The sequence below is a fragment of the Schistocerca nitens genome, chromosome 7 (assembly GCF_023898315.1).
Source record: "Schistocerca nitens isolate TAMUIC-IGC-003100 chromosome 7, iqSchNite1.1, whole genome shotgun sequence".
Lineage (NCBI taxonomy): Eukaryota > Metazoa > Arthropoda > Insecta > Orthoptera > Acrididae > Schistocerca > Schistocerca nitens.
This window is the reverse complement of record NC_064620.1, coordinates 163,826,934-164,313,351: the sequence shown is the minus strand read 5'-3', so window position 1 is coordinate 164,313,351 and position 486,418 is coordinate 163,826,934. Positions and strand designations below refer to the sequence as shown.

General features: G+C 42.7%; 1 protein-coding gene, 1 non-coding gene and 1 pseudogene across 2 annotated transcripts; 1 reads left to right on the top strand and 2 right to left on the bottom strand.

Annotated features, from left to right (window-relative positions):
- Positions 1-12,109: 12,109 nt before the first annotated feature.
- LOC126195519 (eyes absent homolog 2-like) lies at positions 12,110-223,837 on the bottom strand. The gene is made up of 15 exons (XM_049934145.1): positions 221,840-223,837; positions 161,164-161,213; positions 62,630-62,706; positions 58,121-58,294; positions 54,542-54,689; positions 47,079-47,185; positions 43,454-43,761; positions 31,702-31,873; positions 29,787-30,049; positions 29,559-29,648; positions 25,391-25,610; positions 21,350-21,464; positions 17,281-17,402; positions 17,076-17,176; positions 12,110-14,586 (listed from the first exon to the last, which is right to left on the bottom strand). Exons 1-15 carry the CDS (start codon positions 221,909-221,911, stop codon positions 14,506-14,508), a joined length of 2,100 nt encoding a protein of 699 aa, XP_049790102.1. The 5' UTR covers positions 221,912-223,837; the 3' UTR covers positions 12,110-14,505.
- On the top strand, positions 198,694-198,766 carry Trnat-agu (transfer RNA threonine (anticodon AGU)). Its single transcript has one exon. It is a non-coding gene; the product is annotated as a tRNA-Thr (tRNA).
- Positions 223,838-247,198: 23,361 nt separating the features above from the next.
- On the bottom strand, positions 247,199-247,316 carry LOC126195872 (5S ribosomal RNA; annotated as a pseudogene).
- Between the last annotated feature and the right edge of the window lie 239,102 nt (positions 247,317-486,418).

Sequence of the window (486,418 nt, the reverse complement as noted above, 5' to 3'; positions counted from 1 at the left end):
AGTCCTCCACTGCCTTTTTCTCTCTATGTATGAAAGCTAACCTCAGGATCTACGGTAGGGATTTTGATAACAATTTCATTAATAGATACATTAATGCATAAGGAAGATTTATGTGCATAATTTATAAATATTTGGTGCAAATTGGCTGAATTATAAATAATTACAGTTCCCAACCATGTTTTTTTCTGTCTGCATATGAACGCTCTTCTCAGGAACTACTCTATGGATTTTTATACTCACGGCAGAATGGTGCAATCACAGAGGTGACTGATGTACAGTTTTCCCTGTTTGCGGGTTGTAATCGGGCAGTTTGTTCACACCTTTTGATGCTGCAGTACACCAGCAAGTGGCATGTGCGTCCTAAATTGTTCAATTAGTATGAAAGTGATGATATTCAGTTACCTCAAATTTTTCTCTAATTTTTAATCGTAAGTCTATGAAGTGCTCTGTAAACAAAATTACTGCTGTTCCAGACAAGTCATTCAGCTGTAGACACTTAGTGCTACCAATGTAAAGTTGACTATATTTATGCAAAGAATGTAATGACTTTTAGTCAAGGAAGCTATACTGAATCTCTGTCTAAGAAACATCACATTGAACATTCAAAATTGTACAGTACATCTATGGACGTTAATTTGAAATTACAACCAGTACAATATGTAAGTCGTGACATTAAGTACAGGAACTTGATAGGTCCTCTCCTGTATATTAACTCAGGAACATGGCCAGATATGAGTTACAGAGTGAACTATATGGTTATATTTCAAAATTGTTACAATGGTACTCACATGAGCACTGGTCTTGTAGGCAGCTTCCATTATATGTGGACTGGCCCTATTTTTTATATAAGTTATATGTACAAACTTTTAGGGTTATTAAAATTTCTACTTTAAATAAACATACTTTGGTAAAGCTTGAATATGTAGATGAAACTTCAATTTACAGTAATCATCACAGAAAAAAATTGAAAGGGAATTATAGTATTTAAGTTTTTAAATAAACATGTGATCTTCCTGTTTATAATTCTTTTACAGTCAAATTACAACTAAAGAAACATGTGAAACAGAAGATCAAAGCAAAATCTTGCATTCATAGTGGTGTACAGTGTGATGTAAATTGAAACGTGGAGAAGTACACAGTCCAACAACATGTTCATTGGACTCTTATGCTCATTTACATTTACTGATGTACCTGAAGGAGAATCCATCGTAATAACACAATCTGTGAAAACATTATGATAAACATGTGTAGCAACTCATCTTCGAAATATATAGAATTACTACAATTTTCAGATGATCTGTAATCTCAATCGTCATCAGATACTTCATTTTCATCATCTGTAGACTCATTAAGGACTTTGTAAATCATTTTCTCCAAATATTTCTCCTATTCCCTGCATATTTTGAATACAAAATCAACAGAAAAGCACACAAAACAGAAATAACTGGAATGACAAATAACACGTACAAAGCAAGAGACAACAAAGTTTTAAAAAATGATCAATCAAAAAATGATACCACTACTGTCATCTAAGAAGCCTGTGGATCTAACAGATAATCTGAGAGCCATAAAAATATGTCCAAAACTGTGGAAACTTATCGTAACTGGTGTGATGTAATATTATGTCTGCTGCACATTTTCATTTCCTGCAAGTGCTGTAGTATTATGTCAGCTGCTCACTAACTGTGAAGTATGCTGTATGGTGAGTACTGAAATATTTGTATCAAACAAAAGGTTTGAATTTAAAACATGGAAGGACTGAAAATGCTGATTCTTAGATAGTTTTGTCCATGCAGATTGGGCAGGTGATAATATAGATTGTAAGTTCATGTCAGGTTATGTAAATAAATTATTTGGAAATGTAATAGTTTAGAAATCTAAGAAAGACAATATTATGAAAAGGATAGATTGCTATTCGCCATATAGTAGAGAAGTTGAGTCGTGGCCTCGGCAGTCCGAGACAGTGGTCATATGTGTGTGAATCATCTTTCGGCTGAAAGCTCACTTGTTTAACAGTCTGTTTGTTGTGTGTGTCTGCGGCTTAACATCTCCACTATATGGTGAGTATCAGTCTAACCTTTTCATAATGCTGTCATTATTCCATCCTGGATTTTTCATTGTTGTAAAGCTAAGAAACAATGAAGTGCTACAAAATCTTCTATGTAAATGTAAATTAATGTAATAATATAACATAATATCTTCTACTGTTGTTAGTATGTTGCATTTTCAGAAGCTGTCACTGAGATTAAGTTCATTCTAGATATTTTGAATATTTTTTGTGCAAAGTGTGATGAACCCATTATGAAAACAACTCAGGGGCAGTCAGTATTGCTAGATTTACATTACATTAATCCTTGTTCCAAAGATAATGAATACGACCTTTTGTAATGATGTGGAATGTGTCACTTTAACATAAGTTTTCTTTACACAAAATAATTAATTACATTAGTTACTACTTCATATCTAAGAATTCATGTACTGAGTAGAAGGAGTTGTCATTCAGAAATTCTTTTAATTTGCTTTTAAATGTTGGTTGGCTATCTGTCACACTTTTAATACTATTTGGAAAATTGATCAAAGATTTTTGAGGCAGCATAATTCACCCCGTTCTGTGCCAAGTGAGATTCAATTCAGAATAGTGAATATCATCCTTTCTTCTAGTGTTCTACATATGCACTTCGCTGTTATTTTTGAAATGGTATGGGTTATTAGTGACAAATTTTGTAAGTGAATATATGTATCGTATAGGTACTGTGAATATCCCAAGTTCCTTCAATACATGTCTGCATGGTGATCTTGGTGGGCTCCAGCTTTTATTCTGATTACACCCTTTTGTGCAATGAATGCTATCTCTCTTAATGTCAAATTGCCCCAAAATATGATGCCACCTGAAAGCAATGAATGAAAATAGGCATAGTAGGCTAATTTACTGATATGTTTATCACCAAAATTCACAATAACCCTAATAGCATAAGTAGCTGAAACTAACCGTTTCAGCAGATCATCAATGTCTTTCTTCCAATTCAATTTCTCACACGCCAAGAAATTTTGAGTGTTCTACCTTAGCAACAGACTTCCTTTCATAGTCTATATTTATCAATGGTGTTACGCCATTTACTGTACAGAATTGTATAAACTGTGTTTTCTCAAAATTTAGTGAGAGTCCATTTGCAGAGAACCACTTAATAATTTTTTGGAAGACATAATTTGCAATTTCCTCAGCTAATTCTTGCTTCTTGGGTGTGATTACTATACTTGTATCATCAGCAAAATGAACTAACTTTGCATCTTCATGAATATAGAGTGGCAAGCCATTAATATATATTAAGAACTATAAGGGACCCAAGACGGAACCTTGTGGGACACCACTCTTGATACCTCCCCAGTTAGAGAACTCTGTTGATTTTTGCAGACTATCTGTACTGTTAATTTCAACCTTCTGAAGTCTTCTAGTTAAGTATGAATTAAACCAATTGTGCACTGGCCCACTCATACTAGAGCTTATCTAGAAGAATTTCATGATTCACACAATCAAAAGCCTTTGAGAGATCACAAAATATCCCAATGGGCGATGTACGGTTATTCAATGTATTTAATATTTGATCATTGAAAGCATATATACCATTTTCTGTTGAAAAACCTTTCTGAAAACCAAATTGACATTTTGTTAGTACTTCATTTTTACAAATATGTGATGCTATTCTTGAATAAATTACTTTTTCCAGAATTTTGGATAAAGCTGTGGGAAGTGAGACTGGGCAGTAGTTGTTAGCATCAGATCTATCCCCTTTTTTATGCAATGGTTTAACAATAGGATATTTCAGTCTACCCAGAAAAATTCCCTGTTTCAGTGAGCTACTACACATGTGGCTAAGAATCCCACTTTTTTGTTAGTAACACGCTTTTAGTACTCTGTTGGAAATGCCATCAACTTTACTCAAAATTCAAAGTACTCTGAAGTACGTTACCTAGTTTTGAGTGAAAATCAAACAATGTAAAATCCAGGATGGAATGTAACAATATCAGAGAAGGTAAGTTGCTACTCACCATATAACAGAGATGCTGAGATGCGATAGGTACAACAAAAAGACTCACACACTTATAGCTTTCGGCCATAAAGGCCTTTGTCAGCGGTAGGCACACATACACACGTGCACACACACACACACACACACACACACACACACACACACACACACACACACACACACACACACACACGCAAACGCAACTTACACACCTGTCTGCAGTCTCAGAGAACTGAAACCACACTGCGAGCAGCAGCACCATTTCATGATGGGAGTGGCGACTGGATGGGGTTAAGGATGAGGCTGGGGTGGGGCGGGGGAGGGATAGTATGGTGGGACTGGCGGACAGTGAAGTGTTGCAGTTTAGACGGAGGGCAGGAGAGAAGGTGCGGGGAGGGAGGGGGGGGGGCGATAAGTAGCAGAAAGGAGAGAAATTAGACTGGGTGTGGCGGTGAAGTGATGACAGTGTAGTGCTGGAATGGGAACAGGGAGTGTGCTGGATGGGTGAGAACAGTGACTAATGAAGGTTGAAGCCAGGAGGGTTACGGGAAAGTAGGATGTATTGCAGGGAAAGTTCCCACCTGTGAAATTCAGAAAAGCTGGTGTTGGTGGGAAGGATCCATATGGCACAGGCTGTGAATCAATCATTGACATGAGGGATATCTTGTTTGGCAGCGTGTTCAGCAACAGGGTGATCCACTTGTTTTTTGGGCACAGTTTGTCAGTGGCCATTCATGCAGACAGACAGCTTGTTGGTTGTTATACCTATTTAGAACGCAGCACAGTGGTTGTAGCTTAGCTTGTAAATCACATGACTGGTTTCACAGGTGGCCCTGCCTTTAATGGGATAGGTGATGTTAGTGACCGGACTGGAGTAGGTGGTGGTAGGAGGATGTATGGGAAAGGTCTTGCATCTAGGTCTATTACAAGGGTATGAGCCATGAGGTAAGGTATTGGGAGCATGGGTTGTGTAAGGATGGACGAGTATATTGTGTAGGCTCGGTGGACGGCAGAATACCACGGTAGGAGGGGTGGGAAGGATAGTGGGCAGGACATTTCTCATTTCAGGGCATGACGAGGAGTAATCGAAACCCCTGGCGGAGAATGTAATTCAGTTGCTCCAGTCCCGGGTGGTACTGAGTTACGAGGGGAATGCTCCTCTGTGGCCGGACTTTGGGAGGTGGTGGGAGACTGGAAAGATAAGGCATGGGAGATTTGTTTTTGTACAAGGATGGGAGGATAATTATGGTCAGTGAAGGCTTCAGTGAGACCCTCGGTATATTTTGAGAGGGGCCGCTTGTCACTGCAGATGCGATGACCACAGGTGGCTAGGCTGTACGGAAGGGACTTCTTGGTATGGAATGGGTGGCAGCTGTCGAAGTGGAGGTATTGCTGGTGATTATTAGGTTTGATATGGATGGAGGTACTGATGTAGCCATCTCTGAGGTGGAGGTTGTAATGGTCGCCTAGTCGTAGATATTGCTAATTGCTATAATCGCACTATTTCACTCCAATTTACGGAGCTTGTTAGCACTTGATGTTAGGTTGGCGCCATTAAAATGCATTGTAGTAATCGCTGCTGCTTGCTGGATCGCTGCTGTGTCTCGATGCTGATGCTGGCTCTAAATCTGGTTGTCTAGGGTAAAAACATGAGGTCCCGTGTTTTTTATGTGCTGTTGATGATAAAGAACGAGCAAAACCAACAAATATGTAAACATCAAATATTTATTACTCTGGTGGCCATCTTAATTCCACTGTCCACCAAAGACCATGACACAACACAAAGTAGTACTTCCTTTACATGTTCTTTGCATTGTTTATCCACCTCAAACAATAACACACAAACACACTTAACCAAAGTGACGTTCCGACTGTCTCCCGACCCTTCTTGATGCTTGTATTTATAACATTGTCAAAGAACTACTAAAAAGAGATATAGTTTATAAGTCACATGTACATCTGTTATCATAATTTGTGCAGAAAAGTTATTAATTTGCATCGAGTGACATAATTTAACATGTTATTAAAATGACAGACAGATTTGTTGACCTGACAGAATAATTCTCTGTTACAAAAAGGCCGTTTTTTAGAAGTTTGTCAATTGACTTCTCTAATTTGCATAAATAAGTAAGTAACATGAATTATTAAGAATTACATTGGTTTTCGTCTAAAATAGGATTGATTACGTGAATACTGAGTGAAAATGCTCCTAGTGAACAAATAGGTTTCACTGGGTGATTTTTATTTAAGGAGATCCAAAATACCTAAGTTGGCCACTATTTTTCGTACTTCATATTAATTATTTAAGATGAACTTAGTGTTTTTACATGATGACATTTGCTGTATCAGTGATCAAGTGATATTAACTTTTGTGTGGGTCAGTTCTTCAGTATAATTTAATGGGTTGACTGTTTATGGAGACATGTTGTGCAATCATTGTTAACATACACATAAATTTTCTATAATCATAAATACTCGTTAAACTGGTTGAATTTGGAGGGTATCGCATACTTCGGTAAAGTAAAGCCTTTAATATGTTCCGTTACAAGGTCAACACTAGGAAGGTGCCTTGTTGGGTTGAGTAGGACCAGGTGAAGCAAATGGGGGAGAAATTGTTGAGGTTCTGGAGGAAGGTGAATAAGGTGTCCTCACCTGCAATCCAGACAGCAAAGATGTCATCAGTGAAGCTGAACCAGGTGAGGGGTTTAAGATTCTGGATTTTTAGGAAGGATTCCTCTAGATGACCGATGAATAGGTTAGCATAGGATGGTGCCATATGGGTGCCCATAGCCATACCATGGATTTGTTTGTAGGTAATGCCTTCAAAGGAGAAGTATTGTGGGTGAGGATATAGTTGGTCATGGAGACTATGAAGGAGGTTGTTGGTTTGGAATCCATAGGGTGTCTGGAAAGGTAGTGTTCGATAGCAGAAAGGCCATGGGCATTAGGAATGTTAGTGTACAGGGAGGTGGTATCAATAGAGATGAGCAGGGCACCATGTGATAAAGGGACAGGAACTGTGGAAAGTCGGTTGAGGAAGTGGTTGGTATCTTTTATAGAGGAGGATAGGTTCTGGGCAATAGGTTGGTCTATGAGAGCAGAGATTCTCTCAGTGAGGGCTCAGTAACTGGCCACAATGGGGCATCCTGGGTGGTTGGGTTTATGGACTTTAGGATGCATGTAGAAGGTGGGAGTGCGGGGAGTGGTAGGGGTAAGTAGAGAGATAGACTCTGGGGAGAGGTTCTGGGACGGGCCTAAGGATTTGAGTAGTGACTGGAGATCCTGCTGGATTACTCTTTTTGAGTGAATGTTATATGAATGGAATGATAGACATTTATATGGTAGTGTCAGAAAACGATGTAGCCAACATTTTTACCATATCTTTGAGCAAAGATAAATTTCTAAAATTTTGAGAAATGTTGAACGTAACTTGATTGCAATGTAAGTTTAGGGAGGCTTGTTGGAATGTGGTATGTTTATACCGAAAGCGTCAAGATGGATGTATGTTGCATTTGGCTTGTCATTAATTATTGTTCTTAACATTACATCGTCATTACAACATTATGCATATTACTTTGTAAATTATGTGCACAATAGGTACATAAAGAAATCAGGATATGTAAAATCAATGAATTTTAAACACCGGTGTATAGTGTGAAAAAAATAAGGATGATTAACATTAACCAATTAGATTAAGTTTTATTATTTATCTTACAATTACAGTCATAACAGTACCTGAGCATCAATTGTCAAACAACTTTATTTTTCATGTATATGTCCAAGTTATTCATTTTGGTAACAAAAAAACATTAATATTATTTCAGATATATCCTGAGGATGAAGCATGTCTAGTATCTTACAAGGTGAGAAAAAATGGGACATACCAATATATGACAAATGGTGAAAGTTGGACCTTGGTGGTTAATGTGACAATAAGGACTTCAGAGAATCCAGACAAACAAAATAAACTGTCTTCTGATAATGAATAAGAGCATAATCTTGTTTGCCATAAAGACATTAAAATTTCATTTTAAAAATGAGCAATTAAAATTTTTGTAATTAATTTAGTCTTTTAGCAAGAAGATGCATAAATCACAAATAATTTCATTAATGTAAATTAGATGATACATAGATTTTTGTCATAGTTTCTCTTATATTAATGAGCCTGAAAATGTTAAAATTTTGACAGTGTCATCACAATATTTGTATGCATTTTGGTTCATCATTTCTTTGGTGATTTGTTAAGATACATTATGTAATTATTAACATTAACACAAGTTCTGCTCTGCTCTGCTTATGTCTTGGCAGAGTCTTCTGCATAATTCTTATGTGTAAGACTACCAAGGGGCTGGGAGGCAGTGGTAGGGGGTTTAACATGGCAGACCTGGGATAGCACATACTGAAATGCCCAATACCAGAACTAGTGACATTTTCCATTCTATAATCGCGTATTTTTCTTGCACATTTTGAGTAACTGTTGTTTTGCCTATTGGTATTTCTACTTCATTGAAGACTTTATTTTCACTTTTGTATCATGTTTACATTATTTTTGATCTCTTATCCATTTTATGGTGTAAAATTACTAGCATTATTGGCTTGTCAACAGCAGCAGGATGAGACATTAATACTTATTTATGTCTGAAGAGCTTACAACAGGATCAACAAACATTGGGCTATAAACACTGATAACATGTTAGTGGTGGAAATTGTAAAGTACTTAAAATGTAATTAGAATATAATGAAAAACCATTGTTTGAAAATTATCATTTAATTGAATTCATAGGAACACGTTACAGAATCACAACTGCAATGATATTGAGAGATTTCTATTGATTCACACTATTATGAAAGATAAGAAACCTCTCATAAAACATAAACTATTGATTATAGTTTGATTAATGTAACATTGACAATAATGAAATGCAGTGTATGTAACTGTTGTGAACTTATTCGATGTGGTCAGGCAGTGACCATGTGGGTCAGTCTCTGGTGGGGTCAGTCTGGAGTTAGACTTTGTCATATTTCAGTTAGTATGTGAAATTCTTTGCAAAATGTAATGTATTTTACTGGTTTTAATTAATATAGTGGAAACGAACTTCAAAGTTGTTTGTTTCTCATTTCAATAATTAGAGTGCTATCTTTTTTATTCCTTCATACGCAATGAATTCAGTTATAAAATTATATTACAGCGGAGCAGAATCAGCAACAATCACCCCCATAATATGAGGACAACTTGAAGTAAGTTACATTTTATTACAGACAGTTATAATATTGAGCAATATCTTTCAAAAAGCAGTTTAAGTTGAATGACAGAAAGAGTTTGCTATCTTTTATAAATTGAAATTGTAGTAGAACTGTTATTGTGCGTGGACTGACATCATTCCAAGAACTGAGGACAGGAAATGATCAAGTATGTGCCACTTATCATGAAGCTTGCCAAGCATTAAATCTTCACAAAAACGATGTACACTGGGACACTTCACTTGTTGATGCATTGAACACTGCTCAACCACAGCAGCTATGCACATTATTTGCAACCATGTTGACAATATGCTTCCCATCCAGTTCAAAAGATCTTTGGAAAAAATACAAAGATTACATGACTGAAGATATTCTACAGCATCTCCAGGCTACAAATCAAAACCTCGACATTCAGTCCACACCAAGTGGGTATAGCTTATGATTGATTGAGGACATATGTTTGGCAATCGCTAACAAAGCACTGCTAGAATTGAGAATGGCTGTGCTGAATTGCTCTGAAAATGACCTTTTCAATTGTGATTTGAAGTAAGAAACACACTTTGACATTGACGGACTGGGTACACTTGTTCAAATCAATCTTCTGAAACTGGTTCCTGAACAATGACAAATGACAGAATTATGCATGCTATTATGAGTTAAAATTACATATTGTATTTTTGCCCACAGATACAGTCAAAACTTTTCTCATTTCACGTATTTTGGAAATCATACATGCATGAAAAAATATTGCTCTGGCAATCACATCATCTGGAATGTTTTTGAATGGTGGCAAAACAGTGCCTTCAGCACTGAAACTGCCATTGAATATACAAAGTAGACACACCAACATGCAGCATCAACAAAAATTCTGGAATGAGTAAAGTATACCAATCATGTCAACTTTCTATATGGAATAAATCTCCTATGGCATGCAGAAAAGCATTAGAAGTACTTCATCATACACTCAAAGCTTTGAGAGGAGTTGAATAGCCCTTCAGTGGCACACTCATTTTATTGTCTGGTGATATTCAACAAATTCTATCAGTCATACTGCATTCAACAGTCACTGACAAACTTGATGTATGTCTCAAATCATCAGTTTTATAGCAACATCTACAGAAATTTCTTTTGAAGACAAACATGTGTGTACAACTAAAACATGATGCATCCACTGCACATTTCACAATACAATTGTTGGATACTGGGAATGGGAAAATGCGTCAAAGAATCACATTCCCAACACATTGCTGTAAAATCATAGCAACCACAGACAAACTGAGTCACAAAGTTTTCCCAAATATTATACAGGACTGTCAAAATCATCAGTGCCTCATTGTACAAGCTCTATTAGTGGTCAAAAACAACGATACCAATGCTGAAACTTCCTGGCAGATTAAAACTGTGTGCCCGACCGAGACTCGAACTCGGGACCTTTGCCTTTCGCGGGCAAGTACTCTACCATCTGAGCTACCGAAGCATGACTCACGCCCAGTCTCACAGCTTTACTTCTGCCAGTATCTCGTCTCCTACCTTCCAAACTTTACAGAAGCTCTCCTGCGAACCTTGCAGAACTAGCACTCCTGAAAGAAAGGATACTGCGGAGACATGGCTTAGCCACAGCCTGGGGGCATGTTTCCAGAATGAGATTTTCACTCTGCAGCGGAGTGTGCGCTGATATGAAACTTCCTGGCAGATTAAAACTGTTTTAATCCTCCGCAGTATCCTTTCTTTCAGGAGTGCTAGTTCTGCAATGTTCGCAGGAGATCTTCTGTAAAGCTTGGAAGGTAGGAGACGAGATACTGGCAGAAGTAAAGCTGTGAGACCGGGCGTGAATCGTGCTTTGGTAGCTGAGATGGTAGAGCACTTACCCGCGAAAGGCAAAGGTCCCGAGTTCGAGTCTCGGTCGGGCACACAGTTTTAATCTGCCAGGAAGTTTCATATCAGTGCACACTCCGCTGCAGAGTGAAAATCTCATTCTGGATACCAATGCTGTAAACTTCAGAAATCAAAACAAAGTGACAGCATATCAGCCTATCGATACTGTCATGAATCGAGATGATGTGTCAGTGATCCGATTGAAGTCTTGAATTAACTTGATTTGTAAGACACATTGGTGCATGTTTTAACACTGAAAATTGGCTTGCATATCATTCTTCTCTGAAACATAAATCCACAACAACTTTCTAATGGTACCAGGTATCCAGTGAAAAAGTTGATGAACAACATCACTGAAGTTACTATTTTAAACAGAAAATTTACAGGAAAAGATGTATTGTCACCACATACCCCAATGATTCTGACCTATATGCTACTGGAATTCTAATGTTTGCGGTTTCTGGTGCAAACTGCATTTGCAGTGACCATCAACAGAACACAAGGACAACTGCTACAAGTATGTGGACTACATGCAGCAAATCCAAGCTTCTTGCATGGGCAATTGTGCGTGGCCCACTCACACATCGGAAAAGCAGCTTTATTTGTATAGTCACCTGACAGAAAAATTAAAAAAAAAATATGTATTCAAAATCACTTCAGTAAACAGAATTTAAGCATAGGCAAAACTTTTCTCATTTCACTTATTTTGGAAATCATACAATCACGGAAAAATATTTCACTGGCAATTGAATTTAAAGACAGACACTTTCTTTGAGTGGCACTCCAACACATGTCAGGTACTTGTTAGTATTTCATGAAGTTCAGTCATCCTAGTGTATTGTACTTAAATAAAATGAACATCTTCGACTCATTTCTGCATCCTTTCAGTGGGATTTATGGAATCTGTTAAATATCTTGAAAAAAAAAAATGTAAAGAGAACTCCATTAATTGATTGTGTTGTATTATTTTTTTTTATTAAAGTGCAAATTCCTGTTATCACTACAGTCAGCAGGAAGAAATAATGAGAAAAACTTTCTGCAACCTGACAACAGAAAAAAATCATACAAGTTAGCATATTCAGAGTGATAATAATCAATGAAACGTAAACATTAATCATGTCCAGCTTAAGTGTAATGTCATAGCTGTGTTAGGGTGTCATGACTGGCTGCATTCTTATTTGATAATTACAGTTGTTTGCTCCAAAGTGAGACATCAAGCAGAAAATCTTTTGTGGAAACTGGCACTAAATGACAGATGACAAACAAACCTTAAAATATCAGTTTATAAGATAACTGGCTTTTAGAGATTAATAAAAGTTTCACATATTTCCATAAGAGCAGTGTGAAATGTTTGCTAAGACAACTGAAAACAGTGTAGTCGACTTATCATTATTTTTTTAAGTTTCATACAGTACTTTTTCTCCTTTCCACATACTGTTATTATTGTAATCTTTTGTTTGTCTAACAATGTTGATATGGTTTGTATTAAAATTATATTAAAGCCAGAAAGTAGACTTTGCATAATAACAAGGCAAAAAATAAAGCAATGTTTTAAATTTTGTTCATGAAAAATGGTTTCTTCATATACAATTAGAACATACATTAAGTAAGTTTGTACATTTGAGAAATATGAGCTGTATCTGTCTGAGAAGTATTGAAATGCATCCAAAAATAGAATTAAAACAGTACATGGAGACAGGACAAAGAACACAATGAAAAATATAATGTAGTTTGACTCCAAACAATTGGTGGGAAAAGAAAATCATTCCCATTTAGACAACAACAACAAAGGGTATCATGCCAAAACAGTTAAATGACAGGCTGTTCAGCTGGATGATCTTCCACCATATACTCATATGTTCATCTATATTTTCAGCATGCTAAGCACCTCATCATCTACCAATGAAATTCATTTGTACCACTGTTAGTTTATTTAGACATCAATTGCTGTCAACTAGATGACTGACGTATATTTGAAAATAAAATGAAGAGTCATATCCTACAAGTAGTTCTCTAATACCACAAAAGACAGTGCAGATATCACTGTTACATAAAATGACTTACTTCATTTGCAAAACTTGCAGATCCCAACACAGGTACATATTTAAAAGTAACATGGTTTCCCTTTTTTAAGTTGGCATATTGCTCAAAAATATTACTGGTGAGCATTCTCACAGCTCACACTGTTAGCAAGGAGAATAACCATTATGGCATGCAACACATGTTTAAATCATGGTGAATATTCAAGATTGCATTATCAATAAAGGAAAAAATTAAGTTATATGGATATAATTACAGAAATACCTTTCAAAGATTTCTTTATGAACCAAATCAATTATTGTTACACTCAATTTTTTCTGAAATATGCAACCTATTGAACTAATATATTTAGTCTGCATCATGTACTCACACAAAACAATTTTGAAGAGTCACACAGATTCTAATGACTTCGGTTGGGGAAGAAAATGCAATTTATAGAAAAGCAAGAGTGTCAACTGACTGTATATGACTTTTACACTTTTGTTCACCTTCTTTTTGTATTTTTCATAATTATTCATTTATACTCATGGTTATTCTTTTTGAAGAGTAGATATCTGCTGCCTTACTTTTTCCCTTTCACACTCATGATACTACAACAGTTTCTAAAACACAATCCTTAAATATCTACTTAGACTTCCATAATAGCAAGGTCCCCCATGTACACATCAACTTCACACTGAAGGTGGATCTTGATCAATTTTGGTGTACTTTTCAGTGCTAGTTGTGGCAGCTTTCTGCATTAGTCAATAATTTTGGAGTATTTGTGCTCTGTTTCATTCCAAGAGTTGATTTTCGTTTTATGGGAAAAGTAATATTACAGAACCAGTACACCAAGTTCATAATTTAATTTACAAGTTTTGCTCTTTGAGATCTATGGTCAGGAAAATTACACCAAAAAAAGAAAGAACTCAATATATGTTTTAAGTTCTAGCATACCGCGCCCCGTACACTAATGTATGTACATAATTTGTCTTCATATATAGGTCACATTTCAATATATTCAATTTTTCTCTGAAAATTATTTGCACAGTACAACTTAATTATCAATACAATCTTTACAATAACATTACTTTGTTATTAATAATAAAAAAACTATTTTATACAAAAGTAATAATCATGACTATTGCGGCATCTTTTTACTATTTATGCATAATTATGAGACTGTATCATTAAGCTCATAAATTTTAAATAAAAAACAATTTAAACAAATTCATATACAGTTTCAATGTTTGTTTTAAAATTCAAGTTCCATAGTTACTAGCCTTTAATGGCTGTAATAAGTTCAATCACAGAAATGTATCAATATTAACACTGACACACATCATAAGAAGCCCATGTCCAAAGCATTGTACAGTGCTGCTGTGTCACTGTGACTCGTGATGCGCCAGAATGGGAAGTTCAACTGAAAAGAAGCATGCATTAGTAAGGGAAAAAAAGCATTCAATTTTACAAGTACACCAAATGAAGATATGTTATTTTTTTTTTTTTTTGGTTATAACCAAGTTGGCAGTTCCATTTTTGTACACAATATTGTGATTCCAATTGATGGCCTGAAGAAGAGATTAGGTTAGTTTGAAATCTGAAAACATTTATTCAATAAATGATACATAGAAAACCTGGAGATATAAGTGACTTTATTAGATTGTACCGTCGAAGTATAAAAAGCTGAGCTCCTTAAAGAAGGAAACATAAATACATAATGAAACATGAAAATAATTGAAATGGAGATGGGTGAGAATTTTGAGATAAGGCTTGGATGAATTGGACTTGTGAAATGAAGGGGTCAAATGGAGGCAATGGGTAATCAAACTGCAGTGAATGTAGTTTGACCAAAGAAATGTGAAACAACAAAGACCAAAGTAAACTGCAGAAGGAGGGAAACTTAATCACAGCAATCAGTCTGCAGTTTGATAATAGAAAATTATGATAATGATATGATCTGTAACTGCCTCAGACAACTGCAAAATAAAGGTGAGGTGGGACTAAGTGAACAGTAATTTAAATTCAATAATATACAAAACTGACACCTTCTCTAAAAGAGAAAGCTATAATTAGTGACACATTTCTTTTCCATTTCCTTCACTATACAGAATGCACCAGCCATCCCTTCGTATCTGATTTTATGCAGACCCAACAAATATTGGCTCCTCTTTTCAGACACCATGAGCATGTTTATGTGCATAAGGAAAGCAGAAATTGATAGTATCACTTTTAAATGAATACTGAAAATAGAGCATTTTCATAAAATGGCCACTAACTTAAATAACTGTAAAGAACACATACAGGAAGTGAGCACAGATACTAGGAAAAGGTACTGCATTAGAGGGATCTGGTTGCTGGAGGCCAAACTCTGCAACAGCTCAAATTTCAGGAACCAAGTCAAAGATAGTGTTGTGGAAAGAGCTTGAAAATAATGAGGTTTCTATATTGTAGTGTAGAGGAAAGAGCTTGAGAATGCTTTGTTTATCATGTCAGGGGAATAATCTATTAAAGTAAGACTGGTGATCTGGTGAGTCACTCATTTGTCAGTATTTGTAGCATGGTGATGATTTTGGAAGAACATCATTGAGTCAAGATGAAACTACATCCTGCTGTGGTCCAGCAATGGCATATATTTTAGCAAAAGTGGATGTTTATCTTTGAGAAACTACAAGTAATTAAGTTAGATGACCGTCAAAGAGATTGGGTGCAATAATATGATCATCCATGATTTAACAGCATATGTTCATACCCCACTCTCTCTTAAATGCTGTCTGATGCATCCAATGGGGAATATTCACACTTCAATAATGCATTTTGTGGCAATTAAATGAGCCCATGTAAATACTGTTAAAAACATTATGCTGAATCCATTGACAGAACCCTATCCATATGTATGCATTTGGAGTCACATATTGCTATAATTCTAATTTGGTATGCATCACCTTTCTGTTCTGATGGGGAATGCTTTTCCCTTTTATTCTGATTAAAAACTAAGGCTACAGGCACAAGACTTTAACTTGCCTATGGATATCCTGGCAACTTTCTCAGTACTGATGCATTCAGTGCAACTGAGGCTTGATGTAGACTAATGCGTTTCCAATGCATAATTACTCTTGGTCTGTGTATGCACCATTTGTTGTAATGTATGTATTATTCATACATTTATACAGGTTTCCAAAATTCCTGCTCTCTTATAGTAGGGAAATACATATCATTATATTATCTCAGGATAGAATGAGGGATCCGTGGTTGGCAGAAATCTATGGAAAACTGCAGGTTAGATAAAATGAGAGTGGAAAAATAACAGCAGTCTGAACAATAGTAGCTTCTTTGTGTAATGTGTCTGTATGCAGACATATACCATCTTTACTACACCCTTTTAGATGGATAGAAATACTTTTCATTCCATAGATTCATAGTGAGGAGATCCTCAAGGATGTAGTACAACCGGTATTTGTAATGTGGAGTTTTAATTTTGCTCTTTTCACCAGTATCAAATTATTTGTGTTACATAAAAAGACATAGCACTCTGATATAGGTCAGTTATATTTTCACATAAATACAAAATGGTTCAAATGGCTCTGAGCACTATGGGACTCAACTGCTGAGGTCATTAGTCCCCTAGAACTTAGAACTAGTTAAACCTAACTAACCTAAGGACACCACAAACATCCATGCCCGAGGCAGGATTCGAACCTGCGACCGTAGCGGTCTTGCGGTTCCAGACTGCAGCGCCTTTAACCGCACGGCCACTTCGGCCGGCACATAAATATAAGAGTGGTAAATAATATTATCGCAGTGGAATTCTCCACTCAAAGTCTTTGTGTCAACATATTAGGTTTCTGCCTACGTTAAGTGGGTGCTAATCATATGCATATTTAAGAAAGATGTACAACATTTCACAGTTACCTGTTTTGCTGCAGCTTCCTCATCTGTCCCATCACCAACTACAACATATGTACACTTTCTGCCATATCGGGAGACTATGCGTTCAAAGCAGCTCTCTTTGCCTAAAATAATGTTGAATTACATAAATAGCAATCAGATTCAGACAGGAGGGATGTAAATACATCAGCCGTAACATTTAACAACTATTTTATGAGTTTACTATTACCTATTTTAGTAGCTGAATAAATGTTCTCAATAGGAAAAATTCCACCCAGGCCGAACAGCAGTACTTTTGCCAGTGCTGGCACGAGCTGCGTTGTCGTCACTAACACATTCACGCAGTTGGGCCTAGAAATTAAATTACAAACAATGAACCACTGAATAAATACTCCATGGGTTATCCACACAAAAACATGAAGGCCTCAGGGCATAAAAATGTATGAGATGCTAACTATGACAGCAAACACTTCTTGATTAACTCTTCTTTTCAAGGTTGTCATTTAGTTCTATTAACTAGCAGCAATTTACATTGTTCTGTGTGGAACTTATGCACTAGTTTTTTAATTATAAGAAAATTAGTTGACAAAAGTTGAGCTATAATTTGCAGATAAATGGTGTTCCTTACTAAGAGTAAGAAATAAATTGCATGTTTGCTTAATGTTTACCAAAGGAGGAAAGAGACGTGAATAGTTAGTAACATGTAAGTTCCACCTAATAACACTACTATGATCACTACAGAAGGTACATCTATGCAACATATCTCTTCCCTGAGTCACTACTTTAACACGTTTAGGTATTCTTTGCATACAGGGCAACCCAAAACCCACCGATAAAATTTCGAAAGTTGTTCAGGGTTATTTTCTGAGTATTGGTGTGGTAACATGTCACAATAGTGCACAACTATATATATATTTGCTCTCAGTCATGTAAGGCTAAGGGCACATGTAAGATATATGGAATATTTGTCATCAAAGCTTTTTGATTATCCTGCAGCCAATAATGGCATCCTGGCCAAAACTGTAAAATCAAAACATTTCACAGTGGCATGTGGTGTGGAATTATTCAAAACAAGTTTAACAAATGTGCTAAGAAAATTACTGGAAAAATGTAAATAATTTAGGAGTAAAGTAGACCACTCATCCAGTAGACGTGCTCAGTTGTTGACAGGCACACAAAATGCAATGAAAACTTGAAAGCTTTGTTAGCTTTCAGCTGAATTTTGCAATGCATTAGAGTACACATATATATGTGCATCCTGCCCGCCCTCTGCCACTCCCCCTCTCCCCCTGGTAACCCCCCCCCCCAACACACACACACACACACACACACACACACACACACACACACACACACACACACACACACACACACACACACACTACTTTGTTATTTAACCACAGCCTTGTTGTTATTACTTTTAATTTTAACAGTGCTAAATCTGGGATGAAATAACATCAGTATTAGATTGATAGATTGCTACTAACTGCATTGAGGAGGCATTGAATGGCAGACAGGTACACTGAAAAACTGTTGTTATTTCTTCTCAGATTTTCCATTGTTAAACTTGAAAATCATACATTTCCTTAAGCTGCCTATTTGCAGATCATGGCATCTACGACATTCTTGGGTTTATAGCGATTTAGACTGCACCATGTATAAAATCTCTGATAAGGAACTATGCCTGACAGCCACAGCCCAAAGATTAAATTTAAGTATTCATCACACTTCTTTCCTTTGTCTGTGTGTGTGTGTGTGTGTGTGTGTGTGAGAGAGAGAGAGAGAGAGAGAGAGAGAGAGAGAGAGAGAGAGAGAGAGAGAAGCTGTTCACTTTCACACTAATGTGCTACATAGTTGTCTCATTCAGAGACTGGATACCTAATAAATTCATAACATGGTGTTTTCTTGCATGAAAGTATGTCACAGGATACCACCACAGCTATGATAAACCAGATTTTTTATCTAAATATGAGCACAGCATACCTGTAAAAATAAAAAAAAGAATTCTCACTGGCAAAACAGGTGGTTAATTGTGCAAAAAATGAAAATCCAGTTCAGAAAACTTTGATTTTTATAGACATGTGGGCTGGCCAGTATTTATAGTCAGGAGGAACAATTTCTTCTTACTGCCATAAAAACATGTAGAAATAGATAATAGTATTTTCAGTTTCTGGAAACCCAGGCTCATTCTTCACACATAACCTGGGTGCATTCTATTTAGCAAGATAGATGGCACCAGCTTCATAGGCACACTGAAGAAAGAATTCCTGTGTTAAAATCCACAAGTGTCAGCTGCCTCTTAGATATATGTGTTTATATCTGAAATTTCAGTTTGTCGAATTCCTTCCTTAATACATCAACTTGCTGTTGTGTCATCTCATAAGTTCAAAGCAATGTGAATTCATCCACTGCAAAGAAGGCATTAAGTGCTGTAACAACAACATTATCATATAGGAACAGGCCTTACCACTGTTGAACACTACTTTCCCAACGCCCGACAGATTCCAAACCAACAGCCTCCTTCCTAGTCATTCCTCCTTTGAAGGCATTACCTACAAACAAACCCGGAGTATGGCTATAGGCACCCACATGGCACCATCCTATGCCAACTTATTCATGAGACATCTAGAGGAATCTTTCATAAACACCCAGAATCCTAAACCCTTCACCTGGTTCATATTCACTGATGACATCTTTGCAATTTGGATCGAGGCTGAGGACACCTATCCACATTCCTCCAGAACCTCAGCAACTTCTCCCCCGTTTGCTTCACCTGGTCCTACTCAACCCAACAAGGCACCTTCCTAGGTGTTGATCTCCACCTCAAAGATGGCTGCATCAGTATCTCCGTCCATATCAAACCTGCTAACCACAAGCAATACCTCCACTTTGACAGTTGCCACCCAGTTGCCCTACCAAGAAGTCCCTTACATATAACCTAGCTACCCATGGTCATCGCATCTGTAGTGATGAGAAGTCCCTCTCAAAACGTACTGAGGGTCTTCAAAAACCATAATTTTCCTCCCAACCTTGTACAAATACAAATCTCCTGTGTTTTATCTTTCCAGTCTCCCACCATCTCACAAAGTTCAACTGTCCAGCCACAGAGAAGCACTCCCCTCATAACTCAATATCACCCAGGACTGGAACATCTGAATTACATTCTCTGCAGGGGTTTCACCTACCTATCATCATGCCCTGAAATGAGAAATGTCCTGTCCACTATCTTTCCCACCCCTCCCACAGTGGTATTCCTCTGTCCACCAAACCTAGACAATATACTCATCCATCCCTACACAACCCTGCTCCCAACCTCTTACCTCATGGCTCATACCCCTGTAATAGACCTAGATGCAAGACCTGTCCTATACATCGTCCCACTACCACCTACTCTCGTCCGGTCACAAAAATCACCTATCCCATCAAATGCAGGGCTATCTGTGAAACCAGTTGTGATCTACAAACTAAGCTGCAACCACTGTGATGCATTCTATGTGGGCATGACAACCAACAAGCTGCCTGTCCGCATGAATGTCCACCAACAAACTGTTGCCAAGAAACAAGTGGACCATCCTATTGTTGAGCACACTGCCAAACATGACATGCTTCATTTCAATGAGTGTTTCACAGCCAGTGCCATATGGATCCTTGCCACCAATACCAGCTTTTCTGAATTGCGCAGGTGAGAACTTCCCCTGCAATATATCCTACATCCCGTAACCCTGCTGGCCTCAACCTTTGTTAGTCATTGTCCTCTCCCATCCATCCCCTTACCTGTTCCCATTCCAGCACTACACAGCCCTCATTCATCCCTCACACCCAGTCTTTCTACTTCTCTCCTATCCCCTCCCCACCTACATTTCTGCTGCCCTTCGCCTAACCTCCCGACTGCACATAGCTGCCATACTGTCTTTCCACGTCCTCCCTGTCCAGTCCCCAACAGCAGGTCACTGTCTGCTGCACCTACCCTACCATCCCTCCCACTCCCCACCCCAGCCTCCTCCTTACCCCCACCCAGTTACCACTCCCATCATGCACTGGTGCTGCTGCTTGCAGTGTGGCCTCAGTTGCCCGAGACTGCAGTCATGTGAGTGTGAGTTGCATTTGCGTGAGTGTGTATGTACCTGTTTGTCATCTAATTTTGATGAAGGCCTTACTGGCTGAAAGCTATACTTGTGACGGTCTTTTTGTTGTGCCTATCTGCGACTCAGCATCTCCACTATATGGTGAGTAGCAACTATCCTTTTCACAGTATAGGAATAGAATTAACCATTATAAGCTTAATTCCTGCTACTTACCGTGAATTAATTAATGTCAGACATTTGTTGGCTAATGTTAACCAGTTGTCTGTTATGGTTTCAATTTCTGCTCTAAGTTGCAACCATTGTTCACGCTTTGCTGGCCCGAGAAGACCTAAGGAAAAGAAATTCACATACATGAATATGGGAAAGAATAGTTGCAATTTTCAGTAAAGACATTAGAAAGTGTTGGGTAAATAATATCTCAAGTAATAATATGCCACTGCAAAGTAATAAATAATGGAAGGTATAAAAGTAAGAGTTCATCATATAACTGAGGTGTTGAGTGGCCAACATGTGCATAAACAGGACTGGGAACATTGCTAAGCTTTTTGATGATGTCTTCCTTCAGACCTAAGTAGTAAAATAACTCTCAGCTCTGTGGTGAGTGGTAACTCTCACTCTTTCAATTTATTCAAGTAGGAATATAACATATGCAATGTCAGTGTGCATTCAACTTTGCACTTCATAAGAAAGGGTAACTGAAGTCACACAGACTGCATTAGGGAAATACAGGGACCATCTTGTAATTTTTTATTATTATTATATATTTCACTCTTAGATTACACAAGTGATGTCATTATTGATTTCAACTTATTACCAAGTTAGCATCAGATGATCCATTTAAGTAAATACTAGCAAACTAAATCACAAATCCAGTTAGCTTCTATGTACAAAACCATAGACTCTCACTAATCCAGCCATTCCTGGCACATATGGGTGCTGGATTAGCAGAAGTGCCAGATTATTGAGTGTCTGAAATTTATGTTATTCATTTATTCTGTTTTTTATTTATTTTGAAAGCATTTGTACTGTACTTTATTAAATTGAGGCATACAATTTTAAAACACAGAGGATATACTTTATTAAATCCAAAAATACATTAATTTTCAAAGAAAACTTAATCCTTGACTGTATACTGTACATAATTATACAGTAGTATCACTCACTATGAAACATGTTCCTAATTTTTAACTGTCACAATGATGATACATGATGGTGAAATGCTTTATTAAGCAACCACTTTACAAGCATTACATTGGTACTGCATGTATCTGGTTGTTGCATAATGTACTCGAGGAAGACTTTGGCACCTTCAGCACAATCATTGTAAGAAATCTTCATTCTTTCTCCTCCTGTGTCCTCTTCTTCATCACTTTCATCATTACTTTCTTGCATGCTTTTGATTATTTCTTCATCTGTTAAAGTTTGGTCCATATCACAGTTTTCCTCATTCAGCTATTTAGTAACACTTTCATCATCAATTTCATCTCCTCCTGGAAGGTTGTGGAACATGTCAGTGTACAAAGTAATTGATAATTGAGAATTGACTGGCTTATCGCTGTCACTCACTACTGGATCCAACTCAGCATCAATGGATGGCCACAATTTGCTCCAGCTCTTCATTATGGTAGCACTCTCCACTTTATCCCACACTTTGGCTGCTTGGAAAACATCATGACTGTTAATTTCTTTCCATGCCTTCAGCATAGTCCCGATAGAGTCGTTTTCACTTTCATTCAGCAAGGAGACGAGAAGTGAATGTCGATAATGACGTTGAATTGATTCCAAAATTCCCTGGTCCATAGGCTGAATTAGGGCTGTCACATTGAGTGGGAGAAAGCGTGCTTGTACATGTATACCACTGGACTTTAGAGAAATGTCCGAAGGATGACTGGGAGCATTGTTGATTATAAGGATAGCTTTCAGCAGAAGCTTTTTCTTCTTTAGCTCTTTTCTCACTGCTGGTACAAATGTTTCATGGAACCTCCAAGAGAATATTTGTCTGTCCATCCACGTTTTCTTCTCAGCGCAATACTGCACTGGTACAGTATTTATGTCAGCGTGTTGAACACAATGTGGATTTTGGAATTTTACAGTCACCATAAGTGGTAGTTTATGACTGCCATTTGCATTACAACACGCCATAAATATTACGTGCTGTTTCTGTTGCTTGTAACCATGAGCTTCCTTCTCATTCTTGGCAGCTTATGTTTTTGAAGGAAGCATCTTGTAAAAGAGTCCTGTTTCATCAGAATTATACAAGGCATCAGCAATTAAATATTCTTCCTCTATTATCTTCCGTATCTTGCTTACAAACTCATCAGCATCCCTATCGTTGGCTGAGCAACTTTCCCTGGTGACTGTCAGCTGCTGAATGCCATGTTGTTTTTTCCAGTTTGATAGCCAACCTTCGATCGTTGCAAACAAGTTACTACCACCAAGTTGGTTGTTAAATGCAGCTGCTTTTTCCTTTTTAATCAGGCCACTGACTGGAATTCCTTTACTGCATTGTTGTATGAACCATCTATAAACAGGTCCAGTTCTTCATTCTCACTCTTTCACATAATCTTCCATTTTCCCAACCCATTATCCATTTGTGTTGAGTACTGTTGAATAACATCATCTTTCTTTTTGATGTCATAAATAGTTGCTCATCCAACAATGAACTCAGCAGCAATGGCTTTCTGCAAAGAACCTCATTTAACTTATCTAAAATACCGAGTTTCTGCTTGAGGTCTAGTGTAAGGTGTTTCCTTTTAAAAGACACGATTCTGAACTGTAAAGAAAGCTACAATTTCAAATACAGTATATAAAGTATTGTTTAACTAAGCATTGTTGCACACAATAATTCATTGTGCACATGTTTTCGGATGTGCACCGAATTACTGTGAGGCTGGACTACTGAGGGCCAGATTAGCATGAGTCTAGTGTACTTGAATATGTTACAAAGTAACCTGTCAATTGAAGAGACCTGGAATGATGCCTCTACAGATCTCTTCAACCACAGTTGTTTTATCACAATTACTTTGTAATGGTAATCTTTGACATTTGGCAAGATCAGTCTGGACAAACACAATATCAGAAGTAAATGCAACTATCCAGCAACATGGTGATGTGTTCTCTAACATTTGGGCAATATCAAAACAGAGTGTCTCTACTGAACTGTCATTGTGTATTTGCTGTGATTTGACCAGATTATTCATAAACACTAGTTGCTAAGAACATAAAATATATAATAGTGGTGCTTCTGTACATGTCTCAGAGATTTATATTTTTCGTTGATGGACTGTGTCCATTCATATTCCTACAAAGTTATGTTGATCATGAAAAAGATGAAAGAAATTGCTGCCTTAGCAGTTAAGTCCCATAAGATTTCACACACATTTGAACATTTGAAAGAAATTTCTGGATATCATTTGTACCAAATTTCTGAAATTTACATACTCTCAATGTGATGGAATAGCTTGAAAATATTTGCTCACAGGCCAATGAAAGCCCATACTTTACACTCGTTAACATTCTGGATAATTTCACTCAATTTCTCCAGCCATAGTGCTCACTAAGTATGAGTTACACTGAACTTCTTGCTAAAAACCTGATACAGGTGATATAGCTTTCAGTGAATACTGTAGTAAATAAAGTTCTGTCAGTATGTAAATACTTAAAGAGCAAAGAAGACCCATCACCAAACAGCAGAACTGTTGAGTCGTCCAAAAAAAAAAAAAAACCACACACACACACACACACACACACACACACACACACACACACACACACACACAGAGAGAGAGAGAGAGAGAGAGAGAGAGAGAGAGAGAGAGAGAAAGGGGGGAGAGGGAGAGGGAGAGGAAGAGAGAGAGAGAGAGAGAAAGGGGGGAGAGGGAGAGGGAGAGGAAGAGAGAGAGAGAGAGAGAGAGAGAGAGAGAGAGAGAGAGAGAGTGTGTGTGTGTGTGTGTGTGTGTGTGTGTGTGCGCGCGCCTACTCTGGCTTATCGAAGGATTGCTTCAGAAAGGTAGCAACATTTTTTTTTTTTTTTGTTTTGTTTCTGTCAATGAATCAATGGTTCTGCTATTCAGTGAGTGGTCTGTTTTCTTCATAAGGTAATTTACATTCTCACTAAACTCTCATGTTTAAGAAATGAAATTTTGGAACACCATATTTATCACAATCCCCTCACATTTCCAGTCATTTTGGTAACAGCTTCTTAACAATGATAAAATAAATCTAACAAAATACAATATACAAACATACACTCACCTCCAACACTATTGCGATAATTGTTGTACATATCTTTAATCTTTCGATAACGGAATGCTAGCTTACGCATCCAGTCAACACCACCTCGAACACCTGTAGCTAAGCACAGATTGCCGTTGCTGGCTGTTGCATGGAAACCATCAGTTCCAAAGTTGTAAGTGCTAAGATCCTGCCCATTATCATCTGAAGAGACATCATCTATGTGCACCTGATCACAATCCTGTAACATGAATGAAAAGTAATCAACATGGGTTTAAGACATTAAGGTTTTCATTATTTTAGATAATGGTAATATCTTGGGGAAACTATTTGCACTTTAATACATTTCCATGAAGAAATAATTTTGTTATGTTTAAATTAATCATGACAGTTTATTTTTCATTCATCATTTTAGCTAGTGAAGGAATTAGGTGAGTCCCTCGTTCTTTTTAATTTGTCAGCTAGAGACTTATTTTATCGGTCCACCTCATTTTCTCTGCTCTGTATGAGGATTTTCTCAATACAAAATCCTGCAAACACAATTTTTAGTTACAGATGCTTGTTTACTTCTTCTAGATCCATACCTCTTGTAAAGTGCGAGTTTTTTTTATCACTTCTACTCATGTGTATAATGTGACATCTGGGCACAATCCAAGCACTCATCTTCAGCAGTGTGGAAAACATAAAAAAATTCAGCTTCACAGTTGGTATTTTCATCTGTCTCTATGACCTATTAATTAAGTTATGCTCAACATTTTCCACATCAGTTAATAACAATGTATTTGTACTCTTAGCTGCAGCTTGGTCATTGTATGATGTTAATGAACAATGTACATAATTAATGTACAATGTTTTTATTAACTAGTGCAAGGTCAGAATTCATCTGTCTTGATTTCTTTTTTTTGTATTTATTTATCTACTTTGTATTCCAGTGATCCATCTTCGGAATATATCAAGGGATATGAAATGTGTCTGACAAGTTTGTTTTGGTTATATTCTATGATATTATGTAATAGTACTAAAAATTTCATATTAAGGTATCTACAACTTAGGTTCTATTACAGAAAAATAAAGTTTATAATTATGTTTAGATCAATTTTTAAATATACATGATATTGTTGGTCAGAAGTTCTGTTTATTAATGTAACTGCTGTGTCCTTGACACAAGTGGTATACAGCATTAGACTTCAGAGGGTGACACAGTCCACGCAATCATCTCAGTGTGGTGCCACTCATAGTATGTGTGGTGTCACCGCCAGACACCACACTTGCTAGGTGGTAGCTTAAATCGGCTGCGGTCCATTAGTACATGTCGGACCCGCGTGTCGCCACTGGCAGTGATTGCAGACCGAGCGCCACCACACGGCAGGTCTCGAGAGACGGACTAGCACTCGCTCCAGTTGTACGGACGACATTGCTAGCGACTACACATACGAAGCCTTTCTCTCATTTGTCGAGAAACCGTTAGAATAGCCTTCAGCTAAGTCCATGGCTACGACCTAGCAAGGCGCCATTAACCATATCTGGAGAGAGTCTCACTTGTATTATCAAGAGCGATGTACCGCAGAAGTGAATAAAAGTTAAGTATACGAGAAGCTCCGTTCTTTTCTTTGTAGCATTCATAAAGTATCCTGTTTCAGACTTAACGCAAGACGGCGTGAGTTGACGCGTGCCCTTTCGGCTACTTCTCAGTGTGGCGTAGCTAGCTTGTTACGCCACAACAGTATGGTCAGTTGTTCCCTAGATGGCACACATACTGGGAACGTTATGTTGATAATCGTTATTTCGGATCCATCTAATCACAAATGAATAAATCAAATTTTTTGTGCCATATGCATTTCACCTTTATTATTTGCAAGGCATCTTCAGTGGGAAATTTCAGAGATGTTGGTCTACCTGGGTTATTTTTCCTGTTTTACAGCTGTTCTTCTGCTTTTTGCCATATGAACTTCTGTTTTCATAGAGCTAAGAAATGATAGTTTGTTTACTTGATGTTATATCGAAGTTCATTTGCTTACTTGATGTTATTATATCAGTGTTCATTTCCTAGTGTTGTGAAAACAAAATTTTGCAGGGCAGAACCAGAAGAAGAGAAGCTATAAAGCAGGGCTGGCCGCGGTGGCCGAGCGGTTCTAGGCGCTTCAGTCTGGTACCGCGCAACTGCTACGGTTGCAGATTCGAATCCTGCCTTGGGCATGGATGTGTGTGATGTTCTTAAGTTAGTTAGGTTTAAGTAGTTCTAAGTTCCAGGGGACTGATGACCACAGATGTTAAGTCCCACAGTGCTTAGAGCCATTTGAACTATTTTTGTAAAGCAGGAAAAACAACACATGTAGTCCAGAATCTATGAAACATACTACTTAAGATGCCTTGCAAATAGATAAAGGTGATGTGTGTGACAAGAAAAATTTGAGTTATTCAGTTGTGATTAGACAGATCCAAAGTAACAATTATCAACACAATATTACATTCAGCTGAGGATGACAGGACAACAAATAGTTAGCAATGATACCAGTAACTACTTTTATGCTCCTGCCACAAGACATTCAGTCCATTTATCCACCAAAAGTTATCTATGCCTCTACACTGTGAGCTGAAACCTGAGACTATCTGATACAGCTGCCAAATACATTGCTGTTGCACATTCATATGTTGACACCAAGGCAACACCCAGGCAGTCGCCTGCAGTTCCAGTTGTCTTTGGTTGCCTACAGTGGTTTGATAGCTCTCATCTACAGCCATAAGTTGCCGACCAGTTCTAATCATCAGATTATTAACTCCAAGTGTTGAAGATTAATCAAAGTGATATTCGAAGGGATTATCAGATGGAAGAGTGATCTTATGAACTCTCTCATAGCAGTCCAAACTGAACTTCAATAAATTAGTTAGGCTTCATCTTCTGTGTGAGGTTAGATTAGATTCAGAACTTTTGCATGAGCACCACACCTTCTCAACAAAGCAAAAGCTGAGTACATTCTATATACATTGTTTTAATAAATGATCGTTATTGTTTCTCATGTGTTGCCACAAGAAATCTGTTTTAGAGAACTGTCCTATGGCATGAATGTTGTAAGCATGCAAGTAAGCCACTTTCCTATGGCCATGGAACTCAGTAGCTGGGGGTTCGCTGCCTACTACCTTTACATTGAACATCTAATTTATTGGTGAATACAACAGTAAGTGACTGACTTAGTCTACAGATACAGATTAGAAGAAACTGGACCTACTTACTCTGATACCATTAATATGAAATTTATGTGTACACAATTTGACTATAAACACTTTCTGGTTTGGTAGTATTTTTATTATTATTTTATTCAAATAGAGACTTTTAATAAAATATTGAGGACTTATGAGTACTAAATCTAGGTTCTAAAGGAAAGAGAGATCTGATTCCAGTAACTGATGCCTTGTTATCATTCTGCAGTTGTAAGGAACATGAAATGCAATAACTGATAGTCATAAGCACCAAAGCCAGTCTTGTGCTTCAGAAATATGTGTGTATCTTTTATGCAAGTCTTAGTGTCAAAGAGTGATGGAATTGTCTATGGCAGTGATGACTAATAGCAACATCAGAGGCGAACATCTGATTTCCAAGTTTCCCATCATCCTCAACCCACCTGTAACATTTACACTTTCCATTCCACCTTGTATCACTGAATGGTTAATTTGTGGTATTTCACTAATGTCATTGGTGATTTACTGATCATGTTACATTTAAATTTTATGACGAATTTCTCTGCTTATAAGCCTTACAGTGCTTGGATTTGCAAACCTTCCAACATTTCACACATGATAGCATTGTTTTTTTTTTTTTTTTTAAATTTTATTCTTAATTTGTAAGGGCCCATGAGATCATTTGAACCAAAAATATTACATAATGGAATGATTATCTGCTTAATTCAAAGAAAGTGCAACAAAAATGTAAAATTAAAAACAAAACACTTAGAAAAATACAATAGATTTACCATATTTTATACAACAAATAATAACTGCTTGCATATAATTTTAGAAAGTGATCAGTATTAATTTCTGAACCATTTTCATATACTGTAAACAATAGTACAACTACATCTGTTCCCTTATAAAGTGCCAATCATGCTTGTCTTCAAACTTTCTTGGAATATAAACATTAAAAAAGGATTTAAATGGATTAGATTTACTGCTAAGATGAGTTAGTATACTTTACCTCCACATCATTGAAGAAAAAATGTGTGTCTGCAAGATTGAACACCAGTTCCTCCATTCTGAATCCAAGCTGTGCAACTGTCTGAGCATCCTGTAACAGTAAGTTGTTCATTGTATTTTTGCATGTATACTATGCCTAATTTACAATGTTCAGGACTTGAATCAATTTCAGAACATAGTTCATTTGAGACTATCACTGGACATCTACATGCATTTATCAACAGATTACCTTGCCATAACGGGAGGCATACGTGCCAGTGAGAAGAGAGTGGAAAATAATTATGGTTTCATCAAGATCCCAGATGAATACTCTCTCTAAGCTGCTCTCTGGGTTACTGGGGGAAGGGTTATTCTGTCTTCTCCCTCGACCTCTACTAGACCTAGAGGAACCTTCTCCTCCATTTCCTTCCCTGTTTCTCCGAGATCCATTTGAATCTGTTTTGAGGGGTGATGCTGGCCCATTTTCTGACAGATGGAAGCTGCCAGGACTCTCTGTAAGACATTAAAATATTACGCATCAGAACACATTTTCAAATGACATGTTACTATCTAATTTGACAGACCTTTTGGCTCTAAGATAGGCACTAGGCTTTATTGGAACATTAAACCTCTTTGTCTAGCTTAAAATAAAATAAAATATCTTGTATGGGTCTTGTACATGTGCAGCCCACAGAATTACAGATGAAAGAATGTCATTAAACAGGAGGTTATCAGCATGTCAATGCAACCTTCAACAGAAGGTTTCCTGTGAATACCTGAATGGTACCTCTGACAAGATCATAGCAATTTTGTCACCATTGTTATCCAGCTAAAGACAGCCTCTAATAGCCATGTTGTACCTGAGGTTTTAAACTATACTTATTCTCTTTCAGAATTCACATAGCGATATTATAAGCTAATTTTGTAGAGGAGCTGCAATTTGCAAGAGTCTTTCCAAAAATGTACAGGTTTCCCAACAATAAGATCCATACATCAATTACATTATATATTTTTTTGTAAATACAGCAAGGAAAGTTCTAGCAGGGTTTGATTCCTGATACTGCCAGGGATTTTTCCGTGGTGAGAGGACTGGAACAGGTTGCACACATCCTTGAGATGCCAACTGAGGAGCTACTTAACCAAGTAGTAGCAACACCAGTTCTGCTACCCCAACAACGGATGGAAAGCTGTGTGCTGATCCACACCCCTCACCCATGCCACATCTCGATGATGCCTTAGGCTGAGGATGAGATGTGGTCAGCTGAATATGACTGGCCCTGCTGCGGCCAAATTGGCAGTGTTCATCCTCCTTCTTTTATTCTTTGTGTTGAGCTGGTACAATATAAAGGCAAAGTTTTGTGTGTGTGTGTGTGTGTGTGTGTGTGTGTGTGTGTGTGTGTGTGTGTGTGTGTGTGTGTGTGTGTGTGTGTGTGTGTGTGTGCGCACGCACGCGCGCACTAGCGTGCATGTGTGTGCGTATGTGTGTACTCTAGCTCAATTTATCAATATTATGAGAAGGAAAGTTGCCATTCACCATATAGAGGATGTGCTGAGTTTCTGAACTGTGAAAGTCTTTTTGTTGTGCATACCTGTGACTCCGCTATTGGCGAGTGGCAACTTTCATTCTCATAATATTGTTACATTCCATCATGAATTTTCCATTTTTTGACCTAGGTCAATTTATGCTGTACCAAAACCATATCAACTTTTCTTATCCACTTTTGTGCATAAAATTGCATTTATATGTCTGTGTTTTGATGTTATTATTTATTATGTGCACCACGAACACTTGCCAATCATTTTGTGTCTATTTTGCAACTCTTCATATACTTAACTACATTTTCCATGTAAAACAGCACGCTTGATGTTACAACCATTTATGACAATGAAACTTCCTGCAAACCAAGATAATAGCTACTACTTGAAATCCTGTACCTTTCTTCCAGCATAGTGAACTATATCTGTATTAAATCCCATCTAGAGTTCAATAAAACACAGGATCCAAACTAATTACCATTATGGCCTGTATTAACACACAGAAGTATTACTTTAAGCACAAGCAAATGCAATGATTGTTTCAGTTTCAGCAAGGCTTCTGTGTCAACTGAAGGAAAAAGTATGTATTACACACACATCTATATTTAATTTGTATCACATATATTTACCTGTTAAAGTAGGTGTGGCGAGCTGGTACGTGGAAGTCCCCATACTCCCAGCACTGCTTGCTGAACTTGAGCTGGACATGTAAGGTGAGTAATTTGGTGAAAAGTAGCTAGTAGGATACTGTACAGTTTGATGGCTTGCATACGAGTTGCCATAAGTACTGTAATCGAGACTCTGGAAGTAGAAATGAGAATGTTATTTTATTCATAGCTGAAATTTGCAGTAACTGTAGTATATACTTCAGAATAAAATTCAAATATATTTGCAACTGACAACTGAATTTTATTCTGAAATGAGAAATGTACAAGACTGACTTTATTTATTACCCTTTAAAGCTGTAACTGCAAAACATAGAAGCACTGTACAATTAAAGCATTAATTATCATTAAAAATTCTCTAATGTGTTGAAGCCATGTCTAAGAACACTCTTCAGAATAAGAGTGAGCCAGTGCACTGTAGTGACTACAGCACTGTTGAGATCACTTTGCTGACAAACTTCTGATTAAATATTACCTGTACGATGAAATAGTGAATCGTGTGCACACCCATGGCTGATAAGAGAACTTTTTTACTCATATGTGTCTTATTATTTGCCTCCCCATCTCACTCCCCTTTTTCCCCTTGAATATTTCCATCCACATCAGTTTTTACTACTAGTTGTGATACACACAGTATACAAATCATTCTTTTGGGCATCCCTCAGCTTGGTGCCACAAGTGGTCACTACTTAATTTGATACAATCAGCAGCTTGTGTTACTTACGTCTCAAACCAGGCCTGAGCACAACATACGCATACAGAGAGGGAATCAGTAGAATGAATATGTTACATGACAGCTAACTTCATTGCAGGAATAAAGTAATGCCAGGGGAAAGATCCAGCATTCATTTCAATGTGGGGTGCTGAGTGACTAAATGTCCCTTTTATTTTTCTCAATTCATCGCATCACTTTGTTTCTCTTACATTACTTTTCTGCTTCTGTTAAATGTATCATTAACTACAAATGCTCTACATTCATTTACTATTTGTCTTTTGTGTGCAACAGACACTCTGATTATTTCAAACATCACTAGTGTATGTATCATATGATCTCATTCAGTATTACAAAGAGAGTCACAGTCTCACATCCAATGCATCTAACCAGACACTGAACACACAGACAGGGAATTCCATCAGTCACCAAAATAGACTATATTACAAGTATGTACTTGAGGACAGTGTTCTAACTTTTATATGACTGTACCAGAAAAGATAAATCTTAACATTAATTTAAATCCTTGCAGGTATCAAGTATGTTTAACAACTAAATTTCATCATGTCAAAATTCTATATTCACAGCTAATAGGTATTTTTATTTAGCCTTATGTCCCACAAGCATATTCAAAATCAAAGATCATGCACATAATGTCAGAAATCAGTACTTCCAACAACAGACTTAAGGCAATATTGGATGTAGTGGAGAGAGAGACAGGACAAACAGCCACAGAACAACACAAGAGCACTACTGAACTGAATGGAAGGGCTATAAATGATAAATCACAGACAGCAAATCCATTTAATAATAATTTCTTAAATGTAGTAGAAGCACAGGGACAAACAGTTTGAGAGCAAAATCACAGCAGTATGTTGAACATGTAATTTCTATAAAATTCAATCATATGAATGTATCACCAACTTCTCCTTCTGAAATTGAGAAAACTATACGTTCTTTCAAAAATAAACGCTCATCTGGTTTTGATGATGTTTCCAAAATAGTACTAAAAATTTGTTCCCACGTAATAACTCCAGTCTTATTTGAAATATGTAATGCATAACTACCTCAAGGCATTTTTCCAGGGAGACTGAAACATGCCATTGTTAAACCCCTCTTTAAGAAAGGTGATAAGACTTTTTTTACTTCTGACATCATTCTCCAAAATTTTTGAGAAGGTGATATATTCTAAAATAGTATCTCACCTAGCAACAATAGTATCCTTGGCAAATTACAGTTTGAGTTTTATAAGGGTTTCTCTACTGAGAATGACATATACACCAGGTTTTACATGCATTAAATAATAAAACAGCGGTGGTTGGTATTTTTTGCAACCTCTCTAAGGCATTTGAATGCATGAATCACAGGATTCTCCTAGATAAATTAACATTTTATGGGATTGATGGTATAGCCAACAAATGGATACTATCATATCTAACCAAAAGAATGCAGGAAGTTGCAATCAGTAATTCATGCAGTATAGTCCAGGGACATAATTCTGACTCGGGAGAAATCAGATATGGGGTCCCCAAGGTTCAATCTTAGGTCCACTACTCTTCCTCATCTATGTAAACAATCTGCTGTCGAGTATACAACAAGCATTATTAGTTCTTTTTGCAGATGACACTGGTACTGTAATCAATCCAAGCATACATACAGAAACAGAAGAAATAGTAAACAAAGTTCTTAAAAGTATCATTGACTGGTTTTCTATGAATGGTATCACACTCAATTTTAAAAAGACGCAACACATTCAGTTCTGCACACCCAGAGGTATTACACCAATGGTAAGTGTAACAACATTGTGAGGAAATAATAAACAGGGTGAAAACTTTAATAAGAATTCAAATTGGAAAAAAAATTTGGAACTCTAAAACAACTTAATTCAACCACAGTGTGTATCGAAACATTACTACTCTTGGGGAGAGACAAATCAGTAAGCTGACATATTTTCATAATGTGATATGATTGACTGATCTGGCCTTGTAACATTAACCAAAACAGCCTTGCTGTGCTGGTACTGCAAACGGTTGAGAGCAAGGGGAAACTACAGCCGTAATTATCCCGAGGGCATGCAGCTTTACTGTATGGTTAAATGATGATAGCGTCCTCTTGGGTAAAATATTCCAGATGTAAAATAGTCCCCCATTTGGATCTCCGGCCGGGGACTACTCAAGAGGACGTCATTATCAGGAGAAACAAAACTGGCGTTCTACAGATCGGAGCGTGGAATGTCAGATCCCTTAATTGGGCAGGTAGGTTACAAAATTTAGAAAGGGAAATAGATAGGTTAAAGTTAGATATAGTGGGAATTAGTGAAGTTCAGTGGCAGGAGGAACGAGACTTTTGGTCAGGTGAATACAGGGTTATAAATACAAAATCAAATAGGGGTAATGCAGGAGTAGGTTTAGTAATGAGTAAAAAAATAGGAGTACGGGTAAGCTACTACAAACAGCATAGTGAATGCATTATTGTGGCCAAGATAGACACGAAGCCCACTACAGTAGTACAAGTTTATATGCCAACTAGCTCTGCAGGTGATGAAGAAATTGATGAAATGTATGATGAGATAAAAGAAATTATTCAGGTAATGAAAGGAGACGAAAATTTAATAGTCATGGGTGACTGGAATTCGATAGTAGGAAAAGGGAGAGAAGGAAACGTAGTAGGTGAATATGGATTGGGGCTAAGAAATGAAAGAGGAAGCCGTCTTGTAGAATTTTGCACAGAGCATAATTTAATCATAGTTAACACTTGGTTCAAGAATCATAAAAGAAGGTTGTATACATGGAAGAATCCTGGAGATACTAGAAGGTATCAGATAGATTATATAATGGTAACACAGAGATTTAGGAACTGCGTATTAAATTGTAAGACATTTCCAGGGGCAGATGTGGACTCTGACCACAATCTATTGGTTATGAACTGTAGATTAAAACTGAAGACACTGCAAAAAGTTGGGAATTTAAGGAGATGGGACCTGGATAAACTGAAAGAACCAGAGGTTGTAGAGAGTTTCAGGAACACCATACGGGAACAATTGACAGGAATGGGGGAAAGAAATACAGTAGAAGAAGAATGGGTAGCTTTGAGGAATGAAACAGTGAAGGGAGCAGAGGATCAAGTAGGTAAAAAATAGAGGGCTAGTATAAATCCTTGGGTAACAGAAGAAATATTGAATTTAATTGATGAAATGAGAAAATATAAAAATGCAGTAAATGAAGCAGGCAAAAAGGAATACAAACGTCTCAAAAATGAGATTGACAGGAAGTGGAAAATGGCTAAGCAGGCATGGCTAGAGGTCAAATGTAAGGATGTAGAGGCTTATCTCACTAGGGGTAAGATAGATACTGCCTACAGGAAAATTAAAGAGACCTTTGGAGAAAAGAGAACCATTTGTATGAATATCAAGAGCTCAGATGAAAACCCGGTTCTGAGCAAAGAAGGGAAAGCAGAAAGGTGGAAGGAGTATATAGAGGGTCTATACAACGGCAATGTACTTGAGGACAATATAATGGAAATAGAAGAGGATGTAGATGAAGATGAAATGGGAGATATGATACTGTGTGAAGAGTTTGACAGAGCACTGAAAGACCTGAGTCGAAACAAGGCCCCCGGAGTAGACAACATTCCATCGGAACTACTGACGGCCTTGGGAGAGCCAGTCTTGACAAAACTCTACCATCTGGTGAGCAAGATGTATGAAACAGGCGAAATACCCTCAGACTTCATGAAGAATGTAATAGTTCCAATCCCAAAGAAAGCAGGTGTTGACAGATGTGAAAATTACCGAATTATCAGTTTAATAAGTCACAGCTGGAAAATACTAACGCGAATTCTTTAGAGACGAATTGAAAAACTGGTAGAAACCGACCTCGGGGAAGATCAGTTTGGATTTCGTAGAAATATTGGAACACGTGAGGCAATACTGACCCTACGAGTTATCTTAGAAGAAAGATTAAGGAAAGGCAAACCTACATTCCTAGCATTTGTAGACTTAGAGAAAGCTTTTGACAATGTTGACTGGAATACTCTCTTTCAAATTCTGAAGGTGGCAGAGGTAAAATACAGGGAGCGAAAAGCTATTTAGAATTTGTACAGAAACCAGATGGCAGTTATAAGAGTCGAGGGGCATGAAAGGGAAGCAGTGGTTGGGAAGGGAGTGAGACAGGGTTGTAGCCTCTCCCTGACGTTATTCAATCTGTATATTGAGCAAGCAGTAAAGGAAACATAAGAAAAATTCGGAGTAGGTATTAAAATTCATGGAGAAGAAATAAAAACTTTGAGGTTCGCCAATGACATTGTAATTCTGTCAGAGACAGCAAAGGACCTGGAAGAGCAGTTGAACAGAATGGACAGTGTCTTGAAAGGAGGCTATAAGTTGAACATCAACAAAAGCAAAACGAGGATAATGGAATGTAGTCAAAGTAAGCCGGGTGATGCTGAGAGAATTAGATTAGGAAATGTGACACTTAAAGTAGTAAAGGAGTTTTGCTATTTGGGGAGCAAAATAACTGATGATGGTCGAAATAGAGAGGATATAAAATGTACACTGGCAATGGCAAGGAAAGCGTTTCTGAGGAAGAGAAATTTGTCAACATCGAGTATAGATTTAAATGTCAGGAAGTCGTTTCTGAAAGTATTTGTATGGAGTGTAGCCATGTATGGAAGTGAAACATTGACAATAAATAGTTTGGACAAGAAGAGAATAGAAGCTTTCAAAATGTGGTGCTACAGAATAATGCTGAAGATTAGAGGGGTAGATCACGTAACTAATGAGGAGGTATTGAATAGAATTGGGGAGAAGAGGAGTTTGTGGCACAACTTGACAAGAAGAAGCGATCGGTTGGTAGGACATGTTCTGAGTCATCAAGGGATCACTAATTTAGTATTGGAGGGCAGCGTGGAGGGTAAAAATCGTAGAGGGAGACCAAGAGAAGATTTATTCTTATTGTAATGTGCAGAAGGTAGTGGGCAGGAATTACTAACTCACATCTCTATATATTTTTTCTTTTAGTAAAAATGTTCAGAATATAACTCTAAGTACGAATTAATTTGTGATGTGAATGTATAATGACTCATTCCACATGATTACAATCTATCAAGCAAAATGATCCATGGAACATGTTACTAACTAACAAATTTTATGGAACATTGGTACTGCATTTTATTTGGCTTCTTCAATCTTTTTGTCACTGAATAAGTATTTTTCATCTTTACTTTGTCTTATCATCTTGTTTCTTTTATCCTTCTTCTTCTTCTTCTTCTTCTTCTTTTTTCTTTCACCATTTCTCTGAATGCATCTTTTAAGAAGTATTGTCTTCTTCGCCAGAGTACTAGCCAGTTTTTAAATCACCTTATTACATCTTGCAGTATTTCTTTTCTTCGAGCAACATTTTATCACTTACTCATTTGTAATTCTTTCTGTCCAACTTACCCTCTGTAAATTCCTAAATGCTCATGTCTCAAAGCTTCTAATCACTTTTTGTATTCCTTCTTCCTCAGCCATATTTTTGCCCCTCACAAAACCATGCTATACACAAATCATTTGGCCTTTTTATAAATTGTAGGTTCAATTTTATTTATAGCAGCTCCATCTTTCTGTTAATTGTTTGCTTGGTCACCATAATTATGATTATTACTTAACTAACATGTCAAATCTTTCTTGGCTAAAGAACCTAGATATGCATGAGGTGTGTGAGAAAAGCAATGAGACTGATATTTTATTTACCAAAGTTTTTATTTTTTTTTTTCAAACAAAAATATTGTCCCCTTCAATGTAATTCCATTCAGCAGCAATAAACTGTCGCAGATGTTGTTCCCAGTCTTGGTAGCAGCACTGAAAGGCTTCAACTGGAAGATCCTTTACCATGCTTGTCACATTATTTTCAATGGGCTTAAGAGTCCCAAATGATGTCCTTTTAAGACATTTTTCAATTTTGGAAAAATAAAGAAAATCACAAGGACCCAGATCAGTTGAATTAGGGGACTGTGGAAAAAAGGAAAACCTTTTGAGGTAAAAAATTCCATTATGGAAGTGACCATGTGACATTGGACATTGCCGTGATGCAGCATCCACTTGTCTGCATAGTCTGGTCTCACTTGGTTAACCTTTCCCATGAACCTTTCGAGGACATCTTTTTAAAACACTTGGTTGACACTTTGTCCTAGAGGAAAATCTCACAAGGGCATGCACATGTTTGACATTTTTGTCAGTCTTTGAAGGTCTCCCTGAGCAATGTTCACCTTCAGTGTGTTCTCAGCCTTCCCAAAATGAATTATGCCTGTGAAAAACTTATGTTCTTGATAAGGAATGTTTCTCATAGGCCTGTTTTAGCTTTGCATAGGTCAAACTCATGTATTCCTGAAGTTTAACACAAAATTTGATGGCATAATGTTGCTCTAAATTCTGTTGTTACATTTTTGTAACACACAACAAAAGCACAATCTCTGAATATAGCTGAAACCTGGACTGAGCACATGGAAAGGATGGACACACTGGTCTAAACAAGCAGAACCACACAGTGTTGTCAGATTACTTCCACGGTTGTCAGTCTCATTACTTTTTTAAACACCATGTCTATATTGTGTCACTAATTGAATTTTTGTCCTGTTCTGTTATTACACACTACCAAACCTTCTTTCCTTTATTGTAGTTATCATACACATGGTTTTGTTCTTATTACTTTTTAATCCAAAAAACTATGAAATGCTGCATTATGATTCATTGTCATAGAACATGTCAATAGTACACTTTAGAAGTAACAATTGATATGTGACTGGACATGATCCCCTTTCTCATCTCACATCATCTGTTTTGATGGTGTAAAAATAGTATGATAATACTACCTGATAACATACCCAAATGTATAAATTATATCAGAGCAGTAATTTGTAAACCAGTCTGGTGTGGCAATAGAAGACAGCAAAAGGAAAGCTGAAGTTTTAAATTTCACATTAAAAAAAATCTTTCATGTTGTAGGACGATACAGTTATACAATCATTTTACCACTGCACAAACTTCTGTATAGAGGATACACAGGAAAATGGAACCCTGACATTGAAAATGCTGAAAGAGTTGAAAACAAATGAGTCACCAAGTCCAGATAGTATCCCAGTTTGGTTTTACAGAGGGTACTCTTTGGCAATGGCCCTACACTTAGCTTGTATCTGTCATGAATCTCTCGCCCATTAAAAAGTCTCAAGTAACTGGAAAAAGTTGTGGTGACTCCTGCATATAACAAGCATAAAAGAGTGGATCTGAAAATTACAGACCAATATCATTAATGTCAGTTAGCTTCAAAATTCTTGAGCATATTCCAATATCAAATATAATAAATTACCGTGAGACAGAAGAACTTCTATCCAGAAATCGGCATGGATTTAGAAAGTTTCAGTCATGCAAAAAATCATCTTGCCTTTTCTCACGCAGTATCCTTCGAACCACGGATGAAGGGCAACAGATAGATTCCATATTCGTAATTTCTGTAAAGCATTTGACACAGTGGCACACAGCAGACTGTTATTGAAGGTCCAAGCATATGGAATATGTTGTTTGGTGTGTGAGTGGCCTGAAGACTTTGGAGACAATGGCACCATCAGGAATGCCCCAGGGATGTGCTATAAAAGGAAGCAGGGTGTGTTGTCTTGTCAGCAGAAAAGCAGTAACAGCAAAATGGGCCAGTCAGGAGAGCTCAGTGACTTTGAAAGTGGACTAGTCATTGGATGTCTCCCAAGTAACATAGCCATCACAGACATTTCAAGCCTTCTAAATCTGCCCAAGTCAACTGTTGGTGATGTGATTGTGAGTGGAAACACAAAAGAATACCCACAGCTAAACCAAGATTATTCTTTTGATCAGATAGCATTTAGCCTACACAAATGATCTGATGGATAGCATGAGCAGCAGTCTATGACTGTTTGCTGATGATGATGTAGTATACTGGAATGTGTTGTGATCAGTTGGCTGTAAAAGGATAAAGGTGACTCAAATAGATTTTCTGTTTTGTGTGATGAGTGGCAGCTTGCTCAAAATGTGGAAAAATGTAACTTACTGCAGATCAATAGGCAAAACAATACTCTAATAGGCAAATTCAGTCTTAGTGGTACACTGCTTGACCCGCCACATCAATTAAACATCTAGGCATTACATTGCAAAGCACCATCGAATGGAACAAGCACCTATTACAGGCTGTAGGGTAAGTGAATGGTCAACTTTGGTTTATTGGCAGAATTATAAGAAAGTTAAGCTCATCTATAAAGGAGACCACTTACAGAACACTTGTGCAACACATGCCTGAATACTGCTCAAGTATTTGTGGTTGCTGCCAGGTCAGATTAAAAGAAGACAACATAGCAGTTAAAAGATATGGTGCTAGATTGTTATTGGTAGGTTCAATCAACACAGTATTACTTATATGTTCAATGAACTCAAATGGGATTCCTTAGAGGAAAAAAGATATTCTTTTTTGGAAAAACTATTGAGAAAATTCAGAGAACCAAAAATTGCAACAAACAGCAGAACGATCTTACCACCACCAATATCTCATACATACCACTGTGAACACAAGAAAACAGAAAACAGGGTTTGTATGGAAGCATATAGACAGTCATTCTTTCCCTCACTCCATTTTCTGGTGGAACAGACAAGTGAATGACTAGCAGTGGTACAAGGTGCCCTCTGCCATGTACCATATGGTGGCTTTTGGTGCATGTGTGTGTATGTAGAAATTATTATGAGTACTTTGGTTACACAGAACAAGCATGCCAAATTTTGTGAAGTATGTGTATGGTGTAAAAAATAGTAAATTTCATGGGCAATTCCAAAAGAAAGGTCCCCAGAGTATTTGGGATACAGGGAAATTGTTTGTGTGGCTGTTGGTCACACTGTTGCAATTGATGCTTACTCACCTGCAAATACGCATGCATGTGCTTCAAAGCCATTCAAATTGGAGCTCCCATGGAACATTACCAAGCGTAAAGCTCATACTGTTATTTGATTTTTGGGTGTACAAGGTGTTAAACTGGTTTAAATTTGAGACCAATTGACAGAAGCATATGGACAGTCACACATGGATATCAGAAAAATTCACAAGTGGTGTAGAGAGTTTACAGCTGTTCATACTGAAATGCATTATGAAGAAAGGAGTGATAGGCCATCAATTTGCTATGAGATGGTTTCAAAAGTTGAAGAAATCATATGTACAAGTTGGAGGGTTACTCTGGACACTCTCTGCATTTTGGTTCCTGAAGTTTCCCAAAGCACTGTCTATAGGGTTTTAATGGAAGAGTTGCGATGTCAGAAGGTGTGTACAAGATTTGTACTGTGTATGCTGACAGAATACCACAATCGTCAACGAGCTAATTCTTCTTATGAATTTCTTCTCTGCTATGCAGACAAAAGGATAACTTCTTGGACTTGGCTGTCACAGCTGATAAATACTGGGCATTCCACTTTACACAAGAGACCAAACAACAGTCATGCGAGTGGCAGTTTCCCTCTTCACCCAAGCCACAAAAATTCAAACACAGTCTGGTGGTAATATCTTGGAAACTGTATTTTTGGACTAAAGGGATACACTTGGTTGACTTTCTGCCTGCTGGGACAACAATAAATACTGACAGATACTATGAAACACTGGAAAAACTCAGAAGGGCAATTTACTAGAAAAGAGGAGTGCTGAGCAAGGGTGTAAGCAATCTGCATGACAATGCCTGCCGCACGTTGTCCGTCAAACTATTGATGTCCTGGAAAACTTTGGTTAGAATATCATCACCCTTGCACCATACAGTCCAGACTTGGCACTGAGCAGCTACCACCTGTTCCCTAAGTTGAAGGAGCATTTGTCTGAACAGCAGTTCTGCTCTGGCAATAAAATGAAAGATGAGGTTCAACTTTTGCTGAAGGACATGGTGATGAGCTGTTATGACATGGACATTGTAAAACTGTCACAGCGTCTACAGAAATTCATTGGCCAAAATGGCAGTTATGTAGAAAAATAAAACATCTTTCAACTATTAAAATGATGTAACTATTATAGAAATTAAACTGTTATTTGTATGTCTAAAAATATAGGAGACTTTACTTTTGGGGCTGCCCTCGAATAGTTGACATTCTTCTGAGTAATTTTATTCCATTTTATTTCATCTATTTATGTAAAAGTAAGTAATATAACACTACTTGTTTAATAGAGGCTAGAATCATAAATTAAAGTTTGTCATTTGAATAATGTGGAACAGTCATAAATATATTACATTATATGAAGTGTATGTGCAAATGTGAAAGTTTTTCACTGGCACAATGACAAAAATTTTGTGACCAAATGAAACTAATCACTAACAGCACTTTATTTGTTTACTGATCTTGTCTGAGACATTTTTCTCATAAGACTAAAAATTCATCCTTCATTTATTGCTAGATAATTAACTGAAGCAGATGTAACACCCATATATGTTAACGTTGTCCTGAAAATGAAGTTTTAGCTTCTAAATGCATTATCAAAAAGCTGTTACCTATAAGCTGCAGTCAGAAACAGCTATGAGTGAAATGAATGTCAATAACAGTAATTTCTGAACCAATGAACTCATGTCAGGTTTAACTTACTGGCAGCAGACTTCTGACCACAGCAGCTGGAGATAGTGGTCATTTGTGGATGATGTGTGCTTGCTTGTGCGAACATGTGTTTGTGTTTTCTTTTCTGAATAAGGTTGTGGCTGAAAGCTCAGTATGTAACAGTCTTTTTGTTGTACCTATCTGCAACTCAAAATGTCTCCTTTCTTATGAATGGCAATCTATCCTTTTCATTATACTGAGAATACTATAGAGTGTGACAGAAGTATTTCAGACCTGTCTACAGGTATATTCAGTTAAATATTCATGTCAATGATCATGAAGCAATGTTATTGAAAATAAAAGTGTTGATAAGATAATGATCTATGCCTCTGCAATAACACAGCACTATGAAGACATAGCAAATTAAAATGGTTACATCTGCAGTCACATACTTGTTGAGTGGTGCTGAAAGCCTGTGCTGACGTCGAGAATCCTGCAGCAGATGTAGCTCCTGCTGAGCAGCTGTAACCAGAAGTGTTGTAGGCTGCATAGGCAGCAGCCGAGCTGCTGGCAGTGCTGCCACTACCAACAGCTGTCTGGCCAGTGTGGTGCGAGCTAGCAGCTGCTGCAGAATTCACAGCGGCACCAAAGGAACTTGCTGCTGCATTGCTGGCAGAAGTGTACGCGCTCAGGTAGCTGGGCGAGCCTGATGACGAGGGACCAGAGCTAACTTTGCCACCAGTCAGGTTTCGAGAATTTCCTGTGATAACATGTGAAGAGGAAACATGCAAGAAATATAATTTTTTCTTGAATTTAATAGGTATGGTGAGGAGGGCTATTTTCATACTGATTTTGCTGCCATATAGACAACACAACAATCTCTTATCATAAGCTGAATGAGTTGTTTTTCTGTTGGTAGCATCCTGTGTTTACATAAATTTGAAAACTGAGAACTAATTTCATTTCTTTATAGAAGTACTTCCTGAGAGTTAACATAAGAAAGGAAGCTCCTTGCTTAAATCGTGGTTTTCAAGTTTGCTTTTTTAACACTGAAAGTAGAGGTGCAAAGCCTCAACTTATGGAAGACTTTTTTTGCATTGCTTGTGAAGAGAATGTTCACTGTGCTTGTCACTAAAAAGTAGTTGGCATGCTTATTATTTAGGTCAAACTGCAGCATAGCCAAATAAACTCTCTGTCTGTCAACAGTTTTGTAGAGGTTGATGAAATGCAAACATTAAAGGCTTGGCCAGACAGAACATGTCCTGGCAGCATGGCATGTTGCCTAGAACCACAGCAACTAGGCTGCATCACTGAAGGGCTCATTATTGCACTGTGTCAGTCACACAGAGGGCAGCTTTCACACAGTGGCCAATGACCTGCCACTGCAGGCAGTACCATTTGTCTGAGAACAGAGATTAACCACTACGGCTGGCAGCTCCATGCAGCTGCCAGCACATTGAACTGTTGTGTTCTCAGTGTTAGCTGAGGCAGCTATGGCAGGAGAGAGATTTGCATTGTTGGTGAGTGCGTAGTGCATGCAGTTGAAATCATGGAAATAGAAATAAAAGCTTATCTAGGAGATGAGGAAGTACAACTTCTTGTATGTTACAGGTGATGCAGATTACATTTTGAAGAAGGCCAAAGTATAAAGGGATACAGATGCTAAATTGAATCAAAACATTAAACATTTCTGCAAATATTTCAGTTTACATATATGAAATATTTGACATAAAATGTACTCAAGTACAGTGCTGTATTAAGCACTGGAAATTAATTAATGCATATTACAGCATAGCTTACATTAAGTATGTACATAACAGTGTGATCATAATGGAAAACAATACATAGAAAATTGAAATGGAAAGAACGGCCACTTTTGTTGAAATCACACTGTATGTAAGGCAGGCAATTACATGTCTAATTTAAGTGAAAATTAATTATTTAGATTCACATGGTATTTCTAATGTTGAAATAAATTATTTCCATCATTTTCTGTAACTTTAACAACTAACTATGTTATTCCACATAACAGTTTCATAATACAATACAAGCAATATCTCTGACCTTATGAGAAATATTTTTGGCACAATTTTGCGATTGCTCCAAAAAAATGTTGTTACCATAAATTTTCACTCAGTGAAGTGTTTACCTACTGAATTATGTATGGATAATGCAAAAATAAAAATTGGATCTTGGATACATTTTTGAAAATGTGTCACTTGGTTCTCTTTTCTTTAAAGGTATTCAGCAATTCACAATTAATACTGTAGTAGTCTTTCAAAGTGCCCATTATAGCAAATGCGACATAGCTCCTGTACTGATAATTTCATTACAGATACTAAGTTGAATAACTCTGTGGTTATGACAGGCTCAGATTTCAAATTACAATACACAATTGCTTTACTGCCTTATGAATGATAGAAGGTTCTGCCTCAAGAGGAAATGTGACTGTCCTGTTTGTGCATTTAGATGCCAGGTATGTGGAAAAACAACATTTGATACTAAATGAAACAATAACTGGCAAGAACAATTTTTAAATTTCACAGCATGAATGCTCAATAGTAGAGGACAATATAATGGAATATTCAGAACAGTAGCATATCACAAGAGGCATTTGTTTGATTTTAACTGTTAAAATCTCCCTGGTGATTACATTACCAAAACAGTTTTTATTTGCACCTGAGACCATGAAAACAAAGTGGAAGAACTAAACAGATGCATACATGAAACACAGAGTCTGCAGAAGGTACCACTAGTCAGGTCATGAACAGGTACAAATCACAGCCATGGAGTGAACATACAAGGTTACTGGATTGTACACTAGAAGCGTGATCAGCAAAATGAAACAATCCTCCCTCAAGAAAGAAATGCAGTAATAGGTGACAGATAACAGTGAAAGATACTCAATTGAACTTTCAGAGTGTACAGTTTTCTCTCAGTCGCTGTTGCTAAAAACTAAGTGTAAAGAACAACTGCAGGAACATTGCATGGACATCATGGTACCACCCACAGCACATATGAAACCAGCAACAAAGAAGATTAGAAAGCAGGTACCAAGTGCTGATGCTGAATGTTTAATCAGTGTCTTTCAAAACAACTTCAATACAAAGGTAAGCATGTTGAAGCAGATCATTTATCTTTAAGCTACGCAAAAACATAGAAATGTTTAACTGTTTGATCACAAGCTAAAGTACAAGTGGCACAATTATTTGCAGAAACTTAGTTCATGGAATTAGATGAGCAACATCCAACACATGTCTCACCACTTTCAACAGACTTGCTTAGTGCTTAGCTCACTGAACCCCTGAAAATTATGTTATAAATACTGGCACAGCAAATAATGTTGTACCTGCAAGCACGAGTCATGTTAACATCACCCTGACCAGGCTTTAAAACATTACACATTATCAATGTAAACAATAGAATTGTAAATGTTTAGAAGTATGAATACACAATAGAGTGAACTTGTCAAAGAATCTACTAGTCTTTCTCTTCAGATAAATTGATCTTTTCCAGTTCGTTGTAACTTTAATTATTTCTGACAAAAGTGCATTGTGTCAAGTAACTTCTTGAAACACTTTCAAGGCATTCTGGTCTGAGCTGCCAGAGATACCAGTCATGTATGTGTGAGGTGTGCTTTGTTTTTGTGAATGAATGTGTGTCTGTTTCTTGTTCTGAAAAAGGCTTTGGCCTAAACTAAACATGTAATAGTCCTATCATTGTGTCTGTTGCAACTCAGTGTGTCATCTTCAACAGTTTTTCATTAAATTGGCAATTTTGAACATGAACCTTTTCTTATAAAAATATGAGGTACATAAATAAACCAAATTATAGCCATAAGAGCAATTTGTGGCACTTATCCACAACAATCACAGAATTACAAATAAAATAACATACAGAAATTAATGTAATAAAATAAACGAAGGAAATTTTGGTATATATATAATATAGAAATATTTTAGGGAAAAATATGGAATAATGAGACTGAAGAGCTAATTAATGATGAAAGGTTGTTAAAACAAACAATTTTTGTTGAGTAGAACACTGACATCTGGACAGTGCAGTGGGGAGAATTACCTGTAGTCACATAACCCTGCTGCAGCATGTTGTAAGCTGAAGTGTTATAGAAACTGGAACTCTGCATATAAGCTGCTGATGGTTGGCTGCCATATGCTTGCTGCATACTGCAAAACAATTGCCAGAATCACATTAATTCATCTGTCTAATCTCACTCTCTCCTGAATGAATTATGAAACTGTATTATTCAAATATCCATTGTTAGAGAAGCACTGAATCATCGATATGCACAAACAAAACAAAAGAAGGAAACTTACTAGCTTTCAGAGTAAGCCTTTTTCAAGCTACAGTAAAGAACACACACACACACACACAGTATGTGTGGGTGTGCTCATGCCTCTACATGGTGCCAGCTGGATGCACAACTTTAATGAAGCATTTTGGCAGTTGGTCTACATTGCAGTGTGTGTTGTGTCAGTAGGGGTAGAGAGAGAGAGAGAGAGAGAGAGAGAGAGAGAGAGAGAGAGAGGAGGGGGGCAGGAGACAAGGAGAGGAGTGGGGGGTGGGGGATGGGTTGGGAATGGGAGTGGGGGTTGAGGTGGGTGGCTAGCAGCTCAGCGGGAGGCAGCCAGTTTCCCAGCTAGGAATGCAGCAGGGAGGGGTGGCACATACATGCGCTAGGCATGTGATGCATGGTTGTCAGAAAGAGTGAGGAGTGTCACACACTGAAGGTAATCTGTGGACATGACCTGGGAGGGAGTGACAGGATGGAGGAAGGAAAAAATGTTGGATCCAGGGCTTGGGGAAAGTGGAATACTGGAGACTCAGGCCAGGGTGATTATGGATGTGAAGTATGTTTTGCAAGGATAACTTTCAACAGTATAATTCAGAGAAGCTGGTGGTGGAGGGAAGTATCCGGATGGCTAGTGTTCTGAAGCATCCATTGAAATTGAGCATGTTGCATTCAGCTGTATGTTGTGCTGCCGGGTGGTCAACTTTGTTCTTGGCAACAGTTTGATGGTGGCCATTCATCCTAGTAGACAGCTGATTGGTAGTCATAGTGATATAACAAGCTGTGGACAGATAGTATATGTCATGGTTGATTTCAGAGGGGGAGGAGGGGGGGAGGGAGGCAACCTCTGATGGGGTAGTATAAGACTGTGATAAAATTGGATTGGAAGCGCTACATGAGTAGATTGGGCAGGTCTTCTACCTTGATCTACCACAGAGGTATTATCTCTGTGGCAAGGGGTTGGGAATGAGAGTGGCATGTGGACAGCCTAAGATGCTGTGAAGTTTGGATGGGCAACGGTAATTTCAGGCAGGATGAGATATAATCAAAGCCCTAATGAAGGATATGGTTCAGTTGTTCCAGTCCAGGCTGATACTGGATGATAAGGGGAGGTGCTCGTTTGTAGCTGATTCTTGGGGGTGGCAGAAGAAATGGAGGTGTGTCAGGATATGGAAAGTGAAATCTGTTTGTGGACTAGGTTTGGGTGGTTGTGTCTATCTGTGAAGGCCTTCATCAGACCTTTGACATGAGGCAAGGAAGTTCTTGTCACTGCAGATACATCATCGGTGGGTCAGTATAGGGAGGGTCAGTATAGGGAGGGATTTTTTGGTATGGAAAGGATGGCAGCTGTCAAAATTCAGGTACTGTTGGTGGTTAGTGGGGTTAATGTGGACAGTGGTGCAGATGGAGCCATCAGAGAGGTAGAGATCAACATCCAGGAAGATGGCACCCTGTGTTGAAGAAGACCAGGTGAAGCGGATGGGAGAGATATTGTGAAGTAATGAGGATAGGGTGTCTTGCCCCTGAGTCCAGATCATGAAGATATAATTAATGAACATGAAGCAGACTAGGGGTTGGGAGGTTTGAGAGGCTAGGAAGGTTTGCTCTAGATGGTTCATAAACAAATCGGCACTGGAGGATGCCATGCAGGTGCCCTTGGCTGCACTGTGGATTCATTTGTATACCTTCCCTTCAAAGGAAAAGTAGCTGTGGGTCAGGATATAGTTGGCAAGGTGTATGAGGAATGGCTTGATGAGTTTGGAGTCTGTAGGACATTGGGAGAGGTATTGTTTGATAGTTACAAGGCCATGGGCATGAAGGAGGTGGTATCAACAGTGATGAGTAGGGATCCAGGAGGTAAAAGCTTGGGGATGTTGGTGAGTTGATGATGGAAAAGGTTAGTACCTTTGATGTGGGAGGCTAGGTCTCAGGCAGCTAGTTTGAGGTGTTGGTCAATAAGAGTGAAAATTCTTTCAGTGGAAGCATAACAGCCAGTTACAATGGCACAATTGTTGGGTTTGTGGATTTTGGGGAACATGCAGAAGGTAGGTGTACAGGGTGCTTTTGGTGTCTGCAGGGAGGCTGATTATGTCAGTATTTGTTTTCAGATTGTGTATGGCTTGTAGTCCACCTGCTGAAACACAGCACTGGTGTTGTTTGTCCAGCTGGTGTGTGTGTGTGTGTGTGTGTGTGTGTGTGTGTGTGTGTGTGTGTGTGTGTGTGTGTGTCAATTTTTCTCTAGCTTGAAAAAAATTACTCCAACACTAGCAAGTTTTCTTTTTGCTGCCTACTAACTTAACATTTCTCCTTTTTAGTGAGTGGTCTCCTTTATTCAAAAATTATTCAAATATTCTTTATTTGGAATAAACATTAATGTCTATGCTTTAAATATTTATACTAGCTGAAAAATATTTTTCTACTAAATTTTACAACTAATGTAAGTGGTGCTGTCAAGTAAGAGTAAAGATATTCTAAGAAAGAGAGGTCAACTTTTCCTAAACTAAAAACAACTGGAAGGGAACATTAGGATTTCATGGTATTTTCATGCTTGAGTCACTAGAGACAAAGCACAATTTCACTTTATGGAAGACTACCTAGAAGATCTGAAGCATTAAAAACACCAAATGGTTCAAATGGCTCTGAGCACTATGGGACTTAACATCTGAGGTCATCAGTCCCCTAGAACCTACAACTACTAAAACCTAACTAACCTAAGGACATCACACACATCCATGCCCGAGGCAGGATTCAAACCTGCGACCGTAGCGGTCGCGTGGTTCCAGACTGAAGCACCTAGAACCACTTGGTCACAGCAGCCAGCTTTAAAAACGCCATCTAAGTTCTTGATAAAGACCCATTAACAGGGGCAGAGATAAATTTGAAATTGTCCACACAACCGTAACTGGACCTTTCATGTTTATGTTGTATACACTGTCCATCTAGGAAGTTCAGAGATTGATTTTATTACTGGTATACAAGTTATGTCAGGACAGTAACCACAGCGGCAGCTTGAATTAGGAACTGTAAACAACAGATGTGCATTTGACCAAAAGATGTGCATTTGACCAGTCAGTTGTGAGCAGGCAGTGTTAAATAGTGGATGTGTGGATATAGTGTGTCAACACTGCCGTGATACAAATCGAAATGAAGCAACACAATGAAAACAATCAATATTAAGCTTTGTGACAGGCCACAGATTTTCTTCCTTGACAAAATTATTCACTCGTTTACATCAATATGGCAGGTGGCGATTAATTGACAGGATATCAGGAATGCAAAACTACACTCCTGGAAATGGAAAAAAGAACACATTGACACCGGTGTGTCAGACCCACCATACTTGCTCCGGACACTGCGAGAGGGCTGTACAAGCAATGATCACACGCACGGCACAGCGGACACACCAGGAACCGCGGTGTTGGCCGTCGAATGGCGCTAGCTGCGCAGCATTTGTGCACCGCCGCCGTCAGTGTCAGCCAGTTTGCCGTGGCATACGGAGCTCCATCGCAGTCTTTAACACTGGTAGCATGCCGCGACAGCGTGGACGTGAACCGTATGTGCAGTTGACGGACTTTGAGCGAGGGCGTATAGTGGGCATGCGGGAGGCCGGGTGGACGTACCGCCGAATTGCTCAACGCGTGGGGCGTGAGGTCTCCACAGTACATCGATGTTGTCGCCAGTGGTCGGCGGAAGGTGCACGTACCCGTCGCCCTGGGACCGGACCGCAGCGACGCACGGATGCACGCCAAGACCGTAGGATCCTACGCAGTGCCGTAGGGGACCGCACCGCCACTTCCCAGCAAATTAGGGACACTGTTGCTCCTGGGGTATCGGCGAGGACCATTCGCAACTGTCTCCATGAAGCTGGGCTACGGTCCCGCACACCGTTAGGCCGTCTTCCGCTCACGCCCCAACATCGTGCAGCCCGCCTCCAGTGGTGTCGCGACAGGCGTGAATGGAGGGACGAATGGAGATGTATCGTCTTCAGCGATGAGAGTAGCTTCTGCCTTGGTGCCAATGATGGTCGTATGCGTGTTTGGCGCCGTGCAGGTGAGCGCCACAATCAGGACTGCATACGACCGAGGCACACAGGGCCAACACCCGGCATCATGGTGTGGGGAGCGATCTCCTACACTGGCCGTACACCACTGGTGATCGTCGAGGGGACACTGAATAGTGCACGGTACATCCAAACCGTCATCGAACCCATCGTTCTACCATTCCTAGACCGGCAAGGGAACTTGCTGTTCCAACAGGACAATGCACGTCCGCATGTATCCCGTGCCACCCAACGTGCTCTAGAAGGTGTAAGTCAACTACCCTGGCCAGCAAGATCTCCGGATCTGTCCCCCATTGAGCATGTTTGGGACTGGATGGAACGTCGTCTCACGCGGTCTGCATGTCCAGCACGAACGCTGGTCCAACTGAGGCGCCAGGTGGAAATGGCATGGCAAGCCGTTCCACAGGACTACATCCAGCATCTCTACGATCGTCTCCATGGGAGAATAGCAGCCTGCATTGCTGCGAAAGGTGGATATACACTGTACTAGTGCCGACATTGTGCATGCTCTGTTGCCTGTGTCTATGTGCCTGTGGTTCTGTCAGTGTGATCATGTGATGTATCTGACACCAGGAATGTGTCAATAAAGTTTCCCCTTCCTGGGACAATGAATTCACGGTGTTCTTATTTCAATTTCCAGGAGTGTAGTTTATGAAGAAGGGGTCAAATTACAAAATGTTAGACTGATGTGAGGCAGTGATTAATGCATAGTATGCTAATTTCAGATTTAAAACATTCAAAATCATCTGCATTAAGTTTTCCTTTGTTATGTCACTCTATTACATCCAAAAAGTCTATGTGACAGATTTCCTAACTCAAATGAGTTAGTGCAGCATCTTTTATGACCTCCTGTTGTCACATTAGAGCACAACAATAATGGGAAGACTTCTGACAACAACTCTAAACAAAGATGGATTATTAAGAACAGATTTGAAATACAGCACATATGGAAGCAAACAATTTTCTAAATTTCCATTCATTATTCGTGAGAAGAGCAGGAAGTATGCTCAATAATGTGACAAGAGTGTTGTTGCTGTTATGGTATTCAGTCTGAAGACTGGTCTGATGCAGCTCTCCATGCTAGGCTATTCAGTGCAAGCCTCCTCATCTCTGCATAACATTTGCAATATACATCCATTAGAGACCATTTATTGTATTCAAGGTTTGGTATTCCTCTACAATTTTTACTCCCCACACCCACACCTACCCCCATTACCAAACTGACAGTTCCTTGATGCCTCAAGATGTCTGCTATCAACTGATCCATTCTCTTAGTCAAGTTGTACCACCATTTTTTTTTCACCAATTTGATTCAGTACCTTTTTATTTGATCTACCCACCTAATCTTCAACATTGCAAAAGCTTCTATTCTCTTCTTGTCTGAACTGTTTATTGTCCAAATTTAATTTCCATACAAGGTTACACTCAGACAATTACCTCCTGGATAGACTGCCTAATACTTAAAAATTTATATTAGATGTTAACAAATTCTTCTTTTTGAGAAATGGTTTTCTTGCTATTGCCAGTCGGCCTTTCATATCCTTTCTACTTTGACCATTGCCAGACATTTTGCTGTCCAAATAGTGAAACTCATCTGCTACTTTTAGTGTTTCATTTCCTAATCTAATTTCCTCATTATCGCCTAATGTAATTCGATTACAGCCCTTGTTTTATTTTTGCTGATGTTCATCTTACAATCTCTTTTCATGACACTATCCATTCAGTTCAACTGCTCCTCCAAGCCCTTTTTGTCATCTCTAACAGAACTACAATGTTGTTGGTAAATCGCTAAGATTTTATTCCTTCCCCCTGAACTTCAAATCCTTTCCAATTTCTCCTCAGATTCCTTCACAGCTTACTCAGTGTACATATTGAATAATATAAGGGATAGGCTGAAACTTTGTTTCACTCGATTCTCAACTATGGCTTCACTTTCATTACCATTGACTCCTCTATCTGCTATCTGATTTCTGTGTATGTTTGGAACACTTTTGCTCACTGTATTTTGTCCCTGCTACTTTCAAAATTTCAAATAGAGCAGTCCACTCAATATTGTCAAAGTTTTCTCTAAATCTACAACTGCTATAAGTGTAGGTCTATCTTTCTTCAACCTATCTTTTAACACAAGACTTGGTGTAAGTACTGTCTTGCATGTTCCTACATTTCTCTGAAACCCAAACTGATCTTCCCTGCAGTCATGAGGTTTTTCAATTCTTCTGTAGATAATTTGTGTGAATGTTTTGCAACCATGACTTATTAAACTCATGGTTTGGTAGTATTCACACCAGTTAGTAACTGCCTCTTTTGCAATTGAAAAATTTACATTTGTTCTGAAGTCTCAGGGTATTTCATCTGTTTTATAGATCTTGTACACCAGATGAAGTACTTTGTCAAAACTAGCTCTTCCAGAGATCTCAAAAGTTCTGATGGAGTATCATCTACTTCAGGGGCCTTGTTCGCACAGTGCTCAGTCATCTTGCGATTGTACATTCTCATGACCGCTGCTGCCAGCAACCATGTACAGTGGCTACATTCTTACCAAGTCTTTCTGCAGTATCACAGAAGGAATATCCAGCTTCTCATAGGCCTATTACATGACCCCTTTCAAATACAATGAAGTGATGATAATGGTGTCTTCATCACCTTAAAGACATTCTTGACTGACATCAACTTGTCACATCCAATCTAAAGGTAACTAACACTCATGAATGTTACAGCATTTATTTAAACCAAATCTGATTTGCATCCTCACAGTGGCACTACTTGCACCACTCTTTTGTGACTGGCATGAAATTTGATTAGACATTATCTTTCAGATGTAGAAACAAGCTTACCAACTTTTGATTATGTCACGTAATTCCTTCTTGGTGTGCCAATGTTTTTCCATCTGCATATATTGCTCAATGCTCCTAAACTGAATGCTTATTTGCCACAAAAAGTAATTTCAATAATCTAAGTTTAGGTACAAATAAAACAATTTAATTATTTGTATGTTTAATGTGACTACTAACTTCCAAAACTTACTATTCTTTCTAATAGAGGATGGAATGAACTGATTTTCACATGAATAATTTTGAAAGAAATTGGTGTTGTGTATGTCAATAAAAATTACTATGTATTATCTGGTTGCCCGTAATGGGTTTCTTTTGGACATGGCATCCCTGAAATTACCTTGTGTAGTACTGCTGAGTTGGTGAAGCATAGGCATGTTGTGAATCCGAAGTGTTGTACGCGGCAGTTAGTGAGTCAGAATATAGACTATCTTGACCCAGTGATGAAGTTTCAGTCAGACCCGGGCTGCGACCTTCACTCTTGACAACTGTGAACAGAGAAAATATTTAGAATGAGTTATCACTGTGTGGAAATACTTTCCAAAACTTTTTGTCTGAGGATTCTACTAACATTTTTAGACTGTCAAAGTTCATAATTAATAGCCAAATGGCATTAAACCATGAAAATACAAAAACTGATGTTATAGTCTTCTGTTTAAACTCATTTGCCTCTACAGGCATATTTCTCTTATTTTGTTTTGCACAAAACTATTCTACAGAAATAATAGTGATGATAAAATTTTAATGAGCAAAATTCACAATGTTTGTTTAAATCATAGCCACAAATGCAAAAAAAAAAAAAAAAACATCACAAAGCATAAGACTGAGAGGTATATAGTTTGTGGTTTTTTACAGTTAACTTCAGGGACACAAATATTATTAATTAGCTGAAATGGTCATTCAGTCCTAGTCTAACAGCTTCCAGGGGCAACAAAAATTTGATTTTTTCAGTATTTTGTCTAATTATTGACCAAATTTATAAATGTAACTTCTGTTGTAAGCTACTTATTAAAAAGTACAATTTTATTTTAAAGTTCAACACAATAATACAAGTATTAAAATGAGAAACTTTATATATCTTACGCCATTTCAATTACGACATAGAAATTCCCCATAACGCAATACGACCAGTATTTGAGAATGACAGCACTTTGCCACTTCCAACAAACTTTGTAGGTGATTTAAAATCATTCCAAAATTTTTATCACTGACACGGCACAAAATTATAAAAGCAACAAAGTTTATTGCTTACTACATTTTCGCTGTTCATGCGATAAAACTTCAGCATCAGGCACAATGTTTTAATTTATCACTTCTCTATTACTAACTCCTGACAAAAGATTTTACAGACGGTATCCACATAACACCACTGAATGTAAAATTACATAATTGTACGACATATAGTTCAGGAGATATGATGTCACAAACAAAAAACGACACACCATCACGCAAATATTCAAATGGGACGGAAATCAGTAGATGTGATGAATATGCACAGACAAACAAATGATTACCATTTACGAAAAATTGGAAGATTAATTCAAGATAGAGAGCTTCACAAATTGAGCAAGTCAATAACGTGTTGGTTCACCTCTGGTGCTTATGCAAGCAGTTATTCGACCTGGCATTGATTTACAGAGTTGTTAGATTTCCTCCTGATGGATGTCGTGCCAAATTCTGTCCAATCGACGCGTCAGATCGTCAAAATCCCGAGCTGGTTGGAGGGCCCTGCCCATAATGCTCCAAACGTTCTCGATCGGGGGAGAGAGATCCGGCGACCTTGCTGACCAAGTTAGGATTTGGCAAGCACGAAGGCAAGCAGTAGAACTCTTGCCGTGTGCGGGACGGCATTATCTTGCTGAAACATAAGCCCAGGATGGCTTGTCATGAAGGGCAACGAAATGGGACGTAAAATATCGTTGATGAATCGCTGTGCTATAAGGGTGCCGCGGTTGACAATCAAAGAGGTCCTGCTATGAAATGAAATGGCACCCCAGAGCATCGCTCCTGGTTGTCGGACGTATGGCGGGCGACAGCCAGATTGGTATCCCACATTGCCCGGGGTGTCTCCAGAAACGTCTTTGGCCTGGAATATTACCGACTACAGTAGAATTGTCTTCATTGAAGAGACCCGCTTGGAACTGAGCCCCGATGGCCAGCGAAGAAGCTTCTGGATGCGCCCTAGACAGTGGCGGCATACCAACCTGACTGTCACCCGCCATAAGTCCCAGCAAACAGGAGTGAGGGTCTGGGATGCCAGTTCTTTTCACAGCAGGATCCCTTTGGTTGTTAACCGCGGCACCCTTACAGCACAGCGGTACGTCGACGATATTCTATACCCCGTTTTGTTGCCCTTCATTGCAAGGTATCCTGGGCTTATATTTCAGCAAGATAATGCCCGCCCGTCCACGGCGAGAGTTTGTATTGCTTGTCTTTATGCTTGCAAAACCCTGCCTTGGCCTGCAAAGTCGCCGGATCTCTCCCCAATTGAGGACAAGCATTATGAGATGCGCCCTCCAGCCATCTCGGAAGTCTGACGATCTAACGCGCCAAATGGACATAATTTGGCACGATATCCCTTAGGAGGACATCCAACAACTCTGTCAATCAATGCCAAGCCGAATAATGTTGCATGAGAGCCAGAGATGGACCAATGCGTTATTGACTTGCCCAATTTGTTAAGTTCTTTCTCTTAAAAAAAAAATCATCCAATTTTTCTGAAATTATAATCATTTTTTTTATCTGTACATGTACATCACATCTACCGATAGCGATTTACATTCCATTCGGATAATTCTTTCGTGATGCGTCGTTCTTTTTGTCTTAGGATGTTTACAACACAGTAACTCATTTGTAAAGTACTCACAAATTTGAAGCTGTTTTACGCATGGGAATTCGATTCTTTAAGGAACTGGTTATGGGGGACGTTACTGATAGATGCTAAAAAAAAAAAGACGCAATTCACTTATTCACTCTTACGTTCTGTTTTTTCTTGTCTGTATTTTAAGGATGCAGAGCGATTTAAACAAATTTTTAATTACTCTTTTTAGCTCGAGATTCGTCTTTATGTAACGTGGCTGATCTCCAGTGGGCAAACTGACTCACGAGTATCGTATGCTCTCATATGAGTGACAACATTTTCCTATAAAACTTCATTATTCTGTCTTGACTCCCTTTTCATCAAATGTGAACGATCTTCAGGATAAGAGGATAAGGAACAACAGAGGTCACCAGGCAAGTGGGAACGTTCTGTCTGCACTACTGTTTTAGTGGTATGGTGGCAGTGAAACATCAGCAAAGGTTCAGCTGCAATGTGTGGGCGGCGTAGATATTACCTCTGCACGGACATGCGGAAGTGAGCTGGAGCACCATCATATAGTAGCCATATTACCCTTCGTTCCACCAAAAGCACGTGTTCCATCAGTGGAGGCTGGGTCACCCGCAGAAAGAGCAGATACGCCTCGCCTGTGAAGTGATATGGTAGGATGACTGGTCCCACGAGGCGATCGCCAATAATTCCCACCCACACACTGAGTCTCAATGTCTAAGTCTGATAATTACTCAGAAATTGAGGGACGTAAAATCTGTTAGTGACTACATTTGTGGAATACAATTTTATTAGACGTTAATTCACGAATTACATGGAAGTAAAACAATTCATTTAAAAAACTTTCAGAGCGTATTACTGAATTGAGGCCCCACAGTTCATCAGTATTACAGGCCCCATATGGCCTAAAACCGGTCCTGGGTTTGCCCACCTCCGCCCAGTACTTCCATGCGAGCGGCGTCCTTTTTTTACCATCTTCCGTCGCTAATGCTTTTATTCGAATTACCCTATTTCTGATCTCTAACTGATGGACGTTAATATCAAACTCGACAGTTACACACAGCGGAAGTTGAGGACACAGGTGGTACTGACCGCTGGACGAGTCCGGCATGGCCGCCCACGCGGCCGCGGAGAAGGCGGCTGCTGCCGCCCCCGCGCCGGCGCCGACGCCCACGGGCGACGCGCCGCCCCCGGACCCGTCGCCGCCTCCACCTCCGCCGTCCTGCAGCGCACCCGACGAGCCAGAGCCGCCGCTCGCCGGCACGCCTGCGCGCACACACACACACGGCGTCTTTGCGGCAAAACTCGTACTTGTGAGTCTAAAAAGTTTACTTAATGGTACCATGAGACAAAATACACTGACAGGAATGTGAAGTGTTACACCATAAACGCTACCAACTGATACCGCCAGTATTCCCATCCATGTGGGATACACTGATCAAAATTTCATCCTTATGCGAGCTTATTCTCAGTACAGCAGAAAACCGTTCTTAGAGATGAACAGTGGTGTGGAAAACGTAATGAGACTGCCAACACTGCGAGCGATCTGGCAACGCTGTGTTGTTCTACTTGTGTAGACCGGTGTGTTCATCCCTTCCCAGATGCTCCATACAGCCATCACATGATTTTTACGAGCGCCATCAGTGAAGTTGTGTGTTTATTGTATGTTACGAAAATGGAACAACGGAATTTAGAGCAACGTTGTGCAACGAGTTTTGTATTAAAGTTGGGAAGCCGTGAGCGCGACCTCTGACAAGTAGGAAGAGGAGTACAGGGAACAAGTTTTTCGCTGGCATAAACCAATTTTGGAAGGCCGAGAATACGTTGAACATGAACCTCACTCAGGGAGACTTTCAACTTCAAAAATCTACGATAAAGGCGAACTTTTGCGTGCTCTTGTGAGATCAGACCGACGTTTAACACTAAGGATGACGGATGACATGCTAAACTTGAAAATATTCACCATTCATCAAATTTTGATGGAAGTTTTGCACATGTGAAAGGTTTGTGCTTACATGGCGCCAAAAAACCTCACAACAGAGCAGAAGGACGATCGAAGATCTTCTTGAGAGGATTGCCGAAGATCATGAATGGTTCAATCGTGTGATCACAGGTCATGAATCTTAGATTTTGAGTACGATCGTGAGACTAAGCGGCAAGAGTGGCACACTGAGACATCTTTTCGACCGAAAAAAGCTTTAGCGAGAAAATCAAAGATAAAAATTACGCTGATTTGCTTTTTTGACAATAGGAATATCGAGCACAAAGAATTTGTTCCTCCACAACAAACTGTTAACCAAGTGTTTTACAAATATGTCCTTGAAAGGCTCAGGAAAAGAGTGAACTGAGTGGGACAGGACATTACAGACAAGGGGATGTTGCATCATAACAACGACCCATGCCACACAGCTACTTCCGTCATGGAATTTTTAACCTCAAAAGCCATTCCTGTTGTTCCAGATCCCACCTAATCAGCTGATATGAGTCCTTGTGACATTTTCTTTTTTCTCTAAATTGAGAAATGTCGTAAGATGACGTTATTTCGGGACTCTGGAGAACATTCAAAAATATGTGATCCACATGTTACAGTCCCTACCAGTTGAAGCCTTTCAGCGCTGCTACCAAGACTGGGAACAACGACTCTGACTGTGTACAGTTGCCGGAGCGAACTACTTTGAAATGGACAACATTGTTATTTGAAAAAAATTAAAACTTTGGTAGTTAATTAATCAGTCTCATTACTTTTCTCCCACACCTCGTATGAGAACACGAGGACTGCCGCATATATATATAACGTTACTGCATCTTTTCAGGCCAAGATCTCCTTACAGCATACCGAGAGCACCTGGACTTGCTGCTTACCGACAAATCACACAGACAACTGGTTGTAGTGCAGTGACCTCAGAACGGGTAGTGGTGATGAAATGGACTCAGGGCAACAACGCGGCAAGAAGAGCAGGCGCGGACTATTCCAGAGCTACAACACCACGATTTTGTAGGACTGTTCGACTGGCTCTGAAGAGTAGACGGACGGCAAAAGCTGAACTCCAGTTTAAGGTTACAGGCAGAGTGTCACCTCGAGCTGTTGCGATCAGATTACTGGAAGCGGGGTCCACATCACAGGCCTTTTACCACTGATATACCAGAGACTTGCATGGCGTAGAGCCAGATTCCACTGGGACATTGAGCGGGATTCTGTTGTGTTCAAAGATGAGACTTGCTTCTCTTTGTGGCAGTCAGATTAGCACCGAGTCCATAGACAACCCGGTGAAAGGTACAGGAAGCAACGTTTCTCAAGAGTCTCCAACTCCTAGAGCCATTGTGTGGAGAGCTACTGGACATGATAACAGAATATAGTAGCCTGTTCGCAATACCCTTCTTGAGCGGGATAATACGAGACTCTACACACTGCATTTCACAACACGAAAGCCCTGAGGAATGTCTGGGTCCATGACTGACCTGGCCGATCATCTGATTTGTCACTCACTGAGCTTGTCTGGGATAAATGGGAAGACGTGTACATCTTCCTTTAAAAAAAACAAAAAACAAAAAAAAACCTTGATGGAACTGTCCGAATGCAAGGGAAATTGGTAGATGTGATGCTTACGCACATTTAAGGGAAATTGGATGATGCTTTCACGTAGAAGAGCTTCGGAAATTGAGCAAGTCAATAAAGCTTTAGTCCACTTCTGGCCCTTATACAAGCAGGTACTCGGCATGGCACTGATTGGCAAAGTTGTTGGATGTCCTCCGGAGGGATATCGTGCCAGATTTTGTCCAATTGGCACATTAGATCGTCAAAATTCCGAGATGGTTGGAGGGCCCTACCCATAATGCTCTAAACGTTAACAATTGGGTAGGGAAGAAGCGACCTTGCTAGCCAAGGTAGAGTTTGGTAAGCACAAAGACAAGCAGTAGAAATTCTCGTCGTGTGCGGGAGGGCATTGTCTTGCTGAAATGTGAGCCCAGGATGGCTTACTATGAACGGCAACAAAACGGGGCGTAGAATATCGTTGATGTACGGCTGTGCTGTAAGGATGCCGCGGATGACAACCAAAGGGGTCCTGCTACGAAAAGAAATGGCACCCCAGACCACCACTCCTGGATGTCGGGTGTTATGGCGGGCAACAGTCAGTTTCATATCCCACCGTCGTCTGGGGCGCCTTCAGACACGTCTTCGGTCCGGAATCTCACTGTCTGATTAGAATTGTCTTTAGTGATGAGTCCAGCTTCGAACTGAGCCCTGATGACCAGCGAAGACGTATCTGGAGACATGTCTGGGCCTACGTTTCAGCAGATAACGGCCGCCTGCACACGGCGAGAGTCCTCGTGCTTGCCAAATCCTAGCCTGGCCAGCAAGGTCGCCGGATCTCTCTCCCCCAATCGAGAACGTTTGGAGCATTGTGGGCAGGGCCCTCCGACCAGCTCGGGATTTTGACGATCTGAAGCGCCGATTGGACAGAAACTGGCACAACATCCATAAGGAGGAAATCAAACAACTCTGTAAATCAATGCCAGGCCGAATAACTGCCTGTCTTCACATTTTTCCTGCAGCCATTTCGTCTTAGCTTCCCTGCACTTCCTATTTATTTCATTCCTCAGCGACTTTTATTTCTGTATTCCTGATTTTACAGCTTACAGTTAGCTTGCTGTAACCATTCAACGGAGCGCAGGCAGTTGCTTGCGGTGATGTTGTTGCTGGCCGGAGGACAACGCGAGTCGAGCAGTGCGGTATGTCTAGTGAACGCTTACGTTTCACTCCTCTCAACTGTTGTTTTTATCCACTACTTCATAGAACTATGTAATGATTTCAGCTATATATATGCTCGAAATCAACATTAGTGTAAACCGGAATTTACTTTCTCAATTCCAGATATTTCGATAAATTATTCTTTAATATCTGGATATTTCAGGCCGGCCGCTGTGGACGAGCGGTTCTAGGCGCTTCAGTCTGGAACCGCGCTGCTGCTACGGTAGCAGGTTCGAATCCTGCCTCGGGCATGGATGTGTGTGATGTCCTTCGGTTAGTTAGGTTTAAGTAGTTCTAAGTCTAGGGGACTGATGACCTCAGATGTTAAGTCCCACAGTGCTTAGAGCCATTTGATATTTCCGATCCCCTGTCTGGTGTCTATCGGAAACCTGCCATTGACGTTTCCAGCACAACATACTTCATTCTGGACCCTAATAGACAGCGATGTATAATCTATATCGAAAGGGAGTGAATGTATTGGTATGTAATCCAGAGGTCCTGAAGAGGCTTCTGTAAGACGCTCGCTCTGTGAGACTACTGGCTACAAAACTGTTCGAAAAAACACTGTATTTTCATGGGCTGACGTTATAGATTCGTCCAGAAACGATATCCAAATGAAAAGAAATCGGAAAGCAGACGACTTCTGTTTCCTAAGAGGCGGAGTGCAGTATTTATTTTCGGAAGCAGTGAGGTTCAATTTCCCGTCCAACCATCCTTATTTCGTTTTTTCGTAATTTCTCTAGGTCGATTAAGGCGAATGCAGGGAAGATCATTTCTTTTCCTTCCGCCTCTACCAACGTTTTTATGAATGAGACAGCAGACGCTAACCTTCCTTCTTTTCTGAAATTTACCTGTGGCGGCGGCCGTGGTGTCACACGAGGACTCCGATTGTCCGCTGCCAGGACTCGACACACCCGCCTCCTGCGACCTGAAACAACACACGCCTTCATAATACACACACACACACACACACACACAAACAAACAATAATATGACATACACGCATAAATGGGGCTCACGCTACAGCTAAAGGAGAAAGGCTGCGCTTACTTTCAGGAGGTGCTGGAAGATACTTCGTAGCATTTTGACGCCTAGATATGCAGGTGGAGATCCACCATCGACAGCACACAACGAGCAATGTAAGGAAGCATAGAGAAATGCAGAATCGTTGCGGATAGCTATGTGTTTGGCTGAGGAAGTGAGCTATAAATATGGAATAGAATCGTCCCACAGCACAGCGAAAGGTTGTATTTATAATCCGCAAAACAGGCAACTCACTAACTAACTAACCAACTGGTAACAGTTCCACAGCATGTAAACCCCCCCCCCCCCTCACCCCAAAGCAATCAGTGTGTTCTTTTAAGGAGGTGACTGACATTTTGTTCGGTGAGGCAAGCAGTGATCATACGCAAAATGTCCATTTACACGTGCCTTAAAACACACAAAGATCGCGCGTTAGAGCGAAAGTGAAAGTCCAGTGTTACGAGCTTCAGATAGCGTACATCTGTATTGATCGCACAGAGATGGTGTAGAGTGCTGAAAGGAGATCAGCAACTCTGCTTTCTCTGCGGCCGCTGCATTATATGCCATTGCGGGGAACAGCACGAAAAAATAAACGGTCGTTTTAGGTGAAAAATACGGATGTGCAGACGGGAGAAGGGTGGCAAGCTTAACATTTCTTCTAAATTAACTTCTTTTGATGGACGTGTCATTACACGGAATAAAAAAACTCCGAATTTCAATAAATGTAAATACGCTTTGTGACAAAAAGAAACGAAGCACCCAGAAGACAAGGTTGGACGTCAATGTAACTTCGTATACGAACACACCATCGGCGGTTGTATGGATAATTAAAGATGCAATTCTTCGTAACAGGTAGAATGGCGACCAGAGTGCGTTAGCGCTGTTCGTATTTAGTGTTGTTACCGAGCCTGGTAGGGTGCATAACAGGCGTGATCAGCACCAGATGTCGAATCATCGCTGTGAACGAAACGGCAATGCCGCATACCCGTGTGAGGTAGCGTTATCGTCACCCGAAGAGTCTGAATGGATCCTCGTTGTGGGTCTCCATTTGGCCGCGCAATGGCCAGGTTTGTGGGGCTTTCGGATGTGATACTGGACTGCACAGGAACGTGAGGGCAGGCAGCCTCTTCAACAAGGGTCCAAGGGAGAATGACAGTATTGCACACAAATGCGGAAGCCCTCCAACAATAACTAATGGACTGTCTGCAGCATTCTGTATCTTCCCGCACCATTAGTGGGATGATAGTAGCAGCCAGACTGGGGATCACAAAACAAATGGATGCGTTTGGAGTGGTGTCGTGACCAGAGAGCAGGTACTCCTGATGAATGGCATTGTGTTCTGTTCAGCGGTGAATATCGTTTCTGCACTAGCCCGGAAGACCATTGTCGAGTATGGTGGCAACATGGGGAAAAGTCCCGTTCTTCAATTGTTCTAGAGAAGCACAGAGGTGTTACCCCTGGCATCGTGGTGCGGGAAGCCGTCGGGTATGACTTCGGGTCACGGCTGGTACCACGACTCTCACGGCACAACGGTACGTCAGGAACACCCTTCGCTTCATCTGCTGTCTCTCACGCCACACCATCGTGGCGCTATTTTTCAACAGGAAAATGTCCTCCCCCACACAGCACGTCGTTTTATGAACTGTCTGTGTGATGATAAAGTAGTCTTGTGGGTAACAAATTGCCAGATCTGTCGCCGATAGAACATTTGTGAGAGCAGCTTGGACATCAACTCTGTCCCAGTGCTAGTACAGATTATCAAGGACCAGGCACAACATTTGTGGGTCATCTTGCCTCAGAAGAGGATACAACAGATTTATAACAACCGAATCAATGCATGTATCCAGGTCAGAGGGGGCTGCAAGGTAAGTGCGCTCATGCTGTCAAGTTTTTTGTAAATTTGAATCGATTTTGTAATCTATGAAATAACATCACATACCCTCTCAACCCATGAAGTTTCATTCCATTTCCTCCTCCCTTCTGGACGCTTCAATTTTTTTTTTTTTTTGTCAGACCGTGTAAATAGCTACTTCCCATCAGAAATAATAGAGATGCTGTTTTTTAGAAATCCTGTCTTCGTTGTATATAGACACGTTGCTGGTTTCCGTTAAGCGCGTGTCCAGTAAACGAAATCTGTCAAAAACTGCACTTTCATTGCGCCAGTATCCTCACTGCAGCACGACTTCTCTTTGGTGATTCTTTCTCGGCAGTAAGGTCAATGAAGAGTTTTTTTTTCTTTTTAATTTGCTCCACTGTTATTGCGGCCTCTGCTCTTTCAACATACAGCAAATTTCGTTAAATGGTGTATTACGTTTGCTCCTGTTGTGATAATCTTTACTTCTGATGTCAAAAAGAGACTGCTTCAGTTCACATTGTTCAATTCAACAGCCATTTGTTCTTTGCACCAAGTTGCCATATTCTGCCTTCCTCCTCCTCTAAATCGATTCGTCTGCGTAGCGCGGAGGCTGTGAAATGCACAGCTTATAATCGGAGTTCAGTTGTCTTGTTTGAAATTTTCAAGTGCTCCCACATACTGTGAGCTTGGACTGCAAACTCAATTGCTGCCAAATAACTGATTTGGGCTAAACTGAAATACTAGTACTTATATTTCGTTGCGTTGTTTTCTTCAAAGATGAAAGTTTGTGTTGTCTGCTCCCAGGTCCTGGAATTCGTGAAGAAAGATTTAATGTCCTACGTTGCCTCTCAAAAACATAGACCGTGTAACTTTTTATATATCTCCATTTAATTAATAGGCAAATCACTGCCCAGTGTAGTATATAGCGCAGTCTTTGACAGTGTTGCGCAATAAGTAAATTTACAGAACACTGTACATATACAGGGTGTTTCAAAAATGATCGGTATATTTGAAACGGCATAAAAACTAAACGAGCAGCGATAGAAATACACCGTTTGTTGCAATATGCTTGGGACAACAGTACATTTTCAGGCGGACAAACTTTCGAAATTACAGTAGTTACAATTTTCAACAACAGATGGCGCTGCAAGTGATGTGAAAGATATAGAAGACAACGCAGTCTGTGGGTGCGCCATTCTGTACGTCGTCTTTCTGCTGAAGCGTGTGCTGTTCACAACGTGCAAGTGTGCTGTAGACAACATGGTTTATTCCTTAGAACAGAGGATTTTTCTGGTGTTGGAATTCCACCGCCTAAAACACAGTGTTGTTGCAACAAGACGAAGTTTTCAACGGAGGTTTAATGTAACCAAAGGACCGAAAAGCGATACAATAAAGGATCTGTTTGAAAAATTTCAACGGACTGGGAACGTGACGGATGAACGTGCTGGAAAGGTAGGGCGACCGCGTACGGCAACCACAGAGGGCTACGCGCAGCTAGTGCAGCAGGTGATCCAACAGCGGCCTCGGGTTTCCGTTCGCCGTGTTGCAGCTGCGGTCCAAATGACGCCAACGTCCACGTATCGTCTCATGCGCCAGAGTTTACACCTCTATCCATACAAAATTCAAACGCGGCAACCCCTCAGCGCCGCTACCATTGCTGCAGGAGAGACATTCGCTAACGATATAGTGTACAGGATTGATGACAGCGATATGCATGTGGGCAGCATTTGGTTTACTGACGAAGCTTATTTTTACCTGGACGGCTTCGTCAATAAACAGAACTGGCGCATATGGGGAACCGAAAAGCCCCATGTTGCAGTCCCATCGTCCCTGCATCCTCAAAAAGTACTGGTCTGGGCCGCCATTTCTTCCAAAGGAATCATTGGCCCATTTTTCAGATCCGAAACGATTACTGCATCACGCTATCTGGACATTCTTCGTGAATTTGTGGCGGTACAAACTGCCTTAGACGACACTGCGAACACCTCGTGATTTATGCAAGATGGTGCCCGGCCACATCGCACGGCCGACGTCTTTAATTTTCTGAATGAATATTTCGATGATCGTGTGATTGCTTTGGGCTATCCGAAACATACAGGAGGCGGCGTGGATTGGCCTCCCTATTCGCCAGACATGAACCCCTGTGACTTCTTTCTGTCGGGACACTTGAAAGACCAGGTGTACCGCCAGAATCCAGAAACAATTGAACAGCTGAAGCAGTACATCTCATCTGCATGTGAAGCCATTCCGCCAGACACGTTGTCAAAGGTTTCGGGTAATTTCATTCAGAGACTACGCCATATTATTGCTACGCATGGTGGATATGTGGAAAATATCGTACTATAGAGTTTCCCAGACCGCAGCGCCATCTGTTGTTGAAAATTGTAACTACTGTAATTTCGAAAGTTTGTCTGCCTGAAAATGTACTGTTGTCCCAAGCATATTGCAACAAACGGTGTATTTCTATCGCTGCTCGTTCAGTTTTTATTGCCGTTTCAAATATACCGGTCATTTTTGAAACACCCTGTATGTTCTTACTTTAAGACACCTGTGTCAGAAATAAGTTTCGTATCATGAAAGTCTAAAGTCTTTGACAAACTCCCAGTACCATAATATCTACTACAATGTGATTTCCTTACATCAGTGTTTATTAGGAAACATTATTAGCATTACAAATAGGACAGATATTAAAGATTGTTTTGAACAAAATATATATTTTTGCATCGACGATTGATTACATAAATATGGTTTTAAAATTTTGATTGTTAATAGTACACATAATTGGACTAGAGAGTAAATTTGGCGTCTCTTCGTCAAAAACGTATTTTGAAGTTAGCTTTCTCAAAGCTGTGACTTCATTAGTGCTATTCAATTAATTGAACAGTGTAAAATTATAATTAGGATTTTGGTGTTAACATCGATACCAATGAGTTGTTTCGAAGCCGAAAATACGACGCAGTTTACTTACTTATTTCGGTAAATCCTCAATCCAAGTAGAAAGTTTCCCGGATTCTCCGTCACTTAAGCTTTCTAACGAGATATAAATCCCTGGAAAGGTAGTTTTCTTTGCGTTCCATGAATCTCTATGTTGCTTCCACTATGTGACAGTTTTGAAGGATACTTACGAGTTATGGTCAATAACAGCCTAGATTAAGAACCCAAGGGCTTTGAACTTCCTCGCAATTAATTAGTATTGTTTTATTGCGTCTTTTCGACTATGACAGTAATACTGGATCGTAAACAAATGTAGCTAATCGGAAGAAAATAATTCCACTGATTCACTATTAACCATATGTCAGTTCAACGGATGTCATACAGAAGTTTCTTATTCCAATTAAAAGTGTTATTCGTTAACCCATAGCGTAAAATGGACTATGCGATAGCCAGCCCTCTGGGTTTTGGAGCATGGCAACTGATCTAGATAATAGTGAGTAGATCGATACCATGCGGAAAGTTTTTACAAGCTGCATTCCAGCTGCAGACTGTCTTTCCCTTTTTAAAACAGGCGAGTTAGTGAAAGCTTCGGTTTCTAGAGGCAGCATTCGAGTAATATCGGATGCTCTCTCACTCATGGATATAGATTTGGCTTTGATTCCGTATATCATGCAGTAACCAGATAAAGGGAGCGATTTAGACAAGTCCGAAGACTCATGTACACTAAAAGTAACGTGTAGATAGACTTTTAGAGCCTTTTTACACATTTCTTTTAGCGCACAAGTCTCTCCAGGGTTATGCAGGCTGCCCCCCCCCCCGCCCCCCCCCCCCCCCCCCCCCCCATCGCTCCCTCCCCGCTCTTACTGCTACATGTTGCATGGAACAGAAGGCTTTTTAAGCGTGCGTGAAAGCGCATGATTTGTCACGAAAGCTGTCGACAGTAGCCGAAGCGGCCACTCACAAGAGCAATTTCAATTGGTGAAGAAGCCTGCAGCTGTACACTTTACAGATCCCGCGGAGGGCTGGGAAAGTGGTTTCGAGAAGAAAGAAGATAGCATATGTCGGCAAGGCGGAAAGACCGCGTGATTTAACACCTTGACTGCCTGACGCCTTGGCCTGCCCTTGCGAATTGTTCGCGGGAAGAACGATTGGCGGTATGACTCAGTGTAGGCTCGAATCTCTCAATTTTTATCTTCACGAGATGTATGTAGGAGCACGCAATGTATAGGTTGACTCTTCTAGGAACGTACACTCTTGAAATCTTTACAGTAAACCAAACGGTGATGCGGAAGGGCTCTCTTGCATCGTCTGCCACTGTAGTTGGCTGAACACCTCCGTAACTTTTTCGCATTCACTAAATTAATAATGAAATGTGCTGCTCTTCTTTGGATCTTTTCTATTTCCTCTATCAAACCTATCTGGTATGTATTCCAGAATGATGAGCAATATTCAAGTATTGGTCGAACGAGTTTTGTAGGCTATCTCCTTTGTTGACGGACTACATTCCCAGAAAGACAGAAGAAAGAAGATCAGAGTTTAACGTCTCTTCGACAATGCGGTCATTAGAAATGGAGCACAAGCTCGGCCTACGAAAGGGTGGAGAAGGAAATCGGCTGTGCCCTTTCCAAAGGAGTCATCCCGGCATTTGCCTGGAGCGATTTAGGTAAATCACGAAAAAACTAAATCTGGATGGCCGGACAAAAATGTGAATCGCCAACATCCCGAATGCGAGTCCAGTGTCTTAACCACCACGCGACCTCGTTCGCTTACGTTTCCTGAGGATCTTCCAATGAATCTCAGTCTGACATCTGCGATTAGTTTTACGCGGTCACCCTGTTTTATCGCTACATATGCATACTTCTAGATCTATAGAAAAAAAAAGTTTTGCATCACCTCGGTTCCGAGAGTTCCGGAAACTGTACAGAAAACTGGAATGGAGATTAACATAAACATCATTTCTGTCCTTTTTATTGGTCACAGAAACCACAGATTGCATGTTGTATCACCATACAGCGAGACCTTCAGAGGTGGTGGTCCAGATTGCTGTACACACCGGTACCTGTAATACCCAGTAGCATGTCCTCTTGCATTGATGCATACCTGTATTCGTCATGGCATACTATCCACAAGTTCATCAAGGCACTGTTGGTCCAGATTGTCCCAATCCTCAACGGCGATTTGGCGTAGATCCCTCAGAGTGGTTGGTGGGTCACGTCGTCCGTAAACAGCCCCTTTCAGTCTATCCCAGGTATGTTCGATAGGGTTCATGTCTGGAGAACATGCTGGCCACTCTAGTCGAGCGATGTCGTTATGCTGAAGGAAGTCATTCACAAGATGTGCACGATGGGGAGCGCGAATATGCCTCGCCAACATGCTGCCGATATGGCTGCACTATCGGTCGGAGGATGGCATTCACGTATCGTACAACCATTACTGCGCCTTCCATGACCACCAGCGGCGAATGTCGGCCCTACATAATGCCATACCCAAACATCAGGTAAACTCCACCTTGCTGCATTCGCTGAACAGTGTGTCTAAGGGATTCAGCCTGACCGGGTTGCCTCCAAATACGTCTCCGACGATTGTCTGGTTAAGCCATAGGCGACACTGATCGGTGAAGAGAACGTGATGTCAATCCTGAGCGGTCCATTCGGCATGTTGCTGGGCCATTTCTATCTCGCTGCATGGTGTCATGGCTGCAAAGATGGACCTCGCCATGGACGTCGGGAGTGAAGTTGTGCAATATGCAGCCTTAAGCACAGTTTGAGTCGACGTCCTGTGGCTGCACGAAAAGCATTATTCAACATGGTGGCGTTGCTGTCATGGTTTCTTCGAGCCATAATCCGTAGGTAGCAGTCATCCACTCAATAGCAGCCCTTCGGCAGCCTGAGCGAGGCATGTCACCGACAGTTCCTGTCTCTCTGTATTTCCTCCATGTCCGAACAACATCGCTTTGGTTCACTCAGATCCGCCTGGACACTTCCCTTGTTGAGAGCCCTTCCTGGCACAAAGTAACAATGCGGACGCGATCGAACCGCGGTACTGACCGTCTAGGCATGGTTGAACCACAGACAACACGAGCCGTGTACTGTTGGAATGACTGGAAGTGATCGGCTGTCGGACCCCCTCCATCTAATAGGCGCTGCTCATGCATAGTTGTTTACATCTTTGGGCGGTTTTAGTGACATCCCTGGTGAAAGGGACTGTGTCTGTGATACAGTAGCCACAGTCAACATCTATCTTCAGGAGTTTTGGGAACCGGGCCGCTGCAAAACTTTTTTGACGTGTGTATTTAGTTTTGATACATATGGCCTCTGACGCCAAATTCTGATGCTAAGGTCAATTTACCCAGAAGGTAGTTAAGCATGTAAATACATCAGTGGCAATCACAGAAATGCACGAATGCGCGACCATTGGCCTTTATGCACCCAGAACATTGTCGGGCCGTTAAAGTAGTGGGATGGTGCAGTGCAATTTTTATATCAAATTGATATGCAAATTAACTAAATTAAGCAGTTAATTACCCCCACCCTCCCACCCCTACCCCCAGCCCCAACCCTGGATGACGTCATGTGCTTTCTCCAGCTGGCACGTGGGTCCCCTCCCCCTCACCCTCCCCATACCTCCCCCTAACCCTCACCCAACTATCCTATTGGCGGAAATTTCCAATTTGGGCGGTAAATTCACATAATGGCCGACATTTCAAAAATGGCGGGAATTTCTTTGTCCCGCGGCAGTGCTGATGTCCCACCCCCACCCCCTCACACTGAAATTTATGGGACATTCAAATTTTTGTGCGATTTTCCACTCACGTGACCAGAATTGGTGTGAGTGGTTCAGTCTATGCTGAGTTGTCGTTGTGGAAGCATCACGATGTGTTCGGTCAATCGGATGAATGTGAAGAATAGAGCAGCTTTCAATAGATGCATTTGAGGGAGGACTACACCCACAGTTCATTACAAGGGGTGGAAGATTGTGATAATCAAAGAATGTAGGAAAAAAAGCAGAATAATTCGGTTCAGCAGATTGCGACAATGCAGAGGGATAGAGCCAAGATGCATGTCGCAACTGATACATGCTCATGTGTAGGCACAAACTACCGAGATTTTCCACTTATTCACTTTTTCAAAACAGGAGAGGTGGGCAGTTGGCGCTAATTCGCTTTAGTGGAAGCATATCCGTATATGTGCTATATACCACTGAAGAGCTTCAATAGCTCATCTCCATCCACTTCCCCCTCAACCAACCAACCCTTTCATGCTGTCATCAATCGCTTGCCATACTCTCTACTGTGTGGGATGTGTTCTATCGAAGAACTGTTGGTGTCTGACCGGGAGGAGTTTAACAGTCATGTTGCCTGTACGTACACAGCCAAGGATTGCACCCATAGCCTCCTACATGCAGAATGGAAAGGTGTTATGTTGGATGAGTGCCTGAAGAAGAAGGGAAATACCGTTCAATAGATAATGGCTACGCAGCAAAATGGTATCAAGATGCATGCTACAAGTCATGCAGACCGATGCTGCTGTTGTAACTACTTGCCATTTTTGAAATTCACAGTCAGTTTTCCTCCTCACAAGAGACCTTTGCCTCCAATCCAGAGGACCAAGCATGTGGTCCAGTTCACAATTATGCCACCAGAGGCGCTTGAAACTGGCAGCAGCCAATAGGAAGGCAGCATCCAATCAAATCAGGGATATAAGGTGGGCCCAGCAGCTGTGCAGCCTCAGCTGCAGTCAGCACGAAGCGTCAGCCAAGATCATCTTACACTGACCAGCCGCAGCGGCAGCAGAGTAGGCAGAAGCCACAGAAGAGGAAACACTCCTTGCTTAATGTTTGTGCTTACTGACTTGTGAGGAAGATGAAGTATTTATGCTGCTATTATCGCTTGTAACGGTTTTTCTTCTTTGTTCATCAGTGTATGCGACGTCCTCGAACCTGTCGGGATCTGCATCAATGATGTGTCCCAGCCTGTCGGGATCCGCAGCAGCAGCACACTGGGATCTTGTCGTGCACCTGGCCAGCTTGTTGGAGCAGGACAATGAGCTGTTATTGTTGGTTGAAGACACCCATCCAACCCCTGATTCGCAAAATTGCACCGAGGGCCCTAATCAGCATGACGAAGGTCGGTACTGGACCCCATCATACGCACCTTAGCACAATAATCCAGAGATGATGCATGTACAAAGTGAGGATGTAGTGGATGAGAAGATACCAATTAAGCTAAATGCAACACTACTATTCACTTCAGTGTATAATTTAACTGCTAGTGCTTCAAAGCATTTACATATCGGCACAGAAGCATCCTCAGACAGAATTTGGTGTGTTGTGACAGAGATCTATAATTCAGCTAAAAATGTTAAGGTGTGGTTTATGGAGGTGGAGTAATATGAACTGTGTCGTGCAAAATCCTACATGGAGCAACAGCTGTCCGCCGAGTATCATAAGAGCCCTCCTCCTCTGAACATTTACTGTGCTGCTCTAACTCTATCCATTACAACAGTGCACCATGACTATGTACTTCGTGTGAAAGGTGACACATCCATTTATCTACAGCACTCCGCCGTTAAAGACTCGTTCGGTCTACAGACTGTGCTATCCATTGTGTTGGAAAGACTGAACAGATGCCTGCCTTGTGTTAAAGCTATTATAGGGACACTGTAGAGGATCTCCGTATGGAGAGTGTGCATGTAGACGACTTTGAATAGTGGGTCAATATAGTGGCAATGGAAACTAATGTACTGGCAATAAATTTGAGAGACATACATGCTGAATTCTGTGCTTACAAGAAGGCTTTATTTTCTATATTCTGTACCGATGTTAAGGTAAAGAAAGAACCTGTTGATGTAGTGCATCCCACGTATGATTACTCGATAAAAATGTATCTGCTCATATATGTGTTTTCATTTATTACCTCCCATTATACTGCAATACTAAAGCTACTGTTACCAGTATTTCCACTGCAAAGATGCAACAGCAGAAAATTATGTCATTTAAGTAAATTCACTGTAAAAGCCCATTGCACACCAGTACCTGAAATAGTCGGCACCATGGCAGGGGATAGCGTTAAATCCCATTGCATGCCAGTATCTGATGTAGTAGGTATCATGGCAGGTTGGCTGAAGCATCAAGACTTTGCTGTAAGCGACTGGAACTGTGACAGCGTGCAAGAAGACTGGAAGAAGAAAGGCGTGCTCCTTCCCGACGACATACATACAATAACAGCTGGTTCATCCACAGCGGTGAGACAAATGTTTTCATGTCGCTGCTAACACATCTGAATATAGTCTGCTTTGAGCATGTGTGTATTTTCAAAAACACTGTTTCAGCGTAAATACCTGCTATGTAGGGTGCAGGGTGTAGATGTTGTGACTTACATGTTGGCTTCATAGACAGTAAATCGCATTTCACAGGAAGGAGTTACAGAAGATTCAAAGAGACCCTACTCGGGATACAGTGCTTAGACGCCTATATACATGGTCACGTTATCAAAAATATGTTGCGTAACTTCATTAATTAGCACTGGATCCTGAGGAAAGCCCTGCTACTGGAATCACTCTGGTAAGATCAGAAAGTAGAAGAATTAGAGGGGGCGGTCTCGCATGTTATCGTATACCATTGCATATATAAACTGAGGTGATAAAAGTCATGGGATAGCGATATGCACATGTCCAGATGGCGGTGGTATCGCGTACACAAGGTATAAATTGGCAGTGCATTGACAGAGCAGTCATTTGTAAACAGGTGACTCATGTGAAAAGGTTTCCGAAGTGATTATGGTCGCACGACGGCAATTAATAGACTCTGAACGCGAATGGTAGTTGGCGTTAGACGCATGGGACATTCAGTTTCGGAAATCGTTAGGGAATTCAATATTCCACGATCCACAGCGTCAAGAGTGTGCCGAGAATACCAAGTTTCAGGCATTACCTCTCACTACGGGCAACGCAGTGGCCTAAGGCCTTCACTTACCGACTGAGGGCAGCGGCGTTTGCGTAGGGAGTTACCAGTGCTAACAGACAAGCAACACTGCGTGAAATAACAGCAGAAATCAGTGTGGGAAGTACGACGAACGAATCCGTTAGGGCAGTGTGGCAAAATTTGAGGTTAATGGCCTACGGCAGCAGACGCCCGACGGTAATGTCTTTGTTAACAACACATCACCTGCAACGCCTCTCCTGGACTCGTGACCATATTGGTTGGACCCTAGATGGCTGGAAAATAGTGGCCTGGTCAGATGAACCCGATTTCAGTTGGTAATAGTTGATGGTGGGGTTCGAGTGTAGCGCAGATCCCACAACGCCATGGACCCAAGTTGTCAACAAAGCACTGTGATCTGGGCAGTGTTTACATGGAATGGACTGGATCCTTTGGTCCAACTGAACTGATAATTGACTGGAAATGGTTGTGTACGGCTACCTAGAGACCATTTGCAGCCATTCATGGACTTCATGTTCCCAAATACGATGGAATTTTTATGGACGACAGTGCGCCTTGTAACCAGACCACAATTTTCGCGATTGGTTTGAAGAATATTCTAGACAATTCGAGCGAATGATTTGGCCATCCATATCGCCAGACATGAATCCCATCGAACATTTACGAGATATAATTGAGATGTCAGTTCGTGCACAAACTATTGAACCTGCAACACTTTCGCAATTATGGAGAGCTATAGAGACAGCAATGCTCAGTAGTTCTGCAGGGAACTTCCATCGATTTGTTTGAGTCCATGCCACGTCAAGTTGCTGCACTACGCCAGGCGAAAGGAAGTCCGACACGATATCAGCAGGTATCCATGACTTTTGTCATCTCACCGCAGTTGTGGACTGTGCGGCTAATGCCGGCGGAGGTTCGAGTCCTCCCTCGGGCATGGGTGTGTGAGTTAGTCCTTAGGATAATTTAGGTTAAGTAGTGTGTAAGCTTAGGGACTGATGACCTTAGCAGTTAAGTCCCATACGATTTGAACCTTTTTTTGTCATCTCAAAGTAATGCAACGGCCGCAAAGAAACCAGAAACCGCTCATTTCCTTTCAGCCCTCGACGACATGATAGCTTGATCTCTGTGGGTGCAGTACTGATGTGTGTTTTGTGGTCCGTGACATTCGCGCAAATTTTCTCTTTCTCGCTGGCGCATGCTTAGTTGAACGCCTCAAGGAATGTGTAAATGGGCACTACGACACCGCTTTCACAGAGCCTGAACAAGAGAACTGAAGTCAGTCTTCGGCGTACCGTGGGCAACAATCCTAGTGACGAACTAAATGATCACCTGAAAACACACGTCATCAAACAGACCGGGAAGACCTCGGAAATGATGTTGTCGCATAGTGATATCGTGTTGTACAGCGACAGTCCGTTAACGGAGTCGATGACTGGGTAGGGAGAACAACAGGTCCATTAGGTATTTGAAGAGAGTAGGAGCAGGGGAGCGTGGGGACAGGGCGCTGACTTCCGTGACCTCGCGGGCAGCTGCTGGCCGAGTTTTTGTGCCGCAGCGCTCGCAGATGCGCGTCGCTGCCGCCGCCGCCACCGTCGTCGTCGTCGTCGCCGCCGCCGCCGCCGCCGCCGCCCGGGGCGCTCGCCATGGCCACGGCCCACGCATTGTCGCGGCGCCTCGTGCAGTCTTTCCGCTTCGGCATTCCGGTGCCGCAAGGCTCCAGCTAGAGCCGAGGTACCTCGGTAATGGGGAGTCAGCGTCAGACAGGCTAAGCACTTTCTGCCCGAGGCGTAGGGCACATACTACATATTCGTGACACACTAAGGACCACAGCATCTTTACTGTCTGGTCGCAGGTGCTACAGGGTCGGTTTAAGGCACCAGCGACACAATCTGTCGCTTGGGACACCAAATTGAAAGGAATTCCAGGGGCGCCAAAACTATATACGTCTATACAGGACGTACAGCGGTTGGACAAAAATACGGAAAGGCCATAAACACAAACACATTACCTTGACTAATACGGTGCAGGAAACTTGCTGGTATTCAAAACAGCTACCAGTGTCTCAGGATGGGTAAATGCAGGCCCTGTACCGTTTTCGAGGGCGTCTTACAACATTCTTCCTACAAAATTGTGGCAAGTTGAGGTGACAATAATAGAGCTGGCTAGCGATCACGCACTCTTCTCTCCAAAGTAGACCACAAAGGCTCAATAATACTGAGATCAGGTGACTTTGGTGGCCAGGGGAGATGCGACGATTCACCCCTGTGCTCACAAAACCAGTTCCTGGAAGATGTGAACTGTGGAAGGAGTAGCCCTCTCGCCTTAGAACACAACATCGCCGTTGGGGAACAATACTGTACCATGGGATGGGCCTGATCAGCTAAAATGGTCACAATCATTGGCACTAACGCGACATTGCCGAGTAACCACGGGGCCCATGGAATACTACGGTGTGACGGCCCAAAATATTACCAAACCCCCGACGTGTTTCACTCTTAGGACGTAAACTCGGCCATAAGCTGGAAAGTGTGTTTAGTGTGTTCAACAAGACTCATCCGACCAAATGACTTCCTTCCATTACTCAATAGTGCACGTTCTATGGCTTCGGCACCATGTTTTCGTGTTGCCGACATTTGCATCGCGTTTGGCTTTGGAATTCTAGCTCACTCTACAGTTCCCTCCTTGTGGAACTCCCTTCGTGTTTTTTTGGTGCTGACAGAAGTAGCGAGTGCGACATTTACTTCTGCAGTGACTTTTGCAGATGCCATTCTCCTATATTTTGTCACAATCCTATTCAATGACTATCTATCGTAATCACTCAACACACACTTTCGTCCGCGTTGTGACTTAGCGAATGATCTTTTTCCGGTTTACTTGTATGTGACATAAACCTAGGATACAGTGACTCTTGAAGCACCAAACGCTTTGGGTTACTAGCACGAACACTTTACCCACGTTGGAATTCACTTAGCTGCGACATAATGCGTTTACAAATACGCGAAACAGTGTTCTGAATGTGACTGACACCTGCAATATATTGAGGACACTGCACAGTCGCAGTTCGTGGTCAGATATAACAGTGCAGCCTGCACGCTTGGCTAGCATATGCTTCTATGTTGAAGCATGGATTTCTGGTGGTGTTTCCATAGTTCTGTCTAATCCCTCTATCACAAATAGCAGCGTTCGTTTGGGGCGCCAAACTGAGAAGGGCACCGAAGTGCGGGATTTGTATACAGAGCGTACCATAATTAGTAGCGAAAACTGATACGGGTCGAAGTGTACGAGTGAAAGCGGGGATGGCAAATGAAAAGTCGCTTGTGTGGAAAAAATGTTCTCGAACCGGCCTGCACTCACTGATAACTGAATAGATGCTCTGGCTGGATAGATATTCCGTCTTATGCAAGACACCGTTTATTAACTTTCTCTTTACCCAAACACGTTTTCCATTTTTTCTGCTATTTAGACTGTGAATTTCAGCTTGTATAAAGGAGTGATAATCAGGCGTCAATTCTTTGCGCTGGTTTTCATACATAGTCAAAATGGCTCTGAGCTCTATGCGACTTCACTTCTGAGGTCATCAGTCGGCTAGAACTTAGAACTAATTAAACCTAACTAACCTAAGGACATCACACACATCCATGCCCGAGGCAGGATTCGAACCTGCGACCGTAGCGGTCGCTCTGCTCCAGGCTGAAGCGCCTAGAACCACACGGCCACTCCGGCCGGCCATATATAGTCAATCAGGCCTAAAATGCTAGTTTGGTGAACACTTATTTATATCGATTTACACATAATTTACATGACACTAACATGTTATTTTGTGCTGACAGCTTTACAACTACTACACGTTTTACAACCTGTCATCTCCAAACAACAAAACCGTTTCTGATGATCGATCTGTTGTAGGAAGAAATGTAATTTAGCGAACCAAGCGAGAAACTTCCATTTATTCACGGCCGAATCTCGATGATCCCGTGCTCACTCCAGTGGTCCCCACGTTCTGTGACGAGGCGTAGACGTCCAACGCCTTGCCGCCTACTCGCGCCTTTGCCGTCCTTCAGCCACTTTACATAGGTGCTCACAACAGTAGCACTCTAACAGCCGACCAGCTTCGCCTTTACGAGATGGTCGTTCCCACGCGCTAGAATTATTCCCCCATTCGTCTCTTCTGCGATTATATACATCCCTTACTGTCTAACGTACGCTCAACGCCAGCAGCCGGCATTCGGTACTAATATAGCTTTGGCTCATCAGCGTACCTCGCAGGTGCCCGTATTCCACCCTGATCGCACGGTACTATTTGTGCGTACAAGTTTGCGAGATGGAACTCTAAGGCTGCCTGTTTCAGTGACACGACACGAACGGTATCGAATTGTTTAAATTATTTAACAGTAAGAAGAAAAACTTATAATAAAACCTGGGTAGCTTTTTTTAATTGCTATCCATAAAACCGGTGAACATTGAAAACTCGTTTTCTGTTGGTCAATCCTACCCCTTTAAAACCATAATGTGTCCAGCGCGGAATGTATTATTTGTTTAACAGATACGAATCAGTAAAAGTGTTATTTCCAGAGTTAAGTTAAATGACGTCCCACCTTAGAAGACACATACGCGCAAGCTGAGCCACCTGGTTGGTCAGTGCGTCCGATCTCTTGAAGTCACTGCGAAGCAAAAGGAAGGAAGGAAGAAAGAAAGATCAGAGTTTAATGTCCCGTCGAGATCGAGGCCATTGGAGACGCAGCAAAAATGGTTCAAATGGCTCTGAGCACTATGGGACTTAACTTCTTAGGTCATCAGTCCCCTAGAACTTAGAACTACTTAAACCTAACTAACCTAAGGACATCACACACATCCATGGCCGAGGCAGGATTCGAACCTGCGACCGTAGCGGTCGTGCGGTTCCGGGCTGTAGCGCCTAGAACCGCTCCGACACCCAGCCCGGTGGAGACGCAGCACAAGCTGGGAATATTTCAAGGACGCATCCCGGCATTTGCCTGGAGAAAAACGACGGAAAATTTAAATCTCAATGGACGGACGCGGATTCGAACCATCTTCCTCCCGAATGGCGTCCAGTGTACTAACCATTGTGCTATCTCCCTCGGTCGTGACAAACGGTTCCTTACAAGGAGACTGCTGCCAGCCACTGATATGCGCTGATTGCTGCAGAAGCAGCTTGGCTTTCTCAAACTAAAAAGACACTTCGAAATCGCTATAATTATGGTGGTTCATTGGAGAAAACTGGACTGAAAAATGAAATGAAGCATTTGGAGTTTGATTGAATTAATCATCAAATTCAAGTCCAGTGTAATTTTATTCCATAAATAAAGTAATAATAAGAATGAAGATCAAACAAAATACCCGCCCGGCTAACCGCGTGTGTTACCCCGGCCGCTTCCGGTATGCGGTGAGCCGCGCCGGCCCCGGATCGAACCCGCCAGGGGGATTGTGACGAGGCCTGTGTGCCAGCCAAAATGGATGTGGTTTTTATCCGGTTTCCCACTTCCCAGTAGGTGAATACCTCGCTGTACCCACCGTACTGCCTGAGTTACCCGATTCCCAAATATGTCGAAAACTTTCTCATCAAATGGTTCAAATGGATCTGAGCACTATGGGACTTAACTTCTAAGGTCATCAGTCCCCTAGAACTTAGAAATGCTTAAACCTAACTAACCTAAGGACATCACACACATCCATGCCCGAGGCAGGATTCGAACCTGCGACCGTAGCGGTCACGCGGTTCCAGACTGTAGCGCCTAACCCCGGCCGGCAAAACTTTCTCATCCTTTCACTTGCGATAACACTAAACGCAGACAGATGGTATACACAAATTTCGTCCCGTTCCTAGGGAAGGGGTGAGGACAGGAAGGGCATCTGGCTACCCTTTACCGCTAACACTGCCCAATCCTGATTAGCATGCCAATCCCCTGAAGGCACAGGACATGGCTGGGATAAAGAATAAATAAGAAGGACAAAATAAATATTAGTACTGATACGCTTCAACTTAATAAGTTAGAAGCTGCTGGATTCTTCCCTCTTGTATTCTGTAAGAATACCGTAAACTGTCAACAGTCAAGTCCATAGGTTTCCATATATCATACTTGACCCGTTTACTAGTATTTTCCCTCAGTACATGGGCACCAGTTTCTATGTTTTCCATGAAGGAACTCTTACATTAAGTGTATCAACTTCGAACACCACAACCATATCTATGAGTACAGATATACTAACAAATCCATCAGAAAAGAATAACTGCCACCCAGACTTACGTACTGAGAATGAAGCAGCAAAAACGCTAATCTTCAGACACAACCAACGGCATATTCAGTCGTGCACAGGAGCCTCTCATTTTTGTGCTTTCGCGCAGACACCACGAAAGTGTGTAGCGGGCTGCCTATTGAGACTGCACTCGCGGACACAGCAGCGCGACTGCCGTACCCAAGGCATTTAAGCAAACGTGGTACTACGCAAGGCGCGGACGCCCGAGCCCAACAAACGCTGGCCAACACATTATATTACGGCATTACACATGAAGTGGCAGCCCGACGGACACCTGAAGTTGACCTTTCCCAAATCCGACCAGGTGGTGCCATTGTGTAACGATTACGAATAGGTGCGACAGTGCGCAGAATGTCTAAATTTGTCACCCGCTCCTTGCTTCAGTACGTTGCGCGGAAATGAAGACACGTCTCTTTCTATGAGCGAAAGCGCATCCAATAATACACGAATGTTTCCGATGGAAGTTGAAGAGTTCATTGTCATTTGTGTTCGGAAGGTGAACGATCTACAGAGGTACGCTTCACCAGAATAGTAGAATTTTGAAGAAGAGGAGAAGGAGGAGAAGAAGAAGAAGAAGAAGAAGGAGGAGGAGGAGGAGGAGGAGGAGGAGGAAGAAGAAGAGGAAGAGGAGGAGGAGCAGGAGGGGAGGACCAGGCAGATCAGACATATCCAAGAACCCCAAACGAAGAAGCAATAATTTGCCCTTAGTATGCTATACCACAAACCTAAGCCACAAACTTGAAGAAGATGGGTTCAATTGTAGTCCATTCAGAGGGGATAGAAAAAAAAGATTGGTGCAATACTATTCTGAGGCAAGCAGTTCAAGAAAAATTCATTCATGTCATTTTACTCTAGACCTGTTTCCTTGAAGGCGAATGCCGGGATAATATAAACGCGACTATCACCGATTCATTCTCCTAATATGAATAGTTGATGTGGTCAGAGACAAATGCATTTAATATACAGCTGTAGAACGATGGACAGTATCATCATTAGTAGCACCCTTGCAATTTTCTTTGGTGAATGTAATGAGAAACGCGATTCCATGTCATTGTTGTTGTTGTTGTTGTGGTTTTCAGTTCGAAGACTGGTTTGATGCAGCTATCCATGCTACTCTATCCTGTCCACGTCTCTTCATCTCCGAATACCTACTGCAACTCACATCCACCTGAACCTGCATATTCGTCTTTTGGCCTCCCTCAGTAATTTTTATCCCCCGTACTTCCCTCCAGTACTAAACTGATGATCCCTTGATGTCCCACAGTGTGTCCTATCAACTGATCCCTTCTTTTAGCAAAGTTATACCACAAATTTCTTGTCTTCCCATTTCTGTTCAGTACCTCCTCATTAGTTAAGAGATCCACCATCTAATCCTCAACATTCTTCTGTAGTATCACATTGCAAAAGCTTCTATTCTCTTTTTGTGTAAACTGTTTATTGTCCATGTTTCACTTCCATAAAAGGCTGCAGTCCATACAAATGACTTAAAAAAAATCTTCCTAATTCTTAAATTTATATTCCATTTTAACAAATATCTCTCCTTTAGAAACGGTTTCCTTCCTTTGCCAGTCTACGTTTTATACCCTCTCTACTTCTGCCGTCATCATTTATTTTACTGCCCAAATAGCAAACCCATCTACTACTTTTACTGTCTCATTTCCTAAAGTAATTTCCTCAGCATCGCCTTATACTTCATTAAACAAAAGCTGAACGAAGTGAAAATGAGCGTAAGGAGAGCAATGAGACAAGCGTTCAATGACTTTGAAAGAGAAATTATGTCAGCCGATCTGACTACAAACGCTAAGAGGCTTTGATCTTACGTAAAATCAGTAGGTTGTTCGCAATAATCTATTCAGTTACTCAGCGAAGGCGCCGAAGCGGAAGGTAACAGAGACAATGCCGAAATACAGATTCGTTCTTCCAAATTTATTTCTCCGCGGAAGATCGTAACACGGTCCCTCCTTTCACTCCTTTCAATCAAAGGTTGTAGGACAGGTGCATATAATTATAAGCCTATGTCGTTGAAGTCAACCTCTTGTAGGATTATGGAATATGTGTTATACTCAAGAATTATGACGTTTATGGAGAACGAAAATCTCATCTATAGAAATCAACATGGATGCCGCAAATAGAGATCTTGCGAAACTCGGCTCGCTCTGTTATTCCTTGAGATCCATAGCACTGCAGACAATGGCGCTCAGGTTGATGCCGTGTTCCTTGACTTCAGAAAGACATTCACAAGACATCCTTGCAGACAGAACTCAACATGTCGCTCTTAACGGAACAGTATCGATAGATCTAAAGGTAATTTCCGCAGTACCTAAAGGAAATGTGACATTACCGTTACTGTTTACAATGAATATAAATGATCTAGTAGAAAGTGTCTCAAGCTCTTTCAAACTGTATGCAGATTATGCAACGCCAGAATACAATATCGATTTGCAGAATGAGCTACAGAGGACTGATGAATAGTGCAGGCTCTAGGCAGTTGACCCTGAACGTAACTAAATGTAACATATTGCGCGTATATAGGAAAAGAAATTCACTAGTGTACAACTACGCTATTGATGACAAATTCTTGGAAACTTTATGTACCGTATCTAGGAATAACTATCCACGGCAACCTCAAGTGGAATGACCACATAAAACAAAAAGTGGGACAACCAGATGCCAGACAGATGCATAGCAAGAATCTTAAGGACATGTAACTCATCCAAGTAATAAACGGCGTGCAAGGCACCTGTTAGACCGATTCTAGAGTACTCTTCGTCAATCTGGTAGCCTTACCTGGAAGGACTGATAGAAGAGAGAGAAAAGATCCAACGAATATCGGCACCTTTCGTCATGGGATCGTTTAGTCGGAGCGAGACCAATACAGAGATGCTCAACAAAATCCAGTGGCAGACGCTACAAGAGAGGGGTTGTGCATTACGGAGAGGGTATTTTACGAGAGGAGGCAGACAACATATGACTTCCTCCCACATACGACTCGCGAAATGACCACGATGAGAAAATTCGAGAAATTAGAGCTAATACAGTGGCTTACCGCACTCATTCTTCCCAAGCGCTATTCGCAAGTGGAAAAAGAAAGACGTATCAGTTAGTAGTACCAGACGTACCCTCCACCACACACCATCAGGTGGCTTGCGGACTACTGATGTAGATGCAGATGTATAGAAGAGACCTATTTACTTTACATGAGTACCGAGAATTAGATACTATGTAGATTATATATGCGATCAGCAACAATATGGTGGATGATTTCGGATCCAACACTTCCAGTGAGTTGCGGGTGGAAGGACCTAAATCACAGCTTGTGATGAGATATGTAGGATGTTCAGGTCGAACGAGACAGTGATGTAGAGGCCATTATGGAATCATTTGCGTACCCAAAGAACATTAAACATGCAGTGTAGCATTAGCGTGGAAACGTGATACAACAGCCAAAATATAGAAGCGATCGTTATAAATTGTAGAGACCACCCAACATTGAAAAGGATCGTTGCGAACGGCCAGAAATCATCATTGATCCTCACCTCCCACCTTCAAAGATTACCTTCACTAACTTTCGCAGCAATTGCAAATAAAATTTCTTTCTTAGCCGAAGCTGCCACTTATATTTCCCTCGTGGCTTTGCCTGCTTACTTGTGCCTCACATATAACGCACGTATCTCTTGGTCCATTCCTCCTCCCCCCTCTCCGCCCATCATCTCCTCGCACACTATCTGTCCATCATCTCCTCCCACCTCTCAACCTGTCGCCTCTTCCGCCCTCTTTCTGTCCATTTTCTCCTCCCCCTCCTTCTCTCCATCTTGTCCTCCCCTCTCTCCGTCCATCTCCTTCATCCCTTCTCTCTCTGTCCATCTCTTACTTCTCCTCAATCTCTGTACAACTCCTCAATCTCTGTACAACTCCTCTGGCCCCCTATCTCTGTATCTGTCCCTTCCTCTCCCTCCATCGCCAACACTATCAATCTCAACCTTCCCCCAGGCATGCCCATCCGCACATGTAGCCCCTGCAAAAGAGGCCGATAAAGCAGGCTGGTACTACTTCCACAACATGCCTCTCGTGCAGCACAGCCAATATCAAAGGCTTGGAACTCTCTATTGACGTGCAGGCTGCCTATCCGGCGGGTAACCTAACTGATTGCCCGATGGGACCTGGTAAAGACTTCGCTTATGCCTATTTCCATAAATATTAAGTTTGAGCTAGAGCTGTGTTGGTCCTCTCGCGACAAGGAGTTTGTGTGTCAGATTTGGTCCAAGGGGCTCAAAGGAGTTCTTACACGTACATCCATAAACACACACGTGTGTAGACTGTCCCGTAAAGCAAATCGAACTGCTGATCGGTACTACTCCCACACAATACATCTGTTGTGTACTGCAGCCTATATGACGTGGGGCTTAAAAAACACGCAAATATTAGAGCATTATAAAACCTTCTTCGTTTGTCTTCTTGAGGCAAGAAGCTTTAGTGTCAAATGTGGACCACTTCAGTCCATTGGCCTGGGAGGAGTTCTTAAACATACATAACAATCAGCTTATATATATAACTTGTTTTTATTGTTTTGTGATTCAATGTCTTTGATTCATACACACAAACTGTGGTCTACAGTGTGCTGTCCCAACACAGGAGAGTGCATTTGGCAAACGGATGATAAATGGTATCTACCACGTTTCACTGGTGCCTAAAGTAAATTGGTTTTGGATTTGAAGGGGACTTGGAGGTGGAAGTGTACAGATACTCGCAGAAGTGCTTGTACTTAGCGTAGCTCCACACGATGAAGTCAGCTTAGTTAGTTTTAACGCACAGACATTGTATCAGGGTGACTGAATACCATTTCAAACTGCACACTCCGTGGGAAGCTCGTCTGAAATATAAAATCTTGTGATAAGGGACTGACTGGATGAGAATATTGACTTTGAGTGAGAATCTTGACTTTAACCTTCCTTAACACATATAAAAATGTTTTGGAACATCGACGTGGGACAAATCCTACGAAGAGGCGTTATAAAAGTTTAATCACCACCTCGAAGAAATTAAAGTCATATAGTTAATTTTTTATTTGTTTGCAGATGAATATCTGTAGGCGTGGCACACATTGAAATCCCAGATCCACAGTAATCTGGCGCACCGGTGGAGAAACCAACACAAAATGGCGCAGCCCACTGATCAAATGGAGTACGGTGCGATACTTCGTTTCCTACATCCCCAGGAGAACAAAGCTGCACCAATTGAAGATGAGTTGGTAGAGGTGTACACCAACAATACGCCCCTATACGGCAGCAGTTAGGGGCCGCAGACGCTTCCAGTGTGGTCAAACAAGTATGAATAACGAACAAAGAAGTGGCAGACCATCTCCCGGTGCAGAACAGGGAATCGCAAGATAAGTGCTAGAAAACTGGCGTTTTATAATTGACGTGACAGTAGAAAAAGTGAAAAATCACTCGTGGACCAGTTTTCAACATGTTTCACGACTTCTGATCACAAAGGTCGCCGCCCGCTGCGCTCTACAATTGCTAATACAAATTGAAAACTCCTGCCGATACAGCAGCGGAAATGTATCAGGTCAACTTCTGTAACTGCTTAATCACGAAGGAAGAGTGCTGGGTGTAGCACTATAAAGCAGTGGAGCAAAGCAGGCAATAAATTCACCATCGCCGAGAATGGTGATGCTGAGCGTTCTGGCAAGCTGTCCAAGACGGAGCTTTTGCTCTCTGTCAGTGTCCTAGCTCATTCTGCAAAGGACACAGTCACACATGCTGCTTCTTTGGCCTACCAAACTGTATGTGTCCATCTCTCCTACCCCCCCCCCTCCCTGCATTCTCCTGATATGGCATTTTATGATGGAGACAAGTCTGAAGATCGTGCTGGCCAGGAACCTGGTGCACGTTGAATTTCACAGGCAGTGTGTGGGTGAGTATTAGCCTGGTGGAACAACACATCAGCCACCAGTTGCAGAAGCGGCAAAACAATGGGTCTAACAACATTCTGCATGTACCGAGCGCAATTCATTCAAGATTTAGTGTTGCAATAGTGAATATGAAGTTGATGAAATGAGTACATTTACAGATCAACAGCACAAGCAGTTCTGAGGCATCAAGTGAAAGAGACTTGTAGCTTATCGCACCCTCAGACAATAAGGATTGTGGTGGCGCCTGCGTGTCTTGGACAATTGGATTCTATGACACAGCGTCACCAGATCTACGTCATACGCGTAAACGACCATCACTTTCGTGCAGGCAGAATCTACTAACATCGCTGAAGACTAAGGCACGACATTCGATCTTCCAAGTGATCCTCCGACGCGCCAGTCGAGCCGTGCATGTCGATGCTGTGACATGATTCGAAGATGGATTTGAGGTATGCGTGCCCGTAGTCTCACTTCTAATAACCAGTTCGCAACAGCTCGTGTCGACACATCTGGGCTCAAAAGCCCTCTTATCTACGATCTGTCACCTCTGCCCTCACAACACGAAGATCCTGACGGGCGTCTGTGCTGTGTGGACATTCAGAACCTCGTCTACAGGTATGAGAACGATACCAGCATCGTTGCACAACGGACACAGCACGTTCAACCTGGGTGGCAGTTCTCTGAAAGCATCATCCCGCCACTCAGAAGACCCTTTCAAGTTCGCTCAGTTGCATGTAGGAAGCACGAGTGCATCTCTGTGGCGTGGTTGCCTGCTTGCTTCACACGCTTGCATCATACTGAGCCTTCTGGCTATGAGCATATCCTTTTAAAAGGTAGAGACAGATTGCGCTCTGGTAGCTATTCACGGAAGACGTTGAAACCATTATCAGTACATCTAATGTCCTCTAGGTGGCATATGCCGCCAACAGATCAAAATCTATGTCATCTGTAACGGTCCCACCATAAGCAAGTTTGACTGTCGCAGCTTGATTTTTTCGAGATGATAATAACTTAATGATCATACCAGCTCCGCGGGAAAACTCCCTCCACTCGATAGGGAATATATTTGCAAGAGTAGACACCTCGTGGCGTGACAATAGTAGTGTTCGGAAATCACAGACCCTGGCTGCGTCAGTGACTAAGAACTTTTGAGTTAGGCGTCGAGGTGTGCTCCGATAGCGTACTGGTAAGGCGACAGATCGCGAAAAATTTTTTTCCCGGCCGTGTATTTTCAAGAGTGGAGGCTGCCCTGATGCTTAAGGGTGGGCCAATCCGGTATCAGACTCTTTGAAACTTTGCCAGCAGTATAGTGGACCAGTGCGCGAAGGCACGTTTTGTAGTCTGCAATGCATTTATTTTGGTGATTGCTGTCTCGGTCAGACAGACACAGACGAGTATCTGCAAGAGCAGCTCCCACGTTATTTTTGCAGTAAAGACTGTAATAATATGATGCGAATCAAACACAGAGAAAGGAAATGAACGATGTTAATGGGTATGAAATCAGGGAAGATACAATGATATGAAAGGACGTCGGTGCAAAAGCGCTGAGATACGCCGAACCTGCGGGGTAAAGAATCTATAGCGACAACTGAAAATTTGTGCCAAATGAGTATGTATTGACAGTCGAAAATTTGTACGAATGTGTACTTGATGACAGATTTCACGCTCATCGTGAGCAGTCGCCTTACCAGTAAGCTATCTGAATACACCTCCACGCCTCACTCAAAAGTTCATAGTCACTGATGCAGCCAGCCACCTGTGATTCAGACCACTACTATGGTCGCGCCACGGGATGTCTACTTTTGCAAATATATTTCCGATCGAGTGGCATGAATTTTCCTGCGGGGCAAGTATGATCATTAAGTTATTATCACCTCGAATAAATCAAGCTGGGTCGGTTAGAGAGAAATGCCACCACGTGCGCATGACAAACACATGTGGCGCCACCTAGAGGCAAACATCACTGTTTGGTGAGTGGGTAGTGGTGGCTGTTCAGGTTGTAGCGTCGGCGCCCGCTGATATGCCTACAAGGTGCTGCGACTTGTGTCTCCTACCGAACCTCAGGGAGAACGGAGTCGGTGGCGGCAGTAGTCATCATCTTCTACTGGGTGGTTTTGCTTGGAACATAAGTCTCTCCACCTTTCCCTATCCTCACGCCAATCTTCCCTCCCCAGTCTGCCCCAGTCATCTTCTTTCCTCTTCATATATTTATTTTTACTCCAACGATCCATCTGTCTCTTGGTCTTCCTCCAGCTCTCTTCCCTCCTATTGTCATTTCATGAGCCTATCTCGATATTATGCCAACTCCCATTCTTTTAACATGTCCATACCATCTAAATGTTGTCTTTTCTGTGGTCTCTTGCTTGGACTTCTCTTTCACTATTTTTCTCACCGTCTCATTCCTTACTCTATCCATTCTTGTTAGTGCTACCCTGCTTCTATGAAATTTCGTCTCACAAGCTTGTATCCTGCTCACCTGCCTTTTCTTCATTACCTAAGTTTCTGATGCATACGTGAGTACTCTGTATGACATATTTTGTATTTTGGTGGTGCAGCCTTGCTCCATAGAAGGCTTCTTACACTTTGCAGAAATCTAAGGGCTTGCCTTTCCGTTCCACTAATCTCCTTATCATTCCTTCCGCTGTCTTCTATTACATTCCACAGATACATGACCCTTTGCACTTTCTTTAGTGCTTGCTCACTGATACTTATATCCACTGTTGCTGACCTCTTATTCTGCGTTGTCACCTTGACTTCAAACTTATTTGCATTAAATTACAGTCCATAAGGAACCACCAATTTCTCCCATACATGTAGCTTTTCTTATACATTTCGTTTTCCATTCTCCCACTTCATTAAATCATCTTCAAACGCCATTGCTTTGATATTTTCATCTCCTATTCGCGCTATCGCTCCTGTCGTTAACTCATCCACAACAGTGATGAAAGTAAGAGGGGAAGATTTATTGATGGTGATGATTATGTGTTTAAAGGGACTAAACTACGGTCATCAGTCCCTAGAGGGGATAGAGCACACCCCTGCTTCAGCCCATTTTTTCTCTCCTAATCAGTCTGTCTGTGGAGGAAGTAGTGTTCGGGAGTTGATCAAAACGCACAGAAGCAACGCAACGACACACAGAGAATCGAATGAGCGAACTAACGCTTCCAATGAAGCAGCCGATCTGACCACGAACAGGAGACGAACTTTAGTGTCACAGTACTTGCCAGTTTCCCTTCTACGTCTATGCTACACACTGTGTGGGTGCTACGGGAGACAGTGTACCTAGCGGCTGGCGCCGGCCGGGAGCCGATTCATTCCTTTGGGAGACACTTAACTGGAGCGACACATGGCGGGCGGCACTTTTTCAGAGGCAAACAGAGCAAGCGAGCGACAGCTGTAAGCACACTTGAACCAACTGCGCCCACGGCCCAGTGCTTTACTGCGTCGCTTGTTTGTTTTCAAAAACTCGTTAAGCCGAAAATACAAAAGGGTTGCTCCGAAGAAACACACGGGCGCCCACAGAGAGCGACGCGAGACACTAGACGCCGTCTACGTGTCTGCTGGGGTGTATTCCGCAAGCGCGTAACACTCTACCCTGCCTGTGTTCCTCCGTTAGGTATATTCGGTACCCTGTATCAAGCGACCAGAATTTCCTCGTAAAAGGCTTTACCAAGAACACATTCTCAGTTATCCCACAAGTCCTTTAAGACATCTGTTTCCACTTTACTATCATACATCGTTGAGGTGGTTCGTGGTTGTAATAGTAAGCAACTGACTTCAGAGTAAACGTCCAAGATTTGACACCGGCTTCGTCCTACGACTTTTTTATTGGCTGTTAAAGAGACAATGCTTTGCAAAAGTGAAGAACACACAAAAAGTTGCACAATGGGGTGGATTCCAGGTTTCTAGGTCCACCTAGAAACTAACTGTCTGGGTGCGTCAGTACATAGATCGAAGAACGATAGGGCATACGTAGTGGAGAACTGTGATTTCAAATCGACCTTCTGCTTCATGACTGCTTCGCTTTATCGTTGCAGTATTTGTTTTTCTCATCAGTGTTTTGACTGGTTTAATGCGGCCCGCCACAATTTCCTCTCCTGCGCCATGTGCCTCACTTAAAGCAATGTTTCCAACCAAAGTCTTCAGTTATAAAAAACGACGCACCTCGAAGGAATTATCGGAATGGGACGGAAATAGGTAGACGTGATGGACATATAAAGACGAACAAATGATTACACTTTCAGAAAGACTGGATTATTTATTCAACAGAAAGAGCTTCACAAAAGGGCAAGTCAATAACGCGTTAGTCCATCTCTGGCCACTGTGCAAGCACTTATTCGCCTTGGCATTGATTGATGGAATTGTTGGATGTCGTTCTGAGGGATCCAAATTATGTCCAACTGGCGCGTTAGATTGTCGTACTCTGGCCACAATACTCCAAACGTTCTCAATTGGTGAGAGATCCTACGACCTTGCTGGCCAAGGCAGAGTTTGACAACCACGAAAAGAAGCAGTAAAAACTTTCGCCTCATTGGGCGGTTATTATCTTGCTGAAACATAAGCCCAAGATGACTTGTCATGAAGGACGACAAGACAGGGCGTAGAATGTCGTCGACGTACCGTTGTGCTGTATATGTGCCGCGGATGACAACCTAAGGAGTTCTGCTATGCACCCCAGATTATCATCCCCTAATGTTGGGCCTTATGGCAGATGAGAGTCACACTGCTATCCCACGGTGATGAAAGTAAGAGAGGAAGATTTATTGATGGTGATGATTATGCGTTTGAAGGGACTAAACTACGGTGTCATCAGTCCCTAGAGGGGATAGAGCATTCCCCTGCTTCAGTCCATTTTTCTGTCCTAATCTGTCTGTGGAGGCGTCTCCGGACACGTCTTCGCTGGTCATCGTGGCTGAGTTCAGAGCGGCATTTATCACTGAAGACAATTCTACTCCAGTCAGTGAGATTCCAGACAGAAGACGTGTCTGGAGACGTCCAGGACAGCGATGGGCTACCAAACCGACTGGCGCCCGCCATACGACCTGACAGCCAGGAGTGATGACCTTGCGGTACCACTTCTTTTCGTAGCAGGACCTTTTTCTCATCCGCGGCACGCTTACAGCACAGCGGTACATCGACGATATTCTAATCGTTGTCTTGTTGTTCTTCATGGCAAACCATCCTGCGCTTACTTTTCAGCAAGATAATGCCCGCCCAGACAGGGCGAGAGTTTTTACTGGTTATCTTTGTGCTTGCTAAACCATACCTTGGCTAGCAAGGTCGCCAGATCTCTTCCCAACTGAGAACGTTTGGAGCATCATGGGCCAATTAGACAGAATTTGACACGATATCCCTCAGGAGGACGTCCAATAACTCGATGCCAAGCCGAATAACTGCTTGCATAGTTGCAAGAGGTGGACCATCGCGTTACTGACTTTCTCAACTAGCGAAACTCTCTCTCTTGAAAAAATCATCCATTTTTTTCTGAAATTGTAATAATTTGTTTGTTTGTATATGTACATAGTATCTACTGATTTCTGTCCCATTCAGATAATTCCTTCGTGGTACGTTATTTTTTTCTTTTCTTTCTTTTTTTTTGTCTTGATTATGTATTCCACCCTAATCCACTGTATCGAGGCTAAAAACGCTTGCGCTATGGTTACTCGAAAAAAGTTAATTTCATGTTTACTACTTGCTTTCTCTCTTTCGATCCTATAAGAAGGATCAATCATGAGCAGCCCGAAGGTTGGTTTGAAGGATAAATGCAGTCATATTGGAGGTGATGTTAATTGTGTTCTTAGCCCGCCCGGCTAGCCGTGTTGTCTAACGCACTGCTTTCCGAGCGGGAAGGCGTGCCGGACCCCGCACAAATCCGCCCGGCGGATTAGTGTCGAGGTCCGGTGTGTCGGCCAGCCCGTGGATGGTTTTTGAGGCGGTTTCTAAACTGCCTCGGCGAATGCGGGCTGTTTACCCTTATTCGGCTTCCGTTACACTATGTCGGCGATTGCTGCGCAAACACTGTCTCCACGTACATGTACACCATAATTACTGTACCACGCAAACAATGGGGCTACACTCGTCTGGAATGAGACGTTCCCGGGGAGGTCCACTTGGGGCCGAACCGCACAATAACCCTAGGTTCGGTGTGGGGCGGCGGGGTGAATGGACTGCTGTAGCCTGTTGTGGGGTTGTGTGCCACTGAGGGCTACGGCGGGGACGACGCCTCGCCGTCGTTTCTAAGTCCCCAGTTCAATACATACAATTGTGTTCATCGGATGTGAGAACCAGGAAGCTACAAGAGGAACTAGTCTTTAATGTAGCTTTTAAAAAATGGCGTGACTGACAGCTTTTGCGTGCACAGACTAGTGCCAGAGTTGAAATTTAAGTAAAGCATCCAAAAACCAAAAAGAAAATTGTGAACCAACCAGTGATAAATGCTACAGCTTCTGGATTATTAACGTAATACTTAGCTAACTTCAGTACGAGGCATAATACATAAGAAATAATAATAACAGAAACAATCATCGTGCCGGTCATACAAATCTATTGTAAAGAGTTGGGGATTGTAGTTGCCCCATCTGAGTACAACTACCGACCCATTATCAAATTTTGATAAGCACTGCCAATTATTGCAGTAACAGCTCTATTTATGATCATGAAACAATAGCCAAACTTAACTTCCATCTAACGAGAAAAATTACACGAAAACTCAAAACAGCACTTTCTACCAAGAAATACAACTGTACAACAAAATTGCCTAAGGAAATCTAAGGGAGAGCCCACACTCAAACTGACGTAAAAAGGCCGTTAGAGCACAGTTCTTAAAATAATACACACCTACCGAGAGGGTTACTTAACACAGATTAGACGTTGGTAGAAAACATTTTAGCTGATAGAAATTAAAAAATAAAACCTCTGCCGTTCCAAAATACACTTTCAGAATGCAATAATTACTTGCTGATCATTGCCCAAAATCTGTGACTGAAAATGACAATCTCATTTCATTTACGTGAGCTTCACATCTCATTCATTATGGAGGGCTGATAGCTCAATTTTTCAGACAGTCAGATGACAACGAAGAATGAATGTGATGGAGAGGTTGTGGTAATTTCATGGTCCTGATGTCCGCCGAAAGGCTGTATGTAGTTACTCGTGATGAGACACGAAAAAATAGTGTAACAGTTTCGGAATTCAGCACACCTGTAAGTAATTATATGCCCACATGTTAATTAATGTTTAATTAAGTTTTATTGTTGTATTCCAAATCTTCATCTTCGTACCCATTATGCACACCAATGTGAAGTACAAGGCAGAGGACTTAGCATTTTATCACGTGTTGCATATGGAGCGCGGGAAGGTAAAACGAGGTAAAGGTCCGCGTTCTGGCCCTAGTCGGGCAATAGGGTCCGACCGACCGCCGCCTCATCCTCTACCAATGTCCTCATCGCGTGCTGTATGGAGGGGCACGTGGTCGGCACCCCGCTCTCCTGGTCGTTGTCGAATTTCTTGACCTTGAAACCGCTATTAATCGGTCTAGTAGCTCCTCACTTGACGTTACGAGGCAGAGCGCACCCCGTACCAGTTTGCTAACCAGTGCGCCACCTCGCTCGGTGAACAAAGATGGTCTCACTACACTTCCGCGAGGAACGTTTGAATTTACTTCTGATTCTGAGATAACATGCTGCGTCCTCCATACCAAAAAGTCTTCAGTCCAGTCACAAATTTCGATTGATACCCAGTCTGATCGTATTTTCGTTACTAAGAGTCGGTGGGTAATAATTCAAACCCGTTTCGGAAGCCAAGAAAGATTGTATCCATCTGACTATTTTGATCCACGGCTTTGAGGATATGTGATAAGAATGCAAGGTAGGTTTCACATGATCGATGTTTTCGGAATCCATGCAGGCTGGGAGGAACCAGGTCATTCTGTTTAAGATACCTCATTATGTTTGACCTCAGAACGTGTTTTATGATTCTGAAACAGATGGTCGAAAATAAGAGTAGGCAATCGTTATGAGGATCACTTCTACAACCTTTCTTGTAGATGTGTGTGACTTGTGATTTCTCACAATCATTGGGCAGAATTCCTTGTTCAAGGGATCTGGAGCTGACTCCGCTGCAACTTCTATATAGATTCTCACAGGGATTCCATCAGGGCTTTGAGCCATCTTTAATTTTAACTATTTTAGCTGTTTCTCAACGCCACCGATACTGCTGTCTATATCACTCATCTTTTTTTAAGCGATGTGAGAGTAAACTGGGGCAGCACATCTATATCTTCCTTGATATACGTACGTTTGAAAGATTAGTTTAGTATTTCTCCTTTTGCTTCGCTACCCTCAGTTTCAGTTCCTGTGATCTATTAAGCTGGCAAGTCTAACACCATCGTAAAATGATTTGTGAATGAATAAACAAATAACAAAGAAATGTAGAGGAGCCTCAGTATAAAGTAACCTGTGCAGAATGTCATCTAGCGGACTCGATATAATATGGAACAAGTGTAACAAAGCTACTGTGAAGTCGTTGACAAAATAATATTGACAAAATTTCGTCGAGTATGGGACTGGACTTATAACGTTTCTTTTTATGACAGGATGGTATCTTTAAGTGATGCCTGTGCGGACAGCCGCGACAGAAAACTCGCCCCGCCCCCTGCCAGTCGTCTAGGCGAGGGAGCCGTGGGACTCGGCGTCCGTACAATGCGCCAGCACGCAAACAGAGCAGCGCTGTTTACGAGGCGGCGCCAAAGGCAGCGTCGCCTTGATGCGCTGCTCGCTTTATTTGTACGGCGCGTGTTTCCACTAACAGCGGCCATTAATCGCCCTCTTAACACTTTTTGATGGGTGCACCGCGCGCTCGCTACGTTTACTACAACACGCAACTATTCCAGCCCGCTGTCTCTCCGATCCCTGTCGGGTACTACCGGTGGCCGCCTACAACTATCCTCGCATCCCCACGTTGACAACTCGTCGCAGCCCATCCCAGGTACGGACCGCATTGACGGCACGGTATTCTGTTAGAACGGCATTCATTTGGCAGCTGTCTACAAGAGGTCCGACGAAAGACTTCCTTGAAGATTCTGAAAGTGGGCAATGGGTCTTTAATTGTTTATCCAACACAGACCAAAAAAAAAAAAAATGGTTCAAATGGCTCTGAGCACTATGGAACTTAACTTCTAAGGTCATCAGTCCCCTAGAACTTAGAATTACTTAAACCTAACTCACCTTAGGACATCACACACATCCATGCCCGAGGCAGGATTCGAACCTGCGACCGTAGCGGTCGCACGGTTCCAGACTGACGCGCCTAGAACCGCTCGGCCACACTGGCCGGCCAACACAGACCACAATGGTTTTATAATATTCATATCTGCTATTTTGGAGATCATAGAAGAGGTGTTATTTCAGCCTCACGCCCATGCTCATCAAAGCAACGACTAAACTTTCTAGGCGTGTTAGTACGAAGCGTATCATCTTGCAAGATGCAAGACGTGTTTATCTAAAATGGTTTCAAAGATCTTACTAGTTACATATTTCTTTTCACTGTAGCCATAGCGAGCACTGAAAACAACGACAAGGCCGCCTAAACCATTAACAGAAAATCACCACGCCTTCATAGCTCAAAGTATTCTCCACACGCAAACATATCTTTCAGGAGGCAACAGGGAGAGCAGACTATTTGGAGTACATCACAAGTTTCGACAAGGATCCCGCCAGGTGACGCTGTATTAAAACACTGGACTGGTTTTCCAGAGGACGACGGTTCAAATCCCTAACGGGCTATCCAGATTTAGGTTTCGCTAAACAGCATAAGATAAAGGACAATGGCTATGCACTGTCCTTCTTTCCCACATCCCAGCATGTGGGCTATCTCTAATATACATCTACATGACTACCCTCAAACTGACAATGAAATGAAATGATCGCATGGTATTGACGGCCGGGAGCCCCACCTGCTGCAAGTCTTTTCAGTTGACGCCACATTGGGCGACCTGCATGTCGATGATGAGGACAACACAACACCCTGTCCCCGAGCAGAGAAAATCTCCGACCCGGCCGGAAATCGAACCCGGGGCCTGCTGCATGACAGTCAGACGCTCTGCCCACTCAGCTAAGGAGGCGGAGAAATTGACGATAAATGCTGGCAGAGGGTTCATTTCATTCTCGAACAGCGCCTGGGAGAAAAGAATACTTAAATCTTCCCGTGCGACCTCTAATTTCAATTTTTTTACGATGATCATTTCTCCCTCTGTAGGTGGGCGCCAACAAAAAAAATTAGTATTCAAAGGAGAAAATTAGTGATTGAAATTTCGTGAAAACTTCTTGCTGCAACGAAAAGGGCTTTTATTTTAATGACTGCCACTCCAGCTCGCGCATCACATTCGCGACATTCTCTTCCCTATTTCCCAATAATACAAAACGAACTGTCCTTTATTGAACTTTTTCGGTGACCTAAGTCAATCCTATCCGATATGGATCCCATACAGAAGAACGAAGAGCTGGCAGTCTCTTTAGCAGACCTGTTCCATCTTCTAAGCGTACTGCCAATAAAACGCACTTTTTAATTCACTTTCACTTAACATTATCTAGGTGATCGTAATTGTGATCCGTAAGTTGATTCCTTAGTTGAAATGACAGGATTAAAATTTGTGTGATTTACAGTGTAAACGAAATTTAACAGATTCCTTTTAGTACTCATGTGGATGAGCTCACACTCTGCTTTATTTAGAGTCAATTGCCATTGATCTTGTCAACGGCAAAACGTTAAACCTAAAAATTCCTTTTTTCTTCCTTTTTGTTTCCATCCGCGGGTAGCCTCGTATTTGTGCTTCTTCTCCAACTGAAGCATCTGTTTTGTATTCATATGGCTTCGCAAGACGCTCAGTAGTGACATGGCGACCATGAATGATAGGTGTTTGTGCAGCTCCACATAATACTGTTTTCGTTGACAAAATGCTGTCTAACATACACATTAAGCTCAGTAGTCACTTTCGTGGCAGTGGTGTTACTAGTAAAACTATGAAGCATCATAACAATACCTCCTGTTTCTATTAGCAAGATTACTCTTCTCCTACTAGTGCCATTATTAGGAAAGCCCAGCACACTGTTATGACAGTTTGTACAATAATACCCCTAGCTGACTGACGACTGTTCTCTCGAGGATGAACAACAGACTGACCGCCGTCATTTTGCCCTCGTTGGAAAGATGTGAGTTCCGATATGGCGGTACGTGAAAGTAATATCATAAAAATGTCCGTTGTACTGGTGACTCGGAAAATATCAAGACATGTTAGATTGCAGTGAACCGGGAAAGCAAAATACAATGTGAGTACGTATAAGGGAAATCAACATGCAGAATCCGTAAATGAGGTGTTTATACCAAGGTGATGGTATACGAAGGATATTCATCAAAGTTTTAATTATTATCTTGAAAAATTAAATAATTATTTTGTTTGTTCAACGAATGTCTGCAATCCTAATACACCATTGAAGCCGGCCGAGGTGCCCGAGCGGTTCTAGGCGCTACAGTCTGGAACCGCGCGACCGCTACGGTCGCAGGTTCGAATCCTGCCTCGGGCATGGATGTGTGTGATGTCCTTAGGTTAGTTAGGTTTAAGTAGTTCTAAGTTCTAGGGGACTGATGACCTCAGAAGTTAAGTCCCATAGCGCTCAGAGCCACACCATTGAAATGCCCGAGCCGCAGCGCGCAGCTCATCGCTAGAGGAGACAAAACAAAACAAAACGAAACAAAACTGCCCACTGATCAAGTGGAGTATTGGGCTCTAATTAATTTCCTGCATTCGACGGACGCCTACCCCCTCCCTCCTTAAGCCATTGCATTTTCGGACATAGTCAACCTTTCTCCACAATATCATTCGTCCATAACGTCTCATTTGCACATATCACATTTATTCTAACCTCCTTTTCACGTGAACACGTCTTCAAGACCAAAGCCGGGTATGGAGCGCCAGTCAGTGAAACGTAAGGGAAACGTTTTCAGTGTCACACATTTTGAGCGAGATCCGTAGCAACCAGCACAGCTGACAGTACAGCATTTTCCGCGGTAATACCGTCGCTTCTGCTGTACAAAGCAGAAAGTCAAAATACAGCGAGTCACTTACATATAAATGCTTTATTTGTTTAAGAAAGTGTATAAATCGTCCATGTCTACTTAACGTTACGTCGTACATAAAAAGGAGAAATGGCTATGGCTGCTGGCTCAAACCAAGCAATTCTGAAAACACTTTCGTTTACTGTAGCGAAAAGTAACAGTTATATCCTAAATAAGGCTGTTGGTTCGCAAACAGAGCGGAAACAACGAAATAGGATAAATAGTTCGTGCAGTGCAATTTAGCTGCTTGAGCTCCAAAGTAGGTGTTTTCCCTTTTATCTAAATATTAATATAAAACTGATTAGGGCTTCAACGCCGATAAAGAAAAGAGAACGAGGGAAACTTAAAATAAATTACAGTCGAAGCAGAAAAAGATAATTCAGAGGATCTTGCCAAGAAGAAGACCAAAGTAAATGGTATTAATGGCAGATCCAAAAAGGAGGGACTGGTGGTGGCAGCGCCCCTCACTCACGACGTCTGGATACAAATGGGTATGGCATGTCACAGCAGTGCATACTTTACTTTCTTCATTTATCTATTACAAAGTGTTTTTCTCGGCGGTAGTGCTATACGTATTTAAGGAACTGTTAGGCAGTCACAAGCTGACATTTATCTTTATTTCTTTACTAACGAATCTGGCAATGCTTCGCAATTGCTAAATATGTGTCGGCACTGGAAAACCTCCTAATCGCCTCTTTTCCCCTTTCTTGCATAAACGTCCTAATCGCCTCCTCCTCCATCTCTGTCCATTTCCTCTTCCCCCACCCCCTCTCTGGCCTCATACTTTGTTTATTCGAAACCCCGGTGGCGAATTGAAGTCGCCTAAAATGATTAGGTAAATCGGTTCGAGTCATTGGTATATGGGGTATAAGCGACGTTTTCTGCTGCTGATCTGTGAGGACAGGAGATTCAATGACAATATTTCTTATCGTGTTAATCTGCAAACTGGTAGGATTATGCAGTTTCTAAAGATTCGCATTCTGTGGTAGTATTCTAATCATAAGCCGATAAGTCATAAATACAACTGTCATGACATCTGTTGAAGACGACTGCGAGGAAGAAAACAAAACAGCACGTAGTCGTGTATACAGTTTTTTTAAAAAAATATTTATGAGGAGAAGCAATTTTTCTAATGGTTTAAATGCCTTGCAATCGTAGATAAAACTGACTCCGAGAAAACTAGCGAAACCGCCCAGCCCGCATCTCGTGGTCGTGCGGTAGCGTTCTCGCTTACCACGCCCGGGTTCCCGGGTTCGATTCCCGGCGGGGTCAGGGATTTTCTCTGCCTCGTGATGGCTGGGTGTTGTGTGCTGTCCTTAGGTTAATTAGGTTTAAGTAGTTCTAAGTTCTAGGGGACTTATGACCACAGCAGTTGAGTCCCATAGTGCTCAGAGCCATTTGAACCATTTTTGAAACCGCACATAGTCGCAGCACAGAATTTTCTGACTCTCAGTCGGTTTTAATAGAAAAATCACTGCGTTGTTGTTTAAAAATATATCTAGCCTCCATCCATCTGAATGTTTATTTGAGTACTGTGTAAAAATCTGAAGAAGCCGGTCAGGAAAATGTCGAGATATACGAAGTAAAACGGCCACGAACTTTCGGATTTTTGGTAACTGAGTTAAGCAATGACTTGTCTTTATATTATAATATAGATTACAAAGTTTTTCGTTTCTGTATGGGCTGTCAAGCTGATTTAGTTACATTTTAAACGTTGTGTAGGCACATGGTAGAAACTGAGTTGGCAACAATGCCACTAGCAACGTTTGCTCTTTTGAAAGAGACAACCAAAGTAACAAACTCCAGCGCTTCCTTTGCCATCTGTTTTAACTACACCGTAGACAATTTCCCGTAAGGCACTAGATTGTGAATTTATATTTCCAGCTTACTCTCAAACTTCTTCTTTTGTGCAAAACTTTCATTGTCTTGTTTAATTTACAGGAACTCAGATACAGACGGGCATAGCATACAAGATAGACAACCTGTTTATCGAGCAATAACGATTTTATTGACGCAGGTTTACACGTAGCAGCCGGACATTACAAGGCACAGCGCCCACTAAACAAAAACCTGAGCAGTGGCATTGTTTTGTTTACTTCCTCCCCCCCCCCCCCCGCACACCCTCGCCAAGGAACCAGGCTTGACTGGGAATCGCGAGAGGAGGCCCTGGTGTTCGAAGAACATCAAAATCGATGCGATAGTGCAAAAAGTGAAAATCTGTCATGGATCAGTTTTCAAAATTTTGAACATGACAAAGATCGCTGGGTTCCGCAACTGTTTACACTTATTCAAAAAAATACGCCGAAACGAGGTTGCAGCGGAAATGGTACATCTGTGTCAGACCAATGAAAATCACTTCGTTAGTCGCTCAATGACTCTGGACGTGTGGCGGGTATATCACTATGACCTCAAGGCAAAGGAGGAAAGTTAGCCGAAAAGTTGGAGACCCAGCCATCATTAGGTAAGGTGATGCTGAGTAGACTGAACGTCGCGGGAAGCTATTGCTCTACGATAGTTCATTCTGCGCAAGCCACAAGTCACACATGCTGTTTCTTTGTTCTATCAAATTTTGCTTTCTACCTCCCCTCCTTCCCTCCCAAATTCTCATGACATGACACTCAATGAGTTCTTGCTCTTTTCTCAGATGAATACCATGACGTGCCGGGCATTTCCGGAAAGACGACGGGGTGATTTTCGAGGTGGAACGTTTCCTGAACAGTCAGAATTTTTACAAGCAAAATCTCCGCCAAGTCATCCATTGTGCCGAACTACACATGGTTAACATGTACAGTAGGACTAACACAGTTAGCACGTTTCATTATTGCAGCTTGATCTTTGCGAGGCGTTCATTACAGCTTTGTGAGAACTTCTCGTACTTATTCAATAAAATTCTTCAGGGTATCAGACCGCATCGTCATAATTTTAAAATGCGCCAACGTTTCGGCCAGCGTTGCAGCTAGCCTTCATCAGGGCCTTACGTTAACTGCTAAATGAACACACTTGGTTCCTTAAATAGCTGCACGAGAAACCGTGTCGTTACTTGATTGGCTGTAAAAGGAGGAACCAAGTGTGTTCATTTAGCAGTTAACGTAATGCCCTGATGAAGGCTAGCTGCAACGCTGGCCGAAACGTTGGCGCATTTTAAAATTATGACGATGCGGTCTGATACCCTGAAGAATTTTATTGAAGAAGACAACGGCCGCGGAAGCCTACGCTTACATTCTCGTACTTAGATATGAAAGTCATGTAAAAAGGTACAACGTACGTTACACTAATAAATAATACGAGTATGTAGGAAGGGGCTATATAAGTATTTTTCCTGCGGTTCATCTGTGACCGAAGCTGTGGAGTTTTACATTACTTTATAGAACACAGTTCCAGGTACAGAAATGTGCAATTGTTGGCATTTTATACATACGTGCACATACGCAACGGAACGTTTGCACTGAACTCCAGACTGTCGAAGGTGCACTGTCTAAAAACTTTCCAGGTAACATCAGCTATGAAAATTCGCGTGACCTGTGCGCCGTTTTTCCTGGCTAGAAACAAAATGTTAAGAGTAACACGAAGCGCAGAGAGAACAGCTGCTTCCCCAGTTTATGAAAGCTTTTCAGTCACGTTATGGCGTCGTGTCAAAATATTTTGAACGACGTAGCGTTCTCGGATACGGTGTGGCCACTGCGCGAATGGAGCAGCTGTTGACTTCGCAGAAATTTGTCAGCGTGTGTCACTCGGCGCACAAACAGGAAAGAAGGAGACAGTCAGAAGTGCTGTCAGGTCGATGACGCTGCATTTTGGCTTTATTCATGGGAGAAGCCAAAACACGTCACTGAACGTATGAACTGTATGTAGAAGTTGGAGAATGGCGTGACTCTGAAATCATGTGGATAGTGTAACTGCGGCGAATGTATCTTTCAGTATTATATATGTTGTAAGAAATGAACCTCAATTGTGAGATATGATGCATAGGTACAGGTTACTTTTGGTAAGGTCAACTCAATTGGTTCAAATGGCTCTGAGCACTATGGGACTCAACTTCTCAGGTCATTAGTCCCCTAGAACTTAGAACTACTTAAACCTAACTAACCTAAGGACATCACACACATCCATGCCCGAGGCAGGATTCGAACCTGCGACCGTAGCAGCCTCACGGTTCCGGACTGCGCGCCTAGAACCGCGAGACCACCGCGGCCGGCCGTCAACTCAATTCAACAGAATAGTGTCACGCAGCGACCTCTAAAGTGACAAGCGTGTTTGGAACAACGTCTCGAGATGTATCGCTAATTGTACTGACTATATGCCTTCTGAATTCCCAAATTAAAAAGAGGGCAACACTTTAAAGTTCGAACGAAAGTAGGGGCAGTAGCAAGATCAAGGCTATAGATGCCTTGTTATGTGTATCTGCCACAATTTAAAACATAACTCTCAATGGATTTTTAACTCAGTTCTCAACAGGAGAAGTTTCTAAGAGTCAGACAAAAAAAAAAAAAAAATTAATGTGCCTCGTACGGTTTGATCAACGTGCAGCGCATCTAAAGAGAATAAAGAGACATATAGATAATACTCTGTGAAGTTTGGAGGAACATCGGAAAATTTGTCCATGTGTGAAGAATGCAGGAAATTGAAGTTTGGATGCAAAAGCACTGGCCATCAACATCTCTCTCTTTGGTCCCACTGCTGCAGTCTTAATCCATCTTTCTTTATCTTTCACTGCCACTTTCTCTCTCCCGTCATCACTGCGTCCTTTCTCTTTCTCTCCCACTGTAGTGATTTAGGAAAATCACGCAAAACCTAAATCAGGACGGCCGGACGCGGGATTGAACCGTCGTCCTCCCGAATGCGAGTCCAGGGTGCTAACCACTGCGCCAACTCGCTCGGTCTATAACGGGAATGTTTGAAATGAGCAGTCGCAGCCATGGGCAGATGGCAGCACTGCGGGTTAGTGACAGAGAGTAAACAGTCCGCCATTTCAGTAATCATAGATCAGTGAAACGGGCAACAGCGTGCGTTAACCATAAAAATGTTTTATAAAAACAGTGATAGTTTGCTAGCGGCGCTGAGGGAGTTTCGACGTTTTTATAATTTACGGCGTCATGATGCCGTTCCGTTGAAACACGCGATAAGATGTTGGATTAATAACTTTGAAGACACTGGAACTGCCCTCAAGAAGAAACCAACAGGACGAGCAAGAAGAGTGCGTTCTCCAACGAACGTTGATGCTGTGCGCGGGTCTGTCTTACGGAGCCCACGGCGTTCAATTCATAAGCAAGCGGCAGTCGTTGGAATGTCCCGGGAGAGTGTTCGCAGAATTCTTCATCTTGACTTAAAATTTCATCCGTACAAACAACTGATGGTGCAACAATTGAAGGACAACGATTACCGGTTACGATTAGGATTCTATCAACAAATGATAACAAAAATAAACAATGACGATGAATTTCTAAACAGGTTGTGGATGTTAGATGAGACACATTTTCATCTCACAGGTTATGTGAATAAACAGAACTACCGTTACTGGGCAAACACAAATCCTAATGACGTTCATGAGCGCCCTTTACACGCTAGTAAAGTGACAGTATGGTGTGGTGTTACACCACATAGGATTATCGAACCGTATTTTTTCGCAAATGAACATGGAAACACAATAACTGTCAATGCCGATCGTTACGTGGATGTGTTACGAATTTACGTTACGCCTGCATTGAACAACTTTCCAAACGTTCAAGAAGCCTGGTTTTAACAGGACGGAGCGACATCACACACTGCACGGCAGTCAATGGCATGTGCGAGAATTGATTGGCAACCGTGTGACTCACGCGATTCGGTAACATTCCCTGGCCCCCTAGATCGCCAGATTTATCCGTTTGTGATTTTTTCTTGTGGGGCTACCTCAAGAGCAGAGTCTACACTACTCGACCAAGAACCCTGGATGAGTTAAAACAGAGAATTCGGGATACGATTCACAGTATCCCAGCTGAGATGTTGCAACGGTCAGTGAGGAATCTCAACAGCAGATTTCACGAATGTATTCGTACAGGAGGACACGATATAAAGGACGTAATTTTTTTAAAAAAATGATAAATGTCATCAATGTTTCGTAAATGGCAAAGTTTTAAGGTTTCAATTACTATGAATGCAAGTTCTTTCCTTCATCACTTCTAGTTTTATTGGATTGTGGAAATGTTCTCGTTTTTCTGTGTCACCCTGTATAAGGTCACAAAAACGTTTGATTTACATGTTTTTGGTTACTTTACTCATCGGTCACAATTCATCGAAACCATCCGGCTTATTATTTGTGTGCTAAAGAGTAAAAATATTATTAGAAATATTTTACTGAATTCGCAGTCTATCCAGTGTCACATGATTTTTAGCAGTCATTTTAAGTTCTTTTTAGGCATATTAACACACTTTTTAGCTGATTTTTTTTTGTCACTGCAGTCCCACTTCGAGCATATTTGTATAGGCGTGAAGTGCCCATTATACGGAGACAGCGCATCATGAAGTTTTGAAGTTTTATTGGTGAAAAATGCTGATTAAAAATATAGACTGGAGGCGATAGAACCCTTGTCAGGTGTTCACTATGTTAGTTAAAACTACACTTACTCTCTGACTGGATATTACGTAGGCTACATATTTTACGTGCATAAATACGGAAACTTTGACTCTCTGGATGTCGGTAACGGATAATGATATCGAAAAAAGATTCAAGGTTCCCCGAGATCATCATCTTAAGAACATATGGTAAAAATTTTAACCATCTGCCATGAATAAAAATTGAAGAACTGGCCACCCCCACAACTGGCACTTTTGGTACTCAAAAATCATCGTTTTCGGGTGTCTCCAGAAAACGGATACAGATTTTCGAAAACTAGAAAATGGCATTTCTAGATGAATGTCTACGGAATGTAAGTTAAAATTGGAGCCGTTTGCTATGGTTAGTTGAACAATTGCGGCCCACAGTACAAAAACAGCTAAAAACCGGTTTTTGCGTTTTTCTGCTAAAGTACGGTAAATTAGTACCTCTGGATCTCGATAACGGAAAATAATGTGGAAAAAAGTTTCTACGTTCCCCGAGAACATCACCTCCAGAAATTTCGATGATCTGCCATGAGCAGAAATTATGAACGTGGCCCTCGCCGCAGCTGATACTTTACGTATTCAAAAATCATGGTTTTTAGGGTTTTCTCAGGAAGCGCCCGTGAACAGATGGTATACACTGGTAAATCGGAGGATGGAAAGAATAAATTGGATGGACAGAGTAAAAAATGTAGAGGTACTGAGAAGAGTGGGAGAGAAAAGACAGTTACTAGATGTAATAAAAAGAAGAAAAAGAAATTGGATTGGGCATATATTAATAACTGATAAAAACAGTTTTAGAAGGTTATGTAGAAGGGAAAAGGAAGCGAGGAAGGAAGAGATTTCAGATACTGGATGACGTGATGGACGGTACAACATACAGCAGCCTTAAGAAGGAAGCAATGGATCGCAGAAAATGGAGAGGCAAAGGACCTGCTAATATAGAAGAAAACTGATGATGATGATGATGATGATGAGGAAATATTTTCCAAAATCACTGCTGAAGGAAGACTGTTTACTCAAACAATCCGAAAGTGATTTCACACAGTCAGGTGACGTAGCCTATCAGTATGCAACTGAGTGGATAGGGGGAAGAAGGCAGTATGTGTAGCAAGTTCAATGCACAATCCCTCTGACGAGACAACTTGCAGCGTACCAATCATCATGGTTTGAAAGAAACAGTTTCGTGTCCCGTTGCAGTGACATCCTATAATATGTATATGGGTGATGTCGATAAATTCGACCAATATGTGGCTGTATACAGTGTGGGCTGGAAGTCACGAAGGTGGTGGATGAGAATATTTTATAACCTGTTTGATGCTACTATTGTTAACAGCTACATTATTTATCGAAAGAACTGTACACTGCAGGATAAAAAATTTGGATGACTCAACTAGAATTTCGTTCACAGTTGGCAAATGAGGTACATGAAGATTTTACGTCCAGAATGAAAAGTAGGTATTCACTAGGAAATTCATCCATCTCCCAGAGAAAACTTCCTACTGGTAGAAAGACTTTTGTGAACGCTGTTCGATTTGCTAATAGTGGCATCCATTTGCCTCTAGTTGGTAGCAGACGACGGTGTGCTTACTGTAGTACGAAGAAAATTAAAAAAAAAAAGTAGTAAACTGTGCTGCAGTACTTGCAAAGTAGCGCTTTGTAAAGGGTGTTTTGCACCTTTTCACAAATCAGTGCAAAAATAATTCAAGTTTATTGTTATAGTTTCTGCAAATTATTGTTTGAAACCTTTCTTGGACATTTATAATGTAAGATTATGGACACCTATGAATAAAACTATGTTTATTGAAACCTGTTTTGTATCTTACTCCTACTGATACATATATATAGCACTGCCCATTTACAGATTGTAGTCGTCGTTATAGCGCTGTTGTATACATATATACCACCATATTAGTCAATCTAAAAAGTTGAAAAAATTATAACAACATTTTTTTGTTAGTGGGGACCACAAAGACCTGCAGAAGTGTAAAGAGAGAGAAAAAATACATTTTCATTTTTTGCCCTATAAGGGGATAAGCCGCCTATGATCCATCCTGGAGCACACTTAATGCAAAAGAGCCAACCGATTTGCTCAATTTGCCTGGGATTGAGGAAGTGTATAAGGTTTCAAATTTGACCCTGTACTGTAGGATATCAGTATTCCTGTTCTTCCGATAGGTATACAAATGATCGCTAGGTCAATGGCTATCCAAAACAGCTGATCCCTTATCTCTGCGATCAATAGAACCCGAAATATGTCCCCCTGAAAAATCGCATTTTCGCGCGCGGCTTTTCAACAGTGCATGGACCTATACCGTCAAATTCGTTATCCACGACGAATATTTTTGCAGCCCAGCCTTGCCATCTCTAAACGATGTGTTTCTGTATATCCATAGTTTTCCACATATGTAAGCAGAGCCCCACATTTTATTTAGTTGTTGCGTCGGTACAGTACCTCTGAGTATGACTACTTACACTGAAGAGTAAGGGGAGAAGTGTATATGTCAAATTCTCGTGCTTCTCAAAATGGGCTACACAACAATTCAGATGAAAATTTTTAAACTTTATAGACGTAGTACACTTCTGTCTTTATTTTACGCCTATTATTTTTGACCTCATGACTGCATCCATTTAGCCAGCTTATAGTACATGAAAATCGAAAACAGTGTATTACAAAAATTAACATTACATCTATTTAATCAGTCACTCTTGCACGCTGCATGCGCGACTGAAACGGGAAGGAACACCGACTTGTGGTAAAACGCTAATTATCCTCTGCCATGCACTTTACAATGGTCTGTAGACGATGTACGTCGATGAAGATATAAACACACACACGCACAAGCACGAATGCATACAGACGTTATATATGCCCTCGAATCTTAAATCTACGGTTAAAAGAAAGCTTTTAAAATTATATAATTTTCTTCCCACTGGTCCCATCAATTAAACATGTTTTTGTATATCACCACGTCTTCAGTAACTACCAATAGTTTTCTAGACGTAGATGAGGTGTCTGCGACACAAATCCAACGATATTAGCGTGAAACAAACGACGCAAGATTGCTCCATATTACACCAGTTATATTGCTCCATATTACACCAGTTATATATTAGCGTTGGCAAAGATCTCACTTCAGCTGGAACCTTATGCTTGTATACCTGCAGAATTAACAAAGGAGGCCGCAGCGGTTTGGATGAACCGGACAAAGTTTGCGGTCTGGCGTTACGAAACTGTAAACAGTGAAAGCACCTGTGTGCAACACTTTACACCTGCGCCATCTGAATGTGCTTATATTTATGCGCCGCGTCCCTTACAAACTTAGTTCGAAAGACCTCTGCCCAAATGCATAGGTCTAAAGAGATCGATTATAAACGTGTAACACTAAACTATTGTCATTTTTACACAGCCTGCGAAACAGCATTTAAGAACCTTACACATTATGAGGAAAAAATTAGTAAGAAAAAGAAGGGATGGGACAAAATATTGCAGTTCTTCTGGTAAAAATAATTCGAAGAATTGATGTATTATTCTGAGATTAGATGGCAACGTAATTATGCAGCTGACATAAGTAGCAGAGATTTAGTGTTTTACTATGCGTCCTCCTGCCACAAGAGTGATCAGGGACATTATACAGGATTTGGGGTGAAAATCATAAAAAACAAACGCGAGATCTTCTCAAAAAATTTCAATCACCAACTTTCTCCTCCGAATGCGAAAATGTTTTGTTAATGCCGACCAACATATGGGGAAACGATCATAATAATAAAATAAGAGCAATCAGAGCTCGCACAAAAGATATACACGTTCCTTTTCTCCGCGCGCTGTTTGACAGTGGAATAATAAAGAATTAGTGTAAAGATGGTTCGATGAACCCTGTGCCAGGCGCGTAAGTGCGATTTGCAGTGTAGTCATGTAGTTCTATATGTAGATGTAGATCTTCTCACTGCAAACTGGTTCATTCAGACAATTACGATAGAGCATACTATTAAGTTTCACCTGAGGTGAAATTCATGTTAAGTGCTGCATAAAAATCACGTGGCAAATCTAGATCGTACATCATCTTTTTGTGTATGTATTAGTATTTGTATTACTCGTATATGTTTTACTGTCGTAATTCGAGGTATAATGCAGTAACATCTTAGAGGTACTAGCGGAGCAGTTACTGCTATATGGGTTGATTTAACTGAGCTGTTCATCTCAAATACACCCGGTACCATTTACGATTTTGCAAGTCTGTTTTCACATTGATAATTGTAAGAAAGTCCTCACTTAGAGTTTGCAGTTTCCTATTATAACTGATTACAAAGATATCAGCATCAACCTTTTTTTCCAGAAATGGAACTATAGTAATTTCAACTGGTAGTATCGTAATCTCAAAACAACGAATTCAATCGTGCTTCCCTCTCCGAAATTCTGACTGTTTCGGAGAAATTAAACTTTCTAGAGTTTAAGATTTACTTGCTTTGACCATCAATCATATTGCTGCCTTATGAGAAAGTTCTTGAATACATACCCAAATAAGCACACATGTTGTGTCGGCTAATTTATAAACACAATGTTACGTCGCCACGACACCGGTATGAAAGAGTCACAGAAAAAATACTAATGGAGAGATCATTGTGAAGACTGAAGGGTTGGATGGCAGGCAAGGAAGTCGTTTTCATCCGCATACGAAGTAGGCTGATTTGGGAAGATGGGGTTTCGGCACGTCAGCTGGGCAAAAGATCGGAAATGGCTGATTGGAAGTTGTGAGTCGAGTATTGGAACGTCATACGGAGCCAAAAGCTATTTATACGAGGGTTGCACAGAAAATAAAGCACCGCATTTTTTTCTTCAACAATTCTTTATTGACCATTATGAGAATTACACACACGAAAGAATGGTGCTTTATCTACACACTCTATTTTTCCACATAATCTCCATCCCGTTCTATGGCCTTCCTCGAGCGCGAAACAACGGCGTGTGTGCCCTGTCGGCACCAATCCTTGTCCTGGAGGCGGAGCCAGTACTTCACTGTGAGAATCACCTTCTCATCGTCCTTAAAATGTCTTCCACGAATAGCATCCTTTAGCCACGCGGGGTAGCCGAGCGGTCTAATGCGACTTGTCACGGTACGCGCGGCTTCCCCCGTCGGAAGTTCGAGTCCTCTCTCGGGCATGGGTGTGTGTGTGTCGTCTTTAGCGTATGTTAGTTTAAGTTAGATTAAGTAGTGTGTAAGCTTAGGGACCGATGACCTCAGCAGTTTGGTCTCATAATACCTTACCACAAATTTCCAAATAGCATCCTTTAATGGCCCAAACAAGTGGAAGTCCGAGGGGGCTAGGTCAGGACTGTAGGGTGGATGGGGTAACACTGTCCAACTCTGTTTTGCGATGTGTTCGGAAATCCTCAGACCTATGTGGGGCCGAGCGTTATCGTGTTGCAGCTAAAAATCTCCTGAGTGGTTGAGGCGCCGAAGTTACCACGGAACATGCAGTGGGATGGAGATTATGTGGAAAAATTGGGTGTATAGACAAAACTGGCCTTGATAGAGTCAGACGAGCTAGTGTAGGAGACACAATGGGGCTGGTGTGTTTGCAGTGGTCGGTCAGGATTGTGGGTGGATATGACTTCCAATACGTTTTATTGAGAAAGGGTACGGTGAAAGCTATGTAAGCACAGTATTTCAAGGTACTGATTGAGTTCTGGTAAGCACTAGTTGGTATGTGAGTGGCCTTGTATATGTTTGGAGAGATGAGGGGTGTTTTGGATAGGGTTATGTCTGTTTGGCGTAGAGTACGGGATAATGAGAAGTACTGAGATATGATCACATTCAGTCGGGTCGAAAAAATGAGGCGTCACGCAGTCAAGAATGTTGGTGATGTTAGGATTACAAATAGGGTGTAGTTACTCTCTCATCGCATGTGCTGAAGGAAAGATAATAACGTCGCCTTGTAGAGTATTCATTATCTTCTTCAAGTGAAATGGTAAGGATGAGGTTCTCTGTAGGATGATTGTGTAAGGACTGTAGCAGAATGAGAATATCCCTGAGGTGCGCAACTGCAACCCCACCGCGGAAAATGGAGCCAGCGAGTTATCGAATGCTCCTGTTGACAAGATAGTTGTCTACGAAAGCCTCAGGTCCCAAGTCGAGTTTCGGTGTAGTACAAAGTTTTATCTTACCAGAAAATTTTAAAAACTAGAGATGACAGACTTAAGTCTTTGTTGTGTCAGCAACAGTATACAGCACGGTTGCTCTTGATCGACACCATAATTTTAGAAATATAACATTCTCAGCATGGACTGTTACTAAATATGGTCTATTTGTATGTGAGTATTTATATCGCAATGTCGGCTAATGTGCCATTCTTAGCAACGTAAACTGCACATGAACCTGAAACATGTAAACAGGTTTGACAGTGGGACTAGACGAATGAATATCTTTAATTGCCAGGTTTTTTGGTTAAGCTTTCCCGTGACTGTTACTGATATCATTTTAGTTTACTGTTAGTTCTCACAAATTTTAAAATTTTATTTCGATGACACGTTTCACTTCTGTCATCAAGTGGATTTATGTGAATTAATACGACATGTATGCGTTGCGCGTAACCTGTTGCACTGTCCCCAGTGATCAGAGGCGCTGTCAAGTGACTATTGTAATGTATATGACGTAAATACAACAGGAAAAGGAGCCTGTGGCCTTTGCAGACAGTGCCACAAAGTACCCTAAAGTCGTACACACGATACATACATGTCGTATTAATACACATAAATCGACCTGTTGATAAAGGTTTAAACCTGTGAAATGCGTTGTGGAAATAAAATAACACATTGGTGGCTGGTAACAGTAAACTTGCAGTTTCAGCTGCGACACGAGTATGCGTTGATGCACTTCGTACAGAGTTAGTTACAATGTTTAAAAATCAATTTTACCTCTTGCAAGTGTTTTCCTAAAATTGGTCTTTAAGCAATTTTTACAGCTGTTACTTGAAAGTGGCGCACCCACCGAAATCGCGATAGTACATAAATAAATGAATACATTTAATAACGGTCCAGTGGCATATGTGATTTCTGTGGACGCGCGTAAACGGAAAATAATTTCATTCATAACTTAGTTCCGGAATAGTGACTTCGAATATTGAGTGTAAGTAATCCACGAGACTGTGGTTTCTTGTACAACTACTGCTGACTGAAGTTCGGCTAGAGCAGTAACAGTTTCTTCAGAGGGGCTAGAAATGCAGTGAAACGTGTTGCGTCTCTGATGCCGCCCTTTAAAGACGGAAGGCCGCAGGGCACTGCCTCCCTTAACCGGACTCTGTCGTGGTCTACAAGGAAAGGTGGTTTCTGAGGTGAACCGGTCGCCAGCGCTTAATTATAGGCACTTGAGAGATGACCAATTGCGGCTAAATTTAGCGCGCAGCATTTCCGGCCGTGCCCTGGCCGGCACCTGTTATTTGGGAACAATGCGAGTGTTTACAGGAGCCGGCGGCGTATACAGGCGCTCTCCTCCCGCGCTCGCGACATCAAAGTGGCGGCCGCGCTGTTTGTTTTCGCTCGCAGAAGAAACTTTTGTGGGCCTTGCGGTGGCCGGCAGGGCGGGACTGAGGTGCGCGCGCCCGCACCAGAACAAGCCCTTTATTATTCCCGCCGCACAAAGTCGCCCGGCGAAAATAGAAGGCCGCAGAAACACGCTGCGTTTAGATCGCGACTCAAGAGGCGGTTTCCCGTTGGGGGAAAGGGTTTGGGGAGATGTGGAGAGGGGCGGGGAAGGCAGATGGTGGGCTCGGATGCTTAAGAATGGAACAGCTGACTGACTATGCAACTGAGCTTCGTAACAGATGCTGTTAGGGCAATTTCAAGGGGATGCGACCCAATCATTACGTGCTTTACGGTCTACTCGTTAAGTCAGCGGATATAACTCTCATTGGAGCGCCAGTTACTGGATGCATTACCAGCATACACTGATTAGTAACGCAATGCCTTACATTTTTAGCTTTCACACCTAGCTTTCTTTAATGTGTACCTTCAGTGATCACTGAAGGTACTGTAGTTTACTTATTTAATGTTTACCATTAGATATCAGTTTAATTTTTCGTCAAAAGTAATCCTAAACCATATTCTGAAATAGTGTCTCGTTTCTCCACTAGGCAGTGCCACAAGTTCCTCCAAAAATCGTAACACAACACACACACAAATGTAATAATACTTACTAATGTAAATCCACCCGATGATGGAGGTTTAAACCTTCGAAACGCGTCGTGGAAATAAATAAAACGGTGACTGGTAACAGTGAACTTGTCGTCTCATTTAATGTCAGTAACAGTCACGGTAAAGCCTAACCTAAAAATGTTCGCATTTAAAGGCATTCTAACTGAATTACATTGCGACAATGATAAATCTGTGATATGTTTCTCTGAGCTTCTAAAGAAATTTGGAATAATAGGTGGTTGCTAGAACAGGACACAGAATTTTCGTCTTGAACACATTTGAGGTTCTTCGCACTTGTTCTTAAACATCTTGTTATCAGGTAAAAGACCCACAGAGAAACACAACCATTGACAGCTGGCATACCAGTGTCCCTCCAGCGAGAACCTTAATCGTTTTTCACTTGGTTTTAGTGGGACTGTTACGCAAAAGTAAACGTTAAATTTCTGCTGAACTTATTCCCAATGACCACAGAAATTTTGAGTTCAGATCTGCACGGTTTTTTGAGACAAATATGTGTAGTGTTTTATGTTTCGAGGAAATCTCATTGCATGGTTCTGATACGAGTAAACACCACACCCTCGATTATTTGAAGGATCAAACTCCCATTTATCGTATCATCCGAACTATGCGATGTAAAATTATATGACATTGCCAAGTACCTTCAGTGGTATGTATGGATCCTGTACATAAAATGTGTTGCAACAAAGTTAGTAGTGAAGAAGCAACAAATTAAAATATCATGCCTCATGGTGTAGTTCTACGCACGGTAAGCGATGAACTTTTTTTTCTTATATCATTCTGCAGGCGGTGTCAGCGAGCAAAAGTTTCGTGAAGGTTTGAAATTATGTGGAAAGTTTGTTCTCAGATACTGGATGAATATAGTCTTGATGATTTGCGCGCCATATGCACAGTCTCTAACAGTAATACTTGACTTAACGTGTTAAACATTTAACATTAGATTATAGCTCTTAATGAATAGATTATGAAAGCATTTTTAATTTTGGCCAAAAAGTGTATGAAATATTGAAAATCGAATTTTTTTTACCTCTGTAGACTGCTAGACAGGCATCCTGCAACTAGGACCGTCCCCAGATTAGCTGTTTAGTAATACAAATTAACAGTGCAAAATGATGTAAGAACGCAGAGTCTCGCGGCAGTAACATTGAATAACAAGTTCTCGGGTTTCCAACTGCGTCAAGGGAATAAAATTACATGAGCTATCGTCCAAGCACTCCTTGGCCATTGCCAAGTGAGGTGACTGTCACTGGGCTGCTGGTATGGCCCTTGTGTACACCAGCTGCCGGCTGTGACATCAATGGTGCTCGCAGCATCGCCATATATGGGCATACGTTGATACGGCGATGCCGCGAGCACTACTGACGTCACAGCCAGCAGCTAGTGTATATTAGGGGCGTATCAGCAGCCCACTGGTAGTCACATCACTTGACAATGACCAAGGAGTGCTTGGACGAAAGCTCATGTAATTTTATTCCCTTGACGCAGTTGGAAACCCGAGAACTTGTTATTCAGTACAAAGTGGTGACAACATACAGGAAGACAGAGGTAGGCGTAAAAAAAAAGTGCAACTGCACTAAGAGGGAACTGGACACGTCCTAGCATCTATGTAACAAATATAGTGTTGGGTGCAAAAATTGTTCAAAAAATGGTTCAAATGGCTCTGAGCACTATGGGACTCAACATCTGTGGTCATAAGTCCCCTAGAACTTAGAACTACTTAAACCTAACTAACCTAAGGACATCACACACATCCATGCCCGAGGCAGGATTCGAACCTGCGACCGTAGCGGTCACGCGGTTCCAGACTGAAGCGCCTTTAACCGCACGGCCACACCGGCCGGCGCAAAAATTGTTCAAATGGCTGTGAGCACTATGGGACTTAACTTCTGAGGTCATCAGTCCCCTAGAACTTAGAACTACTTAAACCTAACCAACCTAAGGACATCACACACATCCATGCCCGGGGCAGGATTCGAACCTGCGACCGTAGCGGTCGCGCGGTTCCAGACTGTAGCGCCTAGAACCGCTCGTCCATGTTGGGTGCAAATAAGGCAATTGGCCTTTTACTGAGTTCTAATTTGTAAATATCTGCACATTAGATTCCTATGTAATATATAAAATGAACACTACTAAAAAGATACAAAGAAAAGTATTTCTCAAGAAATTACAAAACTAACATATTATGGAAAATCCTGTATTATTAGAGAGAATGAAGTTGTTTGTGATGTATAGCTCAACAGAACTACCTACTCAGCAGCAGTAGGAGCAGCACCAAAAACACGAGGAGATTCTCAACTGGGCCACATTGCAAAAAAATGAAGAGATGTCACATCTACCCTAGCACAAATGTTAACTAGCATTCAACATATTGCACTCTTTGCAGGTTAAGCGTGTGCAAATGCTTTCCACGTTTTATGTACAAAATGTTTAGCGAATTGAAATATTTTAGTGCCACAAAACATTTTGTTCTATAATTTTAAAACACTGTTTGCGTAGTTTGAACACTTCAGGGGCGTTCAGTACGTAATGCAACACATTTTTTTTATTTGCATGTAGGTTGGTTTTATTCAGCTTTCTAGTACACCATATTATTCGGCGCTCTTTTGGTTACAAAACCCTACTTTTCAACACAATCTCTGTTCAATGCGACGGCTTTGTGCTACCTTACTTGGAGGGACTTTATACCTCATTGTACATCCCTAATGGTCAACGTCAGAGACAATATCTCGCTTCCCATCATTCAAGTACTGCTTACTGCTTAAAGCACTCTTCATTGGGCCACATAGATGGAAGGCGGAAGGTGCGAAATCCCGGCTGTAGGGTACGTTGAGGAAGAACAGTAAGTTTTGTGAGCTCCTCTCTGGTGCCAACAGAGACGTCCCATTGAACAGCATGAACGGCAACAGGCACATTCCATATTTGTAGATTTCCAGAAAACAGTTGACACGGTACCCCACTGCGGACTGCTAACGAAGGTACGGACATACGTATGAAGTAAGTTGACAGATATGTGAGTGACTCTAGACTACTTAAGTAATAGAATCCAGTAGTTTGTACTCGACGGCGATTGTTCATCAGAGACAAGAGTATCGGGAGCGTCCCAAGGAAGTGTGCTAAAACCGCTGTTGTTTTCTGTATACATAATTTATTTGGCGGACAGGGTGGGCAGCAATCTGCGGCTGTTTGCTGATGATGCTGTGGTGTACGGTAAGTGCCGAAGTTGAGTGACAGTAGGAAGATACCAGACGACTTTGACAAAATTCTAGTTGGTGTGATGTATGTGAGTTAACGCGGATGAGTAGGAAAAACAAAGCCGTAAAGTTTTTTTTTTTTAACATACTTATGGCTGGTTGCTATTTTCAACTTATAATTCTTATAACTGTACTAAAACTTCTGGTTTTGACAAAGAAGCGCTACCTTATTTTAGTAGTGCGGTATGCTAGACACCAGTATTTGAAACTCTTTTTTCTTGCTTAATTGCTGTGGATCATTCGAGACGAATCTTCAAGTCGGCTCTTAGGCAAGGAAGGGCCGATTTTTCAGGCAGACTAGAAGAGCAGTTCGATTGACATCGAACACCTCGCATCGATAACATTAGATCCGACATATTTAACATCCCTAATGCTGGCGTCTATAAATCATTAACGATTCCTCGTCAGTGATTAAATGAAAGAATTCTACGAATGTCTAACCCACCAAAAAGGTCTACGGAATCCGTAAGTGCTGCCAGTACTGCGACTGGACCAATTCACTCAGTGTGACGGATCTGCTCTGAGATGTTACATGCATGTTTATCGAAGAAATGCGACGTTAACTTCCCTGTGACTATGTGCCATTAATCACCAGATAAAACGTAAAACCATTCTCCAACCGTCATTATATTTAGCGTAACGACTGAAAAGACGATGTCGGATGTTTACGGTGTCTACATAGGCACATTGCATGATTCACTCACTGTAATTGAGAATGAACTGACGAAGTGGAGGGACGCTTAGTGAATAGTCCCTCGCCGCTGTACAATACACAACGCCTTACGCGCAATATGTGTGGGTAAGCTGCGTATAACAATGAATCTGCCATAGAAACACTGGTCGACTATGAAGTCCTTCGATATAAAGGGAATAATCACAGCCGGGAATTTCGGATTCATAGCTTACAGGCTTATCACGGAGGCATCACCTCTCCTACGAAGAGTCTAACGGTGCGACACACTTTGTAGGTATGGCCACACTACTGGAAAACCCCTCCGCATGAATACATGCGAGAGCAGCAGAGAGAATAAGGCAGGAGGGCGGTGGTACTATAAATACATCAAATTTGTTCATCATTTTTACAATAACGACGAGATTGTGAAACGATACATAATTTTGTTAGTGTGACACTCTTTCAATGTAAGGATTATCGCGAACGAAGCGTCGACTATGACGAATGGACGGGAAGGGCTATACAACAGCCGGCCGCTGCGGCCGAGCGGTTCTAGGCGCTACAGTCCGGAAAAGCGCTGCTGCTACGGTCGCAGGTTCGAATCCTGCCTCGGGCATGGATGTGTGTGATGTCCTTAGGTTAGTTAGGTTTAAGTAGTTTTAAGTCTAGGGGACTGATGACCTCAGATGTTAAGTCCCATTGTGCTTTGAGCTATACAACAACGCAGACTTCTGTGGCTGATCTCAGTTCAAAAAATTAGTCGCCCCCAAGACACATCACGCTAATACCGCGGAACACCCACTATAGCCTTGATAATGACCTCAATTCGGGGAAGAAAAAGTGTCCACAAATTTCTTTAGATATGCCATATCCAGCTGAAACTACTCACTGATTATATCCGATAGAGCCAACAAATTGCAGGGACGTTGATCGCTACCTTTCACCCAAATGGTCTCAGATATTTTTTATTCGATTAAGATCGGACCAGTCGAGGCGCGATACGGTTCTACAGTGTTTGTCAAATCAGGAAGATATGCTTGGAGCCCTGTGTACACGGCTGTTTTCATCTTGGAAGACGGAAGAGTATACAACATACTCATCTTGAACGTATAGAAGAAAAGGCGAGTTTTGGTCACCGAGAATACGGAAATAAACTTCATGGTTCATGGTCACCACCTAAATAAGTAGGCGCAAGTCGTCGTACGATAAACACCCCTGAAACATCGCAGAACCGCCTCCGGCGTGAACTGCACCCTCCAGACACTGCTGGTTAAAAGCCTCACTGGGGCTCGGTGCACCTGACGCAATGCTTCATTTGAAAAGAGGTAAAACCTGGACTCGTCTGACCACACTACATGGCTCCAGTCAGCTACTGTCCGTTTTATGTCCTCGTTTGGTACAGTAAAGACGTGCAGCTTCTTGTGCCGCTGTGAGAAATCGCCTTTTGAGAGGTTGCAGGCAGTGCCCTTCGCAATGTTCACTCTGTAATTGGTTGACTGACAACCAGAGACGGCTGGGATATTTTGCCGAGAACTGTCCTTACGCCGTATTACAGGGCTGCGAGTGGTACACCAGCCCGTGAAGGCACGTTGGACAGTCTTCGTTCATAAACCTACAAATCGGTCAGTTTTATTCACAGTATGGTTTTGGGCATGCTCATATACGATACGTCATTTCTGTCATTCTTCAGGCGTCCACGTCGACCCTTCTTACTGCTCTGATTCCATACAATTAACAAATAACTGGTGTACTTACATACACACCATTTCTCTGCCACGACTTAGAACAGCGGTAAATAAGTCACATGACGGCCCGATACCAGTTCTACACCAAGTACAGCGTTCCAAATCGACCAATGTGCTCTTTTAAACGTATGGCAAATATTTTGTCCATTGAACTAATAAATACTTAAAATGCTAAGTCGTATATTGTGACGCAGAAGTAAATCCGAAATTATTTAGTGAGAACGGACCTCAGTTTGAAACTATTAAGAGATGTCACGAAGTCTGTGTGCGTTTTGAAAGCTTCTCCTCGATTGGGAGAGTACACTGCCTTAACCTCAGCGCCACTTCGCTCGAAAAAATTTCTGGGATAACTTGAACGAATTCTATCTCAATTCAGAATACCGTAAGCCAGCCTCTAGTGCTCCATTCGAAACGAAAGGTGGCCCGTTTTGGAGTATCAGCTTCGACAGTACCCACGAGACGGCGAAGTTGCCACAAGGTGCGTAGTCACAAAAACATAAGCAAGATTGCGACTAGTGAGTACTGTTATTTATAACAGGATGCAGCATCAGCCTCCATTGTTCCGGAGGAGCTTCTTGCTGATGTTAGTACTCGTGGTGCCTTTTATTTAATGCGTCACTGCCTACTTGTAACTCTCAGTCGCAAGCGTAAACACATACCGGTCAGCGCCTGTTCTGGAATCTGTCTTAGCAGTCACCCTCCTCCCCTCCTCTTTCCTACTTCTGGGATGCTTCTGCTATGGAGCGTCGGCTGTCAGTTGAATACATCAGCTGAAACTGCAGGCAATGTTTGTCTACTTGTCGCTCCCGTGTAATAGCAGTGTGATGTACGGCTGCCACGGCTTTAGCATACACACTGCTTCCCACCGTCTCTGGTACACTTTGCGAAAAGAAAAAAGGAATGACGGAAGACTTTAACTACCTGTCGACCATTGGGTCATTGGAGACGGAGAATCCGCTCGGACAGCAAAGGAATGGGGAAGGAAATCGATTCAGCCGTTTTACAGGACCATCCCGGCGTTCAGCCGGCCGCAGTGACCGAGCGGTTCTAGGCGCTTCAGTCTGGAACCGCGCGTCCGCTACCGTCGCAGGTTCGAATCCTGCCTCGGCCATGGATGTGTGTGATGTCCTTAGGTTAGTTAGGTTTAAATAGTTCTAAGTTCTAGGGGACTGATGACCTCAGATGTTGAGTCCTATAGTGCTCAGAGCCATTTCAACCATCCCGGCGTTCACCTTAAGCAGTTTGGTGAAGTCACGGAAAACTTAGACCTGGATGACAAGGCAGGGGATCTGAACCACTGTCTTCCCGAATATGAGACCAGTCTCTTACTAGAACACTGTCTTCGTAGGTACTACATGGCGAATACGTGGCGTGTGGATTCCTAGGAAGCCGCACTTGCGGGAAACTCGCCATTGAATAGGATGGGACCCAGGGTATTTCACTTGCGTAATGTCCTGAATACATTAAGATATAATAGCAAATCTACACTTCATTCAATGCTGTGACAACTATTAGTACGAAACAAGAACAGACAATTCGCACAGGTGTTTGGTAGTGCAAACGTACTAATATAAAGTAACAGGAGAACTGATGGCTGATATATTTTCAGACTGAGCTTCTCATTGGGCGACTACTGAAGACTAACACTAGATCAGTCGTCAAAATGTAGCACAAAGAAAATCGATTGGACAAACTGGATGTGCAGTAACGACCGGGAGAGCAGTGTGCTGACCACCCGCCCCTCCTATCCGCATCCTTATTGAGGATGGGCCCGATGGGCCACTTGTGTCCTGAAAATGGAGTGCTTTTTTTATCATTGAACGATACATACAGTATACAGTAATGATTATTACTGAGCAGTTATGTACTATAAGTTACACTTCTTTTTTCGAGAATATCGAGGTAATTACAATTACAGCTCTACTGGGAGGCAAGCACAACTGGATACCCTGACCAAGTAGCCGCTGACATCAGAGTTTAAAATATCTCGAATTTGCTACCTTTAATGTAGTATTATGCCATAAGCACAAAAAATACACAATTGTTGTAACTTCCTTCAGTGTGATGATCATTATATGATCTACCAAACGCATATGTAGTTATTGTTCTTCGTCCTTTACTTATAACACTAGGCGTTCCAGGAAACGAAACGGTTTGCCATGAATAAGACGAGTTAAAAAAAGAAGCACGCTAATTTTCAGTCGTTAGGGTGAGCTCTATCGCTACCTAGGAGACAGAAATATGTTTTAGCAATTCGTTATACAAAGCAAACAGGCCTGAGACCTCTCTACAGAATATCTCAACTAAAGCAATTCAAAAATAAAGCTAATTCTCTTGTAGTGTGCCTATCAACAAAACGATTTTATTCTTGCATGGTGCGACCAATCAGTAACGTCGGACAATTACTAGTTTTCGTTACGCTTATCTCGCTGAGTATGTCACGGCAGCTGTCGCAAGGCATGGGTTACGAGTCCTGAGACATTTTTAGAAAATTGCTGCTGCTCTAAAATATGTGAATTTATAGTTTTGTCAGGAGATTTTCGGACAATGAGATTACGGCTCTCTGTAGGGAAAGCGATTGCATTCATACAAGTCGACATGGGCTTTATCAATATGGCAGATTCACTGAAATGCCTCAGCTGCTCACCTAGTCTAAGGCTTACCGCCAGTACGAAAAGAGTGTTGTCGACCACGTATCGCTTCTTTCAACTTTGCAATGGGAGGATCGACGCAGGTATCCCGCAGCCTGTAAACTGAAAATCGAACAACGCCTCTGGAGGGGAAAGTAACCTTTCTCGGAAGAACGCTGCAACTGCCATACAGGATGACTAAGAATCAATTTACCGTCCACCGGTGCAGTGCACCGTGCTGTAATTTACGTAGATTATGTTCACGTGCGTTTTTCCGTCTGTTATCTTCGTTACTAATTATATATCCCTTATAAGTTTAACGCCCCAGGATTATCTGCGTATTTTGTTGTCACTCATTTAAAATGCGAAACAACCTGTACCGGCTGTCGCAGAGCCGAAAGGACGTGACTGTAGCTGTAACAGTTTGCCTGATACGCAGTAATTTAGTTTAGCTTCTATTTTCAAAAGTACTTCAGCGAGTAAGTGAATTGTGCCTATGTATTTTAGTGTGCTGACTTGTACTTACTACTTAACTTAGAGCTCCAGCCTCAGAGAGGAACGGACTCAGGAGCAGCAGCCTATCATTTGTACAGAGGCTGTAGAATAGATTAATTTATTTAGTGGAATTCCTAGTTGCTTCTGCATGAGAGTGAACAGTAGCTGATTATATAGCTGCTTCAGGAGTGTTTTTTTTTAAGAGTTGGTATATTTTTAGACAGTTTGCCTTCAGTGAGTTCGATTTCTTGGGCTACTGTTACATTATATGTGGTCCAGACAATAACTGATAAACGATAGATAGGGAATGCATCTGTTGTGTGCGGATGCAGCGGAATTTGGCTGGATGCTGTGTTGTCCATGGGCTGCTGCGGCGTTAGGCCATGTGAGAAGAATGCTGCTGCACCTCTGGAGCTTACTGCATCGCCTGGAATCCTTGAGGCCGCTGCGTCCTCCCACTCGCACCTTCCGGCTGGTCGACACTTACCTGACGGTGACTGGCGAACAATGACGGGGTCGCCAATCTCTGGGTGGAAGGCGAAAGTGGGTACTGGCCACACGGCTGTCCCCTTACGTTTTGAAAACAGGTTTGATGTATTTCCTGCTGCTGAAATTACATCTGAGACAGCACGGATGCCTCGCCTGTTGGGGCTGTGACCGATCTTACTGAGAGATCCGGACAAGTGCAGAGAGTGGGACTGTTTGTCATTGAGAGCCCCAGCATTAGGTGGGTGGTGGAGGCCCTCACGAGAATAGTGGGTACATCGGGAAAGAAGGCCAACATCCTCTTTGTGTGCCTGCAGTTAGTCTCAACAGAAATGTGTAGGAGGCCCTGCCAGCAGCAACTGAACGCACTGGGCGCACCCGCCTGCAAATCGTGGCTCACATTGGCACGAATGACGCTACCGCCTGAGTTCCCCCTTAATAGGTCAGGCGTGCATTAATCGCAGGAAGCAGCTACCAGCTGGTGAAGTATGTGTGGCGTGAGCATGTGCTTTTTTAGAATAGAGAAATCCCTCCACAGGCCCAATAAGATGTGTTCTGATTCGAGATAGTGTAGCCTTTGTCTCTTTAGTCCGGAGAAAGAAAACTGTAATATAGCATTAGTTAACTACAAAAGCATCTAAGGAAAGGTTCCTGATCGAGTCTCGCTAATAAGTGGTAATAATGCCCACGCAGTAGTAGGGTCAGAAAGCTGACGAAACTAGATGTCACCACCCCTCTGGAGCAGCGGAGACTGAACATTTGAGGCGATACTTGGAGACTTCTTTACATAAATTTCCAGGTCGTATTGTAGTATTAGGTGGAGACTTCAACTTAGCAGCTACAGACTGGGAGACTCAATTGATAAGGGCAGGTAATATAGATAATCGTCTGAAAATGTTTTAAATGCCTTATCCGAAAATTACCTTGAGCAGTTAATCACAGAATTGATTCGTGAAGGTAACATCTTAGATCTGCTTGTGACAAACAGACCCGAACTTATCGACGCAGTTAGCGGAGAACAGGGAATCTGTGATCTCAAGACCGTTACAGCATCACTTAATACGGCTGTAAATTGGAGTACAAACAAAAGTAGGACGATATTACCGCTTAGCAAGAGCGACAGGAATCAAATACCTGATAGTTCAGCACGAAAATTTCATCTCCAGCACTAACAACGTTGTGTATCAATGGACAAAAGTTCAAGAGCATTGTAGAATATGTTTTAGACAGGTGTGTGCCGAGCACACTTGTGAGGGACGGAAAACACCCACCATTGTTCGGCAGCCATGTTAGAAAGCAGCTACGAAAGTAAAGAGAGCTTAACTGCAAATGTAAACGTAGCCAAAGGCTCACAGACAAACAGAAACCAAACGAAGCCAAAATTAGCGTAAGGAGAGGTAAGCGTTAAGTGTTCGACAAATTCGAAAGTAAAATTTTGTCTACCGACTTAGAAAATTCTAAGAAGTTCTGGTCATAGTTAAATCAGTAAACGGATCGAAGCCATGTGTCCACTCAGTGACCATAATGGCATTGAGACGGAGGAGGACACAGAAAAGGCAGTAATACTAAATGCCTTTTCCCAAAGCTGTTTCACAGAGGAATACTGTAGTAGGCACGAACGACAAAATGACTGATGTCGAAATAAGTGAGCATGGGGTAGAAAAGCAAGTGAAATCGCTCAACAGGGGGACGGAAACTGGACGACAGGATACCCATACAATTTTACATACAGTATGCGGAAGAACTTTCCCCTCTTGTAGCAGTAGTGTTCCGTAGGTCTTTGGAGGAGCGAATGATTGAAAAAAAGCACAGATCATTCTCGTTTTCAAGAAGGGTCGTCGAACAGGCACAAAACTATAGGCGTACATCTCTGACTTCGGTCGGTTGTAGAATTTCGTAACAGGTCTTCTGCTTGCATGTTATGACATTTCTGCTATGGAGGAATCGACGTCGGTCTGTTCGTCCACGAGACCCAGAAGACGATAGTTAGATACCGGCGCCCAGGTGGATGCCATGTTCCTTGGCTTCAGTAGGGCATTTGATACAGTTTCGCACTGCCGCCAACTGAACGAAATACGAGCGTACGAAATATCAGACCATCTGTGTGACTGTATTGAAGAGTTTCTAACAAACAGTATACTATTCTCAACGGAGAGAAGTCATCTGACGTAAAAGTGACTTCGGGCGTACCCCAAGGAAGTGTTACAGGTCCATTACTTTTCACAATATATATGACACAGTAGACAACATTGGAAGTTCCATAAAGGTTTCGCGGATGGTGTTATTGTATACACAGGAGTCGCAACGCTACAAAATTGTAGCGAAATGCAGGAAGATCTGCTGAAGGTCGACTTTTGGTGCTGGGAGTGGCAATTGACCCTCAATATAAACAAATGTAACATAAGCAGGTAGGCTAGGAGAGTTCTGGCACTAAATAGGTCACCTATGACGTCATCGATGAGTGACTGGCTTTCGCCATACCTCCCCCATCCCCTCCGACATAAACCAACTTTCCTAAGTATAAAATGGCGTGAAATCGAAAAACTGGTGGAAAGTTCAAAAAATACCTATTGTTTTCCTCCCACTCCTACCACGTCACTGTGATTTAACTTGCTTGCTGGAAAGTGCCCAGTGCTGTAGTGACCCGCAGAGCTATTTATAGCAGTCAGGTCACTTGTTCTAAATGTAGAATTTCATAATGCGTGTCCAAAGTTAAAAATTCTCCTCTGACATCACCATTTATAAAATTTCCATCCTGAGTTTCAGTTTGGTGGGAAGATGAAAATACCCTGCACACACGTCAAACAGCAACACGTTACTTAAATCAAAAAATCGTAAGCCTACTTATTCCTTAAGCTGAAGTTCAAACTTAAAAACTGTGCTGTGTAGTAGGAACAACTGCGTCTTTATTTAGCACCCCACCGGAGGGAATGGCCCTCCGCGAACTCCGACTGGCGCCACCATCGTGCTAACGCTCCTCAAACAGTGCCGGGACTGTCACGGCACGCGCCGCCGACTGACAGTCGATATCACCAGGGACATCTGTTGTGCTCCACGTGACGTCACGGGGTGCTCGAATGCACCGCTACAGAAACACTGCTATCACCTATGAGTCTAGAGCAGCTGGTGCCAAGTCATACAGTTACGATTGCCGTTGTACATACCTCGCCTTTCGTCCGATATGGGCTGTTTGACCCACAGCATAGCCGGTGTGCACTTTAATAAGACACAGCTTTCAGATGTATTCCTAAGACTGCACGATTTTATGCTGAAATATATCCTAGTTTTGGAACAGTACTGCATAATGTGCTAGAGGAAGGCAATATAACAATTCTGACATTCCATAGCTGGAGCAGCCTACATGGCTCTCTGAAACTACCATTCAATTTTCAACCGATACACGTTTGGTGCAAGCTCAATGTAGTTACCTGGTGATTTCAGTACCCCCCATGGCTGCGTGATGACATACTCTACCGCAATTTGCGATCTTTGGTGGAGCCTGGTTAACAATCTTTTATAAATGAAACCCGATTCCGATTCAGTGTAAGTACACACCGCCCATGATAGATGGGTGTATTATTCTTTAATAATTCTTTAATCTTTAGGGACTTGGGAAATCCGATGACTCATTAATGACGTCATTGTTGTCATCATATGTGACCCACTTTGTGCCAGAACTCTTCTAGCCCATTTACTGATGTATTGCATATACTTAGACAGAAAGGCCCATTACTGTATAATTACATGGTTCCAGAACAATCACTGGATGCAGGTACTTTCATAATATATCCATGAGTATGCGTACAGAGCTATTTAAAGTGGAATGACTCCAGCACATTAACCTCAGAAAAAACAGATGCCAGACTGAATGGTTCAAATGGCTCTGAGCACTATGGGACTTAACATCAGAGGTCATCAGTCCCCTAGAACTTAGAACTACTTAAACCTAACTAACCTAAGCACATCACACACATCCATGCCCGAGGCAGGATTCGAACCTGCGACCGTAGAGGTCACGCGGTTCCAGACTGTAGCGCCTAGAACCGCTAGGCCACCTCGGCCGGCTGCCAACTGAGATTCATTGGAAGAATCCACAAGAAATTTAGTCCATCAACAAAGAAAATAACTCAGAAAAAACTCGTTCGATCACTACTTTAATATTGATCTTCAGTATAGCATCTGTACCAGATAGGAGTGATAGAGGAAATAAAGAAGACCCAAAGAAGAGCAGCACGTTTCGTTACAGGTTCACTTAGTAAGCACACAGAGGTGCTCAACCGACTCCAGTGGCAGAAGTTACAAGAGAGGCATTCTGCATCACCGTGTGGATTACTGTTAACATTGTGAGAGCTTACATTCCTAGAAGAATCAACAAATATAATGCTTCCTCCTATGTATATCAGAGCACAGCTGCTGATATAGATGTAGGTGTTTCTTGTGACATAGTTGGGTAGAAAGAGCTCACCTGTTCGCTCTTCAGTTTGTAGACAGATTATGACAAAAATATTCCTCTGAAACAGTGTTCTGGTGCTCCAGTCTTCATTGATTTTAGCTGAAAATGACTTTCCCTTAGTGCAGAGCAGGGGGAAGAGAGAGAATCTTGTTTACCGGCGAACACTATAAGCAGACAGTGGACGTGTGCCGCGTGGGTGGACAGAGCTCCGGCAGGCTGCTAAAGACGTCAGCAGAGGGCGTTGGGGGAGGCGGTAGGGGAGACGACGACGAAATGGCGAGGGCCGGGCCGCTACCTGTTCCCCCGGCCTCGGGGCCACAGGAATGCACACATGTGCGGCCCAAATGTCCTTCGCCCCACACACGCTCGCTGCGGACCTCGTGGACAGTGACCGCAGCGGAACCTTTTAGCCGAGCGTTCCCACATACTCATGGCCAGCTCGAGACCAATTTTACCCACAAGCAACATATCATTTGGCACTATCCTCTCCCCTTCCCTCACCCTTCCCCTTCCGGTCCCGTCAATCCACAGACTTACGTTGCTTATCCTTGGGCTCTTGATAAGACCTTCAGAAATAAATCTAAATCTAGTGATTGTGGGATTGGGTTGTTTTTTTCTTTTAAAAGAAGTACTGCATAACCACTTCTCTGTAACAAATGAATTCCAAAACCTTATTCCAGGGCTAAATATTAAGACAAGAAACAATTCATTCCCTAGGTAATTCCTGAGATCTTTAAAGGAAATAAAAAGGCAGCCCATTTCCACGCTTGCTAGATTCAAATTTATTTTTAGTTTCAATGACTTATTTATTGTATATACACAGTGGAACACAATTAACGCCGAAAACTGACACATGTGAAAGTACACGATAACACAGCTAAAAGCGTTGTAGTGAACAAGGCTTCACGAACAAGCTGTTCGCGACATTATTGCGGATGTGTTGTTACTTTTGCTACTCACTTCAGCAAGAAATATTGTCCTGGGTAATGCAAATGTGTTTGAAATATAAACTTTTTGATGAAGTCCCATTTAACTGAGCTCAAATTTCACTCATGTCCTACATTCCCTTACGCAACGTTGGGGAATGTGGTACTTCCTTGTAGGGGCACAGGTACATTTTGCTGCTGATATGATGTCTAACGCGCCAGTGCAGTCGAAGATGGATAGGTCAAGCACAGCTTGAACATTGGCCTCCAAGATAACCTGACTTCAATCCTTCGTATTTTTCTGTCTGGAGTCATAGCAAAAGTGAACTGTACAGCACTCACTTTGATACGGATGAAGAACTGGAGCAGTGAAATATACAGCCTTGTCAGGATTTACGGGATGATATGCGGATATTTGAAAGAATTGGTAAGGCAATTAAAACTGTAGAGCAGTCAAATGCCGCATGTACCTTTCTTTTATGGACATGTTTCACTCGGCCGACGCGAAAATATTAAAAAATGAAGTAGCCAAGGACAGCTTTTTTTTCTTTTTTCTTTTTTTTTTCTGTATGACAGTGGCACTATACATAGCCAGACATATCTAACGTGTGGCCCTTGGCTACCTAATTTCTGATGGTGCTTGCGTCTGTCGAGTGAAATATGTCAATAAAAGAAAGCCACATGTGACTTGTGGTTGCTCTGCAATTTTGATTTCTAAGGGTCGCTGTTCCCCATGTAGGCAATGCCTGCACTCGCTAAATTCGTAACCCACTGCGGAGACGAGTCCAGTATTATCTCCAGATTTGAGGACAACAGCCGCGCGGGATTAGCCGAGCGGTCTTGGCGCTGCAGTCATGGACTGTGCGGATGGTCCCGGCGGAGGTTCGAGTCCTCCCACGGGCATGGGTGTGTGTGTTTGTCCTTAGGATACTTTAGGTTAAGTAGTGTGTAAGCTTAGGGACTGCAGACCTTAGCAGTTAAGTTCCATAAGATTTCACGCACATTTGAACATTTGATTTGAGGACAACACGTGGAACACCTGCTTCGACAGGTACGAGTGCACAGTAATTTCTAACAGTAGTAGGCATATTATATTTCTTGTTCTGGTTGGCCTTGGGTAAAATTAGGGCACAATCATAGGGAATGTAATCGAAAAAGTGTACATTTCAAGTACCTCTGCTTCTACAGATTGTTTAAAATCAATGCTACAGAAAAAGATTTTGCGCTCGAAATTAAAAATACCGCTAACACAATAATAATAATAATAATAATAATAATAATAATAGGCCTCCGGTATGTTCTGCCAGTCGTAAAAGGCGACGAAAAGAACAAACCACTAATAGGGCTAACCCCCCTTTTAGTGTGATTAGTTGGTTCAGGACAGAACTAAAGAAGCCTCGGACAAGCGCCGTCATGGTCGGGGACGACGCTTGAACCCTATGCCCGCCCACAATGGTAACGACACTGCTAGCCAACTGGAAAATGATTTAAATCCAAATAGAGGTGTTTTGCAGGATATGCTTCCTGCAACCACCCTAGAAGGAAAACAAAGACAGAGGATGAGATGGTCAGATGAAGTTAATCGACACCTCATGTTCTGTTATTACCAAGCAACAAACCTAGGAACCAACACAACTGGATACAGATCACAAGTATACACAACATTTATTACCAGATACCCAGAATTAAAATTTTTAACAGAACAACGACTAGCTGATCAGATCCGTGTAATAATCAAAAATAACAGGATACCCCAGTCAGAATTAGAAAACATCAAACAAGAAGTACAACAAATACTGGAACAAAATAATGTGCAATCAGAAGAAGAAGAAAATACAGTAATGGACTCAAACATCCCAGAGCAAACAAACAAAGAACAACACGCACCAATTAAACAATCAGAGGAAAACGAAATCTTAAGACAGCCACCAGAACAAGCACAAATAGAACACGAAGTGACACAGATGCTAGATATAGAAGAAAAATTTCAGGTGACATATATAGAATACAAAGACACAAATACAGACATTAGACCATTCTTGCATAGACCACCAAATAACCCACAAGTCGAAACAACAATAAAAACTATCAACACAATCATACACAACAAAATAAATGAAAACACAACTATGGATGAGTTACAACTACTGGTTTATATAGGAGCACTCACTACACTAAATATACACACTAGACAGAGATCAGAACCAACCAACACACAGAAGAAACCCACAAAACCAGCATGGCAACACAGGCTACAGATCAGAATAGAAAAACTGAGAAAAGACATCGGACAGCTAACACAATTTATAAGAAATGAAATCTCGGAAAAAAAACGAAAAAGGTTAGGTAAAATCTCACAACAAGAAGCGACAGAGCAATTACACGAAAAGAAGCAGAAATTACAAGCATTAGCCAAACGACTCAGAAGATACAAAAAAAGTGAAAATAGAAGGAAACAAAACCAAACATTCAACACAAACCAAAATAAATTTTACCAGACAATAGATAACACACACATTAAAATAAACAATCCACCAAACATAACAGACATGGAACACTTCTGGAGCAACATATGGTCAAACCCGGTACAACATAACAGGCATGCACGGTGGATACAAACAGAAACAGACACATACAAGATGATACCACAAATGCCTGAAGTGATAATTTTGCAACATGAAGTCACCCAAGCAATTAATTCTACTCACAAGTGGAAAGCCCCTGGAAATGATAAAATAGCAAATTTCTGGTTAAAGAAGTTCACCTCAACACATTCACATCTAACTAAATTATTTAACAGTTACATTGCAGACCCATACACATTCCCTGATACACTTACACATGGAATAACTTATCTGAAACCTAAAGATCAAGCAGACACAGCGAACCCAGCTAAATATCGCCCCATAACATGCCTACCAACAATATACAAAATATTAACTTCAATCATTAAACAGAAATTAATGACACATACAACACAGAACAAAATTATAAATGAAGAACAAAAAGGCTGTTGCAAAGGAGCACGAGGATGTAAAGAGCAACTGATAATAGATGCAGAGGTGACATATCAAGCTAAAACTAAACAAAGGTCGCTACACTACGCATACATTGATTACCAAAAAGCTTTTGATAGTGTACCCCACTCATGGTTACTACAAATATTGGAAATATACAAAATAGATCCCAAATTGATACAGTTCCTAAACATAGTAATGAAAAATTGGAAAACCACACTTAATATCCAAACAAATTCAAATAATATCACATCACAGCCAATACAGATTAAGCGTGGAATATACCAAGGAGACTCATTAAGTCCTTTCTGGTTCTGCCTTGCTCTGAACCCACTATCCAACATGCTAAATAATACAAATTATGGATACAATATTACTGGAACATACCCACACAAAATCACACATTTGCTATACATGGATGATCTAAAACTACTGGCAGCAACAAATCAACAACTCAACCAATTACTAAAGATAACAGAAGTATTCAGCAATGATATAAGTATGGCTTTTGGAACAGACAAATGTAAGAAAAATAGCATAGTCAAGGGAAAACACACTAAACAAGAAGATTACATATTGGATAACCACAGCGACTGCATAGAAGCGATGGAAAAAACGGATGCCTATAAATATCTAGGATACAGACAAAAAATAGGAATAGATAATACAAATATTAAAGAAGAACTAAAAGAAAAATATAGACAAAGACTAACAAAAATACTGAAAACATTTGACAGCAAGGAACAAGACAAAAGCTATAAATACTTATGCCATACCAATATTGACCTACTCATTTGGAGTAGTGAAATGGAGTAACACAGACCTAGAAGCACTCAATACACTTACACGCTCACAATGCCACAAATATAGAATACATCACATACATTCAGCAACAGAAAGATACACATTAAGCAGAAAGGAAGGAGGAAGGGGATTTATCGATATAAAAAACCTACATTATGGACAGGTAGACAATTTAAGAAAATTCTTTATAGAACGAGCAGAAACTAGCAAAATACACAAAGCAATCACTCATATAAATACATCGGCTACACCACTACAATTTCATAACCACCTCTACAACCCTTTAGACCACATAACATCAACAGATACGAAGAAAGTAAATTGGAAAAAGAAAACACTTCATGGCAAGCACCCGTATCATCTAACACAGCCACACATCGATCAAGACGCATCCAACACACGGCTAAGAAAAGGCAATATATACAGTGAGACAGAAGGATTCATGATTGCAATACAGGATCAAACAATAAACACCAGGTATTACAGCAAGCATATTATTAAAGATCCCAATACCACAACAGATAAATGCAGACTTTGTAAACAACAAATAGAAACAGTAGATCACATCACAAGCGGATGTACAATACTAGCAAATACAGAATACCCCAGAAGACATGACAATGTCGCAAAAATAATACATCAACAGCTTGCCTTACAACATAAACTTTTAAAACAACAAGTTCCTACATACAAGTATGCACCACAAAATGTACTGGAGAATGATGAATACAAATTATACTGGAACAGAACCATTATAACAGATAAAACAACGCCACATAACAAACCTGACATCATACTCACCAATAAAAAGAAGAAATTAACACAACTAATCGAAATATCCATACCCAATACAACAAATATACAAAAGAAAACAGGAGAAAAAATTGAAAAATACATCCAACTGGCTGAGGAAGTCAAAGACATGTGGCATCAGGATAAAGTTGACATCATACCAATTATACTATCAACTACAGGAGTCATACCACACAATATCCACCAGTACATCAATGCAATACAGCTACATCCAAACATATACATACAACTACAGAAATCCGTAATTATTGATACATGTTCAATTACCCGAAAGTTCCTAAATGCAGTATAACACATACCGTACAGTTAATAGGAAGTGACGCTTGATGAAGGTCCGCGTCACTTTCCATTCTCAACCAGACTTAACGTCTGAGAAAGTAAAGAAATAATAATAATAATACGACGATCATTCGGAAAGTAAGGAACGTTTTTTTTTTTTGAGAAATTTTTACTGTTAATTAAACGAAACTGTATTTTACATACAATTTGAGACCCAAGCTACTTTCCTACGTAGTCACCGTTCAAATTTAGGCACTTGTGCCGTTTTACCAGCTTTTCTATGCCTTCTGCATACTTAGTTGCCACCAAGTTGCTGAACCACTGATTAACGGCTTCTTCAAATATATCATCACTTCCGTAGAGTTGTCCGTTCAAAAAAAATCTTTCAATTTGGGGAGTAAGTGATAATGACTAGTGGCCAAGTCCGAATTGTATGGTGTATGTTGAAAAATTTCCCACTGAAACCGCTAAAGCAACTCCCGTATCATTCTCGCTGTAAGTGGACGTGCATTATCGTGAAGGACGATTGAGTCCACTGGTTGACATCCCGCGCGGCTTGTTATTAACGGCGCGGTGAAGTCATTTGAAACGTCTGACAGTGGCCCGCTGCATTTATAGTCTCATCTCTAGGCACGCAGTCGATGAGCAAGACACCCGTAAGACCCCAAAGTACATTAGCGATAATCTTTCAGATCATCAGATTTTGTTTTGCTTTTTCCGGTTTCTTTGGGGACTGCGAATGATGCAATTCTATTGATTGGCGCTTGCCTTCTAGTCTGAAATGTGATACCCAATTCTCATCATCAGTGACAATGTGATTCAAAAATTCATCATTATCCTTTTCATAGAGACTGAGAAACGTCAATGCACCTGCCATTCGTCTGGTTTTGTGTTCGTATGACAAAATTCGAGGAACCCAACGGGCACACACTCTTTTATAGCCCCGATCAGCACTAACAATCTCGGACAACATAGTTGTGCAAATGTTTAGAAAGAATGAGTGCAGTCCACTCACTGTGAAACTCCTACCATCTTGGATTTTTGTTTCAGTCCTTGCTTGCTTTGAGTCCGTCAGTCACCACTGAGGGTCAGCCCGAGCGATCTTCGTCCTGATTATTCATCCGTCCGCCATTAAACATGATACACCACTTCCCAACTGACACTTCGTTCGTCACATTACAGTAAACCTCAGTTATCTGTATACAAATTTCGATGGGTGGGACTTCTTGTGCGTTTAAAAAGTGGATACCACTGTGCAACTCACTTTTGGCGGGATCGTCTATATCGTCACACATTTTAAAGACGTACAGCTGAGCTGTAAGCAACACAATTGGATCGTAACTGTTATTAAACTGAAGTGGATGAATACAAAGATCGGTGGTCGGTTGCAGTGGAGATGAGGGGACGCGGTCACGTGTCGGGACAAAACATTCTTCACTTTCCGAATGTCCCTCGTAATAATAAATAATAATAATAATAATAAACTGCTGGTAATTAAGAAGCAACACAGGAAGGGAAGCAAATAACGAGACTGTAATTGTTGTGTACATATACTATAAAGAATGCACAAATGAATTTGTGTGTGTTCTTGGGTGGAGGGGGCGCTACAGGCTGCAGAATTTAGTACACAGAGCTACCACATGTGGCGGTAAGAGCAGCTCTAAAGTGGCTGGGGACCGAATCAAACTGAGCTTGGATAATAAATACTTGTATGTCATTCTTAACTGCCAGCAGTTTATTATTATTCTTATTATTATTACGAAGGTCGTTCGGAAAGTGAAGAACATTTCTTTCGATACGTGTGCCGCAATTAATCAATTATAGTGGCTGGCGGATTGTGGCGTGCTAGTCTCTTGGTGACCCATGACCAGATGTTTTCAGTGTGTGACAGAGCTGGAGAACGTACTGTCCAGGACAAAAGCCGAACACCCTCTGTATTAAGGTAGGCCTGTACAGTATGGTCCCAATCACTGGTCTTAATACTTCAGAAATATCCGTTTCCAGTCATAACTATCTTCTATGCGAGACAGAGGTGATGGTGTTGCGTTATCCAATACCATTCCGTACCATCACGCCATGTGGTGGGTTCGTACGACGATGACGAATGCAGTCTGGCAATGTTCATTCTTCCCAGAGCCTCCACGCACTGCTACTTCGCAGAACCGGATGGCGTGGTGCCACGAGTGTGTCCATTGTCGTTGGGGCGTCACTTGCCGTCACACCGCTCTCTCCCGCTGCGTTAAGGGAAGCCGTAACAACGATCGCCGCGCTGACGGTCCGTGGTGGTGGTGCAGACATCGTCGCACAGTCAGTAACGTCACTTGTCTTGCTGTAAACAAGCCCGTTTCCTGACTCTAGTTACGTGACTTGGCTGTATGACCCTGCACGGCCTGTCCTCTCGGTCGGCAGTCGCGCGGAGCCACTGAGATCCTACAACGTGTTGAATATGAGCCTCCTGAACTCATCGACTCCACATTCGCATGGGAGTCATGGAATGCCGATCAACGAGAACAGCAATATCTAGGAACAAGGAAGTGCAATCTCGACTGGACAGGATAGCGCTGCTGTGTAATTCGAGTACTTGCTGGTATACATTTCTGCTCCTTATTCAAAATACAACAACGATTTTCTCAAAAACAACCAATATTGAGCTGTAATTTCTGAATGACAAACCTGATGCATAATGTTTCCTTATCTACAGAATGTAGACGCCATTACTAGTATCTGTCGAAGTGCGCGGTACACTTCATTTCAGTTTGATGTTTGTTGCATGCTGTCTTCGAGTGTAGCAATTCTAATTGCCAGCGCACACACACACACACACACACACACACACACACACACACACACACACACACACACACACACACACACACACACACACACACATTACGCGAAAGCGTGATTTGTCCTAGTGCGCCACACTCACTCTTCAACCTACTCCTGAAGCGTCATAGGATTATATAGTACTGTGGCCCTCCACACTCCGTCCGTGATGAAGATTTCAGTTTGGAACTGAAGAGCTTGAGTTCGGGGATACAGGTGTCAAAACAGGGCAGCGTATCAATCGAATTCTTATAGGAATCGATTACGCCGGTCATTGAAGAGTACAAGCGAATTGCTAAACGTAGTGAACAGTGTATCAAGTGAAATTTGAGAGTGTAATGTAATATTAACATTTAACAGGTTGCTGGAACTTAAAAGAGGAGATCTTAGCAATGGTCAACTGAAATGAAGGAAATAGAAGAAAACAGCGAAAAAATGGAACAATGAGGAGCAGGAAGCACGTTTACCTTTATTACATTGAGAAGAAATTTATCAGATGAACAACGAGACGAATTCAGAGAATAGGATCGAATGAGTCACCGCCATGCAGACAAACTGTTGAATAAACAAGATTACGAAATGAACTAAGAAAAGTTACGATGAGTGGGGTTCATGAACTGCAACGATCGCAAGCGTATGAACAAAACATTAGTGTATGAGAAGTGCTGAGTAAAAGAAGTAGGAATTATAGTTTGGCGACGAACAAACGGAAGTCAACCAGTGTCGTGCTAATATAAATGGACTCAGACTGGAAATCACTGAAGAACTGCAGAGGATTTTACATACACACAATCAACTGAATTAACTATTCAGAACAGCACTGGATGAAATCGTGTCCGATGAATAAGAAGCTGTGATTCGAGCCGGCAGAAGAGCAGTTGGAGAATAGTAACGCAGATTTAGTGTAACCCAAATCAATGAAATTGCCGTTATAATTTTGGACAGTGGCTACACAAGTCATAACATAATTATTCAACGAAGAAGAGAAGGTTTATAACGTATCGCAGGAACACGTCGTTCTTACGATGCACTTCAATAACCGTAAATTTTAATAAGAGGAGAAGACAGTCACCATTTCAATTTGAAACACCTGATACCAAATACAGGTGCATAAAGAATGAGAAAAGTAACTTTTTCCTCACCCACAAATTTAGTTTGAATACATGAAGTAATGTAAAGGTAATTTCCGGAGCAGAAGTGTGACAGGACCGTTAATGTTTACAATGTATATAAATGATCTAGCAGAAAGCTTCGGAAGTTTTTTAAGAGTGATCGGAGATTATATGGTTGTCTACAGGAAAGTAGCATGCCAGAAGACAGTATCGATTTGCAAAATGACCAACAGAGGATTGGTGAATAAACGCATCATATTGCGCATGCAGAGGAAAATAAATCCACTACTGTATAACTACACTATTAATGACAAACTGCTGGCAACAGTATGTACCGCAAAATATCTGGGAGCAACTATCCGAAGCGCCTCATCTACGGAGGAAGTGACTTACATGGCGTTTATTCGGCGGACTCTTGCGTCTTGTTCATCAGACTGGAGTGCTTACGAGGTAGGACTGATAGAAGGGATAGAGCAGATCCAACAAAGAGCAGCGCATTCCGTCACGGCACCGTTTATCGGCGCCAGAGCGTTACAGACATACTCAACAAACTCCAATGGCAGACGTTACAAGAGAGGCGTTGTGTATCACGGAGAGGTTTACTACTGAAATTTTTACGGAGGACTTCCGGGAAGAGTCGGTCACACATTACTTCCTCCCGCATACAGCTCGCGTAATGACCACGACGAGAAAATTCGAGAAATTAGCGTCAATACAGAGGCTTACCAACAATAATTCTTCCCACGCGTCATTCGCCAATGGAGCAGAGTAGGGTGGGATCAGCTAGAAATATCCTCCGCAACATACCATTAGGTGGATTTCAGAGTGTGATGTAGATGTAGAACTTTGCCTTTCGCGGGCAAGTGCTCCACCGACTGAGCTGTCCCAGCACGACTCACGATCCGCCAATACCTCTTCTACTTTCCAAACTTGTGCCGTAAGATACGCAGGAGAACTTCGATGAAGCTTGGAGCGTAAGAGAACAGGCACTGGCGTAAGTGAAGCTGAGAGGGCGAGTCGTGAGCCGCGCTGGGACAGCTCAGTCGGTGAAGCACTTGCTCGCAAAAGGCAAAGTTCCCAGGTTAGAGTCCCGCCCGACAAACAGGTTTAATCAGCCAGAAAGTTTCAAATCTTTTGGTCATGTTCGTCTATATTGATGATTTCCTAACTATATAAGGCTGAAATTTCTACATTACATTCCTATGCTACAACTCCACCTCTCGCAGAATGTTGTAGCTGACACAAATTTTGAAAGAACTCACATCACACAATAAAGGAATGATTTAGTAGTTAACGAGAGTAGCTTACTTACACCATCTGCTCTTCTCGTGGCCGGACAAAAGTCTTTCATCGGATCCGGTACGAAGTGCGGCGTAATAGCCGCCCGGCCAGAGTCCAGTTTTTCCAGTCAGCCCATTGTGTAGCGTCTCCCCCGTCATGGAGGCTAACTAGCCGTTGCGCACCGCCGTTTCGACAGGAAGCAGACTGCACTCCACGCCAGATCGGTAGCTGTGCGAGTAAGGTTCAGACAACAAATCCGACGGTGCACAATTGATCCTAGAACGTCACGCAGTTAACCCAGTTTTCTTCTCTGGCATCGCTTTCCGTATACGTAAAATGGTTAAGAAAAATCGTTGTTGAGAGTGAAAGTCCCCGGGCGCTGGTCACGTAAGCCGGTCCCCAAATTGGAAGAAGGCGTGGGTTACCACGTCCAACAGAATCATCATTAGCAAAGCACGTTCTTATAAAAGTGTTCTTGGCGAGGAGACGCGGCGGGCTGTTGGCTGAGGGTGTGTTACTATCAGAATCTTACTAGGGAGTTTAATGTCTAAGGTGGTCCTTTAGTATGCAGTCTCAGATTTTTCGTAGGTATGTGTGAGGAATTTCTACACGGTGAAAATTGCAATTGCACCCAGTCGGATTTCCACAAAATATCAGTCTGGTGGAAAGATTGGCAACAGTCTTTTAATGTATACAAATGCACAGTTTTGCGCTTCACGAAATCTGAAAGTGTAGCATCCTCCGAGTACAAGATTAATGAGCCACAAATAGAGTCTGTCATATGATACTAATAGGTGCGAAGATGCGAAGTGCAGGTAAAGCTAATGCAGGTAAAGTTAATGACAGGCTACGATTCATTGGTAGGATAGTGAGAAACTGTAGTTTGATTGCAAAAGCACTTTTACAGCCCATACTTCGATACTACTCAAATGTGTGGAAGGCACATTAGGTCAGTCTAAGCTGGACACACAACATATACAATGAAGTCCGGTGTAAATGATCACAGGCTTGTTTCAGTAATCGGAAAGAGTAATAGAAACGTTAAAAAATCCTAACTGGCAATACTCGAAGAACCGTATATTTTGCAATAACCTGCTTAGAAAACCTCAAGAACCGTCTTACATAGCAAAAAAATATGTTTCTTCTTTAGCGTTCTAGTCCCCTGCCCCCCCCCCCCCCTCTCTCTCTCTCTCTCTCTCTCTCTCTCTCTCTCTCACGCACACACACACTCATACAAACACACATACACACACGAACACACACACACACACACACACACACACACACACACACACACACACACACACACACACAAATATCTGTCCTGCAGAGACCGTGGCAGATGAATCAGGTACATAAAGACCTCGCACAGAGGCATACGAACTTTCACTCTTCCTCAGCTCTTGGCGTGAGTGGTAAAGGAATAAACCTTAATATGTGGCAGAAGGAAACTACCATCTACCATGCACTTTATACTCTCCGAGTATAGATGTGGAGGTAGGACATGCACGAGTGTACTGATAACTTTAATTTTGTAGCCGCCGGCTCAGACTACAAATACAAATGTCGAGGGTTCAGTCATCAGCCGATCTAGCACTTTATTTCTGTTACTTAGAGCTCCCTTATTACTGATTTGCTAAGTTCCGCAGCGGTTGATAGTCCACTTTCAAGTGTATTTCTTGCTATAACTGGGCGTAGAAGAAGTCATGGACATAAGACAGAGTGGCGAATCAAAGTGGTGAAGTTGGGATGGATTGGTGCATGCTGCGCAATGTTTTGGAGAGGCACAACAATGTTACTTGTGCTGCCATAGTGTGGGAAGCCATATGGTGCGGCTTCAGGTCACAGCTGGTACTGACTGAGGGATCTCACTCAAAACGGTTCGTCACGGACATCCTACTTCTTCATGTGTTACCTCTCAAGCGACAGTTTCGTGGTGCTATTTTTCAACAGGCCAATGCTCGTCCAAACATGGCACGTGTCTCTGTGAACTGTTTGCGTGATAATAAGGTGCTTCAGAGACCAGCAAGATCTGCATATCTGTCTCATATAAAACATATGTGGAACCAACTGAAACATCAACCACGTCAGTGGCAGATCCTGGATATCAAGAACCATTTCCAACAATTGTTGGCCAGCTTGCCTCACGGGAGGATGCAATGGTTTTGCGACGCCTTTGCCAACCGAATTAGCGCATATATCCTTGCTAAAGGGGTGAAACATCGTACTCGTAAGTGAGCTACAACTGCCAAGGTTTTTGTAAATTTCGCTCGATTTTGTAATCACCGAAATAGCATCGCGTACTCTCGCAACCCGTAAAGTTTCGTTTCCTTTTTCTCTTCAGGGTGCTTTACCTTTCTGGTAGACAGACAGTGTATGCAAATTATTCACTAGCTGCTCAGTTTTACGTAGCGCGATCTTGTTGACAGTCAGATGCATCTGCCTGTATGAAAGAGTTAACCGCAATTCGAGATATTTCTTTACATCGTTACTATTTTGGAGAGATACAATTGGTTTCACAGAGTAATTGTCGAAACTTCAAGGTACTGCCATAGCACTGATCTTCACGATTTACATTACCTGGCCGTTCGCAGATCGGCTGACTGCAGCAGCTAACAGACTGGTCTGCGAAGTAATAGCACTGATGCTGTAAAACTAATACTGCAATTAGAAAATTAATATTTTAACGACCCACAGCAGCATTATTTACAACTGAATATCACAACACGATAGTAGATCACTGGTTTCTCTTCCTCTTTTAAACGTAAACACACAAAGCTACGTCTTAGGTTCTAGAGGGCGGCTCAGTATGTAAGTAGCAACTACAGAAAAAGAAAATGTTCGTAGAGGGCACAGTTGTGTACAGGAATGTAACACCATTAGAGGCATATCACGAAATGCAGAGGGAGTTTCAGCTCGTCAGCATGTGGCTTAAATAATAACAGCTTACTCAGAACAAAAAATAATTCGAATATAACGGAATGCCCATAAATAGACGAAAAAATCCGATATATTTTGATTACGCGATCAGCAATCATTCACTGAAATCAGTTACAACAGTAACATATCTCGGAGAATGTGTCCGAAGAGATTGAAAGTACTCTACTTCATCACTTCTTCCACTAATTCATTAGAAATTTTCAGTTTTATCTTCATTGCTTGCCTTGTAAAAGCTATTGCCTCAGTATTTTTCACATTTGTCTTCATTCTACATTCCTCAGGAATGGTGTTCAGTCCCTTTAACATCTGGTAAATAGCTTTCCATTCTCACTTAATCATCAAATCCCATACATCTGATTATACTCCCTTCTGTCGTCACAACACTGTTTCGTTGGAAGCAGTTTTAACTAAATCATCAAAACAGGTATTAAACAGAGTAGGGGTAGCAACAGCCTCTTATAACATCTCTCTTAATTTTATTTCTTCTTTCACTTCACCTTCTATCCCTACATTTACTTGTTGTGTCATATACAGCTTGCTTATCAGTCTACTTTCTTTCCAGTTAGCTACAGTCTGCTTCAGGATATCTAAAAGTTTTTTTCCAAGTCAGCAAAAGGTGGACAAAATTTCCCTACCTTTCTCTAGGTATACTTCCGAAAATATCCGTAACAATCCAAATGCATCTGTTGCACCTTAGCCTCTTATGAAGGCGAACTGGTTTTTATCCAGTTACATCAATTTTAGACCGCAGTCGTCTACTGATTATTCTTAGTAGAACTTTTTACAATGTTTCTGTGAAATCATCTAGCCAGTCAGCAAACTGATAAATTAAGTACTCAGCCCTGGATGCTCATACAGGAAGGGGGCAACTACCACAACATGGACACCGTGCTGCAGGTCAGTGGTAAACCTGTGTCAGCATCTTGAGTCCCGGTGTTGCCTGTCGTGTTTTGAGGTTTCCCGAGGTGAAGGTATTCTGCTAGCTTGGAAACAAGATAGCAGACGTTAGATGAAGCAAGGAGGATATAAGAAGCAGTGTAGCCTTCCACGTTAACGTCAAGTACAAATTCATGTGTTAGGCGGAACTTTCTGAAAGTATCCGGATGGAGTGTAGCCTTCCACGGAAATGAACTGTGGTTATAAACAGTTCAGACACATCAAGCAGAAATTTGATATATGTCGCTACAGAACAATACTGAATAATAAGTGGGTACATGGAGTAACTAATGAAGAGGAATTAAATCGAATTGCGAACAAAAGAAATTTAAGGCAAAAGTTGGCTAAAAGAAGGGTCCGTTTGATTGGGACCATCCTGAGGTATTAAGGAATCATTAATTTGATAATGGTAGAAAGTGTGGTGAGCAAAAATTGTAGAGGGAGATCAAAACTTGACTGCCGTAAGAAGGTTCAAATGGATGTAAGCTGCAGTAGTTATGCAGAGATGAATAGACTTGCACAGGATGGACTAGTGTGCAGAGCTGCATGAAGCCGGTCTTTGGACTGAAGGCCACAAAAGCCACACTCATAGCTGCACAATGTGTTCTATACTTTGGAAATTTCATCATGTTTAACTTACCTCATTATTTTTAGAATCCTTATTCATTTGTGGAAATCGGTGTTTTCTTTTGTCACTATGCATAAATTTTCTTGCGAGTTTCATTGATCTCCTACCCAGTGAGATGGTGCAGTGGTTACCACACTGGGCTCCCATTCTGAGGGAGAAGACCTCAAAATTATTTCCGGTAGTCACGATTTTGGTTCTCTGTTTTTTTTTTCAGTAAACCAGTTAAGGGTAAAGTCGGGATGGTTCATTTGAAAAGGATACGGGCCTACCACTGTTATTGTTAAATTAGGATTTGGGTTATGATTCTAATGACCTCGTCGCTGACAGAACGACCAAACTTAAGCTTTCGTCCCTACTTCAACTTCTTCCTTCACGAACAAAGAGGTAGATGAAGTTGCATTTTATATGCTGCAAATAGTGTTCGGCGAACAGTGCGTAAGGCGCACTGAAGCGAGAAGGTCCAGAGGCCTACAATGACTGCCTGTCACAGTGAACTTAAACCAGAGAGTGTAATAGGAAGGCTCAGATTTCCACGCAGGCGAGGGCGCAGAGCGGACCAGCGTGGCGGGCAGTGTCTAAGTAGCGGCGGACGCGTGGCAGGTGCCCAGGCGACGCCCCGCAGCTGGAACCTTGCCCGCCGCCCCTGCTTCCGACGTCACCAGCGGCCTGCGGGCTAAATACATATGCCGCTACAAGCGCTTTCTTCGGAAGATGGAGTATAGAGCCGTTTTGAAAGGTGTCCACATTTGGAGGAGCTGGGCACTGTTAAGAAGTCGCGCCACCGATAACTGACCATCAAGAGCAGAGGTAGTCAACATGGTCCCTAACACCTACTAGGTGTTCCAACTTCCATAGTGGGCGGTAGGTGGGAAGGGTTTGAAAAAATTTTTCATTACATTTTTGACATAAAATGTTTGGTAAGTAATTATTATTATTATACGCTTTAACTTGCTGTAACTGTGCTTTATAAATTTTATAAAGTATAGTTGTTTCCCACTTCATAAATCACCAGTAGTGTGGAACCTGTGGGCTGTTAGAGAATTTTACTACTAACAAAAATGCAAAAGTGGACGGTAGGTTAAAAATGTTGACTACCCCTGATTTAGAGGAAAGAAGCTGTACTACACCACGGAGTAGTTCACTGTATCTAGTTCGTGCAACGATGAAGACATAACTCATTAAAATGCAATTGAACTGAAAAGCGTCATTTATGTAAGTACACGTGAGCTGAATACAACATTAAAAGGTGGAACCGAAGTATTTAACACGTAATTTATCGTATTTAAGGTTCTTAGTCACGGTATCACTGGATCCACCTGTGTTCAGTGCATTCTTTGAAAGTCAGTAATGACACGGAACTATTACAGAAGCCGAGAGAAGTTTTTAAATGAAGTGGCGGAGTCATTTAATGGCGACTGTTGCAATTCAAGAAGGTTTCGAGAGTGCATATGCGGGAGATAGTGACATGTGCTAATTTTAATTATTACTTTAGTTCAAAATAGCACAGAAAAATGTTAGTATGTTAAAGAAAATAAGATGCCACTTGCTATAGCTGCCAAAAGATTCGAAGTACCAAAAAACACACAGGGATCACAAGGATTTCAGATAATAGGCAAACAGCTAAAAACTCTTGACAAAGACATGGAGAACCAGTTAGTGTGTCATCTTCCCCGGTTACACTGGAAGGGTTTTCCTTTAATAGTCACAGACTAAGAGAGCTGGCATTCAAGTTTCCTACCAAAAACGGCCTCAAAAATAAATTTAACACTGAATGGCGGGTGGTACGGTACGACTGGCTGTATTCTTTTGTGCAGATAAATCTTGTTAACATTTCCGTATGTCTTGGCAAAAAAAAGGCTTAATAAGAAGTGTGCACTTGATGGGGAAAGTGAAGTTTTCTCATGTGATATCTGCAAAAGAGATCAAACTGAATGAACCCTATAGATTACAAATGATTGCCGAGATCGCCCTTGACTCTGAAAGAAGCAGACTTTTGTAAATTTCATACAACTGAACAAAATTTCGGAATGGAGTAAGTATTATTCTTCTATCCAACAACTAAAGTAACTTGAAGAAGGTTTCTTACAATTTAAAAGAAAATTAAAATATTAAAAATTACGATGAATTCATCTATTTTCTCTTAACGTGCTGCTATGTCCTGTACGTGCAGTAATATCGCACTTTGCTGCAAAATATGATCGTATGTCTCGTATACATACAAGTTTTGCCATTGCCGTGGCATAATCAGAGGGTTTCCAAGTGTATTCCCGGAATAATTTCAACTTCGGTAACAGTTCGTACCAGTCTGTAAATTGACATTAAAAAGTGATCACAGGGACTTGAATTATGTGTTGTGGACAGCGATACATGGGCTTCCTGGAGTAATTCAAGTTTTCGTCTCTTGTGTCGTGTGCTTCGCGTGTTTAAAAACAAATGAGAATTTCCTGTTGGACCTACCGAGTTTGATAATGACGGAGAGCAAGTTTCGACGTTGCTGAGCTACCAGTAGGGGTTTGTGGACCGCTACAGAAATCTAGCATGAACCCCGTGCAGTCTGCCAACAGGAGATAATGAGACAGACCTTCAAAATTTTCACCTAAAAGTGACGATGCTGTTCATAATTGCCCCTGGGGCTTGCTTCTAACAAACACGTTGGCTGGACATTTCCTCCTTGTTGAGAATCTCTCAGAAGGTAAAGACAAGGTAGCGAGAGTATAGTCAGTCTTCAGAATGTTGTCGAGAAAATCGATGTAATCCACGATGCCACCACGTTAGGTCGTCTCATTCGTGCATGACGCACAAGTTGCGTCGGACGACTGGGCATTTCTGCAAATTCTGTATGAAGATCGACGGATTGTACGAGGCACCACAGTTTGCATACGTATGTTCCGATTTCAATTATTCAAGTCGATCTGCGATGGGGTAGCTGAGTGCATCCAGTTGCCTCAGTAAGCTTAGGACTGCTCACCGCAACACGATCGCCACCAAATCCCATACCTTTGGGAAAGGAGGAGGAACGAAGATTAGGGCTTAAAGTCTCATCGACAGTGAGGTATAGTGACGAAGCGCAATCTAGGAAAGGATAAGGATGGGTAACGAAATCGGCCATGAGCTGTTAAAAGGAATTATTCCGGTATTCATCTAAACAAATTTAGCGATAACATGGAAAACTTCAGTGTCGATGACTGGGCGAAGATTTGAATTCTCCTCTTCCCGATCGGGAATAAAGTGCCCATAAACCACTGCACGGCCTCGATCGATTAGACACTGCTCTGCAGTTTCATTTACATTACTACTCTTAATCCGAATACATAATAGTATATATGTCTTTATAGTCTCGGATTAAGTACTGAAGGGAAACGGGAATCAGTTTGACATATCTGGAATCCGAATTATGTACGTCCCGAATACGAGCCCCGTAACTTAACCACTCCTCCATATCACTTGGAAGTAGGCACGAATGTGCCAACCAGTGTGGTAAGACATTGGACTAGTATTTGACGGAACGGCGACTCAGATCCCAGTTCGGGCATCCATATTTATGGTTTTATTGATGTCCGTAAGTCGCATAAGGCAAGTGGTAGGATGGTTACTTTGAAGAGGAGACAGCCAATTTCTTACCTCATTATTAGCCAATTCCAGAGCGTCCTCCATCTCTAATGACCTCTTCGTCAGTGAAATGTTGAATTCTCGCCTTTCCGTCCCAAAGTGATGCCATGTTCCAACTCCACATTTAGCCGTTCTCTTGCCACAACAAGGCTGGGGTGAGTGCGCTTCATTTGAAGAAACATTCGGGGGAAGTCTGCGCTTTATTAAGCAGCGAAATAACGTTTAATTATGATGACACCGTTTCATGGAAATGTAAATACTGTGTAGGTAGGGCCTCCCGTCGAGTAGTCCGTTCGCCTGGTGCAAGTATTTCGAGTTGACGCCACTTCGGCGACTTGCGTGTCGATGGAGATGAAATGATGATGATAAGGACAACACAACACCCAGTCCCTGAGCGGAGAAAATCTTCGACCCAGCCGGGAATCGAACCCGGGCCGTTAGGTGTGGCAGTTCGTCGCACTGACCACTCAGCTAACACGGGCGGACACCGTTTCATCATACACTATCTGATCGAAAATATCTGGTGGGCTATTCGTGGACATAAATATGGGGTGTCTCGACATTCCACCCTTATGACGGTTTGAAGTCTGCTGGGGGTATTTTCAATGAGGTATTCGAATGTGTATGGAGGAATGTCAGTCCAGCCTTCCCCAAGAACCGAATCCTGAGAAGATAGTGATGTTGAAAGCCGGGATATGGGGTGAAGTCGACGTTCTGACTAGTCCCAAAGGTGTTTCATTGGGTTCTTGCCGGGAGTCTTGGCAGGTCAGTCCACTTCAGGAATATTATTGTCAACAAACCACTGCTTCATGGATGCTGCTTTATGATAGGATGCAAAGTCATGCTGATACAAAAGATAATTGTCTCCGAACTGTTCCTCTATGTACGCAGTATGCTGTAAAAATGTTCATATCCTCCATCATTTAGCGTTTTCGTTTTCTGAAGAGCAGTAAGAGGAGCATAACCTAACCACGAAAAATATCGCCATAGCATACACCTCTGTACATCACTGTTAGCACTGCATAAAATGGCAGGCAACGTTTTCCTGGTATTCGCCAAACCCAGACCCTTCCATCGGATTGCCAGAGAGTGCAGCATGATTGATCACTCGTTTCCAGTCATCCACGGTCCAGTGGCGTCGCTCAGCAATGACTTATCGCTTACGAGGAGCTATTCGACCATTGTGCGACTGGGGTTAAAAAGAGTCGGGTTCAATCATTGTACTAGCTGGAACACACAAGTGATTCATTCCTTCAGCTGATTTAATGCAACTTTTCACAACCGCCTTCCGCAATATTCGGCGGTTTCTTTCCGCCAGTACATGGCGTGTAGCTGGTCTTAGTCTAGCTGTAATGGTTGCTTCGCATTTCCGCTTCAGAATAAAAATAACTAGCGGTCAACTTGGACAGCTTCTGAAGGGTTGAAATCTATCTGATGGATTTGTTACTCAGGTCATATCCAATGACTAGTCCACGCTAGAGGTCACTGAGCTCTCCCAACCGACCCATATTGCTTCTGCTGCTTCTCTACTGACTACACAATACTCCCTTCCACCATTTATAAAAATGGTTCAAATGGCTCTGAGCACTATGGGACTTAACTTCTGTGGTCATCAGTCCCCTAGAACTTAGAACTACTTAAACCTAACTAACCTAAGGACATTACGCACATCCATGCCCGAGGCAGGATTCGAACCTGCGACCGTAGCGGTCGCGCGGTTCCAGACTGTAGCGCCTAGAACCGCTTGGCCACTCCGGCCGGCCCCACAATTTATAGTTTCGGTTCGCCTCTTGCGACATCTAGTGGTTAACCCCGCTTTACATTGGGTTGTCGGGATAGTTTCGATCAGTATTTATGCGCTGTCCTTCGCTATGTAATTTTGATTTGAAATTTGCTGGCAAATTAAAACTGTGTGGCGGTCCAGGAAACGAACCCGAAACCTTTCCTTTCACGGACAATGCTATTACCGGCTGAACTGTCCAGAGGTGTTTACTTTTTGCCAGAATGTCTGGACTTAACAAAAGCTCTCACGCATACTTTGCGGACGGGGAATGTAGCTGTGCGAGGGAGTCGTGGCAGGAGAGCTCGGTAGCCGTTCTTGCAGGAGTCCCGCTAGATAATGACTTCTGTGAAAGCAACGTTTCGGTTCCCAATTTCATTCTACTACAAAATTTCAAAAATAGCGCATGCTCCGTAGCAGAGTGAAAGACTCACTCTGAAACAACAGGCATGCAAAGAAATTGTTTCTGTGCAATCGCGATCGTCGACACGTTTATTGAGGCAGACGCTGTTCTTCCCGTGGGGACTTGCGAGAGGCAGAGACGACAGTGCGCCGCAGCACGCACGGCGAGCGGCTGCCCACTGGGTCGGTGGCGGAGCCGATCCAGTCGGCCTAATTACGGCAGCGACAGGGGGACGACAAGCGGCCATTTGTACTGGTCCGGCGGCTATATCGAGAGTCCGTATTAACTAGCGGAATGTGGCGCGCCGGTGGTCCGCGGCAGCGCGGTCTGGCCGTCACGACAGGTGCCGGGCTGCAGATACCGGCACTCATCTCCCGTACCAGATGTTCAATCTCGCGGGCAACACAGGTGCTTCCTCGCTCGCTACGGTCCACTCACTTCTGTAATAACTGAAGGCAAAAAAATCGCAACACCGAGAAGAAATTGTGCGACATAAACGGAATTTGGTAGGCGTTTTTCTACATCTGAAAGATGATGTCTATTCAGATTTCACAACAGTCGCATAAATGTGGCGCTAGTGGCGCCACTCCGAGATTGCAAATCAGATTTGCTTTAAAAACACACTGAAACGGTCGTGAGCGTTAGTTACCTTTGAGACTGGACGTGGTTGTTGTTGTTGTTGTTGTTGTTGTGGTCTTCAGTCCTGACACTGGTTTGGTGCAGCTCTCTATGCTACTCTATCCTGTGCAAGCTTCTTCATCTCCCAGTACCTACTGCAACCTACATCCTTCTGAATCTGCTTGGTGTATTCATCTCTTGGTCTCCCTCTATGATTTTTACCCTCCACACTCTCCTCCAATACTAAATTGGTGATCCCTTGATGCCTCAGAACATGTCCTACCAACTGATCCCTTCTTCCAGTCAAGTTGTGCCACAAATTTCTCTTCTCCCCAATCCTATTCAATACCTCCTCATTAGTTATGTGATCTACCCATCTAATCTTCAGCATTCTTCTGTAGCACCACATTTCAAATGCTTCTATTCTCTTCTTGTCTAAACTATTTATCGTCCATGTTTCACTTCCATACATGACTACACTCCATACAAATACTTTGAGAAACGACTTCCTGACACTTAAATCAATACTCGATGTTAACAAATTCCTCTTCTTCAGAAACGCTTTCCTTGCCATTGCCAGTCTACATTTTATATCCTCTCTACTTCGACCATCATCAGTTATTTTGCTCCCAAAATAGCAAAACTCCTTTACTACTTCAAGCGTCTCATTTCCTGATCTAATTCCCTCAGTGTCACCCGACTTAATTCGACTACATTCCATTATCCTCGTTTTGCTTTTGTTGATGTTCATCTTAAATCCTCCTTTCAAGACACTATCCATTCCATTCAACTGCTCTTCCAAGTCCTTTGCTGTCTCTGACAGAATTACAATGTCATCGGCGAACCTCAAAGTTTTTATTTCTTCTCCATGGATTTTAATACCTACTCCGAACTTTTCTTTTGTTTCCTTTACTGCTTGCTCAATATACAGATCGAATAGCATCGGGGAGAGGCTACAACCCTGTCTCACTCCCTTCCCAACCACTGCTTCCCTTTCATGTCCGACTTTTGTAACTGCCATCTGGTTTCTGTACAAATTGTAAATAGCCTTTTGCTCACTGTATTTTACCCCTGCCAACATTAGAATTTGAAAGAGAGTATACCAGTCAACATTGTCAAAAGCTTTCTCTAAGTCTACAAATGCTAGAAACGTAGGTTTGCCTTTCCTTAATCTTTCTTCTAAGATAAGTCGTAGGTTCAGTATTGCCTCACGTGTTCCAACATTTCTACGGAATCCAAACTGATCTTCCCCGAGGTCGGCTTCTACCAGTTTTTCCATTCGTCTGTAAAGAATTCGCGTTAGTATTTTGCAGCTGTGACTTATTAAACTGATAGTTCGGTAATTTTCACATGTGTCAACACCTGCTTTCTTTGGGATTGTAGACTGGACATAGTGAGTTGCCCAAGAATACCTTAAAGGCGACAAAGACGCCATTATCGACACCTCACTATGTTTGATCGAGGCCGTGTAATAGCGCTACGAAAAACTGGATGTTCCTTCTGCGATATTATAGAAAGACTTTGCAGAAATGTAGCCACTATACATGACTGCTGGCAGCGGTGGTCACGAGAACGTACGGTCGCAAGAAGAACGGATTGTGGACGGCCACCGAGAAGGAATACCATCGCATACGGGGTATGGCTCTGGCGCATCGTACTGCATCTGCAGCAGCAATTTGAGCAGCAGATGGCACCGCAGTGACACAACGAACTGTTAACAAATCGGTTACTTCAAGGCTAGCTCCGAGTCAGACGCCCTGTAGCGTGCATTCCACTGACAACAAACCACTCCCATTTGCATCTTCAGTGGTGTCAGGCGAGTGCTCATTGGAGGGCAGGGTGGACATCTGTTGCGTTTCCTGATGAAAGCTGGTTCTGCCTCGGTGACAGTAAAGACTGGAAAATTGCACAGTTCACATCAAAACACGAGACAGGAAATGAAAGTAATCCGTTGAATTATGACTAACGTAGGTTTGTAGCAGGATTTTGGGACGTATATCTCGTTCTAACATTGTGAAATACCACGAAGAAAACGATCTATTGACACTTGATCAGGATGTAAGCAGAAAATATCCTCTTTATGGAACACAACTGGCTCGTTTTTCGCACGAAGTAATGAATGCTATCGATAGGGAATCTCGAGTTTATTCCATGTTTCTATATTCCAGAAGGGTTTTGACATTGTTCCTCACAAGCAGCTTCCAAAAAATTGGATGCCTATGGAGTATCTTCATAGCTGTGCGACCGGATTCGTGATTTCCTTTGACAGGCCACAACTCTTACTATTCGATGGGAAGAGAAACCGAAGTGATATCTGAGGTTCCCCATGGAAGTGTTCTACGCCTTCTTCTGTTCTTAACCTATACAAACGAGCTAAAAACAATCTAAAGCCAAAACCGTATAAATATTTCTTTAGTTAAAATAACCCGTTTCGACCGACTTTGCTGTCAACTTCTGGTCTTAAAAAAATCTTTTTGTTATGAAATGTGTTCATTTTAAATTGAAACTCACGCAATAACAAAAAGATTTTTAAAACCTGAAGATGACTGCGAAGTCTGTCGAAACTGGTAGTTTTAAATACAGAAATATTTATGTGATCTTGGCTTTAAAACGTTTTTAGCAAGTAAAACAGACAGCTTCTTCTGTCTTCCCAAAATGAGACAATTCCACTATATAAACGATTTAGGGGACAATCTATGAGCAGCCTTGTTAGACTGTTTGCAGATGATGCTGTAATTTAACTTCTAACGAAATCATCACAAGTCATCGCAAAATGATTTAGACAAGATATCCGCATGGTATGAAAAATGGCATTTGGTCCTAAACATAGAAAGTTTGAGTACCCCATATTAGCACTAAAATATTCCGTTAAGCTTTCGTTAAACGATAAATAATACAAATTTAAAGCTTATAGATTCAATAAAATACTTATGGATTACAACTAAAAACAAACTTAAATTGAAACCGCCATACAGAAAATGCGTTTCGTTGGCACCTACGAGACGCAACAAACAGAGACAGTCTACACTGCTTTCTGGAGTACATCTGTATAGTATAGTATCCTCACAGGATAGGACTGATACAGGACACCAAAGAAGTTCAAAGAATGGCATTTCGTTCTGTATTATTTCCAAATTGGGGAGAGAGAGTACGGATATGATACGCGAGTTGATGCGTAATCATTAAAACAAAGGGTTTCTGTTGTGGCAAGATCTTTTCGCGAAATTGCAATAACCCACTATCTCTCCAGAATGCCAAAATATTTTGTTGTTTCCCACCTACATAAAGATAAATGACCATCGTAATAAAGTAAGAGAAATCAAAGCGAGTACGTAAAGGCTAGATATTCATTTTTCACCCGTGCTACTCGGCAGTGGAAATGTTAAAATATAGCCTGTAAGTGAAGTAATGAATCCGCTACCACACACTCAAGTGTGAATTACAGACTAATCATGTGAATGTGTCAGGAAGTAATATTTCACCTGACTCTTCTTGGGACGTGCGTTCTCGGAATTTTAACACTACACCTCTCCGTTGCCGAATTTCACACTGGAGTTTGATGAGTACTTCCATAAGGAGCTCTCGCTTTATCTCACACAGGAATGTGATTTTCTTACATACTTTTATAGGGTCGGTGCACTTAGGGTGCTTCTGACGGTTACTTCCTTACTGTTTCCAGTAATTTATTTCCAACAACAATAATGTGTCTTATGCCTATTTATGTGCAGTAAGTTACGACATTTTCGTTGAGCATCTACTGGCACGCAATTCGTTTGCCTGGAACTGCTGGGCAACTAACAGTCCTGCGATGCAAAAACGAAGCCGTCATTGTTAATGACGTTGTCTCTGAGCGGGCAGCGGGACTTGAGTATGTTTTCTCAAGAGGCACCGTTCATCATGTCGCAACGCCAGAGGCTGACGGGCCGGCGGTTACGAAACTGTTTTTTTGCTGGCCATCTTCGTTCTCCTCATATCTCGCACTGGTCGTTATTAACCGAGCTGGTACATATATGCGCGCTATGAGGCAGTGTCTTCAAGTGGATGGTGGGCCCTAAGAGAACAGTAATTACGAACTAGTGCACTTTCTTACGACGCCAGACAGTCGATACACTTCAGCCAAAATACGGTGCACGCAGTTAACATCCGTAAAATCAAGGTGAACATAGCTACTGTCACATTGTTAAAACAGCAAAAATGCTTAATTTCACTTCGTTATCCGTTTCTCGATTAAAAGTGAAAAATCTGCAGCCACACACACAATGAAAATTTCCGCAATGTCGACCAAAGAAATGTGAAAGATCGGAACGAAAAGAGAAAATACGATGTCGTGACTGCCACGTGGACTTAAATACTACACTGATGAACAACGTAAGCAAATACGTTAAATTTCAGAAGCATCCGTATTCCTAACAATTCAGAACAAGGCACTTTCCATTAGTTTGTGTTCTTTACATTTAAACACCTCCTGCTTCACCGCTGTTTCGTCATTCCTAGTGTCAAAATTGGCGTCGAGGTGAGGGTTGTATACTTCATCATCTTTTGTTACGATTAATTGTAAACATCTTTTGTTACGATTAATTGTAAATTTACAAATAATACTAATATGAAGTTTATTCTTAGATTAAAATTCTATGAATCTCGTTTAATTTCTTCGTACTTAAGGATACACTTCGCAGTGTCTTCCAGAGGCACGTGCCCTTCAATAAATTCTACCTCAAATTAATACCGAAACTAGCATCATCTACATCTACCTGACTGCTCAGCAGTTTACACTTAAATGCTTGTCGAACCACCTTCAGACTATTTCTCTGCCGTTCCACCTTCACCTACATCTACATCTACATGATTACTCTGCAATTCACAGTAAAGTGCCTGGCACAGGGTTCAATGGGCCACCTTCAGGTTGTCTCTCTACCGATCCACTCTCGAAAGGCGCGCGCGAAAAAAAATGAGCACTTAATTTTTTCTGTGCAGCCCCTGATTTCTCTTATTTTGTCGTGATGATCATTTCTCCCTATGTAGGTGGGTGCCAACAGAATGTTTCCGCAATCGGAGGAGAAAACAAGTGATTGAATATTTCATGAGAAGATCCAGTCGCAACGGAAAACGCCTTTGTTTTAATGATTGCCAGTCCAATTCACGTGTCATGTCTGTGGGCACTCTCCCCCCTACTTCACGATAATACAAAACGAGCTGCCCTTCTTTGAACTTTTTCGATGTCATCCGTCAGTTCCACCTGATGCGGATCCCAAACCGCACTGCAATACTCCAGTACACGGCGGACAAGCGTAGTGCATGCAGTCTCTTTAGTTGCACCTTCTCTAATGACCTAGATGTCGGCTGGACGTTAAACTCTATTCTACCTTTTTTTACCGTTCCACTCCCGAAATCAGCGCGGGAAAAACAAACACTTAAATCTTTCCGTACGAGCTGTGATTTTTCTTATCTTATTGCGATGATCATTTCTCCCTCTGCAGGTAGGCGTCAACAAAATATTTCACATTCAGAGGAGAAAGTTACTGACTGAAATTTCTTGAAACGATCTCGCAGCAACGAAAACCGTTTGTTTTAATGATTGCCACCCACAACTGGCGTATCATTTCCGGAACACAGACTCTTCTATTTCACGATAATACAGCACGAGTTGCCGTTCTCTGAATTTTTCGATTTCCGTCAATCCTATCATTTAAGGATCCCATACCACGCAGCACCACTCCCAAAGAGCACGAACAAGGGAAGTGTAGGCAGTGTCTTTAGTAAATCTGTTGAATCTTGGAAGTGTTCTGCCATACACATCGTCATGTTATACGCTATGATTCGGAGTCTTCTAGCATCAGAGGGTTGCAACTTGCGTCAGAGAAGCGTGAAAGTCGACTGAGTAATGTGCGCGACACGTAATATCTCAACCGATATTGCGAACACAATACAAAATTCGGAGGCATTACTTTCAGTACACCCTCGTAATACAGTTAAACGCTGCATTTCGCTGATACTATGTTATTGTGTATTTTAGAAACTAGGGCTAATAAAAATACTGATAATAGATTCTTTTTCTATGAGGGCAATTCGTAAATTTCGAAATCTTTCATTCAGGCCTAAAAAAAGGTTGTTTTTTATTGATTTACGTAATGAACTCGTTGTCGACGGGGCGTTACATCATAATCTTCCTCTGATCTAGGACAGCCGTGAAAGCACAATGTTCCAGACAGAACCTGTGCGACACATCCCTGTCCACAGTGGGAAGTCGAACTCTACGAGAAATGTGAAAGCGTCCCAACATCAGAGACATCCGTTCTAGAATCAGACAGTGCAGAAATACTGTGAGTAACAGCTAAATATGTGATACATGTGTTGTTGTTACTCGATCTTGATGGACAGCTAAATACACTGACGGAAATAAATCGTAACGCCAAAAAACAAGTAATGCAGAGGAATGAAATTTTGGGAATAGATTTGTCTAGGTAACATGTTTAAGTGATTAACGTTGCAAGATCAACGGTTAAAGCAAGCGTGAGATAAGCCATCGAGATAAGCTATTGCAAATGTGAAATGATGGTACATGAATAACCGGTCTAAGTGCCAAAACGCTTACTGTTAATGCTGGTTGTGGATGACACTGAAGTTGTCCTCCGAAGACGTTCCATCTGTGCTCGACTGGAGACAGATCTGGTGATCGAGCAGGCCAAGGCAACTCGACGGCACACTGGACAGTGTATTGCGTTGCAACAGCGTTAAGTGGGTTAGCATTATCCTGCTGGAAAACACTCCTTGGAATGCTGTACACGAATGGCAATACAACAGGTCGAATGACCAGACTGACGTACAAATTTGCAGTCAGGGTCCGTGGGTTAACCACAATAGTGCTCCCGCTCTCATACGAAATCACACGAAATCACACCCCTAAAACCCCTGGTGTAGGTCCAGTATGTGTCGGCCGATAATAGGTTGGTTGAACGTGCTCACCTGAACTCCTCCTAACCAACACATAGCCATCAATGGCAACGAGGCAGAACCAGCTTTCATCAGAAAAGACAACAGATCTCTATTCCAGCTTCCGATGGGCTCTCGCTTGCTACCACTGAACTCACTAACTGTGGTGGTTTGGCGTCAGTGGAACGCACGTTACAGAGCGTCTGGCTCGGAGCTATCCTTGAAGTAACCCATCTGTACCAGTTCGTAGTGTCTCTGTGGTGCCAACTGCTGCTCGAAGCACTGCTGCAGACGCACTACAATGTGCCATGGCCATACGCCGAACACAATGGTCTTCCCTCTCGGTAGTGCCACGTGGCCGTATGGAGCACGGTCTTCTTGTTACCGTATCTTACTGTGATCACAGCTGTCAGCAATCATGTACAGTGGCTACATTTCTGCCGAGTCTTTCTGCAATATTGCGGAAGGAACAGCTAGCTTCTCGTATCCCAATTACATGACCTCGTTGAAATTTAGTAAGGTGTTGAGAATGGCGTCGTCGTTGTCTTAAAGATTTTCTTCAATAACATCATGTCCAATTTCAGAGGTAACAAACGCTCATAACAGTTAAAGTGCGTATTTAAAGCCAACCTGATTTGCATGCTCATAGTGACGCCACTAGCCGACTCATATCCGACTGGCGCCAAATTTCAACAGACGTCATCTTTCGGATGTGTTGACTTACCTACCAACTTGCGTTTATGTCGCACAACTCCTTTCTTGTGTTGCGATTTTTGCCGGCAGTGTATTAGCAGGTTATTACTTCGGGCTAAAAGCCAAAGAAACCGTACGCGAAAGTCAAAATAGTTTTGTACGACTCCGTATGAATGTACACGCATGGTTTTGGGGTAGCACCTTTGACTCGTAATCAAAACGTCCTCGGTCCCCGTTTCGAACCTCGCCCCTGCTTAAATTTTGAATAAAAATCATTAGCAATGGCGGCCGAAGACTTCCGGCATAAGAACTAACTCCCATTCAGCCAATGGCCTTGTCAAAGAGGACGGAGAACTGGGCAGAGATTCAGGGCACTCTCTTGCCCTTCGGGTGGGAAACCATCCCTAAACACGAAAGGAATTAGCAACAGTCTACGGCATGAGGATAAAGAAGGCAATGGAAACCAGTTCATTAAAAACACAATGTGTATCCATAGGAAATGTGGCCTGCAATTGAAAAAGTGCCATAATGATCTCTCCATTGGCAAAAGATTCCGGACTAGTCCCGGATTCATATCTCCTGGAGAAGAGGGGGAGGTGACCATGAGAAAAAGACTGAATAACCAACGAAAGGATAATGTTCTACGACTCAGGCCATGGAATGTCGGAAGTTTGAACGTGGTACGGAAGCTATAAAATCTGAAAATGGAAATGCTAAGGCTCAGTTTAGAAGTGAAACGGAAGGAAGACAAGGATTTCTGGCAGACGAGTATAGGATAATATTAGCAGCTGCATAAAATGGTGTAACGGGAGTAGGATTCGTTGTGAATAAGAAGGTAGGGCAAAAAGAGTTACTGTGAACAGTTCAATGATAGGGTTCTTCTCATCAGAATCGATAGCAAAACAAGCCCGACAACATTAATTAAGGTATACATGCCGGAATCGCAAGCCGAAGATGAAGGGATAGAGAAAGTATATGAAGGTATCGAACGGGTAATTTAGTACGTAAATGGAGATGAAAATCTAAAGTCATGGGGAACTGGAATGCAGTTGTAGGGGAAGGAGCGGAAAAAAGGATTACAGGAGAATATGGGCCTGATAGTAGAAACGAGAGAGGAGAAAGACTTAAGGAGTTCTGCAGCAAAAATCATAGAGGTAGCAAATACTCTGTACAAGAGGTATATCTGAAAACGTTTGGGAGAAACGGGAATTCAGTTAGATTACATCATGATCAGGCATAGATTCCGAAATCAGATATTGGATTGCAAGGCCTACCCAGGAGCAGACACAGAATCAATTCACAATTTACTAATGATGAAGAGTAGGTTGAAGTTTGAGAGACTAGTCAGGAAGAATCAAAAAAATGGTTCAAATGGCTCTGAGCACTATGGGACTCAACTGCTGAGGTCATTAGTCCCCTAGAACTTAGAACTAGTTAAACCTAACTAACCTAAGGACATCACAAACATCCATGCCCGAGGCAGGATTCGAACCTGCGACCGTAGCGGTCTTGCGGTTCCAGACTGCAGCGCCTTTAACCGCACGGCCACTTCGGCCGGCTCAGGAAGAATCAGTGCACAAAGAAGTGGGATATGGAAGCACTACGAAATGAAGACATACGTTTGAAGCTAGACACTGCGATGACGAATGATTCAGTAGCCGGTACAGTCGAAGAGGAATGGACATCTCTAAAGCGGACAGTCACAGAAATTGGAAAGAACATCTTAAGTTCAAGGAAAAGAGCTGCGAGACGAAAGAAGGTAGTACCAAAAGGTTCTGGGAAATTCAGGAATACAGAAATACAGGTCGCTTAGGAAATAAATAAATAGGAAGTCTAGGGAAGCTAAGGCAAAATGGCTGCATGAAAAATGTGAAGACATTGAAAAAGATATGATTGTCAGAAGAACGGATTCAGCATGTAAGAAAGTAAAAGCGACCTTCGGTGAAATTAAGAGCAAGGGTGATAACACTAAGAGTTCAATGGGAATTCCTCTGTTAAATACAGAAGAGAGAGCGGACAGGTGGAAAGAGTACATTGAAGGCCTCTACGGAATGGAAAATTTGACTGATGACGTGATAGAAGACGAAACAGGAGTCGACAGGGAAGAGATTGGAGATCCAGAATTAGAATCAGAATTGAAAAGCGCTTTGAAAGACTTAAGATCAAATAAGGCAGAAGAGTAGATAACATTCCATCGGAATTTCTAAAGTCATTGGGGGAAAGGGCAACAAAACGACTATTCATGATGGCGTGTAGAATGTGTGACACTGGCGATATACCATCAGATTTTCGGAAAAACATCATCCACACGATTCCGAATATTGCAAGAGACAAGTGCGAGAATTATCGCACAATCAGCTTCACAGTTCGTGCATCCAAGTTGCTGACAACAATAATATACAGAAGAGTGGAAAAAAATTGAGAATGTGTTATATGACGGTGAGTTTGGCTTTAGGAAAGGTAAAAAAAAAAGGCACCAGAAAGGCTGTTCAGACGTTGCGGTTGATAATGGAAGCAAGACTAAAGAAAAATCAAGACACGTTTATAGGACCCGTCGACCTGGAAAAAGCGTTCGACAATGTAAAATGGTGGGAGATTTTCGAAATTCTGAGAAAAATAGGGGTAAGCTGTAGAGAAACGCGGGTGATATACAATATGTACAAGAAATAAGAGGAACCAATAATACTGGAAGACCAAGAACGAAGTGCTCGGATTAAAAAGGGAATAAGACAAGGGATGCAGTCTTTGGCCCCTACTGTTCGATCTACATATCGAAGAAGCAATCAGGGAAATAAAAAAAAAGGTTCAAGTGTGGGATTAAAATTCAGGGTGAAAGGCTATCAACGATAAGATTCGCTGATGGCATTGCAATCCTCAGTGAAAGTGAAGGAGGATTGCAGGATGTGTTGAATGGAATGAATGGTCTAATGGGTAGAGAATATGGACTGAGAGTAAATCGAAGAAAGACAAAGGTCGTAAGAATTAGCAGAAATGGAAACAACGAGAAACTTAACATTACAATTGTAGACGAAGTTAAGGAGTTCTGCAACCTAGGCAGCTAAATAACGTATGACGGACGCAAGAAGGTTCAAATGGCTCTGAGCACTATGGGACTTAACATCTGTGGTCACCAATCCCCTAGAACTTAGAACTACTTAAACCTAACTAACCTAAGGACATCACACACATCCATGCCCGAGGCAGGATTCGAACCTGCGACCGTAGCGGTCACGCGGTTCCAAACTGAAGCGCCTAGAACCGCACGGCCACACCGGCCGGCTCGCAGCAAGGTGGACATGAAACGCAGACTAGCACTGGCGAAAATGGCATTCCTCGTCAAGAGAAGTCTGCTTGTATCAAACATAAGTCTTAACGTGAGGAAGAAATTTTTGAGAATGTACGTCTGGAGCACAGCATTGTATGGTAATGAGACATGGACCGTGGGAAAACCGATACAGAAGAGAATCGAAGCATTTGAATGTGATGCTACAGAAGAATGTTGAAAATTTGGTGGACTGATACGGTAAGGAATGAGGAGGTTCTCTGCAGAATCGGCGAGGAGAGGAACATATGGAAAACACTGCCAAGGAGGAGGAACAAGACGATAGGACATCTGGTAAGGCATCAGGGGATAACTTGCATGGTTCTGGAGGGAGCTGTAGGTGGTCAAAACTGCAGAGGAAGATAAAGATTGAAATACATCCATCAAATAATTGAGGACGTAGGGTGCAGTTGCTACTTTCCGATGAAAAGCTTGGCACAAGAGAGGAATTCGTGGTGGGTTGCATCAAACCAGTCAGAAGATTCATGACCCCTTTCTCTCCTCCCCTCCCCCCCACCCACCCAAAAAAACAGAAAAGGCTCCGTTATCTAGTTACAGATTTGAGTTACAGATTTGTGGAATTTATATGGTTAACGGGTTGAATTTGCAACGTTGTTTTAGTCATATGAAACATCAGTGCCGGCATTACAAATTATTCTCGGAAGGTGATACGATTATAAAATAGTTCGGGTAACTCATGTGTCTCGCTGTGTGGACATTGCTCGTTATATAAAAGACGTGCTCCAGCATAGCGGTAAATGTGAAAACAGCAACAATGTACAAAGATACAGAAGCACCTATGTTAGTGTCGAGCTTCAGACTGTTGAGAAGGAGGTGGAGGTCTTGCTGCAGATGAGAAGAAGTTTACGCTGATAATTAATGGTACAGGTGTACTTACCTACTCCGCTCTGGAGTGTCACTGTCCGCTTCAGTCCGCGGCCTCTTAACCTGCAACATGAAAATAAATGTGTATTCGGCCAGCCAGTATTGTATTTTATTAAAATTGTATTGGTTTTGGGCAGTTCAGTTCCGCCTTGCACTGTTAGCGGAACACGGAGTCCTGAGTATGGTGCAAGCTATAAGCATGTCATAGATACTAAAAGTATAGAATGTGCGACCATCAAATTAAATTGTGCCATTTAGTTTGGTTCCAGGAAACAGCCTAAAATGGAGCGTAGTCACATGTGTATAGCCAAATACTCGTATGTCACTGATAGATCTTTCGGTGTCTATGGTAAGCTGTACGTCACTGTACAATAGGTTGCATAGGAGAGTTCAAACGTTGGAAGAAGGTAAGGGAATATCACAACGGGTATGATATGTCTAGTAACACATTGTGGTGTTCAGATGTACCTCAGGTCGACAATAGATAAACCTCAGACTACTTATAGGTATTAGGGTGAATATCAACTTTTTGTTACATCGGTATGCATGCGAGGACATGCTTACCAATATGTTCCAAAACGCCGTGCATGAAAACACGATTTTCCGGTGCTCATAGCTCGGTTTCTATTGGTGATGAAAAGGTGGAGTCAAATGTTTTGGACAGCTCTTGGGCTAGGGTCTATTTTTATACCCAAAAGAAGGATCGTCTTAGTGTCGCTATCCTACAGTACAAAGTATGAATACCACATACTTCCTCCTGCTTAGGCAAATGGAGTGAATGACTTTGTTCTTTTTTTAATTGATGTGGACTACGTCGGGCTTGATGGGATGATGCGGCTTATGCAGGCACCATTATTTCATGGGCAATCCCCGCCCCCAAAAAGAGATTTTTTACTATATTTTCGCCGTCACCAGTGGAACAAAACCCAGATGAGGATTTCAAGATGTCTAAGCAGAGAAAATGGCTGAAATATTTACGATGTATTCCTAAAATCCCGATCTCGAATAACACTGAAAATTTTCTTGATATTTTTATCGCTTTCTCAGATACAGAGGTTCAAAGTTACCCTACTCGTACACGTAACATATGCACGTAACAATTAAATAAACTGATTTATGACGAGTATATTCGTGATAAACTGTAGCTTAAAGTGACTTAGCGCAGAGAAATGTGATGTAAAATATCTCCGTTACCATCAGAAGGGTTCTGGAAACTCCACGTTGCACTACTGAAGCACATGAAAATTTTTATGTATATAAAATCCGATCTGAGGTGCAAAATTTGCTTTGCGTTATTTCAATTTCACAGAAGTAAACTATCAAAATTTTACTGATCTAGAAGTTCATTTCATATGAGTAACATGTCCTGCTGTGGCAGGGAAGAGAAGGGAACCAGCGAGAAAATCCTCCTATTGGAGTTCAAAAAAGTCGAATGTGCTCTTCTTTATTAAAAATATTCTGAAAAGAGGGATACCTGCTGCCTCATTCTATACTTCAGCACGTTTAAAAATTTTCGCAAAAATATTTGCATGTGAACATATTAGCGCTTTTTTATGCTGAGAGAGAAGGAGACAGTGGCAGTGGGAAAGAGAAGGAGAAGTAATAAATATTGGAAGATAATGGACAGTGGTTGTGGTACAGAAAAAGCGAAGGAGACGATGGCAGTGTGAGAGAAAGAGAGATACACAGTGGCAGTGGAACATAGTAGACAGTGAGAGAACAATGCTAGTTAAAAAGTGATGGAGATAGTGCCAGTGGGAGAGGAATAAAGTCAAGGAGAAAGTGGAAGTGCGTGAGAGCCAGTGATAATGAGAGACATAGTCTATGACAATGACAACGGGGAAGAGAGAGATAGTGACAGTGAAAAGAGACAGCAGCCGTGAGAAGGAATGAATGAGATAGCAATAGGAAGAGAGAAGGAGATAGCGAGAGTGAGAGGAGACACTAGTAGTAGGACAGAACGAGGACGACAGTGGCTGTGAGACAGGAGACAGCGACACAAAGGGAGACACAAAGAGAGAATGATAGTGACTTGGGCCGAATGAGTGAGTGAGAATGGGTGATTGGGAGTGGATGAGCATGAGAGACTTACAGCGAAGGACAAACGCGTGTGAGCAAGTTAGTTAGGGGAGCTTGCAGGAGCGGGAAGTGAGTTGCATGTTAAAATGAACGCGAATATGTTCGCATGCCAATATTTCTGCGAAAAATTTGAAAGGTGCTGAGGAAGGTGCTTTGAGGCAGCTGGTACCCCACTTTTCAGTCAGAGTCTTTTCATAAAGATGTGCATATTCGTCTCTTTTGTGCTGAAACGGTAGCATTTTTCCGCTGTTCTATACTGTGGTGACATCTTAACAGATAAAACGATGTTGTCGCAGTAGGAATCCGTCCTCTTCCAATCTTTTGATTACTATCTCGACATCTCGTTAATGTCCTCCTGAAACCGGATTAACTCTGCAAATAGTAGTAATGTCACTGACGCAATAAGATCGGTTCAGAAGCCCTAATTAAGTCCCCTCTTGTCGTTGTTGTCTAACACAAAAGTGCCGTTAAGTCAGAGCCACTGTCGAGGCGGGACCACCTGCGAAGCGCGCGTGCCGGCCAGGCCAGCGAGCTGTTGGCTCAGCACGTGAGGAATGCCCGGACACGGCTGCTCGCCTTCTGCGCTCGTCCCGTCTCGGGTGGCTCGTCTGCTCCAGCCTGGAACCCTGACCACACACGCTCTGCCTGTGTGTGTGTGTGTGTGTGTGTGTGTGTGTGTGTGTATGTGTGTGTGTGTTTGTTTATAAACACCGCATGCGCCTCAGAAATATTTCGAACACTCGAAAGCAGTAATGTACAGAAGTGTCATTAGATCATGGCGTATGAGTATAGGGCACAGTCTGTCCTTTGGAATACTATTCCAAAGTCTTTTCGCTGGCGCCACCTCGCTCGGTCATTCACGGTTCAGTCACCACCACAATCCACAGGCGAGGCACTCTTCCAGAATTTTGTGTCCTCTCCTCCCTCCTCCGCCCCTGCCCCTTCACCAAAAGAAGCGCCAAAAATATAACTTGCCTTCGTTCCAAATTTTAATGCGCCACGTACGAGGAGCGTTCACTAAGCAATGCAACATATTTTTTCCCGTCTAATTTCGGTTTGGAAAATGCGGAATTTGTTATGGGACGTCGTGGAATATTCCCGCTTCAGTCCCTATAGTTTCGTGAAGTTTCGACAGACGGCACTACACGTAGCCTCGAAAATGGCGTCTGTAACGGAACTGGGTTTCAAGCAGAGAGACTCACTGAGTTTCCTTTGGCGGAAGACCAGTACATTGCAGATACTCACAGGCGTTTGCAGTATGTCTACGGAGACCTGGTAGTGGACAAAAGCACGGTGTGTGGTTGGGCGAGATGTCTGTCATCAAGGTCGCGCAAACATGTACGATCGAATCCTGCCTCGGGCATGGATGTGTGTGATGTCCTTTGGTTAGTTAGGCTTAAGTAGTTCTAAGTTCTAGGGAACTGATGACCACAGATGTTAAGCCCCATAGTGCTCAGAGCCATTTGAACCATTTGAAGCAAACATGTAGGATCTCCCGCGTGCCACCTGGCCGCACACGGCTGTGACTCCTACGAAGTTGGAACGTGCGGCCTCTCTGATTCGAGGTGATGACGGGCCACAATGAGACACGCCAACGATGCACAACTGGACATTTCTGTTGGCGGTGCTGACAATCTCGTCCACCAGATGGGGTACTCATCAAAGGGGTATGCCCGCTGAGTTCCGTGACGCCTAACAGAAGACCATCCAAATAAAGGATTCAGTTCGCAGGAAGGTAAGTGATGCAGCAAAACGGCTCCGACGTCGTCCACTGCAGTGGTACCGTGCGGGCGTACAGACTTTCCGGTAAGGTGGCTCGAGGCCGCCGCACTGGACGGAGACTGTGTCGAAAGATAGGGTTTTGTAGCAAAAAAAGTGAGGAACAATATGGTGTGTTGGAATTATGGATAAAATCAACCTGCTTTCAGAAAACAATGTGTTGCATTACTTACTGAACGCCCCTCGTATGTTAATAATACTAACAATAAAATGTATAATGACCATAAAATATGTAAGATATTTTAATTTCCTGATAATAATACTTTGTTTACATAAGTGATCAGTACATTGCTTTAGCATAACGTCCGTCGAAATACAATTTAGAAAATTGTGGCCTTTAAACGTCACTAAGAAGTAAATGTGCTCCGGAAAGCTCAAAATCATGAAAAGTTCAATTTTTACTTTTTTGCGTTTTCTGAATCTGCAGACTATTACCTTTTAATAGATATATAATTTATTCAATTCCGAAGACTACAACTATTTTAAAAATTTTTTTGAAATGTGTTCTACATGGGCGTGACCCACTGTGGCGCTGTTAAACACCTGTCAAATGGTGTTATTATTAACGTCCGTGTTCATCAGGTACATTTTAGTGATGTGAGATAAAGTATGTGTTGTGGCTAACCTGTGATGGTTCAATATATATCGCTGGTGTGATTGTCGATTGTTTCATGTTTATTTACTCTGTCGTTATCTCGAAAATATTCGTAATTAATTCTGTTTCTTGAGTCTCTGTTTTGTTGAAGTATAATAATGAGTAAAAGTAAAGTTATTAGAAATCCTCTGAAGGCTTTTAAGAAAAGGAGAAATGTTGGAAAGCCAAAGGTATGTGTTACTACTGTAAACAATAAAGACGATGAAAATCCCCAACATAGCTTGTGTCCCAAAGAAGAAGACAGTTGGTGTAAATATAACAAAGGATTGCTAACTGGTGAAGTGTACACTCATAAGCATAGTCTGCCTCATGCAATAATGAAGGTGATAAAACCTATTTTCAGAGACTTAGCAGCACCTGAACTGTTGATAAAGTGTATTCACGGAATAACTCAAAACCCCAATGAAAGTGTAAATAGTGTTATATGGTCGAGAATCCCCAAGACTGTATTTGTTGGAATAGAAACACTTTACTTTGGTGTGTATGATGCTGTTGCGACTTTCAATGATGGCAACATTGTAAGGTGCAAGGTATTTAGAAGTATGGGAATGAAGATAGGTTCTAACATGGTACGAGCGATGCTTGCTTTAGACAAGGAACGCCTTCGGGCTGCAGACATGACTGTAAAGAGTCTAGAAATACAAGCAAGAGTAAACAGGAGGAGGAACAAGAGGAAGCTGGAGGAGGAGTTTGCAGAGGATGAAGATAATCCATCCTATGGACATGGAATGCACTAAAAAGTTAATCCAATCTTTGTCGCTCGATTCCCAAAACTTTTATTTTCTCATACTAATTACATGTTTTCTAAGGATCTTCCAAACATATTTGTTTCAAACTTTCAGTAAATGTTACACAGTACCTTCTGCATAATTTAACACAGCCTTTTTCCAAAAAACTGTATATTTTTGAATATATAAATAAAAAATTGCAAAAAAATGTTGTGAATTTTCATTACAATTGAAAAAAAATCATCTTTAATAACTGAACTAAAATTTTGTAAAATCCCTGTGTTAAGTTGTAGCCCATATTCCAATAAATAATCTGTAAAAAGTTCAACTTCCTACCTCAAATACTTTGTGAGGAAAGATGTAATTTGTAAGCGTTATTTTAACATTGCAAGTATAGGGCGTTCCGGAGCCCCTTAACTAAGAACTATAATAGGAACAAAGTTTCACAACTTTTCTACCGACATAATTCACACAATATAAAATCGAAGTGTAGACTCACAGTTATTATTTCACAAAGTACTATGACCGTGAACACTGGTCTGCAGACTATGGCTACACGAGCACATGAAAGAGGAAAATGCTGCTTCCTTCCGTCGTTTCCGCCTACTTTCGAGAAGTCAGTTTTTCTCCGTTGTTGGTGAAGGGCCTTCCCTTTCTGTCTTTCCTTAACTTTTTGTGGTTTGCCGGTTCTGCGTGTCGATTCACGAACCGCGTCGGATTTGTTGTTGACAGTAGGTACGGGCAACCTGTGGATGTGCGCCTTTACCTCGCTGGAATGTTAGCCGTCATACCTCAAGCCCATCCATCTGACCACACACTCACAAGCAACTTAAAAGTAAGAGGTGTGCGAGAAAAGTAATGAGACTGATTTTTTTATCGGTCAAAGTTTTTATTTATTTCAAACAATATTGTCCCCTTGAAAGCATCCCCCTTCGGCAGCTGTACACCGGCGGAGTCGTTGTTGCCTGTCTTGGTAGCAGCGCTGAAAGGCTTCAACTGGTAGGGCCTTTTAAAATGTCGGTCACATTCTTATGAATATTCTCCAGAGTCACAAAATGACTTCCTTTTAATAATTTTTCTATATCTGGAAAAGAGTACAGTCAACAAGGAGTCAGATCAGATGAATAGGGGCGTATGGAGCAACAGGAATGCCTTCTGAGGTAAAAAATTTCGTGACGGAAGTGGCCGTGTGACACGAGCCATTTTGGCACGCCTTTCACATGTGTAAAACCTCTGTCAAAATTTGATGTACTGTGAAATTGTTTAACAGGTCACCCATCATCTTTATTGTTAAACGTTGGTCTGATCTCACGAGAGCACGCACACGTTCGATGTTTTCATCGGTTTTTGAAGTTGACGGTCTCCATGAGCGAGGTTAATCTCCAGCGTGTTCTCTGCCTCCCAAAACTGATTTGTGCAGGCGAAAAACTCGTGCTCTTGATAAAGAATGTTCCCAACGTGCCTGTTTCAACTTTTCACAGGCCACATTCGCAGTTTCCCCACGTTCAACACAAAACTTGATGGCATAACGTTGCTCTAAGTTCCGCTGATCAATTTTAGTAACACTCAACAAAACGCAACTTCACTGATGGCGCTCCCAAAAATCACGGGATGGCTGCACGGAACTGAAACTTGGACTGAGAGTTTGAAAGGGGCGATCATAGTGATCTACACAAGTAGAACAACACAGAGTTGCCAGATCGCTCAGAGAATTGTCAGTCTCATTACCTTTCGCCGGCCGCGGTGGTCTCGCGGTTCTAGGCGCGCAGTCCGGAACCGCGCGACTGCTACGGTCGCAGGTTCGAATCCTGCCTCGGGCATGGATGTGTGTGATTTCCTTAGGTTAGTTAGGTTTAAGTAGTTCTAAGTTCTAGGGGACTGATGACCTCAGAAGTTAAGTCCCATAGTGCTCAGAGCCATTTGAACCATTACCTTTCTCAGACACCTCGTACCCAGTGTTAAATGTTGCTTCTATGGCCTTGAAGTCCTTGCCTTTACCAAGACAGTTTGCAAGCTACTTTATTCTCAGGTCGTACCACAGAGAAACAGTGTTTTGACGTCAAAGGAGTCACGTGATAGCTGTACGACCCCAATATTCAGAAAAAGAGTTTGCTCTTGTGCTGATCGGTTTCGTGCTGTTTAATGTGTCCGCAACTCAAGCAGACTACTGGCATATCGAACAAGACGACGGACGCATAACAGCTGCTACTTTGTGCTCATTGATGGACAGGACCCACATACCGAGCCGAATAAGCAATTACGCAGAAAGGTTTAGTAGCCTATAAAAATTTACTAGCAGCTATGCAGTGACAATCCTCATCCCCGAGGGATTTTTTTTTTTTTTTCGAGAAAGCTCGACATTTCTTCCGGTTGTTCTGAAGTGTGGACCTTGTGTCACACCAAACCGCAGCGGTTGTTCTGGTGAGGACCCGTCGAGCCGCAGCTGTCAACAGGTGCCGGAGACGGCCCGAGACGCCGGGCGACAAGCGCCTATCTGCTTCGCGGCCGCGGTTTTTGCAGCGCCAGCCGCGGCCGCAGCAGTGGGCCGGTCTCCCTGGGGACGGCGGCAGGCAGCTGCCGCGCAGCGCTATCTCTCGCCTTCCTACACGCGCATCTCGCGTACTGCGCAAGCCACAGCATCCAGCTACTTGTTGCGTCACGAGGGAGGCAGGCGCACTGTCTTCTAAGCGTTCCACGACCGGTGTACGAAAGGATCAAAATACTTTGCAAGAGGAGACAACGAGTTAAGTACTGAAGCGATTAAAATGAACAGATACGAAGATGATCGTAAACACTTGCACAAATTTCTACGTACGTCGTAGTATGTTTCGTCGATTATATGAGCGAATATTTCCTCTTGAGCACGATAAGCAATTCTCGCCCTGCGACTTACCTAAAATGAAGAATATGAAAGGCAAAACTACATTTATAGCATTTGTAGATTGAGTAAACATAGAATTTGGAAGATTTCAGAGATAAAATACAGGGAGCGTAACGCTATCCACAACTTATATAGGAACCAGACATCAACTGTAAAAGTCGAAAGACGTGAAAGGAAGCTACTAAATGAAAACGGACTGAGGCAGGATTGCAGTCTGTCCCGCATGTTTTTCGGTTTGTGCATGAAGAAATCAATAAGGAAATCGAGGAGAAATTTGGAGAGGGATATAAAGTTCAGCGGAAAGAAACAAAAACTAAAATTTGCCAATGACATCTGTGTTTCATTAAGACAGGGTGTAGGACTTCGAAGTTCAGCTGAACGAAATGCATAGCGTACCAAAAACAAAAAAGTCAGTTAAAATCATTGGGGCGTTTAGCTGTCTCAGACATCTCTCGGTTTTAGTACCCGCTCGTGGCCGACAGGCCCTGGTTCACATGATACAGAATCTTATAGGATTTGTCCTCCCCCGCCCCCCCCCTCTTGATCAGCTGCCTTCAAGTTCCTCTGTTTATTCCTGCACTGTTCTGTTCGCATTACCCACGCCCACATATGCCATCTAAAATGGTTCAAATGGCTCTGAGCACTATGCGACTTAACTTCTGAGGTCATCAGTCGCCTAGAACTTAGAACTAATTAAACCTAACTATCCTAATGACATCACACACATCCATGCCCGAGGCAGGATTCGAATCTGCGACCGGAGCGGTCGCTCGGCTCCAGACTGTAGCGCCAAGAACCGGCCGGCCTATGCCATCTACACAATATTCTATAGATCCCTGCTTTTTTTTAGCGGTTAATAACCATCCTTGGTTGACCTAAGACAGGGCTTCACAAAATACGTGCTCGCGGAGCAAGCTGTGAGCAGCAAGGTGCGAGCACGGAGCAGCGCGAGCACGCTACCCTCACTACCGGACCAGAGCGGAGAGTGGGGAGAGTCACGTGGGGCACACAACGGCTGCCGCCAGTCAATGTAAATCCGCGGCCACCAGCAGGGATATTACTCACGAATTATTACTGCGACAAATGAAACAAATAAAGGAGAATGTACAAGTGCCACATAATTTTATTAGCTTAGTGTATGCCTCTACATTCGTATTATTTTGTGAACTGTTACACAATAAAAGGTGTCACTGAAGTGTGGGATTCTCGGTCATCTCGTACCTTTTGCCCTTTACAATTGCGTCTATGTTCGGAGTAATTGTTCTTGTGCATTGTAGGCGCAGCGTGCAGTTTAAATTTCGATCAGACAATGCGTTTCTCAGGCGCGTCTTGTTACATTTCATTGCAGAGAACAGTTGTTCACAAACATACGTGGAACCGAACATTGATATTATTGTAGCCGCCAGTTTATGCAAACGAGTAAATCTATCCTGAGGGAAGTGTCTGTAGAATTCCAAAATGTTTTTCTTGTTCTGAAATTTGTCTCTGTATTCTCTGTCACACTGCAGGTCAATCATTTCTGGTTGCAGCTCAGGACGAATCTTCAATATTCGCTGAATATGGAGAGGAGAACAGATCAAAATCACAGTCTAGTGCTGCCAGATCTTGAAAGCGTTGATCGAATTCTTCCTTAAGGGCAACTAAACTATGTGAATAACGTTCACAGTCTTTGCGAACATCTTGCATGGATGATAATTTAGGAAAATGAGCTAGATTTCCTGTTTCCAGCTGACTCGCCCAAAGTGTCAATTTCATTTTAAAAGCTCGTATTCGATCTATGAAATGAGTAATTAGCAGATCTTTACCTTGTAATGAAATGTTCAAAGCATTCTGCTAAGAAAGCGAGATCACATTTCCATGAACATATTTATCTCACCTAATAGGCAAAAAAATCGATTTAATAATTCGCCACGGCTAAGCCAGCGGACCTCGCTGTAATAAGGCAGGCTACCATACTGGCTTTCTAGCTTTCTACATCCTCAAGAAAGCTTTTAAATTGCCTGTGTTGTAGCCCATGCTTCCTTATATAATTGGTTGTACGAACAACACTCATCACATTTTTTAGAGTGATACTCTTTGCACATAAGTTTTCCTGGTGGATCACACAGTGAACGCCCCTTATTTCATTCGGCACGGTCAGTTTTTGCATTTTCTCCTTCAACAGCGCAACGAAACCTGATTTTTTTCCCTGTCATCGCAGGTGCACCGTCTGTAGACACTGAAACCAAATAATTCCACGTCAATCCTATATTTTCAACACTTTCTTCAACACTACTTAAAATATCACCTCCGGTTGTAGTGTTCTTCATGGCTACTACATCGAAGAGCTCCTCCCTCACCTGAAGATCTCTATTAACACCTCTAATAAATACGGCAAGCTGCGCTGTTCCAGTGATATCAACACTTTCGTCCAGAGCTAAAGAATACGCCATAAAATCTTTACAGATATTGCAAGCTGGCTCTGGACGTCGTCTGCCATGTCCTGTATGCGACGCATAATGGTCATGTTAGATAATGGCACAATCCGAAACTGTTCAACTTGAGATGGACACAAATGTTCCGCTGCAACTACCAAACATTCTTTTATTAAATCGCCATCAGTGAAGGGGCGCAGGGATTTTGCTAAAAGCAAAGCAATTTTGTAACTCACTCTGAGAGCTGCCTCAGTTGATTTTTCTTCATCGTCCAGATCTTCTTCGGATAGCTTCCATTTAAGTTTAATAACTTCCTGTGTACGATCTGGTCCATCACATTTTCCACTTCCGTAGTCTTTCACGTGGTACGACATATAATGTCGCTGCAAATTAAATTTCCTAAAAGAATTCAGCGTTTTGTGACATACTAAACATTTTGCAACACTATCTTTTTCTGTAAACAGATACAATTCCTCCCAACGGGGGTTGAACTGCGAAAGCATGGTTGGGGTTACACAACGGCGACTTGACATGATTCGTAACCAGCGAAGTGACTGTTAGAGCTGATCGTAGTACTTTAAACGTTACACAGTCGGCACGAATTCAATAGTCACACTGCGGCCGTATTCAAACGTGCGCGCGCATTTCTCCTCCCTCCCCTCCCTCCCTACTCCGCGACCTTGCACCTGTTCGCGAGCACGTGCCTGAGCAGACGCGAGTACTCGCGCTCAAAGCCGACCAGTTGTCAAGCCCTGCCCTAAGACATTCCTGAATCTTGGACGTAGATTTCTTGTATAATAGACATATTCAATTTTTCCATTTCCTATGGGGTCAATAACATCTTAAGAGCAAAAAGTTGTTGGATATCCCTTAGGGCTGAATCCACTGAGATCTTTTCGTGTCAGAGGAAAAATGATCATTCCTTATCAGAGTGCTGTCAAGATATTTCATTAGTCCACAGCCCATAGATTTTCTTCGATCTGTTTACTACAGCTTTTATTATTCCAACCTTCCGCTGTGGATAGTCATTTGAATTCTGATTTAATTAACCTTCGTGAACGTCTCCAATATTCTTTTTGGCCCGAGCTACAATTTCTGAAGAGTTTATTTTTATTTTTTGAGCTATCAGTTTGATGTGGCCCGCCGGGAACTCCTCTACTGTGTCAACATTTTCTTCTCAAGTAACACTTGCTAGCCATGCCCTCATTATTTGCTGGATGTATTCCAGTCTCTGTCTTCCTCTACAGTTTCTACCCTCTGCTGCTCGCTCTAGAACCATACAAGTTATTTCCTGATGTCATAACACATGTCCTGTCCCTTCTTATTGACCGTATTTTTCCAATATTTCTTTTCTCGCCGATTCTGTGGAGAAAACCCTCATTCTTCACGCCATCGGTCCACCAAATTTTAAACAATGTTCTGTAGCACCACTTTTCAAATGCTTTGATCCTCTTCTGTTCCGGTTTTCCCACAGTCCATGTTTCACTATCATACAATGCTGTGCTCCAAACGTACATTCTCAGAAATTTTTTCCTCAAATTAGGACCTTTCTTTAATATTAGTAGAATTCTCTTGGCCAGGAATGCACTTTGTCATTAATTATTTTACTGTTTAGCTAGCAGATTTCCTTAACTTCGTCTTCTTCTTGCTCCCCAATTCTGATTTTAAGTTTCTCGCTCTTCTCATTTCTGCTACTTCTCATTACTTTCGTCTTTCTTAGATTTACTCTCAATCCATGTTCTGTACTCATTAGACTATTCACTCCATACAGCACATCTTGCAATTCTTCCTCACTTCCATTGCGGATAACAAAGTCACCTACGAATCTTATATTCGATATCCTTTCACCCTGAATTTTAATCTCACTCGTCAACCTTTACTTCCGTCATTGTTTCTTCGATGTTATGGATTGAACCTAGCTACGAATGACTACATCCCTGACTTACACCCTTTTTAATCCGAGCATTTCTTTCTTCGTCTTGCCGTCTTCTTGTTCCCTCTTGGTATTTGTACGCATTGTATATTACCCATCTTTCCCTGTAGCTTATCCCTATTTTTCTCCGGATTTCGAACATCTTGCACCATTTGACATTGTGCAGTGCTTCTTCCAGGTCAACAAAGCCTATGAACGTGTCTTGGCTTTTCTTCATTCTTGCTTCCCTTATCAACTGCAACGTCAGAACTTCCTCTCTGGTGCCTTTACCTTACCTAAAGCCAAACTGATCATCATCTAACAGATCCTCAGTTTCTTTTCCATTCTCTGTATATTCTTCTTGCCAGGAACTGGGATGAATGAGCTACTATGTTGATGGTGCGATAATTCTCACACTTGCTGGCTCCTACAATCTTCGGAATTGTGTGGATGATGTTTTTCCGAAAACCTGGTGGCATATTGACAGTCTCATGCGCTCTACACATCATCGTGAATAGTCGTTTTCTTGCCACTATCCCCATCGATTATAGTAATTCAGACGGGAAGGTATCTATGCCTTCTGCCTTATTCGATCTTAAGTCATCCAAAGCTTTTCTAAATTGTGATTCTTATACTGGATCCCCTACCTCTTCCCTGTAAACTCCTATTTAATTCTCTTTGAATTTATTCACATTTTTCATGTGGCCATGTCGCCTCAGCTTCCCCGCACTTCCTATTCATTTTATTCCTAAGTGACTCGTTTTTCTGTATTCCTGAATTTTCCTGAACATTTTTGTACTTCCTTCTTACGTCGATCAACTGAAGTATTTCTTCTGTTGTACAAGGTTTCTTCTCACTTACCTTCTTTGTACCTACGTTTTTCTTTCCAACTTCAGTGACTGCCCTTTCCCTACAGAGCTCTTCAAGATTGCAGTATCTGTAGCCCCAGAGAACTTCGCGCATCTCTCTTCATTTCTTAATTCTTCCGTATGGAACTTCTTTGTGCACTGATTCTTCCTGACTGGTATCTTAAACTTCAGCCTACTCTTCATCATCACTAAATAGTGACCTGAGTCTATATCTCCTCCTGAGAACGCGTTACTATCTAATATCTGATTTCGGAATCTCTGCCTGACCAAGATGTAATCTAACTGGAATCTTCCGGTATTTCCCGGCCCTTAACAATTATACCTCCTCCTCTTATGATTCTTGAACAGAAGCATTCGCTATTACTAGCTGAAGTTTATTGAAGAACTTAATTAGTCTTTCTCCTCTCTCATTTCTACTACCAAGCCCATACCATCCCGTAATTCCTTCTTCTACTCCTTCCCCTATAACCGGATTCCGGTCCCCCATTATTATTCGATTTTCATCTCCCGTTGCATACTGATTTACCACTTCAATATCCTCACATACTTTCTCTACCTCTTCGTGTTCTGCTTACGACGTCGGCATGTATACCTGAACTATTGTTGTCGGTTCCTGTTTGCTGTCGATTCCGACGAGAACAACTCTATCACTGAAATGTTCACAGTAACTCACTCTCTGCCCTACTTTCTTATTCATAACGAATGCTAATTCCTTCACACCATTTTCTGCTGCTCATGATATTACCCTATACTTGCCTGACCAGAAACCATGTCTGCTTTGCATTTCACTTCACTGACCCCCAGTATAGATCGAGCCTTTTCATTTCCCTAGCTTCTCTACAACGGTGAAACATCTGATATTCGATGCCTCGACTGGTAGAATGTAATCCTTTCGTTGGTTATTCAATTTTTTCCTGACGGTCACCTCCGGCTTGGCAGTCCCCCCCCCCCCCCCCCGCCCCCCCTACCCTCCCGGAGATCCGAACGCGAGGCTAGACCGGAATCTTTTGCCAATGGAGAGATCATCACGATACTTCTTTAATTACAGGTCACGTGTCCTGCAAACACTGATTATGTGTATTTAATGCAGCTGTTTCCATTGCCTTCCACATCCTCATGCCGTTGATCATTGCTGATTCTTCCGCCTTTTAGGGGGCAGTTTCCCACCCCAAGGGCAAGAGAGTGCCTTGAACCTCTGTTCGCTCCTCCGACCTCTTTGACAAGGCTGTTGGCAGAGTGAGGGTGACTTCTTATGCCAGAAGTCTTCGACCACCGTTTCTGATGATTTTTATTCATAATTTTTCGAGACTCAGGACGTTTTGATTACTAGTCGAAGACGCTACCCTTAGACCACGGATGGAGTGAACACATCTAACCAAAGTAATCTACCGTCAACCTCTTGCCATTGTGAAATGATCTTTGTATAAATTTAGTCAGATGATCGTAAGAAAAGCTTACTTCATTTTTGCAACGTTCCACAGTACGTATGTATCATATAGGAACAGAACCGGATTTTCGGCTTTTTGTGGAAGTTACCAATGGCTGTCCTTAATATTTCTCCATGAAGAAATTTACTTTCACCGGCCTTAGGGCGCTGCCCATCATCATCCTAACCGTCCGATTGTAAGCCTCGTGCCTCCAAGTGAGTGGTCCTGAGACACTATCTGATGCGATTTAGTTCATTCAGAGCCACACAGAACTTGGCAATTATGTTCTCCTTTTGCACCACTGTGTGATTTAGTTTATTAATTAAATGGTTTGAATATTTGACGTTATAGACCAATCGGCCAACGTGCTGTCGCAACAATGAAGTTCAAATATTTGCAGCTGCATAGGTAGAGGAAACGACGGATTTTCTTTGTATATTTTAGGAACTCAAGTAGCCTCATCGACAGTGCAAATGAACGGATCGTTAGGAGACTCAGCTTTTTTGCAGAGCTTTTCTTTTTTTTGTTGTTACCTGCGCAGATCGCGGTCTTCTGAAAAGTGTAGCCTGCGTTCAAGCACGCACAGCCGTGTGGCCACAGATTACGGTGGTCAACAGCTATACAGATTACGATGGCCAATGGTTACACACTGCTCTGCAAATGCTCATTTCGTGCAGCACTACTGCTAGCACCATAAAAGTGAGATGTTATTGTTTTTTTGTGATTTTCCCTCTTCGTTGTTGCACTCTTCAGTCCGAAGACGGCTTGATGTGGCTCTCTTCGCTAGCCTACCTTCTACAAGTTTCTTCCTCTTTGCTTAACTGCTGTAATCTGCATCCGCTTGAAAGGTTTACAGTAGTCGAGTCTTGGTCTCCGACTACAAGTTTTAATTCCCACCCATCTTCCCACACTCACCCACCCACTCGCCCACCCACATTTCTAAATGGCTCTGAGCACTATGGGACTCAACTGCTGTGGTCATAAGTCCCCTAGAACTTAGAACTACTTAAACCTAACTAACCTAAAGACAGCACACAACACCCAGCCATCACGAGGCAGAGAAAATCCCTGACCCCGCCGGGAATCGAACCCGGGAACCCGAGCGTGGGAAGCGAGAACGCTACCGCACGACCACGAGATGCGGCCCCACATTTCTCTCCATTACCAAATTAACTGATGCCTCCGAACCTGTCCTATCAATCTCTCTCTTATTTCAATCAAAATGTGCCATAAATTTCTTTTCTCCCGCATGCGATACAGTACGTCTTCATTACGAACAGCCCAGTCTACGAAGACCGAAGTAGGTCGATAAGGGTGAAAAATCGCCTATTCGTAAATTTTTGCACAATGCTAGGCGACAATTTAATGAACAACAGCTGAAAGTCCTGATCTGTTGGGCGTGAGCGTTAGGATGGTAGGGTAGGGCATTTGAACGTAACTTTTTATGTTTCTCGAATAACTAGAAATCCGCGGCTTCGGACGAAAACGTTTCCCGGTACAAAAGTAAACTACATTAAGTTTCCTACATACACGGTGCTGCTAATTTGTTCTCTAGGACTAATAGTTTCTGAGTTGCAGGGGATAGAAAAATAGCAAATTGTTGGAAACATTGTTTTAATAGTTAAAAATTATTGTTTATCTTTAAATGAAGTCGCTTAAAAACAAATATAAAACGTGCGCACCACATTTAAGTTCAGTATAGCCGCATTTAGGAATAAATTGTGTTCCGACGGTGTACGAGGGTGGAGCGGGGCGTGTTTAGGGTGCAAGTGAGAGAGAGGGTAGGTCGTCGGATTATGTTATCCACTTCCTCCTTGACAGGTTGGCAAACTGATGATTAAGCAGGTTATTCCCCACTACGTCATAAGAAGCAACTACAGAGTTTTTCACAAAGTTACGCCGGCCAGAGTGGCCGACGGTTCTAGGCGCTACAGTCTGGAACCGCGCGATGGCTACGGTCGCAGGTTTGAATCCTGCCTCGGGCATGAGTGTGTGTGATGTCCTTAGATTAGTTAGGTTTAAGTAGTTCTAAGTTCTAGTGGACTGATGACCTCAGAAATTAAGTCCCATAGTGCTCGGAGCCATTTGAACCATACACCGACCATCAGCAGTGCGTCTTGTGGACCGAGTGCGGACATGTGCGGGGGATGTTTTTATTTTACATAGCATGGGTTAACACTCCATGGAATGGACATACAAGTCCTAACAACACTAATACCAGGAACGAATATGGACAGAATATATGTAAATCTCCGCATGCCCTTCTTCACTTGTTGTTGTGGTCTTCAGTCCTGAGACTGGTTTGATGCAGCTCTCCATGCTACTCTATCCTGTGCAAGCTTCTTCATCTCCCAGTACCTACTGCAACCTACATCCTTTTGAATCTGCTTAGTGTATTCATCTCTGGTCTCCCTCTACGATTTTTACCCTCCACGCTGCCCTCCAATACTAAATTGGTGATCCCTTGATGCCTCAGAACATGTCCTACCAACCGATCCCGTCTTCTGGTCAAGTTGTGTCACAAACTTCTCTTCTCCCCAATCCTATTCAGTACTTCCTCATTAGTTATGTGATCTACCCATCTAATCTTCAGCATTCTTCTATAGCACCACATTTCAAAAGCTTCTATTCTCTTCTTGTCCAAACTATTTATCGTCCATACTTCACTTCCATACATGGCTACACTCCATACAAATACTTTCAGAAATGACTTCCTGACACTCAAATCTATACTCGATGTTAACAAATTTCTCTTCTCCAGAAACGCTTTCCTTGCCATTGCCAGTCTACATTTTATATCCTCTCTACTTCGACCATCATCAGTTATTTTGCTCCCAAAATAGCAAAACTCCTTTACTACTTCAAGCGTCTCATTTCCTGATCTAATTCCCTCAGCATCACCCGACTTAATTCGACTACATTCCATTATCCTCGGGGAGAGGCTACAACCCTGTCTTACTCCCTTCCCAACAACTGCTTCCCTTTCATGTCCCTCGACTCTTATAACTGCCATCTGGTTTCTGTACAAATTGTAAATAGCCTTTCGCTCCCAGTATTTTACCCCTGCCACCTTAAGAATTTGAAAGAGAGTATTCCAGTCAACATTGTCAAAAGCTTTCTCTAAGTCTACAAATGCTAGAAACGTAGGTTTGCCTTTCCTTAATCTTTCTTCTAAGATAAGTCGTAAGGTCAGTATTGCCTCACGTGTTCCAGTATTTCTACGGAATCCAAACTGATCTTCCCCGAGGTCGGCTTCTACTAGTTTTTCCATTCGTCTGTAAAGAATTCGTGTTAGTATTTTGCAGCTGTGGCTTATTAAACTGATTGTTCGGTAATTTTCACGTCTGTCAACATCTGCTTTCTTTGGGATTGGAATTATTATATTCTTCTTGAAGTCTTAGGGTATTTCGCCTGTTTCATACATCTTGCTCACCAGATGGTAGAGTTTTGTCAGGACTGGCTCTCCCAAGACCGTCAGTAGTTCCAATGGAATGTTGTCTACTCCGGGGGCCTTGTTTCGACTAAGGTCTCTCAGTGCTCTGTCAAACTCTTCACGCAGTATCGTATCTCCCATTTCATCTTCATCTACATCCTCTTCCATTTCCATAATTTTGTCCTCAAGTACATCGCCCTTGTATAGACCCTCTATATACTCCTTCCACCTTTCTGCTTTCCCTTCTTTGCTTAGAACTGGGTTCCCATCTGAGCTCTTGATGTTCATGTAAGTCATTCTCTTATCTCCAAAGGTCTCTTTAATTTTCCTGTAGGCAGTATCTATCTTACCCCTAGTGAGATAAGCCTCTACATCCTTGCATTTGTCCTCTAGCCATCCCTGCTTAGCCATTTTGCACTGCCTGTCGATCTCATTTTTGAGACGTTTGTATTTCTTTTTGCCTGCTTCATTTACTACATTTTTATATTTTCTCCTTTCATCAATTAAATTCAATATTTCTTCTGTTACCCAAGGATTTCTACTAGCCCTCGTCTTTTTACCTACTTGATCCTCTGCTGCCTTCACTACTTCATCCCTCAAAGCTACCAATTCTTCTCCTACTGTATTTCTTTCCCCCATTCCTGTCAATTGTTCCCTTATGCTCTCCCTGAAACTCTGTACAACCTCTGGTTCTTTCAGTTTATCCAGGTCCCATCTCCTTAAGTTCCCACCTTTTTGCAGTTTCTTCAGTTTTAATCTACAGGTCATAACCAATTGATTGTGGTCAGAGTCCACATCTGCCCCTGGAAATGTCTTACAATTTAAAACCTGGTTTCTAAATCTCTGTCTTACCATTATATTGTCTATCTGATACCTTTTAGTATCTCCAGGGTTCTTCCATGTATCGCGCGACCGCTACGGTCGCAGGTTCGAATCCTGCTTCGGGCATGGATGTGTGTGATGTCCTTAGGTTAGCTAGGCTTAACTAGTTCTAAGTTCTAGGGGACTAATGACCTCAGCAGTTGAGTCCCATAGTGCTCAGAGCCACTTGAACCACTTGAACTTCCATGTATACAACCTTCTTTAATGATTCTTAAACCAAGTGTTAGCTATGATTAAGTTGTGCTCTGTGCAAAATTCTACCAGGCGGCTTCTGCTTTCATTTCTTAACCCCAATCCATATTCTCCTACTACGTTTCCTTCTCTCCCTTTTCCTACTACCGAATTCCAGTTGCCCATGCCTTCTTCACTACTAGATGGGAAATTCGTTCTTAGTCAACGTGTATGGCACCTGTAGTGTTCTTCCAAAGAAGGCAACTGCCCCACAACGGACACTTCTCGATTTTCAGTTCACAGAGATACTGTACCTCCCCAGAATTTCCTGTGTAGTTCTTTTGTGAAAATAAACAAAATAACTTTACTTCATATAGTAGAGTTATTTTCAGTTTACTAAGTGAGTACTTATGTGCCAGTTGTTAACTAAGCCATTATGTACAAAATCTGAACATCTGCATCTATCAATAGCCTACCACAGAGAACAGCCTATGCTGTGTGTAACATGCTGTAAATATGTATTCGACAATGTCGATTTGTCTCCACTATCACTGTCTGGAATACTTCTCACAGCGTGAGGGCAACAAATGAACCAGCCGAGCCTCAGCTCTCCCAACTTCTGAAGAGACCAGAGGCTTAAATTGCATCCCTCTGTAACAGAAGTAGGTCTTCTAGGTATTATGGAACGTGAGATATTTCAACATAAATCAAGAAATGCAGTGCAGCAGATTGCTGTTCTAGACATGAACATGGCCAGTCCCATTCCACCAGACATATTCACATCCATTTTAAAGATATTCTGTAGATGTGTGGAAAGTGGTTCCACTGGATGCAGCCCACTCTAGTGCCAGCAGTTCCTGAATAGAAGAGATTTATGCAGCCTACCACTATCTCAATTAATGGCGGAAGAAGTGCAGTAACTTTCTGGTCATTCATTAATTCACCACCAAGTGACTACAACACAGTTACACAGCTTTACAACAAGCTAGCAACCATAGACAGCAGCAAGGTGCCACGTTTACCAATCCAATCCCTTTCCTACCAACACTACAAAGGTTACTGACAACATCACACAAACACTTCTCAGTCATTGTTCACAGGAACGCGTTTTACATAAAAGCTTGCTTAGCAGCTGTGAAAAGTACTCATTTAATAAACTGAAAATAAGTCCACTATATTAGGACGAACTCAGTGTAGTATTTTGTGTACTCATTTAACAGGTCAGGAAATGCTGGGGAGGTACAGTCTGTGTGTAAACAGAAAAGCGAGCAGCACTTGTAGTGGGGGGAAGTTGCCTTTACAGCCGCTGTACCGGCTAACTAAGAATCAATTTCCCCCCTAGCAGTGTAGAGCAGTGTGCAGAGATTTACGCAGATTTTGTCCACATCCGTTATTTGTGTAAACATTACTAGCCTGTATCTGCATTCCATGCAGTGTCAACGCACTTCGTGGAAAACAAAACGCCCTCGGGCATGTGTGCACTGCGTAGCTAGTGATTCAGAAGGGCACTGCAGAGGGGTCAGTGCGTGAAACACCTGTAGTTGCTTCTTGCGACTAATGGGGTAGATGGAGTTGGGAATCATCTGCTCGATCTCCAATTTGCAGACCTATCAAGCGGGGGAGTGCTTGAACACAAGTCGGCGACCTACTTTCCCTTGCGCTTGTAGCCCTCACATGCCCCCCTTCACCCTCTTGCACCCTCGGAACACAATTTATCCCTTAATACGAGTCTACTGCACTTAGATGTGATAAGCATATTTAATATTTGTTTTAACCGACTTCATTTGAAGATAAACGTTAACTTTGTATCATTAAATCAACACTTTTAACAGTTCGCTTCTTTTCCATCCCATTCAATGCGGAAACTAAAAAAAACATGAAAAGTGACCGATAAATGCCCCCACCCCCAAGGCTCACACACCGCTGATCAGGGTTTTTAAGTAAGTTCATGAAATTCGCGCCTAACAATGAGAGAGAATTTGCGACTATGCGAGTTCTTCCTCTAATTTTCCTTCTGTTTATCGCCCACGAGCTACTTTCGTATAAGGCTACACTCCAAACAAATGCTTCCAGAAAAATCTTCCTAAACGTAAATTTATGTTAACATATTTCTCTTTTACAAAAAAATGTTTCCTTCTTTGTTAGTCTGCATTTCATATCTTCTCTACTCGTGTTATCGTCGGTTATTTTGCTGCCCAAACAGCGCCTACATTTCCTGAGAAACATTTGATTTAATTAGTATACTTTTTTGACGTGCTACTTATAACCAACTTTCAAGATAATGTCAAATTTCAAGAATCACAACGTCAATTCCGTTTAACTGATGATTCAATTCCTTTGCTGTTTCTGACAGAATTACAGTGCATCCTGAAAACCTTAAATTTTTCAATGTCTTCTGCCTACACCCCACTCGTACAGTAAGTTTTACTTGATTTCTTTTATTGCTTGCTCTATACAAAGCTTTAATAACATGGCGCACGGCCTACATTCCTGTCTCACCCCTTCTCAACTACTGCCTCCATTTCACATCGTCTGACTATTATAACTGCAGTTTTCTTTGTAAATGGCCTATCGTGCTCTTTGTTTTAGGACTGAAAAGTTCAAATTTTTAAACAATGTACCGCAATCAGTTTCTCGAATATACGCAAACCAGGGTTTACACATATAATTGGAACACGAAATTAAATCTTTACGAATCACAGCATACGTATCTCAGCAAACCATTTTGATACGCACCTAACCTGAGAGCTGAGAATTGAAAATTTGTTTAAAGACCAAATATTCGAATCCAAATTAACTGATATTCGTGAGCAGATGCCTTACCAGAACTATGCAGGCACGCAACCTCGCAAAATTTAACGTCGGTGTCAGTCGATGTTGTCGTTATTGTTGTTGTTGTTGTTGTTACTGTTGCTGTGGTCTTCAGCCACAAGACTGAATTGATGCAGCTGTCCATACTACTCTATCCTGTGCAAGCCTCTTCAACTCCGAATAACTGCTGCAACTTACACCCATTCTGAATCTGATTACCGTACTCATTTCTTGTTTTCCTCTGCGACTTTTACACCCCACGCTTCACTCCATTACTAAATTGCTGCTCTTTTGATGTCTCAGAATGGTCCTATCAACCGATCCCCTTTTTCTAGTCCGGTTGTGCCACAAAATTCTTTTCTCTCCAGTTCTATTTAGTAACTATTCATTAGTTACGTGATCTACCTATCTAATCCTCAACATTCTTCTGTAGCACCACATTTCAAAAACCTCTAATCTCTTCTTGTCTAAACTGTTTACCATACATGTTTCACCCCATTAATGGCTATACTCCACATAAATGCCTTCAGAAAAGACTTCCTAATTCTTAGAACTATACTCGATGTTAACAAATATCTCTTCTTCAGAAACGCTTTACTTGTCATTGTCAGTCTACGTTTTATATCAAAAAAATGGCTCTGAGCACTATGGGACTCAACTGCTGAGGTCATTAGTCCCCTAGAAATTAGAACTAGTTAAACCTAACTAACCTAAGGACATCAAAAACATCCATGCCCGAGGCAGGATTCGAACCTGCGACCGTAGCGGTCTTGCGGTTCCAGACTGCAGCGCCTTTAACCGCACGGCCACTTCGGCCGGCCCGTTTTATATCCTTCCTGCATCGGCCATCATCAGTTATTTTACTGCCCAAATAGCAAAGCCCATCTACTACTTTAAACGTCTCGATTCCTGATCTGATTCCCTCAGCATCACTTGATTTAATTCGACTTAATTTCACGATCCTTGTTTAGCTCTTGTTGATGTCCATTCTATTCAGCTGCTCTTTCAAGTTCCTTGCTGTCTCTGACAGAATTACAATGTCATTGGCAAACATCAAAGTTTTTATTTCTTCTCCCTGCACTTTAATCCCTTCTCCAAATTTTTCTTTAGTTTGCTTTACTGCCTGATCAATGTCAGTCGATACTCCTCCCTACATGCCGAAAACTTCTACATAAAGACGGTCGCGTAACGGAAATAACGTAACTGTAAAGTAACAGTAGCAGAATGTGTTGGCTGTTTACCTACCCAACTGGGTGATTTTATTATACAAAAATGTTTGAAATAAGAAATCAGATATTTACGTGGAAACAAATACGTATCGCTGTAACTAAGCAAGTATCCATCAGAAATAACAATCGAAAGTTTTTGCCAAAACCAAGACTCGAAGCTGTATTTACAGCTAACGAAGCGGCGAAAGTTCGCGAAAAGTAGAAAAGCCCTGTTTGAGTCTTGCTACACCTTTTCCATCATCACACTGGTTGGAAAACAATGCGTCTGAACCGAGAACGCGTTTCTGAAGCGACGGGACAGGCCTCGCTCGCCTGTGAGATTGTCCGGTAGGGCACGGGCAGCGCGCGGCTGTGTTTTTTGAAGGGCGTCTGCGCGGCACGGCAGCTGTCAGCCTGGGTGATTTATCGCGCGCCCGCCCAGGGAAACATCCATCAGGCAAATCCTCTAATTGTTTGCGCCCGGTGGACGCAGCCTGGCCGCGAACCTTGTTAATTGCGTCATTTATGAATTCTGAAACGCGATCCGTCCGCATTATCGCCGAAAGAGGCGAAAAATGTGCACCCGTTAAGCGACGAAATCCATACGCCGAACTCGGTGCAAGTTTTACGGATTTTTAAGTTATGCCTGTTTATTAATATTACCCACTAGAACATACGTCTACTTCGGGTTCGAAAAGACCAGGCTGCGCTCCTTTGCTACTCCTGTTCAACTGAGCTGGTGTAATAAATAGAATATACAGTACAATGTGTGTTAAGAAATATACTCTGAATTTCCGTATGCTGATTAACAACCGCCAACAGAAATTAATCTGTAACTGAGGATGTACCATATTTAACTTTGGAGTTCTATAGCCATGCTTGTATAATGCTTGGGGTAGCTGAATCAGAATACTGAGAAACCTCACACGTCCAAAAACTTTTTAGAAGATACAAAGAAACATTCCAGCTTTTAAAATTATTCTGAAATTCAGATTTTTTCTCATTTTACGTTAAACTGGATGTAGAGGGAAGAATGACAACGAGCCGTAGACAATTGTGAAGCTCGTACGTTTTCTTGATGTTAAATTTATTCAGTGAACATTTGGGCTTTCTCAATATTTTGTAATAAATAACCATAAATCACTTCTTAACTTAATACTTTATTGCTAATATAGACAAAAGCAAACAAATCATGCCTACTTTGTATTCTCTTCGGAATCATACTCCACTCCACACATGCTTCATTGTTTGACGCATGTCGGCCAATTGTATATGTTATCGCAGAAGTTCAGGATGATTTCTTCTTTTGTTAGAAATAGTAGAAATCGCCTTAGGGTATGCATTTTCTTGTCATTCATGAGCACGTATCGATTATTCTTTCGGTTTAAAACAGTGCTGACAACATAAAATTATGAAAAAGCACATATCTCTTGTACATGAGAGGCTTTCTCTTCGGTTTATGTGATACAATGGCTACATAAGAACACAAAAAATGCTATAACTTTAGGGGTTTTTCTGTATCATGGTCGACCTATATGTTTGAAGTACAAAATCATAGGTAACTCAGCTTTGTAAAAAAAAATGGACATGTGAGGTTTCTCAATATTCCCATTCAGTTGAGAACTTACGTCTTTATAAGCCAAGTTGGGAACAGGCACTTTTGGTTTGTGACTGTTCTCAAGACTCAGGAGCTGGTTAAGTCTGTGGTCATCGTGCTGCTTGTAGTATTAACAGCGGCAGTGTTGCTTCTTCTTCTTCTTATTCTTATTCTTCCTCTTCTTCTTCTTCCCCAGCTGTAGCTATTTTCCTGTCCCTTACGATTCTCATACTTTCCTCGGTCTTCCAGGGTCTCGTTTTCCTTTGCGTTTGTATTTTTTATTTATTTATTTTTACAAACAATCCTGAAGGATCTGTTATTTGCAAATGTGTATTCCACTTGCTACTGTTTTCTTTTACGCTCGAATGTTTATTTCATTTCTGATTCAGTCGTATTGTTTCCGCAGTACTGTTTATAGTGATAAAATACCGTTGACAATCTGAGAGACAAAAACCTCACAGTTTCGCACATCATTTTTTAAACTCCAGTCGCAGCTGCATTAGCGACCGATTTTCACACCACTACACGCCACACGTTTTCCCACTTCTCGCGAAAGACACAGAAACTGACGATTCACGTCCGTAATAAGGCATTGAGTGTTTTGATTAGATTAGATTAGATTTACTTTCATTCCAATTGATCCGTAGTGAGGAGGTCCTCCAGGATGTGGAACGTGTCAGAAAAACAACAATACATGACAAATATTTACAACTACAACAAATAAGCTAATGTACCATTCCACAGGTCCCAAGTGGAATGATCGTCATTTTTTAATGAACACTAAGAGTCATTTTACAAATACTAATGCACTGAATTTAAAATAAAAAAGTTTTTTATTTATTTATAAGGTAATAAACATGTAATACAACTACTGTAATACTTATTTACAATGAACACATTACTGCACTGAAATGGTGCAGAAGTTATGTTGTACTTATATACAAATCAGTTGGTTTTACTAAGAAATTCATCAATGGAGTAGAAGGAGTTGGCCACCAATAAATCCTTTAGGCTTCTCTTAAACTGAATTTCATTGGTTGTTAAGCTTTTTATGGCTGCTGGCAAGTTATTGAAAATGTGTGTTCCTGAATAATGCACACCTTTTTGTACAAGATTAAGTGACTTTAAATCCCTGTGAAGATTATTCTTATTTCTAGTATTGATTCCATGAATTGCGCTGTTGGTTTGAAAAAGTGATATATTTTTAATGACAAATTTCATTAAGGAATAAATATATTGGGAAGCAGTAGTTGGTATCCCTAGTTCCCTAAACAGGCTTCTCCAGGATGTTCTTGAGTTCACACCGCATATAACTCTTACTGCACGTTTTTGTCCCCGGAAAACTTTAGCTTGGCTTGATGAATTACCCAAAAAAATAATCACATATGACATTATGCAATGAAAGTAAGCATAGTATGCCAGCTTTTTCATTTTTATATCCCCTATGTCTGACAAAATTCGCATTGCAAACAGAGATTTGTTAAGACGCTTCAGCAGTTCTGTGGTGTGCTCCTCCCAATTGAATTTATTATCAAGCTGTAATCCCAAGAATTTAACACTGTCCACTTCTTCTATCTTCTTGTCACCGTATGTTAGACATATACTCTTGGGACAACCCTTACAAGTTCTGAACTGCATGTAGTGTGTTTTTTCAAAGTTTAGTGACAAAGAATTGGCTAGGAACCAGTGATTAATGTCCACAAATATTTTATTGGCTGATCTTTCTAAGACTAGATTTGATTTGCTATTTATTGCAATGTTTGTATCATCGGCAAACAAAACAAACTTGGCATCTGGTAATGTTACTGATGAAAGGTCATTGATATACACAAGAAAAAGTAAGGGCCCCAAAATGGAACCTTGTGGGACCCCCACATGTAATTAGTTCCCAGTTGGATGATGCCTGATAGCTTGATAAATGTCTCTTTCCTAATAACACCCTTTGTTTCCTGCCAGAGATATAAGATTTGAACCATTTTGCAGCATTTCCTGTTACACTATAATATTCTAGTTTACTTAAAAGGATATTGTGATTTACACAGTCAAATGCCTTTGACAGATCACAAAATATACCAGTTGCCTGCAATTTTTTGTCTAATGAATTAAGCACATTTTCACTGTAAGTGTAGATAGCCTTCTCAATATCAGAACCTTTTAGAAATCCAAACTGTGACTTTGACAGTATGTTATTTGAGATAAGATGGTTATAAAGACGACTGTACATTACTTTTTCGAAAGTTTTTGAGAATGTTGGCAACAGTGAAATTGGACGGAAATTTGATGCTATTTCTTTATCTCCCTTCTTAAACAGTGGCTTAACTTCAGCATATTTCAGCCATTCCGGAAATATTCCACTGATAAACGACTGGTTACACAGATAGCTTAATATGTTACTTAGCTCAGAGTCACATTTTTTAATTAACTTTGTTGATATTTCATCATACCCACTAGATGTTTTTGATTTTAAAGATTTTATGATGGACATTATTTCTGTTGGGGTAGTGAGGGTCAAATTCATATTATGGAAGTTACTTGAAATGTCTGGTCTAAGGTAATCCATAGCAGCATCTACCGAACCTGACAACCCCATCTTTTCAGTAACAGTTATAAAATGTTTGTTAAAAAGTTCTGCAACACTATACACATCTGTCACCAATGTATCATTTACTCTTAATGCTATTTGTTCCTCTTCATGTCTGGTTCCACCGGTCTCCTCCTTCACTATATCCCATATTGTCTTTAGTTTGTTATCTGATATGACTATCTTTTCCTTGTAATATATTTGCTTTGACATCCGTATTACAGTCTTTAATATTTTGCAGTATTTCTTATAATGTGCTATAGCATCAACATTGGAAATGTTTCGGATTGACAGATACAGTTTTCTTTTTGTTTTACAAGATACCCCTATTCCTCGAGTAATCCATGGCTTCTTTGTAGACTTTGCTCTAACCTTGGTAAGTTTTGGGGGAAAGCAGTGTTCGAATAAGGTAAGCACTTTATTAGCAAAAATGTTATATTTTTCATTCATGCCATGAGCACTGTAAACATCAGTCCAGTGAATGTGCTGCTTAATTCATTAGGCGTCAGAATTTATTGGCGCCATTACACGCACAAGAGAGGACTGCCGCCAGTACGTCGTACATGCTGGTCCGTCAGAACCAGATCTGATTTATGAAAACTTCGGCACGTTCATGAGATGGCGGCCAGGTTAGGAATAGTTATATATATTAGGAACCACGTAAGAAATGGGAGCACGTAGATTATAAAACGAATTCCTTTGTGTTTCGGCGCAAAGAACAAGAAATAAATATTCCGTGATGTTATCCCATGACCTTTCCGCGCACAGCAGATTTCCACAAAATAAAAAAAAATTCATGTTGTGCATCTCTCTATGTAAGAACCATGACGATTAAACGAAATACTGCAGTGACAGTGAAACTGCGCCGACTGTTCCAGCCAACGTGCAGTTAAATTCTCGCCCCCAACATTTACGATGTGCTCAGAGAAGAAGACGTTTTAATGAGAAGCAGGAATTCCTTGTACCGCAGCAGCACTCAGTTTCGTCTGAAAGCAGAGGTCGTTGTCTATAATCACTGTCTCTGTTATACGCACTCAGTTAAAACAGCGTTGTCCATAAAAACTGAAAAAACGTCTATAAATCACCTAATTCTATTTACAGCATTCGCAAACGTTTACCGAGAAAGAGGGTTCGCGAATAGACGTGCTGAATGTCAGCACTGACTAGCGAGGATGTTAATCAATCTGATGCTGCAGTCACAGCACGTCGTAGTACAGCGAATGTAATGCCAGATGTGAGGTTGAGTCATGAGCTTACTAGTATTTAACACAACAAACTGATATTCTTACAACAATAATTTCATTTTACGGGCTAATTGGACAATTTTCACGTGGTTTGCCGCGCCTGGGTGCCCAAAAGGAAGGGTTCGAACAACGGTAGGTCTCCTTACGAGAAATTAGAACACTAAAGAAAGGGAAAGGGGGAAAAGCAATGAAAGAACCGCATTTTTTTAAATCTTGCTACGATTTGCGGTATTGTCGACAGCGAACATAGATTCAGACTGAAGAAAATAACCATGCTCTTTCGCAAGAAGTCATATATCAGATTTTTGGAGCGGCGCTAGGAAACATTCTCTGTGAAACTTGGATGAGCTGCAGAGGAACCAGTGTCAAGCTGATGCTTTGAGTTTGATGTGTGAGGCGTGTTTTGACAGCTTGGTTTGAACGGCTATTCCTGCAAAAGTGAGGGTTTCTGGGTTCGAATGACTTTTTCAAATAATATTGATGAAGTGTTACCACAGACGTAAGCAGCTTTACATTTACTTCACTTGTAATTTTTAAGTATTTCCGTCTCAGATGCTGTGGTTTGCAGCAAGAGCACTGTGCTGACACTGTTGCGCAGCCAGAGGAATCCTGCAAGTTAGTGATGTTAATCGTCTAAGTGGGCTGTCTTCTTCTGTTCCGGAATTGATCGTAGTGTCCCTTAAGCATTACGTTGTTTTTATATTTTCTAATATTCATTTCTAAACCTCATCTGTTACGAAGACAACCACATAACAATTGTTATATTCTACAGAGGACACCTTCGAGTTGATTCTTTAGTATGAGGTTATGGACTCCTGCAGTTCTGTATACGGCATGTAAACTAGAATACTGTTTCAATGAATTGTTCGTGACTAAACTGATGACGAGGAAAACGAGCTGCTTCATATCGTAGGAGCCTGCCGCCGTAGCCTATTGGACAGCGTGGCCGACAACTGTGTGGAAGACTCGGGTTCGATTCCCGATAGTGCCAGGGAGTTTTCCTAGGTGGGGAACTGGATCGAGATGCAGTCAGCCTCGTGAGGCCAACTGAGGAGCAATTTGAATGAGGCAGCGGCTCCAAGGTCACGAAAGCTGACAACAGCCGGGAGAACGATGTGCTGATCCCGTGCACCTCCGTACCGCATCCGATAATGCCCTAGGGGGAGGATGACACGGCGGCCGGTCGATCCCGTTTGGCCTTAAGGCCAGAACACGGAGCTTTACTTTGCTTTACATATTGAAGATACTGGATTGGTGCGTAAGTTCATAGCGGTTTTCCATTAATTTAATAAACACAACAGATAAACATAACAGAGAGTTTAGTCATGCATATTATATTCTCCTTCTCTATTTACAGTAGTTTGCCAACGCTGGGGTAACTTTTCGATTGTGTGACTAAAGAAAGCTCGTGGTTTCTAGGCGAAGAACTCGTCGGGCGTTGTTCGGAGCGCATTTTCATCAGGAAAGGAAGTTCGTAGAAGGTTGTTCGATGGAGAGCGCAAAACGTGAATATCTGAGGGCTTAAGATCAGGTGAAGAAAGTGGGTGTGGAATGATTTCCCAACCTAACTCTTGTAGAGTGTTTTCTGCCGGTCTAACACAAAGCGAGCGGGCGTCATCGTGGAGTAGCATCACTTCCCGCAGTCTTCGTGGTCAGTGTTCTTGCACTGCTTCTCCAAGACGTGTCACTTGTTGACAATAAATGTCAGCAGTGATGCTCAGGCTTCGTGGAAGCAGGTCGTAGTACACTACACCGTCGCTGTTCCACCAGATGCGCGACATTATCTTTTGTGGATGCGCGCAGTTCATTGTATGGGGAGTTGCTATTCCTTATGTTGCCATAAACACGCAATTTCTCGTCACCACTTATGATATAGAAAAGGAATGGTCGGTGTTTTTCGCGAGACAGTTGATGACGAACAGGCAAAGTAGCCATCCGCAGATTTTTGTTAATTTGTCTTAGAGCCTAAGGTATCCTTAAACCTTCCCTATTTGCATACATATGTCGCACAATGGTGGAATAATCATAGTTCATCATATTTACCAATTATCCAGTACACTGACGTGGATCGCTGTAAATTAATGCGTATAAATGATATTCAGCAAACACCGAAGGTCTTCCTCGACTTGGAGAGTCACTAATGTCAAAACGAACCTCCTTAAAATGAGAAAACCATTTCCTTGCCGTGCTCTGTCCACACAGGGAGCAATTGTTTCTGGGTCCATCTGCTGCCGTCGCCCCTCTACTGAACTCAAACAGATGGATGGATAAGTCGGAAAGTTGCGATTTCTCCACTTGGCACTCCGTTTTCTACCGTCCACTTCTCTACTATCTCCAAATGACAAAATGACAATATGTAAAGTCAAATAGTAACAGAGAACTACAAATAAAAAATGACAATCGATAAATAAACCCACAGGAACCGAATACCGACACGGAAAACAAAACCGTTACGAGCCTTTGCACTAACCTAATAAATGGATGCTTGGTATTAGCTAACAACATACCCGTCAATCTTGCATATCCGGCTTGACGTTTTTCACGTCTTGCTTCTTATTCAAGAATCAGCTTACTGAAGCCATGATATTTCTTTTTTGAAGTTTGTTGATGCCACCGTTGCCAATAACCCTCGCTTTTATCATCCAAGGTAAAGTTCCGCCCTGTGTTTGTCATTTCTGATGCGGTCTAGTCTCGTACACCTCTTAATGTTCTGCAAGAAATTTAATTTAACTTGCCAGGATTACATTTTTCTTCTTCTCTTATTTTCTCCAAGTTTGGCTACCTTACAAAATAATGGACTAGACCATCATTTTACAACATTTAACTTGAGTCTTTACTACAGTACGACCTCAGTACAACTGATTCATGCACTGAAGGCAAAATGGTGGTACACTCTCAAGTGACCAGTTCCGGAGGTTCCGGACGTTAAATTCAATATAAATTAAAATATGTTCTTTCTTAGCAACTACACAGAAAATCAGGTTCAGACGTACTTGTCGTTTAATTGCGAAAGCACGGACTTCTTCTGGATCTAGAAGACCACAATAACCATGGCAGAAACATTGGTTTCACAAGGAATAGGGTTTCTTTTGCGATTGGACGGGGTACCACAACCACAAAACTTTTATGTAATTGTTGTGGTTTTCAGTAATGCATTCCTTTAGGTGTTGAGCAGAGAGGGTGAAAGACCTGTCTCTGGTGCCTGAAAATGGAAGGTTTTCTGATAAGGAACGGAAAACCGCAACAGAAAACTCAGGTCTTACAGCCTGGGAGATCTGTGAAAGGTCGGTATCCCGCTAAGGTAATCACTGGGTTCGAAATATATTTAATTTGTCTCGTAGCTGCTCTGCCCAACAGGAAAGTATTAAGGTCAGCACTTCTGTCTTTACATGTCATTCTTCTGTGGCATGTATTGTGCAGCATTCAACTGTTTATACAGGTTTATTGTTGGTTTTCGTATGGAGGCTAAAGTTTCGGTATCAGCCATCAAGAGGAAGGATGAATATAAAATTAGCTGTGTCCCACTTCGTATAATACTTTTGCGAACGGTATTTTTACGCCTGCATTCTAACCTGTAAATTAATTCACCCAGAGAGTTAGAGGAGACTGACACTGAGGTGACAAAAGTCATGGGGTACGTCGTAACATCGTGTCGGATCTCCTTTGCCCGGCATGGCGCAGGAATTCGGTGTGATATGGACTGAACAAGTCGTTGGAAGTCCCCTACAGAAACAGTAAGTCATGCTGCGTCTATGAGCCGCCCATAATTGTCAAACTGTTGCCGGCTGCACGATTTTGTGCACAAACCGATTTCTCAATTATGTCCCATAAATGTTCGATAGGATTTATATCGGATGATCTGAGTGGCCAAATCATTAGCTCTAATCGTCCAGAATGGTCTTCAAACCAATCGCAAACAATTGTGACCTAGCGACATGGCGCCTTCTCATCCATAAAATGTTCATCATTTTGTTGGGAACATGAAGTCCTTGAATGGCTGCAAATGGCCTCCAAGTAGCCGAACATAACCATTTCTAGTCAATGATCGGATCAGTTGGGCCAGAGAACCCAGTTTAAAACACAGCTCACACCACCACCACCAGCTTGCACAGCGCCTTGTTGAGAACTTGGGTTCATGGCATAGAGGCACACACGGACCTGATCATCAATTCTTAGCAACTAAATTCGTGACTCCTCTGATCAGACTGCGGTTTTCCTGACATCTAGGGTTCAATTGACATGGTCACGAGCCCAGGAGGTGCTGCAGGGGATGTCATGCTGTTAGCAACGGCACTCGCGTCGGTCATCTGCTGCCATACATAACCCATTACGGCCAAATTTCATCATACTGTCCTAAGGGATACGTTCGCCGTACGTCCCACACTGATTTATGTGGTTATTTCAGGCAGTGTTGCTTGTCTGTTAGCGGTGACAACTCTATGCAAACGCCGCTGCTCTCGGTCGTTAAGTGAAGGCCGTCAGCTACTGCATTGACCGTGATGAGAGGTAATGCCTGAAATTTGGTGCTCTCGGCACACTCTTGGCACTGTGGATCTCTGAATTCCATAATGATTTTCGAAAAGGAGTGTCCCGTGCGTCTAGCTCCAGCTACCATTCCGCGCTCAGAGTTTGTTAATTCCCGCCGTGTGGTCACAATCACCAGTTCGTTGGAAATCTCTTCACATGAGTCACCTGAGTACAAATGACAGCTGTGCCAACGCACTGTTCTTTTATACTTTGTGTACGTGGTATCCCCGTGAACTACACACGTGCATATCGCTCGATATTAAATGGCTTTTATCACCTCAGTGTACAAACTAATGTGGAATCCAGAAGACATCATTTTGGCCCGTTAGTCACAAACAAAACGTTTCTAAATGTTGAACAGACTGTCACAAAAAGACGTCGTACATGTAGTGGACGAGTCTCGAGTCTCGTAATCAGTTTACGCACGCTAGACGCCGAGCCGGCGGGCCTCATCAGCTCCACTATCGGCGCACCATTCCGGTTCGCGGACCACAACTGCGGCCGCTGTACGCATGCGCAGTAAGGCACCAGTGTTGGCGGCGCCGGCGCCCGCGACCAGCGGGGCAATGAAGCCGCGCCGGCCGGACAGAGGTGCCTTGTTCCGTGTTGCGAAGCCATTACCGGGCTGTCACGGGCCGCCGCTCATTAGTCGGCACAACACCGTACGTCTCTGTGCCGCGACTGGCAAGCGCCCGCCTCACAATGAGCAGGAGGTCGATTCTGAGCCCCCTTGTTGTAGCTGCTACGGTGATTACGGAAATCATTACAGTGATGTCCTGTGTCATCGTTCGTAAGTGTCAATGTAAAGGCGCAAACGAATCTAAACCTGGACCATGTGTAGAACAACATCTCAGCAATACGTTATTAAGATTGCAGGGAGATGGCCTACGTTCAGTCGCAGCAGCGCCGTCACTTAATATGTAAAGCCAGAGAAGAGATGTTAAACAAAATGAAAACCTAAAATCGAGTACCACTACGCCCAAATAGCTCACGGGTGAACTGCCGGATGTCAGTGGCGAACGTACACAGTATTTCGGCAAACGACCACGTTGCCATCATCATGTGCGCTGATGATGGCAACGTGATCGTTTGCCGAAATACTGGGTGATCAAAAAAGTCAGTATAAATTTGAAAACTTAATAAACCATGGAATAATGTAGATAGAGAGTTAAAAATTGACACACATGCTTGGAATGACATGGGATTTTACTAGATCAAAAAAAAAAAAAAAAGTATTGCTAGACGCCTGAAAGATCTCTTGCGCGCGTCGTTTGGTGATGATCGTGTGCTCAGCCGCCACTTACGTCATGCTTGGCCTCCCAGGTCCCCAGACCTCAGCCCGTGTGATTATTGGCTTTGGGGTTAGCTAATAATGTCTCAAGAGTATCGTGATCGACCGACATCTCTAGGGATGCTGAAAGACAACATCCGACGCCAATGCCTCACAATAACTCCGGACATGCTTTACAGTGTTGTTCACAACATTATTCCTCGACTATAGCTATTGTTGAGGAAGGATTGTGGACATATTGAGCATTTCCTGTAAAGGACATCATCTTTGCTTTGTTCAAAATGGTTCAAATGGCTCTGAGCACTATGGGACTTAACATCTGAGGTCATCAGTCCCCTAGAACTTAGAACTACTTAAACCTAACTAACCTAAGGACATCACACACATCCATGCCCGAGGCAGGATTCGAACCTGCGACCGTAGCGGTCGCTTGGCTCCAAACTGTAACGCCTAGAACCGCTCGACCACACAGGCCGGCCGTTTGCTTTGTCTTACTTTGTTATGCAAATTATTCCTATTCTGATCAGATGAAGCGCCAATTGTCGGTTATTTTTTTGGTTCTAATAAAACCCCATGTCGTTCCAAGCATGTGTGTCAATTTGTACCTCTCTATCTTCATTATTCCGTGATTTATTCAGTTTTCAAATTTATACTGACTTTTTGATCACCCGGGATTATGCCCAATGGTCATTGACACCCGGCAGTTCATTCTGAACTATTTCAATATGAAGTTCGCCGGGAGAAGACGAAGAATCACCAGTAACTCTATGCTCCATTGACGTCAAAGGGCAACATATCAGCTTGTAAGTGTATTCGTACAGAGAAAAATGACCATCTCCATGAAGCGATTTTCCCATGGTGCGATATTTCAAAAAAGAAAGAAGGGAAATTAGCGTTAACGTTCCGTCGACGACGGTCATAAGTGACAGAACGCAAGTTCGGAAACGAAATCGGCCGTGCCTTTTCAAGAGAAAGCCTTAAGCAATCTAGGGAAATTACGGTAAACCTAAATGTCCGAACTTTGATTTGAATCGCCATCCTCCCGATTACAAATCCAGCACCTGACCACTGCCCTCACTAGCTCGCTCAGTGCGACCTTTCGACTAGTACAGGGCATGAAGCAACAATAGCCATGCGAGAGTGGAACAAGTCGACCGAAGACAACTGACGCGATCACAAGCGGGTACTCGTGCGATCGCCATTATTTACATACGACAACAATGGGCCCTACAGTTTCAAAGAGAAAGTGGACTAGACACAGGAGCACTGCAAAGTGGACTAGTTTGCGTCGACGGTTCTATGCCGTCTGCTCTGAATTTGGCTTATGGCACGCGTATCACTGTTTCGGTTTCTAATGTCTAGAAACCATCAGCGTCTCGGATCGCAGAAGACTCGTAAACGTAGTCGTTAGCTTGGTATGTGCTGAGATAAAGTGTTCTCGGATTAGCATGCTTCAACTTGTCCTACAACGATGGCGTCATACATGATGCTGGTGTATTGACCGCAGTTGAGCAGGCTGCATAGAACAATGGCGTAGCCGAGCAACGAATTCTGCCAGTTTTTGGCTGATATTGAAAACAACGCACTATTTCGAGTCATGAAGACAAAGTGTACAGCAATCGTTGTATAGAAAAATTTCTATATAATGAAATGTTCCTCGTTTAGGCAACTGTACAAGCTATATTTCAGTGGGACAAGTCTTGGCAACATGTGGCAAGAAATATGCAGTCTTCTTCCAAGAATGAAGAGTGTCACTACTTCCATAGCGTGCATGTTCATCTCACCGAACATGTCTCGGGTAGAGTTTGTACGTAACTTGGTCTTCGCGGCTTTCCAGCTACACTCATGATGTTTTGTTGACTAAAAAGAACGCATGGAGGGAGATTTTCTAAAAATATTTCTAAGCCATATTTCAGTCCATTACTCGATTTTTAGAAACTCTGACTGTATCATACTGCATTATCAAAGTTAGAGATTAGGACAGTTCTGCAGTCATAACCATTTGTGTACTGCCATGTAAATTATGTTTGTTATATTTTAAATTCAACTGCACGTCTCCTTACAGGTGCTACTATCACAGAATTACTACATGATAGCCTCAAATTCCGTAGATGTACCTACGAAATGTTTCGAAATTAATGCCAGCTTATTCATGACCTAGAGAGATTCTGCCGGGAGTAAGTATTTACCAACAGCCGTATGAATTGTAGAAATTTAGTTTATGAACTTCTTACATGCTACCGGTTTCGGCATTACATTGATGCTATTTTCAGGCCCCACACGTCATAGTCATAAAATCGCTATACAGGGAAGGAGCCATATAACTGGATCCGTGAATCAAATGGCTATGCAACAGTTCTTGGTTGCCAGGCGGCACAGATGGGGCGGGTGATCTATGACCACACATCGATGTTTGATCGATGTTTGCAAACCGCCCCAGTCTGTGTGGCCATCAAGAGCTGTTGCATAGCGATTTGGTTCACGGAGTCAGTTATACGGCTCCTTCCGTGTATAGCGATTATATGACTATGACGTATGGGGCCTGAAGATGGCATCAATGTAATGCCGAAACTGGTAGCATATAAGAAGTTCATAAAATAAATTTCTACAATACATACGGCTGTTGGTAAATTATTGCATCAAGAAACTTATGAGAATCAGCGAGATGCCGCGAGTAATGAGGCTACTAAGCAGGGGCACTGCATTAGTAGTGTGTGATATAAGTTGAGAATTTGGGTCTGATGGGAGGCGTGCTAGAGTGGTCCGTGCGGTTGTGGTGCCACTGTGTCTGGATGGCGTAATGATCAGCGCATCTGCCTGCTAACATGTCCGAAAGAACGGACACCACATATATGTAACTGAGGTAAAGACGGCCAATGATCCCTTCAGTGCAGATGCACACCATGCTCGAACACTTACGGGAATCGGTGAGATGCTACGAGTAATGTGGCAAATGAGAAGGGGCACTACACCAATAGTGTATGGTATAAGTTGAGAATTTGTGTCTGGCCGGAGGCATACTACGGTAATCTGTGCGGATGTGGTGACTACTGTGTCCGGATGGCGTAATGGTCAGCGCATCTACCTAGTAAGCAGAAGATACAGGTTCGAATCCTGGTCCGGCACAAATTGTCAACTTGCCTCATTGATTCAATTCAATGCCCACTGGCAGCTAATGTATTTAATTCCTTTGTGTCTTCATTTAGAGTTGCCGCAGGATCAAAATGGTGTCTGTTGGTTCAGACAAGTCCGAAACAACAAGCACCACATACGTATAAGGTAAATGATTTTTAATATTACCTTACGGTAGTATATTAATTCTTTTACCATATTTGTACAAAGGGCCGAGTGATGCCCTATGACAGCAATTTCTTAAACAGCTGTTGTTGGAAAGTGCACATCACAGTTTCCGAGCCGTGCGAACTCATTACGGGGTGCACGATGCCGTAGTGAAAGTTCGGCCCTGCCTCACGGCCGGGAACTGGGAAACGCTACAGCGGCCGGGGCTCCATCAATCACTGAGAGGCGAGGCGAGGCGAGGCGAGGGACTCCGAGCTGCGGCCTGGGTTCCACCGGCCTCCGTCTAACATCCTGCCTAAGAGCCGCGCCTGGCTACAACGAGTGCTATCCTGAGGGTTTAATCTCACGGAAAACGAAAGGCTTTGTGACTTTGGTGACACAGTGAGCGCCGGCCGCGGTGGTCTAGCGGTTCTAGGCACTCAGTCCGGAACCGCGCGACTGCTACGGTCGCAGGCTCGAATCCTGCCTCGGGCATGGATGTGTGTGATGTCCTTAGGTTAGTTAGGTTTAAGTAGTTCTAAGTTCTAGGGGACTTATGACCACAGATGTTAAGTCCCATAGTGCTCAGAGCCATTTGAACCATTGACACAGTGAGCGAGTTTTAGCGCTCACACCAAACTGGAAGAACGCTCTCAAAGTCCTGTGGGTACTTCATTTCGAGAGTCCGTGTCGCGATTCGACAGGTGCCTTCGCAGCTGTTGGTTACGAATCATTGAACCGTTGCTAGATCAGTATCAAATATTCATTTTTGGTTGACAAGATAGGGTTAACACGCAGGATCATAGTTTGATCAGTCCACTTCCCGTGCAGAGCATTACAGTGCCTTAAATGGAAATGTACATGAAACCGTTCAAACCCTGACGGAATAGAATATGCAGTTACTTGATCATAATTTACGCTACTGGCCATTAAAATTGCTACACCACGAAGATGACGCGCTACGGACTATCAGCCTGGAGACCATGGCTGCGGTTACCCTTGACGCGATGGTGTACTCAACGACGAACCTGGGTGCACGAATGGCAAAACGTCATTTTTTCGGATGAATCTAGGTTCTGTTTACAGCATCATGATGGTCGCATCCGTGTTTGGCGACATCGCGGTGAACGCACATTGGAAGCGTGTATTCGTCATCGCCATACTGGCCTATCACCCGGCGTGATGGTATGGGGTGCCATTGCTTACACGTCTCGGTCGCCTCTTGTTCGCATTGACGGCACTTTGAACAGTGGACGGTACATTTCAGATGTGTTACGAACCGTGGCTCTACCCCTCATTCGGTCCCTGCGAAACCCTACATTTCAGCAGGATAATGCGCGACCACATGTTGCAGGTCCTGTACGGCCCTCTCTGGATACAGAGAATGTTCGACTGCTGCCCTGGCCAGCACATTTTCCAGATCTCTCACCAATTGAAAACGTCTGGTCAATGGTGGCTGAGTAACTGGCTCGTCACAATACGCCAGTCACTACTCTTGATGAACTGTGGTATCGTGTTGAAGCTGCATGGGCAGCTGTACCTGTGCACATCATCCAAGCTCTGTTTGATTCAATGCCCGGGCGTATCAAGGCCGTTATCACGGCCAGAGGTGGTTGTTCTGGGTACTGATTTCTCAGGATCTATGCACTCAAATTGCGTAAAAATGTAATCACATGTCAGTTCTAGTATAATATATTTGCCCAATGAATACCCGTTTATCATCTGCATTTCTTCTTGGTATAGGAATTTTAACGGCCAGTAGTGTATTTACTGCTTTCAATCGATTAATTTTTCCAAAGGTGCATACATCTGTTTACATAGCTTGGAAAGTTCTAACTACTTGAGAAGACCCACGTTGAAACAAATGCGCCACTATCGTCTTCTTGCCGGTTCACATCATGAAATGTTCAGTTTACATTCGTCCAAGTGCCGCTTCTTCAGGAGCAGCTTCGTTAGACGTCTGACAAACAATCTCTGCCCGCGTACTTTTCCGATCAAAGTTCTATTAAACGCACAGAATTTCTCGAACACTTACGCCTTTGGAAGTGCACCAGAATTCTGACATCAAGTCATTGTGAAGCTCAAAGTGGGGCTATTCTTCGGGAATTCCTCTCAACGCTGAGCTGACATTGGTTCACTATCTAACTTACCACCAACAGCTGCATCTTTCCCAGCATAGAAAGTTCCAGAATACCAATTAAAAATCTCTAATCTCATTCCAAATAGCATTCTGTACTGGGTAACACTGTTTTGTGGAGACTACCTCGAAAACGAAGCCGGTTATCGACTTCCACTTGCATCGTCGAGAATTCAATACCGATGCATCCACTGCCACAGCACAGCGTAGGAAGGAATATTATGATTTAATAGCCTGTTGACGACGAAGTTATAACAGACGGGGCATAATCACGCACAGGAAAAGGATGCAGAAGGTACGCGGCAATGCACTTTCCAAAGGAACTATCGCGGCTTTCATCCTGATAGGGAAACTAATCCGTTTGGTCGGACTGTTGTTGAATGAACTCTGCACCTTCCGAATGCAAGTGCTGTGCGTCACCTCGGTCCGCAGAGTCCAAAGACAAGAGCTGAGAAGTGAGGAACATTCCCAGACAGGGAAATGTTCATCTAAACCTCCACTGAAACCGGTCTTCAGATCCGCGGGGAACCCCATCGGTCATAAGACAGAGGATAGGACTGCATAACTTGAAAGAGAATACGCTAGTGAGACTTCCCTAGCACAATGAATCGGAGAGTTAATGTTCCACACCTGGCCACTGATTAAGACACATACAATGGTGTGAGATTTTTTGTGACTACTCGCATTCGTATAGTTGCTGTAACTGTTGAGTAGTTGGATCATCACCAACATCGCAAATTCTGTTGCTCTCGATGGATAAAATATCCTTTAATTCTGATTTGGCGAGTGTCACCGCAACAATTTTGAATGTTTCCACAGGAAAGGTTCAGGAACGCTCATCATCTTCTCTTTGTTAACTTTATTAGTCTTTTAGCGTGTTCTGCGCACACATCTGCACAGTGATTTTAGGTATTGCTGTATCAAAGACTTTCTCAGTAATAACTACTTCCACTTTCTGCCGTGTGGAATGGCCTCCTCAGCCAGAAAATCAAGTTTCTAAAATGAAAGAACCATTATAATGAGAAAAAATTATAAAAGTTGCATCACACACTTGTTAAATAACTGAATGTCAAACGGCGGAAAGAAAATGAAAAGAGAAACTGAGTCATTAAGGGTATAAAACAAATGATATTTCGAAGTGGACACTGGATTCGACAGCACACTGGTGTATAAATACGTCCATAACTTACTTGAACTCTTTTTTCCAAATTAAAGACATTAGTGCATGGTTATGTTAATTAATACCGTAATGAGAAGTAACAATATCGAAAAAAATATTTCTCGACGTTTCGTTTTCCGCCGTGGGAAGGGGTGGGACATACAAGGGTATTATTCATAAGCGCCTCTGGCGTTTCAGAAGACGACTGTGCAACAACAATAAGCCATACAGAAAACTGTAACTTGTCTATGGTTACAGCATCTCTCCAAGTTTTTAATCCGCATTACAGGTGCTCAATATGGGCACCGCCAGTGATGCGGCAAGCATCAATGCCAGCGTGCAATTCAAAAAATGGCTCTGAGCACTATGGGACTCAACTGCTGTGGTCATCAGTCCCCTAGAACTTAGAACTACTTAAACCTAACTAACCTAAGGACATCACACACAGCCATGCCCAAGGCAGGATTCGAACCTGCGACCGTAGCAGTCGCACGGTTCCGGACTGCGCGCCTAGAACCGCGAGACCACCGCGGCCGGCCACGTGCAGTTCATTTAGACGAATTGCCCGGGTAGGTGAGACAGCGAAGCGCTTACCAAACCTTTTCATTGGGTTGCCTACCTGCAGGTGTGAATTAATTCGGTGCTACAATGCGGAGCGGAGGAAATAACAATTAAACTTCAGAAGAGCAGGTGCAAGCTGTAATCATAAGAATTCTGCAAATCATTAGCTACCTTTACCAGTGGGACACCGATACACAGCAATGGCATACAGCAAATTCCCGCTGGTCCGATGTTCGTGGCACACACACGTCCCAATGGTAGTAAAAGGGTTAAAAGCATACGCCGTATATTGAGTCTTACACAGTCAGAAAGATTCCTATGACAGAGGGAGCGGTTTTTATTGAGGTATATTTTAAAATTGTAGAATCCTTCCCTCGGTTTTCCATCACAAGTACAGCTACTTCAGTATTGTTTCTTTTGCCTTTATCTTGCATATGTTTCCCGTCGGGGCTGTGACGTCCGTCAGTAGAGCGCCTGTTGTACTACTGTACTGTACTGTGTGTGTGCAGGAAACGATGCAGGGCCGCTTTTTCCAGTCGCTATTATTGTTTTTTTGCTCCGCCGGACGGGGACCAGGACATGCGCGCGACGACGTCACAGCGGCAGAGGAAAAAGCGCGCCCAGGCGACGGCCCGTCCCCACTGCACCCCACCCCACCCCACTCCGCCCCATCCCGTCACGCGGATGCCGTGGATTTGCACGAGCCGCGTCCCCGTGTCGTGTCTCATACACTCAACCATCTCCGTAATGGCCATGAACTCCTCATTTACAGAAACGCAACTGGAGTAAATCGCGAACAAAACGCAGTAAGCGTTTACATTCCACTCCACGGTATTTACGGAAGCTCTTCTCTGTCAACTAGGAACGTACAAAACGAGCAGGTATCTACTAACAAGCAGAAAACAATAGCCGTTTGTGGGAAATGATTTAGGAGGGCCAAAATAGTGCTCAACGTTGAAATAATACTAGGTTGCATTACATCTTTAACCCTGGAACACTAAAGAGGAGAAAATGTTACATTGTTACTAAACCATGGTAAATTTTAATACTCCATATTTTATTCAAAGGAAGTCACAATTTATAGTTTATGCATTAGTTAATTACAATTATAAGATCTCAGATGTACGTCACAAAGAAAATCGGTACGAGTGTCCTGTTTAAAACCTTATATTGACAATAATAGACTGGCGGGAACCGCGAACTGGTACCAACAGCAATCGTCACTTTTACGAGAACTTAGTAATCCAGGATATAAATGCCGACTTCAAGATTAATATAAAAAAATACAACAAATTAAATGGTCGTAGTAACAGACCCATTGGCAAAGTGGTGAAATTCTAAATTAGAATATTACAATATCCCAAAACTTGCACTGGTTTTTGATTGTGCGATATGAGCACATGACTGCAGATTAAGAAAACAAAAGGGAAGAATATTAAGGTTTTAGGTCCCATCGGAAACGAAGTCATTAGAGACGGAACACAAACTGGGACTGAACAAAAGTGTGGAAGGAAGTCGGCTGCGTATTCTTCAAAAGAAACCTGTCGGCTTTTGAGGTAAGCAATTAAAGGAAATTTTAGTCGCAGTTCTTCTGATTGCTAACCCAGTGTCTTACCTCTGTTCCTCCTTGTCCAGTGGTAACAGAAATATCGTAGCTGAGATTTGGGAGCAGACGGAGCTTGTGCCTAGTTAATTGTGGGAAACCACCTTCCAGCATAGTTGTTTTGTCTCCTTCACCTACCTTGTCAGTTATTCTTCCTCTTTAGTTTTAGCCTTCTACCCCCAGTGCTCTTTCTTTCATTTTCTCTTCTGCTGACTTTTTCCTATTACAGGTAAAAGGAGGAGTTCATGGTCAGGTGAACAGGAAGATGGACCAATAAGCAGCAGATATACTTCAGGGTTTTTCTGGCTTAAGTTTTCATCATCATGCATGCCTCAAACCTTAAAACGTTCCAGCCCATTTGTTGTTTCTGCTTGGTACAGTACATTAATAAAAAATTATGGATTTTTCGGAGTACAAAATTGGATGAACTGTGTGTTTTCGAAATTTATAAATAGCCGATTTCTGCAAATCCAATTAGTAATAGTTACTTAAATATCACTATTTTCTTTGTCGAGGTTGCTTTCCATTGCCCACCAAAAGTACTTGTATTATGCGTTAAGCGCGATAAAATATGTTTCGTGATTCATAAAAAATGGTAGATCATTGACGCAGAGCACGAATAGGAATGGGACCACGATCGAATACTGCGGAACACCTATTGTGATTTCTTGTAAAGATAACACAGATTCTCTTTGCTAATTACTGGAGCAGTACTCTGTAGTTTACTGCCGTCTATATCTTACACTGGAACGCTTGTTTTCCTATAATAAATAAAACAAACGTCGGATGGCTCCCAGCCTAGGTTAAGTCTTGTAGTCGGTTTGCGTGTCACTCTCGCTGGTTATATCATTAATCACCTTCTCATTTGGAATAAACATGCGGACCACGTTGCAGACGATTCTCCTCACAAAAATCTGAGATAGTCATATGGAATCGAACTCGGAACCTTCTCTTCAATAGTCAGTAAATGTAACGACTAGCCCAAGGAGCTGGTCATCTCATCTAATAGAATGTTTCGACTGGTATAGACAAAGTTCGCAGACTATGCGAAATGGCCGGATTTGATCTGGTAGTTTTTATTACGTGCTCAGTGACTGTATAACTAGTTGTCCCATTAACTATTATTTGTATAGGTATCTGGCAACCTTTGATTACATTACTAATACCGTCTCTCAATTTTTTAAATTGTTGGAATGGGAGAGTGGTCGGTAGTAAACGACAGCGAGGGAGTCGAATTCCTTGTAAAGAAGCCCAACAGTGACGTCCTTAAATCTTTCCGGCTTAATAATGAGCATTTGACGATGAACACTGACTGCCGTTTATACAGGGCGATTAAAAAGTAACTGTACACACGTCGTGGTGTAATGTATGCATCAAAATAAGAGTGAAATATTAAATTATTTCGAAGTTGCTAAACAAAGTTATGGAGTAGAGTAGGGGTCACAAGTGCAAAACAAACACGAAATTAATTCTTCTCAGAAAGCTACGACTCGAAGGGGTCCGAAATTCAACACAACTACATTCTGTACATTTATGCCACAACATGTTCAAAATGACGTTCATGTAGATGAAGACAATAACGTTGACGTGCTCGACGACTTATCGCTCACGGAATTTTGCTGGCTCCGTTCATCTCATTTTTCACAGTCGCACAGCCATTTTCAGTTCTCTGCTGTAGCTGTGCTACATTCTCAGTATCAACACCACACACGAACTCCCTGAGACGGCCCCAAATGTAAGAGTCCAGGGGGTTAAGATCCGGACATCTAGAGGGCCAAGCAACTGGTTCTCCAAGAATTATCCACTTATCTGGATAAGCAACACTGAGATACTCTCTGGCCGTGAGACAAATATACAGCGTCACAGCCATGCATAAAACATAAGTTGGTTCTTGTAGCAAAACGGATATCATGAAGCAGACCACCCAAACCATGTTAGCATGTTCCAAAAACTGTCGATACACCTTGCCAGTCAGGTGCTGGGAAATAACATGCGGTCCGAGTAACTGATTGTCCACTACACCACACCAAATGTCCACTACATGACGATGCTGACAACCTAGTAGTTACACGAGGAATCTCATTCGCCCACAGATGCATGTTATGAGCGATCACGATACTCACGTGGCTAGAGAGGCTCTCGCCCCTAAACTGTACGCGACTACCGATCAGTGGATACGCTGCATGGCACTCGAGTAACCAGTGACAGAAATTCTGAATTCTGGGATCATCTATAGGTGTCAGCTCCTGTACCTTCTGGAGGTGAAATTAGTTGTATTGCTTTCTCCGAAGCAGAGGCCATACAGTTGACTGAGAAACCGCTGTAGTGACCCGTATATGGCACGTGCTTATGATCGGATTTTTCATGTACCATTTCCAGGATGTTCTCAACAACCATTCCATCCAGTTGAGGCCGATATAAACGTGGCGCAACACGAATGTCGTATTTACTTACATTTCTACCCACAAATGTGAAAGTCTTATGGTTTGGTACTCTTCCGTTTGGAAACATTTCCATATACCGTCGTCATGCTGCTCGGTATTGCCTTCCAGTGCGCTGTAAAAGATGGTACATATCCACTATTCACCATCTGAATATGTCAGCGTGCCGTACACTACGCCAGCAGTCTATGAACTACCGACTAGTATATATGATCCATTACACTACGACGGCGCCATAGAGTACAAAGGATCACACCGAATTCAAGTAAACAAAGGCGTTTCGTGCCATGATCAACCAAGCAGTGCAGAGGGGTGTACAAAGTAACATCAGTCGATATGCAGGCGAACACGATATGCCAAAAGTCAGTACTGGCCCACAAATGACGTTATTCGACATAATTCAGAAATTGCCTCGCGGGGTAGCCCCGCGGTCTAGGGAGTCTTGTCACGGTCCGCGCAGCTCCTCCCGTCGGAGGTTTGAGTCCTCTCTCGGGCATGGGTGTGTGTATGTCGTCCTTAGCATAAGTTAGTTTAAGTTACATTAAATAGTAGGGACCGAGGACCTTAGCAGTTTGGTCCCATAAGACCTTACCACAAATTTCCAAATTTTCGGAAATTAATCAGTTTCAGACAAAACTTTATTTAACATTTTACTCTTATTTTGATGCATATGTTACACCCACGAAGTGTTACAGCTACTTTTGGATAACCCTGTGTACAATAATCTTTTAATGTCTCACTAAAAATATCATTAACCTTAGGTCTATTCGAACTTGTACTTTTGAGGATTTTGGTGAGTTTCCTTATTTAGCAGGGAGGCTAGAAGATCGAGTACCACTGACTGAAAAACAGGTGAGAGCGAGGGCCTTCCATTGATGTCGAAATAATTTGAGAAAATGAATTTGTAGACATAGTCAACAGACACATAACCCATTCTCCGTCTATAGTCTTTCACTACTACTCCTCTGCCTAGCGTCACCCCCACGTAGAGAGCATACTTAGGCAAGGAGTCGATTTATTCTCGGTGTCTGAGGAGACGTAATTTCGTAGAAAAACCAAAGCCGTGGGAATCCTCTTAGGCAGCCTGTGTCTGGGCCGGCGATTAGCGAACAGTAATCAGCTTAGCGCGGGGAGTGCGCCGGTGGAGCGCGAACGCTGCCGAGACAGGTCGCTAAGCCGGCCGACACACGGGGCACCTGCCGGCCGCGCCGTGGGAACACTGCTGCGCGTGCACCGGCGACACCGCCTTCCCTTGGAAGTCAACAACTGCTCAATGAAAAGAATTACTGGAGCTCGAGCCTGCTTCAAAGGTAGCCCAGAAAGTAAGACCCCCCCACACAATGAGAACGTGGCACCCTAAGCGGTGAAAGAGCTTACGCGTGTTTAGGAAGCGGCTATTGTATGTAGTGGTTCCTTCTCCCGAAAATTGCAAAATTATGTAAATTTTCTAATGTGCAGAACCTAACCCCCCCCAGTAAAATTCATCGGCAGTAATTTTCCAAGTCCTCGAAAAGTCAGTGACAAAGTGGGCAGTCATCGCGCATCCTTTGTTATTGACGACCTTGTGGTGCACGTGTGGCTGCGCATCCTTAGATAAAAGTCGCTTTGCATTACGATTAACCTGTATATGTCTTCATCCGCAATCAATAACCTATTAAATCAGACGTTTTTATTGGTGATATGAGCACTGTACTACGCATATCGTACGCACATACGCCCTTCGTCCGCTGCCTTTATGCCATAAACTACAAAATAAAAATGAAACCTTACCCTGTCTAAGCTATTGTGGCAGTCTATCGTTGCTGTGCCCTGCCTTTGCCTATTAGTAGTTGGGTAGCTTCATCTCATGCTGCAAATTTGATATAGCGTCACTGTACTCGTATTTTACGGCAATGTCAGTTATCATCGTCAATAAAGATGCAACAAGTTCAAATGGTTCAAATGGCTCTGGGCACTATGGGACTTAAAATCTGAGGTCATCAGTCCCCTAGAACTTAGAACTGCTTAAACCTAACTAAACTAAGGACATCACACACATCCATGCCCGAGGCAGGATTCGAACCTGCGACCGTAGCGGTCGCGCGGTTCCAAACTACAGCACCTAGAAGCGCATGGCCACTGCGGCCGGCATGCAACAAGTCACATTAGGTGAAAAAGCATCGCCTGGCGTTATAAGGTCACACTATATTTCGTCTCGTGGTATGACGTGTTAGGGCAAAGCGTAGGAGTGAAAGTTACGCATAATAAGCCACCAGATGATGGGTGACAACCGAAAACGATGCCAACGTAACCAATAAAAACATGCGAATTAATAATACTATCCGGCTAGTCACGTCATAGATATGTAGCTACATTTACATCTGCAGTTATGAGCCAGTTTGGCGCCCGGTGTAATTTGGTTCCGTAAACTGGAAACGACAATTCAGAACAAGAGGCGCGGAATGTATATTGTAAATGCCGTGCTGACTTCATGTCGCGCCACGTATGGGCAGCGTACAACACATTTTCTGCAAGAGTTGTGTTAGCTGGATGCCCATCTGGCTTGAGTCGGTATCTTGTACGCGCCAACAACCATCCCTTCTTACCTCTGATGTTCACAGTGATGGAAAGGCACAGACGACTGCTGCACATTGGTTCCAGAGGCAAGTGATAGACGTTAGTGACACAGGAACACAAAATCTCATACAATGATCTTACTTCCGATGGTGTATATATCGAAAAGCCAATCAAGGATTGTTGTACCTGTTGTTAGAATAAGCGATTCAACATGAGCTATGTTTCCCTCGCATTTACTGCTGCAAGGAAACAGTTTCTCGTGGATGTATGTTCCGTCTATGCAACTAATTGAAGGCAGCTTGTTTACTGACACAAACGTTTCGCTTCTTTTGTTTGTTAAGCATCTTCAGTGGCGATTTCCAGCGCTGTTAGCTCATATGTGTGGTCCTGGAGATGTGTTCATTACTCTACATGCTCCATTGACCGATTTGTGATGTGTGGAAGTGATGTATGTGATGTGTTGAATCACATGTTGGTGAAAGAACGCCGGAAATTGGCCAACAGCAGCGTGGAGACCAATGAACACATCTCCAGGACCACACGCATGAGCTAACAGCGCTGGAAATGGCTCTGAGCACTATGGGACTCAACTGCTGTGGTCATAAGTCCCCTAGAACTTAGAACTACTTAAACCTAACTAACCTAAGGACAGCACACAACACCCAGCCATCACGAGGCAGAGAAAATCCCTGACCCCGCCGGGAATCGAACCCGGGAACCCGGGCGTGGGAAGCGAGAACGCTACCGCACGACCACGAGATGCGGGCCCTGGAAATCGCCACTAAAGATGCTTAACAAATAAAAGAAGGGAAACGCGTATGCCAAGAAATAAATTGCCTTCAATTAGTTGCATAGACGGAACATACATCCACGAATTTTGAAGCAACTAAGGAACAACGGTAAACAGAAAAAAATGAAGGAAACTTACAAACAACAATTAAAAATAACAGTATGAGACAATTACGTGATTAAAATATTAACATGAAGGTTTCTCTCTCCACCAAACTATTTAATAATCCACGTACGTGTTTCGTTTTGTACGCTACGTTTCTCCTCGTAAGACTCGGAATAGAACTGGCTAAGTCTACAAAACCATGAGTTAATTCCTGAATGAAAATGTCCTGTAAAATATATTTTTTAAATTTATTGCTTAATGTTATTCAACAACAAAAAAATACTGGTTAACAACTAGCAAACAAGTAAAAAATAAAAAAAGGAAATGTGTCAATTCCGCGCAAGTGGAATGCCTGCAAGTTCAAATAATACCTTTGTTTCGGTACTATACGAGAGCTATTCGTTCATTAAGATCCGATCGGTTGCGAAATGGTTAAGTACAGTGAAAATCCCATGAAGTTTTTTCGCAGAAGTGTTGGGCAGCGTATTTAGTACGCCAGTCGATCGTGTCCCATCGCTCTTTTCAGTTCAGAGCGCACAGTGATCACGCAAAGATGCCAATAAAAGAATGTCTCTCGCCAAGCATGAGTGCCTGCTGAGAGATTTAGCCTGACTTCATGCAGTCCACATTATGTAACTGTTACGCATTTCCTTCTTCATGACAGTTTTCTGCCGCATACTTCAGGGGCAAAGCAGACGCTCCTGTAGCATTTTCGACGGGAAGTGTTTGATCACTCACCGTACAGATAGAATTTGGCTCCCTCACAGCCTTCACATGAACTGATGACTAAGAAGACAACATTTTGGCACAAAAAACAAACTGCAGACCAGCGTAGAGAACTGACAGAAAGCACAGGCGGCTGCCTTCAATGACGAGGGTATTGAAAACTTGGTAGAACGATACGACAGAATTAGAGCGGCGATTACGTAGAGAAGTAGCGGGAAGAAGTAGCTAAGTGTTGAAAATAAAATATTTTAGATTTTCACTGCGGCTTCCATTTTGCGAACGATCAGAAATTAGTAAACGAATAGCCCTCGTACAATACTGCCTGTACAATACTGAATTGTCGGGTAACCGGTTAAAATAAATCACCATCACCTTCACATGCAGTAAATGTTGAAAATACGTCATACAGCAGCATAATGTTAAACTTTTATACACAATAATGTGAAGTCCAAAAACATTACACTTTTAATAGCGTCTCTTGACACAATATGAGTATGGGTAACCATGTATCGCTGCAATACTCTATTTTGTCTCCCCACACTGATTGCATCTTATTGAAACTGGTAATTGATTATTGTATCTAGTGATCGACATTGACAATAAAGTTAACCGGGTCTTCTGTCACATCTTTACAGAACAACACAATAATCAATGAAAAGCATAACACGGTGTATGTTCTAAAGGATTAATTTATATAGTTAACTGGTTTTCGGCTTACAAGGCCGAAGAAGGTTAGCTAACGAAATTAGTCCAGTAGAACAATACTGTGCTTTCAATTTACGACCAACAAAGTATTATTGTTATATTCTAATTGGGCTTGCGCTCCTCACTTGACTGATTTCACGCTTTTCAAAAATATCTTTGTTGACAAATGGTTCAAATGGCTCTAAGCACTATGGGACTTAACATCTGAGGACATCAGTCCCCTAGACTTAGAACTACTTAAACTTAACTAACCTAAGGGCATCACACACAGCCATGCCCGAGGCAGGATTCGAACCTGCGCCCGTAGCAGCAGCGCGGTTACGGACTGAAGCGCCTAGAACAGCTCGGCCACAGCAGCCGGCTCTTTGTTGACAAATAAAGTGTATAATGTAAATGCTTTCATAATTTCCAAAGAAAGGAATAAAAATGAGTCATACATCTAAAACATAGTTTTCTCCTCTAACTAGAACAATAATGTTTCGTGTTAGCATGACTGAGAGTTGTGTGACGCAAATAAACGTTAATTTCCACCATTTATGCAATGCTGATAGGTCGCTTTGCTTGCACATAGGTGCAAATGCTGTCTCGTATTTCCCATGTTGGCTAAGTCTGGCTGAGTAGGTGAAACTGATATTAAATACCTGACGTTGGTGTTGCTACTAAAGCTCCTACCAGCGACCAAGTTCCATTGTGACTACGTTCATAAATTTCAGTGCATCACTGGAGCCCTAGTCAACAGTGTTTGCGAAGACTGCCCAGTAGAGTTATCACGGAATAGACAATAGAAAACCCAGAGTGCTATTACAGCACACTTAGCTACGGCGATTCATATATTGGTACCCTTTGCAATTTTTCTATGAAATCACCGAGAGAGATAACGTAGTCTTGACATTGGACTAGCATTCGGAAGAAGAGATGTTCAGACGTTGGCTTTCAGCAGTTTCCGTAAATTACTTAAGGTTAATGCCCGGATGTTTGCAGTAAAAGCATCACACCCGATTTCATTCCGTATTCTAGTCCAACCTGGACTTGGGCTCGTCTCTAATGACCTTGTCGTCGACCGAACTTCAAATGCTTGTCTTTCTTCCATTACAAAGGGTAAAGAACCACTGTCAGAAAACATGTAAGCAAGATAACCGCTACGCATCGATGCGATCTCATCTTGCTCAAAGTCTGTTAGCTTGTATCAAGAATAAGGCACCACGTTGTAATGGAACTAGCGGTACATGCAGTGCAGGGAAGACCAGGACGAAAACAAACCTTTGCTGTGCACAGGCAGAAAAGCACAACAAACGAGGAGCGTCTGTAACCTGAGTAAAATATGCCTCGACCGACACGAATCTATGGGGCATACGGCAGAACGTAACTCATACAGAAAGTCAACGACCACATACAGAGGAAACGGAAGGCTTGTCGTAGCGCAGGCGACAATAAATTTCGCAAGCGGCGCGAGATGCCAGCTGCAAGAATAATTCCGCCGACATTGTAAAATAAACAGCCTCCTCAAGAAAACATAGCTTCACATGACGCTTGAAGACGAATAGCCTAGAGTTTTCTCGCAACTCGTGACAAACCTGTGCTGAGTAATTCCTTTCATGCACACGGAGAGAATTTTTCTGACTACCAAGCAATAATTACTGGTACCAACGAATTAGATCTGAAACTTATGATCCTGATGTGTTCAATTTCCCACTCTCTCTACAATTTTTTCCAATTATACAACTACTGAAGCCAATCATAATAGATAGGAAACAAGAAAATAGGGAATAACATCATCTTTTGAAGCAACTACTACGAGGCTTTCAGGAAACGTACAAACCGTAACTCTACAAAAAATACAGCATGTTAACTTCCGTAATGAAAAATTATCTTTTATAAATTAATAATCTCGAGGGAGTCTTCCATTTTTTTTACATGGTATTTTCACGATTGACCAGTCCCTAAAATACTGTGTAGGAATCATCAGACCTACTGGAAACAAGGCAAGAAATCTTCTAGTGCTCACGCAGGGGAAGTTAGTACTGTAATGGATTGCTAATTTTCGTACACAATTTCATTCATCAGTTCGCGCGTCTATTAGCAGCGCCAGAGTCTAATACAACAAACACAGTAATCTGATGTATTTTACAAGCATTCACTTATGAAATTTATATGGCATTAAACATTGACGTGAGTGATTCCATAGCAAGGAGTGGCTAAATGTGAGAATATGGCAAGACTAATACGAAAAAATATGTATATCCTCAATCAATTTATGGTAATATTTAGGTAAATACGCCTATTAGTGGCGTCATAATACGTTCATTCACTCATGAATTTGAAGCTTATAATCCAAAAGAAACTGACAGAAACCATAACATCTACAATAAGGTACCAAGAGGAAAAACCTCAATTAAGCTCGTGCTCAGAAAGATATTAACTGTAGGGTCGAAAAGATTTTGATGACGCAATAGAGCAACTGGTACACACTTAGATTACTACTTCAAGAAACTGAAGTCAGTTCTTATTGGTGAATTATTCTGGTCCGCAGTCGAAGCATTAGCTATAGCTTCTAAAAACTAACAAAACAAAGTTTCATCTTTAAATATTCTACAAATTTCTATGTATTATAAATTTACAAAATGATGAATTCAACATTGAACTAAGCAATTACGAAAGTAGCTGAGTCATCTTCAAAATTTCCAACAGGTGACTTGCTCTACTTTTTCTTTAAAATTTACCATTAAATATCAGACCTAACATCGTCAATTGAGGAAAAAAGCGATCCGTAATAGTGCACTAAAATTTATCTGTGTTGATTGGAATATAAAGAAACTGTCAGATAATGTTTTGTTGTCGTTGAACAACCGTGTTCAGAACCACAAAAAATACTAAGGAGCGGGTATCACCTTCAGCACTTCGGCAGTGTGCGGGTTGCTAAATCACAGTAAGACTCAGTTTTTACTGTTTCTAACTCACAATTCAACAAGAACCGATATTTTGATCAGACAGAATGGGCATATTATAAGCGAGACGGAGCAGTTCAAGTTCCTAGGCGTTCGGATAGATAGTAAGCTGTTGTGGAAAGCCCATGTTCAGGATCTTGTTCAGAAACTAAATGCTGCTTTATTTACCATTAGAACAGTATCTGAAATAAGTGACACTTCAACACGAAAAGTAGTCTACTTCGCATATTTTCATACGCTTATGTCGTATGGTATTATTTTTTGGGGTAATTCTTCTGATTCAAAAAGGGTATTTTTGGCTCAAAAACGGGCTGTTCGACCTATATGTGGTGTAAGTTCGAGAACCTCTTGTCGACCCCTATTCATATTGTCTGGGAATTCTGACATTGCCCTCACAGTATATATTTTCTTTAACGTCGTTTGTTGTTAGCAATATTAGCCTATTCCCAAGAGTTAGCAGCTTTCACTCAGTTAATACTAGGCAGAAATCCAATCTGCATGTGGAATGCACTTCCTTGACTCTTGTGCAGAAAGGAGTGCAGTATTCTGCTGCATCCATTTTCAATAAGCTACCACAAGAACTCAAAAATCTTACCAGTAGCCCAAACTCTTTTAAGTCTAAACTGAAGAGTTTCCTCATGGCTCACTCCTCCTATTCTGTCGAGGAGCTCCTGGAAGAGCTAAAAAATTAAGCAAATTCCAGTGTTACATTGTTGATTGTCTTCATTTAAATTTACGACTTGTCACCTGAATATGTTTTTTTTTGTATTTCATTTTATCTGTTTCTAATATCGTGTTATAATTTCATGTATTGACTCGCTCCATGACCATGGAGACTTCTCCTTAATTTGGTCCCACGGAACAATAAATAAATAAATCTGCATCTACATCTACAATGCAACTTTTTCGGTTACGTCTCACAGTGTGTTTTGTGAGACCAGTTGCATTATAAGCTATTGCACGTTATCTTGTCTTATTCGTTAAACATTTAAAAAATAATTATGATATAATTACCTGAAATTGTCAAGATGGAGAAAAGCGACCTCAAATATATTTATATGTCTGTAATTGTTTTAAAAAGTATTAAATTTTTTAAAATTGTCTACATTGCACTTAGTAACAATAATGCTATTACTATCTAATTACGAGTTAGACAATTAACGTTTATAAATAATTTAAAAAATTGTATATCAAAAAAGTTATATTTTGAACTTTCACCAACGTGCTTTTTGATCCTGTTAATCGTTTGCCTATAGTTTTCCTAAATCTGTAGATGGTTATTCAACAAGTGAAACCGGTTATTCTGTTTCTTTATATTGCCATCAAGACAAATATATTTATAGTTATTTACATTAAATGGAAGGCAGTTTTATTGAACAGCTGTTTGCCTTATTATAACAGTTAATGATTTATCGAAACAGCCTGTGATCACAGATATAGAAGAGATATCTCTGAATTATATCGAACGCAATAAATGTAGCTTCTGCTGTGTTACTGTGTAACTACAAGGGAACCGAATAAGGCACAATGTTAACGATCTCACTAAAATAAAACAAAGAAAAAATTGCCCAATGAGTACATCTGCAAGACTCAACGTGCATTGAACTATTACTTTTACCTGTCACCAGCTACCACTGCAAGTACACTATGCTGCATGAAGATAAATTTTCGAGAAACTTTCAAGAATAAAATTCAGTAATAAGACGAGACAGCTGCGCATCTTTTATTCCGACATGTTAACAATGCGAGGCTGCAAGCAAATTAGCAGGCTATTCGATCAACTTAGCAAGATATTCATCCATCCATGGCAACTGTTGTAGGACAAAAGCAGGTTCATAGGTTAACTGACAGTTGTGGCGTTAATTTTCGTTCTTGAGTATTACAGAGTTTCGTGAAGGAGAACAGGAAGAACGTATTAACTCGTATCTTCCGTAATACCACTGGCCCTAGTTAAGCAGTACGTTATGGCGATACTAATACTTGAAATCTAGTAATAAGACTTCGGAAATGAAGAAATGACACAAAGTACATTTTCAGGTATTCTGCTCTTTATTAGATAATGAACTGTATTTGGAATCTTCTCGGTGGGGTGACCACGCTCTTTCGTGGTACAACAGCCAGTAACTTCTACGAAAGCGAGGAGAAACCATTGACAGAAGCCAACTAAGTGTAATCAGTGCAAATTATTCCTGGAAGCCAGGATGTTTCCAAGATAGATTCCAAGAAGAATTCATCAAACGTCAAGTAACAGTGTGACGCAGATGTTAAAGACTTGTTTTTGTCGATTCATCTTTGCAAGGTGGATACGAAAAATTAGGATACGTGATCAACTTTCTCGGAAGAAATATTAGAACGTAGTTGTTTACATGCGCTGAAATAATCACATTCTGTGAATGACAATGTTTCACATCATTTACTGTCTACGTAGATGTTGAAAGCATCGGCACACTCCGGAAATTTGAGTAGTTACCTGTTACGAGTTCACTGTTCCAAATAGGGCCCGCGCTGATGATACACTTCAACAGCAACTACTTTGGCAACACAGTGAACTAAAGGCAAATAAAGGCTAATTTAGCTCATTTTGATAATTAATCAATAACGGCAGCCAGCATGATTAGGATTCGAATGTTGTCCAGGGAGGAACTGTAGAAGAAAATTTAGAATTCAGTGTCCGGTGACATTAGGGTTATTACAGGCTGACAATTAGCTGCATTAGTCAAGGTTGGCACAAGAAATCTATATTCGTCTTCTGAAAGAAGCACCTTGAGGCTTTTCATGGAGAGACAAGACAAACTACGTTGTGTTCATAAAGTGGTAGTCTGCCATTCTACTCAAAAGTCATAGATGAGGACTACGAACAACTAACCACCATCTCGGTTTCACCACAAAATAGTGCTGTCTTACACTGGTTGCACCAACTTACGTACCCAGAAACCTATTCAACAGGCAGATTGATTAACTGGAAATTTAATTAAGAACTTCTAACTGAAAACCATAAATTGTCAATGTTTTAGATGGATGGCCAACTGACATTTAAATTGCTGTATGTTTCTCATGACGGTCTCATGCAGTTTCTCCATCTTCAGACAGATGCATTTTTCCTCCTCTACAAGATGTTTTACGTTCACCACGGCTAAAACCTGGTGTTATCCACCGAAATGATTATCAGAACTCCAAAACCATAACTGAGAAAAATGAGCGTATGTATCATAGTCATGTGAGCCCCAAAGCGATCGAAACCATAAGATTGCTTGAAGTGTGAGTTTGATCTCCACAGAACTGAGAATTTCATATAAACACTGCCAGTGTTTGTCAATAAAAATAGCGATTAAATGACAAGTTATTTATGAAACACTCGCTGGAAAATGGACTAGCTGCCACCGTGGTCTGGTGGTTAGAACTTTAGGCATCTATTTGAGAATATTTTTGTTTTATTCTTTGTGAAATCTCTGCTGCTCTCATTTCATTCTCAAGTGCGGTTTTAACAAGCGTTGTTGAAATTACCACAACAGCGTATTGGCTCAAAGAAAACAAACACATTTAAAATGCCATAACGTAATAAAAATGCATTTGAGAATTAGAATTCTTTTTCTAAACTTGCCGTGCGGAAGACACAGTAAACAAATAGAAACGATGTGACAGCAGAAAACCTCTTTCGTACTGACAACTCTGTCCAGATTCCCGGTGACTAAGCCAGAATAACCTGTAGCAGTGTGTAAGGTTGTCCAATCAGCTGCTTCTTGGGCATTTGCTCACCAAAGTACTACAAACTAGAATGCGCAGCACTAATGCAAATCACTATTGATCGTGTTTGACAGCATTTTACATTTGTTCTAGCTGCTTTGTTGACGGTAATAGATAATCATCAACACAGTCTAACGAGTTCACAAGAACATCTGCCAGTAACAGCAATATTTTTAACATGTCGAACATCTTGCAGGGAAAAAAATGAACGAAGCAGTCCGCATAGAAGCAAAGTTCACGGATAATGTCACTGACAATCATGAAAAGAAAAGCTCAAGACAGTAATTAATGGTTATTTACGCACGTAACCGCTCAGATTTCATGGAGTGGACCACACTACAACTATGTAAGGTAAAACTATCTACAAGCCGAAGGATGGTCATATTGGAGACAGTTTCCCTTTAGCTTCCTTCGATCTTGGAACTGATTTATTCGGTGCAGTTGTAAGGGCATTTTCAGTCTAACATAGGCTCCGAACCACAACGTGCTAAAATTTTTCACATTAAAGAAAGAAGTGATAGTCGACAGAAAAAAATTCTTGGACCGTGTGGCGAACGAGCCCCGGGTTTTTGATTTATAGCCTGGCACATACCAAGTGAGGTAGAGACTCACACTTTAATAAACAAGGATTAAAAATAAGTCAGTGACCTCTCTTCCATCATAAAATAAGCAGGCACTATGTATGGAGTAAAGCGGAACAGCGCCATCGCGACAAGAGCCTGCCGTATTTTATAGGAGAGCTTCCTTGATGGGCAACGATCCGTCGCAGATTACAGTAACACTGTTACGCTGTCGCATTCGCGAGGACACCAGTCAAACACTCGTTTGGCTATAAAGATTTAGATTTTCTGTGATTTGCTAAATCGCTTAAGGCAAATGCTATGATGCTTCATTTGAAGGGTACGGCCGATCGACTTTCCCATCTTTCCCAGATCCGACTTTACTTTGACTCTAGACTTCGTTGACGACGGAATGTTGATCTCTAATCTTTCTTTTTGCACTAACATATTTTTAGGTGGTCTGTTTTCCAAGTCCGAATCGTACTGTGTTATTCATAGCATTTTCTATGCTCGCTTACGGACACATGGGCTGCTGTGCCGTTATGTATTTGATCAAGGAAGGGAGATCGAATTCAATAAATCACAAAGGTAGTTCGGATCAGGATAGGGGAAGTGAGCTAGGGAGTTAGGGAGAGAGAGAAGGAAAAGCGAGGGCGGGGGGAAAGAGAAAGAGAGAGAGAGAGACTGCGTCTCTTGAAGAAACCATCTTGCCAATAGTTGGAAGTAATAGGGAAACTTAATGAGACTGGTCATATAGAGATTTGAACCTCACTTCTCTGGGATACGATACCAGAGTCTTGACCTCTACAGCGTTTCCTTTTGTTCCAATAATAGTGAAACCTATTTGCAAGAAGTCGACATACGAAATGACTGTTCGGGAAACAACAGATTGAATTAACTGAGGACTGATCAAGTCCTATGAATATTGCCGTCAGCTTTCCCCAGTGAACAAATCCATTTATTACTAATGTCGTTGTAAATTTCTCAGTATCTGTAGAAAAATAACAATGGGTCTAAAACGAACTTCTAAGTGGATTACTCTAAAGATATAATGAATCAAGACTCATTAAATGTACAGGTTGAAATATAATTTGCGCAATGATAAAAACGGAACATCAGAAGCACTATGTGAAGATCGGGGAAAGAGATGGCTAAATGTTGAAAGAAACTTTCAGCACTTTTACTCATAGCTTGATTTTCTGAACTCTCACTCTGTCTTACACCACAAGCAATGTATCAAGGCAATCGTGGATGTTTTAATGAAATAGTGTGCTACATACAGGTATATCTTATCTGCATGTGAAGCTATGCTATGGCGATCCTTTTCCCTGACAAATTATGGAAAGACTTTCCGGCACGATATTATGTTACGCCTAACGAACAAGGCTTGTTCCGTCTCCCATTAAAGCAGCACTACGACGTCGCACAGTAAACGACACTGTGACAGATGATTTATCAAAGAGTTATTGCCTGCCGAAATAGAATATTTCCCTAGATTTTTACTGTCCATTTAGGTGTATATCCTTCTTGTAGGTCCCAATAGCTATCACATATGTCAACTGGGCCTTTGCTTTCAGGTGGTTTTATAACATCGATATTATCTATTTTATGCTCCTGTGTTCTGCGAGATCTTGCTGCTTACGCTGTATATAGACGGCGATCCAGCGCGTACAGCCCGCAGTAACGTTACTGCACATATTATTACATTTTGTCCAAATATATTGCTACACAATAATCAGATTGTACATAGAAAGCATTTTAGTACAACACCCAACTTGTGTTCTTCAGTTTTACGTCCAGAACTGAGACTGCGTCCATCAGTCATGCCATAGAGAATATAAGACAGTGTGATACATCGAAGCGCAATTATGTTGGGATGGAGAGAACGATGCGTAAATAAGACAGATAGGCACCTCATTATCCTGTCGGCAACTGATGCTGATATAACAACTGCCGACTATCTACTGAGAAGAATGGTATAATATAATTATTCACTTTACTTAATTACCTATTACAGAACGCATATTTTACAATTCCAGTACATTATCTACGGGCGATGAAGTTGGCTTCGGGAGAGTATTTTCATAAAGATCGCATAAAATCTGGTGTTACCTTAATAGATTGCAGGGAAATGCGGTTGGTGATTATGGGCCTCGGACGAGTACGCTCTACAGCAGGTCACTCTCCGTTTGGATACGCGTAGTTTTATTTCACTAAGGAAATTAGTCACATCTGAAAACTGTCTTAACGTACGATTGCCTACAGCAAAGAAGCTAGGGGATATGACAACGGATACTGCATTTTGTAATTCGTTTAACAGATTTACTACCAATTCTGTGCTCCTCGTGAAGTACGGTATCAAATTGGTACTGACAAAGTAGATCGTACTATGAATCGACAGGCTGCAACTAGTTGCCTGCAACCTGTGTGGTATTGCAAATCTGACACGAACAAAAGCTTCAGACATAAGAAAATATTGTATGAAACAAATTTGCGGATTACGGAAGGAAGACGAGAACAGTTGTTCGAAATATAAGCGAAAGTTTCCTGGGTCGGTGTTTCTCAGAGCGATCGAAAAGCAACCTACTGCCGTTTAAGTATGACTGGTGTATGTCGTTATGAAGTAGAGGTTAAACTTTCTGGTATATCAAAACATGCCCCAAAGCGAGGAATCGAACCAGGCCACACAAGCAACGTTTTCGGAAACTCTCTTCCGTATCTTGTTGTAGCTTACAGTGACGACAAGATTCAAGAATAGATTTGCCACATGTACGGTGCAATTCCTCCCAAGCTTTAACTGCGCCTGCTACATAAAAAAAAACAACAGTAAAACGGGTTTGAGCAAGAGTGCATGCGTATATGGAGAATGGTGGACAGCCAGCACTATACCTGGGGTGAGGTGAGGGTGGCGTCGCCCAGTCGAAGTCCGAGGCTGGGGCAGCATGGGATGAACGTGACCATGGTGCTCAAGTTGTCGCCGTGATGCAAGGTACTCCGCTCTTTCCGGGCACAGTCACTTACTGACCTCGATTGTTCCAAATTAGCACTAATGCCTGCAGAGACATCTCTCGCGCTAGATGAAGTTGACCTCTCGTGTTTTTTGGCACTATATCGAACTTCAGAGCGTTTCTTTAAAGGAGCACACTCGAAGCACTTAAAAGATTCCTACTGTTTATTCCTTGTAAATACGTCGAATGTGAAATACTTCGTGCTTACCTAAGTTTGTGCTAGAGGAATAACGCGTTGAAGATAACTATAGGAAGAACACAAGTTGTACGTACTTCAGCGCGCTTGCGCTGGTAACACAAACAGCTGTGAGCACATTACTATAAAAGAAATTTCGCGGTGCTATAACCGAGAATGACTGTTCAATACCTCAAATTCTTGTCATCTCTCGTTCGTGTCTTTTCATGGTCTTCAGGACAGTTGAGATTTATTGTATAACTGTTTTCTATTTTCACTACTTTTCTACATTGTCAGTATTTCTTTCGCAGCGATCTACGGTAACACCGTTGTACAACTTCTCTCTTTGGCAAAATTTTTCTTCGCCGTCGCGATGGAGTCCAAATGATTCGCTCCAAAGTCCGTCACACAGTGTTTTTTGTTTTCGAGCATTCAATTAGAACACGGTGATAAAAACTCCAACTCAGATCTAATGACAGTCGCACATACGTCCTCATACTATTTAAGTGGCAGCTGATTAGAAAAGCACTACATTATTTTACTTTGCACTTTGTATAGTGTGTACGGAAGACCACTGTAGTCGGCGTATGCACCAATAAATGAGTTAACCATCAGATCAGCGGCGCGCCAACAGCCCTTTTGCAGCAGGAGAAGAGGTGAGGTGGAGTGGAGGCCCGAGAGAAACACAACTGTTTGCTGTGATAGTGTAGGGCGGGCGGCACCGCCAGCGCTTTTGATCGCCCGTTGCTGTTGACGCGAGCGCGTCGTCGGCTTCGCTCGTTTCCCTGACGCCGCTTATGGGCACTGTGCGCTGAAAAGCCGGCGTACTCTCCAAACAAACGCAGCGGCTGCGGCAGCCGCCGGCAAGTAGCAGCGACTGACAACGGCTGCTGAAGGAGCAGGCGCACGTGCAGCAGCCGGCAAGCTCGGGACTCTGCGGTGTCACAGCAGTAATGGGTCGCAAGTATCACAAGGCTTCGGATGTAAATTACGCTGACAGTTGCCTATGTGGCATAAAACAGAACAAGCTCGGGACTCTGCGGTGTCACAGCAGTAATGGGTCGCAAGTATCACAAGGCTTCGGATGTAAATTACGCTGACAGTTGCCTATGTGGCATAAAACAGAACTACTGAACACATGCAGGTAACACGCACCTGTCGTTGAAGAGGCTCAGCAGCGGGGAAGTATATTTACAAAGGTAATTTGCAACACAGTGTGTCACGACTAGGCCAGTGTCACTCCCAGACCGTGTCGAAAAATCACAACGCCAAGACAGTTAAAAATGTCAAAGATCATACTGACATATACTGCTGAATGGATGGTAATCAATGACTTGCTGTCTTAAACACACAGATATTTCGTGACAAGTCTAAAAAGTATCCTTCGGCCTGCGTTTTCTGTGTCTTCTGATACATAGCAACAGTGAAATTGAAATTAATTCGCTCTCTGTCTCTGTCTCTCTCTACTTTATTCACCGTGCAGAGTAGCTACGGCTCGGTGAGAACGCTCTGCGGGACAATCACGTGTCGACACCGAAGAGCCAGCGAAAGCTGTAAAAACGGCAAACTATGTTGTTCTCGGACCATGTGGGCAGATAATGAAGACCTCACTTCTATTATTTAAGTGGTAGCCTCAAATTGACATTAATGCGCGGAGAATTTAGCCGCGGTGTCGTCGCTGGCGAGGGGTCGCAGCGAGAGGAGAGCGGCGAGGGGGGGAGGGGTGCTGCGGCGGGGGGGGGGGAAGGAGGAGGGGAATCACCCACAAAAACAAGAGCGCAGCGCACACGCGCAGCCGGCCTGACGTTTGCTCGGGAAGACGAATGGCGCGTCCCACGCGCGTGTGAGCCGTGGCGCCGTACACACGCAAGGACTTACTCTAGTGAGAGAGCCTCAGCGTGTGGCTTTCAGCTATTTACCCAGTATGTCGTGGAGTTCGGTTGCTGATTGCACTCAACGGATCAGAAACGATCGGTAAAATCGTATCACCTGCCTGCAGGTTGTAATGATCACTAGCCCAATTTAGTACAAAGTGGTGCCACAATTAAACACTTAATTGACTTATTATATGAGAGTATCAGACGTTGCGCATTGGAGGGGAGTTCGTTACCCGTGTAAGCACTTCACTCAGGTTGCGCTCGAGTTCTGGGGTGAGCAAGGAATGCTGCTGTTGTATTCGCAGAAACAGAGCGAAGTTTTCTGATCTGCGGTAGAAGATCGGATATTGCTACTGCTGCAGTGTCTCTCCAGTACCAGACCTCTAGGTGTGATACGAAAATAGGACCAAGTCGCGCCGTTTTCAGTGTAAGAAACAATAATAGGCGGTGATTGTTTACATTCTCATACATAACATCCAGCTGTCCCTGTAGATCTGCGGCAGAACGTAAGAGACAACAGACAATCACTAGAGGATTTCTTGCTAGCTAAGCGGGGAACCCATGTTGAACACAGCAGCACGACAGCAGCCCGCGTCGCTATCGTTCAAGTGATGACGATTCTTACAAGATTACTATAAGCAACAACAGACTCCACACTGGCGATTAGGTACGAACGTCACACGCGTCACATTCTCTGCTGGTAACATGGACAGATGCAGCGCGATGTCCGAGGCGCGGGACGCGTTCCGAGAAGCGAGGCGTCGGAGAAGGCGCCGGGCCGGCGCTATCTTATCCGGACGCGCGGTCAGCACGCACTCGCTCGCGATCACGCTCACGCACGGTCGCGCCGCCTGCCACACGCGCACAACGCACGCGCTGAGAACAGTGTGCGATCTTCCAGCGAGGCGCCTCGGCCGGCGCGGCCGGGCGGCAAAAAAGACCTCGAGGAGGGAAAGCGCCCGCGCCAATAGCGAGCCGCGCATTCCGCCTCCGGCCAATGGGGCGTCGCGAAACGCCGCGCTGCCTGCGTCGCGCTCAGTACTACCAGCTGATCGCAGCCGCCTGTTTGCACGCTCGATGCTCGCTAAAACTCGCGAGGCTCACACCGTAATGCAACTTACTCTCCCGTAATTACCTTTGGGTGGGCCAACGGTGAACTCTGCTACCTAGGATAAGTCAATATTTATTTTGCAGTGATGAAGCGGGTATTCCATGTTTGGTTTCGGAATGGTAACGGTTTGTTACACTCTCCCCCCCCCCCCAAAAAAAAAAACAAAAAGAAAAACATTATTTGCAGTCCCCCACACTTGTACCGTGCCAAATACGCTTATGATTTTAATGATAATAATACGTTTTACTAGAACAAAATTTTTTTAAAATCAGCGCTTAGTATATCGCTTCAGCATAACATCCAAGAAATTGCAATTCAGAGAAATATAGCATCCGAAAGATAAACACGTGTATCCGTTTGTTTGTTTGTAACTCATACAATTCTATAATTTTTTTCCGATCTTGATGGAATTTTGCACACTTTACCTACGCGACAAGAGGAAGATCCTGTCTACATAAGATTTCGTAATCTGACTTGAAACATAAACCTACGCAATATACATAAAGGAGAGACGTTATTAGCAAAAATCTGTAAAAGTTGTTGGTATATTTACTTCAAATTTCTGCACGATCCTCTAATGAACATCGGGCGGACATAGCCTATATTTTTCTTCAATATGCACAATCGCTGTGGGGGGTAAGAACTACCTACCCAAGGCAACTAGAAATAGTCAGGTAGGCCATTCCGGGGCGTCTAGCTGCTTTTATAAAATGTAAGCTTTCACGGCCGGAATTGTCACAATTAAAATATTCCGGGCTATTACGCCGTGGTCGAAGGGTTTTCACGCGCTGCTATTGGTTAATGCTTATACTGTCATCAGGAATACTAACGCGAGAGCTCAACACCAGCCTCATGTGCTGTTTGTTGTTAAGTGTTGACGCGCATAATTAAGCATCGCTTACATCTAAAATTATAAGACATTAACACTTTTACGTTATAACATCAGCCACCGTCAAGGACTTAATATTAAGATTTTGAGCATGTTACTGTGGTTATAAATACTCACTGTAGCCCAGTTTGATGACGACACAACCCACTGAAGATTTCTCTTTGCGACCAGTTCATTTTTTCTGTTTCAGCTTTTGGCTGCTGATGCATTATAGGCTTATTCTAGCGAAAGGTCTAAATCAGCTGCCATATTCCTAGTTATGTTAATAAAGAACACGGTTGTGAGAGAAACCAGTTAGTGGTGCATATCGGGAAACTTTGCGGTTACTGTAGAAAACTTTTACATCACTTCGTTACATGTCGCCCATGAAAACTGCAAAATATTACTTCAACTCCTTTCTTTTGTTGAATCTGTCAGCTTGAGGAAAAATCAACCCACCTTTGGAGGTTATGCAGATCCAGCTATTACCGGTGATGCAATCTGAATTCAGAGGAAATTTTTCTGGTACTGAACTCAAGGGACTGTCAATGTGCTTGCATTTAAATGCTACGTAATTCGCAAGATATTTGTGCTTCTCGAGATTCGCAGTCCTCACTGATTGCTGGTTCATAACTAGGAAACCGCATCATATCTAGTTCTTGTTCACTGAAATTAGTAAGTCTAAATCAGTTGCCACATTCCTAGTTACGTTAGTAAAGAACACGGTTGTGACGAACCTTATGAAGTTCTGTTCAGTTTCTTTTGATGGAATAACATGTGACACTACCTCACTAGTACACTCTTTAACGGACGTATTTGCCGACAAGGAGATGTCTTCTGTATTTGCAGTCAATATTAGAAGCAGCATTCTATTTTTCATTTCGGAAGGCGTTGTTGGGTTGTCGTAAAATGCACTTAGGCAACGAATTTCGGAAAAAAATTCTCCAAAGAGTTTTGGTTTAGCCTGGAAGTTAAGAATTACGAAGCTTCCATATTTTTATGTCACTGTAAAGTCAAAAGAGAGTGTTCATTGAAGCTATTAAGCCCTTCTGGAATGGCAGCAGACATTGCTTTTTCCCACAATGCATGTTAGAACAAACTAAAGGAAGCGTTTTAGTGTGTTCTATCACAGCTTTCCTAAGATACAGCACTTCTTTCAGAGTACCAGGTCTGCACTTGAATTGTTTGCTCCATTTCTGAAGTGTTAACCGGCAAGTGAAATGGTAGTTCTTTTTCTGGAAGTAAGTAGACGCTTTGGGTGAGAATGCTCTTAAGATGCGATATCTTTCGGTGCCCACTTCACTCACATTTTATTTATGACAAGTTCGAAACTGGCCTGGTGAGAAACATCGAGATAAAATGCTATTTATAGTATCTCTAATTTTATTGTTTTATTCCAGAGGAAGCACACCTATTTATTTCCGCAACATACTTCGATCACTTGGCTTCAGGACCTTGTTACTTCTTTTCAGAGTATGCTTTTCATATCTCAGCAGTTCTTTTTCAGATTTTAATCTGTTTCTTTCTTCAGATCCTTGCATTATTCACAATAACAAGGTCAGCTCTATCTTTGTGAAATCGAAAACCCCATACGCAGTTTTATGTGAAGTATTTTTGCATTCAGTAATAGCACAGTGTTTTCTGCTTTTGCTCATAGTATTACAAAACGGCCAGCGATAAGACTAGGTAAGATGTGACTGAATTCTATTTGTTTTAACAAAGGGGGATGGGAATTTGCTATTATTAACAAACTTGTAGTGTTCTCGATACCCGTATTCCTAATGACGTCACGCCGTTTCGCCAGCAGTTTGCGCGGGAAAGACAATATGGCACCCCCTGCCACCTACCAATCAAAGGGGGTGGGGATCAAAAAGAAGCTTAGCTCGGGAAGTGTGAATTCCCAGACTTCATTCGTCCCGTATTTCAGAATGAGAGCAATTAGCGACTCGCATCGAACTTTACACATAATTTCAAATCTTTATGATTTTTTTTTCGCTGGCAATCACTACAAGGAAAAACTTTATCGCTTGCTACTTTTCCTCTGTTCATGCAGTAAAAGTACCGCATGAGGCATGACGTTATAATTTATTACTTCTTTACTACTCACCATATTTGTGACACATTTTACGGACAGTACGTACATATACCACTGAACGAAAGTGTAAAATACGACACACTTAAGGAGATATGACGTTATAAACAATGAGATGTGTCTGAAACCGCTGCATCATGGATGACTTTTAAATTTGTAACTCCTTTGCTAATAACTCTGTTCGCAATAAATTTCGCAGACAGTATCCACACATGCCGCTAAATACACCAAAAATATCGTACCATTGTAAAACACATAGTTCACGAGATAAGACGTCGTAAACACTCAGATGCGTTAAAAATTTCAGCATTGCTTTGCCACTAACTCTATTCGCAATCCATATTGCAGATAGTATCTACATATGACGCTGAATGTACCTGCACAAATATAACGTTGTTCTAAGATAGTTCAGAACATATGACGTCACAGACACTGAGATGCTTGAAAACTTCCACATCATGCATGAAGTTTTAATACTATTATTCTACTCCTCTGGGCAAGTTAAGGAAATCCCTGAAAGGGGCTGCACTTATGACAGCTTTCAACCGTGAAGCTCAAACTGTTGTAGGCGAAAACAATTGCCGCCTATACAACTATGAAGAGGCGTTGCCATAGAGACATTTACAGAAACCTGTTGTAGACAGGCGAAGCAGCTGCGCTCAGCGTACAGTACAGAAACTGTCCGAGTTCATGTTTCTTAATTTGCATACAGTAGTTATTCATTTGCACATAATGGATATTTCTTTCTAGGAGTGTTCCATAATTTCAAAGGTGTTGTCGCGGATACATGGAAACGATTTTGTTGTTTTCAATTTTAATAGAAAATTGGCAAAATGAGTAGCCGGATAAAGCCGGGTTTGTCAGCTAGTACAATATAGAATCGATATGTACACACTCCATGTGTGCACTCGACCTACACTAAGCACTACGACTGTGAATACTGATCTGAAGACTATATGAGCGTGTAAATGAGTGGAGTGCTGTTACTTTCATATGCTCACGCCTACTTTTCGCATAACAGTCTTTTCGTTATTTCTTTCCTCTCAGTAGCGGGTTTTCCCTTTTCTGTACCCCCTTACGCAACATTCAGTGGCTTTGTCGGTTCTATCTGTGGACTTATGAACCGTGTCCGACTTCTTGTTGACAGCAGGTGCTGTCAGCTTGGGAATGTCCACTTTTACCTTGCTAGAATTTTACTGTCAGGCCGTAAGCCCATCCACGTGGGTAGTCCCGCACACAAGCAACTGAAAAGTATTTTTTGTTAAATGTAGCTTGTAATTTCTAGAGTTCCTTGCCATTTTCATGCTACTTTATTTTCTGGTAGTTAGGTGTGAAATTTGGAAATTGATAGATGTAAATACACCCCAGGAAAAAATAACACACCCTTTTATAGGTTTCCAGTGCTCTCAAGATTTATTGTTGGAACAGTGCATATGAAGTGCATGAAATGACTACATATACAGATCAATAGCACAAGCTGTTCTGAAGTATCGGATATCAAGCCATGCTGAAACATTTATGTTAGTACGTGCAGGTGCTGACTCTGGCATCCATTTGATCGTAAAGATGGCGAATACTGTCCTGGGATACGTTATGCCACCCCTGCTCGATCTGTTCACGTAGTTCTGTAAGAATGTTGGTTGACGAATCGCATGAGTCACTTCTCGTTCCACCATACCTCCCACACGTGCTCCGTTGGAGACAAATCTGAAGATAGTACTGACCAGGAAAGCTGCTGCACGTCTTGGAGAACACGTTAAGTTACGGGAGCAATGTGTGGGCGAGTATTGTCCTGTTCGAGCAACAGATAAACTTCCTGTAGCATGAACGGTAGAAGAACGGGTCTAACAACATTCTGCATGTAGCGAAAGCTGGTTAGCGTCCCCTCCAGAAACACCAAAGTTGTAACTTCTCGCAGACCAGGCCATAAGGCCTGGCGCGGGGCTAGTGTGTCTTGGGAGAATGTACTCTACGAGACGGCCCTCACCGGATGTACGTCGTACGCGCAAACGCCCATGACCTGCATACAGGCGGAATCTGCTTTCATTCTGAAAACCAAGCGCGCCAGTCCATCTTCCAAACGATCCTCTGACGGTACCAGTCGAGCCGCGCACGTCGATACTGTGGCGTCAGTGGAAGACGGACTAGAGGTGTCCCACTGCTAATAACTGGTTCGCAAGTGTTTGCGTTGACACGTCTGGGTTCAAAGGCCCTCTTATCTGTGCTGTGGTAGCTGTACGATCTCCCACTGCTACCCTTACAATACGACAATCCTGAGCGAGTCCGTGCTGCATGGATGTGCAGAACCTCGTCTACGAGGGTGTGCGGACATTTGCCACGATTTTACCTGCTCCGAAGGGTTGGGTCCCTTGTCTCCCCCTCCCCTTCCCTCCTCCTCATCCTCCTCCTCCTCCTCCTCCTCCTCCTCCTCCTCCTCACCCGTAGCCCGACCCGCAGTAAAGGTATTTACTGAGACTTTCCGCTGGTTTACTTAACATAGGAGCAGATTCTTTATGGATTTTCCGCCACATTTCTAGAGAGACTTTCGTTGTGGAAACTATTAAATGCATCTCGCATTGAAACCCGTACCAAATTTCGAGCCTCAGTAAAACTTCGCCAATCTTGGAGATTTTGCATTCGTCTAAATTATACGTGCCTTTTTCGGTGCTCCTGCAGCAGCTTTCTGTCGTGTTTTGTGTATCATGGGGGATCAGTTCTGTCTGTTATTAATTTATTTGGTATGAATCTCTCGAGTGCTGTTGATACTATTTCTTTGAACTTAAGCTACATGTGGTCTTCACTTACATAGTTTGGAAGGATTGGAGACTGTCTCTTAGAAAGACGTCAACCGAATTATTCGTTGCTTTTATAAATAGATATATTTCGCGTTTAGTTTTAGTGAATTTCTTTGTTACGGAGTTGAGCCTCGCTACGACTGTGTGTTGACTAATCCCTGTTATCGTCGTGATGCTCAGGATCGTTTGTGGCTAAGAGGTCAAGTGTGTTTTCGTAACCATTTACAATTTGAATGGCCTCGTGAACTAATTGTTGAAAATAATTTAAAAAAAGCATTTAGAACAATTACGGAAGTTGTTTTCTGTCTACAATAGGGTCCAATAGGGTCTGAAAATGTATTTTTGTCAACATACGGAAGGTAAATTGAAGTCACTGCCAACTATAATTGTATGAGTAGGGTACCTACTTGCGATGAGACTCGACTTTTCTTTGAAATGTTAGTGCACATCATTACAATTACGGCTTTTATCTCCAAAACCTAGGATGCTTTCTCTGTGACCCTGTAAATACCAGAGCTAAACAATGTAGAACAACAACGTACGTTACAAGCATAGCGTTCTGTATTACTTCATTTCCTTATTTCTATCATTTTAAAATTGTACGTCGACTTTAGATGACATGTCAATCATAGATGTTCTTATCGCTGTTTATGAACGTACTTTCAGTCATGTTTCGAACATTATCCCGCTACACTTTATTAACTAATGTTTCGCCGCAAGGATATCGGATTTTAGAGAGTAAATTAATATGTAGTACGTCGTTCTTCTTTTCAGACATTCACATACCCGTTTATTCTTTCCTTATTATCTTTTGGGCATGCAGTTGTAGTAATTAAAGTAGGCACAAATGCGGTGAACAAAAAGAAATGATTAGCGTACATTCTCATTCTCTTTACATCGTTCCTTGCTTGTTGCTCTCATGGTGATGGACTGTTTCTATCGCAATCAGTTAAGCTTGAAAGGAAGCTACCCTACAGACAGAGGGATCTATATTTATACTTGGCAGAACTAATTTCATACTGACATAATCGTCGGAATTGCTTTAGTTTCCCAAAAGTCATAAATATTTCGATTTCGGAAAAGAAGCTCTGTATTTCGCCAAGATGTCGAAGAAGAAGGTCCCTTTCGTACTGGTTGTATCGAGTAAGATGTGGAGACGGCGGTTTGAAAGTGGACAGAAGTAGTACGAGGAAGGGCGTCCCTTACCTGAGGGATCGCTACTCAAGCTACCTGGCGATGGGGCAAGTGTGGCAAATGTCCGGCGTGGCAAGTGTCCGGCATTCGTCTACGAGTGTCAGACTGTTCACGCGATCAAAGATAATAGCATCGTTGCACAACTGACGAGGCTTGCCCTACTTGTGTGGCAATTCTCCGAAAGGACCATCCTGCCACTCGGAAGGCCACAATTTGACCCATTTCAGTTGGCTGTACGAAGGACGTATGCATTTCCGTGTCATGGTTCCTTGCTTGCTTCACACGTTTGCACCACACTGTACCTTCTGGATGTGAGCATTCCATGTTGAAGGCTACACACAGATGGCGCACGGATAGCTATCCTACTACGCTGTCTGTTGGCGGACGACGTGGATTCATTACCAGTACATCTACTATTATCGACGAGGCACATGCCGTTTCCGGATGAAAAGCGATGTCGTCTTTCCAGATGTACTAATTTTTTTCCGGCATTGTATATAAACGGTCCTACTGAAATTTGCATTGTTTTTTTAAGGCAGGCAGGAGGGGAAACAACGCCACCACCAGCCATTCCTCTCCCAGGTCACCCCCCCCCCCCCCTATCCCCCTCCTTGTCCCTGTGTTGTGTCTGGTTGTGGTCCTAAAGGCTTTATTGGGGAAATTGTTGGTTTACAAGTTTTTGAATTTCCAGCTGACTTGTCATTTTATCGTTACAGTAAGCTAACAGCTTGGCGGATGGTGTCAGTTAAAATCATACACTTTTTGAAGACGATACAATTATCGACGGGGAAGCGTTAACTGACAAAACTTGTAGTCAACAGCCATTCAGATCTAGCTAAAATAACGAACTGGTGCAAACACTGGCAAAGAACTTCTTCTGTAGATAATTGTAAAGTTGTGCACCTTACCAAAAGTGTTTATAGGCTTAATGAGTTACAATGGGGTCAAATACGTCGTAGAAACAGCTGGCAGAATCAGTGCGTTGAGAAATCAGGTGCAATCACGAAGTACCTCTGTGAAAGTAATTGCGGGCTTCAGTTCACCGCTCGCACACTCAGATCTGCTGTTTCACAAAGAAGACAAGGGGGAGACCTGTACTGCGAGACTGCTCAAGTGTGTGGTAACCCCGTATGACTGGTCTAACACAGGACATGAAGCGCATACAAAGAAGAGCAGCAAGGATGACTATGGGGATGTTTGGCAGGCAGGAGAAGATACTAGAAAATCTTAAAGTTTCGGACGAAGTAAAATGTCCAACAACGCATGAAAACCTACTTGGAAAGTTTTAGGGAGCAGTTTCCAGGCTGGAATCCATGAATATAACTTATCTCCCGACATATCGCAGATGAAATTAGATTAATAACACCATGCACAGAGCCATACAGTCAGTACGTGCACATTACACCCATGAATGGAATAGAAAAATCCTTCAAAAACATGCACCCTCTGCTGTTCCGATGTCAGACTGAGATTCGCTGAAGAATTCACCTAGGAAATAAGTGGCTTACAAAACACTAGAAGAAGGGCGGAACTTGAGTATCTGTAATTTCATACTGTGTTATGAAATGGAACACTTGAAGAAATTAATGCCAAAAGCCATAATTTTATTTAATATTTTTATTTAGTCACCAGTTTCGATTCCTCATTTGCATTTCTTCAGGCCCCTATACACGAAATTCGGTAAGCTATCTAGTCGTGGCCGCTACGAATTTCGGTAAGTCATCTAGTCGTTTGTGTTATTGTAGGGCCCACTGCATCCAATTGGTTTCTGTAGACTTCTAAAATTTCTCGGTAGGTGTAGACCCTTGACACCTCACCTCTAACGACAACTGTCCTAGTAGTTAAATAAAATTATTAAGTAAAATTACACCTGTTGGTATCTGTCTTCTTCAAACCTGAGTATTGCTCTTCAGTCTGCGACCCTTACCAGGTGGGATAAAAGGAAGAGATGAGAAAGATCCAGCAAAGTACGACGAGTTTCGTTACGGGATGGCTTAGTAAGCGTGAGAGCGTTACGGAGATGTTCAACAAACTCCAGTGGTAGGATTTATGGGGAGGTTTACTGCTGAAATTCCACGTAGAGTCGAGTGATATATTAGTCCCTCCCACATATGTGTCAGTAAGTGATCACGACGAGATAATCAGAAAAATTACAGCTCATATCCAGCCTCTGGCTGCCCACTTATTTAGCCAATTACATTGTGTCATATGGAAGTTTATCGACATCGTCGAACGCATGCACAATTCGTAAATGGAATAGAGAAATGGCGGAGGGGGGAGGATAAGATAGTTGTACCAGACATTATCATCCGTCACACACAATAACGTGGCTTGCAGACGCAGATATAGATGTAGAACCAAAGAATCCTCCCCGAGAGTCGGCGGAGATTTAGCAAATCACGGAACGGCCGAAAGACATTCGAGCTGATTTTCTCCTGAAGACGCTTCCAGCGTCATACCACTACGCCATCTCGATCGGTAAACAAGGGTCAGAGATAATACGAGATTCAAAAATATATGTTCACTCTATATTCACTGGACGCAAGCTGGAACTTTTCATTAGAAAATGTCAGATATCTTCGTAAAACTGGTCCCGTCGAGATCGAAGTCATTAAAAATGAAGCTCTAACTCACATGGAGAAACATCGGGAGGAAAATGCAAGGAATAGTAGCAATATTATTAAAAGAATTTGGCATTTGCCTGACGTGATTTACGGAAACGAAGGAAAGGTAATTATGCATACTTTTGATGGCACTTTGTAATCCACTCCTCTTGAATATGATGCAAGTGTCTTCACAAATAAGGCATCTCTCACAGTGATACCTTAGCAAATTTGTATACAATAAGCTGTCTACGAAATTCACCATTATTACATTTTCTTCACTTTAGTTCAACAAATTGTGGAAGCGACTTCTCATACTTTGGTTACTCATTTGCTTGTTTATTTGGCTGCTTATGGATCTGATCTTTAACTATGTCGAACCGTTCCGCTATTTTTTTTGTCCCCTGCCTATAGGCAGGCGAAGAGCCGCTAACCGCTGGGCAATGCAAGGGGGTGCTGCTTCCAAGCGAAGGGTCTGCCACCCAAGAGGCGGACAAAAAAAAAAAAAAACTCTTCAGCCCCCACTGGGGAAACGAGGCAAATAAATTACCCAACCAAACAAAAAACTCAACGGGGACGAAATCGTGTTTAGGCTAGCGCATTTTTATATGCTCTTAAAGTTCCGTGTACTGGTGTCAGAAGCAGTGAATTGTGTCGCCTTCCGGGGAAATAATAAAATATAGAAACGATTCTTTGGTGTTACGTACAACACTGATCAACTCACGCTCTGTCGGCGCCAAATTCAAGGAATTTTTAGTCGGTTACGACAGTTAGTATCAATCGCAAGAAACAGTAATCCCTAGAATGCGACTTACTTCAGATTAAACCAGTTCATATTTCTTGTCTTTTTATGTACAGCTGATGCCTCGTTTTTCTGTTGTCCTCCATATTCCTATCGGCTGGTGACTTTCTTTGGATGACCAACCAATGAACACATCGCGACTAGTGGCCCGATGGTTAAGCCGGTTGACGAGCGAGATTCCTTTTCTTGCATGACTACGCTGAATTTGGTTTTCCATGACGTCCAAGACCCATTCAGGGTGAATACTGCGATTGTTCCTTTAGGACGGGTACGGTTGATTCACACTCCCATTATCGCCAACTGAGCTAGTACTCTAATCTATTCCGATCAGCTCGATATTGTTAGGTATTACTATTCAATGTTCCTCTCTTTACAACAGTAAATTACTTTAAACATTATTGATGCAAGTATAAACAGGCAATTACTTCCAAAATTAAAAAAAAAACAGTATCTGTTATAAAACAGTACGTGGCGCAAGTTTTAAGCACAACAGAAAAGGCACCGCGAGAACAGTCCGTCACGATAGCTGAATGGTCAGCGTGACGGACTGCCGTCCAAAGGGGCCCGGGTTCGATTCCCGACTGGGTCGGGGATTTTTCTCCGCTCAGGGACTAGGTGTTGTGTTATCTTCATCATCATTTCATCCCCATCCAGCGCACAGGTCACCCAATGTGGTGTCGAATGTAATAAGACCTGCACCAAGGCGGCCGGACCTGCCCCGTAAGGGGCCTCCCGGCCAATGACGCCAAACGCTCATTTCCATTTACCGCAAGAACAGAAACTCTGAAATCTGTTTTACTAATAGAATGAAGGTCCGACTTCAGTCACAAACAAAGAATTTATCGAATAGTCACAACGCGTTCCGTGCCCTAGTGTGTTCATGCACTTACATCAAGTATATAAAAAGAACGGCAGATATAAATATCACTAAAACGACAGTTTTTATCGTAATCGTTTTATGGTTCCCGTAGTGATTACACAGGAGGCATAAATGACAGTCATCGGATTACTATGTTTTTCACGTTACTGTAGTTTTTGTAAAAATAATAGCTACCATCACTGCATCGAATATAAAAACGTAAACATATCAAAAAGCTGCTACAAACAATTAAAGTATAATTCCTTCTACACAAAAAAGTTTTTATTGTTAAGATGATAATTTCATATAAATTTCGGAAGTGATTACAGGTCCAGTCCACGAATAAAAAAAAGGAAACATGACAAAGAGTAGCTATATACAATCACATCACACTTACTTCTATACAATGACGTTTTTATAGCCAATACGATAGTTTCTCGTAAATAACGGGAACGATTTCAGTTCTGAAAATGGTTGTATCTGTGAATTTTATAATGGACTGCTAAGGTTGCTGCAAAATATACCAGCTGATCTCGAATTTTTGTTCTGGAAATTTATTTTGTGGAAAATAATTTCAGCCTGCTCTGACAGTGACTGAAAGTGTTGTAATGTGAAAAAGAAGCAGAAATATGTATAATAATGCATACAAATACTGATGCAAAACAGATGTGTGCTCATCAAGACGTGCCCCCAGGGTTTGAACTGATATATATGATACACGAATGAAGCCGAACTACTTGTCCATATTTTACGCAACTACTTCTAGTATGTTTATAATACCCGACTACATTGAACAAAATGAAGAAAACGTGAAAATTTTGACGTGACTCTCCAACAAATATAATCAGGAAATGCGGTATAGAAATGCCTGCAACTCTGTAACTGCATTAAGGAATATACGTTTTCTTCTTTTTAAAAATAAACATATCCATATCTCTTTCCAGAATACTGCTATTTTGACCGTTAGTATACTCTTCGAACACAGCATTTAGTGCATTAGTGTGTATGTGAATATCTTCAGCAGGAAAGTTCCCTTTCTGTTTCTTCTCTCGCCAGTTCAATTGTGACAAGGTCTTTTAGAAATTATTATGATGTGCTTTCTACGTTAAGCCCATAAGACTTCTTCTTGCAAAGTCATTTTGAGTTGTAGCACACCACAGAGTGGCTGTTTGACGCTGTTTATAGGGAAACACTAAAAAGTAATGGATTGCCGTTTGCCTGTTCTGGCAGAAAGTTCGACAAAGATATAAAATATTCTGCCACTTGTTTGTTCATAGATTTATTTACTCTGATAAGATTACACATAATGTGAGAGTCTTAATATTTTATCAGTGAATTAATTGTGACAAAAGTTGTCCAACTTACCAGTTACATTAGGTCTTATATTCAATGAACCACCTAAAGATTAAAGAACCGGACAAGTGCGAGTAGTACTCGCACACTAAGGGTTCCGTACAAACTTAATTATCTATATAGTCACTTCATCTATAAGTTTTGATGAGCCAGCGAGTATCGAAACATGTGACATAAATGACTGTAATTTTTGACTGCATCGACTTAGAAGTTTATTTTTTTTACTCTCTCATGAGACTGTAGACCTTAGTAATTGACATAAATTTCAACTTGATGCTTCTACCCGTTCCAGAGAAAAACAGGTCTTAACATATGGACAGACATACAAAAGTGATCTTATAAGGGTTTCGTTTTTACAGATTAAAGTACGGAAGCCTAAAAAGGCTAACAACTGAAAAAGTAAAAACAACAGTAGCTACGGCTGTTGATATACTTTCCGGGATGTGAGGTCGTGGTCCAAGAAGTTTTCTGCTCCTTACGTTTCGTCCAGAACTGCGCTGGACTTCCTCAGAGGCGCTGCTCCGCTGAGTCTTGCCGACTGACTGGTCGGGTGTCTGAGAGCGACTTATATATTGTGAGAAAGGGGGGCGTGGTTCAGGTGACACGTGATGAGCAGTGATAATCCATAGCAAAGAAAAGGTTGACTATCGATTACCACCTTGTCAAAGATAAAAATTGTTAGCAATTTTGTAGAGCCACTGATAATCCATAGCAAAGATAAGGTTGACTATCGATTACCACCTAGTCCAAGATAAAAATTGTTAGCAATTTTGTAGAGCCACTGTCCATATATCGCTAAGTTTCATAGCCTCCTCTTTCCTACTGAAATTATCGTGATGTTTATAAATTTCGATAGCTTCTCTATATAGCCGTGGATAGTAATTTAACGTTGTAGATAAAACTTCGGTATCCGAAAACTTCACTTGGTGGTTGCCTGGTTGAAGAGCATGTTCCGCTACAGCTGACTTTTCTATTTTTCCAAGTCGACAAAGACTTTTATGCTCTTTCAGTCGCGTATTTACGCTTCTTTTGGTAGTACCAATGTAAACTTTACCACAGGTACATGGAATTTTATACACACCACATGTCGACAGGGGAGGGCGTTTATCCTTCACAGATCGTAGTACTTGACTTATTTTCTTTGTTGGTTTAAAGATCGGTTTTATGTCATGTTTTCGTAAAATCTTACCGATCCGATCTGTTACTTTTTTAATAATAGGGAGAACTACTGTATTTTTCTGTCGTTGTGGTTCATTCTTATCTTTTGGGTTTCTGTTCCTTGGACGCAAAATTCTATTTATCTCTATCCTTGAGTAGCCGTTTTTTTCAAAAGCCTGCTTCAGATGTTTCACTTCAGCATCCAAATGTTCAGGTGTACATATCCGTTCCGCTCGATCGACAAGACTTTTTATGACACGTCTTTTTTGTTGAGGATGATGATTAGAATTTTTATGTAAATATCTGTCCGTATGTGTTGCCTTCCGAAAAACTTTATATTCCAAGCTTCTATCGGACCGTCTCATAACTAAGACATCCAAGAAAGATATTCTGTTATCCTTTTCTATTTCCATGGTAAACTGTATTTTTGGGTGAATTTTATTTAGTTAATCAAAGAAATCGTCCAAGGCCTTTCTGCCATGGGACCAAACCACAAATGTGTCATCTACGTATCGATACCAACGAGATGGTTTGTTATTAGCTTTGTCTAGGGCTGATTGTTCAAACTTCTCCATATAAAGATTGGCAATCGCAGGGCCTAATGGATTACCCATTACTACTCCATCAAGTTGTTCATAAAATTCATTATCCCACTGGAACTGACTTGATGTAAGACAATGTCTGAAAAGAACAGTCAAATCTTCTGGAAAAATATCCGCTATGAAAATCATAACTTCGTTAACAGGAATCATTGTGAATAAGGACACAATGTCAAAACTTACAAGAATATCTTCAGGGGCCAGAGTTAGTCCCTCTAGTTTTTCAATAAAATGACGCGAGTCTTTTATATATGAGTCAGTTTTTCCAATGACTGGTTGTAAACAAGTTTTTAAATATCTTGCTATTTCATAAGTGGGAGAATTGATGACACTGACTATGGGTCTTAAAGGAAAATCTATTTTATGAATTTTAGGTACACCATACAATCGAGGACACATAGCCTCACTTTTCAATAAAGTTCTTTTATCTTCTTTCCGGATACAGGTAGATGACTTAATCAAATTATTTGTTTTCCTAAGTACACTGGCTGTAGGAACCCTCGCAAGTTTGTTGTACTGTCCTGAGGTTAAAAGGTTCAACTAGAGGGACTAACTCTGGCCCCTGAAGATATTCTTGTAAGTTTTGACATTGTGTCCTTATTCACAATGATTCCTGTTAACGAAGTTATAATTTTCATAGCGGATATTTTTCCAGAAGATTTGACTGTTCTTTTCAGACATTGTCTTACATCAAGTCAGTTCCAGTGGGATAATGAATTTTATGAACAACTTGATGGAGTAGTAATGGGTAATCCATTAGGCCCTGCGATTGCCAATCTTTATATGGAGAAGTTTGAACAATCAGCCCTAGACAAAGCTAATAACAAACCATCTCGTTGGTATCGATACGTAGATGACACATTTGTGGTTTGGTCCCATGGCAGAAAGGCCTTGGACGATTTCTTTGATTAACTAAATAAAATTCACCCAAAAATACAGTTTACCATGGAAATAGAAAAGGATAACAGAATATCTTTCTTGGATGTCTTAGTTATGAGACGGTCCGATAGAAGCTTGGAATATAAAGTTTTTCGGAAGGCAACACATACGGACAGATATTTACATAAAAATTCTAATCATCATCCTCAACAAAAAAGACGTGTCATAAAAAGTCTTGTCGATCGAGCGGAACGGATATGTACACCTGAACATTTGGATGCTGAAGTGAAACATCTGAAGCAGGCTTTTGAAAAAAACGGCTACTCAAGGATAGAGATAAATAGAATTTTGCGTCCAAGGAACAGAAACCCAAAAGATAAGAATGAACCACAACGACAGAAAAATACAGTAGTTCTCCCTATTATTAAAAAAGTAACAGATCGGATCGGTAAGATTTTACGAAAACATGACATAAAACCGATCTTTAAACCAACAAAGAAAATAAGTCAAGTACTACGATCTGTGAAGGATAAACGCCCTCCCCTGTCGACATGTGGTGTGTATAAAATTCCATGTGCCTGTGGTAAAGTTTACATTGGTACTACCAAAAGAAGCGTAAATACGCGACTGAAAGAGCATAAAAGTCTTTGTCGACTTGGAAAAATAGAAAAGTCAGCTGTAGCGGAACATGCTCTTCAACCAGGCAACCACCAAGTGAAGTTTTCGGATACCGAAGTTTTATCTACAACGTTAAATTACTATCCACGGCTATATAGAGAAGCTATCGAAATTTATAAACATCACGATAATTTCAGTAGGAAAGAGGAGGCTATGAAACTTAGCGATATATGGACAGTGGCTCTACAAAATTGCTAACAATTTTTATCTTGGACTAGGTGGTAATCGATAGTCAACCTTATCTTTGCTATGGATTATCAGTGGCTCTACAAAATTGCTAACAATTTTTATCTTTGACAAGGTGGTAATCGATAGTCAACCTTTTCTTTGCTATGGATTATCACTGCTCATCACGTGTCACCTGAACCACGCCCCGCTTTCTCACAATATACAAGTCGCTCTCAGACACCCGACCAGTCAGTCGGCAAGACTCAGCGGAGCAGCGCCTCTGAGGAAGTCCAGCGCAGTTCTGGACGAAACGTAAGGAGCAGAAAAGTTCTTGGACCACGACCTCACATCCCGGAAAGTATATCAACAGCCATGTCACCCGGTCGTGAAAGCCTTCATTCTACAACAGTAGCTACAACAAAAGTAACCACAGTTTATGTTTGATTGTAAAGATAATGCTAGTAGAGAGAGTTATGGAATGTGAGGTAGAATTATACCGTTCAAAAATGGCTCTGAGCACTATGGGACTTAACATCTGAGGTCATCAGTCCCCTAGAATTTAGAACTACTTATACTGAACTAACCTAAGGACATCACACACATCCATGCCCGAGGCAGGATTCGAACCTGCGACCGTAGCAGTCGCGCGGTTCTGGACAGAATTATACCGTGGGCTGCGATAATACCAGTGACGAGAAGGGAAGATAAGGCCACTTAGTAATGAAGGGAGAAGAAAAATCAAGATCGGACGAGTTACTGAAAAAGTAAGTGTAAAGGGAAGAGTAATGGAAATGGAAATGAAGACATACTTTACTCCATGTTCAGAAATGTAAAATTATGCACTTCACGAAACGAAAAAAAAAACATAGTATTCTATGGTTACAAAATAGTGACTCACAGTTGGACTCAGTAATATCCTACAAATATCTGAGTGTAACAATTTGTAGGAAACTGAAATGGAATGATCACATACTTTCAGTCTTAGGTAAAGTAGGTGGCAGAGTTCGGCTCATTGGCAAGATACTGACAAAATGCAGTCAATTTACAAAGAAGACTGCTTACAAAAGTATCGTCCGTCCCATCCTAGAATACTGAACAAGTACGTTGAATCCATACTAAATAGGACTACAGTATACAAAGAATGGTGGCACCAATAGTTATAGGATTGTTTGGTCCACGGGAGAGCGCTATCGAAGTGCTAAAGTACTGAACTGGCATACACATGAAGACAGACGCTCTCTATCTCGCGAAAGCCTGCCTATATAGTTTCAAGAACCAATATTAAGAGAGGAATCTATAAGTACAACACAAGTCTCTACGTATCGTTGCTGTAGTCACTAAGTAGGCGCGCGCAGTGACATTTAAGAATCTTTGCTCTCTCCATATGCGACTAGAACGAGATAAAACCTTAATATGTGGTACAATGGGTGCCATGCAGCTCTTGTGTTAAAACTGCAGTGAGAGGCATTTGATACTTCACGTGAGATAGTGTAGATAGGGAAACTGACAAAGTAGACAGACTGTGTTATATCCACGTGACTACTATTGCCGTAACCATTCTAACCAGGTATATGATAATCCAACGTGAGCGAAACAGGTCAATGTTATAAAGGCAACGCACGAAAGCATTCAAAGTTGTAGCCGTCTGCAGATTTCACTAGTACTGGCCTACTATAAGACCGATAAATAAGTTTGGGGTGGCTTCTCAGTGCCAGTACCTGGGAGCTGCAGCGTTCAGCCCCCCCCCCCCCCCCCAGCACTGGGGTGTCGGACCTCACCGGAAGCAGACAAACTGCGCTGCCCTCGCACGGGCCAATATTTCACCAGCGCCGCACCTCTGCATGTGGTCCGGCCTCCTACGGGTTCGTCCAGACCTGCGACCACCCTTAAAATGTCTGACAGGCTTCCTAGTGTTGCCCACCCAAATAGCTGCTAACGCTCATCTTCAGCAATATGTCTTAGGTAGACGACTGTTTAATATACAGCGATCGTACATCCATTGTGGTGTATCACACTTTATTTAATTTACAAGGATTCAACAAGGAAGTTATATGCAATTAAACCATGGTGAGAGACTGTTAATGAAGAGAGCATTACGATACAGCAAGACCAAACAAGATTGACACAATAATCAGCTAGTCACCGTAAGCATGTTTGTGTACGTCCACTTGCCGCCTTGGTCACAGAGCTCTTAGAGCAAAGCCACTTGCACTTGTCTTCCTTAGACCAGTCGTTGTCTAATTTCCCCCAGCGTGCCAAATATATAACCGTGAAGTTTTACACTAAAGGAAAACTTTAACAAATGTCATTGCGGAGAATGAAGAAGATTTAAAAGGCGATCAAGTACTAAGTCATTACGGAAGAGCCACGCGGGGTAGCCGCGTGGTCTGCCTCAAGATGTCACGGTCCGCGCGGGCTCCCCCCCCCCCCCCCCCCCCCCGTCGGAGTTTCGAGTCCTCCCTCGGCCATGGGTGTGTGTGCTGTAAGTAGTTTAAGTTGGATTAAGTAGTGTGTTAACTTAGGGACCGATGACCTCACCAGTTTGATCCCATAAAATCTTATCACAAATTTCCATTACGGAAGGAGCGGAAGCTTCGATCGGACAGGGAGTGGGCAGGGAATGGACAGTGGCCACTTCCTGGCAATCGTCTCTGTACTGTCCTCACGCCAGATTGACTCAACTACTCTCTTCCGTAACGTATGAGATGTTCACTAAAATTATCATAACCTTCATGGATGGAAACATTGCACTTCAGTCAATCAAAGTAACAAAATGGCTTTAACTACAGACCGGAGTAACTATAATCGGTAACCACTTTGTCTGGGGCACGGAGTACGTATGTTGTTGAAATCTAATAGTCCTTCAGAAACTGGGCATTCATTCAACTTGTTAGTAAACTGCAGAGTATAGACATCAACGCTACAGCTTCCGTTCGACTTGACTGAGGATAGTGAGAAATTTATTACTACAAGAAGAATCACACACATTTCATATCACCAAATCTTCCTAGAGGAAGTTTCTTTAACGGGGAAAAGAGAGAAGGCATATGTTTTAATGGAACCTTTTCGCCGATGACATTGTGCTTGTTATGCAAAGCTAAGAAAGTAACGCACGCAGAAGTCTCAAGGGCGTATTTTTCCAGTAGCGGATCTACAATAACAGATAGTGATGGTCATTAACAGAATGACGCTTTCGCAGAAATTATTTTATTGACCTCTGGGTGCGCGAATAAAGCCGGTTTAAACTTACAGTCCTACCTTTTCACAAAATCACCAAGAAATTAAAAACACAACTGCCTTTGACATTAAGGATGCCACTTAAATAAGTACAGTGACCAAGTAATCTCTAAATAAGCACCACAAATACACACACACACACACACACACACACACACACACACACACACATACCAGTCTAGTTGGAGTCCAGAGAGGGAATACACGTAACAGCTAGATCCACAGCACCTGAAGAATACAGTTGGTGGTCGTTGAAATATTGTGCATAAAGTGGAAACAACAACTTGGCAGTAGACCCGGAAGCACACCACTAATCCATCAAGCTGAGAAATCTTGAAAGATCACATTCACTTAGAAACAGCGGGTACTCTAAACATTAAGCGAGTACGAACGGAGTCCAAGTCATAAGGTACCCGTATAATCACAAAACCAGGTAAAAACAGTAACATACACTCTAAGATAAAAAAAAAAGAACGACGCACCACGAAGAACTTAATCAAATGGTACGGAAATCGGTAGACGTGATGTAAATATACAGACAAATGAACGATTGCAATTTCAGAAAAAATGGATAAATTTTTCAAGAGAAAGAGCTTCAGAAACTGAGCAATTCAATAACGGGTCGGTTCACCTCTGGCCCTTATGCAGGCAGCTTGGCAAGGATTTACAGAGTTGTTGGATGACCTCCTGGGAGATATCGTGCCAAATTCTGTTCAATTGGCGTGTGATATTATCAAATTACCGAGCTGGTTGGAGGCTCTGCCCATAACGATCCAAACGCCTCATTTGGGGAGAGATCCGGCGATCTTGCTGGCCAAGGTAAGGTTTGACAAGCACGAAGACAAGCAACTCTCGCCATGTTCAGGCGGGAATTACCTTGCTGAAATGTAAGCTCAGGATGGCTTGTCATGAACGACAGCAAAACGGGGCGTAGAATGTCGTCGATATATGATATTCCACACCTAGTTTTCTTTCCCTTCGTGGCAAACAGTCCTGGGATTATATTTCAGCAAGATGATGTCCGCCCGCAAACCGCGAGATCCTCTACTGGTTGTCTTAGTGCTTGTCAAAACCTACCTTGGCCAGCAAGGTCGTCGGATGTCTCCCCAAAAACGTTTGCAGCATGATTGGCAGTGTCCTCCAACCAGCTCGGGGTTCTGACGATACAACGCGCCAGCTGGACAGAATTTGGCAATATGTTCCTCAGGAGGACATTCGACAACTCTGTCAGTCCATGCCAAGCCGAATAACTACTTACATAAAGGCTAGAGGTGGACCAGCGCGTTAACTGATTTGCCGAATTTGTGAAACTCTTTCTCTTGAACAAATGATATAATTTTTTATCTGTACATGTACATCACATTTACCGATTTCCGTTCCATTCGGTTAATTCCCTTCTGGAGCGTTTTATTTATGAGTGTACTTTTTACGTTCGTATTGTCCCACTTGACAGTTGGGTAAAAATGTTGTTTGTGATTTTTACTTGTTTTGTGTTTTTGAATCTTATGACTTGAACACTGTTCATACTCGCTCGGTGTTTGGATCTGCGGCTGTATTTATGCCTATACTGTTATGTGTATTTGAGAGTTCTGCTTGAAGGTAAGTAGTAATACTCAAAATGGCAATCGTCATAAATAAAAGAAGATATATTACTTTTCAGTCGTAATCAGAAACAATTATGTTTGTCACTTAAAAGGACACGCCCATGTTGAGACACATATAAGGACCATCCACGAAGTTGAGGTGCAATGCTTTAGCGGAAGACACACCTCTATGTGGAACAGAGCGAGCACTAGGATGGCACACAGCGCCGTGCAGGTGGAGTGGAGACACTCGCTTACAGAGGAACGGACACATCGGAAGAGCTCTTAAGCGAGCGTACCGGTCATGTTGTAGATCACATTGCTAGTACAACAGCTGGGCAGACGAGCTCCGCAATGTCAATGCCGTGTAAGGTGAGCCGTCCGTTTGTCATGGCAGGCAACGCAGGGGCACCAGGCAGATCTATGCCCAAGCTGCTGGCTCAAATAGGAGACCGGATGATTTCGTCGGCTTTGCGTTGCTGCTGCAGTACCCGCCACGGCACAGTGTGTACAATATTGATACTTTATTCTTGAATCTGAGACATCCCTAGTCATTTCAGTTCAAAAGCTGGATTCCGTCATATGCCTTCAAATAGGGCAATTCAAGCTAATCTTGCCGCCCAATTATAGAAATTCTTAACTATTTCCTTACACTACATCACAGGCACAACGAAAAAGAAAAGAAATCAGGGATACAATGCGATACAGCCATTCTGCTCTTTCCATAATCGTGAAGAACACATGCATTTAAACCAAGTGGAAAGAAATGGCCGCATGGTCTTCACGTACTAGGTGACAGAAATGCACAACGTACTGGGCAACGCGATCGTTGACTCTGTTACTAAGGAAGCGGCGACTTCAGGTACACAAGTTCCAGCAGAAGATCTACTAAACTGACTTGCATAACTTAAGGACGCGAGTACCTTTCGCACGATGTGTCAGTGCTAAGTAAATTGCCTCGATGACTTGGACCACATATGGAAAGAACTGCTACATTATAGCATAGAAGCAATCCGTCTCCGGCCACAAGTGGTCCATCTGGACCATCCGACCGCCGTGTCATCCTCAGATGAGGATGCGGATAGGAGGGGCGTGTGGTCAGCACACCGCTCTCCCGGTCGTTATCATGGTTTTCTTTGACCGGAGCCGCTACTATTCGGTCGAGTAGCTCCTCAATTGGCGTCACGAGGCTGAGTGCACCCCTAAAAGTGGCAACAGCGCATGGCGGCCCGGATGGTCACCCATCCAAGTGCCGGACACGCCCGACAGCGCTTAACTTCGGTGATCTGACGGGAACCGGTGTATCCACTACGGCAAGGCCGTTGCCATAGCATAGAAGATAACTGAAAAAAAGCGCACTGAGACGAACAGAAAAGACATTTTTATGCAAATACAGTAATTAAACTGATGTTATTGCGGTTTATGATGGTGCCCTGGACATTACGAACGACGAGATTTGATCCTTAATAGGGTGTGTGACCACCACGGAGAGAACTGTATGCTCTGCAATGTGAGCCCAGGCTGACCACAATGTAGAGCGTTCCTTTTCTCCATCAGTGCGGTTAACTAAAGGAAAATACTACACGCAAATAACATCAGTGCTACCAACCAGACGGTAGAACCATGGACTCCCGTGTACACGGAAATTTGCAGTTATCATACCGCAGCTGAAGTTCGCCTATTGCCGCTTTGCATAGCACCTACACCTCATAACCTTAGCACTTTCTCTCCTATGCGACTGCGGCGAAGTAGAAGACACAAATCATATATTTTTTTGATGGATGAGCCGGTGGGACATCACATTAGTGTTGATAAGGAATGTCGTGCGTAAGATATACCAGTAACCAACATTATTAGCCACAACAGATTTTGTGGTATCGTCCAGATATTCTGGTATCACATCAAAATCGGCGACGCGAATCGGTACCGTAGGCATAAACTAGGGCTCGCTGTAATATACAATGACGTATAGGAGACGCTGCTGAAGACCACACTCGCCCTTTGAGCATAGCAGCACATTCACGCTGCGGTCAATATAGTGTTGAAGATGCAAGAGTTCAACTCAGTTCATGACCCCATCTGAAGCAGTCCACGTTATAGTACAGGACCAACGTCACAGTTAAAGTTTCTGACGGACTTGTTCATTTACATTTGGGACACTGTACTGCAAGAGAGAAGTTTGCTACTCCGTGCATCAAGCGATGCTTTAATAGTTAATAACAGTTGTAACATATCAAGCGATTCTGTCGCCAAGATCTGTGGCAAAGTTAAGTAAGTCTTTTATTCATTTATGTAATAAAGTGAACTAATATTTCATGTGTTAGTTTAATGTGCCACCTGACCGAGCAATCAAAGAATCCATAATTGTGGCCGAATGATTCTAGTTTCGTCTGGTTACAACAGACATTGCTGTACGTAAAGAGTTTCAATGCTTTCTAACGGAAGCAAAAAGAGAGCGATAAGAACTAATTTACAAAATTAAATAAGTTTGTGTTATCACAGTGTGTTATTTCAAGTTTTTTTATTTCAGTTTTGTGTCACTATTATTGGTGTTTGTTTCACCAATTTTGTTTTGTCATCGATACTAGTTGTATGTAATTCTGGTTTATTTACATGGATGGCTGTACGGAGCATACTTGAAGGCCAATAAAAAACACAGGCATTACCATATCATTCGAGCTAGAAAGAGCGCATTTGATAATACAATGTGGTGCAACTTGATAAAAAAATTCTTCGTGGCGATAGCCCTCTTAATGTTTCGTATTCACGAGATTAATAACGCCAGCATCAAAAGACAGAAGTGGGCATTTACATTTCCAGAGCATGGAGTCTACGGAGAATGGCCGGCCGTTGTGACCGAGCGGTTCTAGGCGCTTCAGTCCGGAACCGCGCGACTGCTACGGTCACAGCTTCGAATCCTGCATCGGGCATGGATGTGTGTGATGTCCTTAGGTTAGTTAGGTTTAAGTAGTTCTAAGTTCTAGGGGACTGATGACCACAGCAGTTAGGTCCCATAGTCCTCAGAGCCATTTGAACCATTTCAATCTACGGAGAATGCTAGTGCAAAACCATTACTTAAAATATATACCCATTTTGTGGTATAGAAGACGAAGATCATACAAAGTGAAATAAATTATTCTGATGTGGATTGCAAATAGGTTCCAATATGTAACAAACTCACAGATTCTTCGTCGTCCACATGTCTACATCTAAATGTGCACATATTCTTAGGAAACAAGCTTGCGATGTATGGTAGAGATTACTTCGTGTGTTACTATCCTTTCCCTTCTTTCTCGTTCCACTCACGAATGGTGCACGGAAAGAAAGAAAGATCATCAGTAAGCCCACGTATAAACTCCAGTTTCTCTAATTAAACCACTCTCAGTTCGCAATGTATACGGAAAAGAAGCAATGTGTTTCTTGACACTTCTTACAGAGTGCGCTCTCGGAATTTTAACAGAGAATCATATCGTATTGAACTACCACTCTCTAAAAGCGTCTGCCGCTGGAATTGGATTGAGAGCCTTCATGACACTCTCGCGCTTAATGAGAGTATCCAAGACGAAATGTGCTGCTTTTCTTTGGATCATTTCATCTCTTATGTTAAACCTACCTGATAAGCGTCCCAGATTGCCGAGAAACACTGAAGAATCGCTAGAGTATTTCTTTCCTATATACAACAGCATCGTCCTAAAGCAACCACACTGAAATTTCGAAGCTATCCAGGCGATTATTTGTAACTATCGATAACAGTAACGACTTTAGACCACTGCCTTGAGGTACGCCCGGAGCTACTTTTGTTTTACGGTTACTTTCAGTTAACAACGACATGCTGAGTTCTGTCAACTAAAAAGTGCTGAAGCAAATAAAAAAACTTGTGAGATATGCCGGAAACCTGTATTTTATTCACTAAGTGATATGTGGAGCCGTGATGAATGCGTTCTGGAAGTCAAGGACAATGGCACCAGTCAGACGTTGCCGTCTACTTACTTCTGGATATCAGAGACGAAGAGCAACATCACCGTTGTTTCTGGACCCATTTTCTACATAGAAAATTCCTATGCAGTAGCTTTGCAGTCTCCAAAAGGGTCATAATATGAGAGAAAAAACGTATTCCATAATTCTACTACAGATTGTCCTCAGAAATACAGGCCTATAGTTACATGCACCTCTCCAATGACACTTGGTTCAAATGGCTCTGAGCACTATGCGACTTAACTTCTGAGGTCATCAGTCGCCTAGAACTTAGAACTAATTAAACCTAACTAACCTAAGGACATCACACACATTCATGCCCGAGGCAGGATTCGAACCTGCGACCGTAGCGGCCGCTCGGCTCCAGACTGTAGCGCCTAGAACCGCACGGCCACTCCGGCCGACAATGACACTTGGACCCATATTTGAGAGGACGGCAGTTCATCTTCCTGTTCGGACCGCCATATTAAGGTTTTCTGTGATTTTCTTAACTCGCATAACGCAAATGATAGAATGGTTCTTTTCAAACCGATTTTCTTCCCATCTCATTCAAATGCGAATTTGTGCCCCATTCTAATGACAACGTAGTCGTCAGGGCGTTACGCTCAATTTAATTAGTTGCATGTCCCATAAATCATTTGAACGATTCTTTTATCGAAATAATTTCGATCGCCTCTGTTTCATATTCGGTTTCTGAACTACTATGATCACCAAGCGACTGGGTGACTTTGACTATTCAACTGAATTTAAGTAAGGTCAATCCATCCTGGGATTTATCGTCATTTTGGTAGGCAAAATTTTACATTCGAGTTCGTTGCATGCTTCTCGAATGCTCTCCTTAAGATCATTTTCGTTTCGTTCGGCTTTTGTGTCACAACAGGGCTTTGGTTTTATTTACATGCTTAATGAAGCTATCCGTGATTCCGTAACCAATCTGGCTGTTGAATGGGGTCGAGCCTTTTCCAACCCTGACAATTTTTCTCGGCACATACATGTATGAAGCGTATTGTATATCACTCTAAAATTTTATCCATAGATATTTCACATTTCATCTCCAGTTATATTACGACTGCTTATTTAATCTGGAATCTGTTTCTTATTCCACTTGCTGACCGGAAATATTTTTGATGTTTTTAAATACTTATTTTAAAATCTGTAGTCGTTCTTGTTCTAAGTCTTACTTTAGTTAAATGAATCAAAAAGTCCGTGTCTGTCTTACGCTAGATCCAAGACGTTTTCCACATCAATCAGTCCTTTACCTAACTGTCCAAGGTACTTTCAGGATAAGATGTTTAGTGGCATATCAAACGAATTTATGCCCCTGGCACCTCTTATAATCGACTAGGTCTTCCAAGTAAGATGAAATATCTCAGTACGATTCACCTAATTCTTGGAATTCTGATGTGGGGCCCAAAAATTTACTGGTTCATATATTATATGCTCTAACTCTCCTATTGTAAGGATGGAAGTGTTACAGGACTTGTTCAGTTCAAAACTGAAACATAAGTAATGCTTCGATATAAATTTGACATGTACATTCTACTTGGTAAGACTTAATATCACGTATTAACAGATTATAGAGTGTGTAACAAAAAGCTGCAAGCATCTCAATTAAGACTGCATACTTCTATTATAATAAGAGAACCTACCATTCCTCGTTTACAAAAATCTTTAGTTTCATGTTTGAGCTCATTCCCCACTTCCTGACAGAGAGAAGAGTGTCCCGATTCATTATCTTCTTTAAATACGTTGTGATCTGGGTGACAGATCGTCAAATAAAATCTAAATTCTCCTGAAGACTCTTTCGAACAATTTTCCAACTATCCCACTCATATCGCCACGGACACGGAATTTCGCTGCCTTTGATTTGCCTCACGGCTCCCTGAGCTCACCTGGATTTTCTCGTGTTTGCGTCTTCACCCGCACACGCCCCATCGCTGCCGCCCACTTGCTCGCCCGCTCCTTGGCGGGGTGCTGGCTGTGAGAGCCTGCCTCCTGCTCCCCTCTTCTGTGCCCTTCTCACGCCCTATCTGCCCTCGCCAATTGTACTGCAGCTCTATGCTAATTGCGCGCACTGTGCCCGCTGACGTCAGCGGTGCACGCGTTAATCCGTCCGGCAGCAGCTGCCACCGCCGCCGCCGCGGCCTTCGGACTTGGCCTTGTTTACGACTTCCTCCGCCGCCTCTAGGAATGGAGTTTCGTTAGCGGTGCAGTCGATAACATTTACACGTGAGACACAATATCAAATATAAAATACACTGTTCGGTGTGTAAGTGCCGAAGAATTACAGGACTTGTTGAAAGAAACGAACAGTGTAATGAGCATATACACTGAGGCGACAAAAGTCGTGAGACAGCGATAGGAACATATACAGATGGTGGTAGTATCTCGTATACAAGGTATAAAAGGCCAGTGCATTGGCGGAGATGTCATTTGTAGTCAGGTGATTCATCTGAGAAGGCTTCCGACGTGATTAAGGCCCCACAACGAGAATTAACAGACTTTGAACGCCGAATAGTTGTTAGATCTAGAGGCATGCGACATCCCATTTCGGAAATAGTTAGGGAATTCAGTTTTCCGAGATCCACAGTGTCAAGAGTGTGCCGAGAATGCCAAATTTTAGGGATTATCTCTCATCACGGACAACGTAGTGAGCGATGCCCTTCACTTAACGACCGAGGGCAGTGACGTTCGCATAGAGTTGTCAGTGCTAACAGACGAGAGCCGGTCGTAGTGGCCGTGCGGTTCTAGGCGCTACAGTCTGGAGCCGAGCGACCGCTACGGTCGCAGGTTCGAATCCTGCCTCGGACATGGATGTGTGTGATGTCCTTAGGTTTAATTATTTCTAAGTTCTAGGCGACTGATGACCTCTGACGTTAAGTCGCATAGTGCTCAGATCCAACAGACGAGAAACAATGCGTGAAATAACCACAGAAATCAATGTCGGACGTACAACGAACGTATCCCCTTAGGGGTCATTCCACGTCAAATCATCCAGAAATTTTAGGAAATGAGACCCATCGTCACGCAAATCCTTGAAATTTTGGGTAGTGGAAGTTTATCTTGATATATTCACATTTCCAAAATGTAAATGTTGCAGGTCAATTACTTTTTCACTTATGATAAAAAGAAGTTGTACAGATTCAGGAATTCAGGCTTTCATAGACGAGCACCTTTGTAATTTAAAAATGGAGTAGTTACTACAGTTTTTGCAGTGGAAGATTGATTTTTTTTCAGTTAAAGAGGAAGGTTTTTATTTGTATAATCATGCTTCTTGTAGTGAATATCCATCATCTACATCTCAGAAAAAACTGTAAGTAATTTCTTTTAAACAAAATCCGTGCATGGACGTTATATTTTTTAAGATATTGCCCCCTCACAGATACCTTTGAAAAATTTACAATATTATTACAAATATTTCATTATGTCACACAAAAAAGAATCAGTTTGTATAAATAATGGGAAGTGTGAAAAGCAACGTTATTGTAAAAGAAATATTGATGTTGCTGATTTATGACTATCATGTCACCACCAAATTGCTGAAGTTGGCTATATTGGATTTCCCTAGGAACAAATCGTATCTGAGAACACGGTTTTATTGCCACTACATGTATTGAATCATCCAATTCCTTTGTTTTGAGCCATGTGTTCACTGAGCATGCAGTTCTGAGCTCTTGTACAGAGTTGTACCCAGAGTCAATTATTGGTTAAAAATTAAATTGTTGCAGTTTTTAACTATTCATTCCAAAGCAAAAGTAAGTCCCCTAATGTTACAACAATAATGTGAAATACTTTTGTAATGAAACAACGGAACAGAGTGAGTTTTCATTATTTGATTAGTTTTTAGGTTACATCAATCATCTTTTGAATTATTTACGACAAACATTGGTTTCATGACTGAAGCAGTATGGAAAGTACAAGTAGGCAGCGTTTTCTTGGACAGTATCTGCAAGATATATGTGATAATGCCATGACTTGTGTGAATGAACTGACCAGTGAACAACAAGAACTTTTATTATGGCGAAGCAAAAATCATTCATACTGTGATTTAAGTGTTTCATGTGTGTGTGTTAAACACCTGCGCAGATCCTCTCTACATAAGAAAATTTGATGTGATCCATTCAAGCACCATAAACGATCTATTTCATCCGGACTGCGTGAAATTAGTTTAGAAAAAGCAAAGACCTTCAAAATGAGATGCTTTAGCGTTATTCTTGGGGAGAAAATGTGCCCAGCATGTATCAAACTTATTAATTTGAAACAAGCAAGTGACGACTCATTACCAGACTATAAATGACAGGAATGTGAAGGTGCAGACTTCTGAAAAATCCGTGCTCAATACTAGCTTAACTAGCTTGGGAGTATCTCCTGCAAAGCTGCATTCAGTTGTTTGGCATAGTCGGTATTCAGCAGCCAAACGAAAATTGGAATCAGCAGCTGGGGTTCTGAAAACTAAAATTTCACATATTTATCAAGTTGAGCTGACTGCTGATGCAAGCACTATTCCTGACAGTGATTTAATGGAACTGAAAAAAAGGCAGAACATCATGGTGAACTCATGAACAAAATCAAACAGAAAACTGAATATATCGTGAAAAAATTCAGTAACTTACTCTTGTGCCGCCAACTTGGTCTCGACAAAAAGTCAGTTCCAAATTTCAGGTTCCTGAATATTTGGTACGACAAGCAAGAGCTCTTTTAATGAAGAAGGGTATTTTATCGATGGCTGAGCAGAAAATAGGAAAGACAATACCACATGATACAGTGCAAAAAGTAAAGAGTTTTCATTTGGATGACGAAAACACAAGAATAATGCCTGGGAAAAAAGACAAAGTGAGCACCAGCAAAAATACCTATGAACAAAGGCGTTTTGTTTTAAGTAATTTAACTGAACTGCATTCTCTCTATAAAAAAAAGTATCCTGAAGACAAAGTAGGACTCTTAAAATTTGATTCTCTTCGACCAAAACAGTGTACACATGCAGGATCACCACGAAAACATACCCTACGTATGTGCATGTACCACCAAAACGTTAAATTTCTTCTGAATTCCATTTCTATTAAAGAAACATACCAAGTTCTAATTAAAATAATAAATAACCGAGCCTGTATGCTTCGTCTGTGTGAAAAATGCCCCACCAGTTCATTGCTTCAAACCGATTTAGAAAATGAAATAGAAGACTGTGATCCTGATGAGATGGTTCGGTACAATCAATGGGTATCAACTGATAGAATGACTTCCCTACCAGAATTCTGTGACACACTAATTAAGAAAACTGAAAAACTTACTCCACACTCTTTTATTTCTCAATCACAATCTGATTATCTGAAAATGAAGAAGGAAACACTTGATGAAGGATCAGTGTTAATTTTAATGGACTTCAGTGAAAATCTCAATATCGTTGTTCAAGATGAAGTACAGGGGTACCATTGGAACAATGGCAGCTGCACTCTTCACACTGTCCATATATATTGCAAAAAGGACAAACAGTCGCATGCAAAAAGTATTTGTATTGTTTGGTATACCACACTCAGAAGACTGTATTGAATTTTTTAAAGTCTGCATTTAGAGAAATTCATCTTGCGTGTGTCGAATATTTCACTGATGGTTGTGCTGCGCAACATAAAAATTGTAATAATTTCAGAAATATCTGCTACCATGAACACGACTTCAACATAACGTGCAGCTGGTCCTTTTTTACTACCTGCCATTGCAAATCTCCCCGTGACGGTACTGGTGGCACTGTTAAAAGACTTGTCACAAAAACAAGTTTGCAAAGAGTTTATAAAGATCATATACTTACAGCTTCACGGGTATTTGAATTCTGTCGCGAGAACCCGCAAGACATTTCAGTTCTCTCTGTTTCAAAAGATGAAATGGTACAAGTCAGACATTATCTTTCTCAGTGCTTCACAAATGCAAAAACAATTCCTCGAGCACGATCTATGCGTCACGTTGTACCAATATCAACAACCAAGACTGGAACAAAAAGACTGAGCTGTGATGCGGATTTTAGTATCGTGCATGATTTCTCAGATGCACTTCCGTCACTAATTCCAGAATGCACTGTGCACCACAACTGCTATGTTGCATGTGCATTTGACTCTTCTTGGTATTTGGGAATTGTTGAGAAGGTGAAATGTCACGAAGGAGATGTTACAGTAAGGTTCATGCATCCTCATGGACCATCCCCGTCCTTGTATTGGCCTGATAATAATGTTTGTGATGTTTCTTTCTCTCAAATTCTGTATGAAGTTGGTATCACCACAGCAACAGGTCGTACTTATTCTCTGAGCAAAGAGTCCTCAAAGTTGGTGGAAGAAAAGTGGTTCTCATACAAAAAAATATTATCTAAGCATCAAAATGTCTCGTCACATGTATAGTTCCGAATCAACTTGAATGCAAATTTCAGCACCAACATTTTGTGCAGTGTTGACAATACTGGCTTTTGACAAAATGCTTTAATATTATAAACAAAATGCTATGTATTTTTACACTGAGGTAATTTGGTTATGGAAGAGGTAAGAAAGTGTTCATGTGTCATGTAATTTACAAGTTGCCCTATATTTTATAATGTGTAATTTCGTTTCATATATTACAATTTTGGTTCAATTTGTATGTTGTTATGTGCATTTATGTTGTTAATGTCTCTTGGGTAGTAATTGTATTTCTCTCCAGGACTTATATATCTCCGTTAATAGCAATTGCTGAAAGTTTCATGCAATGCGTTACTTCAAAGCAAACTATAAAAGTTTGAAAATTGGCTGCAGTTTTTAAACAAAAAATGGTATGGTGACAGTTTTTTCCGTGAATATCCTTTCGGGTGGGTAGTTTCTGAAAACATGTTAGAATTGTCCAATTAAATTTTTGTAAATTAATTTTATTTAATTTTATTGTTAAATTAGAAAAATTATTTTGGACAATCGCCCCCCTCTGGAAAACTTTAATTGGACAATTCTAACATGTTTTCAGAAACTACAAGTCCGAAAGGATATTCAGGGAAAAATCGGTCAGCATACCATTTTTTGTTTAAAACCTGCAGCCAATTTTCAAAGTGTTAGAGTTTGCGTTGAGGTAACGCATTGCACCAAACTTTCAGCAATTGCTACCAACGGAACGTATATAAAGCAATAAAAGTTGGCAAAAGTTCATGATATTAGATACAAAAGCAGTAGGCAAAATCTCCGTTCACGACTATATAATGGGTGTCATGACCTGGATGATTTGACATGGAATGACCCTTAGGCCAGTGAGGCGATTTTGGCTTAATGGGCAACGCAGCAGACCAACGCGAATGCCTTTGCTAACAGCACGACACTGCCTACAGTGCCTCTCCTGGACCTGCAGCGCGTCTCCTGGACTCGTGACCATATCGATTGGACACCAGACAATTAGAAAACCGTGGCCTGGTCAGATTAGTCCAGATTTCAATTGGTGGGAGGGTGATTGTAGGGTTCGACTGTGGCGCAGATCCCACGAAGCTATGGAGCCAAGTTGTCAGCAAGGTACTGTGCAAGCTGGTGGTGGTGTGGGCTTCGTTTACATGGAATGAACTGGGTCCTCTAGTCAACTGGACCGATCTTTGACCAGAAATGGTTATGTTCGGCTATCTGGAGGCAATTTTCAGCCATTCATGGACTTCATGTTCCCAATCAACGAAGGAATTTTTATGGATGACAATGCTCCATGTTCCTGGGCCACAATTGTTCACGTTTGAAGAACAATCTGGATAAATCGAGCGGATTATTTGGCTACCCAGATCGCCAGACATGAATCCAATCGAACATTTATGAGACATAATTGAGAGGTCAGTCAGTGAATAAAATCTTGAGCCGGCAGCACTTACACAATTATGGACGGCTACAGAGGCAGCATGGCTCAGTATTTCAGCTGGGGACTTCCAACGACGTGTTGAGTCCATGGCACGTTGAGCTGCTGCACTACGCCGTCAGAAGGAGGCCCTACACAATATTAGGAGCTATTCCACGACTTTTGTCATATCGGTTCCTTATGGACTGAGAGCAAATGAAAGAAGACAAAAGTAATGATCAGGAGCGGGAATGACACTGGGAACTGCGTCGTAAACGAATTGAAGGAATTTTGCTACACTGGAAACAAAATAACGAATACCGGAGGAAGTACGACGGATATAAGAAGCAGACTAGCAAATTCAAACAAGGCATTTCTTGCTAAAGAAGTTTAAGGTCTCACAGACCTTATATGAGAAGGGCATTTGTGAAAATGCACTTCAGGAGCACAACATCGTATGGAGATGAATCACGGGCTGCAAGTAAACCAGAAGAGAATCGAAGCATTTTAGATGTTATGTTACAAAAGGGTGCTAAAAATTGAGGTGACTAGTAGGATATATGCAATTACGTCCTCTGCAGAATCGGCGAAGAAAGGGACATGTGTAAAATACTGACTAGAAGAAGGGTCAGGATGATAAATGATCTAAGGCTTCAATGAATAACTTCCATGGTACTGGAGGGAGACATATGGAACAAAAACTGTACAGGAAGATAAGGAATGGAATATATTGAACAAATAATGAAAATGTTGACTATAACTGCTACAATGAGAAGAAGAGGTAGGCACAGGAGAGAAAGTCGTGGCAGACCTCATCAAACCACTCAGAAATCTGGAAGCGATGCAGTATTTCTGTCCTACTGTTGAGACTGTATTCACATCCACATCTGTACTCTGGAAACCACTGTAAAGTGCATGGAAGAGTATCTCCCGTTCTAACATGTACTAGGGATCCTTTCTGTTGTGCTTAGAGACCGCAGGAAGATGTCTGGTTAAATGTCTCTGTGCGTGTTGTAATTAGTCTGACTATCTTCGGGTTCTTGAAACTTTGTAAGTATTCTTTTGCGGGACATTAGTGTCTCTCATGAAGTATCTGCCAGTTCAAGTTTATCACGCCCCCCACCCCCCATAATCGCAACCTCTTTGACCCTAGGTGCTGTCTTATTTAATGTAAGTTTAATATCCCCTTTTAATTATTCATGGTAGGTTGAAAAACACATTAATAGTATTCTAGGATGAGTCACACCAGTGTTTTGTAAGCAATCTCTTTTGATGACTGACTGCATTTTTCCATTATCCTGCCTGCCAATGAAATGAAATCTGCCACTACTTTACCTACGATTGAGGGTATGCAATCATTCCATTTTATATTTCCCCCAAATCGTTACGCCCAGTTATTTGTAAAAGTTACTGATCCCATTTCTGACTCAGCGATATTGTAGTCACATACTGTGAAGCGTAAAATTATACATTTTTAAATATTCGAAGCAAATTGTCAATCTTTGAGATCTTATTAAGATTTGGCTGAATATTTGTGTACCTTTTTTGAGACAGTGCTTCATTACAGATAACTACATCGTCTGCAACAAGTCTAAGGTTTTTAGTAATAATGTCTGTCAGGTGATTAATATAAAACATCGAAGAAAAAATGACGAAAATAAAGGAGAAGTTCACGAGTGGGATGAAAATTTGGGGTGGTAGGATATCAATGATACGACTCATTGGTGACATTTCTATCCTTAGTGCTTGAACGAATGAGGACTGAAATCAGAGGGAATTCGTGGAACGCTGGGAGACCTGTTATCAGAATGTGGGAGCAGCTATTGGCATACTGATGTGCTTCTATACAACAAACAGAACATCAATACTTATTGTAAGATATGAACGGGAGTTAGTGAATAGGGTAGAACCATCTAAATTATAGGATATACATCTTGATAAAAATCTGAACTGGACGAAACATGTCACTTAGCTGTATAAACAGCTAAGGTGATGTATTTTTGCTCTTCGCACAATTGCCGGTATGGAAAACAAACGAATAAATACAACAGCCTATTTTCCATGTTGCTACTCATCAGTGTTTTATGGCATAATTTTCTCGGATAACCAGCCACTTAGGAAGGAAACGATGCCTCTACAAGAGCGAGCAGTTAGTGTGTTAACTCACAGTCATATTGTATGCCCAAATAGGAGTTTAATACGCCACAAAAATCTTTGATCGTTTGTCCAATAACATAAAATGTTATAACAGATATCGAAGTAAATTTTAATCGAACATAAAAGAATTTTTCTGAACGATTTCTTCTTTTGTACGTTTCGTTAAAAATTGAGGCCATGTGTAATACGGTACATAAATTTAGTATATTTGTGTTTCATTTGTAACATGAGCAGTGATAAGACTTGTATGTTACTTCTGTTAGTTTGAAACGACTAAATCTTGTATAATTCCCTGTAAGTTCCACATCATTGAGACACAACTCGTGCAAAATATGTACGGAACTTGTAACTAAGGTAACTACCAGAACACAGTATTCATGATATCTTTCATGTGACATACATATCTCCATGCACCACTTCCAACATCCACCGTCGCCCACGTTGCTGCCGCCGCGGCACCAAAACAAGAATAACAAAAGGTGATTGAAAACGTCTGGGAAGTTTGGCTGCTGTTGTACGAAGAGATGAGAGACTATTCTAGACATTAAGTGACGGAGTATGGAATCAAACCTGTCGAGAAACTAATGACCTGTTTAAAGAATAAAACAAATAAAACCAGAAATACAAGATTAATGCAGAGAAAGAAGAATAATTACTCAAGGAAACTGAGCAGAAAATACAGCAAAACAGTTCTACAGATGGAGACGAAAGGAATAAATATAAAATGAAGAAAATGAAAAATACATTCATGTAGGTCTAATGAACATGTGACTAATGAATATTTTTTTGCCGAACGGGAACTCGAAATCGCGAGCATTTGACTTATCCATTGCACTTTCTGAGCACGTCCCCAGGCTTGATTCAAACTTTCATTGTCTCTGGTTTCCACCTATTACTTACGAACAAATATATATGGTTTTCCATTCCGAAATAAAATCACCAGAAGAACGGATATGATGGAAGATCGTGTCTTAAACTGATACACGGGATGTTACATGAACTGAATTAATATCACTGAATCAATGGAAATGAAATCAGTGGAGTTGCACTGACATGAAATAATAGAATTTTAATAAAGTTCAGTAACGCTGCATTCCAGTGTTATGAACGTGTGACTAATTTCCGTTAGTGGGAAATGCCGGTTCGAGTCCCAATGTGGAAAAAGTTTTCATTAGTGATAACATGGTGTCATTACATTGAAGTTTAGGACTGCTGACCGTTGCTTCACTGATAATATTTAATGTCACTGCATCCTCATTGACTTCATCCATGCACGTTGTTTCCATTAATTAAGCAGTTCATCTGATATACATAGACGAGCCTAAACTCTATCACCACTGCGGTTCTAGGTGCTTCAGTCTGGAACCGCGCGACCGCTACGGTCGCAGGTTCGAATCCTGCCTCGGGCATGGATGTGTGTGATGTCCTTAGTTAGGTTTAAGTAGTTCTAAGTTCTGGGGGACTGATGACCTCAGATGTTAAGTCCCATAGTGCTCAGAGCCATTTGAACCATTTGACATGGACAGGACGTGATAGGAGCAGGCCAAAGTTCGGGAGTATACTGAACTTAGGTTTCATAGTAAAGATCGTTTTCACTGCTGCGGCAGGCTTAGGCCACGTCATGTAGGGAAAGGCTAAACGGAAAGACTGGGGGAAGAACTCCTGAAAGGTGCCCCCCTCCCCTCCTCTTCCTCCTCCTCCAATCCTACACACCCGCCCCCACGGAGCCCACGGCCATGACGTCAGTGTCGAAAATGACAACGTCAACGATCGACATTAAGGAGTTAACGCTGGAGGAAACACAACAGATCCGTAACATTCTCAAGAGAGCCTCGCTGTGCCGCACCGCTGGTAAAAAAGCAAGACCAAGTCGACGCAGGAGGGATTCCAAAGATGACGCTAAATCTATTGCACCCCTTTCTGCATCTGAAGATTCAGCCGACCATTCGATCTCACCGGGTACGTCAGAAAATGAACTGGACAAAGACATACCACAGGCACAACTAACAAAAGACAGGGTCGCACACGAACCAACACTGACTCCCAAAAAGTCATCGGCAAATCAATGAAAGAAGAAGATCCAAGACTGTCTCCCTTTCCGTGGCATAACAACACTACAACAAGAAAGTTTGCAAGGGTCATGGCACGTATAACATTCTAACAAGGAACTTTTTTGCTAAACTTGGCTAACAGGAGCTGATGGACACTCAATCCACAACATCTCCCAGACGAAGCCGACCTCATCAAGATCCAGCAAGTTCCTTTGTTGATGGTCTACCACCCCACCAAGTATGTTACTTAGCGAGGAAATAAAGAGCAATATCTCTGACGCCCGACGAGTGATTTGTAAAGGCACCATATAAAGTACCATTTCGATAATATGGACGACTACCGAAAGGCGAATTACTTCCTGCAACGACACAATATGAAATATTTCGCGCACCAGCCTTAGGAAGAGCGAATTTTGAAAGTTGTTATCAAAGTATTCCCTGAAACTGTGCCAACGGACGTTCGCTATGATGTGCTTACAGCAAAGGGCTACCGGGTCAGTAATAGCAAGCGAAACGAGAAGACGCAGCAACTAGTACTCATTCCAGTTTTTGTCTCTTCACTCCTAACTGGGAAAAAAAGTTGGACGCCATCTATGTGGAACACTACCTATTTTACACCAGCATACGCACTGAAATCTACAGTTCACAATGTAAAAACGGCCAAGGCGGAGAAATAGCGCCAAATATTGTCATTGCATCAAAGGTGCCAGCCCACACGCATCAGCGCTGTGTGAACTACTCCGTGAAGAAAAGACAACTTGCGCTCCATGTGCCCAACAGGAAACCCCGATACGCTGGTAGGACTGCCCGGAATATCAGAAGGCGCTAAAATCCTTTCTGTTCCCAACAAACATCAACAGACGTCCGCGAAAGAAGTCCAACAACGATATACAATAGTCATCGACTACGCAGCTGCCGACGCAACCAGCACCGGCAGCGGAAAACACCAACGCAGGACGTTAACAGGCAACGACGTCACAAAAACGGCAACGGCCGTAAATGACACAGCCCTCAATCATAGACGCCTCCCTCTGCGATGAAACAGATAATGCCTCTCGTAACAATGTTCTTCACACCGGACACCAATGGAAAAATGGAGCTTACAGCAACCAAGATAACTAAGGAAATTAAAATCTCATGTAAGAGGAAGAGGGAAATTATACAAAGACCAAAACAAGCGTACTACAAAAAATACTGTGATATTTTAAGGAAAGTCATTAAAATGTCAAGCAGAATGCACATCCTGACAGAAATGATTAATACAGATAATAAGACTAAAACTATATGGGACATTGTAAAAGGGAAGCGGGACAGTCAGTGTACAAGATACCATAACAGTTAAATTAAATGACAATGTTGTGATTGACAATTCACAAGTTTCGAGGACTTTTAACAATCACTTTCTAAAGGTAGTAGCAAAAACAGGTTTAATTGAAGAAACAATAAATATATCAAAACTGTCAGTCTACAAACTTTAAGCAGCTAGATGTGGCACCAATATCCTTCACTGAAATTAATGCAATTATAGAACTCCAAAAAACAAAAAGGTGTTATGGTGTTGATGTAATTTCAAATAGAAAATTCCAAAATTTTCGATAACGAAATGGACTGAAGAGCAGCATTTCACAGTTTGGAACCCAGAAGGGTACCTCGACTGAGAGTGATATTTATACATTCACTCATCAAGTATTACAAGCCTCAAATAACGAAAGAGATTGTCAATTGGTAGTTTTTTGCGATCTTTCCACGGCGTTTGAATGTCTAAATCATGTTATATTCTTAGAAAATCTCAAGTTTTATGGAACTGATGGCTTTACACACACCTGGTTTGAGTCATACTTCACACACAGAAGCCAAAAATTGTGCTGAGCAGTTCATGCAATGTTGGAAGGGTGAAAATGTTGTGACTGAGGAGAAATTTCAAAGGGAATCCCACAGGGTTCAATTTTGGTTCCACTACTATTCCTTATATACAGGAATTGGCATCCACTTAACGTTCAACAAGCAAATTGGTACCTTTTGTAGGCAATACTAGTGTTATAATAAATTCCTTTAGAGAGGAAGTCACAGAAGAGATTTTTAATGATTTTTCAAAGATTTATTAATTAGTTCCCTGAAAATGGTCTCTCCCTTAATTTAAAAAAGCACACACTATATTCTGTTCTGTACAAGAAACGAAGTCATAGCAACAATTGATGTAGCACATGCGCAGGAGTAAATAAACAGGGTAGAATGCTCCACATTTATGAGTGCATATGCCGATGAAAACGTGAACTTCAAGAAGCAAACGAGTATTACTGTGCTCCTCAAATAGGTAAGTTCAGCTGCTTTTGCTCTTCGTATAATTGCTAGTCTTGGGCACAAATGGATCAACTTCCTGACGTATTCTGCATACTTCCATGCAGTAATATCTTACTGAATAATTTTCTGAGGTAACTCACGATTTATAAAGAAGGTATTGATTGCACTCAAGCGAGTAGTAAGAATAATAGAGTTCACCTGCGGTCGTCATGTACGTACCTCTTCAACGAGTTACGCATTTTAGCTGCACCTGCGCAATACATACATTCACTAATGAAATTTCTCAGAAATAATCCATCACAATTTGATAAGAACAGTGATGTCCATACCTACAAAACTAGAAGAAAAAATTACCTTTCTTACCCATTATTAAAGCTGTCAGTGGCTCAGAAATGAATTCAATATACAGCAACAGAAATTTTTTTATAATTTTCCCAGTATCATAAAAAGGTCTGAGGAGCAGCAAAGCAAGTTTCAAATCTAAGTTAAAATCATTTCTCCTAGGAAACTCGTTCTATTCCACAGACTAATTTGTGCTTAAAAAAACACTTTGTTTTTAAGTGTAACTGCATGAGTAGGACTAAACAAATTATGTGATCATTAATGTTAACACTAATCGTAAACTGAATCGTTCCACAGAATTTACATAAAATATTCGTTAAAATGATCTATGGAATTTCTTTAAATTTGAATCAACAGTCTTCTGACTGGTTTGTCGCGGCCCGCCAAGAATTTCTCTCCTGTGCCAACCTTTTCATCTCAGAGTAGCAATTGCACCCTACGTCCTCAATTATTTGATGGGTATGTTTCAATCTCTGTCTTCCTCTACAGTTTTTATCCTCTACAGCTCGCTCTAGTACCATGTCAAAAATGGTTCAAATGGCTGTAAGCACTATGGGACTTAACATCTGAGGTCATCAGTTCCCTAGAACTTAGAACTACTTAAACTTAACTAACCTAAAGACATCACACACATCCATGCCCGAGGCAGGATTCGAACCTGCGACCGAAGCAGCCGCGTGGTTCCGGACTGAAGCGCCTAAAACTGTTATCCATTGAGGCCTTAACAGACGTCCTACCATTCTGTCCCTTCTTCTTGTCAGCGTTTTCCGTACATTCCATTTCTCACCGATTCTGCGGAGAATCTTCTTATTTATTAACTTACCAGTCCACTTAATTTTCACCATTCTTCTCTAGGGCCATATCTCAAAGGTTTTAATTCTCCTCTGTTCTAGTTTTCCCACAGACCTTGACTCACTACGATCCAATGCTGTAGTCCAAATGTAGATTCTCAGAAATTTCTGCCTCAAGTTATTCCTATGTTTAATACTAGCAGACTTCTCTTGGTCAGGAATGCCTTTCTCGGCAGTGCTAATCTGCTTTTTACGTCCTCCTTACTCCCTCCGTCATAGGTTATTTTGTGCCTCGGTAGCAGAATTCCTTAACTTCGTCTACTTTTTGATCCCCTATTATAATGTTAAGTTTTTCCCTGTTCTCATTTCTGCTACGTATCATTACTTTAATCTTTCTTCGATTTACTCTCAATCCATATTACACTCCTGGAAATTGAAGTAAGAACACCGTGAATTCATTGTCCCAGGAAGGGGAAACTTTATTGACACATTCCTGGGGTCAGATACATCACATGATCACACTGACAGAACCACAGGCACATAGACACAGGCAACAGAGCATGCACAATGTCGGCACTAGTACAGTGTATATCCACCTTTTGCAGCAATGCAGGCTGCTATTCTCCCATGGAGACGATCGTAGAGATGCTGGATGTAGTCCTGTGGAACGGCTTGCCATGCCATTTCCACCTGGCGCCTCAGTTGGACCAGCGTTCGTGCTGGACGTGCAGACCGCGTGAGACGACGCTTCATCCAGTCCCAAACATGCTCAATGGGGGACAGATCCGGAGATCTTGCTGGCCAGGGTAGTTGACTTACACCTTCTAGAGCACGTTGGGTGGCACGGGATACATGCGGACGTGCATTGTCCTGTTGGAACAGCAAGTTCCCTTGCCGGGCTAGGAATGGTAGAACGATGGGTTCGATGACGGTTTGGATGTACCGTGCACTATTCAGTGTCCCCTCGACGATCACCAGTGGTGTACGGCCAGTGTAGGAGATCGCTCCCCACACCATGATGCCGGGTGTTGGCCCTGTGTGCCTCGGTCGTATGCAGTCCTGATTGTGGCGCTCACCTGCGCGGCGCCAAACACGCATACGACCATCATTGGCACCAAGGCAGAAGCGACTCTCATCGCTGAAGACGACACGTCTCCATTCGTCCCTCCATTCACGCCTGTCGCGACACCACTGGAGGCGGGCTGTACGATGTTGGGGCGTGAGCGGAAGACGGCCTAACGGTGTGCGGGACCGTAGCCCAGCTTCATGGAGACGGTTGCGAATGGTCCTCGCCGATACCCCAGGAGCAACAGTGTCCCTAATTTGCTTGGAAGTGGCGGTGCGGTCCCCTACGGCACTGCGTAGGATCCTACGGTCTTGGCGTGCATCCGTGCGTCGCTGCGGTCCGGTCCCAGGTCGACGGGCACGTGCACCTTCCGCCGACCACTGGCGACAACATCGATGTACTGTGGAGACCTCACGCCCCACGTGTTGAGCAATTCGTCGGTACGTCCACCCGGCCTCCCGCATGCCCACTATACGCCCTCGCTCAAAGTCCGTCAACTGCACATACGGTTCACGTCCACGCTGTCGCGGCATGCTACCAGTGTTAAAGACTGCGATGGAGCTCCGTATGCCACGGCAAACTGGCTGACACTGACGGCGGCGGTGCACAAATGCTGCGCAGCTAGCGCCATTCGACGGCCAACACCGCGGTTCCTGGTGTGTCCGCTGTGCCGTGCGTGTGATCATTGCTTGTACAGCCCTCTCGCAGTGTCCGGAGTAAGTATGGTGGGTCTGACACACCGGTGTCAATGTGTTCTTTTTTCCATTTCCAGGAGTGTATATGCTCATTAGACCATACCATTCAACACATTCTGCAATCGTTCTTCACTTTCACTGAGGATAGCAATGTCATCAGCGAATCTTATCATTGATATCCTTTCACCCTGAATTTTACTCCCTTTCTTGAGCCCTTCTTTTATTTTCCTCACTGCTTCTTTGATGTATAGATTGAAAAGTAGGGGTGAAAGAGTAGATCCCGGTCTTACACCCTTTTTAATCCAGGCACTTTGTTCTTGGTCTTTCGGTATTATTTTTCCCTCTTGGTTATTGTGTGTTACCAGCCTTTCCCTGTAGTTTACTCCTATTTTTCTCAGTATTTCAGCCATCTTGCACCATTTGACATTGTCGAACGATTTTTCCAGGTCGACAAATCCTGTGAACGTGTCTTGATTTTTCTCCAGTCTTGCTTCCGTTATCAACCATACGTCAGAACTACCTCTTTGGTGCCCTTACTTTTCCTAAAGCCCACGTGATCGTCATCTAACACATACTCAGTTTTGCTTTCCGTTCTTCTGTATATTATTCTTGTCAGCAACTTGGATGCATCAGCTGTTCAGTTGATTGTGCGATAATCCTCGGACTTGTCGGCTCTTGCTATCATCGGAATTGTGTGGATGATGCTTTTCCGATATTCTGATGGTATATCGCCAGTCCCATACACGCTACACACCAACGTGTATATTCGTTTTGTTGCCACTTCACCCAACGATTTTAGAAATTCTGATGGAATGTTGTCTATCCCTTTTGTCTTATTTGATCTTAAGTCCTCCAAAGCCCTTTTAAATTCTGATTTTAATACTGGATCCCATATCTCTTCGATATCCACTCCTGCTTCTTCTTCTATCACGTCATTAGACAAGTTTTCCCCCTCATAATGGCCTTCAATGTACTCCTTCCATCAATCCGCTCTCTCCTCTGCGTTTGACAGTGAAATTCCCATTGCACTCTTAATGTTACCACCCTTGTTTTTAATTTCACCAAATGTTGTTTTAACTTTCCTATATGCTGAGTCAGTCCTTCCGACAACTATTTCTCTTTCGATATCTTTACATTTTTTATGTAGCCATTTCATTTAACGTTCCCTGGGCTTCCTGATTATTTCATTCTTCAGAGACTTGTATTTCACTATTCCCGAATTTCCCTGAACATTTTTGTACATCCTTTTTTCATCGACCAGCTGAAGTATTTCGTCTATTATTCATGGTTCCTTCGCAGTTATCTTCCTTGCATCTACGGTTTTCTTTCCAATTTCTGTGACTTCCCCCTTTAAATATGCCCATTCCTCTTCTAGTGAACTATTCGTCATCGCAGTGTCTACAGCCTCTGATCAGTTCAAGCGTATGTCTTTCTTTGTGCACCGATTCTTCCTGAATAGTCTCTCAAATTTCAGCCTACTCTGCATCACTACTTAATTGTGAATTGAGTCTGTATCTGCTCCTGGGTACGTGTTACAATCCAATATCTGATTGCGGAATCTCTGCCTGACTAAGATGTTAATTGTAATATTCAGTCTTTTCCTTATGGTCACCTCCCCTTTGGCAGTGCCCTTCCGGAGATCCGAATGAGGGACTATTCCAGAATCTTTTGCCAATGGAGAGACCTCCACGATACTTTTTCAATTACAGGCCACACGTCCTATGGGCGTCTTTAATGCAGTGGTTTCCATTGCTTGCTGCATTCTTATGCCGTTGATCATTGCTTATTATTCCGCCTTTAGGAGCAGTTTCCCACCCCAAGGGCAAGACAGTGCCCTGAACCAATATCCGCTCCACCACCCTCTTCGACAAGGTCGTTGGCTGAATGAGGGTGTCTTCTTATGCCGGAAGTCTTCGGTCTCTATTGTTGATGATTTTTTTTCAGAACTTAAGCTGTGACGGGGTTCGAACCCGAAACCGAGGACGTTTCGATTACTTATCAAAGACGCTGCCCCTAGACCACGGGTGCAATCCTACGGAACATGTAACTTAATAAAACAAGCATCAGATGCTATGAGCAAACTCTTGGCAAGACATAGCCGTGGTAATTTAAAACGCCAACGGAGTAAAACAGAAAAAGATCGAAGTGGAACAGTACATCACGATGCACAAATGACTGTCTAGTGTGGTATCCTAAGGAACTGACAGGCAAGATAGGGGTGTTCTTACGCCGCTCATTCACCCACCACCAAGAGGACCTGCCACCGCTAGCCCAGAGAGAGAGGCTGCTGCAGTAGAATTCGAACATGGGCATTGCCACGTTCTTGGCAGCATACCTCCTCCCCACGCAGTGACCTACACCGGCAAGAGGTGGAAGCACTCACCTCCCTTACGGAGTCGACTTTTATTTTTGGGGAGTTAAAACGCCAAACGCCAGCTTTGAAACTCTAACAGCACCAACAGAAGGGAAGGCCAACTCCTAGCCTTGGCGCAAGGCCTGGAAGTACAGGGCCTGCGGGATACAGCGCACTTGCCATTCAACAGTCGACACCATCCGGATATCCTCGACATCGTCATTACTAAAAACGTGCTAGTGGAAATTGAACTTAACGATAATCAACGATCTGATCTCCGACCACTGTCCAGTGCTAGCCGTCCTACACAGAATCACTCTATCCAAGAAGACAATGGACTAGAACAAATATAGACGAATCCTGACGAACACGATTTCTCCCACGCTAATCTTGAGATCGAAAGAGGACATAGTCATAGCGGTCGAATACGTCTTCAGGAAGGGCAAACAGGGATTCGTCGCGCCACTGATTCAAGAGTTACGTCATTGGAGGAACAGATATCGGCGGAAGTGGCAGGCGTATCGGAATGCACTAGATACAAGGCAAATGCACAGGCTCCAGCGAGATCTCAGGTCTTGACGGGCGGAATGGAGACTTGAGAGATGGGAGGATAAGATGGAGGCGTTCCATCTCCTGTAAAAAAAGGAATGGCACCTAGTGAAAGCAATGTAGGCGTCTCCTCATCCGAAAAACGCCATAGTCACTGCCGAGGCACCGTCCTACGATCCTCTCCAAGTGGTGGCGGCTTCCGCTGAGACGTATGAAACACGAAACACCCTCCCAGACTATGACCTCGAGGCTAACGAACGACGCGAGTAACAGCACACTGCACTTTATTCGCGATTTCCAGGGTGCAGCTCAACTGTTCTCAATCGCAATGGAAGACCGCCAGAATTATTCCCCTACCCAAGGATCTTCGGTATGTCACAAACTATAAGCCGATCAGTCTTGCTCACTACGATGAGTAATATCCTCGAAGAGTAGTGATCCACCGCGTTCAACAGCCTCTTGCAGTAGACAGAACTATTAGGCTCGAACAATATGGCTTTCAGAAGAAATTGTCCGCAGAAATGCAAATCTTTCGCGTGGTGGAACACGTTACCAGTAGCTTCAACTCCATAAAGTCCACGGCCGTGGCCCTCCCGGACTGGGAAAATATGTAGGATATGATTTGTCCAGAATGTTGTTTTCCAAACATCAGTTCCGGATTGTCACACACATCTCGTCGACAGCTATCCGCAAGATCGGCGGATGAATCGAACGAAGGACAACCCTTTAGTGCCTAACTGCTTTCCCCTGGAATCCCCCAGGGCTCGGTCCTGTCGCCGGTGCTATTCAACATCTGACATCAAAAAACTGCCCTACCGCTAGAGAAGAACGTCCACCAGGCGCAATCTGCAGATGACACTGCGCCTCTCTTTACCAGCGGACTGCAGCGCTTTGCCATAGTCAGACGACTCTCGAGACAGCTTAACCCGGCGGTCACCTTGTACCGTAGTAATAAAGTGACACTGAACGCCCACAAGACAACGACGGCTTCCCATGTCTGATACCTCAGAATAGCGTTAGACAGAGAGCTCTAATTTCAAAATGTTCAAACGTGTGTGAAATCTTATGGGAGTTAACTGCTAAGATCATCAGTCCCTAAGCTTACAAACTACTTAACGTAAATTATCCTAAGGACGAACACACACACACCCATGCCCGAGGGAGGACTCGAACCTCCGCCGGGACCAGCCACAGCTCTACTTTCATGTCTTTGCTGCCATCAATGTCGACAACAGGCAAACATTGTCAGATTCTCGATTCCCGGAATGAATGAATTGTCCATATACGTAATTAAGTCTGTACAGAAATATTAGTGTGCGAGTCCTTCTCGCACATGGCCAATTTTTTTCCATGTGTCTCGTTTTCATTTGACTGTCCCTTATACTTCGCAGGAAGTAACATTAGGAGAGTATGTCACCGGCTGATGTGGATTTTAAATATCATAATCTTCGTTTTTGATCTAATAAATGTGCTCAATAAAACTCCTTTTCTTTAAATGTGGACTTGTGTGTGACGACGAACGTTCGGGTGGGCTTTGATGATGAGTGTTTTTCGATATGAAAGCTCCACCCCTCATTAATTAGACTCTTAAAGGCCAGACGCTGAATAGTGACGACAAACCGTTAACTGCTGCGGGGTCTGAAATCCAAAGCAAAAGTGAAGAAGGGAGTTAAGTTTTCTAAACGTGTTACTACAATTACTGCCCTCAAATACCTGGGGAATCAATCCAGTCCATTCAAATTTTGACTCTGAACAGGTGGCTCATCCATCTGACCTAGCCCCAAATGATTTTCACCTTTTTGATCCGATAAAGAATCACCTGCGTGTAATCCAAGTTTTTGTGGGATGACGAGTTTGCGGAGGCGGTTCAGGAGTGGAAGTGAGCTATGCCACAAGGCCAGACTTAGTAAGCTTGCCAACCAAGAACAAACAGTCTGAGGGAGATAATGTAGAGAAATGATGTTGGTTCCGATGTTGTTTTCTCAATAATTTTTTAATGTAGTTTTACGTTACTCAGGTTTAGTGTTGTACGGAAAAAAACTCTGGTTATGAGCATCTCAAGGTGAGCAACAACTTTTGACTACTATAAGAGCAAGCTGAGTACCTTTGAGTTGCCGCCGCCCAGGAACGAGCCAGTAATCGCTATGCAGTGGTGCAAGTTCACGAGCGAGAGACGCGCGAAGTAACGTGACACATGCTCGCCTGTGTTGGGGCTGGTGATGTGGGCTACCTGACGTGGAGGGTGAGAGAGAGAGAGAGAGAGAGAGAGAGAGAGAGAGAGAGAGAGAGAGAGGCCGCGGTGAGTGCGGAAGACGCCACGAGAGCATCCGCGGCACGGCACGCCCGCAGACAGCAGTACGGGTATTTATAGCGCCGTAAACATGAACGTGTGTCCGAGCGCCTACAACGCCGTTTACTCCACGGCCAAAGATAACATCAAGTGCACAAAGCCGGCCGCTCACGTCTCTGTCTCGCTCTCGCCAGCCTCAAAATCGCAGATTACGTTATTGGCGTCTGAGAAAGGTGAATCTTCTTTTCGGAGAACGCCAGGCAAGAAGTAACATTAGGAGAGTATGTCAAGGGCTGATGTAGATTTTAAAAATTAACCTTACCTGATTTCATTCTTTATTTTTACGACGGTCTCAAGATCTAACACGCCAGCGTCAGAGATCAGAACCATCGGTTATGTGACAATTAAAGTCCTCCAACATTTTCAGTAGACGTAACTTATCCAAACTGACATTTTATCACAATCAGTTGCTTAAAAAGCTTTATTACTGCAACTATTTTCAACTGCCACATGTCATCGTCACACGAAAATGGTTCAAATGGCTCGGAGCACTATGGGACTCAACATCTGAGGTCATCAGTCCCCTGGAACTTAGAACTACTTAAACCTAACTAACCTAAGGAGATCACACACATCCATGCCCGAGGCAGGATTCGAACCTGCGACCGTAGCGGTCGCGCGGTTCCAGACTGAAGCGCCTAGAAACGCTCGGCCTCATCGGCCGGCCATCATCACACAGAAAAGTTTTTCAGTCACAGTATTTGCTAGTATACATGTTAATCACTGTTCACTCTTAGAAGACGCTCGGCGCGGTGGCTGACGGGAGAAGCTGTTTCGATAGTAGGGTGAAGATGATTTGTGGATTTGTCTCTTGGGACTCGTTCTCACATACACCAAAGTTAGCTTTCAGTACTGTGTGCTAGAACACTGACATTGTTGTGGCCACACTGTTCCCGTGTTAACGTCGCCTTGTGATTACATTCAATAGGGACAACTTCCACTACCCTGAAAGTGAAACTAATAATATAGTTAGCGCAGAAGCACTGAACACAGTTTCGTGTGCTATCTAAGGTTGACTAGGTTGGCTTCGCCGAGAAAGCTCTTGATGTCGACAGAGACCGAGGCCATTCGAATTCAATCGAAACTGCCACTCCCGACAGCCACTGCGCCAACTCTTCCTAGTGTGAAGAGTTAATCGTAAACAGGGTATCAGAACATGATGCATAAAATCTAAAATAAGTGATAGTTTGTTCCTCAGGAAATGGCGCTCATTTCGAGTTTGGGTGCTACATGGTTTATTTATCATTGCAAATTCTGTGACTGAAAACTTACTGTGCCTCATAATGACCTCTGAGAATGGAAACTAATAGCAATAATAAGGTTTTTCATAATTGGAGATGATACAATATAATTATGGATGAAGTCTCTCTATTTGTGTTACAGGCGCAGATCATCCTCTCTGTCTCTTTCTTTCCTTGTATTAACAATAGGCACAAAAATCGATGACCTATGCAAGTTATGAATGTACGTATGTGTATATTGGAAAAATACAAGCATTTGTATAAATTCTTTGGGAGGAAAAGATGCTTGGGACTTAAATACATGTCTGCAAAAAGGGCACTGTCGACGATCCACAGCCGTAAGAAATAATTCCAATTTAATTCACTGATAGCGAATTCCTTCACATCGGCTGTGTTAGGTATAGGTCTAATACCCAATAATGGCATATGAAAATTTGTGGCAGACCCGGACTCGAACCCGGATTCCTCAGTTATCGCTAGCGGTCGCCTTAACCACTTCGGCTACTGTCGACATGGTAGGGAGTTATTAAAATCGCTTTTAGGAATTTCTCACTCATGCCCTGTATCAAACAGGAGACACGAGAAATAACTGTCTGAAAGTCGGCCACGGTGGCCGAGCGGTTCTAGGCGCTTCAGTCCGGAACCGCGCGACTGCTACGGTCGCAGGTTCTAATCCTGCCTCGGGCATGGATGTGTGTGATGTCCTTAGGTTAGTTAGGTTTAAGTAGTTCTAAGTTTTAGGGGACTGATGACCTTAGAAGTTAAGTCCCATAGTGCTCAGAGCCATTTGAGACATATTAGTGCGTAGTAACATTCCCTAACCGAGTTAGTAGGGTGGACCGTTGCTGCCCATTGTCAGAGAGAGTGTAATAGAGAGAAGGATACGTTATTGGAAATATTTACCAGTTCTGTCATTCACCTATTAACCGAGGAAAATCTGTAAACGATTTTGAGGCTGGTGAGAAAGAGAAAGACATGTGAGGGCTAAAACACAGCTAGCAATCTACTATTAACAGGCTCGTATAATAATATCTCGTAAACATGACAATGGAGCTGATAAGTTCTGCTGTATTTGCGGTTAGATGACATTTGCTTCGAGGAAGGTTTCCATTAATTCTACTTGTATTTAAGCTGTAAGACAGATAACAATGGCACCATACGCATGCCGTACTATATATTTGCGTAATCACAATACATGGATGAACTGAGAAGGACAGTGGATAACGTTTGAACAGCCGATGATGTGGAGGTATCCAGCCAAAAAATTTCTGTACAATTCTCTCAAGGAATCTCCCTGAAGGAAAAAACCAAGAGTCGGATGTCTTAATATACGCTTTGCAAAATGGCTCTGAGCACTATGGGACTCAACTGCTGTGGTCATCAGTCCCCTAGAACTTAGAACTACTTAAACCTAACTAACCTAAGGACATCACACACATCCATGCCCGAGGCAGGATTCGAACCTGCGACCGTAGCAGTCGCACGGTTCCGGACTGCGCGCCTAGAACCGCGAGACCACCGCGGCCGGCTACGCTTTGCAACTCGCTATGTTCCTTATGACAAAGGACTTACTGCACTTCAACCTTCAGAAAAGGTTTCTGTAACCTTGAACGACTCCTTAACTGAAGATGAAAAACCATCCAGTTTGAGAGATGCAGACTTCTCTCAAAATACAGCCTCCTAGTTTCATAAGATAACAAGAGAGAAGCTCAACGAAATCATCAGAGACCTAGAACGTCTTGAAACTAAGCCCGATCCTTTGAGATCACATTTAAAATAGTGGAACTAACTACAAGACTCCATGAAACTACCCACATTTTGCAACAGAACTAAAGAATTGGATGCTGTGGCTAAGCCATGTCTCAGCAATAGCCTTTCTTCCAGGAGTGCTAGTCCTGCAAGTTTCGTTGGAGAGCTTCTGTGAAGTTTGGAAGGTAGGAGATACGGTACTGCGGAAATCTGTGAGGACGGCTCGTGAGTCGTGCTTGGGCAGCTCAGCCGGTAGAGCACTTGCCTGCAAAAGGCAAAGGTTCCGAGCTCGAATCTCGGCCGGTCAGACAGCTTTCATCTTCCAGGAAGTTTCACTACTAATTTTGTAAACTTTTGGCGTGCCGCCGTGGTTAAAGTATACTGTGCATGGCTGTGTGTGATGTCCTCAGGTTAGTTAGATTTAAGTAGTTCTAAGTTCTAGGGGACTGATGACCTCAGATGTTAAGTCCCATAGTGCTCAGAGCCATTTGAACTTAACAAAATCGGTAAGAAATAGCGATGTTTCATAGATTGGTACAGAAAGGATCTTGAGTCAATCGTAAATCATGGTCTGAACAGTTGTACTCATATTTTTACGATTACTCTAAACATTCTAAAATAATAACTTTCTGTACAGTTTAGCGACGTCGTTGGAAAGTTACAGTGCTGGCCTTTTTGGTGTATAGACCTGTGTACGTATCGAGAGAGTGAGCAATCGCTTCACCTTCCTTAGTGAGGACGTAGTGATAAGAACACTTGACATTACCTGTCTTTGAAATGATCACTCGCCGCAGCAGTTTGCGTGACTTGCTCAACGCGATTTCTTCGATCCGGCACAAGAAAAGTTGTTAGCTTGGCCCCGGTGACGTCTGCGCGTGCACAAAGCTGTCTCTTATCCAGAGTCCGGCGTAAAAGTGGCGGGATTATCGCGACGTGGAAATGTTCACACAGTTTGATGCAGTGTTCCGGAGCAGGCGCGGCGTACGGAGTTGCCCGGGAGATGGCGACTGGCCACCAGTTGCCACTGCCGGCGGCGCCACGCGTGACGTCACGGCTGTCCCCGTCCCACGGCACTTGTCGCTGCTAATTCGTGAATACCGGGAACGGGAATTAGGGGCCGTGCTCTGGCTGCGACACGGAGGTGTCAAGCGGCGGAGGTACCAGCTCGCTGCACGCACCGGTCTCCGAGTTTACGCCTCCCAGGTTTCGAGTGCTAACAAGTTCGTTGTGGACCATCCAGGTGGATGCACCAGGGATCGAGATAGCCGCCGATATCTCTGTAACGACTGTGACAAGTTACTGATGGTGGAATGTGCTGACAGTATAGACGCCATGAGGCAGCTCGAAACAGCGAATTCTAGGCCCAGTCGTAACAGGAACCAAAAGCCACATGACTAGGTACAACCTCGTCCCAGTTCAAAGTAGAGCACGTTTTTACCTTGCAATCCAACCTCGGAAAGCCATCGTGGAAAACGCCTTCACCGGCAGGCGCAAAGGCTGCCTGTTAGCGTCAATAAATTTGCTGGTTCAAATGGCTCTGAGCACTATGGGACTTAACTTCTGAGGTCATCAGTCCCCTAGAACGTAGAACTACTTAAACCTAACTAACCTAAGGACATCACACACATCCATGCCCGAGGCAGGATTTGAACCTGCGACCGTAGCGGTCGCGCGAATAAATTTACTGACAATGAGAAGAAGAAAGGACTAACAGGGTTGGTGGAAAAGGTGATGGAACATGAAAGAAAACTTTTAAAAGCTGACTGAGCCGATGGTTCGCAAATTCCGGCAGGAGGGACAAGATGATGATGATGATGATGATGATGATGATGTTTGACTTGTGGAGCGCTCAACTGCGCGGTCATCAGCAGCCGTACAAAGTCCCAATTTTTACTCAGTCCAATTTGTTACACAGTACAATCCAGCCACTGTCACGAATGACGATGATGATGATGATGATTATGAGGAGGAGGAGGAGGAAAAGGAGGAGGAGGAGGGACACGATGCTGAGTGTACTGGGATTGAAGTATCTACCTCAAAGAAGGAGAAGTAAAGTTCACCCAATAAATATTCCACTGATAATATGGATAAACTTGTTAATAGGCAACAATCTCTGCGATATTATAAACAATACAAACAAATACCGCCGCACAGTGTACCCACGCGGTCAGGGGCGCCTTGTCACGGTTGGCGCGGCTCGCCCCGTCGGAGGTTCGATTCCTCCCCCGGGCATGGCTGTGCGTGTGTGTGTTGTCCTTAGAGTAAGTTAGTTTAAGTTAGATTACGTAGAGTGTAAGCCTGGGGACCGATGACCGATGACCTCAGCAATTTGGTCCCATAAAACCTCACCACAAATTTCCAAATTTTCCAAACAAATACCAACTATGCGAAAACCTCACAGCTTTGTAACGACTGACTTGCAGTTGGTCAAGGAGATGAATAAAACTGGGTATCACTGTTTCCTTAAAGACAGGTAGTAGCACTCACATGCTAACCTGATGTCCCTGGATCGTGACGGTGCCGGGCTTCCTCTCCTAGCAGGTGTTTCATTGCCTCATTGATAGTTTAATTTAAAGAAAAAGGGAGAGTGGGAAAGCCATAAAACAATGATGGCCACTAAATACTTAGAAAAACAAATGCAAGTTAGCCCGTCACAGTGTTTTACACAAAGCACCCATGATTCTGGATAACTTGGCGAGATGCCGCCTTGTAGTAGGACAAGGAATGAAAAAAAAAGCGAGAAATATAAACTAGAATAGGTCCAGTTCCTAGAGAAAGTGAGGAACGTTTAGCAGAGGCAGAGGCCGAACGACATGACTTACCACATTACGATCAGTGCAATGGCGATGTCAGATTCTCGCGGTGAGAAACAGGGTAATCGCACGAAAGCAACCACCGTAGTTGCTGCGCGTTTCCTAACGAGAAACATGCTGATAAAACTGGACGGTCTTAAACACAAGACTGTTTCTAGAGTGGTGGAAGGCAACGCTTGCATACGAAAACGGCAATAACTGTCACACTCCTACAGTACGTGATGTATACTCGTACAAGATTAGCAACTGAATGCGTTAAAGAGTGACTCTCCGTTTTGTTTGTAAACTCGGACGCCGCATCGTAGTGTGCAAACTCAGGTAACAAATAGGTGCCCGCAAAAAAACAAGGTAGAGGAGGAAACAAACCGTTGGTACAACCTCTTTGGCTCTCAGTTTGGGTCACCTGTTTGGGCTCGAATTCCCCGAACGAGGGAGAGGGAGACACCGGTATGTCTCCGCCACACGCGTCTTCAACTTAAATTCAAATGTAATGGCCTGGAACTTTTAAGGAATTTCGCCATCTTGAGCCTTTCTATATTAAACAAATGGAGAATGTGGAATTTACTTCGCCTCCTCCATTCGACAGTTCTCCGTATAGGCAATCCGTCGATAGTATTCGTTGGCCATGGAAAATTAATGCAACTGCATAAATTAGATCGGGTTAGTTTTAAGACTTTTTAGTGAATGATTCGTCCACTCAGAGATTATTATCAATAAGTTCGGAATTTTGTAGGTAACTGCAATTTGTTACCGGAATTACAAAATTAATTTTATTTCGCCCTCTTTCTCTGTGAAGCACAGCCGTTGTGGTCGCTCTAAGCGCGGTGTATACCCTCAAAAATTCTCCGCGTTAAAGTTTTACGAACAACAAAAATAATGATATTTTTGCGAAATCGTCACAGCTTTTGTCATACACAACTAGACATCAAAACAAAAAAATGGTTCTTTTTATTTGTTTGTGAATTAGATTCAGTTTTAAGAGATTCCAGAGTACACGAATCATCATGTGCAAGTGAGACGACATATTTTCAAAAAGGCATACTGCATTAAATGTTTATGAAAGCATCAGAATTAAAGCGGCCAGTGGGTCATTCAGACGAAACGTAGTAATAATGTTTCAGGAGTATTGGCAAATAAAGTAGCTGTCAGTGCTAAATTGTTGCATTTGCAGAGCACTGGGGTACAGAACTGTTGCGTGTGGCAGCGCTCCATTTGTAAGAATACTGTGTTGCAACCTCCCATCCCTGTTTTTCGCGCGTGAATAATACTGTGCTGATCGCGCGTGAAAAATACGATGCTGCCACCCTGGCCAGTTCCTCAATTCACTAACATTGTGACTTTCCTCCCCGCGACTTTCTAGGACGAGAGTACAAAATAATGCATCATCTGATCAGGATTTTAATGTGGAGAATAATCTTTCATGCTATTTTAAACGTGGCGATTGAAATAGTTGCAGCATACGCTTAATTTCTTATCACTGACTCAGTGAGAGGCAGCTGGTGGCTTGTTTGCGAAAAATGTGTCGGGTCCGCCAGCAGGCATACAACAGATTCATTCTTACGGAAGTGAAATGCAACTTAGCTTTCAGGAAGTTTCCTAGAGGATGCTCAGCGTCTGTGCAGAAATTCTGAGTTGGTCACCATCGTACACCAGAATTACACACTGCAAAAATGCCTGCAGATGAAACAGAAGTCGCTAACGTGAAATATAAAACAGGTGAGTGAGAGAACAGCCTTTGTTCTCCACACAAAGTAAGTGTTAGAAGACTTTCATGACTGTCGAAACTCTTCTGAACGTCATATTGTAAATAATTGATCAGGAGACAGCACAAAACAAAAAAGTGTAATTGGCAGATGAGGGCGTAGAACAATGAGTAGATTACTTAAGCAAAAAGCCAACCAGTTGGTTTCTAAGTTAGACAGGACGACGGCATACTTGATCAACGCGTACAGTAGAATGTAGAAGAACGTGGACCTGTCTCCTCGCTCAGAGGAGTGATTATGATTTCGGAGACATGATTCACGAGGAACCTTCTATGTCAGATACTAATATGGTAACTGTCAGTCATGCAAGGCAGACTCGAAATACTTCCGAGGCACCCTGCCTGAGCTGGAAACAGAGGCGGGATAAACGATACACCGTGCTGTGAATTCTCTGCCATTTTCATGTGTAAGGCAAGTTATTTCGAGTAAGAAAAGGATAATTGTGTAATTAACAAGCGAGCCTAAGTGGAAAAATGTCGTCTTCAATCAACAAGTTTATGGCTATGGTGTCCACACACACACACACACACACACACACACACACACACACACACACACACACACACACACAGAGAGAGAGAGAGAGAGAGAGAGAGAGAGAGAGAGAGAGAGAGAGAGGGTTTCAAAAATGGTTCAAGTGGCTCTGGCTCTGAGCACTATGGGACTTAACATCTATGGTCATCAGTCCTCTAGAACTTAGAACTACTTAAACCTAACTAACCTAAGGACATCACACAACACCCAGTCATCACGAGGCAGAGAAAATCCCTGACCCCGCTGGGAATCGAACCCGGGAACCCGGGCGTGGGAAGCGAGAACGCTACCGCACGACCACGAGCTGCGGACAGAGAGGGGGGCGGGGGGGGGGGGGCGGAGACGGATATTTTTGGAAAAAAAACTTAAATATCAAACGTGATCGAAGAAGATGACAATTTTGAGATTTTGTCTTGTATTTGGAGTTTGCACATTGATGTCGACTGTTCACGATGGAGAATTTGAAACTATGCCAATGTGCACGGGCTGTTGAGTCATTACAGTGACTACTGAATGCGTCGTGATAGGATTTATGAACGGGTCCTCCGTTACAAAAACACACAAGCGACCATGTGTGTTGGACACGCCTTAGCTCCAAAGGCCAATTACGTCAACAATCTAAAAAACTAGTCGTGGATCATTGCAAGGGTAAGGCAAAACTCATGAACGGTCGCAGCATCCAAAGGAAGTAAACGAATCGCGACCGGTTTCAAAATGTTTACGAGATTAACACTACAAACCTCGATGGCAGGAGAACGGTCAGTGCCGTCCATGAGAGGTGGTAACTTCCTTACCAATACTGACTGACTTTAGTGATGTTTTAATGCAGCTTCGTAACTCAAAACAAGGCTCTTACTTAGTAGGTTTGCAGCCGCTGGAAGCACGAGTTCCGAGTGGACAGCCATTATGGTAGGTGACATCTTGTCAGTGTTGTCCACAGTGAAACTTTTTACTACTGAGATATAGTTGATGCTTCCTGGGATAAATATCAAATATTGATTTCACCGCTGGTATAGAACCGTTTAAATGAACCACTGAAAACGATATAGAGCGAGGACATGAAATAGCATGAACCCGAAAACTAATATCTATCGAGTGGAGTAGGCAATGAGTCCAACACCAATGGTGCCAATAACTAGTTCTCTCTATCACCTTGACCAGATAACGTCATTGTATTTGCGGTAATAAGCCAGCATAATAAATTCTTCGATCTCGTACATGACTGAACTCATAGCGGACATACACCGAGAGGCAAATCAAAATACATTCCAAACCGAGTGGTAAACGGAAACTACCATACGGTCCAAATATGTCAGTTATGTCGATATTAGAAACTCAGTTAGCTCATTCGTAACAATGACCACAGGACAGATCACGAAGTTGTCACATTTCACAATGGTTGTCTAGAACGGCTCAAAAAAGGCACAAAGGACCGAAATTCAGATGAAGCTCCCACAATTTGCAGCTCCATACTGATCACTGACTTCAGAATATGGATTATCTCCAACGAAGATCCAACGTGGCTACCACACCATCAATAGCAACAGCCGCACTGAGAGATATTGCAAATAAAATAGATTCGAAGAGTAGTGTTTTCCAAACCTTTGAGGTCATTTGTATTCGCATGATCGCCGGCCGGTGTGGCCGAGCGGTTCTAGACGCTACAGTCTGGAACCGCGCGACCGCTACGGTCGCAGGTTCGAATCCTGCCTCGGGCATGGATGTGTGTGATGTCCTTAGGTTAGTTAGGTTTTAGTAGTTCTAAGTCCTAGGGGACTGATGACCTCAGAAGTTAAGTCCCATAGTGCTCAGAGCCATTTGAACCATATTCGCTTGGTCAGGCAATATGTCAAGGAGTGCAGATGCTTCTGCTTTTAGGGTGAAGAGCGTAGACTGCTAGTTTGAAGCAGGTTGCGATCCAGACGTGTACCGAAACCGAGTGCCAATTTATCATCTATTGCTTTGGTACACCTGTCATTACTGTTGTGATTTTTGAGGGATTTCCTATCTGGTTAAACATTCGCTTATTATCGCTGTGTTATCAGACTCAACCTTAGAAAAATAATAAACAATTAAATACGGAAGAACACAGGACGTTTCACAGACAGTGCGCGCACGCATTGTGTCTGCGTTTATATCAAAAGGTATCTCGACGTCAGGAAGAGCGCCTACGTTCAGGAATAAGCGCCAGATGCGCAATGTGTAAAGGCTCATTAGGTGCGACTGCGCGAATCATGTTTGTGTGTGCGGAGCTAGGGCCCAGTTGCGACTCAGGTGTGTTTCATCGGATTCAAAGTAGGTTAATGTGGGGAACAAAACATCAACCTGAGTTCACGATCATGCTCCTCAAACCACTGTATCACGAATCTGGCCTTGTGAACACGGACAGTTATCGTGCTGGAAAATGCCATCGCCGTCGGGGAAAATTTCAAGAATGAAGAGATTCAGGTAGTCTGCAAACTAGTGTTCACGTTTTTTACCAAAGAAAATTGCCAAACAAACTCATGTTTTCAGAACATATTTTATTTAGATGACCAATTTCGGCATCTCATCTCATTAATGCCATCTTCAGGCCCCTATGCACTCCATGTATAGACAATCAGATATATCGCTGCTTGCATAACTGGGGCTATCAATATCTGGATGGGTGAACTCATTTTTGGAGTGTTTACTCCGAAGACTTGACTACAACCGAGCACACCCCCAGTCAGAGGCAGGTGCTCAGTTGTTATCAAGTATTGCTACACGAAGATGTTCATTGCTGATCTTGGACCATAGTGACCGGTAGCATGGTGCCCTATGCAATTTACTTTATTTAACATGATGAAGAACTCACTGGTCTGAATGCTTTTTGTGTGTATGGGAAGACACAATGCCTTGGAGCTCAGATGAATTAAAACACATTCACATAATTACAGAAGGCTAAAATATGTTATTAGTTTATTTTCTGATTTTATTTTATTTCCAGGTTTTTCCCTGTCAAGCATGAAGTGCCTTGAAGGACAATGAAGTTATTTTTGTCGGTTTGCTAAAGAATTTTGGCTTTTATTGATCTTTTCCGCACAGGCAGTCAATTTACACACATCAAAAAAAGTTTTGCATCGCCTCGGTTATAAGAGTTCCGGAACCTGTACAAAAATTGGAATAGAGATCAACATAAACATCATTTCATCCCTTTTTATTGCTCATGAAAACCACACATTGCATGTTGTACCACCATACAGCGAGACCTTCAGAGGTGTTGGTCCAGATTGCTGTACACACCGGTACCTCTAATACCCAGTAGCACGTCATCTTACATTGATGCATGCCTGCATTCGTCGTGGCATACTATCCATAAGTTCATCAAGGCACTGTTGGTCCCGACTGTCCCAGTCCTCAACGGCGATTCGGCGTAGATCCCTCATAGTGGTTGGTGGGTCACGTCGTCCATAAACAGCCCTTTTCAATCTATCCCAGGCATGTTCGATAGGGTTCGTGTCTGGAGAACATGCTGGTCACTCTAGTCGAGCGATATCGTCGTTATTTTGGAGGAGACATTCACAAGATGTGCTATATGGGAGCGCGAGTTGTTGTCCTTGAAGACGAATGCCTCGCCAACATGCTGCCGATATGGTTGCACTATCGGTCGGAAGATGGCATTCACGTATCGTACAGCCGTTACGTCGCCTTCCATGACCGCCAGCGGCGTACGTCGGCCCCAAAACAGCAGGCAACCTACACCTTGCTTCACTCGCTGGACAGTGTGTCTAAGGGTTTCAGCCTGGACGGATTGCCTCCAAACACGTCTCCGACGATTGTCTGGTTGAAGGCATATGCGACACTCATCGGGTAAGAGAACTTGATGCCAATCCTGAGCCGTCCATTCGGCATGTTGTTGGGCCCATCTGTACCGCGCTGCATGGTGTCGTGGTTGCAAAGATGCACCTCGCCATGGACGTCGGGAGTGAAGTTGCGCATCGTGCAGCCTATTGCCCACAGTTTGAGTCGTAACACGACGTCCTGTGGCTGCACGAAAAGCATTATTCAACATGGTGGCGTTGCTGTCAGGGTTCCTCCGAGCCATAATCTGTAGGTAGCGGTCATCCACTGCAGTAGTAGCCCTTGGGCGGCCTGAGCGAGGCATGTCATCGACAGTTCCTGTCTCTCTGTATCTCCTCCATGTCCGAACAAAATCGCTTTGGTTCACTCTGAGACACCTGGACACTTCTCTTGTTGAGAGCCCTTCCTGGCACAAAGTAACAATGCGGACGCGATCGAACTGCGGTATTGACCGTCTAGGCATGGTTAAACTACAAACGAGCCATGTACCTCCTTCCTGGCGGAATGACTGGAACTAATCGGCTGTCGGACCCCCTCCGTCTTATAGACGCTGCTCATGCACGGTTGTTTACATTTTTGGGCGGGTAGTGACATCTCTGAACAGGAAAAGGGGCTGTGTGTGTGATAGTTCTGAGAACCTGGGTGATGCAAAACTTTTTTTGATGTGTGTATTACACCAATCTTAGGGGTGACGACCGAAACAACAAGAACTTTATGCTAGAAACACACGTTACAGACATGTCTAAAACGATTGGCCTAAAAGGGAGACTGTAATGTAAACAGAATCTGCTCATATTGCTGACAGAGATACTATTGTCATCTCCCTTCCAATTTGCCTTCCAAATGTAAATTTGTTGCAGAATTATGGCACATGTGCAGTAGCTCCAAGCACGCTCGCAGAAGTATGGATTAAGTTTGGCTATTGTATAGATGATGGTCGTGCTTCCAGTGGAGGGTGCAATGTGAAAGGCGAATGAAATCTTTGATGCTAAAAGCAACTGCAGAAAATTCTGCAATATTGTATGTGCATGCGCTTAGAAAATACAGCTTTGAAAAATTGAATGATTGTTTTCAAAATAAAAACCTTATAGACTAACGTACATGTTAAAGTTTAACACAAGTTTTTATCTTCATTCATGTAGAAGACAATATTGCGGTACCAGATGAAACACCTGGAATATTCTGAGTTTTTGTAATACGAATGGTGCCTCATGAATTCAGTGCTATCGTTAGTGCAGGGTTGAGCGACGAGACGTGTTGGCGTTCCGCCTAGTGTAGACAGACCACTATTCGACGGTGCCGTTCCCATTCCTGACGTTGACGTCCAGTGCGCCACCTGTTGGGCCCCGCGACCGCGACGCGCGCATCCGCAGCTACGCCAGCAGTGAGCGCAGCGCGTCGGCAACGCAGCAGGCCAGGCACGGCAGGGGCGTTCGCCGCTTTTTTACGGCGGAGCACGCCGTCCGCGGCCGGTGCGCGGTGGCCGTTCTTACGACTTGCTCCGTGTGCCGCAGGGCCCTTTTTCCCGCTTGTTTTGGTGGCTGTATCCAGCACCACCCGCGGCCGCTGCTACCGCTCTCCTCTCCTCCCCTCCTCCTCCTCCTCCTCCTCCTCCTCCTCCTCCCACGCGACACGTGTGAGCGACGAGTCGCGTTTGTGACGGGGTCGTTTCCCCCGGCTACTTGCCGGAGACGTTAATGGTCGAAGCGCGGCGCATACGGCACTGCCAATAACTCAGTCCGGCCTACAAACGACGCGGGACACCCGTAGGATACGTTGCGAGCTGTCGAAAGGACGTCAACCAACATAACAGCGCACACTCGGTTTCGCTCTGAACAACACCTTGGCATCTTCAGTACCAAATACTTCGAGCAGCGGTTCAGTCTCGCAACACCTTCGACCACGACGATCTCGATATATCTCTATGGAGGAGTGAGCTGATATTCTATGTATTAAATTTATTTAAAATCCGTATTTACAATTACAAAAAAATGTGGATTTATTTCACCACGTACGCGTTTCATTTTGTTGATTCAAAACATCGTCAGAGGTAGCATTTTTGTCTCATTTCCGCTTACATTAGAAAGTGTCGTCGGGTTGCGCATTTTCCAGGTACCGGTACATGGTACCCTCCGCCGTGCACCGTACGGTGGCATGTAAAGTATATATACTATGTAGAGGCAGATATACAAGTAGATTTCTGCGTTCGGTACTGATGTTTTAGGCTTGATTTTATTTTGGTCTGTAGTGCTACAAATTTCCGAACGTGAAATAAGGCAAAATATGGCATCATTAACTTTTTGGCGTATAATTTTAGAACCGCCTCCGTAGCCTAGTGGTCAGCTTGGACGGCTGTCATGCGGAGAGCCCAGGTGCGATTTCCGCTACTGCCAAGCTGTTTTCCCTCGGTGGGAGGACTGCCTCGTGATGCCAACTGAGGAGCTACTTGATTGAGAAGTAGCGGCTCCAAGGTCTGCAAAGCCGCAAAGCGACCGGGAGAGCTGTGTGCTAACCACATGCGTCGCATGACAGAAGATGATACAGAGGCCGGTCCACATCTCTTGGGCCTTCAGGGCCTGGACAAGGATCTCGTTTTTTATTTTATTTTATTAATAATCACAATATGGCCATACAAATGAACAATTCTACATATTATCTGCAAGATATCGTGTTAGCTGATTGGCGGTGTTATATCAGCTTTTTTTGTTTCTTTATCGCGGTAGAGCAAACAACATGAAGGGTAAAATTTGCTTCAAGTCACGCTAGCTATGTCACAAATGTATTGCTTGTGTTCGGCTCGCAAATAAGCAATGAGTATAAGAGAAAGGTCATGTATGATACGGACACAAACGAAATCACTGCAGTCTGATTTAATCATGCAATGTTTTCTGTGTAGATGGCAAGAGTGAACTCCAATCGTCTGGGCACTCCAAAGACAGCACCAGGCGCAGCTAGAGGAAGGGACGAGATGAGGGGACATGTTACGACACCAAGGAACCGTAGAGAGGAAAAAACTGCGGGTGCAAACAGAGCTTGGAATAATTCCAACAAATAATAAAGGATATTAGGTGGAAGTGCTACTGTGAGTTGAAGAAGTTGACCACATGAGAGGAAGTTGTGGCGAACTTCTTCAAACAAGTGAGGAAACTGATGGCTCTAAAAAACCACAAATACCAATAAATCATTATTCATTTAAGCGCAAATTACAGGAATAGTCGTGATTATTTTATAAATCGGCATTAAACATGAAGATCAGGGTGAATCTGAGCAAAGAAAGAAAGCACATGATTTAAAGCTGCGTCGACGGTGAGGTCATTACAGACCGAGAGCAAAACCAGGTTGGAGAAGGTTGAAGAAGGAAATCGATGGTGTTTTCTCTCCCTAGGAACCACACTTTTGCCTTGAGTGATGGAGGGAAACCACAGACAACAAAAAATATGTATCTGAGCATCGGATCTCCCGAATGCGAGTCCATTGGTCTAACCAACTTCGCCAGCCCTCTCGGTACCGCGAAAATAATCAGTTGCACAAAAAATAACATAGCAGTGCCAAGTTAAAGAAAAAAATAGTTATAAATATCAATTTTCCAGATATTGCAAACAGTAGACTACGAAGAAATGCCGCAGAAGACAAGAATGTAGGGACTGGGGAAGAAGCTATAGTCACGAAGAAATCACATTTAAGGGGGACTGGTTATGGAAGAAACTGATACAGCACGTAGAGGAATAAAAAAACCAAAATGGAATTTTGACAAAAGACGCCAATGCTTAGGGCACCCATCGTCGTTCTCACTAAAAATATATACATCATCTGATCAGAAGTATCAGGACACGCCTACGTAATGCGGAATTGACCACTAGATGCCACGAGAGGCGGGCCCGACAGTATAAAAGGGGCCGGGGAGCATTGTTTTGTCAGCAGAGAAACAGTAATAGCAAAGAGAGTCGGTCAGGAGAGCTCGTTGTTGTTGTGGTCTTCAGTCCTGAGACTGGTTTGATGCAGCTCTCCATGCTACTCTATCCTGTGCAAGCTTCTTCATCTCCCAGTTCCTACTGCAACCTACATCCTTCTGAATCTGCTTAGTGTATTCATCTCTTGGTCTCCCTCTACGATTTTTACCCTCCACGCTGCCCTCCAGTACTAAATTGGTGATCCCTTGACGCCTCAGAACATGTCCTACCAACCGATCCCTTCTTCTAGTCAAGTTGTGCCACAAAATTCTCTTCTCCCCAATCCTATTCAATACCTCCTCATTAGTTATGTGATCTACCCACCTTATCTTCAGCATTCTTCTGTAACACCACACTGCAAAAGCTTCTATTCTCTTCTTGTCCAAACTATTTATCGTCCATGTTTCACTTCCAAACATGGCTACAGTCCATACAAATACTTACAGAAACGACTTCCAGACACTTAAATCTATATTCGATGTTAACAAATTTCTCTTCTTCAGAAACGCTTTCCTTGCCATTGCCAGTCTACATTTTATATACTCTCTACTTCGACCATCATCAGTTATTTTGCTCCCCAAATAGCAAAACTCCTTTACTACTTTAAGTGTCTCATTTCCTAATCTAATTCCCTCAGCATCAAACGAGTTAACTCGACTACATTCCATTATCCTCGTTTTGCTTTTGTTGATGTTCATCTTATATCATCCTTTCAAGACACTATCCATTCCGTTCAACTGCTCTTCCAAGTCCTTTGCTGTCTCTGACAGAATTACAATGTCATCGGCGAACCTCAAAATTTTTACTTCTTCTCCATGGATTTTAATACCTACTGCAAATTTTTCTTTTGTTTCCTTCACTGCTTGCTCAATATACAGATTGAATAACATCGGGGGGAGGCTACAACCCTGTCTCACGCCGTTCCCAACCACTGCTTTCCTTTCGTGTCCCTCGACTCGTATATCTGCCATCTGGTTTCTGTACAAATTGTAAATAGCCTTTCGCTCCCTGTATTTTACCCCTGCCACCTTCAGAATTTGAAAGAGATGGAAGGGTTACAGGACTTGTTCAGTTCAAAACTGAAACATAAGTAATGGTTCAAATGGCTCTGAGCACTATGGGACTTAACTTCTAAGGTCATCAGTCCCCTAGAACTTAGAACTACTTAAACCTAACTAACCTAAGGACATCACACACATCCATGCCCGAGGCAGGATTCGAACCTGCGACCGTAGCGGCCGCGCGGTTCCAGACTGTAGCGCCTTTAACCGCTTGGCCACCACGGCCGGCTCTCTAAGTCTACAAATGCTAGAAACGTAGGTTTGCCTTTCCTTAATCTAGCTTCTAAGATAAATCGTAGGGTCAGTATCGCCTCACGTGTTCCAATATTTCTACGGAATCCAAACTGATCTTCCCCGAGGTCGGCTTCTACTAGTTTTTCCATTCGTCTGTAAAGAATTCGCGTTAGTATTTTGCAGCCGTGACTTATTAAACTGATAGTTCGGTAATTTTCACATCTGTCAAGACCTGCTTTCTTTGGGATTGGGCTGATTTCATGCTATTCTTTGCAATACTGCCGTGAACATATCAACTCTGCCTGGTCTTGTTTTAGCTGTCGTTGTTTCCACTTCACAATCACAGTACTAACAGTCGCCTTGGGCAGCTTTGGTTGGAAAGTCTCTGATGGATTTGTTACTCAAGTAACATCCAATAACTAGTCCACATTCGAAGTCTCTGAGCTCTCCTGAGCCCCGGGAGTAGACAACATTCCATTAGAACTACTGACAGCCTTGGGAGAGCCAGTCCTGACAAAACTCTACAATCTGGTGAGCAAGAAGTCTGAGGGTAATTCGCATGTCTCATACATCTTGCTCACCAGATTGTAGAGTTTTGTCAGGACTGGCTCTCCCAAGGCTGTCAGTAGTTCTAATGGAATGTTGTCTACTCCCGGGGCTCAGGAGAGCTCAGAGACTTCGAATGTGGACCAGTTATTGGATGTTACTTGAGTAACAAATCCATCAGAGACTATCCAACCAAAGCTGCCCAAGTCGACTGTTAGCCCTGTGATTGTGAAGTGGAAACAACCACAGCTAAAACAAGACCAGGCAGAGTTGATATGTTGACGGCAGTATTGCAAAGAATAGCATGAAATCAGCCGAAGGAATCCATCGAGAATTCGTGCTACCAGCAATCCAAGCAGCATACTGCGTGTACGAAGGGAATTAAGAAAATGGGGTACAGTCATCAAGCAGCTCCTCATGAGAGACATTTCTGCAGTCAAAGCTAAGCGACGCTTGAGGTTGTGTAAACAGCGACGTCACTGGACAGTGGACGGCTGGAAACGAGTTATATGGAGTGTTGAATCTCGCTATACCTTGTGACAGTCTGAGGAAGGGTTTGGAGAAGGCCATTTGCCTTCATGTGTAGTGTCAACAGTTAAGTATGGAGAAGGAAGTGCTAAATATGGGAGTATTTTTCGTAGTTAGGAAGTGGTCCGCCTAATTGCGCTTAATAAAACGGAAAATGTGGAAGGATATAAACACATTATATAGCATTGTGTATTGCGTACGGTAGAGAAGCGGTTCGAAGACGATAATTGTGGAGCCCAGTATTTGTGAGGCAACGGTTTGTGGATAGTAACGTTCCTAAAGTGGACTGGCTTGCCCAGAGCCCTGATCCCAATGGAGCACCTGTGGGCAGAATTATAACGTCTGATGAATTAGAACGTCTTCGCTTCAGCTTCCGGCGTCCAACATCAATACGTTTTGGAAGAATGGGTTCCCATTCCTCCACTGACATTTCGACACTTCATTGAAAGAGTCCTCAGCAGAGTTCAAGACATCATAAAGGTGAATGTTCACTAATAGATGTCCGAATACTTTTGACCAGATGGTGTATACTGGTGTGGAATTGCATCTTTTTACTCTGTTATTGCCTTTACCGTATTGTTTTTTTTAAACAATACGGTAAAGGCAACAACAAAGTTTCGCTAGCCTATCTAGGTGTGTGAAGAGAAACTGCAAGAAAATATTCAGCACAAAAGGCGAAACGGTGATCACAGACAGTGAAGCAGTAAACAGGAAACGGACTGCCTCGCCTTTGAGGCGACCTGCGGCTGAAAAAACAGCGTAGCGGCCGCAAGGGTCAGTGATGTGTGAACCCTCAGAGCGACAGGCGACTGCAAGCCGACTCCGCGGCCTTCCGCAGCAACCAAGGCTGTGGATCTGGTGTCGATTCCGCGGCGAGTGGAGGACAGAAGCAGATGTAGCGATGTGCTAGGCGGATGACCAATGTGTACTCGTATGCGGCGCGGTAGTTGCAGCAGCCACACACGTGTGCGCTGCGCCGGAAGTTTCCGTATCTGGTGGCACACATGCGCCGTCCCTAAGGACACGCCCCTGCTTATCAGTCGTACCGCTCGCTCAGCGGGGTACGCCTCCAGTAAAGCTCAGTTGAAGTAGCGGAGACACCCCAAGAAGGGAGGTCAGGTTACCGGTTAGTCGACGATGAGGTCATTACAGGCTGAGTAGAAGCTCGGATCGGGATAGTAAGCAGAAGGGAACCGGCTGTGCCATTTTCAAAGGAACCATCTGGGCATTTGCCTTAAATGACACAGTGAAACCTCAGGAAAACTGTATCTGAATGTCCAGACGTGATTTAGAACCGTCGTCCTCCCGAATAGGAATACAATGTCTCACTGCTGCGCCACTTACCTCAACTTCTACAGTTATTATCCACAGCTACATTTCGGTATGTGAGGGAAGGTACTTTGTGTACCACTATCACTTCGCCCCCTACCTATTCCAGACGCAAATGTGCGCGGGAACTCGACTACGTGTGATCTCGGCTCTTTAATTTTACCTGTATGGACTTTTAGCGAAATACACGTTGGTGAAGGCAATATATTGGTTGGCTGTTCTAGGAAAGTAAGGTCTCGGAATTTGAATAGTATACTGTTGTGGCGTAGTAAGACAACCACGCCACTTGGAAGTAGCCGAAAGGCACGCGTTATCTCACGCAGGCTAGTAGATAGGTCTGAAACAGGATACGTAATGAATGCTATAAAGAAAAGTACGTAGCTCCTGGAATACTTAACTTTAATCCATCCTTGTGGTACATCGCTCTTGACTATACAAGCGAGACTCTTTAGATACAAACTATGTAATGCTAATGGCGCCTTGCTAGGTCGTAGCCATTGACTTAGCTGAAGGCTATTCTAACTATCGGCTCTGCAAATGAGCGAGGCTTCGTCAGTGTGCATCGCTAGCTACGTCGTCCGTACAACTGGGGCGAGTGCTAGTCCGTCTCTCGAGACCTGCCGTGTGGTGGCGCTCGGTCTGCGATCACTGACAGTGGCGACACGCGGGTCCGACATGTACTAATGGACCGCGGCCGATTTAAAGCTACCACCTAGCAAGTGTGGTGTCTGGCGGTGACACCACATATACCACTCCATTGTACCAAACGCCTCTCTCAAAGCGTCTGCACTGTAGCATTTCCGTGACGCTCCCGCGTTTACTTAAGGAACCTATGACGAAACGCGCTGCTCTTCTTTAATCCTTTGTATTTCCTGTATCAGTCCTTTCCAGTATAGGTACCAGACAGACAAGCAATATTTAAGAATGAGGCGGGATTTTGTAAGCTATCTTCTCTGTGAATGGTCTACACTTCCTGGTGACTTCTCTTCCATTATTTTTTTGTGGTCGTTTCACTTTAAATCGTTACGTACGCATACTCTCCATATATTTAATGGATGTGACTGCTTCCAGTGATTGTTTAGCAAAAGTGTAATTATATAATAACTGAGATTTCCGCTGTATTACCTTTCTTGGTCCCCGTATTGAAAAATGGAGGATGAAGTAAGCAATCTCTTTATTCACGGAACCATCCGACCAAGAAATACAATCAAATTAAGCATCGCTGGGCAGAGATTTTAGCTCTGGTCATCTCGAACGCGAGACCAGCATCTCAGTCCCTTCGCCGATTTGCGGTCGGTGAAAAATATCACTGGGAAAGTAGGCATCTTCCGATATGCATTTTACAGTAGCCAGGTTATCCTCAGGCAGAAACTGCAAAAGTCTGTGATTTGTTTTACCTGTTCGTAAGTTGATAATACATTCTAGCTAAGCTACTAAAGTACTGTGGCATTAGCCAACTCGTTCGACACTGAGTTAAGTGCCTCAATGCTGATGTTACATATAACTCATATGACGAGCTATAGGATGCTAAGCAGGGAGTGCGATAGTGTTTATGATATGTAAGTGGCGCTATTGCTCAGGGTGGGGAGCCAGCGATATAATCCTTCTCAAAACATTGTTCAAATTAGGCAATTTCAAAGCAGTACAGAGTGAGTCACTTAAATCAATATTTTACTTCCCGGTACATTCCGTAATTGCACCACTGTCTACGAGGACAAAAACGTACACTAGTGTTTAACGTCCCGTCGATGATGATGCCATTATATATGGAGCACAAGTTCAGACTGGGGAAGCGTAGGAAAGGATCTCGGCCGTGTCCTTTGCAAAGGAACCACCCTGGTATTTTCTTCAACCGAATTCCAGAAATCTAATTTTGGATGGATGGTCGAGGCTGTGTTCCCCGGTAATCCCCAATGCGAGTCCAGTATCTTAACCACTGCACCACTTCGCTAAGTGCACCCAAAGTTTCTCGCGTATTGACAATTGCGTGACAGAAACTCAAGGATAACACAAGAGCCAACATAGGCAAGTAAAACGGCGGTGGCATTTATAAAATAACCTATTCTGGATTACAAGGAATCTATGCTAAAAGAAGTCTAGGAGAGAAAGCAGCGTGGTATTTCACTGTACAAATGCATCGTATGAAACCTAATGTTAACTTAAAAAAATAAGAGCCGAGAGAGCCCCTTCACTTTTCAAGTGGCAAGGCGGGAGGTAAAGGAGTCGTCAACAGGCCAGCCGTCCAATAAAGAAGCGAACGTATCTGTAAAACAGAGGTTGTAATAGTTTATGACCCCCAAGAACCTGCGCCGTGGACCGTAACACAAGAAGAGAAGTCCGATACTATAACATGTCTTTCTTCTTAAGAGTTTAACGCACTCTTTGGGGGCAATGTGGTGAACACATTTTGCGGTTAGCAGTAAAAGTCGACAGGCACGTTTTACCGTAAAGAATTGGAAAAGTGGAACGAGATATTCTACCTGGCTATTCAAGACTAAATGCACCCAGTCTGAGATAAACTGGACTTTGGTGGATAGGAGAGAAGAAGGCTTTTGAAGCATTACTTCTACTAACACTTCTCGTTATGTTATTTGTTTGAGTATTACATCTGGGAACATTGACACTTCTGCTACAGATGGAGAAAAAGAGTCCCGGCGGAGGTTCGAGTCCTCCCTCGGGCATGGGTGTGTGTGTTTGTCCTTCGGATAATTTAGGTTAAGTAGTGTGTAAGCTTAGGGACTGACGACCTTAGCAGTTAAGTCCCATAAGATTTCACACACATTTGCACATTTTTGGAAAAAGAGGTCTGTTTTCTGCCCTTCTGATGCAGAGACTATTTCGTGAGGACGCCAAGTCAATTTCTGACCGGCTGCCGCTAGACATACGGTAAATCATACTAGAAGACGCAAGTTAGTCTGTTTATTAAACCCCCAATGTATGTTTCAAATACGGAGGAGATTAAAGAACATAGATAAGCAATCCTGAGAAATTTAATTATATGGGCCATTTAATCTAACCTTAAAACACCTCTTGGAAATGTTCTTAAATCCTTTTCCTTATGAATCTTGTGTAGTGATGTATCTGGTAACTGAAATAATTTAAAATTTTTCTAGTCATGACCAAAGAATGTAAGGTGTCGATTAAAATTAGTTCTGTGTGTAGTCCTATTCCTTGAAACTGGAGATCATATTCTCACCTTTTGTGTATTTAAATGCAATTGGTATTGTCAAGTGTACATTTTAATTCATTATCTGGCCTTGAACGAAGCCTAGGACGCTACTGAATAACTGTTGAAGTCCGTACATTAAATCATGGGCTCGATGAAAGACAATTTAGCTATCAAATAATCAGTAATTTCTAATGATGATGGAGAGATTTTTGGTATTATTTGCATGTTTTAGACTTAAATCTTCAAACCTGCGACAGTTATCGCCGGCATATTCCATATGACTTATTTGTCAAAGGGGGAAATTTATTGGAGCATTAAACTCTCAGTCTACTTTATGTTGTCACTGTCGGCAGATAAAAAGAAATTTATTGGGGCACTAAACTCTCAGTCTAGTTTATGTTATCAGAGTCAGCAGAAAAACAACATGCGTACGAAGGTGGTCCAGCAAGATACGTTGGCTTACATATAAAATAAAGACAATATTGATGAAATAATTATTATGCACATATTAGACTAAATATGTACGAACACTACAGTTGTGAAAACAGAGGCGTCTACATTGATATCAAGCAAGTCGACGATCATTTGTCTATATCCTAAATGACGTCATAGTGAGTCACAGTTTGTTATTCTGCGGAATCACAATGTGTCATCTCACGAAGAAAGTAAAATTCTTTTGCTGTTGACTTGACTCTATCAGTTTCCAACTAACATGAAATTTCAAGTTAGCTAATTGTTCAGGTCCTTGGGTGTTCTTTCACATGAAGCCATTCAGGGAATAGGAAACGCTCATTCCTGCAAACCTTCGGTATCTGGGATGGTCCAGACAAACATAAAAAGCTTGGGTTCAACTCCAGTCCAGAGTTGCAAAGTAATTGGTGTGACAACGATATATCCTCAGCTATCATATGTTTAGTCACCATGTACGCCTAATGTCTGCTGGTACAATACCTGCCAGACAACAGACTTTTTCTCAAGGTGAGTGGATCCTGATTGAGGAAACAATAACTTTTTCTTCAGCTGTATTTATTGACGCAAAAATAATAAACGCATTGCTTACGCAAATGCACGCATTTCTATTTTACTTTACCAGCTAACGAACTGACATGTCAGTCAATGTGTTTCGACGCAGGTCGTTAGCTGGTAGCGTAAATAGAATTTAAGTGATTCCCGTCAGTCAATGTATCTCGAGACAGTGCTTTAGCTGGGGACATAAATGTGATTGAAGTGTATGTCTATATACTCCTGTATTTGCATTAGCGTGGTTCTCGACTTAATTAAGCAAAAGCGCTTGATGTTGCAGCGAATAAGCTTTGAAATCGGGCGCATATAATATTTTTACATCAAGAAATACAGCTAGCAGAAGAAAGGCATTACTTTAATCTATCAGGAGCAGCTGATTTAAATGTTCGACCAGAAAAAAAGAAAGATGATGAATGGTTTTGTTTATAGAGCGTATGAGGCGAATAAATTAGTTCCTGTGGATCTGGAACTGGCCGCTCTGGATAGTAATGAAATCAACTGGACGTAGAGAAACGACTTATATATTTATTAATGTATTCCAAACTGTTATATACCCTGGTGATTTATCATACACACACCTTCCCTGCAGTAACCCCGATTCTCTATACTTACTGACATAAAGTTAAACTTATGTATTTCCAACTAAGTTAAATTTGCCAGTGATATCTTTTACCCTGTTTCTGTATACATCGCAGTTCTTATGTAACACCTTTTCAAGCCATTCTCAGATATTCTTGTCTTGTAATTATTTTATTTTATTGAGACTGCCAATTTAATTTAAATTTTTACACAGGCTGTTTTGCTGTATTACAACATGTACATCTATTCTTCTGACTTACCGTTCTTCGACCTTATTCTCGCGCACACTTTTTGGTTTTCTGTGATTTCCCTAAATTGCTTTAGGCAAATGCTGGGATGGTTCCTTTGAAAGGGCACGGCCGATTTGCTTTCCCATCCTTCCCCAACCCGAGCTTGTGCTCCGTCTCTAATGACCTCGTTGTGCTCGGGACGTTAAACAGTAATCTCCTCCTACTCTTTGATGTTTAGTTTTAATGTTCTATATTATGTTCACTTTAAATTTATTCGCTATTTATCTTTTCAGTGATGTTACTACTGCACTATCAAAGACTACATTTAATTTTACACCTCACTCTTCATGTGAAATATTATTTCCAGTGTTGTTCATCAGTATTGTATTCTTTTTGATGAAAATAGTCAGTACAGTCTGACAACGGTCTTGTAAGCCCAATACTGAATTATTACATAAATTAATACTTTATAACATTCATAATTTTGTGATGAAGTCTCTCAAGTTTTCACGACGTAACTGATTAATGGTATGTATCCATATGTTCAACCAAGGTGTTTGGACGACAGACCCAGTCGTCTTCTTGAGGTGCTGCGTCGTGCTGTTCACGTGCGCTCGCTGCCTGGACTCGAACCAGATTACGAACTATTATTGGTCTCTCACTGCTATTTATAGACGAGTTTGACTCCCGATGCCTGCTAATGCCTTTAAGCTCTTTCGTTTTTCAGAGAACGCACTGAACTCTCGTGAAATGTAAATTTTCTCAGAGTTTCCCACCTCTTGTGGACGTGATGGCCAGCTACATGTTAATAAACTGGATGCCGGACCCCAAGCCATATTTAAAATGAAACCTCTATCCCTGGTTATTAGGTTTCTGGGCATACTTATTTCCGTAGAGTTCTTAATTACGCTGTCCCAGGAACTTGGCGTTTGCATCACGACACTGATCTCATCGTATTTGATTTCATGATTAGATTCGAGGCAGTGCTCGGCGACGGATTATTTGCTTGGTTGTTGTACTCGGGGGTGTCGATGATGTTTCTTGCATCTCTTCCTAGTGTTCTAATAGTCTGCCCACATAGAGAATGCCACATTCGCATAGAATTCGATATACACCCGGCTTTCTGATACCTACATCGTCTTTTAACATTCCAACGAATACTTTTCATCTTAGCTGAAGGGAGCGAAATACACTGGATGCCATGTTTCCTTAGGAATCTACTGATCTTTCCGAATATTGGGCCAGCATGAGGCAGACAAGCGATTTTTGGCTTCTCTTCCTCGGCCTCTTCTCAACGTCTTTCTGAGGGGTTCTTTATTTTGGTTTCAACGCACGCTCAATATGACGATCTGAATATCCATTCCTTCGGAACACTATTCGTAGATGGTGCAGTTCTGAAAGCGTTTGACCTTTATGGACTATTGTCTTTAGCATAGAATTCCTCTGTGACGGATGGTGATGGCTCGAGTCAGAAACAGACTGAAAAGCTTATAAAGGCGTTGCAGGGGAGGTTGTGCACACAAATAATTGTTAAAAAAATTGGATACATTGCGTTGTTTCCGAGTTATTTAGCACTTAAGCTGGACAGTCAGGTCGTTGCGAGAGCAAATTCAGGCCACTTGCACGCGCTACAGTGCGGTAACGCACAGGTATCAGTGGGTCCATGAGTTACCACTTGTTCAAATGCTCATTATCAATTGAAATGTGTCTCTTTCGGAAGTAATAAATTCAAGTCAGGTGAGCAAAAGCCACGTTTGTTCGGTTTGAGAAAACCAAACGGAGAGCACGTTTAGCGACTCTGTCTGTGGCAGGCTGCTTGAATTTGCACGCGCGACGATGTGATAAGCTAACTTCAGTGCTAAATAACTCGGAAACGACGCAAAGTATCGATTTTTTTTCTTAACAATTATGTCTCAGCACTATCTCCTCCGAAACACCCTTATAATCTTTCGGAATGTTTCTTACCACCCCGTATACACTGTGACCCAGGGATCGGTCCGTTCTTCTCTTAACACATCGTGGAAAGGTAACTGGCTCCCTTTTTCAGGGTGACGTGGTGAAAATGGCAAGTCTCTAAGACAGCGTAACTAATGAGTATGTCGAAATAAAGACGTCGGAAAAACTAATAAACAAAAATAGAGGTTTGAATTTAAACAAGCCTTGGCGTCCGGCATTCAATTTATTGAGATGTCGCTGACCATCACATCCAACACGGTGGGAAAGTTGAGAAAGTGTGCGTCTCAAGCAACATCAGTGCGGGCTCTGGAAAAGAAAAGAGCATAAAAGGGCGCAGGGGAGGGGGTGGGGCGGGGGGGGGGCGGTCTATAAGTAGCGGTGAGAGACCAACGATAGTTCACAGTCTGGTTGGAGTCTAGGTTGCGAGTGCACAAAATAGCACAACTTGAAGCAAATGAAGAAGACAAATGGATCGGTCGTCGAAATACTCGGCTGAACACTTGTACTTTTCGTAAAAACAAAAATAAGATCAGCCAGTAGGAAGTCATAAATCTTGATCTTTTTACATCAGGAGTGAGATGTCAAGTGACCATAGAGGGAGAACGAATTCGGAAGAAGGAGAGATAGTGTTTTTGCAGAAAACTATAGGAAGCGAGAAACAGTATGGGTCTCGACAGAAACAGGCGTTCGCCGACAGGAAGTGCATCTCACAAGTCGATGGTGCGCACATTCCACGTGTACCTAAGGTGGTGGTGGCGGGAGGCGCTATCGGGAGCCACGAAGCGCTATCTGGCGCCGACTCGGCAGCTGGTGATAGCAGATAAGGCGCCCCGCGTCAGCAAGGTCCGCCAAGGTTACCATCAGCCCACGTGGCCGGCGCCCGGCGTCGCTCGGCATTCCCGGAACACGGCGGCAAACAGCGCGTCCCCTCTGAAAACAACTCCCGCTCGGCGACGTCCAGGATCGCCCACCGTGCCAAAAATGGTTTCCTCGTCTCTCTCTGCTGTATATCAATGGCGATTTTCGGATATGAACGAGATGTATCCATTCCTGTTATCCTGGTCTCCTGTATGTCTCTTAGGCAGGTCTCCAATAACCACTGAAAGTCTTCGGAACAACGACTGTGTAATCATGACTCGAAGGTATTTCCAACTTTCTCACGAAGTTTGCCTGTATGTAGTCCATGAGTAGCAGCTGAATGAGAAAGTCTAATTTGTTATTTATCCACTGAATTGCTTTGAATGACACTCAGTGACAATACTCCTGAGACAGTCTTGATCAAAGTTGTCGTATCGGTTCCTGCATTGTCCTCTTCGTCCAGTGACAGCAACGTAGGTCTCTTCTGCACAGTGCTCGTTCTTGTCTCGCGAACGATTGCGGAATCGTTTCATTATTTGACTTTGGTTAACTCAGTTATAAGAATTTAGTCAACATTAAGGTTATTTATCACCGTCTTCGTCAAACAGTAGCAGCAGCAATTCATCGACCATCATCCATTCACCTGCTTATATCTTTGGCCCACTCCCATTTCATTTTAGTAGTAATTACATCTTCACTCCTGTCTGTTTCCTGATCCATCAAAAATGGCATATTCTTTTAAATTACTTGCGCATTCTCGGTGTCACTTACTTACTTTTAGCAAGTAAATAAGTACCCCTATCAAGTATGCAACCTGTGCCAATAATTAAGAATTCTGATTTTTTTTCAATTTTCTTGCTCTTGTGTATAAGAATGAGTAACATCAAAAGACCATCATGTACACAGCACATGCATGAGGAATGGACGAATAACTGGCTCTTGCCGGCCGTTGTGGCCGAGCGGTTCTAGGTGCTTCAGTATGGAACCGCGCGACCGCTGTGGTCGCAGGTTCTAGTCCTGCCTCGGGCATGGATGTGTGTGATGTCCTTAGTCTTCGTCAAACAGTAGCAGCAGCAATTCATCGACCATCATCCATTCACCTGCTTATATCTTTGGCCCACTCCCATTTCATTTTAGTCGTAATTACATCTTCACTCCTGTCTGTTTCCTGATCCATCAAAAATGTTTAAGTAGTTCTACGTTCTAGGGGACTGATGACCTCAGCTGTTAAGTCCCATAGTGCTCAGAGCCATTTGAACCCTTTGAACTGGCTCTTGCTTAATATGAAGGACAACCCTGGCTTTTGCCTCACCTTCCAATAATTAGCAGAGAATTCATTCTGCTTCGTGTGTGCTGAACCAGAAATCTCAGATGCTTAGTAGCCCGTAACAGACAACTTTCCATCAAATCGTCTGCTCTATTACACTTCTAATCCTTGATTTGCTCATTAATCTTACATATAGTTCACACTCTAGAAATGTTTTCCTACGAAAGTGAGGTACTACTACTGTTCGAGTATGGAACGGATAGATAGAGGCTGAAAAAATTGTCTTCGACCCTCTGCTAAGCATTAATGTACGAACCATTAATGTACGAACTGCAGAGTAATCGTGTAGACGTAGATTTAATCGTGTAGACGCAGACTTAATCATGTAGACGTAGATATAGAAAAGGAATGAGACGGAGAACGGTTTGTACAAATCAAAATACAAAATCTATATTCACACGCATGGAAGACAGAAGTGCATCAGCGAAGAACTGCCAAACGGGAACTTGAGACTGTCTTCGAGACGAGCTGGAATGCATCTGCCGGTGGAACATGCACAAGGAAGCCAAACCTGGGATCGATTTCCAATTAGGAGCACAGTTTTATCTTGTCACAAAAATTTATTCGGCTGAATGGCCAGAAAAATTGCAGCATTATTGAACCCTCACAATTAATAGGGGATTATGATCTTGATTTTCCAGATCACCCTTTTCCTTGCCGTATCGTAGCCACCCTTTGACCTGTGATTGCAAAGAAACTACATACGTAGGGTGTAAACAACAATTCTTTACGATGTACCACAGTAGTGTAGAGGAAGTGAAGACGAACGATTTGATATAGGACACTTTGGTCCATCAATTCGGGAAACTACAACAAACTGGCCTACAAAAAGAACCTCAGCTACAGCGCAAGATCTTGAATACTCTCTCGCTCGCTGCGCTCAAACTATTAGTCCGAGAGAAAAAAAAGGACACGTTTTGTACGAAATTTAATGCAGTATAATTTTGTATTGGGATACGTTTTCTCTAGAGGCCACGGTTTTTGGGTTACTCAATAAAAAAGGCACTTCCCTTCCAGTCAGGATTTTTAATATGCTCTTCACGGCATCCTCTCCTATCACTGAACATAAATTTGCCACTAAACGAATTATTTCTCATATTTGTCCTTTTTTGGTCTTCACTGGGTGGGCTATTACGCCACCAAGGTAGTCTGCTATTTCGTTAACGTTATTAATTTAAACTTAAAATTAAAAAAAAGATTATTGTAACGTTATGCATAAACTAATTACGTTTCCACTTCGATATCAACTTAACTCCTACGAGCACAGTAGTTTCGTTGTAGGAAGACCAAACCAAGACGACATCTTAATCGTTAATTTTATGCTGCTAAAATTCACAGAAATGTGAGGTAAAATTTACACATACGTTGATTTTACAATTTTTAAGTGCACTAATAAGCCGATGGCGTGTTAATAGCCCAGAAAATGAAGACCAAAAAGGGTTCAATATGGCAACTAACTCGCGTAGTCGCAAGTTTTTGTACACTGAGAGGAGAGAATGTCATGAGCGACATTCTAAAAATGCTGACCAGGGGGATGGGCGTCCGGTTAGGGGTTGTTTGAAGGTCATCTTTGTAAATTTTTGGCGAATAGCTCGAAAATCGTGGCCTTTAGCGAAAACGTATCCCAGTACAGAATTAAACTATATTAAATTTCCTGCAAAACAGGTCCTATTGATTTTTTCCTCTAGGACCAATTTTTTACGCGCAGAGAGCGAGAGAATACCGAAACTCTCTCCCTCACCGTCCATGCGCTGTAGCTTAGATGATTTTATAGGACAATCTGTGGTTGTTTCTCGACTTAATAGACTACTAGTGTCTCCGCTTCCTCTGTACCACGGAGATATGTTTAAGGGTATACGGAACGCCCTGTGCTTACAATGTTAAATTGAGCTAAAAGTTAGGAACATTTTCTCATTTGTTATTTGGACGATACTCTTATTTTTTTCAAAGAACGCAGAGATATGTTCTGCTTTTATGCTGAATTATTAATTTTGAAAAAATAATGTATAGTTTTTCAGATATTTTATTTTTTGTAAATGTTAAAAATAGTTATACATTTTAACAAGTATTTTAAAATTTACATCCATTAATACAAAATAATTCCACATATCTTTTAATTCAGATATATTAGAAGGTCTTAAGGAACAACAACAGAAAATTTCATCTTTCTACTATAAATAGGCCCAGAGAAAATGTACCTTATACACAAAAAAACAAAAGTTATGGGAAATTAGCTTCAAAGTTTTTACTTCAGTACAAGCCTACTCCATAGCTTGTATCATCAGAATCGTCCAACAGCTTCCTCTTGATGGCTCTGCTATGCTGTCTAGCCATCTTTGAATATACTTTTATGGCATTATCTGAAGACCTGAGCCGTTCCTTGTCCAAACAAAGCATAGCTGCGGCAGTTCGTAGTCCTACACAGAGCCCCAACTTCTTTAGAACTTTGCACTTTGTTATACTGCCCTGATTGAATGATGAAACAGCATCATAAACGCCAAAGTGAAGTGTGTTTATACCCACAAACACAGTTTTAGGTTGTCTATTCCATATCACATGGTTCACACACTCATTTGGATTTTGATTCCGGCCATGAAGACATTTCTTTAGTAGACTAATGTCGGCGAGGTCTCGGAATATTGGTTTTATTTCATCCATTATGGCAGGTGGCAGGTGATGAGGGTGATTGTATTGTTTCTTAGTTACCTTGCCTCTGTTGTACTTGAACCAACTATCGTCTCCTTTTGGACATAGCCCATGTTGGGGATTCTTATTGTTTGAAGCTGTATGAAAAAACAGAGCCCAGACTGCTCTTCTCATTAATTCTGCATCTGCTGTATTCTGTCTTATTGCTAGACCATAGCACTTCTGAATATGATCTATTGTAGCATCTGTCAGTCTATTTTTCCCATCTAAAAGTTTTTCCATCGCTCAATTTCTTGCCTTTCATGCTAGCCTTGAGCCGTCGAAGTCTTGATCCCATCCTTTTCTGAACATGGCCAACACACTCCAGTTTCGAAATTTTCACATCGTTACCAAAGGGTCTCAGTTCCTCAATTTCTTTGAAAGCCTTTGAGTCACCATCTCCAAGATAATTTATGTATCTAACGTTGTACCATTTTACTGAGCATTGATAAATACTTCTTACACCAGCAACTCCCATACCACCACTTGACCCATAGTAATTTGCATGCACTCCTCTTCATGTTTAGTTTTCATTTTCTCCTTGCATCTGCAATGCTTGGAAAGTATTGCCACATCAACTACCTTACCAGTGTCCACACTTGTAGCTGTTACTACACCATTCAGAGATGTGTGGCCTCTCTTCTGCCAGCTTCCATCAAAAGCTATGGACGAGTCTCTGCTATTATTATTTTCAACAACTGCTTCCTCAACAGCATCTTTCATGTTTTCCTGTGCCACATCTTCTACAGCAGAGCCTATTGCAATTATGTGTTTGTTAAATTTTGAAGGTGGAGGAGGGAGGTTCATCACACCACACAACATGGCACCTGCAGCCCTGCCCTTTCCTATACACCGTAATCCACAAACCAGTCTAATGTTTATATCGTATAGTTTACCTGTATCTGCAGTAACATGTGAGGAATTGAAGAAAGTAACACTGTTTGCAATAACTGCACATCAACTCTAATTCACAAGCAAGTCTTACATGTAAGTTTGTTTTCAATGAAACACCACATTTTCCACATTGTTTGCAGCACACATTGTTCTCCAAAACGTCTGATAATAAAGAGACGTTAATTACCTCATATTTTGTAGTCCCAGCATTTAGTTTCTTGTATTCTTCTTCACTTCCAGCTAGTTTTCTTCTTGAAGCACTTTCCGGTGTAGTGGCAGCAGCATCACTCAATGTATCACCACAAGTGTTGAGGTTAGTCGCTACTGGGACATCAGATACTGATGAAGATGAATCAGACGAATTTTTAGTACACTTTACTTTCTTGCGCCAATACCTTCAGACTAGGTCTTGGCATGTTGAAGGAAATAAAACTCAATGACTTCTCCACATACGAATTTCACAAAAATGACATGTATGTACTCACAAAGGAAACAATACAAATGGTGCAGAATCTATTGTCAACTGTCTAGCAGTGTAGCCAACAGAAAAGCTAACTCTCTTGTGCTCAATTATATCTCTGGCAAGGCTGTCTATATCAGGTATATTTCGCGTCTCATATACAAGGTACGGAGCATCGTGTGTCGAAATTATTTTAAAAAATTATTTAACATAGTTCTATTCACGTCATCCAAATATTTTATACATGGTATTAAACGGGAGAGTCTAAATTTTTCGAAAATGCATTTACCCAAAAATCGATTTTTTCACCGAAAAACTCTTTCCGTATACCCTTAAACAATTATCGTTTACATTACAGTGCGTGACGGAGGGTATTTCCGTGTTCGTCATTTCAGCGTTACTGCCTATTGCCAAACTCGGGCATGCAAAGCAAATGCGAAAATCGTGGGGTGATGAGGCTGGAGTGAGAGTTTAGTGAAATTTTGGCTCGGTGGCAGTGTGCCAGCCTAGGGATACAAAGGTCGGACGTTTGATCCCCGATGAGTCTAAGGATTTTTATTAGCCGCTTATGAATGAATCTTTCACTACTGGTAAGCCTCTTGGTAAGTCAGTACACAAGTCGGAGGGAGGCAAAGGCATAAGACTTGCAAGCTAGGAGGTACACATTCTGTTTTACAGTTTGTAGTATCAGGTGTACTTTTCCATAGTGAATGGTACATGGGAGACAAACATGTAGCTGACAGTGGCCATCTGTTACTTCTTCCATTAAAAGAACTTTTTGACTGACACTCGAGTGGGACATCGATGGCACGAAATGATTGTTCACGTGCATATCGTTCTTGAGCCTCATTCACGCGCTTTCTGTATTGATTGTTCTGTATAGATACATGACATCTTAAGAACGGTACTACAGTAACAGACTGTCCACTACCCGGCTAACTTCTTTACTTACATAGATCAGTGACCTGGCCTTACGCGACAGCTCTTCAGTTTTTGGTTGCTCTTGGAAATATTATAAACTATAATTTCAAAAACTGAACCAAGGGTTCTGAGGGGCAATTAACAGATTTGGGAAGAGGTTTTACCTCATTTTGACCCTGAGCTGTCTAACAACCGCGTCGTGGGGACGTGATATTAGTTGTTAACGTCCAACGGAATTTTCGTGACCTCCGTGGGCTATGGTATCACGTTTTGTGTCACCCAGCGGCTGATGCTGTGGACCTCCCTTATCCTCACAAACAATGCTATTGGGTAAGTTCTCTGTGCATGGTGAATATTGCGAGAAGTTATTCTTCCAGTTCAGACGGCTCACGACACGTACCTTTACATGCGCAGGCGTGAAGTTCTCATCAGTTTTGCTATGTACCGTAGATTAACTAAGTGCACACACGATTGGTAGACATGGGCCTTGTAACAAATAATAGAACTATTAGTTACCTGTGTAATGTCCCAATTTAATATGAACATTTTTATTAGTGAAATGACTCTTTGACACTGTGCTACGTATGTACGAATCAAAGGCGCTATGATTTGCAGATATATATATATATATATATATATATATATATATATACGTCATTGTTGGGTTCAAATTAATGATATGAATATAACAGAGGGAAACATTCCACGTGGAAAAAATATATCTAAAAAGAAAGATGATGAGACTTACCAAACAAAAGCGCTGGCAGGTCGATAGACACACAAACAAACACAAATATACACACAAAATTCAAGCTTTCGCAACAAACTGTTGCCTCATCAGGAAAGAGGGAAGGAGAGGGAAAGACGAAAGGATGTGGGTTTTAAGGGAGAGGGTAAGGAGTCATTCCAATCCCGGGAGCGGAAAGACTTACCTTAGGGGGAAAAAAGGACAGGTATACACTCGCACACACACACATATCCATCCACACATACAGACACAAGCAGACATATATATATATATATATATATATATATATATATATATATATACATACATATATATATATGTATGTGTGTGTGTGTGTGTGTGTGTGTGTGTGTGTGTGTGTGTGTGTGTGTGTGTGTGTGTGTGTGTGTGTGTATGTATGTATAATTGTTATCTGGAATATTAATTATTCTGACTATTGTTCTTCTGACTATTGTTCTCGTTAAGATTATCTTGCAACTACTACAGCTCTATAGGCATATTGTATTGTATCAGAAGAAATAAAAGAGCTCATCTCAACTTATTAATAGGTGAGAATCCAAATTTGTATTCTTTTACAGTTAGATTCTCATAAATATATACAGAGTTCCATATATCTACGTTGACGTGCATTTGGAAAGACGCTGGAGACCAGGCGAATGAACCTGGAATCACACGGCGATTCTTTACAGACTCAAGGCCTCGCAATTAAATAGCGTTAACAGCGCTTTACCACGATTTCGTCACTCAACATATTAACCAGACGACGAGTTTAGTTAACAGTACATCACTTGAAAGCCAACAGTACAAACGAAAATCTCGTCCAAATAATATTCCAACACAACTTCAAAAAACCCCACAGAAAATGAAAATAATATAACACCTGGAGTTGCCCACTGATGGAATATACAGACTTGGAAAGACGTAATTAATGTCAATAAACGGTATTTGTACAGACTAGGCATACAGCTTCAGGGGAATATGTTGACCGCCCTCTAAATTTTTTACATGTCAGCCTCACGACACACCGATAAGTTTCACTACCGGTGTCAGCTTATCTCCAAGTAATCGGATGATCTGTTTAACAAGAAAGAAAAAGCGAGATTGTAAAATACTATGAAACTAAACTACAAATCTAATGAACTTTCTGTTAACAACTATGCGTACTTGTATACCTTACAAAGAAGCCAGGAGAGGCGCTCACAGTGCAAACGTACCACTAAACTACCGATACTGTAACGAATCGGTCTCCCACGTATAAAACAGCTTCAGACATTTGATTAATTTACAAAAGAGTTAATGTCTTACATATTTAGACTTAAGCATGAAAGTGAGAAAAAGCTTAGGAAAGGTTTGAAATTAAGTGTGGAGTTTGTTGGAAGTCGCTAAGTGCTTTTATTCTCAAATAATGGATGAATGTAGTCTGGATACTTGCGAGCCGTCAGTTCCGCTGCTCAAGAAAAACGCACAGTTTATGACTGTAATACTTGCCTTAAGTGTTAGACCTCTAATGTAAGATAATAGCTCTCAATGAGTAGATTATGACAGCATTTTAAATTTTTAAGTTCGGTCAATAACTAAGCGAAATATTGAAAATTAAATTTTTGTTGCCTCTGGAGCCATTAGAAAGGTAACCTGCAGGTTGTGCCGGTTTCCAGGACAGCGGTTTAGTGATGTAGATATGCGCTCTGATTATTGGGACTGTAGTAAACAGATGACAACTTAACAATATAAAGTTAGTAACTCGTAAATTGCAAGAATACGTCAATTTTAAATCTTAAGTTTGCAACTTAAACGTTCTAACTCTTCAGTTGAAGAGTTACTACGTAAAGCATTTAAGCACACAAGTTCATTTGATTTGTAATTTAGGTTGGTTGGCTCGTTTGGAGATTAAAGGGACTAAACTACAAGGTTATAAGTCCCTTTTTTCGAAGTCACACAGGTCCCGGATTAAAAACATACCCCACAAGAATCCTATCATCCGAAATCAGGGGGGAAACAAAACCCCTAAAGCTATGTGTGTAACCACACTGAAGGAGAAAACGAAAGGATCAGGTCAAAACTGAAAACATTAACCCACAGGAAAAAAGCGGTAGAATGTGACAGAACAATATAGCAAATGCCATTGGTTGGTAGATCGCAGGAATAAAAAAGGATAAGCCAACCATTCTGCAACATACTAAAATTCTCAGCTTAAAAACACAAGGCAAGAGAAACACGGATGTTGAAAGACGAACACCAAGTCGAACAGACAGCACCAGAGGGAGCGAGGAAGAGTTAAAATGTAGGTAGGGTGAATGGCTGAAAGACAAGGTTAAGGTGCCTAAATAGTACGATAACCCCTTCACGGACGCAAAACTATGTTAGCCTTGAGGCATTGTCACCTAAAAGCGAAGGGAGCGCGTAATATGGATTAAAAGTCCACCGCCACTGTCAAGCATGAACCATAGGGACGCTGAGGTGGGACCTCGCGACATAGGAAGTGATTGTGAGTTAGCCAAGTATGGCCGACGTGGAGCCAGCGAAGGACAATGGAGTCCTTGCGAGAGGCTCGCATGGAGGAACTCCACACATTCGTCGTCTGCTTTACCATACGCAACGTTTTCGCCAAAGTCAGGGAGCGCCATTCTCTATTCCAGAGCCCAGAAACTTTGCGGCGTAATACCGATAGAAGATCAGATTCCGGTATGTCGATCTCCAGACTCGGTTTACAGGCAGTCTCTTTTGCAAGCCTGTCGGAAAGTTCATTTCCCGGGAGTTCGACATGTCCCAGGGTCCATTCGAAGACCACTGACCATACACGTTGTTCGATGACGTAAACGGACTCTTGGACAGCCACTACCAAAGGATGATGAGGGTAGCACTGGTCGAGATCTTGTAAGGCACTCAAGGAGTCGCTACAAATGGGAGATTTCTGAAGCTCTTGTGCAGTGGGTGGAAACTCGGAGGGTTCTTCTGCATTTGGTAGAATCTGTGTGTAATAGATCGTGGCGAGAGGTTGTGCATAGTAGACGTGGCGGAAATCAACTGAAACTCGAATAATAAGGCGGAAATTAATGTAGATTCAAGTCGTAATCGTTCTGTGTATGAATAAGAGTGGGTCCTGCCTTCTTCGAACTATGTGAAAGTGGTGCTCTGTTGGAGTAAATCCCTATTCGTGCAGTGAATGGTTCTGGCATTTCGAAATTGTGCAGACAGAACGGCTTGTCTGGATAATGTTTAATAAACAAAATGAGATAACTGTGTATTTCATTTCACTTGTGTAGCCACTGTCAATGAGGGAAAATCTGGAGGATTAGGCTGCGTCCTATTCCTCTTCAAATTAAACTTGAAGTTTCGATTCTGTTGGCTGGCTGGGATCTTCATCCGGTGTTTTCTGGTTTGGAAAATTTTGAATATGAATCAGATGTGGCGTAATCACCCAGCAGATTTTATTCAGAACTCTCACTTGCATTTCTTCTTAAAGCACTACGGTGAGCACTGGAATCTACCTTACATGTAATCATAATACCATCTGGTGTACAGAATGGAGTATTTATTGTATAAGTCAGGGCAAAATCACGATAGAACGAAGCATTTTCTCGTGAGAACTAGCGAGGCCGATGACCCGCGACTAAATATCTGAGTGTGACAGAGTATTAGTGGAGGGACTGGTGCCGGCCGCGGTGGTCTCGCGGTTCCAGGCGCGCAGTCCGGAACCGTGCGACTGCTACGGTCGCAGGTTCGAATCCTGCCTCGGGCATGGATGTGTGTGATGTCCTTAGGTTAGTTAGGTTTAAGTAGTTCTACGTTCTAGGGGACTGATGCCCACAGCAGTTGAGTCTCATAGTGCTCAGAGCCATTTGAACCATTTTTGGAGGGACTGGTGATCAGGCAAGGGAAAAATTGCAACTACATCCGCTGCGCCATGACATCATCATCAGTATTCTTTACATCTTCATTTCTAACGGACTATCGCTTCTTTCTTAATGCTGTTGTGTGTGTTGCATATCATCCAAGATCTGAAATCCCTTCCTCAATTGCCACTTCTTCCCTTCCACACAAACTTCTAAGACAGTTTTTATAAGCCCCTCCTTGTTTCTCAACATATTCTCGATACCGTTTCTTTTGCTTCTTTTTATTACATTCAGTAATGTCTTATTCTTTCGCTTTTTTCAGTATCTCCTCATTTTTGACACTATCCATGCAACTTAATTTTTTCCCTCTTTCGCCATGTCCGCATCGCAAAAGCCGCCAGCCTTGCTCATCTTTCTTCCTCATTGTTCGTGTTTCAGCACAAAGTGTGAGGACATTCCATGCACAACACTATCAGTCTTTTCCTCAAATCTTGTCCATAATGCCGAGAAAGCTCTCTTTTTATGACTAAATGCCTCCTTTGTTCATTTCTACCCCGCGTTTAATATTTCTGCGGCATATCCGTTTTTTTTTTTTCTATTCTGCTTCGTAGGTATGTAAAGCTCTGGCCATGTTCTAGTCATTCTCCATTCAACATTAGCTTCACCCTCTTATTCCGTCCTATTGCCATTATTTTTGCTTTCTTCGTATTGATTTTCACTCCATAGTTCTTTCCTTTGGCTTCAGAGATATTCACCATTCTCTGCAACTCTGTTTCATCGGTTGCTAGAAGGGCCATATCGTCTGCGAACCTCCAGCAGAACTTCCATTACCATTTCTCGCCTTTCATTCTGATTCTTATGTTTGGTTGCATGTGAAATGAAGCCTTGAGAGGGAAAGTGTAGCAATTAGAAACGACACCAATTTGCTGGCGGTGCAATGGCTCACGCTCACGATTCTGGCTAATGGGTTGCTTTCGAAAATCGCCTTTGCGACATTGTTAAGCAAATAGCAGGTTTTAATTCTCAGGAAATCTTTCATCACGTCTTAGAAAATAAGTCTGCGGGACAGGAGACTTTCACATTAATAAAAATGTGTCCAGTTGCTCGTAATATGAGAGGGAACCATTGGCAAAGTTGAACAAGGATTTAGCGCCTTGAACAAAGGTTTCCGATGCTTATAAAGGCGTTGCAGGGGAAGTTGTGCAGAGGAATAATTGTTAAGAAAATTCGATGCATTGCGTTGCTTCCGAGTTATTTAGCACTGAAGTTAGACAATCAGGTCGTTGCGAGAGCAAATTCAGGCCTCTTGCACGCGCTACAATGCGGTAACGCACAGATATCAGTGGGTCCGTGAGTTATCACTTGTGTGCTTTGTGTACGCTGTCTGCCTACATATCGGAAGTGAAACATCATGTTCGATTACATGGGAATGATTATGTCCCTCGACCACCAAGATGTAATCCAGGACAGAAAGAAGGTCAGCATCAGTCGTCATGTCATCTGTCTTTCCTATTGCATTGCAGATCTAGCATTCATCTGACAGTGAAGCTATCATTAGTGCTATAAATAAAAATGATATAGGAATCAGACACAGAAACAGCACATTGGAAACAGCACATCGATAAAACGTCATATCACTGTCATACACAATTACAATTCCACAATTATATACTGCTATAAATAGTTGTGTAAACTAAATGTAATTATAACAACACATATTCCAATCTAACGAAGGCATGTACGAGCATTAGTCCAACTGAGGTCGCTGTTTACACATCCATAGACAGGGTGTATACGTAGACAAGGGAAAAAAATTCCCGGGTTTTTCCCGGATCTCCCGGTTAAAAATACACTTTCTCCCGGGCGGGAAACACCTTCACCCGGGAAACACTTTTTCCGTGTTAAGTGACAGTATACGTTTCCTCGGAGCAGTAAAATTTATCAATCATTTGAATGGTTATGGTTTTATACAGTGGCTTAGAATTTCCCGGCACTTTAGAAAACGAAACTCGGGAAGGAAAACTACGTTTTGGAAAGTTCTTTAATGTGCAGCAACATATACGTTGCATATATTAACGAAAGTATAAATTCGAATTGCACCAAACCGCATGTTACTTTTCGAAACATTGAAATAGAGATTGCGATGCGCTTTTGTAAGCCAGTCATAGCTAATGCCACGTGATCTCACTAGCCGATGACAGCGGATATTCACAGCATAGGTCACGTGATGTAGTCAGCCAACAGCATCACAGTAGCGCAAACACACAAGCAGGAATAGTTAATGGTTTAAATTAATACACACTGTTTCGACAGGAAAAGCAAAGTTTTCATTTTTAATATTTGTCGCGAAGATTAATAAGCTACAAGAGAAACTAAGCTTTCACATATAATGTTGATCTGTTTTGCGCGTTTTACACTGTAAGGCATCACATAAATTTGCCAGTAAAATGTTTAATACCAACATAAATCTCTGATCATCTGGGCTCGAAATTCTTCTAAATGGCTTGTCATCAAAGAGTTGATATTTAAATGAGAGTCAAACGCTCTGTGATTTAAGAAATTCATCGTACATTCTCGCACATAATTCATCTTGCGCAAAAGGAAATTTACTTTGAAAACAACGCTTGTCAAACCACAATTCGCAATATTTTCCGAGATCTGTTACAAATAGATTTGTTCCAGCAGTTGCCAGAGAATGCCACATAAGAGACATCCCCGCGCTTGCGCAGCTGCGATGATGTAGGGAGCCCGTACGTTCATATGAGTAAAACATTTAAAGATCCTGCATTATGTCATAAAAGAAACAAGACATCATAGGATACTCCACGAAAGTCGGAATTTCTTGAACCATACTGAAATGAATAATTCGCTTTAAAGTGCACATTCGTATGTCCAGATACCCAGCGAAGTAGGCCTCGATCTAATATTAACCTTTTCAGTGTGGTTTTCGGGATGTAAATTTTCTTGGAGTACGAGTACTGTATTGTCTCATGTTTGTTTCTTTATTATGGCATAATGCCATACGTGGTAGAAGATGAAAATGTGCGCTTGAAATGCAGTGAACAGTTGAAACTAGCCAATAGTGTGGAATAAAACACTTCGTTTGAAACAAACTGGTTGCCTCAGCGGAAAAGATAAATAAAAGCCGAATTTCTTTAGCAAAGTGACAAAAATAACTTAATTGTTCTGCAAGGCGATTAATGCTTGACTTGTCAGAAAGGTGGAAATAAAATAAAATCTGGAACTAACAACATACTGTAGCCTTCGATAATTATGTGGATGTATTTTAATTCACTTGATAGCTCCCAGCCACAAAAATCACTTTTCTTTCCATTTGACGTGAGAGCAGTAAACGAAGAGGAAACAGCAAAATCACTAAATGTAAACACAGATCACATGGATCTACGACCGAGCATTTGAGATAGGACGCAAAAAATTAAAAAAAAATCTTTTCAAAAATGTTCGTTTTGTAGTGCACATCTTTCTGAAGAGTTTGATGCATAAAACATATAACTTCGAGGAAATGTAAGCCATGTTATTTGGTCTTAAGTGTGCCAAGGGCAGTGCCACGCCTCTTCACACAGCATTCTTCTACCGCACGTCACCGTACTTCGCACTGTGGAAGTCAAATGTGTATATTTTGTACTGGATGCCATCAAACTACACTCCCGGAAATGGAAAAAAGAACACATTGACACCGGTGTGTCAGACCCACCATACTTGCTCCGGACACTGCGAGAGGGCTGTACAAGCAATGATCACACGCACGGCACAGCGGACACACCAGGAACCGCGGTGTTGGCCGTCGAATGGCGCTAGCTGCGCAGCATTTGTGCACCGCCGCCGTCAGTGTCAGCCAGTTTGCCGTGGCATACGGAGCTCCATCGCAGTCTTTAACACTGGTAGCATGCCGCGACAGCGTGGACGTGAACCGTATGTGCAGTTGACGGACTTTGAGCGAGGGCGTATAGTGGGCATGCGGGAGGCCGGGTGGACGTACCGCCGAATTGCTCAACACATGGGGCGTGAGGTCTCCACAGTACATCGATGTTGTCGCCAGTGGTCGGCGGAAGGTGCACGTGCCCGTCGACCTGGGACCGGACCGCAGCGACGCAAGGATGCACGCCAAGACCGTAGGATCCTACGCAGTGCCGTAGGGGACCGCACCGCCACTTCCCAGCAAATTAGGGACACTGTTGCTCCTGGGGTATCGGCGAGGACCATTCGCAACCGTCTCCATGAAGCTGGGCTACGGTCCCGCACACCGTTAGGCCGTCTTCCGCTCACGCCCCAACATCGTGCAGCCCGCCTCCAGTGGTGTCGCGACAGGCGTGAATGGAGGGACGAATGGAGACGTGTCGTCTTCAGCGATGAGAGTCGCTTCTGCCTTGGTGCCAATGATGGTCGTATGCGTGTTTGGCGCCGTGCAGGTGAGCGCCACAAGCAGGACTGCATACGCTACACTGGCCGTACACCACTGGTGATCGTCGAGGGGACACTGAATAATGCACGGTACATCCAAACCGTCATCGAACCCATCGTTCTACCATTCCTAGACCGGCAAGGGAACTTGCTGTTCCAACAGGACAATACACGTCCGCATGTATCCCGTGCCACCCAACGTGCTCTAGAAGGTGTAAGTCAACTACCCTGGCCAGCAAGATCTCCGGATCTGTCCCCCATTGAGCATGTTTGGGACTGGATGAAGCGTCGTCTCACGCGGTCTGCACGTCCAGCACGAACGCTGGTCCAACTGAGGCGCCAGGTGGAAATGGCATGGCAAGCCGTTCCACAGGACTACATCCAGCATCTCTACGATCGTCTCCATGGGAGAATAGCAGCCTGCATTGCTGCGAAAGGTGGATATACACTGTACTAGTGCCGACATTGTGCATGCTCTGTTGCCTGTGTCTATGTGCCTGTGGTTCTGTCAGTGTGATCATGTGATGTATCTGACCCCAGGAATTTGTCAATAAAGTTTCCTCTTCCTGGGACAATGAATTCACGGTGTTCTTATTTCAATTTCCAGGAGTGTATATTCAGGGCAGTGCAAATTAAAATGTCCTGTGGTGTCTCTCCTGCTCCCAGTCGGCCGGTTTGACATCACGGCCCGCATATCGTGGTCGTGCGGTAGCGTTCTCGCTTCCCACGCCCGGGTTCCCGGGTTCGATTCCCGGCGGGGTCAGGGATTTTCTCTGCCTCGTGATGGCTGGGTGTTGTGTGATGTCCTTAGGTTAGTTAGGTTTAAGTAGTTCTAAGTTCTAGGGGACTGATGACCATAGATGTTAAGTCCCATAGTGCTCAGAGCCATTTGAACCATTTTTTTTTGACATCACGCCCCCCCCCCCAATCTCGCAATTAATAGTGGATGGGATTATTTGTAACCGGAAGAACAAGAGCCCCTCAGAAAATTTGGACTCTTTATTGCCTATTAGCTAATAACTTGCTGTTCTGTGTGACATAAAATGAAACACAGGATACACAAAACCAGGTAAGACAAGAGGCAAGCAAGACAGTACACAGTTCTTCAATCCTTAAGTCCTAGCGTTCTTTTTTTCCCCTCTCTAATCTTGCTACAGCTTTACATGGTGTGCTTTCCTTTCTGCGAAAGAATCTATTACCTCATCAAAGTTCGTCAAACGTTTTGCTACATGAAAAACCTAAATGCCGTTGTCTAATACTGAAAAAGCAGTTAATACAAATAGAACCCAAGACTGGTGTGGTTTCTCGATCTGATTACGTCTATTTTGTCACTGTCTGCTAGATAAAAGAAAACAGGCCTTTATAAAGTTGCAGCAACTGTAACACACACCATATAAGGGAGACTGTTTTGGTAATGATGGTCATTTTTATAATACGACAGAATATAATTCGCGAAGTGCCGGCCGCGGTGGTCTAGCGGTTCTAGGCGCTCAGTCCGGAACCACGCGACTGCTACGGTCGCAGGTTCGAATCCTGCCTCGGGCATGGATGTGTGTGACGTCCTTAGGTTAGTTAGGTTTCAGTAGTTCTAAGTTCTAGGGGACTGATGACCACAGATGTTAAGTCCCATAGTGCTCAGAGCCATTTGAACCAATTCGCGAAGTACCAATATGAATTGCCTATTTGGCCTACTACAAGCAAAATGTTTTATGTTAGGAAATGGTTGCACATTTCATTCATACGCTCCAGTTTTTGAAGCACGAGTTCGAAAAGTCGTAGTAGTACGAAACGTTTTTTATAAATTTGGAATCGTCATATTATTCCATAATTTGTGTGATGTCCCCGTTTCTTCTCCTTCCTCGTTCTAACAAACTATCTTCTCATCACTAATTCTGTAACTATTCAGCCGGCTGGAGTGGCCGAGCGGTTAAAGGCGCTACAGTCTGAAACCGCACGACCGCTATGGTCGCAGGTTCGAATCCTGCCTCGGGCATGGATGTGTGTGATGTCCTTAGGTTAGTTAGGTTTAAGTAGTTCTAAGTTCTAGAGGACTGATGACCACAGCAGTTAAGTCCCATAGTGCTCAGAGCCATTTGAACCTATCATTGTCAAAGCTCATTCTCCGGTTAACTCTACTAACCCTGCCAGAATCAACTGTTTAGTTATCCAGCGATTATTCTCCGGTTAGGCGTTATTATGTGTTCGTACAACGCGTTTTCCGCGCTACTCCCAGAATAGAACTTAGGGGCAGCTAGCCGGGAAATGTACAACTTGCCCTTTCTACTGTAGCGATGTGGCCAAAAAATTTCTGTCAAAATTTCATTTTCTTGGATACACCGCGAAGATAATACGTAATCTTTCTTACCTGTTATTCCTGTTAGTCGTTTATTTCCACTCTGGTAGTCTGAATCTATGGACGTAGCTAGTAATTATAACAACGCTGATCATTCGCATACCCAATCAATCACATAAAAAAACGGCATTCACCTGTTCTGCTTTATTCCACTCAGCTCGTATAGCCCCGTCATCTTTTGTCTGCAGGAAAGTTTATTTCTAGATGCGACGCGGATTCCCCTGGCATGGACATCAGGTACACTATGCACGCATTCAAAAAGCAACTTATGATTCATTCATAAATCAACTTAGAATGTGTTTAAAAAGCAACAGGGATGCTTTTCAAAATCATTTGAATAATCGATAGACTAGCGTGCGCTAGATGCTTTGTGAAACAAGGTTTTTTTTCCCCTCAAGAATACGAATTTGCCCCCCTCACCACCGAAACTGCCGCCCGGTTGAGATACCCTGGTTTGCTGCGGACACAACCAACAGCGACATTTCTGTACACAGAAGCGGGAGAAGGTACTACCCATACGCGACTCAACTGCGCATGCGCATGATCCCGCTCGTAACTGCTTAAATGAATAGAATGTAAACAGTTGTGACGTCACGCTCATAGGAAGTAATTTGTAATCACGAAGGATTGCTTAGTCTTCCTAAACCCTTTGACACATTTTGCTGATGGCAAACGCTTGTATGAACACTGTCTTTATATATATGACGCATTTCCTTTGCAATTTAGGTTTTATTCTCTAGTTCATATTTTGATGCTGCAGCATTATTCTGCAGTAGCGGGATACAGTAATATCCTTCGTTGGAGTATCGGTTCTTACCAGTCAAAATTACAAAAAACTAACTGAAAATTAAAACAACGAAAAATTCCCGGAATTCTAAAACATTCCCGGGTTTTTCCCAGTTTTCTCCCCGATACAAAAATTCCCGGGTATTTCCCGGATCTCCCGGTTGTCCCGGGTTGTATACACCCTGATAGAGCTAACCTTGGTTTACGTCATATTTGACAGCCAACACCCTCTATTTATCGTCCATATGTAAAAGTTTGGGTTAAGCTAGAAACTTTTTTATACATCATGTTACAGGCACTTCAAACAGTAATTATAATAAAATACAATTTTGTCTGGAGGTACACAAATTCACAAAATCATTACAAGTGTTACAGTACGTCATACTGGATAGCAAACGCCATCTATATTTATTGCCCCTATGTAAAAGAATGGGTTAAGTTAAAATAGAAAATTATACATAACAATACAGGGAATTCAAATATGGGCAGTAAAAATAGAGGGCCTTGGCTATCCAGTATGGCGCAATGTAACACTTGTCATAATGATTTAGTGAATTTGTGTGCCTCCCCGCAAAATTTTATTTTATCATAATTACTACTTGACTTCCCTGTATTTTTTATGCATTCAAAAGTTTTTTGCTTAACCAATTCTTTTACATATGTGCAATAACCAGTGGTTGTTAGTATCGAGTTTGACGTAGGCCGAGGTTAGCTGCCTGGATCTGTAAACAGTGGCCTCAGTTGGACTAACGCTTATACATGACTAAGTTAGAGTGGAATGTGTCGTTATAATTACGTTCAATTACATTACTACGTACAACGGTATGTACTTGAGGAGTTGTAATTGTGTACAACTGTGACATGGCGATTGATCAATGTGCTTTTCCTATGTCTGATTCTTGTGTTATTCATATTTGTAGCACTGATAATAGCTGCACTGACAATTGAAATCTAGATCTGTTTCACTGCGGAAGAATGAGTCAGCAAGTCGCAAGTCGTACTCATAGGTCTTACGCACGAGAACGGGGAAGAGGAAAAGAGCTTGCAGCAGGTGAGGAGAGCGTGTGCGCCGGTCGCGCTGGGGTCGTGACGGCGTCTGATTGGCCGCCGCTGACTGACAGAACTCATCACAGCCGCTAATTGCGTTCCGGAGTACTCTGCCCCTGCCGCGTGGGCCGCCCGCCGCTCGCAGCTTTGTTTTCTTTCGGTGGAGCCGGGACGCCGGAAATATTGGTCGATCACACTACGGACCTCGCCTCGCTCCGGAGGTGTCGCGTTTCAAAGCCGCCTGGGGATGAACAGTTCGATGCGCGCAACACTGTCTATCGCAAATAATTCTCGTTTCTTTTCATTAAAGGCGGACGGCGCAGTAGCTGTTTTACCCGTTTGAAAGGACCTTCGACGTCAGACTGATTTCCACGAAGCCGAATCAGATACAGCTGAACACAAAACATTCCCTGAACTAAAAAGTTTTTTGTTTTTCAGTTGCAATGCTTTGCGGTGTGGTGTTACTACTGAATTTTACCATGAGATAAGCGTATTATCTGTTCTGATATGTCTGAAAAATGTTTTTAAAAGTGAAACCACACAAACTGCAAGATTGCACGATTTCAGGTGCTCAGCCTGGATCACGATTCTACTTTTATGCAAAATACTAACTGCTTATCTGGTGTTGCTCAGTTACTTATTTACCCCAGTTTTATGCAGGAGTAAATGGTTCAAATGGCTCTGAGCACTATGGGACTTAACATTTGAGGTCATCAGTCCCCTAGAACTTAGAACTACTTAACCTAACTAACCTAAGGACATCACACACATCCATGCCTGAGGCAGGATTCGAACCTGCGACCGTAGCGGTCGCGCGGTTCCAGACTGAAGCGCCTAGAGCCGCTCGGCCACCCCGGCCGGCATATGCAGGAGTAAAATGTCATCGTTAACTGTTATCGAACAGCATAGCGACTCCGTATGTTGTTTATTTGACAGGTACGTTGTATTCAAATGGTTCAAATGGCTCTGAGCACTATGGGACTTAACTAACTTATGAGGTCATCAGTCCCCTAGAACTTGGAACTACTTAAACCTAACTAACCTAAGGACATCACACACATCCATGCCCGAGGCTGGATTCCAACCTGCGACCGAGCGGTCGCGCGGTTCCAGACTGTAGCGCCTAGAACCGCACAGCCACTTCGGACGGCCGTTGTATTCGATTATTTTTGCATGCCATTTCCTTTCCGCCACTACTCATACTCCCACGGGTGAAATGTTACCGGGACTGTCAACAATCAGACTATCAACGCCGAAAATTGTCAATTTAGCTGATATTTAACCACTTTCTAACCTCCATCTCCACAAATAGGTGGGCTGTGTGTATATGCCAGAGCTCTACTGGAAAAGGAACGAATGCAATGAGTATACATGCAGGGGTCTCTATTATGGTAAATGTAGCACAGCAGAAATAAAGAAAAAATTACTCTTAAATACGTGTCGCACAATCACATTGTATTCATATGCATGCAGTAACACTACAGTGATCATAAATAATTAGAATAATGCCACCTACGTAAGTGCAACGTAGTGGCAAAAAATTCGTGATTTTTAAGCGAAATTTTACGTGCATATTCGAAGCAGCGGTCCCAAAGTAGTCTAACGCGATTTTCTGTTTAGCGATATGTATTAACAGGGACAGTAAAACACGAAAATGAACCAGTACTGCAGCATCGACTGAATAGAGCTGCAGCATGGTGGTAGCAGACAGCACGTGCCACGGCTGCACACGAATCGGGGCAAGTCGAGCAAAGGAGACGTTTTGAACGAAGGGTCGTACTTTGTTTCACTATCTCTGTTCATAAAATAATTAAATCGAATATCGCAGTAGACTGATTTGCAACTGATCTACTGAATGTACACGTAAAATTCCGCTTTAAAATCGATTTTGTTTGTAACGAGAAACAAATCGACGCTTTCCGTTGACACTGGACGTTGCATGAAAGAAGAGTGTTTGGGCTGACTCTGGCTGCACATTGCAAGAACGAAATTGCAGATATACGCGAAACACCAGAGAAAACGTGGCAGACAACTCTTAGGTGAGAAACTCGGTATATATCGTAAGCAAGTAATTTTTTAATCTTTATAGGTGCCGAATTATGGCATCGACTTTGTTCTTTTTCAATTGAACTATATACTGTTTTCTGTGGAACTGAAGAGAGTCTTCGATGAGGACCTCAACGACATAACTTGTGTGTAACTTAATCAAATAACAGCATCGCAAATCACTCAGCCCTGGAGCCTTTTATTGTCTTGCTCTATACGATTACATATCATCTTTGGTTTTTACGAATTATATTTTCTGTACTGACAGTGTATACGCGCTGCTTGAAAACTCTGTGATGTCATAAGTTGGCAGTTTATATAGCTCGTTGAAATACATAAGTATTTTTTTTATAAATTTCCACGTTCAGATTTTGTTTTATGTTTATACGAGTCGAATCGCTTGTCGTGAAAATATATAAAAGTAACTGTAAACAACATCTTGTCACTGGTCAAGACGGTAGTGTAGCACTTTTGAAGCAATTGTAGCGAGTGAGGAAAAACGGACACGCTGCAGTAGGATGATGGCTAACTATGAATATGCGCGGATGTGTGACGAAGTGCTCAACATCTGGAAACGGGTAATATCAAGAGCATTATCTGTGTGTATAAGATGTCCATACTATTATTCGAGTGTATACAGTGCGGTTAAGCAAATGTAGGATAGCTCATTGACGAAGCTGGAGGCGCTGGCACATCTTTCTACGTGTCAACAGCTACGGTGTCATGCTGAAGAGCTGCTATAACTCAGATAGGCCTCATTCAGTTTTCTTCAGCTTCACACACTTTACAATTGAGAATACAGTGCTTTAAATGAACTTAAACTCTGTTTTTACAGGTACAAAATATTTTATGCCTGCCTAAAATTTGTTCCTCTGTTCTGAATTTTTCAAAATCATTAGCACTTGTTGTTTCAATATTTAACCACTTAAAGTATAATTATAAATTAATTCAAATAGTCAGCGGCTCAAAGTTACTTGCACTACGGTCGCAGGATCGAATCCTGCCTCAGGCATGGATGTGTGTGATGTCCTTAGGTTAGTTAGGTTTAAGTAGTTCTAAGTTCTAGGGGACTGATGACCTCAGAAGTTAAGTCTCATAGTGCTCAGAGCCGTTTGTGCCAAAGTTACATGAAAACGTTATGTTGCATTGAACCTGGGAAGCTGTACAGTGAAATTCCGATTTTTCCCCCTTTACATTGAACGTAGATGGCATTGTTCTAATTATTGATGATCAGTGTTTTACGATTACGAGTATAGGAATAAAATGTGATTTTGCTGACACGAATGTAAGAGTGACATTTCTTGTTTGGGGGCGGGAGGGGGGGAGGGGGGGGGGGAAGAGGCGGAGGTTGTCTTACTGCTGGTGTTCATTTACCGTGATACTGCTGTATTGTGAGTAAATCGCAGTTGTGGATCAGCATTGCAAAGACTCAAATTACATTTTTATGAAAAGTGTTTTACAAAGTTACTCTGGTTTATATGTTTTTGTGTGCATTATTTTGGTGGGAATAATTTTATACGATTTTTGTGTCTTCTTGTGTGATTACATCATGATGAAAGTCAGGGCCGCAACCTATCCACATAATAGCTTGGGTGCATTCATAATTCAACTTTTTGTGTGGAATGGTATCAAATGCGTGTCGCAGCACTGCAATAATTGGAATTTTCGATACACAAGTACTGATAACATCTAATTATATTTAATTTTGAAGCAGTTCATCGTTACTTTAACAGGGTCTTCCTTTTGTTACGCGATCTGCATGATAAATCTATTTTCAACAGAAACTTCAAAATTAATTCCTACAGTACTTTATACAGAGAGTGCTGTTCCGCTAAAACTCTAAAAGTTAGATATAATAGGTATACTTATATATCTACCTTTTCGACAGCAGCTAATGGCACGCTTGAGAATTGCTTCGGCAACCATACGTAGGTTATAGCGAGTGGATGCCTTGAGGACAGTTTAAGCAGACTCAATAATGTTTGCCGAATCGTACCTTCTCGCTGGTGATTGTCAGCTTTTACAGTCAGTTAACGCCGACCGAAAGTGTCTTATGCTTTCAAACTGTAGTGGCAGCCTAACGCGCACTTCGTATTACAGTATTGCAACACTGGTAACTGTTCACCCTTCGCCGCATATCGTGGCTGGCGAAGTACAAATATAAAGCTAGCCCACAACAAGCCAGTGATTTAGATAAGAGGCGAGTGATTTAAACGTGAAAACAGCATTTGACGAGTGTACGTTCACAGAGAGCGCTGTGGAGTGTGTACTGCAAGATGATTCGAAGAGTGACGGTGTACAAGCAGTAATACGTCTTGCGGTAAAGCTTACATGGGAGACGTAAAGGAGAAATTATACAATTAAAAAATGGGTGTGAAAATGCATTGATTACCGAGATTTTGCATAGAATGTGCATCTTAGAGAACTTGCTGTTGAAGGCACAAAATAATACTTTCACAGACCGAGAAAGTCGGAAAGTTAGTTTAATTGTAGGTTAGAAGAAGTACGAAGTAAAACACAGCGTATCTATAGGCATCTAAAAAAAAGCTATATCTGCAGCAACAAAGCTGAAGGTGTGTCGTACCTTCTTAGTATTGGCTCAGCCGAAGGATTCTTACACGCCGGCCGGAGTGGCCGAGCGGTTAAAGGCGCTACAGTCTGGAACCGCACGACCGCTACGGTCGCAGGTTCGAATCCTGCCTCGGGCATGGATGTGTGTGATGTCCTTAGGTTAGTTAGGTTTAAGTATTTCTAAGTTCTAGGGAACTTATGACCAAAGCAGTTGAGTCCCATAGTGCTCAGAGCCATTTGATTCTTACACACCTCTTTCGACTAGGGAAGTCAACTGTTTCTGTACTCCTAACATGATATTTTTAATTATGTGTTTAATTTCTGTCTCTCAAAAACCCGGTAATCCCATCGCGTTCGTAGCTCTGCGACATTGGCTGCAGTGGCTGTATTATTTTTGCACATGAACAATTTCATATTTCAAAAGCACTCTGGTTGTACGTAAGGTGTAACATACTTCACTGTTGTATCATCATGTGAACGAATCATGGTGCTGATAAACACCAAATCAGCCGCGTCAGACCCACTTCAACTGCCAGGGCTCTTCCCCAGACGCATCGACTACAGGCATCAGCATCAGATGGTTCAAATGGCTCTGAGCACTATGCGACTTAACTTCTGAGGTCATCAGTCCCCTAGAACTTAGAACGAATTAAACCTAACTAACCTAAGGACATCACACACATCCATGCCCGAGGCAGGATTCGAACCTGCGACCGTAGCGGTCGCTCGGCTCCAGACTGTAGCGCCTAGAACCGCACGGCCACTCCGGCCGGCTGCAGCAGCATCAGTGTCTCAATTTGCGCCAGCGCATACCCTGCGCATTCAGCACTGTTTGATATAAAAATAGCTTGTACTGTTAGCGGACGTTACTCATTTCGCTGGTGCTCTGCTGTTCTCAAACATCATATCTGCGCAACATTAGCAGCAAAGAAATAAATAAAACTTTAATGATGTATATGTATGGATACCAAAGCGACGAACGAAAATTTGGATCAAGGCCGAGATTCGAAACCGGGTCTGATGTTCACTAGGCAGATGAGCTAACCTCTACATCAGCATGGAGCAGTGGCTATGCATAACTGCACGAACTACACTAGCGCGCCCCCTTTCTCAATCCAAATTCCCTTTCACGTCTCAGCCCACTTGGTATTCCCCTCAAACTCGAACAGCACTGCAGAGGGTCTCCAACCGTATTGGAATAGCACCTCTGAATCGAACGAAATTGGATACACTGCCTGAAACAGGCACATGATTAAAAAAAAAAGGTTCAAGTGGCTCTGAGCACTATGGGACTTAACATCTGAGGTCATCAGTCCCCTAGAACTTAGAACTACTTAAACCTAACTAACCTAAGGACATCACACACATCCATGCCCGAGGCAGGATTCGAACCTGCGACCGTAGGAGTCGCGCGGTTCCGGACTGCAGCGTCTAGAACCGCGTGTACACATGATTAAAGCACCAATGCTTGGGGGAATACCAATTGGGCCGAGGCGTGAGTGGGAACTTGGACTGAGGAGGGAGGCGTGTTAGGGTAGTCTGTGCAGTTGTGCTAATCCATCATGCCCTGGGTGGTGAATGGTTAGCTCATTTGCCTACTGAGAAGGACACCCGGGTTCGAGTTCCGACCTTGGTTTTCATTCGTCGCTTCAGCCTGTGTATCATAAACGTGTGAGACTTGAAAAGGTCTCTGGAATCATATAGTTTCTTTCGATTAAAACCAACAGATAAATACTACCGAGAGGTGCAGAGTGTAGAAACTTTAATGTGGCGGATTTAGGTGGGGAGTGTTGTGAACTATGGTTGCATAAGACACTGTCAGAGCTCGGTCCTGGACCAACTAGTTTACTACACCGCTAAACTCTGAAAGCAATTGCGCGGAAACCGTTACCAAATGCTTTGTGTACTCCACTTTGCTTGTCGTTTTTTACTAATTTTTAAATGAGTGAGGAGACTAATCTTGGTCTATCACGGACCGGTTTGAGGGCTTTCCTAAGGGCGAGCACTGTGACCGAATGTTATTTCTGCTTTAGTGAAAGTTTAAAGGGTATAAACCGCCAACTGTGCGGGAGGAGGCGGGGGCTCGTTGCCCGCCGCACACGTTCACTCCCCGAGGTGGCGTTATTTCTTACCTGTTCACGCTTGCGGCCGACTACGAAGTTCAAGTGCCCGCACTATATGCTGACAACCTGTCCAGTGGTACGTTAACTGGGGTAAGGGAAGCTACTTGACCAGCCACTGTTCAACTTACTGGATCAGGATTGCCCTGAATTACGCACACGTGACCGAACAATCTCGCCCGCACACGTTTGGGTACTAAATTAGTAGCCTAGCGTGAAGCAGCCAGTAACCAGGTTCCGGCACGAGGCTGTTGCAGAGAGACTTAGAGGAGAGACGGGGAAAGCTAAATGAGCGCACTTGCGGCAAAGTTGGCGCGGCGCGATGAATCCGGCTGTGCCGGCTGTGATTTGAGAGTGCGCCGGTGGCGGGCGGGCGGCCACCCCACAAAGGGCTGGCGAGGCTCGTTAGAGTGTCGGTAATAACGCCGGCACTGCTGCCCCACGCCGGGACAGGCAGCGCCAGGCACAACCAATAATGGCCGGCTGCGGCTCCGGTTACTGCCGGCCGCGGCTAATGAAATACCGCGACGCCAACACCCGGCCCGCCGTTAACGCTGGCGTGGCCACTGCCAGGGGGCGCAGAGTGGAGTGGCGTGCCGGCGCTCTCTGGGGTCGCGCTCCTACGTACCCCGCCACGGACACACTCGGTGACTCCTCCTTTAATTATCAGATTAAATGTTCGGACATCTACACCGCAGTTCCCTGCGCGCGTCGAAACTTCGAAAGGAAAGCACGCTCTGCCATGTAACCTGATCAAAAAATTGGAATTGTGTAAAGAAAAAAGCGGTTTTCTTGTTGTTGTTGTTGTTGTTGTCGTCTTCAGTCCGAAGACTGTTTGATGCAGCTCACCACGTTGCCTATCCTGTGGAAGCCTCTTCATCTCTGCAAAACTACTGAAACCTTCATTTTCATATCATGACTGTATTCAGGTGCACCTCTCCCTCTATGAGGACCGTTCCATAAATAACGCAAAAAAAAAAAGGTTCAAATGGCTCTGAGCACTATGGGACTTAACTTCTGAGGTCATCAGTCCCCTAGAACTTAGAACTACTTAAACCTAACTAACCTAAGGGCATCGCAAACATACATTCCCGAGGGAGGATTCGAACCTGCGACCGTAGTGGTCGCGCGGTTCCTGACTAAAGCGCCTAGAACCGCTCGGCCACTCTGGCCGGCAAATAACGCAACACAATTTTTTCTCAGCTAATTCTGGTTGAAAAAATCCGAAATCTGTTGTGATACATCGTGTGATAGCCTTGCTTCAGATCCTACTTCTTCGTGAAGTTCCGATAGGTGGAAGTGCTGTACGTAGCCTTCAAAATGGCTTCTGTAAGGGAGTTGCGATCCAAACAGAGAGCTATCTTTGAGTTCTTTTTAGCGAAAAACCAGAGCATCGCAGATAATCATAGGTGCTTGCAGAATTTCTATGGAGACCTGTCAGTGAAAAAAAGCTCAATGACTTGTTGAGCGAGGTATCTCACGTCGTAACTAGGTAGCGCAAGCCCATCCAGTCTCCGGCCGGCAGCACACGGCTGTCACTCCTGCAATGTTGGAACGTGCGGACACTCCCATTCGAAGTGTTCGACGGATCACAAACACCTCCCTACACAACTGGAAATATTTGTTAATAATGGTGACACGCTCGTCTAGTAGCTGGAGAACTCAAAGGTGTGTGCCAAAGTGTGAGAGTGACAGGTTGAGAATTTGAATCGGACGGGAAACGTGTCCGGATGGCAGAGGCGGTTGAGGCAACCATTCTAGAGATGCGGAGCATCCGGGTTCGAATCCCGGTTCGGCACAAATTTTCAGCCTTCACCAATGATTCACTTCGGTGGCTGTTGGCGGCTGAAGCGCGGTCTGCTTTCCGCAGTCTTGTGGCTCGGACGTCTGTTTATGTCCATGACGCGACCTTCGCGCGCACGTTGTTGTTTACTTTGTGTTAGTCTTCGCTAGTGCTTGCACTTTATAGACAGTCTGCCATCATGATAACCTTTGTTAATGAACTTGCACGACCACAGACATTTGAACAGGAACGATTTATAAGTCAAGAAATTAAAATTAAACCTCAAGATATGACAATTGGTGTGGTCTACGTCGAACTGCTCAGTGACATGGTGTGTGACAAGATCGTACGGGATTACAAAGATGGATTTCAATTCAAACATTCTGCCGGCCATGTCGGAGCGGTAGCTACTGACCATACGGGGCTTGGATTAAGAACTGACAGAGTATTCGAGCTACCATTTCAAGTTCCGGCTGACATCGCGATTGCCAGGTTACAGCTCTATGGCAGGGTACTCTGTCACATAACAGAAAAATGGACAACCTTACCACGTATCCGGTACTTGATGGTGTGCGACAAATACAGACCTTGCTATCAAAACATATGCCACCTTATCTCACAAATGGAGGCTGCAGAGCGATAGTAATTTACGATGGTCAGCCGAAAACTTGCTCAGATTGTGGTTAGGAAGGACACGTTCGCTCAGCACGTCTCCAACGAAGAATTGTACAATTACCGACAGGTGAAGCTGTAGCAACGCCTGTGGCGATATCCCACCCTTTCATATATGCAAATGTTTTCCCGATATACGCCCCACCGAACGCCGAACGGTGATCTCAGCCAACAACTGGATAGTCCCGTCGAAAAGCCGACGAACATGGTGGCGGCGGCGCGCCCCCTACCGAGCAGCACCGACCGAAACCTACAACGCAGAGATCGGAAGAGAAAATGGTCATTAGTAGTCGGATGGTGCCAATGGCTGCTTCCGTCTCAAATTGCATTGGCGACAGAGACACACATCGATATTCCGATACAGAAACGCACACGCATAATTAACGATTCCCGAAAGGGCACAAGAAACAACGCCACAGCCCGTCGGACGGCTGCTTAGTACGTACGCAGGGGACGGTCAAGAAACGATCGAGGAGGACGGCAACTTTACAGAGGGTAATGAGACTTCACATCCAGACTACCACCGTGTCGAAAGCAGCATACACCAAGAGCGACCTGAAAAGCTCGACAACGCAGAGCTACCAGCAATCCGCTACCAATCCAAGGTAGTAAAAGAGGCGACACGGAGAGACGGGGCTGGCAAGACCCGGCTGTCGGCAAACTTTTCCCAAGGAGACTGGGCTCATAATTGTGAAGCGGATCCACTGACGGTCGGAGCAGGTGAATTAAGATGTCTTTATTCAAAGATATGCTACAAGCGGCGAACATCGACTTCGTCCTCCTCCAAGAAGTATACGTCGATGAATATTCTGTCACGTACGAGTGTGAATACTGCGTATCACACGCCTCCGAAACTGGCAGTGGCACAGCAAAGAAGGCATCACGGCAGAGGATATACTGTACCTACCATCGGCGCAGGGATTAGCAATGACAGTACTTGATGTACGACTCATGAACATCTATGCACCGTCCGCTGGAGGCAGGAGACGAGAGCATTCCCGATTCTTCACAGAGGAAGCAGTTCCGCTCTTCCAAGGTAGACACAACCGTTTAATCCCAGGCACCGATTTTAATTGTGTCTTTGCATCGAAATAGCAATTTCCTCGATATACCCCATACCCATAACACTGAACGTTGGTTCAGTACGCATCTGGTTGACACCTGGGGGCACGTCCATGGCCTCCGTCCTCGATACACCGATACAACGAGTCTTCCGCTAGTCGTCTCGACAGAATGTGTTACACGCAATTTTAACTCTGACATCTTCGAAGCGGAACTGTGACCTATAGCCTACACTGACCATACGGTATTAATATGTACAATCTCTCTCCGCGGCAGCTGGTGTAGCGTGGCCGCCGGCCTTGGAAAATCAACGCCGTGCACCTGAGAGACCCAGTTTGTCGAGGCTCCATTGAAGATGGTTGGAGATTTTGCGAACGATGCATTCGGGGGTACCCCACGACCGTATGTTGATGGATGGTTAGCATCAAACAGGCGCTAAGCCTTGCAATGATGACATATGGCTGTGAGCAGGCTGTGTGGCGACGTCACACGATGGTCTACTTCACGGAGCTAAGGGAATGCGCCAAACAAGTGTCTTCCCTGGAGCGACAACGAGCAAAGGCCAAAATTATGTTCATCATGCGACACCATCCCGAAGGTACAGTGGCCAGGGCACGGACAGTAGACAGGATTACAGGAGAACGCCCATAGATGAATCACATATCAACGAAAGCGAAAGGCGACGCAGATGGATGATAGTGGACACCTAACATTGCAACAGGAAATAGGCAATGCCTTTTCAGAACTTTACACTTAACCTTACATTGCAATGGATATTGATACGACAGCAATTACGGAAGTTGTGGCACCACTGAACCAGAAACGGAAGCACAACTGATGGAGGAGATTACAGAGGAGGAAGTGATGGAGGCTATTTGTAGGGGAGCGTTGGATAAATCGCCGACACCAGATGACCTCCCTTTGGAATTCTGTAGGACCTTGAGCTGTGTAATAGCACCACGATGGACTGCTATCTGCTGCGAATTAATGTCTCCTGACGTCCCCTTACCGCTGGCTTTTGTTGAGGGACTGATCATTCCGATACACAAACTCTCGGGTGGTACCGAGACGGGACTACCGACCACTGACGCTTCTTAACTGTGACTTTAAAATATTCACCAGATTATTAGCAGCACGCATCCAAAGAGTGTTACGCCAAGTGATCTCACTCGGTCAAACGTCGCTCGGCGCTAATAATAACGTCCAGACGGCGCTTTGTGAATATCGCGGTTTGATCACTCTAGCAAAGGTGTGCTGCTTCCGTGGAGAACTAGTGTCGATAGATTTTGATCAAGCCTTTGACAGAGTAAACCATACCTATCTTGCAGAGGTCCTGACGCAGATGCGGTTTCCACGACTATTTATCACTGTCGTGATGTGGCTACTTCGTAATGCCTCCTCCAAAGTGCTTGTCAATGGATGTGCGACGAAATCTCTCATCGTAGCGAAATCGGTCAGAAAGGATGTCCCTTATCTACGGCATTATATGCACTGGCCCTCGACCGGTTAAACAGTGGCGTTCGTAACTGCTCAACAGCATTTGTTTCGCGAGGATACACATTTAAATGCAAGACGTATGCGGGTGACCTGCTGCTGATGGTGCGGAATGAAAACGATAGGGTTGTGGCTTTACATTGGATGCGCAAATATGGAACGTACACTGGAAGCCGCATAAATGTGGACAAGTTTATAGCGATGAATATTGGTGCTGGACTAAGGGAAGAATATTTAGCACCTTTACGGCTCAAGGATACCTTGAAATGCCTAGTGACTGCTTTTACCAACGACATACGTTGCACAGCAGCGTGTAACTATAAGAGAGTACTTCACTCAGTGACGGAGGGGGCGTCAAAGAGAACATGACCCGGGTATCAGACGTGGTCCAGCGTGTCAACTACTTTGCGTCATGAATTCCGTACTGTGCTCGAGTACTCCCGGTGCCAGTGATGATAGCACGACGCACACTGGTGGCGTTCGGTTCCTTCGTGACTGCAGGTCTGCTACTTAAAGTAACATACGACGTTCTTACCCTTCCTCTTGGTAGGGGTGGAGTAGGTGTTGCGTATGTTAACGATCGAGCGGCACACTATATCAATACGATGTTAAAACTGTGGAGACGACATCAGATATGTCAGACAGGAATCTTAATAAAAGAACTAGCACCAGTTTTCTAATGGCGCCAGTGGCGGTCCAGCACACTTCCAGTCACTTCACCGTATACATGTCTTTTTTATCGAGTACGGCTATGTTCAGATGGCTCTGCCGGAACCAGACCTGCAACGGCGCACGAGTCTCCGGACGACGTAACGATACTATTGACAGGAAGCACCCACATATCAATTGGCATGCAGATGGCGATCGATATGCCATTTCCTTATATACAGAGACATGTGCAGTGTGGTGTCACATTGTGCCGTCAGTGTCAAATTCTGGACAACGATGAACACCGCTTCATATGCGGCCCTACGTGGACAACGATGAACACCGCTTCATATGCGGCCCTACGGCACGAGTGTGGCGTTTGGCGACACAAGTGATCGCTTTCTTTCTTCTAATGGGACAACACTACACTGGACAGGAGACTGTATTCTTCCCGGACGGGACGTACTGTCCACGTACTAAAACGAAGGCAGTTACCTGGCTTCGAGGCCAGACGGTGCTCTGTTTGTTCAGATATAACCCAAAGAATGTGACGGACTTTTGGCCCTTTTTGCAGGTACGGCATCTGAAGATCGCTAACAATCCGAAACATCGGCGGTATTTCTGTTACTTCCTGTGGATTGTCCGGTCTCATAAACTGACATCGGCCGGGGGAGCGGTGTGCTGACCACAGGCCCCTCCATATCCACATCCAGAGACGCCTGTGGGCTCATGATGATACGGCGACCGGCCGGTAACCTTTGGGTTTCATGGCCTGTTCGGGCGGGGTTTTCTTTTAGTTCCTACGGACTGCGTTTCAATATCCCCCGTATAGCTGGAACGTCGTGGGTAGGAGAAGTTAAATTATCGAAGTGATTAAAGAATCAACGGAAAATAAGAATCGGTGAATACCAAATGCATACGAGAATACATACACTGATGAAAGAACAGCGGCGGGAGTGGAAATCAAATTCTCCGCTGTGCCGTGTGTTTCTTACTTTATGCTATGCGAGAATAGTGTCTAGTTTGTATAGCTATCAAGCAATACAGAAATATTCTTTTTGGTATGACAATGAAGTGGTTGTTACTGAAATCTAACTTTACCTAAGTGTTGTATGTGTAACACAATTTGCTATATTTTGTGACAGACATTCATTAAAATTTGAAGAGTATTTGGAGAAGTATTTCACTAGTATAAAAAAAAATGTTCATCTCTTTCTGTAAACTGCAACGTAAAGGAATTCTCATTAGTTTCTTTTGTTCCTGTTGAAATGTTCATGTAATTCTCTAAAGAAGTGAAATGAAATTTCTTGCAGATGACTGAAAACTTTCTCTCTAGTTTAGTTTCAAATAGTCACTGTGTTCGCCTCGCGCAGTAAGCTTGTGCATGCGCAAAAATGTTTTACACCACACTTACAAATTACATAGTTTGTGTGGACTTATATACTATTTAAATCGAAAACATCTTCCTAAATACTCTTCTGATTGCACGGATTCGCTGTATAAAAAGATAAAGGTACACTTGGATTCTTAGTGAAGTTACACTAGAGCACTCTGTCTGTCCTCCCATCGTGAACGGGACAAAGCAGATCGTGTACACTGTTCACTCTGTCAACGTGCCTCGGACGGCCAGTTCAAGTTGTTAGACACGGCAAGCTGTCCACCGAATTGACAAAGATAGTAGTGATTTCAGTCGAAAATTCAACAGCTATGATAAGATAGAATCCATTGATCTGCCTCGTAGTGGTCGCTCGCGGTGAACAACACCAGGTGACAGGGCAGTACAAATTGTAGCTCTTAGGTAACTTGAGGAAAATGCAACGGAACTGCGCGCTGCCTTTTTCAGTGCAACTGGGAGGACTGTTCCGACCCAGACAGTACGCAGCCCCGTCAATACAATTTGGTCTGTAAGCGTTCATTAAAAACAACAGTATAAACCCTGCAGTGCCATGGTGCATGAAGAAAGTGGGCAAGGGAACATTTGGAACAGAATCATGCTCAGTGTCGTCGGTTTCTCTTTATCGACAAGTGCACGGTTTATTTCACGCCTGATGATCGTCATACAAGAATGTGGAGCAGCCCAGTATGAAGTCCCACTGTTTCAGTGGTGTTTTGGGTCGGTATCAGCTATGGATGTCGGATGCCACTCATCGCTATCGAGGGTAATTTGAGGGCTGTGCACTATATAAGACAAGATCCTTCTAACCGCTCTCGGCCCCACAGTCAGCATTCCGACGATGGGTTCGTCTTTCGGGAAGATAATTACACGAACTCATCGTGCACAGTTCAAACTTGGCAATGCGTTGTCGCACGAATCTGAATAATTACAGGAGGGACGCTGTCGACGAATGGGACAAGCTTTTGCTGCGACATCTCGAATCCTTTAAGGACAGCATCCCAGGGAGGGTCAAATGATGTTACAGTGCACGGGGTAGAGGAAAACTGTATAGAATGATACGCAGCAGCAGATTTTGGTCTCACACATGTATACAGAAATGCACTTTCCAACAGACTGTCTTTATTAAGGTCACTGTTTTCCTTTTATGTCAGAATAGTTATTTTTTTAGTTCATACAGCATATCATTTCATTATTTGCAGCCGTTGAATCTAAGCCCACACACGTTTTAAGGTATGCAGGTGGTAGCAAACTTGTTTGTGCAGTTTATACACGCCGCTAGCTTCTGTACTACCTAGTTGTACACTACAAGTTACCTTGTTATTTGTCTCTGAGTAGGACTTTCTACTCCTCATGCAACGATAACTCAAAGGTTTTATCTCCCCAAAATTATATTTTTTTAACTGTTTGTCGACGCACTACAAATTAAATAATAAATCACAGTGTATGAATTACTGCGACATAGTTACTATTTCTGGCCGTTAACGTCATTTGGTTAAGATGCTACGTAAACACAACAATTTCCATACACTTTCAGGTAGTTCTGTGGAATGTTACCTTGACAGCACTGAAAACGACGTTGTTTTTCATTTGGCAGTCGACAGCTACCATCTAATCGGGTTAATGTGGTAATGGTTTTAAAATACTCAGAATAGATGAATCTGAGACAAAACGTTAGATCTACCAGAGCATGGTTATCTTTATATGCACGGTCCTGAACGGGTTTGGTTATATTTTCTTGCTTTTTGTTGACTCTCATTAATATACAGTATTGTCTAAACAGTTAACAGCGCGAGGCAATAAACCGCCGAAGACTCGAACTTAGAATTCAGGTGATATACACTGCGGTGACAAAAGTCATGGGATACCTTCTAATACCGTGATGCCCGGCGTAGTGCAGCAAATCGACGTGGAATAGACTCATTAAGTCTTTGGAAGTCCCCTGAACCATGCTGCCTCTACAGCCATCCATAACTGCGAAAGTGTTGCCGGTGCACGATTCTGTGCACGAATTGAACTCTCGATTTTGTCCTATAAATGTTCGATAACATTCATGTGTGACAATCTCAGTAGCCAAATCATTCGGTCAAATTGTCCAGAATGTTCTTCAAACCAATCTCGAACAACTGTGACTCGGTGACATGGTGTACTGTCATTCACAAAAATTCCATTGTTGCTTGGGAACATGAAGTCCATGAATGGATGCAAATTGTCTCCAAGTAGCCGAACATAACCATTTACAGTCAATGATCGGTTCAGTTGGACCAGAGGATCCAGTCCATTCCATGCAAACACATACCAAATCTATATATGACGGTAGTATCTGTTCCCGAAAGAACACATACCGTGGATGACCATGCAGCTTTGCTAGAAATGAAATGATAATTAAATAGACACCCTAGCTGCAAACAGGCGTTGATATACTTCACTGGGGACATGTTGAAAATTGATAGAGCGTCTGCCATGTAAGCAGGAGATCCCGGGTTCGAGTCCCGGTCGGGGCACACATTTTCAACATGTCCCCAGTGAAGTATATCAACGCCTGTTTGCAGCTAGGGTGTCTATTTAATTATCATTTCATACATACCAAATCGTTATGGAGCCACCACCAGCTTGCACAGTGCCTCGGTTGGTTAGTTTATTTGGCGGAAGGAACCAAACAGCGAGGTCATCGGTCCCATCGAATTAGGGTAGGGTGTGGCAGGAAATCGGCCGTGCCCTTTGAAAGGAGCCATTCCGACATTTACCTGAAGCGATTTAGGGAAATCACGGAAAACCTAAATCAGAATGGCCGGATGCCGGTTTGAACCGTCGTTTTTCGAATGCGAGTCCAGTGTCCTAACCAATGCGCCACCTCGCTCGGTACAGTGCCTTGTTGACAATCTGGGTCAATGACTTCATGGTATCTGCGCCACACTTGTACCCTACCATCTGCTCTTACCAACTAAAATCGGGACTCATCTGACCAGCACAGTTTTTCAGTGCTCTAGGGTCCAAGCGATATCGCCACAAGGCGATGTCGTGCTATTAGCAAAGGCACTCGAGTCTGTCGTCTGCTGCCATAGCCCACCAACGCCAAATTTCGCCGCACTGTCCGAACGCACATAGATTTATGCGGTTATTTCACGCAGTGTTGCTTATCTGTTAGCACTGACAACTCTACTTTTAGCAGCTGCTTTCCGAAGTGGAATGTCCCATGCGTCTAGGTCCAATAACCATTCCGCGTTCAAATGGCTCTGAGCACTATGGGACTCAACATCTTAGGTCATAAGTCCCCTAGAACTTAGAACTACTTAAACCTAACTAACCTAAGGACATCACACACACCCATGCCCGAGGCAGGATTCGAACCTGCGACCGTAGCAGTCCCGCGGTTCCGGACTGCAGCGCCAGAACCGCTAGACCACCGCGGCCGGCTTCCGCGTTCAAAGTCCACTAATTCCCGCCGTGCGGTCATAATCACGTCGGGAACCTCTCCACATGAATCACCTGAGTACAAATGACAGCTCTGCAAAAGGCACTGCCCTTTTATAGCTTGTATACGCCACACTACCGCCTTCTACATGTGTCTAAATCGCTATCCCAAGACATTTGTCACCTCAGTGTCCGCGCAAGGAATGATGTGGTTCCCGAAGAATCAGCAGGAACGGAGATACAGAAAACTTAGTATAGGTCACAAAACAATGGAACAGGGCGCTATCATAAAGGCACTATGAAGAAAAACTAGAATTCTTTAATTATGCTTTATTTATTAGACCATAACGATGAGCAAGTTTCGGCCTCTATGCCTATTATCAAGCGATCTGTCAGCACGGATAACTTAGAAAAATGCGAGTAGAATCCAAATTACATCAGTAACTTTTTATAAATGTATCAGTTGCCCGTAGATATTAGTAAACCGCCTCATTTTTGTGCATTCATTAACGTAAGTTTGCGTGGCAGCGCTCAGAGCACTCTATGATTGCCATAGAGGGTAAAATAATGTGACCCTGATAGATTACTTAATACAACCTCATTAAAGGAAAATTACATTTAGTAACTTCACACAGGGCTTCTGAGAGCGCTCTACGGACTGACCCTCTTCGATTTTCTTTACACACACAGGATTTTAAGGCCAGTGCGCAGATATCACTTCCATACATCAGAACGACGCAATTCTCAAAAGCACGAGAAACAAACTTTTACAATTGCTGCTTTGACAAAACGTTCCACACCAGTTAACTGAATCGTTCGTAGCTGATCGTGTAACGTTCTAGTTCCCTAGTCATGAGGTTGATGTGTCAGTTTCCGCTAGAGGTAGACCTTTTTCAACTTTTTTAAAATTCAGTATTTAATATCAAATTGAAATACTAATTAACAAATATTAAATCATAATTTTTTAATGAAAAGAACAATTTCATTTATAGTTTCTAATCTCATGAACAAGCAACAATTTAGACTAAATTAAAATGTGGGGAAAAATGGGAAACATCACATATAAAATATAGTAGTTACTTATTCCCACAGTAGACAAAAATACGAAAATAATATCAGAAGCCGAAATATTAGTAAAAATATTTAATTTATTATGAATACTCGCTTTTTCTTGCAATTACTGATTAAAAGCGAATAATGTTATTTTCATCAAAAATTGCAAGTCAATATTTGTTAACATTTGAATTTCATGACAACAACTGAAAGCGAAGAAATGTTTAAAAAATCCGCCTCTAGCGGGAATCGAACTAGCAGCCCCATAACTACGAGACTAGAAGAGTACGCACTGAGCTTTGGCCGATTCAGTAAAATGGGGTGCAACGTTTTGTACTTAACACTGCTCGGAAATCTTCACACTCGACTTCTTCGACTGCTTTAGGGAGCTAATGTCCGCGGACTGACCTTTCGCCTACACTGCACGCGATCAAGCCCAGAGGATTGAGCACAGCTACAAGGTCCCCTTCCACTGGTTTCCATTTCCTGTTTTCCGCCACCAATCACCCTCTATGCCAATACGTAGTATGTCTTCATGGATTACGTTTCTCAAACCTTAACGCAGAGGTTCAGAAATGGTTCAAATGGCTCTAAGCACTATGGGACTTAACATCTGAGGTCATCAGTCCCCTAGACTTAGAACTATCTAAACCTAACTAACCGAAGGACATCACACACATCCATTCCCGAGGCAGGATTCGAACCTGCGACCGTAGCAGCAGCGCGGTTCCGGACTGAAGCGCCTATAACCGCTCAGCCACAGCGGCCGGCTACGTTTCTCAATTTTTTGTTTGATCTACCTAGTGGTCCGCTTCCGCGGACAGTAAAATCCGCCGGCCGAAGTGGCCGTGCGGTTAAAGGCGCTGCAGTCTGGAACCGCAAGACCGCTACGGTCGCAGGTTCGAATCCTGCCTCGGGCATGGATGTTTGTGATGTCCTTAGGTTAGTTAGGTTTAACTAGTTCTAAGTCCTAGGGGACTAATGACCTCAGCAGTTGAGTCCCATAGTGCTCAGAGCCATCTGAACCATTTGAACCAGTAAAATCCATGGAGTTTGAAAGCTATCCCCATGACCTGTCCATATGAGCCGTTCGGTCCTTATCAGACCTACAATGGTTATGTTCTTGTACGTGTCATACGGGTCACAATTATGCCTGATCCTTCACTGTCCAGTGATCTCATTTTGTACTGGACAGCAGACCTTCCTTAAGACTTTCCGATCGAAAACTAGAAGGTTATTTAAGTCGTTTTCCGGACACTCCAAGATTCGTAAACATATAAGTTGAATCAGTGTTTTGTACGGATGGGGTTTGAAATTCCTTGAAAATATGCGAGATTTAAAAAGTTGACAGACTGAAATACGATCGGCTTCCGGCTTAGATCCTCGCTTTGATCTCTGTCCCCTCTGAAGATCATCCCTAGATTTTTACAATCATTAATCCTTATGGAGGTTCGGGTCCCGACAGCCAGTTGAATACGAAAAAGTCCTGCTCACAACTAGATACTCTGATCTTCTGGTGAACGAATCGAAGACAATCTTGCTGGCTGTAGGCCCCATGCTGTTACTTATTCACATCAGTTAAATCTGGAACATAGGGCTATGTTATCGGCAAATGCGAGCTCACCTTCGACCTTGATCCCCCAGACATTTTATCGAAAACTCTCATTATCTTTTCGAGAGCCAGGTTGAACAACATCGACGATACACCGTCTCCTTGTCTCCTTACCTTCAATTGTTGTAAGTATGAAAAAAATTGAAGAGGGCGAATCCGCTGACCCGCTTATAAGAAGTAGATTTCCTAGCCATTGGCACCATGATGTCGTGGTACAAGGAAGCGCACACAGATGTCCGCTACAGCAGTGCACTGGCCGAGGACTGCAGATAAGCAGGAGCCGCCCCGTGACGCCCCCAGGGGGCGGCAGCACGCGTTGCCACTATAGCAATATGTACTCTGCCGTATGCAGTAGCTGCAAAATAAATGCAGATGCTAGCCTAGCCTGCAGGTTGCGTTGTCGTAGCGATCTGCTCCTGTGCAATGTCCTCGGTGCAAGTGTAAGTCGTGGTCAGAATAGGGTCCTGTGTAGTTAAGAGCGTATTATTTCGGACATAAGTAGGATTCAAACGGCGGAAAATTGTTGGTACTCGTATGGTAGGTGCTGTGTAACCAAAGTAGCCAAAGTGTTTGGTGTTTCAAGCAATGTAGGCGTTCCCCATTACGTTCCACGCGTCAGATGACATCCATTGTTTGCCTCTATTAAGCTATTTTTGATCTGTACCAATTAATTCTGATTACAAGGAAATGCGGAGAAACATCATCCTCTAAGCCACAAAGCACACGAAAGTATGTGTTGCATGCTCGTGACGGACGGTCATTGAAAGGGATTGTGACGAAAAACGAGAGGACGACAGCTCAGTGCAAAACTCAATGGTGCGCCCGCGAACCCTGCGAGTACTAAAACATCACGATGGGAGCTTCAGAAGCTGGGAATTGCAGGGCGAGCTGGTTTTCCAAAACAACTCGTCAGTCATGCAAACGCCTGTAACGGGAAAACGTGGTGCCGAGGCCATAAAACCGGGCTATGGAGCAAAGGAAGAATGCTACTTGGTCCCCAAAGGTGATTTGTGTTCTAAGCCGACAGAGCTCCTGTTCGTTTTGTGGGAGCAAGGATGATTTGTCAGGTCTCCCCTGGCCATCAGTCACCAGATCTCAGTATTACTGACCCTCTGTGGTCTGCTTTCGAGAGAAGGGTGCTTGAGCGCTATCCACCTCCATCACCGTTATCTGAACTTGCCACTATTTTGCAGGGTGAATGGTATAAAATTCCCTTGAAAACCATACAGGGCTTGTATTTATTCATTCAGAGACGAATGGAAGCTGTTTTGAATGCCAATGGTTTTCCTACGCCGTATTAGACTTGGTAATGTGTTTCCGGTGTTTCCATATTTTTATTCACCCCCTGTATGTCCTTTAATTTTTTCTTCGAGTCCTTGTATACCTACTAAGACCAGAGGTACACTCAATGAAACTTTCGGCCGCTTTTTTGAAATATACAAAAATGTTTATTTATCCCTCGTGATGACTGGGTGTTGTGTGGTGTCCTTAGGTTAGTTAGGTTTAAGTAGTTCTAAGTTCTAGGGGACTGATGACCATAGATGTTAAGTCTCATAGTGCTCATAGCCATTTTTTGTTTATTTATCAAAAGGTCTCATCTCTGGTCAGTCCAGTCTATTATCTACACTTATTGCAGCTTTAGCGAGGTCTTTCTTTGCCTATGATGTTTTCCCCCCCGTTACTGCAGGATCCCCGACTGTTAGGTCTTATCGACATAGATTTGTAACTTTTTTTCTTGACGACATGTCTTTTCACTAGCCGTAGAAAGATGCCTCGCCTAGCACACAGCGATGTGCGATGCTCGTAAAAGAGGACATTTCTCTGTCACCCTTTCTCTCTCATGCACTATGAGGCACTCATTTTCTATACTCAGATCTTCTGTCAAAGTTCAAAGTTAACTTCATCATTCACCGCACACGACATCTCACTTGTTATACCATTAAGATGCGCGACACAGGCCAACGTATTCGTAAATGATGCCATAACAAGAATAGCTCATTGTTTCGCTTATCATTGCGCAGTGTCGAAATCAGAGTCGACATAGGTTCCCAGATATAGGAGTGGCTTGAAGACTTCTTAAGTAAAAGAACCCAGCGTGTTGTCCTTGACGGTGAGTGTTCATCAGAGACAAGGGTATCGGCAAGAGTGCGCAAGGGAAGTGTAATAGGAACCTCATTATTTTCTGTGTACATAAATAATCTGGCGGACAAGGTGGGCAGGAAACTGCGATTGTTTACTGATGGTGCTGTGGCGTACGGTAAAGTGTAGAAGTTGAATGGCTGCATGAGGATACAAGAAGCTTTAGACAAAATTTCTAGTTGGTAACTAACTAAGTGTAGAAGAATGTAAGTTAATGCGGATGACTCGGAAAAACAAACCTGTAATATTCGGATACAGCGTAAGTAGTCTTCTGCGTGACAAAGTCACGTCGTTTACATATCTGGGCGTAACGCTGCAGAGCGAAATGAAATGGAACGAGCATGCGAGGACTGTGGTAAGGAAGGCGAATGGTCGACTTCGGTTTATTGGGAGAATTTTGGGAGTGTGGTTCATCTGTAAAGGAGACCGCATATAGGACGCTAGTGCGACCTAATCTTGAGTATTGCTAGAGTGTCTGAGATCCGAGCAGGTCGGATTACAAGAAAATATTGAAGCACTTCAAAGGCGGGCAACTACATTTGTTAACAGTAGGTTCGAACAATACGCAAGAGAAGCGGAGATGCTTCGGGAATGCCTGCATGGAGGGCGATGTTCTTTTTGAGGAACACTATTGAGAAAATTTTTGGGGATCGGCATCTGAAGCTGACTGCTGAGTGATTCTAATGCCGCCAATACAAATAAGATACGAGAAAATATGGGTCTTAGGGAGACACATAGACATCGATTTACCTTCACTCTGTTTGCGAGTGGAACAGGGAAGGAAATGACTAGGAGTGTGGTCGTAGATGTAGACTTAAGTTACCAGCGAAAACCAATAGCCCATACGACAGCCGAAGGTGTAGCGACTCATTCACACCGATTCACGAAGCAGCCTGGGAAAATGGAACACGAAAATAAGACAGGAAAACGAATCGTCTCAAACTGCAATGTTCTTAACATAAACTGCGGATACTCTCATAAACATGGATAACTATTATCCCTCAAGAGTCACTACTTCTTATCACATAACGAGATAGACCAGTTGGAGATACACAGTGTGTATTGGGCTATCGTATACAGGACTTTGAAGCAGCGATGAGGATGCAGTTGTTCCAGGAATGGATAACTGCGGTGAAGATGCAAGAATGGATGCAGCAATGGATAGAGACATTGCAAACTTCACAGCTGTCTATTGACGTGGCGCCATATAGGGCGTGAGACGTCGAGAGCTATACGGTCGGTGAAGACACATTTCTGTAAGTCACTTAATACACAGTGGAACTCGTCACTGAGGGCAGCGACAGTTGATTTCTAGTTTCCAGAAATGAGCGACTTCATCCTTGAGCTTTCCATCCAGCAACCCTTTCGATTTCGGAGTGACGCATTTCTTTCATTTCCGTTATCAACCTCATCAAGAATGACTGGAAGCCCTAGAACTCTGCTGACGGGTCCAGCCTCCTTTCCAGTAGTGTTTCGCTTATCAACGCCAATTGTAGGCTTTCCAAATTACGTTCCATGCGTCAGTTGACATCTATTGTTTGCCTCCATAAAGTTGTTTTTGGTCTGTACCAATTAGTTCTGATTACAAGGATTCAAGCAACTGTTGGCCAACTGACAAACACACTCGAGTTCAAGCAATACATACCTACCGCAGACAAGGATCGTTCTAGAAATGCTCTCGTTTAGTGACAGTCTTGTTGAGTGCAGTGTGAAGCGACTGTTAACGAAGGTCCGAGCATACGGATTAGGTTCTTAGATATGTGAGTGGCTCGAAGAATTTTTAAGTAATAGGACCAAGTATTACTAGTTACTCTTTATTGGAATATTGCTGGTTCCTCAGCTGTATCTTTAATTAACGAAAATCCGCTCCATCAACTAGTAAGAACTTTTGTAAGCCCACGACCCGTTTCATTTTCAAGTGGATCTGAAACTGCCATTGTTAATACATAATAAGATGGATCTACACTCCTGGAAATGGAAAAAAGAACACATTGACACCGGTGTGTCAGACCCACCATACTTGCTCCGGACACTGCGAGAGGGCTGTACAAGCAATGATCACACGCACGGCACAGCGGACACACCAGGAACCGCGGTGTTGGCCGTCGAATGGCGCTAGCTGCGCAGCATTTGTGCACCGCCGCCGTCAGTGTCAGCCAGTTTGCCGTGGCATACGGAGCTCCATCGCAGTCTTTAACACTGGTAGCATGCCGCGACAGCGTGGACGTGAACCGTATGTGCAGTTGACGGACTTTGAGCGAGGGCGTATAGTGGGCATGCGGGAGGCCGGGTGGACGTACCGCCGAATTGCTCAACACGTGGGGCGTGAGGTCTCCACAGTACATCGATGTTGTCGCCAGTGGTCGGCGGAAGGTGCACGTGCCCGTCGACCTGGGACCGGACCGCAGCGACGCACGGATGCACGCCAAGACCGTAGGATCCTACGCAGTGCCGTAGGGGACCGCACCGCCACTTCCCAGCAAATTAGGGACACTGTTGCTCCTGGGGTATCGGCGAGGACCATTCGCAACCGTCTCCATGAAGCTGGGCTACGGTCCCGCACACCGTTAGGCCGTCTTCCGCTCACGCCCCAACATCGTGCAGCCCGCCTCCAGTGGTGTCGCGACAGGCGTGAATGGAGGGACGAATGGAGACGTGTCGTCTTCAGCGATGAGAGTCGCTTCTGCCTTGGTGCCAATGATGGTCGTATGCGTGTTTGGCGCCGTGCAGGTGAGCGCCACAATCAGGACTGCATACGACCGAGGCACACAGGGCCAACACCCGGCATCATGGTGTGGGGAGCGATCTCCTACACTGGCCATACACCACTGGTCGAGGGGACACTGAATAGTGCACGGTACATCCAAACCGTCATCGAACCCACCGTTCTACCATTCCTAGACCGGCAAGGGAACTTGCTGTTCCAACAGGACAATGCTCGTCCGCATGTATCCCGTGCCACCCAACGTGCTCTAGAAGGTGTAAGTCAACTACCCTGGCCAGCAAGATCTCCGGATCTGTCCCCCATTGAGCATGTTTGGGACTGGATGAAGCGTCGTCTCACGCGGTCTGCACGTCCAGCACGAACGCTGGTCCAACTGAGGCGCCAGGTGGAAATGGCATGGCAAGCCGTTCCACAGGACTACATCCAGCATCTCTACGATCGTCTCCATGGGAGAATAGCAGCCTGCATTGCTGCGAAAGGTGGATATACACTGTACTAGTGCCAACATTGTGCATGCTCTGTTGCCTGTGTCTATGTGCCTGTGGTTCTGTCAGTGTGATCATGTGATGTATCTGACCCCAGGAATGTGTCAATAAAGTTTCCCCTTCCTGGGACAATGAATTCACGGTGTTCTTATTTCAATTTCCAGGAGTGTATAAATATTTTACATAACAACCTAAGCTTCGTTTTTCACCTCCTATTACATAAAATATTTACGTTATATATAAAACAACTTCAGATCCAAGCCTGAAACCAATCACGAACTTAAAAAAATTTCTTATTAGCAACAGGAGCGGATTTTCATTAATCGAATCCAGAATATTCTCCAGGAGGTCAAGTGTTCATCAGAGACATGGGTATCATTAGGAGAGATGCAGGGAAATGTGACAGGACCGTTCTTATTCTATACATGCAGAAATGATCTGACGGACAGGATCAGCAGCAATCTGCGGTTATTTGCTGCTGATGCTGTGGTGTTCGGTTCAAAAAATGGCTCTGAGCACTATGGGACTCAACTTCTGTGGCCATAAGTCCCCTAGAACTTAGAACTACTTTAACCTAACTAACCTAAGGACAGCACACAACACCCAGCCATCACGAGGCAGAGAAAATCCCTGACCCCGCCGGGAATCGAACCCGGGAACCCGGGCGTGGGAAGCGAGAACGCTACCGCACGACCACGAGATGCGGGCTGTGGTGTTCGGGAAGGTGTCGTTGTTGAGGAACTGTAGGAAGTTGCACGATGTTTTGGACACAATTTCTATTTCAGGTGATGACTGGAATCTTGCTCTAAACAAGGAAAAGCGTATGATAGACGAAGGGGAAAAACAACCTTTGATATTCAACCTGCTGCTTGGCATAATCACGAAGATTAAATTTACAGGCGTAACGTTGCAAAGCGACATGGAAAGGAAAGAGCATGTAAGGTCGATTATAGGGAGGGTGAGTGATCTTCATCGGTTTACTGGTGGGAATTCTAGGAAAGTCTAGCTCACCTAAATCGAGATCACAGCCGTATCATTTGTGTGAGCCATTTTTGAGCATTGCTCGAATGTTTGGGATCCCTGCCAGGTCGCACCATAGGAAGACATGAAGCAATTCAAAGACGAGCTGTTGGATTTGCTACCTTCAAGTTCGATCAAGATGCATGTATTACGGAAATGCTTCGCGAACTCAAATGAGAATCCCTGGCGGGAAGGTGGCGTTCTTTTAACGAAACAATATTGTGAAAGTTCAGAGAATAGGTATTTGCGACAAACTGCAGAACTATTCTCCAGCCACCACTGTACGTATCACGTAGGGAAATCCGGGCTCGTCGGAAGCACATAGACAGTGCTTTTTCCATCGCTCAATTTGCAAGTGTGACGAAAATTGAAAGACTAGCAGTAATAGAAAGTAGCCTCCACCATGAATCGTATGGCGGCTTACAGAGTATATATGTAGATATAAAAGAGAACCGAAGCGTGGTCAGTAGTGGCGTGCTTGTGGTACTCACGTAGCCGGCGGCAGCAAGAGTTCTGATATGAGTCTGCTGCAGCTTACCTGAAACGAAACACTGTGTTAGAAAATAAAAGTAGCTCGCATACACGTGGGAACGCAAAATTAACAGCAAGGTAATTAGCTCTTGTAAGTATACGCGCAAATGCTATTCTTCACTCTTTCTTGGTACGTACTTAGCATTTGCAATAAATGTGTTTGAACAATTACATGACACACACACACACACACACACACACACACACACACACACACACACACACACACAAACGCGCGCGCGCGCGCGCGGACAACACTTCTATGTCTTGAAAGCTATTAAATCACATGGGTGCCTATAATGCTTCGACGGGCTTTAAGAGGCATTATTGATGGAAGAAAAAGGCAAAGGTTTGGACGAAGAGGAAAGGGAAACAAGCAAGCAGAGTATCTTCTTACTGTAACCTTTTAAACAAAAAATTATATCAGTGCTACACAAATGTAATTTTTCATTTTAAGAAATAGCCTTTAACTCAAATATTACCGCAGGATCAGCTTATAACATGGTTTCAGATCTTTCAGTGATGGCAGACTCTCGGACTGAGAGCAAAGAATGTAAAGATGGTTCATCCCTAGATCTGCATCTACGCACATCCTCTATGGACAACTGTACAGTGCACTGTTAACAGTATTTCGAGTGCATTCCCCTTGCCACTTGCGGATGAGGTGATGGAAGAGAGATAGCCTGCGAATCTCCGTAGACGTCTCATAATCTGTATACTTGAATTACTACGCCTATGTGAAATATAAAATGCAAGCAGCAGAATCGTTTTAAGCTTATAACATTGGTTTGAGGATCAGTTAGATGACCGTCAGTTTAGCTATAGGAGAGATAAAGGCATCAGAGAGACAGTCTGGCGTTGAGCTTGATAATGGAAGCAAAACTTCAGAAAAATCAAGATACGTCCACAGGATTTGTCGAACTAGAAAAAAAAAATCGAGACAACCGGGCTCATATATTGCCAAGATTATATCGACAGCGCTGCACAAGTTTCGCTGGAAAGCCGGTACACATACTCCATACACTCGCAATCTCTCCCTAAGCAATTTCCATATGTTAAGAGCTCTGAAGAAAGACAGTCGTGACTGTCGATTTGCATTGGACGAAGAAGTGCACGCCTGGGCACAATCATTGATCTGTAGGGTACTGCAAACATTTTCCCGTGAAGGTATTGACGGTCTTGTCTCGCAGTGGCATCAATGTATTAGCAATTATGGCGATTACTTTTGAAATAATAAACAGTTTACTTACTTTTTTCCATCTTTCTCGTTTTCATTAGACTGTCTCTTATACAATACTACACGTATAATAACAAGGATAGAAAAATAAGGATGGAAGACGAGAACGAAGTGCTCGGATTCAAAAGGGTACAGCATAAGCACGTAGTCAATCTATACATCGTAGAAGCAATGACAGAAATAAAACAAAGATTCAGGAGTGAGAGTAAAACTCAGCGTAAAAGGATATCAATGACCAGGTTTGCTGATGACATTGCTATCCTCAGTGAAATTGAGGAAGAACTACAGGACTTTTTGAATCGAATGACGAGCCTTATAAGTACAGAATATGGATTGAGAGCAATTCGAATAAGGCGAGAGTAATGAGGACTGGCCAAAAGAACATCGGTCTTCGTTTTAGGCCAAGGGGAAAAAAAGTGCACAGTGCACAACGAAGAAATTAGCCCAAAGGGCCGGAAATCGGTAGATGCGATGTACATGTACAGACAAACAAATGATTATAATTTCAGATAAATTGAATGGTTTATTCAAGAGAAAGAGCTTCACAAATTGAGCAAGCCAATAACGCGTTGGTCCCGCTGTGGCCCTTATGCAAGCAGTTATTCAGCTTGGCATTGATTGACAGAGTTGTTGGTTGTCCTCCTCAGGGATATCACGCCAAACTATGTCCAATTGGCGCGTTAGATCGTCAAAATAGCGAGCTATTTGGCGGGACTGCCTATAATGCTCCAAAAGTTCTCAATTAGAGAAAGATATGGCGACCTTGTTTGCCAAGGTAGGGCTCTAAAAGCACGAAGACAAGCACTAGAAACATTCACCGTCTGCAAACGGTCATTATCTTACTGAAATGTAAGTCCTGGATGCCTTGCCATGAAGGGCAACAAAGCGGAGCGTAGAATATCGTCAGCGTACCGCTGTACTGTAAGGGAGCCGCGGATGACAAACAAAGGGGTCCGGCAGTGAAAAGAAATGGCGCCCCAGATCATCACTCCTGGTTGTCGGGTGTTATTGAGGGCGACAGTCAGGTTGATATCCCACTGCCTTCCGGGACGTCTCCAAACGCCTCGTCGCTGGTCATTGGAGCGCAGTTCGAAGTGGGACTCATCACTGAAGACAATTATAGTTCAGTCAATGAGATTCTAGGCCGAAGAGGTGTGTCTGGAGACGCCTCGGACAGAAATGGGATACTCACTTGACTGTCTCCCGGCATACGGCCCGACAGCAAGGAGTGATGGTCCGGGACGCCATTTCGTTTCATAGCAGGATCCCGTTGGTTGTCATCCGCGACACTCTTTTACAGCACAGCGGAACGTCGGCGACATTCTACGACCCGTTGTGTTGCCTTTCATGGCAAGCTACCTCGGGCTTACATTTCAGCAAGACAATACCCGCCCGCCTACGGAGACAGTTCCTACCACAGGTCATCGTGTTTTCCAAACCCTAGCTTGGCCAGTAATTTCGCAGGATCTCTCTCCAATTGAGAACGTTCGGAGCATTATGGGCAGGGCTCTCTTACGAGCTCGGGATTATGACGATCCAACATGCCAATTGGACATCATTTGGCATGATATCCCTGAGGAGGCCTGTCAATCAGTACCAAGCCCAATACCTGCTAGCACAATCGCCAGAGGTGGACCAATGCATTACTGACTTCCTCAATTTGTGAAGCTCTTTCTCTTGAATAAATCAACCAATTTTTCTGAAATTGCAATAAATTGTTTGTCTGTACATGTACATCACATATACCGATTTCCGACCCATTCGGATAATTCACTTTTTTTATCTTAGAGTGTAATTTCTGAGAATGTACATTTTGAGTACAGCATTGTACGGCGGCGAATCTCTGGCTGTGTGAAGAATGCTGAAAATCAAATGGACTGATAAAGTGATAAGAGAAGAGCAGGTTCTCTGCAGAATATGCGAGGAAAGTATCGTGGGGGATTACAATGAAAAGGAGGGACAGAATGATAGGACATTCATTAAGACTTCAATGAATAAGTTCCATGACACTTGAGCGCTCTCTAGAGGGCAAAAACTGTAAGTTAAGGCATATCCAACAAATAATGGAGGATATAAATGCTTCTGAGAGATGAAGAGATTGGTATAGGACAATAATTCGCGGCTGGTCGCATCAAACCAGTTGGAGGACTAATGACACTTTAAATGTAGCCAGTAATGTCTCATAAGAAAAGCCACCTTTTCTTTTTTATCCTACTTCAGTCAGTCTTCTACGTGTGTTATAGTTCGCTTCTGATCCGCATGAAGGTGTCTGGGGATAATACCTGGAAAAAGAAGGTCGAAATAGCGTCTTTGTTGTATTATTTCACAGGTTTGATCTTGAGACTACACTTTGCACGCAACGGAAGTGCAAATACCAATTTTATCTTTGAATCGCACGGCCATTATAAGCAGTGAGTACTGTTCCTACACCAACAGCAGTTCTCTTAGGTTGTTCGCAGATGATGCTGTAATTTACCGTCTAGGAAGGTCATCCGAAGACTACTATCAGTTGCAAAGCGATTTAGAAAAGATTGCTGTATGGTGTGGCAGGTGGCTAAATAACGAAAAGTGTGAGGTGATCCACATGAGTTCCAAAAGAAATCCGTTGGATTTCGATTACTCGATAAATAGTACAATTCTCAAGGCTGTCAATTCAACTAAGTACCTGGGTGTTAAAATTACGAACAACTTCAGTTGGAAAGACCACATAGATAATATTGTGGGGAAGGCGAGTCAAAGGTTGCATTTCATTGGCAGGACACTTAGAAGATGCAAGTCCACTAAAGAGACAGCTTACACTACTCTCGTTCGTCCTGTTAGAAAATTGCTGCGCGGTGTGGGATCCTTACCAGGTGGGATTGACGGAGGACATGGAAAGGGTGCAAAAAAGGGCAGCTCGTTTTGTATTATCACGTAATAGGGGAGAGAGAGTGGCAGATATGATACGCGAGTTGGGATGGAAGTCATTAAAGCAAAGACGTTTTTCGTCGCGGCGAGATCTATTTACGCCGGCCGCGGTGGTCTCGCGGTTAAGGCGCTCAGTCCGGAACCGCGTGACTGCTACGGTCGCAGGTTCGAATCCTGCCTCGGGCATGGGTGTGTGTGATGTCCTTAGGTTAGTTAGGTGTAAGTAGTTCTAAGTTCTAGGGGACTGATGACCACAAAAGTTAAGTCCCATAGTGCTCAGAGCCATTTGAACCAAGATCTATTTACGAAATTTCAGTCACCAACTTTCTCTTCCGAATGCGAAAATATTTTGTTGAGCCCAACCTACATAGTTAGGAATGATCATCAGAATAAAATAAGAGAAATCAGAGCTCGAACAGAAAGGTTTAGGTGTTCGTTTTTCCCGCGCGCTGTTCGGGAATGGAATGATAGAGAGATAGTATGACTGTGGTTCGATGAACCCTCTGCCAAGCACTTAAATGTGAATTGCAGAGTAATCATGTGGATGTAGATGTAGAACAGCACAGTTATGGTTTTTGGGGAAATCTTGAACCGCGTTAACAGTAATTTCCCTATTTTACTCTTCCCATACTGCTGTTTCTCTAAACATGCTTAATTTGTAAGATTAGTTTACTCCTCTATAGATCGTTTATTCCTTGGAGACGAACGTGCTACAAGTAAGAAAGAGCGACGCGGTTTTAGGCCTGACGTGAACTTTGCGATGAATAATACTGTGGCACTGTCAATGGCTGTAACACTCGTGCCATGATGACCTGATCATATAGTTACACTGTCAAGTATGTAAATTTATATTCGGTTATGTACTGACAACATGTATAAATGAGAAATGTAAAAACGAGAAGGAGTAACATCTGCACTTCTGCATCGCTACCGGCCAAATTTCCATTAAATAATGCAAACTGTACGAAGAATGCGCTCTGCCATGGATATTAATTCAGTAGATTGCTCCCTGGACGTTTGTAAAAATGTACGGGGAACTTCACCCTCTTACTAAAGTTAAAAATCACTAATTAACGATTTCCCAACTGGACAAGCCGTGCGTAAGAACATCTACGGACAAGCCAGAAAACAGCTGCGTTAATGCGAAGCTGAAGACTTGTACTGGAGCAAGGGGCGCTAACTGTTATTTTCTAGCAGCACGGTAAGCACGGGCGACGTGCGCCGATTAATTACTAGTGAGGGCCACTAATTACCGAAGTGAATGGCGCCGGTGAGGCGACAGAGGCGGGCCACGGCAAAGCGATTCCCTCTAGGGCTTTTAATGTCATTCCTTCATAAGATTCGCTGGCGATATCATTATACTAGGTAAAAGTGACGAAGAATTACAAACCTGTGGAGTGGAATGAATAGAATGTAGCTTGAGAGTAAACGAAAGAAGAAAGAAAGAGGGATATCACAGCCCCTGTTTGTTAAGAAGAACGATGATATGTTCCTTCGGACATGCATGCATGTCTGAAGGAACAGGCACTACGGCGACTACAGCCGGTATGAAAAATGCGAACAACCACCAGCTGTATGAGGGAACGACGAGAACGAAAATCTGTGCCGGACTGCGACTCGAACCCGGATTTCCCGCTGGAGCGGCCGCCTTAAGCGCTTTGGCTATCCGTTCACGACTCAAGGCCAGATCAAAACTTCCGTACGCCATCGTTTCTGCATCATTCTTCGTAATAACACAGGCACTGCAATATCGTATTCGTCCGCCGATACCGGGCAGCGACTTTCAATTAACATGTCCTCCCCTGTACTGGTATTACGTAATGTGTATAGGACTACAGGTTGCGACGCAGGAAGGACGACACTTGCAAGTTTGACTGTAGCCGTGTGTCGTGCACGGATAGCCAAAACAATTAAGGCGACCGCTCGTGTAAAGTCGGGAATCCGGGTTTCAGTCCCAATCACTCACATATTTCCCTTATGCAGCAATGGCTGTTCGTATTCGCAACTGCGAACACATGTCATATAAAGACTTAAGTATTGAGGATCATCAGAAATGAAATTAGTGACAAACGTAACATCAAAACTGGGTACGTAATAAACGGAGTGAAGCAGTACTGCTACCTTGGAAGCAAAATAACGGTTGACACATGAAGTAAGGTGCAGAGGCGAAAAGGGCATTCATCGCCAAAAACGGCTACTAGTATCAAATACAGGCCTTAACTTGAGAAACAAAGTCCGGAGGATTTACGGCTGGCGTACAGCACTGTATTGAAGTGAATCATGGGCTGTGGAAAAATCGGAAAAAAGAGAATCGAAGTGTCCGAGATGTGATATTACATAAGGAAGCTGAAAATTAAGTCGACTGTTAAGACAAATTATAAGGCGATTCTCTGGAGATACAGGGAAGAATGAATATATGGACGACACTAGTTCGAACAAGAACAGGATCATACGAGTTACGACATCCACGGTAACGTAAGAGGGAGCAGTCACGGCAGAAATTATATGGAAAGACAGAGATTGGAACATATACAGTATAGCAGAAGAGTAAATCGCGGCGAATCCACGGAAAATATTTACGATACTGATGACTCATTAAGATAAGTGACTAATAGAAATGAACGTCGTCTTGAGGATCTGGGATCGTGATCTCTGCGTCTCTCTCCTATCCAGATAGTCACTGCTATTTCTCCAATGCACGTATCTCATAAAATATCTTACGGTCTACATCTTATATTTACACATGTTTCTATACGCTTTTATTAAATAAATGTATATTGTGCTCCAGCAAAATTTATTCATTATCAGTAAACTATGCAATCGTGACCTTTTTATCAAGCTGCTTTCAAACCTCCTCCACTTTCACGAGCCTGTACCTACCTCCCCACTCGGTTCAAAGCCAAGCGAAGTGGCATAGTCGTAAGCCACCGGACTCGCAATTCGGGAGGACAGCGATTCGTGTTCCCGTTCAATCGTTCACATTTACGATTACCTTGGTTTTGGTAAATTTTATGCGGCAAATGCCAGAATCGTTCCTGCGGTTGAGACAGAGCAATTTCCTTACCCATTTACTCCCAATCCGATTTTGTACTCCGTCTCCGTCTCTAACGACATCGTCATCAACGGTACGTTAAGCTTCAACTTTTTATTCATTCTTTCGAAAGTCTCTGCGTGCTAGGTTCGTCGCCCTTAAATGCCACTCTTCAACTGTAATTAACATAATCTTACCTTTGCTATCACAAGCGGAGGGCAGTTAGCCGAACTATTGAACAGTCAGAACATAATTAACACTGCCCGTCGCGAAACTGAATGCCGCTTGATGGGTTTGCGGACTCTCGACGTGGTAAGGAAAGTATATAAGCGTAGCAGAGGCGAATGGGGAATCATTCTCCCGATGACACGGGCCGTAAAAATTGGAAAACTCACTGACACAAGCGACTGCGACAAAGGACAAATTGAAATGATCCGACGCCCGAGAACGAGAACCTCGGAATGGGAACGGCGAAACTGGTCGGCTGGTCGCGCTCTACTGTCGCGAGCATCTACGAAAAGTGGTTGATCTGCGGTGGAACCACGAACAGGGGAAATATGTTTGATGTCCACGCTTCATCACCGAATTTGGGCAGAGGCTCGCCTGATCTGTAAAGCAGGCTGGTGCGACCTGTGGTGGATCTGACGACAGAGTGCATTGCTGGTGCAGGTACAGGTGTTTCGGAACACCCTCTCAGTGCACATTGTTGATGAAGTGGCTCTGCATCAGAGGATCCCAACATGCCCGTGCTGACCCAACGACTTGACCCAACGTCATCGTATCTTTACCGGTACTCCCATTACGTATATCCAGTACAGGGGAGACATTTTACTTGACAGTCGCTTACCAGTGTCGAAGGATAGATACAATACTGCAGTGCCTTTGTTATTCCGAATTATGATGCAATGTTCCTTTGGACATCCAATTGTCCCATTGACTCATTAGTTTCTGGTTTCATAAAAGACTTACAGACAGCAAAAATCATTTATCTTTCGTCATTTTAAAACTAGAAGGGTTCAGAGAGAATTCGTTTTCATTCTCCAGTTTTGTGAGGTGCTAATGCGAATGATGGTAGGGGGGCGGGAGGGATTAGGGGGTACTAGCTAATATCTGATTGCAGTCAAGGGTAATGGTCTCAGAGAGGCTGGAAACCACTGGTATAAGCGATCTAACTGTTGCTGGTGTGAAATAACATTCCGCCCTGTCGGTGAGGGGTGCATTTAACATTAAAGCTTCATCGCTGCACCAATTGCTTTTCCCAGAAAGCGTTACGGGCCATCACTGTGAAGGCTTCCACCTGCGGAGAAATTAATGCTCTCTTAGGAAGAGGTACGGTGCTCCCGCAGTGCCTTGGGATGTAATTCCTGGCGGGTCCGCCGCCGAGCGCACCACTGTAGCGCGGTGAATCGCCACACTCGGCCGAGTATATTTACGGCCGGCTCGTAAAAATTATGTGGTGTGAGGCAACCGCTGATTAAAATCGAGCACTGCGTTATCGACAATGGACCATACATCAATGGAAACGTTTCGCACGGTCGCACGAAGCACGTTTCTTGTTACATCGAGTCGACTATCCTGTCCGCATAAGCCGACATCCAGACGATCGACACCTTCTCGTCCACAAACCACCAGCCCGTAATTTAAGGGAATAGCGTGACCTGTGCGCAGATATCTGGGAGACATACCTCCGGAAACCTTCTAAGGACATGTCTAGTCGATACCACAAAGAAACGCTGCTCTATTGCGTTACAGATGTGGATCAAAGCGACATTATTCACGCGGTCATAATGTTTTCGCTCATCGGTGTATACACATACATTATTATTTAATAACCAGTTGTTGAAATTTATTGGTTGGTTTTGTTGAGTTTGGGACTGTCTTTCTTAACGCGTTCGCTAATTCAGATTCTTCAACTTTATGACAAAGTTTTAACACGAATCAAACGTCTTATATTCTGCGCTGCACTTCTTTGTATAAATATTATAACGAAATGACAAAGTAATGGAATAGCGATATGCACATATACAGACGGCGGTATATCGCGTACATAAGATATGAAAGGGCAGTGTATTGGCGGAGCTGTCATTTGTACTCAGGTGATTCACGTGAAAAAGTTTCCGCCATGATTATGGCCACACGACGTGTATTAACAGACTCTGAACGCGAAATGGTAGTTGGAGTTAGACCAATGGGACATTCGTTTTCGGAAATCGTTACGGAATACAACATTTCGAGATCCATAGTTTCAAGAGTGCGCCGAGATTACCAAATTCCAGGCATTACGTATCACCATGGCCTACGCAGTGTCCGACAGCTTTCACTTAACGACCGAGAGCCGCTGAGTTGTCAGTGCTAACAGACAAGCAACAATGTGTGAAATCAATGTGGGAAGTACGACGAACGTATCCGATGGGACAATGCGGACATGAGTGCCTTTGCTAACAGCACTACAACGCCTGCAGCCCCTCTCTTGGGCTCGTGACCTTATCAGTTTGACCCTAGGCTACCGGAAAACCGTGAACCTATCAGATGAGTCCCGATTTCGGTTGGTAACAGTTGATGGTAGGGTTAGAGTGCGGGGAAGATTCCACGAAGCCATGGATCCAAGTTGTCAACAAGGCAATGTGCAAGCTGGTGGTGCGTCCACAACGACATGGGCTGTGTTATATGGAATGCTCTGGGTCCTCTAGTCCAACTGAACCAATCATTGATCGGAAATGATTTTTTGAGCTACTTGGAGACCATTTGTAGCCGTTCATTGACTTCATGTTCCCAAACAATGATGGAATTTTTACGGATGACAATGCGCCATGTCTCCAGGCCACAGTTGTTCGCGACTGGTTTGCCGACTGGGTTGAATAACATTCTGGACAGTTCGAGCGAATGATTTGGCCACCGAGATCGCCAGACTTGATTTCCATCGGACATTTGTGAGACATAATCGATAGCTCAGTTCGTACACAAAATCCTGCACCGGCAACAGTTCCCGAATATGAACGGCTTTGTGCAGGGGACTTCCAACGACTTGTGGAGTCCAAGCCACGTCGAATTGATGCACTACACCGGGCAGGAGTTACGATATTGTATTAAGAGGTATCCCATGACTTTTGTCACCTGAGTCTATCTCCCTGCCCGCATCTCGTGGTCGTGCGGTAGCGTTCTCGCTTCCCACGCCCGGGTTCCCGGGTTCGATTCCCGGCGGGGTCAGGGATTTTCTCTGCCTCGTGATGGCTGGGTGTTGTGTGCTGTCCTTAGGTTAGTTAGGTTTAAGTAGTTCTAAGTTCTAGGGGACTTATGACCACAGCAGTTGAGTCCCATAGTGCTCAGAGCCATTTGAACCATTTCTATCTCCCTACTATTAAACCTGATATTTATCTTGCTCACCGCATCAATGTCTGCCCGTACTATTATCACAAGACAGCCACCAGCTACACCACGAAAGAATGTGTCCGAAGCTGCATTTTATATTCTGTCGCCATATATGAACGATGTGGCACAGTGGTTAAGACAGCCACCCAGATTTAGCTCTCCCCACTTGACCTAAACCACTAAAGTGACTGCTCAAACCATTTAGCAAAGAAGGCTGTCACCCATTTCCATCCCTATCCTTATCTAATCCGAGTGTGCCCAGTCTCTAATTAGTTCGACGTCGACTGAACGGTAAACTTTAACCTTTTGTACTTGTAACGGTGTTTGTGCGTTACTGATTCTGGTGTCACACGTTGATACTCATATATACTTTTTAAGACTTGTGATTTGTACAGCGTTCCAAAATTCAAATCAGTTGCTAGTGATGGCACTAGACTTAGACCTGATCTGACAGGAATTCTCTGCTGTTGTATCCTGGTAACATTTGTTATGGATGGCTGCTTTAATCGGAAAACGTCTGATACTAAAACAAACATTATATGTCAAGTAGTTAATATATAGCACCACCAGTAGTGGCCCGCGGCATTAAGTCGGCGTCTAAGGCGTTGCGTCTTACGGTAGCCTCACAACCAGAACTTCGAGGACACTCCCCTGGGGCCAAGGAGTGGAGGCCTCTATATCCACTATATGTTCTCTGAACAGGGTAGCGCGCAGCATTCAGCTTGTCAGGAGATTGTCTCATTAATTTAATATTTGTTCTCATTTTCCAGGACAGAATATTTATTATCGGAACGCAAATTACACTATACATTTGTTTGGTTAACGGCTTTCAGGATTTCATGTCTTCCGTCGTATGTGGGATGTTTTCCGTGCCGGCGATGGTTACTAGAAAGAATGTAGTAGTGGACAGATGTCAGCGTAATGCCTTCCCCTGGCTCAATTCTCACTTTGCAAACAGATTACGATGTAGGAGCACCATCTTTATACAGATACGCTGTCCTTCTCGCAGTGTGCGATTTGTGGTTTTACCAGTGGGGGGGATGTCTTAGGGGGTTAGTATAATTATATATGTTACTAGCTTGGACCGTGGCGTTATCCATGGTTAAATAGTTATTTATAAATATATTTTAATGCCGAAACTCACTATTCACGTGTATGCACTATCAGAAAAGCCATCCCTTGTTGTATCTTTAAAAGTACATTATAGGTGAAGCTTATTTACAAATTCATTTACATACAGGTATACGAGGGGAATTCAAAAAGTAAAGGCACATTTGTGAAAAGCTGTACTTATTCTGATGATAGAAAACTGAAACATGCGTTATTTTTCTACGTAACCTACCTGGACTTCAGTGCAGTTTTCCCGACGTTTTACGAGTTTTTTTACTTCATCAGAAAATACGTTTATCGTTTGGATCTGTAACCAATTTTGCACCGCAGCAATGACGTCGTCACTTTCAAATCTTCTTCCCTGTAGTGATTCCGTTAAGGGTCCAAACATGGGAAAATCGCTTGGAGCCAGGTCTGGACTGTATGGTGGATGTTCCAGCACCTCGAGTCTCAACTCCTTTATTGCGTCGGCTGTCCGTTTGGCAGAATGTGGGCGAGCGTTATCTTGCTGCAGGATGACACCTCTTCACAGTTTTCCACGACGTTTGGATCTGATTGCAGGTTTTAGTTTCGTACGCAACACATCACATCCACCATACAATACAGACTTGGCTCTAAAGCCTCGTTTACGCTGGGGCGACGTCTTGCAACATTGTGGCATGCTACGGAAATGTGGCGTCGTCTTGTCATTTAGTTCTAAATGTTTTGAAATGCTTAACTACTACATAACACTTTTTCAAAATTCATAAGCAAACATATTAATAGTATTAATAGTAAACTTTCAGTGTTGGGCTCCACAAATTTAAATTATATGTAAAGTTTTACTACAGTGCGTGGGAACTAAACATCCCAGGTTGGGATGCATAAACTAAAACCAGAGGAGGGGATGGTCTGATGCAGAGGAGGGGCGGGGGAAATCCCCCCCATTCCCCCCTGCAAATCGCACACTGCCTTCTCGCTAGGACCGCTTTGGCTTGCGGCTACGGATTGTCAGTATGTGGAAAATTCCTGGAAGTCCTCCGGACAAGGTTTAGTGCAGCTGGCGCGCCGCCAACACTCCCTGGCGGCGATGACTGGAGACAGTTCCGCCCACGCCTGCACAGTGGCGACATCTGGTGGTACGATCCGATAATCTTATCGTGGAAGAATACGATTTCGCTGCTTAAGTTGGCATCTAGGCGTCGCGTCTTACGGTAGGACTTAAACGGATACAGAAGGAAGTGTGTTTACTGAATCAGTAGGGCAGTGAACAGACTAATAAAGAAGCGGTGCGGTAAATTTCACCGTCTATTAATACACAAATAAGTTCACTGAGCTTCTCTATGGGTTAAACTTACGCATGAAACATTTATCCAAATAAACAAAAACTGTTTCCGATCCTATGATTTAGATGAATAGCATAATGCTTTTATAGCCATGTTAAAATTGGGAAATGTGTCACCTTTACCTCGCAACAGATTCTATTCGTCTTTTGCGCTGTGGAGTATAGTCCTGCTCTCTTATTCCTAACTGCTGGTTTTTGTGTTTCACAATGTGCCCATTACTTTCTGTAGGAGCCAAATTTGTTAAGAGTATATTCCGCAGGTTTCGAATGAGTCCTGAATATTTCTACAACTAACCGCTCGACTCTGGAATGGGTTACTATAGGCATATCGATGAATTGAGCATATCTATGGAATGTTTTTCATGGTGCGAAAATGGTTCAAATGGCACTGAGCACTACGGGACTTAACATCTGAGGTCATCAGTCCCCTAGAACTTAGAACTACTTAAACCTAACTAACCTAAGGACATCACACACATCCATGCCAGTGGCAGGATTCGAACCTGCGACCGTAGCCGTTACCCGGTTCCAGACTGAAGCGCCTAGAACCGCTCGGACACAACGGCCGGCTTTTCATGGTGCGATCTCGTTCCCAGCAATAAGATATTTTTGGACGTAAAGCGACTATGATTTCATGTAGAGGACGCGAGCGTATTCCTCTTCGAAAAGAGTTTCCAACGTTGAAGAAAAGTTCACTTTTAGAGTAACTAATACTCTCAACATGACGTCCATGAGTGCTCAGCAGGAATGAAAGCAGGTCAACTTTGTGTTACCAAGAAAGTAACATGGCAGACTAAACTGTATGCCGGACCGGGACTCGAACCTAGAACCTTTGCCTTTCACGGGCAAGTGCTCTACCGACTGAGCTATTCAAGAACAGCTTTACTTTCATCAGTATCTTATCTTGTACCTTTCAAACTTCAAAAGCTGTGAGGACGGGTTGTGAGTCGAGCTTTGATAGCTTAGTCGGTAGAGCACGTGCCTGCGAAAGGCAAAGGTCCCAGGTTCGGTTTCCATCCACCACGCAGTTTAAATCTGCCATGAAGTTTGAAATAAGCGTACACTCCGCTGCCGAGTGAAAAGTCGATTTGGAAGTAACCCATTGTGCTGGTGAGTTCATAAAAATACTTACACATTCGTTCGAGTCAAAACATAGATAAACATTTTAGTATTGAAATAGGATCTCACTGATCTCCTCGGCCTAGTGTGCCGAGTATGTATCTGCTTTTTCTGCCTTACTGTGATTGCTATGAATGACTAAAGAAATGCAAGAAAGGGGGAGGGGGTTAACTGACATGTTGGCACTTAGTGAGGTACACAAAAAGGACCACCAACCTTAATGAACGGACGGACGTATCGATGTACCACCATCGACAGTAACACGTCCTCACTCGAGGACTACGAATTTAATCCAAGACGAAGGTTCTACGGTCTGGTGAGCAGAGCTCATTTGCTGTCTCCTCACACTTCACTGCTGAATTTATACAGGATGAAAATTAATATAGGTTCAAATAGCTCTGAGCACTATGGGACTCAACTGCTGAAGTCATTAGTCCCCTAGAACTTAGAACTAGTTAAACCTAACTAACCTAAGGACATCACAAACATCCATGCCCGAGGCAGGATTCGAACCTGCGACCGTAGCGGTCTTGCGGTTCCAGACTGCAGCGCCTTTAACCGCACGGCCACTTCGGCCGGCGATGAAAATTAATAAAACCGAGAAACTGCAGGGACGGAGTCATGACTCGGAATGGAAGGAAAAGGCCCTATGAACATGTGTCCGGAAATGCATCATTGCCACGATAGATGAAGCTGACGAATGAAAGTTCCTCTGACCACGAGCCGTGTGTTCCTTGTGTGTTGCAGGCTGTGTAATTGACGCACCGTACTGTAAGCAGCAGAATGGTCCGGTATTCAAGCCGAAAGGGTGTTTGCATACAGCCAAGCAGATGGCAATGGTTGAGAGGCAGCACAACTACACCGAACCAAATACCGTCACGGACATCATCCGTATCACACAATTTTTCAAGACCTTTTTGGACATCTATGTGATCATGGGCCCTTTCATACAGACGAACATGCAGGGAGGCGGTAGACTGTGAGTACATCAGATTTGGAGGACCGGGTGCTGCAGGATTTTGAGACGTACCCTAACACAAGCTCCACGCAAACGGCCCGCCAACATGGTGTTAGCCAAAGTACGACTGTGTGTATCCTACATGACAACCGCTGCATCCCACGGAGGCCACCTTGAACATCTGTTGTGACGTATATGCGATGCAGCTCTGTACTATGTTCCCGGAAGATCTGTTGTCGTTGCACGCACACCACCCATTTCCGGACACAAGTTCACAGGAATTTTTTTCCAGTCAGCAGTCCGTCCCTGCAGTTTGTCGATTTTATTAATGTTCACCCTGTATCTCAGACTTCAGGAAGTTATGACTGTTTTGATATCTAGAGAAGACAAAGTAAGCTTTGTATACACAAATATCTACACTTCAACTAATGTTAACATCCCTTTCTTTCTCTTGCCCTGTGACAAATTATAATTTCGAATAAATAAGTGGAAATGAGCAAGCTTGCCCGCTGCCAGCGTGAAAAAACGCTGCCCGTCTGTGTAGCTGAGCAGAAAGCCAAAGCCCAAACCTAATAAAGAAAGAAGCAACTTTGTAAGGTTTTGCACCACTCCGATCTGGGGGCTATACCTGAACAAACATTTCATGAAAAACTGAGCAGAAGTACCATCTCTTTACATTTGAACATAAAAGGTCATATACGCCGGTTAAAAGCTGCATGTTGCCATTTCTCAGATTACAGTAGTTCTGAAGACTACACCCTGTGCAACGCGTCGTGACTCGAGCCCACATAACCGCCTCTTGCTGTCTGTACTTAGGCAAAGATCCAAGCGTCATTCAGTTGTCACCTCACTTCTCCTGTACACAGGTCCTCGAGCTAACCCGACAAACGTGCTTTAAATAAGTTTACAGTACTGGGGCTACCTGAGACAGAACTCCCTTGCACAAAGTTTCTTGCATGTTATTTGGAACAATCGAACCTTCGTTATTTATTACAAGGAGTACCTGCGCATACTACGAATGACGTGTGTAAGAAGTGGAAAGCTTTTAAAAAGAAGCATTTTATCCACATAATGTGTTCCTAGTACTGCCACAAATATAAGCCAACGAGAACTGCTCTGGTTGACAAGTTCGTGTGTGAACTGGAAATGTTTCGTTTCGTAGTCAACTTGTCTCCTACGTAATTAACACAGTGTGAGTAGAAAATAATCAACACTTAAAAGGTGTCCGAATCTTGTTCAACTCCAGCGCTTCTGGTTCAAATGGCTCTGAGCACTATGGGACTTAACTTCTAAGGTCATCAGTCCCCTAGAACATAGAACTACTTAAACCTAACTAACCTAAGGACATCACAATTATCCATGCCCGAGGCAGGATTCGAACCTGCTACCATAGCGGTTCCAGACTGTAGCGCCTAGAACCGCTCGGCCACTCCGGCCGGCCCAGCGCTTCTGTTCCTGATTTTCATTCGTTTTTCATTCTTCTTCTTCGGTTTATATTTTTTGCCATATGCCACGGACTTCTAGAAAAACGTCTGTGACTCTTGTTAACAGTAGGCAAAGTCTTACTGTTCCCCATTTCCACCGTGTACAGTGTCATATGAAGTCTCTATGAAAGTTTAATTCGACCCAATGAATTATTTGAAAAAAGTGAAACGGAAATTAATGTTGAGACTTCAGCACGGCGATCTAGGGAATGGGTTTTATTAATTATCTGTTATTCCTTACTCCACCAGTGATTTCACAGGGGTTCAAATGGCTCTGAGCACTATGGGACTCAACATCTTAGGTCATAAGTCCCCTAGAACTTAGAACTACTTAAACCTAACTAACCTAAGGACATCACACACACCCATGCCCGAGGCAGGATTCGAACCTGCGACCGTAGCAGTCCCGCGGTTCCGGACTGCAGCGCCAGAACCGCTAAACCACCGCGGCCGGCTGATTTCACAGGGGATATAGGAAAATGGCGGAATGCACATTGTGGAGAGGGGAGGAGGGGGAGATAACAAAGAGTGATTTATATTCCATGAAACAAATATTTATCACATAGACACTTCTTCCCTCTCCACACAGTTCTAGGCGCTCAGTCCGGAACCGCGCGACTGCTACGGTCGCAGGTTCGAATCCTGCCTCGGGCATGGATGTGTGTGATGTCCTTAGGTTAGTTAGGTTTAAGTAGTTCTAAGTTCTAGGGGACTGATGACCACAGATGTTAAGTGCCATAGTGCTCAGAGCCATTTGAACCATTTTGAACCCTCTCGACACACATATCTTATACCAACAATAATCTTACTAAGATGGTCCTTAAGAGGAGGTGGATTTCCATTATACATTCTCTCCATTTGATATTCAGAAGGAAACTTTGCTGAAAGATGATAGGATAAGGATACTCTTGAGAACGAAGTAGGTTCTAACACCACAACAAACACTCTTGCAAGCCAATAAAAATCTACGGGAGGCCGCTGCATAGGATTTGCATACCAGCATGCACTATCGTTACATCCACAACTATATGACTACTCTGCGATTCACGCTTAAGTGCCTGGCAGAGGATTCAACGAACCACTTTCACACTATTTGTCTGTCACTGCCCTCGCGAACAGCGCGTGGGAAAAATGAACACTCAAATCTTTCTGTACCAGCTCCGATTTCTCCCATCTTATTACGATGGTCGTTTCTCGCTGTGAGGGATGGCGACAGTAAAATATTTTCGCATTTAGAGGAGAAAGTCGTTGACTGAAATTTCGTGAAAGGATCTCGCAACAACGACAGACAGCTTTGTTTTAATGATTGCCACCCCGACTCGCTTATGATATCTGTAATTCTTTCTCCCTTATTTCGCGATAATTAAAAAAGAGCTGCTCTTCTTTGGAATTTTCGATGTCGTCCGTCAATCCCTTGCAGAAAGGATCCCACATCCCACATCAGTTCTCTAGGAGAGTTCAGACAAGCGTAGTGTAGCAATCTCTTTAGCAGACTTGTTTTATATTCTAAGTCATCTGCCAATAAATCGCAGTCTTTGGTTTACTTTCCCCACAACATTATCTACTTGATCGTTTCAATTTAAGTTATTCGTAACCGCAATTCGTAACTATTTAGTTGAATTTACAGTCTTTAGATTTGTGTAATTTATTGTTTAACCAAAATTTAATCGATTTCTTTTCGTATTCAAGTGGATGACTCACATTTTTCCTTATTCAGAAATAACGGCCACTTTTCGCAGCATACAGACATCGTGTCTTAGTCGTTTTGCAACAGCGTCAACTGCAAACAGTCTAAGAGGGCCACTCATATTGTCTCCTAAATAGAGTATATACATTAAAATCAGCAGAGACCTGTAACACTTCTTTGGGGAAAGCAAGATATCACTTCTGTTCTCCTCTACGATTTTCTGTCGCTTACTACTTACTGTGACCTTTCTGACACGAAATAACGAATTCAGTCGTACAACTAAGCAATACTCCATAGGCACGCAATGTGATTAAAAGTCTCTTGTCAAAACCCTTCCGGAAATGTAGAAATATAGAATCAGTTTGAGATCCCCTGTCGATTGCACTCATACCTTCGTGCGAATAAACAGTTAGTTGCGTTTTACAAGAACGATATTTTCTGAATCCACGTTGCAATGTATCAATAGAGCGTTTTATTCGTGGTAATTCGTAGTGTTCGAACACATGTTCCAAATGGCTACTGCAAATCGAAAAAAAATTGTTCAAATGGGTCTGAGCACTATGCGACTTAACGTCTAAGGTCATCAGTCGCGTAGAACGTAGAACTAATTAAACCTAACTAACCTAAGGACATCACACACATCCATGCCCGAAGCAGGATTCGAACCTGCGACCGTAGCGGTCGCGCGGTTCCGGACTGTAGCTCCTAGAACCGCTCGGCCACTCCGGCCGGCGAATGGTAAGTATGGGGCTATTATACCAGCATACTGTGAAAGTAACACAACTGATATACTATCTGGACCGAAAGACTTGCCTTCATTAACTGATTTAATCTGCTTTTCTATACCGAAAATACTCATGTTGGTAGCTGTTCTTGCTTTGGAAAACTGTTTAATAATTCCGTTTAAGTGGTGCTGTCATCAGTAATATTACCACTGGTAACGAGCAGTGAAAGTACTGATTGTGTCTCGGCGCTGGTGTACTTTACATACGACCAGAATCTTTGGATTTCCTGTCAGGTCTGGAGACTGAGCTTCCTTGTAGGGGCTATTAAAAAGATGTCGCACTGAAGTTCGCGCTAAGTTTCGAGCTTCGTGTAACATCGGCAATCTTGGAGATATTTTTTTTTAATCTGGCATGCTTTCTTCATTGTTCCCTCAACAGTGTTCTGAACTTTCTTGTATACCACGGGTAATCAATACCATCTTCTATTTATTTATTCGGTATACATCTCTCTACTGCGACAGATACTATTTCTCTGAATTTACGCAATATATGGTCTACAATTACATAAGTAGTGGAGACTGTCTCTTTGGAAGGTGTCATGCGAATTTTTATCTGCTGTTTAAAATAAATATATTTTGTGTTTACTTTTGGTAAACTTGGATGTTGCGGTGGCCGGTCTCGCTACAACGACCTTGGAGTCACTAATCCCTGTGTCCATCACGATGCTCCCTATTTGCTCAGGATTATTCGTTGCTAACAGTTCAAGTATGTTTTCACAACCATTTACAATTCGAGTGGGCTCTTGAACTAACTGTCCACAACAGTTTTGTGAAAACTCATTCAGAACGATTTCGGACACCGTTTTATGCCTACCACCGACTTTAAACATGTATTTTCGCCTACACATCAAGGGTAGATTGAACTCACCACCAACTATAATTATATGAGTGACGTGACTACTTGCAATGAGGCTCAAGTTTTGTTTGATCTGTTCAGCAACTGAATCACCTGAATCGGGGGTCGATAAAAGGAACCAATTATCGATTTATTCCGGTTGTCAAGTGTAACCTCTACCCATACTAACTGACAGGAAATATCTACTTTTTTGCTACAAGATAAACTAATTCTAACAGCGGCAGACACGGCGCCACCAACAGTATTTAATCCGTCCTTTCTTAACGTCATTAGGTTCTATGCACAAATTTAGGCTTAATTATCTCCGGATTTAATCGTCTTTCGGTACGTATAACGATTTGAGCTTCCGTGTTTTCTAGTAGCGTTTCGAGTTCTGGTTCTTTCCCAACACAGCTGCGACAAATTACAACTACAGAGCAGATTGTTGCTATGTCTATCGTCTTTCTCTATTTGTCCTGCAGCTTTTGAGACGGAAGCACGTTCAGTACGTTCCCGACACCCTCTGACATAAAAAAAAAACCGCCCAGTCCATTCCACACAGCCCTCATTACGCGTGTAGCCGCCTCCTGTGTGTACTGGACGTGCGGTCTATTTGGCGGAATCCGAAACCCGACCAGCTGATGGTGCAAGTCGACAACTGTGCAATCTAATCGCCGCAGAACCGTCTGAGTCTTTGATTCAGACCCTCCACTTACTCTGTACCAAAGAACCGGAGTCGGTCCTGCCAACGATATTACAGATGAAGTCTGCCTTCATCTCGCAAACAGGACTGGCAGCCATTATCACTTCAGTAAGCTGCCCGAAACCACAGAAAATCTCTTCCAGTCCAAAGCGATACATATCGTTAGTACCAATTTGAGCCACGACATCCATCTGGCTGCATCCTGTGCTGTTGATGGCACCTGACTCCTCCCGGTAAGTAGACAGAGTGGACACTGGATTTCTTGCCCTCCTTGACAGCCTTATCCCTAAGGGGCCGCATTACGCATCTAAAATTGGAGCTCCCAACTGCTAGTAATCCCACCCACTGTGAATGTCCGGATCTTGCGGGTCGAGAGGTTTCCTATGGAACAGGGAAAGCGACTTCATCTATCTCAGGATCTTCATCAGCTACAGATAGCGCTCGAAACCCGTTTGACAAACAAACTGGGGATGCCTTTCAATCGGTCCTCTGGAAAGTCTTTAGCTGCGTGCCACTCCTTGAAACGACTTCCCACACGACCAAGGGTGCTCAATGCTGTCACAGTAGTGGACCGATAGGGGGATATCAGGGACGTCCTGGACGTACCTTGCACCCCCACGTCCTGTCCCCCACAGTGATGCCCATTGGCAACAGCCTCACGCTTCATGACCGAAGGCAGCACAGCCAGGTGCTGTGAGTGCAGGGTCACCAACTCGGATGCAGCAATTACAGTCCCTATCCATTATAAAGACCGACACTGTAGATTAGACAGTTACTCAAGTGCAGAACTGTAGGTACAAACACGCTGCTGCTGCAGAGACCGGAGATGCCACTCTACTAACGAGTTCAACTGTAACTGGCTGCTCACACGAAGGTAAAACAATCCCCTTACAAATGTCTCGTCCTTTAAGAACCACTCGGTATTAAAATTTCATAAGCAGAAATGGGCTGAAAACGAACTTCAGATTGTTGTGGCCATTTGTCTTTGTGGTTTACAGTTTGAAAACATGTATGAGCAATTTCTATATTTATTGTCCATTCCCTTTAGCACCATTATAGCTGTTAACTACTTTAATAAATAAGTTCTGTTATTCCATCCCATCCAGATTATGTATCTTCGCTGCGCATAACAGTAAATTAATGAAACAACATATTCTATAAGATTCTTGATGTTTTTTCTAAATATCTGACAAAATTAGGTTAAATGACAAAGCACGTATAGAAACTTCGAGGTATTGCAAAAAAAGCCTGGAGGCCTTTTGTAAACGAATATGAAAGTAAAAAGTGAAGTGAAATAGAAAGAAGGCACGGATTTTCGGTCAGACGAATATAGGGTAATATCAACAGCAGCAGAAAAGGGAGTAACGGGAGTAGGGTTCGTTATGAATAGGAAGGTAGGGCTGAGTGAGTTACTGTGAACAGTTCAGTAATAGGGTTGTTCTCATCATAATCGACAGCAAACCAAAACCGACAGCACTAGTTCATGTATACATAACGACGTCGCAAGCAGAAGATAAAGAGATAAAGTATGGGAGGATACAGGGAGCTGTTGAGGGTAAAAACTGTAGGGGAAGACAGGGATCAAAATATATCCAGTAAGTAATTGAGAACGTAGGTTGCAAATGCTATTCTGAGATGAACAGGTTGGCGCTGGAGAGGTTGGTGGGTTGCGTCAAACCAGTCACAAGACTGATGACTAAAAAAAGTGTCTCCCTGTCTCTTATAAACCTATTTTTTGACATTGACACACTATGTGATCAGATGTGCGGTCTTCTTCATAAACGGCAGTCAGTCAGACCATTATAAGGCACGCTTACCTGAAGAAGCAGACAAGCCCCACCGAAAAGCGGCGCGTCAGGGGTTCGCCTATTAATCGTGACACCGTTACAGACATGGCCATCAAACTCCAGTGGCAAACAAGAGTGGCGCAGTGCATCCAAGTGAAGTTCACTTTTGAAATTCTGAGAGCGTAGGTTCCACTACAAGTAGGTAACAAATTACTTACTCAAAGATAAATGTCAATAAATGATCATGACTTAAAAACCAGAGAAATTACATACCATACAGAGGCTTCCCGAAAGTCAGTCTTCCTATGAATCATTCGGGAACTGGATAGGAAAGGGGAAATGATAGTCGTACCTGAATTGCCAACTGCCACACATAGTGAGGGTGCTTTCGGAATATAGATATAATGTAGATTCTCTTGAGGTATTAAGGGTTTGGCCTCTGGCAAAGTATCTAACCTAACAAATTTTGTGACCGCTGGGACGCAAGAGATATGAATGTCACGTACATAGCCAATAGCTGAGAGATAGCACTTGCAGTAGGATAGTGTTCCTCTACCAGTGCTTCTCCAGACCATCCTCACAGGAACATTTGTGAGCTCAGTAAGCTTTATTTTATCTATGCCCAGCAGTTCAAATGACTGACGTCATCGTCTCAAGGCTGCCAAATATAAACATTGCAAAGTGCAGAGTAGAACATTACGGACAGATAGTGTACAGAGTTTATTCGGGATAGCTGTACTGATTAAATATAAACGGTAGCATGTACCAAGTGGTTATAATCCTATACACTGGCGACATGATGTTGGGCGATTCGAGCAAAATTCGTAGAAATGATCGCAGTGTGTCCGTTTCACAGAAATTTTCCTCAGATATGGCCTCGTAGCATAGGAAACTTTATATTTGTGCGTAATCGAGATACACGTGACTCATAGTCATAACACATACAATTTAAAATACAATGAACCTGTTTTTACAATTAAATCAATATCTGCAAGCAAAATTAAGTCAAAGGATATAAAAGGTCTCTCCCAATAAAACAAAAAATGTTTCAAATGGCTCTGAGCACTATGCGACTTAACTTCTAAGGTCATCAGTCGCCTATAACTTAGAACTAATTAAACCTAACTAACCTAAGGACATCATACACATCCATGCCCGAGGCAGGATTCGAACCTGCGACCGTAACGGTCGCCCGGTTCCAAACTGTAGCGCCTAGAACCGCACGGCCACTGCGGCCGGCCCCAATAAAACATTTACTACTTAAAAAACGGAGCCTTCGATTAGGTAGATATTACTCTTGGGATTACTGTACGACTAACCCTAGTATTGCTTTCCGTGTCTAAACTTCAGATACTTAAGGCTGTGGGTGCTATGGTTAGATGCCTATCAGGTACGTACTGGCGAAAGGATTCTGAAGTTAGTTGCATTGATACGAGGGGCTTTCAATACGTAAATGCAATACTTTTTTTCTAAAATCACGTTGGTTTTATTCAGGATATCCACACACCCACTCTTCAGGCTATAAAACCCTATTTTGCAACATAATCTTCGTCAATGTGACGGCCTTACGCCACCTTATTGGGAGGGCCGGTATTCCCGCATGGTACCACTCTACAGGTCGACGTCGGAGCCAATGTCTTGCTGCATCAATAAATAACCTCCCTACCATCCACGTACTGCTTCTCGACGAGTGCGTTCTTCGGTGGGCCAAACAGATCCGGACTGTAGGGTGGATTAGAAAGAAGAGCCGACTGAAGTTTTGAGAGGTCCCCTCGGGTGAGCAGACTTGTGAGAGACCTTGCTTTGTCATCGAGAAGGAGAAGTTTGTCTACATTCCTGTGGCATAGAATACGCTTAAGTGGTTTGTTCCATTTTTAGCGGGTGGCACAATACACTCCACGTGTGCGGCCGGCCGGCAAGCGGGAGATCGGACAGGTTTTGCGAGCCTTTGTTGCGATGATGACAAACGCCTCGTTGAAGGCCAATGATTCGCCGTGCTTTTGTTCAGAACTACGTTTCCGAAGCCATTTTGTAACCGCCTATGAATATCTGTGATGCTCTGATTTTCTGCCAAAAGAAACTCAATGACAGTTCTCTGCTTCGAACGCACCTCCGTTATTGACGCCATTTTGAAGGCTACGTATAGCGGAACTTCATGAAACCATTGGGGCTAAAGCGGGAATATTCCACGACGTCTGCATTTTTAACCGAAACTGTCTGAGAAAAAAGTGTGTGCTTTACTTACTGAACGCCTCTTGTATACCGATTGGAAATAAAGATAACGTATTTATCAAAACAAGTATCTTTAATTTGAAAGCGCATATTTTATGTTCTAAGATAAAACTATACAAAACTATTAAAGAGAGTATAGGATTCATTATTTTAGAGACAATATGTTTAAAGATTTTTAACAAGTCATACTATTAACCTACAAAACCAACAGAGGTCTCTCTCCTCGTAAAATACAAGCTAATGTATATAGATTACCGCGCAGGAAGTGGTTTGAACAGTAACCATTATAAGATAAGAATGTTACTGTGGGTTTATTCAATATAAGAATCAACCTCTGACAACGCAACTATTGCCAGAAATTCTCGTTTGTAACAGTACTGGCAAAGTTGCTTCATTTACGCTAGTTTTCAAAGTAGCTTCCTTCTAAATTAATAGAGCGATGATAAATATCAGCAAAAGAACACCATAAAGAACCAATAATTTTAACGATAAAGTAGATTGTTGGATATCTTCCATTGTGAAATATCTCCGTAACGCCAAAAGCGGTTTCTGCCAAACTTGGCACACGTGTCATTTGCTATATGGAAACAATTACTGCAACTGTCAGACACTCCTGGCACCCCTATGGCTCAGGATGGGCGGGGGTGGAGTGGGTTAAGAGCAGCGACGTGAAAGATTCACTCAGGAGCGCCTAGAGCACTTTCAACCAAGAAGAGTAGCATGCAAAAATGTTTTGAAATGAACTGCTCTTATTATTTTCTTCTATTAAACAAGAAAGGTAAATGAATGTGAACAAATGAAGTAATAAACTTGTTCTGTTAAAAATGTTACGCGTTTGTTCCATTTCAACACCTAAAAAGTTGAACAAATGTCCAAAACTTTTCGCACACTTCTTAGTCAGACAGAATTAAAAGTATCATCAGGATTCAGTGTAAACCGCAGGACGGATTTCTCTATAGATGTAGCTGAAATATGTGTACCAATATGGTAAATACATGTGACATAAATACCGGAGTCTTTTCTAAGAGGCGTCAGGCGAATTTTCTGTGGTGTTTCGGCAGATATTTGCAATTTCTTTTTTGCAATGTGTAGATGAAGTCAAGCTAAACAAATACTGCCTATCACGTCTTTCATGTAAGCCCAGAATCAACAGAACGTTTCGGTTTGTTTACAGTCACAAACAATTTTTACGTGCCCATTTAGAAGGTCAGTTTCAAATTAGTCTAGCGCGATATTCGGTTGAGAAATTTTATTGACAGGGACACTGAAACAAATTTAGAAGCTTTGTGCGCCACGTCTTCGCTGGCCGAGTCACCCCGTCTCGCGTGCCACCCAGGCCCGCATTGTCTGCTACCGCCATGTAGCAGCGCTTCTCAATCGCTGCTCGGGTACTGGTTATTCTTCGAGTTTTACTCTCCTTCTTAATATATACTGTTAAACCCAATATTGTACTAGACGAATGGAGACCGCTCTATAGAAGGGACACGTAAAATTCCGCTATAAAAATGATTTTGTTTGTAATTCGAAACAAAGCCATCCTTTCTGTAGACACTGCGTGTCGCATGACATGTGATGAACAGCTTACTCTCTTATAACGTCCTGCAGTTCAGATCTGCCAAAGGCTATATGCCAGAAACGTGTTCGTGCTCTTCTCTATGGATGCGTACGAGATGTAGACTGAAAACCTGACGCCAGCGGTACATCTACTGTGGGAAATCGTGCTATCTCCTACATACAAACGACTAGATCCTTATAGTTTTTGAACTTTGATGTTTGTCGTCGTCTGAGCCATACGTTGCCCAACAGTCTTGCGACGATCTTTCCTGCTGTATTAGGCGAGCAACAAATGCCAGTAATATTTCGCTACGTGACGAAGCACGCAATCGTTGGGACCCACAGATGAAGGTTAAGTTTTCCTTCTCTAGAGCATACTACAAATATCAGACAGTAAATAAACAAAATATATCACGCCGATGAATATCAGCAACATTCATCAGCACTATACATCATCTTCGTCTTCTTCGATAGACGTGTGTCATGTTCAACTGTGCAAGACGCTGCCATCATTTCCGGCATGAAAGTTAAGAAGGAACTCAAGTACTGATTTTACAATAGTCTTGAAACATCTTTATAGTTACCTTTCAGTTCGATAGAAAGATGCGCCAAATATTTGCGAAACCAACGCACTTAGTAACGCATCAATACACCTGTTTACTCGAGGCTGTATATTATGCCTTCATATTTTGTGTATCCATTGAATGACAAATTACTTCGGATATATTTCTGGTTGTAGAGATAGGATTGCTTCTTGGTACTGACTATACAACTAGCTGCTATTAAAACATTCTGATAATAGGAAAGGAACGAGGCGACTGTTTCTCCAAACTACTATAATGGCAGTAAGAATTGAGAGGAATGTCATAATGGTGAAAACACGGAAATCAAGTTTACATATGCACTGCTTGTATCCGTCAAACTTTCCAAGAGACGCTTCTTGTGTCGGAAGATGTATCGTGTGATCGTATTACCATATTCGAAAAATTACTGTGTTGGATACTATTAGCTGCCCCGCCACCAGACAAAAAATTTCATGTAAGGTGGCTCTTCCAGTCCAGGGTGACTTAAATTTTCTGCAGTTTCCCTAAAATCACATGGCTCTCTTCACAAGGCGACGACAGAATACTGCCGGCACCAGATTCAGTCACAGTTAGTGCCCTGTCTCTGATGGCCTCAACTCCAACGTGATGTAAAATTCTAAAAATCATTTCCTTTGTCACAGATGGCACTATAGCTGCTGCCAGGAACTCGCACGAGCTTGGTAAACGTGTGTGTTCACCGTCATACTGACGATGCTTTATTTAGTCATGCAAAGGTAAAATGAATGTTTCTGCACCTAGTAGGGGGGGGGGGGGGGGGCAAGGTGAGAGGGTATGGGGGGGCTCATAACACTCCCTCCCCTCCCCCTCCCTCAACAACATTTCAGTAGAAGCGTTTAAATTTTTTCATTAATCAGTTTACAAATTTCACAGCTACCTTTCAGATAATAAGCTAGCATGAAAACTAAAGGGTGCTGAAAATGGCAAGGAATTCTAGAAATTACAAGCTACGTTTAACACAGGGTAGTTTTCAGTTGCTTGACTGAGGGCCTAGCCGCACGGATGGACTTTCGTCCTGATCGGTAACATTCCAATTAGGTAAAGCTCCACATTCACAGGCTGCTGTCAACATCAAACCTGACACGATTCGTGCGTCCACAGGTGCAAGCGGCAAACCAAAGAAAGTTGAGCGGTGTGTGTAAAAGGGAAATCCCAGACACCAAAGGGGGTACAAAAACTGATAATGCGGAGTGCAAATTACAATTTGATACTGTATAAATTAAGACACTGTCAATGTTTTTAGAGGTTGTTACTGCTAAAATTCTTAAATAAACTCCATGATTTCCTGAAAAAAAAATGGTTCAAATGGCTCTGAGCACTGTGGGACTCAACTGCTGTGGTTATCAGTCCCCTAGAACTTAGAACTACTTAAACCTAACTAACCTAAGAACATCACACACACCCATGCCCGAGGCAGGATTCGAACCTGCGACCGTAGCAGCAGCGCGGCTCCGGACTGGAGCGCCTAGAACCGCACGGCCACCACGGTCGGCCATGATTTCCTGAAGAATACCTTTTTATGAATTACAGTTTCTTGGACTTCATCTTAAAGCGATGCACTAAGTACTCATGTAAAAATATTATTATATTAAAACATGTAATATATTTTATTATTATTATACACGGGCGTGAAAAACTTAAAAGACGGAAGTAGCTTTTGCATGAAACGTCACTGCCAAGTAACATAGCCCGAAGAAACTTGGACTATACATAAGAAGAACTGATACAGTACAGTACAGAAGGTAACAGTTACACTGGACGCCGCCATCTCCTTGACATTACAAAAGCCAGTATATGGTTATTAATAGGGTACATGATCACCACGGACCGCAATGCATGATCTGCAACGTGCGCCGACCGCAAGAATGGTAAGGAGCTCTTGCGGTAAGGCGTTCTGATCCTCCACCAGTGCGGTTGACAACTGCTAGATGGTCGTTGGTGCATGTGCACGTACTGGAGTACGTATCCCCAGCGCATCCCACACGTGCTCGATGGGATTTAAGTCAACCATTCACCGAATGTCCTCTCGTTCCAAGGGGAGCTACACAGGGGCTGTTCGATGCGCTCGCGCATTATCATCCACAAAAATGAAATAAGGAACGAATGCTCTCCTGGAAAGACGCACACTGGCTAGTGCATACAGGTACGGATCCAGAGTTCGGTTCTGGCGGTAGTGGGACGCCATAATTTGTTACTGTCTGACCCCCCTTTCTCCCTTCCTCCGACACACACACACACACACACACACACACACACACACACACACACACACACACACACACACACAATATAACTTGCCGTCACAGTCACATTTAGGGGTAAGTGCACCATGTTCGTAGATTTGGAGGTCAGTAGGCCCATGCAACATTATGCATCCCCAGACCATAACATCTGGATCACCAGAATAATCATGTCCGACAGTGTTCCTAGATGCATTAAGCGTATCCACCTTTCGCCGTATGAGGGTGCGTACTGGGTGCGATCGTTTTGGCGATTCAGGTGTTACGGTGTGAAGGAGCGTAATGTTGTATGGGTAGCTGATCTTCAAATTATTGAACACGGTACCGTCACCAGTGGACGTTATTGTGACACTGTAGTCCTTCCCTGTGTGCGTCGTCAGGGGTGCTATCCGTGAAGACTACATTCGTATGGATGAGAATGCTCAAGTGCATAGAATAGCGAAGGTGGAGGAGCTCTTGGAACGAGAGGATATTCGGCGAATGGAAGACTTAAATCCCATCTAGCACATGTGGGATTCGTTGGGGAGACGTAACGCAGTACGTCCACATGACCCAACAATCACCAGTAGTTGCCAACAGAGCTGGTGGAGGAATAGAACGCCCTACCATAAGAACTCCTTACCACAATTGTGGCCGGGACCATCACAAATCAGCGAGTCCAGGGTAATTATTGTCTTTGAGTAGTAAAAGTGTCTCTTCTGTTCGTCTCATTGCTTATTTCGATGTTACCTTCCGCGCTATACTGTACCAGTTCTTTCTATGTACTGTCGAAGTTTCATCTGGCCATTAAAATTGCTACACCAAGAAGAAATGCAGATGATAAACGGGTGTTCATTGGACAAATATATTATACTAGAACTGACATGTGATTACATTTTCACGCAGTTTGGGTGCATAGATCCTGAGAAATCAGAACCCAGAACAACCACCTCTGGCCGTAATAACGGCCTTGATACGCCTGGGCATTGAGTCAAACAGAGCTTGGATGGCGTATACAGGTACAGCTGCCCATGCAGCTTCAACACGATACCACAGTTAATCAAGAGAAGTGACTGGCGTATTATGACGAGCCAGTTGCTCGGCCACCATTGAACACACGTTTTCAATTGGTGAGAGATCTGGAGAATGTGCTGGCCAGGGCAGCAGTCGAACATTTTCTGTATACAGAAAGGCCCGTACAGGACCTGCAATGTGCGGTCGTGCATTATCCTGCTGAAATGTAGGGTTTCGCAGGGATCGAATGAAGGGTAGAGCCACGGGTCGTAACACATCTGAAATGTAACGTCCACTGTTCAAAGAGCCGTCAATGCGAACAAGAGCTGACCGAGACGTGTAACCAATGGCACCCCATACCATCACTCCGGGTGATAGGCCAGTATGGCGATGATGAAAACACGCTTCCAATGTGCGTTCACCGCGATGTCGCCAAACACGGATGCGACCACCCTGAAGCTGTAAACACAACCTGGATTCATCCGAAAAAATGACGTTTTGACATTCGTGCACCCAGGTTCGTCGTTGAGTACACCATCGCAGGCGCTCCTGTCTGTGATGCAGCGTGAAGGGTAACCGCAGCCATGGTCTCCGAGCTGATAGTCCATGCTGCTGCAAACGTCGTCGAACTGTTGGTGCAGGTGGTTATTGTCCTGCAAACGTCCCCATGTGTTGACACAGGGATCGAGACGTGACTGCACGATCCGTTACAGCCATGCGGATAAGATGCCTGTCATCTCGACTGCTAGTGATACGAGGATCCAGCACGGCGTTACGTATTACTTTCCTGAATCCACCGATTCCATATTCTGTTAACAGTCATTGGATGTCGACCAACGTGAGCAGCAATGTCGCGATACGATAAACCGCAATCGCGATAGGCTACAATCCGACCTTTATCACAGTCGGAAACGTGATGGTACGCATTTCTCCTCCTTACACGAGGCATCACAACAACGTTTCACCAGGCAACGCCGGTCAACTGCTGTTTGTGTATGAGAAATCGGTTGGAAACTTTCCTCATGTCAGCACGTTGTAGGTGTCGCCACCGGCGCCAGCCTTGTGTGAATGCTCTGAAAAGCTAATCATTTGCTTATCACAGCATCTTCTTCCTGTCGGTTAAATTTCGCGTCTGTGGCACGTCATCTTCGTGGTGTAGCAATTGTAATGGCCAGTAGTATAACTTGGTAGTGACGCATCATGCGAAATTTACATTCGTCTTAAGTTTTTCAAATCATAGTGTTAAAATCGTAGACATTTGTCGTACGCTAAAAGTGAGCGTGTGTGTGTGTGTGTGTGTGTGTGTGTGTGTGTGTGCGTGTGTGTGTGTGTGTGCGTGCGTGTGACAGAGAGAAGGAGAAAGGGGGGTCGGACAGCAACAAATTATCACATTCAACCACCTCCAGAACCGAACTCTGGATCCGTACCTGCAAGCGCCAGGCAAGAAAGCTAGGTTAAGATTTAACTTGGTAACGCGTTGAGGTCAATGAGAGAGGGACAAAAGGAAGATTAGGATTTAACCTCCATGGACAACGAGGTCATTACAGGCAAAGAAGCACAAGCTCGGATTGGGTAAGGATGGGAAAGGAAACTAGCTGTGTCCTATTCAGAGGAAAACGCTTCGTTGAAATAAATATTCCGGCTTCCGCCATACTGATTTAGGAAAGTCACGAAAATTTAAATCAGGATGTTAGGACAAGGAACTGAATTCCTCTCCTTCCTAATATTTGCCCCACTGAAATTACCAGTACAACATTTCGATAGGTAACCACCGTCTAGTTAGCAAACGTCAGTTCTCTTTCCAAATTCCTTCCTGAAGCCGGCGATCGAAAGACAAGATGTCGCAAAGTAACGTTCTCTACCTAGAGCACCTCGCAATATCAAAAACATCGTCAGTGTGGCGAGGGTTCGATTTGAAATTATGAGGTGTCCAATAAAATATGGCACCTACGGAGGGAAATTTGAAACTTTGCGGAAAAAGCAAGTCTGAGAAATTTGGAGTTCGTGATTTGGAAACTCGAGAAAGGAAAGAAGACCCTGAAAAACAGTAGCCTTTATACACGGAGTACTAACTGAATTGGAAGACGATAAGCGAAAAATAGAGGTGTTACCTTGTTCAAAGCACCATCTCCGAAAGCAAACCGTTCGAAATCTGAATCAGGACGCCCGATTAGCCAAAGTTTACTGGCCAGCCTGAGTGGCCTACCTCAACAATCAAGACAAAATACATAATTTCTTCATCACCACAACATTCGTGCACACCGTTGTGATGTCCTCACCGATACCGTGCAAATAGTACAGAGAATATGAATGGCCATCTCGGACAGCGAAGACCTCGCTCCAGCTCACTTCTTGTATACAATAAGTGTACGAAAACCGGACGTGCAAAATTACAGACCAATATCCGTAGCGTCGGTTTGCTTCAAAATTCTTGATCATATTCTAAGTTTGAATACTGAAAAAGAATCCTTGAGACAGGAAAGCCTCTATCTAGAAATCAATCCGGGTTTAAAAAGGATCACTCGTGCGACAAGCAGCTGACTGTTAACAAAGGTCCGAAAGTCCGGAATGGGTTTTCAGATATATGAGTGGCTTGAAAACTGTTCAAGTAATCGAACCCAGTACTTTGTCCTGGTCCGCAAGTATTCACCTAAGGCAAAGACATCGTCAAGAGTGCTCCAGGGAAATGTGATAGGGTCGATCTCGTTCTCAATATGCATAAAGGATCTGATGGATAGGATGAGCAGCAATCTATGATTGTTTGCTGATGACGTCTTTGAGTGTCTCTAGCAGGATTCGTCGATTAAATACCTAGGCACAACGTTGTAAATCTGCATAAAATGGAACGACCACGTAACGTCAGTTGTAGGGACTTCGATTTATCGGGAAAATTCTAGGCAGTTGTAGCTCATCTATAAAGGAGACTACATGCAGAAAACTTATGCGACCCATTCTTGAGTACTGCTCGAGTGTTTGGAATTCCCACCAGGTCGGAATAAAGGAAGACGTCGAAGCAAGTCAGTGCCGTGCTGCTAGATTTGTTCCCGTAGGTTCGATAAAAAAAAAAAAAAAAAAAAAAAAAAAAAAAAAAAAAAAAAAAAGAAGAAGAAAGAAAAAGTGGGAATATCTGGAGGGAAGAATACGTTCTTTTAGCAATACGTTATTGAGAAAGTTTAGAGAACTGACATTCGCGACAGACTGCAGAACCATTCTACTGGTAGCAACATACGAGGGTTGGAACTTTAATAGTGATGATGATGAGGCCCCATACTCCGAGGAGCGTAGGGAACGATGCGGGAGACCCGTACCGCCGACTAAGCAAGGTCCTAGCGGAGGTGGTTTGCCATTGCCTTCCTCCGACCGCAATGGGGATGAATGATGATGATGAAAACAACACAACAACAGCCAGTCGTCTCGAGGCAGGGAAAATCCCTGACCCCGCCGGGAATCGAACCCGGGACTCCATGCGCGGGAAGCGAGAACGCTACCGCAAGACCACGAGCTGCGGGCCTTTAATAGTGGCAACTATTTATTTACAGCTCGTACAAAACAGATACGTGTTTCAAAGTTTTACTCGCCTTCAAAGTAGTCACCAGCATTGTGTATAACCCGATTCCAGTGATGTGGAAGTGGTAGGATACTCTTAGCAGAGCCAGTTGTGTTGACAGTTCGAGCGACGCGGTCTATTGCCCGACGAATTTGTAGCAGTTCTGAAGCGAATGCCGTGAAGTGGCTCCTTCAGTTTAGAAATCGAGATGAACTTAAGAGGGCTTAAGTCATCTGAGGAGGTGTTACAGGAGCATTATTATCTGGACTATCTGCAGCTAGACGCTAGTGTCGCTGTGGTCATTCTGTCTCGTGGTATCTATGACAAATCAAATACAATGTGTGTGTGTGTGTGTGTGTGTGTGTGTGTGTGTGTGTGTGTGTGTGTGTGTGTGAGCTGGCCGAACTGTACTTTATCGGAATTACTTTCTCATGGATACCACGAGGCAGTGGAATCACATCGACGCTAGCGTCTAGCTGCACATGGTCCACAGAAAAATGGTCTTGTGAGACATCTGATGTTGAGCCTGCAGTGACTCGAATAAAATTAAAAAATAACCCATATAAACTTCCAATTTAAATCATAGTCGCGGTTCGTCATCCTCAGTGAATAAAATGAGCTGTGATAGCTACAGAGAGCTACGACGGAAGCATTTTCATACTAAGGGATCTTAAGGCGCGCAGTGGTGAATGTGGCTAACAGTTTAAGGAAACATGGAAGAGTGTCTTGAAGACTAATTCCAAAGCATGTGGTGCAGCATTGAATGTATTCCAACGAAAAAAAAATACAGCTGTATTAAGAGTTGTAGTTTCTAAACTAGAAAGTTAACTAGAAGGATACCTATGACATCTGGTGAAAGCGAAATGCAAATCGCCTGTTTGCAGAAAGGGGGATGGGGTGAGGGAGTTCTCTGCGCTGGCTGCTGAGGACACGGGGAACGATGGTTTCCAGAGGGTGGGAGGATAAGGGGGGGGGGGGGGGAGGAGGAGGGGCTGCGTGGCGCGTTGCCACGGCAACGGCGCACCTGGCGCCTGATCGATAGCGGCGTCCGCGTACCTCGCGCCCCTACTTGGCCCTACTCTCCGCCAAGATGACAGAGGCAGCCTCACAACTCAGGTCTACAACGGCAGCGGAGGTGGGATTCGTCGGCGGTGGGGTACATACCTTACTTGTAATGCATCTAGAAAAGGTACCATAGCCCGTTAATTTGTAATTAAGTGTACACCTCGGTTTCGACCTGGAGTTGAAGACTCTCACTTCGTTTACACAGCTTCCTAATAAGATGGCGACGTTTTCACTCCACTAGAAAAGGCCGCTTCATACTGTTTACTACAAGCGAACATGAATATGTCGTGATTGATGAAAAATTGTGACAGACCAGACTCGGACTGCTTTTCGTGAACAGTCCCCTTAACCACTAACTAGGCTACCTGAGCACACCTCAACACCTAACTTTCGTTGTCACTGTGGAAGGTTACAAGCCGTCTGACACCTGAAGACCGATATTGTGATTCTCTACTAAGAGACCACGGTCACCCGATTTACCACCACAGCATACTGGTCAGAGTATGCAGCAGCACGGCTCACAGATGCGGGTTAATGTTTAGACAGGAAGCGTGCCGTTGCTATACCTCTGCTAAACCCGATTCATGCCGAAGTATCGTTTGATGTGGTATTCAGTCTACCACTCCAGTTTCTAAATTAATCGTCGGGTTGTACTGAATTAATGATTTGATTTGCAGCTAGGATAAGGTAGCCATCGATCCGCTTGCCTATCTTGTTAGTTGTCATCATTTAATTTTGATTTTCGAAGAATGTTGCTGGCAATATTTTTTAATTTAATATAATAAAGAATCGATTTGTTTCATCTGCATTCTTTTTGAATGAGTACGTAGTTCGCTTCAGTTCACTGATTTATTCTATTGATTGAACGGATAATTAGACAGTAGGACTATTGCGAATTCCCACTTTACGATTCTATCTTAGCGCACTTCAATATAGCGATTCCGTTGCGTGTTTTGCGCTTAACATGGACTCTTAAGGGGAATGTGACGGGGTATGGGTAGGTACATTACTCTGACAGGTTTCACAGTCTCATACTCCGCGGAATACGGCAACTGTTTCCTCCTGTCACTTTCTGGAAAAAAAATTGATAGTACAGATCAAGTAGAGTAAAATATTCTATACAAATGTGTCCAGTTTTTTAATAGTTACAAAGATACAGCTGGTTACAGAGATAAGGTTTCATTTCACGTGTTCGTTCTGCAGGTGCTATGGGTTTATTCGTCTAGAACTTGAAGATGTGAACTTCTGCTTGAGTTTACATAGATGAATTTTTCAACTGTGTATATATTTTGGCCAATTCTAAAAATGGCTCTGAGGACTATGGGACTTAACATCTCAGGTCATCAGTACCCTAGAACTTAGATTTACTTAAACCTAACATAAAGACATCACACACATCCATGCCCGAGCAGGATTCGAACCTGCGACCGTAGCGGTCGCGCGGTTCCGTGGCCAATTCTGGTGTATCGTTTAGGCACACACACGTACTCACAACAGTTGAATGCCGAAATGATGTTTGTGTTTCAAATGGAATCGCTACTGCTGTAACTGGTGAAGAATACGGAAGATGATTTCCTACGGCAAGGTAACCGAAACTGCGTTACATTGGCGCTGGCGCAGTGTTCAGCAACCCTATGCCATTTGAACGTGTCTGTACACAGAATGTGGTTAAAGAAGAAGAAACGGAGTTGGGAAAACGTAGTTCTTAAACACGTACACGCAGAATTTGTAGACACAACGGTGTTCCACATACAAGAACATGGCGGAGATTACGTATGAATAGCCCCTATCCTTATCATTTACATCAGATTCGACATTTTTGAGAAGGAGATGAAGATACACAATTCGATTTTTGTCACTGGTTTGTTACAAATCGCCGAATAATTCCATTAATACAGCTTACTCATGAAAGCATTTTCGCTAACACCCGTAAATCACATCGGTGGTCTGACGAAAACCGACATGCCCTTTTACGGACATATTTTCACGAATACTTCTTTGCAAATGTATGGTGTGGCATGATAACCAGTTGCGAGCTTCCAGCATTACTGCAATAGGTTGCTTTGGCTACAAAGATGGGTATGTTCCTCTTGCATGACGGCGCCACCTAGGCCTCCAGACCTTACCCGTTTAGGCTTTTGCCCGGGGAGTGGGGGAGGAGGTGTTAGGGGATTAGGATTGCAAGGCGAAGTCTAAAAACAAAAAGTAACCTCAAGAGACGAATTAATTCGGTTATGAATAGAACTGCCTCCATAAAAGAACGCCAGAAGAGCTACACGTGATGCTGTCAAGAGAATTCGAAAGTGCACTGAACTTGGAGGGGGAAATTGAGAAAATCAGCTTTGAAGTTAATCATTTGCCTTTGTTAAACGCCTTCCGTATTTTTTTGGGCCACATTCAAGAGCCGTATCTCTGTAACTAACAAAAATTGGATACATATGGAGTGTGTTATTCGAGTCAGTGTATACTACCACTTAAGAAAATACTCGTACTATTTCTTCGGAGACTTCCTGTGCACAAATTATATTACAATTTGAGTTTACAGTATCACAGCGACAATTCACTAATTTCATTGTCTTTGTAACTTCATCCTCGTTACTTTTATTTCAAACGATTTTAAGAAGCGAACAGCAATGTGACAAAGTCACTCCTCGACATACACTGAAAGAACGCAATGATTCTATGCACAAGTGTAGTAACATGCCAATCTTAGACACAACAGTAAATGAGTGTCTATAAAGTGGCTGAAAGTTATTATGCATAACAAGCCTGACAGGTAATTAACCAGTGTCAGAAACGGCAGAAAATTCGACTTGCGAAGAAACAGGAGAAGGGAAAACGCATCATGTACAATGACTATCGCCCGTGTGTACTTGCAGGTTTCTTGTATAGGATATCTCAATAATTGTCATCTACTACAAAATTACTGCTTATTGCAGTTTTAAAGACATTGTTAAGTATTCACTTAAAAATTTCTGGTAAATGATACACTGGCGAGATCTGCTTACAACTGCATAATGTGAAAGACGATATGTAAGCCAGTAAGAACACAACTAGGAAGTGGAATGTATTCACCATGTCTCCTCACCCGCCTTCACCCTTCCCTTCGTCCCTTCTAAAAATTACGGTCTGTCCGTGTCCAAAAATACAAGGGTACTTGTTGCTTAATGGTAAAGAAGCGCGAAATGGGTACTATCCGCGCAAACCAAGATGACACATGTATTTCTCATTTACGGTCGCTCCCATCAGTCACTCAGTGTCAACTTGGTTCACAAGGACAATGGTATGCACTAGACTCTGTGCTGACAAATGTCCAAGAAAGTAGTGTCATGTATATGATGAAGATGTTTGGTTTGTGGGGCGCTCAACTGCACAGTTATCAGCGCCTTACAAATTTCCAATAGTTGCACAGTCCGACCTCGCCACTTTCACGAATGATGATGAAATGAGGACAACTCGAACACCCAGTCCCAGGGCGGAGAAAATCCCCAAACCGGCCGGGAATCGAACCCGGGACGCCGTGATCCAGAGGCAGCAACGCAAGCCACAAGACCACGCGCTGCGAACTAGTGCCATGTATAGCCAACAATATTAGTCTACTGAGTTTGTGGGTGGGGCTGTATTTTTATTTAAAGTGCCAAAAAAGAATTTACAATGGGCTGTTACGAAAGAAAGATTCGGGATTGACATCTCGTTGTGAACAATTAAATCTCACTTCTGAGATCTCTTTTACGCCCCTTACAGCATCGTAAGCTAAGTGCTGCTCACTCCTTGGCTTGTATACTACTGCCTGGGTCGTATTGCATGGTTGCGCCTACCGAAGGCAACCCGCTCTGCAGGCATGAAGCGAAAGATGACTAACAATCAGGCGAATGGTGTCTCCACTAGGAACTTAATACCACTGTAACAAAAAATAATTACGGTTTTACATAGGCTGTAAAGGTGTTCAAGAGCTTCGCCGTCCGTTTAATTTTGAGGGTAATCTCTTAATGTCTCCGAGTCATTATATGTGGAACGCGTGAGACACTAATTTCCTGGGCGTTGAAAATCATTACACGTATAACGCAGAAAACTTTTGCTGCGGAGCATTTTAAAAATATCTACTTGCTTGACTTGATTCGCACAGTTGCAACCTCTGGCTCTAAGATGAAGGGTACTGTGGCAAAGACACGCACCTTCTTCTGTAAGAAAGCTGGTCTGTAAGGGACCCATACGGTAATGCACTCGTCACTATTGCCTGGTGAAGTAAAATATATTACAGGTAGTCTTCTGCAGCTTCCAACCGAAAATATTCGAACTGGAAACATTTTATATCCAATCCATCAATAGCCACGTGTGTTATACAGAAGGACGGGAGATTAGCTTTAAACGTTTCGTGGCGACGAGATCACAAAAGACAGTGCACAAGCTCGGATTGGGCAAGTACCGAGAAGGAGATGGTCGTACCTTTACAAAGGAATTTGTCTTAAGCAATTAAGGAAAAAATCACGAAAATTTAAATCTGAATCAAGTTTGTAGAACACTGTAAGTCACTTGACTTCGTTTCGATAAACTTCGTTCTGTCGTAATAGGGTCCCCTTCTGAAGACCAATCAGTGTGTACATACTGTCACCAGTACGCCTACAACAGCAACCGCCTCTTCTGCCAATAGTGTGTGAAGCAGGTCTTTTATTATTGAATTGAAGGTAGTATCTAGCCAGAACAAAATATTAAACTACAAAAAAAAAAAAAAAAAAACGGGAAGGGGCTGAAACTTTCTTTCACTACGCTTTGTAAACTTCTGATGAACTGGAGATTCGGCCCGTCCCCCTCCCCCTTCCGAAGACAAAACTTGCCGTTTCTGCAGCCTTATAAGAATGTACGTTTCTGTTTGACAATCGGTTAGTGACAACTGGAAATGACTGCAAACGAGGTATTAAAAATATGGTTGTTTCGGAATGAAGATATGCGCAGAAAAGCGTATATGTCAATGGATTCTGCGTCCCCAACGAGGAAACTGCGACTTATTTTTTAATGAACGATTGTTTTGTACCTTATAGTACCTGCGATTAAAATTTTAAGTTGTCTTTCCTGCGTGCAGACCAACGGCTGGCACAACCTGAGCCCGTATTTGCCACACATCAGATTAGTATGTCGGAGGATTAAAATGTCAAATCCGTACTGGAAAAGACATGAGGTTCGGAACCTATCCAACCGCCCATGTTTACGTTCTACGTTACTTCTACAAGTTACTCTAGGCAGTAACCATAATGTTAACCGAACGTTACATTGTGACAGGGTAAGCCTAAAATTCATGTTAGGTCTCATTCTTCTTTGGATCTTATGTATTCCCTTTATTAATATTACCTGGTAAAGACCGTAGGCTGAGGACCAACACTCAGTAATCTGCCTAGAGAGGGTATCGTAAGCTACCTCTTTCGTTGGTGGCTTACACCTCCTTAGGTTGCTTCCAATGAATCCCAGTCTAATATCTGCTTAGCCTACAATTAGCTACACGCGGTCGTTATACATTGGGTCACTTCCGACGCATACTCCTAGATATTTTACGATTGTTACTGTTCCCACTGACTGATTGCCAATCGTGCTGTCTGTCAATATATGTCTTCCCGCATTTTTATATGAAATATGTTAAACTGGTTTACATTAAGTCAGTTTCCAGTCCCTGAATGAAGAGTCGATTCTCTACAGGTCTTTCAGCATTTTGCACAATTTTCTGCCGTTGAGAATTCCATATACGCAACAGCATTATTTCTTGACAGCCTAATGGAACTTCCAACGTTAAGCACAAGATTATTGTATATCATGACATAATCTAATAAACGTCTGCCTGTTGCGTAACTCTACATTCCAACAGGATATTCATGTCTGACTTTGCCAGGAAATTCACACACATCATCGTTTCGTTCACGTTATTTCACGAACGGTGAGTACAAACTTTTGTTGAGGTGTGTAAATGCAGTGGGAGCAAAAGAGAGAGTAGACAGTGGGAATTAAACGCACAAGTGAGTGGAGACTTGGTGGTCTAGACCCTCCAAAAATGGCGAATTTTAACGTACAGGTATATGGGAGGGCGTCTTTTGGACCGAAATTTTAAACACGCGCGTACAGGGGAAAAAGTAAGTTTTAATACCCCAACTTTTGAGGAGCCAAGGTATGGTGGAGATAGCGGGAGTGGGAAAGAAAGACGAAAGGAGACAGTGTAAGTGAAGGAAGAGACATGGTAGTGGAATTTTCTATAAATTAGTAGGAGAAAAAGGAGAGAGTGGGAGAGGGAATTGTAGAGACAGTGGCAGTAAGATTGTAAAGGCGTGACTACGAAGAGAGGCTGGGGGAAAGGATTTTGAATGTTCTGCGTTAAAAGAGCGCAAATATATTCAACTGACAAAAATTTTTGTTAAGGAATGCGGAATGATTATTGAGGCAGCTGGTTACTGACTTTTCTGTCAGAGCCTTTTAAAGAGAAACATAGGCCTACTTGCCTGTTTTGTGCTCCGACGGGGACATTTTTCCATTGGTCTTTTCATGAACCACTTACGCGACGGACTTCGTTTGGACAAAAAAAAAAAAAAAGATTCTGCTGCTGGTTAAGAGACGTTTTTAAAAGGCTGCTAGCGTGTAAGCCACAATACAACATTTTTTTGGGGCCTCAGACGTTTTCGTATTTGCTTATCCCACTCATACATGTTACATTAAGGTCATTCCACTTCAAAGTATGCATTTAGAACCCGCGTCCATGCCTTGGTAGCACCTGAACTCAACAATATCAACTTTACGGGGCAACCCCAGTACCCTGAAGCGAAGAAGTATGGTATTAAGAGGCTGGTATCGCATTCGAAAAAGAGACGATTTCAAAACATCGTTCATGAATCACGCTTCGGCTCGTTCTGCGTTTTCAGTATCGTTTTGGGAGACTCGTGTAACACTTTCTTTGGCGAGGCCATGGCTGATGAAACCTTCCCCTGGCACTGTTCAATAATTTCTTCCCCGCCCTGTAGTCTTACGATAATGAGTTATCAGACCACAATAAAATCAGCGATAGACTTACGCAGTGTCAAAGAAAAGGCATCTATACAAAATAAAACAATATGGGCCCGTCAGTGCCAAACTCAGTATATACACCCTGCTATTTTGTCACAAATTTCGCGTTGCAATTCATCAGTTTCAACACTGTTCTTCTCTCTCTTCTTTACTTTGTTTCCTAGCCTTCAGGTGTGCTTTACTCTCTTTGTGCCTCTGTCTCTTTGTGTGCGTGTACGTGCTCGCAGCGGTGTGTGTGTGTGTGTGTGTGTGTGTGTGTGTGTGTGTGTGTGTGTGTTATTGTGCGCGCCTTGTGTGCCCTTCTTCGTGTCTGCTGTTGCCAGTGCCGAACGAACGTACGCTTCCAGTTCCCACTGTTTGGACGGAGAATGGGAACGCATCTCGAATCGCCGCTGAACCATGATTTTCACGGCCTCACGCAACAGAGCGCGGACTTCATGAACTGCGAACGGATTTCCACATTCGGCGCTAAAACCGCCACCGTGTAGTGGGCAACGACGGAAAGCAAAGGTGGGGGCCGGTGGTGGGCGAGCATTAAGCGGGGCGGCGAACCGCTACAGCCGTCTGCTCCTGTGGAGACAAAGGCCACCGGTAATTACATCTGCTAATGAAAAGCCGCACTTGACGGCGGATGATTCACACAAAAGCTACCCACCTACCTACACGCCGTCCCGTCCCGGCCAGCATTACTGCAGGGGGGTGGCGGTGGAGGGGAGTTCGCCGGCAGATTGCGACGCTCCGGTGAGAACCAATGGCGACAGGCGCAGGAGGCGGGGCCCGACGCGGCCAATGACATTCGAGCTGTGCGCGCGTGGGTGGGAGCGGCGCGCCCGCCGCCCGTCGATAGTCGCAGTCGCGGCCGCGCTCTGCGCTTCCCACAAGGCTCCACTCGGCGGCGGACGCAGCTCTGGATTTTGCCCCGGCGAGACGGGCCGGAGAAGAAGATGCTGCTGCCATGTTCGAAATACCACCAAGGACGGACTCAAGCCCAAAAGTATTCGCAGTTGGTGGACGTTTGGTGCCAAGTGTTCCAGGCGAAAGACACAGATGAAGGCAGTGGAATAGCACCTGCTCATTTAAGTATCGTCCCTGAAATTTACTCATGTTGCTAAGACTAAAGTATGTTTCGTTTTTCATACGGTATGTCCTGTTAAGAAATATTCGTCAGGAAGCAAAGAATTCATTCCTTCATCTACGTTCACACTCTGCAAGGCACTGAGAAGTGAATGTCAGCGCCGGCCGGAGTGGCCGAGCGGTTCTAGGTGCTACAGTCTGGAACCGCGAGACCACTACGGTCGCAGGTTCGAATCCTGCCTCGGGCATGGATGTGTGTGATGTCCTTTGGTTAGTTAGGTTTAAGAGGTCTGAGTTCTAGGGGACTGATGACCTCAGAAGATGAGTCCCATAGTGCTCAGAGCCATTCGAACCATTTTGAATGCCAGCGGGTAGTCCCCAATGTGCCACTTACTAGTACTTTTGCTCGTTCCATTTGCGTATGGAACGCGAGAAGAATGATTGCTTAAGCACCTCGGTGGGCGCTGTAATTAGTCTAATTTGTCCTTCGGATACTTATGGGACCGGTAGGTAGGGATTTTTAGTACATTCTTACATTCCTCACTTGGAACTGGTTCTTGAAACTTTGTGAGTAATATTTCGCGTATAGACGGCGTCTGTCTTCGAGCGTATGCCGGTTCAGTTTTCTCAGCGTCTCCATGACGCTCTCCCCTGGGTCAAAGAAACCTCTGACCATTCACGCCGCCATTCACTGTATGCATGCGGGATCCTCTATTATTCGTACTTGGTACGTTCCACACGCTTCGGCAATATTCCGGGATGGGTCGCATGATAGTTTTGTACACAGTCTCCTTTGTGGAAGTATTGCACTTTTTCAGTATCCTACTAATGAACCGAATTTTGCCACCTGCTTTACCTACGACTCAGCCTATGTCGTCGTTCCAGTTGTATCACTACAAATGGTCACACTCAGGTATTCGTGTGAATTGACTGATAACAATTGTGACCGATTGATACTGGATATTGCAGCCATAGGATACTACGTTATCCGTTTTGCGATGTGCATAATTTTACATTAATGAAGATATCTACGTAATTTTGAAAAATTATCAAGGTCTGACTGAATGTTTGTGCAGTTTTGTTTCAGAGAGGGTTCCATCATGCTACCCTGCGGCTCACGTGAAGTTACTTCTACATCTGACGATGACTTTCCACCGACAACATGCTACGTCCTCCCTACCAAAAAATCCTGAATCCCATCACAAATTTCACTTGATATCCTATATGAAACTTTGTGTAACAAGCATTCGTGTGGTTCAGAGTCGAATGATTTTCGAGCAATGTATCTATCTGGCTGCCAAGATCCACGGTTTTCAGGATATCGTGTGAGCAAAGTGCAAGCTGGGTTTCGATTGAAACATGTTTTACAGAATCAATGCTGGTTTGCATGGAGGAGGTCATTTTGCTCTAGACTCTCAGTTACTTTTTAACTCTTATCTCAGTTGTACCTATGTGTTCTAAAATTCTGTAACAAATTAGTGTCACAGATATTGGACCTCATTTGAATAGGTCGCTTCCACTGCCATTCTTGTAGACGGATGCGACCTGTAATTTCTTTCAACTACATAGTAGCCTACACTTTTTTGTTCCTGGGAACTACGATGTATTTTGTTTAACAGAGCGGCTAATCAGCGGCAAATTCTGCATAGAATCTGATAGGGGTTACGTCGAGTTGTTGTGCTTTGTTCAATTTTAACGATTTCAGCAGTTTTTCAACACCACTCACACTAATAGCTAACGTAATTCTGCATCGCGTTCCCTCTCTCAGCATATGACTGGTGCGTGAAGCGACATCAAATGTGATGAACACGAAGTGATCAGCTCCACTATTACTTTGCTGCAACCAAAAGCGCTACTCTGAGATGAAGAGGTTGGCACAGGAGAGAATTCCTGGTGGACCGCATCAAACCAGTCAGAAGACTGATGACTCAAAGAAAAAAAGCACGGCTGAAAAAAGTAACAAAAACGAAATTTACTAAAATATTACAGGACTTCATACTTTTGTAGTTTCACCCTCAGAAATGCCATGTTAGGGATATCGCAGAAGTTCCATATCCTACACTTAAGAAACTTCTCAGCCTATCTTTGACGCGAGTTTCATTATAAACCCTTTTGCTCCGGAAACTACTGCGCCACTTCGCTCGGTTAGTACCTCGAAATCAAGTTATACTCCTAGGTAAAAATAGACATACTTTAGTTCCATCCACATTGTGTTTCAGCGATTACAAGACACGCCATCAGTCATCAACAGAACTGTGAAATCCCAAACTGAGATGCTCGCAAAATTCTACGTTTGAGTTTCAACAACCACTGCTAAAATCCGGCTACATAAACAGACCGTCACCCCGTGATTCTAATTACACTGATAAACTCAGATGTAATTGGCTTATCAAACTTTCCGCCTTCGCTGCCGAAGTCGCTGGCACATACTAGTGGCGTTCGGCATGGAGGTTCGAGTCCCGGGGGAGGGGGGGGGGGAGAAGTAGTTTTCAACCCTTCGTCAGAGGGGTAAGGGCCCTTAACACACATTCCAGATCGCCAGACTCTCTTAACTTCCTGGGTCGCATTCTGGATTGAATTTCAAACTTTACTGCAGTATCTAATGCAATGAAAACTTTTGGAATAGCTGACATTTGTCTATCAGCAGCCCCAATGGCGCTGTTCTGAGGAGTAGGCTGTCTCGTGGCGCATGGTTTCACCTCCTCCCTTGGGAGTAGTACCTTACTATTCAATGCCTTAACCCATAGCCGGCCGCGGTGGCCGTGCGTTTCTAGGCGCTCCAGTCCGGAACCGCGCTGCTGCTACGGTCGCAGGTTCGAATCCTGCCTCGGGCATGGGTGTGTGTGATGTCCTTAGGTTAGTTAGGTTTAAGTAGTTCTAAGTTCTAGGGGACTGATGACCACAGCAGTTGAGTCCCATAGTGCTCAGAGCCATTTGAACCATTTGAACCTTAACCCGTAACAAAACAACCAAACGTCTCCCTTTACTTCCACTCGGGTAAATCAAAAATAATAAAAAAAACATCTGCAGCCTTCTGGACCAACCATTCACTACAGATACTTACTTACGGGTCGTAGGGAGATAACGGAAAGCCATCTCTCCCAAGAACTTGGGCGGCATATTATTCCGAATGCTCATTCATCAGTACAGCAGATTGAGTACCATTATATAATTCATAGAGAGATGAGTAACTAATGTTGGCACCATTGACGCAAACGTTAGTAGGTAACTGAAGATGAATAAGTCGGGGAGGCACACCAGCAAAGAATGTACACTTGTTACAGACACATTTCAATCACCGTAATTAGTTACTATGCCCTTACATTCTGAGCTTCATTCGTCCACCGCTACTTCTGATCACATTCTGATCGAATCTAAAACCATTCACCAACGTACACCAACAAGAAAGCATATCGATTACGTCCTTCCTTTTCTTTCTCAGGCGTTAGATACCACAATGCAGAGACGAGTGAGGTCAAGCTGTGTTTAGTGGTATGAACATGTACTACTTTATAATAATTATACTCACTGGTTTTAATTTGCTAAAATAATAATAATAAAAGGTTCAAACATGTGAAGATACTTACTTGAGGAAACTCATTTTCCTGTGTAGGCCTACGGTCGCAGGTTCGAATCGTGCCTCGGGCATGGATGTGTGTGATGTCCTTAGGTTAGTTAGGTTTAATTAGTTCTAAGTTCTAGGCGACTGATGACCTCAGAAGTTAAGTCGCATAGTGCTCAGAGCCATTTGAACCTGTATAGACTGTTTTTATTTTTTAAATAATGGCTTTGTTTCATGCTTTGGCTATTAGCTAATTTCGTCCACTTGGGCATTTTCAAGTTACCTCTGTTGCTTACATCAACAGAGAAAAAATTGTAAGCAAATGTTCAAATGTGTGTGAATTCCTAAGGGACCAAACTGCTTAGGTCATCGGTCACTAGACTTACACACGACTTAAACAAACTTAAACTAATTTATACTAAGAACAACACACACACACCCATGCCCGAGGGAGGACTCGAACCTCCGGTGGGAGGAGCCGCGCAGTCCGTGACATGGCGCCCCAAACCGTGCAGCCACTCCGCACGGCAAATTTTAATCATATGCTGTATTCCGCACATCTGTGGGGAGGAAAGAGCATGTGATGGCAACCTGCATAAAGGTTCCTTAAGATCATGGTAGTTACTGGAACAACTATGTCAGACACAGGAAAATGAATGTTGCGATCCTTAGGCGGGTTCTGCAAGAGGAATTCACGTCTGTGATAATTGTGTTCGTAGCTAAGACGATCTTAAGCAATCTTTGTTAAGGATGCCATCAGTTGTTACTTCCTCCACACATGCGTAGAATACGAGATGTTATATGATTAGTTTTGTACTGTGATGCAAGTAAAAGAGTTACCTTGAAAGTGCCCAAGGAGACGAAATTAGCTAAAATAAAGTCAGTATTTCGAAAACAAAAACAGCCTACGTAGGAGAAAGAGTTCCCCCAAGAAATCTGCAGCTTTATTGGTAACAACAATCTTCATATCACTGTCATTTTTATGGTTTGAAGACGATTGCTATCAACTGAAAACGATCGTCTGGATACTGTTATTTTTGGGATCAAAGGTAATAACTGAAATTGTTCTACATTGAATTGCAAAAGTCATCAGAAGGGACTGGATGTGATGTTAATAGCGAGTTGCTCTTCTGAGAGCCCTAAAAACTGCTGTAACACCTCGAGGCACGGACTCCATAGAATCTACGAGCTGTTGGAGGCGTTCTGGAGAGATACTCATCCACGCAGTTTGAAGTGCTATCCACAACTGTTCTTCTGTAGCTTCTGCTGGGTTCATAGAATGACGAGAGACTCGACACCACCCTGTAAATTCTGGATGGGTTTAAGTTCGCGTGACATGTGGACCAGGTCATGGTCGCAAATTCATTGGTGTGTTGACAAAGCCATCTGCGTATAACCAAAGAGTGGTAGAAAGTCGCATTGCCCTGTTGCATAAAAGCATCTCCATGCGGGTACTCTAACTCCAGAAAGCAATGCATGTGGTTTATAAGAGTAATCACGTAATCTGCATCTGTCATTGGTCCCTGAAGGCGGACAATGAGGTATAAATGAGATCATGTGAAGGCAGCCCAGACCATAACGCCACCCTCGGGAAGGACACAAGCTTGTTGAAACGCAGGATGCGCGGCTTCATGGGGCATGCACCACGGCCTGTAATGTCCATCACCTTCAGACAACTGAACCGAGATTCACTGCGTTGTTCGCGGGCCCACGACAATCGTTGAATGCTACGTCAAGGTTTCAGGAAACGGACACGAGTTGGTCGTCGGTTGCTGAAGAATACGTGGTACTTTTGTCTTTGGCAGATATCGTCTACACCTGTACTTCTAGTGGCATATAGCCGAAACATATGGGCGTCATGCGCGGTACATTTTCAAATGAGGCAACCCTTCTAGTGACTTTTGGCCATTCAGATTATGACATTTTGAATGTGACAAGCTTCTATGCCGTTTGCCGTCAGCGGTACACATTTGTGAGTTCGGAATCGACAAAGACAATTTGCAACTATTGGTAATGTATCACGCAGTGACATACAAGGAAAAAAGATTTGGGTGTAACGTCCACTCGACGACGAGATGTTTAAAAACGGAACACTACAGTAGGAGACGAAATCGGCCTTTTCATTGTTTCTCTTCCCCCCCCCCCTCCCCCCTCCTCATTCTCCTTAATCAATGTAGGGAAAACGGGGAGCTTAAATCTCAATGTCTGAAAGGGGATTTGTGCCTAGCATGTCTCGAATGCAAAACCAGGGCTTTAACCATGGCACCTCGCTAGGTTGCAACATATAGAAACAACTCCTGGCATTCTACTGGGGGGACCTTCTATGATATACCGTATCCATTTGCCGAGAGAACAACGAAACGTGCAGGACACGTCGTCGTCGTCTCTACTCCAGAGGATGTGCCCTTGTTACCCAACCCGCTTAAAGATACATTTGTCAACTACTTCAAACAGCACCAGTATCTCACTGGCCATATATGGGACTTAAAGGAACGGCACCCTTCGACAAATACACTGATAGATGATATAAGTTCCGTCTTCTTATTTTTTTTGTTTTGAAGTTATAAGCGTTAACTTTTTAATGTTTATTTTGGTAACGAATTTGTATGATGTAATCTGACTAATGAAACATTAGTGAGAGGATCCGCGACGTGGAAACTTTAGGAAATGTACGTAGGGGCGCTGCTGGCCGGGAGTCTCATCTGGGACGTTCAGCCGTCTGCTGCAAGCCTTTTTATGTGACGCCACTTCGGTGGCTTCCGCATCGATGATGATGAGATGATGATGACAAGTCAAACGCCCAGTCACGAGTGGAAAAGATCCCCGACCCGACCAGGAATCGAACTCAGCACACCGTGATCGATAGGCACAACGCTAACCACAAGACTAGAGCAAACCTTAATCTCTATCTTCAAACAATGTTCTGGTGTATATTTTACTTTGAAGAAGTATTCTGCTACATGTGCGTGCGTCTATTTTTTATTGTCATTGATTCACAGGTAAATAATTAAATGTAATAAAAGACTTATAATTATTCATTTTGAGCTACAGCTTGTTATTTTCACTTTGTTTTGTGGCACCATCTGTTACCACACAATATTACCATTGATTGCACCACATTTTTAACTATGTTTAACACTTTGTTAAAAAGAACTTGTTCGATAATTTTCTTGTTCAATAGCCACACCTATCTTCTGCCTGTCATTCTCAGTCTTTCTACAGCATTCCCATATCATTCGTCGTCGTTCACTCTTACGTCCACCACTCCCGACGTGCAAGGCCACTAGCTGCCCTTCCATGCTATCCACCGATCGGACTAAATTGTTTCATGTGATTTTTAAGTCATTTTTCTAGCTTTTGGCCTGAAGGCCATACAGTCAGTTACACGTGGTTTGACGTTGTCTGCTATAGCCTATTCCTTTTTATACCGGTGCTTTTTATCATCAAAGCCCAACCTTCATGACCGTTTCTATATGCGGGTGAAGGAATGCATGGTACCTGCAGGGAATATGTAGCTCAGTGGTCATCATGTCTAACTGCTATGCGGAGGAGCCCTGTTCGATTCCCGGTACTGCTACGGAATTTTCCTTAGTAGGACCACTTGAAGGGGTGTACTCAGCCTCTTGATGCCAACTGAGGAGCTACTTGAATGAGAAGTAGCGTCTCCAATGTCAAGAAAGTGACAACGGCCATGAGAGCGGTGTGCTGACCCCGTGTTCCTCCGTACCGCATCCAATTACGTCATTGGCAGACGATGACACGGCAATCGGTTTGTAGTGGTTGACCTACGGGGATATACTTTGCTTGCTTGTAGGAAATATGCAAGATGTCAAGTTTGCTGTACCAGAAATCTATCAATATGCGTGTAACTCCGTCACTGTCACGATGTACAGTGTACACATAAATTAATATAATTTGTGAATAACGCTTCATCCCTTTTCCACTAGGGTATACGTGTCGACATAGGGCTTGAGTGTACGCAATATGAGGTGCATCCAAGTTCTAAGGCCTCCGATTTTTTTTCTCCGGACTGGAAAGAGATAGAAACATGCGCATTGTTTTAAAATGAGGCCGCGTTCATTGTCAATATGTCCCAGAGACGGCAGCACCATACGGCAGATGGAATTTTACCGCCAGCGGCGAGAATGAGAACTGTTTTAAATACTTAAAATGGCGACGTTTTCCTTACTTGAACAGCGTGCAATCATTCGTTTTCTGAATTTGCGTGGTGTCAAACCAACTGAAATTCATCGACAGTTGAAGGAGACATGTGGTGATGGAGTTATGGATGTGTCGAAAGTGCGTTCGTGGGTGCGACAGTTTAATGAAGGCACAACATCGTGTGACAACAAAACCGAAACAACCTCGGGCTCGCACAAGCCGGTCTGACGACATGATCGAGAAAATGGAGAGAATTGTTTTGGGGGATCGCCGAATGACTGTTGAACAGATCGCCTCCAGAGTTGGCATTTCTGTGGGTTCTGTGCACACAATCCTGCATGACGACCTGAAAATGCGAAAAGTGTCATCCAGGTGGGTGCCACAAATGCTGACGGACGACCACATGGTTGCCCGTGTGGCATGTTGCCAAGCAATGTTGACGCGCAACGACAGCATGAATGGGACTTTCTTTTCGTCGGTTGTGACAATGGATGAGACGTGGATCCATTTTTCAATCCAGAAACAAAGCGCCAGTCAGCTCAATGGAAGCACACAGATTCACCGCCACCAAAAAAATTTCGGGTAACCGTCAGTGCTGAAAAAATGATGGTGTCTGTGTTCTGGGGCAGCGAGGGCGTAATCCTTACCCATTGCGTTCCAAAGGGCACTACGGTAACAGGTGCATCCTACGAAAATGTTTTGAAGAACAAATTCCTTCCTGCACTGCAACAAAAACGTCCGGGAAGACAACGCACCCGCACATCGAGCTAACGTTACGCAACAGTTTCTTCGTGATAACAACTTTGAAGTGATTCCTCATGCTCCCTACTCACCTGACCTGGCTCCTACTGACTTTTGGCTTTTTCCAACAATGAAAGACACTCTCCGTGGCCGCACATTCACCAGCCGTGCTGCTATTGCCTCATCGATTTTCCAGTGGTCAAAACAGACTCCTAAAGAAGCCTTCGCCGCTGCCATGGAATCATGGCGTAAGCGTTGTGAAAAATGTGTACGTCTGCAGGGCGATTACGTCGAGAAGTAATGCCAGTTTCATCGATTTCGGATGAGTAGTAAATTAGAAAAAAAAATGGGAGGCCTTAGAACTTGAATGCACCTCGTAAAACACTCAAACGGAATCTGTATTATCAACCTTTGCAACGCAGCTAATAACGCAACGAAATGCCGTTACTCTTTCCTTGTGTACATATTCATTACGCAGCAAGAAATGGCTCTGAGCACTATGGGACTCAACTGCTGAGGTCATTAGTCCCCTAGAACTTAGAACTAGTTAAACCTAACTAACCTAAGGACATCACAAACATCCATGCCCAAGGCAGGATTCGAACCTGCGTCCGTAGCGTACGCAGCAAGGATAGTTCGCCTTTTTTGTAACTGTTTTCCATACATAACTGCAGCTCCGAAAATATTCAAGAGCGGTCTTGTCTTTTGAAGTAGCGAACTCTATCAAACAGAGTAAGATACGAAAGGACGAGGTTATCATCAACATGAGTTACTTTTGTTTCAAAAAATGGCATCACGTTGTCTATACAACCTACAAAATAGCTTTCTAAAACTGAATTTAGTGGCGTCGTGCTTAGTACCATCTCACGTTGGAGAAGTTTCGTGTTCATATCTCGCGTTGATACAGGGTGTCCAGAAAAGGGCTCCCTGATTTCAAAATTAAATATCTCGAAAACAAAGATCGATAGAGGAATGCAGTAAACGGTATGTTTATTGTGAAAGCTGTAAGAAGTTTATACAGCAGTTTGAAATAATAGTTACAAAAGCTGCTAACAGATGGCGCTGTACGCTGTACAGCTCATATCACCATACATTTGTGAAATAATCGTATGAAAACAATCTTTGAAAACAAACACATCACAAGAAACTTCCTGGCAGATTAAAACTGTGTGCCCGACCGAGACTCGAACTCGGGAAGAGCTTCTGTAAAGTTTGGAAGGTAGGAGACGAGATACTGGCAGAAGTAAAGCTGTGAGGACCGGGCGTGAGTCGTGCTTCGGTAGCTCAGATGGTAGAGCGCTTGCCCGCGAAAGGCAAAGGTCCCGAGTTCGAGTCTCGGTCGGGCACACAGTTTTAATCTGCCAGGAAGTTTCATATCAGCGCACACTCCGCTGCAGAGTGAAAATCTCATCCTGGAAACATCCCCCAGGCTGTGGCTAAGCCATGTCTCCGCTATATCCTTTCTTTCAGGAGTGCTGGTTCGCAGAAGAGCTTCTGTAAAGTTTGGAAGGTAGGAGACGAGATACTGGCAGAAGTAAAGCTGTGAGTACCGGGCGTGAGTCGTGCTTCGGTAGCTCAGATGGTAGAGCGCTTGCCCGCGAAAGGCAAAGGTCCCTAGTTCGAGTCTCGGTCGGGCACACAGTTTTAATCTGCCAGGAAGTTTCATATCAGCGCACACTCCGCTGCAGAGTGAAAATCTCATTCTGGAAACACATCACAATGTTTTCAAAATGTTCACCATGGCACTACAGAGGTGGCGCAAGCGAAGAATGAAATTCGCCATCACATTTCGTAGGGTCTCAACCGAAATGGATTCACATGCCACAGAGATCGCCGATTCAAGCTCGTCCAGCGTGGCGGGATGCTTCGGGTAGACCATGTCTTTCACTGTGCCCCACAAAAAAAAGTCACAGGGAGTCAAATCCGGCGAATATGGAGGCCAATCCATGCCTGCACCAGTAAATTTGGGATATTCCAAAGCAATGACTCGATTCCCGAAGTATTCCTCAAGAAAGCGAAACACTTGTTCGGTCCGATGTGGTCGGGCTTCATCTTGCATAAACCATTCAGTACCTAGTCGATCCTCTAACGGTTGCTGTGTGGCGACAAACTGTTCCAAAATTGCAACGTAACGTGCACCAGTGACCGTTTCTCGAATGAAAAAAGGGCCAATAATGCCTCTGCTGCATACTGCAGCCCACACAGTAAATTTAGGAGAATACAGGGGTTTCGCATCACACCAATATGGCTTTTCGGAACCCCAAAATCGCCAGTTCTGCTTATTCACGTATCCATTCAGGTGGAAGTGTGCTTCATCTGTAAACCAGATGCAGCCAACATCAAATCCTTCACTATCAATCATTGTGAGCATCTGATTAGCAAAGGCAACCCTTTGTTGCACAGCTAGTACGGGTATGGCCTGGTGCGTTTGAATTTTGAATAGAAACATGTGTAGGCTCTTTCTCAGCATTTTCTGCGTGCAGGAACGCTTCAAACCAGTCTCAGATGCAATTCTACGGACGGATGACATTGGATTTCGCTGAATAATTCCAGAAACTGTGGCGATATTTTCAGGCGTAACTGCGGTTTGCTTGCGGCCAACATGCCCCACTAGATAATCAGTTACGCTGCCTGTGCCGGCCGAAGTGGCCGTGCGGTTAAAGGCGCTGCCGTCTGGAACCGCGAGACCGCTACGGTCGCAGGTTCGAATCCTGCCTCGGGCATGGATGTTTGTGCTATCCTTAGGTTAGTTAGGTTTAACTAGTTCTAGGGGACTAATGACCTCAGCAGTTGAGTCCCATAGTGCTCAGAGCCATTTTTTTTACGCTGCCTGTTCGTTGAAATTTTGCGAAGAGCGTACGAATGGTTTTCGCATCGGGTCCTTTTGGAACATTAAATCGTGCTTGAAAACTTCGCCTTGTTGCCGTAGGACTCTCTTCTAACCTGTGGTACTCTAGCACCAGAAAAACGCGTTGTTCAATGGAGTACATGGTTTTAATCTCTTCCTTCGGTACGCTAACCTCCTTTCACGTTTCAATAGTGGAACTGATCGCTCTGGGCTTCGGATCACTATTTATACTAGGCATTACGTATGGCGATTACAGCGCCATCTGTTAGCAGCTTTTGTAACTATTATTTCAAACTGCTGTATAAACTTCTCACAGCTTTCACAATAAACATACCGTTTATTGCATTCCTCTATCGATCTTTGTTTTCGAGATATTTAATTTTGAAATCAGGGAGTCCTTTTCTGGACACCCTGTATCTTGCGCTGCAACCTACTTTGCACTTACACCGCGTCATGGCATAACAACTCCTCAAAACCAACGTGTGATACCGAAAAAGACGTTGCCGTGTTTAAGATTCAGTTCGAGAAATCGTTTTTTCAGAATACTGACACGAATTATTTACAGAAGAATGGAAACACTGGAGAAGACAACCTCGGAGGAATGTAGGAACACGCGAGGCAACACTGACCCTACGACTTGCGGCAGAATACAGGTTAAGGAAAGGCGAACCTACGTTTGTAGAATTTGTAGATTCAGAGAAAGCTTTCGACGGTGTTGACTGGGATACACTCTTTGAAATTCTGAAGGTAGTATGGTTAAAATACAGGGATCGAAGGGCTGCTTACAACTTGTACAGAAATCAGATGGTAGTTATAAGAGTCGAAGGGCAGGAAATAAAAGCAGCGGTTGAGAGGGTAGTGAAAAAGGATTGTAGCTACACCCAATGTTATTAAATCTGTGTACTGAGCAAGCAGTAAAGGAAACCAAAGAAAAATTTGGAAAAGGGTAAGAAATAAAGACTTTGAGAGATGCCTTTGTCATTGTAATTCTGTCAGAGACAGTGAAGGGCTTGGAAGAACAATTGGGCGAAATGGACAATGTCTTGAAAGGACGATACAAGATGAACATAAACAAAAACAAGAGTAATGCAGTGCAGTCGAATTAAATCAGGCGATGCTGAGGATACTACATTAGAAAATAAGTCACTAAAAGTAATACACAGGTTTGCTACTTGGGCAGCAAAATAACTGATCGCTGAAAGAGAGAGAATGTAGACTGGCAATGGCAAAAAAAAGCGTTCCTGGAGAAGAGAAATTTGTTAATATTGAATATAAATATAAGTTTTAGGAAATCTTTTCTGAAGGCATTTGTCTGGAGTGTAGCCTTGTATGGAACTGAAACATGGACGAGAAGAAGTTCAGACAAGGAGAGAATTGAAGCCTTTGAAATGCGGTGTTACAGAAAAATGCTGAGGATTACATGGATAGATCATGTAACAAGTGAGGAATACTAGATATAATTGGAAAGAAAAGAAATTTGTGGCATAACTTGTCAAAAAGAAGGAATCGGTTGATAGAACAATTCTGACGCATTAAGGAATCATGAATACTGGAGGGAAGTGTGAGGGGTAAAAATTGGAGATAGAGACCAAGAGACGAATACAGTTATTTGATACATACGGCTAATATTAATTGTTATCCGTATAAATTAGCAATCAAAATATCACACTAAGCTACGATTTATAGTGTTCTTAAAGTCGCCTCAGCCGTTCACAAATTAAACTGAACTACGTTGTCCTTAGGCTTAGACACAGGTTGGGTTGCCAAAGCGACGATGTTAAGTTAAACGCTGAAAGTTAAGTTTTTGATATGGTAGAGAAAAGTACTGTGTCCAGTTTCCTTCCAGTGTGGAACAGCGGCTGGAAGCGTGGCTCTTTCCGCAGACCGCGTCGCAGTGTTATTCTTGCAACCCCTTGACTTGCCAAGGATGTTTATCTTGGCCCTCCGTGACTTCCCTTCGCAGGGCAGCCAACTGTACGTGGCCCATCAAGTCACTTGGAGCTGCAGATGCAGTAGTACCAGATCGTTTCGTTAAGTTCTTAGCAGTAAAACTTAAGGATAAAAAGGATAAAATATAGGGACTGAAAGTTTACCTGCAACTTGTACATAAACCAGAACGTAGATCGAAGAGTCGGGCACGAAGGGAGGCAGTAGTAGAGACGGGAGTGAGAAAGGGTTGTGGCCTACTCCTAACGTTATTCAATTAGTAAATGGAGTAAACACTCAAAGAAACCAAGGAGAAATTTCGAAGAGAAATAAAAGATCACGGAGAAAAACTAAATTTTTCAAGTTTTACCAGTAGCACTGGTATTCTGTCAGAGACGGCAAAGGACCAAGAAGATCAGCTGAACGGAACGGAGAGTGTCTAAAAGAAATTATAAAAAGGATATCAACAAAAGTCTTTAAAAGAGATTATAAAAAGCATATCAACAAAAGTAAAACAAGGACAAAGGAAAGGTACCAAATTAAATCGTTCGATGCCAGCTTAAATATTGTGGACGAGTTTTGTTATTTGGGCAACTAAATAAATTAGGATGTCAGAATTTAAGTGGATATAAAATGCAGACTGACAGTAGCACTAAAAGCGTTTCTGAAAAAGAGAAGTACAACTAATATAAATTTAAGTGTTAGAAAGTCCTTTCTGATAGCATTTGTCTTGAGTGCACTCTAATAAGGAATTGAAAGGTGGACAATAAATAATACAGACAAGACGAGGGTAGCTTCCGAAATGTGATGTCTGCTAATGATGAGGTACTAAACCAAATGAGAAGAAGGAAATTTATGGCGCGACTTGACAAATGAAGGGATGAGTTGATACGAGGCATCAAGAAATAGTTAATTTCATAATGGAGAGAAGTGTAGCTACACTCGGTCCACATTCAAGGTAAATATATTCACTGATTGAAGTTTCGTTGTTTTAATGTGTTCCTGCCAAAATTCGTGGCCGTCTATGGCAACTGTGATAAATAGTAAACATCACGTGCGGGAACACACACACCATTCTCACTCAACTGTTTTTCTCGCAATTACGGATGGTCCTCTTCTCTTCACTTCCCGGTGTGCTGACCTGGTAGAATTTGGAAGTGTACTATTTACGTCACTCTGAAAAAACCGGAGTTCCCTTTGCATCGAGCTGATAGAATGAACAGGAAATCGCTTGTACGTTGGCCTACCATCAGCGCGGTGAGAGCCGTGTGCTGGCGGACAAAGGTCCCCCCTCTAGCCGAGGCGTGGGCGGATGGCGGTGTTTGCAGAACCACGGACCGCGCTGTTTGCGTAGCGTAGCGCGCGCGGACCAGCCAGCTCGCCTCACCGGGCTGCAGGGTACGTCCTTCGCGCCGTTTACCAAAACGCTGGTAATGGACAAACCTACTAACGGCAATACCACTGAACTGCAGTGGCAACCAACTATTACTCTCGTTATTACGAGTATTTCTAGCGGTTGCACTTGAACAACCATCTCTGTATTGAACGGAATATGTCTTCGGTCATTGCGTGGCTTAAGTCTTCGAGAGGTGTGGACATAGCACTTTACCACATAATCTGCTTCACTAACACAAGGCAGAGTGAGTAGCGTCTATCACAACGAAAACGGTTACAGAACTCTTGTCTGACCCATTACTGGCTATTTTTGACGTGTTTGGGCCCACCCTGAGTTAATTTGAGGGGACACATAGAGAATACTGCAATGCTACCACCGGGATTTGGCATGTCTTTTTTTATTCTGCGCAAAATTGTCAGATATTTGCTCTACCTTCTTTATTAACAGGCTGCACAAGAAATTATTGTGCTTGCTTCAAGGAGATACACAAGCCCAATCAATCCACTAATCGTTAGTAATAAGTTGATTATCTTATGTTAACGTTATGTTTCTCTATTCGATGTTGGAAATTCGTGATACATTACACATACTCCGCATCTCGTTTTTCACCTATAGTTTGAACAATAGCTGCAGGAGACTCACAGAATTGTTTCGTGTATAAAGCAATGGCCGTTTCATACAGACTATGTATCAAAAAACAAAAATTCATAACATTAAGAGTAGTACGATTTCTCCTCAGAAAGGACAAAGTTCGCAGTTACGTGCTTAATAAGATTCCTGTAACATGTGGCACCCACGTTTGCGCAACGCGGAGTTTGGTCGAAGAAATTTTCATCGAGAATATTTTGTTGAGAAGGGAATTATAGGCGGTAACGTAAAGTTCGCCCCATAGACGGTAGAGGTCTCTGTAGTGTAGTGTCTCTTAGACGGAGGACACGAGACACTATAGATACGGAGCCATCGGTAGGAAAGTGATATTCAGTTCATCGGCCCCCTCGGTGATATTTGAGAAGAGTAAGCCTGAACCGGCCCTCTCAACAGCAACATAAACACGATACCACATTACACAAACATTCGCCTCAGTCATTCACACCAGGAAGATACACAGTTGACAAACTACAATAAGAAAAAACGATAAGAAAGAAAAGAGGGACCCACCTCACTGTTTCTGCGTATCCCACTAACACGACACGAAATCGATCACAATCTTAGAGTTCGTATGAATCAGTAGACAGGTCTATAGAACGTTTTTTTAAAATAAAAGTCCGTCAAATTATTTCGACTTGCCAGGACTGTATCTCAAGTTTAGGACATTCATCTGGGTCCGTTTTTCTGGGCTAAGGCTATATCTCCAGTATTTACAAGTTTCAGTCGAGGTGTTTCATCAAGGTCTGTTGAAGCAGTCCACCTCAATTTTGCGAAATTCTGCTTCACCGTTAGTCCATGATATAAATCATGGATTTGTGTTTTGATTGTACCAACTTTCGAAGAAGAATATCGTGGTTTAACCCAGATGGGAGGAAATTATGTTGCTGTGTCTTTGGTGAGGTATATCAGATTAAAAATAAACTCTACTGCTTGCTTAGAAACAGGAGTGTTCTATTTTCCACGATCGAATGATTATTATGCTATTGGATTCTATGCCGGGACTTAGTTAACTAACGTTGCAAAGAAAAGTTTGTAGGTTAAGTGAAAACTATTTGCTATGTATTGTTTCCCGTTCAGAAGTCGGGTCTCTAGTCTGAATCCAAGATTTCTGCAGGGGTATAAACTGTGCTGTAAGAAAGGTGGCTATTTCACTTTGTCTCGCAGGTCGAGGCGAACTGACGACCCTTGCCAGGACTGTATCTCAAGTTTAGGACATTCATCTGGGTCCGCACTTCTACTATTGTCTGTTGCCACACCAAAGTCATGCTCGAGTGAAGCACGTTGACGGGAAAAGAAAACATGTTAGACGCTGTTAGCTTCTTTCACGGTGCCAGTTTAGGACGAAAAAAAAAAATCTGAACTTTCTCAGAATCGTATCGAAACTAGTGTAGCCACATGACATGTCTGCTGTTATAATGCAAATATGTACCTGCTGTTATAATGCAAATATGTACAACAAAAGGTAAAGAACAGCACATGGGGCGTGATCATCAAAGGCAATGTCAAATAACCTTCAATACCTATTTACCTAAAATAGAAGAATACTGCAATGCTTATTATAACATTACAATGATATCTTTCACTTCTGGCAGACGACCCTCCTAGAGCCTCTGAAGAATTCAAGGCTGCTAGTTGAATATGTCAGTTGTCTCCATCGGAATTTCGAGCAATTACCTGTTGTAAGCGTGATTGTATCCATGCGCCACACATGTGATAATTTCCCTCTATGAGTGTCGAATAAGTGCATTTCATTTAAGAAGAACACAATTTAGTTCTACGGAATGTATTAGAATTACATAATGCAAGAAATTTCTACATGAATTGTAATTTTGATGGTTACTACTTTCTGCACAGTAACTACTGCACAAGCAGTGTGGGTTCGGAGGTTTTCTCTGCGGGCAATTCAGCAAGTGTGATCACGATACTAATAAAGTGAAGTATTTGTTTTAAGTATGACTTTTTTGCCTAGCCTTTAAGGAGCATGAATTAACGCGATAACCGACGTTGCCCAGATGCCAAGTACCAAACACTGTTACATAATCTCCTAGTCACTATGAATTTGAGCCAGTGAACCGCAACGTTTTTATCCACGTAAATATTCTGTAACTAGGGAGTGCCAGGTAGCATGATACCATCGTAGTGAGTTTTTATCTTCTGGAAGTGTGTCCCACAATTGAAGGAGCGAACATTTTGTTTGCGTTTTTTCGTGGCACGCTGCGAGTATCGGCTGCGTATAAAAGGGCAGCTTTTCAACTCTAACAGGCGGCCCGCGTCCGGACAGTGGCGACTTTCCCTCCGCTCCGACTGTCGGTTTCCGCTTACAGTGATGGATGGCGGCCACGCTACACGCGCGCGATCCACTTGTTGTTTCAGAGAGCCGGATAACAATTGCTGGCTAAGATGGGAGCAATTAATGAAAACGCTGCGGATTGGATTACGTTTCAGGCCGTCACGCGGTCGCGCCGGCGCAGTCGCGCCTCCCCGGGCGCTGTCTTAGCGCGCGGCTACAAAAGGAATGATTGATATCAGTTTCGCGAAATGAGTCCGCGGGATAACTCGCTGCACCAGGAAGAACCACTTGTGCCGGTATCCGAGAGCCGAGCTTCGCCACTAATAAACGCTCCTCGCTTTCTGGGGCTCAGCACAAGTGGATTTCCAATCGGTCGTCACAGTTGCTTTCATTTAATAGCGGGGGGCTTAAGAACAGAATACAATACACTTTGTATCTCCAATATCCTCCAATGGTTGCTCCAGTACCTCAAAGATACATCAGCAGTAATTCTTTCTACATCACATCAACAAATACACGGAAGTTAGGGGACCATAACACATATCAAGAAGACTGCTTCTGAAGTTTATTTGTAAATACAGAGGCTGCATCGTATCGTTGCCGAACTTTGTGTCAAAACGTTTTATGGTAAAGCATATCTTATCCAGTTTCTAAGGAAGGTACCAGGAATAGCGTTTAAAGGCCCGTCGACAATAAGGTCATTTGAGACAGAACACAAGCTGGGATTATGGATGGAAATCGGCCGTGCCCTTCCAAAGGCTTCACCCTTACGTGGTATAAGGAAACAACGGAAAACCTAAATTGGACAGCCGGTCAGGGATTTGAACCACTTTCCTCCCGAATTCATGTCCAGGGCCTTGCTACTGAGACATCTTGCACGGGCTGCATTCGTTAAGTCCTTCTGGTTGAAGCAATGGGATTGTGGACGACAGCGCTACGCGGTCTGTGGCCTTCTCAGGGCTGGCGCGCGATATTATCTTCAGCAGTCGCACGGACGTAAGTAATGCTAGCATGGGTCATAAATATAGAATTCCGCAACCAGAGCTTCCTTAAGAATATAACTTCCTTAACCCTGAGGGGTCCCAGTGGTTAACATCAGGAATTAACAGTAAGTTGTCTAAGCAGTGGGACAGTTTTCCCAAAATTGCTCCGTTACGTTACTGATAAACCGTTATTCCGATGAGAAGACCCAATCCATTTAAAATATTAATGCTGCATCAAAGCATGCAATTTAATAATTATTGCAGGTCCAAGTAGTAATGCTTCCTTTAATTTTGTACTGTGATTAGGTCCTTTCTCTGTAACTTGAAGCCGGCCGCGGTGGTCTAGCGGTTCTGGCGCTGCAGTCCGGAGCCGCGGACTGCTACGGTCGCGGGTTCGAATCCCGCCTCGGGCATGGGTGTGTGTGATGTCCTTAGGTTAGTTAGGTTTAAGTAGTTCTAAGTTCTAGGGGACTTATGACCTAAGATGTTGAGTCCCATAGTGCTCAGAGCCATTTGAACCATTTTTTTTGTAACTTGAAATGACGAGCCGGCTATGGGAATGAACAAGAGCTCCAAGGAATATGGGGCACGCAGACTATAAAATGTTTCTTCTCAAAGCCAGGAGTCAGCCAGGTACGGACTGGGAACAGAGGGCTGTATAATTCTATCTCAAATCCATTCGCCTTTGCCAAGTTCTTTCGTGCTCGTTTTTGAATCCTTCTGCCATTTTATTCAGTAATGAGAATCACGTTAATGGATTCATAAAGTGATCTTTAGTTTCATTCAGTATCTTGATGGAAACCTTTATCGCCGGCCGGAGTGGCCGTGCGGTTCTAGGCGCTTCAGTCTGGAACCGCGCGACCGCTACGGTCGCAGGTTCGAATCCTGCCTCGGGCATGGATGTGTGTGATGTCCTTAGGTTAGTTAGGTTTAAGTAGTTCTAAGTTCTAGGGGACTGATGACCTCAGATGTTAACCTTCACGCGCTCGCGCGGGCGGTGAAGTGACCGCCTTTTTGCAATTTCGCGCCATACTTACTCCACAGAGGTAACGAGGCGGCGGGAGGTACATGTATTCTCTAGTTGCACCTTTTTCCGAAAGATGTTGCTCAAAGTTCGTCCAAGTCGCACCTCTCTGCCTCTCAGGACAAGTTCAAATAGGTCCGAACACGTTCGGCGGTCAGTTTACCGCCTTGCGAGCGCTTACGGCACTTACTAAAACGGTCAGTTACCGCCTTGCGAGCGCTTGCGAGACTTTGTTCTACTCGTCTACTTCGGAATGCAAGTATTTCTTTTTGTAATTCCCCTATAATTCCTCAATTTTATAGACTCTTCCAATTCTCTAGTGAATGTGCATGTGCTCCAGAATTTCAACATCAAGAAGAACACAAAGGTGGCCTGCATGTATGTTTTTCCGCTTACTTGACTTGGAAGGAATAAATTCGTTACGCATTTTTCAATTCAACACAGGTAATATGAAAGAAAACACGAGAAGACAGTTGTTACATGCGTTATCTTTGGATCTGATAAGCGTAAACCTGAAAGAAACAGCTAAATTGAAGCATTTACCAAAAGATTTGTTAGTATTTTTGGAAAATTACTCAGCTGTATCAACCCCTACAAGGAGAGGAATATGCTATTTGTGTGGCTCAAAGAAGAGTATAAAAACAAAGCGAGAATGCGGTGAATGTGGAAGAAACGTCTGTCTACGACATTCAACCACGACAGTTACGTGCAATAATTGTTGTCAGCCTCAAAACGAAAATTAAATGGATACAGACTGATCAGCATTTTTCATCTGACAGAAATGTTTGTGATGTTTTCAATCAAAAATTCTTTTTTGGAAGCAAAATTAGCTTTTATTGTGACGAGTTAAGACAGTGAATAATTCTAGTCTTAAGTATTACATTATATAGTCCCAAAACATTACAATTAAATAAAATTTCTCTTATTTCATTTGGGTATTTGGCTTCCTTTTTGTATTCCAGTGTATATTTTATTGTTCAATAAATAATTTTGATTACAAATGTGTTTGCAATATTTGTGAGATATCCTATGTCGATATATGGAAATATGACCTTTAAAACCGGAAAACCTCAAGAGATTGATGAAAACTCTCGGGCGGTCGGCCGACCGCCCGCGCGAGCGCTCGCGTGACTATTTCTAGCGCGAGCGCATGAAGGTTAAGTCCCATAGTGCTCAGAGCCATTTGAACCATTTGAGGAAGCGAATGTTTAATGACATTTGAATAGAACTTTCCGCAGATATGTGTAAATATGACCTACAGCGTATTTTACGTGGCAGGTGTCGAGAATGCAGGCAATAATAGATGAATAAATAAGCCCAAAGCTCTGGCAGGACGTAGTTTAGTGGGGGCAGACGGCAGATAAGTGGGTAACCGGCCGGCGTGAACAGCGGGCAGTGTCGGAGCGGTGACGTGCAGGCAGGAAGGAATCTCAGCGGTGAGGGCGGAAGCGCGGCGGGCCCGCGAAGCACGGGCGAGGGCCCGTGGGGGCGGCGTAGGGCGTGGGGCGGGGGCGCGCCCTCAATGGCGGCCTTGTGCGGGCCAGCTGGCTTCTGTTACCGCTGCCTGACAGCCCTGCAGCATGGCCGCCTGCGTGGCTCGGCTGCTTCAGCCTCCGTCATCTACACGGTCTCGTCTCACAACGACGGCAGTGCACGCCCGTTTGTGTTGTTGCCGGGGGGATTGTGCTTCGATTCGTTGTACCTGTACTTGTGGAAAAACGCAACGAAAACTGCCAAGTTTCAGGATATGGCGTAGGGACTGAAAAACAGTGAACACAGTAATGGAAAGAGGTAATGTGTTCGTAAGTCAGTGTACTTTGAGCTTTTGCAAACAGTTTGGATTTGTAAGCTAATTAGAGCAAAAAAGTTTGGGAGAATGTACTTCTGGCGGTCACCATTCCACGGAATTGAATCATGAATTGTGAGAAAACGTGAAAAGAAGTACATCGAAGCATTAGAGGTGAACTGTTGTAAAAGGTTGCTGAAAATTAAGTGGACTTATGAGATAACAAACAAGTGCTCCGCAGAGTCGGAGAGGAAAAGAATGGATGGAAAACACTGATTAGGATAATAAGACGTGTGTTACATCATGGAACATACAGGACAAATAATTGTGGACTTTGGGTGTAAGTACTACTCGAGACGAAAAGATTGGCGCTGCAAAGAAAATTATGGCAGGCCACAATTAAAAGATTTCCTGCTATAGCATCACAGATTGAGGTAGCGCAATGGTCGTGTACAGCACGAATAGCGTTCATATACCAGTCTACCCGTCATGCTTTACACAAGTGCTAAAACTGTTCCACGAGAGCCGGCCGCGGTGACCGAGCAGTTCTAGGCGCTTCACTCCGGAACCGCGCGACTGCTGCGGTCGCAGGTTCGAATCCTGCCTCGGGCATTGATGTGTGTGATGTTCTTAGGTTAGTTAGGTTTAAGTAGTTTTAAGTTCTAGGGGACTGATGATCTCAGATGTTAAGTCCCATAGTGCTCAGAGCCATTTGACCCATTTTGTTCCACGAGTAACGATACGGCTAATTCTTTCCCTAAGCCAAGCTATTGTTTCGTCTGTAGTACCCACGAAGTTGACATAAACCATCCATATTTTTTGTTTAGTTATCAATTAATGCAAACTGATCTCGAAAGCATTGCAAGGTTATATTTATAAAGAAGTGTAAACACAACAAATAGTAACTGTAAAGTTATAGAAACGGTACCTTTCTTGTACTTTCTCTACACTATAACCATGCACAACTGAGAATTAAACTGCAGGCTTTGTAAGTTACAATCAAAAGTTGCACAGTCTTTCATTCTCATAATGGCATTTAATGGTATCAACATAACTACGTGAATATGGCATTGTTGTGTCTCCTACCTCCACTGATGTGTCAGTTGAGAACAGCACAGACATACCAAAATTTGCTGAAAGAGATGAGGACGTAGGATATTTCCCGTCCACTTAGGACGTTTATGATGATGGCCCGTGTAGTGCCCAGCAATTAAAAAACTCTTCTCTATTATCATATCAAACTTATTTTTTTGTTCCTTTGCGTATCATCTTCACTTGTTACCTCATTATTCCCCATATTTGTTATTTGTTACTGTTCCATCCACCAATCCTATCGCTGATTATCTACACTCAACGACAAAAAGCAAAGACATAAAAATAAAACAATAAATAAATAAAAATAAACAACGACGCACAAGGAAGGAATTAGCCGTTTGGGACGAAAATCGGTGGATCTGACGTACATGGACAGACTAACAATTTATTACAATTTCAGAAAAATTGGATGATTTATTCAAGAGAAAGAGTTCTACAAATTGAGCAAGTCAGTAACACGTTGACTCACCTCTGACCCTTATGCAAGCAGCTAGGTGGCTTGACATTGATTGACAGAGTTGTTGTATGTCCTTCTGAGGTATATCGTGCCAAATTCTGTCCAATCAGTGCGTTAGGTCTTCAAAATTCCGAAATGGTTGGAAGGTCCCGACCATAATGCTCCAAATGTTCTCAATGCGGGAGATATCTGGCCATTTTGCTAGCCACGGTTGGGTTTGGCAAGCACCAGTACAAGCAGTAGAATCTTTCGTAGTGTGCATGAGGGAATTACGTTGCTGGAATATAAGCCCAGGGTGGTTTGCCATGAAGGGCAACAAAACGGGGCGTAGAATATCGCCGATGCACCACTGTGCTGTAAAGGTGCCACGGATGACAAACAAATGGGTCATGCGATGAAAAGAAATGGGACCCTAGATCATCATTCCTTGTTGTCGGGACGTACGACGGGCGGCAGTCAGGTTGGAATTCCACCACTCTGCGGGGCCTCTCCAGACACGTCTTCGCTTGTCTCGGTGTCTGGAACCTCATTACTATCACTTGAGCCTTGTCCCGCAGTTACGCAGGGTCAGCCATCGTTAATCGGATTTGGCATATTAATGTTTAAGGGGTGGCCGGATGCCCTTCCTGTCGTCACCCCATATCCTCCGGGACGGAAATAGTGTACCCCAGCTGTCTGCGTCGAGTGTAACCCATGGAATAGTGCGAAAGTGTTCAGATGTCTGCGAGCCGTGTAACTGAGGCGGAACATGGGGACTAGCCCGGTATTCACCTAGCGGGATGTGGAAAACCGCCTAAAAACCGCCGGGCGGATTCGATCCGGGGCCGGCGCACCTACCCGAGTCCAGGAAGCAGCACGTTAGTGCTCTCAGCTACCCTGGCGGGTGGGGTCTGGAACCTCATTAACAGAGCATAATTGCCATCAGTGATGAGTCCCACTTTTAACTGAGCCCCGAAGACCAGCGATGACCTGTCACACCCCAGACAGTGGTGGGTTATCAACCTCACTGTCGCCCGCCGTACGGCCCGACAACCAGGACTGATGGTCTAATGTGTCATTTATTTTCCATTAGGTTGTCATGATTAACTAACTTACAGCCACCAAGTTATGTGGCACATTGAGTAAAGTAGTTGTCTTCCATTTGGCAGGAGCAGTATCGATTCCCCATCCGGACGTAAAAATTTAGTTTCTGCGGCTTCCATAAATGATTTAAAGTGAATGCAGCGACAGTTCCTTTGAGGAGCTGCGACCTATTTTCTGTCTCAACTGAGATTGTAGGGTTTTCGATGGCGTCACTGAACTCCACTCTTTCTTCCTGCTTGTGTATCCTTTTCCTTGGCTTGTATTTATTGAACCATACTGCCAACAGCTCAACAACTTGGTATAAATATAAAATCATACACAAAAAGAAATCACAATATAAACAGTTTGAACAGTACTTCAGTACTTATATAGTAGATTCAGTGCTTATAAAGGAATCTTGACTTAACAATTAATGACAAAATACAGTACAAAATGGGCGCTTCACAGAGATTGGGAAGCATTCATTTGGAGATTATGGAGTTCATGCAACCACAAACAGTACGCCAAATTTGGTTTACACACTTTAATTTCTCGCATAAAATTAGAAAAAAGCTTGGTATATTTGACAAGCTTCGTGACATGACAAAAAGAGAGTAGTTGTTGGAATTTCACACGATTTCTTAGTAATCAGTTTTGGTACCCTCCGAAGAAACTGCAGGAAAACAGTAAGAGGGTTACGCCTCCTTCTACTATCTCGTCTGACAGTCGCAGGAAAGTTTATCACTAATGTCTATCGTAAGTGGGAAAGGGCTGAACCATGATTGGTACGCAGTCGTATCAAGATACTGTAGTTATGAGCCTCTTGCTCGCCTAAAGCTTTTTTCGAAAACAGGCCGAGTTTCTAGTAACTAGTATGCAGCTTAGTATCGATGGTACAATGAAAGACGCCAATTCTCTCGTTACTTTTACCTCTGCCATTTCCGGTACACATAACAGGTAATCGCAGCGCGGTAGACTGACATGAATCACCGAGTCAGAAACACTGGCCTGCTTTGCCAGTTTGCCGATCTTACCATTTTAAACCAATCCTACATCGGCTGAGACACGTAGGAAGGATATTCTCATACCTCTTCGGTTGTTTTGCAACGAATGTAGTTGCTTTACAATTTTTGAAGGTATTTTCATTCCGTTGTTACAACTACAAGAAAATTCGTGTTTTTCTCACCAGACGCGTGTCGCTTTATTGAAGTAAAGCATCATAAGCGGTCTGTAATTGAAGATATTAGCAATCTGAATTGCTGTTTAAGATCGAAAAACAATTAAAACAGTTCGTTAACAATTCGTTGGATTTTACTTACGGTGATTTCTTCTCGCCTACATCAGGAAATGCTGTCTGCTAGCACGTCTTTGGTGTCTCTCTTCAATAGACGCTGATATTTGTAGTCTAATTTTTCGCTGCTCTGCAGAATTACACTTTCTTACGTTTTACACAGCACACTTTTTCGTGCACCACCGTATAAAAGTATAAAAATAAACAGTAGACAGTGGTGTACGAAAAAGTGTGCTGTCCAAAACGTAAGAAATGCATCGTTCTGCAGAGCAGCGAAAAATTAGACTACAAGGATCAGTGTCTAATGACGAAGGGCACCAAAAGCCGTTCTAGCAGACGGCATTTCCTGATGTGGGCTAGAAACCAAGCAGAAATCACCGTAAGTGAAAACCAACAAATTTTTAACGAATTGTTTCCCGATATGAAAAAGAAATCAAATTCTACATATCTTTAATAACAGAGCACTGACGATGCTTTACCTCAATACAGCGAAACAGACTAGTGAGAAAAATAAGAATTTTGTTGTAGTTATGATGGCGGAACAAAAATATCCTCGGAGATTCTGGTATTGTTTCCAGGATTTGAATATTCATTTTACTGTTCCACTTCAGGTATTCAGGAGACCGCAGTACACTTTTTGAGTCTGACACTATCGACAGGCGCTGCTCTATACAAGTCACAATTAGTCTGTAGTCCCCGTCATAAGACATACATTTACTTTCAAACATTTCAGCACAAATAGCTGGAAAAGTAACGTAGAGCACTAACCCACGCCGCCATGTCCGGCAGTCCTGCCTATTCCGAGTGGCAGGGTTGCCTGTGACAGGCCACTGAAGGATTAATGCAGGTCAGTGGCAGAAATGCAAGCCCAAGCGCAAGCGCCTCACCTGCGAGGGCGCTGACAGTGCTCAGCGCCGCGCGGTAAACCGATCACTGTTGGATTCGTAAATACCTGCTGCACCAGCTGCGTCGTCAGTGACACGGCGGTAAGCACACAGGAAATCCAGGGCAATGCTTGAGAGAGCACGCGCGGACGTGCTCGCTGTACTGCTTCAGAGCCTTTGTGCCCTCTTCGTTTGTTTATCGTGTCACAGCTCGATAGCGTAAGAGACTGCTCTGCCTAGTGACCTGATCTAACTTTAAATCAAAAATTACTTTTTGGAAAATGTTACTTGCTTTGGTGTGTAGCTGCAATTTTATTTTGCTGCTGGCTGTTATGGACTAAGGCCAGTAATTTTTTCTGATTGTGTTGGTAATACGCAAAGCGACTGTATCTATGGAATATGTAACGTTATATTTCCTTTTACCCTAACCTGAGCACCAGAGGCGAAGCGTGGCATATTTGTGGGGTAGGCTGAGAATACGAATTTTGAAAAAAGAAAAACCATTAAAACAAAAACTTGTAAAATAGAAACACAGCAAAAGTAACTTAGTTACATATTTCTACTAACAATGGAACAACTACAGAAATTGTTATAAATAAATGCATAAAAATATTAAACAGCTACACAATAACAAAAAAATAACACATAGTAACCCATCGTTACATCTTTTTATAAATTAGTTCTATCCTCTTGTCCGTTTTTGGGCATAAACATCGATAACACGAGATACGAACTCCTGCAGTTTGGTTGACGATTTCACACTTCCCTTCTCTGTAGGCAAAATCGGCAAGTTTGACAATCTGTCTTTTGTCATTGTGTTGCAAAGATAAGTTTTAAAGTTTTAATATACTCATGCTTCTTTCGCAAGAAGTGGAGGTTGCTGAAATTGCAAGAACCAAAGACAGTAATTTCAAACATTCGGAAAACGTTTTTTAATATATTGTTTATAATGCATTAACGGGAGGTTTACTATCTTTTGGTTCAAAAAATGGATTTTTTTAAATTGCAATTTTTGGATCCATAAAAGTGTTTAGAATCCACCCCTGAAATGGTTTTTTCGAATACCGAACCGAAATGTTTCTTATTCGCGGTTGAACAAAAAAAAAAAAAAAGCACCTGCCTGAAATCGGCCTTTTTCACGCACCAATTTTTTTCTTTCGGAGAACGAGTTATTTTATCGGTGCTTGGGAGGAAACACGCAAAATTCAAATGAAAGTTTGAACGCGTGTGTTTGGAAGTTAGCAGCTTCAACGAAGGGTATTCAGCAATTCTGAAGACCATGACAACGATGGACGTCACCCTCGGACTCTATTCGACGCAGTTCGCCAAGCATTCGGTCTCGTAAACTGACATACGGCCGGGAGAGCGGTGTGCTGACCAGATGCACTTCCGTATCGGCATCCAGTGATGCCTGTGGCCTGATCATGACACGGCGGGCGGGCGTTACCATTGGACCTTCATGGCCTGTTCGGGCGGAGTTTAGTATATCAGAGTACTGTCGCTCGCAGTCATCAAACGCATGCACTTTTTCCACTATGCCTGTAGGACAATACTCTGATCTGGCAACAGCACAATACTTATGCAATTCCCCAAAAAACTATTTGTACTGAAAATGGAACTAAAATGCTTCGTACAATGTCTGTGAAATGAGCACATTTAGTAGCTACATGATGATTTCTTTCCCCTTATAAACGCAATAGAAAATCTTTAGTACCTCCCACGGATCAGTCTTTAGCTTTTTTCTTTAATTTGGTAGGTACAGATAGCTACCATTTGTTCCGTTTACTTCCACGGGTAAATAAAAGACGCGAGAGCAGATATAGTGGTAGAATTGAAACTTCCATAGAAGCAGAAGCGAAAGAGGACTCTACAAAGGGAACGAACCCTATAGTATCCGAAACCAAGATTATTGGTGAACATCTGGGGCATACCACACGGCATAATTATTTATTTAAGAGTAGCACTAAAGAGTGATATGACACGGGCCGATCATGTAAAATCAGTAATAGAAAAGGCGAATCAAAGATTTAGAATTGTTGGAATGTTTCTGAGAAAATACACGCATGTTTAGAGGAAATCACATACAAGACGCTAGTACGACCAATTCTGAAGTACTGTTAAAGCGTTTGGAGTCGTTATCGAATAGGCATCTTTATCAGATGAACATCGATAGAACACAGAGACGCGCTGATAAGACCGTAACAGGTCGGGATAATCCATACAAAAGTGTATCGGTTTGCTCGGGGAAGTTAAATGATAATGAATCGAAGAAAGGCGATGTTATCCCTCGAAACCTTATCGGGAAAATTTAGACCACCTGTATTAGAAGAAGGCTGCTCCACCATCGTACATGTAGCATAGGAATCATGAGAATAGCATAAGACGGATTACGCCAAGTAGGCAGGTATACACGCAATCACTTTCCTTCTCTCAGGACGCGAATGGAACAAGACGGAAAATCGCCAATTTCAGAACGACGTACCGTCTGCCACCCATTGTACTGTGGCTTGAGGAGAGTAGGTGTTGATGTAGATGAAGACTGAGGAAGAGGAGATACAGAAGGAAATGGAGGAGGAGGAGGAGGAGGAGGAGAAGGAGGAAGAGGACAAAAATAGTAATTGGAGGAAGAAGAATAGAAGTTGATTGCATAGTTGCATAGGGGAAGGGGGGGGGGAGACGTTGAGCAGGAAAAGAGTGTCATGTCAGATGAACATCATGAATCGCCGTGGCTTCTATGTAATTATTGTCTTTGAGTAAAAGTGTCATTTCTGTTCGGATCATTGCATATTTCTTTCACTTATCTTCGTATTGCACCGTACCATACAGTTCAAAAATGGTTCAAATGGCTCTGAGCACTAATGGACTTAACATCTATGGTCATCAGTCCCCTAGAACTTAGAACTACTTAAATCTAACTAACCTAAGGATAGCACACAACACGCAGTCATCACGAGGCAGAGAAAATCCCTGACCCCGCCGGGAATCGAACCCGGGAACCCGGGCGTGGGAACGTACCATACAGTACTGTACTAAATGTCGCAACTGTTTCTATGTATTGTCCATCGAGCAATAATACTTGGCAGTGACATCATGTGAAAGTTGATTTCGTCCTTAAATTTTTCACATTAGTGTATAAAATATTCCAGCCTGTGAGTAGGTCATTATTCGGCTGAACCTAAGGATGACGCAATAATAAAGGAATTAAGTGCAGACGCAGTGCTTGAACTAGCATAGCTTCCTCAGAGAGTCAAAGCTTATAAGAAACGCTCAATGATCTAAGGCTAACAATTTTTTGTCAGCACCACGATACAACCAATGACAAAGCTTTTCAACAGGGCTGTACAGTAACACGGTGAAGCACGATCCAATTTAAAGGCTATGTAACGCCGGAAAAGTACTATTCTTGTCATATAACAGTGAACTGTTTGATTTCTGTTGTTAGTATTGTCAAGGAAGTTAGTATAACTATATTGTGTTCTCGGTGCATTTGTCGCGTTAGTTTTCTACGAAATCCTGAGCTTGCGACTGTAACCACTATTGTCTTCGTCATAAAAACAACTGACTGTGGCAGAAGCAACAGAATCACACATACGTGGTAATGTTCACTGCGACCAGAGATTACATTGGGCGCCAAGGACGAAATGTCACTCGCAGCGTCTTTGTTACAGTCACCAAGGAAAGCGCAAATCCTAATGTCTCCGGAACAGTATCACATCAACGTGCTTACAAGAAATCTTCGGAAACTAGATCAATCAACAGTTTGGTAATCTAATGATATTGGTAGTTGGAATGCCAGGAGAAGACAGAAGCACAGTAAACTATTTTCCCTCGTGCTACTCAGCAGGATGTGGAACTATCAGCATATAAATTATGTTAATATGTTCCTCCAATAAGTATGTGTCTGAATATTGGTGTACGTATATGTATGGCTGGCAATGGCCTTGCCGCAGTAGATAAACTGGTTCCCGTCAGAAAACAGAAGTTAAGCGCTGCTGGGCGTGGTAGGCACTTGGACGGGTGACCGTTCGGGCCGCCATGCGCTGTTGCCATTTTTCGGGGTGCACTCAGCCTCGTGATGCCAATCGAGGAGCTACTCAATCGAATAGTAGCGGCTCCGGTCAAAGAAAACCCATCATTACGACCGGGAGAGCGCTGTGTGCCCCTCCTATCCGCATCCTCATCTGAGGATGACACGGCGGTCGGATGGTCCTGATGGGCCACTTGTGGCCTGACGACGGAGTGCTTTATACATATGGCTGTAATACCCTAATCTGGTTATTGTATACTGTTCTCGTGTTCTGTCTAGATGGTACTTGTAGACTTGCAATTCTATCCGCAGCTTTTGAACAATTCCTACAGGACATACAAAGGAACATTTTATTGTTAATTTAGATACACAGTCATTAACATGAATTTATTTGGGAAAGTCCCAAATATGTAACAACGGGATTTTATGACTTTTTATTGTGTTACCAATAGGATTTTTATAGTATACTACCTATGTGTATACTGTGTTACATTTTAGTCTTTTTTACTCGGTTCAATATACTGTGGATGTAAAATTTCTTTTATTTTGGTATCTATCCTTTATTAAGCCTATGTAACTTCGTACCAGGGCACACTGTGCACTATCAAAACAAACTACAGAAACAGATTTACAGCGTTGACATGGCTGTAAGGGCACATACTGAAAGTTAACAATTAAAAAAGAAGAAGAAGAACCAACGCAAATGCGAGTCTAGTAGTCAAGCAACACATCTGGACCAGCACACTACGTCTTCCCGTTCAATCGCGCAACATCCAGTAGAAACGGATCAGTCATACACAGATATGCGATTAAGGCCGTCTTTCAGTCGCCTAAGACAATCAAAGAGATGTTACTTCGCGTGAAAGATAGACTTGGTCTCAGAGTTCAGGTGTTTCTAACATATCATTCCCTTACATCTTCGATTGCCATTCACTTTCCTAAGGGAGACAATGGCTTTCATTGTTGAGAGCTCAGATTTTCATAGAGAATTAGTGCGAAAAGTGCTCCGAGAACAATCTGTACAACAAATCCATCGCTTAAGACTTCGTGGTTTTATAAGCATACATATTGTTGTTAAATATGTTTGTGAGAGAAAATGATGCATAGTACTTTTGTAAAAATTTTATATTTTACACATATTTTGATATGTCTCGGTCTCCGTCTGGGCCAAGATAAAGTGTCGTCTCGGTCAGACTTCACCGGGGTTGTCTATTACTATAAGCCCTCGCTAGGTGTACTGCTCGTGGTGTGATCATCCCTATTGTGCATGCAATGATGATGGGGACGCTGGCAGCAGACAGCCGCGGCGGCAGTGACGTCGTGGGTACCTGCTGGCCTCGATGGGGTGCTCCCCAGTCCCCTGGCGTTCCCAGGCTGCGCGCGGCTGACGCGGAGGTAAACATTCCATCACGACGGCGACACGCACGAGGCTGCTCGGCCACGCACACGCACGCCATAGCGCGCCTGGAGACAGGGCCATCTGCGGCGCACGCCTCGCCTGTTTATTAACAAACTTCTCGCGAGCAGTGCGTAACGTTGTGACGCCACTCCGGGCTGACAGGCCAGCCTCCCCCGTAATGGGGTGCCCACATGCTCCGCACTCCATCATCGCCGGCGACCGGCGAGTGCGCGCACTTAGCCCCGCCTCAAGATTCAAGCACCACCACGCTCTGCTAATTCGTCTTCTCACCGCAGCGCCACTTCCGTTTCCGTCCATAACCCTCTACCCTTTTTTTAAATTGTGCATTACAACACCTCACCGCAAGTAACTTAAAATTATATCTTTCTTGTATTTAGTACACTCGGGCTTTCAGTGGGGCCGTTTCAGTATCATACAACCTTTGGCTTACAAAAACTTTTCGACTCATTTCACCACCAAAGCCTACTTCAAAAACAGATTCTTAACTGAACTGAATGTTGACAGACACATATTCTTTACGCGCCTTGGGGAAGCCAAATCCGATTGATGTTCATGTTCGATATTAGCGTATTTTACCAATGATGCCAGATGTTACTTCATATTTTCAGCGAAAGTCTGTGACCAGTTATGTTCAACAAAAACTGCGTGTTTATCTAGACAGGATTTTTTCTGGTGCGGAAATAAGAAACCAGGCAAATGAGAAAGATAGACGCTCCCGGCATAGCAAGCTGTCGCTAATGGACACTAAAATTTGGGTAAACTGCACTCTCAGAAAGCAGATGGCAGCGCAGAAAGAAGACAAGAGTACGAGCACTTCCAAAATGAAAGTTGCCATTATACGTTAATTCACACAGTTATTCTAGTGCTACCACGTTTGATAAGACAAAAACGTCAAGTAGTTCCCCACATTAATTGCAAGGCTCAAGACTTGCATTTCAAAGAACACCTTCAAAGGTCCAATCTTAATGTTACAACTGCGAAGATTATCCGAACCACGTCAATTTATACTGAACTGCTTGTTAGATTACTCTGCGCATCCTGTGGTATATTCTTCATCTCATCTAGACTAACTTAAACACTATATACGAAAAATTTACTTTGGTAAGTTTATGTAACTTGATACCCGGACATTCACTATAATGTTATATAATTTTGAAATGGTAAAAAACAAAGTATAACAAAACCAATCGTAAGGCGGCTGCATCTGTTCTGTGCGCACACTTTGAGTCTATTATACTACACAGCTTTATGGCAATACTAATCTTTTTGAAAACAGGAGAGGTGAAATGAAAGGCAGGAGGGGGGAGGGGGGGAAGAGTGGGGGTAAGGGGAGGGGAGAGAGAGAGAGAGAGAGAGAGAGAGAGAGAGAGAGAGAGAGAGAGAGAGAGAGAGATAGGAGGGGCAACAGGAGCTTTTATTATAATTACACGTGATTTATTCAACGATTTTGTATAGTTTATGGTTGCCAATATTTATCTGGTTATTAAGTAGCTGTTTATTGTGTGTATTTGATAGTTTTTCTGAAAAGAAGTATCACAGCCAAGAACAGTAAAGATATGAGTATCACAAAAAATCAATAAAAACAGATCTCTCATCTGCAAGAAAACTTAGATAATTTCCAGAAAATAAATCAGCATGAACACAGTCTAAAAACTGGAAGGAATTGTAGAAAACTACCAGCTGAATTTAACACTGGGCACTTTTCAACCTCGGTTCAGGGCTAGCCCACAAAGATGTGCTTGCGGACTGACCGTTTACAGAAAGCAAGTAAAGACGCCCATTCACAGGCTGGCCACAGCTGTCGTCAACAAAAAATCGGCCACGGTTTGTGAGAGCACGTGTAGCGGTGGCCAATGAAGGAAAGTTTAGTAATTCAAGACAGAAAGGGATAGGCCTTCCACCAAGGAAAAAATAACGGAAATACTGATTTTCTTGACCATAGGCAGAAACGACTGAAACAAACAGCAATCCTCCGAGTAACACGATCGTATAGCTATAGTCTTCAGACATGTCTGCACACTCGTAGTGCTAAGTGAAATACGGTGGCTACTTCCATTTTATAGTGTGTAAATTATTATTCTTGTAAGTTACGATAAACCGATATAATTGGCGTTGATGTAGGGAAATTATAATTATATTAAAACATTTTCTATATTTTACTGTTGTTATTAGTAAATCCTAGACAATTTGATATGTCAAAACTGGGAGTAACATCAAATTATACAGGGTGTTCGGAAATTGCCGTTACAAATTTCTAGGACTTGAGGAGGGGAGTGAGTACATAATAGTTTGAATAGGAACCCATGTCCGCAAAAGTACCGTTTCCTTTCTACGACGATGTTTAACTCATCCACTTCTCCTTGAGGAACTAAATTAGGTGCGACGCTGTAAATTTTTAAATAACAATTTCAAAGGAAACAAAACGAAACATCCATTTATCACTTAAGCATGTTCTGGTACACACTCTGGTGTATCTTCAGTTTCTAGTGCGACGCACACAACTCGTTCCAGCAGACCTTCCTCTGTCTTGGTTCAAATGGCTCTAAGCACTATGGGTTCAAATTCACACTCTGGTGTGAAGAAGGAATTTAAGGCTACTCAGCCACCAGGTTTTGTCAAATCTTTTGCCTCGGTGTCGAAACAGCCTGTCCAGAAGGTCAGTATTAGCACTCAGACTATGACAGTTGAGCAGGAAACATCTACCTGCACCTGTAAATGGAGCTGCCAGCCTGCGCCGCTTGTCCCAAAGGCCAGTCATCAGAATGCTGAAGCACTGAAAGTTGCCGAACATAATGGCAGCGTCGATAGAAAACCGGTCAGGCACACATCGGAAGAGATCCAGCAGAGTTTTTCTGTTACATCAGCTTTGTCACCATCCCCACAATCCAAGCTGGGTATGAAGGCCAAATGGCCAAAGCAGTCCGCTGTGAAGCCATCGGACCATACGACCTTGTTGCTGCCTGATGGATCTGACGATGATCATACCATCGTCAGTATGGACGCCAAGGTTTTCCTGAGAGAACTAGCGAGTCTCTCAAGTGATCCCTCCCCCCCCCCCCCCCCCACCGTTTACGTCTTGCCACCACGGCGAAACGAGAAGGGGAAAGACAGACTGGAGATTCACCGTTAATATGCAGTGGAACATAAATGGGTTCAGAACACATCTGGAGGAGCTCTAACTTCTAGCAAAGGAACGCCCCTTGTGCTTGTGTTTGTAGGAAATGCATTTTAAAGTGTCTGATGCTCCTGTTCTAAGGGTCTGTAGACTCTATTGCAGTGATGACCTGACTGGGGAAAGGGACAAGGGAGCGGTCGCTTTGTTTGTCAGTATTACGCACCACTCTCTTCTCTCCCCCTACCTACTGACCAACAATCAATTGGATTTGAAGGCCATGTATGTCAGAGAATCGCTGTTTGCTCGCTTTATTACCTCAGCATGATACGATTGACTCTGAGGCTCCAATAGGTCTTACAGCAAAACTCCCCCAACCATTTTTTGGACTGGGAAACTTCAATGCCCATCATATATTGTAGGTTTCCACCTCCACTTGTCCTTGGGGGTCGAGTTTTGGAGGGCCTATTGATGTCTTACGAGCTATGCCTCTTCAACACAGGCACTCCCACTAATTTCTGTGCTGCTACAGGGTAGTTCTCAGCCATCGATCTCTCTTTCTGCTCTCCAGCCCTTGCAGATCCTGTTCAGTTTGAAGTCCATGACGATCTCCTATTTACGCCATTTTTACTTACTGAATGGAGCTCTCACTGAAAGGACGCAGCCATGATGGATGATAAGCAGAGTCAACTGGATGCTGTTTGGCCAGCGGACTGTGTTCAAGTGCCGCCAGAGCATCCAAGAGTGAGTGGACCACATCATACGAATAATTCACAATGCCAGTGACCTCTCCATCCCGAAGTCCTGTTATCATCCTAGGAGGCCAACTGTGCCTTGGTGGACTGATGAGTGCCATTCAATCATTCAGATCAGGCTTGCAGCTCTGCGTCGGCTTAAGAGCCGCCCAACCGCGATAAACCTGAAGTCTTTCAATTAGCAAGGTCAAAGGCTCGACGCACAATCAAGGAGAGCAAGAAAATGTCATGGCAACTCTTTCTGGAATCTATTGACCGTTCCACTTATTCTAATACAGTATGGGAATTATCAGGAGGATTTTCAGTAAAGGCAGTCGGTTATCTCCAGCAGCAGTTTTGAATCTGGGGTGTCTCCAAACAACACCTGGAGGTATTGCATAGACAACAACAGATCATATTGCACTGACTACTGACACTGCCAGCCAGTATCCAGCATACCGTCCTTACTGTGCCACCATGGAAAGGGATGGTGGATTTCACGTCTAAAAATTCAGAGTCCTATAACTGCCTATTCTCCACATGGGGCTGGATTCGGCACTGTCTGCAGCTAGTAATACTGCGCCCGGGGCATGGGTGTGTGTGTTGTCCTTAGCGTAAGTTAGTTTAAGTTAGATTAAGTCGTGTGTAAGCCTAGGGACCGATGACCTCAGCAGTTTGGTCCCATAGTACTTACCACAAATTTCCTACTGCGCCCGGTCATGCTGCTGATACAGCATGCTGCGGATACTGAAGCCATTGTGCAAGGGGGATCCTCTTGTAGTCTTTTAATGTGATATGACACACATGCAACTTTCCCAACTAATGAAAGGAGGCAATTTTTATCTTTATTGTCAAACTGGGAAAGGACTGAACCTATCCTAGTAGTTATTGGAGTGTCGCCTACGATTCAGCAGGCTTTCCTACGTAAACAGCATTGTGTAGGTATATTTTTTGATATCAGTAAGGCGTGGCTGGGGAAGGAAGTGTCCTTTTGTTGGGTAGCCGCGCGGTCTAAGGCGCCTTGTCACGGTCAGTGCGGCTCCACCCGTCGGAGGTTCGAGCCCTCCCTTGGGCATGGGTGTGTGTGTTGTCCATAGTGTAAATCAGATTAAGTCGTGTGTAAGCTTAGGGACCGATGACCTGAGCAGTTTGGTCCCATAAGACCTTACCACAAATTACAAATTTATGCTGTGTGCTAGGGCACATGGGTATAGCGAGGAACAAAAGGACGGATGTAGCAGCGAAGGAGGCGTGTCTTGATCCTCGGTTAGTTCACTGTGCCATCTCTCTCCATGTTCTTGTGTCGCTGTTAAGGTGTAGAGTAATGCGTCGATGGCAAGACGAGCTGCTGGAAGTGGCTGCTGATTTGCTGCGCCTAGTAAAGCCCACTACGCGGCCGTGGCGTACCTACTTTCGGCAGGAAGACGGGATGAGATCCTAGTTACTCGTCTTCGCATAGTTGTTGGTCCGGCGAGAGGATCCTCCGTTTCGAGCGTACAGATAAATGTGCGTCACATTTTACTAGATTGTATTTTATTTTCGGATCAGAGAACAGCGGCAGATTTGCCGGCAGATCTACACTCTCTTTTAAGTTACACTGAAACGAATGTGGTCAGAATTTTCAGATTTTGTGGTCTGTCCAGCCTGATTCCAAAAATTTTACGATGTTCTTAATACTTTAACAGGGGACTGGTCATACATGTATTTTGTAAGTGGTCAGATAGTCACTTTTTCCTGTGCTTTCCTTTTAGTTCATGTGTGTTTTACTTCTGTATTACTTCCAGGAATGGCCTCCTTCAGTCTTCTCCATTGTATTAAGGCCTGGGAGATACAGTGATTGTGTGGGTCAACGGGAGTGGGGTGGGAGTAAGTGAATGAGTGTCATTTTGTAGGTTTCCTCCTCACAACAATATTAGACGTTTTATCCACATTCGTTTCTTTTAATATGTGTAAGGACGCTGGTAATATTGGCGTTGACGGCCCGTAAGCTCCAAAATACACACACGCGACGCACGCGCGCATGCACACGTACGCACGCGCACACGCGCGCACGCACGCACGCACGCGCGCATGCACACGCACGCACGCACGCACGCGCGCATGCACACGCACGCACGCACGCACGCACGCACGCACGCACACACACACGCACGCACACACACACGCGCGCACACACACACACACACACACACACACACACACACACACACACACACACACACACACACACCACACACCACACACGTGCGCTCGTGTACTACATCACACGGTCACTTTCTTATGGGGCCGTATGCAGAGTTCCCTTTAGAAGACTCCTGTAGAGACATAGGAAGCCGGTCGCTGTGACCGAGCGGTTCTAGGCACTTCAGTCCGGAACCGCGCTGCTGCTACGGTCGCAGGTTAGAATCCTACTTCTGGCATGGATGTGTGTGATGTCCTTCTGTTAGTTAGGTTTAAGTAGTTCTAAGTCTAGGGGACTGGTTACCTCGGATGTTAAGTCCCATAGTGCTAGTTGAGACTGAAGGTTTATTTTTATAGAGCTTTTACTATCTTCGCGTTCTGGGCAGTTTAACTAAGATCTCCATTCCCTGTGATACACAACGATCCACGTTGGTCTCTGAAGGGTGCCCAGAGCTTATAGTGACAGAGGACTGGCGGCGCTCTCCAGTCCCCAGCTCAGGAACCGCGGGGTCACCAAGTCCGTACCTAACAAATGAATGCTGATCCCCCTGAGGGCACGTAGTACACGTCATCCTGTCTATCGTCATCCTGTCTATCGTATTGCATGCCAGGACAAGCAACTCTGAGACGTTTCTCTTTCCCACAGCAGACGTGGATGTGTTACACATCTGAACTGAAATGGCATGTTTCTGGACATGGGTCCCTATTCAAAATGTTATGTACCCACTTCCCTATACAAGTCCTAGAAGTTTATAACGGGAATTTCCGAACGCCCTTTATTGGGGGAGAGGGGGGAGGGGTAAAAGAAAGTATGTAACTGTATGTAACTGTGACTCCCACCCCACTCATCAGAACACAACGTTTTATCCGTTCCTGTTCTTTTGTACTCCAGTATATTGTTTCTTGCTGGCCGTAGACTTCATTCACTTCCGATCAAAAGTACACGTGTATCACGTGACAGTGCAGAAGACAAGTTGGAATTCAGTGCCCTGTCAACTACGAGGTCATTAGGGATGGGACACAGCCTCGTGCTGGAAAGGATACAGAAGGAAATCGTGTCCCTTTCAAACGAACAATTTCGGGATTCATCTTAATCGATTTAAGTAAACTTCAGATAAAATAAATGGTTGGCTGTACGGGAATTTGAGCCCCAATCTTCTTGAATGCAAGTCCAGTGCCTCAATAACCAGTGCCAGTTTGGTCGAAGATGGTATCGCCACAAACTGTATAGCATTCTTCTTTCATCTCTGGTAGCTCTCAGTTGCTCCACAGACGACACTGCAGAACTTCAATGCTGTAATTTTAATTAGTTTTGAACTAGCTTACGCAGCCAGTTGTAAGGTCACCTACAGGGCAACTCGGTAATTTTCACATGAAGAAACATTGCCAGAGGTGAAATAAATAAATGACAGATATAGCCCAAGGTGTGACAATTGCATCCGTAGTTCGGCACTTAACCACTGGGCCACCGAGCCACACACTTTTCATATTATAATTTGAAGCATAAAAGGAAGTTTGGAGTTTAGCTTCCCATCAACGTAGAGATGATTAGAACCGAAGCATAAGCTCGGATTGCGGAGGGATATTTCGGCATTCGCTTCAGGTATTTAGTAAAATCAAGGAAAACTTACATTTAGATGGCCGGATGGGGATTCGAAATGCGGTCCTCCTGAATACTTGAGTGTATAACCACTGCACCATCCACTCTCGGTCATTATATAACTCGACTGACAAGTTTTTAAATAATGCAATACGAAAACGCCATAAATTGGTTAAAGACTATATTTGTTTAGATAAATGAACTAATCACGTGTTGTTGGGTCAGTTCATGTGCCTAAATTTCACCTTCCGTCACACGGGTAAATAACGGTATTTTCGTCAACGCATATCGAAGAGAATTAGCTTAAGCCTTGTGCTAGAAAATGGCACAACAATATTGCATATATTATTTATTCGTAGCTGAGAACAAAGGGAATTTTCATAGCATTAACATTTCGCAACAGCATGTCTGGGTGCAAGACACTGTAACATCAAACCAGGAAAAAACTATAGGTAAATATTCGAAACCATTCACTAGGGAGACGTGCGAATGGGACACGTCCTCGGCGACTGTCTCGGGGTTTCGAACTAGCGACCATCTGCATCCGCATGGGAACCTGATAGTGGCAGCAGCTTCCGACCAGCGCGAAAGCCGAGCCGCTACAATGGTGGCCGGCAGCCTCCGCCGCTGCGGTCCCGGGATCGAATGTCGGCGCGGCCACAGGGCGGTCTCCACTATTATAATTACAAATCTATACCGGACGTTGCGAGCTAAGCGTCCTACCGGATCACAATGACAGTTTATTCCCGTCTATTGAACTGTTGCTGCGGCATACCACAAACACAGCTGGTTTCTATGACGTACAATAGACGAGCATTAGTGGTCTATAGTAAACGCGCTGCGAATAGAATTTTTCTAGTTTCGCAACTTTCAAATATTTCAAGCAAACAGCAGTGTAGTGCTGCACAGAAAAGTAAACGTTAGACCACAGCCATCATTAAGAGCCTAGTGTTTGTCTGGATAAGAGGAACGAAGTGTTTGTACGGGACAGAAAACTCACAGGTAATTTCAATGAGATACGACAATGAGTGTAAGCAAGTATCCGTCGAAGATGGTTTTGTACGCTATCGCTTTCGAGTGTGGAATCATTTCCCTAGGATTTTTTGAAAGAATCTCAGTTCTGATATCGGCCTTTTCTATTATCCATTTTATGTGATCGTTAAAGTTTAAATCGTTACGTACTCATACTTTCAGATACGTAATAGATGACCATTTCCCGTGGCTATTCGGAAATTGCCCTTGAAACCGTAGGGGTACTGCAGCACCGCCCATTTCGTTATAATGCGCGAGCAAACACTTCGTATTCGGCGTTCCACTCATATATTTACTGATCCTTTACCTTCGAATAAAAGGTTAAAGTTCCACATTGCCACGTGATCAGAGAACCAAATACTTCGAACATTTCTACGAGATGATGCCAGCATTTACCTCGAGTGACTTAAGAGACGCCATGGAAAATCTAAATCAGGATGACGGGATTGGGTTTGATAAATGCTTCTCACGAGTTCTTTTCTCTGAATCAGCTTCGTTCGCGGTGCTATGTATTAGTGAAGGTAGAAAGCAGACGATGCCTGCGCCCATGCAAGACGTTCAACATACGTAGGATGTTTATAGAGACGAACTACGAAAGCAGTGCTGCGTGCACAGCAAATAGCTGTTATCAGTACCGCTCACATTCCAAAACAGAATATGACTTTGCAAAGGAGAGTAGGCTCCCACACTATCGGTCCCCCCAATAGCATTTGGGTTTTTAAAATGGTCTGAAAGAAGAGATCCAAGAATTCAGACACTTCTTGCTAGAAGACAAATGACTGGTTCTGGCAACGCAAAAACGATACCTATACTGGTATCGTTGCAAGGAAGTGTAGGTTCTGCTCGCAAAGTTTCGAAAGCTTGTCTTTGAGAGACTCTTCAGTCTCCATCGCTCAGTTTGGATAGAAACCACATGACAAAATAAATGTGAAAGAAGCACGTTCATTTACACACAGACGGATGTGGTCAACCCGCTTCATTCCACACTGGACAGCAAAGGGAACGACTATCAACAGCATGTAAGGTGGCTTATGGAATTTAAAGATAATATATTCCTCTACCGTCCGCCCTGTATGAGCCCAGGCAGCTGAATTTTCATCGCCGTACTTGTACGAAATATTCTCTAGGAGCGACACAAAGTTTTTTTCAAAAGTAGGCTGTCACAGTTGACTGCGAATCTAAATGTGTGCTCTTTACACTGTTTTCCCTTTCCGATCACTTCTTTGGCTAGTGACATCCTCTTCTATTAATTGTCCCGCCTCGTTCGCCAATTGCATCTGCTGAAGACTCACCATAAACTCGCCGGAATGAAAAGCTGACGGGGGTTACGAGTTTTACTGGCAGTTTTAAACATGGCTGTTACTCAGCAACCGTATACTAGTTTCAACATAGGATTATACAGCCAACCGGTTGCAAATTACTGTTCGGTATATTGACCTAAGTTTCGACACCTGCTAAGTTTGTCTTCAACAGAATGAAATTTTGATAAACCGTAAAATTACATTGCGAAAAGCAATGGCCAGAATTAAGAGCGGTTATGCTCAAGTCAAAAATAAAATAAAATGTTTACTGACAGATGAATGTAAATAATTCTATGAAACTGTCTAATAAAAAGCCTATGTGAAGACAAGATCTCTTTAGTTTTAAGGGCCGTTCAGTATATAGTAAAACTGCAATGCCGCAGGTGGTCCAAACACTTCTAAAGCTGATAAGAAAGAGTATTGTAACGTGGAATACCACTCAAACCTCTGCCCCTTTCACTTTTTGTGTGCTGCAGTCTTTTTCTAAAATTACAAAAATTACACCAGGAAAGTACCGTTTTTCGAATTGTGAAAAAATGTTTCAATGTACAACCTGGTCATGTACCTAGGATCAAATATTTTATTGAAATTTAAAAGCGTTACAGTCCAGAAAATCTTTTCCTTACTGCATTTAATAGTCAATCTGCTACGTTATGACTTTACTACACACCAATGAACAGTGAGTGGAATCAAATTAAGGAAAAGTATGATCAAAAATCAGTTTCAGGTTAAATACACTTTAAAATAGAATCCATTGGAAACTAACATAGATTTCCATTATCAACTCAGGTGAGTCTTAAGAGATTACAGAAACTCAGTCCATTTGCATATATTACATGTTCCTTAGTAGAACACCGTGTTCTACATCTACATGGTTACTCTGCAATTCACACTTAAGTGCCTGGCAGAGGGTTCATCGAACCATTTTCATACTACTTCTCTACCATTCCACTCTCGAATGGCGCATGGGAAAAAGGAACATCTAAATCTTTCCATTACAGCTCTGATTTCTGTTATTTTATTATGATGATCAAGGTACAAGATAGTGCAAGAGCGGTGAAGTATGACACAACCGTCCGTAAGTTATATAACTAGTTTTCAAACTGTATAAAATTTTATTCATCATAAAATTCTGTAACTGAAGATTTAACAATATCTTCCGCAGAACTTTTACGTTTTATACCGCATTTAAAGGCGTAGAACTCCAAATATTTACCCACGCTGCCTAAAACATAACATCCTGTCTTCCAACAATACAAAAACAGTAGAAAATACCGGAAACCGCTTATGGTGGTCTCTAGTGCGAATTCCTTCACGTGATTCTAAAATCAGTCACTAGAGCAACATCGTGCAGGAAACACCATGTGTTCCTTCGTATACCATCCTCCAGTAAAACATTCTCCCCTTCGTGAATTTTAATATACGTGTCAATGTGTATTCATGTGGTTACATTAATGGCGATGCATTGTACTTATTCTTCAGTGGCCTCACCCGTTTCACGGCATAATGCCAGACTGGGCAGACTACCTAGCACAACATGAGAATAGACGACAAACGTAGGCCACAACTAGAACTATAAACCGGAATCTGATCCCCTATCGTTTCCTAGCTGGCTACCCTGCAGAATTACTATTATCTGCAGGCTACAGATACACAGAGCAGCTGGTACATGTCACGACAGCTGTTTGTGAGTTGTGTCGCTTTCGAAACTCACGAGAAAATGACATGGCCGTTACAATGAGGTGCGGGGGCAGATGTCTAGGAAGCATTTTGTAAGAATACTACAATACTGAGATACAAAACATCGATTAGTGTTCATCAAATCGTTAAGCAGCGATACTTCAAACAGACGATACTTCTCTTTTGTGAGATGTCATAAGAGTTATTGGAGACCCATCACTGTGTTCGATCGTCCGAGATAGTGAAATATTTAGTGGCAAAGGCGGGATATAAGTCGTGCATGGATAGCACAGTCGGTAAAAACAAGCAAGACTTCAGGTTTGTGTCTGGGTACTGCACACAGCTCTAGTCTGCTAGGGAATTTTATGAATCTTTGTTATTCGGGACCACTGAGAAGTGGCTCACAGATTAAGTAAGTTCCAGCCTTGCGCTTACGGATGTCTAGCATAACAAATGCCAAACACAAAGACATTTTTACAATAAAAATGTTGTGTGTCGCTGTTCCGATCATCATTAACACAGTGATAGTCGAGAGAAGAGTAATGGCAGAAATGCAATGTAAAATTTTTCTGAATCATTTATTAAGTTAAACGATGAACGATTATTAAATGGAGGAAATGTCTCCCGTCCGCTTGAAGCATGGTGGCGCGATTAAGTTTCTTCCATTGGCTTCTGGTCTTCCCGCATACTCAAATAGTTAAAGGTGAATATAGAAGAGGTACTCTCTGCGATACGTGCCTACACCGCAGACGAAACTTTCCCTAACATGTAGCACCGTACCACCCTCTTTTTCAACGATTAATAGGTGACACCACATCTCAGTTTTAGATAACTGAAGACATGATGTCTTAAAGAAACTGTAACCACTGCTAGTATAATGAAAAAACGCTATCTAAGTGACTCACTAAATACTTTTTGTTTTGGTTACAGGCTTATCTTCAGTTCCCAAACTAGAAAAAAAGAAAATGGTGTGACTGTACAAAAATTGCAGGAGTTTACAATAAAAGACATGCAACCATTAGTGCAAAGAAAATAAAACATCATGAAGTTTGTGATACTTAGTGCTGAAAAGCGCATTCAGTCCAAAAGAGTGACGGTGCAACAGTACGTTACCAAAAATGAACACGCTGCATTATAAGGTCAGCGACTAGGGTTACCTGCGTATGTCAACGCCCTCAAGTAAGCGAGGTAACAGGAAAGTTGGGGATAAATTATTATTGTTTCGTCATTTTTGGTCCTGAAAGTATACTTGTCGCAGGTTGTTCCGTAACAGCTGCAGCACGGAACCACGTAACATTCCTTACAGTGTCCCGTATTTTACTGTGACACCCTTGCCCTTTTGGACAAACCGCGCTTTACAACACTAGCACTAGGTACGCCTCGATTTCATGAAGTTTTATTTTATTAGCACCATCGGCTGTATTTGTTTTAATGAAACCCTACCACAATTTTTCTACCATGACGCCAGTTTCTTCTTATTTTCTGGTTTGGAACTGGAAATCATCTGTACACCACTTCAAAATCGGTAATCAAAATAAGGAATATGATGGTCTAGACGATATTTTTTCATTAACTCTCAATTTCTGTGCGAGCTACTTGAGACTCTTAGGACCAGCTCCAAAACAGTCACATCGCACATTAACGGTTCTACTTTTCCCTGCTTAGTGGTCGAAGGTCATCCGAGCGGAGTGTGGACAAGGTTTAATTTGCTGCTTCGCGCGTACACGAGATTAAGGGAGAACGGCCACAGCGCGAAAGGAGAGACCCTGGTGGGAAGCAGGGTAGGCGGCCGGCAACGCTAGGGGTTCCCCGGGAGCAGGTGCACAGGTCGGCTGCACCTGGGGAACGTGGAAAAATAATAAAAGGGCTCTCAAAGGGTTGACTCCCAGGGAATGTTTCTCAGAAGGGCGCCGCGCCGTCAGAGAAAGGGTTGAGTGCTGCGTACCTGATTTAGAAAACTCTTTTGTGCCAACATTATTTATTGCGCCGGCAGTAGCAGTCGTTCATGGATTTTTTCCGAGAAACCGTGCGCAGCCTTCTGAATCGGTGGAAATTTATACGGCAAGGGTTGCGGTAACGGAAGGGTTGGGAAAAAATGACTCCTGTTTGCTCATTTTTCGTGCTTGAAAGTATTTTGGAGCAAGTTCTGCAATAGCCGGAGTATAGAACCTGCTACTGATGTGGTGTCCACAACACTGCTATATAAAAGAAAATCTCCAGGACTTTTCTGGCCAGTCGCATTCTTCAGTTCCCACAACGGTAACCACGTAACGGGCAAATATGTAGCTGATCGTGGGAAACGCCCGTTTGTATGAAGGCCACAACTGCATATCGCTTATGGAATATTACGGTTTTCCGTCAACAAAGATCCTAAGTCGATACAACGAATCTCGTGGACTAACGGTCAAATATGATCCCTGGCACTACCGCGAGAGCACGTTTTTTTTTCAAATTTCACGAACAGGAGAGGGAAATGCACACGTAACGGACGACAGGGTGTAGTACAAATGCTATGAAATATTGAAAAATTGCAGTTTTCGTTTCACGTCAGTGCCAAAAAAGTTATAAAGTGCGTGAAATCCTAAGGGACCAAACTGCTGAGGTCATCGGTCACTAGATTTACACACTACTTAAACTAACTTATGATAAGAACAACACACACTCTCATGCCTGAGGGAGAACTCGAACCTCCGGCGGGAGTGGCCGCATAATCCGTGACATGACGTCCCAAACCGCGCGGCCACTCCGCGAGGCGTCAGTACCAACAACTCCGGTTCCGAATAGGTTTTGCCATAGATTTCACTCATTATCCGGCTTCTTTTTATCATAAACCTCAGAAACAAAAAAAGATACAATGTGCTTGGAGGAAACCCCACACACTTACGCATTTGCAAACGGTAATAAGAAGGTCTTACAAAGACATACTGCGATAATATCTTTATGCTGTGGTACTATGGCAGGTATATTGCGCTCAACAGTGTACCTTTTCGTACTTGTCTTTTGAAACCAGCTTCGCTCGTGAGAGTCCCTTTCACAAAACACAGAGAACTGCAAGCATCTGTAGACTGGCAAACGTGGTCTTTGCTGCTTCCCGAAGGATTTTTACACAGTTATTGAAAGACGAAACTCAGAACGCTCATCTCCACAAATACACATCATGGCGAAAGATTGAAGCATTCAGATATTCTCAGGAAATTCTTAGAAAGCCGTTACTGTTAACAATACACAAAAATCCTTACAAAGGAGTAATGCAAATAACTCTAGAAGATGATTTTAAAGGTAAAGCTCTATTCAAGAACAAAATATGTTACAGAATTCAACAGCAGAGTGAAGCGTAGTTCGACGGAACGCGCGAAAACTCGCAGGATCGTATAACTACTGGATATAGTTCTGGATATCAAGCAAGAACGCAATGTAATAATGTTCATAAAAAATGTACTCATATCTGTCGAGTATAGCGCCAACTTTAAGTCCCAGAAATAGGCTATTGGTCAAATACCAAGCCCAACGTTCAGAGCGATTTATCATTGACAGAAAGCCTGTTTTTTTAAGGGAAGACTACAAAGTACTGCAAGAATATTTACCAACGCCATTAGTATCTTACTTAATGGCACTGGTATTCTGACGTGCCGTTGTTATATTTATAACCTTCATGGACTAGGAATAAATGAACTGAGAAAGGAAGAGGAGAGCTGCGCGAAGGTTTGTAAAAACGAGAACCGTAACTGAAACACGCTATCAAATTTAGCACAGATAGAAGCAGTTTTCACGTGCATCGCTTCACGTACTATTTCTTAAAACCTTCACTGTTGCAACAAGACAACAGGATTTAAGCCTGAGCTAAAAGACACGGAGAAAGTAAAGTGCCTGCACAGTATACGTAATTTCTGCGAAACATTAGAAACTGTTCTAACAGTTTTTCTTCATTTATTATACATTTGTTGGACCCCGGTACAATCCCGTAGTCTTTAAAAAGAATATAATTCTACTCGTACACATTTTACGAGTTACTTGCTTATGTATTTTGATTCTCTCTCTCTCTCTCTCTCTCTCTCTCTCTCACACACACACACACACACACACACGCACGCACATGCCTGCCAAAAGCGAAATCTTAACCCTTGACTTCCTCTTCATGATCACGATCACATAGGTGTGCTTCTCTCCATAGGGTCTGTAGTGCAGAAGTGTCCAACGACCGATGAAATCCAATACGCACAAATCCACACAATAGCACAATTACAAAAAAAATCCCAGTCCTGCAGGCTCAGGGGTTAAAGTCATTCTCTGCAGTTTCCATTTTTTGAGAAAAAATGTACCTCTCTTTGTGATCCAACAGCAGCTGAGCGAACTATCAAATTTCCGTACTCGACCTCTGGCGCGAACGGGGAGTGAAATGTCACAAAAGGCAGCGCATTCAGGTAAATTATTTCGGTAGTTGCTCAACTTAACCTTGGCCAACTGACGCTTTCTGCTGCAGTATCGATTTACAGAACATTTATAGGAAGAAAAAATATGACATGCCATGCAGAAAGTAGTTACGTTTCCTAACCACGTTTCTGATTCCACACCATTAATAAAAGCGCAGATTTCCGTTGCATTCTAATTTCCCAACATAAGGCCAACGGCCTACACATTCAGTTTGTATTTTTTTGTGTCGACCGATACAACATTCAATTTGTAGTTTACTGTGACTGTGTAAATATTATAAAATAATCCATATAACATTATAAATTCCAGTTACAACAAATGATTTGTTGAAAGATTTTAATAGCAATACAATTCGAGCTTTTGGAATACATCTCGCGCACTGTGTAAGGAATTTAAAAACTTCAATAGTGATTAGCCTCTTTATTGTGATGCTGTTAACTCAAAATCTATGTTTACAAATAATATAACTTTCGATCCAGAGATTGTGTTGTTGAAAATTAAAACAAATTCTGACGTAGGTGCAACATTCAGCCATCAAAGATCAGAGACAACGTTATTTCTAAAATTACACCTATGAAGCGGAGACCCACAACTCTAAGCGGCCTTTCACTTTCCAGAGTGTTAACAATTGTGGCAGCTCGATAGACAAGCATGCGAACTAATCCTTAGGTATTCACTCTGTATTTTGCGTGGTTTAGTGTCATTATTCTGTATAAATGTACTAGAAACGCATAATAACCACGGCAGTTGCCTATATGTGTAGAGAAATGAACCTATTGTCACATCCACAAACGTAAGTATTCAGAATCCAGTGTTTTTCATCCGGCTATTGTAGACAAGCTCATCCCCCTGTTTCAGAAGCAAACGCTAAGGGCATTAGGGCGACCCAGATGCCCCCCTCTTTCCCCGCACCACGACTATATCGACAAAGCAAATACATCTCTCTAAAATTTTACAACTAATACCTGAATATATGTCTTTAGAATCTTTTCTTCCGCATACAGTGAAGGAAAAAAAAAAAAACACTTAGTGTAAAGTTATATTTTCTTTGTGTTATTTTCATTTCGATAACTTTTCCCGCAAAGAGATGTAAACGACTGTGTGTTGCTTATGTCTTTTGTAACCGATACTGATTACTACCACAGAGAAAATGTCTGTACGACGTGCTTTACCTTGCATTTATGTTAGAAACGTTTTTGGAAAGGACAGCGTATCCTTCCCCTCCAAGTCGTCAGGGAGGTTGTCTGTGAACCTGACGCAAAGGCCAGTGCCCTCGCTTATACGTTCGTAGACAACTTCACACCAACAGAGGACCCAATAGACGACGCCACATTCGCCTTGTGCAGCAACGGTTGCCAGTCTCAATTATGTAGTAAAAACTGGCAGGTGCCCTACTGCGTGGATACATGCAGAAATAGTTGCCATTCCAAAACAGGGGAAGGATGCGCGGCTTCCTCAAAATTATAGGCCGAACACTCTCCCCCCGGCGATTTGAAAAGTCTTTGAAAAGCTCTCTATTTGAGGACTTTTTGCGCCTGTAACTCGCGACGAGCTAATACCTCCTGAGCGGTTTTGGTTCCGGCGCGTGCACTCGACGCAGCAACAACTTCTGCGGTCAGTACAGGACGCGCTCAGTGCCTTGCAGCCTTGAGATTGCTCAAGGGCGGGCCGGGTGGCCGAGCGGTTCTAGGCGCTTCAGTCTGGAACCGCGTGACCGCTACGGTCGCAGGTTCGAATCCTGCCTCGGGCATGGATGTGTGTGATGTCTTTAGGTTAGTTAGGTTTAAGTAGTTCTAAGTTCTAGGGGACTGATGACCTCAGATGTTAAGTCCCATAGTGCTGAGAGCCATTTGAACCATTTGATTACTCAAGGGCGGTACTCCTTGACGTCCGCAGGATCTTCGACAGCATGTGCCACGAGGGCATCCTTAACAACCTTTTTGTACTGTACGACCTGCTTTACTTGCATTTATGTTGAAAGGTCTCTGTTGGATTCCTTTCATGTTAATTTCTTAAATCTGTTGTCATTTACGGCATAAATTCCTCTTCTAAATTTACTGTGGTGTTTCTGACTATATGGGAGGAGACTGAGCAGTGAAACGTGTTACTTTTACACATAAACAAGAACGAGCTGTCACACTACTACACTTTAAAACACAGTTTATATGTAATTCATGTCACACAGTCTCATACGGAACCTACATCCGCTTTCTTTTATATACTGTATATGATAAGATACTGTCATCCCCCTTCCCTTCTGTGTGAAAGAATGAGTGAGCAAATGTATTTCTAGTTTCATGCTGGATGGTAGCAGACAAGCCTGTCTGCTAGAGAACAGTAGGACCAACATCGGAACAGGTAGCTACGCTTTCTAAAAGCAAAGAGGTTTCTATCCTTAGTATGGTCCTGTCTGTCCCTTGTCATGTTGGTATAGGAAGCTGCCTCTCTGGTCACTTCCGTGTTGTATACGGAAGCACCCTTGGTAGGAGCCCAGGTCAGTCTGTCCGCGGCGAGCGTCTGAAGTGGTAAGATCTCCGGCTAAGCGCGTGTCTGCTAAGTCCGTAGGACAATGGATTTCTTAAGTTCAGCCTACCTGAAAATTTAATCACCTTTATTTCAGGCTTAGATCTAAAATATCTTATGTTATCTTAAATTGCAACGCAGTGTAATTCGAGTGTGAAGTTCAGAATATATTCCGGTAGTTGCTTTGTCACTACTTTGTGAGTAAAGTGGAACCACGTGTTGATCAGTAACTCTAACTAAGGTCATCAATCTTAAATGCGAATTTGCGTGAGATATATTTTTCAATATAGTAACTTTTCTTTATGTTCAACCCACGTGGCGTGTACTTTGTGAGACCAGTACCACGTGCTTATACAATTGTTTGACCCATTAGGTTAATAGTAAGACGATAGTAACCAGTTCGAGGTTTTTCTTTTGTAAATTGCTTTTCGATCCAATTTATTTTAATTATCAAAATTATTGTGGAGTTACACTCTTTGTGTAAACCAAGTTGACCACGTGAAGCATGTGGTGTAATCATCAAAGTAGCCCTCAGCTATTCTTTTCGGGAAGATTTCACAGAGAGTTAGTATGAATTTAGTATACCAGTGTGTGGTAATTACATGACGGACAGGATTGTGCTACGAACGTAACTTCTTTGGGTGAAAATTGAATCGGTTGGTTGTGGTTAATTTCCTCTTGCATATGTTTCAACGTTCTTTGTGTGTTATTTTATGAATGCAGTGTTGTATGCAGTCTCCCAATCTTGGCTCCATATTTGATGTGTTCCGTAAGATTACAATCTCACATTTTCACAATCCTAAATAAGGCACCAGTTTAGTTATGAATCAAGTTTAATATGCTGAAATTTCAATAATCAATGTTAAAATAAATTTCCAAGTATAAACTGATTTATTTCTTTTTATTTAAATATATATCACCGGTTTCTTATGACTATTAAAAGATTATAATTAATGGTAGTCTGGTTGGGAATTTGGTAAGCTAGACTGGATACCTGGTGAAACAGTTGCGCAGTAATGCAAGGTTAACTTCCCCAGACAGCTCACAGCTTTTAACCCACTTGTTTGGTGTTGAATGCCCAGCACCGCTTTCAGAAGAAATTAATGCAACAACATTACAATGTTAAAAACATTTTTAGGGAAGGGCAGCGTACTCCTCCCCCTGACCCGCACTTACGGCTTATTGCGTCCTATCTGAAAACAGAACATTCAATGTCCGCGCTGTAGGTGCACCTCCACAGCAAGGCAAATAGGGCGGGAATACCGCAGGAATACGTCCTTGGACCCCTGCTGTACTCCATCTGCACTGCGGACGTCCCTAAGACAGACAGGGTAAATCTTGCTTTATATGCGAATAATACATCGCTCTACGGACACTGCCCGAAAGTGAGGTGCTGCGTCGCCATTTTCAAACGGTCTGCGACACATTAGGTGCATCGGCAACCAGATGGCCTTTAAAATTTAATGCTTCGAAGAACCAGGCAGTAATCATCACACGGCGTACAAAAAATTAAAAAGCGTGCGTTTCCATTAGACATCGTATTTCGCTCGAGTGTACCAAACGCAGCTACGATGAATAGTAATGATAACAGCATAAACAATGAATTAACCCAGAGTGATGGTTTGAATAGTAATGTTGCCACAGAAAAGCCTGATCTTTTCCACAGCGCGGCATCAACGGAGGTATTATCCTCAGTTATACCAGAAGTTGGCACCGGGATTTTGGAGGTGCTGGTGGACTATCTCCATTCTAAGAGATTCCCAGAGGCACGCAGTGAAGATCGGAGTCACTATACACAGTATGTCGGTGTCAATAATACTGAGCACTAGTTCAAATGTTAAAATGAAATATCTAGCTCGGAAGAGTTTAACATACCGTAACAAGCAGAGAATCATGAAATTACAACAAAACCGCTAATGGTTTCTCTTATGCTCTGGGAATCTTTTCTTACCGGTGTCTTTGTTGTGTCCTAAATGTGACTGTTTAGTACAAATCACTTTGATGAAAAGAAAGGGAGATGACGAAATCCTGCGCCGTTGCTTTCTACTTTCGAACAGCACATGGGGGCAGACGAGCTCAACGCACACATCCGATGGACAGATCACCGTCAAATTTACCACATATCCTCGTTCCACGAGACAACGCGGAGAAATCTGGATTTCAATCCACGACATTTGTACAAAAACTGGTGACCAGAGATTATCAAATACCCTCAGTGAAAATCTCATCCAGCACCAGAACGAGCTACGCTTCCTCCCCATCCTCCACTGCCAGTTGAGCGCCAACTCACAGCTGTTGCGTAGTCCGTTATTGGGCTTAGTAACAGCGAGTGTGTGCACGATGGGAACACAATTACTTGAGCAGTTTCAAGGCTAAAATAAACCGGAAGGTATAAGCAATAGCAACCTGTTAGCTTTTAAACTGGTAACAGCAACTACAGGCAACTAAGAATATTGTAGATACAAAAAATGGCTCTGAGCACTATGGGACTCAACTGCTGTGGTCATAAGTCCCCTAGAACCTAGAACTACTTAAACCTAACCAACCTAAGGACAGCACACAACACCCAGCCATCACGAGGCAGAGAAAATCCCTGACCCCGCCGGGAATCGAACCCGGGAACCCGGGCGTGGGAAGCGAGAACGCTACCGCACGACCACGAGATGCGGGCTATTGTAGATACATTTTAAATAAAATTCTTATTTGCACAGCGTTTCTTTCCGGTTTCTTTGATGTTCAGATGTGTGTGAAATCCTATGGGACTTAACTGCTAAGGTCATCAGTCCCTAAGCATGCCCAAGGGAGGACTCGAACGTCCGCCGGGACCAGCCGCACAGTCCATGACTGCAGCGCCTAGACCGCTCGGCTAATCCCGCGCGGCTCCGGTTTCTTTCGTCATCTAAGTAATTTGTCCCTACTGATTTAGTTACATACGTCTTCAGTTTACACACCTGTGTTTAAAACTGAAGCGTAACTGGTAAATGAAGGAAAAAGAAGAACTTACAGCTATCACCATAAAATAAATGACGTGTTACTAGGGCCTCCCGTCGGGTAGACCGTTCGCCGGGTGCAAGTCTTTCGATTTGACACAACTTCGGCAACTTGCGCGTCGATGGGGATGAAATGATGATGATGAGGACAATACAACACCCAGTCCCTCAGCGGAGAAAATCTCCGACCCAGCCAGGTATCGAACCCGGGCCCTTAGAATTGACATTCTGACGCGCTCATCACTTTTTTTTTAATCTCATTTTGTTCTACATTGTTCGTTGAATTAGTTCGGGGTCGACATCCAATGACACCCGTCCAGGCTCTTCGTTGGTCCGTTCACTTAGTCTTTTTTTTTTTTTTTTATTAAAGAGGGTACTAAACCCTCCGACCGAACACGCTAAGCTACCGTGCCGGCAACCACTCAGCTACCGGGGGCGAATAGCTGTCACCATGAATGACCATTAATATTTTCACCGTAATAGGGACTTGTTCACTACAATTATATTTTTTCAAGTTCTGCGTACTACGTAAGCCAATGCAACGAATCACTATATATTTTTACATAATCCTGACAAAATATTTTAAAAAATGATCGGTGTTGGAGTGATACATCAAAGCGAAAAGTTTCAAACTGTTATGAGGAACTCTTATGCAAAATAAAGGGAGAGAGCCAGAAGGAAGACTTTCAACTCAAATTTGAATATCTGTGGTTAATTACTTAAATTTACCAAGGTTTTAATGATCGTGGGTATTTATGAATTTGTCATCTTTGATGGACGTAAGGATCTTCATATTTTCGTTTTTTGCTGAAGAACTACCGTTTACCGGCACTGATGCAGAGATGTTGCTGTTGCAGAACATATGCTATATATACGAATGGATTACAGCAGGCACTCGATCAAAAATGTCAAAAACCAGTGCGTGAGATCAAAAAAATCTCATTTGTGTTTCCACTTTCAAGCCAGCCAGGGTGGCCGAGCGGTTCTAGGCGCTACAGTCTGGAATCGCGCGACCGCTACGGTCGTAGGTTCGAATCCTGCCTCGGGAATGGATGTGTGTGATGTCCTTAGGTTAGTTAGGTTTAAGTAGTTCTAAGTTCTAGGGGACTGATGACCTTAGCAGTTAAGTCCCATAGTGCTCAGAGCCATTTGAACCATTTTTTTTCCACTTTCAAAGTGGGAACAAGATTTGCCACATCCCAGGGACGCCATTCGACAGTGTTTTGCACGGTAGAATTCTCGGACGCCTTCGACCAGGGTAGACACAGGTTCCTGTCTCGGCAGAACTGAATGTCCTCTCAAGGCTTTGGAAATGCAGAAAATGTTCATTGCAGAGTAGAACAAGGTCGATCGAAAGTACCTACTGCACAACAGGATCCATAATCGACATCTACTCAGCGACGAATCCCAAAGATGACTGAAACTACCTGTAATGCGGAGCTTCAGAGTGTTGATCTTTACGTTAGAGTCGGCCTCCAATGTTCTGCCCACATCGAAGCAGAGCAGGCTCGATCATTGAGGATCAGCAGGGGCGAATTGAGGAACGTAGACCTACTCTTACAGACGAATTCTGTTATAACTTGCAGGATGATTCTTGATACACATTCTTCTGCAGTGTAAAAGTTGGGAACATCTTGGAAAAAGATCAGTTGTGGAGGTGAAATATTAGCAGGAAGAGGTTAAATGTTGGATGAGCTTAAGGAGTTTCACATCTTAGTCAGTGATCAGAGAGACATGTCAACAGCCAGAGGTACAAAGATTAGGTCCTTAGACCACAAGTAATGGTTTTCAGATATGAAAATGATCAAGGTTTCCACGGACTGCATGATAACATCCATTCGCATCGAGCTGTTCTGGTGGCTCACTTTCTCGCAGTCGCAGCAAAGTCTCTGGATCAGACCGAGGGAGGGTGCTGAGTGGCAGTACAATGGACTCGCATTCCGGAGGATGACGGCCCCCCAGACATTACAAAGAGCGGGACATTCACAAGCTACGACATGGACACGAATAGAACAATGATCCAGAAAGGGTAGAATAAAATTCTTTATTTCCGTCTACGATCACAAACTTGTTAGGTTCTCAGACTACTGATTTCGGTCAGCAGTGATCATCTTCAGATCTACAGTAAAACATGGGAAAAAGACAAATACAACTAGTGGATTGTCTACAGCTTAAAACAGTAAAATAGACCATAGTGAAAAGTATTACTGACATACATGTGAAAACTATGCGCTTTAAATATGACGAGGCATATCTGTTTTAAAACATGTCCTAATATAATGGAGCCATAGTGATATCGTCAGAAGATAAACACAAAATCAGCTTACCATCGTCGCACCTACAAAGGATATAGTATATACTAGAGTCATCTCGTTAACTGCGGTATTGTTCATATCAAACTGCTGTACAGTAGCCACAAAACAATTTGTGTCGTAAGCACGTTATATGTCGCTACTATAGGCGTACTTCAGTCATATATGTGTACGATATGGGATAAAAATAAGAATGCAATTGATAAAGTCTGTTGTGGGCTTACAAGGTATCTACGTTATTACAGTAACAGAATGCAATAAATTAAAAACACGACCGAAGTTAGATTGTTGCAAAGGAAATAGGTGACAATAATTTTCATACGCTCTCGTCATATTTAAAGGGCATAATTTTCTCATTTTATTGTTTTAAGCTGTAGACAGCTCACTAGCTGTAAATGTGTTTTCCCCATGTTTAGCTGCATATCTGAAAATGACCATTGCTGGCCGAAACCGGCAGTCTGAAGAACTAACAAGTTTGTGAGCGGCTCATTGTTCTTAATGAGGCGTATGATCACCATTGACGGTGTCCGCCCCCGGTAGCTGAGTGGTCAGCGCGACTCACTGTCAATCCTACGGGCCCGGGTTCGATTCCAGGCTGGGTCAGAGATTTTCGCCGCTCAGGGACTGGGTGTTGTGTTGTCCTAATCATCATCATTTCATCCCCATCGACGCGCAAGACGCCGAAGTGGCGTCAAATCGAAAGACTTGCACCAGGCGAGCGGTCTACCCGACGGGAGGCCCTCGTCACACGCCATTACTGTACCATTGACGGTAACGCGCGCTTTGCAACGTACTCCCTTGCTGATCACTAGTTTGACAGGGTATCGTTGTGGCAGGTCGTTCCATTCCTCCAGTAGTGCAACTGTCAACTACTGGATGGTCTTTGGTGTATGTGAACGTGCTGCAATATTTCTCCCCAACGCGTCTCACACTTGCTCAATGGGATTTAAGTCTAGAGAACGGACAGGCCAATGCAGTTGTCAAATATCCTCTCGTTCCAAGAGCTCCTCCAACTGCACCGTTCGATGCAGTCGCACATTCTCATCCACAGAAACGAAGTCAGGCCCGAATGCACCCCTGAAAAGACACAGATGGGGAAGGGTTACAGTGTCACAACAACGTCGACCGGTGAGTGTACCGTGTTGAAAGATTTGTTCTCACTACATCCCTTACGGCGAATGTAGTAATGTTTCCTTTGAAAGAGCACAACTGAATTCTTTCCTCAGCCTTTCCCCCATCCCATGTCACTACGCTCATGCAGCATTATGCCTCCCCACATCATAATATCCTAACCACAAAAGCAATAATGTTAGACAACGTTCCTGTGTGCATTACATGTTGCCACCTCTCGACATATGAGGTACGTCTACAATAACTACTCAGACTGAGTCTGCTCTCATTTGAGAAAACCACGCGGTCCCGCTCTTCGTTGGTCCAGCCTCTGTGCTCTTGGTACCACTGCAAATCTAGGGATCTAACTGCCCAATAGAGTACCACAACATCACGCAGCTAGTTCAGAGAGACACGTGGTAGACGAACATTGTTCTGTTGAAACATGGCACCTCGATAGTGTCGTTTGGAAGGTAACACAAGAGGACGCAAGATGTCCGTGATGTACCATTGTGCTATCAGAGTTCCCTCAATCACTACTAGCCGTGACATGACGTCATATCTCATGCTCCTCACACCACAGAAGCAAGACCACTGCGCCACTGCAAAACAATGGAATAGTGTGACATCTCCCCAGGTCGCAGACGTACTCACCAAAGATGGTTATCCAGGGTAGTGCAGAACCAATTCATCACTGAACACCTTACGACACCATCTATGAACAATCCATGCTTGCCAATCACGGCACGAATCCGAAAACAGCCATCTGTGTTGTAGTGTCAAGGGGACATTGTACGTGAAATTCGTTGAAATTTGACATTTTCTACTTTCTACTCCACAATATACTTTGGACTTTCCTGAACATTTTAGTATATAATACATTAAAATCAGACAATTGTGAGACCTTCAAATAATATTTTGAATGTTGACGTGTGACTGTCAAATTTCCCGGGTACACATATACTGCCACAGTTGAGCTGTCATATCTTGGGAACTACACAGTCTAGAAGGCTGTGAATTTTTTTTTTTTTTTTTTTTTGCCTACTGCTACGTCTCGGAAGTTGGCATTACGAATAAACAAAGCAGTCCTTTGTTTCTGATACTAGTTTTCGTTGAAAGTATTGTGATTATCGGCTATTTTTGTGTAAGCTAACTTCTATTGCTTTTTATACGTAAATAAAATGACTAAGCGTAAAAGTATCTTCAAGAAACGCAAATTTGCGGTAACAGTTATGTGAGACCTGCATTTTCTTCTGCAGTACTTGAAAACATGTGTGCTAGCAGTGAAGGAAACCACGATAATATTTCTGAATAGACCACTCCCCCTAGTGCATCGAAAAGGAAAGTAACTTTAGAAATGGGTGACAGTGTAAAAGTAATGATATTATGGACAACGTCATTATTGGTCTGCAAATCATTGCACAACCTAAAAACCAAGCTGGGTAACACAAAACTGTCTGATGGTAAGACCATAAAATGTGCCGGAAGACTAACGGACAAAGTAATTGATGAATTACAGGAATACTATGGGAAGACCATTAGAGATAAGTGTGACAATTTAGAGAAGTTGAAAAGAGCTGTGTGGAGCACTTTATTTCATCGAATATCAACCGATGAAAAGCCATGACATGCTTTGTGTCCGCCTCCACCAAACACTTGGTGTAATTATAGGTAAGCTGAATTTTCTGCCACCCTGCATGAATTTACACATAAACATTCTCTTTCTTTGGCAGTAATGGAGGCAATCAAACCTATTCACAAAGATTTGGAAAATCCTGGGGTACTAAAGAAATGTTTACATGGTAAGACCTACAATGTGAATGAGTCCTTCAATAATGTTGTGAGGCGCCGTGTGCCTAAAAATGTATTTGTTGGCCTTATGACTCTAAAGTTGGCAGTGTCTGATGCTGGTGGGAACTATGAAAGACTTAAGGTTCTGGAGAACTTAGAGGTAAGACTTATGGTTCTAGAGTAGTTAGGGGTAAGATTTGGACAGAACACAGCTAAAGGACTGTGGGAACTGGATTAGCTTCGTGTACGTGAAACAGAGTTATCTGATCAGCAAATGACAAAACAAGCAAGATAGAAAAGGAAGAGGCAAGCACTGGGCTGTTGTGACACTGAAGAAGACACAGACTATGGGCCACGGCAATTCTAGTGCATAAAAGACGCAGAAATGTAAGAATTTGTAATGAAAAAAGTTTTACACCTCAATATCTCTGAACTACATTTTTTGCAATAAATTACCCGTTTTCTAAAAAAGTACTGATGATAGAGACATGAAATTTTTACAGCATGCCAAGTGTGAGATTCAACACATATGGAACTAGAATAATTAAAATATCCTGACTTGTTTTATTTTTATGTTCATTTATTTACAAAATTCTGTCAAAAATTGAGTATTTGAAAAAAATATAACATGCCCCATAATACAATTTTAGTAATAATTCTAGTTGAGTTATCTAGAAAGGTGCATTAAATAATTATAGAAAATTGTAATTTGGTGTCTTAAAAAGTTTCCAAGATAATGGGTCACAAAATTCGATAATTTAACATTGGCGGCAATGTCCCCTTAACGGCAGCCGACGCAAGGGATGGTAAAATCCCTAGTCCGGGTGCTGCTAGTCTCCGACCAATAGTGCGAGGTGACACAGAATGGTACAAGGGGTAAATAACTTGTTCTCGGATGGCAGGCGCAGATGTGAACCTTTTACGACGAGCCTGGTGCACATGCGATGATGTTCCCTTGCGATGGTCAGATTTGTTTGACCGAAACCTTGACGACAAATATGCCAGCCCTCATGTTCCCACGTCGTCCAATACTGGGTCAGTGTCATATACAAATGCCCCACAAATCTCGATACTGCATGATTCGATCAGCCAGCTAACGGAAACCCACAATGCGGCCATCTCAAACACTGTCATGTGCTGATAACGCTGTCAGTGAAGTATGCGGCATCTCCATGACCTTCATCGTGATCACTCAACGTCTGTTCACGTCTGTTCACGCCTGTTATACACCCTACAGCGAATGGTAAGAACACTAATGCACTTTGATGACCGTTCTACCTGTCACAGAAAATTGCAACTCTTAAACATATTATAACATCCACGATATATATATATATATATATATATATATATATATATATATATATATATATATATTACGAGTGGAAAATTACGTAACTCAATAATATTCATTAAATTATGTAATTATTTCTTAAAGAGATGATAATTATGTTAAACAGAGACAATATTTGTCTGACATACTTTGTTAATCTATGTCATTCTTTTCTTTAGTTTTGTACCCTTATGTCGTCTTCTTCTGATGTACGTCGCTGACGCAAGACGCGAATCTATTTGAGGTCTGTTGAATGAAAAACATTTAATGTAAAATTATTGTACTTTTATGTTCATTTGTTGGTAAAAAAACAAATAGAGACAAATGCGTTAAAACTATTTATGATTAATTATTGAAAAATCACTTCCTCTTTTAATTATAATTTTGTATTAATTGTTTTATCATAGCTGCAAGAAGCGCAGCCATTGTTAGTTGCGATTATATAATAACTTCGTCTGTACTTCTAGTTGAAAATAGCATGGGTTTGTGTTAAACTAATTTGCAAAACAATTTAATAATTTTTTTATTGGTGGCATCAATTTAAATGATTAATTATTTATTGAGCAAAGGAAAATCTTAATTAAAAAAGAAATCCTCTATCTTTTGTTGGCCGCCATCGTAACTTTTATCACAGCGGCAAATTTAAATCACTTGAAACTGCAAACAATATTCCGATGTGTAAGAAATAAATGTGCACCGGTGGTACTGAACTCTATTTATAAAAGAAAAAATTAATCGAATCAGACTGAATTTTCTAAGAACAGTGCTGATGGTATTTATTGTTGAACAAGATTTCATTGCTGATGTATGAGGCCAAAATTAAACTACGCACGAATCACGGAAAAAAATATTTCTGGTAGCATACGTCAGTGTAGTGTGCGGGTGGTATTCTGTGGTTCATTTTCATGATCAATTTGCTAAGAATAATTAAATCCATCGAAAACAAAAATTATAAAAGCTCTGATGCACGATCTGTAATTTTAGTGATATGAACACAACTTACAGTCAACATTATTACACTACTTCAGTTGGAATTCTTGTGCAATTTGAACAAAATAATTATCCGGGAGAAGTTGTAGTATGAGTAACGCATTATACATGTGCATAATATTGTCAGTATCATTTAAAAATCATATCAATGCAACTGCTAAATAACAGAGTGAATTCAAACTGCAGAATACCATAGAGTATCGTATCATCCATATTCATTGCATTTGTCCATGTTGATGATACACAAAAACCGCCACAATATACATACCCGCCGACGGTGTATATGTCTACGACATTGACATCCGACGATGTTTTCTGGGTGCGTCACCCTTTGCTTCACTTTTCTTTAGCGGGTATTGTAACTGTAAATTAATAAATTATATTACAACAGCTTTATGGCCTTTCCACAATACCATTCTACTAGAGATAACAAAATGCCAAAATATTATCGGCAAAATGAAGAAGACGGCACAAAACAGAAACGGGTGCTTGCAGCAACACGGTATTGGCTTTAGAAATTGGTGGCTGAGTTATAAGTAATGTATTCTGTAGCTGCCGTCAGTTAAAATGTAACACTGGTAAATGCATAAAAGAAGCAAGTAGTGAACGTTATTCACGTGCAGCCCGCTGGTAAGCGCCTCCGTCGACACGCACGTGTAAGCCTACCAATGAAGGCCGCCTGCCGCCGTCGCCGTGGGAACCCGGTGGCCGGCGCTCTGCTCTGGGAACCTCGCCCGCCCCCTGCGCTGACGCTGTGGTCGCTCGGGTTTCTGCACCGCAACGCAGAGCTGCGGCCTGTGCTGCTGCGCCCACACCCCGCGTCGCCTCTGTCCACTCTGCGCGAGCGCCGCATCCCTCATCCGTCGTCCGCGCTGCTTCATGTTCGCCACAAAATTGTTCGTGTTTGGCGCAGAAAAGACTGTTTTGGTGCAGTGAATTCCACTGTGTTCTTGTATGCCGGTATTACACTAGCCTTCGAAGCAGCTTAGATTGAACCATAAAAACTATGTCGTTTCTAGAATGAATCTTTCACGCTGCAGCGGAGTGAGCGCTCATATGAAATTTCCTGGCAGACTTAAACGGCTTGCAGGACCGGGACTTGAACCCAGGGCGGAAGGTAGGAGATGAGATGGTGGCGGAAGTAAAGCTGTGAGGATGGGTCGTGAATCGTGCTTGGGCAGCTCAGTCGGTAGAGCACTCGCTCGCGAAAGGCAGAGGTCACAGTCTCGAGTCACACCTTGCAACACTGTTTTAGTCTGCTCAAAACTCCGGTGGCAGACGTTGCAAGAGAGGCTGTGTGCGTCACGTGTAAACTCGGAATCCCGAGAACTTAACTTCCGGCAAGAGCCAGGCAATATATTAGTTCGTCCCACGTAGGTCTCGTGACATGGTCCCGACGAGAAAATCGGAGAAATTATATGTCATACGGAGCTTTACGGAAAACTCACATGCGCAGTTCGTCAATGGAGCAGGGGGGGGGGGGGGGGGGAGAAGACAGGGGCACCAGATGTACCCTCCACCTCCACCATGCACCGAAAGGTGGCTTGCAGAGTATATAGTAAATGAAAGTAAAGTATTACAAGAGTATACGTTTTGTTTAGCGGTGTTGAGATGTTTATATTTTCCCACCTCAGCGTTGCATATGTTTTGAGTGAAATGTCCAGTCGATGCGCTGTTGTTTTCACGTCAATTCTACCAACATTGAGAGTTGTTTAGTTCTCGGGGTTTCGTAAAATTCCTGGATTCATGTCTCGTCGCTGTGCAGCCTATGAAAAGGATTGCGGAAGACTCCCAAATAAATTCCAAAGTACAGTGCACTTTTAATACCAATATATTTCCAGGACTCTGGTATCCGAGCCTGGTGAACTGTACCGGTTACATCACATGTACCCAAAGTTGACATCAAACGACACAGAGTTCACAACAATCAACAAACGAGTGAGCCTACAATATATTTGCTCGCAACCCTGGCCACAAAACGAGTGCAACAAAGCGCCTGCGAGACCTCTATTTATACTTTTGTTAACAATTACAATGAAAATAACAATTTTATGTAAAATCACAATTAAAAGTTAAACCGAATATGAGCTACACATTGCTAAAAATTTACAGTCTCAGTGCTGAACAATGTGAACCTATTTTCAACTTAGTTACGAGTTAATATAACATTTTCTGGCTAATTACGTTACAGGTAACAATTACATTTCTAAATTTGTTTATAACAAATCAACTAATGCCTGAATTTTAGTGCTCACATATATCGGAGATTCAATTAACATGCTTTATTTATATGTTCTATTTAATTTGCTGTAGTAATTTTATACTGATAGGTTTACTGGTACATCCTGACCATGTGCTACATTTCTTTAGATTAGTTACAGTATTAATCTCACATTTATATTATGTTTCTCACATAAGAACAATGTTAATCAGCAAAGCATCGTTTTCGAATTATATGTATACTGAAATAGTGGTTTTTTTGGTATGTAATTTGGAAACAGGTCACTTTACAATTGAACAATTAGGACTGGTGTTTATCTTTAATGCTCTCCGAGGGGTTCTGATAGGTAGCAATGAGATAAAGTAATATTTCAGTGTCTATATTTGACGTAGCTAGGCACCGCGAGTTGTGCCACCATTCTCGCCTCACAGTATTCAGCAGCTAATTATTAGGTATTGGGTTTTTGATAAATACTGCTCATATACTCTGAAAGTGTGGTACTGTTCTGACTGCACTGTCCACATTTAATAATTTTTACTCCATCATATATTACAAATCTGCTGGACATTGTCGTCGCAAGTCCACTAGCTCATAAATTCTGCTCGAGCTTATAACGTTAATTCATTGACCTGAATAGTTACGTGGTCGACACAAATCGTATTTCAGTCATTGGAGTATCACTAGTAGTGCACGTTATCAGGTCTCATGTAACTGTCCGCGGCGCGGCCGAATGTTAGTGCTTGGACATCATTTGCTACAAGCTTCATGCCTATAGCACTTCTATGCCCCAGCGCCAAAATTGTGTTTATGTTCCCTCATACATAAGGAGGTGGTGTTATTTGCGACTAAACTGATTCCGATTACTGTTGCAGGCACTTGTATGATTCAGTTCCAGAATCGCAGTTCGTGGAAAAGGAAGGCATACCCCTCAGTCAAGAACGTGTTTTCCTGAACAACTCCCCGTCAGCTGTTAGTCGACATATGGGAGATCATTTCTGAGTCCTAGACCGTGCACTTGGTCACAGGAAAAGTCCTTCCCTGGAGAACGACAGCGGCAGGGTGTGACAGCTACACAAAAGGCGCGAATCATTGGGAACCTTGCCGTGAAAGAAGGAACTTTCATGCGCCCAGAAGCACGTGGCAGTCAGATATGGAAGTATGGACGGCAACATCTTTCTGCGAGAATTTATTTGACGAATGCGGAAATTAGTACCAAGGAGACTAGCGCAAGGCCCGAGACCGTAACATCTCACTTCATTGTCTGTAAAACCTGAACGGACGAACCAATGACAGTAAGCCATGGGAAACAGGAGCAAGGGCACGAGAACACTTGGTGGTGGGGCGAGGTGGGAATGGGGCCAAATTTAGTCCGACTGAAGCCTTCAAGGAAAGAGCTGTTCGACTGGAGTTTTCGGGCGTTTCAAGATGGCTCGCTATCTGCTGTTGCTGCTTCGAGAAGACAATGACTGTCTCCACCAACTGGTCAAGACTCTGCTGCTGGCTGCGTAGCGGGTCATCACGATGATCCGAGATTCAGCACCTAGGCGAGGACGTAACAGGCATGTACCGCCCTCCTCGTCCTACTGAGCCAATCGTACCAGACCTCGCCAATGACTGTACGCTGGCCCCGCAATGAGTTTGTAAGCCTAGTACTGCTGTAGGCCAAGGTTTGTAATCTCGCATAGCACATGTCTATAGGTACCTTGGTAATGCCTCCTGGGCGCGTTTTCTCTTTGAGCAGCCGGTCAGTATTTGTTGGCCATTAAATTGTAAAGATTCTGTCACTTTGCTGATGCTTATTTATAATGTATCAATAAACGTACGTAACGACGTTAATGCTTCATTTCATGGTACCTCAGATTCCTACCACCTCTCTTTCAGGCTTTTATGGACACTGAGACATGTTTCAATTGATTACATCACTTGACGAACTGCAACTGATATTGAAATTGCCGTTTTATGTAAGTATGGTCTGCAATCACTCGCTTTTAGAATTTGGTACGATTTATTACTGGTTGTCGAGCATCAACAAATCGAGATGTTACTCGAAACAGTTTTTGCTCGACCATAGACAGCTAGATGTTAGGATCGTGGTGATTGTGTTGCATCATGGTATCGACGACAAAATTAATTCCTTACGGTGCATTTTGGCCATCTTACACACACAGGAATCGGTCACAGATACTAAAATGCAATGCAGTTACCACGGCCCTAGCGTCCGGCTGAGCATGGTCGAACAAGTAATGTTTCTGTAACATTTCCATCTGACGATTAGCATGCAGTGGCTTGAAAACAACTTCACAGTGCAATAAATCATATCAAACTCAAAAAGCAACTGGTTACATATCATACCTACATAAAACACCATGTTTTAATTACCTTTTGGTAACCATTCTGGTGACCACCTCCGTGAATTAATTGAAATAGTTAAGCATAAGACAACCCCACACAAATTAACTACATTATGAATTAAAGACTCAGTGTATATTTAATTAAATCAGAAACGCTGACAAACAAGTTTGGCATCCGAAGTGTGGATCGTAACATTACATGCTTCATATGTAAAATACACTTTACCATATTACTTTTAACGTAGCAAGATTGTTCAGACCGTCCATATTTTCAGGAGGAGTGAGACAACATATTACTTCCCCCACATACATGTCACGTATTGACCACGAGGAGAAAATTCGAGAAATCAGCACCAATACAGAGGCTTACAATCATTCTTCCCACGCACTATTCGCGAGTGGAACAGGATTGGAGGGCTCAGATAGTGGTACTGAAAGTAGCCTCCGACACACACACACCATTAGGTGGCTTGCAGAGTATGACGTAGATGTAGATGAACAATTACAGGTTATCAGCGAAACATTTTTCCGCTTCACGCGGCTACACAGACGTTCTGTATTCCCTGCTACACAAGTTCGCTTCCGCTTAATGCTGCGACCCAATTGCAGATCCAGAGGAACGCTGCACCTGCACGCCATCTATGTACGACATAATGGAACAGATACAGGAGCTACTGCAGTTTGCTCCCATGGCACGTCGTGTTGTAGAGAGGGAGACGTACTTTGTTCTTAAGTAGGTGAAGCACTTTTTGCACGAGCAGTCAGTTACCAAGGATGGTTTGGAGCTACCTCTATTGCGGTTCCCTTGAGGCATTTATAGATAAAGACTATAAAATATGACTCTTAACAAACGTTGAACCCATTGTTAGTCGCAGATGTATTCCCCTAAGCTTTCTTAGATAGAACGTCAGTTGCCAATTGGTACAAAAAACGTGATAATAAGTTATTATTCCTGCATTTCGCAAGATCGTAAGTTAATTCGGAAGGATACGAAAAACAGTCCTGTTCGAAAACAGCATTACTGATATGCTGCTTGGCAAACTCGCATCCATGCGTAATTTTGCGAAGTGACATGAAATAGAACGAGCTCATATGGTCTGTTGGTGGGAAGGCGACGGTTTATTGAGAGAGTATAGCGCCTCGAAGAAAGAGACCGCGTACAGAACGCTTGTATAATTTCGATTACTGCTTGAGCGTTTGGGAGCCCCATCAGTTTGGATAATAGTTAGTTACGTGTTCCATCAATCAATCTCACGGCAACCGTTATGATGTGGAACATGCCAAGTGTAGAAGAACGCACACATGAATCAAGGTTTCTTTTGTTTCTTTTCTTTTCTCTTTTCTTTTTACAGCTTAAAATTTTTATTACCCACTCCATTCCATTAAATGGCACAAAATGCATATATTATACCTGTAGATTTATTTATTTCTATACAAGAATTAATCTGCGGTATGGAAGGAGTTGTCAAGGACAATTGATTTCAGTTGATTTTGGAAACTATTACTGCTGTCTGTCAAACATTTCATTTCATCTGGTAATTTATCGAAATGTTTTACAGCAGCATATTTTACCTCTTTCTGCGCCAAAGATAGGTTAAGTAGAGGATAGTGTAAGTATTTCTTTCTTCTGGTATTATGTCCATGAATGTCACTGTCGTCGTTAAACTGACTATAAGACACTTTCAGTAAGAGTTATGTCACCAGACAGACCAAACGGCCCTTCTCAGGTCCCTCTGACCAGGAAACTCTGACCCGTGGTTCGAATTTGTCACATAAACATAGAAGGCATAAGCTATGCTAAGTGCCAGTTTCTATCAAAACTATTAAAAAATGACAACATTGACTTTGTTGCTATACAGGAAACTCATTGTGATACAGTGCAACAACTAAATAAAAGGGGCAAAATACCAGGCTATGAACTGTTGGGAGCGACCTATCATAGGTCTTATGGAGTAGCCACATGTGTCAAACAAGATATTGAAAACGGTTTCCTAATTTCTACATCCACCAACGAAGACATTCATAACGTTGTCACAAAAATAGGAAGCATTACTGTCTCCAATATTTATAAGCCACCTGCTACAACTTGGCCAGCCCACGTTCTTCAAACTCAGCCACATCCTGCTGCATACATTGGGGATTTCAATAGCCATCATGAACAGTGGAAGTATAAAGACAATGATGCAAACGGAGAAGCACTAACAAAATGGGCAGAAGACGAATACTTATACCATGTATTCGATGCTAAGGATCCTTTTACGTTTAGATCAGCTGCCTGGAGACAGGAATACAATCCTGACCTGTGTTTCGTCTCGTCCAACAACAGAGACCAACCTCTCATGGCCTCGCGTAGAATTCTGTCCGACTTTCCGCACAGTCAACACCGTCCAGTCATAATAGAGGTTGGAACTCAAATTCCCCTAATTACCTCTATTCCTCGCCCACGATGGAATTTTAAAAAAGCCAATTGGACTGGGTTCTCCACAGATCTGGACAAATGTTTGGGATGGATACCACCTACTAGCAAAAATTACCAAAGATTTGTTGGTGCCATGATAAGCACGGCCAAGAAGCACATACCAAGAGGGTACCGCAAAGAATACATCCCTGGATGGTCCCAAACCAGCGAAGAACTATACCAGAGCTTCCTTGAATCCGAAGATCAGGAAATAGCGGATGAACTGCTTCACAGCTTGGATGCTGCCAGAAGACAAAAGTGGGCGGAAACTGTAGAAAGCCTCAATTTCCAAACATCTAGCAGGCAAGCAAGGTCACTGCTGAGAAAACTAGGTAGCTGCCCACTAGCACAACGACAAAAAGCAGCTGTAAGACCAAATGCCATAGCTGCACATCTAGTTAACACGTCTAGGACACCAAAGGATAAAACTCATACAATCCAAGTGAAGCGAGAACTCAAAATCTTAAAACATGAAGCCACAGAAACTGAACACTCTCGTCCTTTATCTAGCGAAGACATAGAAAAAGCACTGAAAGATGTCAAACCAACAAAGGCACCAGGTTTCGACAACGTTCACCCTGAATTCATAATAAACTGTGGTAAGTACACAAAAGTATGGCTGGCTCAATTTTTCACAAACATAATGCAAACTGGCAATATCCCACAAGAACTCAAACGATCTAAGGTAATAGCTGTTCTAAAGCCTGGGAAGCCAGCTGACAACCCAAAGAGCTACAGACCAATTTCCCTGTTGTCTGTAATTTACAAATTACTAGAGAGGCTTATATATAACAGAATTAGCCCAGAATTGTTCAGGGCGATCCCAGTTGAACAGGCAGGCTTTCGGCCAGGAATAAGTTGTACTGACCAGGTGTTGTCACTCACTACTTACATTGAGGCGGGATTCCAGAGAAAATTGAAAACATCAGTCGCCTTTATTGACCTCTCAGCAGCTTACGACACTGTGTGGAGAGAAGGCATCATGTACAAAATTCTTCGAGTAATTCCTCGCAAATCTTTAGCACGCTTAATAGACAGCATGCTCAATGATAGGTTGTTCCAAATAAGTATGGAGACTGACTACAGCTCCACCAAAAAACTAAAGAATGGCTTACCACAAGGATCAGTGCTTGCACCACTGCTGTTTAGCCTCTATATTGCAGACCTGCCGGAAACACAATCAAGAAAGTTTGGGTATGCTGACGATTGGGCCCTTGCTACAAGATGTAGCACAATTGAAGCATCTGAAGATATCCTAACGAAAGACCTGAAGATAATGGATGAATATTTCCGTAAGTGGAGACTTCAACCAAATGCTTCCAAAACAGAGGTTAGTTGCTTCCATCTCAACAACAAACTCGCTGGAAAGGAACTCAACATTCGATTTGAAAACATCGTTCTCAGGCATAATAAAACTCCGAAGTACTTGGGCATGACGCTGGACAGAACACTATCTTTTAAAGAGCACCTAACAAAGACTGCCGAAAAATTAAAGACAAGAAACAACATTATTCAAAAGCTCTGTGGTACTACCTGGGGAGGAACGGCCTCCACTCTCCGCACCTCTGCTTTAGCAATTATATTCTCGGCTGCCGAATACTGTGCTCCGATTTGGCTAAACAGCCCACATGTAAAAAAGGTGGATGTCCAGTTGCATAACACTCTAAGGATGATTTCTGGAGTAATTAAACCCACTCCAACGCAATGCCTCCCAATATTAAGCCACATCCCGCCGCCACACCTGCGACGTACTGACGCCCTTGTACGTGAATACAAAAACATCATGGGAAATCGAAGCCTGCCAATCCACCAAGACATTGAGGCTGCGAACACTAATAGGCTTCGATCTAGGAACCCGCCAACAAGAACAGCAAGGAACTGTGTACAAGAAGGTTTCAGTATCACAAACGCATGGGCTGAAAAATGGAACGCATGGCAAAATCATAACATGCCTTGCATCACACAAAAGCCACCTGGTTTTGACCTACCACGCAAAACGTGGTCCACTCTAAATAGGATTAGAACTCGTCATGGCAGATGTGCTTACTCCCTGTATAAATGGGGTAAAATACCATCCCCTCAGTGTGACTGCGGAGAAAGTCAGACCATCAGCCACATTGTTGAAGAGTGTTCGAGAAGAGCCTATAATGGGAGCCACGACGACTTCCTGCTCGCAACTCCCGAGTTGATAGATTATACTAATAGACTTGATGTTTGTTTGTAATCCGTAAACTTTGTTATATTAGTAATGTTGGTTTGCAATTATTAACGTTTGTTATATTAGTGATTTGTCTGTTTGTTTCTTATGTGTCTGTATTGCCATACGATAAATAATAATAAATAAATGGTCTATGTTGTTGAGAACAAATTTCATTACTAAGTAAATGTACTTTGAGGCTGTTGTAAGAAATACTAACCTTTTAACCAGATGCCTACAAGATGTGCTACTATGAGCCCCACACATTATTCTAACCACATTCTTTTGAGCAGTGCATACTTTTTGCCTAAGTGTTGAGTTACCCCAAAATATTACTCCGTATGACATCGGAGAGAGAAAGTACGCAAAGTATGTTAGCTTACTAATTTCTATATCCTCAAAATTGGCAATTTATCTGATTGTAAAAGTTAGGAGATCCAAAATATGAATTTTCCAATTAAGACTCTCATCTATATGTACATCCAAATGCTTAGTATTCTCTACCCTGGCTACTGACTTCTGTTGATTTGTTATATTTATTGAAGGAACTGTACTCCTTGCAACAGAGTATTGGATGTAATGTGTTTTTTCAAAGTTTGGAGCAAGCCCATTCACAGAAAACCAATTAACAACTTTTCCAAAGACGTTATTTGTATTATTTTCTATTGGAATTTCTTTTACTGCATTAATAATTATGCTTGTATCTCAGCAAACAGTGTGTTTAGCTTCGTGTTTGAGATAAGAAGGGAGGTCATTAACGTATATCAAGAACGGAAGGGGATCCATGATCGAACGGCCGGCCGGAGTGGCCGTGCGGTTCTAGGCGCTGCAGTCTGGAACCGAGCGACGGCTACGGTCGCAGGTTCCAATCCTGCCTCGGGCATGGATGGATGTATGTGATGTCCTTAGGTTAGTTAGGTTTAATTAGTTCTAAGTTCCAGGCGACTGATGACCTCAGAAGTTAAGTCGCATAGTGCTCAGAGCCATTTGAACCATGATCGAACCATGTGGAGCACCTGATGTAATTTCACCCAGGTAGATGAAGTGACAAATCACTTAAACCATATAAAGAAACTTTTTGCTTCCTGTCCTGTAGATGAGATCTGACAATGGCATATTTTAACCTGTCTGGGAAAATACACTCCTGGAAATTGAAATAAGAACACCGTGAATTCATTGTCCCAGGAAGGGGAAACTTTATTGACACATTCCTGGGGTCAGATACATCACATGATCACACTGACAGAACCACAGGCACATAGACACAGGCAACAGAGCATGCACAATGTCGGCACTAGTACAGTGTATATCCACCTTTCGCAGCAATGCAGGCTGCTATTCTCCCATGGAGACGATCGTAGAGATGCTGGATGTAGACCTGTGGAACGGCTTGCCATGCCATTTCCACCTGGCGCCTCAGTTGGACCAGCGTTCGTGCTGGACGTGCAGACCGCGTGAGACGACGCTTCATCCAGTCCCAAACATGCTCAATGGGGGACAGATCCGGAGATCTTGCTGGCCAGGGTAGTTGACTTACACCTTCTAGAGCACGTTGGGTGGCACGGGATACATGCGGACGTGCATTGTCCTGTTGGAACAGCAAGTTCCCTTGCCGGTCTAGGAATGGTAGAACGATGGGTTCGATGACGGTTTGGATGTACCGTGCACTATTCAGTGTCCCCTCGACGATCACCAGTGGTGTACGGCCAGTGTAGGAGATCGCTCCCCACACCATGATGCCGGGTGTTGGCCCTATGTGCCTCGGTCGTATGCAGTCCTGATTGTGGCACTCACCTGCACGGCGCCAAACACGCATACAACCATCATTGGCACCAAGGCAGAAGCGACTCTCATCGCTGAAGACGACACATCTCCATTCGTCCCTCCATTCACGCCTGTCGCGACACCACTGGAGGCGGGCTGCACGATGTTGGGGCGTGAGCGGAAGACGGCCTAACGGTGTGCGGGACCGTAGCCCAGCTTCATGGAGACGGTTGCGAATGGTCCTCGCCGATACCCCAGGAGCAACAGTGTCCCTAATTTGCTGGGAAGTGGCGGTGCGGTCCCCTACGGCACTGCGTAGGATCCTACGGTCTTGGCGTGCATCCGTGCGTCGCTGCGGTCCGGTCCCAGGTCGACGGGCACGTGCACCTTCCGCCGACCACTGGCGACAACATCGATATACTGTGGAGACCTCACGCCCCACGGGTTGAGCAATTCGGCGGTACGTCCACCCGGCCTCCCGCATGCCCACTATACGCCCTCGCTCAAAGTCCGTCAACTGCACATACGGTTCACGTCCACGCTGTCGCGGCATGCTACCAGTGTTAAAGACTGCGCGGGAGCTCCGTATGCCACGGCAAACTGGCTGACACTGACGGCGGCGGTGCACAAATGCTGCGCAGCTAGCGCCATTCGACCGCCAACACCGCGGGTCCTGGTGTGTCCGCTGTGCCGTGCGTGTGATCATTGCTTGTACAGCCCTCTCGCAGTGTCCGGAGCAAGTATGGTGGGTCTGACACACCGTAGTCAATGTGTTCTTTTTTCCATTTCCAGGAGTGTACCTTGAGTTAGTGACGCATTACACACGTCACTCAGAACATTAGCTGTAAGTGCTCCACATTGTTTTAATATCTTGTTAGAGATGTCATCTACTCCAACAGAACATTTATTTCATGGAATGACATATAGTTCAGTTTCCTTCAAGCAGTAATACATTGTTCGGTTGCATTAAAATATATTAAACATTTTAATGCAATTATAATTCGTTTGCATCAGTGCTTGTACACTGGTTTTTCAAAGATTTGATTATTTTCCTTATTTCACATAAGCAGACATCGAACAGTTTACAGGTATGCAAGTTAGATTTGTTACTGGTCGGTTCGATAAGTAAGAGCTATGTAACTGCTCCATGAGCTCAGGTGAGGAAAACTTAGGGGAATACTCTCCAAGTGCTGAACTGCTATTTCTTAGAAGTTATCCTTAAGGTATGTACAAGTGCTGATGAAAAAAATTATTATTGTATTAAAGCATCTAATGTATTTTACTGCTACGTGAAATGGTACTGAGCTTTAGAGAATCAACGGATAAAAGGCGGATGGCTGGCAGGTCATAACCTCTCCCTCCCTATTTATTTAAAAGAAGATAGTAATAGAATTTATATTGTTACATACACCAATTTCCAAATTTCTGTGTTAAGTTTCGGAGAATAAAGTAATATGAAAACTAAGAATCTATAAATTTAAAAAAATATATATTTATCATAGGATATTTTTCTGTGCGTGAGGACCTGCCCACGTAGAACTGTTTACGACCTGAACGCCTGCATGAACACTCAAGCCAGGAGAAGGCGCACATTCACAGGGCTCACAACAGCTGGCACGTTTTGTGAGTAAGAACGGAGAACCAGAGAACCACAGGAAACTTGAGTACGGCAAGACCGAACGTAGGCAGAAACGATTGCAAGAAATAGCATTACCCTCATTTACACGCTCGCGTAGTCGTAGTCGGTAGACCTGTGTTTACACGAGTAGTGCTAAGTGAAATGCTGATAACGGTGAGTAGAAACTTCGATTTCATATTTTGTAAATTACGAACCTGTCAAAATTATGAGGATCTGTTGCTATTACACCTCTTAAATCAAGGTTACATGACACATGTGCTTCTCAAATTTTTGGACGAATACTCTCCAAGTGCTGAACTGCTATTTCTTGGAAGTTATCCTTAAGGTATGTACAAAGCACTGATGTAAAAAAATCATTATTGTATTAAAGCATCTAATGTATTTTGCTGCTACTGAACAATTTTTTATTGCTTAAGAGGCTTTCGGGCGTTGCATCACGCGTTACTGTCAAAACTGTTCTACACTCCTGGAAATGTAAAAAAGAACACATTGACACCGGTGTGTCAGACCCACCATACTTGCTCCGGACACTGCGAGAGGGCTGTACAAGCAATGATCACACGCACGGCACAGCGGACACACCAGGAACCGCGGTGTTGGCCGTCGAATGGCGCTAGCTGCGCAGCATTTGTGCACCGCCGCCGTCAGTGTCAGCCAGTTTGTCGTGGCATACGGAGCTCCATCACAGTCTTTAACACTGGTAGCATGCCGCGACAGCGTGGACGTGAACCGTATGTGCAGTTGACGGACTTTGAGCGAGGGCAGTGGGCATGCGGGAGGCCGGGTGGACGTACCGCCGAATTTCTCAACACGTGGGGCGTGAGGTCTCCACAGTACATCGATGTTGTCGCCAGTGGTCGGCGGAAGGTGCACGTGCCCGTCGACCTGGGACCGGACCGCAGCGACGCACGGATGCACGCCAAGACCGTAGGATCCTACGCAGTGCCGTAGGGGACCGCACCGCCACTTCCCAGCAAATTAGGGACACTGTTGCTCCTGGGGTATCGGCGAGGACCATTCGCAACCGTCTCCATGAAGCTGGGCTACGGTCCCGCACACCGTTAGGCCGTCTTCCGCTCACGCCCCAACATCGTGCAGCCCGCCTCCAGTGGTGTCGCGACAGGCGTGAATGGAGGGACGAATGGAGACGTGTCGTCTTCAGCGATGAGAGTCGCTTCTGCCTTGGTGCCAATGATGGTCGTATGCGTGTTTGGCGCCGTGCAGGTGAGCGCCACAATCAGGACTGCATACGACCGAGGCACACAGGGCCAACACCCGGCATCATGGTGTGGGGAGCGATCTCCTACACTGGCCGTACACCACTGGTGATCGTCGAGGGGACACTGAATAGTGCACGGTACATCCAAACCGTCATCGAACCCATCGTTCTACCATTCCTAGACCGGCAAGGGAACTTGCTGTTCCAACAGGACAATGCACGTCCGCATGTATCCCGTGCCACCCAACGTGCTCTAGAAGGTGTAAGTCAACTACCCTGGCCAGCAAGATCTCCGGATCTGTCCCCCATTGAGCATGTTTGGGACTCGATGAAGCGTCGTCTCACGCGGTCTGCACGTCCAGCACGAACGCTGGTCCAACTGAGGCGCCAGGTGGAAATGGCATGGCAAGCCGTTCCACAGGACTACATCCAGCATCTCTACGATCGTCTCCATGGGAGAATAGCAGCCTGCATTGCTGCGAAAGGTGGATATACACTGTACTAGTGCCGACATTGTGCATGCTCTGTTGCCTGTGTCTATGTGCCTGTGGTTCTGTCAGTGTGATCATGTGATGTATCTGACCCCTGGAATGTGTCAATAAAGTTTCCCCTTCCTGGGACAATGAATTCACGGTGTTCTTATTTCAATTTCCAGGAGTGTATATTTCTACGAAGCAGCTGCTCGTCACCTTCAAATGCGACTGTGGTTAGCTGCGTTTTATTATTATATTAAAATATTTTAGTTTACTTTATTATTGTTAAAGCTGAAGGCGTCTATGACATTTGTCGAGCTTGGTGGTCTGGCGGTGAAGCATGTGACTGGAAACCCAGACGTCGCGGGACCGAATCCTGACCCAAGTACGGAAATTTTCAGTCTGATTTTAATTTAACGTTCACCTTTCGACAACGTCAGGAGTTGCCAAGAGTGGAATGACATATGGTTCAGTTTTCTTCAAGCAGTAATACATTGTTCGGTTGCAGTAAAATATATTAACCGTTTTAATGCAATTATAATTCGTTTACATCAGTGCTTGTACACTGAAGAGCCAAAGAAACTAGTACATCTTCCCGATATCGTGTAGGGACCCCATGAGCACGCAGAAGTGCCGCAACACGACGTGGCATGGATTGGACTAATGTCTGAAATAGTGCTGCAGGGAATTGACACCATGTATCCCGCAAGGCTGTCCATAAACGTAAGAGTACGAGGGGGTGGAGATCTGAGCAGCACGTTGCAAGGCACGTTCACGTCTGGGGAGTTTGGTGGCCAGCAGAAGTGTTTAAACTCAGAAGTGTGTTCCTGGAGCCACTCTGTAGTAATTCTGGACGTATGGGGTGTCGCATTGTCCTACTGGAATTGCCGAAGTTCGTCGGAATGCACAAAGGACATGAATTGATGCAGATGATCAGACGGGATAATTACGTACGTGTCACCTGTCAGAGTCGTTTCTAGACGTATCAGGGGTCCCATATCACTTCAACAGCACACGCCCTACACCATTACAGAGCTTCCACCAGCTTGAACAGTACCCTGCTGACACGCAGGGTCCATGGATTCATGAGGTTGTCTCCATACCGGTACACGTCTATCCGCTCCGTCGGACGAGACTCGTCCGACCAGGCAATATGTTTCCAGTCAACAACAGTCCAATGTCGGTGTTGACAGGCCCGGGCGAGGCGTAATGCTTTGTGTCGTGCAGTCGTCAAGAGTACATGAGTGGGTCTTCGGCTCCGAAAGCCCATATCGATGATGTTTCGTTGAATGGTTCGAATGCTGACACTAGCTGATAGCCCAGCGATGAAATCTGCAGCAATATGCGGAAGGGTTCCACTGCTGTCACGCTGAACGATTCTCTTCAGTCGTCGTTGGTCCCGTTCTTGCAGGATCTTTCTCCGGCCGCAGCGATGTCCGAGATTTGATGTTTTACCGGATTCCTGATAAACTCGTGAAATGGTCGTACGGGAAAATTCCCATTTCATCGCTATCTCGGAGATGCTGTGTCCCAGCGCTCATGCGCCGACTATAACATCACGTTCAAACTCATTTAAATCTGGATAATCTGCCATTGTAGCAGCAGTAACTCATCTAACAACTGCACCAGACTCTTGTCTTACATAGGCGTTGCCGACCGCAGCTCCGTATTCTGGCTGTTTACATAGCTCTCCATTAGAATACGCATGCCTATACCAATTTCTTTGGCGCTTCATTGTATACAGCTTAAGCACAAGTTGCGAGACAAAGTAGTTCAGAAAAATACAGCATTTCAAGAGTATTCGTCCAAAACCTTGAGAAGTTAAACTGCAGGTTCCCTTTCCCCAGTTGGATAAATGTGGTAGGTTAGGGACGCGTGAGTCGAAAAAGTGGCGTTAAAAGTGTGGGTGACGACTAGTTGTACTGGACTGGGGGGGAGGTGGGGGGGGAGGGAGTAGAGACAGTAACAAACTATGACACTATGCCGCCACCCCTCCCCCTCCCACAGACCCGAACCTTGAATCCGAGCAAGCGTGTAACGAACGCAAGGACAAAATAAGGGAGATAGGAGACACACATGCAATCAGTTTTTCCTCGCTCCTATTGCGAGTGGAAAATGAATGACTAGCAGTCGTGCACTTACAGTGGCTTGCGGAGTAAGTTAACAGCTGCAGACAAATGACAATCCAGTGGTCGGTCGCAGACTATCTCACAGTGCGATAGAAACACTGAGTGAATTACTATGAGGAAGCTAGGGGCAGTCGCGTAATGCTTTGGCTGCAGAGTGGTGGTGACGCGGTTCAGAGTCGGGACGCGACCAGCGGAGTGCTCGCCCGCCGGCTCTGAGTAATGCCCAGTGCGGCGCGGCGGGGCAGCCACTGCGGCCGCAGTTTGCGCGCGTGCAACGCGATCCTCGCCAATCAGTGTCACCCCCAATTACTGGCCCCGGACCCGGCCCCCGGCCCTTGTTATCGCAGTTAATAAACCTCCGGAGAGGCCCGGCGTGCAAGTTTGATAAAGCATTACAAATCTCATCTTATTATTTCCCGCGTAATTGAATCAGCCGGCCCCGGCGCGGGAGGGTTGCCCTGGGGGCGGACACAATGCAGTGGCGGCGGCGGCGGACGTTGTTTCGAGCGCGTCCCTTGGGGGCGTATGGGGGAGGCGGCTAAACGCCGGGGCGTCGCGCCGCGCTGTTTCCGCGTCAGAGCGCGAGGGAAGAGCTGTCGCCACTTGTGGCTGCAATTTGCGCCAATGGCGCTGTTCGGCCTTTAATTTAATTTAATTTAATTTAATTTTGGCTTGTCCAAATCGCACTGCTCAGAAGGTGCTAATGATAATCCGAGAATGGCAGGAAGCCATTCTCTCAGTTATTTCCCAGCGTGGAGCGCTACGATCCATTTTCATACAGGACGTGGACCTTATTCCGTATACCTGAACAGGATAGGACCACTGCTTGACAGTATCCACATCTACACAGCGAACCATTTTGAAATGCATGGAACAGGATATGTCTCACTGTACCAGTTATTAAGCTTTCTTCCCGTTCTAACTACGTGTAGAGTGCGGGAAGAATGATTGTTTAAATGCCTCCGTGGGCACTGTAATGAATCGCATCTTGTCCTCACGATTCCTACGGAAGTGATACGTAGGTGGTTCCTATTAATTTAAAGCCCGTTCTTTAAAGTTTGTAAGTACACTATGTAGGAACGGTTCACATCTATTTTCTAGAGTCTGCAAATTCAGTTTCAGTCGGGTCAGTCAGTCATGGGACTACCGTCTCGTGCTGTCCAGGTGGGCGCTGGGGTTGCTGCTCCTAAGGTCCCACGCGTTTGTTTGACATGGCTGTGACGTCCATGACTGGCACGACCGCCACTCTATCACGTTCCCATAATTGTTTGGTGGCACCTAAAGATGAAGTTGTACGCTTCTAACCCGGTCGGGCAATAAATCAAGAAAACACTGACAACTGAAGCGGATTTTTATTCTATAAATATGTTCCTCACTTGCTGACGTTCAACTGATCAAATATTTTGTTCTCTACATGCTCCTGTCCTGTGCTAAAAGTTTCAAGTTCCTCATTGAAATTTGAGGTACAGTAACGGTAACTGTCGAGAAGTTGGGACGCTGACTTTTTTTTGTTCGGCCGTGCATTAACTTCGGAGACACCACAATATACGAAAGAGGTGAAATAGGCGATGAACAGTATGTAACACCGTACGGAACTAACCTCTGTGGCATAAACTAAACAAAGTAGGGGAGTAGATTTTTCAGGACGGAGCTGGAATTTTACCTACAAAGACGGAGAATGAATGAATCACCATAAAAATTTACTGAAAGACAGGTGGCCATTAAAATTGCAGCACGATGGAGGCATGCAAAAAAGCCTTTTGGCACGAAGTGTACTATATGCTTAGATACTCAAATCGTTAAAAGAACAGTGCACCAGCACAAAGTAGGTACGCGTAATGTCATCTATATTCTGTATGTAAGAAAAGATTATGCGAAGAATTCGTCATTGATAAATCGCAGCTGAACGCCGTTCGTTTGCGAGAACATCGTTTTACACCTAGATTCAGAAGGAAAAACGTTTACCAGCATATGTCGGAATTCTATGGGTGCAACATCACCGCCTATTAAGCATGCGGTTTATCGTTCTGTGATACTGCTGCTCGTGTTCATCTGGATCCCACGAAAGTTGCGCGAACGTGGAATCTATTTGTTCAGGAGGGCCATACTCGACGTCACACAGGATGTCAACGGTACAGCGCGACAAACGCCACAGAGGACAAGGACAGGTCCTCTCGGTCGTGCAGGATCACATAGCTACGTCAGAGACCTCGAGTCAATGAGATGGGCTTGTTTGCAGGAAGACAAGTATCCGCTCGGTCAGTGCGACGACGTCTAGAATCTCAGCGTGATGATGCCGGCCGCTGGTGGCCGAGCGGTTCTAGGCGCTTCAGTCTGCAGCCGCGTGACCGCTACGGTCGCAGGTTCGAATCCTACCTCGGGCATGGATGTGTGTGATGTCCTTAGGTTGGTTAGGTTTAAGTAGTTCTAAGTTCTAGGGGGCTGATGACCTCAGATGTTAAGTCCCATAGTGCTCAGAGCCATTTGAACCCATCCCAGCGTGATGACCATTGTTGCAGTTTCCCTTGACGCGGAAACACAAGGAGGCGATCCGACAATTGTGCGTCCAGTGACAGCACTGGTGAAATGGTAGAGGATGCCACTGGGTATACAGAAATCATCTCTGGCTCGAATAGCCGGTAATCTGGATAACCAGCCGTTTCATTTCCGACAGATTAAGCCTGGTGGCTGTACCCTGTCTTCGAGGTCTCCGCGATTTTATCTTTTGATAAGATAACGCAAGACAGCATGTTACATGTGCTGTTCGTACCTACCTCTATAAAGATGGTGTTACACTACTGCTCTGACTAGGTTTCTCCATCACTGGAAATAAGTGGTCACTCGTTTCCGAGAGACTGGCACCCAGCCACTTGCCATCCACTACGATTTACCAACTCTAACATAGAGCTGAAACAGCGTGGAGTGACGTACCTGTATCTGTCATTGAAGCCCAGTTCTAATCGACGCCATGACAGTTTAGAAATTTTACATCCTGTATACCCCTAAACCACCTAAAAATTTAATCATATTTTATTCCTACTATAATGTATACACACAATAAGTAAAATTTCGTTATTATCCTTTCTGTTTTTGTAATCTTAATGCCCAGCACTGTAAATAAACATAAATGAAGATCCAAATGCAGAAACTTGTTAAGTTGCAATTGGTGTAGTGATGACCTTGGGAAGTGTCAGAGCTCGTGCAATATTACTAGGGCCCCTAGCGCTGGGTGAGCCCACGCCTCTGTTCCGAACGGGCAGCTTTAGTTGCCTATCGCTTACTGAGCTGTGAGCTTCGTCCATTACGAACGAAACATCTTCTTCCCATCTCGGCTACACTGCGGGAACGAAGGCGTGCGCATACCAGTTGCACAGCAACCTGTTTCAAGCAGATTTAAAGAAACTATTCGGTAAAAACAATTGATTCTCAAACACCTCATAGCCTCTTTAGCCAGCTTCGTGATGAACTGCCCATCATTTTGTTAACTGTAAATTTAGTAAGGTAATGTGCGAAGTTCGAATAGTTTGCTTTTGGTGCATGTTACATCAGATATTGCTGCGTGCAAAGTGGAGCTAATATACTTAAATGTCCTTTAAACGGCAGAGGAGATATACACTATGTGATCAAAAGTATCCGGACACCCCCCCCCCCCAAAACATATGTTTTTCATATTAGGTACATTGTGCTGCCATCTACTGCCAGGTACTCCATATCAGCACCCTCAGTAGTCATTAGATATCGTGAAAGAGCAGAATGGGCTACTCCGAGGAACTCACGGACTTCCGACGTGGCCAGGTGATTGGGTGTCACTTGTGTCATTCATCTGTAGGCGAAATTCCCATACTCCTATACATCCCTAGGTCCACTGTTTCTGATGTGATAGTGAAGTGGAAACGCGAAGGGGCACGTACAGCACAAAAGCAACAAAAGGGTACAGGCCGACCACTACTGTTGAGTGACAGAGACCGCCGACAGTTGAAGAGGGTCGTAATGTGTAATAGGCAGACATCTATCCAGACCACCACACAGGAATTCCCAACTGAATCAGGATCCACTGCAAGTATTATGACAGTTACGCGCGAGGTGAGAAAACTTGGATTTCATGGTAGGGCGGTTGCTCATAAGCCACACATCACAAAATGCCAAACGACGCCGCGCGTGGTGTAAGGAGCGTAAACGTAGGGCGATTGAACAGTGGAAAAGCGTTGTGTGGAGTGACGAATCACGGTACACAATGTGGCGATCCGATGGCAGGGTGCGGGTATGGCGAAAGCCCGGTGAACGCCATCTGCCAGCGTATGTAGTGCCAACAGTAAAATTCGGAGGCAGTGGTGTTATGGTGTGGTCGTGTTTTTCATGGAGGGGTCTTGCACCCCTTTCTGTTCTGCGTGGCGTATCACAGCACAGGACTACATTGATGTTTTAAGCACCTTCTTGCTTCCCACTTTTTTTTTTTTTTTGGTCATCAGTCTACTGACTGGTTTGATGCGGCCCGCAACGAATTCCTTTCTGTGCTAATCTCTTCATCTCAGAGTAGCACTTGCAACCTACGTCCTCAATTATTTCTTGACGTATTCCAATCTCTGTCTTCCTCTACAGTTTTTGCCCTCTGCAGCTCCCTCTAGTACCATGGAAGTCATTCCCTCAGGTCTTAGCAGATGTCCTATCATCCTGTTCCTTCTCCTTATCAGTGTTTTCCACATATTCCTTTCCTCTCCGATTCTGCGTAGAACCCCCTCATTCCTTACCTTATCAGTCCACCTAATTTTAAACATTCGTCTATAGCACCACATCTCAAATGCTTCGATTCTATTCTGTTCCGGTTTTTCCACAGTCCATGTTTCACCACCATACAATGCTGTACTCCAGACGTACATCCTCAAAAATTTCTTCCTCAAATTAAGGCCGGTATTTGATATTAGTAGACTTCTCTTGGCCAGAAATGCCTTTTTTGCCATAGCGAGTCTGCTTTGATGTCCTCCTTGCTCCGTCCGTCATTGGTTATTTTACTGCCTAGGTAGCAGAATTCCTTAACTTCATTGACTTCGTGACCATCAATCCTGATGTTAAGTTTCTCGCTGTTCTCATTTCTACTACTTCTCATTACCTTCGTCTTTCTCCGATTTACTCTCAAACCATACTGTGTACTCATTAGACTGTTCATTCCGTTCAGCAGATCATTTAATTCTTCTTCACTTTCACTCAGGATAGCAATGTCATCAGCGAATCGTATCAATGATATGCTTTCACCTTGTATTTTTTTTAATTCCACTCCTGAACCTTTCTTTTATTTCCATCATTGCTTCCTCGATGTACAGATTGAAGAGTAGGGGCGAAAGGCTACAGCCTTGTCTTACACCCTTATTAATACGAGCACTTCGTTCTTGATCGTCCACTCTTATTATTCCCTCTTGGTTGTTGTACATATTGTATATGACCCGTCTCTCCCTATAGCTTACCCCTACTTTTTTCAGAATCTCGAACAGCTTGCACTATTTTATATTGTCGAACGCTTTTTCCAGGTCGACAAATCCTATGAAAGTGTCTTGATTTTGCTTTAGCCTTGCTTCCATTGTTAGCCGTAACGTCAGAATTACCTCTCTCGTCCCTTTACTTTTCCTAAAGCCAAACTGATCGTCACCTAGCGCATTCTCAATTTTCTTTTCCATTCTTCTGTATATTATTCTTGTAAGCAGCTTCGATGCATGAGCTGTTAAGCTGATTGTGCGATAATTCTCGCACTTGTCAGCTCTTGCCGTCTTCGGAATTGTGTGGATGATGCTTTTCCGAAAGTCAGATGGTATGTCGCCAGACTAATATATTCTACACACCAACGTGAATAGTCGTTTTGTTGCCACTTCCCCAATGATTTTAGAAATTCTGATGGAATGTTATCTATCCCTTCTGCCTTATTTGACCGTAAGTCCTCCAAAGCTCTTTTAAATTCCGATTCTAATACTGGGTCCCCTATCTCTTCTAAATCGACTCCTGTTTCTTCTTCTATCGCATCAGACAATTCTTCACCCTCATAGAGGCTTTCAATGTATTCTTTCCACCTATCTGCTCTCTCCTCTGAATTTAACAGTGGAATTCCCGTTGCACTCTTAATGTTACCACCGTTGCTTTTAATGTCACCAAAGGTTGTTTTGACTTTCCTGTATGGTGAGTCTGTCCTTCCGACAATCATATCTTTTTCGATGTCTTCACATTTTTCCTGCAGCCATTTCTTCTTAGCTTCCCTGCACTTCCTATTTATTTCATTCCTCAGCGACTTGTATTTCTGTATTCCTGATTTTCCCGGAACATGTTTGTACTTCCTCCTTTCATCAATCAACTGAAGTATTTCTTCTGTTACCCATGGTTTCTTCGCAGCTACCTTCTTTGTACCTATGTTTTCCTTCCCAACTTCTGTGATGGCCCTTTTTAGAGATGTCCATTCCTCTTCAACTGTACTGCCTACTGCGCTACTCCTTATTGCTGTATCTATAGCGTTAGAGAACTACAAACTTATCTCGTTATTCCTTAGTACTTCCGTATCCCACTTCTTTGCGTATTGATTTTTCCTGACTAATGTCTTGAACTTCAGCCTACTCTTCATCACTACTATATTGTGATCTGAGTCAATATCTGCTCCTGGGTACGCCTTACAATCCAGTATCTGATTTCGGAATCTCTGTCTGACCATGATGTAATCTAATTGAAATCTTCCCGTATCTCCCGGCCTTTTCCAAGTATACCTCCTCCTCTTGTGATTCTTGAACAGGGTATTCGCTATTACTAGCTGAAATTTGTTACAGAACTCAATTAGTCTTTCTCCTCTTTCATTCCCTGTCCCAAGCCCATATTCTCCTGTAACCTTTTCTTCTACTCCTTCCCCTACAACTGCATTCCAGTCGCCCATGACTATTAGATTTTCGTCCCCCTTTACATACTCCATTACCCTTTCAATATCCTTATACACTTTCTCTATCTGTTCATCTTCAGCTTGCGACGTCGGCATGTATACCTGAACTATCGTTGTCGGTGTTGGTCTGCTGTCGATTCTGATTAGAACAACCCGGTCACTGAACTGTTCACAGTAACATACCCTCTGCCCTACCTTCCTATTCATAACGAATCCTACACCTGTTATACCATTTTCTGCTGCTGTTGATATTACCCGATACTCATCTGACCAGAAATCCTTGTCTTCCTTCCACTTCACTTCACTGACTCCTACTATATCTAGATTGAGCCTTTGCATTTCCCTTTTCAGATTTTCTAGTTTCCCTACGACGTTCAAGCTTCTGACATTCCACGCCCCGACTCGTAGAACGTTATCCTTTCGTTGATTATTCAATCTTTTTCTCATGGTAACCTCACCCTTGGCAGTCCCCTCCCGGAGATCCGAATGGGGGACTATTCCGGAATCTTTTGCCAATGGAGAGATCATCATGACACTTCTTCAATTACAGGCCACATGCCCTCTGGATACACGTTACGTGTCTTTAATGCCTTCTGCATCCTCATGTCGTTGATCATTGCTGATTCTTCCGCCTATAGGGGCAATTTCCCACCCCTAGGACAAGAGAGTGCCCTGAACCTCTATCCGCTCCTCCGCCCTCTTTGACAAGGCCGTTGGCAGAATGAGGCTGACTTCTTATGCCGGAAGTCTTCGGCCGCCAATGCTGATTATTAATCAAAATTTAGGCAGTGGCGGGGACCGAACCCGGGACCGAAGACGTTTTGATTATGAATCAAAGACGCTACCCCTAGACCACTACTGAAGAGCAATTCGGGGATGGCGATTGCATCTTTCAACACGATTGAGCACCTGTTCATAATGCACGACTTGTGGCGGAGTGTTTACACGACAATAACACCCCTGTAATGGACTGGCCTGCACAGTGTCCTGAACTAAATGCTATACAGCACCTTTGGTATGTTTTGGAACGGCCACTTCGTGCCAGGCCACATCGACTGACGTCGATACCTCACCTCACTGCTGCACTCCGTGAAGAATGGGCTGCCTTTCCCCAACCCGCACCCAACCCAGCACCCGATTGAACGTGTGACTACGAGAGTGGAAGCTGTCGTCAAGGCTAAGGGTGGGCCAACAGCATATTGAATTCCAGCGTTAGCGGAAGGGCGCCACGAACTGTAAGTAATTTTCAGCAAGGTGTCCGGATACATTTGATCACATAGTGTAGTTACATTGCACACCGCCATGTTACATGCTACTAATCAGAGCCCTCGAGTGCCAGAAGGCTGCGAATATGTAAACATGAAGATCATAGATGTAGAATGTTAGTAATGTTTGTTTTATATATATATATAAACTTTAAGAGTATTCACATTAAAAATTCGGAGGCATTATTTTCCAGCACGCCCTCGTAAATCGCTCCCTCTGATGCAAATTCAATGTGATCCTGTACCAATTGAGTTTTTAATAATAAATCGTTGCTTTTCGAAATATTTGTCACAACCCGTTAATATGATAGTTTGCAGACTCGCTGCCTGTAACTTACAGGTTCTGCGAAACAGACACCTGTGTGAAGCCTTAAGGTGTAGAACTACACCTTAGCTATGGCGCTGTCCCGTCTGTAAGGGAGCCACCATCACTGCAGTTGTCCCCTCCCCTACAGCGCCGCTAGCGCAGGTAGGGGCCACGTAGCACTGCATGCAGTCTACAACTTCTGTGTTTCCCATAGCTGTCCTCTGCGACATGCTGTAGTAGAGTAGTCAAAGAACACCAGCGAAAGAATGAACGCTCGCCGTGGTGTAGCGTACGGACTTTCTGTAGTCATGGAGGCAACTTCAATGACAGAGAGTGTGTGCAGCTCACGGTGACACAAAGTGAGATTGTGAGAACTTAAAATAACTATAAAACAATTGCAGAACTTTGGAAACTTTTAAGAAAACGTAGAACTAACGGTGTTTGGACTCTTTAGTCTGGTCAAGGTCTTTTGGACTTCAGAAATGTGCTAGTTCCAGAGCATGTGTATCTGACAATGCCAGTTTTGAAGTACAGCGCAGCTATAAATTTTAAATATGTTATAAACAAGAAAATATTATTTTTGTTATTGTTAACATATGCAGTATTGTGATATATTCAATATGATTGGATTGGGATCTCAACCTATAAGTAACTTCTGTAGTATTTAGTTAAATTTAGTCAGTGAGTAGTGTTATCGTTATAATTAGATAATCAGTTACGAAATTTTATGCCTCTATAATAAACATAAAATAAAATTATAGAATAATACTCGTAAAAAATGAAAATTTACGGTCTGCTTTAGTTTGTAGATAGCAGACATAAATGTGTACCATCTACGAATAAACAAATAAATAAATGTGCATTTTCAACTTATCGCGGCGTAATGAATAGTCCATTAAATTTCGGGCGTGCAGCCGCGCAACTAAAATTTCCTCCACTGATATTTCGGCCGCGTATCGTCCGGCCATCCTCAGAGTGAGTCACATGACTGACTGTCCTGTGACTCACTTTGAGGATGGCCGGACGATACGCGGCCGAAATATCAGTGACGGAAATTTTATTTCCGCGGCCGCGTGTCCGAAATTTAATGAACTAAATAAATAAATGGTAATACGATTGGATTAAGATTAAGTTAATTGCACTTTCAATACCAGCCACATGCAATGTCTTTTAATTTGGCAGAGACAAATCCATCGCGGACAACCAGACTGAACAATTTCAGTGTGTGGACCACATAACGCTATCCGCCCCTATTACAAGCTGAACAGCGCCACATTACTTCCTTCCGTTTCATAGCTAACGAACCTGACTCTATTTAGCATTTACTATGTTACTCTTGTTATTTAGGATCGGACATGAGTAGGATATTTTAAATTTCAAATCAGTTTTACAAATGATGCAACCTTAATTTATTCAGAGAAGGATTGCAGCGCATTAAAACACATTCATAAACTTCACTAGGGGGTTGTAGTATGTTCCTGGTTTTTCAAACTTTGTTAGTAGACTTTCTCGGGATAGTCTACGTCTTTCTTCAGTTCAGTTTCTTCGGCATCACTATAACACTCTCCCACGGGTCAAACAAATCTGTGACCATTCGTGCTGCCCTTCTGTGTATATTTTCAATAGCCCCTGTAAGTCCTATTTGGTACAGGTCCCACACACTTGAGCAATATTCTAGAATGGGTCGCACGAATTATTTGTAAGCTATCTCCCTTTGTAGACTGATTGCATTTCCCCAGTATTCTGCCAATAAACCAAAGTCTATCAGCTGCTTTACCCACAAATCATTTCATTTCATATCCTTACAAAGTGTTACACCTAGTTATTTGTATGAGTTGGTCGATTCCATCTGTTACTCACTGATACTACACTTTTGTGAAGTGTACAGTTTAACATTTCTGCACATTTAAAGCAAGTTGCCAATCTCTGCGTCACTCTGAAATCTTGTCAGCATCTGACTGAATATTTATGAAGCTTTTTCAGACAGAATTTCAAGTAAGTCTAATACTGTAAGGTACATTAACAATAACCTACCAATTGATTGAAAGACTTGATGCAACTCCCAGGTAATTCTTTTGATTGGTTATGAGAGGGAACTTTACAGATTTTGATAATCTGCCTCTTATTTGACATACATTCTACTATCCTTTTCTGCTGGTAATCTATGTTTCAATGAACTAACATAAATTTACATCCTTGACAAATGAGAAAACAGTCTGTAACCCACTGAAATGGTTCAAATGGCTCTGAGCACTATGGGACTCAACTGCTGAGGTCATTAGTCCCCTAGAACTTAGAACTAGTTAAACCTAACTAACCTAAGGATATCACAAACATCCATGCCCGAGGCAGGATTCGAACCTGCGACCGTAGCGGTCTCGCGGTTCCAGACTGCAGCGCCTTTAACCGCACGGCCACTTCGGCCGGCTGTAACCCACTGACTTCGTATAATTGTATGTTAGTTACAATAAGTTCTGAATCAATGCTGAGCAATAAATTCAGTATGTCACCTTAGTGAAAACTGAAATCCATCTGTAAAATATCAGCTAGGATAGTAAACCCATATATATTTATGACTTCTGCAAAGCCTGCCAAAAAGTTCTCCATGGTCACTCAATAGATAAGATAAATGCTCCCGAAATATCAGAGTAGGTGTGCGAATCGACTGCACACTTACTACATCGTCCGAAATGGTGGAACGTCATCAGAAGAGGAAGAAGCTTCCGATGTATCTCAGGTGAATACGACGTTTAGTATCGGTAGACAACGTCGGTAGCTCTATGAGGCTGCTCTCTGGCACCGTTATAAAATTGTACCGAAATACGAAATACAGGAAGACAAAAAAAGCGAAGGTAACAGTTGCCGGAGAACAGCTTAATGTCCTCTTTACCGTTGGGTTTCGGACATGAGCAGTGGCAGAGAAAGCTGTATTTGATCTCACAATGAATGGGAAGTAAGAAAATCGTCTTGCTGGTCTATTCTTTTTTGAACACATACGAGGTGTGGCTAGAAAAAAACCGGACTAGTACTGGTGAAACAATAAAACGAATGCAATAAGGCTGAAAGTCGCGTGGCCTGTCACGTGACTCTCGCTCCGCCTACTGCTCGAGTTTCATCTGCCTCCTGCACTCAGTCTGTCCGTGGCGTCTGTTTTAAGTAGTTGACGTTTTGTCTGTGCGTCGGAAAATGTTGAGTGTACAGAAAGAACAGCGTGTTAACATCAAATTTTGTTTCAAACTAGGAAAATCTGCAAGTGAAACGTTTGTAATGTTACAACAAGTGTACGGCGATGATTGTTTATCGCGAACACAAGTGTTTGAGTGGTTTAAACGATTTAAAGATGGCCGCGAAGACACCAGTGATGACACTCGCACTGGCAGACCATTGTCAGCAAAAACTGATGCAAACATTGAAAAAATCGGTAAACTTGTTCGACAAGATCGCCGTTTAACAATCAGAGCAGTGTCTGAGTTAACAGGAGTTGACAAGGAAAGTGTTAGGCAGATTCTTCATGAACAAAGTGTGTTCAAAAATGGTTCCAAAGTGTCTCACAATTGAACAGAAGGAACGCCGAAGAATGATTTGTTCTGACATCCTAGAAAACATTGAAAGTGATCCCACCTTCTTACAAAATGTTATTACTTGCGATGAATCGTGGTTTTTTACTTACGATCCCGAAACTAAACGCCAATCGATGCATTGGAAAACTCCTGGTTCTCCACGACAAAAAAAAGCACGAATGTCAAAATCGAAATTCAAGGCAATGATGATTGTTTTTTTTTTGACATCAAAGGGATTGTGCACATTGATTGGGTACCAGAGGGACAAACAGTAAATCAGCATTACTACATTAGCGTCCTGGCTACCCTACGTGAGCGAGTACGGAGAAAACGGAACGATTTGTGGAGAAAAAAGTCATGGATCCTTCACCAAGACAATGCCCCAGCTCACAGTGCGTTGTCAGTGAAGACGTTTTTGGCAAAACACAACATTCCCATCTTAGATCATCCACCCTACTCACCTGATTTGGCCCCCTGTGGCTTTTTTCTTTTCCCTAAAGTCAAGTCAGCTTTGAAAGGAACTAGATTTGAGACTGTTGAAGCAGTAAAAGAAAAAGCGACGGAAGTAATGTATGGACTTACCGAAAATGATCTGCAGCATTGCTATGAACAGTGGAAAATTCGTATGGAGCGGTGTAGAGACCGAGGAGGAGAGTACATTGAAGGAGATAACATGAAATTGTAAATAATTGTAAATAAATGTTTTTTCCAGCATCAGTCCGGTTTTTTTCTAGCCGCACCTCGTATTGGTGAACCTGCGTAAAAACCCTGAAAAAACACAATAGTAATGACGTAAAAAGATAATCCGGTTACTCAGTCGCTGAATTGCTATAAGAAATTCAAATCTTCGGCGTAATTATTTTATCGATGTAGTGACAGTTCCGCTACGCGAAGATTAAGATAAGCGATTTAGTCCAACAGAAACTTACAGTCATCATGAGTACATCTTCTCCAAGCGGTCCACGGACTTCTTTTCGGTCTTACCTGCAACAATAAAACGTAATGCAATCAGAAACCTATTCTTGCACATCTGAAAGAGCCACGTATTGTTCGACAAGCTATTTATTCTCACGGGTAAAATACACACTAAATGATTTCAAACATACATGTTCTAACTCATCGAGTCTGTTTTATGTGTGGGTAAAACAGGCCAGTATGAGAACACTAGAATTTAAGAGAATTTTGACAGATTCAACACTCTCGACGTAAGTTCTACAGCGACAGCACACACATCTGGAAACACAAACAGCTGCATCTGCACGAGATGCACTGAATGGGACTAAACGTGTAAGCTCTTTGTGTGTCACTTTATTGTGTAAGGCACTAAGCTGGTGGCTGTTGGTTAAGATACTATGTAAATTATGCCCATCCAAACCAAATAACTACTTACATTTTTCGCATTCTTAGTGTACTCTCGTTTTGCTGTTACATAGTTCTTTCTGTACGGTAGTATTAAATTATGAAGTAATATGGCGGGACATTCATTTTTTCTCTAAAGGAGAATAAAGTCTCCCAGTGAAAAACTAGACAACATGAGCTGTAGTTACACTGTAGCGAATCATATGAAGGCCATTTTCAACAAATTAACCATTTCCAGGAAGAAATCAGCGGGGGAATAACCTGTAACATAACTGAACATCGACTCAATTTCACTATATAAAAACCTGAAAGAAATGCAGAAACTAGAGAATGTATTTCACACACATGGAATGTCTAAGAAGGAGAAGCTCAAACTCAAATAAAGCGTTCCTAATGCAGCTACGCTTTAACTAATATTTTGTCCACCGATCTTGGTCACACTGGCAACCTGTCAACTACTGTTATCCCCGAAGTATGACTGTTGTTGTACACTGTATTTACATTTTTTACCCACTCTATTAAACCCGATCCGTTAGCGAAAAGTAGACACACTCCCATGAAATGTAAGTATGAGGGCTTACTCAATACTGGAACCGCTGTTATCTAGATGAATAAAGGAAAAGTGTTCTGAAATCTATGGTCTTTGTGGCCGAATAGTTCGAAACATACGGCTCTTGCCAACCCGTTAAAACTAATAAACGTAATGCGTATCTAATTTAACTGTGTAAAAGTTACATGAAAGTACGTGCTTTAAAAAACAAAAAGCAAGAGTTTAATGAGTAGGGAGACTAAAAGCTTGAGAAGCAATTAGTAAAGACATTATTGTGCCGGCTCATCAATTCTCTTCGTGATTTCAGTGCATTAGTCATAACAGGATGAATTTGGTGGTTAAATATTCAGTGTACAATCTCTCCATAGACTGACAGATTAAAACATGCAGCAGGTGATGCATGTTATTCAATATGCGTTCTTTGCTCTTCATAAAAAAGGAAATAAAAAAAGCCAATTTCTGTTTAAATATGATATCGATAAATCTTGTAGGGAGTTTGCTCTTGTAAATATAGTACGTACAGATTATTGTAAACAAGGCATGTTAACTCCGCTGCATGGTTGGATAGGTTGTTGTTTACATCAGAAAGGGTTGAAATTTATATTTTTATCGACTTTATTTTATACTGTGTATTTGATGTACAGTAAAAGAGAAGCAAATAAGGAATGATTTTTGCCATAAATTTTTTAAAGAACCATGTGTATGAGATTTCAGCAATCTAAAACATTGTACTCGTAAGCTGCGAAATATGGATAAAATTAAATTGTACTCTTAATTAACCGATTTTCACTTTGCCAGCAACAGCTGTCTCGGGGGAGAGAGTTGCGGCTTCGCAAATGAGAGATTTCAAGTTCTAGACCCACATCAGGCGTGGATTTTAAAAGTGTGGTTGCTGTGTGTGTGTGTGTGTGTGTGTGTGTGTGTGTGTGTGTGTGTGTGTGTAATCCTCGCGCGACCGCTACGGTCGCAGGTTCGAATCCTGCCTCGGGCATGGATGTGTGTGATGTCCTTAGGTTAGTTAGGTTTAAGTAGTTCTAAGTTCTAGGGGACTGATGACCTCAGAAGTTAAGTCCCATAGTGCTCAGAGCCATTTGAACCATTTTTGTAATCTTCGATATGGAATGTGGAATTAAAAAATAAGGGTGAATTCTGACTGTAGAATTTTCACCGCCAATATTTGACTGATAAAGGGAGGAGAGATGACGCCGTTAAGTCCTTGGTCATCAAACTTGTTGCAGTGTCCTGCATTAAACTTCAAACTTTGATACAGTGTATGATGGAGTGAGAGGATTTAACATTGTTGACGGTGATCTGTCGGTCGGATAGAACCTTGGTGCTATTTGACAGATGTATGCGATGTGCCGACAATGAGTTTCACCTCCTGTCTTTTCTCATCATCATTAACACAAACACGACACTACACTATGCACACCCGTTACCGTCACGCACACGAGAACAGTTGCGCTTAAGAGACAATTCTCGCACTTCGCAAACGGGAACTTCCATTGTCGACGACCAATTAGGTTGCCGAATATACCTCTCGGGGCTCCCACCTACCACCACACGAATCGTTCTTCTTTACTATCTTGTAACACTGCAGGTTGAGGGACTGAAAAGTCAAACTAATATAAATATAAAATATCCAAAGAAAACTTTTTTTTCGTCGAGATAAACGACGATAGAGTGTCACATTAACTACTCGAACGAACTGTAAATTACATGCAACCTCAGTTCAGTGGTCTCTGTGTGCTGTCAGATATGACAAAACGCGAGGTGAGAGAAGGATGCAAACCGTCGTGTCTAACGCACAATAATTCGATTTGTATAGTAATATTTATCAACACTCAATATACACTCCTTTTTCAGGGGTGGTCGCTGAATTACATATTCGTTTCAATTTCGAACATTTTCCATGCCGCTTCGCGTTCTGCCACATGAATGGAATGGTGGCGACGGGAGCCTTTGAAACAAGATACATTATTGGCACTACACAATGCGCCGCTTTGCACACGAGCCGAATGTTTTAAACACCAAATCGCTAACGCCGTAAATTGGCGCAGGTGTAGCATTACCAATTATATCGCGGGCATGATCCGTCAGCGACGCAATGCGCACTCGATTTCCACGGCAGTGCCAGCGTAAATTGTCGCATACCGGACGCGTTACGGTGCTGCAAGTGCTGGAATGCAGTGGACTCATATCTCACATTTCTGATGAGACAAAGCAACCAGTTGTATATGAAGAATTCCTTTAGCAGACTGCTGCAGTCTGCTAGTATTTTGGTTCCTTTCCAACTGTGCACAACGCTAGAAACATTTAAGGGACAGCCATGATAAAAACGAGAAGAGACAATCTTTTACGTGGGCAAAAAATCGTACCTCATCTTAATCTATTGAAAGAACTATGCTAGCTTTTCAAAGTCTGACATCAGGTGGTGGTGGTTAGTGTTTAACGTCCCGTCGACAACGAGGTCATTAGAGACGGAGCGCAAGCTCAGGTTAGGGAAGGATTGGGAAGGAAATCGGCCGTGCCCTTTCAAAGGAACCATCCCGGCATTTGCCTGAAACGATTTAGGGAAATCACGGAAAACCTAAATCAGGATGGCTGGAGACGGGATTGAACCGTCGTCCTCCCGAATGCGAGTCCAGTGTGCTAACCACTGTGCCACCTCGCTCGGTAAAGTCTGACATCAGTCAGTCTTTTCAGTATCGGAAAAGTTCTCTATTTTGGAAGTGTACTTGCGTAATAAATGAACAGGAAACATTTCCAGAACTGTTAAACACGTAGTTATTTACTTGCCACGTAGGTGATCTATAAATAAGTTGTTAGCTATTGAGTTAACGATACCAATTTCATTATTTCAAATGAAACTGTAAGAATTTCTGTTGTCAACCTGTGCACGTTAATTCAGCGGCGTATCTCTCTCTCCAAAACATGGAAATGTGTGTAGGTGCATACAGCACCACGTATTCTTGGCAGTACAGTACAGCGCGCGTACGAACAAGCTCTCTCTCTCTCTCTCTCTCTCTCTCTCTCTCTCTCTCTCTCTCTCACACACACACACACACACAAAAGCGCGCGTTTTATACTAAGTTTATCAACATAGAAAAATACAGTAGCATAATATTAAAAACTCTGAAGTCTTTCAGCCACAGCAGCATGGCTTTAGAAATAGTCAAAAAACAGCCCGCGTTGACCAAATGTTACAACACTTGACTTGTAGTATTGTACATTTTCGGACACACAGAGATGTGGTGGGCGTTCTCTTTTTTACCGCAGTCGCACAATCGTGGTGTCGACAAGCCAGTTCGATGTATTTTCTGTAGCTCGCTTGGTTGAAGACGAGCCGAATTACGAAGTTTCGAATCTTGTGGAGCACTGAGGTTTCCCGTGCCAGAACAAAGGCACGAGTTCCGGGTTAATTTTGGCTTCATCACCACTTCTGTACTTCACTTACTTTTTGCTCTGCGTTACACTTCCCTGTTATTACTTGTTTTAGGACGTATGCAAGAACTGTAGTTGGCACTTCCTTATATTCGGTCTATCCGTCGTAAGTGGTTGCTTTGGCGAGCTTGTCTGCTTTCCTTCTAAATCCAGAAGTAGCATAATGAGTTCCACCCAGCGCATAGTAACACCCTGATTCATGTGTCTGAGCTTTAATATCAAGTTTATGATGAGTTACGTCAGTGGATGATTGTTTCGTATTCCGTAGAGGTGCGTCACTAATTCAAGCGCTTATCAGCAGTAAGAGAGGATGACGTGATTTTGGCCTTCACTCCGGCGATTGGCGTGATGTAGTGCTCCATGCTACACTTTTCTGTGCAAATCTCTACGTCTCCCAAAGACTGCTACACTTTACAACCATTTTAACCCGGTTATTGATCCCTTGGCCTTCCTCTACAATCCCTCCCCCCTCCCCTCCCCCCCTCCCCTCTCCCTCACACAAACATGTACTTGCCTCTATAGCCAAGCAGACGTTTCTTGCCTCAGGACGTGTCCTATCAACCGATCCCTTCTTTTAATAGATTTGGATCACAAATTTCATTTTTCACCGATTCTGTTCACTACCTCCTCTCTAGTTTAGCTGTCTACCTATCTCTTCATCTGTATTACTCTGTAGCACCACATTACAGAAGCTTTTATTCCCTTTTTATCCGAACTGCTTATCGTCCGTGTTTCACTTCCGTAGAAGGCTATCATCAGGCAAATATCTTCAGAAAACAGTTCCTAACATTTAAATTTGTATTCGATGTTAACAAATTTCTCTTCCTCAGAATTTCTTTTCTTGCTATAGCCAGTCTGCATTTTACGTCCTATATATTTTAGTCATCATCAGTTATTTTGCTGCCAAAAGAGCAAAACTCATCTACTGCTTTCAGTGACTCATTTCCAAATCTAATTCGCTTAGCATCAACTGATTTAATACGACTACATACTATTATGTCAATGTCAAGTTTACAGTCTCTCTCATTCAACTGCTCTCCCAAGTCCTTTGCTGCCTCTGACAGAATTACAATGTCACTGTACTTCAATTCCCTTTCCAAATTTCTCCTCGCTTTCCATCTCTGCTTGCTCAATGTACAGACTGAAAAACATCAGGGATGGGCTACAATCCTGTCCTCATTCCGTTCTCGACCACGGATTTCGTTCTGTACAAGTTGTAAACATCTTTTTGCTCCTTGTATTTCATCCCTGATACCTTCAGAACTTCAAAGAGTGTATTCCCGCGAACATTGTCACAAGCTCGCTCTGAATCTACGAATGTTATGAACTTAAGTTTGCCTTTCTTTAACCTATCTTCTGAATCGTGGGGTCTGTACTGCCTCGCGTATTCCTACCTTCCTAGAGCCCAAAGCGATAAGAGAGGATAATGATTTGATAATCCGTATGGTTCCTGGTCTAGAGCATCGCTCGTCGTTTTGCCGTATGTACTGTTGCCATAATTGTTCCTTCCTCAGAACAGCACGAATTTCGTACCCCAGTAGACGGGTTTACAGATCGAAGCACACATATCGGCATGAATTTGCTTCGCGTGAAGGGTGCGGGTATTCATGCATTGCGGAAAGGTTGCCAGAAGAAACTCGTCACGTGTTGGACTGTGCAGCAGCGACGGTAACAAAGCAACAGAACAGGGCAAAGAATGGAGATTTAGCGGGAGGAGGCAGGTGGCGACCCCGACAGGAGAGGAGAGGAGAGGACAGCGAGGCGCAGGAAACGGCGTGGAGCGGGTCCCTTTGTGGGTGAGCACACAGCGGGCGCCATTAGGGGCTGTGCACACAACACGGCCAGGCCGCAGCATCGATCTGACGGCCGGCGCTGCCGCCGCTCAGCGCTGCCGTCAGACCTGGCGAATCGCGCTACCGCATCACAACAGGGAGACACACACACAGACATACATACGGTTTTAGGCGCGGGGGTTTGCCACAGGAACTAGGCAATTTTTCTCGGTCACGTAAGTACCATTTGCCCGTGTGCAACAATCAGTATCACAGGCCGATCATGGAAAAACTTTTTTCTGCTAATGTGGCTTGGTTTCTGTTACGTTGAATTCTAACGTGATAACGAAAGAGTCTATCATCCACAGTCTTTTTTACATTTATCATTGAATATTAAAAAAAAATAATTTTTGAGATTTTAATATGTAAAGAGTGTTCGTTTATCTTGACCATTCGAAAAAACTTCTTCTTCAGAGGCCAAATAGGAAAGGTATCAAACAAATGTTGTTTAACTATCAGGGGGGCATTAAAAAGCAGGAAAAGCTTTTCTCGTAACATTGTTTGTTAAGAAGATATGAACAGCAGGCCGTCTTTTTGAAATAGCAAAATAACTGATGATGGTCTAAGTAGAGAGGATATAAAATGTAGACTGGCAATGGCAAGGAAAGCGTTTCTGAAGAAGAGAAATTTGTTAACATCAAGTACAGATTTAAGTGTCAGGAAGTCGTTTCTGAAAGTATTTGTATGGAGTGTAGCCATGTATGGAAGTGAAACATGGACGATAAACAGTTTGGACAAGAAGAGAATAGAAGCTTTCGAAATGTGGTGCTATAGAAGAATGCTGAGGATTAGATGGGTAGATCACATAACTAATGAGGAGGTATTGAGTAGAATTGGGGAGAAGAGGAGTTTGTGGCACAACTTGACAAGAAGAAGGGACCGGTTGGTAGGACATGTTCTGAGGCATCAAGGGATCACAAATTGGAGGGCAGCATGGAGGGTAAAAATCGTAGAGGAAGACCAAGAGATGAATACACTAAGCAGATTCAGAAGGATGTAGGTTGCAGTAAGTACTGAGATGAAGAAGCTTGCACAGGATAGAGTAGCGTGGAGAGCTGCATCAAACCAGTCTCAGGACTGATGATCACAACAACAACAATTGTTTTTCATTCGCTAATCCACTTCCTCTCCTCAAGACCTGTTCAGCAACATATCACGGGGTAGTATTCATATAAACAGACCATTTGATTCTCTTGTAGTGGGACAGAGTGCAGACACCCGGTGTAAGGTAACTCGTCCATTTGGTACAGCTGCCAGTAAACAAACGGAAACACAAGAAAAATGCGCA

Bases quoted from the DNA above. Each gene is read 5' to 3' on its own strand.
- LOC126195519 (XM_049934145.1), bottom strand. From the start codon at position 221,911: ATGGTCACGTTCATCCCATGCTGCCCCAGCCTCGGACTTCGACTGGGC. The intron at 58,295-62,629 runs GTAAATTTCAGA...GTGTGCGCGCAG, and splicing joins CACCACGGCCGCCGCCACAG to GCGTGCCGGCGAGCGGCGGC. The intron at 43,762-47,078 runs GTAATTCTCCCC...ATGTTATCACAG, and splicing joins GCAGGGTTATGTGACTACAG to GAAATTCTCGAAACCTGACT.